This window comes from Amblyraja radiata, chromosome 46 (genome assembly GCF_010909765.2).
Source record: "Amblyraja radiata isolate CabotCenter1 chromosome 46, sAmbRad1.1.pri, whole genome shotgun sequence".
NCBI lineage: Eukaryota > Metazoa > Chordata > Chondrichthyes > Rajiformes > Rajidae > Amblyraja > Amblyraja radiata.
The window spans coordinates 8,099,177-8,673,537 of NC_046001.1; the positions used below are offsets into that span (position 1 = coordinate 8,099,177).

General features: G+C 43.5%; 16 protein-coding genes, 1 long non-coding RNA gene and 1 other non-coding gene across 38 annotated transcripts; 10 read left to right on the forward strand and 8 right to left on the reverse strand.

Moving 5' to 3' along the window:
• The first annotated feature begins 30,042 nt into the window (after nucleotides 1–30,042).
• pan2 (poly(A) specific ribonuclease subunit PAN2) lies at nucleotides 30,043–95,274 on the forward strand. Of its 2 annotated transcripts, none has more exons than XM_033015528.1 (27): nucleotides 30,043–30,239; nucleotides 32,830–32,878; nucleotides 37,543–37,853; nucleotides 41,082–41,251; nucleotides 41,754–41,874; nucleotides 42,485–42,562; nucleotides 43,973–44,240; nucleotides 45,267–45,609; nucleotides 46,936–47,032; nucleotides 49,469–49,588; nucleotides 50,245–50,364; nucleotides 52,042–52,170; nucleotides 52,708–52,907; nucleotides 53,386–53,534; nucleotides 54,895–55,001; nucleotides 55,788–55,886; nucleotides 56,759–56,832; nucleotides 58,332–58,473; nucleotides 60,899–61,036; nucleotides 61,900–61,959; nucleotides 62,523–62,613; nucleotides 63,225–63,382; nucleotides 63,496–63,639; nucleotides 64,068–64,247; nucleotides 67,288–67,381; nucleotides 68,979–69,179; nucleotides 73,078–74,367. In XM_033015528.1, exons 3-27 carry the CDS (start codon nucleotides 37,551–37,553, stop codon nucleotides 73,098–73,100), a joined length of 3,609 nt encoding a protein of 1,202 aa, XP_032871419.1. In that variant the 5' UTR covers nucleotides 30,043–30,239; nucleotides 32,830–32,878; nucleotides 37,543–37,550; the 3' UTR covers nucleotides 73,101–74,367. The 2 variants fall into 2 exon arrangements, with proteins under 2 accessions (XP_032871419.1, XP_032871420.1); XM_033015529.1 differs by lacking the exon at nucleotides 73,078–74,367 and adding an exon at nucleotides 95,154–95,274 and having other exon boundaries at nucleotides 30,109–30,239.
• Nucleotides 79,699–92,711, reverse strand: LOC116968732 (inositol polyphosphate 1-phosphatase-like). Of its 2 annotated transcripts, none has more exons than XM_033015531.1 (6): nucleotides 92,393–92,711; nucleotides 84,190–84,417; nucleotides 83,399–83,459; nucleotides 82,932–83,132; nucleotides 82,118–82,289; nucleotides 79,699–81,020 (listed from the first exon to the last, which is right to left on the reverse strand). In XM_033015531.1, the coding sequence occupies exons 2-6, from the start codon at nucleotides 84,391–84,393 to the stop codon at nucleotides 80,531–80,533; spliced, it is 1,128 nt and encodes a 375-aa protein (XP_032871422.1). In that variant the 5' UTR covers nucleotides 84,394–84,417; nucleotides 92,393–92,711; the 3' UTR covers nucleotides 79,699–80,530. The 2 variants fall into 2 exon arrangements, with proteins under 2 accessions (XP_032871422.1, XP_032871421.1); XM_033015530.1 differs by having other exon boundaries at nucleotides 84,190–84,420; nucleotides 92,393–92,710.
• LOC116968733 (SAP domain containing ribonucleoprotein) lies at nucleotides 95,226–120,215 on the forward strand. 4 transcript variants are annotated; one of them, XM_033015533.1, is made up of 11 exons: nucleotides 95,226–95,330; nucleotides 96,524–96,623; nucleotides 98,293–98,339; nucleotides 100,963–101,033; nucleotides 102,391–102,442; nucleotides 104,612–104,685; nucleotides 105,992–106,017; nucleotides 106,507–106,532; nucleotides 107,271–107,339; nucleotides 117,210–117,293; nucleotides 118,520–120,215. In XM_033015533.1, the coding sequence occupies exons 1-11, from the start codon at nucleotides 95,292–95,294 to the stop codon at nucleotides 118,559–118,561; spliced, it is 630 nt and encodes a 209-aa protein (XP_032871424.1). In that variant the 5' UTR covers nucleotides 95,226–95,291; the 3' UTR covers nucleotides 118,562–120,215. The 4 variants fall into 4 exon arrangements, with proteins under 4 accessions (XP_032871424.1, XP_032871423.1, XP_032871426.1 ...); XM_033015532.1 differs by having other exon boundaries at nucleotides 102,391–102,454; nucleotides 118,520–118,920; XM_033015535.1 differs by lacking the exon at nucleotides 107,271–107,339.
• Nucleotides 120,216–135,315: 15,100 nt separating this feature from the next.
• Nucleotides 135,316–155,410, reverse strand: gdf11 (growth differentiation factor 11). The gene is made up of 3 exons (XM_033015512.1): nucleotides 154,867–155,410; nucleotides 140,098–140,471; nucleotides 135,316–136,122 (listed from the first exon to the last, which is right to left on the reverse strand). Exons 1-3 carry the CDS (start codon nucleotides 155,261–155,263, stop codon nucleotides 135,742–135,744), a joined length of 1,152 nt encoding a protein of 383 aa, XP_032871403.1. The 5' UTR covers nucleotides 155,264–155,410; the 3' UTR covers nucleotides 135,316–135,741.
• Nucleotides 155,411–166,125: 10,715 nt separating this feature from the next.
• ormdl2 (ORMDL sphingolipid biosynthesis regulator 2) lies at nucleotides 166,126–173,453 on the forward strand. 3 transcript variants are annotated; one of them, XM_033015536.1, is made up of 4 exons: nucleotides 166,126–166,180; nucleotides 169,453–169,634; nucleotides 171,455–171,606; nucleotides 173,062–173,453. In XM_033015536.1, the coding sequence occupies exons 2-4, from the start codon at nucleotides 169,461–169,463 to the stop codon at nucleotides 173,195–173,197; spliced, it is 462 nt and encodes a 153-aa protein (XP_032871427.1). In that variant the 5' UTR covers nucleotides 166,126–166,180; nucleotides 169,453–169,460; the 3' UTR covers nucleotides 173,198–173,453. The 3 variants fall into 3 exon arrangements, with proteins under 3 accessions (XP_032871427.1, XP_032871429.1, XP_032871430.1); XM_033015538.1 differs by having other exon boundaries at nucleotides 166,132–166,180; nucleotides 169,450–169,634; XM_033015539.1 differs by having other exon boundaries at nucleotides 166,132–166,177.
• Nucleotides 173,454–176,981: 3,528 nt separating this feature from the next.
• dnajc14 (DnaJ heat shock protein family (Hsp40) member C14) lies at nucleotides 176,982–201,836 on the reverse strand. The gene is made up of 7 exons (XM_033015707.1): nucleotides 201,639–201,836; nucleotides 192,030–193,922; nucleotides 186,247–186,353; nucleotides 184,808–184,927; nucleotides 183,886–184,046; nucleotides 182,853–182,955; nucleotides 176,982–178,304 (listed from the first exon to the last, which is right to left on the reverse strand). The coding sequence occupies exons 2-7, from the start codon at nucleotides 193,872–193,874 to the stop codon at nucleotides 178,097–178,099; spliced, it is 2,544 nt and encodes an 847-aa protein (XP_032871598.1). The 5' UTR covers nucleotides 193,875–193,922; nucleotides 201,639–201,836; the 3' UTR covers nucleotides 176,982–178,096.
• A 1,530-nt stretch (nucleotides 201,837–203,366) lies between these two features.
• On the reverse strand, nucleotides 203,367–224,200 carry LOC116968813 (nuclear envelope integral membrane protein 1-like). 2 transcript variants are annotated; one of them, XM_033015709.1, is made up of 9 exons: nucleotides 224,053–224,200; nucleotides 219,386–219,513; nucleotides 217,040–217,259; nucleotides 213,781–213,853; nucleotides 212,084–212,177; nucleotides 211,386–211,500; nucleotides 210,460–210,685; nucleotides 209,402–209,575; nucleotides 203,367–205,720 (listed from the first exon to the last, which is right to left on the reverse strand). In XM_033015709.1, the coding sequence occupies exons 1-9, from the start codon at nucleotides 224,156–224,158 to the stop codon at nucleotides 205,573–205,575; spliced, it is 1,284 nt and encodes a 427-aa protein (XP_032871600.1). In that variant the 5' UTR covers nucleotides 224,159–224,200; the 3' UTR covers nucleotides 203,367–205,572. The 2 variants fall into 2 exon arrangements, with proteins under 2 accessions (XP_032871600.1, XP_032871601.1); XM_033015710.1 differs by lacking the exon at nucleotides 209,402–209,575.
• Nucleotides 224,201–224,299: 99 nt separating this feature from the next.
• Nucleotides 224,300–234,808, forward strand: LOC116968768 (NGFI-A-binding protein 2-like). 2 transcript variants are annotated; one of them, XM_033015589.1, is made up of 3 exons: nucleotides 224,302–224,385; nucleotides 231,641–231,971; nucleotides 232,963–234,808. In XM_033015589.1, exons 2-3 carry the CDS (start codon nucleotides 231,796–231,798, stop codon nucleotides 233,597–233,599), a joined length of 813 nt encoding a protein of 270 aa, XP_032871480.1. In that variant the 5' UTR covers nucleotides 224,302–224,385; nucleotides 231,641–231,795; the 3' UTR covers nucleotides 233,600–234,808. The 2 variants fall into 2 exon arrangements, with proteins under 2 accessions (XP_032871481.1, XP_032871480.1); XM_033015590.1 differs by lacking the exon at nucleotides 231,641–231,971 and having other exon boundaries at nucleotides 224,300–224,385.
• Nucleotides 234,809–237,536: 2,728 nt separating this feature from the next.
• LOC116968769 (signal transducer and activator of transcription 5B-like) lies at nucleotides 237,537–324,459 on the reverse strand. Of its 4 annotated transcripts, XM_033015592.1 has the most exons (22): nucleotides 323,993–324,275; nucleotides 283,406–283,513; nucleotides 283,168–283,309; nucleotides 280,764–280,905; nucleotides 279,254–279,349; nucleotides 272,647–272,854; nucleotides 271,597–271,694; nucleotides 264,416–264,564; nucleotides 262,181–262,318; nucleotides 261,099–261,278; nucleotides 259,215–259,302; nucleotides 258,401–258,523; nucleotides 256,895–256,987; nucleotides 255,645–255,851; nucleotides 254,493–254,587; nucleotides 253,661–253,797; nucleotides 252,124–252,270; nucleotides 250,539–250,596; nucleotides 249,368–249,490; nucleotides 247,575–247,667; nucleotides 240,490–240,573; nucleotides 237,537–239,521 (listed from the first exon to the last, which is right to left on the reverse strand). In XM_033015592.1, exons 3-22 carry the CDS (start codon nucleotides 283,290–283,292, stop codon nucleotides 239,440–239,442), a joined length of 2,466 nt encoding a protein of 821 aa, XP_032871483.1. In that variant the 5' UTR covers nucleotides 283,293–283,309; nucleotides 283,406–283,513; nucleotides 323,993–324,275; the 3' UTR covers nucleotides 237,537–239,439. The 4 variants fall into 4 exon arrangements, with proteins under 4 accessions (XP_032871483.1, XP_032871484.1, XP_032871482.1 ...); XM_033015593.1 differs by lacking the exon at nucleotides 283,406–283,513 and having other exon boundaries at nucleotides 240,490–240,570; nucleotides 323,993–324,458; XM_033015591.1 differs by lacking the exon at nucleotides 283,406–283,513 and having other exon boundaries at nucleotides 323,993–324,454.
• Nucleotides 324,284–337,305, forward strand: LOC116968773. Its single transcript, XR_004410525.1, has 3 exons — nucleotides 324,284–324,396; nucleotides 324,881–325,014; nucleotides 336,910–337,305. It is a non-coding gene; the product is annotated as an uncharacterized LOC116968773 (long non-coding RNA).
• A 6,557-nt stretch (nucleotides 337,306–343,862) lies between these two features.
• gls2 (glutaminase 2) lies at nucleotides 343,863–381,444 on the forward strand. Of its 2 annotated transcripts, XM_033015598.1 has the most exons (18): nucleotides 343,887–344,211; nucleotides 349,969–350,068; nucleotides 354,941–355,062; nucleotides 362,329–362,458; nucleotides 363,451–363,530; nucleotides 364,854–365,017; nucleotides 365,671–365,729; nucleotides 369,999–370,031; nucleotides 370,973–371,031; nucleotides 371,294–371,360; nucleotides 372,005–372,055; nucleotides 373,840–374,016; nucleotides 377,273–377,404; nucleotides 377,521–377,613; nucleotides 378,191–378,252; nucleotides 378,780–378,856; nucleotides 379,118–379,181; nucleotides 380,521–381,444. In XM_033015598.1, exons 1-18 carry the CDS (start codon nucleotides 344,003–344,005, stop codon nucleotides 380,711–380,713), a joined length of 1,872 nt encoding a protein of 623 aa, XP_032871489.1. In that variant the 5' UTR covers nucleotides 343,887–344,002; the 3' UTR covers nucleotides 380,714–381,444. The 2 variants fall into 2 exon arrangements, with proteins under 2 accessions (XP_032871490.1, XP_032871489.1); XM_033015599.1 differs by lacking the exon at nucleotides 349,969–350,068 and having other exon boundaries at nucleotides 343,863–344,211.
• Nucleotides 381,445–383,277: 1,833 nt separating this feature from the next.
• LOC116968770 (signal transducer and activator of transcription 1-like) lies at nucleotides 383,278–422,858 on the reverse strand. 3 transcript variants are annotated; one of them, XM_033015596.1, is made up of 24 exons: nucleotides 422,654–422,858; nucleotides 419,658–419,789; nucleotides 417,963–418,107; nucleotides 410,733–410,831; nucleotides 407,715–407,801; nucleotides 407,540–407,618; nucleotides 406,782–406,864; nucleotides 405,304–405,455; nucleotides 404,364–404,522; nucleotides 403,057–403,149; nucleotides 401,874–401,936; nucleotides 400,214–400,234; nucleotides 398,807–398,900; nucleotides 398,399–398,446; nucleotides 397,552–397,635; nucleotides 396,839–396,937; nucleotides 395,844–395,979; nucleotides 394,827–394,879; nucleotides 394,351–394,445; nucleotides 391,833–391,972; nucleotides 390,977–391,165; nucleotides 389,393–389,450; nucleotides 388,651–388,715; nucleotides 383,278–387,311 (listed from the first exon to the last, which is right to left on the reverse strand). In XM_033015596.1, exons 2-24 carry the CDS (start codon nucleotides 419,786–419,788, stop codon nucleotides 387,289–387,291), a joined length of 2,196 nt encoding a protein of 731 aa, XP_032871487.1. In that variant the 5' UTR covers nucleotide 419,789; nucleotides 422,654–422,858; the 3' UTR covers nucleotides 383,278–387,288. The 3 variants fall into 3 exon arrangements, with proteins under 3 accessions (XP_032871487.1, XP_032871486.1, XP_032871488.1); XM_033015595.1 differs by having other exon boundaries at nucleotides 387,184–387,452; XM_033015597.1 differs by lacking the exon at nucleotides 410,733–410,831 and having other exon boundaries at nucleotides 387,184–387,452.
• A 16,579-nt stretch (nucleotides 422,859–439,437) lies between these two features.
• On the forward strand, nucleotides 439,438–472,261 carry LOC116968736 (unconventional myosin-Ib-like). Of its 2 annotated transcripts, XM_033015540.1 has the most exons (28): nucleotides 439,438–439,563; nucleotides 440,176–440,291; nucleotides 441,502–441,596; nucleotides 445,029–445,133; nucleotides 446,518–446,564; nucleotides 447,075–447,138; nucleotides 452,360–452,458; nucleotides 453,229–453,332; nucleotides 454,510–454,657; nucleotides 454,978–455,096; nucleotides 455,930–456,016; nucleotides 457,313–457,378; nucleotides 458,419–458,523; nucleotides 458,806–458,868; nucleotides 459,786–459,983; nucleotides 461,504–461,730; nucleotides 462,592–462,792; nucleotides 463,373–463,466; nucleotides 463,837–463,986; nucleotides 465,190–465,258; nucleotides 466,117–466,203; nucleotides 466,823–466,897; nucleotides 467,140–467,274; nucleotides 467,855–467,961; nucleotides 468,680–468,812; nucleotides 469,234–469,386; nucleotides 470,055–470,182; nucleotides 471,616–472,261. In XM_033015540.1, exons 1-28 carry the CDS (start codon nucleotides 439,438–439,440, stop codon nucleotides 471,737–471,739), a joined length of 3,225 nt encoding a protein of 1,074 aa, XP_032871431.1. In that variant the 3' UTR covers nucleotides 471,740–472,261. The 2 variants fall into 2 exon arrangements, with proteins under 2 accessions (XP_032871431.1, XP_032871432.1); XM_033015541.1 differs by lacking the exon at nucleotides 466,117–466,203.
• Nucleotides 472,262–472,418: 157 nt separating this feature from the next.
• On the reverse strand, nucleotides 472,419–499,961 carry timeless (timeless circadian regulator). 2 transcript variants are annotated; one of them, XM_033015827.1, is made up of 30 exons: nucleotides 499,651–499,961; nucleotides 498,241–498,375; nucleotides 497,553–497,706; nucleotides 496,445–496,559; nucleotides 495,679–495,741; nucleotides 495,361–495,462; nucleotides 493,736–493,891; nucleotides 492,324–492,457; nucleotides 492,049–492,136; nucleotides 491,712–491,888; nucleotides 490,867–491,084; nucleotides 489,722–489,825; nucleotides 489,255–489,424; nucleotides 488,442–488,567; nucleotides 487,808–487,959; nucleotides 486,992–487,089; nucleotides 486,784–486,904; nucleotides 485,464–485,665; nucleotides 483,034–483,179; nucleotides 482,503–482,589; nucleotides 481,563–481,688; nucleotides 479,534–479,616; nucleotides 478,626–478,768; nucleotides 477,520–477,736; nucleotides 476,662–476,730; nucleotides 476,050–476,168; nucleotides 475,018–475,213; nucleotides 474,685–474,763; nucleotides 473,757–473,836; nucleotides 472,419–472,778 (listed from the first exon to the last, which is right to left on the reverse strand). In XM_033015827.1, the coding sequence occupies exons 2-30, from the start codon at nucleotides 498,329–498,331 to the stop codon at nucleotides 472,639–472,641; spliced, it is 3,756 nt and encodes a 1,251-aa protein (XP_032871718.1). In that variant the 5' UTR covers nucleotides 498,332–498,375; nucleotides 499,651–499,961; the 3' UTR covers nucleotides 472,419–472,638. The 2 variants fall into 2 exon arrangements, with proteins under 2 accessions (XP_032871718.1, XP_032871717.1); XM_033015826.1 differs by having other exon boundaries at nucleotides 498,241–498,721.
• A 956-nt stretch (nucleotides 499,962–500,917) lies between these two features.
• On the forward strand, nucleotides 500,918–500,999 carry trnas-cga. The gene has a single exon. It is a non-coding gene; the product is annotated as a tRNA-Ser (tRNA).
• Nucleotides 501,000–505,137: 4,138 nt separating this feature from the next.
• rnf41 (ring finger protein 41) lies at nucleotides 505,138–533,175 on the reverse strand. Of its 2 annotated transcripts, none has more exons than XM_033015725.1 (6): nucleotides 533,024–533,175; nucleotides 519,839–519,972; nucleotides 516,246–516,517; nucleotides 514,619–514,754; nucleotides 511,516–511,619; nucleotides 505,138–508,457 (listed from the first exon to the last, which is right to left on the reverse strand). In XM_033015725.1, the coding sequence occupies exons 2-6, from the start codon at nucleotides 519,926–519,928 to the stop codon at nucleotides 508,103–508,105; spliced, it is 957 nt and encodes a 318-aa protein (XP_032871616.1). In that variant the 5' UTR covers nucleotides 519,929–519,972; nucleotides 533,024–533,175; the 3' UTR covers nucleotides 505,138–508,102. The 2 variants fall into 2 exon arrangements, with proteins under 2 accessions (XP_032871616.1, XP_032871617.1); XM_033015726.1 differs by lacking the exon at nucleotides 533,024–533,175 and adding an exon at nucleotides 520,342–520,651.
• A 2,228-nt stretch (nucleotides 533,176–535,403) lies between these two features.
• nabp2 (nucleic acid binding protein 2) lies at nucleotides 535,404–555,676 on the forward strand. 3 transcript variants are annotated; one of them, XM_033015504.1, is made up of 7 exons: nucleotides 535,404–535,500; nucleotides 535,730–535,844; nucleotides 537,420–537,558; nucleotides 538,176–538,247; nucleotides 540,141–540,225; nucleotides 540,901–540,964; nucleotides 545,835–546,440. In XM_033015504.1, the coding sequence occupies exons 2-7, from the start codon at nucleotides 535,766–535,768 to the stop codon at nucleotides 546,038–546,040; spliced, it is 645 nt and encodes a 214-aa protein (XP_032871395.1). In that variant the 5' UTR covers nucleotides 535,404–535,500; nucleotides 535,730–535,765; the 3' UTR covers nucleotides 546,041–546,440. The 3 variants fall into 3 exon arrangements, with proteins under 3 accessions (XP_032871395.1, XP_032871396.1, XP_032871394.1); XM_033015505.1 differs by lacking the exons at nucleotides 535,404–535,500; nucleotides 545,835–546,440 and adding an exon at nucleotides 555,563–555,676 and having other exon boundaries at nucleotides 535,639–535,844; XM_033015503.1 differs by lacking the exon at nucleotides 535,404–535,500 and having other exon boundaries at nucleotides 535,640–535,844.
• A 3,337-nt stretch (nucleotides 555,677–559,013) lies between these two features.
• On the forward strand, nucleotides 559,014–572,420 carry LOC116968716 (zinc transporter ZIP10-like). Its single transcript, XM_033015502.1, has 10 exons — nucleotides 559,014–559,439; nucleotides 561,825–562,023; nucleotides 563,165–563,339; nucleotides 565,610–565,779; nucleotides 567,061–567,225; nucleotides 567,873–567,963; nucleotides 568,832–569,122; nucleotides 570,136–570,216; nucleotides 571,338–571,528; nucleotides 572,078–572,420. The coding sequence occupies exons 1-10, from the start codon at nucleotides 559,030–559,032 to the stop codon at nucleotides 572,228–572,230; spliced, it is 1,926 nt and encodes a 641-aa protein (XP_032871393.1). The 5' UTR covers nucleotides 559,014–559,029; the 3' UTR covers nucleotides 572,231–572,420.
• Nucleotides 572,421–574,361: the final 1,941 nt, after the last annotated feature.

Sequence of the window (574,361 nt, forward strand, 5' to 3'; positions counted from 1 at the left end):
TCCCCAACATCTGGAACAATCTTCCTGCATCTAGCCTGTCCAACCCCTTAAGAATTTTGTAAGTTTCTATAAGATACCCCCTCAATCTTCTAAAATCTAGCGAGTACAAGCCGAGTCTATCCAGTCTTTATTCATATGAAAGTCCTGACATCCCAGGAATCAGTCTGATGAACCTTCTCTGTACTCCCTCTATGGCAAGAATGTCTTTGAGCATTGGGCATTGTGACATCACACGATGGAACGTTCACCAGGTGCTGGGGCTCCTGCAAAGGCATATGTAAATGGATCCATTCCGATTGGACATCTGTGAGCATCGGGCATTGTGACATCACACGATGGAACGTTCACCAGGGGCTGGGGCTGGGGCTGCTTCTATAATAATAATAATAATAATAATAATAATAATACATTTTATTTGTTGGGCGCCTTTCAGACATCTCAAGGACACCTTACATAGATTAACAGGGATATAAACATATAATCAGAGTAAAATAAATAATAAAGACATCACAGAGACACAAACTAAAAACAGAATTCAGTTCAAAAACAGAAAATCAAAAACACAATGTGAAGAGAGAGCAGCGGCAGCCAAAGCGCGCCAGCGTCCACTCCCTTCACGGCAGCCATCTTGGACAAAGACTAACAGGATTACGTAGAGACAGAAAATCATCCCCCCACAATGGTTACCACTGTGGGGGAAGGCACAATGTCAAGTCCCCAACCCCAAGTTCACCCAAAGTCAGGCCTGCCACCGCAGTTGCCTCTACGGAGGCCCGATGTTCCTGGCCGTTCTCACCGGGTGGTCTTGCCCCGGCGTCGGGAGAGTGGGTGAGAAGCCAGTTTATTTTTGAAATATTGGGGGGGGGGGGGGGGGGGGGGGGGGGGGGGGGGGGGGGGGAGAAGGATTTGATTAAAAATGTGTACATAAACACGACGAAATGTAATCAGGAGTGGATACTTTGAAAGAAAAGTGAAATCTCTACCGAAATGGAAAAGATCTCGGCGATTCTGCGTCTGGTTTCGGAGTTGCAAGGAATCAAAGGAAGACAGGCGGCCGGCAGCTGGACGGATGGACGCCAGACGGCGGCAGGCACACAGTTTTAATATATAACTAGACCAAGTGTTTCCCCAACGGCGTTTGCGGGGGGGGGGGGTGAGAAGAGGGGAGGGAGGGGAGAGGAGGAGGGGGAAACGGGATAGATTTGGGAGGGAAAGGAGAGCGGGGGAGGGGGTGAGAGATGGGGAGAGAGATGTGGGGGAGGGGGGATGGGGAAAATGGGGAGGAGGGAGGGAGAGGGGTGGGAGAGAGAGGGGAAAGAGTGGAGGGGAAGGGGGAGAGAAGTGGAAGAGTGGGGAGGGAGGGAGGGGTAGGGGGAGTGATGTACCTGCCTTCTCTCCATACCCCCTGATCCCTTTAGCCAACGCAGCCGTTCCCTACCCGTAGCCCCCACTGGGGGGGGGCGGCAACACACACACTAACCACCCCCACACACAGAGTTGGAAAAGTGTATAAAGACCGTTCCCTACCTCTAGCCCCCAGGGGAGACTTGGTCGTCGAAGTCGGGTCCCGGCCGTCTTAAAATAGCGTATCTTGAAGTCGTCGAAGTCGGGTTTGTCTCGGCAACGCGGGGGGGGGGGGGGGGGGGTGGCGGGGCGGCATCACACACACGAAGCATCCCCACACACAGAGCCTTAAAAGTGTAATGCCCTAACGCAGCCGTTGCCTACCCGTAGCCCCCACGGGAGACGTGGTCCTCGCAGTAGAGCCGTTCCCGAAAGGCCGTTTTTAAATGGCGTCGCTTGAGGTTGTGCTGCGGGCGCCAGCAGCCGTTATGGTCGCTGGCCAGCAGGAGGCGACAAAATGAGTGAGTGGGGGGGGGGGGGGGGGGGGGGGGGGAGATGGTTTTAATGAAAAAAATGGACATAAACATAACGAAATGTAATGAGGAGTGGATTACTGGAAGGGAAAGTGAAATGTCTACCGAAATGGCTGCTTGTATGGGTGAGAAGCCAGTTTATTTTCGAAAAACTGGGGGGTGGGGGGGGGGGGGGAGAAGGATTTGAATAAAAACGTGCACTTAAACACGACGAAATGTAATGAGGAGCGGATACTTTGAAAGAAAAGTGAAATCTCTACCGAAATGGAAAAGATGTCGGCGATTCTGCTTTCCCCCTTATCCTTAAACTTTGACCCCTTGTTCTGGTCTTCCCCAACATGCGGAACAATCTTTCTGCATCTAGCCCGTCCAACCCCTTAAGAATGTTATACGTTTCTATAAGATACCCCCTTAATCTTCTAAAATCTAGCGAGTACAAGGCGAGTCTATCCAGTCTTTCTTCATATGAAAGTCCTGACATCCCAGGAATCAGTCTGGTGAACCTTCTCTGTACTCCCTCTATGGCAACGATGTATTTGAGCATTGGGCATTGTGACATCACACGATGGAACGTTCACCATTGGCTCGGGCTCCTGCAAAGGCATATGTAAATGGATCCATTCCGATTGGACATATGTGAGCATTGGGCATTGTGACATCACACGTTGGAACGTTCACCATGGGCTGGGGCTGGTGCTGCTTCTATGGGTGGGAAGCCAGTTTATTTTTGAAATATTGGGGGGGGGGGGGAAGGATTTGATTAAAAACGTGTACTTAAACACGACGAAATGTAATGAGGAGCGGATACTTAGAAAGAAAAGTGAAATCTCTACCGAAATGGAAAAGATGTCGGCGATTCTGCGTCTGGTTTCGGAGTTGCAGGGAATCAAAGGAAGAAATGCGGCCGGAAGCCGTACATGTAAATGGATCCATTCCGATTGGACATCTGCGAGCGTCGGGCATTGCGATTGGACATCTGCGAGCATCGGGCATTGTGACATTGCACGGCGGGAACGAATCGAAAGGCAGAAAGGGATCCGGACGGTAGCCGGACGGATGGGACGAGAGTTTTATATATTAACTAGACCAAGTGCAGACCCGTTGGGTCTGTTTCCCCAACAGCGTTTGCGGGGGGGGGGGGGGGGGGGGGGGGGGGGAGAAGAGGGGAGGGAGGGTACCTTCGATTTTCCAGCATCTGTAGTTCCTTCTTAAAGACAGAGACTGTGCACGGTAAGGGAATGAGGAGGGAGAGGGGGAAGAGTGTGGAGGGAGGGGGAGAGTGGAATTTTAGGGGGAGAGGGGTGGGGGAGAGAGAAGTGGAAGAGAGGGGAGGGAGGGAGGGGGAGAGGGGTAGCAGGAGTGGTGGAAGAGGGACAGGGTGAGTGGTGGAAGAGGGACAGGGGTAGGGGAAAGGGTGGGGGAGAGAGGGGAAGGGAGGGGGAGACAGGGGTGGTGGAGGGGTGGGGTAAGGGAAGAGAAGTGGGAGAGGGAGGGGTAGGGGGAGTGGTGGAAGAGGGACAGAGGGGAAGGGGGCGGGGGAGAGAGGGAAGGGGTGGGGTAGAGGGAGAAGGGGTGGGGGAGAGAGGGATGGAAGAGGGGTGAGGAGAGGAGAGGGGGAGGAGAGAAGGGGGAGAGAAGTGGAAGAGTGGGGAGGGAGGGAGGGGTAGCGGGAGTGGTGGAAGAGGGACGGGGAGTGGTGGAAGAGGGACAGAGGGGTAGGGGAAGGGGTGGGACAGGGAGGGGAAGAGAGAGGGGTGAGGGAGGGAGAGGGGTGGGGTAAGGGGTGAGAAGTGGATGAGTGGGGAGGGAGCGGTAGAGGGACTGTTGGAAGAGGGACAGAGGGGTAGGGGAAGGGGGCGGGGGGAGAGATGGAAGGGGGTGGGGTAGAGAGGGAAGGGGGGTGGGGGAGAGAGTGATGGGTGGGAGAGGGAGAGGGTTGAGGAGAGGGAAACATAGAAATTAAGTGCAGGAGTAGGCCATTCGGCGCTTCTAGCCTGCACCACCATTCAATATGATCATGGCTGATCATCCAACTCAGTATCCTGTACCTGCCTTCTCTCCATACACAAGGGCCACATCTAACTCCCTCTTAAATATAGTCAATGAACTGACCTCAACTACCTTCTGTGGCAGAGAATTCCAGAGATTCACCACTCTCTGTGTGAAAAATGTTTTTCTCATCTCTGTCCTAAAGGATTTCCCCCTTATCCTTAAAGTGTGACCCCTTGTTCTGGTCTTCCCCAACATCTGGAACAATCTTCCTGCATCTAGCCTGTCCAACCCCTTAAGAATGTTATACGTTTCTATAAGATACCCCCTCAATCTTCTAAAATCTAGCGAGTACAAGGCGAGTCTATCCAGTTTTTCTTCATTTGAAAATCCTGACATTCCAGGAATCAGTCCGGTGAACCTTCTCTGTACTCCCTCTATGGCAACAATGTATTTGAGCATTGGGCATTGTGACAGCACACGATGGAACGTTCACCGTGGGCTGGGGCTCCTGCAAAGGCATATGTAAATGAATGCATTCCGATTGGACATCTGTGAGCATCAGGCATTGTGACATCACACAATGGAACGTTCACCAGGGGCTGGGGCTGGTGCTGCTTCTATGGGTGCGAAGCCAGTTTATTTTTGAAATATTGGGGGGGGGGGGGGGGGGAGGATTTGATTAAAAATGTGTACTTAAACACGACGAAATGTAATGAGGAGCAGATACTTAGAAAGAAAAGTGAAATCTCTACCGAAATGGAAAAGATGTCGGCGATTCTGCGTCTGGTTTTGGAGTTGCAGGGAATCAAAGGAAGAAATGCAGCCGGAAGCCGTACATGTAAATGGATCCATTCCGATTGGACATCTGCGAGCATCGGGCATTGCGATTGGACATCTGTGAGCATTGGGCATTGTGACATCACACGATGGGAACGAATCGAAAGGCAGGCAGGCAGCCAGACGGACGGCAGGCGACAGGCACACAGTTTTAAAGATAGACTAGACCAATGGCAGACCCGTTGGGTCTGCTCCCCCAACGCAGCCGTTCCCTACCTGTAGCCCCCACGGGAGACGTGGTCCTCGAAGTTGGGTCCGTTTCCCCAACGTGCGATTGCGGGGGGGGGGGGGGGCGGGGCGGCATCACACACACCAAGCACCCCCACACACAGAGTTTTAAAAGAAGAATGCCCCAACGCAGCCGTTCCCTACCCGTAGCCCCCACGGGAGACGTGGTCCTCGAAATAAAGCCGTTCCCGAAAGGCCGTTTTTAAATGGCGTCTCTTGAGGTTGAGATGTGGGCGCCAGCAGCCGTTATGGTCGCTGGCCAGCAGGAGGCGACAAAATGAGTGAGTGGGGGGGGGAGAAGGTTTTAATGAAAAATATGGACATAAACATAACGAAATCTAATGAGGAGTGGATAGTTGGAATGGAAAGTGAAATGTCTACCGAAATGGCTGCTTCTATGGGTGAGAAGCCAGTTTATTTTTGAAATACTGGGGGTGGGTGGGGGGGGGGGGGGGAGAAGGATCTGATTAAAAACGTGTACTTAAACACGATGAAATGTAATGAGGTGCGGATACTTAGAAAGAAAAGCTAAATCTCTACCGAAATGGAAAAGATCTCGGCGATTGTGCGTCTGGATTCGGCGTGGCAATGAATCAAAGGAAGAAATGCAGCCGGCACCATTCCGATTGGACATCTGCGAGCATCGGCCATTCCGATTGGACATCTGCGAGCATGGGCCATTCCGATTGGACATCTGCGAGTATCGGGCACGAATCAAAAGGCAGAAAGGGAGCCGGACGGCAGCCGGACGGATAGCCCCAGAGTTTTATAGATATAATATAATATATATAATATATTATATATATATATATATATATATGTATATATATATATAGAAGATAGATAGATAGAGATAGAGATAGAGATAGAGATAGAGATAGAGATAGAGATAGAGATAGAGATAGAGAGATAAATAGATAGATAGATAGATAGATAGATAGATAGATAGATAGATAGATAGATAGATAGATAGATAGATAGATAGATAGATAGATAGATAGATAGATAGATAGATATTGAATGGTGGTGCTCGCTCAATGTGCCGAATGGCCTACTCCTGCACCTATTTTTCCATGTTTCTGTTATGAAAGTCGATTTGCATAGAGCAATCTGCCACAAACAACAAAGTGATAATGACCAGCTAATTGCCAGATAATTGTCAACAAATTAGGTGGTGTAATGCTGTGCTTTTGTACACCATTCACTCTACTTTTTATATGACGAATAAAACATCAAAGGAATCAGTGACTCACATTTTGATTAGCTAAATCTGCATTCTTATGAACTTTTTAAATTGTATAATCGATATAATGCACAGACAACCCAGACATGTACAGGGGTATTCAACAGCATGCAATGTCAGTTCCAGGATTTTCATTCACACTGGAATGGGTCACGCTATACACATGCCCCTCCTGCAGAAACAGGCTTCCAATTTGCCTGTGAAGCTGCCTTCCGTGTATCTTAAGAGGGTGCTTATGAATGCATCCTCGCCTATTCCTGAGAGTCTGATAGAACTGCTTCTTCACAGTGCCATAGTCCCCATTGCGACCCTGACCTTCGGTGCTGTCTGTATGGAGTTTTTACTATGAATTTACTGCCATTGACAAAACCGATTCCCCCCCCCCCAAGGATGCTAAAAACAAACTGCTCGAGGAACTAACTGGGTCAGACGGCATCTATGAAGAGAAATGGACAGTCAACGTTTTGGGCTGAGAGTCCAGAGGAAGGGTCTCCATCCTAAAAGTCGACTGCCCATATCCCTCCACAGACCACTCACCAACCATCCATTTCCTCATCATTGTTGATCGCTAAAAGGCCTGATCCACAAGTTGTCACGCACCTTCCACCAACATCATCAAATCTTAAGCACTACTGAATTTCCAAATTACAAATAATCATTGGCAGTTGCATAACAACCACTTAACACACCTCTGTAAGTATTGGGGAAGTTCCAGGGCAATCTGTTTCAAGAAATGTTGAGTGAAACTTACTGATTGATCAGGAAGCGTAGCACAGTTCCTCATCTCTTCTATGAAATAGTGCTATGGGATCTTTCATGTCCAACTGAGCAGACAGAGCTTTGTTTAATCATATTTGAAAGGTGGCACTTCCCTCAGCACGGTTCTTCCGACACTGAGGCACTGCTTCAGCACTCCCCTTCCAGCACCGCCCCTCGAGCAATTAAACAAACTGCTGGAGGAACTCAGCTGGTCAAGCAGGGTCTGTGGAGGGAAATGGGCAGTCGACATTTCAGATGAAGACCCTTCCTCTGGACTCTCAGCCCAAAACGTCAACTATCCATATCCCTTCATAGATGCTGCCTGACCCAGTGAGTTCCTCCAGCAGTTTGTTTTTAGCATCCTTTGATACTGGCTCTCCAGTATTCCTTCAGCCCTGGCCGTCAAGTCCTCCTTCAGCACTATTCCTCTGTTAGTGCAGCACTACCTCAGCACTATCCTCTCCAACAGTGTGGTGCTCCCACAGCACTGCCTTTCTTTCAGTGCAGCACTCCCTCGATCCTACCTTCCCCAACAAAATAGTTCTCCCTTGGTCCCATACTGGAGTGTCAGATTAGATTTTCATGCTCCAATTGGGGAGTTGGTCTTGAACACTCAACTTTCAGCCATAACTGCTGTCCTTAGAGGAACAGCTATTCTTTGAGATTGTTCTTGCTTCTATTTTCCTCTTTTAATTATATCTTTGTAGATATTATTTTCATTTTTCTTTAAATATGTTCTCAGGTTGTTTTAGTGGCCATGGGTATACAGATTAGTCGCAGTTAGGCAATGGGTTGGGAATCTACAGACATTGTAAGGTGATTAAGGGAATTGTATGAAACGCAAAGTGCTGGAAGAACTCAGCAGGTCAGGCAGCATCTGTGGAGGGAATGGGTATACGACGTTTCAGGTCGGTACGCAGGGACACTAGTTCAGCTGTTACATTAGAGTGAGCCAGGGGTCATGCTTTCACAATAATGGATCTGATTTGAATGTTAGGTCCTTTTTTCCACTTGTCATTCATCTCATTACTGCTTATGGCAGCACTAAAATTGACAGCCACATTTTCTACATTACAATGGTGACGACACTTCTAAAATATATCACTGGCTGTAACGCATTTTGGAATGCCCTAGATTGTGAGGGAAAACCTGAAATGGTAGTTTATCCATCTTTAATAATGAATGAATTTATTTTTTAGGTAGAGCCCTGACGTGATTATTGTGGAGAGATGCTGTACGTAGATCAACAGGCTGAAAAACCCAGTATTTGTAAATCCTCTTTCCAGGGACAACACAAGTAAATCTTGTGCTGCCCACAAGAGGAAGTGGAAGCTTGTTGGCTTACTCTGACTAATGAGAGAAATATTTTTCACTTCAGGGCACAATACATGAATGTGGGTTCATTCATCAATCAAAGAAAACAGAACTTGCATTTACAACATCTTGCACATCTCTGAATATTATCCAACCAATCAGGTATTTTTGAACTACAGTTATGGGTGCAATTTAGACAAACATATCAAGAAATCTGTGCTTTGTAAAATTCCACAAACTGTACATAAACTGAGGAACAGATTGGGATTTTGTGGACCCTTTGTGGAGGAATATTGTCCTAGGACTGTGGGAGTTCTGAGATAATGTAAAACCCCAGCCAACATTTTGTCAGAACGTTTTTCAAATGTCTGGAGTAGCTGTAATAAACTGACCTGCCAAAATCAAAATATTGCAGACGCTAGAAACCTGACATAAAAACTGAAATTGCTAGAAATCCTCAGTATCTATGGGGAGAGAAAGAGTTAACTTTTGGACCTGAACCATTAACTCTATTTCTCTGTCCATTGATAATCTCAGTCCTGCTGAGTATTTCTAGCGTTTTTGTTGTTTTTAAACTGAGTTTTGGGCATTTGCATGTGCTGATTATGATAAAAGATTCAGCACGGAAACAGGCCCTGTACCCCACGCTGCCCATCATTCACTTGTTCACACCCATCTGTGAAGAGGTGGTGAAGGGGCTGTTACAGAATGGTTGATCATGGGACATGCTCTGTCTGATGATTGTAGCTGAGTTATTCAGTGATCCGCCTAATGTGTCCTTAGCTGCTCCACATCTTGAGGGGTGGAGCACAGACAGATTTCAGTGCGAGTCCTGGATGGCAGGTCCAGGTTAGCATTATTTTTAGAGATACAGCACAGAAACTGGAATTTTGGCCCACCTAGTCCATGCCATCCATCATTCACCAGTTCACACTAATTCTGTGTTATCCCACTTTCACATCCATTCCCTACACACTCGGAACAATTTACAGAGGCCAATTGACCTACATTTTGCTTGTTTTTGGGGCATTGGTGGAAACTGGAGAACTGGAGGAAATCCACGCTGTCATAGGATGAATGTACAAACTCCAAACAGACAGCACCCGAGGTCAGGATCGATCACGCGTCTCTGGTGCTATGAGGCAGCAGCTTTACTAGCTGCACCACCGTGCATTGTCTGAGCTACTACAATAGCTTTCCATTCACATTTTATCATACTCTTACTCAGTGTGAACACCTTCCATTTTCTCTTTTGGTTTTTGTTCTTCTTTAGCTTTGATTGTTTTCTGCAGAACCCGTTTTTAGCAACTGACTGCTCCGCAATTAGTATCTTTTGAGCCCCATAGTATGTTTAAAGCCTCAAGGTTCATGAACACACACTTGTCAGCTGGTATTTACTGAGATCTTTATTATACTTTCATTACACATAGTCTTCTGCAGACTTTTATATAAATAAACCTAAAAACATTAAATGTTAGAAATAGTTATACTCATTAGTGGACTGTAACAAGCGCTAGCAAAATGAAAAGTTTGAAATCTATGGGTATTAAATAGTATAAATATCTTATTATATATATTGAATACTTTGTTGAAAACAATCAAGTAGTCAGATACTTCTGCAACTTCCCGCTCCACGATGGAAGGTTCGCTCCATGCCTGCCTCCAGAAGCTCCACAGACTGAGGCTTCAAGATGTTGTAGGCCGCAGGCCAATAGTCGGAGCGTTTCGGCAACCCCCGGCAAGGGGGTCTGCGATGTTAAAGTCCCTGCTGCACCGCCGCTGAAGCTCTGGGCCCGACTCCAGGGCAGGCCTCACCAAACCAGCTGTAAGGTCGCGAGGAGGGGGGCGAAAACCCGACAAGGAAGGAAGTCGCAAGCCTGAAAACGGTTTCCCCCTATTCCCCTCTACCACCCCCCACACAAGACATACAGAGAAACACTAAAACATACTTTTGGACACACTAAAAAAAACAAAAAAAGTCAAAACAATGAACCCACTGCAGGCGAGTGGAACCGGAACCTGAGAATTGACATAATACCATTTGAAAGGAATATTTTTTTCTCCACAAGCCCAGACTCAAAAGTGCCTGACTAAAACATTCAGCACTGAAAGTATAGCATCAAGGTAGATTTTAAAGACAATGTCTGTATATTTAGATTTCCATAGTCTTCTCCATCATATTAAAAGATCTCCTCTAATTCTTCCTTTTGCAAGATAGATGTGAGCGCAAATACACACATGCACTAACATTCAGAGGTTTAACATCTTAAAAAAAAAAGCTCATGGTTTCCACATGCATTTGTTTTATCTTTACTTCAGAGGACATTGGTATCAGTGGCAGGGCCAGAATTTATTTCTTATATTTGAATTGCCTCGAGAAGCAAATGTTGTTTGAATTGAATAACTTGCGAAACCAAATCAGGTAAAATTGGTATTAAAAGCCTATCTTTTTGCCTCAAATGACAATACTATGGTCTGTTTTGCTAAGATAAGTTGTTAATTTCCAGATTTTTATTAAATGAATGCAGATGCCAGGATGTGAACTCATGGTCTACTGGATTAATAAATCTAACAATTACCACTGCACTGCCACATCCATTTAATCTGATAAAGGGCCTGTCCCACTTTCACGACCCAATTCACAACCTTTTTTACTCGTGGACATTTTTCATCATGCTAGAAAAATGCCCCGACCTACTTGATGCCATGAGTACCTACGACTAGCATCACGGCCTGCTACGACTTACCTATGACCTCCTACGACCTCGTGACGACCATGCTGCGAGTATGAGTCAAGGGCAATCTCGGCAGAGGTCGCGAATTAGGTCGTGAAAGTGGGACAGGCCCTTAAATTATAAAGTTATTTGGAATTGGAAGATCTAGATATCTGCCATTTCAAATATTTATGTGTAAAATGGGCCATATTGTTCAACACAAACTGGACATTGTTTATTTTTCAATGGATAGTTCATTGACAACCAGTTGCCTTTACTACACTCAATAGTCTTCTGTAGGTCCCTTGCAGTCAGAAACAGGTGAATTGATCATGGGGAACAAGGACATGGCAGACCAATTGAATAATTACTTTGGTTCTGTCTTCACTACGGAAGACATAAATAATCTGCCGGAAATAGCAGGGGACCGGGGGTCAAATGAGACGGAGGAACTGAGTGAAATCCAGGTTAGCCGGGAAGTGGTGTTAGGTAAATTGAATGGATTAAAGGCCGATAAATCCCCAGGGCCAGATAGGCTGCATCCCAGAGTACTTAAGGAAGTAGCCCCAGAAATAGTGGATGCATTAGTGATAATTTTTCAAAACTCTTTAGATTCTGGAGTAGTTACTGAGGATTGGAGGGTAGCTAATGTAACCCCACTTTTTAAAAAGGGAGGGAGAGAGAAAACGGGGAATTACAGACCAGTTAGTCTAACGTCGGTAGTGGGGAAACTGCTAGAATCAGTTATTAAAGATGGGATAGCAGCACATTTGGAAAGTGGTGAAATCATTGGACAAAGTCAGCATGGATTTATGAAAGGTAAATCATGTCTGACGAATCTTATAGAATTTTTCGAGGATGTAACTAGTAGAGTGGATAAGGGAGAACCAGTGGATGTGTTATATCTGGACTTTCAGAAGGCTTTCGACAAGGTCCCACATAAGAGATTAGTATACAAACTTAAAGCACACGGTATTGGGGGTTCAGTATTGATGTGGATAGAGAACTGGCTGGCAGACAGGAAGCAAAGAGTAGGAGTTAACGGGCCCTTTTCACAATGGCAGGCAGTGACTAGTGGGGTACCGCAAGGCTCAGTGCTGGGACCCCAGCTATTTACGATATATATTAATGATTTGGACGAGGGAATTGAATGCAACATCTCCAAGTTTGCGGATGACACGAAGCTGGGGGGCAGTGTTAGCTCTGAGGAGGATGCAAGGAGGCTGCAAGGTGACTTGGATAGGCTGGGTGAGTGGGCAAATGCATGGCAGATGCAGTATAATGTGGATAAATGTGAGGTTATCCACTTTGGTGGCAAAAGCAGGAAAGTAGACTATTATCTGAATGGTGGCCGATTAGGAAAGGGGGAGATGCAACGAGACCTGGGTGTAATGGTACACCAGTCATTAAAAGTAGGCATGCAGGTGCAGCAGGCAGTGAAGAAGGCGAATGGTATGTTAGCATTCATAGCAAAAGGATTTGAGTATAGGAGTAGGGAGGTTCTACTGCAGTTGTACAGGGTCTTGGTGAGACCACACCTGGAGTATTGCGTACAGTTTTGGTCTCCTAATCTGAGGAAAGACATTCTTGCCATAGAGGGAGTACAGAGAAGGTTCACCAGACTGATTCCTGGGATGTCAGGACTTTCATATGAAGAAAGACTGGATAGACTCGGTTTGTACTCGCTAGAATTTAGAAGATTGAGGGGGGGATCTTATAGAAACTTACAAAATTCTTAAGGGGTTGGACAGGCTAGATGCAGGAAGATTGTTTCCGATGTTGGGGAAGTCCAGAACAAGGGGTCACAGTTTAAGGATAAGGGGGAAATCTTTTAGGACCGAGATGAGGAAAACATTTTTCACACAGAGAGTGGTGAATCTCTGGAATTCTCTGCCACAGAAGGTAGTTGAGGCCAGTTCGTTGGCTATATTTAAGAGGGAGTTAGATGTGGCCCTTGTGGCTAAAGGGATCAGGGGGTATGGAGAGAAGGCAGGTACAGGATACAGAGTTGAATGATCAGCCATGATCATATTGAATGGCGGTGCAGGCTCGAAGGGCCGAATGGCCTACTCCTGCACCTATTTTCTATGTTTCTATGTACTATGGTGATTTGAAGGGTTTCCTGATGGATGGCCGAAGACACGAGCAACCAAAGATGAGAATGATTGAAATCTCCGTAGAGTAACAAACATTGTGCAGTCCAAAATCCAATCATTGATCTGAAGCTCGTCTGTGGCACTGTTGTCTGTGACCTTGTAGTCTGTGGCATCGGTGCTGTCGTCCGAGATCTGAAACATAAAAGTATAAAAAATTAACAAAGCTGCAAAAATGATACTACAAGCAGCTTGATATCTCATATAGTTTAGTGATTTTTCAGAATGAAGGTGTTACTGATGTTTATTCCCCATCACTAATTGCTCTCGAGAATGTGATATTGAGCCACCTTCTTGAACAATTCTGGTGAAGATGCTCCCTCTATGGGGAGGGAGCAATATGAAGGAACAGTGATATATTTCCAAGTCAGTATGACGTGTGATGAAGGGTAACCTGAAGGCTGTGGTTGTTCTCTTGTGCTTACCCATGTGTTATTGATCGAAGCAGCCTCGAAGACTAATTTCAGTGCACTTTGTAGATTGCATAGTTGCAGCCATGGCGCATGAGTGGTGGAGGGAATTAATGTTCAGGGTGGTGGATGGGGTGCCAATCAATTGGACCGCTTTGTCATCGATGATGTAGAGCATGTTGAGGATTATTGGCACTGCACCTATCCAGGCAGGTGGAGAGTGTTCCATCACTTGTGGCATGCAGATGATGAGTGGCTTTAGGGTGTCAGTAGATAGGTCATTTGCCACATGAACCCTGCCTCTGCTAAGCATTTATGTGTCTGGTCCAGTTGAGTGTCTGGATAATGGTGACCTTCAGGATATTGATAATGGGGAACTCATCAATAGTAATGACTTAGATTGTCATGGCCAGGTGGTTAGGTTTTCTTTTGTAGAGATGGTCATTGCCCGACTCTTCTATGGTACAAATGTTACTTCTATTTTTCAGTCCATGCCTGAATTTTATCTAGGTATTACTGCATGCAGAAATAGACCGATTAATTTTATAATGTTCAATTTAATTCACCACCCAGCAATCAGTGAACATCTCTACTTCTGACCTTATGATGGAAGGAAGTATGTTGATGAACCAGCTAAAACAATATTTTATCATTTATGGTTCTTTGCTCCAAAGCTACATCCTTCAAATGAGACTTCTTGATCCAACTGTTCTCAAGCTATTGCACAAATAGGTTGTGTTATCTCTCTATAATTAATGCATACCATAATCTATGTTTATTTCCCTAGCCACTGAAATTGGACCTTGGCTTGAAAATTTTCAAAATAATACAATCATTTAAAGCAATACATAATCCAAGGTTTCTTCTCAAGACATTCTGATTAGCTTGGAAAATCTGTTGCTCTATGATACATAAAAAATAATTTAGTATGCTTGGGATGGAGTCAGGCACAACTTAAAAATCCACAATCAATCCTTCACACCTTGCAAATTACCATCCTATCTCCAAATGTCTTGTTTGTAGAATAACGTATTACCTTGATTGACTTTAGGAGATCCAAGGAAATTTTTGAAAGATTATTCGCAAATGTCCGAATGTCACTGTGTTTTGATGCTCGCACTTTACCCAGTTGGTTAAACTGATTGTGGTAATATAACAAGCCTTCCTTTATTTTCTTCAGGCAGGTCTGAAAGAGTAAAAGGGGAATGTTACTACAAGTAGAACCAATGTTTTAGGTATTTGCCTGCGTCCATGCTAACATCCAGTCCCATAACCCAAAAACAAAGCAATTTCCACGAGGACCTCTGAATATCAATGGCAGTGGGAACACAAGTTAAGTTTCTTTTTCGCATCCAAATAACTGGCGATGAGCTGTGTACTTGCATCTCTGATAGAGAACTTTTGAAACATAGTGGCCACTTTTAGTGAGTGGTTAAGCACTTGAATGGACCGAGCCAGAGAGTTTTTTCATTTGTAAGGATTCACACCATGGAACCATATGCAGAGTGGCAGTGGGGACATTTCTGTAAACACAAATTGTGTGCTAAATTCATCCTCCACATGACTCTTCCAGAAGCCAGACAAAGAAACAGTGGAAGTCAGCAATATCAGGGAATGTCTGTCAAAGCCTGCAAGTTTCATGTTGTGCTATATGGTGAGAAATGTATACATTGATCGAAAGGAAGAAAAGCATTTCAGAGCAATGGAGATGGGGAGGGAAGGTGGGATTGAAATCTCACTATATTAAATCATTCAAACAACAAAGATCCTAGCACTGATCCTGTGGAACACCACTGATCACAAACCTTCAGTCAGAAAAATGCCTTTCTACCGTTGTCTTTTATTCCATTCATTTTGTTCTGTTAACCAAGGACCACCATTAAACAACTCCACAATTTCTGTGGGCCAATCGGGAAGAGGAGGGGAATGGAAATAAAGGATTACCCAAAATATATATTTTTTAATATCATGGGGACAAACTACATTAAACCAGAAAATTAATAGATGAGATTAGTCTTCAAGCAAGCCAAAATATCCAGTACTAACCAGAGCACAATGGTTTAAATCAAATCATATGAATAGGAATGTTGGTAGCATTTATTCCCCTATTGGTTTGTCAAGGTGATTCATCAGAGAACAACCAGAGCATCCTACGTAATATGGGACAAGTCCCATCAAAGCCTTAACCAGCTAAGGTTTCTTCTCTTCAGGACATCAGTAAGCCAGATGGGCTATTCTAACAATTCACCAGCTTCATAATTACAGACACTAACTTTTCTCTAAAAATAACCACTCCTACAGCTGCAGTGGGATTTGATCGCACTTTCAGTCATTACTCCAGCAACATGACATATCTACTGCCAATCCTGCCAGTCGCAGCTTACCTCCGGCACAGTCCTGAGTGTGTTGGGGTCACAGTTGTCACTGATTTCTATGCGTGGGATATTGTCACTGCCATTCAGCTGAAGATTTTCCGAACAGCCCTCCTGCCGAGAAAATAAAATCAAAGTTCTGATTATTGTGTTTGTGAGTCAAACATGCTACTAGTTATGTGTGAGAAAGAACTGTAGATGCTGGATAAAATCGAAGGTAGACACAAAATGCTGGAGTAACTCAATGGGTGAGGCAGCATTTATGGAGAGAAGGAATGGGTGATGTTTTTCCGGTCGAGACCCTTCTTCAGACTGATGTCGGAAGCAGGGTGGGAAGAAGTGCAGTCAAGATAGCTATGGGAGCCCGTGTATTTGTAGTAGATGTCAGTCAGTAGTCTGTTACCTGTGATGGAGAGGGTGAGATCTGGAAACGGTAGGGAGATGTCTGAAATGGTCCAGGTGAATTTGAGTGCAGGATGGAAATTAGTGGCTAATAGTTAGTTGTTCATGATCATAGTATTGGCATCTGACACAGTGCTGATTGCCACTTAACACAGTCACAGCTGCAAGTCTGAACCTCCTAACATCCAAAGACCACGAAGAAATACTCTTGTGTTGTTTTGTTGAATTTACCACCTCCCTGTCATCCACCTAACCCCAATCTCTGTCCCGTTAGAACTCTGTACAACAACAACTTGTGTTTTTCGAGGATGTGTAAGCAACACAGATGTCAAATAAATGAACCAAATCAGGAGTTCTTTTGGTAAGTTACCAAAGGCTCGGTCAGAGAGAATCAAACCAAAACTCAAGAATGCACCGTGTCAACTCACCAAGACTCAGACAGCACCTTCCAAACCCATGACCTCAACCAGCTAGAAGGACCAGGACAGCAAAAACATGAACATCACCGCCTGGAGGTTGCCCTCCCATCCACGCACCGACCTGACTTGGAAATATATTGTGGTTCCTTCACTGTTACTGGATCAACATCCTGGATCAACATTTGCACCTCAAGGACTGCAGTAGATCAAGAAGGCACCATCACCTTCTCCAGTTCGATTAGGGACAGGTCATTAAATGATGGCTCAGCCTGCGAAGTCCTCATTCCTTGCACGAATAAAACACTCAGCAAGTCAAACAATATCTATGGGGATTAAAAGGGAGGCAGGATGCAGAAGTAGAGAGGTTTGCGTCGCTCATATGGAAGCAATGGCCCGCAATCTTGCAAATCTTTTGGTGCGGTGGGGTGAATGCACCATTCTTCTTTCAAATCAAAACCCTGCGTTAGTTAGGGTTAGGTGACAATATTATTCCTGGTGTGCCCGCATGATTCAGCAAACTTGGAAATGATTACTTAATCTTCTTGCGTATGGCTTGCACAGCCTAAAGTTGTCAGACAACTTGTTCAATTTGATCTTATTTGATTATGCACGCCGGGTTGATTGCATTAGTCGAAACAGGGCGGACCACGTGAAGGTTGCAACCTCCCACCCTGGAAAAGATTACCAGAACACAATATCGCGCAACCACTGCATTGTGCTGTGCCTCCCGTGAAGAGGAGGATAATGCCCGTCCCACTTAGGAAACCTGAACGGAAACCGCTGGAGACTTTGCGCCCCACCCAAGGTTTCCGTGCGGTTCCCGGAGGTTGCAGGTGGTTGCCGGAGGTTGCAGGTAGTGGAAGCAGGTAGGGAGACTGACAAAAACCTCCGGGAACCGCACGGAAACCTTGGGTGGGGCGCAAAGTCTCCAGAGGTTTCCGTTCAGGTTTCCTAAGTGGGACAGGGGCATAAGGAGTCTAAAATGTTGTTGCGTTCATGATAATTTGATTCCTCATTAAAAGAGCAGAGTTGGCGTTAGAGGGAGTGAGCGGGCACTGTCAAAATTAAAAGGCAGTTTTAATTCGGTCAATCATTTAATTGGGAGTGCACCTTCCTGCTGTTCTCAACACACCCCTGAGTGCCAACAGAGCGAGATGAATTGATTTAAGGTCACTTGGGCCAGTTAATCAAAAATGTCCAGTTGAGTTCTGATGAGAGTGTAGTGAATGCGTACAGCGATGATCCGAATCATCTGCCCTGCCCAGTTCAGGCTGCGAGAGACTCTCGGCACATTTATATGCGGAATTTATCATCTGCAGATTTGAGAATTAACAAAATGAAACAGGTTATCACAATATACGTTCTGAATAATCCAATCAGTCTGAAGAAGGGTCTCGACCTGAAACGTCGCCTGTCCATTTCCTCCAAGGTACTGCCCGACCTGCTGAGTTCCCCCAGCACGGTGTTTTATCCCGATATACGATGATTTTTATAATCCGTTGATCAGTACTTTTGTAGCATCTTTTAGTATCACAGGCTATACTTACTGGAGAATATTTCCTCCGATGTAATTTATTTTGGAGAGCACAGTTATCACCTCTAAGGGATTAAGGGATAGTTAATTCTTCTCCATCCCCCCCCCCCCCCCCTCCTATTTTCTTCGAACTGGATTCACAGCCCCGATCTCCTATTTTAACCACTACAGACGTGCTAAATGATTTAGCCTGCATCACTCTAAATTCCTTTAAAATTAAATGAATGAAAGGTTATAATAAGTGACATAGTCGTACAGCACGGATCAGCTCTCCCATGCGGACCAAGGTGCTCAATCTACACTAGTCCCACCTGGTCGCGTTTGGTCCATATTCCTCTAAACCTTTCCTATCCATATGCCTGTCCAAATGCCCTTTAAATGTTATTAATATCTCTACTGAAATTCATTTATTACGAATAGTTTGTGCATATTTAGTTCATATTCCAAATAAGTAAACGTTTTAAAATAATGGAAATTCGCTTTATAACACTTAACTGAAAATATATCGATTTCTTCAAATGCAAACGTTTGATTTGCAGTTACCCAACTTAAAAATATTTTAACATCACTAAAACTTATGTTCATTGCAGTTAGGCGTGGTCAGAATTATTTATTGATTAAGCCAGAAACAAATAAGGTAAATGGTATTCATTTTTCAGCCACTCACCGGTTTGTGTGTGTAATTAGAAACCTTTGAAGTGAGATTCCTGGAAAGAATTCGACAGGATATCCAACTGGGCTGCTGAGCGGTCTCTGACGCTACGATCCCAGCTACACTGAGAATCCAGACTAGAGCCACTATTCCGAAGCATCTCTGCATCATTCCTTCGGAAAAGTCACAGCCTAGCACTAAACCACAGCGAATTGTCGAGCACAATCCAATACAAGGCACTACAGTTCCCGCCTTATAAGCGACCTTCTTCGTACAACGGAATTTCCCAGTTCACGTCGCTCTCAAAAACTAAGAAGTAATGCGTGGAATAATGTTCCAACATACAATGTTCAGGTGAATATGAACACCATCGTTCCCTTCAAACTCTATGAGTATTTCATGTTTTTAATTATTTTTCTCTGGAGAAATTAGGCAATGGATGCTGGAAAGTGTAGAAATTAACTGCAGGCTGGTTTATACCAAAGACAGACACAAGAAGCTGAAGTAACTCAGTGGGTCAGGTTAGCATCTCTGATGAAAAGGAATGGGGTGACGTTTCGGATCGAGACCCTTCAGACTGAGAGTCAGGGGAGAGGGAAACTGGAAGTCAGACTGAGATTTCAGTGGCTGTTTGTTAGCTATGGGTGTCATGTCAATTTTTAAAATATATTCCGTTACAACATATTAGCAGCTGAATTTGGTATGGGGGATGAGTGATGGGCTTTTGAAACACGGAGAGCAGAAAGCTTCACAAAGAGCTCTGGTGACATTATAATGATGTTAATCAAATTCAAGGGCAGTTGTGGGTAGATAATAAATACTGACCTTGCCAGCAATGGCCACAACTCATCGACGAATAAAAAGGAACTGAAAGGAATGGGTAGCGTGATGGCGATTTTGTCAGATAAAAACTGTGCCAAAAAAGCGATATGGAACCCCTATCAACGGATAAGGTCCAGTGGCCATTTGCTTGCCTTTACAAATATACTTTGAAATCTCCCCCTACTATCCAGAAACACTGTTGTAAGATGGACAGATCACGTGTAAACATTTCCAATTCCAGACATTAGCAGTTTTAGCAGTGCCACCACTTTTAACATACGAGTCAAGGGGTCGTTTTTTTGCTCTTTTGGCCATTCGTTTTTTAGAGTTTTATTGTCTTGGGTCACATAACTGAACAATTAAATTCTTACTTGCAGCAGCACAACGGATATGTACCAAATTACCTTGACTTCATCCTAACCCCCCCTGGTCGAATCCCTCCCAACCTACGTCCAAGACTCCTCACACCCTCTTCATATCTTCAATGACTTCCGTTTTCCAGGCCCCCACTCCCTCATCTTTACTATGGATGTCCAGTCACACTACACCTCCATCCCCCACCAGGAGGGTCTTAAAGCCCCCCGTTTCTTCCTCGACCGCAGAACTAGTCAATTTCCGTCCACTAATACTCTCCTCCGCCTAGCAGAGCTGGTCCTTGCCCTCAACAACTTCTACTTCGACTCCTCCCACTTCTTCCAGATCCAAGGCATAGCTATGGGCACTCGCATGGGCCCTAGCTACTCCTGCCTCTTTGTAGGGTACGTCGAACAATCCCTGTTCCAGGCGTGCACTGGCCCAATGCCCGAACCCTACCTCTGCTACATTGACGACTGCATTGGTGCCACCTCCTGCACCCATGCAGCACTCATTGACTTCATCGACTTCACCACTATTTTCAATGCTGGACTCAAATTCACGTGGATCATCTCCGACATCTCCCTACCATTTCTAGATCTCACCGTCTCCATCACAGGAAACAGAGTATTGAACAAAATCTACTACAAACATACTGACTCCCATAGCTATCTGGACCACACTTCTTCCCACCCTGCTACTTGTAAAGACTCTATCCCCTACTTCCAATTCCTCAGTCTACGCCACATCTGCACCCAGGACGAGGTTTTTCATACCAGGGCATTGGAGATGTCCTCATTCTTTAGGGAACGGGGGTTCCCTATTCTTCCATTATAGATGAGGCTCTCACTAGGGTCTCCTCGATATCACGCAGCTCCGCTCTCACTCCCCCCTCTCGTAACAAGGACAGAGTCCCCTTGTCCTCACCTTCCACCCCATCACCCATCGTATACAACATATAAATCTTCCAACATTTTTGCCACCTCCAAAGGGATCCCACTACTGGCCATATCTTCCCTTCTCCACCCCTCTCTGCTTTCCACAGAGACCGTTCCCTCCATAACTCCCTGGTCAACTCGTCCCTTCCCACCCCCTCCCCAGGTACTTTCCCCTGCAACCGCGGGAGATGCAACACCTGTCCCTTTACCTCCCCCCTCGACTCCATCCAAGGACCCAAACAGTCTTTCCAGGTGAGGCAGAGGTTCACTTGCATCTCCTCCAGCCTCATCTACTGTATCCGCTATTCCAGGTGTTAACTTCTCTACATCAGCGAGACCAAGTGCAGGCTCGGCGTTCGTTTCGCTGAACACCTCCGCTCAGTTCTTCTTAACCAAGCTGATCTCCCGGTGGCCCAGTACTTCAACTCTCCCTCCCATTCCCAATCTGACCTTTCTGTCCTGGGCATCCTCCATTGTCAGAGTGAGGCCCAGCACAAATTGGAGGAACAACGCCTCATATTTCGCTTGGGTAGTTTACATCACAGCGGTATGAACATTGACTTCTCTAACTTCAGGTAGCCCTTGCTCTCTCTGTTCATCCCCCCCCTCCCCCCCAGTTCTCCCACTAGTCCCACTGTCTCCGCCTACATTCTTTCATCGTCCTACCCCCTCCGCTGACATCAGTCTGAAGAAGGGTCTCGACCCGAAACTTTGCCAATTCCTTCTCTCCATAGATGCTGCCTCACCCGCTGAGTTTCTCCAGCAATTTGTGTCCACCTATGTAAACATAGTACTATGGCAAGGAGAACAATCAGCTACCTGTTATATCTCCCTCTCCCCCCCATCATTAAACTTGATATCTGAGTACAGTTAACATCTCCTGCATTTGTGGTTGAGATGTAAACAGGACAGGTTACAGCTTCCCTGGTAGCTGCCATGGCTCTGAGTACCGCTCACATATGGTTATACTGCAAAATCACAGATTTCTTTGTGAGGGAATATATATATAATATTCTCTGTGTAAAACCTGTGTGTGTGTGTACATACAGACAATTTGGCAACTCTGCTACAGGACTTGGCCAGCTGAGTCTGTGTGAGTACCATCAAACCATTCTTGGTGGTGGACATTGAAGTTCCCATCCAGGGTACATTCTATGTCCTTGCTTCGGCACTTCATTAAGTGTTTTTCAACAGATTCATCAATTGAATGATGGTAGTCAGGAGGATAATTTTTCCAAATACTATAAGACCTCATGAGGTCTGGCATTAATATGGAGGACTCACTGGGCAACTCCATCCTGCATATATATACTCCACTATATCATCTCTCCAGTTAAGATATCCTACAAGTGTGTTAAAACAAAAGGCATCAGTACTCTTGTTAAATGAAACATACGTGCATGGAGACAGTTAGTTCCTAATGGATCGTGGTCAGAAGCATAAATCCTGCCGAACCTAATTCTCCCTAGCTTTGTGATACTGAGGCCAATTTTAGACCTACAACTGCTGCACTGGTGAGATTATCTAAGTGAGGTCAGACTGGAACTCAAACCTGGAAAATGCCTGCTCTGCATGACAGTGGATTCAGCCATTGAAATGGGGTTTGGGGTAGGGGTAGTGATAGTGGGGAGGGGGTTGTAAGAAACTTTCTTGTGATAAGGTGGAAATTCCTCCTTATTTTGCTCCTTAAATCACAGAGGTTTTTAGGTTTAAAGAGCACATGTTGGTTTTTAATTCCCACATATTTCAAGTGGCTGTACTTAACTGAAGGCTCCCAGTCAATTTTAGGGGAAGTGGTCACTGAGCATGATTGAGCTGGAATTAAATTTCAACAAACTGTAAAATAATACAATCTGGTGAGTGAGCTCATTGCTCTTTGGACTGACATCCCATCAGGGAATCTAAAATTCTATTCTCTGACGTAAAAGCTTAATGGACTATTTTTCAAGTAACATAACCAACTTCATCTTGAATGAGATTACATTCAATATAGTTCAACTCTACAGCTTTGGAACTTTCTCTGTTAGACAAGCCATATCAAAATCTACAGGAATTGTATCACACTGTTTATGCAATGCTGAAAGTTGGCAAATCTTGTTAACCACAGTTTAGTTATCTTAATCTGGGATACATTATGTTTGGAAGAGGCTAATATTTTATACCAGAAGGAGGCTTTACACATCCTAGGCTGCAGATCTGTTCAACAGATATTGTCCACTCTTATTAATAACTTATTGATTTGTAAAAAAAAAATGTTGTATAACTCATCACACTCAAGTTTCACCCTGAGGCAATTTTGATGTCTGAATAAATTGGCATAATTAGCAGCCCAAATAATAGAATTTATAGAGACCAAAATAACTTTCAAAAAGCAACTGCATATTTACTTGAAAATGAAAGATCAGAACTCTGGGGGAGGGGAGAAGGGGGAGAAAGCAGCAGAGTGGCAAGTGAAGCCAAATACCCTACACTTGTACTGTAAGACTCTCTGATTAAAAATCACAGAAATTATCATTGAAGGAATAAGCTCATAAAGGTTACTTTGCCCAGCAATGCAGGAAAGCTAATCTATTTCTAGTCTTAAATGAGGCAATTGCTAAAGTTTGCTGAGGCGAAATCCCAGTGACGCTTAGTCAATTTGCTCAAAACTCTCAGTCTCAGTAACTTCTCTAAAAGGTTTATGTGTGAACAGGTCCTGTACTGAGCATTACCACAAAACAAAATTAATGAATTCAAATCATTCAGGATGCCTCAACATTTCTCTTGAAAGTTGGACCTGAAGGAGAGGCATTCTTAATTCTGTATTGATAGAACTAGCTCAGTTACCAGAACAACTCAGCTTCCAGCTGCTTTGTGATCTCTCCCAGTGTGACAGCCCAGGACAAATTGTACAAACCTCTACAGTTGTTGCATGGAGTCCAAATTGCTACCCATGAGCCTAGGTTTTGCATTAAAATCCTGAAGTAATCGCTCAAGTAATAAATCATTTTCTCCTCAAGGATCAATAGAAAAGCTGGAACTGTTTGGATGCATCTGTGAATGGATCAACATACATCTTTAATTTTGCTGGAAAAAGATGACTGACAGGTAGAATCACAGTATTTACAGTGAAGGAGGAACTCAAGCTTATCACAGTGTTGGAACATCAACTCTTTCCTCCTTTCAACCATTTCCTCCTATCTCTGTATATTATAAAATACATATCCAATCCTCTTTTATATTTTATTATAATCTCTGCTTCAAGTAGGCAACTGCTAAAGTTTGCTGAGTACATGGACCAATATTCCAAATCAAATTGAGTTTAAACCACCACCACAGCAATTTGATAATTCAAAATAAATGTTTAAAAATCTGGAACTAAAGGATTATAAAGTTATCACAATGCTGTCAGATTGTAATCAAAATCCCAATTTGCTGACTGATATCCTGTAAGGAAGGGAAGACTCCATCCTCACCCAATCTGGACCTACACATGACTTGATACCATCCTCCACACAGCTGGCCCTCAAATGCCCTGAAGTGGATTTGGCAAACTTGAGATGTGTCACCATTCAGTTATTATCCCTTAAAAAAAATCTATTTCTACTTCCCTTTTAAAAGTTATAAGGGATCCTGTTTTCTTCACTGTTGTACTCGGGCAATCCATCCCCTTAAAAACAGCTTACAACAGAAAAACTCCCCAAACCTGTCCCTTTGTTCTTTTGGGGATGATCTTTAACTTAGGCCCTTTAATATTGACTCACCAACCAGTGGGAATAGTATTTAATTTCCCAATGTACCTTATTAAAGCCCCTTATTAATAAGGGGCTTTAATAAGGTACATTGGGAAATTAATTGTGCAACAATAATCAAAACACAGCCTGCAGTCACAGAAATGAAAAACTCATTGTGCTATTCTCCACATAGCACAATGAGATAAATTGTCAGCTAATCTGTTGTTGGGTTTGGTTGAGGGATAGATTTGGGAAGATCACCAGAAATATCTGCCCCACTAATTTTTAAATGGTGCCACAGGATCTTACATGTCCACCCAAAAGAACAAGTTAACCATCCAATCTGAAAGGCAGCACTTCTGCTGTACTCACTGGATTTATGATTTTAAATTCAAAACCTTCAAACTCAGTGGTGAAAATCAGACAGGTAAGCATCATCAAGTCTCAATCCCTAAATGGGCAGAATCTGATTTTTTTTAAGGTGTTTATTTCAGTTTTTATCCATATGACTTTTCAGGATTGTACAACATCAGTAGGGTAAGGGTAGACAATTTATTCATAAATGGATACCAATAAAAGATTTATATAATGAATTGTCAGCGTAAATTGCCTAAATTTACAAATTGTTTTTTTTTTTGTCGTGTTCATTACATTCATAATTAAAAAATGAAAAATAGAATAAGAATATCAGATCTTTTGTTACATTTACTGAAAGGCACACATTAATTTTGGTTGTTAAGGATGGAAGTTTTTTGTTAATCTGTGATTGTGAGGTGAAAACTTGAATCCTGTTAAAACAAACATGAGGGGTAGCCACAGAGGGAGGCAACGTGTAATTGTGAGGCCAAACTGCAGTCAATGGTCAGCTGCTTCACGAGAGATATAGGAAAAATTGGTTAGGGGAGAAAAGTACAACAGGAAAAATTAAAATGATATAAATCATTAAAGAAACATCACCTTGTGATACCCTTCTTCAGGGTAATTCCACAAATTGCGCAGCAACACAGAAACCTAAATCATTTATGTTATTTCCAAAATGTTACAGGTAAATGTCGAGGGAAGTATCGTCAACAGTAACGCAGCATCAGGTGTAAAACGCAGCGTCATATTTCGTAGGCGTTGCTTCTCTTTTCAACAGATTTCTGTGAACTGGAGCATGGCTTGTAAAGAGTCACAGGACATGAATGCTTGCTGGTTGTGTCGTCACATAGTTCAACTTAGTTCCCTTGCCAAAGGAAGCGAGATTTGATATTAAATAGCACTGTATTGTGGTTCTCAAATGCTCTATGCTGGATTCTTATGCAGTGCTGTAACCTTTCTCTGTTGCTCATATTGGGTTGGATTCAACTTTGATTAAACATTGATAAAGGTCAATTTCACCTCACAGTCATAGATCAACAACACCAAAAAAATCAATCCATATTAACTGGAATTCACTAATGTGTGCCCTCCAATAACCATAACAAAGGATCTTCCTGTTTATCGACATTCAATTTTTACCCGGTACTGAAAGTGCCATCTTTACAACTGAGGTGATTGTCCAGTAAATCTGCTTTTAGAGGGAGTATTATTTGAGGGAGGAAAATTGTGATATAATGGAATTGTTATGGTGCAAAAGGAGGCCATTCAGTGTATTCAATGCTATCATTGCTCCTCGTTAAGTGATCCCTTTGGTCCCATTCACCAGCTTTTTTCTCCATAGGCGAACACATTATTGTTTTTCGAGTTTTAAAATAGTTCTTAGAAAATGTGGGACAGGTCCACAAATTTTGATGGCATTAGACAAGTACTTGCAAAGGTTGATTGGGAGAGGCTGTTTGCAGGTAAAGGGACGTCTGGCATGCGAGAGACTTTTAAACGTGAGATAGGGAGAGTTCAAGGCCAGCCAGTTCCTGTTAGAGTGAAGTGCAAGGCTGGCAGGATTATAGAACCCTGGTTAATGAAGGATATTGAGGCACTGGTCAGGAAAATAGAGACCCTTCTTCAGACTCGACCTGAAACGTCACCCATTTCTTCTCTCCCGAGATGCTGCCTGTCCCGCTGAGTTACTCCAGCTTTTTGTGTCCATCTTCGGTTTAAACCAGTATCTGCAGTTCCTTCTTACACATTGAGCTTGAGTCTGTATCCTTCTGATACCAGATAGTTCAGCATTTAATGCAACCATCTCATACCTCGGGGGACCAAGGTTAGATCCTAGTTTGTGCAGAGATAATGTCTATCTAAGAAATAGAGTCCTAGCCTGCCCAACCTCTCCTTATAGCTAAGATCCTCAAATCCTCGTCACTTTTGCACTCTTTCTAGCTTAATCCTTCCTATAGCCTTCTCCACTGTAAAAACAATGGATAAACAATCATTGATTACCTGCCACCTCCTGTGGCCCCACACATAGATGTCTGCTTTGGTTTCTGAGGGACTCTTTTCTCTCTCTAATTTCCTTAATGTCATATCTCTTATAAAATCTCTTTGGATTCTCCTTAATTTTATCTCTCGGCTATATGCTGCCCATGTTTGCCCCCCTGTTGTCCTTCTTAGGTATGCTCCTCAGCCCCTAAACTCTTCCAGATCAGAGGAGGGGAAGATGTCTCTGATGGTGAAATCTTGTTGAAGGTGGTGGACATTACGAGGGATATTTCGTTGAATGCAAAGTGGAAAGTGAACCCTTGCTCTGTCCAGCTGTGGAAAATCGATGAGATTAGGTCAAGGGTTCTACCAGTTATGGTAGATTGGAAGCCATGATTCAGGAAGAATGAATTTAAGAGGCACCTGTGTTGACAGTCTTGTCGGAGCAGATGTGACGGAGACTGAGGGACTGAGAGAATGAAATGGAGTCCTTGTAGGAAGCAGAAAATACAGTTGAGATAGCCGTGGGGATCTGTGGTATTGTATTGGATGTTTGTCACTAATCTATTCACTGAGATGGAGACAGAGATCCAAGGTAAGATTGAAGAATACCTCCTCATCTTCCATCTGGGAACCTTGTAGCATTCTGGACTCAATGTTGGGTTTATCACTAGAGATAACTTGTGCTCTCTGTATGAATTAGAAGTGGGCAGTCTAATGTAGGTCATCAATCTGTAATATTGACCCTTTTTTGTTTTCTCTCCCTTAGCACCCGCCAAACCTGTTGGACATTTCCTACAGCTTAGCGTTTCATAGCTTTTATGTTCTTGGCGCTCGCTAACTGCCTTCATTTTATAGCTTTTATGATTCTTTCGTCATGCTAACTTTCCCTCATTTCCATTAACATATCAGACCATCTACAGCTTAACTGTATGACAACCCTGGCCTCACCCTATCAGAGCTATTCCCTTTCTCCTATCCATTCCCTCCCACTCTGTTTGTAATTTAAAGCTAACCGCTTTTTCCAGTTCTGATGAATGGCCATCTCCATTATTAAGGACCCCTATCATCCATCACACCACATCTTCTCCATTCTGCCATCTGGGAAGAGGTACAGGAGCATCAGCTGCAAAACCAGCAGGATGCTACACAGCTTCTTTCCACAGGCAATAAGACTGGTTAACGGACTGTGTCCCCTCCCCATATATCATACACCAACACATCTAACCTCGCCCATACTTTGACAGCTAGGCACCTGTCAAAGCAAAGCCACTGTTCGGTCTGAATGTCTGTTTTTACTTCAATTTTTAGGCCTATTTTAGATATGGTAATTAAAATGTTTAAAGCTATATGTATTTATTCTGTTTTTATTAACTGCACTGATGGGAACTGATTGAGAAACAATTTTTTTGTTTCATCTGTGTATGTAAGTACTCAGTTAAAATGACATGAAAGTAAATACTGAATACTGAACTGGTCTTCAAGTTGAAGTATGAATTGTTTCTCTTTCCATGGATGCAGCCTAACCTGTTGAGTGCTTACAGCATTTTCAAATTTTTTTTAGATGGCTTCTTTAATCTTTTTTGGAAGTTCATTTTCCCAATAAATAAGTTAAGGGCATGACCTCCAAGCTTCTGTCCTATCGCTGGATTCACTGTTTCCTGCTACTCTTTTGATCCTCTCCAGCTTTCATTGGCTTATCTTCATCTCAATCATCATCTGCCAAACCCGACTTTGTTTAGTTTAATATTTTGTCACGTGAACCGAGGTACAGCAAAAAGCTTTTTTGTTGCGTGCTATCTAGTCAGCGGAAAGACTACATGTGATTACAGTCAAGCCGTCCATGGTGTACAGATACAGGATAAAGGGAATAATGTTCAGTGCAAGATAAAGTCCAGCAAAGTCTAATTAAAGATAGTCTGAGGGTCACCAATGAGGTAGATGGCAGATCAAAACCACTCTTAAGTGGGTGAAAGGATGGTTCAGTTACCCAGTAGCAGCTTGGAAGAAACTGCTCTGGAATCTGGAGGTGTACATTTTAATTTCTGTACCTCTTGCCTGATGGGAGAGGGAACAAGAGAGTGTCTGGGGTGAAACTGGTCCTTGATTATGCTGGTGGCCTTGCTGATGCAGCATGAAGTGTAGATGGAATCAATGGAAGGGATGTTTGTTTGTGTGATGGTGAGAGTTGTTGGGGACATGCCAAACTTTCTAAGCCTTCCAAGGAAGTAGAGGCATTGGTGTGCTTTCTCAGCTGCTGCTTCGACATGGCCGGCTCAGGACAAGTTGCTGGTGATATTTACTCCTTACATAAAACTTGAAGCTTTCAACCATCTCTATTTCGGCACCATCAATGTATGTGTATGTTTACTGCTTTGCTTCCTAAATACAATCACAATCTCCTTTGCCATGCTGACATTGAGGGAAAGGTTGTGGTCTTGGAACCAGGTTATGAGGTTCTCAATCTCCTTCCTGTACTCCGTCTCGTCATTATTTAATATTCGACCCACTACGGTGATGTCTCCTGCAAATTTGTAAATTGAGTTGGATTTGTATTTGGCTGCATGGTCGTGGGTGTACAAGGAGTAAAGAAGGGGGCTGAGAATGCATCCAGTGTTGAGGATTATTGTAGAGGATGATTTGTCCCCTATCTTCACTGATTGTGGTCTGTTGGGTCAGGAAGTCTGGGGATCCAGTTGCAGAGGTGAGTGCTGACTCCAAGTTTGGAGATGATCCACGACTTTGGAGTTTTGGTACAGTGTCAGTTGCCTCATTTGCCTAAATGCCTCTTGACTATTGACCCAAATATGAATTCCCCAGCTACCATTGAGCGGTGCAGATGCCCTCCTTCCCCATCTCTTTGTGATCATCCCCTACAACTCAATTTAATTTTGGATGTGCGAGAGTCAATTCTCCGTGCGGCTTCCGTACACGTGCCAGTATAAGCCCCGCCTTCATCCACCGTTTCCATTGGTTGAAACATATAAACACTAATGGTTTGCAAACAGATGATTGGATCATGTGGCTGTCAATCCGGACAGAGGCAGCTGCGGTTGCGAGTTCTGGGGAGTTGGTTCGGTTTTGAAGCTTCGGCCTGTGCCGCCTGATTGTTTTATGTTTTATTTGTATTCAGTGTGATATGATAAATGTCAAAGAAGAAGCGCTGGTAGGTTTAATACTGAAACGCAATGAATGGGCTGCGAAAACAGAATTTAAAAAGAAGTAATGAGGAGGAACACCCCAGAGATGTAGCTGGGCCTGGTTGACATTTTAACTCGGGTCTGAACGTCTATGTCGTTGACCATCGCTGAAAGGAGAATATGGCCAGAGCTCTTTGAGATCTGGAAGTCAGAACAATGGGAAATGTCCGTTAGATGTTAACATATCAGTTACGTGTTTTTGTGCGGTACTGGACATACCGGCATCAGAGTTGATTCTACGTGATATGTCCGAAGTTTTGATTTTTAGAAATAAACATGGTTATCTCAGTCTGAAGAAGGGTTTCGACCCGAAATGTCACCCATTCCTTCTCTGCAGAGGTGCTGCCCGTCTCCCTGAGTTACTCCAGCACTTTGTGTCCATCTGTGGTTTTCTTGAAGTTTTTACTTGCTCGAAGGCCCATGAGAGTTAATGTCATTTTTTCCCTCTGTGTTGATCTTTCCAACTGTAACTCTGTTTGTGTCACTCTTGCAAGTAGATTCTTAGTTTGTCCCTATTCCAGAGCACACATATCCGGGCTGACATTGTGGTACTGAGGCAGCCATACATTGTCGGAGGGGTCATTCTAGAATGAAGTGTTATACTCTGTCTACATTCTCGGTGGATGTAAAGGGTCCCTTTGTGGTATTCCGAAGAACAGGGGTATTATTCCCTTATGCCTTTGGACCAATGTTTACCCCAAAATGAACGTATCTAGATTTCATCTGGCAATTATCACAAGGTTCTGGGAGCTTGCTGTGGTCTTCTGTGTTTTCTACATTGTATAAGTTATCTACATTTCTGAAATATATAATTGTTAAAGTACTTTGTAGTGTTCTGAAGTGCCATGAAAGGTGCTGTTAAAATTGCATTTCTTTCTTTCTTCTTTTTCCTTTTGAGCTAATTCTTAACAAGTGCACTTTATTTGCCCACTTTTGTTGGTCGCTCCTCTTGATGTCCTTTGGTGTCATTATACAGTGAGACCGTTCAGTTAGAAACATAGAAAATAGGTGCAGGAGTAGGCCATTCGGCCCTTCGAGCCAGCCATGGTTGATCATCCAAAATCAGTACTCCGTTCCGGCTTTTTCCCCATATCAGTTGATTCTCTTAGCCCATAGAGCTAAATCTAACTCTCTCTTGAAAACATCTAGTGAATTGGCCTCCACTGCCTTCTGTGGCAGAGAATTTCACAGATTCACAACTCACTGGGTGAAGAAGTTTTGCCTCATCTCAGTCCTAAATGGCTTACCCCTTATTCTTAAACTGTGACCCCTGGTTCTGCACTACCTCAACACCGGGAACATTTTTCCTGCATCTACCCTGTCCAGTCCTCTAAGAATTTTATATGTTTCTATAAGATCCCCTCTCACCCTTCTAAATTCCAGCGATGTTGTTTTGTTGTCTTGTTTTATTTTGGGTTTTTTCCTACCACCATATATTTTATGTAAGTGATATAACGATCTACGTGAAGAATACTGAAAAATGCATTGCTATATTATGCTTTGATATGTGATCACAGCATCTTGTAGTCAACTTCCACTTTCCTAACGCTACATTTAGAAATATCTGTTTTGTTCTACATTGGCATAACACTAAGCAATCGTGATTTCTCTGGATTCAAAGATCCAGTAATTTAAAGGGTCAAGTAGATATTAGACGCGATTCCTGACCTACCTTTTCTGCCCTTAGAATTTATTCTATTTTTGATCAGAATACCATTTAATTTCCTGTTATTAAGCTTTTGTGACTTTTTTTAAGTGGAGATTATTTTACTATTAGAGTTTCATGCAGCATGTTTTCTTTTTGACCATTGCAATGCATACAGTTTTAACAATTGAAAATGTCGGTGACTTCATTTAAAGCAGACTATTGATGGGAGCATTCCGCTGTCAGTGAGTTCTTGGTATTTGTCTTGGTTGTGAGAGTGATATTTGTAATAGGCATTTTATGAAAGAACAGGCAGCCTTTCCTTTGATTCCAATTTGGCAACATTTATGTTTATATGAGATTTGAATTAATAGCAAATTTCAGCTGTTTATCTCCACCTGCTTCTTTGAAACAATTTAGACATGCTTTATGTTGGACCCTGCCTCAGTTTAATTCCTGAAGCTCTTTATTTATCTGCTTGTTTCATTGGTATTGGTGAACTTACCTCGGACGGCGCAGTAAATTTCAATTATTTGAATTGATATCACTGGGTTCAAAGTGGAAACTTGGTCAGGGTTTTCACTCCTGTTCACGATCCAGTAACTGGCTCCTGGAGATATGCAACTGTGTATATGGAATGAAGTCAATAGGCTGATGTTCCCTGGTGTTGAATTGTTCAGCAATATTTACCTTAACAAATACATTGTGACTCAGCAAGGTATTAATATGTTTTGAAAGGGAAAAGCTTGGACTTCTGTTTTCATATGTTTTGGGGGAAATGTTCCCAGGATGTGAATGTGTTTCTTCAAAATAGTTATGTAATTACTTTGATTAGAAATGGGTTGTAATTTGGAGTGATTTTTTTCTTTTCTAAATTCCTTTCCCAATACCGTTGATCTCTTATTTTGCAGCTTTGACGTGTTTAGAAATACATGGAAGATTGGACTTTGGAAGTCAGTGGTAAGTGTAAATCAAATGCTTGTATCAATGCTTCATTTATAATCCTACAGTACAGAAACAGGCCCTTCAGCCCAGCATGCCTATGCCGGCCAAGGTGCCCCATCTACACTTGTCCCACTTGCTCGTGTTTGGCCCATATCCCTTTAAACCTTTCCTATCCATATACCTGTTCAAATGTATTTTAAATGTTGTTATAGTTTCTGCCTCAACTACCATACCAACTAATTGCTTCCATATACACACTTCTGGCAGCTCATTCCATATACACACCACTCTCTGTGGAAAAAGTTGCCCCTCAGATTATCGTGAGATCTTTCCCCTCTAATCTTAATGGCCCTTGTGGCTAAAGGGATCAGGGGGTATGGAGAGAAGGCAGGTACAGGATAGTGAGTTGGATGATCAGCCATGATCATATTGAATGGCAGTGCAGGCTCGAAGGGCCGAATAGCCTACTCCTGCACCTATTTTCTATGTCTGTTTCTAAACCTATGTCCCCTGGTTCTTGATCCCCCTATTCTGTGTATTTAAAAAAAAAAAAAGTCTGTGCATCTACCCTATCTATTTCCCTCATGATCCTGTACACCTGTATAAGATCACCTCTCATTCTCCTATGCTCCACGGAATACAGTCCTTGTCTGCCCAACCTTTCCCTACAGTTCAGACCCGCAAATCCTGGCAACATCCTTGTACGTTTTCTCTGCACTCTTTCCATTTTAACATCTTTCCGACATTCCAGGACAACCAAATCTGAACACAATACTCCAACTGTCGCCTCACCAGTGCCTTGTACAGCTGTAACATATCACCCAAGTTCTGTACTCAAAACTCTGACTAATGAAGGCCAATGTGCCAAAAGCCTTCTTGACTAACTTATTCACCTGTGCCGCCACTTTCAAGGAACTATGTACCTGCACTCTTAGATCCCACTTCTCTACAAATCTTCCCAGAGCCTTGCCATTCACCGTGAAGGTCCTGCCCTATAACCATATAACCATATAACAATTACAGCACGGAAACAGGCCATCTCGACCCTTCTAGTCCGTGCCGAACACGTATTCTCCCCTAGTCCCATATACCTGCGCTCAGACCATAACCCTCCATTCCTTTCCCGTCCATATAACTATCCAATTTATTTTTAAATGATAAAATCGAACCTGCCTCCACCACCTTCCCTGGAAGCTCATTCCACACAGCCACCACTCTCTGAGTAAAGAAGTTCCCCCTCATGTTACCCCTAAACTTCTGTCCCTTAATTCTCAAGTCATGTCCCCTTGTTTGAATCTTCCCTACTCTCAGTGGGAAAAGCTTATCCACGTCAACTCTGTCTATCCCTCTCATCATTTTAAAGACCTCTATCAAGTCCCCCCTTAACCTTCTGCGCTCCAAAGAATAAAGCCCTAACTTGTTCAACCTTTCTCTGTAACTTAGTTGCTGAAACCCAGGCAACATTCTAGTAAATCTCCTCTGTACTCTCTCTATTTTGTTGACATCCTTCCTATAATTAGGCGACCAAAATTGTACCCCATACTCCAGAATTGGCCTCACCAATGCCTTGTACAATTTTAACATTACATCCCAACTTCTATACTCAATGCTCTGATTTATAAAGGCCAGCACACCAAAAGCTTTCTTTACCACCCTATCTACATGAGATTCCACTTTCAGGGAACTGTGCACAGTTATTCCCAGATCCCTCTGTTCACCTGCATTCTTCAATTCCCTACCATTTACCATGTACGTCCTATTTTGATTTGTCCTGCCAAGATGTAGCACCTCACACTTATCAGCATTAAACTCCATCTGCCATCTTTCAGTCCACTCTTCCAACTGGCATAAATCTCTCTGTAGACTTTGAAAATCTACTTCATTATCCACAACCCGACCTATCTTAGTATCATCTGCATACTTACTAATCCAATTTACCACACCATCATCCAGATCATTGATGTACATGACAAACAACAGTGGACCCAACACAGATCCCTGTGGCACCCCACTAGTCACTGGCCTCCAACCTGACAAACAACCATCCACCATTACTCTCTGGCATCTCCCATTCAGCCACTGTTGAATCCATCTTGCTACTCCACCATTAATACCCAACCATTGAACCTTCTTAACCAACCTTCCATGAGGAACCTTGTCAAAGGCCTTACTGAAGTCCATATATACAACATCCACTGCTTTACCCTCATCAATTTCCCGAGTAACCTCTTCAAAAAATTCAAGAAGATTAGTCAAACATGACCTTCCAGGCACAAATCCATGTTGACTGTTCCTAATCAGACCCTGTTTATCCAGATGCTTATATATATTATCTCTAAGTATCCTTTCCATTAATTTGCCCACCACTGACGTCAAACTAACAGGTCTATAATTACTAGGTTTACTCTTAGACCCCTTTTTAAACAATGGAACAACATGCGCAGCACGCCAAACCTCCGGCACTATTCCCGTTTCTAATGACATTTGAAATATTTCTGTCATAGCCCCTGCTATTTCTACACTAACTTCCCTCAATGTCCAAGGGAATATCCTGTCCGGACCTGGAGACTTATCCACTTTTATATTTCTCAAAAGTGTCAGTACTTCCTCTTCTTTGAATCTCATAGTTTCCATAGCTACTCTGCTTGTTTCCCTTACCTCACATAATTCAATATCCTTCTCCTTGGTGAATACCGAAGAAAAGAAATTGTTCAATATCTCCCCCATCTCTTTTGGCTCTGCAGATAGCTGTCCACTCTGACTCTCTAATGGGCCAATTTTATCCCTCGTTATCCTTTTGCTATTAATATAGCTGTAGAAACCCTTTGGGTTTACTTTCACCTTACTTGCCAAAGCAACCTCATATCTTCTTTTAGCTTTTCTAATTTCTTTCTTAAGGTTCTTTTTACATTCTTTATACTCCTCAAGCACCTCATTTACTCCATGCTGCCTATAATTATTGTAGATCTCCCTCTTTTTCCGAACCAAGTGTCCAATTTCCCTTGAAAACCATGGCTCTTTCCGATTTTTACTATTTCCTTTCAACCGAACAGGGACATAAAGATTCTGTACTCTTAAAATTTCTGTACTCTTAAAATTTCACCTGACCTGGTTAGACTTCCCAAAATGCAACACCTCCCATTTATCTGCATTAAACTCCATTAGCCATTCCTCTGCTCACTTGCCCAACTGATCAAGATCCCATTGTAATTTTTGATGACCATCTTTGCTATCTAGAATACCACCCTCTTTAGTGTCATCTGCAAACTTACTAATCCTGTATGTTTGGTATTTGCTTTTGTGATTGTCCTGGCCAAATAATGCTAAACTTAATAAAAAATATTATTTCTTGTCAATTTATGACTGGAGAAAGTGTCTTGTGTGGATGATTGATGATTAATGTAAAATCAAAGTTATGGGGAGTTGTATCACGAGCACCATAGAATGATGAAGATGTACAAAAAAGCTAGCTACTTGTTTGGCTCATAAGCAGGTTTGGGAGTTAGCTGAATCCTTGCACGTGCTTTGTCTCTGTTATGTCTGTTGCCTTGCATATTGCACTGCTAGACCTTGGAAGAGTTGTGGTTTTACTTTCAGTTCAAATCTTCTATGGTAGATTATGGATTTACACATTGGACTTTATAGTTTGTGCATTTGTACAATGTTACCTTTGCTGTGCAGTAATACACAAGCACCAGCACTGATATACGTGTGGAAACTTTCTAAAGTTTAAAAAAAGTGTCCAGTATTTGACAGAGGTGCGAGTGAAATAGGGTGATTTCACGAAAGGTCACTGGGTCATAGATCCTCACCCACGTGACCGCAAAATCCAACTGGGGTACAAACGTCACTTCCAGTACATGTTATTAATGCTAGAAACGCGTACTTTCAAACCTGTTAAAAACCGCGAAAACGGTTAGTTTTTGCGCTATAAATAACTGTGCCAGTTGGGGTGACCGTGAGACACAGCTATCCTACTTTAGAGTTCCAAAGATTAAGAAAAATGAAGGTAAAGAGAAGAGAGAGCTGAAGGGAAAATCACATCGGATGTTGTTGGCCGTGCAGATATAAAGATAGAAAATATCGGGAATTATCGCATTTGCTCACTGCATTTCATCAAAACATCAATAATGCCTTAGTTTTGATGAAATGCAGTGAGCAAACGCGATAATTCCCGATATTTTCTATCTTTATATCTGCACGGCCAACAACTTCCGATGTGATTTTCCCTTCAGCTCTCTCTTCTCTTTACCTTCATTTTTCTTAATCTTTGGTACTCTAAAGTAGGATAGCTGTGTCTCACGGTCACCCCAACTGGCACAGTTATTTATAGCGCAAAAACAAACCGTTTTCGCGGTTTTTAACAGGTTTGAAAGTACGCGTTTCTAGCATTAATAACATGTACTGGAAGTGACGTTTGTACCCCAGTTGGATTTTGTGGCTCCGTGCGTGAAGACCTATGACCCAGTGACCTTTCGTGAAATCACCCTATAGTGTGTCCTTTGTCTGGCCTGCATAGTGCAGTAACAGAATCTCTCAGCTGTGCAGTTTGTAGGGAAGGGTATTGTCTGATGAGAAAACTTAGTATTTTTTGCTGCAAATCAACACGGGTTAATAACACTGAAAATATGTGTATATTGCCTGGAGTTGTTTTTCTTATGTGTCTTTTGCATCCCCAGAGTAAACCATGAATTTTAATGGTCTTGATTCTGGCCTTGGAGAATACACCTCGCCTCTTCATCCTGGCATCAGTGCTTCCTCAATTGAGCATTCGCTGGATCCCAGACTTGACCCGACCTTGCTGCAGAATATGGAATTGGAAGGAGAAGGTGTCCAGTTAGATGGCATGTCGGTCTCTGTGTCTGAATCTGTACATCTTGTGGAAGGCATGTATTCAGAACTACACACAGTTGTTGCAGAAGTTGGAGTCCCTGTAACTGCATCGCATTTTGACCTTCAAGATGAATTACTTTGGGTGGGAAATCATGGGGTAAGTACAGTACAGCTTCTGCAATCAAGAAAGATTGGCAATACCTGGTTTAGAAGGGACATTTTGGGCAGTGCTGGAGAAGAGCTTCTCTGTGCAGCTAGGATGATCAAGCACTGCAGAATGATAATTCACAATGCACCAATTTGCTACTCTGCTTTTATTTCTCTATCTAAAGTAACAAAATTAAGTGGTTTAGGAATCAAGCACAAGCAAAGAATGCCTGGATGACATGTGGTGTATGTGTATCATTAAGATTGAAACTGAGCTGTTAAGAGCTTCTGTTTAGAACGTGCAATCAGAATCAGAATGCTTTATTGTCATTGCATGTGTCACATACATCGAGATTACTGTGTCTCTCCATTTAAAAGAACTTCAAACATTCACATACTCATACTTTTTGCACTCCCTCCCCAAACCCACCCATGGATTCACATTTACATAAATTAACACAGTCTCCCACCCCCCCTCCTTCCCCATAACCCGCTCCCGAGACAGAGTTCAGTTCCAAGATAGCTGATGGGTAAAAGCTGTTCTTGAGTCTGGCAGTGCGTGACTTTAGCGACCTGTACCTTTTTCCTGAGGGCAGCAGTGTGAAAAGGTGGTGACAAGGATGTGTAACGTCTTTCACGATATTACAGGTCCTGCTGCAGCATCTGGAGTGGTAAATGTCCTCCAGAGGGGGCAGGGGGAGTCCAATGATACCCTGGGCAGTTTTTATCACCCTCTGGAGAGCTGCTCTGTCAGCTGCTGAACAGTTCCCAAACCAGGCAGTTATGCAGTAAGTCAGTATGCTTTCCACCGAACAGTGGTAGAAAGACTCCAGCAGTTTAGCAGACAGATGGGCCTTCCTCAGTGTTCTGAGGAAGTAAAGTCTCTGTTGCGCCTTTTTTACAACTACAGCAGAGTTCACAGACCATTTAAGATCCTCACTGATGTTGATCCCCAGAAATTTAAAACTAGGCACCCTCTCCAATGTGCTGTGCTCTAGGTTTGAAAGAATTATGTGTTACTTATCAGCTGTTTGGACCATGGAATTTCTCCTTTTATGTAATGATTAATCCAGTTGAAATTAATCTAACGGCTCTGATCACTTCCCAGAACTCAACCTCGTTGCATCCCTAAAAATGTTTGAATGTACATGAATTAATGAATGGAGGATGTGGAATGAAAAGTGCTTAATTCCACATTGCTCCACTGCTGATGCAAGAGAGGCTGTGGGAGATTAATAGAAAGCTTTATTCTAATAGTTTCTTTTTTATTTGAAAAATAATCCTCAAATCCCATTCAACTTCTCCTCACAAGCTGTTGTCTGCACTGACCAGATGTCTATTCCCAACATGTCTACACTGACCAGATGTCTATTCAAGCTAGTGTTTTGCTTGTGTTTTGCCCATATCTCTCTTAACCTTTCCTATCCATATACCTTGTAGAAGTTGTAACTGTACTTGCCTCTACAACTTTCTTTGGCGTCTCGTTCCATATATGCCCCACCCTCTGTGTGGAAAAAGTTGTTCATCAGTCCCTTTTAAGTCTTTCACCTCGCCTTTCCTGTGTCTAAATCTAGTCGTTTAGTTTTAGACTCCCTTAACCCGGGAAAAGACTGACTATCCAACTTATCTATTCTTGTCATGATCTTGTATACCCGTGTAAGGTCACTCATCTACAGTCCAGGGAACAAAGCCCCAGCCTATCCAGGCTCTCCTTATAACTCAAGATCTCGAGTCCCATAACATCGACGTGAAACTTCTTTTCAGCTCAGTGATATCCTTTGTACAGCTGGATGACCTGAACCGTGCACCATACTCCAAGTGTGGTCTCGCCAATTACCTTTACAGTTGCAGCATGACGTCCCAACTCCTGTATTCAATACCCCAATTGATGAAGGCAATCATGCCAAATGCCACCTTCACTGCCCTGTCTACCTGTGTTGCCACCTTTGGGGAACTAATTACTTGTACCCGAGGTCTCTCTGTTCTACAACATACTCCAGAGCCCTGGATTTACTGTGCAACTCCTGCCCTGATTGAACTTGCCATGTCATGGTTTAAATGTTGGTATTCAATTGGGGTATTGAATACAGGAGTTGGGACGTCATGTTCAGATTCAGATTCAACTTTATTGTCATTGTGCAGTGTACAGTACAGAGACAACAAAATCAAAGGTATCAAAGGTATTTTATTAGTCACATTCACATACACCTAGGAGTAGTGAAGTGAAATGCTTTTTGCCATTTTGCAGCACACAAAAAAGAATACAGACATAACACCAATGAGATGCAATTAGCATCTCCCAAGAAGAGCAACATAAATATGAGCAATAAATAAATCTATTTACGTGCATACAGTCATAGTATTTTTTTCCTGGTGGGAGGAGTGTCGTGGGGGGGGGGGGGGGAGGGGTGATTGGCAATCACCGAGGTACAGTGTTGAGTAGTGTAACAGCCGCAGGGAAGAAGCTGTTCCTGGACCTGCTGGTCCGGCAACGGAGAGATATGTAGCGCCTCCCGGATGGTAGGAGCGTAAACAGTCTGTGGTTGGGGTGAGAGCAGTCCTTGGCGAATCTGAGCGCCCTTCGCAGACAACGCTTGCTTTGGACAGACTCAATGAAGGGGAGTGAGGAACCGGTGATGCGTTGGGCAATTTTCACCACCCTCTGCAGTACTTTCCGGTCGGAGACAGAGCAGTTGCCATACCATACTGTGATACATTCTGTTGCAACTGTACAGGTAATTGACGAGACCACGCTTGGAGTACGGTGCACAATTCTGGTCATCCAGCTGTGGTTTAAATGTTAGTTCAAATTAACTTGTGGAATTCTTACTATAGATGTGTCATAATCCATCTGAATCTGAAAAGTTGTTCTCAATGCATTTTGTTTTTGTTTGTGTTTTATTGGTTGCTAAAATCACCAAAACATTCCTAAACATTTGAAGGCCTTCGAATACTTAAACTATTTTTTGTAAAGTTGAACTGAGATGTTAAGGTGGTCTTCTGAGATGTTCTGCAGCTTTGAGGAGTGACCAAGGCGTGTGCTGAAATGACCTTGCAGTATAGATAATTGATCTGGGCGTAACCCTAAACTAAATCTGAAATGAAATTCTAAGTCTTTTGAATTGTCATTGATGTAACTAAAAAGGACATGCTACTAATGAGCTGATTTTTGTTTTGCTGGTGCTTCAGCTTTACCTTCATAGATGCGTAACTATTTGTTTATGAACATTCTCTCTAGGGCCATGCAACCTCATTTTTTGGTCCGACTATGGAACGATACTCCTCCTTTCAAGTTAATGCCACAGATGACATTCGTCAGATACAGAGCATAGAAAGTGGAGTGCTCTTTTTGAATAAGAATAATCTCAAGTGCTTTACTCGAGGAGGTCTTATAATGTTTGATTATGTGTAAGTTTCTTTTAAATATTTGCACTTCTGCAGTTTTTAAAGTAAAACTTTAAATTTAAGTGAAGAGAGCTGAACACGTTTATTTTCACCCCTCCCCTCCATTGTGCAGGTGTTAACTAGAATATTTGTTCCTCATTTGAATGGCTGTTCCTGTGGGACTTGATTGTTGCTTTGTCTTGTGCCACCATTGGCCTAGTGATCTGTAGATACCTGTAAGGAAACATATTAAATGGCTGCAAGACATTGCCTTTAATCTGCCATTGCTTACTTTTTTGTGATTACTCAAACTTGCATGAGGAATGAATATTTGAGCTATCTGAGGACTGCTGACACTTCTGTCATTGTATTTCAGAATGAGTTGGCACCTCTAAGAAGGAAGAGAAAACTTCAAAGTAAACACTTGCTGAGTGTTTCCTGCATTTTCTGTTTGCCTGTTTGGTGTTTTTTTTCATATTCTTGTCTGTTCCAAATATTGAACTGCATGCTTTTTTTTCACATTTAGTATGGATGAAGCGGAGGACATGCACAGCCTCCTTCTCACTGACAATAACTCCGTTCTTCTGGGGGGCCTTCAGAATCATGTTAGAGAAATAGACTTAAATGCAGTACAAGAAAGTGAAAAGGTAAAGTACTGAGTGCGAACTTTCTAAAGTATTTGCAGCTGTAAAAATGTGTTGGAGGATGGAATTGCAAATATCGGGCACCCAACCATATTGGTGCTAATTCGTATACTTGTCGTGAACACTTTGTTGTATCTCCTGTTGAATCGGGGGTGTTTGAAATGGTTGATAGAATCTGGTTCATGACATCTCAAGTGGTTTTAATTTCCTTGTGATTGGTTGTCACAGACATCCCTTAATTTCCATAATTTGCAGGAATTGTTTTATTTGAAATACATTCGTTTTCTTTTGTAGATTTTAAACTCGAGTTAATGTATGATTTGAAATACCTCTTGCTCTTGTCTCCTTCAAATTTTATTGGGATCTCTATTTCCATACTTCCTCCTTATCACATTAATTTTCACTCCAATTCTTCATCCCCACCATTTTAAATGCCTTTTAAAACTGAATCCCAAAGCTTTGTGTGGTTAACTGGTGCTTTATCCAGTTTCCAGCTCTTGTGCCAACATATCAAGGCTTTATAAACATCTTGTGAAATTTTATTTTAACATGCTCTGAATGATGATGTTTTGTATTAATATATGAAGTTTCATTTTTGTATCTCTCTTTCCAGTACACAGTTGAGCTTCCCGGAGTCACAATTATGCGGCAGTCTAACCGCTTCTTCTTTTGTGGCCATACATCAGGAAAGGTATTTGTATAGAAGCTATTGAATTTAAAACAATTTGTAGCAACAGGAACAAACTGATCCCTTTTTCTGATTGTTGCTACAAACTTCTCAACATGCCCCTCATTTCATTCCCAATCCTAAAGTGTACATAGCCTGTCTGTGAAGTGCCTGGTAGTTAAATATGAAGTAATCTATTTTGGTGTTCGGTTTAACACTGATTTAAATTGAGAATTGTTGAAATGTAGAGAAACCTGGGTGTTCTTATACATCAGTTCACTGAAAGTAGAAATGGACTTAGAACGGATAGAAACATTTAGGACGTAGAACAGTCGCTATATCTGTGTCCAACTTTATGCCAAATTAATCTAACCCTTCTCCCTGCAGGCGATCCATATCCCTCTGTTCCTTACATATTACATAGTCTTGTGCCTAGTTAAAAGTCTGGTAGCACATTCCAGGTACCTACTGCACTGATTTTTTTAAAAAACAATTTATTTTGAACTTGTTCCGCACATTTAACCCCTCCCCCACCCCAGACCTAAAAGCTATGCCCTCTAGTCTTTAACATTGCCACCCTGAGGGAAAATTCTGACTGCCTATCTGTGCCTCTCATAATTTTATAAACTTCTATCGGGTCTCTACTCCAATTGTTTTAAATTCATGGAGGTAGTGCCAGCAAAACGATCAGCAAGTGGTTGCAGCTGTCCACTGCAGAAGTGAGACTTTTTACAAAATGTATCAGCAGAATAGGAACCATAAATAAACTTAAGCATAAAGGAAGAACAAATTGGAGGCATCAAGTTTTGGAATTGGTGACTAATCGCCCACGGAGGTCATAATGGGTGATCAGGTCTTAATCACACTCTTCCCTCGCATTTACCCTTTCTCCCTGTTCAAGGTGATTTGATGGTACTGGCTTTCCACCTAAAGCCACTATTCTCTTGACTGAGACTGTGAGCTTTGAAGAGTTGACGAGGAAAGACAATTACAAAGCAGCACAGTGGTGCAGCTGGTAGAGCCGCTGCCTCGCAGCGCCTGAGACCCAGGTTTGATCCTGACCTCAGGTGCTATCTGTCTGTGTAGAGTTTGCATGTACTCCCTGTGTATGCTCCGGGTGCTCCATTTCCTATCACATCCCAAAAAGGTATGGCTTTGTAGGTATTACAAAGCACATCCTGGACTGCATGTATGCATTTTGCCACTGAAAGATACTGGGTCATGGTAACGATTGGATAACCTAGCTGTACCCCACTGGTCACAACCCACAAATGGTGTGACCAACTTGTGGTATTCGTATTGCTGTGTGGCTAGGACTGAGGCTGGGGCTTTCCTGGATTGTATTACATTGTACCACACTGGTGGTGTGTTCACGACTATTGAATGAGAATGTGCAGATTGCTTTTATTGCATAATGATTATTTTGTGCTTTAGGTATCTCTTCGAGATTTAAGAAGCTTTAAATTGGAGCATGAGTTTGATGCTTACTCTGGAAGCCTCTCTGATTTTGATGTACATGGAAACCTGCTGGTGACATGTGGCTTTTCAAATCGAATGAATGGGCTGTCATGTGACAGGTTCCTGATGGTTTATGACCTCCGAATGATGCGGGCTATTAGCCCCTTGCAGGTTCATGTGGATCCACTCTTCCTGAGATTTATTCCTACATATACTTCAAGGCTAGCCATCATCTCTCAATCAGGTATCTTACAAAATACTAAAAGTTCTATAGATATTTTATAATTCATTAATGGCTGTTGTGCAAAGTATGCTATACTAAGATGTCAGGAACATTACACCATGGAACATGCACAGCATTATTCACTGCTTAGGTGGAAAATGTGTCACTTGATTACACATCCGTGTAACCGAGAGGTTAATTGATAGGAACATTTATTTTGGTTTGCAGCTATCATGAATCTCTAATTTCTCCATAAAATCAGTCCAAAACCAGGAAATGAATATTTCCATTTAAAAAAGAGTATGGCAACTTTGCATTTGATTCATCAGCATTCTTTTATTTATCAGTCTGAAGAAGGGTTCTGACCCGAAAAGTCACCTATCCCCCATCTCCAGAGGTGCTGAGTTACTCCAGCACTGTGTCAGTTTTTATAGTTTAGTTGGCTCTGATTACATGAAGTACTGTGAATAATTAAAGAATGAATAGTAATGAATGAAGTTTTAAGTATTCAATATTCAAGTATAAGAACAAAATTCTAAGCAGTTTGTAATGATTGTTGTATTTATTAATTTCAAGTCCAGTGCTGTTTAGTTGAAAGTTTTTCTACAAACTGAGCTCCATTGCCACTCTTCTAATTTTGCCGAGGATAAATTTATTTAAAATAATCTTGGTGAAATTGGGCCTATGATGGTTATAATATGGCAACATTTAAAAACAAACTGGCCAAATGTCATCAGTGCCAGCAGCAACAATCAGAAAGGAGATGAAATGTTAACACTTGGTTCTATTTGGAAAACATTTTGGAATATAATGTGGCATGACGTTGCATGAATATTATGCAATGCCCATCCAGCCGATTATGATAGCATTGCAGCTGACTCCATTCTCAAAGGAGCCACTTTTGGAGGCTGGCACTGAAATGGTATGTATTTATGGGATATACAGTTGATGAATATAACAGGCATGCATGTGATTTTATTGTTGGTGAAAGATCTCATTTGAACTACAATTTGTTGCAGCTATCTCTTTTTTTGGGTCTTTTTGCAGGACAATGTCAGTTTTGTGAACCAACGGGCCTTGCAAGTCCAGCGGATATTTTCCATGTAAACACTGTGGGACAGTTAGTTATGACATTTGATGTATCCTCAAGCAAGCGAGCATTGGTGTTTGGAGACTCTGGAGGGTGTGTGCATCTGTGGGCAGACTCGCCAGAAGCTACGTTTAACGCATACTCCCGTGAGACTGAGTTTCCAATGCCGTGTATGGTAGATACGCTGCCACATCTGGACTGGAATGATGATCTCTTGCCTTTATCCCTTATTCCAGTACCTCTTATCACAGAATCTTTGTTGTCTGATTGGCCAACAGCAAACTGCGTTGTTACACCTAGGTAATTAAAAGTTGAAAGTAGAATTCTTATAAATGGAGGCATGTAAAGCATTGGCATGCTGAGTTCTTCCAGTGCTGTCTTTTTGCTCATTGATTTAAGTTATTGAATTTGCTTTTATTTAATGTGCCAATCGTTTACAATAATTGACCTTTTGACTGCTTTTATTTCAATTAGTTCCATCTAAACCACTGTTCCTTAAATTGTTGATATTCTCATTATTTCTCTCAGTGGATAAAAAAAACCACAGCTACTTTATTCCCCTTTTTGTTTACTTCTCGATTATATTTCATTTTATGGTTACACCAAATGCAGAACCTTGTACTTGGCCTGTGAAATCAAAAGCCATCGCAATATAAAAGGGTGCTTTACTGAAGATTGGCATGCTTGCAAGACTTTGCTTGTCAGCAACATGAGCTGAATTGTCAATTCTTCGTATATATCTATTAATCTAAAATGCATTTAGATGCCTCTGTCCATTCATTCATTTTGCATCAAACACCACACAGCATCATTTCCATGCACAAGGTGTATGCGAGCATCTTTCTATGAATTTTCCACTTCAATTAAGAAGTAAAACAGAAGTATATATGCCCTCCCCACTCTTGATCATATCATAATAGAACACTGCCTCCATATCCAGTTGTGCTAAATTACTTGCCTGTTCTGAAATTTGAGACAAAGCTCTGAATTAACGTTGTATGTGACGTGCGGAGATGAAATCGTTTAGGACTTGTTTGTTTCAGACTATAATTTTAATGTGGTTTTTGCCAATGGTGAAATTGACACAAACACAAAAGGATTTTCAATTTGAAACACTCTGATTTTCCTCTGTGATTAACACAATATCAAATCTTTTTCCTTGTTATTTTCTTTTCAGCTTGTTCATGCAACTTGTTTGGGTGATCATAATTTTGGATGAAATCCCTTGCCTTTTTTCATATTCATTATGGAATTATATTGCTTGTATATTACAATTAATGTCTAATGTTAGACCAAAGAAAATTCTGAAATGAAAAGCAAAGCAAACCAACGTATATTTAAAGAATACCAAAATGCCCTAATATCTTCATCATTTTGAAGAAATTGAGTTGGATTGAATACTTTATTGCCACATGTGACAAGTCATAGTGAAATTCTTTGCTTGCATACCCAAGTCGCCCATAAAGGACGCTTACAAAGTACTCCCGCTTTGTAAGTGGGGTAATACATTTTGTAATACAGTTTGTATTGTACAGTTCACTTTGAAGGCTATGTAATCCCTCAGTATCTTACAATAGTCTACCAGGTCTTTTATTAATATTAACTCTTCTTTGGTTACTCTTGCAGACGAGCTCCACCTGTTGACCTTGAGATATTGCGTACCATGAAGAAAGTTGGATTTATCGGTTATGCTCCAAATCCCAAAACAAAGCTGAGAAATCAGGTTAAAAAAAAAGTATTCGTTTTTTTTTGTACAAGTAACAGTGATATTCTTATGGTATGGGACTCCTTCAGTTTGACAATGACTAGGAGATCCAGAAGTTAATTAACCTCAAGGGCAAGGTAAACTTTAATTGGAAGCCATCCTGTCTCAAGATGGGAGGACGGGTGGTGAGGGGGAAGATGGAGGTGGGGAAGGTAGCTCTATAGAACACTGATGGCCTTGACACCCAACAAAGACGGGTGGAAAGATCACAGGAGGTCTAATAGCTTGTTGGTAATTACCAGCTACTTGGATTCATTGTGCTTGATGGACCAAATTCGCACTGATGTAACAGGGTAGCATTTGTCGCTTGTCAGTTTAGTTTAGAGATACAGTGCGGAAACAGGCCCTTCGGCCCATCGGGTCCGCGCCGACCAGCGATCCCCGCACATTAACACTATCTACACCCACATTTACCAAGCCAATTAACCTACAAACCTGAACGTCTTTGGAGTGTGGGAGGAAACCGAAGATCTCGGAGAAAATCCACGCAGGTCACGGGGAGAACGTACAAACTCCGTAAAGACAGCACCCGTAGTCGGGATCGAACCTGTATCTCCAGCGCTGCATTCGCTGTAAGGCAGCAACTCTACGGCTGCGCCACCATGACCAGTTGAGGAGTTCCCTTGTTTAGTTTAGAGATACACCGTGGGAACAGGCCCTTCGGCCCACACACTCCGCACGGACCAACAATCATCCATACATTAGTTCTATCCTACACACTAGGGACAATTTACAGAAGCCTATAAACCTGCATGTCTTTGGAACATGGGAGGAAACCGGAGTAACCTGTACAAACTTGGTACCGACAGCACCTGTAGTCCAGATTGAACCCAGGTCTCTAATGCTCTAAGACAGTAGCTGTGCTGCCCCATTTGGATTGCTTTCTCTCTGGACAACAGCGAGAAGACCCCTTTGTCATTACGACAGCCAGCTCACCCTTCCTTCTCTAGATGGTGATCATGATTACGGCATCCAAAGCACCACAGAGTAGAAGTAAGTCGCCCAATTTGATCCAAGATCTTCAAACTTTCTATCCATGTGCATTTTCAAGATCTCAGACCAGGCTTGGTTAAGATTCCCTTTGATTAACAAGCCTGATGTAGCTCATTGTTCAGGTTTACAGATGAAGGTTATAGAGGGTATTTGGTTTGTGTGATGCTAATTCCTGATAATGTACAGACATGCAGAAGTGGGCACTTTACTATTAACTTGCTTCATTTTTTCTTGTGCTTAAGACAGTTCTATAAAATACCCTTCAAGGAAGTCCCTAACCTCTAGTTCCTTTTTGTGTATAGCCAGGCTAGGATGGGAACTGGTCTGCAATTGTGGGCATGAGTGTTAGTGCCATGGTATAGTTGTGCCACAACATCACAACATATTGTCCTATAACTTCTTGTAACCTTTTTGGGGAAACTGCATGTGGGGAAGGGAAAATCTTTTTTTTTTTTTTTTTGTATTTAAAATTCCAAGGCAATCAGTCAAGAGTATTGAGTATAGACATTGGAGGTCATGTTACAATTGTACAAGACATTGGTGAGGCCACATTTAGATTGTGTTCAGTTTTGGTCATCCTGCTCTCGGAAAAATTGTGTTAAGATGGAAAAGGCGCTGAAAAGATTTAGGAGGATGTTGTCATGGTTGAAGGGCCTGAGCTTTTCGGAGAGGTTGAGCAGGCTAGAACTTTATTGCTTGGAGCATGGGAGGATAAGGGGTGAGTTTATAGAGGTATATATGATCATGCGAGAAATAGATAGGGAAGATGCACAGTCTTTGACCCAGAGCAGGTGAATAGAGGACCAGAGGACATGGATTTAAAGAGAGGGGGGAAATATTTAATAGGAACCCGAGGGGCAGTTATTACACACAAAGGGTTGTTGGTATATGGAATATGCTGCACTATCACAACATTAAAATATATATATATTTGGATAAGTACATGGTTAATTTAGGTTTAGAGGGATATGGGCCAAACACAAGCAGATGGGGCTAGTGTAGTTGGGGCATGTTGGTCGGCAATTTACGAATATAGATTTTGCTTTTATTTACAAGGTTCAGAATCTTGTTTGTTCCTAAGCTAGAAGGCCCTGGAACAAATGCCAAATGGCCAACTAGCGGTTCTCTTGCAGGAGTAAAACTACCAAGCCTGCGTGTGTCTTTGTGTGTCACTGAATAATGAAACTTTTTTGCCTCCCTCCTTTAACTTTGATAACTGCATGATCGCTCCCACTGCTGTGCCAGGTGAAGTTGTCCAGAACAGCCCAAGAATTGATGCTAAAATCTTCTGCTATGTATGATTTAACAACACACCACCTTAACTGCTGCCTACTAAGCCATTAGCAGATCCCTGTGTGGATTACTTTTTTAGATGATCAGTAATTAGACTTCTGTTTCTAGGTTCCATATAAATTGAAGGAAATGGATGTAGAATTTGACAACTACAATCAAATCCCTGAGTCTCCTATTGGAAGGGAGGAAGATACTCACCTGTACATGGTCCCAAAGAAATATCGAAAGGTCTGAGGCCAAAAAAAAACTACTTTGAGTTAGATTATCATTCAATGTTTGGTTCCATTGAGTAGAATTATAAAGTATTTCTGAAAGCCAGCTTATTTTAATAGAAATGTACTTTATCAGGGTATGTTCCTGTTCCCGAATACTACATTTTTAAGAAATCTCTTATCTGAAAGTGATGTGGTTTGATCTAGGCTGCTTTCTTGTGTTTGCCAAACTTCTGGCCATTTCATTTTTCTAAGTCAGCTATCAGATCTCCTCCTCTACTTTCCACCATGGTGTTTGTCGACCTGCTGCCATGGGACAAGAAGATTGAAGATTTGGATCATTGAGGGATCTTGCCCTGTATTTTGCCAGTAGAATATGGGTAGTGTTGGCCAAGTCCCTGAATTAGCCAGCACTCTGCTTCTTGGTTAACCTGAAGGTTTTTTTTCCTGGTCTTCAGCCCACACTTTTTCCCCCACATTTCTCCCCCTCCACCCACCTCCATCAGTGTCACTTGCTTTGAAGTAATTATAATATTTTTCTCTTCCTTTATCAATTGAGAAATGCAATAGTTGTATGTATTTTACCTATTAGATTGATTACAAAGAACTCTTGAGCATATTTGCCCTGTGCCTAAATTATTCAGCAGTTTGATTGTAAATGTATTTGTTTAGGTTACTATCAAATATTCAAAACTTGGTTTGGAAGACTTTGATTTCAAGCACTACAACAAGACCTTGTTTGCCGGGCTGGAGCCACACATTCCCAATGCCTACTGCAACTGTATGATTCAGGTCAGCGACATTCTCCCAGCCTTTTGTTGCATTCCTATAGTCAGCACTTGAACATTTTAAATAACAGTGAAAAACACCCTGTTTGTGATTTTAGTGGGGAACAATGCCACTGTGTGTTGCTATTCCATTCTGCAGTTTATAATCATCTGGCAAAAGATCTTGCCTAATTATAATTTTTTGGCAATATTACTGATTCTATAATATTCGCAGAATTGTAAGATTTTTATAGCATAGAAAAGACAAATTGTTGTGCCAATTCCATACTGACTCAACATCTGAGCAACCCTGTTTGTTCCACTCCCCTGCCCTTTCCCAATAGTGCTGCAGTTTCTTTCCTTTCAGATGTTTATCCAGCTTTCTTTTGAAAGATACGTTCGAATTTGTTTCTCTTGCCTCCCGATCCAACCGCTTACTGTATTTTTTTTCCTTTTAGCTGTCATTTTATGCTTTTTAATACTTCCGCCAGTCAGAAATGTCTATTTATGATTTTAAATACCTCCTATCGAAAGTGGATCCCCTTGCAAAAACCTCTCTAGTAAGGAAGAACAACCCCAGCTTCTCGGTCACTACACTAAAGTCCCTCATCTCTGGAATCATTTTGATAAATTCCTCCTGCACCTTCTCGAAAGTCTTTGTCTTTCAATAAGTGTGCTGTCCAAAAATGGATGATATTGAGTTAAGGTAGAGCCAGTGTTTTTGTTAAGGAAGAGCGTGCAGAAGGACCTGTGAGGAGAAAAATGAAGGGTATGGTAGCTAGCCTTCGGTATTGAGGGCCTCCAGTTTTCACCTGAAAGATAAAAGGTAGGTGTTTCCCCACAAACAGGAAGCAACAATAGAAATAAGGAACAAAAGTGGGAGAAGTCCATGCAGCTTCTCAATTTGTCTTTACAATGTATTAAGATATTGCCTGTTCCCCTGATTTACTTCCCTGTCAAATCCCATGATAGATTTGCTATTCAAATATCTACCTTGTCTTGAATATCCTCATCCACAGCCCTCGGGGAAAGATAATTTCAAAGATTTCCAATACTTAATGACATTTCTTCTCATGGAAGTCCTAAGTGTATAATTAATTATCCTGAGACTGACACGAGTCCGAGAAAACAGCCTCTCAGCTTCAATGATTCTTTATCAACCTTGTCAGTTCTTTTCAAAATCTTGTGTTTCAATGAAATCATCTCTTATTATTTTTAACCCTGGCAACTCTGTTGTCCTCCTCAGATGACCCCTTTATACCAGGAGGAAAGTAATTATAATGTAATCTCCACCTGATGGCTGTAAGGTATCCCAACTAAAATGTTTCATTCCAGTTCATTTTGGATTTGGGTCTAGTCCTACAATATCAAAATGCTCCAAGATACTTATTGCAAATCAGTTGTCAGTCTCATTCCTGCAGTGGGGAGATGGAAGAATATTGTACTCGTACAGTAGTAAGTAGTCACCTGACTATCTAGAAGTACATTATTGGTCAGGGTAGAATGAGTTGAGCTCTATTTAACTTAGAAATACTGTTTTATAGGGGGTACCTGATGTTGGAAAGATCCACTTTTCAGAAATAGCATTTAGGTGAAAATTTAGAATGTAAGATGGATGTAATCCAAATTAATAATTAAGACAAGTGTTTGTCTTGAAATTTTTTAATGACTTTGTTTTCTTCACTTTCTTCTCCCATTGTAGGTGCTATATTTATTGGAGCCCATCCGTTGCCATGTTCAAAATCATCTGTGTCAGAAGGAGTTTTGCTTGGGCTGTGAACTTGGATTTCTGTTTCACATGCTTGATCTCTCCAGAGGTGACCCATGCCAGGTAGATGAATGTTGAGCTTGTAAAGTGCATGGTGTGATCATTGAGCATGGTGTTCATTATGTGGATTGTTCTAACTGCACCACCTTGACCAGAATAGTCATCCGTAATTTGCGTATTATAAAAAACAAAAAAATCAACGGTAGCAGTTGGGGGAAAAATGAAATTAGTCATTCCAACTAATCCCATCTGCCTGCACATATCCCTCTATTCACTGCCTGCTTCTGTGTCTAAATGCTGCTTGCCTGTTGCTATTGCATCTGCTTCCACCATCTCCCTTGATGGCATGTTCCAGCCATTTATCACTGCAATTCTGCGCTTCCTCAGTACCTTTTGTGTTGGTGGTTAGTGCCGTGGCTTATCCTTGAATTAGAAGAGACTGTATGGCGTAAACGATGGTCAACAATACTCTTCCCTACTGTTGACTATCTTGTACTTCGTCTCAAAACCAGATTACTATAGTCTCTGTTAACTTGTGGCTGTGTACAAAATTGGGTATAAAAAATATCATGTTTTGTTTCCTTTCATTGTGTCTTGTAGGCCAGCAATTTTCTTCGAGCTTTCCGAACTATTCCAGAGGCATCTGCTCTTGGGTTGATTCTAGCTGATTCAGATGAAGCGACTGGGAAGGTGAATCTGGGCCGACTTGTACAGAGCTGGAACCGATTTATATTGACGCAGCTACATCAGGAGACACAAGAGCAGGAAGGTCCACAGGCCTATCGGAGTGTCATGGGAAGGTGAGACAGCACTATTTTAAGATAGACTAACTAGATTTGTTTTTATCAAAAGCATGGGTGTTATGCATTGCTCTGCAATTGACATTTTGCAGACTTGAGGAGAATCCCTCATTTGCATCCCCACAATTGTTATATCACAGAACAGCCATTTATGGAAAACATATTTCCAGACAGTTTTTACTGGTGGACAGCTAACATTATCTGTGATAAATGAAGCCAGTATTAGGCTGCTGTATTGCGGGTGACACTCTGCCTCAGCACTATTTTCATGAGTTTTATTCTGTCTACACCCTTCACTCTACTGCATTCTAAATCTCAGCCCCGTTACTGCAGGGAATGGAGAAAAGACTCAATGGTTTGTGATACCCCTTGTTCTTATCATGGTGGATGCAGATGAAACACGGTCTGCTTGTATCATGCTGAACCCAATATACTATTTAAATGAGGCATTCTTACAAACTTTTGTTTTTGTCTTCAGTACATTTGGATCCTCTGGTGAATCTGTGATTGGGAAGCTGTTTGGTTGTGAAGTTGAGAACTGTAGCACTTGCCGTTGTGGGAAGGAAACTGTTCGAGTTTCTTCAAGCCTGCTTTTTACCTTGCAATACCCTGATATAAATACTGCTGGTGAGTAGTGCATGGAAAAAAGAATCATGAATTGCCTTGCCTTCACCATTACATCATTTTACCATTTGTTCATCAGGTTAATTTTAAACTTGACGCATGAATTCTGAGTGTGAAACTTCCACATTGCTTTAATCATCAGTTTCCTCGGGCTGTACATAGTTTTTGCACTTCATCTTTTTTCTTTTTTTTTAAATTGACATTTTAATTTGGTTAAATGACAGTGACCCCTGAAATGTATTGGTCTCAAATACTTTGTCAACAAAGAAATTAAAAAAAATTGTTCGGGTATTTTCTCAGGTTTTCCCATTCAGAAATTCCTGTGTTCGTATTTATCAGGAAACACAATGTAAATTTGCTACACAGTCATTTCATTGTCCCACTCATGACATCAGAGTTTTGCACCTTTCCTTCTGTACTGCAGAGAAAATCCCAGATTGGAACCAGTTCTAACTTCAAATAATTAGAAATCTATATTGCATGGAAATTACAAGGTTTGACTTGCATCTACGCACCCTGATCCAAATATACTAATTTCCTACCCTTGTTGTACCAGAGGGTCTCGCATTCTCTTCCCCAATGATGATCCACGTGATATATTACTCTTCTAATACAGTGGGCACCCCCTATTTGTCTATATATTGTCTAAACTATGCAACAAATAGCTGGAATAAACTTCCTGAAGATTTAAGACTTGCCTCAACTTTGACCACTTTTAAAACAAGACTGAAAACTTTTATGTTTACTTTAGCTTTCAGCTAAATCTTAACTACATTGCACTTTTAACTTTTGCACTTTTTTATAATGCATTTTTAATTTTGCTTTTCTTTTCTTTTAGTTCTATTTTATTTCATTTTATTATTTCATTTTATTGTATGACATGTTTTTATGTGAAGCACTTTGAGTCTGCCTCGTGTATGAAATGTGCTATATAAATAAAGTTGCCTTGCCTTGCCTATATCAATGCTTTTTCCACTATCCTTTCTTTAGATTTTAGCCGAAGCAACAGTAAATCAGAATTGAAGAGGTGCAAAATATCTGAATTAAACTGTCAGGGACACTATCTTATGACTCTAGCCAATTCTGAATGACCCATTAGAGAACCTACCAGCAGTAACTTTAAAAGCATAAAACCAATCATAATTTGAGGAATGGAAACCATTCTCTATTTTGCTAAAAATGTTTATTGTTCAAAATTAGGTTTTGACCAATCGAAGCAGAAAATTGTTTTGTTGGAATGTGACTGCATTTATAAATGTGCAGTGGCTGATATTGTGCACAGAAATGTGTCCTTGGTTCTGTGAACTTGGTTGTCCAAAAATGTTCTTTATGTACAATACTTAGTATCTCCTTTTTTCTTTAGACAAAGCTATTCGACAATATGAATTTGCTGAAGTGCTGAAGAGAAGTATTTGCCTTGAACAGAACACCCAGGCCTGGTGTGAAAATTGCGAGAAGTACCAGCCCACGGTTTGTATATTTGGCCTGGGGAGGGAGCAAGGAGTGTAAATATTTTGCCAATCAACTCTTGCAACCTCAGATCATGAGATGAATTTCCAAAAAATTAAGGATTTTGCTGATTAATCGTTTGAGAATATCTTAATTATACTGTTTCCTTTAGCTATCTCATGAAAGATCGAACCACTCTAAAATTACCTTTAGCTTACTAAATGTAGTGATCCAGTCTGGAGGATTATCTATCACTATTTATTTGTGAACAATTCAAGGCCAGTATTGATTGAGAGGTTGGGTCCTTTGGAAAAGCTGAGCTGATGCCTGGTTTGCGATTTCTACAGCTGGTGCAAATGTGGTTGCATTACTGAGTAAAGTAATACTGGAATTGTTGCCATTTTATTTTATCGAAGATTTTGGTGCCCTAAAATAGAAATCTTACTGCAAAAATAAAACAACATGTGCACTGTTTCAAAATTAAATGTATGGATCCTTTGCTCTTAAATTCCAACTGATTATGTTGGTGTGCATTTTGTCATGAGAATATATTTTGAATTTAAATGTAACAGGACCATATATCCATTCTACAGAAAATAATTAAATTTTTCCAAAACATTTCTAAATCAAGCCTGCTGTTTCATGATTAGTGACCTAAAATAGTCGATTAGAGTTTTTGAAGACTCTGTGTTTGGTCTTTTGAGCTTTGACTTTCATATCACTCATTGCCATCTTGTGTTACTGTATCAAAATGTGCCATACACTATTGAGCTTCCAGTGTTGATTGGAAATTGTGTTTTGTTCTAGATTCAAACGAGGAATATTCGATGCTTGCCTGATGTTCTTGTTATTAACTGTGAAGTCAACAGCACAAAGGAAGCTGAATTTTGGAAATGCCAAGCTGAGGTCTGTACAGAGGAATTAATTGTCATTATTTCAAATGCACCCTTTATATAAATCTGCTGGGACTATTTTCAGGGGTTCTATCCCATTTGGGGAAAGTAGGAAGTGGTGTTCAGTGTTCAAGAAGATTCTGAAATAAATGGATGGTGCTGAAAGGAGAGAATGTCAGCCATTCCCTGATTGAAGAGAGAGTTGTTTGCTGTAACTGTAGATAACATTAGAATATTGTGTTGGTGGCAAGGTGAAGCTGACGAGCAGTCAGCCTGATGAATGAAATGTAGTGCAATGAATTTAAACTATTTTCAAAAGCTGAGGATAGCTTTATATTCCGGAAATACAAGTTGTACTTCAAAAGCCTTTTGAGTCTGTGCGGTGTTCCATTTCAAAACCAATGTATTTTTCCTGAGGTTTGTTGCTACAGGGTATTGTCTATATATCAATGCTTTTGAATATTGAATTATATCGATGAGGAAAATGTTATAGGTAATACATTAGCTATTTTGACTGGGATAGCAGAAAGGGCTTTACTATTTCTAGTTACTATCTCTCCTAGTTTAAAGCTACTGTCAGCCAGGAGATCCAGAAAGTGAATGTGAAAGGGACTTGAACTTCATTCTAGTGCCTTTCTTGACAAGTGCTTATCTGTGACTATGCGTGAGAATAGGCTAGTTTCACTGTGATAGTTTCTATGTCGAAATATAATCCTTACTTGATTGCATGAATCATAGTCCATTAAATGAAATGTCAGGTACTGTGCATGAATTATTACCTTCATAAGAAGAAAACAATGAAGATGGGGACAGTTCGCATCTAACTGGTAGCTTAATTTGTTGCTTTTGAATATTTTAGCAGTACCATTTATTTTTTTTGTGCAGTACGAATTGCGCAACAAAATGAGGAAGGAAGATTTGGAAGCAATAAAAATGAAAGAAAACAATCCAACAGAATGGTAGGGATTTTTAAAGTGTGCTATTGTCCACATAAGTGTTGAGCTGAATTCAAGACATTTTATTTAATAACTATTGTCTTTGCTTTTTGTCTGCTCAAGAACAACATGTTGTACCAACACCTGGACATGCAACAAGATTTTCCAGGTCAAATTTAAAAAAGAACAATGCTTGCAAAATATTGGTGTATTATTGTCACATGTACTGAAATACAGTTTTTAAAAAAGCATGCTATCCAGTCAAATCATACCATACACAAGTGCATCAGGTTGTGTAAAAGAGAAAATAGAGTGCAGAATATAATGTTACAGCCACAGAAATTGCAGCTCAATTTAAAAAAAAGTTCATGAGCCGCACAAAGTCGATTGGGAATTCTTACCACGTGAGAGGTCTGTTTAAGAATCTTTGACAGCAGGGAAGAAGCTGTTCTTGAATCTGGTGGTATGTACTATCAAGCTTTTGTATCGTCTTACTGTCAGGAGAGGGGAGAAGATGGAATGGCTGCAGTGTGAGTGCTCCTTGATTATGTCGGCCTGCTCCGTGATGGACTGGGCTGCATAACTGCAATTCCTTGTGGTCTTGGGCAGAGCAGTTGCCATACCAAACTGAGGTGCATCCAGATAGGATGTTTTCCACGATGCATCTGTAGAAACTGAGAAGATTGGAGATATGATGAATTTCTTTAGCCTTCTAAGGAAATGGAGGTGATGGTGTGCATTCTTAGCCATAGTGTCCATGTGGTTGGACCAGGACAAATTGGAGATATTTACATCTAGTAAATTGAAGTCTCGACCATCTCCACCTCAATACTGTTGTTGCAGATTGGGGCACTTAACATCACCTCATTTCCTGAAGTTGATGACTAGCTCCTTGATCTTGCTGATGTGGAGAGAGAGAGAGAGGTTATCTTGACATAATGCTACTAAGCTATCTCCATCCTATTCTCTGTCTCGTCATTATTTGAGATCAGGCCTATTATGGTGGTGTTATCTGCTGCCTTGTAAATGCATTTGAGCTGAATTTTGGCCACCCAATTTTGGGTGTATAGGGACTGTAGTAAGGCTTTGAGAATGCAGTCTTGCAGGGCACCTGTGTTGAGAATTATTGTGGAGTATTTTTTGTTGCCCATCCTTACTGATTACAGTCAATGGGTCAAGAAGTTGAGGATCCAGTTGCAGAGGAGTTGCTGTGTCCTAGGTCCAGGAGTTTGGAAATGAGTTTGGTTGGAATGATTGTGTTGAACACAGAGCTATTGTTAATACATGTGAGTCTGCCGCAGATGTCTTTGACATGGACGTTTGTGCATGTGAATCAAAGATGACAACTGGGTAATGTACCTTCCACTTCTTGAAGAATTTTTAACTAGTTTGTACTGCTGTCTGACATCAGTCCCTCTATTCCCATGCAATAATTCAAATAGATCGACCAATTTCATCTTGATGTATTGAGTGATAATGTAAAGTTCCATTTACCAGTAGATGCTTTTACTTTTTATCATCAGGGAAGCACTTTGTAATGCAGAAGGCCTGAGTTTCTATACATCAATTGAGGAATTGAAAAATATTTGGATGCCTAATTCTATCAAGATGAAGCTGCCTAAAAACAAGGAGCTAGAAGTCACAAACTGGACTGAAAATGAAGGCGTATGTAATTAAGTTTAATCCTTGATGTATCTTTTCAAACCTCCCCTTAAGAGATTGATTCTAATGTTTGAAAAATTTAAACTAAGATCAGACGGGTGATCAAAAATGAAATGTGAGCAGTGGTAAGTGAAGCTGTAATCAGGAAACTCAAATAGGCAGGTTACCTTTGGTGTTAGATGATAGGGGCTAAGCAGTTTCCTCTTTGTGGGGGGGGGGGGGGGGGGGGGGGGGGGGGGGGGGGGGGGGGGGGGGGGGGGGGGGGGGGGGAGGGAACGATGGGACCCAAGGATGAGCTGCTCAGAGCAGGTATCTGGAAGCAGATAACGTGCATCTCTCTGAATTGGTTTCCCTTGCAAATCATTGTGTTTGTAAAAAAAACCCCAGTGCTTTAGAGGACTGTAAATCAGAGGAAAGACGGTAAGAAATAGGGTAGATAAGCCAGTATCTGTTTTTCGTGGTAGGGGTGTCTAAACAAAAGGGCATAGATTTAAGGTGAGGGGGAGGAGATTTAAAGGGGACTAGAAGTCACAAACTGGACTGAAAATGAAGGCGTATGTAATTAAGTTTAATCCTTGATGTATCTTTTCAAACCTCCCCTTAAGAGATTGATTCTAATGTTTGAAAAAACATACTAGAATGTTGCCTGGGTTTCAGCAACTAAGTTACAGAGAAAGGTTGAACAAGTTAGGGCTTTATTCTTTGGAGCGCAGAAGGTTAAGGGGGGACTTGATAGAGGTTTTTAAAATGATGAGAGGGATAGACAGAGTTGACGTGGAAAAGCTTTTCCCACTGAGAGTAGGGAAGATTCAAACAAGGGGACATGACTTGAGAATTAAGGGACTGAAGTTTAGGGGTAACATGAGGGGGAACTTCTTTACTCAGAGAGTGGTAGCTGTGTGGAATGAGCTTCCAGTGAAGGTGGTGGAGGCAGGTTCGTTTTTATCATTTAAAAATAAATTGGATAGTTATATGGATGGGAAAGGAATGGAGGGTTATGGTCTGAGCGCAGGTATATGGGACTAGGGGAGATTATGTGTTCGGCACGGACTAGAAGGGTCGAGATGGCCTGTTTCCGTGCTGTAATTGTTATATGGTTATATGGACCTGAGGGTTAAATTATTCAGTAGTTGGTATCTGGAATAAGCTGCCAGGAGTTGGAAGGAGTAACATTTTAAAAGTCATCTGGGCAGGATAATTGAATGACAAAGTGTGGAGAGATATAGTAATTATGAAGATGTGGGATTAACATAGATAGGCATGATGATCAACATTGACACATTAGGCTGAAGAGCCTGTTTCTATGCTATACAACTCCAACTCTATGACGTTGTCTTGATTATTAAGTTTCTAATTGATGTCCCTGTTAATATTTTTATTGGGAAAGAAATGTTTGTAGAATCACTATCCCTGTAAATTAGAATACTGTGATATCAAATTTGAGAAAAACCTTTAGCATTTAACTGTAATTTGCACAGTTGTGTAAGTACACTGGAACTGTTGATGGAACTAAAGTGTTGTAGTAACTTTTAGAGATGCTAGAGGGAGCATTCTTACTTTCACAGCTTTCTGCAAACTTAAATAGTAAAACGCTGTTGCGCCTGCCTGTTGCAAGGTGGATAGCTGAAATGTGCTGGGGAAATGAACTGTTCTATTCTGGTCCCTCTGTTCCTTTCTTCTTTGTGGTTGGTCAAAAAGATATTCCTAACAAGAACCATTAAATATATATTAATGATTTTTTGGAAATGTGTTATCCTGCATGCCCTTCCAGGCATTGTTAACTGGTTTCAATGTACCTTCTGTTTGGTCTCTGGATGATGTAGTTTTTGTATGTAGTCTTTTCTTTTCTCTTGGAGTTGGCAGCAATACCATATGGAACTTAATTTGTGCATGTTCCTGACACTAAAAAGGAAGATTTTGAAGTTCCCTGTTTTATCATATCTTAAGACCAATTTGAAGGAAGTTAAAGTGTAATTTAAACTTCAGCCAGACCAGATTATGGTATTAAATTGATTAATATGTTATAGTAAAGATGATGATATGTACAAATTGGAAGAGAAGTCTTCCCTCTGAGTTGGAGACTTGGGATTTTGGGACAATGCCCAATAATTCAACGGTTTGGGGATGGGGGGGGAGAGGAGGGAGATCGGGTAAATGTTAATTTTAAAGATGTCTTGGAAGTTGCACGCATGTGGTTTCCAAAATTCCATTCTTATTTTTAACTGAAATTTGTGTTAGCAACATTAATCTATTTCAAAGAGCTATTTATTTCCGATGCCTAGTAATAGCATCAAAACTTTTTTCTGTTTGTTTGAAGCAACAAATTGGTGTTTGTTCAATATATTAATTTCCAGTTATTTGAGCCAATTGCTTGCTATGGTGGTTACTGAGCAGAATGTTTACTGATTACTTTGGCCCTATTCTGCAGCTGTCCACTTCAGAAGATGAGGAGAACACCTATCTGTACGACCTGGTGGTGACCGTGGCTCATATTTTAGATCCTCGGACTGGTGGCAGTCTTGTGGCTCACATTAAAGTTGGGGAAACCTATCACCAGCGGAAGGAGGTGCAGTATAATTTGTATCTAAATGTCTTGTTATTGAAGAATTTTGGTACAGCAATAGAATGGTAATATAAAGAGTAGAAGCATTGATGCACTTTAAAACCTTCAGTTTTCTCAATGGATGAGTTTAACTTTTTTAATTTCTACATTTGATAAATGTTTGATTTTAGTTTGCACTTCAATTTCTGTTAGACATGTCTTTAAAGAAACTTTTTTTTTTTTTTTTTCAAACGTCCAAATGTTTAATTTCCCTTCCACCATCAGTGATCTAGAATACATCGTCTTCAAAAACAATAGTGACCAAAAATATCATGTTTTTTATTTTTACTGACTAGCATCTCAATTGATAAGATCACCACAGAGTTTAATCAAAAAAAGTAACCTTCCTTTCCTGCAATAATTTTTTATATAACCCGATATTTTCCACACATCTAATGAGCATGGAATGTTTTGTTGGTTTTGGCACACAAGACTCTTGACAGTTTAAGTTTCCAAAATGCAAAGCAAGTAAAGAGCATTACTTTAGCTTTTCACTGTACCCCAAATGGTTCCTGCCATCTTTAAGTGAATCTTTTACAGGTCATAAATTGGTACATGAAAAAGGCTTTACCACTAAATAAGAAGCACTTTGGACCATAAATTTCAAACTGGTTTCCTCAATTCAGGTCTGCAGCATAACATCACTGAAGGAATCTGGTTAATGCTAATTTATTTTGTTTTGTTAGTGTTACACATAGCTTGTGCAATAATGGAAGGAAAACCAACATGTAATATTTGTGATATTTTGCGAGTGCATTAGTGTTGGAAATCTCCTGTATTAGGTTTGGTGTAAGATCTGCAGCTCATGCAATGTTTTAATGTTTCAGGGTGTCACTCACAAACAATGGTATCTGTTTAATGACTTTCTCATAGAACCAATTGACAAGGTAATTGACTTTTTTTTTGTCTTGAAGCTACTGTTCTATATTTTCAAAAATACAATGAGTTTTTCATGTGTACACTTGGCTGAAGTATTAATTAGAAATATTCCTTTATAGTTTGCATAAATAATTTCCCCCTTTGCTAAAACTTGCAGAAATGTATTTGTATGCCATCCACCATATCACAGGCATCTTTTTGGCACGCACCTTTGCCCGACCTGCTGAGAATGTCCAGCATTTGCCTTTTATTTCAATATGTAGGTATCCTAGCAAAGTGGATCAAATTAAGGGAAGATGGTTTTGTGCCCTGGTTCCACATACAGTTTGTTGGTTGTTTGGGGTGAGGAGGGGAGTGGTGCTGTCCAGAATAAGGAGGACCATTAGGGCATTGCTCAACAGTACGTTATTAAGTAGCACTGCCACAAATCTTGTGGAGTAGCTTACATGATGTTCCTCTTGGGAAAGGAAAGGAAGGGAAAGTGAACAATTCTTTTAAGTAGGGGACAAATAAAACATTTTTTAAGTTGTTGAGATTGTGGTATATTTAAACATTTGTTTTGTTTTTTCAGTGTGAAGCTGTGCAGTTTGATTTAAGTTGGAAGATCCCCTGCATTTTGTACTATGCTAGACGGAATCTGAATTCCAAGTATGATTTAACTAGTAGGTAACGTTTTGTGACGTATGAATTACTAATTGGAGGTGGGTAGGGTGATTTTTATCTTCACTCCTGGTACAGCAGAGCTGAGGGTGCTAATAGTACACATGTAAATATGGCGAGAAGGACTTTCTCTAATCTGGTATTCATTTTAAAATAAAAGGGAAACTCTACAATGGCTCAATAAGCCATCATCGGGGCAATACTGACCTTTTACACCAGGTGTAATATCCACAGATTTGCTAAATTGCTAAAGATAAGGGTTTGGTTTTCTCTGAAACAATGAAATGTCTGCAGTCTCAGTTTTTGTCTGTTTGTGTTTTTGCCAATTCTACTTAAAATGATACAGCTATGAATAATTATAATGTCTTACTATTTTTTGTGTTAACTGTGTATCAACCACTTAAACCAGCAATGGTATTGTAAACAGTTTGCACAATCTGCTGCTTTATTCTTAGTATGAAAGACCAAGATAATCAGTTAGTAAGATTCAAACTAGCTCATTTCGTAGTGGTGCCTTCTTCTAATTCCTGTGAACTACTTGGTGATATTTCTCGCACGTACACTGGTCTGCTTGCAATGACTGTTTTGTCAATATTTTTTTTCTCTCCTTTAGTAAAGAATCCAATTGAGGCGAGTGTTTTGCTGGCAGAAGCATCTCTAGCTAGAAAGCAGCGAAAATGTCATGCAACATTTATCCCACTCATGTTGAATGAAATGCCCCAACCCAATGATTTAGTGGGTTTGGATGCAGAGTTTGTCACTCTGAATCAGGTACGTTTGTTATTCTTGGGATAGAGGATGACTTGGTTCCGTTTTGGATACTCTTTTGTCTCAGTTCCTAGTGACAAGGTTGATTTGCTTGGTTTGGTGTTGCTTGTTCTCAGGAAGAAGCAGAGCTTCGCAGTGATGGGACAAAATCCACCATCAAACCCAGTCAGATGTCAGTGGCAAGGATCACATGTGTGCGTGGTCAGGGACCAAATGAGGGGGTTCCCTTCATTGATGATTACATCTCCACACAGGAACAGGTAATGTCATGAGTAATGATTCCTCTGATCTTGCTGCCTAATTTGGCAACTTCCGCTTTGTGATTGATCGAGTATATTGTTTATATCACTAATGTAAATCATTGCAGTGTTAATCAGCTGTGAGATACTCTGTTTCAGTTAATTCCTGGTTTTTAAGTCCACTATGTGGGTATTAATTTCTCTTTGCTAAGCAGAAAGGCACTACATAGAGATCAAACAACTTGTTTTGGCAGGAGGTGAAATCCTGGCAGCTCAGCGTGGTATCATTGTAAGCCTAGCAGCAGGTTGGGCACATTTCAGCTGCAGGATCTGCAGTATGTGGGAAGAAGGAAGTATCTCTTCAGTTGGATAAATGTTATTTAGATTCTGTCTGAAAATGATCTTGTGTGCTTATTCCACAAATTTGTCCGTTGGAAAAAAAACAATAGGTTGTGGATTATCTAACCCAGTATTCTGGAATCAAACCTGGGGACCTTGATGCCAAAATCTCATCCAAACACCTAACCACCTTGAAGTCAACGTACCTGAAACTAAGGTTCCTCATTGATGTTGGAGTGAAGTTTGTGGGACATGGGCTGCAGAAGGACTTCAGAGTCATAAATCTTATGGTAGGTTTAGAAAGTTCACAAACATAATAATTGGGATAAGCTACTTAATGTGGCATCCTGTATTTGTGGACACTTTCATTATCTCCCTCCCTCTTTCGTCTCCATGTCAAGTCTTGCAACGTTGGTAGCTGACCTTTTTGTCGCAACTAACTTAATGATGCTGAAAAGTGGGAATGGTGTTAATAGATGTTAAGTGAGGAAATATTTTGTTCGTAATGTAGAGTACAAACTCTTAAATAGGAAAAGACTGGATTTATTCTTCCGGTAATAGAAAAACAGGATACTTATTCAAACAAAACACAACATTTAGAGCAACAGGCCACTCAGCCCAGCAGTTCTGTACTGACACTTTTCTCTACAAACGACCACAAGGTAACGTTAGTATAAATTAGTGGGTGAGGTCTGAACCATTGATCCAGTAACGAGGGGTCCAGTGGTCCAACCCCACCACAACAATGTTGGATTTAAAGTTTTAATAAATAATCTGATTTGAAAAGCTAATATGATATAATGATTAAGAAGCTGCCATTTAAAAAAAAAAGCTTACTCGCTAATGTCTTGGAGAAGGAAATCTGCTGATCTTATTTTACCCAGTCTGGAGTATAAGTGAATCCAGAAACAGGAATATAATTGACTCCCTACTAACCTCTGAAATGGATTGAGGGCACATGGGGATGAGTAATAAATCCTTGTCTTGCCAGTGGCAAATAAATCAAAAAATACCTTGAACCGTTTTTGCTTTCTTTTTATTTCTCTCTGTCGAGTAACTATCTCATTTCCTTTTTAATTTAAACACAATGGCCCAGCTGCATTTGGGACAAATGTTTTAACTCTGATCCTAAATTAATGTTGCTTTTGTACAGAAAGAGACACAAAATTCTGGAGTAACTCAGCGGGTCAGGCAGCATCCATGGAGAATATTGGTGGGGATGTTTTGGGTCAGATCCGTTGTTCTCCAGTGATGCTGCCTGACCCGCTGAGTTACTCTCGCATTTTGTGTCTGTCTTTGGTATAAACCAGCATCTGCATTTCCTTGTTATTATTTTCTTACAATCTGACTGTGCTCTTTGACTACTCAGTGAAATTTCACACAGTAGTGTTGTTCAAAAAGTGCAATTTAATCATTGCCAGTCCTTCCCAAATGGCAGCAAATCTACAAGGGCATCCACTGATCTGCGAGAGATGTCTGACTTGATGCAATACATCCACAGGATTTTCTTTTAAATAACTGCATATGTTGAAGCAGGCCTACCAGCATTGAAAAGATTGAAATATAAAAAGCCCCTAAAACTGCTGACATAAGAAATGTTCAATTTGAGGATGTTTATTGAGTCATATTTCATATGCCTTCAGGAGCCCCACCTACCCCACACACTCCCCAACTGTGTCCCTTTCATCTCTCTCATAAAGGCTGGTTAAAAACTGGTGGGGGGAAAAGGCTGGGAAAACAAACTGGCCATTTTTTTAGGGGGAGCCCAGCTTGCTTCAGGTCCAAATGTGGAAGTTAGATGGGTTTCAGTATGACCGGCATTATTTTTGATTTTGTTATGTCATTAAGTGACATAACTTTATTTTGATTAAACAAGCAAATATTATGTTTCATTATTACTCTGTGGAGCTTTAAGTGTCAATCACATGAAGATCAGACCAGGGTAATGGGTGGCAGGTCTCCTTGCTGGAGGCATTAGAGAACCAGTTCTACTTTCCCACTTTGCTTCTCTCTAAAATGGTGATTCACATTGGAGTAATTTCTATCGGAGCCAAGTTATTGTTTTCAGATGAATAACAGCAGTACATTTCTGGAGAGCATATTAGAAAGCAAATCTGGTCTTGCTTTGAATTGCCACCACAAGTTAAAAGGAACTCTGACTTCTAATTGATCCTTGTTTAGACAAGCTGAAGATGATTCTTTGCTCTTATTGTATCACATCCAAATTTCGTTCCAGCACATTGCAGTACACTTTTGATAACTGAGCAGACTTGGGGGTTTTGGAAGCAGAAATCATTTTTCTAAAAATGAAAAATGGCTGGTAAAACTGCAGTGAGGTTATTTGATCCACTGCTCATGGTTGCACCCCTATGCTAATCATGTGGCTGCATGAATGTTTTGTAGCTGTCTGGCTGCTAACAACCTTTGTTGGCTCCCTGACAATCTTGTGAGCAGATAGAGCGGCAGCCAGGCCTCTCTCTATATGTTTCAGCCTGCAGGCTTGCTGGTCTTTAACAGCTTGTGCTGTCGAAAGCCTGTTTCACTGTTGCTAAGTGTCTCAAAGTTTTTGTTTAATGTTTTTTTAACCAAAATATTAATTAAATAAAAACATGCTCATAGAATTAAAGATAACCAAAATAGCAGGATGTTATTTAATGAATGTTGCCAATCCCAGTCTGATGAAAGGAACTACATGAAATGTGCCAGCTGCATCCTTGTGTAAAACAGAGGTACAATATAATTGCATTCAGCACCTTGGTTCAGACAGTTATTGAATGCCCTGAGGTAAATCCATGAATGGAGCAAGACATTTGTTATGCCTATATCTGCCCTCCAGTGCTTTTGTACTTTCGTGCTGCAGTGTGCAAGCGTTACAGTTGGAATGCACTGATATGCGTGTTGCAGTTTCTTTAGCACAATCTGGCTCAATGTTGCGAGTGAGTGAAGCTCCTAATTGGCAAAATCCACTTAGAATATATGACCCATGGGGGTTAATGTAACAGGAAGCAGCTGCTCTCTGTGAATGGTTCGTTGTGAGATAATTGGGGTGTGGTGTATTTTGCAGAGAATAGCATCCACAATTTGTATTGCTATTGCAATAACATACCCTTCAACAAAAAAACAGTGTAAGCAAAGATTAAAGAAACATTAGTGTCAATGCCTTGCAAACGCAAAGACTTTAATAGATTGACATTATCAGGCTATTAAAAATTCTCCTCTATCTGTTCAAAATACTAAATCCAATTCCAAGTTCTAGCTTCAGGAAATTTTGAGTTACATATAAATTTTAGGCTTGGAGTAATATATTTTTCTGCCTATTTCCATTTTCAGATTCCAAAGGAGCAAGTGATAGACACTGTGTATTTGTTTCACATGCCTCGGAAGAGGATGATCTCGCTGCGTTTCCTTGCATGGTATTTTCTAGGTCTGTATGTGTTACAACCCATTTGACAAGTTTTTGACATGCATTTCTGTAGATCAACATGCATCAATCCAAATCTTTTTTGCATTCATTGTGACTTATCAGTAGGTTTAAGAAGTTAAAATTGCTGATTGCATTGAGTTACAAAAATAGATGGGAGTTAATGTTGTGATGAAGAGATTTGTACTTTGCAACTGGTTATGGATGGGTTGAGTGAGTGGTGAAATATTAGCAAATGGAGTGTTATATGGTAAGAGAAACCAAATGGCAAATTATTATTTAAATGGGTAGAGTGCATATGAATAGAGCACAGAGATTTGGATGTTCCTGTACATGAATCTCAAAAGGTTAGCAGGCAGGTGCAGCAAATGGTCAAGAAGGCAAATTACATATTGGCCTTTATTGCAAGATGGTTGGAGTTTAGAAATTAGAAAATATTATTACAAATGTACAGGGTTGAGGCCACAGCTGGGGTACTGGGCACAGTTTTGGTCCCATTACTTAAGAAATGATACTAGAATTGGAGGCAGTCCAAAAGACATTCAAGCGTAGACCCAATGTGCTGGAGTAACTCAGCGGGTGAGGCAGCATCTCTGGAGAGAAGGAATGGGCAACGTTTTGGGTTGAGACCCTTCTTCAGACATTCAAGCGTTCAATTCCTAGGATGAGAGGATTGTTCTATCATGAGTGGCTAAAGTAATTAAATCTACATTCTTTGGAGTTTAGAAGAATGAGAGGTGATGTTGCTGAAACATATTAGATCCTTAAGGGGCATGATAGTGCAGATGTTGAGACGCTCAAGTGGACATAGTTTTAAATGACCACCCCCTAATCCTGTAACTGCCGTGTGTCGGGACATCTCATAGGAGATGGTGAATCTCTGGAATTCTCTATCTTGGAGGCTGGGTCATTGGTTTTTAAAGAGGTAGATAAATATTTGAAAGACTGGAATTGAGGGTTATAGGGAACTGGCACAGAAGAGATGAGGTCTGGGACAGATCAGCCATTGTCATATTGAATGATGGGGCAGGGCTGAGTGGCTTACTCCTGCTCCTATGTTCTTATGTTTTACTGAATGGCATGACATTGAGTACTGCAGTTAAACCTGCAGGAGAAAGGTGACTGCCTAGCATTTCAGTAGTTTTGGCTTTTGTCCATGAGATTGCTGCCTGATATGGGAAAGCTGAATCTTGTGGATCTTGAAGATCCTATACCTGGTTAATGTTAATTAATATTATCTGGGGCAACAGCAGAGGCACAGCAGTTGGTCTTCATACTGTTTAGCATCCTTCCTGGGGAAATCCAAAAGGAGAGGCGCCAAGCTTCAAATGTGACTTTCTCCCAATTGAAATCATCTGCTAATGCTTAGTGTGTAGGTTCAAGTGTAAAATGACTGCTTTGTTAATAAGAACTGGTGCATAACACAATTGGGTGTTAGTACTTGCAGGAAAGGTTGGGAAGAATTGGACTAGAAATAGACGAGCTGATAGAGAGTAGAGATGAGGTCTAGTTAGGTCTCTGCTGGAGGATGTTGTCCAGCCTTGCAAAATGTGCTCAAATATGGAGAGATTGATTGGTGCTTTGTTGATTTCTTGGATAGAACTCAAAATTCAGGGTGAAACGCATGACAGCATAGAGGATGCGCGTACAGCACTACAACTCTATCGAAAGTACCTGGAATTGACCAAGCACGGCATGGACGTAGATGAATTCCGAAAAATACTGAAAGGTCTATATGAGAAGGGCAGAAAGATGGACTGGAAAGTACCAGAGTCTGAAGAAGTCCAGAGCAGTCCAAAAAGTAAGTGCCTCTTTTATTTCTTATTTTTGTGTAAAGAGATTTTATTGCATAAACTTAAAATCTAAGAGATTATGCTTATCAAAAGATAGTGCTAAAGCCTTGGAAAATCAGACTTTTGGGGAACTGCATGGAAATTGACCTTTACCTGCAGCACACTGCCGAGGTAAAACTGTGCTGACTAAAGTGTATTGAATTTGGTGATTCAATTTTCTGGAACATGGGCTCAGCACAAAACTCTCATTTAATTCAGTACTAATTAGTTATTATTTAGTCCGCAAGGCAGAGTGAGAAATGTCATGCAGGGAATGTTTTTCTCTATCTGATTATGCTTACTTTTACCTCTCTGACTTGGTGTCAGCCCCTCCTTATCTTCTATCTTGCTGACAAGTTCCTTTTCTGCTGTCACCCTTGCCCTTGGAAGTCTCTTGTAAATTGCTCTCTTAATATTTCACTTTTATGGTGACCTTGCAAAATTCCTCTTCAGTATCATTAGGTCTGATCAATGATTAATTCCCTGCTTGCCTGCTGCTGCTCTGCCCACCCCACGCCTTCTCCTCTACCCACTGTTCAAAATCTGCTTTACTCACTGTTTGCAAAACCTTCAAGATTATTTTTTTTAAGCCATGCAGTTAATGCTGGCACTAAATGCCCAAAGCATATGTACCCTTTTCTCAGCACTGATGTTCTCTGTCTGAAACTTTCTTAAACTTTTATTTTTAGTGTTTGTTTCATTCTATTTTAAGTCTATTTTGTTTGAATAGTAAGTGCAGAATGGGATGAGTGCAAAGATGTCAACAGGCTCAAATCCAGCAGTTGAACTAAACTGCAGAATATTTTAATAGTTTCTGAAAGTTTGGCTGGGTTTGTATTATATGATAGGATTGATCCAGCCATCTGGGTATACCTTGATATACTCTGAACTAGTGCCTCACATGACTAAGAGTAGAAGGTTGCCACTTGAATAACAGTGATTCTGAGAATATTGGGTTTAGGCTGTGGGCCGAGGAGCTTTATTCTGCAGTTTCGTGACCCAAGTCACCAAACTACATGAAATTTTCACATATTATGTAAAATGTTTTATATAAATCACCCCTGAAACGCGATATGAAGAAGACTTGCACATTTTTATTAAATTAGAGAAAAAACGGAAAAATGTCGGGAATTTTTTAGTCCAATCAAAGCACATTTAACATTGAGTTGTCTGCCAGTTGGCCAATCACGCGCTTTGTTTCAGGCTCGCACACAAAATGGCTGAGGGGGCTTCACAGATGCCTGTTTTACTGGAGATTCCGATTTGTTGTTCTGTGGAATAAATGTCGTGGAAACTTGCAGCAGGTAATTGTATTTAGTGGGAAAAGCATTAAAAAGGCTGAAGAAAGTGCTGCGAAGTGGATTAAAGTGCAAGAAAGCCTTCAAAGTCCCTGCTGGTGTGCTGGAACACAAAGAAGGCCCCCATGAATCAACTCTAACTGAAAGGTAAGATTAAAGTCTGAATATATGAAAATCTATCTGTATGGACTTTAATTAATTTCACCCTTCATTCATTCATTCATTCACTCACTCACTTACTCATTCATTCATGAAATTGAGGGCCTAAACTATAACACAGTCAATTAAACATTTTCACTAATGCCAGTAGTAGAGTAATAAGTCTTTAACAGCTAATCTCGGAGCTGCCTGCGAAAACTTACCGGGAAAAAGTGCTCCGACTGCGGGGCCTAGGTACTCGCGGTAAAGAGCGATCGATATCCCTCCGTTTTTCTCCCGTTATCGGGGTCTGAAAACGACCGCTACAGACGGCACTATGTACAGCTTCCCCCCCCCCCCCCGCCCGCGGAGATGATCCGTGGCTCCGCGATCGCGAATCGGCCGCTTATTAATTGAGACCGCGGCTTCACTTTACCGCGAGTACCTAGGCCCCGCGGTCGGAGCACTTTTTCCCGGTAAGTTTTCGCAGGCAGCTCCGAGATTAGCTGTTAAAGACTTATTACTCTACTACAAGCTGGCATTAGTGACAATGTTTAATTGACTGTGTTATAGTTTAGGCCCTCAATTTCATGAATGAATGAATGAGTAAGTGAGTGAGTGAATGAATGAATAATGAATGAATGAAGGGTGAAATTAATTAAAGTCCATACAGATAGATTTTCATAAATTCAGACTTTAATCTTACCTTTCAGTTAGAGTTGATTCATGGGGGCCTTCTTTGTGTTCCAGCACATCAGCAGGGACTTTGAAGGCTTTCTTGCACTTTAATCCACTTCGCAGCACTTTCTTCAGCCTTTTTAATGCTTTTCCCACTAAATACAATTACCTGCTGCAACTTTCCACGACATTTATTCCACAGAACAACACATCGGAATCTCCAGTAAAACAGGCATCTGTGAAGCCCCCTCAGCCATTTTGTGTGCTAGCCTGAATCAAAGCGCGTGATTGGCCAACTGGCAGACAACTCAATGTTAAATGTGCTTTGATTGGACTAAAAAATTCCCGACATTTTTCCGGTTTTTCTCTAATTTAATAAAAATGTGCAAGTCTTCTTCATATCGAGTTTCAGGGGTGATTTATATAAAAAAATTTACACAATATGTGAACATTTCATGTAGTTTGGTGACTTGGGTCACAAAATCCTATTTCTAGACACATTTTTGATGCTCGGCCCACAGCCTAGTTGTATAATTTTGAGACAACGTGATTCATTTTTCAAATGTTTTGTTTATAAGTAGCTTTTTGGCATGCTAATCCCTTTAGCCGACTTCATCTGCAACCCCACCCTACCCAAAACTGAAACAAAATGCTTGGTAGAATAATGTAGTATGCAGGCATTTATTTTCTTGGTAGTTGTTCATACTTGTCATAATTTGTCTGGAGCGACCTTTCACATTGTCTATTCTCTGTAGTTAGCAAAAGTTGGTTACTTTGTTGAATGTTGCAATATATATATATATCAACTATACTGTTTAGGTGGGTTACAACAGACTGATGCAAAGAATTAGGTGATTTAACAGCCAGATTTAAAGTTCATAATGTGCTTAATTGTTGGTTCTCCTTCAGTTTGCTCAGTAGAGTGGAGGCTTAAGCTTGCGCCAGGACACCTGCTCTTATGGGACCTTGCAATGCGCAAATCAGTTGCTGTGTTTGCCTGCTCTTTCTATTATTGCAGTACTATCTCCAAAAACTTATGCTTTCAAATAAATCTATTGGGACTTCCTGAAAATGTTAAAAGGTGCAACTCAAATGGACTCAATTGTTCTTTAAGCATCTTTTGATTCAAAACTCCAAATCAATCCTGTTTTGCTTGCTAAATATCCCCATACCATGACTGTAAGGAGCTGCAAGAACTGGCTTCAACAACCCTGCTGGGTAACTGCAGCACACGTATGCATTAGAATGCTTGGTTATGCTCTCCATTTCTGCAAAAAAAGCAAACAGTCTGTTCTCACATTACAAAAGTTGTAACATGATATAAAATCTGGAATATTTATGTACAATGAATCACTGATTAATTCACAACTGGATCTGGCATTGAACCTACTGCTGAGTGATGAAATGGAAGTTTCCTTTGATAGTTCCAGTGAAGTGGACAGAGCTAGCCTTGGTTGGTACTGAATTTCCAATGCCACCCAGAGAGAGGAGAGATGGGTGGCTGGAATTGGAAATGCCACATTATTGCATTTTTGGCGCAAAGTAAAGAAATAGAGGGAGCTCAACTCAGCAATGGGTGTAAAACCTGGAAGAATGTTCCATTCCCTAGTACCTCTTTCGGCCTGATGATCACACAGTATTGGAATCCACTTTACGTACTTTTCATTCCCCATGATGAGTTAATGGGATTAATCTTGATAGTTTTATAAAATGCAGATTCTACATCTTCAAGCTTTTTTTTCTCTTAAATCAGGCTCTCAATTTTCTCACCTCTGATGGGTTTAAATGTGAAGACACCGAATGAACTTATCTAATCTAATGAGGAGTGAATCTGCAGCATTTGAGGGGAAAGAAGTTTGTATTTTTAACAAATTCCGGAAGAAATCTATTTCTAAGTGGAGATGGCTTGAAATGGTGCTTGACTGTCACAGTATTATATCGTGGAGCACTGATCTGACTGGATGAAGAATGAGAAAGAAGGTTGGATTCTTAGGAAAAAGAAACCATAAGGAATCGCTTTGGCAAAATGGAAACTGACGCATTACGATATAAAACTAGGGAAAACTAGAAATGCTCAAACCCAGGCACCCTTTGAGGAAAAAGTTAAATGTTTTAACATTGTTGAACTTTGCTATAATTGCACGTATCACTGCTGAGGACTGGCATTTTGTCAAGACTTCAATCTCCAGAGGTTTATTGACAAACATTCCATGCTTTTAAAAAAAATAATGTTCTTCCTATTTTCTTAAGCTTCACTTTTTATTTTAAGAATGAGTGCCCACCTGCGGCCGTGCTCATAGGACAGAATAACATTCCTGTGAAGGAAGAATGCTCAATTCAAATAGCACAGACATGGTTGGCAGATTTGGGCAGCTCTGAGATAGAATTTAAAATCTTTGTATTCGCCTATTCCAGGAAGAAAGCTGATAGGGGTGATATCATGCATTGCCCGCAGATTGCACATGCATCTGTATTCAGTAAAATCATTGCTTTCCAAGAAATAGTTGTCTTCCCTGTTGTAGATATTGTGTTTTATATCCTGTCATACTGAATATGGTATTCCACAATAATTTTAATAACTCAACAAACTATTTTAGATTGTTTAATTGGACAATTAGATATGGGATTGATGTCATGATCGCAGTTTTACCAAATTTAACAGTCCACGCTCTTGAGCTTTGTATTTATGTCACTCCTCAGTCTTTCCAGATAGCCAGCAGGATGATGCAGAATCTTCAGTTACACTGCCGAGGTTCCTGAACTCTCAGGACTTTTAAAACTTAAAATGTGGCCTTGAGTTTACAAATCTCCAAATGGCTACCAATCTTTATTACAGTATTTCACACAGATATTCATATGGTGCGAGGCACTATCAATATTCGGCATTAAGTTGCATACGTACCTGCATTGGAAGGAAAAATATTTGCACTTCCTATATTAAAAAAAGAAAAAGAAAATGGAAGCTCTTTTAAAGATTTTCAGTTGAAAAAGTTCTCATCTACCTTGCTTTTCTGAAGATAATAAACTTTATTTTTTAATGAAATTCATGGTCTCTTTTTTTTACCCCAAATTCCTTGTCAGTGCTACACTAAGAGGAAAGTAACTATTGCGGTTTGAGCCAAGCCCACTTGCATACAATACACTAAGTTTCCACCTCGTTGATTTGGTTATGCCAGTTCATTGTTTGAAAAAGATTTAGCTCAGCCTGAAACTAAGGATGGTTATTTGGGGCGGGGGGGTGAGCAGACCACCTCTAGAAAATAAAAAAGACCACTGAAAGAATATATACATGATTTACAAAACATGTATACATGATTTGCAGCGTGGAAGCAGGCACTTCGGCCCACTGAGTCCATGCCAACCAGCGATCACCCCGTACACTAGCTTTATCCTACACACTAGGAACAATTTACAGTGTTTTGTTACCAAAGCCAATGAACCTACAAACCTGTACATCTTTGGAGTGTTGGAGGAAACTGGAGCACCCAGAGAAAACCCACGCTGTCACGGAGAACGTTCAGACAGCACGTGGAGTCAGGATCGAACCCAGGTGTCTGGCCCTGTAAGGCAGCAACTCTACCACTGCGCCACTGTTAATGGATCTAAATATGGAATTCCCTCCCTAACAGCACCTTCAGAACAACTGTAGTGGTTGAATTCAGCTCACCACTACCACCTTAAGGGCAATAAATGCTGGCCTAGCTAGGGATGCCCAGATCCTATAAATACATTTTTAAAAGGATAATAATCTGTTTGTTGTGAACGCAAGCTTGGCATGTGAGTTTCTAAATGAATTATTGAATTTGTTTTGAATGTTGTACATGGGACCCATCATGAACCAAATGCTGCTGTGGGAGATGTTACTCCCACGACAACTCTAGTATGTGGACCCAGTTTTGACTTTCAGCAAAGTGCTTTTCTTTCAGCGCAAACTCATTGAGAGTCAAACTTGCCTAACTAATCTGGTTGCGCAGATTTAAATCCAGAACTCTTCTGAAGTTTACCTGATGTTTCCCAGAATCCTGATCCTCGGGTTAGCATGTATCTTGCAGAAGTACAATCCAAATACTATTGAAATTGAAAGGGATGTACTCCAATTCTATTATGCTCTATTTCCTTTACCGATATTTTATAAATGATTAATGTTCGACAAAGGGTTGCAATGTGAAACATAGCCAATTAACCCACATTAGACAATATGCTTTCCTGACTTAATTACACTTTGTGCTTGCTATCACTGCTACAATTTCTGATCTCTGAGTTCTCAGTTCTTTCTTTGAGAAGTACTTTTTATGCTCTCAGCTCTCATATCGTGGTCCCAGCAACCACGTTAAACTTTCATTATTGAAGAATAATGTACAATTTTGGGGCTTCAAAGAGTTCGGCAGCTGAGGATTGAGAAGAATGTTTAGCACCAAAGCATACATTGACCTCCTTTGATGTAGCATTGGCTATATAACTTGGAAGTGCTGCTTGAATTCCATTATACATGTCTTAATGTTTGTTCATACACATGGAAAATACCAAGGCTGCCACAGTTCATAACATAGCGTGGCAGAGAGTTTGGGTAATAAAATGCATGATTCACTCAATTTATTGTACAAAACATGCCATGCTGTTTTTTCACATTCTGCAAACATTGTTCTGTTTATTCAGTTTGGACTGTGAGGCATTCCACTTCCCAGTCACCATTTTAGGCATCATACTAGGTGGACTCAAAGTGCTGGAGTAACTCAGCGGGATAGGCAGCATCTCTGGAGAGAAGGAATGGGTAACGTTTCAGGTCAAGACCCTTCTTCAGACTGAGCCGTCACCCATTCCTTCTATCCAGAGATGCTGCCTGTCCCGCTGAGTTACTCCAGCATTTTGTGTCTATCTTCAATTTAACAGCGTCTGCAGATCCTTCCTACACATACTAGGTAGACTATTGCTTTGTCCTTTCCTTGCATTTATTGTTCTCTTGCTCTCAGCTCATTCAACTGTGTAGCCACGTGTTGGATGTATTATTTGTGTTGTCAAGCATGGCTAATATCTTTTGCCCCTCACTGCTTTATCACTCCCCATTCTGGGATGTGAATTGGCTATCTTGCAAGAGACAGGTTTTCTTTTTTCTTTGTCCTTATCCAGTCCCTGAAGCATAAAGCAACACTGAATAGCAAATTTCTATTTTCTATTGGCCCCAATCTTCTTCTTCTGTCGTATGTCTTTTAGACCTGCAGCTCCGTTGAAGCAAGCCAGGTTAACGTGTCATCGTCCAGGCCAATCTGATCTCATTCACCATCCGGTGGCCAACCGGTGTTTGGGGCAACTGGTGACTATGTGCTCCACTGTCTGTGTTGGGTCCCCACACTCGCAGGAGGCGCTCACTGTCCACGAGGCCCCACCTCTTCATCGCTACTCCATAGCGTCCGACGCCTGTCCTCAAGCGGTTGAGGGTTGTCCACTGCTTTCGTGGTAGGTCCTGGCCAGGGACGTCCATGGGGTCATCGATGTAATGGTGTAGCCTAGATGGTTCAGCTGACTTCCACTGGTCTCTCCATCTCGTCTTGACCCAGGCAGCCCTGGAAGCGTTAGCCGGTGTTGTGCAGAGCAGCTCTTGGGCTTGCATGGCAAAGGGGCGCCGTGACTTGAGGCGCACACGTTGTGGTGTCTCTGTGACCATCTGATGGAGGAGGTGGGATTCACTGGTCTGTGCCTTTCGAGAGAGGGCCAGTGTGGCTGCTTCTCGTCTGATGTTGGCCGGGGCGATGCCAGCGATGACGGGCAGTTGGTTTACTGGGGTGGCTCGTAGGCATCCAGAGACAGTCTGCAGGGTGCTGTTGAGGGCAGCATCCAGCTTCTTGGCGCGAGGGCTACGGCACCAGACCGGGGCACAGTACTCGACGGCTGAGAACACCAGGGCCACTGTGGACATGCGCAGTGTCTTCGTCGTGGCTCCCCATGTGGTGCCGGCTAGGCGGCGTATCAGTGCGGCACGGGCGTTTGTCTTTGCCTTGGCACCTTCCAGGTGTTGTTTGAATGACAACATTCTGTCGAGCTTCACCCCGAGGTACGTGGGGACGGGCTGGGACCGTAACCTGGCGTTATCCACCATGACGTTCATCTCGCGGGTCGCTTCCCTGTTGTTGAGGTGGAACATTGAAGATGTTGTCTTACCCATGCTGACTTTAAGGCGCCAGTTCCTCAGGTATGAGGACAGGATGTTCATGTCTTCAGAGAGGCCCTCTTCTGCTGCTTCCCACGATGGCTTACTGAGTACGCCCCAATGAAGTGTCTGAAGCAGATAGGGCTTTACCTGGTGAGATTATGATGTTGACTGTCTGAATTTCTTTTGCACCATTTCTTCTCAGTTCCATTGTCATTTATTTCTTTATCATGTCATAGAGTCATAGTGATACAGTGTGGAAACAGGCCCTTTGGCCCAACTCGCCCACACCGGCCAACAATGTCCCAGCTACACTAGTCCCACTTGCCTGCGCTTGGTACATATCCCTCCAAACCTGTCTGTTTCTTATACAATGGGATAGTCCCAGCCTCAACTACCTCCTCTAGCGGCTTGTTCCATACACCCATCACCCTTTGTGTGAAAGAGTTACCCCTCGGATTCCTATTAAATCTTTTCCCCTTTGCCTTGAACCTATGTCCTCTGGTCCTCTATTCCGCTACTCTGGGCATAAGACTCTGTGCATCTACCCGATCAATTCCTTAGGTCTTCCTTTCCATTTTGTCATTTGTCCATGTGATTAAATTGATACGGTCAGTAAGTCTGTGACTTCTGTATATGTCACTCGGAATGTATTTTGAACAGGACAAGTTTAGGAGGCCATTCTTATAATAAATCTTTCTCCCCAAACTAATTTCACTGCTGAATTTTCATGTTAGTGTTGTGTTCACTATGCTCTGAATTGATGGCCTCCTCCAGTTCCTTCATACTTCCTTTTGTTTTGTCAGGGGGTTTATACTGTGGCACATACAGCCCAAATTTTAGTTCACTTTTGACAAAGACATTCCCATGTTTAGATTGTGCTCGCAAATAGCAAGGGAAGCAGGGTCACTATTATTCCATGAGAGTGAGAAAGGCCCCACTTTTCCCAATTCTCCCAGTTTCCACCAAGCTAATGATCGAAGCCTTGAATATGCTCAATGACTGAGTCTCAAACTCTGGAGTGGGGAATTCCAAAGATTCACAATCCTCCGAGTGGAGAAATGTCTCCTTATTCTGTCCCATATGGACAACCCCCTTATCCTGAGCCTGTTAGTTTTATAATCAACTGCCAAGAGACACTTAGCAATACCTCTCAGAATCTTGAGTCCCAATTAGATTACTTCTCACTCTTCATAGGGCAATCTCCATAATTTACACTGCCCATCTTACTTCAGGTAATGCAAGAGGTCATGGTACAGGGAGTTCTGGTTTCAACATTAGAGCAGATTTCAACATTAGACTCAGAATAAGGAAGATCAAAATAAAAAATATATATTTTTTGATGTTATCTGTCTCATTAAAAGAATAAAATGCAGGACTTGAAATCAAAGTTTTTGCCCTTTTGGGATCAAATTACAACGAAAGCCTCAAACTATTTTTTCCTTTTTTTACATTCCACGTGCAAAACATTACCTAATTTGCTTCCACACAATTTTATTCTATACTAACATGATGAACAATGTCTAAAAGTGACCCAATATATAACATGCGCTGAATGTCAACTTGCACTGAGGTAACACTATCTGAACTAATTACAATTTTTGATTCTGGAAGTAGAGCCCAAGAGTGTTAAGTTTCAGCTTGGAATACTGGACAATGAAGGGGGAGCAGGGTGTGGCAAAATTATCTTTACATTGTCCCCTTACTTACTCTCTTGTTCCTCCAAGGAGATGAGTGAAGACACTGTTCCCATATCCTCAGAATTGAAATACAAACTTTTGTTCCTAGCTTTTCATTCCAGAGCCTTTAACACAATGGAACTTAATCTAGTTTCCCTCAATCCTATGATCTTGAACTTTGCAAAACCCAAAGCCTGGTGTTTTGCCCAGTTTGCTTTGTGCCCTGACCTTTGGGCTTTGAGCCTTTGTCTAGGTTTCTTAATTTAGACCAGACATTAAAAAGCATTCTGTAAATAAAATAAGGCACCAACAATTAAAGCAGCAATTATTGGCTTTTCTCTTAATCTTTAAATTTTGTGAAAAATGTTGAGTTCAATGTTATGTTTAAGAAGGAACTGCAGATGCTGGAAAATCGAAGGTAGACAAAAATGCTGGAGAAGCTCAGCGGGTTAGGCAGCATCTATGGAGCAAAGGAAATAATCAACGTTTCGGGTCGAGACCCTTCAGATAATGTTATGTTACTTTATGTAAAACAGATTACAAAAGGCAGTTTAATTTCAAACAATTACAATTTATTTTTGTTATTACCTGGGCAAATGCAGCAATTTGCCTTGGTTACTGTGTGTTTTAAGTTCAACCACCACTAGGCACTGACTTGAAGGAATGGATTGCCTTGTAGAGAATTAATCTTGTCAAATAAAGCAGAGACATGCCAATAGGATGCACTGCCCATAGTTGAGACAACTCTAGCACAAATTTGTGCTCTGTTTAGTGTTTGTCAGATACTGTTTCTGGGTAGATATTAGGCTCTACTGTACCATCATCATCGAACAAATGGACACTCACATCCTAGTCTTATTCACATGAAGCATGGAGACTTGGGCAAAGCACCAGTGGGCTCATGGATCTTTTTCAAACATCAATGGCATCCACAGAAGAAAGAAATTATCTCACTTTTAAATGAATGGAGCTTTCCCACAACTGTTGCATTTTCAGTACATGGACAAACCATTAAGATTCTGCCTAAGACTAATATGCAAGAGACCAATAGGAGTATTTTTGAGTTGGTAGACAGGGTAAAACCTGTAGCGGAGAACTTCAACCTGCTTCAGAACGTTTCTTTGGTTTGCAGCTGCTTTGGAAAACAAAAGATAGATTTAAGATAACAAGACACCTGTGATATAGTCACTGCCTCTTTCCCTTCTCCAATTTGTTTATTTTATAGAACAAGGTAGATCTTTATTCTGGTATATTGTTTGAGTGTTCTAAAACAATGTCTATTAAGCCCATTTAATATTTATAAAAAATAATTGGCTAGGAATAGGACAATTAGATTATTTTTGGTGACCCATTGCCTCTTAATTGTAGTGTGAAATAAAACTCTACTCTACTGAAAGTGCATTAATAATGGTCTCCAGGTGTTGTTGAGACCTGTAAGCCACAAGGCCTCCTGTGTTGGCCCATTTCTCGGTTTCTTTTGACTCTTCATCGGGCATCTTGTATTGAAGTTCTGGATTGACCCCAGGGCTTCTGCTCTTCACCTCAGCCAGGGTTTTGGCAAGATTTACAATGCCCCCTCCTACAGATTTCAAGATGGCATGTGGGGCACAGGTATCCCATTTAAAGGTAGTATCTGCTGTGACAACATAAGCATCTGCCAAGCCAAGGATTGTACACAAGATTTTGTATCCTGCCCCTGAAGCATAGTACAGTTTGTCACCACAGAGATGAGCTAGTGCTTTTGTGATGTCTTTCTTCTCACTTGAGCTCATGACTATCGAAAGAAGGTTGTGATGTGCAGGAAGCTGCTTTGGTATGGAATGGATATTGGTTCCATTGTAGGAAATACCCCAGTAATATTTCCCCTTCCATCTGCAAAAAGAAAAAAAATACATGAGGGGAATAATTTTACACCGACAAACCTAATAAGAACTACTTGTTATAATGCAGACATTAGTTCCATCAAAAAGCTGTGAAGTGGTGTTGGTTATCTGCAAATTGTGATCTACAGACTGACCTAAACACACCACTGATTTTCTACAATATGGAAAATTATGCAGAATGCAGCATTCATCATCCATCTCAAAAGGCCTATGTGAAGGTGGTAGTGAGCCACCTCTTTGAACTGTGCTATGTCACCCCAATAATGCTATTTGGTAGGGAGTTCTAGGATTTAGACCCAGCAATGACGAAGGAATAGTGATATATTTCCAAGTTGACACAGTGTTGCAATAACTCAGCAGGTCAGGCAGCATCTGGAGAAAATGGATAGGTGACATTTCAGTCTGAAAAAGGATTCCAACCCTAAACATCACCTATGTTCTCCAGGGATTCTGCATAACCCGCTGAATTACCTCAGCACTTTGTTGTCTTTTGTAAACCAGCATCTGCAGTTTCTGGTCTCTATTTGTCTCGATAGTGCCCAACCCAGGCCACATAAGAAGATTTACAAACTCACATTACAATTGCTCCACAATCTTAAATCTCTATTCCATCACTGCAAATGACCCTATTTTAATCTTGTATTGTCTTTCTGCTGACCGGATTGCACGCAACAAAAGCTTTTCACTGTACCTCTACACGTGACAATAAACTAAATTATAACTATTTCCAAGTCGTGGTTGTCTGCAATTTGAAGGGCAACCTGCAGGTGGTGGTGTTCCTATGTTCTGTTACTATTATATTTCTAGGTGGCAGAGGTCACAGGTTTGGGAGGTGCTGTTGCAGAACCTTTGGCCAACTATTCTTTTGTATCTTATAGAATTTTAGAAAATGGGTAGAGTTTTCTGCATGGCCTCAAAGAAAAGAACAATTGTCTTCAAATGGTGCTGGTTTTGATCATCTTCCTTCTAACATTTATTTGCTCAGGATGCAGTATTTAGATTGGACTCTGACTACTCAAAATACCATTCGATTGACTAGGCAGATAACCGACACCCTTTCATTACAAATACTGAAAATCGCTCCACCTTAAGATGGGGTCCACATCATTAAAAGGTACATTAATGACTCCCATTATTGGCTGTCCTGAGTTTCTATCAAAAACTCCAATGAGTACAGTAGCAGATTTCAGACCACTTGAGTGAATGCCAGATTTGTACTTCTCTTCAAGTTGTCCTTTTATGTATTGATTGGTTGAATCTGTAAAACAGAAACATAGAAGATTTAAAAAATATACACAAAGATTTTTTCAAGGACAAAAAGATTCAGTTCAACTTAATTCAGTTCATTGAAATGTGCAGACCCGGTAAATCCACGGCATTTGTACTTCTTGCTTTTTCTTTCATTTCTCTCTGAGAATCCAGGTGTCGCTGACAGGACCAGCATTTATCACCCATTCCTAACTGCATCTTGGGGATGTGCTGGGTGAGTTGCCTTCTCAAACAACCCCACAGCTGTTAAGTGGTATTTGGTCGAACTGAAGAGTTTGCTGGGCCATTTCAGAGGGCTGCTGTGGGTTAGACTGCCCCGAGTCTGGAGTTACATATTCATGTTGGGAATTCTCACAACACCCACAAGGAATTTTACTTTTATCACTTCCCAAAGCAATTATTTTTCCAATCATCATTAGTCAACTGCTGGAGGTAGAAGCAAAAGGGTTTGGGGTGACGGGGGAAGGGAACATCTCTATCTGCTTGTGTGGATGCCTCCAAGACAACCAACTTCTTGATTTAGCTTTGCCTTTATCAGCAAAGTCAAAAGAATCCCACCTTCAGAAAACTTTAATCCACACATATGTTGGGGAGAATTTATTTTTGTAAGATGGTTAAAGGTTTTACTTACCAATAGGATCAACCCATATTCCTATGGTGTCCATAGGAATGTCTATATTTAGTTCTTCTGAGGCTGGACCATCAATGCGGATATCTTCGTGGATGCACTTGGCCAGAAGGCCAGCAGCTTTCAGATTCCCATCTAGCACTTTACTTATTAATTCTGCAGTTGCTTGCTCTGTTTTGCAGACTTTCACAATGATTGTTTCACCTGTAATGAAAATAAAGAGCACAGGATTGTAATTCATCAGGGTCGTCAAAAAGAGTACCATGTGCAACTTTGGTCTCCTTATTTCAGGAGATAAACGAGATACTGAGCCCATCCGTGGGAAGGAGACCAGTTAATGGCAGCCAATGAAGTAATTCACCCAAAGCTGGTTCAGCATTAACTGTTTGTTACTTCAACTCCCTCGCATCTGAAAACCTGACTGCACTGTACATGCCATGAGATAACTTAAGAAGTGTCTTGTCACATACCCAAACCATTTTCAAAATGATTGGATTCCTCTCCAGCGATGTGAGATGCAAGCTCCGGAAACTAATGGGAGAGAAAGATAACAACTAAAGTATCTAAAGAAATTACAGAGTTAATTTAAACAGTAGCCGACAGATTTTAAAAGAAACCTCTTCATGAGTCTGTCCAAGACACCAACCCAAATTCTCTCCAAGCCAGGATCCCAGTGAAGTAGAGCAACAATTGAGGGCAGATGTTCTCTCGTTCTTTCCCTTCCTTCCGATTAAAATTCATGTCTCACTTGAACTCATCAACATTTCAGAGTATAGAAACAAGGAACAGCAGATGCTGGTTTACCGAGGAAAGACACAAAATGCTGGAGTAACAGCAGGTCAGGCAGCATCCCAGCAGAACATGGATAGGTGACGTTTTGGGTCAGGACCCTACTTCAGACGAAACATCTCATATATTTTCTGGCCCTTAAAAGTGGGAAAGAACCATTCATTAACTATCGGCCTAGGATTCTAATGAATCAGCCACAAGGCAGATATAATGTGCTTCTATCGCACACTCAGGATGCACCTCAGTCCCTGACCCTCCATTGTGGAGAACAATAACGTTTCCATTTCTAACTCTACACCAAATCAAACTTATCAAATAAGCACAGAATTTAAGTGTGCCTTGCACCGTGTGCTTATGTGACTTATGAATGATAAGATTATCACTGATTACAGAAAAGGGATTTCTTGCTTGAACCCAGGTATGGTTCAAGTGTGGTGTTTCACTCAGCCTACCTTTCGAGCATACTCAGTACCTTTTTCTCAAGGTCATGCTTAATCACTTCTTGAATGATGACATCTGCCAGGGTCTTGAAGTCTTGCACAAACTTCTTATTTTTCTCCGGCCCTTTCTTCTCTTCGATCAGAAGCTGGAAGAGCTCTTCTTCTCGTTTGCAAGCCCTCGCTATATTTGCAGATTTCTCAGAAGCACAGAGCAACGCAGTTAGGAGACCAGCCATTGCTGAGATGTAATATTTTAAGCACTGCTATAGAGGAAAACAAAACAATTATTGAAGCATGTGATGCTGGCTGCTCATTTATGGAAGGTCTCCATTGTATTAAAGGAGCAACATGCTCTAATCTTGCCTACCAAGGCTTTCTATACTATAGGAAATTAATTACTCTCAGTGGACACCCAGTTCTAAGTATGAAAGCCTTAGCCAAATGGGATTCTAAGTAAGCACATTTTATCTGATTCTGGTTTCCCATGAGAAACCCAATAGTCAATAAAAATGGATTTTTGACTCGCTGTGCAAGCTCCTCTGATGGATTGTGTGCAGCTTTATAATTTAGAAAAAATGAGTACATCATTTAATTAAGATCGACATGGCGGGACACCTGATGTGTCGCAAATGCAGTACATGGGAGCCAATGGAAACAATGGTGATCCACAATAAACACCTCTGCAGCATTGCAATTAAAGGAGGAATTCTTTGAATTAATTAGTCTTGTCACCTAGATTTAATCTGCAATGCATTGCAACATTAAACATTAATCATCCCTGTCCATTTTCTAGGTGGAATTTTGTTCTCTGTACTTTTCCTAATCAGCTATGTGTTTCTCAGTAGTACCAAAATTAGCTCATTAGACATTTCAGGTAAAAATTACATTTAGGAAACACGGTTAGCTCTAGAAGTCCCATTTACTTTGCCACATTTCAGAGAACCAAAGCAAAGGAGGCCATTCCATCCACCATGGAAATTTAAATTGATACTAAAAATATAAATAAGTGGCAATTCATGAGACCCAAACTTTTAGTGTCTGCCAGTATCCCACCCAGGCAACTTCCTGAATACAAAACCGTCTCTCTTCTGATTTGATCAGACCCAAACTAAAAGTTCAACAAATGTACTTTGGAGTGGAGAATTTATTAAATCTGGTTCACCAAAATACTACAAAAGGGCATTGCAGCCAACACAAACAGCTGCTTGTAAAGGACCTTTGTGGGCCGGCTTGGAAATAAAAATATCAGACATGTTATGTTGGAATGCAACAGGAAAAGTTTCACAATAACATTTACTCCAACTGCATAGTGTGGTTCTCTGAAACAACATTACAACAGTACACAGGAAAATCTCAACATAAAAATATTACAACCAAAACACTATCCCAGTACATGATTCCCAAACAGGCTGAAGTATTAAGTGCAAAGATTCAGTAATTCCTCTCAATCAAGCTTGGTGACCCCAGATGTACTTGACTCTCGTTATTTTACACACATAATTGACATGCAACTGTGCTCCACTCACTGCATCTTTCTGGCGTAATTGCAGCAGTTTGCTTCCTCTGCTCTTTTAAACAAGTTACTCTGAGTAAATTGACTTTATTTGCTGTACAAAAGGCAATTTGGTGCGAGGAAAATCTTGCTAATGCCATGTTTTCACCAAATAATCTGCAATATAAATGTTGATTTAAAAGGAAGCCATTGCAAATGATTTGTTGGATGTAATGGCATACTCATTTACTAAATTTTAACCTTAGACAACCTCAAAATAATTTTTGTCTCAATGGGCAAATTGTTTTATGTTTAAAGCTCATGATTGTAGATTTGGTACACTGATAATAATTGTTCCAATAAACAGTACATAGTGGTAATGTTACTGGATTCATAGCTCAGAAGGGTGGACTGTATGTGAATCTGTTGTGCACTAATGTAATTAATTCCGAAGAGTACTCTGAAGTGGTTTAACAAGCCATTCGGTCGAGGCAATTTGAGGTGGGCGATAAATGCCAGAATATCAGCAACACCCACATTCAAAAGGTAAACGGGATTTACTGAATCTCTACACTGTGGCCAGCTAGTGTTCGTACATGCAACCTTATAATTAGAATGGAATGCACCTATCCTTTAATCAGTATGTGCCTTACATTGCTTGATGCATTCAGGTTTATGCCTTTAGGCTTGGCCATCCCAAATCTGTGTTTCCTGTCTATAAAACAGATTTTTTTAAAGTGCTTGAGGCTTTTGACTATTCTAATTGTGCTACCATTCTGAAACAGCAGTCCATTTCATCCCACTACCCTGATCTTTTCCTCTAACTTTTGAACATTTCCATTTTAAAACTTTCATGCACATCCCTTTTTAAAACGAATATGCATTCTGATTTTTCACACTTTCTGGCAGTGCATTTCAAATCTGAATACCTTCCCAACACATACTTTTAAGTGAGAAGGGTCAGGCTTCAGGTTCCACTCCAGAGACACAATGAACTGCAGATGCTGGTTTACAAAAAAAAAGACAAACTGCTGCAGTAACTCAGCAGGTCAGGCAGCACCTCTGGAGAACACGGATAGGTGTCATTTCAGATTGGAAGTCTTCTTCGGACTGAAGAAGGGTGCCGACCCGAAATGTCACCTATCCATGTTCCCCAGAGATGCTGCCTGTCCCACTGAGTTACTCCGGCATTTTGTTGTCAATGCTGGAGTTGAGTTCTAGTGCAGTGCTGAAGCTGATATGTAAAGACAAGTCCTCTCACATATGGATGTTGAAGATCTCATGGCAATATTTAAGAGTAAGCGAGTTAGCCCTACATCCAGACCAACTTATAGCTCTTAGCCAACATCATCAAAATGATTTATCAAGTCATTAACACACTTATGTTCATGGGAGCAAGCTATGTGCAAACTGGTTTTCCTTTAGCATTTCAAATTACCCTTTCCTTAAAGCTCTCAATAAAATTCCTTCATTCTATGCCAATCTTTCTTCAGTTCATCTGAGACTTTTTGCCTCCCCTCTTTATTTTCAATGTTTGTTTTGGTGTTTATTTCAGTATTAACATGCGAACTGTCAGTTGCCTCATATTAATTCTCATCCAAGGAGCTACACTGTTAGCTGCATTTTACCTGTGGGAATATGTAGGAACTGCACCCTCATCTCAGGTTTAAGTCTTTTTCATAGTTGGGCCATTGTCGCCATTTTCTCTTTCCAAAATAACCACAATTCCCTTTATAACCGTGAAATTGCCCCTATTAAAGTACATTTATCATTAACTGTTAATTCCCTTTTCATTAGCTACGTATCTAGAGGTTCAGGTGAGGAATATACCTGTCCTGATCAATGAACTTACAACATTTTATTAATCGCTGGCATCATCCCCATCCATCTCTGATTCATAACCATTAGAGGAGATGCTAGGATCTAGGCGAAGACATGGGACATATAGCTTATTGAGACAACTTCAGTTTAGAGATGTGTACCAGCCTTTTGTAGCAAAGGTTTACAAGCCTGGCTCCAGTTGCACAAGGCTTGGTGAGGAATAATAGTTTTGAGTGTTGTATCCAAGGAAGGATATGCTTAACAAATACAGAAAATGCTAGAAGCAATCCGCAGGTCAAGCAACATCCATGGAGGGGGAAACAGTCAATATTTCAGGTCTAGAACTCTTCAAAAGAACTGGAACGGTGAGAAAAATGTGTTTTAAATTGCAGAGAGATAGAAAGATGGTGAACAGAAGAAATGGGTGTGATAAGAGTGCAGAACAAAGCTGTGAAGGGAACAATTACTTAATTACTTAAAAACTGATAGATTAGCATTAAAAAAGGAACAAATTGAAAGAGAAATTGCCACATCTGTTGAATAAGAAAAGGTAGACTACCTGTAATTAGTTTTAACTCGGTATTAAGACGCAAGGGGTGCAGCGTGCTCAGATTAAATGCAAGGTGATGTTGCTCAAGTGGACATCGTTGGAGCAATGTTGATGCCGGAGGACACTGCTCAGAATGGGAGTGTGATGAACAATTAAAGTGGCAGGTGACTGGGAACATTGGGTTGCCGTTGTTTGGAGGCAACCACCATAAACATAGACAATAGGTGCAGGAGTAGGCCATTCGGCCCTTCGAGCCTGCACCGCCATTCAATATGATCATGGCTGATCATCCAAAATCAGTACCCCGTTCCTGCTTTCTCCCATACCCCTTGATTCCGTTAGACCCAAGAACTAGAGTTTTGAAAGAATAATCTTTCAAAACTCTTTAGATTCTGGAGTAGTTCCTGAGGATTGGCGGGTAGCAAACGTAACCCCACTTTTTAAGAAGGGAGGGAGAGAGAAAACGGGGAATTACAGACCAGTTAGTCTAACATCGGTAGTGGGGAAACTGCTAGAGTCAGTTATTAAAGATGGGATAGCAGCACATTTGGAAAGTGGTGAAATCATTGGACAAAGTCAGCATGGATTTACAAAAGGTAAATCATGTCTGACGAATCTTATAGAATTCTTCGAGGATGTAACTAGTAGCGTGGATAGGGGAGAACCAGTGGATGTGGTGTATCTGGACTTCCAGAAGGCTTTCGACAAGGTCCCACATAAGAGATTAGTATACAAACTTAAAGCACATGGTATTGGGGGTTCAGTATTGATGTGGATAGAGAACTGGCTGGCAAACAGGAAGCAAAGAGTAGGAGTAAACGGGTCCTTTTCACAATGGCAGGCAGTGACTAGTGGGGTACCGCAAGGCTCAGTGCTGGGACCCCAGCTATTTACAATATATATTAATGATCTGGATGAGGGAATTGAAGGCAATATCTCCAAGTTTGCGGATGACACTAAGCTGGGGGGCAGGGTTAGCTGTGAGGAGGATGCTAGGAGACTGCAAGGTGACTTGGATAGGCTGGGTGAGTGGGCAAATGTTTGGCTGATGCAGTATAATGTGGATAAATGTGAGGTTATCCATTTTGGTGGCAAAAACAGGAAAGCAGACTATTATCTAAATGGTGGCCGATTAGGAAAAGGGGAGATGCAGCGAGACCTGGGTGTCATGGTACACCAGTCATTGAAAGTAGGCATGCAGGTGCAGCAGGCAGTGAAGAAAGCGAATGGTATGTTAGCTTTCATAGCAAAAGGATTTGAGTATAGGAGCAGGGAGGTTCTACTGCAGTTGTACAGGGTCTTGGTGAGACCACACCTGGAGTATTGCGTACAGTTTTGGTCTCCAAATCTGAGGAAGGACATTATTGCCATAGAGGGAGTGCAGAGAAGGTTCACCAGGACTGTCTTATGAAGAAAGACTGGATAGACTTGGTTTATACTCTCTAGAATTTAGGAGATTGAGAGGGGATCTTATAGAAACTTACAAAATTCTTAAGGGGTTGGACAGGCTAGATGCAGGAAGATTGCTCCCGATGTTGGGGAAGTCCAGGACAAGGGGTCACAGCTTAAGGATAAGGGGGAAATCCTTTAAAACCGAGATGAGAAGAAATTTTTTCACACAGAGAGTGGTGAATCTCTGGAACTCTCTGCCACATAGGGTAGTCGAGGCCAGTTCATTGGCTATATTTAAGAGGGAGTTAGATGTGGCCCTTGTGGCTAAGGGGATCAGAGGGTATGGAGAGAAGGCAGGTACGGGATACTGAGTTGGATGATCAGCCATGATCATATTGAATGGCGGTGCAGGCTCGAAGGGCCGAATGGCCTACTGCACCTAATTTCTATGTTTCTATGTTAACTATATCTAACTCTCTCTTGAAAACATCTGAAGTAGCCATCCATTTTGTGTTTCACTCAAGATCCCAGCAGTGTCACGTGCCTCTGCCAAGACAATCTTCCTTGGATCTAAGGCAGGATATAGAAACAGGTCGAGAGAGATTGGGGCACCACAAGGCTAGAAGATGTTTTTTGGGGGGGAATGAGGTCAGTGATTGGCTGGAAGACAATGAGTTGCTGTTCAGTGGTGGGCTAGTTGCCCAGAGAGAGGCATGACCATGAAGAGGTATCCAACAGTTGCCGTTCAGCTTATGCAAGCTAGAAGGCAGTTTTACAAACCACAACAGCCCCATCCTTGCCGATTTTGTGATGATATTAGTGTTGATCTTCAGTGAGCAAATGCTGCAAGTTCATGGGTTAGAGTACAGAAAAGCTGAATTGACGATCAACTACGAATAAATCAAGACCAGTTAATAGGGCCCAAGGAGAGATCCAATTTGATCAGGAATTCTGAGCCAGAATAAAGGGCTCATGATCGTGGATGAGGATATACTTACATGTAACGTAGATTTACTAGATTAATTACCGAGGGGAGAATTACATGTGGGAGCAAGAAAATAATCTGATGGCCAATATTCTTGGTGATGTATTTGAACATATAACCATATAACAATTACAGCACGGAAACAGGCCATCTCGGCCCCACAAGTCCGTGCCGAACAACATTTTTCCCTTAGTCCCACCTGCCTGCACTCATACCATAACCCTCCATTCCCTTCTCATCCATATGCCAATCCAATTTATTTTTAAATGATACCAACGAACCTGCCGCCACCACTTCCACTGGAAGCTCATTCCACACCGCTACCACTCTCTGAGTAAAGAAGTTCCCCCTCATGTTACCCCTAAACTTCTGTCCCTTAATTCTGAAGTCATGTCCTCTTGTTTGAATCTTCCCTATTCTCAAAGGGAAAAGCTTGATCACATCAACTCTGTCTATCCCTCTCATCATTTTAAAGACCTCTATCAAGTCCCCCCTTAACCTTCTGCGCTCCAGTGAATAAAGACCTAACTTATTCAACCTATCTCTGTAACTTAGTTGTTGAAACCCAGGCAACATTCTAGTAAATCTCCTCTGTACTCTCTCTATTTTGTTGACATCCTTCCTATAATTGGGCGACCAAAATTGTATACCATACTCCAGATGTGGTCTCACCAATGCCTTGTACAATTTTAACATTACATCCCAGCTTCTATACTCAATGCTCTGATTTATAAAGGCTAGCATACCAAAAGCTTTCTTTACCACCCTATCTATATGAGATTCCACCTTCAAGGAACTATGCACGGTTATTCCCAGATCCCTCTGTTCAACTGTATTCTTCAATTCCCTACCATTTATCATGTACGTCCTATTTTGATTTGTCCTGCCAAGGTGTAACACCTCACATTTATCAGCATTAAACTCCATCTGCCATCTTTCAGCCCATTTTTCCAAATGGCCTAAATCACTCTGTAGACTTTGGAAATCCTCTTCATTATCCACAACCCCCCCTATCTTGGTATCATCTGCATACTTACTAATCCAATTTACCAGATCATTGATGTACATGACAAACAACAAAGGACCCAACACAGATCCCTGAGGCACCCCACTAGTCACCTGCCTCCAACCCGACAAACAGCCATCCACCATTACCCTCTGGCTTTAAAGAAAAGTAATGCATTTAGTGACCGACCACTTTACAAATCCTTTCATAACATCAAGTGCGGTCACCGCTATGCGAAAGTGTTTCCACAAACAGTAATGTGAATGCGGCCAGTTTATCTGTTTTAATTGTGTAGAGTGTGTTTTTTTTAGTAACATCAGGCTATTTCGCGGTTGTGGAAGCAGATAAATATTGTTCAGGAGACAGGAACTTACATCCCGCTCTTCTCAAAACAAAACAAAAACCATGGAGACACAAGGAACTCCTACGGATGCTGGTTTACAAAAAAACACGAAGTGCTGGAGTAACTCAGCGGGTCGGACACGATTTTATTACTTTTACCAAAGAGAACAGACTTCCTATCATAAAGATGACACCGCCAAAACTGCGACGCTCTCTGAGCCTGGAGGGTTATTCAGTTTTTTGTGTATGCTTGTCTATGGAAGCAGCGTGTAGTCTTCAGATAACGTTATTTGTCATTTAACATAGTGATGATGAGTGTTAAGAATCTCTGGGTTTCTCACACCGAGAGGGCCGTTGAGACACAGTAAGTCGCTAAGCATATTCAAGGCTGAGATAGGTGGTTTTGTGCATTTAGGTATCAGTCGATGTGGGCAATTGAGCGATTTTAAGTAGAGGTGTCGGTAACTGCCTATTATTTTTGTTGCATCCGGAGGAATAATCGACAGCGGCCTGCGCTTCTAGCCGACAGAGCGTCCCTCTTTAACCGAGCCGCTCCCCACCTTTCTCGCCAACAGCAGATTTGCGCAAGGCTTTTGCGACTATCTCAAGGTGGGCGAGCCACTCGATCCCGATTTGTTATCACTTACCTGCACTTCGCCGTCGACCTTCCACCAGCTCTGGTCCCCGCCGCTTCTAACAAGGATCAGTGGGGCGGAGGGAGGCAAAGTCGATAGCGCCCACCCATATAGAAGGGTTCTTAACCTCCCACACAGCAGCTCCGGAAAGGCGACCACAGTGCTTTAAAGGGACACCGCCACTTAGTATTCCAGAAAAAGGTCAAAATATTTCCAGCTAGGGAGCGATTTATTTAATGGAGGGGGGCGGAAAACTGCTCACTGAACATAAATGGAGAGGGAGCGCCGCACTGTGGGAGGGGCGGCAAGGAGGGAGCGTCGCACGACTGGATGGGGCGGTGCCTGGGCGGAGAAAGCGGTTCGCTGAGTGAGACTAATGGAATGTTGTGACGGGCGGCGCTGTGGCCCTAGCGCCACACTTGCCAGTGGAAAGGAGATGTTAAAGTTTACCTTGTTACCTTTCTCACTTTACATGCCATGGCGTGATATTGAAGAGGAATATGAGTGCTCTCCCCACTTTTCTGGGTCATCATTTATTGTGTTCAATAACTGACATCAATTTAATATCATTCGTTATTTGTGGGTCCGCTGTGTGAAAATTGGCTGCCCATTTTTCTACATTTTAAAAATATACATTTGCAGGAGCCTTTGGAGATTATGCTTCCTTGGAGTGGGACTTTTACCTGAAGCCTGCATGCACTGCTTTCTTTATCTGTTGATGAGCATAAATGCCTAAAACATCAATCAACTAGAATAAGATTAACAAAATATGCCCCAATTTTTGAAGATGTCTGATCAATAAATACCAGCTCATGAGTAAACTGGGACATCTGAGGCATTATGACAATCTTTCAAAGCAGACGGACATTGGAAAGACTGCAATACTGCAAATGCTTGCCTTCATTGATCGGGGCAATGAATATAAGAGCAGAAGGTACACAAAAAAGCTGGAGAAATTCAGCGGGTGCAGCAGCATCTATGGAGCGAAGGAAATAGGCAACGTTTCGGGCCGAAACATCAGTCTGAAGAAGGGTTTCGGCCCAAAACGTTGGCTATTTCCTTCGCTCCATAGATGCTGCTGCACCCGCTGAGTTTCTCCAACTTTTTTGTGTACCTTTGATTTTCCAGCATCTGCAGTTCCTTCTTAAACAATATAAGAGCAGAGTTTTGGATGACCTCACCTTTATGGTGGGTTGAACAAGGGTAATCCCAGAACATTAGGTCACTTACATTAAAGATTGATGTCACTGTCAAATATCCTTTCTGCAGCCAGTGGTCAGCTTTGGCGATAGCACTGTGTTCATCTGTACAGCCATGTTGTGATCTAGGTTTCCCCTCTTTGGTTTTTGAATTTGATACGTTGTTGTATTTTAAGATTCTTTCAGTTTAGCCAGACAGTTTATTAAATTATTGCCTTGTGAATAGATAAGACCTTGTCTTTCATCAATATATTATGCCCTATTATTGTTCTCACCTTTGTAAGTATTTTTGTGGAAAGAGTCTCTGCCTCCATTATCCTGTCACGTAGTGAATTCCAAATTCTCACCACTCACTGAACAAAACTATTTCTTCTCATTTTAAATCTATGCTCCCCAGTATCTGAACTGTTTGATAAGGGATTTTTTTCCTCTGTTTACCCCGTCCAGGGCACTTATAAATTTATACACTTCAAGTAAATCTCTCATCGATCCAAAAAAATAATCAATCCCTAGTACCTTTTCCCTGGTGACATAACTTCAGTGCTTTTTGCCTTGGTAATATTGTTATACCTCTTCTCTGCACTCTAGTGCTATCAGATCCTCCCTTTATCCTTTATCTGTGCATTGTTGTGGTCTTGATCGTAATCATGTATAGTCATTTCTTTGACTGGATAGTAAGCAAACAAGCTTATCACTGTAACTTGGTACACGTGACAATAATAAACTAAACAGTAACGTGATAACCAAAACTGGACTCTAACTGTGGTCTCACTTGTTATAGTTGTAACAAAAAACTCCCTGCTCCAGTGCTCTATGCCTGAGGTTTTTTTTAATGCAAGTATTCCATACACCTTCTTAACCACTATTTCCTTGTCCTGCTAGGTTCAGGCCAAGGTTCACCTTTGTGTTTGACTGCTTGCCATTTACCACTCATTAAAACAAAGCAGTATGAGGTGAACAGTGCACAGTGAATGAGCTACAGACTTCTGGACCAGTGATCCAGAGACAAGAATATGAATCGCACAATGGCAAATTTAAATGCAAATAAGTGACTGTGAAACTACCAGATTGTCATCAAATGTGTAGGAAGGAACCGCAGATGCTGGTTTACACTGAAGGTTTACACTGGGTTTACACCTGGTTTACACCGAAGAAACCGTCAGGCTGAAGAAGGGTCTCGACCCGAAACGTCACCCATTCCTTCTTTCCAGAGATGCTGCCTGTCCCACTGAGTTACTCCAACATTATGTGTCATCAAAGTCTGGTTCATTTATATCCTTCGGGTCAGGAAATCTGTCATCCTTACCCAGCTGGCCTGCATGTGACAACTGGTTGACTCTTGGTTTAGGACAATTAAATGCTGTTAGTTAGAAACAATAAAAGTTAGAAAAAGAAAATCAGGGTGAAAGGACAATTTGTAGTGAAAGGACAATTTGTAAGGATTGTTGTTTTTTTGTTACTAAAAGATTGTTGGCACCTCGCTAGGACTGTGTGGATTTTTACATTTTATTTTCAATATTGATAAAAGCGTTTTAAATTTACCTCCATTAGTTTCTATATTAATTTTACTTCAGGGCGCCATAGCAACGGATGACCAAGTTGTCGTCGCTATCTTACGGGGACCAATGGCGCGGCGTCTTGTTGATCGTGACTAACGCGGTCCAGGATTGGACAGGTGGCGAGCGGCGGTGGGAGGAGAAGAGTTTGGCAAGATGGCGGACAGGACGGGGGTAGACATTAGCAAATTGAAGGTACAGGGAGCTGAAACCCAGGCGAGGTTCAGGGGAATCTTTGGGGACAGGATAAGCCGAGGTTCGCGAGTCAGGGAATGCATTCAGAAGACGAAGCAGCCGCTAGGCTTCATCTTTTACTTGCTTGTCCTCCCGGAGACGCTACCCGGGCGGGGGGGGGGGGAGGCTGTTTGCCGCGGTCGATTCCCACCCCTTCCCCCTCTCCCCGCAACTGTCGCTCTGAGGATGGGGGTATTTTTCTGTTTCAAAGCCACCCACCATTACTGCCTCCCGCCCCAACGCTTTAAGCGGCATAAACGTCGTGATGAGGAGCAACACATGGCTCCCACACGGCCTAGTGGATTAATGAACCGTCGGAACCAGGGTCGAGTACACGCCTGTATCCTCATGGGTTACAAGTCGTATCACATGGGATGTAATTCCTGAAGGCGTGGATGGATAAGTTTTTTTTGTTTTTTTTTCAGAAACAAAATCTGAATCACGTCGAGATATAGTGTTTAAGTTACTGGAGCTGCATCCAGACACCTGGAACATTGATCCCGTGACATGAATTCATCCCACCGTAGCGGCTGGGAGATTTAAATTCAAGTAATTCAATAAATCTGGAATAACCATTCAGTATCAATAATCAGAAAGCTATCTAATTGCCTTGTGGGAGGAGGAGGAGGAGGAGGGGGGGGGACATAATAATGGCCTGTAGTAAGAAAAATCGTATTTCTTACCCATTCTAGGTTATTATGTGATGGCAGACCCAGTAATCTGACTTGTAACAGCCACCTAAATTTGGAAGCAATTCGGGCTGTATAATAAACGTCACAATTTTTTTAAATTGTGGGGGGTGGCAGGAGCAGGGGAAATGTGCATGGTACAAATAACTGATTGATCCTCAGATTGTGAGGAGCAACGCTGATACAGTTTTGAATAGAGGAAAGTATTTTAAATTATTAAAGGCTGTAACGAGGTGAGTAACAAATGCTGTCTCCTTCAATTGAGGAGTTGAAGGTTCATCAATTTTAAACTTCTGGTAGAAAAATTAACCTCTTCAGAGTTTGAAAATAAAGTAGTTGAGACAAACTATTGTATAATGAGGGCATAGGATTATTTTTTTTGATACAAGGGTATGTGGAAACAGTAGGATGACTGGATGAATCTAAGCCTCCACAATTCCAACCTTTGTTTTCACTTTATTTTAGTTGACTGAACTGAGACAAGAATGTGTTTCGAGAGGACTAGATTCTAAAGGAAACAAACAGGATCTCGTCCAGAGACTGCAGGCTTACCTGGAAGAACATGGTAACATTTAAATTACTATTTATACTACATATACCCCACGTTATAAAGCTTGTTCAACATTCCTAATTTAATCTAGTATGTACTTATGTCAGATTGTGAATTATTTCTCGTTAACCAGACATTGAACTTGCAAACAACGTCCATTGAGTTGTTAAGTGTAATCTAAATTAATTCTAAATTATACACTTTTTGATCGCTATAAAAGGTGACAGCATTAGCAGTAGTTGATCAAACTGCTCAATCTGTACCCTTCCAAGTTATACTATCATATGATTTCTTCCTGTCACTAATTTATGTTTGAAAACTCATGATTTCATGGTTTTGCCTTCAGTGTAATTTTGTTCCAGTTTCTTTAAGCATATGCTTACTGATGTATTAAAAAAAATCTCTTTAAATGTAGCCCATGTATCTAATTATCCTTTCCACAATGTTCTCAAGTCAGATTCTCTGATGAACATTTGGTGCTATATATTGTGTAAGTTGTTTTTTTAAGGATTGCTTGGGTAATGAGTACACAGTGGGAAACAAGCAAATTCATGATTTTTAAGTCAAGAATGATTAGAAATGGACTTTAAGGTTTTTAAGTTAATGAAATCAAAGTTTATGGCATCCCTTGTCTTAATCAGATGCTTTGACAGGATGGGATGTTTTGCATGTATTTGTTAAAGTGAGCCAAATGGTTACCTTATTTTTATTTGCGTCATGCATTGTATGTTGTCACGGACTTTGGATGCAATTGCAGTTCTTGCAGCTCATCCCTGTTCAAAGTCACTATTTTAGTTGTGCGGTGGAAGAGTGTGTATTTTCTCTTCAATCTGTTCAAAAGACCTAGTTGAAACCATAGTCTTCTCCATGTGGAGTTCTACTGCATTTTTTCATTATGGCCTAGACAATTATATGTGAGTTTTATATGTTGAAATAAAAAGAATGTTAAAATGATGGTCACTATCCTTTAACATGCATTTAATTGCAATGTGGTTTAAAACAATAATTAAATTGATATTTATATCGTTTGTGGCTTCTGTACTGAGTCAGCTGATGTTGGCCATATAAATAGTTGGATATTCGAACAAAACTTAAAAATAACGGAAAAGCTCACCACTTCAGACAGACTGCACATGGAGAGCAGGGAAAAGTTACATTATGAGCGCACATGTCTGTTTTGTGCTTCTGGGTTAAAGTAGTAAATTAGCATTAATTTTGCATGCACCAGGCTGTGATGCCCCTTTTTGGCTGAATAATTCAATAAAACACCAATACAATAGATTATTATCAAGAAAAGTAGGTAAGCAAGCAGATCTGGTTAACGATTACAAATCTTGAATCCATCTAGAAAATATTTCTGTCGTATGCTTTAACAGTGATGTGCAATATATGTCGTATTGGTTACAGTGTATGAGCTTAATGTCATCACACAGCAAATGCAGCATATAAGGGGAGGGGGCTGAAGATATTTTGTTGTGAAGTATGTGTGCTCTTTAACCCTAATTCTAGGGAAAGCTCTTTATTTTATGCTGTGCTTCCTTTTAAACTACAATATTCTAATACTTTCTAGAGCTTGACCTTCAATAGAGTGACTGAATATGTAGGTAATTAACTGTTAAATCTAGTTCTTCTGTGAGATCCAACTAGTAATGGTCCTGTTTAAATATGCTACTTTCTGTTGCAGCTGAGGAAGAAGTGAATGAAGAAGATGTTCTAGCTGAAGATACAGAGGTAGATATCATCTCAGTGTATCGTTGCTCACCGGAATGTTGTGGCATCAACGTTAAAACACTTAGTTAAAGCTATCTTTGTCTAGTTCTACATATGGCAATTCACATCTGGGGTTCTGTGTGACTCTTTTTACTGATGGTACTGGGTTTGTGGAGATGAGCAAGTCAACTTGTCTGCAGTCATGACCTATTGGGTCTGTTTTATGTTTCTTAAATAGAATATCATTGAAACAATATTCTTGGGCCTTAAGGGAGATGCCAAGAAAGCCTTGGGCTGGGGTGCAATGAGAGCAATCTCGGGCTAAGGGATTGAACTCGGCTGCAGAGTAATTTCTTCACCCAGCGTTGGGAATCTTTAAGTTCTTCACCCATGAGATTTGAATGCTCAATCGTTAAGTGTGTTTGAGGAATAAAAACGCTACTTTGAGTTGACCTCTCTCCTGCCACTATTCATGGAGAACAGTCAAAATGTTGGAAATTCTGGAGATGTGATGGAGCATGTGACTGTTTACATTTTTGCATTATGAGATTTGGCATTGGAGGCAACATCGTGTTGGGTGATAGGCTGAGATTTATGGGTTTGTATACGTTATTCAAAAAGGTTCATCAAACTTATTGACTATTAAATCTCTGGGGAAAATTAGATAACAGTATCTAAATCCTTGGCTGAGTGTTGAGAATGTGTGTTGCCTTGAAATTACCAAGTTTAACATATCGCTTTGCACTGTATTCTTGATTAGAGTCACACATCGTAGAAACAGACCCTTTGGACAACTTGCCCCAGCTGACCAACATGCACCATCTACACTAGTCCCACCTATCCGTATTTGGCCCATATCCCTCTAAGCCATTCCTATTCATGTATCTGTCCAAATGTATTTTAAATCGTGTTATACTATGTGCCTCAACTACTTCACTCTTTGTGTGGAAAAAGTTGCCCCTCAGTTTCCTAATAAATCTTTCCCTCTCACTGTAAACTGATGTCACCTGGTACTTGATTCCCCTACTCTTGGTAAAAGACTCTGTGCATTCACCCTATTTATTCCTCTCATGATCTTGTACACCTTTTTAAGGCAGAGCGAGAGAGAGAGGTAGATAGTATGGGTGTCAGGGGTTATAGGGAGAAGGCAGGAGCATGGGGTTAGGAGGGAGAGAGAGGTCAGCCATGATTGAATGGTGGAGTTGGCTTGATGGGCCGAATGGCCCAATTCTGCTATCACTTGTAACACCTCTATAAGATCACCTCTCATCCTCCTGCCCTCTTAAGTAGTACAGTCCTAGTGTGTTCAACCTCTCCCTATAGTTCAGGCCCTCGAGTCCTGGCAACATCCTTGTAAACCTACTAGCCACTATTTCCTGCTTAACAATGTCCGTCATATAGCAGGGTGACCAAAACTGAACACTTATTCCAAATGTGGCCTAACGTCTTGTACAACTTTAACATAACATCCCAACTTCTATACTCAGTCAGATTAGTTAGAAGAATTTATGCTTTAAAATAGGGCATTTTCATAGCTGATCAAAATCTCAGTCTTGTATAACAGGAAAAATGCCTTTAAGAAAATAAAAGCAAGCTCCAGTTATTTGGTTATTTAGCAAAGTTATGGAATATGGGATATTGGTGTGAGTGCTGAGCAGTTTTAGTGCATCATATTCTGGGAAGGATGTGGCAATTGAAGGAGTGCAGCAAATATTCATGAACACTGCAGAATACGGGGATATTTGGAAGAAGAACAGTTTAAATTTGATATGTTTTAATGAGCTGAATGAGTTTTATAGTTAACTAGACCAAGTGCAGACCCGTTGGGTCTGTTCCCGCAACGCGCGGTTGCAAGGGAGGGGGGGGCGGCCTGACGTCATGGCGCAACGGGCGTATGCGTCGAGAAGCTGCGTACGCCCTCAATGCGCCGACAGGCCGTTGACGCACGGGATTTTCAGAGAGTGCAAGACAGCGAGGAATTCTAAAAGCAGCGGGGGGAGCAGGTGATCTTTGGCTTCGGCTAGCGTGACAGAGCCGGGCCGGGGGGGGGGGGGGAGGAAGTATAATCGCTAGCGAAATGGGAAAAATGTCGGCGTTTTTGGAGGAGAGCTGGGCGGCAGCAGCCGTTATGGTCGCTGGCCAGCGGGAGGCGAATAAATTAGTTAGTTAGTGAGTGGGGGGGGGGGTTTATTAAAAATGTGTACAGAAAAATGACTAAATTTATTGAGTGGATGAGCGAATGTAAAAGTGAAATAGCTAGCGAAATGGTAAAAAATCTCTGCATGTTAGCGTCTGGTTTTGGTGGAGTAACGAATCAATGGCCAAAAAATATATACGCACACACGTATATAGATATTTAGAGATATTTGTCTATCAAAGATGATTATGTGGAATAAATACACTACTTTGAGTTGACCTCTCTCTTGCCACTATTCATGGAGAACAGTCAAAATATTGGAAATTCTGGAGATGTGATGGAGCATGATGTCTCTGCATCTCTCATGTTAGCCACTGGAAAACAGTATGCATTGACATTTTTACCCTGAACTCCTATGTTTCAGCAAAGACTAAAGTGTTTGTTGTTTTAATTGTAGAGTATAAATACTTATTTCTTGAAAACATTGATGTTCTTCACTTCACACAGGAAGAGGAACAGCAGCAGAAAGCTGAGCCAGAAGTTGAAGGTCAAACTGTTGCTGCCAAGGAACCAGAAGAGTAAATATTACTAATTTCAGTTTTGCATTATTTTGCTGTGTAACTTGCCATCTATATACAGAGAGTTGGAATTGTGCTGATAAACTACACATTCTGCTCACATTTTTGATACAATTTCTTAGGAAAAATTATGTTTTCTGATTTGACCTGCCCAGTGTTGATTTGCAGTTCTGGCTATTGAGTACCTCTTTGCAAAAGCAGCTAGCTAGTCTTGTTGGAAATCAAACGTGCACTTGTGCTAGCACTGAATGTAATGGGAAGATATTGTTCATAACTTAAATATTTTCAATGCAAGGTGGAAATAATCTTATTGGCTATGGTTGGGTGTTGAATATTTGATGTTTCAAGTTTTACTGCTAAATTAGGCTTATCAAAATTGTTTTGTCGTTCAGCCTACAATCAATCTTAATTCTGCTCTAAGATGCTACTTTAAGATTAATGAGGAGTGTGCTACATATATTGTCCTCAACATTGCTCTTTATAGGTTGATTAACCTGTACATTAGATGCACAATCTTTTCCCCAAAGTAGGGTTAATCAAGAGCCAGATGATATGGGTTAAAGGTGAGAGGGAAAAGAATAGGCGCTTGAGGGGCAATTTTATTCTCGCAGATGGTGGTGGGTATATGGAATGAGCTACCAGAGGAGATGTTTGAGGCAGGTGCTAGAGACAACATTTAAAATACATTTGGACAGGTACTTGGGTAAGAAAGGAGGGATATGGACCAAACGCATGCATTTGAGACTAGTGTAGATGGTGCAACTTGGTCGGCATGGACATGTTTGGTGAAAGGGCCTGTTTCCATGCTGTATGATCCTAAAGATCACTAGTGATGTCTCAGAGGGAGAACAAGGAGGGAAGAGACGGAGACTAAGACTTTGCCTCCATCACAGTGAGGATGTGCTTGGTGAACTCACTGTGGTGGATGTTTAATTTGTGTTTATTGTATGTTTTGTTTTTATTGGTTCTGTGTATGACTGTAGGTAACATAATTTTGTTCAGACGGAAAGGTCTGAATGACAATAAAGGAATCTAATTCTAATTTTCTGGTTGTCCACCTCATACTCTATGACCTACTGTGTAGCAATAATTTTGGAATGGTGATCCAGCGTGGATTTCAAACTGGGTCATTTGAATGTGAATCATTGTCCAATTCCTAGAACTCTTGCCTTGATGAATGAGTGACATTTTTGGGTCTGGTGCAAGATTTTTTGCAAATTATAATCTACCACTTTTTCTTAATTTAAAAACGGTCTCTTTTTGGGTGGGGAAGGGGGAGAAGGAGGAGGGTTATTGCTATTTAAAATGAATATCAGATGTTTTTGATTTCCCTATTCTAAAAGTGTTTATTTTTCAGATCTGCAGCAAAGAAGTTGGTTAAAATAGTGGGACCAATGACAGAGAGCGAGGTGAGTATCAAGGTACTTTTGCAAATTTCCCTGACTTTGTGTTTTACTTGCACTAATAATCATTTTTACGACTGCATGTCTTGTAGATATTTGGTAACCACAATTAAATGTTTAATCTAACAATATAACTAATCCTAGTATCCATTTATTATTTGAACATACTTTTCACTCTTTTGTACCTCTAATAACTGGGGTTGCTGGCACAGTCTCCACCACTTGCAGCTGGTGTGTTCATGTGAGTGTGATTTGCCTATTACATGATGACTTGTATAACCCGTATGTGGGTTGTGTTTGTGATGCAATAGGTTGAGGTACATTGCTGATGAGTCGCAACAGAAGGTTTTCAGCATAACTTTCGCACAGCTGCAGCATGCCCATGGCCTTACCAGTGCTCTTTGTGGTATGTGCAGGACCCATCCACCCGCATTCCTTTTGTTCACTGATATTTCTGAATTTGAATACAAAAAAACACTGAAAAGTACATACTAAGAGTGTATTGGGGGGGCATAACTCTGGTTGCCAACAGTTTAATAACATTGTTGAGCTCTGGACAAAGGCAGAAAAGTATAGCAGTGCTGACTCCAGTGGACTCCTGCAGCATCTAAAAGGAGCACTAAACGCAGGCGAGTGGCTGTGGTAGCAGATACAACAGTGTTAATATCTGGACAGTGTAACCAGTTAGTTAAGAGTGAAAGTGTGGACAAGGGCTGCAGGTAAGTGTGACAAATCTAGACACTGGCAGAAGATTATAAGTGCTAAATTCTGCACAATGGCAACACTAAATTCTAGTCAATTTAGTGGCAGATTATGGCATCATTAAATTCTATAACCATAGTAGCATTAAAGTCTCTGCACTTGTTGCAATTAACCTCGGCACAGGTAAGAGACTACTACAGCTGAACATTAGACAACTGCAGTACATTATAGCAGTATTAATCTCTGTACATTGGCTGCTTATAATGACGCTAAACTGGGCAGTGGTGGCGGCAGAACGAAACAATGCTAAACGTGGCAGTGGCAGAATGAAATGCTAAACTAGACACTGGCGGCTCTGACAAAAATGGCACTAAACTGAGCAGCAAGCAGCAATTTATAATGGCACAAAACTGGGTAGTAGCGGCTCAGCAAAATGGTCAACAGTAGCTCGGAACAAAATGGCGCTAAACATTGCATTGGCAGTGCTTTATAACGGCACTAAACTGGACATTGGCGGAGGTTTATAATGGCACTAGCAGCTCCGAATTAAATAGCGCTAAATTGGGCAGTGGCGGCTCAGAGCAAAATGATGCTAAACTGGCTAGTGGCGGCTCAGAATGAAATGGCGCTACATTGGGCAGTGGTGGCACCGGTCTATAATTACACTAAAATGTGGCAGTAAATTGGACAATGCGCTAAATTTGTTGGTTGTATTGTGGCAGATTATAGCAATGCTAAAGTCTTATGAGCAAGTGACCACTATCATAACTGTACTAAACTCTGAATGGACGCAGCAGGTAAATATGCTAATTCCTGGTCATTGGCATTAAATTATAATGGCGCTAAACATCATTCTCCCTGTGGCATTGGCTGATTTTGAACTTTTGAGGTTTTAGTTGCATTATTTGAAACCAAATGCAAAGAATTCGTAAGTTTGTCAATTTCCTGTGAACTAGGTTGCAGGTAGGCGAGTACAATTGTTTCTACCCAAAGTAAAATGGAGCATTTAAGGTGCTATAACCATCAGTGTTGAATGAGGTTTGGTCAATATAAATTACTGTCTGATAAGTGGCGATTGTTCCAGGTGAGTATCTGTATACCATCATCAGAGGCCTTCCCTCAAGCATATTTAAATATAATAATGGGTGATATTGGAGTTTGATATTGGATACTCTCTTGGGTACAGTAGTTCGGTAAGTAGTTGGGAAGTCTTGGATTGAAGCTTGTGTCTGGTTTTTAAGTGCCATTGTGTAACTCGATTGTGACCCTTGGGTGATCTCAACTTGGAGGGAAAATGACAGCAACAATGGCAATTGTTTTGGCCTAATCTTGACTACTTATTTTGTTTAAAATTACATTTGTACTCCATACACTTGGAGTTACTGTATTGTATAATTATATTACCCCCATAATTTCTTTTTTTTGCTCTCAAAGAACTTGATGTTATTTAATCTTTTTCTTCTCTACATACAGAGGCTAAAGAAAAGAGCAGAGCGCTTCAATGTGCCAGGGACAGCTGAGAGTAAGAAAGCTGCTCGCGCTGCACGGTAATAACTATTGCATAAAATTAAGATTTGCAAATACATTCCAACCTTAAGACTGAAGTGTTGATCTTGTGTTGGGGAATAAAAAAAATAAACTTTCAATCATATTGGCAGTGGAACTGTTGTCATATGTTGTGCATATGTAACCAATACAGAGAGCACCATGCAAGGGTGATGTGAGCAATTATATAGATATTGTCTCGTTCATTGGTGAGCAGCAATGGTAAACATACCTGCTTACTTGAATATCTATTTTCACATTTACTTGTATCCACTATCGTCCTTAACTCCAGTTCTTCATTCTCCAGTTTTCATAGATAATTAGTCTGTAACATAAATAGAAGTGTAAATGAATATGATATTTAGGCAATATGCCATTTAAAATTTATTAGAAGAGGCTAAGAATTAATATAGTTAACACAGAGAATATCACTTGGACAGCATTTGGGGCTGAAGCTTAAGAAAATGAGAATGTATACCAGGAAAGAGGTATTTCAGCTACAAGGTTAGATTGGAGAAGCTGTTGTTCTAGAAGCAGTGACGGTCAAGGGATTTAAGCAGTGTACAAAACTGTTTAGATGGTGTAAGTAGAGGGAGAGTGTACTCATTAGTAGTTGCTCCAAGGATCAGGACACACGATTTTAAACTTTGGGCAAAAGGGTCAATGAGTGGGGTGGAAACATTTTAATGCAGAATGGTTATGCTGTAGAACTCGCCACATGTTCGGGTCCTGATTTGTGTAGCAAGATACAGTGAAAAACTCTTGTATACCATCCCAGCAGGTCATTTTGTACATGAGCGCAACAGGCAGTGCAAAAGAGATAATCAACAACGTGCAGAATCTGGTGTGACAGCCACAGAGAAAATACAGATAAAGGGGGGAAAAGCGCAAGGGCCACATCGCAATAGATTTGAAGATCATGAGTTTGTCCCTAGTACGAGAGATATGTTCAATAGTGTAACGACGGCGAAGCTGTTCCCTGCTGTCATCGACATAGAATAGTCAATCTGGGCTATAAAAATGGAACTGGATAGGAAAAGGCAGAAATATTTTCAGAGCTTTGGGGAAGGAACTGGGGAATAAGATCAATGACCTTGCTCTGCATGAATTGCTGCCTCCTGTACTGTTTTAATTCTAATTTGTCCAAACCATTCCAACTATTTGAATTAAAATACTGTCCAGCAGATGGCAGCATTGATGCAGCAATCTGCTGTGTTTTTCCCCCAAATGGCCTTTTGGAGCAAGCTGATTCTAACAGTACCTTTTTCTATTCTGCGAATCTAACCATTTTCTTTATTTCTACAACAGATTTGGGCTACCTATTGCAACAAAAGGTAAGTACAAAATCACTGTGTTCCCAAAATTGTAGATGCTATTAAACTTAGAATTTACCTGAGAAAGAAAACCAAGAGCAGCAACATCATCCAACCTGCCCCAAACTTAGTAAACTTGGTGTCAGTGTATTTAAAATAGCAATGTCAGTGACTGGTGGAGGAGAAATAACTAATATGTATAATACACATTTTTCCCGTCTCAATATATCCAACAAAAGAGATTATTTGTATCAAGATTTAAAAAAAAATCTTTCTGTTGGACGTGCATTAAATTGTTTTTCTTGCTGTTGCAATTTAAATTATAATATCCCACGTTATTCCAGCATACTTAATCTATGCAATGCAGTACTTAGTGTCAGTGCTACACAAGGCCATGAAAGACATGACCATACAGTAATCTAGTCAATGTTTGAGCATGTCTTTACTGTTCTCGTGCCTTAAAATGTTGTCCAAGCTGATGTGTAAAAATGGGTAATTTTTCTTTTTCAGGTACTGCTGGAAGTACTAAACCTGTGGTGAGTTTATGAATATGCTTCCCATCAGTCCTGTATCTCATTTGTTCTGCATCAGCATTTTTGAGTAATTGATCTATTCCCTCCAAACTTTGTGCTCCTATGGAATCAAATATGGTAACAAATAAATTGTTTTTGGTTTTAAAGTCTTTTGATTTGCTGGAACTAAAGTTGGAAAGAAGATTGTCCAGTGTTTAAAATGGCTTCCATTTGGAATAGCTTGCAACCTGTGGTCTAAAGGTGGAGTCCATCATATGCAACAATGCTCTAACCTGAATTGACCTTTATGAGTATATGAATTTACATGTATTTGTAAAAGCACATTATTTACAGTCATATGAATTCCAATATCTATTTCAAATTGATCTTAAAGGCCTCTCTGGTTTTTCATCCTTGTTTCATCTCCTGCATTTAATATTTTCCAATCAATATCTCTTGATCTCAAATGTTGTGTGTGTTCCTTTGCAATCCATTGTAAGATCATCCACATTCAAGGCACAGATTAACCATTGTTTTTCATCTCCATGCTTCAATGTCTGACTTATGAATATCAATTTTTTTAATTGTCCCACGATTTGTGACCATACACTTTATTAACCCTCCTTTTAAAGGTGCATGTTAGTGTATTATAGGTGGTGAAAGCAGGCGTTATTCTGACCATATTGGGAGGGAGAAGTACAATTTAGCTAGACTGCAATACATCAAACTTAAGTATTCTGAGAGATGACTCTTAATTTTCAGATCAGTGCAGAAAAATTGAGAGAGAGGGCTGAAAGATTTGGTATGAATGTTTCGTCACTCTCAATAAAGGTAGGTGCCACCTCTCAATTTAAGATGCAAATTGGGTTTTTTTAGTTGGAACTTATTTTCATGCGAGGGCTGGGAAATGGTTGAGTTGCAATTGTTTTAAACAGATAGGCTTAATTTCCAAATTTTGTTCGCTTTTCCTCCTTTTCATATTGCTTTGTTATGAAACTAAGGAGGGGATGGGCCCCTTCAGTCACTGAGAAGAAGGCAACTTTAAAACATTACTTGCAAAGAAATGGCACACCTCAGCAGGATGTAAATTCCATTTATTATTTTAATGGAATTTGCGCACATTGATTATGAAGAATTGCAGTGGAGGTTCTGGCTAATAGACTTTTGATTACATGAGACCTTTGATTACATGTGTTTGTCTTGATGAGCTTTGAAATAATTTTGAATGTGTTCGCTACAGATAAGTGTTCTTGGGTCATGGGACACACTTATGAAATCATTCTTGGATATTGATGTTATTTGTGTTACTGAAACCATTCATTATATAATGTATTGTTAAAGCTTTATAAACCTAATGAGAGAATAAATGAGTAGTGGACCTTTGTTTTATAATGCTGTTGCAGTGCAAAACAGGAACTGAATTTGTCAATCCCCTCTGTTCCATTTAATAATTGGAGGCGTGTTGACTCCTACGTCCAATTACTCGTTGCTAACCTGAGTCTTGTTCTATTGGAATCTAATTAACGTTTACAACTGTTGCTGATGCACCTTACAGTTACAATATTTGTTTGAAGCTTTCCAGTGACCAAAATATATAAATAATACCTCAGAAAATATATATTGCACCTAATGTGCATTTTGCAAAGTGCTGGTTGTGGTATTGCTAGTTGAGTGCAATGAGTAATGTTGATTTGATGCATGGCAGAAAGGAGGGGATGGACAAATCTGGCTTGTAGGTTGGAAGTCACCTGTCTTTGCCAGACTGACTAATTGTTTAACACCTACTGTCTTTTTTCCAACCAAGTTTAAAAGTTTAATTACCATAAGGTGTTTGAAATTTTGTCCCCATTTAGACTCCTTGCAGCATGTTGTGAGATAATGACCCACTTGCTTTATACTGAAACCACACTTCTCTGCATTAAATATCCACGTTGCCATTACTTTTGAAACTACACATATTTCAGCCATCATTCCATTTCGTGCATGCAGTGAATGTAAACTTTTATTATGCAGCACACTTCAATGGGCTCCATCTGTCACCTGCGGTTTTTGCTGCCTTGAGTCCGCAAACAATTTGGCTTTGTGTTAAGAGTACTGCTTGTGCGAGCCACTTAAGGCAACAATATGTTCTTTCTACCCCCTCCTGAGCTCTTGTGGCGCCCTCCGTCAAACCACGCTAGTTGGTGTAATGAGTGTTGACAGCAGGATGAACACCACTGGCAGCTACAAAAATTGTAGCCCAGTGAAGTTGTCATTGTCATTGGCCGTTTGCTGTGCGAAGGGACTGATTGTGATTGACGTGTGCACCGTCTCTTTGTCTGTCCACAGCACTGTATCGATCTGCTTCATCCCACTCCATAACACAGTGGTAACAGCTTACAATGCAAACTTGAGGGGCCAGGGATTGAAATATCTAAGCCAATGAACAAAACCTGCCCATCAAAGCTAGGTGTGTGTGTACAGTCCTGCTTTCCCTCCGGCCTTTTAAATTCCTCCTCAAGACTAATTTTGAAATGAAAAAGATCCTTTCCTCATGGAACTGTCACATTTTTCTTAATGTCTTCCTGTGATACCCTGAGGTGTCAGCCTCCATGAGATGCTGAACACGTTAAAAATACATTTGTGTAGTTTCGAAAGTGATCGGTAAACTCTGGCAATCCAGTAATATTAAAATGTTCTCTTTATTTGTCTGCATCCAAGGTGCATTCTCCAAAAAAACAATTCTAGTATTTGAATGTGGAGAAAATGGACTTCAACGGCAAGAGAGGCTGACTGTGATTTTGTTTTCTCTCCTTCCTCTTATGACTTTTTAAGTTTTATTTTTCACTCAATTGCTTTGTTCTGTTTTTATTTACACTGCAAATTGAATCCAAGTGCTTCTCTCAAGATGTACTAAAATATACTTTGGAGTTATTTTGAGACTTGTAATTTCCGAATGTTCCTTATGTTAGTCAGATGTTCAAATTATTTGTTTTAAATGTCATTTTCTTGGTGTTTAAAGACTAATTTGCAATGTTGAGTTGACTACTTGCGTCAGGGCAATTTGAATGTAGAAAGAAGGAACTGCAGATACTGGTTTACAATAAAAGAAAGTCCTGGAGTAACTCAGCGGGACAGGCACCATCTCTGGAGAACATGGAATAGGTACAAAGTGCTGGAGTAACTCAGTGGGTCAGGCAGGATCTCCGGAGAACATGGATGGGTGATATTTTGGGTCAGGACCCCTCTTCAGACTTTTTTTTATTTTTATAGTAGGGTTGGAGAGAATTTCTTCTAATTTGTCCTGCTGCCGTGATCCATATTCCCACCTTCAGAGCATTGTTGTCGTTGCGTGCAACTTGATAAGGATTTGCTTTAAGCAAGTTATTTTTGATGGGGGATGCTAGTGAATTAAATTGAGGTTACTTTATAATTTAAAAAATCTATATTACTAAATCTCTGTTCTTGACCGGTTTTGGCCCCCTCCTCTCTTCCCCCCCCCCCCCCCCCCCCCCCCTCCTCTTCCCCTCCCCCCCCCCCCCCCCCCCCCCCCCCCCTCTCCCCCCCCCCCCCCCCCCCTCACTCCCCCCCCCCCCCCCTCCCTCCCCCCTCCTCTCTTCCCCCTCCTCTCTTCCCCCTCCTCTCTTCCCCCTCCTCTCTTCCCCCTCCTCTCCCCCCCTCCTCTCCCCCCCCCCCCCTCTCCCCCCCTCTCTCCCCCCCTCCTCTCCCCCCCTCCTCTCTTCCCCCTCCTCTCTTCCCCCTCCTCTCTTCCCCCCCTCCTCTCTTCCCCCCCTCCTCTCTTCCCCCCTCCTCTCTCCCCCCCCTCCTCTCTCCCCCCCTCCTCTCTTCCCCCCTCCTCTCCCCCCCCTCCTCTCCCCCCCCTCCTCTCTCCCCCCCCCTCCTCTCTCTCTCCTCTCCTCTCTCCCCTCCTCTCTCCCCTCCTCCCCCTCTATCTCTCTCCCCTCCTCTCTCCCCTCCTCTCCCCCTCCTCTCATCCCCCCCCTCCTCTCTCCCCCTCCTCTCTCCCCCCCTCCTCTCTCCCCCCCTCCTCTCTTCCCCCCCCCTCCTCTCTTCCCCCCCCCTCCTCTCTTCCCCCCCCTCCTCTCTCCCCCCCCCTCCTCTCTCCCCCCCCCCTCCTCTCTCCCCCCCCTCCTCTCTTCCCACCCCCCCCCTCCTCTCTTCCCCCCCCCCTCCTCTCTTCCCGCCCCCTCCTCTCTCCCCCCCCTCCTCTTTCCCCCCCCCCCTCCTCTTCCCCCCCCCCTCCTCTTTCCCCCCCCCTCCTCTTTCCCCCCCCCTCCTCTTTCCCCCCCCCCTCCTCTTTCCCCCCCCCCCTCCTCTTCCCCCCCCCCTCCTCTTCCCCCCCCCCTTCCTCTTCCCCCCCCCCTCCTCTTCCCCCCCTCCTCTTCCCCCCCCCCCTCCTCTTCCCCCCCCCTCCTCTTCCCCCCCCCCCACCCTCCTCTTCCCCCCCCTTCCTCTTCCCCCCCCTTCCTCTTCCCCCCCCTTCCTCTTCCCCCCCCTTCCTCGTCCCCCCCCCTCCTCTCTCCCCCCTCCTCTCTTCCCCCCTCCTCTCTTCCCCCCCTCCTCTCTTCCCCCCCTCCTCTCTTCCCCCCCTCCTCTCTTCCCCCCCTCCTCTCTTCCCCCCTCCTCTCTTCCCCCCTCCTCTCTTCCCCCCTCTCCTCTCTCTCTGCCCCCCCCCTCCTCTCTCTCTGCCCCCCCCTCCTCTCTCTCTGCCCCCCCCTCCTCTCTCTCTGCCCCCCCCCCCTCCTCTCTCTCTGCCCCCCCCCCTCCTCTCTCTCTGCCCCCCCCTCCTCTCTCTCTGCCCCCCCCCCTCCTCTCTCTCTGCCCCCCCCCCCTCCTCTCTCTCTGCCCCCCCCCCTCCTCTCTCTCTGCCCCCCCCCCTCCTCTCTCTCTGCCCCCCCCCCCTCCTCTCTCTCTGCCCCCCCCCCCCTCCTCTCTCTCTGCCCCTCCCCCCTCCTCTCTCTCTGCCCCTCCCCTCCTCTCTCTCTGCCCCCCCTCCTCTCTCTCTGCCCCCCCCTCCTCTCTCTCTGCCCCCCCCCCCTCCTCTCTCTCTGCCCCCCCCTCCTCTCTCTCTGCCCCCCCCCCCCTCCTCTCTCTCTGCCCCCCCCCCCCCCTCCTCTCTCTCTGCCCCCCCCCTCCTCTCTAGATGTGACTGCAAGTTGGGGGCTATGCGTCAGTAGATAGGGTGGTTATGGGGTAAAAGGAGCAAATTACTAATATTAATATAATATCAAGGGGGGGGGGATAGTTAGTGTGTGTGATGCTGCATGCCGCCCCCCCAACCGCACGTTGGGGGAACAGACCCAACGTGTCTGCACTTGGTCTAGTATATATAGATATAGATATAGATATAGATATATATGTGGCAATGTAAACTTATTTTCTTGCACTTGCTTCCATCAATGCAACTTACACTGAGAAACTAATGGCTAATGGCCCATGTAACACAGAGGGCCATTGGAGATATATATATATATATATCTCCAATGGCCCTCTGTGTTACATGGGCCATTAGCCATTAGTTTCTCAGTGTAAGTTGCATTGATGGAAGCAAGTGCAAGAAAATAAGTTTACATTGCCACAAAGTAAATTATTTATCACCAGTGCGGTTCAACCAACATCATGCATACAGTGCGAAAGAATTTATTTGGTGTAAAAACTTTGCTCCTGTTTGAGAAGCTGCTTTTCAAATTCAGTTGTTTGGACTTTTTTGTAAATAACAACTTTACACCACTTTGTGCAATGGCAACTCCAGCTTTAATGTAGCTAAAGCTGATCTGTTCTCCTGTCAAACTTCTTGTCATCTGATGTTGTATAAACATTTGAAGTTTCAAAAGGGAAAGAGATTACGTTGAATCCTCCTGTACTAGTTGTCTTGTCTGGGGAAACGAGAGTTTCCTGGACAAGACCTACAGTGAGATTGTCACACCAAGGATACAGGAAGAGTGAAGGTGGGTGCCTGTAAGAAAGAGCAGTAAACGTGGATTGTAGAAGTTGGCTGTACCTACTGAAAACAGGTATGCCCTCTTGGGAGTGGATGACACTAGATTGATTCCAATCCTGGTGCCAAGGCTCATCGGGGAAGAGTGACGTCGGGCAGAGCCATAGTGGTGGGAGACTCCATCGTCAGAGGTGCTGACAGGAGATTCTGCGGCAACAAGCGAGACTCCAGGATGTTGTGTTGCCTCCCTGGTGCCAGGGTCCAGGACGTCTCGGAGCGGCTGCACGGCATCCTCAAGAGTGAGGGGGAGCAGCCGGAGGTTGTTGTGCATGTTGGCACAAATTATATAAGTCGGAAGAGGAAGGAGGTTCTGCAACAAGAATTTACGGAATTGGTAGAAGACTGAAATGCAGGACCTGCAGGGTAGTGATCTCAGGATTGCTTCCAGTACCTCGTGCTAGTGAAGGTAAGATTAGGAAGATAGGGGAAATCAATATGTGGCTGAGGAGTTGGGGCAGGGATTCAGATTTATGGATCATTGGGATCTCTTCTGGGACAGGGGTGACCTGTATAAAAGGGACGGGTTGCACCTAAACTGGAGGGGGACCAACATCCTGGAGGGGAGGTTTGCGAATGCTACACGGGAGGGTTTAAACTAGATTGGCAGGGGGGTGGGATGTCATGCAGGACAGAGGCACGTGAGAGGCTAGAAGTTTGTATGGAGGGTGGTGTGGGAAAGGTTAGTGGACAGAATAGGCACGTGAAACGCGGAGAGCGAGGAAGGAGGGTTGGTTTACACTGCACGGATTTTAATGCAAGGGGCCTGACGGGCAAGGCAGATGAGCTTAGGGCATGGACAGGTACGAGTGACTGGGACATTGTAGCCATGACTGAAACCTGGTTAAGGGAGGGGCAGGACTGGCAGCTGAATGTTCTGGGGTACAGGAGCTTCAGGAGAGACAGGGCGAGGGGAAAACAGGAGGGGGGGGTGGGGTTGCATTGTTGGTTAAGGAGGATGTCACGGTTGTGTTCAGAGGTGACATTACGGACGGTTCGTCTAGTGAGGCTCATTATATGGGAGGAGCTGAGGAACAAAAAAGGGATGATCACTTTGTTGGGGGTGTATTACAGACCCCTGAATAGTCAACTGGAATTAGAAGAACAAATGTGCCGGGAGATTGCAGACAGCTGCAGGTCAAATAAGGTTGTTGTAGTGGGGGATTTTAACTTTCCCAATATAGACTGTGAAAATCATAGTGTGAAGGGTTCAGATGGGGTGCAATTCTTCAAAGGTGTTCAGGAGAGTTTTCTTAAGCAGTATGTGGAGGCCCCCACACGTGAGAGGGCAACACTGGATCTAGTATTGGGAAATTGGGAAGGGCAAGTTAATGAAGTGTGTGTGTGGAGGAGTCTTTCGGAACCAGTGACCACAGTTCAATTAGGTTTAAAATAGTTATGGATAGAGACGGAGAGGGTCCACGTGTTCAGTAAGGCGTTCGACAAGGTTCCGCATGGTCGGCTGCTCTGGAAGGTTAGATCGCATGGGATCCAAAGAGAGATGGCTGAATGGATAGCAAATTGGCTCCATGGAAGGAAGCAGAGAGTAATGGTGGAAGGTTGCTTCTCAGACTGGATGGCTGTGACTAGTGGTGTGTCTCGGGGTTCGGTGCTGGGCCAGTTACTGTTTGTCATCTACATCAACGATTTGGATGAGAACATACAGGGCCAGATTAACAAGTTGTGAACGATTGCAGCAGGATCTGGATCGATTGGCCAGGTGGGCGGAGGAATGGTTGATGGAATTTAATACAGAGAAGTGTGAGGTGTTGCATTTTGGGAAGTCGAACAAGGGCAGGACCGACACAGTAAATGGCAGGCCTCTGGGTAGTGTTGTAGAGCAGAGGGATCTAGGAGTACAGGTGCATGGTTCCTTGAAGGTCGAGTCACAGGTAGATAAGGTGGTCAAAAAGGCTTTTGGCACTTTGGCCTTCATCAGTCAGAGTATTGAGTATAGAAGTTGGGAGGTCATGTGGCAGTTGTATAAGACGTTGGTGAGACCGCATTTCGAATATTGTGTTCAGTTCTGGGCACCATGTTACAGGAAAGATATTGTCAAACTTGAAAGGGGTCAGAAAAGATTTACAAGGATGTTGCCAGGACTAGAGGGTGTGAGCTATTGGGAGAGGTTGAGTAGGCTGGGTCTCTATTCCATGGAGCACAGGAGGATAAGGGGTGACCTTTTGGAGGTGTATAAGATCATGAGAGGAATAGATTGGGTAAATGCACAGAGTCTTTTGCCTGGAGTAGGGGAATCGAGGACCAGAGGTCATAGGTTCAAGGTGAAAGGTTCTTGGTTTCTTGGTCCTCCAAAATATTCCAAATGGAATTTAAACTGGAGGTGGTACCTCATGGTGGTACCCCATCTCCCCCCTCCCCCACACCTCACACAAGGGAAAAAATTTAATAGGAATCTGAGCGGTATCTTTTTCACACATGGGACAAGGGTGTATGGAACAAGCTGCCAGAGGAGGTAGTTGAGGCTGGGACTATAGAAACATAGAAATTAGGTGCAGGAGTAGGCCATTCGGCCCTTCGAGCCTGCACCGCCATTCAATATGATCATGGCTGATCATCCAACTCAGTATCCCGTACCTGCCTTCTCTCCATACCCTCTGATCCCCTGGAGAGAAGGCAGGTACGGGATACTGAGTTGGATGATCAGCCAATCCCATTGTTTAAGAAACAGTTAGACAGGTACATGGATAGGACAGGTTTGGAGGGATATGGACCAAGCGCAGGCAGGTGGGAAGTGTAGCTGGGACATTGTTGGCCGGTATGGGCGAGTTGGGCCAAAGGGCCTGTTTCCATACTGTATCACTCTATGACTCTATTATGGGGTTTTCAATTTTTCAAATTTGTCCAGCACCGTTGGGAAAAAAATGTTTAGATTTTAATTTAGTTTAGAGATACAGCATGGAAACAGGCCCTTCGGCTCACCGGGTCCGCGCCGACCAGCGATCCCCGCAAATTAACACTATCCTACACACACTGGGGACAATTTTTACATTCACCAAGCCAATTAACTTACAAACCTGTACGTATTTGGAGTGTGGGAGGAACCCGAAGATCTCGGAGAAAACCCACGCAGGTGACGGGGAGAACGTACAAACTCCGTACAGACAGCTCGTAGTCTCGTAGTCAGGATCGAACCTGGGTCTCCGGCGCTGCATTTGCTGTATGGCAACAATTCTGCCGCTGCGCCACCTTACGAAATAGTACACAGCAATACCTCGCATTTATGTAGTGCCTTTAGCATCAAGGACTTGAGTGGCATAATGTGCTACCAGGACAAATGACCAAAGCTTGGTCAGAGGTGAGTTTAAGGAGCTAAAGGAGAGATTGAGGGAACAGTATTCTGAGTTGTATGGAAAGAATAGATAAGGATAATTCATTAGATGTCAGTTATCTACATTTCCAGAAGGTATTTAGTAAGGTGCTGCACACACTCGGAGAAAATATAGAGTTAGGAGGTGAGTGGTAGAATAGCTAGTTATTGGGCATCGACATTAAACAGTGGGGTAAGGTGGAAAGGTACAACAAGGATCAGTGCTGGAACTTTGTTTGCGGTTTGTAACTATTTGGACTTGGAATCAAAAACATACATCTTGGATGCAATCGCAGGGTGGACACAAATCTGGGGGAAATTGGGGAACAATTATGCCAGGAACCAAAGACACAAACTCTGTCCTTCCCACTTACTGAATTGGAGAAAATTGCTGTTTCTGCAGAGCCAAATGTCAGGTAAGCATTATGACATCCGAGAGAAGCTCGAGAGCAACACTGCCAATAAGCGCTTGAAATGCAGCCTGTAGACCTGAGGAGAAAAGGGTACTGAGAACAGTCTGTTTTGTTCCCCCTGGTTCCAACTTAATGTGTTGCTTTTGAATTGAAAATCTACTTTTCAGGGGTCTGATTCTAATCCAAGAAGTCGGCCTATCACATTGTACTGTTGTTTGTTGGTATCGTCAACACTAAATCATTTGTCATCAGTAAGAGCCTCTTGTTTGTCTTTCAAATTGCTACATACCCAAGACATGGCTATTCTGTACTTGAGTCCCTTTAATAGGGCAGAATCTCACTTGATACCAACAGATTGTCCTGCTTAATTCAGCATAGCATACTTCACCATTTTGAAGCTGCTTTGTGTTGCACTGATGAGTGATGTTTGCAAAACAGTGAAAGCTGGGAGGCTGAATTTCAGGGTCTTTTTTACTTGCGTGCATCAAAAGAGGTGTATTACCAATAAACTAGAGCATTTAGAGTCTTGTAGCCATTTAATAAGGGATATTCTGAAAGTTTGATATCCAATTATATGTTTTCTATTTCTAGCTGATTGAGACATGACTACATGAATTCTTAATGCAGTGGTGTATTATCTGCCCCACCAATGTCATTATGCTTTACTTGGGTTTAACTGAAGAATTACTTTACATTAACCCTTTGCTGTCCTGGAGGCACAGGAAACATTGAAACTTGTGCAATACATTAGCTGTTATGAATCTTTTTTGACCTATTCATTTCAAATTTTTAATGATTTTTGGCCGCAGTACAATCCCAGTCCTCTGGTTTTACTCCAGTGTCAATTCTTCAGTACTAATGTCTGCCTTGTATTATGTTGCATTGTGCAGGCCTGTTGAGCTGAATATTTCTGCCCTCGAACAATTTTGATCACAATCTTTAATGTGTATTTGTTTTTCTTGTAGACTGAAGATGACGAGAAGATGAAGAAGAGGAAGGAGCGATTTGGAATTGTGACCAGTTCAGGAGGAGGTGGAGATGATGTGGAGGTAATCAAACTAGTACAATTATCTAACACTTTGGAAACCCACCAGCTCTGCCCTTTAAATTTGTTCATAATCAGTTGCATAAATTAACCTTTGGCTGTTAGTTTTAGTACTTTGAAATCTATGAAGTGATTAAATAATGTAATATGATTATAACTGACAAAGTCTTGATTTAATTATTTTAAATCAAAGATGAATAGACTTTTGTCAGTGCAGGGTTCAATAGGCGATGGGACCATGGGTGGGTGGAATTCAGATATAGATCAGCTGTGGCACCATGGAATGCAAGAACTGTCTCAATGGGCTCCTCTCATTTGTATATTCTGCTCAGTTTATTGTCATGTACACCAAGGTGCAATTCAATTCCTTCTTCACATGAAGCTCGCAGTGTGGACTAATTGGATTTAATTGCATTCCAGTTAAGCGGCTGTTGGTATAGCATTAAATATGCTATAGAAACCTTCCACAGGCTGTGCATAATTTATTCCATCTGGAAGAGAATGATGGTGGATATGAGGGTCCTGATCACCCATTGATCCATGAGTTGTCATAGTGGTATAACCATCATAGTAGTTAGATCATTAGAGTTGATCTAATGAACAGGCTGTTCCCAGGTAATGAATGGGTCCCCTTTGTACAGGCATCTGTAAGTCGAGTTTTATCTGTAAATACATAGAACTCGCTTGATATGATAACTGTATTACCACAGCATTGTAATGAATGGTATCAAAACATAAGATTGGTAAGAAAGAACAATTACTATCAGTTGAGAGAAAGATGAGTGTAGTTTTGCCATCTGTAGGGAGGAATGTCAGACTTTTGAATTTATATTACGGGAGCTTGATCGTATGTAGGCATGCCACTTAGCTGGGCATTAGTAACCAGGAAACTGCCGGTAATAAGAAAATTATCGTAATTGTAAATCACCCCTTCTGTTATCAAGCTTCTGAACGATCCTTCCATAAGCTAGGGTACTGTCCAATTCGCCTCTACCCCATTGTTGACATTGGACTTTGTCTCTGGAACTGAGATGTGCTACAATGCTGAGAACTATATTCTACACTCTGTATCTTCCACTTTGCTCCACCTAATGCTCTTGAGTTTGACTTGTTTGCACGTATGTATAGTATTATCTTATCTGATTGGATAGCATGCAAACAAAGCTTTTCACTCTACTTTGTACACGTGACAATAATAAACCTAAACCTTTCCATTCCTTTTTTCCCCAGGCAAAGAAGAGGAAAAGAGCAGAACGTTTTGGGATTGTCTGATAACACCTTGCTTTTTTTTTTACCAAGAATATTTTAAATGTGTATCAAGTAGATTTTTTTTAGGATACTTTTTAAACTGAAAATGTGCTTTATTTCCCTATTGTGTATCAGTTTGCAGTAATGGTGTTTGCAAGATGTCCGGAATTAGATGACTTATTTAATTACAACTGCTAGATTGTACAATTGCCTCGAGGAATAAGATGCTGCAATGGCATGGACTGCGCATCACTGTTGCAGCCAAGAGATAATCTTAGTGGAGCTTTGTGCAGGTACTGTACAACTGAGTGAAATTTGTTAATTAAAGAGGTTGCTTTTGTTTAAAAACAGTGCAAGCTGGAAAAAAAATTCTGATTTGTAAATGAAAGTGCACGTGATTTATTTGTCATGATACTATTGCCGCACCATGTTTTTAAACATTTAAGCGAATTAAAACCCTGATAGGGGAGGGGGGGGGGGTGAATAAGATTGTGGGAACTTCTTCAATATGTACTCTGCCAGACACATGATGGAAGCAGTTCTAGAAATAAGGCTACTTGGAGAAGATGCACCATACAACCTATTCCTCAGCCCGGTGTGGAATATTTCAATTCTATTGAACGCAAAGGGGTAGTAGATATGTGATTTTGTTTTATATATATATAGAGAGAGAGAGAGAGACAGATGGCGGTTAATATTTTCTGATATTTGAGTGTTGGCATCAGATGAAATGGGTTTAGAGATGTTGGTTACCATTGTATACATCAACTGCCATCCATCTGATTTGTTTCCTAATTTATACTGCATACCACATGACTCGGTCATTATTCATTCTCTTTCCAACCCAAAGGTGGTGAAAACCTGATGACCAGGGTAACTTAGTTTAAGACACAAGTTGTACCAAGATTGTGCACAGGTATTTGTCTGATCATTGTACACTCCCTGCTAGCTATGTTTTTTTAAATAGAAATAACTGAAGTAATTGAGACTACAAGCTTGTGTGTGCAATCAAGAAATGAAGTTAATTTGTGTCTCATTTGCTTCATTGTTGGCTTTACTTTGATCATGGCAACCAGCAGCAAGTACTTTTTTTTCCAATTTTTAATGGTGGGATTTTTGTTTAATGTTCCACTGAGTTTTGTTTATTTTGCTAAATAGCAAAAGGGACTAATGACAGGTTAGCTGGTCCATGGGGAATTGGATAGTAAAATAGCATTGGGTGATATCCAGTGTGTCGTGTACAGACATGAAATAACCTGCTAAATCCTGTTGTGCAGCATTTTCTTTTTGAAATTCAGGTGGCCCAAAGCATTTTAGTCTGCAACCACCTAACTATCCATTAAGAAAAACGTGACATTCCATTCCCTCATTTCTTTCCAACTCTGTCTTCTAACAGGCCTTGATTTACTAGAACAATAAAATATTTGATCAGAATGGGTGGTATGTGATATAAACCTGGTGACTTGTTTCCTACAGACTGGCAGGTAGTGTGATGTGATGTAAAACTCCTTGTCTAAGCACCATTTCACTACTTGATAAATTTGCAATTTTCATGTTAGATGTATCCACACACGTGAATAGTTTGAATTGTAATTGGTTTAAAGCTTGTTTCCTCATTTGAAGAAAAAACACCCTCCAGTCCCCCAATAAAGTCAACATTTCAAGTTGCTGGACTACATTTTCTACAAATTCATGTGCCAATATTCTTTGTCGTCTTAAAATTTTCTTTGTATATGATCTCTAATACAAATTCTACAGTCGGGCATTTCATTCTGTCCAGCTTCTTCCATATCTGGCAGTATAATATTTGTTTCCTTGTTTACATGATATCATGTCATACCACGCCTGGTTTTTGTTTTTGCAGCAGGATATTGGACTGTAGAGGCATTGTTGCAAGTCTTCTCTTGCCTGCCTGACTCCAACATTTCATGGCCTCTATCCAGCATGCTGTCATTGACTCGCCTGTAACATTTTCTGTCCGTTGTCCATCCGATCACTCGTGCAAACACGATGGTAAATGTGAGTGTAGCTTGCCATGGTTAGCTAAAAAGCAGCTGATCAGGATCCTGTGTTTACACTGTGTACACTTGTAGCAGAGGTGACGGAACAGAAGGCCTATGGATGCTGAGGCCATATGGTGCTGCTGCAAATTCAATACAACGCAGCAAACAAAATTTGGATCTTCATCGTTGATGCCTCGACCCCACAGAAAGAAAATTGTCACAACATGTTTCCCTATGTCTCGAAGTCTCGAGTGTATTAATGGATATGGTGGAAAGTGGTTATAAAACAAACTGATTTCTCGCATCTTTACTGACTCCAGACAGAGTTTGAAATTCTACTTTGGACTGTAAGCATCTTGAAAAATGAATTTGGACATTCTCAAGTGAGTTGTTTGTGGGGTATTGGCATACAGCACATAATTGCCTATGGTTTAGCACTAATTAGGTAACCTTTATCTGAAGATCAGAAGGTGGGTTATAAGGGAAATTCGGAAAATATGCTGGTGCAGGAGGGGTGCTCTTGAGATTGGATGCTTTTTTATTTTACTTCTATTTTGTCCGACTTGGAGCTTTAGAAATTTATATTATGGAAGGAACCCATTCAGCCCATATTCTCCCTCGCATTTCCAGAACGGCCTCAGTGTTGAGCTATATCCACTTTCCCATCTGAAGTATGCCTCAGATATTCTTTACATTTTAAAAGGGTTTTTTAATTCTGCTTCTGCCTTTGAATAGTGGGCAGCTTAACTACCTGTAATTTTATTTTGGGTCAGAGCAACTTTCAAATTAAATTGAAGAACTGTCCTACACTGAATCATTCAAGAAGTGGACTTGATTGCACTGGTGACAGTATATCGAAGTTAACATTTTGGCTGCATCTTTCCTTCTTGCTCGGGGAAACTTGCAAACTAGTTTTCTCCATAATGCAGAGATTCTGGACAGTTTAAGCCTCCAGCAAAGACATTTCAGATCTTTGAGATTGAAGGGATGCTGAAGAATATTATCATTTGATTAGGATAAATTAGGATAATCAATTCAGTGTTTCCACTACAGAGGTGTGTTTTAGTTTGATTTCATTTGCTATGTAAGCAATCAGTTAAAAATGAACCCAATGATTCAACAGGCCTTGTTGCAGTGTATTTTTGGATATAATGTTTGGGTAAAATAGGAAAAAATATATAACTGGTATGTAATTTAGCCCTCAAGCTAGGTTCTGTGACACATTTGACCTTGTGTAAAATACTCAAGGTACTGTTGTAGCAAATTGTGGCATGTGTAGGAATCAATTTGTCATGCATTGTCAAATTACTTGCCCTACCCACCACGTTCCTCCTGTTAAAGTGTACTCCTTCATTAAGGAAGTGGATAAATAGTAAACAATGCTAATGTCACCCCTGTCCTATGTAAATGTGTATTGTTCTCTTGTTCCACTGTATCTGCAGCAGTTTTGTGCCTTTTTTGATCGAGTGTTATACACACAGACTTGTTTTTATAAATGTGCTGAGATATTTGATTGTAAATATTCAAACATGAAAGTGGTTTCAGCTGAAGAAATCTCGCAGTACAAAGGATCTTGCTGCTATCCTTTAAAATCAGAGTATAGATTTTAGTGTTATCTTGGGAGAATTGAAGGAAACTGGGATGTGCAGGGTGACTGTTGTCTCTTCACACGTCCCCACTAGTTCCGCTTGCTCTGTTAAATAGCTCCTTGCAGGTAGATGAGAGAATGAAACAGAGTTTCCTTTCTCACAATTCCCTTTACAACCAAGTGTTTAACTCTTTTGAGGACAACACCAGCTCTTCCAACTGATGTCTTCAAGCTCAACAGCTCTTTTCATGGCACTAATGGTACTACTTTTGCTTTGTTCCTTGTCCCCCCCCCCCCCTCAATTGCCAGTAAACTTTATTCTATAATTCATTTTGTGTCAAGAGTTATCTTCAATGCATCTTGCAGAAGTTTCCTAATCACATTGTTCAGAGTGACATTTCTGATGTTTGGTATTTTGCAATAGCAAGCGGGTACATGTGAGTCTAAAAGCTTTATAAATGTAAATGCTTGAATCAGAGCAAAAAGTACCAGTTATGTGAATCCAGCGGTATCTACTTAGCAAGGTGTCGTCAGTCCCTCTCCCAGCTCTCTGCTTCTGATGCACAGAATGGTTTTTTAAAAATCCACCCAGCCTTGCTCTTTTTTTGCAATATTTTGCCAGTGCTATTCCCTCTGGAGCTTTTCTATTTGCTCTTTTCTCCCAACCCCCACCCAGCTCTCAGGCTATCAGAGGCCAACCTTTCAACCGCCGCTTTAGTAACGACTTGCAAATTAGAAAGGAGGATCACCGAACAAGCAGCTGATCTATTATCAATCATTTTGCACCTGGCCAAACTGAATTTTCCCCTTTTCTCTCATAATAGGGTGTAGAGTTTGATGGTTTGTGCCCACTTGAGTTGTACAGCACAGAAATAATCCGTTTGGCTCTACACTTCTGCTGTAACTGTCGGTTATTTCAAGCAGCAGGCTAACTCACGAAGGTGATATTGTCTCTAAGCCTTGCTCTAACTGATATGTGACTTCAAACTGTCTTCTGAACGGCTGCAAAAAGCTGAGATTTTCCACTATTTAATCATGGGTCAGAACAACATTGACTAATATTTGGCAGCTCTAAGTTGGCAGCAGGTGATGGTCAGTTTTGCAGTGACGTGGTTCAATGTTTCTCCAACAACTCATTGCTGAAGTAAAGGTATAGTGAAGAAAGAAAGGGCTTATGAAAAGTTGGAAAGTTTTTAAAATTCAATGTATCTGTCCTTGGAGCCTGGGTTGGGAAGGGTTAAACAGTTTAGCCCTATTTTGCCACCAGAGCAGAATAAACAGTAATTAGAGTGGAATTCCTAAAGGTGTTGTTGTTGGTTTATGGAGAACAGGTAGGGGTCTTCCTCCTCACATCTGTTCCATGTGGGGGAAAAACTGGTCTTAAAACAAGGAATCTTAAATAATTTGCATCTAAAGGGTGTGGGATCAAATCTTATACTGTTCCCATCCCTGGGTTCTTTGTGAAGATCTGAGAGGTAACAATTAATTTACTTAATTGAATGTGTTCCAAAATACATTCTTTCATCAACTTATAGGTGGTGATAGCGAATGCTAGTATATCTGAGGAGTTTGCGTTTCACGTTTGGTTATTCATTTTACCGCTCGAACCATCACTCCTGAGGTACCAGTCCATGGGCCTTCTCTAGTACCTCACTCAGATGACCCCTCTGTTGTTGATGGAGTATTTGATCATGAGGGTAATCTCACTGCAGGCAGAATAATAGATGTAGTAATAAAAAGGAACTGCAAATACTGGTTTATACCAAAGAGACAAAATGCTTGAGTAACTCAGCTGATCGGGCAGCTAGGTGACGTTTTGGGCCTGGACCCATCTTCAGACTGATTGTAGTTGGGGGAGTGCATGGGAAAGGAAACAAACCAAGGTGGGGGGAAAACAGGACAAGTTGGGGCCAGCAACAGATTCCAAGGAGGTTCCATGATCGGCTGAATTGTTGGCTGGAGACGGGTGTGAGGCCAAGAGGAATACATTGTTGCAAACTGGAGCTGGTTAATGGACCTTTAGTAGAGGAAGGACAGGGGAGGGAGGTATTTGTAAAAGTTACGCAAAATTAGAAAATTCACCGTTCATACCGCTGGGTTGCAAGCTGCCTAAGTGAGATATGAGGTGCTGCTCTTCCAATTTGCATGTGGCCTCACTGACAATGGAGGAGACCTACGACAGAAAGGTCAGTGTGGGAATGGTAAGGAGAATTTAAATGGTTAGCAACTGGGAGATCCACTTGGCTTTGGCAGACCGAGCATCAGCTTTCAGCGAAGTGGGCGCTGAGTCTATGTTTCGTCTCGCCAATGTACAGGACACATCAGGAACACCGAATGCAGTAGAACAGGCGCATGAGAACCTCGGTCCCACCAGGAAGGACTGTCTGGGTCCCTGAATGGAGTTGAGGGTGGAAGTGTAAGGACAGGTGTTGCATCTTCAGCAATTGCTGGGGAAGGTACCTGGGGAGGGGGTGGAAGGGGATGTGAACCAAGGAGTTGCAGAGGGAGCGGAAAGGTGTGGAGATGGGAAGATGTGATTTGTGGTGGGATCACATTGGAGGTTACGGAAATGTTGGAGGATGATGTGTTAGATGTGGAAACTGGTGAGTTGAAAGATGAAGACCAGGAGAATTGTTCTTGTGTGGGGAGTTGGTAGGTTTGTAGTAGACATCAGGTAATAGTCTGTCTCCTGTGATGGAGACAGAGAGATGAAGAAAGGGGAGAGAGGTGTCAGAGATAGTCCAGGTGAATTTGAGGGCAGGGTGGAAGTTAGTGATGAGGTTCATGAATTCTACGCTGATGCAGGAAGCAGTCCCGATGCAGTCGTCAATGTAACGGAGAAAGTTGAGGGATGGGACCAGTGTATGCCTGGAACAAGGATTGTTCAACAAAAAGGCAGGCATAGCTGGGGCCCATGTGAGTGCCCATGGCTACACCTGTTAACTTGGAGAAAGTGGGAGGAGTCAAAAGAGAAGTTGTTGAGGGCGAGGACAAGTTTATAAGAGGATAGATATAGTAGTCGGCAGCCACAGCGAGGTTTGGTATATTCAGAGATGCTGTTATAATTATGGTACCACTGTTGTAATCAGTCTTACTGCGGAATATGAGCTGTTCAACACGAGTCAGCAAACTTGCTGGCAAACCTCAGTTTGAAATTTTCCTTGCCATACAGATCAAGTTGCTACGTTAGTCTCTATTAAGCTGCTTGCTTTTATTCAGAACCAGAGTTGCACAGAGCAACGGTGAGGAAAGAGAATCAACTAGGTTCCTGCTCCTAACCACTGTTTGGCCATCCCTCTTGAAAGTTGTGCAAGCTTGTCCAGTAGGCTTACTCATGGAAAATTGGTAGTTGTTAAGGAGCTCCATTGCCACTTTCTGAGCTGTCATACATAGTGCCTCCTGGGGAGATGAGCGATTTTATATTGGAAAAGAAAATGAGTCACAAAGTGAAAGGCTGCACCAGGAACAACCTCACTGTTGAACCTTGCAGGTGGTGTCCATTGATTTATAGCCTTCCCTCTTCAACTCTATGAAGCTCGAGTGCTGTTGCGTGACTTTGAGTGCCAATAAAAGTTTGCTTCCTCCTACTTCAATGTCTTTAGATTTCCAGAAGTATTTGAGGAAGGGATAGAAGGGTAGCAAAAGTTCCAAAATGAGCTCATAAAAACTCCATGCCTGAGGCAGTGAAAGGCCAGGTATGCAACGCTGGTGTATTGTTTCAGTTGAGATTTATAGCACAGTGAAGGTGGCTTGTCCTGAGGACACTGAGTCGGAAGGATGCGAGAGCTAAACTTTGGCATTTTTGTTAATGTAATTTGGGGGATGGGTATTGAATGGAAAAACTGCTCCTCTTGTGTCTCCAAATAAAACCAACCTAATTTTCTACTCCTTGTAATGGTTTCTGGAGTGTTGAGATTGTACTAATACAGAAATAATAGGAAACAACTCAGCCATTGGCTCGCAGGAGATCAATCCCATTCCCTTACTGCCCTGATGTATTATCTCCCCCTCTCCCTCCCTCTGCCCCCCCCCCCCCCCCCCCTCTCTCTTTCCCTCTCCCCTCTCCCCCCCCCCCCTCCCACTCTTTCCCCCCCTCCCTCTCTTCCCCACATCCCCTTCTCCCTTTTGGTTCCTTTTGCCATGAATCTCGGTTCTGGGTAACTGGCCCTCGTACATCTTTGGGGATGTGGGAAGAAACTGGAGGATCCAGAAGACACACACACACACACACACACACACACGGAGAGAATGTACAGACAGCACCTGAGGTTGGATCAGACCCACGTTCCTGAAACAGTGAGGCAACAGCACTAACTGCTGTGTCACCATGCCGCCCTCCATTTTATTATAAGCTGTTTTTCTCTGAGATTTTGCTTGTTTTCACATTCCTCACAAACTTCAGATTGCTACGGAGCATGTGTTGCAGCGCATTGGCTTCAAGTTGCCTTGTCAATCATTTAATAGTTTAATTTGCACCACACCACAAAATTAGATCAGAATTTCCTGATGTGTTAAACAGTTGAATCAAAAAGATTAATCTGCCTGTCACCATGCTGGAACCAGTACAGGAATGTGCTTCAGTTGACTAAGTTACTTGTGGAGAGACGTGAGGTGGAGACTGAAAAATCATAATGAGAGAAGACAGTCAAAGGGCAAATAACAGCATAGGCTGGTCCACTGAAAAGCTTCATTAATGGAAATTTGGTGGAAAGTTTGATGGGTTATAGCTGGTTCTGTGTTGTACACTTGCACCCACTAAGGAACAGATTGAGATTGCCTCAAGTTATTTCACTTGTAGGAAGTAGATTTTGAATACATAAACTGATCCCAGATACAAGTCTGAAGAAGGGTCTCGACCCGAAAAGTTGCCCATCCCTTCTCTTCAAAGATGCTGCCTGTCCCGCTGAGTTACTCCAGCATGTTGTGTCTATCTCCAGATATTCTAATGTTCTGTGATCTCCAGTGACATTTTACTTGGCCGTAGGTCTTCTGTGCACTTTGACCTTTCATATCACATTGTCTCTAAAAGATCTATATTTTTGGTTCACTTTTAGAATGCAAAATCAACACTCTTCAGTATAAATGTTTTTATTGCTCTTCAAAGATGTACTCCAAACAACCACAAACTAAAGGAAAAATCAAAACAACATTTCAACAGTTGACAGAAAAAACATTTTCTTTCTGCAACACATTTAGGTTTCAAAGATACTTCAACATAAAATAAGCCCTAATTTGACCTGTGTAAATATATCATTGTACTGAGAACAAAATTGGACAGATTTAAAGGTAATATTGTACACAATATGAACAGAACTAATTCAAGCAACTATATTAAAATTTCAGGTTATACAATATTGTATCTGTAATGCTTACACAACAGATTTAGCGCTCATTTAATTTTATCCTCTGAGCAGATTTGTGAAGATTATTGGTGTGCCATTTTATAATGGTTACAATGAGTTACCTCCCCTTCAAAAACTAGGTAGCTGTTTGAAATCTGAATAGTGCCTCTCGGCTGCTTTCTGGATATGCAATGCCAATGTTGCTCAATACTCTGCTGAACCGTTTTGTTTTGTTCTTTTCTTTATGGTAGTCCTTGGCCGAACAGCCTGCAGGCTAGCTCTGTGGTCCCACCCCCCCCCTCCCCGTCCTCAATTCCATTCTATCAACCAAAACATTTATCATCTACAATAACACATTAACTTAATGTGTGCAGTCAAATGGCAATTGAGCATTTGTAAGATTTAACATCCGTACAATGAACTGTTTTAGCTTGGCTTTGGAGGTTGGCCAACATTGATCTTTAATGGTGATTGTGCTCATGTTGGAAATTTGCCAGAACGCTTCAATGTTCAATATTTTGTTTCCATTAACCTGACCCTACATTGCTAAAAGCACTCACCTGGGTTCAACAACATCCCTACTTGCAAAAGTTGGTTTCATAAACCACTGCACATTGTAATTTCACAAAACCTCAGTGTGATTATGTATTGTATTATTAAAGTTTCTATTTTAATATACTTACAAAGTTATACTTGTGATCAATGTATAATAAACAAGGCCTTATAAACCCCTTATATTTCAGTTTAGCATGGTAAAATAAATTTTCCTGAAAAGCTGTGTAATATTAAGATTGTTTTGGTACTTTAAACCATATTGCACTGGAGAGCTGAATGGGCATATGATTTAATTGATATCGAACTCTAGGACTCTCTAACAATGGTAGTGAATGTGGTTCACTTCTGGAAGTGACGTTCTTGTAGGCTGCCACTTTCCCCACTGGTACAACAATACAAAATAGGTAAAAGCTGGTATTAACTTGAATTTGATTTACACAACGGCATCCACAGTCGCACTTTGAACTTGTACCATGAGTTGTGCCCAATAGGGATGTGATGCAGTGTGTAATAAACATCCTCTCATTTCTTTGACTTTCCACAGTGCAACAGTTACCATTTCCGAAATCGAATCTGAACAAGCTTTCGTGCATTCAGAAATCTTTTCCTGAACCATGTTGAATGGCATGGTACTTCTGTTGCAGCACTGCTCTCTCAGGTACTTTCAGGTTACATTTAGACTGAATTAATTAATGATGATCTGTGTGCAGGTGGGGAAGGAAGCAACCAAATGTGCAATAGGGTTGCATTAGGAGCAAACATGGGAAATACGGTGATGCCAGCCACTGTTCTATCTTGAGGTTGTAGTAACCTAATGAAATAAAGGAGGACATTGTTTCCTTTATGTCAACGAGGAACCCTTAAACTTGAGAAACATTAAGATGAAGGTGATTCTAAAATATTTAACTATAATAATCTTTTGAGCTACTCCCTCTCAGACAACATTCTACATTTGCAATAACTGTGACTAAAAAAGATTTGATACATAACCATCAAATCCTATGCAAATGACTTGAAAAATAACTTATTTAAAGCAAATGTTAATTTACGAGTTCTTTATATGCAGTCTAGATTTTCCACCCTATTGAGATTTATCCTGGGCAGAATCAATTTGTTGTGAATGTTTTAGGCAGATGAGGGGACAGTTGGTCTTGCTTATGCCTGAGAGTTTTATTTTAAACACCACTCCATATCTCACCCCCATCCCCCACCACAGCCAAAGGGAATGATGCACAGAATGGGTTAAAATCAGCCAAGATCTGGAAATGGTACTGGTTAGTTTTTTTTTGGGTGGGGGGAAGGGGGAACACTAAGGGGACATACGTTTTCCTACCCTCCACCCACATTTAAAATTGGGTCCACTGTCTCAGTAGATTGTGCGTGAAAATGTCCATGGTTGCAACAAATGTCCTCACTTTATAATCATTAGAAATGGCTTCTGTTCATAACCGATGTAAGCATTGTTTTCCTTTAATCTATTTTCAAAGATTAATAAATACACAGTCCTTTTGTGAGGGGAGCAGTCACTGTACAGGGCCGAATCATTTGATCGTCATCCAGTGTGAGGTGACCTGTAAGTAATTCCTCTGTCTCATTGTATACCTGAGTTTGAATCCACTCAATAGGGCCAGTAATGTCTATGATAATAAGTAACTGGTCTTAGTGATATATTTTAATTAGAATCCCACCAGTCTTCAATGTTTCTCAGTGAAATTAATGCTGATTTATATATTTTTAAATGCAGGAAATACCAGGCCAGGCAGCATCTGCAGAGGGAGAAACGGTGTTACATTTCACATTGTTGATGACCTTTCATCAGAGCTAGGAAGATTTTAAAATTCAAACCTACTTTACACGGCAGATGGAGAGACCAAGAGACACAGGAAGACACGAGTGGTAGGGGTGTCAACTGAGAGAGGGTTGTGAAGGCTTGTCCATCGATCCGTAGGGAGGAGGTGGAAATGGGACGGTGAGTGAGGTAGGAGGAGAGAAATACCCAATTCTGGAACAGTGAGATACAGAACATTGCAGGTGCTGGAAATCTGAAATAAAGGAGAGTGTCGGAGATACTCAGCAAGTTGGTTAGCTTCTGTAACGAGAGACATAGTGTTGATGTTACAGGTTGATTAGGTTTCATTGGAACTTCCCAGCCTTTCCTGCTGTCCAAAATTGTTGTACTCAGTGGAGTTGTGATGGCTGTAATGCACCCAGATGGGGAATTAAATGCTGGTCCTTGAGCTTATACTGAGCTTTGTTGGAATAGTGTAAATGCGAAAGACAGAGATCAGAGTGAGAGGGGATGCAGAATTAAAATGACAGGCAATTGGAAAACCCAGGGCAACCCCTTTGAACTCAGAGCTGTAGTGCAAAGTGGTCACTCAACCTGGACCTGGATCCTTAAGTGGAGACAACATTCTCATAGTCAAACAGCACAGAAACAGGCCATTCAGCCCAACTCATTCATGCCAACCAGGATGCCCCATCTATGGTAGTCTCATTTGCCTGCGTTTGGCCCACATCCATCTAAACCAATCCTATCCATGTACCTGTCAAGTGTATTTTAAACATTGTTATAGTAGCTGCTTCAACTCATTCCATTTACTCACCACCCTCTGTGAAAATGTTGTCCCTCAGGCTCTTATTCAATCTTTCCCCTCTCACCTTAAAGTGGGCACTGAATGCAGCACACTAAATGTTTTCTCATCAACTGTAGTGTTTTGTATTTCACAGCTCCAGAATGTTTTTTGTATTCATCTCCTGTTTACCTTCTGCAGACAGGTCAGCTCTGATATGCCTTCCCCATCCTTGCTCAGGTAACACCACCACCACCTCTTGATTCCCTCAGTCTCTTGGTCCCCACCTTGTCACAGACATATCCGTTGCAACATTTGCCCCTTCCCTGCAACATAAAACATGTTTGATTACTTTTTTAACTTTTCCTATTTCTGATGCAAGGTCATTGACCTGAAATGCTAGCCGTTTCTTTCCACAAATGGTGCCTGACCGACTGGTTTTTATTTTAGATTTGCAGGATCTGCAGTGGTTTTGGAATAATGCAGCACTGGAAGAAGTGATTCAGCCTGCCATGGCCCGTTAGAAAGAGCCTCTTCGCACTACGTTTGTTTTTTATCCCTTTCGAAATAGGGACCTATTTCCCTTTTGAGACTTCCTATTTAATCTGCTTCCACTGCCGTTTCAGACAGTGTGTTCCCGATTATAATTCTCCACCTTCTTTCAGCTCTCTTCTGATTACTGACCCTCTTGTCTATGTAGTTTCGCCAGATCAAATCTACCAAACCCTCTTAATGTTTCCCAGTTGTCTCAATGGGCATTTAAAATAACTGAGGTCACTTAAGGCTTTTTGTAAAAAAAATAAATAAAAGTGGACCTATTATTTTCTCTGCCAACTTTTTTTCCTGTCCCTCTGTTTGGGTTCCCTCTGCTCCAGCATACAAAGCAGAAAGTGAGCTGGCAAACTGCTCAAATCCCTCTGCCAGTTCTGTTTTTTTGATTGCTAGGACATAAATGGGTGACAACAATCCAAGTTGGTTCCTCCAGTGTTGTTTGTGTTGTGATAAATGGTTGCTTTTTGCTGTATTGTCCCTTTTACTGACAGTTTCCATTTGTACAGTGCCTTTTAATCTAGCCAAACACTCCAAAACTGGAGCAGGTGACCAAATGTTTAGTCAGAGTTGAGTTTTGAGGAGTGATTTCAGGATAGAGAGAGAGGGAGAGAGAGAGGCAGGGAGTTTAAGTGAGGAATTTCATAGCTTGGGAACTCCAAGCAGCTGAAGGCACGTCGGCTAATTGTAGATCGATTAAAATCAGGGTAGGGCAGAATCGATTCTTAGAGGAACTAAGAAAAATCACAGTAACTATTGATTGAAAAGCAAGCTGATGCTTACAGGCACAATATGCTGATTTAATTTGTGCAGACTGTTGTGTTTTGCCAAGCTTCTCATTAATATTCCACCATTTGTATCACAGCCCAAAAATGATGGTCATGAAATGTGCCACAATTTACTGCAATCTAACTTGCTTAAAGATTCTTTTGATCTTTGCAGTTTGGTGATATTGCTTGTGTCTTGACGCAGCTGTTTATTAAGTTGCAATATCTGTCAGCACTTTCTCCATCCATTCATGCCAGTAATCACTGATCAGCAGATTCATGAAGTGGCTTTTGCAGCATAGTGTGCATATTAAAAAGAGATGCTCATGAATATTGATCACCCAAGGAAGCATTCTGCTACTCAACAAGGAATTCCTGCCTCCACCACCCGGAATGTTTTAAAGTGCCAGTCTTGGCACTAGTTGCAAGAGCCCGATGGACCTTCTGCCCACCAGGATGTGGGATGGTGTGGATGACAACCAAAGGCTTGATCTTTTGACTTCATTGATAATTAGAGTACAGTGATGTGATGGAACTAAAGGGTGAGGCAACCAATCTTGGTCAGTGCTCTGAATCGTCCCCAATCTCCCACTTGGTACCCCTACATGTTATCTCCCCATTCCACCACCCCCTTCCCCCATTCAGTCTTCCCTCCAACAAAGTGCAGGTTGTAAATGATTCGCGCTTGGTGTTTGCAAGGAGTCCCTTCAGCCCCTCTCCAGTCTGTTACATGGGGACAATAGGAGGCCACTTTCAAGGCTATTTCAACAATCTGCTCTCTACGTTTCTGCAGCCTTTGAAACATTTACTTATCAACCTGTTTTTAAAATATTTTTGTTTGACATCTAACCACAACAGCAAAAGTTCCAGATTTCCTCTATCTTTAAATTATCTGGATATTATTTTAATATTGTGGTTCCCACTGGGGGAATAGTTTTCTATCTACCCAGTCAACTCCCTTCATCTCAGTTGGATCACTCTTAATCTACACTCATGGTAACATGTGCCTTTAATTTGTTTAAGAAGCAACTGCAGATGCTGGAAAATTGAAGGTAGACAAAAATGCTGGAGAAACTCAGCGGGTGAAGCAGCATCTATGGAGCGAAGGAAATAGGCAACGTTTCGGGTCGAAACCCTTCTTCAGAGATTGGGTTTCGACCCGAAACGTTGCCTATTTCCTTCGCTCCATAGATGCTGCCTCACCCGCTGAGTTTCTCCAGCATTTTTGTCTACCTGTGCTTTTTATTTAACCAGTTAACTTCTGCACGTTTACTTTTTTTTTTGGACAGATGCACTTAAGGAGCACAGTGCATACTTAGTGCAGACTTTGGCAGAATCAAATTTGTCTCTCAAATTTAAATGAAGGTTTCAGAGTGGGCCAGAGTATTTCCATGGCAATTACAGCCATCGATTATAGCAGCAAGCATGAATCAGCAAATGCACCAGCGCTTCCCTCTGTGACATTGTGATCTTTCACTGATCATGGTGCAAACTTATTGATGTTTTTATCATTTGGCTATGTGGAAAGGGATGAACTGTGGCAGCGACGAGGTCTATGGAATTTTAGGCTTTATAAATAGAAGCAGGGTGTACCGGAAAATACGAGACACAAAGTGCTGGAGGAACTCAGTGGGTCAGACGGCATCTGTGGAGGGAAATGGGCAGATGGTGTTTTGGATCTGGGCCCTTCTTCAGACTGATGTAGTGGGAGAAAGCTGGAATAGAGAGTTGGGACAAAGCCTGGCAAGTGATCGGTGGGAACAGGTGAGAGGGGAATGTGATTGGCAGGTGGATGGAGTAAGTGACAAAGGCTAGGTGTGAAATGGATGCAAAAGGTTGTCGTATTTGGAGAGAAGAGAAGGACCCTTGTGTCTCCTTATCACCTTTAGCTTTTGTTACTTACTCCATCCAGCTGAAACCACCTCCCATCCTCTGTATCCATCTATCACTTGCATGGCAATGTCTCACCCACCTCTCTTTCCAGTTTTCTCCCCCTACTGCAATCGGTCTGATAAAGGATACCAACCTAAAATCCCATCTGTCCATTTCACTCCACAGATGTTGCTGGACCCGTTGAGATCTTACAACACTTTGTTTTTTGCTCAAGATTTCAGCATCTACAGCCTCGCTAAAATACTAAACCTAGCCCAGTCCAGACTTACGTAGGCTGCAGTATGGCATCGGCTGAGTTCTGATTTAGACGTGGAAGTCTCTAATTTTACTTGCTTTCGTTTTAATAACCCATAAAATTAGGAAGTAGCGCATGGCACAGGAGAGGGAGCAGAAGTGCTTTTGGTAGATGTCGAGTGCCCAGTGAGAGAGAGAGTTCTGCCCCAACATCAAGGTGCAGGTTCACCATTACTCATTGCTTATCAATCTTTAGCTTGAGTATTGCTCTCCCCCCTCCAACCCCAATCCCAAACTGCCTCCAGCTCCACAGCTTTTTGTGGGAGACTACTCCAGATTTCCATTGCCATTCGGATAAGGAATCATCATCATGACTGCCTGGCTCCAGCTTTAAGGCTCCACTTCCTTGTTCTGGGCTCCCCACAAGAGGAAATAATATCTCACTGCCTAACCTACACAAACTGGTATCATTTACACCAACTCAGTTCATGCCTTCCATCTTATCCCCCTAAAGTAATACAAGGCCAGCCATTGCAACCCTTTATCACCCTCCCCCCCCAGTGTAATCTTGGTAAATCTTTGCTGGAGCCCCAATCGTGAAGTGTGGGGCACAGAACTGAATGCAGAACTCCAGCTGTGGTGCTTTAAGCATCCTCCCCCATTGTCACTCCTCTGCCCTTGTAATCCATCCCCTTTTGAGTAATACCAGAATGGATTGGCTCGGGCCAGGTCAGATCATAAATCGTACACACACTGTGTGCCAGTTTCCTAAATCAAAGAAGCTAAAGAAGGCTTTTGGCTTGTCCAGCGCTGACTAGTGAAGCTCTGGGATTCTGCAAGTGATGGCGGGAGGAAACTAAATGCTGATTGTTTGAAATAAAGCAGCAAAAATGTCGGAATTGCAAAGCAGTGTCAGTGTAGAAGTGAAACCTTCATGGGAACCAAGCTATGTCTTACCCCAACCCTTCACTGGCTGATACCCTGTGCATTCCCACCATTTTATCTGTCAGATGAAAAGGAATTCAGCTGTGAAAAGAGCCACCGAACTTCCTTTTCCAGGTCTCTCTTCATTCATCTACAGCTTTTGAAAGTTTTCAGTTAAACACTGTTGAGGACTTTGCAAAAGTTAAGAGCATATATCCGGAGTGTGCAGTTTGACTGTGTTTTCCTCTTGAAGAGACAGTCTCACTGCTAGTGCTCATTCTTCCCCTTCCTGCCTTTCCAAACCAAATTCATGACTAATATGATCTTTCTCTTTTTTTGTGGGGGTTTTTTTTGTTTAAACAGCAACGTTAAACAGGGCAATTGCCAAGCCTGTGGAATCAAATCTGACAAGTTGATACCAGTTACCAAGGGTCTGCTGTCTTTGCTTATTGAGAATGTTAATTTATTTTGCAGGTGCTGGTGGCCTCAGTAACTCCTCCCAGACTATTTGCTCTTCTATTGTGATCAGCAGTGACTGTTTCAGTTGTGGGGTTGGGGGGAGGGGAAGAACCCAGAGACTTGGGATCAATTAGTCCTAGTTCTTATTAACTGGCTGCTTTTTGTTTGTAAAATATGTTTCTGATGAATGAGGCCCAATTTGTTTTCTCTCTCTCCCTCTCTGCTTATTGCACAGTGCATGGCATAGTTTGGACATCACATTCTAGAATAATGATGCTTCAAATGACAGGGGGAAAGACATTTGGCTGATCTTCATTTTAGGAGCAGCCACATCGATCGACCACCATGCCTGGGATTTGCCCGTTGATGATCTCTTGCTTGTCGTTGAAGTAAAGCATGTTGATAGGCGACATTTTGGTTGGCGTGCAGCACGGGCCAGCTGAGCCTCTGGCATTGGCATGATGTACCAGGTGGGTATGTGGGTATTTCTGCATGAACATGTACTCGCATTGACCAGAGCAGTAGTTGGCTTTGTATCGTTTGGGGGCAATAATCCAGTCCCAGCCGAAGGCCTCAAAATCAACGGTTAGCGGAAAGCGACAGCAACGTGACTCTGTGGAGTGCTCATCACAATCCAGCCCCAGGTTTCGGCGAGTACGTTTGTTTGTTTCTGCCACTTTAACTTCCAGAAATGGTTGCTGTCAAAAAGAGAGAGAGGTTTTTTTTCCATTGAGGTGTACCTGTACACTTTCTTTATGTTATTATAACTCTAAATCCTCTCTACTATAGTGAAACCAAGGCCATAAATGCATTCATTTCTTGTTCTGGACTAATTTGCACCACAGTGCAAGAAAAACATCTTTACAGCTCCAAGGCCTTTTAAAACCATTGCCAGTATTGATATTCAACTAGCAGGTACACAAAAATGCTGGAGAAACTCAGCGGGTGCAGCAGCATCTATGGAGCGAAGCCAGTTTAAATGTGGATGAAAATTCACCTCCCACTAGCTGCCATTTTAAGCACATTATCGGGATGCAGTTAAATTGCCAGAACTTGGTTGAAATTCGCTGAGGCTATTAATGGCATCCTAGCAGTAGTTTTAATGTAAATTAATCAGATGCTGGAAATTTACAATAAAGCAGAAAATGGCAGAACTGCATAGCAATCCAGATGGGATTGCCTTATTTAGATTTCAATCCTTTTGAATCTGCGGGCAGATCTCAAAGATGTTTAAAGTGCACAATTTAATTTCGGAGTATTATTACAATTTGTATAACTCTATTACCCATTATAAATGCATCGCTAAAGTTTACCCTCAGTCCATTGTTAAAATGATGATTGTGAAACAGACATTTTTGATTTTTCAAATTCAAAGTTGCATATTTTAAAATGCTTATATTCACATCCAACTAATCGCCTGTTAGAACACAATGTTAACATTTATGTACTAACAGCAACTTCCATTGCATCTTTTAACCCATTTTTCAGGGTGTGCATAATACTGAAAGGGTTGGCAATTTGTTGCACATTCCCAAATGCCCTTGCCACCCCTTCCTTGAACTGCTGGTATGTCATTAAGCACAGGGTTTGTGGGTGAATGGGTCCCATGTGGGGCATTTCTGGATTTTGGATTGAGAGAGACCGAACAGAGTCCATTGGAGTAGGTAGAGTCCAAAGTTAGTTACGGCATGGAGAAAGATAGGGGGTGGAGGCAGAGGTTACTGAGATAGGATTGAATGTATGTTTGGGTTTAAATGGTGGAAAAGATTAAAGGGAGATAGGAATGAACCGCGGTTGGATTGACAGAGCATGATGAAGTAAGATGGGAGATGAAATTACTGAAGATGAGCAGTTATTCAACATAGAACCTGAGGAAGGAAAGCAGTGGGAGAATTACTCTGGTATTTGGATGGGTTGGGAGGGGGAGGGACAGGTGGTGGAGATAATAAATGAGAGGCAAGAGGTTTGGAACATGGTTTAGCTTCTCAGAGGAGTAGAGTATGAAAATAATACAGTACAAACAGGCCAGGTATTGGATTGCATAGTCAGGTGGAAAGACTTGACATTGGGAAAATATGTAATTGACCTGAATAACGCTGTTATTGCAACAGTCTACAGTCAGTTTGTAGATGGTGAGGGCCATTTTTACAAATGAACAGATGTTTTGTAGGGCTGGCAGAGATAGTCAGGACACTGACAGAGGTGAGTTGGATAGGAGGAGTGTAGCGAGATTAGCTCCTAGTGGGCCTGTTGGGCAGAGATGTCGATGAAACTAGGTCAGGGCAATGAAGGTGGAAGCAGGACATCGAGAGGGTAGCGCACCTGAAAGAGGGGTAAGAAGAAAGATAAAAATGTGGACATTGAAGCAGTGGGCTGCCAGTCCAGCCTAATCCCGGTTAAATTAGTTGCAACATGTACTGTTTGGGCTGACTTCTGCAAAATAGCTGCATGGGTAAGATAACAGTTGTTGGAGATGTGGGGCAAACCCTGGTCCCTGGCCAGAGTCCTACAGGAGCCAAGAATTGTATGCAGGTTAGGTCAAGGCAGGTATTGTTCTGGTCATACATTCAGGTTCTGGTTGGGTCAGGACAGGCAGTCTCAGTGCATTGGGAGTAGCGACAGCAAGCTCTTCCTTCCATTTCGTAGCAAGTGCTTCCCAAAAATGACTTCCAACTTCATGTGGCCAATAGCATGTTGGGAGCTTGGTTCAGGCCGAGTATGGTTTAAACAAAAAAATAAGTAACTCCCCAAGCCGGGCCAGGTTTGGACAAGTCGTGATCAGGTCAGGTTTTAAGTTTTTCTCATGCTAGTCGTTATTATGGAGCTATAGCTCATTGTCAATGAAATGCCTTCAGGACCACAAGACATCAAGCATGCTCCAATGGTGCATGTGGACGTCAGGCACCATTATAAAAAGAAAGTAAAGCAAACAGATGAATACTATAATGTAAGCAAGGCATTTTTAGCCATTATTAACAATAAAAACGATTCTTTATAGCGCCTTTCGCGACCTCGGAGAGCACTTAAAAAATGCAGCAGACAATTTGCGCACAGCGAGCTTCCACATATAGCGTTGAGGTAAGTGACTGGCAAATGTTGTTTTTGCGCTGCTGCGCTGACTTGGGATCCTGAGGTTAACACCCCTGCTGCATTGCCACAACCTTCCATCAGTGTGCTGCCCAACAAACTGTATCACCTCCATTTCCCACTCAACACAACATGCAGAAACTAATGTTGTCTTTTCCCTTTGCGCTCCTCAATTTTCTTTCCAAAAATCAGGACTAAGGCTGTGAAGCAACTTAATATTCTGAAGAGTCTGTTTTTGGAAGAACCATTTATAGTTCCTTACTATCCATTGAGAGAGAGATTGGTGAGGAGAGTGGGAGTGCAGGAAATTGGCCAACCCACTGAACTGGGGGTAATCTGACTGGAGCGACTGAATCGTCTTTATCTGTGGCAGTTGTCACATTAACTGGGTTGGAGTGCTGATGCTTCTAAGCTTGAACTGTTGTGCACTAGCCAGCACTTTGAGTGCCAATTTTCCGTCAGAACAAATGAACAGACATTGACTGCTGTAAACTATTAAAAAGCTCAGCTTTGATAAGAACAGAAGAAATAGAAGCAGAAGTTGGCCATTCAAACCCACTTGCCTGCTCTGTCATATAATCACATTATGGATGACCTTTTTGGCCTACAATGCCTTTAATGTCCAAAATGCTATCATTCCCTATCAACTATACTCAGACACTGAGCCTCCACAGCCCTCCTGAGTAGAGAATTCCAAAGACTCTGGGTGAAGACGTTTCTCCTCATCTCTGGCCTTGGTTTCAGATAACTGAGGCACAGTAACATCTAACCTGTCAAGTTGTGAAAATCCCTACGTGTTTCAATGAGATCATCCATCTAAACTGGAGAGTATCAACCAGTCTATTTAATCTCTGCTCATGTTATAATCCCATCAGGCAGCATCTTTCAGACCATAAGAACATTAGAAATAAAAGCAGGAGTTGGACTTTGGGTTCCTTGAGCCTACTTTGACATTCAGTAAGATCAAGAAAATGCGGTTTTATCAAAGGTCTTTCCAATCACCTTACTCTTACACTCCAACCCCTTAGCAATAGAGACCATTTGCCTCCTTAATTGCTTGCTCCTTTCAACTGTTAACTTGTTGCATTTTATGAGCAGTCACACCCTTTGTGGAGTGGCATTCATTTGCCACCTATCATGTAAAAAATATTCAAACAGTTCACTGCACCAAGGTTTTTCATAGAAACATAGACAATAAGTGCAGGAGTAGGCAATTCGGCCCTTCGAGCCTGCACCGCCATTCAATATGATCATGGCTGATTATCCAACTCAGTATCCCGTACCTGCCTTCTCTCCATACCCCCTGATCCCTTTAGCCACAAGGGCCACATCTAACTCCCTCTTAAATATAGACAATGAACTGGCCTCAACTACCTTCTGTGGCAGAGAATTCCACAGATTCACCACTCTCTGTGTGAAAAATGTTTTTCTCATCTCGGTCCTAAAAGACTTCCCCCTTATCCTTAAACTGTGACCCCTTGTTAATGACACTATTGCATCTTCAGCCAATTGCGGGCGCTATTATCTTGAAACCAGAGATATCTGAGCCTCCTTAACACAGAGGGCTTAATGTGAACCATACTCACCAATCCCTTCTCTCCACTTCCCGGAGATGTGATAGCCAAGTCATTCCCATCCATATCAAAGACGTTGATCTCAATGCCCCAGTTGGTATGCGGTTGCTTGAACCAGTTCTGCAGAACGTGCTTAAAGTCGATGCTTTGCCAGCGCCCATTGCGGCTGTCCATGTCTATTTTTAAGGATCGGATCCTCGAGTGCCTGCTGCCTTTTTCCGTCACAGGTTTCAGCCTGAGGATTTGCAGGTACACTGTGGAGGTGTGCAGTACTGGTCGCAGGTATACCCACAGGTGAGCTCGCACCACGTTTGTAAATGTGACTTTGGGGCTAAATTTAAAAAAGCAACATTTTGGACTCCCATCCACTTGGACACAGGGGTCAGCTACAAAAAGAACAAATCAAAAAAACAGAATCAAAGCCAACTAATACATATCTGATTGGATAGAAGTGTAGCCATTTAGTACATTTGACTGGATAGAATTATTGCCAACTAACTGGTATCTGAATTGTAGCAGCTAATACGTGGATGTGGATCATGTGCAGGCAGATACGATTAGTTTATTTTGGCATCATGTTTGGCACAGCCATTATGGGCTATAAGGCCTGTTCCTGTACTGTACATAGCATGTTCTATGATTGGAAAGAATCATAGCCAAAAATACATATATGATTGGATAAAATTGAATCTACTAATACATGTGATTGGATTGGATTGAATCGTACCAACTGGTATGCTTGATTAGATATAACCATCTCTGACTAATATGTATCAGATTGGATAAGATCTTAGGCAATTGGTAGATGTGACTGTTTGAAATAGAGGCAACTGGCACTTTAGGTGATATAGAATCATGGTCAGTTAATACATATTTGAATGGATGAGATTAAAACCAACTAAAATACAGTCAGAACCTTCCCCTTCCCCCCCCCCCCCCCCCCCCCCAGGATGGAAATATCAAATACTAGAGGGCATAGCTTTAAGATGAGAGGCGTACATTTTAACGCAAATGTGCAGGTCAAGTTTTGTTTACACAGAGGGTGGTGAGTACTCGCAGTGCGTTGCTGGGGATGGTGGTGGAGGCTGAGCCATAGTGGCATTTGGGTGACTTTTTGATGGGCATATGGATATGGATTATGTTCAAGCATCATTTTCAGCGTGGACATTGTGAGCCGAAGGGCCTGTTCCTGTGCGGTACCTGAATGGTAGTATAAACCTGAATGGATAGAACTAAAGGCAACTAATACATTTGATTGCACCGAATCATTACGAGCTATACATATCTGGATAGGATCCAATACACCAGCACATATATAATTGGATGGTATCGCAGCCAACTAATGCACAAATGATTGGATGGATACACTTGGATAGATTTATCACCAACAAGCACAAATCTGATTGAATCAAACCATAGCCATCTAATGCATTTGACTGGGTAGAATCATCACCAGCGGCATGGTGGCACAGCGGTAGAGTTGCTGCCTTGCAACGCCTGAGTCCCGGGTTCGATCCTGACTACGGATGCTGTTTGTACAGTTTGTACATTCTCCCCATGTACATTCTCCCCAATAGTTTCTCCGAGATATTCGGCTTCCTCCCACACTCCAAAGATGTACAGGTTTGTAGGTTAATTGGCTTGGTATAGTGTAAAAAATGTCCCTATTGTGTGTAGGGTAGTGTTAATGTGCGGGGATCGCTGGTTGGCGCGGACCCGGTGGGCCGAAGGGCCTGTTTCCACGCTGTATCACAAAACTAAACTAAATGCCTATCTTATTGGGTAGAATCAAACCAGTTATACATAGAGCCAGAAGGACACAAAGTGCTGGAGTAACTCAGTGGGTTAAGTTGCAACCCTGGAGAACATGGATAGGCAACGTTTCAGTTCGGGACCCTTCTTCAGGCTCAAACACGACCCAAAACATCGCCCATCCATATTCTCCAGAGATGCTGCCTGATCCACTGAGGTACTCCGCACTTTATGTTCTTCTTTGTAAACCAGTATCTGCAGTTCCTTGTTGAACTATCATTAACTTATACGTGTCTGAATAGATTTATGGCAAAATAATACATTTGATTGGTTGGAACTTTGATCTCATCATTTAATTAATTATTGTTAGAAAAGAGAATGGATTATATTTGGAATAATAGTAGAAGATATCAATTTAAATATGGGTTAATAATTGGAAAGAAATTGATACTTAAATTTTGGAAAAATACAACCATACCAACTGTTAAAATGTGGATTGGGAATATGATGGACATAGCACGCCTTGAAGAAATTAGACTCCGACTAATAGATAAATATGAACAATTCTTAAGGAGTTGGTCTCCTTTCATCGACTTTTTGGAATCATGTGATGCAGCGGTACTGTAAGGATTGCTGATTTCAGTTCATGCCGTGGATAGATCTACATCTCCGAATAAAGATTTGAAAAATTCTCTTTTAAGGGGCCTTCTCTCCTATTTCTACTTCCCACTTTTTCTTTTTTTTTTATATACACACTTCACGTTTTTCTATTCTCTACCATCTATTTTTCCTCTTTTTCCCCTTTCTATTATTTTCTTTTTCTTGTCTTGCTTACTTCCTTCTCAAAACATAAAACTAGAGGTTGTACATAGAATGGATTACGGTATGACATAGTTGGCACCTAAAATTAGGTTCCACTGTACTGTTTTGTACTGTATTAACTTCTAATAAAATAAACAAAACAAAACAAAAAAGAAGAAAAAAAAGAAAAGAGAATAGCAACAACTTGAGAAAAATAACGTCATCTTTAGACGAACAATTAGAATAAACCTTCACAGCCATTTATTAAGAGGATAAATTTGTTTTGTAAAAAGGGACAGGCAGTTCAATGCTTTGGGTTAATTTACACTGTTCAGCCTCATGGTGAATTACAGAATACATCCTGAAAACAGGAACATTCAATATTAATTAATGGTTCTAAAATTCAAATTCGGTATAAAACGATTATAATACCCACTGTTTTCATCTTATAAAGAGCTGATCGTGTCAAACTCGCAGCTGTGGAGAATTGCACTGGGATTTGTATTCCCCATTATGTGCTGCTCTATTTAATAGTGTCCTGTGGCCACAGGGCAGTTAGTCAGCTGCAATCCAAACCCATTTGCAGTTAAATGGCCCTATCCTAACAGGCAGGGGTCGCGACCCCATATCTCTCTCCCTACATAACATCATCTGCTTCCCAAAGGATTTGGCCAGAATTGCAAACAAACACTTCACAACGTGGAATGGGCAAGAACCCCTTGATGCAATTCCCGCAGGATATTTGATCCACTGTTTTAAAAATGCAAATCTTGCTGTTTAAATTCACAATAAATGAGCCTCTATTGATGCTAAAGTACATTTACTCTCACAGAGTATGGCTTAAACTGCCCATTGACATTCCAGTTGCCCAGCCCTTATGGAATGGTCATATGCCAAACCAGATAGGAACAGCAGCTTGACTTTCTGAAAGAATATCACTGAACTATTTTCGTTATTGCAACAATCCAGCAGTTTCAGGGTTACTGAGATTTCAGTAAAAGTAACTTTTCAGATTTGGTTGGGTAGCTTACAGCCCAATGATATGGACATTGAATTCACCAATGTTAGGTAACTACCCAACAAACACCCAATGTGTGGGTGAGAGGAGAAATCTGGGGAGAATTGATGGGAACATGGGGAGAATAAATAGGTTACGGTAGGATTAGTGAAAATGGGTGCTTGATGGTTGACTCGGGGCCAACAGCCTGTTTCTGACTTCTATCTCCCTATGGCATGTAAAGAGATCAAGGATGAATGGACCAAAGAACAGTCCCTTCAGAATGTTGAAAGGGGAGGGGAAGATATGGTGGTGGGAACTTGCTGTAGGCAGCAGAAATAGCAAAGGATGATGTGTCGAAGGTGGAAGCTGGCAGGGTGAAAGGTGACGGCCAGCTTGTTCTGTCCACGAAGAGAGGGCGTGAAAGCAGAGGTGGAACGTAGATAAGATGTGGTCAAGAACTCTGCCAAGTATGGTGCAGGAGAAACCACAGTTCAGGAAGAAGGCACCTGTGTGGAATGTGTTATCGTCAAAACAAATACAATGGAGAAGGAGGAAGTGGGAGAATGGAATAGCATGGGGCAGGGTGGGTTGCAGTATGATCGAGATCACGGCAAGAGTCTGGGCTTCTCTTGGAAATTGCAAGCATCCACATTCTTCATTCTTTCCAATTTCAATCACCTTCAATGAGATTCCACCACCAGGCACATCGTCCCTTCTCCTTTCTTCTCAACATTTCAAAAGGATTCTTTCCACCACAGCTCCCGGGGTCTGCTCTTCTACTTCTACCCACTACTCCCTTTCTCATGGTGTTTTCCCACGCAACCATAACGGATGCAACACCTATCCATTTACATCTTCCTTTCCACCATCCAGGCAACCCATCAGACCTTTCAGGGAAGCAGTGATTTACTTGCACTGCTTCCAATCTAGTGCATTGCATTCAGTGCTCACATGTGGTCTCTGCATTGAAGGCACCACATGCATGCTGGTGATCATTTTGCAGAGCACCTGCGTTCAGGCCACTCAGCTTCCCATTGCCTGCCACTTTAATTCCTCATCCTACTCCCATTGTCATTCTGTCACCTCCTGCACTGTTACAACAAAGCCCAATATAAGCTTCATCTTCTGGCTTGAAATGTTGCAACCTTCTGGACTCGCATTGAATTCAACAACTTCAGGTAACTTGCTTTCTCTGCTTGTATCAGACATGGCCAGACTCCTGTAGGCCATCAATGTGTAATGTTGGCTCAGTGTTTTTCTCTCCCTCAGCACCACTGATATTTCCTACTCTCTACATTTCCTTTCTTTGTGTTCTTGCCCTCTAACTGCCCTCGTTAGCTTTTATGTTCCTGTGTTTATGCTTTCTCTCTGTAAGGGTCCTCATCAACAGGATGACTGGATCTACAGCCCCCAAACCTGCAGGAAAGGGGAAGGCAAGCCATTCATTGATTCAGTTTAAAGTTTTTAGATATTTATAAGTAATTTTAGGTGTTTCTCGTTTATCTTATTTTTTTTACTTTTTCAAAGAAAGATCTAATTTCTTACCAGCAAAGTAATCCTTTTGCTTACTTTTGTTTTAGGAACAGCTTATTTTAAAATCATTTGCCCGTCAGGTCAAGCAAGAAATGGCAGTTTGTTGTAGGTTCATGAACTAAACTCCAATGATTTATTCAATGATCAGTAAATGTAATATAGGAATTGCTGATGATAGACTAGCATGCAAGTCTACAGTCTAAAAATTGCTAATGGGCACAACATTGCATGAAAAATGACTGAATTGAAACCAAGTCTTGGAAGTGATTGGTGCAAAAATATTTGCAATTTACACATGACCTGTATCTTAAAATGATAGATTGCAATCACACACTCATACATACAATCTTTGTATGTTGGTGTAATTGCAGATTACACATACAAACAGTAACTTAACTATTTGCGACTTGCGTGCAAACTTTAGCTTGAAGCAATGAATTGCGATTTGCACTTTATTTAAAAGGTGAAAATGATTTTGCGACTTCAAGTGCAGACTACAGCTTAAAATGATGGATTGCAACAGACATGCTGAGTATATTCTAGAAATTGCTGATGACCATTTTACAAAATAAAAGCTGACGTGGAAATGAAATCCATCGCTTAGAAATGTCTGGAGCTGAATATGACACTTTGCAACGTACATATTTGGCCAGTAGCTTAAAATTACTTAGATAGAACTTAGATTAGACTTAGATTAGAACTGCTGGAATTCAAGCTGGATCGAACCAAGTTGGGGGGAAAGAAAATTCCTTTGGTTGTTGCTTATGAACTGTGAGGGACTATATTTTGATGGCACCAGTTGTATCTTGGTATTTTTTTCCTGCTCAGCATGTCAGAATACTTCTGAGGGAATACCCTCTTCACCATGGCTTAAAATGACCATTTGTAGTTTATAGCATTTATAGTGATGGATTGGGGCTTGTATGTATGACCCATAAGTGTAAATTGACAATTTGTGATTTGCACATACAAGGAAGATCACTAGAGTTTAAATTGACTGTTTTCACTTTGCATATTTAAAGTGATCATTTAGGATTTGCACTTGATCTATAAAGAAAAACTCTTGTTTTGCAAATGACAGGTTAAGATGACAATTTGCAATTTACGCAATGCGCAGGAAAATTAAAACTACTATTTGCAATTTAAATGCATGAAAAGCACAATCAGTTAGCTTAGGATGGCTGTTTGCGACTTACACTTATGAACTTAAGCTAAAAATAACTATTTGCAGCTTGCATGTACAATCCATAGTTTAAAATAACTTGTAATCTACAGATGCAAATCTAATTATTCCCCCAAGATTACTTTGCTCCTTCTGCAGCAAACATTTAACACATTCTTATTTCCTCCTTTACTTTTCTCTTTCTGTACAAGCTATTTAATATTTATGGAACTGCTGGAATTCAAGCTGGATCGAACCAAGTTGGGGGAAAGAAAATTCCTTTGGTTGTTGCTTATGAACTGTGAGGGACTATATTTTGATGGCACCAGTTGTATCTTGGTATTTTTTTCCTGCTCAGCATGTCAGAATACTTCTGAGGGAATACCCTCTTCACCATGGCCTCTTGTACACCAATATCTGCCTTGACCCACTGATCTCAGGTTACTGGTTACATAAACCCTCCTCCCGTGATCTTCCTGCGCTTGCAACTCAGGAAGGCAGTTTCTTAACTATTTCTCTTGACCGCGAAGAACCAGGAAACAACAGGATTAACTCCCTAGTGACCAACAGCAGATGTTCATAAAACAACTGACTGTACAGGTTGGTAGATGATGATAATCAGTCAAGTATTTTTTGTTTTGTTTATCCTCTTGCTCGCTTGAATAGTTTTATACGAAACTGCTCTAACTTGCAAGACTGAGATATGATTTCCAAAAAATAATCTCACCAAACGAGATATAGATAAAGCTCCATTAGCCATCGCCTCTCCAGTAAAGGCGCATCCCTTGTGCACCAAAGTTGGTGGCCAATGTCCTTTCACTACAGACGAGGAAGATGCGTACAAGGTGGTGATGAGGGTTCCCAATGGGCTCCATCAAGCCTGGTACAACCATTAGTTGGGAACTACCTCAGCCTCTGAAGTATCAGTTAAAGCATGGGGTGGGAGATTGCAACCTTCACGTGGTCCACCCTGTTTCGATGAATGCAATCAGCCTGGCGTGCACAAACAGAATATCAAACAGAACAAGTTGTCTTACAACTTTAGGCTGTGCACGCCACACGCAAGAAGAAGAAGAAGAAGTTAAAGCATGAATGATAATCCTGTAACTTTGATGAAAGTGCATGGCACATTCTGCCTAAAAGGTGGTGATTAAATCCAGAAACACTATGAGGATGCAACTGTTGAGGGCTTTCTCGTTGGCCTCCACAACCATGGTTGTGGAGAGTTGACGTTCTTCTACAAACCATCCACCTAATATCTCCTTTTCAGGCACCAGGAGAGGTTGCACAAGGTGTCAGGCCACATGTGGGGGTGACAATACTGAGCTGAGATGCTCCCGAGCTGTAATTATTGGTAAACCTACCTATAGAGAAGTAAGGTAGACTTGATGCCTACCAAGGTGTAATGTGTCCCTGTGTGCTACGTTTACTGCCAGACAACAAAAACTTTGAACAGGAAAATTGATCGCCCCCAATGCAAGCAGTCTGTCCAATTTGGCGACATTAGCTTTGTATTATTGCATCAAAATATCGAGCCGCAGTGTTGGTGAGAGAATGCTGCTTGGCACTTCTCTCAGTTTTGCCAATATGCTGCTAATCTCAACTGAAGGCACCGCTCGCTCCATGCAACTATGCAATGAATCTGCTCCTATGTGAATGGAGTGATGCTGCTTGTTTGCTGCTTGTTGCACCAAATGTCCTTTCAGTCCCAACTGAAGGCAGGCTCAGTAGAAATTGCAGATGCTGGAATCTTGCATAGAACACTAAGTGCTGGAGTAACTCGGTTGCTCAAGCAGCATCTTCGGAGGACATGTATAGGCAACCTTTTGGAGTGGGACCTTCAGCCTCCAGAGATGCTGCCTGACCTGCTGAGTTACTCCAGCACTTTGTGTTCTCAGTAGAAGGTTAGCTGGGAAATGCCTCATCATGATGCACAGGCAGGCAACCTCTTACTCCTTCCTTTCCTGCCTCGTGTATCCTGAAATTACTGCTTCTAGATTTCCCTCTCCACCGAGGCTGCCTAACTTGCTGAATATTTCCAGCAATATTTTTGTCTTTGCTTCACATTTTCAGGAAATTACTGCTTCTGATAATTTATGGGGTACAGACAAGAAATGGGTAATGATATCTCCTGGGAATATAAACTGCAAATGACTGCTTATATTTTATGTTCTTAAAGCTGGAAATTAGTGTTCATATATTATGGAATGTAGACTGAAAATTACTTCCATTTTTTTTTTCTGGATGTGCATGGGAAATCAGTGCTTCTGATGGTTAATGGACTATAATGTGGAAATTAATCTTCTTGATATTTTATAGATGATTACCATGAAATTATTGCTTCAGATTCTTTATGAAGTAGACCTGATATTTTATGAAGTAGTAACTAGGAATAATTGCTTCTGATACTTTATGGGCTTTTAAAGGAAAGTAAATGCTTCTGAATTTTGTTTGGAATTGACTGTTTCTGATATTTTCTGGACTGGAAAATACTGCTGTTCTTTTGTAGAGCTGAAAGAGGAAATTGCTCATTCCTACATTGCATATACTGCAGTCTGGAAATGACTACTTCAAATGATGTTGTACTATTGGCTGGTAGCTTATATACAGTGCATTCAGAAAGTAGTCAGACCCCTTCACTTTTTCCACATTTTGTTACGTTACAGCCTTATTCTAAAATGGATTAAATTCATTTTTTTATCAGCAACCTACACACAATAGCCCACAATAAAATAAGTGAAAACAGGTGTTTAGAAATTTTTGCAAAATAATTAAAAATAAATAACTGAAATATTACATTTACATAAGTATTCAGACCCTTTACTCAGTACTTTATTGAGGCACCTTTGGCAGTGATTACAACCTCAAGTCTTCTTGGGTATCACACTACAAGCTTGGCACACCTGTATTTGCGTAATTTATCCCATTCTTCTCTGCAGATCCTCTCAAGCTCTGTCAGGTTGGATGGGGAGTGTTGATGCACAGCTATTTTCAGGTCCCTCCAGAGATGTTCGATCGGGTTCAAGTCCGGTCTCTGGCTGGGCCACTCAAGGACATTCGCAGACTTGTAATGATGCCACTCCTGCGTTGTCTTGGCTGTGAGCTTAGGGTCGTTGTCCTGTTGGAAGGTGAACGTCTGCCCCAGTCCGAGGTCCTGAAAGCTCTGGAGCAGGTTTTCATCAAGGATCTCTCTATACTTTGCTCCGTTCATCTTTACCTCGATCCTGACTGGTCTCCCAGTTCCTACCGCTGAAAAACATCCCACAGCATGATGCTGCCACCACCATGCTTCACCATAGATATGGTATTGGCCAGGTGATGAGCGGTGCATGTTTTCCTCCAGACGTGACACTTGGCATTCAGGCCAAAGAGTTCAATCTTGTTTTCATCAGGCCAGGGAATTCTGTTTAGGTGCCTTTTGGCAAACTCTAAGCGGGCTGTCATGTGCCTTTAACTGAGGAGTGGCTTCTGTCTGGCCACTCTACAATAAAGGCCTGATTGGTGGAGTGCTGCAGATATAGTTGTCCTTCTGGAAGTTTCTCCCATCTCCACAGAGGAACTCTGGAGCTCTGTCAGAGTGACCATCGGGTTCTTGGTCACCTCCCTGAATATGTTAGTAAGTCTCTATCCTAAGGCCCTTCTCCCCCGATTGCTCAGTTTGGCCAGGCTCTATGAAGAGTCCTGGTGGTTTCAAAGTTCTATTTAAGAATGACGGAGGCCACTGTGCTCTTCGGGACCTGCAATGCTCCAAAAAATGTTTTATACCCTTCCCCAGATCTGTGTCTCAACACAATCCTGTCTCGGATGTTTAAAGACAATTCCTTTGTCTTCGTGGCTTGTTTTTTGCTCTGACATGCACTGTCAATGGTAGGACCTTATATAGACAGGTGTGTGCCTTTCCAAATCATGTACAATCAATTTAATTTACCACTTGTAGACTCCTATCAAGTTGTAGAAACATCTCAAGGATAATCAATGGAAACACGATGCACCAAAGCTCAATTTTGAGAGTCACAGCAAAGGGCCTGAATACTTACGTAAATGTGATATTTCAGTTATTTATTTTTAATTATTTTGCAATAATTACTAAACACCTGTTTTCGCTTTTATATTATGAGGTATTGTGTGTAGATTGATGATTAAAAAAATGACTAACCATTTTTAGAATAAGGCTGTAATGTAACAAAATGTGGAAAAAGTGAAGGGGTCTGAATACTTTCTCAATGCACTGTAGCTTGTATTTTTATGGTGAATAGAGTGTAGAGTAATACTTCCAATAAATGATTTACTTTAGAATGGAAATATTTCATGGACTAACAACAAGAATTTACCGCTTCTGATCGAGGAAAGTTGTCCTTTGATTATTTTAGGGACCAGATATGGGAATTTACCGATGACACATTCTTTGTACAAAATAAAATGCTGATATTTTATAGACCATACTCCAGAAACTACTCATTCTGATATTTTATGGCAGACACTGTTGATTCCGTTATGTTCTAGATTTTAAAGAGGAAATTTACGATGCGAATAGGAGCACAAAATTAATGCCATTTACAGTTTAAAGACTAAAAACAGGACATTAATGCTTCTGATATTTTATGGACTAAAGCCTTAAAATGATTGCTTTTGGTATTTCCTGGCCTGCTGCCTGGAAATAGCTGCTTCTGAGGTGTGCAGACTGTATCCAGCACATTACTGATTCGCCATCCATACACTATAGACTGGAAATTCCTGCTGCTGATAATTTATGGAGTAACGATTAGAAACTGCTGCTTCTGATATTTTATGGACTCAAAACTGGAAACGATGGCTTCTGACAATGGATGTCAAATGGGAAATAACTGCTTCTGAATTTTTTTTGGACTCTAAAGAAATATTACTTCTGATATTTTATAGACTACATTTTTAACTTGGAAAAAATACATATCTGATCATTTACAAAGAGTAGAAATTGAAGCTGCTGATTTTTTTTAAGTTAATGGATGAATTGGAAATTGCTGCTTTTGATATTTTATGGATTACTTGCATTAAATGACAAGAAATCAGAATTTGCTGTGTCTGACATTTTAAGGAGTAAACATTGGAAATCTTCCCTCCTGATACTTTATGGACTGGAGATAAGAAATTAATGCACCTATGGAGTAGAGATTGGAAATTGGCTCTTGTAATAAACAGAGTAAAAAAATGTTGAAATACTTTGTGAAATGTTTATGACCAACAATTGGAATATTCTGTTCTCTCATTGACTAAAGATTGAAAATTGGCACTGACATTTTTAAAACTAGGCATTGGAACTGACTGCTGCTGATATTATATGGACTGCTGTGTGGAATTTGCTGCTTCTGATGCCAAATGGATAATAAGAAGGAATTTGCCCCTTCAGATACTGCAGAGGTTACTGCTTCAGATCTAAGCTTTAACCAGAAATTTCTGTTTCTAGTATGTTATTGACTATAGACTAGTGGAGACTGCTGATGTTTTATGGGCTGAATCGCAAGTTCCTGCTGCTCATATTTTATGGATCCCTGACTGTAAATAACTGCATCTGACATTTTGTGGATGATAGACCGGAATTAACTGCTCCCGCTACGTCCTGGATAATTGACTGCAGTTTACTGTCTCTGATATTTTATGCTTTACAGAGTGAACATTACTTCAACTTGTGTTTTACCGACCACAGGACAGAAATTGATGCTTGTAGCATTTCCTGGACAATGCATGGAATGTACTGCATCCAGCAATTCTCAGACAATGGATGGGAAATAGTTTCTGATGCTATACAGACTATAGATTACCCATTATGTGGTACAGATTGAATGAACCATTGAAATATTTTACCAACTCTCTACTGAAAATAAATGCTTCTGATCATTTATTGATCACAGACTAGAAATTACTGCTGTTGATACTGGATGGATGTTGAATTAGTACACAGGTGCTTCTGATATTGTGTGTGGACTTACTTGGAATTCCAAACTTCAATCCAAGGAATACCCTAAATGTGGAAATGTTTGTATTTTGTGAACTGTAATTTGGAAAATGATACTTCTGACATTTCATGGACTATTATTGGACATTACTGTTTCAGGTCTTTTATGAACTTTGGGTTGGGCACTACTGCTTTTCATACTTAATGGAAAATTGCTGTTTCTGATATTACACAGAATGCACTGTCAATATGTTTTTTATATGTTATGTACTGCATTCTGGACATTGTTCGTTCTGATATTTTACTAACTATGGAGTAGAAATTGCAGCTTCTGGTGTTATATCTTCTATCTAGGGACCATACTTTATCACAGACAAGAAATCACAGCTTCAATTCTATCACGTTCTACAGAATGAATGTGAAAGACAATTAATTAGTAGATTGTAGATTGGAAATACTACCTCTGATAGCAGAAAGGTTTCCAAAATATACTCTGGAAATTACTACTGATATTTAATGGATGAGAAGCAGGAAATGTCTCCTCCTGAAATGTTATGGGCTATAAACTGAAATTATTGCTTCTGATATTTTATAGATGAAGGACTCCAAGAAATTACTGGTGTGATATTTTATCAGCTATCGACAAGAAGTTACTGCTTTTGATATTATGTGCTACAGCCTGAACATGCTGGTTTTGTAAGGTACTTTTAAGGAAAATACTATATTGGATTTTTTATGTGCAGAGTAGAAACAGCTTGGGATGTTTTATGGACTTTAAATTACAAATAACTGCCTGAGATTTTATGGATTGCAGACTGTCAATTACTGCTTCAATTGTTTTCTGAACTTGACAAAATATTCTGTTTCTGTTATTTCAGAAAATGTTAGGCTCCTGAAATTTACTGAACTGATATTTAATGGGCTAATGGCTTGAAGATAATTTATTTTTAATGTGCAATAATGAGATACGTCAGAGATATCATGGGGTCTACACTGGAAACTCCTGCTTGTAATATTTTATGGGCAATCAGCAGAAAACAATTGCTTATTTTAATTTAGGTAAACAATGTGGACATTGTTACTTCTGATATTTTATTTGCAGTCATCTGCAAATTACAAATTCTAATAGGCTCTCAATATTTTCCATATTATAGGCTAGAGGTTACTGCATATAAGGTACCACAAACAGAAACGTACCACACGGTATTTGATGTAACCCAGATTAGCAATTACTTCTGCTATTTTATGGATTATAAGCAAGAAATTACCACTTCTTAAGCAAAAAGACCTGTAATTGCCGGAAATGTTCGGATTCTTGCTGCTGCTGACTAAACATTATCCTGCTGATATTTAAAATGGAAATGGTTGCTTCTGATTTTTGCATGTTGTAATCTAGTGTGAACTACTTTGTGGACAAATGGCAGGAAATCACAGGCTCTGACAATGGACGGACTATAAGCAGCATCTGGCTGTTACTGATATTTTAGTGACTATGAAAATGAATCCTAAGATAAGACACAAAAAGCTGGAGTAACTCAGCGGGTCAGGCAGCATCTCTGGAGAGAAGGAATGGGTGACGTTTCAGGTCGAGACCCTTCTCAGCTTCAAATGAATCCTTCATGGTCCAATAAGGGAAATTACTCCTGATGTATTTGCAGGAATCTGCAAGTTACTGCTTTTTATTTTATTTTATTTTACAGGATGGGAACTGGAAATTAATACTTTTGATAATTTATAACTAAATAGCAAAACACTCCTGATAGTTTGTGAATTATAATCTGGAAATAATTGTCACTGTTATGATCTAGAAATGAGTGGCTCCATTTTTGTGAAATAACTTCAGGAGCAATTAGATTACTGTTGCATCTTTCAACCACAAGTTGTATTTTAAAGTACTAGGTATAAATTATAATTTAAATTACATAGGTTAGAAATTGTGATATCAATAGATTAAATGAAGATTGCCAACGAATTAATGTGGGGCTGAGGCATTAAAATGATTAAATTTAGTCTCTAGGTTTTTTTTAAAGATAGTAATATTCATAGGTGGCTTTTAGCACAGGCATCAATGATGGCGACATCAGTTCATTTTTTTAAAATCTTCTTATTTGCTTTTCAATTTTGAACTCCAGCCGACACCTTATTTGATAAGTTGCTTCTTGAAGTTACCGTTTCTGATTTGACTCCATGCACTGTAGCCCAGAGATTCTCGCTAGTTTTACTGTACTTTTGGAAAACTTGAAATATTACAGCGTGACCTACTGCCTAGAGACTATGCTGCGTGGTTGTTAACATGAGATGGCCATCAGGTTAAAGTGGTGTTTTGAGGAAGATTCCCGTGGAAACAGGTAAGGGGTTGGTCCAAACATCGCTCCATCAGTGTTACAAAGTGTAGCGCAGTTTGAACCAACCAGGAGGTTGATGTCACCTGGGAAGAGACATCTCAGACTTTCGGCATAACGGCAGACGCAGTTAAAGATTACAATTTATTGCATGGGGCTTAAACGACCCCACCCCCTCCGCCAGTGTGACATTGCCCCATTTGAGTCGTCGACATATATATTTTCGCCCAGAGTTTGAAGATGGGACAGGGGTACTCACGTTCGGCGGCCATGGTAATGACAGTTTCAGTCGTGGCGTGATACTCGTCATCTTCCAGAGCAGGCTCTTTGGCTGAGCAGTCATCTCCCTGGATGTCATAGCGGTCGAGCAGTTGTTGCAACGGGGGAGCTTTAGGCAGGAGCTGATTGACAATGTCTCGGCTGATGTTAGGAGCTTGCTTGAGACGCAGCTTGCTCAGGATCTGGGACTTAATGGATTCCAACCTCAGTGCTTTGCTGTGCTCCCTCCATAAACAAGCGGAGCATTCTTGGCTCCCAGGTTCCGCATGGTCTGAGGCGCTCTCTTCTGCCCCCAAATCCTTCTCCAAGGCTGGCTCGTCGCTGCCTGTCAATCCTAGAGAGATCAGGAGGCAAAGCAAAACGTGTGGTCTGTGCATGGTCTGCTGGCGTGTGTGTGTGTGTGTTTATGTGTGTGTGTGTGTGCGTGCGCGCCCGCTTGAGAATGGAGAGACGCGCTGGATCCCAGATTGCAGCCGGGAGTGAGGAGAGGGCACAGGGTGAGGCACACGCTGGTGTATGATAACTGATCAACTGGATCGCCCCTTTTTATATTATAACTTTGACCAGAACTATTGCGTCGTAAAAATCTGGGATTGGCTGAACAGCCAAAGGGGTTTTTGGCTGTCAGGAGAAGAGATAAAAAAAATTAAGATATTGCCTTGTGTCAATTCTAGTTATTATTTGCACGTTTCCCCTCCCTCGACCTAGAGCTGCTCTCGGGATACCATTCCCTCTATTTCATTCTTTCCCTTTTCCATTTACTGCACACAATTTGGACTATTCTATTCATTTAGACACAGACTACTGTTTAAATTGACAAACTATTTAATTCCTCAGTTTAACATCATTATATAGAAATCAGCGGCTGTGCTTTCGCGTTTAATTTTCATAATATATTCCAGATCTTTTCCGTGTGTGTGTGTGTTTTGTTTTTTTAATTCTGGTTTTGCGTCGCTTTTAACCCAACCAGGATTGACGGCCATCGTGCGCCTGTGAAACTGACCCGCAATTAACATGATTGAAGTTTATTGCTACTTGCACCAAGCGCTCGGCACTATCTGCAGTTCCCTTTTGAACACTCTTGGACTGTTGTCTGAATGTGTTTTATTTACATGTTTTAGCGGGGCGTTCTTGTGAAATCATCTATTGGCGTTGTTTTAGTGGGGTGGTGGAAAGAAGGATGAAACAAAGTGCGGTTTAGTTCGTTTCCTGGAAGCCGGGAAGGAAGTCTTTAAATAATATCAGTGTTTTTGTTTCTTGTTTAGATTCCGTTTATTGTCATTTCAAAACCTTTGTTTTTAAACCGTATCCAAGCATGAATCTACTATTTCATTAATTTATGCATGCATTATAATAAATTATAAACAGGGCGGGAAGGAAATTCAAGTAATAATTAACTAAATCCGGTATAAAAAGATATTATTGGTAATGATGACCATGAAACCACCGGATTGTTGTCAAACAGAACATGTTTCACTGATGTCCTATATGTGACTCCCGGCCTACCGCTGTGCTTAACTCTTAACCGCCTCCTCAGCTCAAAGCCAATTAGGATTGATCCACAAATATTGGCACTGCCAGCGAACGGATAAATAAATATTTTTTAATGGTCGTTAGGTTGCACTCGATGCATTTGTTAGCCGTTTTTCACCGAACCTATTTGAAACGATTTCTGCGTCAGTTGCTGGTCAATTTCGCCGAGTGATGAGCAGAAATGGTGATGGTTCTTAGCCTCATTTTAACGAAAAGAATCAATAGTGAGAGGGCAAAAATGTGACGGTATCCATAAACTAGAATAAAATAAAAGGCACCAGACCCCAGGGCCATTGCAATCTGCGGCTTAATCGGGCGAAATGATAGATGGACTCTCTGGTTCCGAATGTTACAATGCAAGGTGTGAAACCCGTACCACATTGTGGAGATGGGACTTAAATGTGAAAATTGTCAACTTTTCCTAAATTGATAGAAAGTAACATCAATTATTGGCAATCGAAAAGTCAAAGGAAAGAGATTTTTTCCCCCGTGTTAAGTACAGTCTTAAACAAGGCCAGACTATTGATCATTCGATTTAATTAGAGCGAGGTTTAAAAATACCAGCTATCTGCATTCTCCCTTTCCATTTAACCTGCGTTGCAAATGTAACCAGAACTTAAAAGAAAAGGGCTTTGGCTGATTTGCAGGTGCGGTTATAAAATCACTTAATCGGATTTATTAAGTGCCTTCGTTTTTGTGCACAGGCCGACGGACGCAATTTATTGTACGTGAGATGGGGAGAGGGAGTGGAATTTAGAGACATTTCTGCTCTGATTAGATCAGATCCGCTCTGATATAAAAAGTTGTTCATATACGACGACATTGTAGTGGAATGTCTTAGACTGAGGGTTTCAAGCATCGCTCGCATTTTAGGCAGTTCGATTGTTTCTTTATTGCCACGTCTACCAGGTAATACGTGCTTTCAGTGAAGTACATTGTTTTAGCAGCTCAGCAAGACTGTCTCGGTACATAATCACTATCGAAATGTTAAAAATCGGAAAATGCTGGAAACACGTAGCAAGTCGGACAGCACCCGATGATGGAGAAACGATAAGGAGTTTATGACCTAAAGCGGTGACTATTTCTCTTCCCACAGACGCCGCCGACCTCCTGAGTGTTTGCAGCATTCTCTGTTTTCATTTCAGATTTCCAACAGCTGCAGTTTCTTTGAGTTTCATTTTCTGCGCGCTTCAGTTTAAATCCGTACAGCCCCGTGCACTGGATAACATAAACCTCATTAAAATGTAACGTCGAATTCCTCAGAGCATCAGTGAAAAAATATCTCAGTGGGGCATTCTGGTTTTAAACACAATTTGGGGCTGGAGTGACCATTGCCGCCTCCAGGAGAGGGGCTCCGTCATTGAATCACATTATGGTAGTAGATCCAGTGACTGCTCCAAGTTCCTCCGTCCTACTGTCTTTCTCCTCGGTAAATACAGAGAAGAAATACTCATTTAGGACCTTGCCCATCTCCTGTGGCTCCACACAGAGGTCACCACTTTGATTCCTGAGAGGTCCCACTCTCTCTCGTTACCCTTTTCCCTCTTATGTATTTATAAAATCTTTTGGGATTGTCCTTAATGCTACCCTCCAGAGCTATTTCCTGGCCCCTTTTTGCCTTTCTGATTTCCTTTTTTAGTTTACACCTTCGTTCCCGAATCCCCTCCAGTGATGCACTTGATCCCTCCTGCCTATACCTGCCTATACAGCCTTCTTGTTTTTGACTAATGTCTCAATTTCCCTCGTCAGCCAAGCTTCCTCACGTTTGCCTGCTTTGCCCTTCACTCTACTGGAGGAGGTAGATGAGGCAGGTACCATAACAGCATTTAAAAGACATTTGATCAGCTACATGGATATGCAAGATTTAGAAGGATATGGGCTACATGCAGGCAGGTGGGACTAAAGTAGATGGGCAATATTGGTCAGCATGAGCAAGTTGGGCTGAAGGGCTTGTTTCTGTGCTGTTTGAATCTGTGACTCTTCTAAATAAAAGTTCAAGGGCGGCAACAAGGGAGATTGGGAATCCACCCATAGGATACGAGAGGACTGTTCAAGATTCTGATCACAGTAGGAAGAAGCTGTCCTTGAATATGGTTGTATTTGCTTTCTTTCAATCTTTGTATCTTCTGCCCAACGGGAGAGAGGAGAAGATGGAATGATGTGAGTGGTCTTTGATAATGTTGAGTGCTTTCCCAAGGCAGCATGAAGTGTGGATGGAATCGTGGAGAAGTTGATTTGCGTAATAGACTGGGCTGCGTTCACAACTCTGTAATTTCTTGCAGTCTATGGCAATGCAGTATTGCCATACCAAGCTTTGATGCATATCCCAATAGGATACTTCCTACAGTACATCTGTACAAATTGGTCACTGGAGACATGAGAAACTTCCTAAACCTTCTGAGGAAGTCCAGGCATTGGTTTACTTTCTTGGCCATCTGCCTGAGCCTATTACAGCTGTGGATCAAGGCTGTCTGGGCAGCCGGAGTTGATGTGCACCATGTGCACGGTGCCAAAAAAGTGCACGGTCAGCAACGATGTAGGTTGGAAGATTGGGACTATATCCTTAGTGTATGAGAGGTCCATTCAGTGGACTGGCATCAGTTCCTGAATCTGGTGGTACGTGCTTTCAAACCTATGTATCTTTTGCCGGGAGGGGGAGGGGATAAGAGGGAATGATCGGGGTGTGAATGATCCTTGATTATGTTTTTGTTGTTGGAGGAAAGGGTGAAAGAGAAGGGCAGAAAGGTTAAGGAATATGGTTATAGAGACATGAATGATGTGAAAACAATCCCACCCTGAACTTTCCAAGGTTTTGTTGAGGGGGAAGTAATGACAGCTGATTTGGAGGGGGCAAAATCTGAGAAATCTGCAAATACTGTGAGTGAAGAAGGGAAGTTGAGTCGTTATCAGGAAAGTAATTCTCTCTTGTATATGATCTCTTCCGATCAGCTTCAACTCCTCAGAATCCCCCACACCAATCCCATTAATCTTCCATACAGGAGGGAACACATTCCAATATGGATGACCAGCCAACAGTAAGTAATTCTCCCCCCACCCCCCCCCCCCCTCATAGTCAGAGACCTGAGACCCTCTCCATAAATACTTTTTCAACATTCCCCTCACCTCTTGTATTTTTTGTTCAATGGCTCTTTGATTGCTGGGACACAGACAGCAGTAAGTGAGTGGATTCAGACTGTGCAGAACCTGCCATCTACTGGCCATTGCTAGTATTTCAGACCAACTATTTTAGATTCTGCAGCAGTAACTCAGCAAGTCAAGTAGCATCTCTGGAGAAAGTTGATAGGTACCGTTTTGTGTCGGGAAGTCTAAAAAAGGGTCCCAAGCCGAAATGTCATCCAATCCACGTTCTCCGGAGATACTGCCTGACCGACTGAGTGACTCCAGCACTTTGTCATTTTTTTTGTAAACCAGCATCTGCAGTTCCTTGTTTTTAACCTTGGGTCTGGAGGATTTGTTACTGCTGGATGTACATAGAACAGTACAGCACAGAAACAGGCCCTTTGGCCCATGATGTCTGTGCTGGCTACGATGCTAATTTAAACTGCACATGATCCATAGCCTTACAATCCTTGTCTGTTCATGTGAATGCCTAAATACCTCTTAAAAATTGCTATCGTATCTGCAATTCTGTCCACCTCACCAGTCAGTGTATTCCACCTACTAACTTCTTCAATGGCCTTTAATTTTTTTGCTTCTCACCTTAAAACTTAGCCCTTTTAATATTTGACTTTTCCTCTCTGGGGAAAAAAGACTCTGACTATCTACCCTGTCTGCATCTCTCATAAGTTTATATACCTCTATTGTGTCTTCCCTCAGCCTCCGTAGCTCTGATGTTTAGGAGGCAGCAGTGATTTCCAGGAGTCATTTCCACTTGGCCTTTCCTCTGGAACATGGTAGTAATATTTTAAGATTTAATATTTTAAGTAATACTTTTCACCGAGTCCTTTTTTCCAAGCATTGAATCATTTTAATGCCGGAACAGGCTTACCATCTGGAGTTATTCAGCTTTGATTCTATTGTCAAGAATGCAGAAGTAGTTCTGGATTACACAGTGACAGGATGAACATTTTATTATGCAATTACTTATTCCAAGTGAGTTTTTAAAAGGCCTTTTGCTGCCTTTCTTCTGTACATAACTCTACATAGCTGCAGTGTGCTGGCACTCCAAGCACAGACTGCTTGATCTCCTGCCTCTTGATCCTTGATTCATTCCTGAGTTGCTTTTGGGTGCCTTCTGCAAAATTACCCTTGCACAGACCTGAGGTCAGGTGCTGCAGTCCATCGAAGCCAAGACGTCTCCAACAGCTCCTTCCAAACCCAAGACCACTGCTGCGCAGGTGGACCAGGAGCAGGGGATTGCGGGACCGTGTGAGGATGGATGCACTGGAATAGAGTTAACAGGGAGACCAAGGGGTCAAAGTCATTTATGCATCAGGACATAGGTGACAGCACCACTGTGCTCACTTTTCATGCTCTGGTGACAACATTAAACTATTTGGGCAACAGTAAACCAAGCTTGACAGATTTCTCCTCCCCCGCCACCCTCTGCCCTCATCACAGTCCTGTCCTGTTTTTCTCCCCCCCCCCCCCCCCCTTGCTTCCAGTCCCCACCCCACTACAATCAGTTTGAGGAAGGGTCCCAACCTGAAACGTCACCTATCCACCTTCTCCAGAGATGCTGCCAGACCCGCTAAGTTACTCCAGCACTTTGTCTCCTCTTGTGCGAACCAGCATCTGCAATTACTTAGGACGATATAGATTTCCATTTATGTATTCAGGAAATCAGGAGCTATGGGGACAGTGCAGGGAATTGGAGCTGAAATGAGATCAGCCATGATCTGGACGAATGGTTGAGCAGGCTCGAAGTGTCGCATGGTTCCTTCCTGTTGCTTCATTTTATTTTTAATCTAAATGTGCACAGTAAAATCCCAGAAATGACATTGACATAAATGAGCAGATAATGTGCTTTAATGATTGAGGGAGTAGCAACTCTTGGGCAATTCCACTTGCTCTTCAGGAGCCATGGGATTTTGTACATCCATGACAGGCTGACAAGGACTCCTTTCAACATCTCATCTGGAAGACTGAATCCCCGCCTGGGTGTGTCCCCCTCAGTATGGCACAGGGAGCATCAGCCTGGATTGGGGGACGTTTCCAGCGTGGTACTCAGTGGCGAGAGGAATCCCTGCGGAACCACAGCTGGGTCGGTATTCCATTCCCTGGTCCCGACATCCGTCACCTTGACAGGCAGGAAATCTTAAAGAAAATGTTATTTATGTACAGAGCGGACTGGGGTGAGTGCTGCTGCATTCCTATCACATGTAGTTAGGGGATTTGGCAAATTGTTGCCAATGCCTGGAATACCTGGCAAAGGGACGCAGTTTCCACCCGTCTCGTTTATCCCATCTTCACACCTGCTAGTGTTGAATTATTGCATTATTTTTCATATCGTTTGCAACTTCAGACAATGTTTTCCACCGACAACCGAGTGTCTGTCTGGAGCTGCCTGCCTTATGTGGAGCTACACAGGAACAGGTGGAGGCCATTCAGCCACGGGCTTGTCTATCGTTTGGGTTGATCTGTAACTCATCCTTGTTCATGTGCCTTTGCTCTGTAGCCCCTGGTGTCTTCAACCAGTTCTGGCATTACCATGCTACCCCAGTAATTACAGCTCTTTGTAGGGGAGTGCTGTCGAATTGTGACACTGCAACAATGTTTCTTGGTTTTAATCCTCGGATTTTGTGATGAATTTTCAGTTTTCTCTGGATTCCCACACCAGAGAAATTGTTCCGCTGGTGTTTATTGCTTCAAACACCCTGGTTAAAACTGTGCAGGGAAGGAACTGCAGATGCTGGTTTAAATCGAAGCCAGACACAAAATACTGGTGTAACTCAGTGGGTCAGGCAGCATCTCTGGAGAAAAGGAATAGGTGACGTTTCAGCCAGAAGAAGGGTCTTGATCTGAAATATCACCTATTCCTTTTCTCCAGAGATGCTGCCTGACCCGATGAGTTACTCCAGTATTTTGTGTCTGACCCTGGTTCGAACTGCCTTCCATCACAGAATCATAGATGTTTCTAACATTAAAGAGGGCACACCACCCAGCCTGCCCACAACGATCTTCTGCAGTGGATGAGAAGAGCAAAATGCCCTGCCTTGAGTGGAGTGGTAAACACTCTGTCGCTGTTAATCTATCTGTGAACTTTCTCTACCAACTATGTCGCCCACAAAGTTTGTAATGAAATTCTGGCCTATTCAGCTACCAATATTAGCTTTAAATCCACATTTATTTAAATACTTGCATGTAAACTCCCAGTTGCTATAATGAGATTCAAACTCGAGTAGCTAGATCTCTAGTGAATTCTGACTGCTGGTCTGGTCATTTAAGCACAGCTACTGTAACCACACTTTCTAGTGGGTGCACAGATGCTGCAGAGAGACCATTTGGGTGGCCTTTGCAGTCATCTTTCTCCTATGAGATGACTAGCTTGTTCACAAGGCAATCCCTTGTGCTGTTGCCAACATCAGTGCAACTGTACCAAGGGGTGCCTTAACAGTGGGGAAGTGGGGTACTGTTGGTACGTATCAATGTACTGTGCCATTCAGGGTAGCTTGATTCATTTAGTTCAAGCACGGAGGGGGAATAAACTGGAGGAAAATTGCAACAGGCCTTTCTCATGCTCGGGTGAAGAGTGGAGGCCCAGGAGCAGAACACCACCCTGCCCTTCTTGGCTGTGAAGTGCCCTGCACACGTGAAGAAGAGGCGAGAGGAGGGAAGCGGGGTGCCTATGGAGGGGTACCTGTAATGGTTGCATGTTCTGAATTCCAAACAGGAAAACCTTTTGCTTGTGTGACTGAGTAGAGCCGGTACCTGAGCCCCTGGATGGTACTTCATACCAGGGACGTGCGGTCAGGGGAGGCAGAGCCTCATCTGTCATACTCCCAATTAAAATAGCTGTTAAGAAAAGTAAAGAAAAAGAATAATATAAAATAATTATGAAGATTTTCCACTGATCTGTGTTATAAATGTCATTTCTATATGAATCTAATCATTTTTTATAGTCAAAATCGCCAAATTTGCAAATACAGGGAGAAATGAGAGGTGAGGCAGCGACGAGCTGAGCCTCCCCTCTGATTGCGCAACCCCTCAGAAACTGGATGGAGCAGGGGCAATAAGCGTGTGCCTGTTACTATCTCTCTGTATGTCACCAAAGTAACGTGTGTAAACCCCTTCATTACATGTCCTCACCTTCCATAGTCCAGGTAGCATATTTCACGTATAAATATATTACATTTTAGGCTCGCTGGTCTAGTCATAAAACTGCAATGAAAAAGCTCCAGGGGAGGCAGCGATCACATCTGCCTCACTGAGGGGGCGTGTCTTGAGCCCAGTGGAGGGAGAGCGAGCGTCAATTACGTAGGCTCAGCTACCTCACTCTCGCTCCACGTTAGCTAGCTTCAGCAGCGGCGGCGCTGACTGGTAGGTTGATTCGTTGATTTGTAGCGGCCAATTCGGAGGCTCTGGGTCGCTGAGAGCTCCCAATTGGGCCCCGCGCCTAAGGGGGCCCTGCGCTGGAGTAATGTACTTTCAGTTCGGGTAGATCTACCCCGGGTGGAGGGGGGAGAGAGGGGTGGAGAGAGAGTAGAGGGGTGGAGGGGGAAGCAAGGGGTAGACGGGGAGGTGGGTGTGAGGGGGAATGGAGATGTGGGAGAGGGGGAGGTGGGTCGTGGTCATGGTCCCGGGGCAACGCTCCCGCCCATCCAGTCGCCGTGCTTCACGCACACAGCCCCGGCTCCACCCCGCTCTCTCCCTGGGGAGATGCGGTGATCAATACAGGGAGGGCCGGGCCACTGATACTGGCCAGTGTCTCCCCAGCCATATACCTCACCGCACGTCACTGCTTCATACCTGGCCATTGTAATAGGTCTGGGTCTATTTGCCCTTTGATTCTCCTCCTGTGTGCAGTGGCTGGGGTGGGGCCAGGGGGGGGGGGGGGCAAGAGAGGCTCAGCACCTCCTCTTGATGCCAAATCGTAAATGGAATTGCATCTCGCTACCATCTGAGGCTTGGGATCTGAGCACTGTAATATTAAGGGGCTCTCCTTTTCTGGGAGCCCATCTGTTTACATGAAAGAAATGGAAGGAAATTCCTCATGCAGACTGCTTCTGCTGGGGTTTTTCCAAAAGGACATCTCTGGAAAGATCAAGGTTGAGAGGAGGAATCCCTTGTTTAAAAGGAGAACTACATTCTCTTAATGCCAGACCAAATATAATGGAACACCCAGGGAGTCCAAGAGTTGCATCTGCACTGTCGATACTATTATTTAAGTACATCGAAAAAATGTAGAACATTTCAGCATCAAAGCAGATGCTAAAATAGTTTTACCATGTTTCCTTAAACAATGCCAAAATATGTTTTCAGACACTGCGTGATATCGGCTAAAGCCGGGCATTTGAAGAATTGTTTCCTACTGACCATAAGCGATTGTTGGCTACCTGCATCCCAGCTCATACCAAGGGCTTGACCTGAATGGAGTGGTTGCACCAGCAGGAAGGACTCTTTATCCCAGTAAGGAAGTTTCCCCAGTAGATGTCTTTAAAGCCATGGTAGGGTTTGTGCGGGCTCACTGTAAACAAGATGCTTTTACCTGTGGGGAAGACCAGAACCCAAGGTTGTAAAGATATGGTCAATGATGATTGTAACATGGCATTCTGGACAGCAGAGAGAATGTGAGGGTGGCTCCCATGTGGAAGAGTTTAGGTAAACAGCAGAGAAAGGTGTAAGAGGAAGCTAGATAAAGACACAAATGGTAGAAGGATGTGGCGGTGAGGTAGATGGAGAGAGATGGGTGGAGCCTTTGTGGAGTATGAATACCAGGATAGATAAATTGGGCCAAATGGCCTCTTCTGTGCCATTGACGTCGGTAGTCGCCAATGGAAATCACCAAAGTCAGCACTGGCGTCAACCTATGTCATCCTGGCGACAGCACCTACGTCAGGCTACGATCGTTGGTGTCAAGCCCACGTGCGCCGACTGTCACCGAAAAGATTTGAACATTTCAAAATCCAGCGGCGACCAGAAAAAAGGTATGACTCTTTGGGCGACTGAGGAGACCATACAGACGACACCCTAGTCGCCTAAAAAATCGCCTAAGTGGGACAGGGGCATTCACCTGATCCTCTAACTTGTCGCAAAGACACCTTAGTAAGATGGGACTGTAGATGCTGGTTTAAACTGAAGATAGACACAAAATGCTGGAGTAACTCAGCGGGACAGGCAACATCTCTGGAGAGATGGAATGGGTGATGTTTCAGGTCGAGACCCTTCTTCAGACTCTTCATAGGCATCCATTCCTTCTCTCCAGAGATACTGCCTGTCCCGCTGAGTTACTCCAGCTTTGTGTCGATCTTACATGGAAGTTCATTTTGAGGGCTTAACTTAAAAATAGAAAGCATTGTTGGTCAGGGTAAACGTATCCCGGTTCTCCATTGTTTTCCCAGGAACGATCGTCCCCTCTTGTCGTCAACGGAATCGTTGACGCTCGCCGCCTCCGCGCAACCTACCCTGATAGTCCACGGTCGACTGCTGATTGACGTACGAGTAAACCAATTGCAGGGTGTCTGAGGGCGAGCGCGAACCGTTCCACCAAACAGCAGCGAGTGGGGGCGGTGCTTCCCCTCCTCCCCCCCGTGACAGGTTAGGTTGAGCGGTGGAGGACTTGCTGGTCGCAGTTAAAGGCGGTGAGTGGACGGGCTGTTATCTCGGATGGTTTAAATGCTTTGAATGTATAATACCCGTTTCTTGTGAATTAAGCAGATTAATTAAAATGTCCGTGCTCGTTAAAGGAAGGCATTGTGAGCCTTGCCTTTTGACATCTGCTCAAGTTTCAATATTGGCGTTTTCACCTCGCCCTGTCGCATCATTCCGGTTTTAAAAACCAAAAATCACTTTGTATTGAGGAAATAAGTAGTCCTAAGATGGGTTTTTATCAGTTCTGGTGGGAATTGTACTGGGAGATGATACACCGTGTCTTAAAGTTCGTACTTTTAAAAGGATTATTTTCCTTTATAAAAAAAAAAAAAAAAAAAAAAAAAAAAAAAAAAAAAAAACAATTGTTCTTGTTGCTTTGTTATCATTATATGCCACTTTGTTTTGGGTGGTTTTGAGTACCTGGGCCATTATAACAGTGAACTAAACCAATAGTTTCTCATTGCCTGATTTAGAATGTGCACACAACTCTACTTGAGGGCCCAGAAAACCTAGGTAAGAGAAAATGATTTGGAACCTAGGGAGAACTTAACCAGCCAAAAGACCAAAGTCTAATAAATTAGAGTATGTCTGTCTGTCCAATTCGGTATTTTTTTATCGATTGGGACATTGGCTTGCAGGGTTATCTGTAGCTGAGCTCCTACCTAGTTATAGTAGCTCCATGTCCAGGATGGCAAGTCCATTTTCAACCGCCCCCTGGATTACTGTCAACATGACTGGTACAGGCACCATTTGTGTGAAATTGCTGTCAAGGTCCCAGATTCTAGTGCGGTGGTGTTTTCCTGGAGCTGTTCCTAACTTCAATGAACCCTGACTGCCCCTCCCCCAAAGAGGATACATTTTACCTTATATGCATTATAAAGAAATGAAAAAATATTGTCGGCCAGTTTCTCAAAAAGATTCCCTGTAAAGTATGTTTGTTTGTTCTTAGTTTGTGCACACCAAAAAAAAAAAAAATGGATCATTCTGCAGTTGATAGGCCTTTTCTCAGTGTGTATAAGATTAGGTGCCTAAACTAGTTGATAAAATTATATTATCTTGGTCTATTTGTGGATTCTGGTATGTGATCTTTGGATTTTATTGTGAACAATGATGTTGTAATGCTTTTAATGTAGTTACACATCTTCATAGAAGCATCATATGAGAAGAATTGACTGAGGGAGAACTGGTTGATCAGAAGCATGGTCACTAAGAGGCTTCAATAAGATGGAGAGGCAGAGCATGTCCCTACTCTCTAAAAGCCTTTCCACCATCACCAGGACATAAGCGAAGGGTGCGATGGATTAAGTCCAGCATGAGCTGATAACACAGGCCCCAGTGGTGGGGCAATAGAAGTTGATGATGGTCAAAAGGCTAGAAATGGAGGAACAAATAGATCTAGGGATGTGGAGGGGTTAGAGGTTACAGGGATATGGAAGGGTAAAGACTGAAAGGATTTGAACATGACAGTGAGAATGATTAAGATGGCATTGTTAAACCAGGAGCCATACACTTCATCAAACAGGGAGGGTTAATGGGACTTGGTGCAGGTTAGGACCAAGGGGCAAGAGATTTCTGGATGGACTAAAGGCTTGGAAGATTGGAAGAAAGTTCTGCTGAAGTTATATTGGACAAGTTATGTAGTTCCTACATTGCCTGATGCAGTCTCTTCTGCTCTGATTCCTGCACCGATTGGAAACACAGCTGCCACCTTATGTAACTGAATCAACTTATTTCTAGTGCGTTGCACGCAAACTGTAACAGAAGCACGCAGCCTGTATTTAAATGGGGCAACAGCAACTGTGGAGCAGCGCAAATGGGCTGGGCAAAATGCGCAAGCAGCGCCAGTGCATCTAGAGCGCAATTTCACCCCCTGGCCTGCCGGTTTGGCACTGTCTCACTATCTCCACTGAGCAGGAGCTCAAACCCATTGCCGACACGTTTCTTTCTGGCATCTCCATGCCTCAGCACGAGCTGTGTTCATGAGGCCGGTGCCTGCTCCACTACTTTTCTTCCTCACTTAGCCCTGGAGGGGTGGTTGGTGTGAGGCAAGAGAGGCTCTGCTTTCACAATGGGAACTTTGACTTTTCAATTTTACATTCTGGCAAATGCACCAAGATCTTTGACCAAATGGTCTCAAGTGAATGCAGTGCAAGCTAATACAGTGCAAGCCTCCCATACCTATTCATCTTGTGTTGATAACTGATGGCCATTTTAACCAGCAAAAGGAGTGTCCTTGTCATTGGCACCTGTTCTGAAATTTTTTTGAATTACAAGCAGGATTGTCTCTGATGAATCTCATGGTGAAAAATCTCATTGTGAAATGTGAGCAGTCATTCCATAGGTTACGGATTTCAAAATCAGATCACAAACTCCAAGGTAAGTCATGGGCTGCAGACAACAGAATGACATAAAACACAGTAAAATCCTAATGAATTTACTGCTAATGCCTTTAATTCCAATGTACAGACAAATCACTGCTCCTACCTCTGGGTTATAATCCTGTATCAGTGACACATCGTGTGAATTTTCGCAGGGACTCTGCGAGGCAAGTGCTGAACTGGTCGCGTTCTTGCGTGAGTTCAAAGTTATGGGTTCAAACTCCGCTCCAGGGATTTGAGCACAAAATTCAGGCCAGCGCAGAACTGGGGATGTGCTGAACTGTCAAGAGGCAGACGTGACATTAAACCAGGGCCGCTCTCTTGGGTGGCTGTGCAAGATCTCACATGTACTATTTGGAGAAACAGCAGAGGCGATTCCCTTAGTGTTCTGGTCAAAGATTATCCCTCAACCATCATCACTAAACTGTGTTAAGTGATCATTTGTTTTGGTTCTGGTAGTGGGATCATGCTCTGTACATATTGGCAAGCCAGTTAAGAACCAGGAGTTACAAAGAACTGCAGATGTTTGTTTAAACAAGACACAAGGTGCTGGAGTAATTTAGCGACCAGGCAGCATCTCTGGAGAACATGGATGGGGTATTTCGGGTCACCTCGCCTATCCATGTTCTTCAGAAATGCTGCCTGACCCGCTGAATTTCTCCAGCACTTTGTGTCCTTTTCTTAAAAAAGCTGTAAGTGCTGCTTTGTTGCTCGTGTGTGTCAACATTGCGTCTGAGAAAACACTGCCTTTGGTAGGATCTTATTAATGAAATCACTTCCTTTCTGCATGACAGCTGCGGAAGCCATTGGCAGACTGTAAGTGGAGTGCACACAAAGAGGAGCATGTTCTTTTTTTGTTTGAGCTTTGCCCTTCTTTAAAGTAGGAGACAGGATGAACGTTGGTGTCGCTCACAGTGAGGTTAATCCCAACACTCGGATAATGAACAGCCGGGGGATCTGGCTAGCTTACCTCATTTTAGTTGGAATTCTCCACGTCGTCCTGCTGAGTATTCCATTCTTCAGCATTCCGGTGGTGTGGACCCTCACTCATGTCATCCACAACTCGGTGAGTGTAGGAGACTGGGCAGGGGTGGGGCTGGGAGGGTTAGGTATTGGAATAGATGCTCTATAAGGCCGCTGCCATTCTGGCCATCTTTTAGGAATAACATCAAAACAGTTGACTGTAAGTTTGTGATACAAGTGTGTCCAGTGTCTGGAGCTGTTCTGAACCTATGTAACTGCTGCTATAATCAATCATTGGAACTCCCTCCTATCTTTGGTTACAGGTGAACAAAGGACTAGCCAAAGGTACACAAAATTGCTGGGGAAACTCAGCGGGTGCAGCAGCATCTATGGAGCGAAGGAAATAGGCGACGTTTCGGGCCGAAACCCTTCTTCAGACTGATGGGGGGTGGGGGGGGGGGAAAGAAAGAAGGAAAAGGGGAGGAGGAGGAGGAGCCCGAGGGTGGGAGGGTGGGAGGAGACAGCTAGAGGGTTAAGGAAGGGGAGGAGACAGCAAGGGCTAGCCAAATTGGGAGAATTCAATGTTAATGCCATAAGGACGCAAGGTCCCCAGACGGAATATGAGGTGCTGTTCCTCCAATTTCCGCTGTTGCTCACTCTGGCAATGGAGGAGACCCAGGACAGAGAGGTCGGATTGGGAATGGGAGGGGGAGTTGAAGTGCTGAGCCACCGGGAGGTCAGGTAGGTTATTGCGGACTGAGCGGAGGTGTTCGGCGAAACGATCGCCCAACCTACGCTTGGTCTCACCGATGTAAATCAGCTGACATCTAGAGCAGCGGATGCAGTAGATGAGGTTGGAGGAGATACAGGTGAACCTTTGTCGCACCTGGAACGACTGCTTGGGACCTTGAATGGAGTCGAGGGGGGAGGTGAAGGGACAGGTGTTGCATTTCTTGCGGTTGCAACGGAAAGTGCCCGGGGAGGGGGTGGTGCGGGAGGGAAGGGAAGAATTGACGAGGGAGTTGTGGAGGCAGCGGTCTTTGCGGAAGGCAGACATGGGGGGAGATGGGAAGATGTGGCGAGTGGTGGGGTCACGTTGGAGGTGGCGGAAATGGCGGAGGATTATGTGTTGTATTTGCCGGCTGGTGGGGTGAAAGATGAGGACCAGAGGGACTCTGCCCTTGTTGCGTGTGCGGGGATGGGGAGAGAGAGCAGTGTTACGGGGTATGGATGAGACCCTGGTGTGAGCCTCATCTATGGTGGTGGAGGGGAATCCCCGTTCCCTGAAGAACGAGGACATTTCCGATGCCCTGGTATGAAATGTCTCATCCTGGGAACAGATGCGGCGTAGGCGGAGGAATTGGGAGTAGGGGATGGAGTCTTTACAGGGGGCAGGGTGGGAAGACGTGTAGTCCAGATAGCCATGTGAGTCAGTGGGTTTGTAATGTATGTCGGTCAGGAGTCTGTCCCCTGCGATGGAGATGGTGAGGTCAAGGAATGGTAGGGAAGTGTCGGAAATCGCAAAGGACTAGCCAAGTCATCTTCTGATAGTGTGTGACATAGAATCAGTCCACTGTTCCTGCTTCCTCCCCATATCCCTTGATTCTGTTAGCCCCAAGAGCTATATCTAACTCTTGAATACATCCAGTGAATTGGCCTCCACTGCCTTCTGTGGCAGAGAATTCCACAGATTATAGAAGATTGTGTGTGTTTTGTTGCATATTGGATTAAGCTTCTCTGTAATGTCCACCACCTCCCCTTCCCTCACATGTCAGAGATGGTGAAGGTTTCTTAGCCATGTTTTATTGCTCAAGGGTGTTGAGATTGTGCCCACTCCATAAATATATACCTAGGTTGTTTCAAGATGTCTGTTCTACCCACCACAAAACGGTCACCAGTGTTGTAACAAGTGTCTGTTTGTAGGCAATGTATTGGTTTCTGCACACTGTCAAAGGAACACCCTTTGAGACTCCAGACCAAGGCAAGGCACGGTTACTGACGCACTGGGAGCAAATGGATTATGGGATCCAATTTACGTCATCGCGCAAGTTTCTCACCATCACACCAATAATTCTGTAAGTCCTTGTTTTGTCTTTGTGGTAGCTGCTTCAATTGTTTTAAATTGGTAGAAAATCTGGGACATTATTGTGAGAGGGAAGAGGGAGCCAGAAACCTACCAGTGAAATTCAGATTAAGTCAGTTTTAACCAGATTTCAAAGCTGTCTTGCCCATGGATCAGAAGTTCCACTCCTGAGCCTTGAATGTCTTTCTTTGAGACAATGCTAGACTTTGTTTGTTCTGATGTAAATGATCCCCCAGCACCATTGCAAGAACAAGAGCATTCTCTCCATTGTACAAGGGCAATGTTTATCCATAAACCAGCATTACTTTAAAAACAGATAATCTGTTCCTTATCAAATTGCTTTGGGGGCAAATCTTTTACATTGTTATACTGTCCATGTGCCAAAAAATGTCTGCTTGATTGTAAAGTGCATTTTAGAAGAGCAGAGGTTGTGAAAATCTCTGTAGAAATGCAAGTGTGCCCTTTTCACATATCATGCAGTGAGGATCTGCAACTCATACGGTGGCCCTGCGAATGAGAATCCACCTATTGGTCATCAGTCAGGCCTTGGATGTTTCACAGAAAAATGCTCTTTCAACATACTCGCACCTTAAGTGTTCTCACGATGAAGGGACAGCAATACATTTCCAAAGCAGGGTGGTGTAACTTGGGAAGGAACCTGCAGAGTGCCCATCACTCTCAACTCCTAGGGGGTGGAGGCCAGAGTCACTGTCAGAATAGCCTAGGTGACATTTCATGCAGGTGATGATACAGTGCAGCCACTGTTGCCTGGTGGAGGGAGAGAATCGAGCATGCACTTCACTCTGGGTGATGTTGAGCTTCTTGAGAGATATTACACTTCATCCATCATACCCTTTTCTTATATCTTGGAGATGATGGAAAGGCTTTTAGCAAGGAGGGAGAGTTCAGCTGCCGGTTGCTTCATGGAAACAAACGTTTAATAAAGTCAATTATCAAAGTAATCAAAGTAAAGATGATTTTGTGGAGAGTGGCACCAGGTGGGTGGACATTGGAGAAACTGAGATTGTTTCCTGTACAGGGGAAAGGGAGAATTAATGGTGACCTTCAAAACCATGAAGGAATTTTGATATGAAAAATCAGGGAGGAGGGCAATGATGAAGTGGTGCAGGCAAGAGGGGCCTGGTGCCACATTTCTGCTCCTATTTTCCAATGTGGAGGCAGAGAAACTTTCCAGAGGCTGGAGGGGCAGCAAACAAAATTATTTTTTGTTTAAGATTAATTTAAGATGACTGACATAACATTACACAAAGTGGTTAAACATTTACAGGCCACTAGGGAATGAGCAGGGGAGTTGAACTACTAGGAGTGATTGTTTTTAAGGCTAGCACACATTGTGGGCTGAATGGTACTTTTCTACAATATGATATGATTAATTAACTTTTACAGATTGTGTGTCATTTAATAAATGGTTATGTTTTCTTTCCAGGTATATGCTAGCAAGTTTCTACACTAAATATAACGTTGTTCATTTCCTGGTGAACACTACATCTTTGCTTACTGCCCTCATTCCCAAACTCCCCCAGCTGCACGGGGTCCGCCTTTTTGGCATCAATAAGTATTGAGCGGGTGGTTGGCAGCTGAGCGAATGCTGCCAGTGGCTCCAGCCAGCCTCAGACGGGGGTCTGTATGAGTGATGGGCACAATGTACTGAGACAATGAACCGAGAAGAGCCTGCTGACACAACCATCCAAATTAGTGACGATTTACTTACAGCCAAGATCTTCCACTTGGCCACGTAGGAATTGTGCTCGTGTATAATTTTATATTTTTTCTCTCCTTTTGCATCAATTGTATACATAAAAAAAGGTTTGTCACTGAGGGCGTGGTAGTGTTTGTGCACGTAAGAACATGAATGCATACATCAGGCAGTATTCTGCTCCTGCCTCCTGTCTACACTTCCTCTCAGATTCTGACAATCTCCTATTGCCAGAGGAAAAAAATGGACAAGTCCAGAACAATGATATACATTTCTTCAATGTTCCTACTCCTGTCCAGAAAGCACTCGGTGTAATTCCTCTTGTATATTAGAACAATTACTTGATTTTGGCTGACTAAACTATAACACTTGTGAGGCACAGTCACTGCATGGGGTATGATAGATCTAAACCTTGAACTTGGGGGCTGGTTATAGCCCTTGCAGTAAATAGTAACTTGCCAGAAAAATTCAACTGAGAGGTAAACCACACCACCTTGCCCAGAGGTGACACAGCCAAACTTAATTAATTTTTAGTTTTTACAAAGCATCTACTTAAAAGTAAATGAATTTATCATTGCAATTGTTTATACTGTTTGGTGCAGCCATCATTTAACATTCATATACACAATCAACTTGGTTAAGAGAGCTGTGCTCTCTCAACTCTGAATCAGAGTGTTTGCTGCTGAAACTGGAGCACAAAAATCCACGTTAACATTCCCAGTGAATGCACTAGTGTTTGACTGTTCATTGTCAAATCAAGATTCTATTCTCTTGCCCAAGGCACTGTTTTGAAGAACAGTTAGTAAGTAAGTAAGTAAATTTTATTTATATAGCACGTTTAAATCCTTGCGTTGAAAACAGGTTAGTTTACCCCAAATTATCACCTAACCAACATCACATAATAACCAACATAATAAAAACTGCAGGTGCTGGGAATCTGAAATAACAGAAAATGCTGAAAAAACTTAGCAGCTCAGGCAGCATCTGTGGAAAGAGGAACCTGAAGAAGGTTCTGAATGTTTATTTTGCCTCAGAGATGCTGCCAGACCAGCTGAGTGTCCAACACATTTTCGTGGAATCCCATTGTACATGCGATTACATTAAAAAAAATACTTGATTGGATCAAAAGCCATCAAGGCTCTTAAGGGTGCTATAAAACATGGAAATCTCTCAAATCAATGACTGGTTCATGATATCTTTAACTAACTTTTCATTCCCCAAACCTTAGAACAAAAACTATGACACAAGTTGTGCTCAGTTCTCAAAGATCTACGCATCCAAGTGTATATTTTAAAGTGCTTTTTACCCCCCTTCAAATGGGAGCCACTCCAGGTATTGAGCCCAGCAATGTGGGCATCATTCCTTTACCTCCACTGTACTGGTCAATATATTATTCAGACTGTAGTTCTGGCCTCCTGCTCTGATGGATTAATGGGATAGGAGCATTTCTTCCAGTCACATTTTTTAAAACTCAACTAACACAACCAAACAGATTAACTTGACACTGCTGCTTATGAGATCCAGCTATGCACAATGTGGAAATCACATCATTAAAGCCATGAGCTGGATTGTGCACAGCCTGGGACACCTTGTTGCATCTCCAGGCTTTGAGTTTCAAAAATCAACAATGCCAAACGTTGTCTCTTGAGTGCAAGAATCCCAAGTGAAACAAGAACTGTAAGCCTGTAACAAAGTTCCAGCCCCTGCACAACACAACTTGACATTGTGACGGCAACATTTGAAATCCTAGCAAACTATAATAAATAGATAATGCAGATTCAATGGCAACAAATCTAATTTCAGCAGTGATCCTTCCACATTTTGCATTTATCCAAACAGGGCTAGTTATCAAATAGTGACATGCACAAATGTTAAATATTATTGCACCTTCCTGGTTTGGCTCCCTAAAATGCAACACCTTGCACTTATCTGAATTAAACTCAATTTGCCATTCTTCGACGAACTTGCCCAACTGATCAAGATCGCACTGAAATTCTTAATAACCATCTATAAAAAAACACCACTTTAACGTCACCTTACTGATCGTAAATATATGGTAGAAATCTTTTCTTAAAAGGGGACCTCCTGAGAGCAATATTTAATGATCTAACAACATCCAAACCAAATTTATTTCATTGTTACCTGTACGAGCTAGCTGTGCGCAAGTGGGTGCTGCTATTCTTACATTACACCTTAAAAGTACTTTATTGGCTAAAAGTACTTTGGGATATCCTGAAGTTATGAACGGTAAATGCAAGCAAAGCAATAGAAGTTCAGCTATGATTGAGATTTAACAATGCTACAGTGCCCTCCATAATGTTTGGGACAAAGACCCATCATTTATTTATTTGTCTCTATACTCCACAATTTGAGATTTGTAATAGAAAAAAATCACATGTGGTTAAAGTGCACATTGTCAGATTTTATTAAAGGGTATTTTTATACATTTTGGTTTCACCAGACTAAACATGACTACTTTCATTTACATAACATTGCTGTGTCCCAAACATTATGGTGCCCTGAAATGGAGGGACTATGTATAAACACTGCTGTAATTTCTACATGGTGAAACCAAAATGTATAAAAATACCCCTTAATAAAATTTGACCATTATGGAGGGCACTCTGTATGGTTGCTGAGTGTATCATATTTAAAAACCAAATCCCTTTCTTTATAAAGAAAAATACATTTTAGTAATGCAATATGCATTTATTTTTACTCTTCCAAAAGTTCTGGCTAACAAGAAATTGTGTTGGGATCTGCAAGCCTTTTTACAATCAAAAGACTGGAGGTGCACTGAGTGCACCCATCGAATAATGCAGTATTAAATTTGCCCATGGCCACCTCAAAATCAGCCCTAACTTCAACAGTAATATTCAACAGATCTTTGCTAACAGCTTACAGGCTTCTACATTTAATAATCTGCCCATTAAAGGCAAATTACTTGGATATCTCAAGACAACTAAAGTTGGGGGGGGGGGGGGGAGCTATTTTTACAAGATAGAACTATAACTTACGAGGTTATTTAATTTTAAACTTCATTAAATGGAAAATAAAATGAGAAAATGTTGAACAGATCAGCAAATCACAGAACCTCAGTGGATTCACCCACCAAGTTTACTGTTTAAGAAGGAACTGCAGATGCTGGAAAAATCAAAGGTAGACAAAAATGCTGGAGAAACTCAGCGGGTAAGGCAGCATCTATGGAGTGAAGGAATAGGTGACGTCGGAGGAAGGGTCTTGACCCGAAACGTCACCTATTCCTTTGCTCCACAGATGCTGCCTCACCCGCTGAGTTTCTCCACCAAGTTTACTGTTGGAGGCTAGCAAGGTTTCTGGTAGCTTGAATGCATGATAGGGGCACATGTTTGAGGCATCTTTTGAAATCCAGGATTTCAGGCATACATTCAACTAACTACATTGACCTAGTTTTCCTGAACAATCTCAAGGTAGTGCGTCAGCATCTCAGGTGATTTAGATCTTGTCAAGTTGAAAATAGCAATACAAATTGCAGAGAACAACACAGCGGATCATCCTGGAATGTACACTATCCTACTGTCTGAGAATTGATTTTATGCATGGGTCACAGATTTTGCAATTTTTTGGGTTGAGTCAGTAGTAGACTTATAGGGTAGCACTCTATACATGTATACACAATATAGTAAGCATTTATTAAGTGGACATGTTTTGGCCACGTTCCCAGAGAAAGTGGGTTAAGTTGCCAACAAAGTATACATACTGAATCTATCAATAAATGCACTTCCCATTCCCACCCTATGGAGCAGTGAACACATGATGCAAAGGTTGGACTGCGTAAATTCCAGTGTTAACCCCTGGGTACCTCATTTGGGTTGCAAGGCACTTCATAGTTGTGTTCAACTGTATGGTGAATTCTGCAGACATCAATGTAACATATTTACTTGCGCCATTACTATGAAAGAAATGTTCAACTTTGTTGAGGAATTTTGTTAAAGCCAATTAAGGAGCTGAAGGAGAGGGGGGACAGAGAGACAGGAGTAGACATTACAACAATAAGAGACAGCAGAATAAAACGAGCACAACTCCATTTTTCTATTTATGGTAGAGCTATCAAAGGTCCATATTTTTTATAAGATTTGTGTATGATTTCTGCAGCACAATAATTTTCCAATAAATATTTAATTTTTTTAAAGTTACAAAAAGAAATTGTATCCCATCTCTAAATCACAATAAGTGTGGCAATTTTACACAGTTAACTCAAATTATTTTCTGGTTCCTTTAAAAAAAAAAGTGCTTTCTTTTAAAAAGAAAATACCTACCATACAGTGGAAATCAGGCCAGCAGCCAAGCACAATGTTTAGTCTGTTCCTTTTGCATTGCAAACTTTTCCCCATTAAAAATGGTCAGGAGGATGTATGACCTTGGGGAAAGGAAGAGCCGAGAAACGGAACATTTCAGGAGGTAGCCGAGCATGGAAGAATAATAAAGCATTGAAAAAAGTCACCTACTGGGTAATTTTTCATCTACCTGTTGAAACCAGAAATTAATTTGTCTTTACCTAACAAATTATAAAGTAAAGCCCTCTTAAGATCACTTTAGTTGCTACTGTACATCCAAATTAAAATGTTAAAAACAAGGTACAGTTAAAGTCTATTCATTCAATTCAATAAAAGAGGACTTTTATTTGTCTTTGTTCTAATCTAGAATCAGGATTTGACCTTCTCAGTCAGGCTGCTATCTAGCTGACTGAGGTGATCGCTGAGGTTTGTTTTAGCGCTTTTAAGGCTCAGCGCGGGAATGTCCGTCGCACCTTCTTCCTTCTCTTTTGCTTTGTATCGGTTCTCTGCGTGGACTCTCCTTTTGCCTGACCATTGGGCCCCATTTGTGATGGGTTGAAGAAGCTCCCGTTGGCCTGCGGTGGCACTCCCTGGAAAATCTTGCTGAAAAACTCTTGGAGGTCAGCAGGAGAACTTGGGCCATTCTCCGAGCCAGCTCTACAAGAGAAAATGAAGATGTTATGGAACATTTTTAGAACCACTTCTTCAAATGACAATATCCTCATACAGTAGGCTGTCAAAACCCTTAACCAAGCAGACCGTTGAATTCAAGACTGCCACATTCCCAAAGCAGAGGTACAACAACACAACTGCAGCCAACATTGGCTGTGGAAAAAGTCGAACAATGCCCTTTTTAATGCCCTTTCCATTGGACAGCACTTGTCCTTTCATCAACTTCTCCAAAAGCAGAGACAAGACAGAATAGACAGTAACCAGATTGAGGTATATTTTCCTCCATTTAGTGAAAGACAATACGGCGTTTTACTAACAAAGTATATTCCGCTACATTTAAGGGCATGAGGCACCATCTGTTCAAACTGCTATCAGAGCAACATGATGTGCATTCTATTTTGAAAACCATAAACAAACACTCAAATTATAGATTTTCCAAACTATTTTAAATATTTCTCATTCTCCCATGGGCATAATTGTCCTCAGGAAAATGACGGCAATCTCCTTAAATCACTTCAGTCCATTGGTGAATGCACTCCCACAGTGCTGTGAGATAATAACCTCCCAAGAACTGCAATTCAGCTTGAAAAATAACATTAGAATTGCAAACTTACAGCTGTAGTTTACAGTTCACTTTTTATCAATCAACAAGAAACACCCACCAACACCAGGCACAATAACCATGTTTAGTTTAATTTAGTTTAGAGATACAGTGTGGAAATATGCCCTTCGGCCCACACAGACAGCAGCCACAGTCAGGATGGAACCCGGGTCTATGGTGCTGCAAGGCAGCAACTCTAGAAACATAGAAAATAGGTGCAGGAGTAGGCCATTCAGCCCTTCGAGCCTGCACCGCCATTCGATATGATCATGGCTGATCATCCAACTCAGTATCCCATCCCTGCCTTCTCTCCAAAGGATCCCTTTAGCCACAAGGGCCACATCTAACTCCCTCTTAAATATAGCCAATGAACTGGCCTCAACTACCTTCTGTGGCAGAGAATTCCACAGATTCACCACTCTGTGTGTAAAAAATGATTTTCTCATCTCGGTCCTAAAAGACTTCCCTCTTATCCTTAAACTGTGACCCCTAGTTCTGGACTTCCCCAACATCTGGAATAATCTTCCTGCATCTAGCCTGTCCAACCCCTTAAGAATTTTGTAAGTTTCTATAAGATCCCCCCTCAATCTTCTGAATTCCAGCGTGTACAAGCCGAGTCTATCCAGTCTTTCTTCATATGAAAGTCCTGCCATCCCAGGAATCAGTCTGGTGAACCTTCTCTGTACTCCCTCTATGGCAAGAATGTCTTTCCTCAGATTAGGAGACCAAAACTGTACGCAATACTCCAGGTGTGGTCTCACCAAGACCCTGTACAACTGCAGTAGAACCTCCCTGCTCTTATACTCAAATCCTTTTGCTATGAATGCTAACATACCATTTGCTTTCTTCACTGCCTGCTGCACCTGCATTCCTACTTTCAATGACTGGTGTACCATGACACCCAGGTCTCGTTGCATCTCCCCTTTTCCTAATCGGTCACCATTCAGATAATAGTCTACTTTCCTGTTTTTGCCACCAAAGTGGATAACCTCACATTTATCCACATTTGCCCACTCACCCAACCTATCCAAGTCACCTTGCAGCCTCCTAGCATCCTCCTCACAGCTAACACTGCCCCCCAGCTTCGTATCATCCGCAAACTTGGAGATGTTGCATTCAATTCCCTCATCCAGATCATTAATATATATTGTAAATAGCTGGGGTCCCAGCACTGAGCCTTGCGGTACCCCACTAGTCACTGCCTGCCATTCTGAAAAGGACCCGTTTACTCCCACTCTTTGCTTCCTGTCTGCCAGCCAGTTCTATATCCACATCAATACTGAACCACCAATACCATGTGCTTTAAGTTTGTATACTAATCTCTTATGTGGGACTTTGTCGAAAGCCTTCTGAAAGTCCAGATATAACTGGTTCTCCCTTATCCACTCTACTAGTTACATCCTCGAAAAATTCTATAAGATTCGTCAGACATGATTTACCTTTCATAAATCCATGCTGACTTTGTCCAATGAATTCACCACTTTCCAAATGTGCTGCTATCCCATCTTTAATAACTGACTCCAGAATTTTCCCCACCACCGATGTCAGACTAACTGGTCTGTAATTCCCCATTTTCTCTCTCCCTCCCTTTTTAAAAAGTGGGGTTACATTAGCTACCCTCCAGTCCTCAGGAACTACTCCAGAATCTAAAGAGTTTTGAAAAATTATCACTAATGCATCCACTATTTCTGCGGCTACTTCCTTAAGTACTCTGGGATGCAACTTATCTGGCCATGGGGATTTATCGGCCTTTAATCCATTCAATTTACCTAACACCACTTCCCGGCTAACCTGGATTTCACTCAGTTCCTCCATCTCACTTAACCTCCGGTCCCTTGCTATTTCCGGCAGATTGTTTATGTCTTCCTTAGTGAAGACAGAACCAAAGTAGTTATTCAATTGGTCTGCCATGTCCTTGTTCCCCATGATCAATTCGCCTGTTTCTGACTGCAAGGGACCTACATTTGTTTTAACTAATCTTTTCCTCTTCACATATCTATAAAAACTTTTGCAGTCAATTTTTATGTTCCCTGCCAGTTTTCTTTCATAATCTATTTTCCCTTTCCTAATTAAGCCTTTTGTCCTCCTCTGCTGGACCCTGAATTTCTCCCAGTCCTCTGGTAGGCTGCTTGTTCTGGCTAATTTGTACGCTTCATCTTTTGTTTTGATACTATCCCTGATTTCCCTTGTTATCCACGGATGCACTACCTTCCCTGATTTATTATTTTGCCAAACTGGGATGAACACTTGGTGTAGTTCATCCATGCAGTTTTTAAATGCCTTCCATTGCATATCCACCTTCAACCCTTTAAGAATCATTTGCCAGTCTATCTTGGCCAATTCACGTCTCATACCCTCAAAGTCACCTTTCTTTAAGTTCAGGACCCTTGTTTCTGAATTAACAATGTCACTCTCCATCCTAATGAAGAACTCAACCATATTATGGTCACTCTTGCCCAAGGGGCCACGCACAACAGGACTGCTGACTAACCCTTCCTGATTACTCAACACCCAGTCTAGAATAGCCTGTTCTCTCGTTGGTTCTTCTACATGTTGGTTTAGAAAACTATCCCGCATACATTCCAAGAAATCCTCTTCCTCAGCACCCCTGCCAATTTGATTCACCCAATCTATATGTAGATTGAAGTCACCCATTATAATTGTTTTACCTTTGTTGCACGCGTTTCTAATTTCCTGTTTGATGCCATCCCCAACTCCAATACTACTGTTAGGTGGCCGGTACACAACACCCACTAGCGTTTTCTGCCCCTTAGTGTTTCGCAGCTCTACCCATATCGATTCCACATCCTCCAAGCTAATGTCCTTCCTTTCCATTGCGTTTATCTCCTCTCTAACCAGCAACGCTACCCCGCCTCCTTTCCCTTTCTGTCTATCCCTCCTGAATATTGAACATCCCTGGATGTTCAGCTCCCAGCCTTGGTCACCCTGGAGCCATGTCTCCGTGATCCCAACTATATCATAATCATTAATGGCTATCTGCACATTCAACTCATCCATCTTATTACGAATGCTCCTTGCATTGAGACACAAAGCCTTCAGGCTTGTCTTTACATCACTCTTACCCCTTATACAATTATGTTGAAAAGTGGCCCTGTTTGATTTTTGCCTTGGTTTTGTCTGCCTGCCACTTTTACTTTTCACCTTGCTACCTATTGCTTCTACCCTCATTTTACACCCCCCTGCCTCTCTGCTCTTGCACCCATCCCCCAGCCACATTAGTTTAAATCGTCCCCGACAGCACTAACAAACACTCCCCCAAGGACATTGGTTCCATTCCAGCCCAGGTGCAGACCGTCCTGTTTGTACTGGTCCCACCTCCCCCAGAACTGGTTCCAATGTTCTAAAAATTTGAATCCCTCCCCCTTGCACCATTTTTCAAGCCACGTATTCATCTGTAATATCCTCCTATTTCTACTGTGACTAGCCCGTGGCACTGGTAGTAATCCAGAGATTATTACCTTTGAGGTCCTACTTTAAAGTTTATCTCCTAGCTCCCTAAATTCACCTTGTAGGACCTCATCCCTTTTTTTTTACCTATATCGTTGCACCACTGTGTCGCCATCTGAAAACATTTCTGGCAACCACTATTTTCTATGCAGCTGGTAAACGCTACATAGCGTCAATGTGGAAATTGTGCTCGCAGGCTTGCCAGTCATTAAAAATCTACACAAAGTGTGAGTTTGTCACTCCACTCCAATAGCTATTGTAATTTTCACAAGACCAACACTGGTCACTGCTTCTGATTTTAAAAAAATTACACAGGCATTTTATTTGGCTGCCTCGTATCAAATCTCAAATCTGCACTTGGACTGTTACGTAAAATGTACTGTTTGATGCCATAAAAATTACATTTAGTCAAAACAGTTGGAAAATGATGATGAATATGCCAAGTTCTCTGCATTTTTACCCACCTATGCCGACCACTGCTTCCAGAAGTTCTCGTAGCAAATGATATATGGTAAGGAACAAGATGTATGTCAGGAGATATTCCTACCTTCTGACACCCAGCCCATTCTGAAAAGAAAGAAATAACATAAGTTACCAAAGATTGTGACTGAGAAAGATGCAAGCTCTCCTAATCCTCCTTCTAACAGATTGATGGACAATATCACAATGGCTAAAGTAACGCAAAAGAAATGCAAGTACTTTGTATCCTTGCTCTCAAATGATCTTCTCCTGGTCCAACTTTCCTTCCCACTATCGCCAAGCCACCACTTTCTATCTGGTGGCCCGACGCCATTCAAGCAAGCAGCATATGCCAAACCCATGGCACTCCACACCACTTCAAACAAAACTAACGACTTTAAAACCTTTGAAGGTTTACTTTCATCTGCAAAAATTTAAACGCAGACCTGGCTTCCCCCTTATTTTTCCTTTGATTATTTCCACTGCCGTTGACAGGATTTTGGACCACTGCAAGAATCTTTTGCAATGCCCTGGAGTACAATTTTAGCCATATTCTCCGGAAGAACACTCCAGGGAGTACTTTGAGACATATTCAAGCATTTGCTGTCATTTGGGAGAGCTGTGGCAACAGCTGCTGCAATAAAATATATTTCTTCCATCAACATCCCCTATCATTCAGCAGGAAACAAGGGCTGTAGTCTTGTTCAGAGGGTAGCAACATTTCTGTTCTGTTCTGTTGCTTTGTAGGTTCGAATATTGACTACTTTTTGCAAAAACATAGGAAGCTTTTCTTCAGTATCAGTCAAGACTGGGATTTTCATGTTAAGTTATACAGACAACACATTCAGTCCCAGTGAGTTGGTGTCTCTGCTCCATAAAACCAGTGCTGGAGTAACCAGGCAACTAGTTTCATGCAGCACACTAATTCCAAATTCTCATCACATGCAAAAGGTCACCAAAAGCTAACAGTGTTTGCTTTTTCTTAATACAACACGCTGAGAATGTTTCAAGATAACTTCAAGTTTCTCATAGTCGTACCTGTGATATCATAGACTTTCCCATCCATCATAGCAAAGTAGGTGATTTTCAATCCCAGCATGCTTGATTCTGCCCAGAAGTCTCCAGCCTCCACAGGGTGCCTCTTGTTACATTCGGCACAGTACCGAGCGGCCTTAGGGTCACGATCCATCTCAAACCTCCTGCAAATAACCGTCACACTTCATTGTTACACACAAGTAGATAAGGAAACATAGTTCCAAAAAGACGATTTGAGATTAGACCCTGATGTGGACTTGTCTGGGAATTATTCCTTAAACGGTCATGCATGAATCTTCTGCAGCTTTCAGTGTTGCGGAGAGCAAGGAAATAGGAATTACATTGTGCAGACTCGATGGGAGCAAAGCTATTTTGGGAATGGAGAGGGGCAGGAGAACCGGCCTGAACAGAGTTACAAGCAGGTGCACTAGGGCAGCTAATAGTATCCAGAGGAGTGACAAGGAATTGCAGATGCTGGTTTACAAAGTGCTGGAGCAACTGAACAGGTCAGGCAGCAACTGTGGAGAACAGGGGTGTATCAGGTCTGAAGAAGGGCCCCGACACAAAACATTGTCCATCCATGTTCTTCAGAGATGGTGCCTGACCCACTGAGTTACTCCAGCATGCTGTGTCTTTTTTTCTCCCTCCTCTCTCTAAACTAAACTTGGATGGATACATTTGACTGAGCACAGTTAAATCATTCCTATGTTGGAAAGATGTTCCATTGTAATTGAATGAAGAACCCAAGGGTACCTGACAACTGTTAAATTCTATTCTAAGAGTTGGCTCCAGGGAGAAGAGGTGGGGGTGAGCGGGGAGGGGTGGAGGAGAGGGAAAACCCGATCAGGGAGACTAAAAACAAAACGAAAATCACCCAGCTATACACTTATTTTAACAGATTAGCAAAAGATAAATGAGCACAAACTTGTGTTTTCCTTCACATTTACTGCACATCATCGTGTTCATGGCCTCCTTCAGGTCATCCTGGAGTTTGGTAAGAAATTCATTCATGGATCGGTGTAACTCACTCTCTGCAGCCCGTTTGCTAAAAACAAAAGAAAAATAATTGGTATTATCTGGAAAGAAATCAAGAGCAGAAAGTGGTTGAGAAAAGTAAACTTGGATTCTGCAATTGTTCAGAAAAGTAAGACAATACAAACCTCTCACAACAAGATTCGAATATCCATCCACAGGGAAATTCAGCCACGATAAAATGAAAAACATATACAAAAGCCTTTGCTATTTACGCAGCACCTCTTTACATTTGGAGGTGTGCAGACACTGTCTCAGAGGCAAACGCGGCAGCAAGTTTGCGCATAGCAAGATCCTGCAAATAGCAAATGACTAGGATAGTCAGCTTGGCTGAAGGACAAGTGGTAGCCACAACACGGGAGAATTCCCCTGCTCTTCAAATTGTGCCATGAGATCTCTTCTGCCCATTTGAGCAGGAAATCAAAGTCTCCGTTTGGAGACCAAGTAAACAAAGCAACCAATCATCTCAAGGTTGTCCTTGCACAGCACCAACAGCAAAGTATAGAACACAAAATAACATCTCATGCTTTCTCCATGCCACACTCTCCCTATGTTAAATCTATTCACATCATTGTCTCTTTCAACTAGGATCAATCAAAAATACTTTTAAAGTCTGGAAAGGCGATCTGCCACAAAAGAAAAGATTAAAAGACAGTAGAGAAAGATAAACCTAGAGTTAATTAGTATTAGAGCTAATATTATTCTGAGTTGCAAAATAATACTTTACCTTTCAAGTCGTAAGAAAGTGGGAAATTATGAATGTGCATGTTTTGATGGATTTTTGTGCTGAGCAATAGTGTATTGTCAGTGCCAAGTAACAGGAAACTTTTTTTGCATCCAGTTTCAACATCAAGCAGTTCCAAAGCAATTTTATAGCTTCTCTCTGTGAGACTGACATGTCACTATTAATTGATGTGAATTTTACAGGCAGTTTTGCGATGTAGGATTAGGAACTCAATCAAACCTGCCAAGACTCAGTACACTTGGGAATTCTGTAGCCGACAGAGAGGAGAATTTCATTCCATTGGCCTGGACCGCACTCCAAACCAAGTTGAAATAGCAATATTCTTAAACGTTAGCTGCAGGGAGCTTTCTTAAACATTAAACTTGCTGACATGTTTAAGCAGAGTTTCGCTCCCTAACTCAAAACGGCAATCTTTGAAATGGACAATTATAAAGAGTAATCAAATTTAAGCAGCTCAAAACATGCTAAAATACTTTTGATATCACAAATAGAAGTTAAACTAACATATTCAAAACAATGGAGCCTGCAAAGATAAAGATCACAGGTCACATGGATGTATCTGGAATGCAGCACTGAATTTTGCTTACATTTCATATTCCTTCCTCCTCTCAGGATTGCTCACAATATCCCACGCTGCTCGCACCACCTTAAAAGCTTCCTCCGATCGAGGGTGTTGGTTTTTATCAGGGTGAACCTGCAATCACAATGGGGCGATTACTTTAAAAGAGAAAGGCTTTGAATTGATGCGTTTTGTTCAACTACTGCTGGTGATAGTTCACATGAAGATATATCAGTCTTCATTTAAAAAAAATGTTTAACTAAGAGCTCACCCTGCAACTTGGGCAATAAATGAGTAAAATCAAACTTTACCCCAAGCTGATGGGGCTTGGGTAACAGCACTTTGGTAGAAGCAGCTTTACTCACTGCTGTGTGTTATGGCTCATTTTATGCAGTGGGATACCACAACTCACTTCAGCACCCAACACCTTTGAGTGAGAAACCAGAAGCTGGGGGCGGAGCAGTGAAAGAAAAAAAATGAAAGTACTCAGCAGGGATTTACTGTCATGACTATTGCTTAGTCACCCAAGGCTAGATGTCTGCACCAAACGGGGGTGGGGGGGACATGATTAAGTTCTGATGTGACATCTAAACAGTCTGCTGACACCATCTTGGCTCAAAAATGAAGACTGTTACTATTCCTTCTCATGATTTTATGGTCAGCAGAAGTTGACCTGTTGAGGGAATTATTTAGAAGGAAGCAAAGATCCAAACAGTCAACTGCCTTATGTATTGAAGTGAAATAGTGAGATTCAACTAAATACTGTTTACAGAAGGGCAAATCTGCCGAGTTACACCTATGCATTTTATGTACAGAAACCTTGCTAACCCACAGAACAGAGGCGAGCACTTGAACAAATGAGGAAGAAATAAGGAGAACTCTGAAAATGGTGAAAGGAGTCTGCAAAGTGAAAGTTGCACAATTCATGCAGAAATCAGGCAACAGCTCAGGCGTTAATCTTCTTTCAAAACATTAAAGCCTGTATATTTGATACTTCCTGATGGGATGTTGCTAGCTGCATAACAAAGATTGCCTATGTGTATATCGGAAAAACACATAATGCTTCATGTGACAGGGATCTTTATCTAGGTTAGTTCTTAATGAGTATCTGTTGACGTCCACAAAGATTAAGAACAATTCTTAATGTTGTTTAGCAATCTGTGGGAGAGAACAAAAATTACAGATGAACTTACTCTGTGGAAAGCGGCGTTATTTTATATATGTCAATATTTCACACAGTGCCTTCAGGCAGACGTTTTGATAGTCTATCCCAGTTTGATGTTATGACTTTACTAATAATTGGGCAAGGTGCTGCAAAAGACTGGGTACAAATAGCATGGGTGACTTCAAAGATCCTTTCTTGGTTCATTAGCTGTACAACTCCTTAGTTTACATTCAAGCCCAGCTCCAGAGACTTGGACTACAACCCAAGCTAAAGCTTTCAACATCCTCATTACTGCACTAGAGATGCCGTCCTTAGGATGAGACATTGAACTATGATCCCATCTACCTTTGCAGGTCGACATCAAAGATCCCATGACACTACTGGAAGAGCAGGGGAGTTCTCTGGTCTCTTACCCAAGTTCCATCCCTCAACCAATATATAAAGTAAATCAGCATGCTGCTGTTCGTCAGATCACTTTGTGCGCAAATTAGCCGCTGCATTTCCATTCATGACAAAGTTAACTGCAGATCTTATTTCATTGGCGACATAGTCCTTTAAACTGCTCTGGGGCAGAGAGAGATTGCAACAATGTATAAAATCTTCCTCACCTTTCCTCATTTGTTGTGTATTTTGCTTGCCTCTACTGTTGTTTCCAAATAAACTTAACGCTGCAATTACAATAAATGTGCTGTCAGAGAGGAGTGACCGTTTCCAGTGATGGATTCCTCTTTACAGTCACAAGATTCCACAATTTCTGCTCACATTCAGAACTTAAATGATGTAGCGTTAACTTTCCAGAATTGCAAATGGAGCAAGTGACCCCTCCCTCCCCCCCGGACTGCTTGCCACAGATACCTACTCACAAGAGATAGAAGAGCACAACACTAACAATTTAGTGTCCAATCAGAGCAAAGGAACAAAACTAAACTGTTCCCATGTCTTATTCTAAATCCCCTCTCACTGTGTCACCTTGCCGGACTGCCTTGGACCTTAAATTAGCACCAGAGGTCAAAAACAGAATTGAGCATGATAACACCGGAGCAGCTGAGCAAGAGCAGACAACAATGCCACAGGCCTGCTCTGCTGTCGCAGCTGGAAAAGCTTTCCTGGTGGAAGTGCTGTGACCAACTGTGAGTGCACATATGCAGAAAACCAGCCACCTTACTTCGCTGAACACCTTTGCTCAGTCAGCCTGGACCGACCTGATCTCCTGGCAGCTAAACAATTTAATTCCCCTTCCCATTCCCACACTGATCTTTCTGTCCTCGGTCTCCTCCATTGTCAAAGTGAGGCTAAACGCAACTTGGAGGAACAGCATCTCATATTTTGCTTGGGCAGCTTACAGCCCAATAGTATTGATTTATTTAACTTTAAGTAAACCCAGCATTCCCTCTCTCTCCATCCCTCCCCCACCCAAGTCGCACCAGCTTCTCGTTTTCACCCAACAAACAGCTAACTAACAGCTAACAATGGCCTGTTTCCTTTATCATCGTTACTTTTTTTGCATATCTTTCATTCATTGTTCTTTATCTCTCTACATCATCATCTATATCTCACGTTTCCCTTTCCTCTGACTAGCTCAAGATCTTGACCCGAAATGTCACCAATTCCTTCTTTCCAGAGATGCTGTCTGTCCCGCTGAGATATTCCAGTGTCAATCTTTGGTTTAAACCAGCATCTGCAGTTCTTTCTTACACCTTACTTTTAACCTTGAGCTGCAGCAGAAAATTCTAATCTTCGAACGTTGTTATTGGATCCTCTATAAATACTCGCTGGGTACCTTGAACAATAGCAAATATGCTGCTGAGACACATTATAGTGAGCTGGTAGAAGCTGAATTAATTGATTACTCATGCCAGACATCATATAAGGGCAGTTGCCACGATTCTCACTATAAACGAATAAAATACATTTGTTTTCTTTGGAAGCCACACATCATTTCATAAGACAGGATCTAGCTGTTGTCAAGTTTGCATCAGTAACTTGCTACTGATCAGCACCTAGCCAATTAAACTCCCTTCTGCACGCATGCTATGAAAAAGATACAATCGCAATTTGCCACAAATATACTTTATATCCCATATGCTTAGTAAAATCTTTCCCTCTCTCACATATACATAAAGCATTTTCAGAAAAAAGGTATATTACTATTTATTGTATGCCACGCACAGAACTGACTTAGAAGACAACATCTACACTTCTCGGGTTTCTCTCTACGATGGTCGCCGACAAGAATGGAAAATATAATCACACGAGGAAAAGCACTAAAGGAGGGAGGGGAGAAATAGAGCACTGGGGAAAGAAACAAACTGCGTTAAAGGACAAGCTGATTATTATTACAGATGATTTAAAAAATAAATATAAATCAACTTCACAAAACATGCAGAACTAATTTTACAAAAGAACCTGGACATGAACAGGGAAAGCAGGGAGCTGCATTCACCACACTGCTGCATCCCAGACCAACATTGCTGCGGGCTGGAAAAGAGAAAATCTCAAGCTGCAACCTAATCCTAGCATCCAGTCAGCCTACTCAGAGCCTCGTGAGTAGATTGCAGAAGCATAATATGTACGAGAATACTGTATTGGAGTTGCATTTTGTTTCTTCAAATGTTAGTGCAAGTGTTCAGAAGAGTGTGTGCTTTACGATGGTCTAATATGCAGAGAATGCTGACAGGAAGGTTTTGATTTTAAAAGACAACTCTAGTTAAAACCTGACAAACCATTGCTGCAATAATGTAAAATTAGCTGAAACATCAAAATCACCAGAAAGATGTGATAGCGGGTGTGAAAAAAACTGCTCAGCTTATTTAATATTTTGAAACAGTAAAGAACCATTGACCCAGAATTGCTGAGAAGACAGAGCTCAATGCGCTTGGCGTTACTAGTGAGTAATTGCCTCAGTAACATGTGGTAATTGAGGGCTACCCAGTAAATTGCGAAATGCCACGTTGCTGAACTATTTGCTTTGCTCCACCTTGCAAAAACAGCCACTGATTGCCATCCTTCAAATATGTTTCAAGGTATTTGCTGCATTTGCGCCGGTAAAACAAACAGAATTTATTGCAAAATCTATGATGCAAGCACCTTGTGAGATTTATCTTCTTGCAAACACAAATTCTTTTCAACCCAGAGAGAAAAGAACTAAAATTGGATTATCATTCCTGCAGACAGTAAACTGTTCCCAGGTTTTGTTTTTAATTTAAATGCAGATCTTTTATTTTTCTCAGACAATCAAAACTGCAGATGCTAGAAATTTAAAATAAAATCAGTAAATGTTGGAAATAGTCAGCAGATTAGGCCACGTTTGTGGGAAGAGAAAGTTCAGGTCGAAGACTTCACCTGTTAAAGGGTCCTTGACGTGAAATGTCAGCTCTTTTACTTTCCCTGTCTCTTTTCAATTTCTCTTAATCCATACATTCCGCACTTCTCTTTTTGCACTTAATTTGAAACTAATTCCCCCATTTCCTTCACCATTATACCTATTAAATCTTATGCTAAGAAATCAGTCTGCTTGTTCTGTCATTCACTAAGGTCCCCGATGCCCCATTATCCTTGTCAAGCAGTTATCAGCAAACATTTCCAGCAATTTGCAACGTAAAATAGTAAGCTGCGAGGGTGAAAGAAAAAATCTAACAAATGAGGCACCACCAGATGCTCAGGCCCACTAAATTCTAGGCCATTACACTGCAATTCAAAGCAAAATGCATCATTAAGTGTTGTTTTGTGGATTAATGTCTTTTACCCACACATAAATAACGTGTTTCAATAGAACACATTAAATATTCACAGAACATTGGCTTGAATTGTCCTATTTATCACTTACTACTCTACAACAGCACAGTAAGTGGTTGGAGTTTTGAGATTTGACAGGAAATGCCCCATCAGTTTATCTGCTATCTTTCAGATCCCAGTCACGACTGCAGAGTCAGTTTAGAGCAACGACTAAAACACCACTGCCTGCCTCTCGCCAAGGAACCCAAGACTCTGTGACAGCACAGTGAACATCAAATTCAGTGTTCCTGTGTGAATAGGAAGTGAAAACAGACACTTTCCAGCTAGATGTCCAGTTAGCCATTTGCTTCTGATAGGCCTCGAGAGATGCTTCTGCTTTAAACAACACCAGATGCACTTAGAGTTGTTGCTACATAGGGGGTGCTAGCACACTGAAGGCTGGAGCAATTCCCATAGGTTTAGAAAATAAAGATTGTTAAATCACAGCATAAGGGAAACAATGTTTGTAATTATCTGTACAAAATATGTTATCAGGCAAAAAATGAGCAACAACAAAACAATTTGCTCGGATGCCAGGTCCCAATCATTACCAACCAAACTCCTTCTGGAAACACATAAATGTAACCACCAGATAGAGGTTGAAAAGCCCTTTGACTTCACTGCCACTGTCAATAAACTAGAGGTTCAATGGCACAGAAGGAATACATGTGTAGAGGCATTTATTTAAGGGGAGGGAGGGCGTGGGGGAGGGGGGGTGGAGGGAGGGGAGGGGTATTAAAAATAACAAAATTGAGACATTTTGTACTGTCATTCGCAATTAGAACATTAGTTAAGGTAACTAGCTCAATAGAAATAACTGAATGAGGCAGTTGTACTTTGTCTTTAATGAAATGTTTTTACACAGAACTTACCAGCACGGCCAACTGCCGATAAGCCTTTTTCAGCTCGGCATCAGTGGCCGTTACCTCCACGCCTAGAACTTTAAAAGGATCCAGCTCCTCCTCTGGTACATCAGCCATTGCCAACAGCCGGTCAACCTCGTGATCTGGCTGGTACCTATTAGCACTAGGAGACTGGGGCGAAGGAGGCGAAGAAGGAGACTGGCCCGCAGTCCGCCATTTAGCAGTTAGCCACAATCTCATTTTCAATTTTTCCCACAGTCTTTTCAAATAATTCCAAGTTCTAGATTCTTCTATGGTGGAGCACAAGTAGTGCAGAAAAGAAACAGTTACCGTGTGGGGAAAGTTTTCTTGGCCCCTGATGGGTAACCTCTGAAAAATCATGAAAACACCAGACTTTGCATATTTGTAGCCAAGTCGTAAGCATCCTATAAATAACATTAGTACTAGAAAAAGCAGAGCAAGCAGCATTTTTAAAAACTTTAGAGTCATCTTCATCAAGGAAAGGCAAAACCTTCTCAGCTTCTCTGACCCCAACTTTGCCTGCTTAAGAAGCCACATGCTTGAGGTCCTTGCACTGCCCTTTAAGGAATTAAAATCCTCTTTTTGTATCTGGCAACATGAATACACAAATTTGCCACCCATCTCCACGTACTCGCCACACTTGTGGGTCACAAAAAGAATGACGTCCATTACAATTTTGATGTAGGTTACACATCTCCAAAGCAGCTCCTCGGTTTGTTTCTGGATTCCAAACTTGAATCTATCCCGGTTTTCAGTATGCTGCCGCTTCCTCTCAGCCTTCGAGTGCCTTTGTTTATTAATGGAAGACTTGCTATTTTTCTTTGTGTGCTCCCTCACATCCTCTTTATCGTAGGCATTTGAAGAGTTCTCTTTTGTCACCGATTTGTTTCTTTGCCTTTTGCTGCTTTTTCTGTTGGCCAGCTTCACCGGCTGCGTGACATCTTCCGTCACCTTTATGTGGCTTTCGGCCGTACTGTCATGTTCATTGAATTCATCACATTTGTCCATTCCATCTTCTTGTGAAACATTGGCAGAATGAATGCAGTCCAAGTTGTCAAGAAATGACAGATTGTCGTCCGTGCTGAATGGGAAGTTGTGGTCTCCGTAGCTTCGGGATTCAAAACACCCGTCCAAAAACATCCGAGTACCTGCGGGACTTTCCAACAGAGGAATGGATGATCGGCACCCATCCTCCTGCGAGTCATTCTCAGTCACACCGTCGTGATTGGTTATTGCATCGGAAAGAGAGTACGGCTTATCACTACTGGACAACTCGGTCTCTCGGTTTTGAAGGTTACATCCCTCACATGACGTGCCGGAACAATAAAGAGGTGACAGTTTCCCTGTAAAACCCAGCTGTCCACAGGGGAAGCTCAGTCCTTCCATATCCAACGTCTTCAGCTCCTCGTCTAAACGTTGATCTGAATATGGTTCTTTGTGGTCAAAGCACTTCACGTCACCGAGAGACCAATCTGACAAGGGCGGACTCTTCCCTGTCTCAGTATTTCTCCCAGGTTGTTGGCTTGCTCTTGGCCAGGTCTGATGACGATGCGATGTGTCGACATGTTCAGAAATATACAGATCTGAGTCGATGTTGTCACGTTGTGCACGACAGGAATAACTTGGAAAAGCATCCGTTTTTTCATCATGAGGAGAAATGGCAACTGGCCGATTTATCTGGGCAAACTGACAATGGCTGTGATGGAGCAGTTGGGATGCAACTCGCGGCTCTTCCTCCTCCTCCTCCTCCTCCTCCTCCTCATTCCAGTGGGTTTTGTTTCTTTCTGACCACTGCAAATCACCTCGCCTACCATAGTGATCCTTTCCCTCCATTGTAGCTGAATCTCAAGTTACTGGTAATCATGTTTGGTCCATCTTCACCTGCAATCAACAAGATATAATCAATGTTTTTAATTCTTCAATTGAAGTAAATACATATAGATATTCAAATCTTGCAACAATGACATGGTAATAATTAATAAAAGCCATCTCACAAATCAATACATTGCATCTATGCAGTTATTTCCACAGTTATCTACACATACATAAATAGCCTACCTGCCTTAATGCAAGTCATGAATAACATTACAAACACACATCTCTATAAATAACTTCACACCTGCAGATACCGGAATCTTGAACAAAAAAAAGAGCGTGAGGAACTGAAGGATCCCAATCCAAAATGTCGCCTATCCATGTCCTCCAGAGATGCTGCCTGACCCAATAGACAATAGACAATAGGTGCAGGAGTAGGCCATTCAACCCTTCCAGCCAGCATCGCCATTCAATATGATCATGGCTGATCATCCCCAATCAGTACCCCATTCTCCCCATATCCCCTGACTCCGCTATTTTTAAGAGCCCTATCTAGTTCTCTCTTGAAAGCATCCAGAGAACCTGCCTCCACCGCCCTCTGAGGCAGAGAATTCCACACTCACCACTCTCTGTGAGAAAAAGTGTTTCCTCGTCTCCGTTCTAAATGACTTACTCCTTATTCTTACCCACCGAGTTACTCCAGCACTTGGTGTCTTTTTTTATTCACGCCTTAAGCTTGTTTACAATCATTATATTATAACGAAGACCGGAGGCTGCAATTACGTCTCCAGATTAATTATTCACTGTCAGAGAGAAACGTAACAGTATCCAGGCCAACCAATGCTTTCTTACCCATCTCACGACAATTCCCTCAATTTTCTTCTTATCTATAGTGAGAACATGAGTTAATAAGCCATAAAGACGTTAAGTTCCGGGATCAGTCTCTCAGCCTCTGAGTGAAAAATGAATGACGGGATGGTGGTATCACTGGAACTGTCTCTCACACAATACACAAGAGGTCAGAATTTAAAACACACACACAAATTAAGTTTGGATTGTGCAAGAAAATATCAAATTAGAACGTGCCTTTCCTCTAACTTTTCCAACTGTTTGTTTTTCTTATACCAGGCCAAGATGTACAACTGGGATTGGAAGCTGCAACACTGGGGAGATTTTTTTAAACTAGATCTCATTGCAGTTCGCATGTAGACAATGAATCCTGGAGAATGCCAGGAAAATATTTCGCCAGTGAACGTGAGGCCTGATAAATTAATTTGCTGCCATTAATTTAACAATTTAAAAAGGATGCAAAATGGTATATGATGGATAACAGCTCCATATCTTAGAAAAAACAACCAAATTGATAAAATGGTGAACTAGGTAAATTGTCAGTACGTTGTTAGATTTATTCCCATTTTAGTGTTGAGAATATCTTCCAAGACATGGATTCTGGAATTGATCCTGTGGACTAGGGGATAGAAAATGTGATCCCCCAGAGGGCAGAGAAGAGGCGCGGGCAGAGGACAGGAGGAGCAGGCAGAGGAGAGGGCGAGAGGGGCGGGCAGGGAGAGCGCATGAATTCTAAGAAGAGAAGAATTAGATTCAAATTGGCTTGGAGGAAGGAGTCTCGGATGGTGGTGAAGGGGTGTTTTCCGATAGAAGGGCCCACTCCCCCACTAAACACAATGTTTAAATAACATTTCTCCTCCACCCCTCCCACACACTCCTTACAACAATGTAACAAATGCCTCATTGTACTGGGTGGAACACTGTTGACGGGCAGTTTATGTAAATGAGACCCCATTGTGATGTCATATGCTGCTATCTGCCAATGGAACATGGCTGAGGGGCAGTTTACGTAAATTAGATCCTATTGTGACATCATAGCTGCTAACCGCCAGTGCAGATGAAATATTTTTTTCAAAGTGGCGTTTTGTAAAGTTAAAAATGTGAATAACTTGTAACGTATAACATCAATCTGAACGAAAGTTGATACAGGGCACCACAGGACAATTGTGAGTAAGGTGGTCCAAAAATGGTAGCGCTATCATGTACCGTTTTGGCGTAATTCAGGGCATGACTCACAGACACACATGCACGCACACTCACAAACAAACAAGATGAGAGTTTTAGTAATATATAGACGAACCAAATAGGACTAGCCCAATATGTCAACATGACCGGCATGGGAATATGGGGAGAATAAAAACATGGGATTAATGTAAGATTAGTATTGATGGTGGTTGATGGACAGCACAGACACTGTGGGCAGAAGGGCCTGTTTCAGTGCTGTATCTCTCTGTGACTCCATGTGATCAGCCGTAGTATGCACCCTGCCACTCCTATTGAACTTGGCTAATGAAGCAGGGGCGCTGAATCAGAGTTCTCAATGGTCTGTGGCTTTAATTTCTTCACACAAGTTGTGGTTCTTTGGCATTTTCCACCTTACAAGGTGCGAATGCACAGTGGTTAACCGTATTTAAGCTTGAGATTTATTTTGGCACAAAAGGAAATTGGGCATTGGGAGAGAAAACAAAAGTATAGGATGACATTGAATGGTAGTCAAGGGACTGCAAAGCTTACAATAGCTTTAGTTTATGTTCTTAACGTGCCACGGTGTATTTAATTGCCGACCACTGCATTAATTGTGTGCATTAGTACCTCAGTGCACAGGATGAATTTCCAGGAACAAGAATGTTAATGAAATCAGCACAAACGAGTCATTATGTATACAGAGGCATGTTACCGATAGTGCTCCGACACCTGGAAATTTCTTCAGCTTCTCTTGGTGCCACCACAGGTACATTTCTCAACCAAGTCAATTCACGGCCCATTTCAGCCTTGACGCCACAATATAGACCAACATTTCAGTGGTGCATGGCAGAAACAGTATCTTTCAGATAACATATTAAATCAAAGTGGAGGTACAAAATATCTCAAAACCACTGGTTAAAGAGCAGGAGAGATTTTCCAGTACCCTGATCAATATTTACCATTCAAACAAGAACACTGTAAAATGTTATTTTCTTGCGCACAACTTGGATGTTGTGATTCCTGAATAACTGTAGTGGCATCTCTATTCAAATCTGAATATGGGGTTTGACCAAAAACGTCACCTATCTATGTTCTCCAGAGATGTTCTCTGACCTGCTGAGTTACTTCAGCATTTTGTGATCTTTTGTGGCATTGCTAAAGTTTGCATGTACTCTACTATGGCCATCCTGCAGAGCACAGATTTCCTATAGTTTTCTTGGCCTTCCCATCCAAACACTCACAGTAAACACACTCTGTACTTTAAAAAAGGCATCCACTCAGGCTGCACATTGTTGTGCTGGGAACCTGGCATGAAATGCTGCCTGCCCTGTTGCTGTTCTTGGGCTGGGACTCTGATGCAAATCCCTGCGTTCCTGCTGGCACTCCTGCAGTAATGAACTGCTCCAGTGCCCAAGATGGAAGAGGCTGCCTCTCCATACTGAGCCTACTCTCAATTCCCTCGTCTCCACCGCATCTGCTCCCCAGATGACGTAGGAAGGAACTGAGGATGCTGGTTTATACCGAAGATAGGCACAACTGAGACAAAACATAGACTCAGCGACCGTTCGGTCTGCCGAGGTCTACAGGATCTCCCGGTTGCTAATCATTTCAACTCCCCTTCCCACACTGTCCATTCTGTCTTGGGCCTCCTCCATGGCCAGAGTGAAGCCACTCTGGCCATCATGCAAATTGGAGGAACAGCACCTCATATTTCGCCTGGGTAGCTTATAACCCAGTGGTTTGAACAATGAATTCTCTAATTTTAAGTAACTTCTACAAACACTCCGCTCTCCTTCCCCTTTCCTCCACCCTAGTTGTTTAACCAGTTCCATAGTTCACATTATATCCCTCTGGAGATCACACCTTCCCAAGCCAACAATGGACCTACCAGGGCACCACCTTTGCCTGAGGTAATTTAGTGGCAGCCCTGATTGGTCCTGGTCTTTTCTCGTCTCCAGCTCTTTCCCCCTCCCCCCCTCAGTCTGAAGAAGGGACCCGACCTGAAACACATCACCTATCCTTTTTCTCCAGAGGTGCTGCCTGATCCACTGAATTACTCCAGCACTGTCTGTCTATCTTTGGTATAATTACTCCAGCACTGTCTGTCTATCTTTGGTATCTTTTTCAAGAGTCAAGTCAAGAGAGTTGTGAGTCTGTTGAATTCTCTGCCTCAGAGGGCGGTGGAGGCCGGTTCTCTGGATGCTTTCAAGAGAGAGCTTGATAGGGCTCTTAAAGATAGCGGAGTCAGGGGATATGGGGAGAAGGCAGGAACGGGGTACTGATTGTGGATGATCAGCCATGATCACATTGAATGGCGGTGCTGGCTCGAAGCGCCGAATGGCCTACTCCTGCGTCTATTGTCTATAAACCAGCATCTGCAGTTCTTTGTTTCTAGAGGAAAGTGTGTGCTTGACAGGCTAGGGTGAGCAACATGGCTGAGGTGTGGGGGTGCAGGGGTGCCATTGGATTTAGACATGATGGATGTTGTTCCTGTCTCCCCATGTCTTTGGTTGACCACACAGCTCTCCCCACCCCAGACATTTCCTGCACAACTCCTTTAAACTTTGCTCACGTATAGATTTTCCACTGACTGGACAGCATGCAATAAAAAAGCTTCTCACTGTATCTCGGTACATGTGGCAATAAATTAAATTGAAAGTTATGCCCTCTAGACTTTGACATTTCCATCCTGGGAAAATGTTCCTTTTTTTTTGTATCATGTACTCAGTAAATTTGATTAACCTTGTGTACAAAGAGGCCTTGAGAATGACGTGATTAGCAGTCCATCCTCAAAAGTTACAATTACAGCACACGGACACCACTCTAGATGCCCGAGAGGTGGCAAGTTGCGCCACTTCTCCTCCACAATTAGATGCTTCAGAATTTTTTGACACAATTTTGGTTGACAGTGAACTTCATTCCTTCCTCAACAGTCTCTATTCATCTGGGAAAATTGCAAAACAATGCCATCATATCACTTGGGGAACTGCACAGCTACACGCAGGTGTGCACATCTCGTTTTAAGGAAAGTATCCTTCATAAATCGAGTTTTACTTTCAACTTGAGAATTTAAAATAATTAAATTGAAGCACTAACAAAAAATTTAATTGGACTCTGACTGAATAAATTGGACTCTGACTGACTGCCTGATAAAGATTTCATTACAACTCTCAAGAATGACGACATTTGTCTAAAATGTAGATGCTTTACAGGCTATTTGGAATTGTTTTCACCAAGCAGAGATACAAAAATATAAATCCCAATTGTTCTTTTCAATCTATGTTTTTTCCAAAAGGTTAAGAAAGCTTAGAACATTTATCTTTCATATTTTATAACTGGGAAAGTTTTAATTGTGTTATGCCGATTCAAATCCTTTAACTAATGTGGTCAGCTCACTAAATTAAGTTAACGATTCTTTACAACAATTAAGACATTTCAAAGGGGACTTTATTAGCTATAAAACATCCTGAAAAGGGATGCAAGATAATGTAAATCGTTTCTATTTGTCTGGATTTCCCTCTAAGATGCTCTTGTGTACTGATGTACTCAGTAAATGTGATTGTATACCTTAACAATGCTTTTGGCCATCTTCACTAATGGTGCGTTATGACCACCATTACTTAGCATTGAGTGTTGTTTGATAATATTATCATGAAATCCTTGAAGGTAGACAAAAATGCTGAGAAACTCAGCGGGTGAGGCAGCATCTATGAAGCGAAGGAATAGGTGACGTTTCGGGTCGAGACCCGAAACGTCACCTATTCCTTCGCTTCACAGATGCTGCCTCACCCACTGAGTTTCTCCAGCATTCTTGTCTACCTTCAATTTTCCAGCATCTGCAGTTCCCTCTTAAACATGAAATCCTTGAGGTGCTTTACTATGTTAAAAAACTAATAAGTGCAAGTTTCAATTATGTTATCCCATTGAAAGGTCAGATATGTTTGGGTAATTGAAACAGTTCTTGGATAATCCTTGTTTAATATTATTGCTTACAATAGGTATCCAGGGAATACTGCTTGAAGGGACATCCTAAACCAAAACAACAGAATTTAATTGATTGATAAACAGCCAGTAAAACAACAGTCTTCACACCACATCTATTTTTGTTACATCCACATTAAGGAGTATACAGGTTTATTTTAGATCCGTTTGATAATCAAGTAACACTCCTTTCAGATGATCCATGCTGACTGATTAACAGTGGTCAAGAATGGCACATACTTTGTGGTGGTTAGAATGGAGCAAGAAAAGTAACATTCACTTTGGTTATGTCAATGTGCCAACCTCCTCTTCTCACAACGGAGCTGTAATCACTAGTGCTCATCCTTGCATTCTATAACCTCTGCAGATACATATTGTATTCAAACAGATTCTTGTAATATTAGCACTTTCTGCAATTCAGGTATATACAGCTTGAGGATTTTACATATATCCCAGTGGGAACAAATAGTTAAATGTATCCACATTAAAAAAAATCCTTATGCAAGTCACAGTAAAACCACTATTACGTCTCTACACAAAATTCATATATTTTTTAAAACTGCTACCAAAGTGTAAAAAGGATGCGGCTGTTAGAATATACCTCACGCCTCATTTAATGCCCTCTACCATGTTTTCTCCAAAAGATACAAAAACATATTAAAATAATTGAGCTTTGCGTGTATCTGCAGGCTTGCCAGTAGTTAAATAATAATAGTAACCATGTACAAAAGGAAAGCTGATAACATGCCATTAACCATTTCAGCACAAATGTTTAAACACACAAAATGGTAAGGAGAAAACATCCAATGTTTGAAATGTATTTTCAGTTTCATTTCTGTCAATAGGCTAGTTACTTTTAAAATTATAATCGTGAATAGATCTATTACCATACTATAAATACAGAAATTATCTTCATCTTGCTTCATCCCCAAATGCTAACAGCTTGATGCACTTTAAAACCACAGGAAGCAAAGAAGAATATGTGAATATGAACATGGAGCAGAAATAAGTGATTCTGATGCAGTATTATGAGTGGCACGCTATCAGTTTTACTTTCTAATCTACTCTTAGAACAATCTCATGCTGACCTAGCAAATTTAACATTATCCCATGGCAAGCTGAGATGGGATAATGCCATTTTTACCACTGTCACATCTACAGTAGTTTAACAGCGGTAATATCACTAATGACTTATTATGCCTCTTAGCTCATGACATAATCAGTTTACTCATGTATTATTTTTTTTAATTTCCCAAACATTACATTTGGCTCCAAAATATAGCAATTTGAAATATAAAACCTGGGGTGGGGTGGGGAAAGAGTCAATAAAATCAACTTCAATAAATTGATTGGCAAGTTATAAAATTACAGCATATAAAAAAAATCTTGAACCAATCTGCTTGAAATTTTTATTTAGATACCTCAGACTAATCACTAAAGAAAACCATTGCCCCAACCAAAAGATGATTATGAATTGATCTTGGAAAGATTCGTGGTGGTTGTAACAAATTCAGCTCCTTTGGCAATGGGGCTATTTACAAGCTAATGGTGAGGAAACGTAACCGCCCCTTCAGCCGCCCGCCTCCTCTGCGCGCTCATTGGTTGCAGCGCTTGCCGGGGGAGACAGGCCCTGCAGCCATTGGCTGGCGCCGCTGTCAGTCAGCGTGTCCCACAGGGATGATTGACGCGCCCGCGCGCCCCTCCCCCTTTCTGTTTAGATTCAGTTTACCAGGTCCGAATGTCAGAATGTAACGGCGTGGAACTCACCTCGACTCCCGGGCGCCGCTGCTCTCACGCAACGCAAGTGACAGGCGCCGGCCGCCGAGCGGCCGCCAGCTCCGCTCGAGTGAGACTTTCGCCGTTTGTGTTTCCAGGCGAGCGCCGTTCAGCCACTTTCTCAGAGCGTCGGGGCGGGTGCCAGCTCCATTTCCGGTGTGAGCCGGAATGGACGTCATCCGCGAGAACAAAGCCTGCACGCGGCGGTGTGGCCCGGGCGGCAGTCCTGCAGCAGGGCGCTGGGGGGCGCCCGCCCCGGCGGCCAGCCATTTCAATAAGCTGCTCAAAGTAATAGCCCATGACTAATGGCAGTCCAGGAATGAATTCATTGCAAAATATTATTAGGCAACTCATGTAAATCTCCGAGCAGTCCATTTTATATAAGGTGCACTTGCTGCCACGTTTAAATATGCATTCCTGATGGATCTTACAATCAACAATAACATGCCACACACACTCCCCAAGGGTTCTCCTCCTAATTCCACACGGCCCTCTTTACTTTTGATTTACATGTCTTGGAAGTTTATAGTTTCTACTCCCAGTCAAGTGCTTTCCTGAGGTCATCATTGCAACCTTTAAGGACCAACTCAGGATGAGTAATGGAGACAAGGAACTGTTGGAGTAACTCTGGAGAACATGGATAGGTGATGTTTCAGATCAGGACCCTGCAGAGTGATCTGAAGAAGGATCCCAACCCAAAACATTGCCTATCCATGTTCTCCAGAGTCAAATCAAGAGAGTCTATTGTCATGTGTCCCAGATAGGACAATGAAATCCTTGCTTGCTGCAGCACAACAGAATATTGTAGGCATAATACAGAACAGATCAGTTGCTGTCTAATCATGAGAGTTACTCCAGCTTTTTTGCAGATGTGTAATGGATGCCAATATGGACAGTACTGCATCCTTACCAAAATAAAAGGCTTTTTGTTAGATGCTGCAGATGTGTGTTAGATGTGGGTGAACCAACTGTAGTCTCCTTTCCCAGGCCAACCTCTCCAAATGGACTCTTGGTCCGCTGCATTGGTAAGGACATGTTGTCTGCATCCCCAACCACAAATTCATAAAGCATTATCTTTAGAGTTTGATCATAAGGAGATTATCAAGTGCACAGAGAAAACAATTCAAGGAGATGCTCAAAGTGCAACATCCCCAACAATTGCGTCATTCTGTAGAGATCCAACTTTTTAAAACCACCACCCAAAGAATCTTTTGGTCACTAAACAAACAGCAATATTGGGTATTAGTGCAACAGAAATGGGTCCACAATCCATCATTTATCATAATTATCAATGCATGTTGTATCACCACAGGAAAATAAAGAATGAATTTAGATATGCAATGTTATAGCAGACAAAACAACTTATTTGCATTCCCGACATCAGAAGGTAGATGGGTCACCCAACCACAGACCCTATATTCAAACATTACAAAGATTGCACAAGGAAATTCCTCCTATCCCAACCAAACAGTTTCAAACACGAGTCTAAAGATGGGTCTCGACCCATAACGTCAAGTCTGAAGAACAGTCGGCCCGAGACGTCACCCGTGTTCACCCGAGTTGCTGCCGTTGGTGTTACTCCAGTACTCCGCGTCCTTATGTGTATTAACCAGCATCTACAGTTCCTCGTTTCTAGATACCAACCAAACACAAACGTCTTCCCAGCCACAACCCCACATTTTCCCTCCCACACATGGAAAGATACAAAAATCAACCAAAGACATTTTCCTGATATGTTTATTAGAATTCAATATCCTTTCAATAAAACAGATCATTTCTCATGTAATCAGTGTTTAACAGTAAAACACAGGGATATTCACAGATTTAAACATACATTTTATACATGCCATTGCCTCGGGTTTGGTTAGTTTAAACTGCCTGAGCATTTGGATACTGTGACTGCGTCTGGTTATTGCATAGCCATAGCTTTTACACCTGAATTTTAAACAATCTCACTAAAAGTCATTGCGCCAGAGAGCATCATCCACAGTAACTTGAGGTCCTAAGAATCAAAAACAGTTGCATCAGTAAATAAAACCCCCAACTTACAAACATGCCGAGGCTCCAAAGTGTTGGGTAATAGCATTGTTACCCTCAAGAATATTTCAGACTAGCACAGCAGCACCACCATTGCACAGATGGAAAAGTAGCACCAACTTTAATTTGTTGTGAATAGCAGAGGCAAGAATGAAGTTTGAGAGAACGGCAAGTGCAAGTGAAGATGGTAATCCATACTCCATTACACATTACCTTTAAAGTAGCAATACACCATCTCTACCACAATTCTATTCTCCAGATCATGGCCAAGATATTCAACAATATAAAAATCACTGCAATGCAAAGGTTCCCATATTGTTCAGCTAGCTCAAAATATATAGTGCAAATTGATGAGCTCAAATAGACTCCAAATACTGGACAAGGTATTCGAGATTTGTTTTTTGTAAAACATCAAGTCTCTTCCCCTCCACCTTCCCCAATTACGTGTAAATTTTCAGTGGAACTAGCAACATGATTTGACTTCTGTGTCAAGGGAAGTATAAAAATGAATCAAAATGAAGTGCACATTCCATAGCGAGGATCCTGTTTAAAAGTGTCTAGCTTGGATCAGTGTTTGCCCAGTGACCCATTAATGCAGGAGTCCCACTATAGAATGAGTGTCAAGAGAAATATCCTCTTGTAATACCGTTTAAAGAATAGAATATGGGTTGCGTTAGACTCCCACTCATTTTTACACCTCCGGGATGCTGAGGTCAAAACAGAGTGGGTTGAAGCAGAGGACAAGACAAGTAATCATGTTAACATTTCCACTGAAAATAAAGTTACTTAAAAGATATGCCAACTATTGAACTATTGAAATAATGTTATTTTTGGTTTCAGCTATTCGTACATTCTTCCAACTGCTCAGAGAGAACAGATATCACAGTTGGGTACAGATTGAGTTATTAAAGACCCCTTGCTTTGAAACTAGATTAAGAATGGGTGATACAGCCTGGAGAAAGATAAGTACGCCATTAGGTGCACAACTCCCTATAATAGGATTAAAACCAAGATAAAATTGCTCAAAACAGAACAAAATACAAAACTACATTATTCTATACCCACTTCATTGTTGGGAGAAAAAAAAGCAACTGAGATCATGACATTTTCTTTGCAGACACAAGTAACCAGACACAAATGTGCGTGGACTTTGGTGTGACTGCACTAAACACACAACTCTACAGTTAATATAGTTAATATTTATATTTTGATTCAGATACGCATTTAGTTGCAATGCCAAAGTACAGAGGGTGCATTAAAATAATAGAAAACACTGTAAATAGTTTCCTTAACGTCAAATATCTATAACAGCAAATCTAACCAACAAATTGATAAAAAACTTAAAAGGTAAACAATGATTGTGTTGGGAAGTTCACCAGGCCTTGGAAATATCTCCAGGGTTTTCCTCTCTTAGCTTGAAGGAGTAAGGATATCAAAATGTAACCTTTTCTTTTCAATCTACCCTCACGAAAGTTTTTTTTTCAAAGTGGAGCCATTAGTTTCTTGGCTTCTGAATTCCAAGTATTGTGTACCGGGTCAGATCAACTTTTAAGAAGACCCAGTAAAGCCACTAAAAATTCAAAACACCCAAAATGGGACTGAAGTCAGGGCGCAAACCCCTTGCTACAGCTGTTTGATGAATGGCCTTTGTACTAGGGGTGTGTGAGAACCAAGTTCATACAGTATCAGCCCCCAACACCACTGGTCCAATCTAGATAAAGATCACTCCTGTACTGAAGTAATTGCTGTAGTTAATGTCTTAATTATTTCAATTATCCAGGTCAGGAGTCCAACAAGCAGCATTGCAAAGTATTTCCTCCTCCACAGAAAGGGCGCTCCACTCCGATCGACAGTGCTCGCGCAGAACGTTTTCTGCCAAGGCCCAGTCTCAATTTTCATCGTCGTCGTCGTCGTCAAACTCAACGTCAGACATCTCATCGTCTAGAGCAAGCAGGCTGCCTAGACCGTATTCTTGTTCGTGAACAGAACTTTCGTTCGGGTTGAGGTGGCACTCCCCTTCAACAAAGTCCGCAAATCTGCAGGCAAGACAACCCGACAGTCACACCAATGTCCCAAACTCAGGAGTCATTGAAATCATGTCAGGAATATGCATTCTAGAAAAACTCTCCCAACATAGTACTTCATGTTACTAAACGTAAACACAGACATTTTGTGGAAGAAGCATCAATTATTCTTAAAAATGATAAATTCTTCCCTCTCCTTTCCCAGGCTATGAATGACAACATCGTTGATATCAAACCAGCCAGGCGTCAGAGTGCGACCCATGTCAGTGAGCTACTCAGTAGACAGGCTCAACCCCATATTTCTCCTCTTTGACAATAGACAATAGGTGCCATTCGGCCCTTCAAGCCAGCACTGCCATTCACTGTGATCATGGCTGATCATCCCCAATCAGTACCCCGTTCCTGCCTTCTCCCCATATCCCCTGACTCAACTATTTTTAAGAGCCCTAGCTAGCTCTCTCTTGAAAGCATTCAGAGAACCGGCCTCCACTGAGGCAGAGAATTCCACAGACTCACAAATCTCTGTGAGAAAAAGTGTTTCCTCGTCTCCATTCTAAATGGCTTACTCCTTATTCTTAAACTGTGGCCCCTGGTTCTGGACTCCCCCAACATCGGGAACTTGGTTGTCCAAGATTTCCAAGAAATGCTACAGATTTCCAAGAAATACTGGAGACTTGGAATAAACAGAAGTGGCGGCGCTGGGAACGGCTGCGGCTCGCCTGCAGTCCGTTTGTCTTTACTTTTTTGTGTTGTTTTTTTTCGTTTTGTGTAGTTGCGTTTTTGGTTTTTAGGTTGTGTTTATGTGGGGGGGGTTGAAACGGGGTTTGCTATCTCTCCCTTGGGGGGAATACGACTTTTTCGTCGTATCCCCCCTCTCTGCCTCCGTCTGCGCTGAGGCCTAATGGCGGAGCTGGCGACCTCGGGACTCCGGAGGCAGCCTGTCAGGACTTGCCCTGGGCTCGCTCCCGTGAGGGCGGCCCAGCTCGGGGCTGGAACTGCGCTCCCGTGAGGACGGCCTGGCGAGGGGCCGAGACTCTCCCGCGAGGGGCTGTGGCACTCCCGTCGGAGTGGCCCAGCCCGAGGGAGGAACGGCACTCCCGTCGGAGTGGCCCAGCCCAAGGGAGGAACGGCACTCCCGTCGGAGCGGCCCAGCCCGAGGGAGGAACGGCACTCCCGTCGGAGTGGCCCAGCCCAAGGGAGGAACGGCACTCCCGTCGGAGTGGCCCAGCCCAAGGGAGGAACGGCACTCCCGTCGGAGTGGCCCAGCTCGAGGGAGGAACGGCACTCACGTGAGGGCGATCCGGCTCGGGGCTGGAACGGTGCTCTGGTGGCTGGGACGGCGTTCTGGCGGCGGTGACCCGAGTCCTGGGTTCAGCCGCGGGCCAGCGGCTGCGTATGCTGGACTGGAGGGCGGCAGCTTCGACCACCCCGGGCCGCGGTGTTTTAGCCGGCCTGTTTGCGGGGTTCGGTGAGCCGCGGGACTGTTGTGCCATCGCCCGGTGGGGAATCGCCTCAGCGCAGAGGGAGAAGAGGAGGGAAGAGACAGTAACCCTAAGATTTTTTGCCTCCACCACAGTGAAGAGGTGCTTGGTGGATACACTGTGGTGGACGTTAATTTGTGTTTACTGTTGTTTATTATTGTATGATGTATGTATGTATGACTGCAGGCATGAAATTTCGTTCAGACCGTAAGGTCTGAATGACAATAAAGGGATTCAATTCAATTCAATTCAATTCAACAGATACCCTGGCTAACAGTGTCCTCTGCTTTGAATGGGAACAGAGGTACTGGGATTAGCTGATGCATGCGTGATGTTTTAGGTTGGGGCTCTTCTTCAGACGCACATTTTGTGTCGGCACCCTGCTTCAGATCTGAAGGATTTCGACCAGAAACGTCACCTATCCGTGTTCTCCAGAGATGCTGCCTGACCTGCGGAGTTACTCTCTTACTTGCCAAGAGAGCCGTTTTACTAGCTTTCAAGCTACAATAACTTGTGGGGGGCTGTAAAAGAATAATTTACAGGGGGGAAAAAAAAATGGTAACACGTCCTCTTGATAAAGCCAAATTACTTGGAAGCCAGAGCTTGATCACGTTTCAGTGACGAGTGTAGCATCTCTTTACAATCTACAAGCTAGTTTTTTATACAAACAGGTCATTTTTCATTGGGGAGATAAGAGATCCAGTGATCTTTTAGTTTGGGGCCAGGCTTCACTTAAAACATTTTTTTTTACACAGGAGTCTGAGGAACTCAACAAACCTTTTTGAGACCTATAGAATGGTCGCTTTACGGAGAACAAAGATTCACAAAGGGACAATTTGAGGGCAAATAGGTCTATGTTCAAGGAGAGAGGAGACTTTACTGCATTTAGATTCATTCTTCAAAGATGGGAATTCATGATGGTGGAACCGGGCAGTCAAAGTACAAAAAAAAATCAGTGTTTCACCATGCATGCAACACCACGACTGACAGAATGCAAGCTGGTGAATCCACCCCATACACCAAGCTCATGATTCAATGTGCAGAGGCAAGATCACCTCGTCTATTGATGTGAGGAGAAATTGGAGGGAATTGACACACCTCAGCCACCGCATTCTTGATTTTATTCCAATATATAAGCCATTTAAATCCGTTGCATGTGATAAATACCCTAAGTTGCCAGTATAGTCCTTCATCCTGGCAATCACTGCACCCAAGGAATATTGAAGTGTTTTTTTTCCCCCCTGGAATCTGGCTTGCCTGACATTCTGATTGGGGAACTTCAAACTTCGGTCCATGCAGTGAAATTCTGAGAGATGCAAAAAATATCGCACCTTCCCACAATGAAGCACGATGTTTACACCAGGGACGTACTGAAGATTTCAAGCAGTGGACTCGAACAATAAGTTGGATGCTTGTTCAGTGCTAAACTTTGGACATTCTCAGGTAATTCACTTCGACGAGGAAGATGAGCAAATTGTGGAAAGTTGATCAAATTCTCAGATGGTCTCAGAGTCGAATCACTCAGCACAGAAGCAAGCCGTTCTGCCCATCATGCCCATGCCGTCTATTGTACTTATCTATAGCAATGCAATTTCCCCACATTTGGCCTGTGGCCTTCCATGCCTCGGAAATTCAAATGCTTGCCTCAATGTTTCTGAAACACACGTTTCTGCCTCCACCTCCTTGGGTACTGTGCTCCAGATTATACCACCCTCAGACTTCCTCTAAACCTCCTACCCCTTACATCATACACCCTTGTTTTAGACATCCCCACCAAAGGAAAAATAATGTAACTATCTACTGCATGTCCTCATCCCCCAGAAACTGACAGGCTCAGTGGATCACATCACCTTTTACCATTGCTTCTTTTGGACTTTTCCGTGTTTCAATTAGGAGCTGGATGCATGGCTGTCACACAATATAATGAGGCCTTATAATGCTAAGCTACAGAACAAAGAGGTACATTTACTACCTGCCATTTCTCCATGCACCCAGTTATCTGCCTTGACTATACAGTCAGTGGCAGGTCAGAAACCAAGGTCTGCTGCTTCTTTATTCAAAGTTAAAACACAAATAAGTGTTCTTGCACATCTCCTAACTGCCGGCATGAAGGCAGTGTTGGCAAACACCTGGGAACAGGCTGTGTCCATTTTTTCAGGACAGAGGAAGATAGCACATGCGCAAGAGGATTTAAATGGCACAAGAGCATTACCTCTTTGGTGTTGAAAGTCTGGACACTACTTTCCACGGATGGAACTCAGGGCTGCTGCAGTGCTTTCGCAGTTCCACCAAAGATTTTTGGGTTTCTATTTCTCCTTGCTTTTGAAATTCTTCCTCAGTTAGAAGCCGTCGGGGCTCTGGCTTGTTTCTTAGTTTGAAAACCTTCCTAAAATTAGAGTATTTAGAAAATTATGAAAAGGTCACTGGGATATATTTGAGAGAAATCTTGGCTTTTTTTAAAATCCCTCTTTCTGCCTGTTCCCAAGGAATCAACTCATGGCAGCTGTCAAAACTTTCTGAATTCTTTCCTTTCCCATACCAAACCTTATTTCAGGAGTAAACATGAAACCAAAAAGAAAATCTGATCTGCAGTGATAAAAAGGGACTTAAATAACTTGGGTCCTTATGGACTTTATATTTTAGGTGCCACAACATGATCTCAAGAGCTGAGAGTTAAAAGGAGTTTCTTGGTCTCTACCAATCTACAACCTCCCACTAGATGGCGCCCATGAGGTAAGTGTGTTGAACATTAATTGTCCTTCACAATGCTGTATGATCAGCAAAGCAAGCAGGGTGTTGTCGTTGCAAGTTGATACACAGTACAACTTATGCCTTAGTTTCATACTAAAAGCAACTGTTCCAGTCAGTACCTATAATGCCAATGAATTAACAATGGAGTTGAAAAAATAAATGCACTCTTTTCTTCACATGCCACCAGATGCATTGGAAGTCGGTATTGAGGAGAGATTCTTGCCAGTGGTAGAGCTGCTGTCTCTGAGTTCCAGTCACCCAGCTTCAACCGTGACCTCCGGCATAAACTATGCGGAGTTTGCACGTTCCCCGTGTGACAGCACACGTTTCCTCCAGATGCTCTACTTTCCTCCCACATCCGGAAGACAAGCGGGTTGGTGGGTTAATTGGCCAAGACACTTTGCGGTGTGGGGAGTTTAAATGGGATGAGTGTAAATGGGTGATTGATGGTCGGCAAGAATTTTGTGGGATAAGCACCTGTTTCCATTCTAAATGACTTCATAACACTTTAACACTTACTTGTATGCAGTGTAAGACCATTGAAAGGGCAGTTCGATGTTCTTGATGCAGAAAGCCACAATGAGCAGGGTCAGGGCCACCTGTCGTACTTGAATCCCGGAGTACATTAGGAACAGCCCAAAGAGTTGCAGGCTCCAGTTCAGCAGATTGATACTTCTCTCCTCCTCAGGGGGGCCATACTTGTAGCACACAGCAAAGCTGATGAAGCCAGAAACTGTCACATAGCCTGAAACATTAACGGCAGATGAGAAAAATAATCTTGGAGACACAAGGAACTACAGATGCTGGCTTACAAAGTGTTAGAGTAACTCAGCGGATCTGGGAGGACATGGACAGACGACGTTGTGGGTTGGGACACTTCTTCAAACTTAAAATAACCGTACCAGACTTGATGCCTGCATCTCCTAGATAATCTGGAGAGCACAACCCTATGTCACTTGAGCTGCGGAGTACTGTATAACTAGGAGTGGCAGGAAGCAGAATAGAAAGACATGGCCACACTACTTGGAATAAAGTAGGGACAAGGCAGTAGAATAAAGACGTCACATAGATCAGGAAAGGGGAGGGAAATATGGAGCAATGATCACCCACACTCTCTCAAACAGACTTGACCAGATGATGGCACATAGGTAGACGGTAGCCAGCAAATTGAGGTATGACAAGTGTATGAAAATGTGCCTAGTGTGATGTATATGTAATGTAATATGTAATGTAAATGCCAGTGCCCCTTGAGGCCAAAAGCAGAAGCTGGCACTTTAATTACATCACATCTCCCCCTTCACTTTAATTACATCACATCTCGTACAAATTTAGTCACAAAACCCCAGAGTGTCAATATTTAACAATACATGCTTGGTATCATTCAGACGAACATTTTCAGAAAAATACTCAATGTACCTTAAATTAAACACTGCGAACATTCTCACCTAAAACATACTGCCAGTATTCTTTTAAGAGAAACTGCAAATTCCTTAGGGTCACTTGGATCAAATACAGAGACACAGACCAGCCACCTGCTACCAACAAGTAGAGAGAACTTCTCTAAAATGGAAAGAAAGGAAAATATTAGCATTTTGTTTTGATGTTTACTGAAAGCAAGTGGCATGCATTGGGGATCTTGGAACTGCTAAAGAACTGTTCTGATACAGAAAATCTCACACTTTTGCCCCAACTTTCGGACAGCGCAAATTTAGATTTTTACCCATGGCAGCTTCAACCTGGGTTCAACTCAGATAAGCTCTCCTTCTATTAGGATTGTCTAGTTTGGATCACATCTTCCAGTGAGCTGAGTAAAGAAGCCCTCCCAATTCAGCATCAACTTTCCAATCACAGTCCATTTTTGACGAGTAAAATGCACACTGGTGCAGTCATGACTCCATTTTGGAGAATGGAACACTTTAAAAGCCAACTTCCATCTTGTACCAAACTTGCATTGCATCTGTAAAAACAATGCTAATAGTGGTTACATCAAATGGGAAAAAAGCTTTCAATTGCCCACTCCGGATATTAATTACCCCAAGTGCGAGCAAATTCAACCAGGCTACGAGGACCTGCTTACAAAGCAGGACACAAACAGATGTCAGTTCATTTTTCTAACCCTGGACAAAGGAATTCTTCAACTTACCTTGGGCAGTAACCGAGCCAGGATGAAGATGACAATAACGGCTGAAGCCAAGATACCCAAGCTCATTCCTGACGTATAGAAGAAAAGCTGACTCCTAAAAATAGGGAAAAAATCTCAAATACTTGTGAAATATTTTTTAAAAAGCAATACCAGCACATGAACACAATCTCCCCCATCACTACAAAGATGAATGAGCTCCAGCTCAAATTTAAATATCACAACATTTAAAAATGGTCTGCCTTTTAAAAAAAAGTGACATTTTTACTAGTTTAGAAACGTTAAGAGATGAAATGCTTACCTTAGTACCCAATGTTGTGCTGCTCCTCCCTGGGGTTAGTTGCCAACGTCACCAACATTTTCCTGGGACCAGTTTTGATTGCATGTCCCTGGCACTGATTTTAAATGCAGTATGCTATCCAACGTGCACTGCTGCTGCTCGATTTCAACGCTACTTTTAAATGCATTACATTTTGCTGCACTGCTGCTGCGCCAGTCATGCACTGCTTTTAATTGACTTATTTTTCAATGTGCTTTGCCGTGCGATTCTTGCGCTGCTTTGGAATAACGCTTTCCTGCATTGCTGCTTGTCAATATTGCATTGCTTTGAAATGCATTACATTTTGCGACATGCTTTGCTGTATCGTTGCTGCCCAATTCTTGCCTTGCTTTTAAATGCTTTGCACTGCTTTCAAGTGCACTATGTTTGCCAACGTGCTTTGCTGCATTGCTGCTGCTTGATGCCTGCACTGGTTTTAAACACACTTCACTTTCTGACATTCTTTGCTGCCAGATTCCTGTGCTGTTTTTAAATGCAGTACATTTCCTACGTACTTTGCTGCGCTGGGTTTTAAATGAACCCGTTTCCAAAGTGCCTTGCTGCGTGATGCTGGGCGGCTTTTAAATGACCCCAACCCATTTTGCTGGTGTTTTTTTGAACAACTTTTAATTGTTCTGCTCCAGACTGGCCACACACACACACGTGCCTCGCCCCATGGCCTTTAAATTTAGAGATGGAAAAATAGGTATTATACAGAAGATTGACTTGGTGAAAACAAGGACTCAGTGAGCAAAAAGGTTGAAGACAGAGACAGGGGGACACTGTGCCAGTACAGCAGTTATGTCGAGGTAGGTGGAAGAGCGAGTGAGCTGGGCAAACATTTTCCAGCAGACCATGAGCGCAGGCATTTTGAGGCATTTTGAAGTAGGCAAGATAATACAGCTGTCTAAAGAAATGAGGTAGTGATTGAGTTGGCACAAGTAAAGTTGGAAACCCTCGAGATGCCAAAGTTTATTGAGATACCCAAGACATTTTTATAATCAATAAAAGAGGACTGTAAATGAGTATTCTTTTCCCTGAAGGTTTTGCTCAAAACATTAATAAGTCTGTATTCTGAATACATTGGCTGACGTAGGAACTGCAGATGCTAGGTTTAAACCGAAGACACAAAAAGCTGGAGTAACTCAGCGGGACAGCCAGCATCTCTGGAGAGAGGAATGGGTGATGTTTCGGGCCGAGACCCTTTTCGAGTCTGAAGAAGGGTCTCGACCCGAAACATCTCCCATTCCTTCTCTCCAAAAATGCTGCCTGACCCGCTGAGTTGCTCCAGCTTTCTGTGTCTAACATTGGCTGACATGCCTTTCATCCAGTGTGTCCCAGTTTAGCCGGGCATTATTCTGTTTCTTACTTCACTGCTTACCTGCTTAAGTTTTCAGCGTAGAAGAACAGCAGCAGCCCAAAAGTGAAGATAAGGATCAGCTGTGGATCAAAACCTACAAAAGAATAGATCAAGATGAGACAGATGCACAACTTAACCAAAGGTAGACGTGCTTTATTGTCACTTGTACCCAAGTACAGTGAATTTTGTTTTTGCATACCATTCAGTGACAATCCTACTATACATGATACACAATTAGTGCAGGATGATAGACCACACTGAGGCAATACACAAGAGTCAATAGTCTTAACTTGGCCATAAAAACCCAACATCTTGGTACTTCAATAGGTTCAACAGTTCAATGGGTTTAAGAGACTAACTCAGCCAGAAAGAGATACAGGTTGAAACCGTCTGGTCCAGCAACTCCTGTGGCACGTTTGAATCTGGTGCCACTGGTTTGTGGAGAAGCCACCAGGCAGGTGTAGCACCAAACTGCCAAGATTGTTTATATTTGTGGCTGATATTTTCTGTTTTAAGCTTTATTACACATATTTCAACAGCATGAAAGTGCAGTACAGAGTCTCAACTGTAAGCTTCATATTATATTTCAGAAAATAAAAGCCATTTCTGGCAGCATTAATCAGAGTTTTATTTTACATCGTAATGACGTAGCAAGAAATATTCCGGGTGAAATAGCAAGCCTAGTGGTTTTGGCTTGTGTCTATGTAGGGGGTTCTCAGGGTAATTTCTGTGATCCATAGAAACATAGAAAATAGGTGCAGGAGTAGGCCATTCGGCCCTTCGAGCCTGCACCGCCATTCAATATGATCATGGCTGATCATCCAACTCAGTATCCTGTACCTGCCTTCTCTCCATACCCCCTGATCCCTTTAGCCACAAGGGCCACATCTAACTCCCTCTTAAATATAGCCAATGAACTGGCCTCAACTACCTTCTGCGGGAGAGAATTCCAGAGATTCACCACTCTCTGTGTGAAAAAAGTTTTCCTCATCTCGGTCCTAAAAGATTTCCCCCTTATCCTTAAACTGTGACCCCTTGTTCTGGACTTCCCCAACATCGGGAACAATCTTCCTGCATCTAGCCTGTCCAATCCCTTAAGAATTTTGTAAGTTTCTATAAGATCCCCCCTCAATCTTCTAAATTCTAGCGAGTACAAACCGAGTCTATCCAGTCTTTCTTCATATGAAAGTCCTGACATCCCAGGAATCAGTCTGGTATTCTCTGTACTCCCTCTATGGCAAGAATGTCTTTCCTCAGATTAGGAGACCAAAACTGTACGCAATACTCCAGGTGTGGTCTCACCAAGACCCTGTACAACTGCAGTAGAACCTCCCTGCTCCTATACTCAAATCCTTTTGCTATGAATGCTAACATACCATTCGCCTTCTTCACTGCCTGCTGCACCTGCATGCCTACTTTTAATGACTGGTGTACCATGACACCCAGGTCTCGTTGCATCTCCCCCTTTCCTAATCGGCCACCATTCAGATAATAATCTACTTTCCTGTTTTTGCCACCAAAGTGGATAACCTCACATTTATCCACATTATACTGCATCTGCCATGCATTTGCCCACTCACCCAGCCTATCCAAGTCACCTTGCAGCCTCCTAGCATCCTCCTCACAGCTAACACTGCCCCCCAGCTTCGTGTCATCCGCAAACTTGCAGATGTTGCATTCAATTCCCTCATCCAGATCATTAATATATATTGTAAATAGCTGGGGTCCCAGCACTGAGCCTTGCGGTGCCCCACTAGTCACTGCCTGCCATTGTGAAAAGGACCCGTTTACTCCTACTCTTTGCTTCCTGTCTGCCAGCCAGTCCTCTATCCACATCAATACTGAACCCCCAATACCATGTGCTGTAAGTTTGTATACTAATCTCTTATGTGGGACTTTGTCGAAAGCCTTCTGAAAGTCCAGATATAACACATCCACTGGTTCTCCCTTATCCACTCTACTAGTTACATCCTCGAAAAATTCTATAAGATTCGTCAGACATGATTTACCCTTCATAAATCCATGCTGACTTTGTCCAATGATTTCACCACTTTCCAAATGTGCTGCTATCCCATCTTTAATAACTGACTCTAGCAGTTTCCCCACTACCGACGTTAGACTAACTGGTCTGTAATTCCCCGTTTTCTCTCTCCCTCCCTTTTTAGGCACCAGTCATGTCTCAAGGGTGCTGAACTAGAGTGTTTCAACCTCTAAAAAGTGTTTCAAAAGATTACAAATAAAAAGTACACCCCCAGGGATATTAAGATTAGCCTTCAGAGTAAAACACTTTACCTAGATATAATAATAATAATAATAATAAATTTTATTTAATGGGCGCCTTTCATACATCTCAAGGACACCTTACATAGTAATCGGAGTAAAAACATATAATCGGAGTAAAACAAGTAATTAAAGACATCACAATGACACAAATTAAAAACAGAATTCAATCCAAAAACAGAAAATCAAAAACACAGTGTGAAGAGAGAGCAGCGGCAACCAAATCGTGCCAGCGTCCACTCTCTCTTCACGGCAGCCATCTTGGACACAGACCTACAAGACTACAGTTAGACAAAAAAAATCATCCCCCCACAGTGGGTAGCACTGTGGAGGAAGGCACAATGTCCAGATATGTGAAAAAGACCACTTGGAAAAGGAACGAGTGTGTGTGGCATCTATGGTGATACATCTGTTCAATTCAGCAGGAAATGGGTGATACATCAGGGGCTGCACCCTGTAAGAATGTTTACTTTAAAAATATATATCTTTCAGACTCATTTCCATAAATACTCTGGAACCAAACTTAGAACATAGTACAGCGCAGGAACAGGCCCTTTGGCCCTCAATGTCTGTGCCAACCATGACACTAATTTAAACCAATTCCAGCTGTCCGCTCAAGATCCAGATCCCTCCATTACCTGTCCGTTCATAAAAGCAAGATTTTTGTCCGCCCCCCCCGCGCTTCAAAATGCCGCGTCAAACCTTCCCAGTAAACAGTTCATTCAAATCTTGGAAAACACTCGCGTCTTAGCCATGAAAACCTCAAAATAAATGAAAATATGAAGGTGCTGTTTATAGGAAGCTCTGCCAACTTATAAAACCAATTGGCAAAAGACTTACTGAGGAAATGGGCATTGGGGAAAATGTCTGAAAAGTGACAAACAGCAGACTTGAAACAAGGAGGCAGCAACCAAACAATATGAATTTACACCAGCGTCATGGCACTGCAAAACAAGATGCCATGAATTATAAGGAACAAAGTTGATTACTAAATACTCACGGCGTGTTAATAGGACGTCATAATCCACTTTACTGCTTGGTTCCACCTTAAAGCAAGTTTTGTTGCTGAACAAATCAACATTAAGGTACGTTTCATTCACTCTCTCCTTCAGCATCGATGTGGCTGAATCCACGATCCAACTCCACACTCCTGGATCTTCCATCTCCATTTCATCATCCACTTGTTTGATTTTAAATTTCTCAGAGCTGTTCACTCGGATCTGAGAAGCAAAAATCAAAAAAGAATTGGCTGTAATAATGGACGAAATTAATGTCAATCAGGATTGTAGGTTACTTCAGTGTGCCAATAAAGAACAATTCATCATTACAACGTGTTATTAATGACCCAGGCTTAGCATCGGCACACTAAAGACAAAGGTAACGGTTTATATGAAGCGTTCTGCTTTATTGCACTGCTTAGAGTTGTTAAGTGTTTGAGCCATTTTACTTGAGCAACCCTTCGGGAATTCTCAATTTATCATGCCTTATGAACCCAAAACAAAAAAAGTCACACCACTAGTGTCAAAGAACGCAGGACAGTGAATGTTGAAAAAGGGGTTTGAACAAAAAACAACAGGATGTGTTGATCAAGAAGCTCAAGATCAGGTTACTCGTTGATCAGCAAGTCCTCCGAGCACAATCGCAGCTGCTCTCAGCTGCCCTCGGCACAACTGCAATCTCAATGCTTCCATCAACCTATGCACAATCAACCTTACAGAACTGCACCAATCCCGGTCCGATTCAACCACTTCCTCTGCTCTGCTGCAGTGAAACAATTAATTTAGGCCCCTCCAAAACACAACTTCCCAGTGTCAGAGCTCAAAAATTGACAAATAAATTATTTTAATAGACCAAAATCATTGACTATTCTTTGCACCAAAGGTATTTTATAATTTGCACGGGAGAAATTCAATAGCTTTTTGGGGGGGGGAGGAATTCTGATAACTTTAATACAATTAACAGTCAGCCTCAAACATCTTTGGAGAGAAGATACTGCAGATGCTGGAATCTGGAGCAACAAGCAATCAGCTGGAGGATCTCAGCGGGTAAAGCAGCATCTACGGAGGGAAGGGAATGATCGACATTTTGGGTTGAAACCTTCATCTTTGCCTTGGGTCAATGCGCAAGCTAAAAAAGACATACTATGATCCATTTACATTTATAAAAGGGAGACAAGCTGTCCGCAAAGTAAAATAAAGATGAATGGATACATAAACCAGGATATCAATGCTTGGTTTTATGTGATATGAGTATTGGTGACTAATTGAAGGACAATTTGATCTGCAGACTCTGACCACCTTCTGCAAACCTTTCCTGTCACTATTTGCCCGTCTTATGCTATAATTTCCATTGCACTAAAACCTACCTCCTTCAGAGGGCAGCAGACGTGAAATCATGAAGGATGCAAGTTTTAAACTGACTTTCTCAGTCTGAAGAAGGGTCTCGACCCGAAACGTTGCCTATTTCCTTCGCTCCATAGATGCTGCCTCACCCTCTGAGATTCTCCAGCATTTTTGCCTACCTTCTCACGCTACCTCTCACCATCCTCAAGACTTCCCATGAACTTTAAACATATTCTCCTCTCAGGCAGGTCCCAATCAGCTGCCCCATTATTCTCCATCTCTATCTACTAGGTGGCAAAACATAAAATCACAATAGTCATGGACAAAGGAGGCCATTCAGCCCGTCGAGTCAGAACTGACTTTATACAAGAGCTATCCAACTATCCCCCTTCCACCACTCTCTCCCAGTTTTTAAGTACAGCATGGAAACAGGCCCTTTGGTCCACGCCAACCATCGTTCATCCGTTCACACTAGTTCTACATTGTCCCACTTTCCCATCCACTCTGAGCCATTTTACACAGACCAATTAACCTGCAGACCCACCCGTTTTTGGGATGTGGGAGGAAACCGGAGCACCCGGTGAAAAGCCACGTGACACAGGAAGAACGTGCAAACTCCACACAGACAGTACCCGAGGTCAGGATCGAACCCAGCTCGTTGGAGCTACGAGTTGGAACTCTACCAGCTGCATCACTATATCGCCCGAGTCCCAAATCCTTTCCAAGTACTTCGAAATCTTTTGAATTATACTATTGAACATGCTCTCACTACAATGCCAGGCAATGCACCCAGATCATAAATGCTTGTTGTGAAATTATTTTCATCATGTAAATAAAAGGCACATAACAAACACCAGCTTGACATGGATGAACTAGATTTGAATACAGGTTGCATGGAGAAGTAAAAACATAAATGAAAGACAAAGAGACAAGAGTAGATTGGCAGATATATCCAAATGAAAGGCATGTTGTCAGCAAGAGTGTTGGCGTGGAAGGGCTCCTACCTGAATCCGTGTCCAAATCTCTCTCCAACCGGGAGACATTTTATTCTTAAAGCAAAAGTGATTCAGTTCATTGGAGCACTGGACTTTGCCTTCTTTAATGTGGACAATTCTTCCATTTCCTTCCGTTACTGTTTCAACAAGACATATATTAGCAAATTACTCACTGACCGATCATCTTGATTGCTATTTCTGAAAACTATATCTGCCATTCTTGGTGGTCAGATGTCTACACAAGAGCATTGTGACAGCCCTGGTGGCCTACAAGCTGTCCTGATCAAGACCTTCTATGAGGAAGAGGCAAGTCAGGGTTAACGTCAGGAGCTGAACTAACCAGGGATAGTATCCATTCCACTTTACAATGCACCTCCTCGAATTTCAATACGCAGGGCACCATTGACAAGTAGCCATCTAGAAAACCAATGCCAGCCTTGATAGAGATACCAGCAAAGGGGCAAGCAGCAAATGCAAAAGGATGCAAATGTGAATTCTGTTCATGTTTACGTTAGGCAGGATTTTTTTTTTATTTAATTTTTTTTAATTTTTATTTATTAGAAGTAGACATATTATAAAATGTAGTTACATATTATAGTAAAAAAACTTTTCATATACATCAGTCATACATTATTAAAATTTTCCATTATCAATTACTTCTGCTTCTAGTGTTTTTATTTTTTATAGAAAGAGGGAAAAAGAAAGGGTAGAAAGTTACAAATAAAAAAGAAAGCAAAAAAAAACACAACAGAAAAACAAGGGAGGTGGAATGGGTTACCTCAATGGAGATAGGTTCGTAGGTTATAAAGTATAGTTTTTCATCTATTCCTGAGTTCAAGTTTCAGCTGCGTCCTCGTGCTGTGCCAATCTATCCCTTCAGATAGTTAATGAATGGAGCCCAAATTTTATGGAAAAGATCTTGTTTGTCCATTAAGACAAGTCTAATTCTTTCTAAGTATAGGGTCTCCGACATTTCCGTAATCCACATTTTAATTGTGGGGGTTGTAGGGCCTTTCCAAAATTTTAATATTAATTTTTTTCCGGTTATTATACTGTAATTGAGGAAATTTCTTTGGTTTGTTGTGAGTGTTAAGCTTTGTTCTGATATTCCAAGTATTATTAATTTTGTGTCTGGGTCCAGTTTTGTATTAATAACTTCTGAAGTTATTTCAAAAATATCAGTCCAGAAATGTTTAAGTTTTATACAGTTTGCAAACGTATGTGTTAAATTAGCCTCTAAATGTAGACATTTATCACAAATAGGAGAGATTTGTGGGAAGATTCTATTTAGTTTTATTTTAGAGAAGTGTAGTCTATGTAAGACCTTGAATTGTATTAAAGTGTGTCTGGCATTTAATGAACATTGATGTATTTGTTGTAAACTTTCGTCCCACATATCTTTCGTGATAGGATGACCTATTTCATTTTCCCATTTGTATCTATATGGTTCGGTCGGTGGTACCTCGTTATTTAGTAGGGTGTTATAAATATAAGCTATTAGTTTTTCAGTATTAGGATGCTTGTTCAGACATTCATCAAGAATTTCTGATTCCCTATTCCTGTAGACTTGTGTATTAGATTTAACATAATCTCTAATTTGTAGATATCTGAAGAAATTATTTGAGTGCAGTCCATAATTCTGTTGTAACTCTTGAAATGAAAGAAAAGTACCTTTCCCATAAAGATGTCCTATATTTTTGATTCCATAATTTTTCCATTGTGTGAAACCTTTGTCCATAAAGGATGATTTGAATAAAGGATTATTTACAATGGGAAGGCAGAGTGGTATATTATTCAATTTTAAATCTTTTTTTATTTGTTTCCAAATTCATATTCCACTATGTATTATGGGGTTTTCTTTATAGGTTTTTTGTGCAGTTTTGTGGGGGCAAATATGATCGGTCCAATTTCAAAAGGTAGACAGTCTTCCTTTTCCATCATTAGCCAATCTGGTTGTTGATCCATTTCTTCCAGCCAGAAATTCATGTTTTTAATATGGACTGCCCAAAAATAAAATAAGAAATTTGGCAAAGCCAGACCTCCATTTATCTTTGATTTACATAAATGTTTTTTACTTATTCTATGATTCTTATAATCCCAGGCAAAACTTGTAACAATGGAATCGACTTTTTTGAAAAAAGTTTTTGGGATATATATCGGAATTAATTGAAGTAGGTACAGCAGTTGCGGTAAAAAAATCATTTTTATAGCATTAATTCTCCCAAGCATAGAAATGGGGAGTGTTTTCCAGTATTGAATATTCTTATGTAGTTTATTCAGTAAGGGTGGGAAATTTAGTTTAAATAAAGAGGTATATGTCTTAGTTACATAGATTCCTAAGTATTTAAATTTATCTTTAACTATTTTAAAAGGGGATTGTTGTATTGTATGTAAATTGAATTTTGTTATTGGCATGATTTCGCTTTTATTCCAATTGATTCTATATCCCGAAAACTGACCAAATTGAGTTAGTAGATTTAATAGGTTTGGAATACTAGTTTCTAATTTTGTAATATATATTAGTATATCATCTGCATATAAGGAGATTTTATTCCTTGTGTCTCTAGTATTGTATCCAAATATTCCTGGATGGTTTCTAACGCTTTCTGCTAGGGGTTCGATTGCAAGAGCAAATAATAGTGGGGATAGTGAGCATCCTTGTCTACAGCCTCTAGAGAGATTACATTTAGTTGATAACATTTTGTTTGTTAATATTCTAGCTGTTGGATTAGAATATAACAATTTAACCCATGTACAGTACTTCTCTCCTAGTTGAAATTTTCCCATCACCGTTAGGCAGGATTTACGCAGAGAAAAAACATCTCAGGTCAACAACCTTCTATCCAAATGGCTCAAATAATACTGTAGGCGATGAGATGGCAAACTGCACTAAGAAGGAAGGAGGGGAAAAAAAAACAGAAATGGGGAAGGCAATGAGCAATAACAGAATCAGGACAAAAAGGGACAGTGACACAGTGATGGGGGTGCAAACAGTTGTTGACATTATTTCCTATTGATATCTAGAATGACTCAACAATTGGGCAGTTTGAATTCTCTACATTTGTGTGGGAAAGGTTTTTGACTACCCTATTCATACATTTAGGTATAATAAGTCTGGGGAAAATAAGCCCAGCCTGTTCAATCTGCAGTTCCTTGTAGCCACTCTTTCCTTAGTTACCCTCCAGGTCCTAATAATGGAACGGAAGGACACAAAGTGCTGGAGTCATTCAGCAGGTCAGACAGCATCTCAAGAGAACATGGATAGGTGATGTTTCAGGTCAAGACATGTTCTCCAGAGATGCTGCCTGGCCTGCTGAGTTACTCCAGCACTTTGTCCTTGTGTGTATTAAGCAGCATCTGCAGTTCATTGTTTCTACTTCTAGAATGATTTGGGGTTCTGCCTCATTTTACTTGCCAAACCCATAACCAACTGTCATGTCATCTGCAAACTTACTAACGACATCTCTTAGGTTACCTACATCCAGTAGGTTCAGTCTGAAGAAGGGTTTTGGCCCGAAACGTCACCTATTTCCTTCGCTCCATAGATGCTGCTGCACCCGCTGAGTTTCTCCAGCATTTTTGTGTACCTTCCAGTAGGTAACTGTTGGTTGTCCACCTATTATCGAGGTGGTGGGACCATTTGCCAAGCTCTCAACTGGAAAGTGTGGGTTCGAGTGCCAGGATACGCTGTAATGTGGGCAAAATGTGTTGGAAGCGACTGCAGATGCTGGTTTCGGTGGGCAAGGATGAATTAACCAGGGAGTTGCGAAGGGTACGATCTCTGCGGAAAGTGCAAAGGGGTGGAGATGGGATTGTCACCTGCAGATACTGGTTTAAACTCAAGATAGACACAAAAAGTTGAAGTAACTCAGCGGGGCAAACAGCATGAGCATCTCTCCAGAGATGCTGTCTGACCCAACAATGAACCATTCTACATTTCCTTGAAACATCTGCTTTGATCTGTCGATTTAACGCCTTGCATAGAAAATAGGTGCAGGAGGCGGCCCTTCGAGCCAGCACCGCCATTCATTGTGATCATGGCTGATCGTCCCCTATCAATAACCCGTGCCTGCCTTCTCCCCATATCCCTTGACTCCACTCGCCCCTAAAGCTCTATCTAACTCTCTTTTAAATCCATCCAGTGACTTGGCCTCCACTGCCCTCTGTGGCAGGGAATTCCACACATTCACAACTCTCTGGGTGAAAATATTTTTCTCACCTCAGTCTTAAATGATCTCCCCTTTATTCTAAGTCTGTGGCCCCTGGTTCTGGACTCGCCCAACATTGGGAACATTTTTCCTGCATCTAGCTTGTCCAGTCCTTTTATAATTGTATATGTTTCTATAAGAAACCCCCTCATCCTTCTAAACTCCAGTGAATACAAGTCCAGCCTAAACTCCAGCCTTATCCATCCTTATCTCGGCGTCTTCCTCTCCCCCGACTCTCAGTCTGAAGAAGGGTCTCAACCCATTCCTTCTCTCCAGAGATGTTGCCTGTCCCGCTGAGTTACTCCAGCACTTTGTGTCTACCTTCTAATGTGGGTAAAGTTTGCCAAGGACGCCTCTCTCCGCGCTACCGAGTGGCCACCATCAAGCCCCGCACCCGGGGGAAAAGGGGAGATAAAGAGGCCCAAGCGCCCGCCACATTGACACCACGCAACCTCGCCCTGACCGTACCTGCCGTACAAAAGTGCGTGAGTGAAAACCCAAAAGCCGCCCAAACTATGAAGGCGAATCGGCCATTCAGCGGCAAAACGCCGAGAAATTTCATCCGTCCCGCCATCAGCAGCCCGGGCCCAGCGTGTCGCCGCGGCCCAGCGCCCGCCTCTCCGCTGGCTGACTGACTGACAGCCCGCGCCGCCAATCAGCCCGCGCCCCTCAACGGCCCAATGTCAAACCAACCAATGGACGCGGGGCGGGGGCGGGTCTTCCGCTGCCAGCTGCGAGGCGGCCTGGAGGACAGGAGCGGCCCGAGGGGCCGAGCGGCCGAGGGACAGGAGCTTTAAAAAGGTAAAGAAAAGTAGAGAGTTATACATTTGTTAACAATATGTTAACAAGATGAACTGCTCTGGCTATAAGTATAAGAGAGACTTGAGAATGTAGATTTAAAAAAAAAGATGAAGTGGAGATAGTTTAATGATGACCTAATTTGAGTTCATCAAGTTTAGGAAGGTTGAAGAAGAGGTAAGGAATCATAGATTGGTTGTCAAGGCCGTAACAAGATTGCATATATTAACATAACCACATAATGTAGGTAGAAGTTACAAATACATTCTAGGATGTGGAATTCCCAATCATAAACCATTGTTGAAGCAGAGGTTTTGAACAAGGAATTAGGTGGTTAAAGAGTCATAGAGTGATACAGTTTGGAAACTGGCCCTTCAGCCCTATTAGCCTACACCGACCAACATGTCCCGTCTATACTTGTCCCACCTGGCTGCATTTCGTCCAATCCTCCCAAACCTGTCCTATCCATGTACCTGTCTGGCAGCTCGTTCCGTACACCCACCACCCTTTGCGTGAAAAAGTTATCCCTCAGATTCCTATTCAATCTTTTCCCCTTCACCTTAAACCTATGTCTTCTGGTCCTTGATTCACCTACACTGGGCAAGAGACTCTGTGCATCTACCCAATCTATTCCTATTGGAAAATAAGGAACATGGTGGGGATAGGCATGGTGGGCCAAAGGGCCTGTTTCGTGTTGTATAACTACTTACGATGGAGAATGCATAGTCATTAACATGGAGATACAAGTCTCCTGCTGTTATTTGATGGTTGTATGGTTATTGCGTGGAATCTTGTTTATTCCACGTGAAAAGTGTGGGAATCATATGGCCATTAGGCTAATTTCCATTGATGAAAGCTGAGTTCTGTTTGGCTCCTTTCCTGATCCGAGGCACACTGAATTGAGGAGGTGCTGAGTGAAGGAGGTGGAGGTTGGAGAGTGATCACAGAAAATTAAGAGTATTGCATCTGTGTGCCACAGAAGGTGTTGACTGAGCTCCTGTGGTACCTGTGCCCCATGAGGTAAAAATACCAAACAAAAAAAATAAGGTTACAAGAATGAAAATGGACAATGCACGGCTACATTCCAACCTCATCTAAAGCACCCTTCATTTATTTCCTGTTTCTTCTCACCATATTTGTGGTCTGGCTGGGAAAACAGAAGTCTTGGCTGCCAGATTCAGCCACATCATGCCTGCAGCTCCTTCCTGTAATAGGGGATTTTTGTTACATGCAGTCTTTTTTTCCCTGAAGTGGAACCAAATCGGACAGCCAGTTCTGTTTCACACTTGCAACATAATAAATCCCCTCCCCTACACTACGCCCACACTAGCCACAGTGCCCCGGTTCACTTGTGTATTTAACTATTCACTGAAATATTTCACTTTGTGAAACTGTGTCATACAAGATGGCCCCATGTTGCAAAGCTGGATATATGTGCTTAAAAGATGGCAAAGGAGCGGAGCCAGATCAAGTGGCTGGACAGGAGCTGACAAATACAAGAGGGAGTGATGGGATCGTGGTTATTTCCCCAAACTTGCACTCCAGAGATCTTGCGTGAATTTTTACCATAGCACCTAGAGATTCCACACTCAATAAATTAAACAAAACCTGTATTACTAAGATTATCAAACTATGGATTGTGGTAATGCCTTTTAGTGAAGGAAATGTACTGTCTTTGTCCATATGTGACTCCAGACCTATGATAATTGCTGACCTTGTCAACAGTATCCACATGCCATGAATGGAAAAAAATCATCACATTGTCAAAATGGCTTCCCGTCAGGCTAACAACTTTGTTGGATAGATCTTCACTTTGTGCCATCCAGGTGACAGCAGCCAGCAACCTGGTTTCACAGTCTCGAAACAAACAACTGCAGATGCTGGTTAATACACAAAAGGACACAAAGTGCTGGAATAACTCAGTAGGTCAGGCAACATCTCTGGAGTACATGGATAGGCAATGTTTTGGGTCAGTCTGAAGAAGGGTCTCAATCCGATCCATGTTCTCCAGAGATGTTGCCTGACCTGCTGAGTTATTCCAGCACTTTGTGTCCAACCTGGTTTTAAATTTTATTTCCCTATTGGGGGAATGTATGCACCACTGGCAAGGCCAGCATTTATTGCCCATCCCGAATTGCTCTGGAGATGGTGGTGGTGACTAATTTACACGAATCACGGCGGTGCTAGTGGTGAAAGTGCTCCCACGGTGCTGTTGGTGTGAGTTCCAGGATTTACTTTACTCCTTGCTGCATTTGTGCAGTTCATTAAACTCGTTCAGCCTGATCAGTAATGTCAACCATTACCATCACCAGCTCACGTCGGGTAAGATTTGTGGTGTTTAGTTGAGCCTTGCAGACGCCAGGGCCATGGGTTTGATCTGGATGTGCAGCGCAAAGAGAAAATGGGTCAACGTTTTCCCCACATCAGATCAATGAACACCTGCACGTTTCTATAGCAGGGCCACCCACACAATTGGCACAAACTGGAGGATTGAGGCTGTTCGGGAGACTGACTCGTGATTCTGAACTCTCCTCTGATTGACTAGAGGAGGCCTAGAAGGCCTCATGTTCACAGACCCCATCCCCCAATCGCAGAATATACAGGAAGCCAGGCTGTTGTCTCGACCTGTTAGTGAGGCAACATCTCGGAAGACTAAGCTTTTCTAAGTCAGTGGTGACAGAAGCCTGCAACCTTGTGTGGCCACACTGTAGCCTTGCGCTCATGTCTGGACATTTTGTGTGTGGTGTTCCTGCTCACTTCACCATCAACCGGCATTTCTTAGGCCCTGGATCGTTCCAGTCCACAATGGTTGATCCATGTGGCCCCTCGCAAGTTTTTGCTCACCACACCATTAGGGAGGTGGTCGATGCTCCCTCGCTCATACAACTGAGACTTTTATCCTTCAGCGTTGAATTTGTGAATTTGCAAGCTCTTTGGACAAGGACTAATCTAGTTGGTCACATATTCTCCTGGGTATCCCGCTGTAGGGGGATTCACACCTCTTTGGGAAGATTTGCCTGTGTGAAACTAAAGGTCTAATCCTTATGATTTGCTAATTGCCCATGGTAGAAGATCCATGTAGCAGAGTCAGTTTTCTCTTCAACACCAGTTGACCTCAGGTACAGACACCAGCAAAATCCTTTAACTTGGTCCGCGGACAAGCGTTCAGCAAGATGTCACGTCTGGACAAGACTGCAGTGAAAGTTACAACGAGAGACATTGACATCCCTGGGCTGCCAATGTAATGAGAGTGAAAAAAAAAGAAAATGCAGACACACACAGAATGTTCTTACCTTCCAATGTTTTCTTGGGAGGCCAGTCTGAGAAGGTCCATTATACTCAATGTGTACAGAATACTGCTGCGCCTCCACCCTGGGCCTCATCCATTGCCAGAGTGAGGCCCAGTGCAAGGAGTAACTGGAGAAATTTGAAACATATAAGATTGTTAAGGGCTTGGACACACTAGAGGCAGGAAACATGTTCCCGATGTTGGGGGAGTCCAGAACCAGGGGCCACACACAGTTTAAGAATAAGGAGTAAGCCATTTAGAACGGAGACGAGGAGACACTTTTTCTCTCAGAGAGTGGTGAGTCTGTGGAATTCTCTGCCTCAGAGGGGCGGTGGAGGCAGATTCTCTGGATGCTTTCAAGAGAGAGCTAGATAGGGCTCTTAAAAATAGCGGAGTCAGGGGATATGGGGAGAAGGCAGGAACGGGGTACTGATTGGGGATGATCAGCCATGATCCAAATGGCCTACTCTTGCACCTATTGTCTATTGTCAATTGTCTATAACAACACCTCATATTTCGCTTGGGTATGATACATACCCAATACTCTCTAATTTCAGGTAGTCCTTGCTTTCTCCCTCCTTCCACTTCCCAGCTCTCCCACAGCCTTCTGTCTCCGCCTCTTCCTTTCTTTTTCCGGCCCACCCCCGACATCAGTCTGAAGAAGGGTCTCGATCCAAAACGTTGCCTACTCCTTTTCTCCATAGATGCTGCCTCACCTGCTGTGTTTCTACAGTATTTTTTGTCTACTTTTGATTTTTCCAACATCTGCAGTTCCTTCTTAAACAGAACCACATTTAGCAGTTATGACAACCCCTCTGCAAACAAAGAAGACACATTCATTGCAAGTATTTGATTCCATTAAGGTTCCTAACAAATTTCAATCCAATCTATCACGGAGGATCCTTTCAAAAACCTATAGTGTTTGGTGCAATACCACTTAATGCATGCCATTAATGCAATAGGCAAGACCGATCGCGTGAGAATCGTTTTCTATGCTTGCTTGAATTACAGCCATTTCCTGCATATGTCTCGGCTGTTTACGTATGCAATCAGACAACAACTGGAAGTACTACAATTTTCTGACGGAGTGTTGAGCTGAGGAACTTTGAGCTGTCCAAGCACATATGGATGTCTTTCGTGGGTTCTGCATTTTTGGCAGTACATCTCAGATCGTGTCAGAGCTAGTAATAGGAATATCAGGCAAATGTAAACAATCAGTAATTGTGGTCCTCAGGATGCCCAGAAAAATGTATCCATCTCTGCAAGTGGTCTCACTGATAGAAGACAGGGACAAATTTGCCAGGCTCCCAGCAAAATCACTTGGTAAAGAATCGAGGAGGAGACACATTTGGAAGAAAAACTCGACCAGTTCATAAAGGATTTGAAGTATCCTGTCCATTCATCTCACTATTTGTGCAAAATGATCTCCAGGTGGACAAGTATTCTTAATTATAGAACATTTTAAGGGATTATTAATTACAAACTAAGCAAGAGTTTGGATTTCATCTATTGATACTCATACAGTGGTTATCCATATATTGCTCTAAGATGAGGTACTAGCAGTTCCCAACTTTCTCGATACATCTGCCACATGACTCCTGACAAACTAGAACACTTTCATCTCCTTGCTGAAGGGGAATGGAATGATGCCTTAGCTACGACTAACAACTGGGGGAGCAATGAAATTTTCCAAGAGGGAGAGCATAAAATGCATTAATCTATCTCCCAGGAGGCTGCGTGGTTTATCTGTTGGATTCCTAATGCATCAATGATTGGAAGAAAGGTTTTCAACTAACAACAAATATATCAATATGAATAATAACTGACTGGTGTGTTCCCTAATGCTTGTCTTCCAACTCAGCTTAATTGGCTCACTACTCTAAAGCAATGTTTCTATTCCTTCTGCTGAAAGGCTGCTCCCTTTTGGTGGGACGGTGACATCCGTGATGGGTGTCCGTGATAAACTCTTGCTTCAGAATTGCTGATTTCCAATAAGTGCCTCGACACCAGAGGATCAAGTCTTGGATAGCTGACTGTGGGACAGGGGCAAAGACATTGCCTGAGAACCAACAATCAGAGGGGAAGAAGGATCTCGACATGAATCGTCATCTATCCACGTTCTCCAGGGATGCTGCCTGACCCACTGAGTTACTCCAGCACTTTGTGTCTTTACATGGTAAACCAGCATCCTTGAGAAAGCAGTTCCTCGTTTCTGCAACGAGAGGAGAAATATTGTCACCCTCAGCGTTTCAATTGCTCACAAGGCCAGACGATGCTCCTGGGATTGGGCTGTGCAGGACACACTGGTCAACCTGAGGAGCACCTTCAGCAACAGACTGGTATCTTGTTGTGTTCTTATGACTGTTGGCAGACCAATTTCTATTGTCTGAAGTTCTATTGTATCGTATCTGCAGCAGCCCAGATCACTTAACTGCCTTTAAAACCTCCGGAGCCAATACCAATAATCAAAGCCCGTGGTACAGCTGTCTCTCCCTGAAGGCAGCAAGAGGAGCGTGTACATGGGCTGTACAAGTTGATCCAGTGGGTGGAAAAAGCCTGCGATAGGGCAGCTTGTGTGGCTGTGGGCGAGCATTCAGTGGGTGGTTAGAGTCTGTAACAGCGAGGGTGTTTCGAGCATCTTTGGTTTCGAGTGAGGGAGGAGATTCAGTGGGCGGGGAAAGTATTTAAAGGAGCAGAATGCCTGATTCAGTGGGTGGGTGGGCAGAATATGTGATAGGGGAGGGAGTGCCCATCAGCTGCAGAATAGGTTGTCTATTTCTTGCCTAAACTGATATTTCTTGATTAATTTATAATACCTAAATGTCTACCGATGTCTATTGAACACTGAGTGGGAGAGCGAGCTGTGAAAGCAATGCAGTTTACAGGGAAATACTAATAGGTTAGGTCAGGGATGGGGAACCTTTTCATGTCAGAAGGCCGCATTAAGTTAGATGTAATCTAAAAAGGCCGCATCCAAGAAACTTCAATTAGATATAGGATTATTTTGTTGAATCTTCTTTTAGTCTTTGGTATTTTAAATAGGTTCATTTTAAGATTAAAATAACAATAATAAAAGACGAACAAAAACATATTAATAAAAATAAAAGGATTTGTTTCTACAAAATTTGGATTCATTCACAAGGCCGCACTTAATGGCCTAGAAGGCCGCATGTGGCCTTAAGGCCGCAGGTTCCCCACCCCTGGGTTAGGTGAATGGGCAAAAAGTTGGCAAGTGGGTATAATGTGTTAAGCAGTTCACATTTGAAGGGAGAAAGAGGACAGAACATTAATGAAGTGGAGAGAAACAGCAGGAAGCTGCAATACAAAAGGATTTGGGAATCCTTGTGCACGAAACACAAAGCGGGGAATAGGAAAGACAGGTGAAGTGTTGGCTCTTATTTCAAGTCTTGTAATGTAAAGCCGGACCCTGGTAGGGTCACACCTGACACACTGTGTGCAGGTCTGCTCTCTCTACCTTGGCGAGGATAGCTTTTCACTTTTCACTGTACCTCGGTACACGTGACAATAAACAGAACTAAGTGAAACCGAGATAGAATCATAGAAATGCACAGCACACAAACAGGCCCTTCGGCCTGTATCACTCGTTATCACCTGGCCCACAGCCAACAATGGACCATTGTGGGCTCCACTTTTCCTTTATCATCGCTACTTTTTGCATATCTTTCATTCATTTGTTCTCTATCTCTCTACATCACTGTTTGTGTCTCTAGTCTCCCTCTCCCCTGACTCTGTCTGAACAAGGATCTCGACCCGCTGAGTTACTCCAGCTTTTAGTGTCCCTTCGGCCCATTTCGCCCATGCCTATCCACGCTGATCCGATTTGGCCGATCAAGGGCCCCAATGGCCAACTCCAGGGCTTGTGGTCTTAGAACGAGGATAAAGTGAATCATGAAATGTGAGGGCGGAGTGAATGTTTTCCGTCAGCAGTGTGCGGGTTGGGTTTTTCAGGGTCTGCTGTCTCCTGCCGCCCTCTGTTCGAGTCTCCCCGGGACACGGAGGTGACTATTCGGCTGGACGTGGGCTGCTCGCCGCCCCCGCTTCCACCCACGGACGGACACGCGTCATTCGGCGATCGACCCTCCACCTCCGCCGTGGAGGCGTGAATGGAGCCGGAAATATCCAGCTGCCTCTCAAATAACACACACGCAGATACATACAGCGCGCCACAGCAAAGAGAAGCAGCGGGGAAGAAGCGGCTCAGCCTGGGACACTCCAGCGACCTCGCAGCCAGCCAGCGTGTGACGGCAGCTTCTGCCAAGCATCTCGAGTATAAAAAAAGGTAATTGTAAACACCGGGGTTAGACAAAAAAATGCTGGAGAAACTCAGCGGGTGAGGCAGCATCTATGGAGATAAGGAATAGGCGACGTTTCGGGTCGAGACCCTTGGTAGACACAGGGAACTGCAGGTGCAAAAGCAAGACACAGAGTGCTGGAGTAACTCAGCGGGTCAGGCAGCATCTGTGGAGAACATGGATAGGTACAAAGTGCTGGAGTACAGCACATGTACAGTATGGTCTCTACTGCTTACGTGTACGGCAAGATATACTGTTTTTACACACACAATAAATGTGTACTATATACTATATGATATACTGTGTGTATTCACTGTACAAGATACACTGTATGCAAACTTCACAACACAGTGACTGTATAAACACCGTATAAAATACACCGTATGATACATCTAAATGTTATGCAGTATATATAACATACACTGATTCCTTCTCTCCAGAGATGCTACATGTCCCCACTGAGTTACTCCAGCTTCTTGTGCCTATCTTTTGTGTAAACCAGCATCTGCTGTTCCTTCCTACACAGAAAAGACGAGTAAAAGATGGTCTGTTTCCGTGCTGTGTGACTCTGATACTGTCATCGTGTCGCTGTGAGATGGCGGTGGCTGTTCTTTTGTGACATATAGTTCTTTTATGTCCTATAGTAATATGAATTCATGGTTCAACAGGGGAAATGAAGCAGTCGATAAGAGTCAAGTGTTTTATTGTCAAATGTCCCGGATAGAACAATGAGATTCTTACTTGCAGCAGCACAACAGTACACTGTAAACAATATAATAAACGAGGAAAAAAGTTCAGTGTGTGTCTAAAAACAACAATAATAGTGCAATAATAACATTAATAGTCTATACAATTCAGAGCTTGTTCAGGGAGGTTGTAGTGTTTAGCCTGGTGCCTGTATATTTAATGTGATTGATAAACGACAGTATTTTTAGTGAGAGCAGGCTCGGGTTTCACGTTGCTGTTACTTGTTCCTAGGTCCGACAGCGACATGTCTTTGCCGCGGACGCTCGGTGAACTGCAGCTGTTCTGCCTGCTGCAGAGGGCCAACCTCACGGCCTATTACCAGAACTTCATCCAACAGGGAGGGGACGACGTGAGGCAACTGTGCGAGGCGGGAGAAGAGGAGTTCCTGGAAATCATGGTTCTGGTTGGCATGGCCTCCAAGCCTCTGCACGTCCGCAGGCTGCAGAAAGCCTTGCGCGAGTGGATGGCCAACCCTGCCGCCTTCCACCGCCCACTGGCCAGCAGCCTGTCCCGCTTCAAGCTGTCCGCCGCCTCGACTCGCAAGCCAAAGAGGAAAGCGCTCGATGGCGGCAGCGCGGACGCCTTCCCTGAAGGCAAACGCCTGCGGAGTCTGGTCCCCGCGCCCACCGGCAGCGACAGCCCCAGTTCCTCCTCGGATGGCGAGGGCAGGAGTATCCCGGCGCTGGGGTCGGAGGAGGAGGAGGAGGAGGAGGGCCGGTCAGGGGAAGCCCCGGGGCACTTGAGGCTGACAAAGCCGGTGGGGACGGAGGGCAGCGATCCCGTGAAGAAAGAGGAGCGCCTGGAACACGGCTCCGAGCGAGCAGCCAACGCAGCAGATTGGAAGCTGATGTCTGCTCCGTCTACGTGAACAGAGGGAGCTAATTCAGGAACGGTTTAATAATGGGATCACCCAAACCAGGGCTTAAGCCAATTCTGCTTTGGAAGCCAGCTTTGCCAATACCCAATTCCCTCGGCCCAGTGTACCAGGGCTGCTGCAGTGAAATAAAGAGTAATTTCGTTTCGATGTTTAATAATATTAACAAAAACGGACATTGGGGTAAACCAAGGGTTATGGGCAGATGAAACAGTTTGGCGATTAAAACCTACAGATTGTTGGAGGAGGAAGGATTGAGATGCGACACTGTTGGGGTGATGCTGGGACGGGGTGGTAGGGGGTCAAGTCATCTCATATATTCAGCTTTTCCTTTTATCGCTAAGAACCAGTTGGGAGCAGCCTCCAAGCAGCCATAAATAGTGTTGGACAGTCAGGAAGAATTTGTCAAATAGCATGACATGGATTCAATAGGGTGCAGGTACAACACAAGGAGGATAATGGTTCGTAGACAAAAATGCTGGAGAAACTCAGCGGGTGAGGCAGCATCTATGGAGCGAAGGAAATAGGCAACGTTTCGGGCCGAAACACTTATTCAATGGTTCCCTGTCCAAAACTGTATGTACAACTCTTGTACTATTTCACAATGTCATTCTCATCTACCAGGAAAGGCATGTAGAGGGTGCACTGGGATTACCCCCCCACACACACACCAAGTTTTGCTTTAAAGTGTATATGAAAGGAGATTCACCAATCAAAATAATAAATACCTTTTACTCACGTGGCTTCCATTGACTGATCTCTTCTGTTAGCGCATTCATTCTGACAAGGAAGGTAGGCCTTCACTAATTGCCACTCTCATTACAGCACGTTGACACCCTCAGCTGCTCATTACCTGGGATCATCAGCCTTTCTAATTCCAAAAATATAGATCGAAAATGCTGGAAACCCTCAGCACGTGAGGTAGTGTCCGTGGAGACAGAAAGAGAGTTATTGTTTCAGGTCAAAACTGATCCAAACAGGTGTCCCGTTAGTCATTCTGCTATCAGCAGTCGCGTATTCACTAGTCTGCGCTCTGGGCTCTGGTATTCCCACGATGGACATTCGTTCCAGGACTAGACATTTTGGGCACCTTTTTCAATATCTCCCAAATGTGGCTGACCTCACATTGTTTGATGATGATGATATTACTGTGAAATGCCTTACAACATTTTACTATATTAAACTATTTTATATTTTACCATGTTGAATTGTTGTTATTTGGTACTTGAACCTAGAGTGGGAGATACCAGCTCAACTAATAATTTCAAATCTGCAATTGATTATTTTCCCCTCGCCAAGAATATTGAGCGATATTCATGTTTATAAGTGATAGGAGCAGTATCAGGTCATTCGGCCCATCGAGTCTACTCCACCATTCAACCATGGCTGATCTATCTCTCCCTCCTAACCCCATGCTCTGCCTTAAAAATATCCATTGACTTGGCCTCCACAGCCTTCTGTGGCAACGAATCCCACAGATTCACCACCCTCTGACTAAATAAATTCCTCCTCATCTCTTTCCTAAAGAAACATCCTTTAATTCTGAGGCAATGACCTCTGGCCCTAGACTCTTCCACTAGTGGAAACATCCTCTCCACATCCACTCTATCCAGGCCTTTCACTATTCTATAAGTTTCAATGAGGTCCCTCCTCATCCATCTAAACTCCAGTGAGTACAGCCCCAGTGCCGTCAAATGCTGATCATATGTTAACCCACTCATTCCTGGGATCATTCTCGTAAACCTCTGAACCCTCTCCAGAGCCAGCACATCAATCCTCGGATATTGGGTCACGAAAGTGAAATATAGATAAACCAGAATCTGATTTGAATAGTGTAACGGAGTTGAGAGGGGCTGAATGACCTGGCTTGCCCTGTCCCCGTGTAGCAGGCTGGAGAGAGAGGGGCAGAGGGATCTCCTGTTTCTGTACAACAGGCCGGGGAGAGAGGATCTGAACGGCCGCCTCCTGTCCCCGGGTAACAGGCTAATCAGCTGAATTTAAATTCTGTGGTCAGATGCGAACTCTGGATTACCAGTTTAATCAGTGTGCCACCACAGACTACACGTTAATTTTATTTCTCTCCCCATCGATCTTAACAAACTATGTCCTATCAGCTATTCAACGCACTGATAATTCAAATCATTGCGTTTCGTATTGAGGTGGGGCACAGGATTTACTCTTTGCTCAACAGAATTCCCCGTTCCTCCAAATAGGGGCCGTCAACCGGGACTGTCAACTCACCTGGATTCAAGGCCCGGTTCTGGACCAAGAGTCTGAAGAAGGGTCTCAACCAGAAACGTCACTTATCCATGTTCTCCAGAGATGCTGCCTAATCCGCTGAGTTACTCCAGCACTCTGTGCAGTTGCTTTGGCTCTAGTACTTATACAATGAAAATACCGTACTCAGTTATAGCAGACAATCGGTAATAGCCCCCACCCCTGGACTGTTATAATGAGGGTTTACTGTAATATTTATGAGACACAATACAGAAGATAACCCCTAGAGGGCAGCACAGATTCAGCTTAAGATTCCCCCAGCAAAGAGGCACTCAAGTGGTCAGGCAGCATCTGTGGAGAATGGACAGGCGACGTTTCAGGTCGGGACCCTTCCATCAGTCAGTTGTGAGTCTGTGGAATTCTCTGCCTCAGAGGGCGATGGAGGCAAGTTCTCTGAATGCTTTCAAGAGAGAGATAGATAGGGCTTTTAAAAATAGCAGTCAGGGGATATGGGGAGAAGGCAGGAACGGGGTACTGATTGTGGATGATCAGCCATGATCACATTGAATGGCGGTGCTGGCTCGGGCCTACTCCTGCACCTATTGTCTATTGAAATATCATCTGTCCATTCCCATCACAAATGCTTCCTGACTCATTGAGTTCCTCCAGCACTTTGTTTTTTTGCTCAAGACTGGCATCTGCAGTTTGCCGTGTCACCAGCATCTTCTATTTGGCCATTTTCTGAGCACAACAGGATGAAGCTGGCATGAAACATCACACATCTGTTACCAGGGATAGGCGGTTATCACAATGACCCTCCCCTACTGACAGCCAATTACAGAAAGTTCTTCGAGGGCTCAATGCTCAGAAAATACATTTCATGCTGGTACACAAAATTGCTGGGGAAACTCAGCGGGTGCAGCAGCATCTATGGAGCGAAGGAAATAGGCGACGTTTCGGGCCGAAACCCTTCTTCAGATACATTTCATGCTATTGAGTTTCAAATTAAATGACTTGTTTTATGTTAAACAATTTGGCTGGCTGCCCCAAGCCAGACAGACTGGTTCTGTGGATTAACGCCTCACAGTGCTTTCTTGGAATTCATTCATTGTCAACATGACAAGAGTGTTGGACCATCGTTTGAGGTTTGTTTTCACATTACAGTTGCAGACGGGAAAGTCCAAGGTCCACAATGAGGTCGTTTGGGAGAACAGGACCAAACCGACACCCTAGCCTGTGGGAGGACTACTCAGTGGTCTGATAAAAGCGGGGAGGAAGCTATTCTTGAATCTGGTGGTTATGAGCTTTCAAGAATGTAGGAATGATGGCAGTCAAATTCTAGCAAACACAAGTACAATCAAGCCACGCATGGGTACAACAGGTAGGGAGTGCAAAGAGAAAAATACCAGAGTGCAGAATATAATATGACACCATTGTCTGCTGGGATTGACTGGATAGCACGCACATAATCCTTGAAGGTAAGACGGTACACAACAATAATAAGCCAATACCATTATAATTCCTACATAGAAATCATTCACTCAAGGTGTTTAGGGATATCCTGAGGCTCTGTCCAACAGCTGTTTGGACAAGTTGACCTGCAGCCCAGAAAAGCAAATCAGTGATTTCAGAGAGAGATCATGGAGGAAATCAGAGTGGTGGGAATTGTTCTTCAAATGTAATCTGAACCAAGAATGAAATGAGACACATTGCATTATCGAGAATCGAGGAATTTTATTCTCATTTTCTTACAAGCTGGAGACGTTTTCAGCAATCATTTTGTAAGAATAGTTTTCTGCCGAAATAGTAAGTGCAAATGGAGAAAGAAGATAGAATGTTTTTTGACCAATACAGAACACGATCTAAATGCACCAATGATGGAAAAATACACTGTTATATAATGACGGGATAACCCCCTCTCGACGATTGCAATCTATTTGGGTGTATGAAAACATTGTATGTACAGTGGATTACAAAAACTAACACTACGTCATATCACTAAGAATTACATCTATGGACAACATTATTTCAGGCAACCATTCTGAAGCAATGGTCTATAAGCCATTAGAACACCACAAGCTGAAAAGTGATTTGCAGATTTCCGAGGACAAGTGCAGACTGAAATAATTTAGGGAAGAGGTAGAAGAGACTGTTTTCTTTGGAGGGTAGTAGGCTAAGGCTGAATAGTGGAGATATGAAATTCATGTATATTCTGTACTGAATTACCTGTGGGAATCAACAATTATCTATACAGAACAATCCCTCACAAGATTATAAGGCTAGTGAGATCTCATGCTAAGGCAGAATGCTTCCTGGGATGTGGAATTTGGTATTCTAGCGCCATTATGTTCTTAAATTGTGTACAAACCATATTAACTCAAAATAAATTCTTTAAGCTCCGTACAAGGTATATAATTTGCAATGGCAAAACAATTCTTGCAATAGGCTTCAAAGTAAGCGTTCCTGTCCCAGAGGGGCATGTTAAATGTCTCTATAGCATTGATTCCTATCATTTGTATTTTTATTTGTTGAATAATGTGCAAGCCAAAGTGGATTACATGGTAACCTCACGCAAGTCCACTGAACAATTGATTTGGTGCACTGTCATCTTAAATGTTCCCTCGTATCATAAACAGTTCTGAAAAACCATTGGTACTTGCATCCTGCAGGCACCAAAATCACAAACACTCATTGTTAAAGGACTATTGTCATTGCCACAGAGCAGTCGCACGTCATGTATAAAATCATTACTCTCCGCTCCATCCAGTGCATCAGTTGCTCCACATCAACTGTCCAAATATACTTTCAATTAATTGTAAGCACACTATGATATCTTTTTACATATTTACTTAGAAAATAAAGCTTCTTTGTGCCATATGTGGTTGCTAATAGATGATAACAGTTCCAGATGCAATATATTGACTTAGTATAAGCTAATACATCAATTAATTTGATTTTTGTGATCATTTGAACTCAATAAGTAAAAGTCCCACTTTACATTATTTTTATGATGTATTTTGTAGATATTGGATTAGGATGCTCTGGTGGGCAGGATAGATGCTATAAAACAGCACATCAACTTGACTATATTAGCTGAAGAGTTAATACACCTTGTTAAATTCATAGCAAGGAAACAACACTTTCATGAGCATTCATAATTACAAATCTTTGAAAATAAAGGTGCGCTTTAGTTTGGCCTAATCTCATATTATGTTTTATGAAAATATCGGATTGGAATGGACTGAATTTTCTATAGCAAGTTACTTTATGTTAAATTCCTTTCTGTTTTAAGGTGCCCAAACTTGCCAAGTGTTTGACTCCGAATATCACAAAAGTGCCTGCCCGCCACTTGGCACCTCCCCACAGTAACACTGTTAAAATTCAGAATATACTCAACGTCTGGTCAAAGGGGATCACCAATCCGAGGTTTATCTGCTGGTTAAAAGGCACTTGACCGTGCATCTCTTTCTAATTTGTACAGGAAAATGCACAATGGACTCAACAGACATCTTAATTTGAAGCTCAACCACTGACAGAATGAGCCTTCCTTTAAACATATGAATATGCCCCTGCATAACTGGCACCTGACGGCCATTGTTCCTCAACTCACAGACATCTCAAAACTCAGTTGAATCTTCTATATCCATGTTCAGAAAAGCATTCAGGTCCAATTCAGAGGGCACATGAAGATTTTCAGTGCTGAAGGGAGAACAAAAATAGGATGTAACATTAATGTTCTCAAAGAATAATACAACCCTCACGTAGGTATGTATTTTTGAGTGGCACTGCATAATCTACTACGGAATAGATCAGGTAGATGCACAGAGTCTCTTGCCCAGAGTAGGGGAATTGTCAACCAGAGGATATAGGTTGAAGGTGAAGTGGGAAAGGTTTAATAGGAATCTGAGGGGTGACTTTTCCACACAAAGGGTGGTGGGTGTATGGAACGAGCTGCCGGAGGAGGTAGCTGAGGCTGGTAACTTCTGAACCTTCTGAATTTTATAGTCAGCAGGGCACTATTCTGCATATCGCCGACTTGGACAATTTTTACATTTTTATCAAGCCAATTAATCAATCCAATTAACCTACAAACTGTACGTCTTTGGAGTGTGGGAAGAAACCGAAGATCTCGGAGAAAACCCACGCAGATCACTGGGAGAACGTACAAACTATACAGATAGCACCCGTAGTCGGGATCGAACCCAGATCTCTGGCGCTGCATTTTGCTGTAAGGCAGCAACTCTACCGCTGCGCCACCGTGACTGCCCCAACAATTACGAAACAATTAGACAGGTACATGGATAGGACAGGTTTGGAGGGTTATGGGCCAAACGTGGGACAAGTGTAGATGGGACATGTTGGTCGGTGTGGGCAAGTTAGGTCGAAGGGCCTGTTTCAACGCTGTATCACTCTATGACTACATAGCAACACGTATGTTTTTAGCTGAAGTCTCAGCTTGATGTTGAGTTAAAGTAAGTTGTTTGCTGCTGAGTGTTAACAACAGATGCCTGCATTGCGCAGGTGAGTGATGAGTTCATTCATTTCTTTGCACAGGAATGGCTCTTGTTAGACAGTCCTATTTGGGGCTCGGAAGGATGGAGAAAAGATAAAGTAAATCTTAACCCCCCCCCCCAGCAAAAGGATCTAAATATCTTTATCTTGCTTACCCACTCACAAACTGATGATCTCCTTCATAATAGTTGTTCACCTCCAAGTCATTTCCACTTTGAAACGGAGCAAGAAGATGACTTCTTGAAAGGAAGAAAATTATTAGTCAGGCAGTGTAACAATGCAAGTATATCACATGGAAGTGAGCACTAAGGCTGTAAGACGTCAACACAAAGCTTTAAAGGTAGAAAGTAAAAACCCCAGTTAATGTACAAAAATGGCAATATGTTATAGCCTTGAACAATCAGAACTGTATGCCAGAAATACAAGGGTGAGAAACATTGGGAGGCGATTTTCAGAATATCATGAGCACATTAATGAGAGGAACACCGCACTCAAATTGAATTTTTCGTGACATTTGAACTTTTCCCAGTGTGTATGATTGCCGGCCATTGGAAGAGCTTTACTGGGACGGGCCCTCTTGCCACTGCACACTAATTTTACTTCGGAGTCACGTGAGTGATTCCGTGAAGAACCCGCTCAGCACGCATGCGCGGCATTACGCCAGCAGTGCAACAAGCGGCTACAGCGGGAGTCAGGCGCTCCCGCTGCAATTTAAAAGATGGACCGTCAGGTAAGTGAACTGAGATCGGCTTTACTTACCAAAGAAGAGCCGGCTGATTTCTCTTTCAGAAATGACTACACCAAAGACAAGGCTCTCAAAGAAATCTGTCCCCCGTTCGACTCCACCAGAGGAGCGTTCCATCAGGGGGGGGCAGCAACAGGCGGTAGGAATGCTAACCGAGCGCTCCGCTATCCCCGATACCGTGCCGAGCCCAGCTCCGCTAGCGCCTGAGCAGCGGGCTGGAGGTAAAGCTACCAGAAAGAGCGTCCGGCCAGTGGTTTCCGACACGTCGGACGGGGACGTCTCTCCACCCAGGCGGGGGAGAGACAGCCTCCTGAGCCGCATGGAGCGGCTCTTGGAGCAGGTGCTCCAGCGAGGTGCGCCCCAGGAGGGGCGCTCTCGCAGAGGGAGGTCAGGCACTCCCTCCACAGTGCCTTGTGCACTGTCCATTGCTTCCTCCTTTCCAGAGGATAGCTTTGGTGACCAGGACTGGGCTGGTCAAGAAGAGGGGACGATGGCTGAAGATCTCGGGAGTATGCAAGGGGTGCAGGAACAGGAAGAGCTGCTTGGTGTAGTGGACCACTACGTGGCAACCCCACGTGCAGGAAGACCGTTAGAAGCCAAACTAGCGGCCAGCATCAACCACCTCTCCAACAGGGCTCTACAGGAGCAGGTGGGCAATGATGCTTTGGAAACCTATACAGCGCCGGAGAACTGTGAGTCCCACAAAGTGCCAACTGTAAACAGCCAAATCTGGGGGCACGTTGGGCCAAACATCTGACACCACGAGCTAAAACTGCAGCGGATCCTCAGGCTCCTGACGTCGGCCATCACTTCGTTTGCTCGTTCCGTGGACAACACCGAGATGACCACCACTCAACAGGATACTCTCACGCTGTTGTGTAATACGCAATTTGAGATTAACAACCTGCGTAAAGAAATAATAAAACCTGCCCTCAATCCTAAATCCCAGCCTCTGAGCCAGACATACTGCTCTTTGGTAATGACCTACCTAAGCGAATGAAGGATATGGCCGAGGCCTCAAAAACTCACGGTCTCATGAAGGCAGGGCACGGGACGAGCAAACCTAGAGCACTAAACACCAAGCGGCAGCACCCCGTCGCGTCCACCAGTCGACGTCCACCATATAGGACTGGTGAAAGCTCGGGGTCCGCATTCTATCACCGTAAGTCTTTTTTAGACCAGGGCCCAGAGCGGACCCCATGGAAAATGCGCCACCCCCCAACGTCAACGCCACATCAGACAACACGCAAGCCTCGTGGGACCGGCGGGAACCAGAGGAAATACTCATAACCATGGAGGTAGGTGGGTCTGGTTCCTACCAGCATATAGAAAGAAGGGGCTTAATACTAACAGGAGGGAGATTACACCAGTTTAAAGCAGCATGGGAGTCTATCATGAGTGATCAGTATATACTCAATGGCATTAGTGGATACAAAATACAATTCATAACAGGTAAATTGCCACCAGTTCAACATTTACCCCAAAGGGTATTTTCCCTCTTAGTGAAAGAAAAACAAGAGAGACAAGTTGAACTGATGAGACTAATTACAAAGGGTATCATTGAAAAAACAAAACATGAACCCTTGGAATTTGTATCAAATATATTCACTAAAACCAAAAAAGATGGTGGATGTCGCATCATCATTGACTTAACATCACTAAATATGTTTGTTAAGTATATACATTTCAAAATGGAAACGTTTGTTTACTGCCAAACAATTAATTTCCAAAGGATACTACATGGCAAGCATTGATCTTAAAGATGCTTACTATTCAGTACCTATTCACAAGGATCATCGCAGATACCTGAAGTTTACCTGGATGGGGCAATAATGGCAGTTTAAAGCGTTACCCAATGGGTTAACATCAGCCCCAAGATTATTCACCAAGATACTAAAACCAGCCTTGGCACTATTAAGAGGACAAAAACATATTGTCATGGCATATCTTGATGATATCTTAATAGTAGGCAAAACCATGGAATTGACTATGTCAGCTGTATCAGCTACCAAACAGTTGTTCGAAACCTTGGGATTTGTCTTACATCCAGATAAATCTAAGTTGAAGCCATCCACAACTATGGACTACTTGGGCTTCACAATTAATTCAGTCCATATGACTGTAACTTTGCCAAGAGACAAAACAGTTGCATTGGCACAATCATGCAACAATCTAATGGTCAACAAACGACCAACTATTCGACAAGTAGCAAGAGTAATTGGGAAAATGGTAGCAGCATTTCCGGCTACGCAATTCGGACCTTTGCACTACCAAAACTTACAAAGAGCAAAGGTACAGGCACTAAAACGACATGCAGGTCATCATGATCGTGTCATGAAGTTACCCACTGAAGCAATATCAGAACTACAGTGGTGGGCAGAAAACGTTTGGCATAGTTTGGCATAGTTTCAGCCCTATTATCATCACTAACGCTACGCTAGTTATCCAAACAGATGCCAGTGCTCAAGGCTGGGGAGCAACTAATGCCATAAGCACCTAATTTCTATGTTTCTATGTTTCTATATCCAGCACAGGTGGTAGATGGACTAACCCGGAGTCGTCTTTACTACTTACACTGGGCATAAATTATCTAGAGATGTTGGGTGCCTTCTATGGTTTAAAAGCATATGCATCAAATATGCATCACTTGCATGTTCGGTTACAAATAGATAATACTACGGTGGTGGCCTATATTAACCATATGGGAGGCATAAAATCGATATCATGCGACAAGTTGGTTAACACAATTTGGCAATGGTGTGTCGAAAGACATATTTGGCTATCAGCAACTTACCTACCAGGTAAGCTAAATACAGTGGCAGACACCAGGTCACGCAAATTTAATGACAACATCGAATGGATGTTAAACCCCAAAATATTTGCAAAAATTGTCAAGCAATATGGCACGCCAGATATCGATTTATTCGCATCAAGGCTAAATCACCAGGTACCTATGTATGTCGCCTGGGAACCAGAACCTGAGGCAGCAGCGGTAGATGCGTTCGCGCTGGATTGCGGAAATGTCTTCTTCTATGCATTTCCTCCCTTCTGCCTCATTAGTCGGGTACTACGCAAAATACAAATGGACTCTGCTTCAGGTATTTTGATAGTGCCCGACTGGCCTAGTTCCCGATACTCCATGACATGGTTGTTGGAACTCCGATGACATTTCCCAGTGACCCAGAATTATTACAACACCCAGTGTCTGGCATAAGCCACCCATGCCATGAAAAAATCAAACTCCTGGGTTGCAGATTCTGAACAGACCATTGCTGGGACTGGGATTATCAGAACAAACTGTCAACACCATGTCAGCATCCCTCCGAACATCCACCAAAAAACAGTACTTGACCAATATCAGAAAATGGGAAAAGTACTGCTTGGATACTGGGACCACCTACACAACTGCATCAGTCACCAACGTACTGGAATTCCTGGCCAAACTTCACTACGAAGAAGGACTCAGCTACAGTGCCATCAACACAGCGAGAAGTGCCCTGTCTGCCTACTTAACACTAGCACCAGGACAACAGGCCTTGAGATCTCACCCGCTGGTGGTAAAATTAATGAAAGGCATTTACAATACCAACCCCCCTAGACCAAGGTACACCCATATATGGGATGTCAGTGAGGTCCTGACTTACCTCAGGGGATGGCCACCAGCCAGATCCCTCAGCCTGGAACAATTGACACTCAAAACGCTCATGTTAATATCACTTGTATCCGCACAGAGGGTCCAGTCTCTACATCGGTTACGACTGGACCACATGATTACAGCTCCAGACCAGATCTCGTTTATGATCCAGGGACTGATCAAACAGAGCAGGCCAGGAACGCCTAGTCCAGTCGTGATATTCCGGGCTTACCCACCAGAACCACGGTTATGTGTCATGACCCACCTACTATCTTATATAGACACAACTAACAATATTCGAGGGAGTGAAAACGCCTTGTGGGTCAGTCATAAAAAACCTCATGGTCGGGTGACGAGCCAAACCATTTTGAGATGGCTCAAGCAGGTGCTAAAAGCTGCCGGGATTGACACTAACTTGTATAAATCTCACTCCACCAGGGCAGCATCCACGTCAACGGCGGAAAGAATGAACCACATCCTGGCTACAGCAGGATGGGCAAGGGAAACCACGTTCAGGACTTTTTATCACAAGCCGTTGGCAAAACCTGTGTTATATGCAGAAACAATTTTACAGTCTGCAAATATTTAATTTAAGCCGGGGGAGCAATTTTCTTTTTGTGGTTATTGTTAATAACTACCGTTTTTGTTTTTCATAAAACAGATTCATTGGTTGATTACGATAACACACTTCCTCCCTCAAAGACTTCGGCAGTGATGTAGTAATAACTGTTACACGGTTTGAAATCACAGAGCTTTGAAATCTTCACGGAATCACTCACGTGACTCCGAAGTAAAATAGTAAGATTAAACGAGAACTTACCAGTTTGTAGTTTGATCTGTATTTTATGAGGAGTTACGATGAGGGATTACGTGCCCTCCGCTCCCACCCTCAATAATATGGGTCAAATTCACAAACTGATGTCTCCTTGTCTTTACTATGTTTACTTCAATAACTGTGTCTATCTGTGATTCCACACCGCTGCTTTGAAGTATGCCGCGCATGCGTGCTGAGCGGGTTCTTCACGTAATCCCTCATCGTAACTTCTCATAAAATACAGATCAAACTTCAAACTGGTAAGTTCTCGTTTAATCTTACTATTAGTTTAGTTACAGCATGGAAACAGGCCTGAAAGCCCATGCCAACCATTGATCACCCATTCACCCACTTTCCCATCCTCTGGGTCGCCTGGGCGAGGGTGTCTGATGTTGTGAGACCCGAAACACCAGATGACCTCGGGTCACATCACTGAGGATGCGTTCCAGCGCATCTAGATGATGTATCTTTTACACACTGAAGTCTGGCTCAGCCAGTGACACCTAGGAATAGACTGGGTGACAACCAAGAATAGTTTGGTGACTATTGGAGAGACAGTTGATGGCACGGAAAGACGGCACCCGGGACAGGCTGGGTTAGCACCCCAGTCTGTGTCACCCAACAAAGCTACGGAAAGGCCTAATGAACCACCGTGGCCCAAAAATGCATTGGGCGAGAATGAAATGCTCGGAGAAGGAGAAAGAGGTGCAGCGCACGCACAGGCCTTGAACCTGGTGAGATGCAGGAGGAGCCCGGCCAGGACTCACCCCACAGAGCCCAGTCCACTAGAGTCTCCCAACCCCTGCAGAGTGGTTACTAAGATGGCTGATCCGTGGGCGGTTGCTGCTGGGACACAAGTCGGGGCCTGATCAACCCCGGCTGGGTCGCCTGGGCGAGGATGTCTGATGTTGTGAGACCCTGAACACCCGATGGCCCCAGGTCACATCACTGAGGATGCATCCCAGCGCATCTAGAAGATGTATATTTTTCACACTGAAATAAAAAGTGTTCTTAAATTTGCAAGTAGTCAATGGAAATGGATTTAAAAAATGTAATATAATGGTAAACTGGAAACAATGAGATGCAAAGAGCACCGAGGGAGGCAGAGATGCAAGGGTGGGAGTCAAGTTCCACATTTAAGGCCAATTTGTAAAACGAGGCAAACTACAATTAGAACACGGTTCACCGCAGAGAGTGTTCAGAAGCTGTTTCAACTTTAAGAAATTATGTTTTATTCAATTAATTTGATGGTTTGGCATGAGAATCTGCACAAGGCCGCTAGAACGCCTGATGCTTTTCACTTTGTTCACAGCCTACCAGCACAAATTGGCATGGCAATTCCTGAGGTGACAAACCCAAAGCCCAGTTAAACCAGAGCCTTTGCCACAACGTTCTCAGTCGTGCCCGATTCAAGCAGCTTGCCAGCAACGCACATCACAGTTTAGGCCACCAGAGGAGCAGTGAAGTGGGAATGGGATGAGGCTGTGGAGGTGCCAAGTGGGAGTTGGTCAGGAGTGTTGTGGAGTTGACCCACTCACAGATTCACACTGAAATAGGAATTTCACGCAAGATTGCGTGGGGCATGCAGTCCAATTTGTTACAGTACAATTACAAACAAACTTCATAGTCCACTATAGACTTCTTAATTGTTAAGGGTTTGGACACGCTAGAGGCAGGAAACATGTTCCCGATGTTAGGGGAGTCCAGAACCAGGGGCCACAGTTTAAGAATAAGGAGTAAACCATTTAGAATGGAGACGAGGAAACACTTTTTCTCACAGAGAGTGGTGAGTCTGTGGAATTCTCTGCCTCACAGGGCGGTGGAGGCCGGTTCTCTGGATGCTTTCAAATAGTGGAGTCAGGGGATATGCGGAGAAGGCAGGAGAGGGATACTGATTGTGGATGATCAGCCATGATCACATTGAATGGCGGTGCTGGCTCGAAGGGCTGAATGGCCTACTCCTGCACCTATTGTCTAATGACTGCTAAAAGAACCATGCTTAAATCAGGTAATTGATCAATGCTAACATTTTAGAAACCAAACTGACCCTTGAATTGCATTTGGAAATTCTTCATCCTGGTTCATGGGAATCATTATGCGTGGAGACAATGCGATGGATGGGGTGACTGAGGCGTCTGCCCTGCAGGAAAGTAAGACCATTTGATGTTAAATATCTTCATTCAGACACTAATTTGTAATCAAAGGCTACTGCTAAATATCGGAGTCACAAGAAACTGCAGATGGGTCAGACAGCATCTCTGGAGGGAAGGGACAAATTATGTTTTGGGTCAGGACCCTTCTTCATCCTGATGGAGGGGAGATGAAACATTGTCGCATTTCCCTTCACTCCATCACAGATGTTGCCTGACCCGCTGAGTTCCCCCAGCAGTTTGTTTTTTGCTGTTAAATCTTTTTTTTGCTGAACTGTCGTAAGGGATTATACATTGTACGAGGAGATATCTGCACACATACACCAGTCACTTTCTTACATTACACTTCAAAAGTATTGTATTGGCTTCAATATGCCTTGGGATGCCTTCAAAGATATACTAAAAGGCATTACATAAATGCAAGCCACTTTTCTATCACAGATGAATTAAACTGCTTCCACCAAAACTGATATAACTGCAATCTGTTGTGTTTGGAACCTGACACATTGCTGACAAAAACTGCTCAAGTGCAATATTTCTATGGACAAAAACAATTTTAAAACAGCTCGTCACATTATTGCCTAGAAATTCTATTTGGGTGTGTTAGAATGGAACAGAAGACAAAATACAGCAAGCTGCGGGAAAAACCACATTGGTTCGGATGTGGTGTGGGCGGGGGGTGGGGAATATGGTTGAGAGATCATAAGGAGGGGGTTGGGAAGAAATCGCAGCGGCAAGGATCCATCCGGATTGATGGAGGAGCTCTTTTAGTTTAGTTTAGAGATACAGCGTGGAAACAGGCCCTTCGCACTGACCAGCGATCCCCGCACATTAACACTATCCTACGCGCACTTGGGACAATTTTATACCAAGCCAATTAACCCACAAATCCACACAGAGTGTGGGAGGAAACAAAAGATCTCGAAGAAAACCCACGTGGTCACGGGGAGAACGTATAAACTCCGTACTGACGGCACCCGTAGTTGGGATCGAACCTGGATCTCTGGCGCTGTGAGGCAGCAACTGTACCGCTGTGTCACTGTGCAGCCCGTCTGATGTGAGAAATTGCCTGAGAATTTTTGTAAGCTTTCAACCTTCTGTACCTTCTGCCGGACGGGAGTGGGGAGAAGAAGGAATGACCGGGGTGGGACAGGGACAAGTCTCTGATTGTGTTTGCTGCTTTTCTGAGGCAGCGTGAAGTGAAGATGGAGTCAATGGTGGGGAGTGTGGCGTGTGTGGTGGACTGGGCTACATCTACAATGGTGGGGAGTGTGGTCTGTGTGATGGACTGGGCTACATCTACAATGGTGGGGAGTCTGGTCCGTGTAATGGACTGGGCTACATCTACAATGGTGGGGAGTGTGGTGTGTGTGATCTGTGTGCCAACTCTCTGTCTTGCAAAAGTTCTCAAACTACTTCACTACCTTTTATCACCACTCCGCCGTTCCTGCTCGAGTCTAACTCATAGCTGTGAACCCACAGTGGACAGTAAGACACGGCAGCTTTGCGGAAATGTGACCAGGAAGAAGACACTTCAGAGAGAGGGAGGGGATGACGATATTGTACGAGTAGGGTTTTAGAGAAGAAAAACGATCACTTAGTCCAAAAGGGGAAAATTACAATTGGGAAAGTTAACGTGTTCGTTCAAACAAAATGTTGCAAAATCAGTTGTTACAACGGCTGCACTTACTTCTCATAGTTGATGCCGCTTGGGATCTGTTGCCATCTTGGGACATCAGATGTAGTACACAGAATAGGAGGCTGGGCCACTGGTGACGGGAGCATGCTTGGCACCACCATTTGCGTTTGTTCACTGAAATAAAGCAGCTGAGTGAACGATATTTCTTCTATGAGCACGGACGTTCTTGGAGATAAGGACAGAGGGGCGAAGGTGAGGACCTTGAAGAGGGACTGATGCAGAGCAAAGAGGATAGTGTTATCTTTGCTCCCTGGGATGATTCGGCAGTGATGAACAACTGTGGCAAAGGAGCCCGAGTCTTCCATCAAAGTTGGAGTCAACACCAGATTGAATTACTGGAGATAGGTACAAAGTGCTGGAGTAGTAACTCAGCGGGTCAGGCAGGCAGCATCTCTGTGGAGAACGTGGACAGGTACAAAGTGCTGGAGTAACTCAGCGGGTCAGGCAGGCAGCATCTCTGTGGAGAATGTGGACAGGTACAAAGTGCTGGAGTAACTCAGTGGGTCAGACATGCAGCATCTCTGTGGAGAACGTGGACAGGTACAAAGTGCTGGAGTAACTCAGCGGGTCAGGCAGCATCTCTGTGGAGAACATGGGCAGGTACAAAGTGCTGGAGTAACTCAGTGGGTCAGGCAGCATCTCTGGATAGAAGGAATGGGTGACATTTCAGGCCGAGACCTTTCTGAATTGCTGGGCTGGCTTACATTTGGCAGGGTCATCAAAAGTGAAAGGGAAGGAATGGTTTAACAACTCAACAACAATATAATTAATGACAAATTGAGGCCCAAAGGTTGTGAATTGGTGGAAGAGTTTATTCTGGGCAGAAACAGGAGTGGAATTGTCAGCCAGTGGAGGAATGTGTGTGATGGAGACCAGGGACGTACGTTATTGGAAAAGATCTTGTCTGTGACTGAGACCACAGGCAGTCTAGAGGATGAACAAGCTGGGTGTACATATAGGGGAATTTAATGAGGGAGGTGGCAAGTTGAAAAGGTTCCCAGACCTCAGATGAATGTAACAATTAAATATTTTGGAAAGTGCAGTCACCATTTTACAACAAATCCTGCAGGAGTGTAGAATTACGGTCTGCTCGCGCTTTTACAGCTGGCAAACTCTGTTTACTAAATTTAGCCAAAACAAAAATGAGGACCAGTGCTCTTACCCATTCACCGTGGTCTTTACGCCAGCGTGGAGATAGCCATCTTTGCCCTTTGCTTCCTCTGCCGAGAAAAAGAGACAAACAAGGTTGCTTGCTTATCGGGGAGACAAGGAACTGCAGATTATTAGATTAGATAGCCTTTATTGTCATTCAGACCGAAGTCTGAACGAAATTGAAGCAGTCATACATACAATACAATACAATAAAAAACAACAATAAACACATATTAACATCCACCACAGTGAGTCCACCCAACATCTCCTCACTGTGATGGAGGCAAAAGTCTTAGGTCTCCAGTCTCTTCCCTCCTCTTCTCCCTCTGCGCTGAGGCAATACCCCCCGGGCGATGTTACAACTGTCCCGCGGCTCAAACACCGCGGCCCGGGGTGGTCGAAGCTGCCGCCCACCAGTCCTGCTGACGCAGCCGCTGGCCCGCGGCCGAACCCCGGACTCAGGCCACCGCCGCCAGAACACCGTCCCAGCCACCGGAGCACCGTTCTTGAGATGCCGGAATCTTGAGCAAAACACAAAGTGCTGGAGGAACTCAGCAGGTCAGACAGCATCTCTGGAGGGAATGGACAGACGATGCTTCTGGTTGGGGCCTGTCAGTCTGAGAAAGGATCCCGACCAACAACATTGTCTGGCCATCTCGCTCCACAGATGACCCGCTGAGTTCCTCCAACACTTTGTAGGCTGTTTGCTTATCGTTCTCACAATCATTTTTCAAAAATTAAAACAAAAAATACATGATGGGAGGGAGAACATTTACATAGACTACTTTGAATATATTTAGAAACATAGAAAATAGGTGCAGGAGTAGGCCATTCGGCCCTTCGAACATGCACCGCCATTCATTGTGATCATGGCTGATCATCCAACTCAGTATCCTGTACCTGCCTTCTCTCCATACCCCCTGATCCCTTTAGCCACAAGGGCCACATCTAACTCCCTCTTAAATATAGCCAATGAACTGGCCTCAACTACCTTCTGTGGCAGAGAATTCCACAAATTCACCACTCTCTGTGTGAAAAATGTTTTTCTCATCTAGGTCCTAAAAGACTTCTCCCTTATCCTTAAACAAACTGTGACCCCTTGTTCTGGACTTCCCCATAATCGGGAACAATCTTCCTGCATCTAGCCTGTCCAACCCTTTAAGAATTTTGTAAGTTTCTATAAGATGCCCCCTCAATCTTCTAAATTCTAGCGAGTACAAGCCGAGTCTACCCAGTCTTTCTTCATATGAAAGTCCTGCCATCCCAGGAATCAGTCTGGCGAACCTTCTCTGTACTCCCTCTATGGCAAGAATGTCTTTCCTCAGATTAGGAGACCAAAACTGTTCGCAATACTCCAGGTGTGGTCTCACCAAGACCCTGTACAACTGCAGTAGAACCTCCCTGCTCCTATACTCAAATCCTTTTGCTATTTAATTTGTACTAGGAAGAGAGCAAAAGCTCTTCAAATTAAATCTGAATCAAAAGAACAGGAGCAGCTGTATCAGTCACTTGAGTATTGTGCTGCAATTCAATCAGGCTATGACACTGTCAGAAATAATTTTGTGTCCATGACTGGTAAGTTTTTTGATACATACTTGTGTAGTACTTTTTGAAAGTTTCATCTTTGTGTCTCTCGGGAAACAGATAAAGCAGGCGTTCAATATCTCGGACACGATCTCCCAGCGACCGAATGGTTAAATCCTTTGTAGTGAAAGGCTGGACATTGAACACCTGTCTGCCACCTGCAGCATGAAAAAGAGAGTCAGAACAAGGCACTGGAGAGAATTGTTGGCATTTACAGCATGGAAGATGGCCATTTGGCCTGCTGGGGGGGGGGGGGGGGAGAGAGGGAAATAGCTAATATCTCAAGATTTCATCACAACTGGCCAGTCTGACATGGACGGGAAATGCAGTTGTCAAAAATAATGGCTCGAATGTCATTTCACACCTCATGAATTCTTGGTACATTATTTAGTTTAGTTTGGAGATAGAGATTAATTTAGAGATTTTAAATCAATTTGTTATTGAAATTCCTGCGGTTTTAATTTAATTAGAAATGTGTGCCTTAGAAGAACCAAATTAAATCAAATCACAGTGAGCTCAATGTAGTTAGTTTGGAAATATTGGAAATAACTCTCCATGAAGGACTCAATATTATGCTATTGGATATGTATATGTAAATTCTCCAATTCTAAAATATTTATTTAGTTCAGTTTAGTTTATTGTCCCGTGTACTGAGGTACAGTGAAAAGCTTTTGTTGCGTGCTATCCAGTCAGCGGAAAGACAATACACGATTACAATCTGAGAGGAATTTAAGATCATCATAGTTAAAGTAAGTATTGTTACTGTAGGAGTTGAGATTTAAGAGTGTGGAGCGATTGTAATATGAGTTTGTAGATCTGCTTCTGTGACTAGCACGCTAATAGTCACCTAGGTTGGACGCCATCTTGGAAGCAGGGCTTGTAGATACATCGTAAAGCTCTCAAAAAAGAAAGAGAAATAATGGGTAGATATTGTGCTAGATCTCGGTCAGGGGCAGCATAAACCACCCTGGAGAGGGTATCTGATGGCTGGTTGGGGGCGTTCCAGAACCAGTGGGCATAGCCACTGCCTCAAAAAGGCTGGCAGTATCATCAAGGACCCACACCAACCTGGCCACACACTCATCTCCCCGCTACCTTCAGGTAGAAGGTACAGGAGCCTGAAGACTGCAACGATCAGGTTCAGGAATAGCTACTTCCCCACAGCCATCAGGCTATTGAACTCAACTGAAAGAAATCTCTGAACACTAATAGACCATTATCTGTTTATTTGCACTTTATCAGTTTATTTATTCATGTGTGTATATATTTATATAATGGTATATGGACACACTGATCTGTTCTGTAGTCATGACTACTATGTTCTGTTGTGCTGAAGCAAAGCAAGAATTTCATTGTCCTATCTGGGACACATGACAATAAACTCTCTTGAATCTTGAATAGCAGGGGCTGGAATACACCGTATAAAGAAGGATAATATCTCAAGGGTTTGATATTCTAAAGTTAGATGTCTGCCTGGGTTGGGCGCACACACTAAAAGAAAAATAGTCAAAGAAAGCCTCGAAGCTTTGCAAGAGAGAACAGGGTTACCCTTCTCAGAATCGTCAATCCATGCTATCGTAATCCCACCAATCTCAGAGTCGCTGAAGCGAAGGAGAAAGGTCCCATTCATCCGTAGGTTCAGTAGTCTGTTGGCGTACTGCTTGCTGACAAAACCAATGATCAACCTGAAAACAGAGGGTCAACACTCTTCAGCGACATTCTTTCTTCTGGGGATTAGTGTAGTAGCAAAAACCTCCTTTCCATAACAGTTTGCAACTTTGCACGTAGGTGACAACAAGAAAACATGGCCCCATGATGTCACTACTAATTATGTTACTATCTAAATGGCGTCAAGTTGGGAAAGGAAGAAGTACAATGGGATCTGGGGGTCCTGGATAGAGTGGATGTGAAGAGGACTCACTAGTGCGAGAGTTCAGGACTAGAGATCACAGACTCAGAATTAAAGGACGTTCCTTTAGGAAGGAGATGAGGAGGAATTTCTTTAGTCTGAGGGTGGTGAATCTGTGGAATTCATTGCCACACAAGGCTTTGGAAGCCGTCAATTGATATTTTGAAGGAAGAGAGATAGATCGATTGTTGATTAGTACGGGTATCAGAGGGTTATGGGGAGAAGGCAGGAGAATGGGGTTAGGAGGGAGGCCTTGATTGAATGGCAAAGTAGACTGGATGGGCCGAATCTACTATCACTTATAAATTTCTTCATAATTAATTAATACATTATTTGGTGATATTCACCAATATATCTGAAGGATACTTGGACATTTTAGATAAAAGGTGACTTGAAATCAATGGAAATGACTATGCATAGGGCATCAATCAGTGAATGCGGATTAGTTTGGCGAGGAACTAAAATTCTTACCCATTATTCCAGTATTCCTTCAAGTGCTTTTTCGTGAGCTCCATCACGCCATCAAACCATTGCCAGAAAGTAAAGGTTCGTCCAGGTAGGTTTTCCTGAAAAAATGTGGAAATGATTCGGTAATGCCTTGCTTGCACTGAAGATTACCCGACAAATCTAAATCACCAGATACAAGATGATTATAGATTCACTTCATGGATGCCTGCCTGTCATTTATTGAGATCACTGCTTGTGTTTCTAGACTTCACAGTGCTGTAGGAAGGAACCACAGATGCTGGTTTAAACCAAGGATCAACTGTGCATTCACCCTATCTAGTCCCCTCATCAAGATCACATCGAAGATAGACACAAAATGCTGGAGTAACTCAGCGGGACAGGCAGCGTCTCTGGAGAGAAGGAATGGGTGACGTTTCAGGTTGAGACCCTTCTTCAGACTGGTCAGGAGAGAGGGAAACGACAAATATAGACAGTGATGTAGAGAGATATGGAATGAATTAATGAAAGATGTGCAAAAAAGTAACGATGATAAAGGAAACTGGCCATTGTTAGCCGTTTGCTAGGTGAGAACAAGAAGCTGGTGCAATGGGTGGAGAAGGGATGGAGAGAGGGGGAATGCAGGGGTTACTTGAAGTATGCTGCTGTTTGGGAACAGATCGCCTACCTGACCTCACGACAACAGAGTACTTTTCGCATCGAGAGCGCCAAAGGGGCCGATTTCACCGCGGAGTGGGAGTTTGGGCACTATTAAAGTCAATTCTCAAAGTCAGTTAGCCAAGCTAGAAAACTTTTCCCTCGGCAGATTTTCCAACGGACCAGAAATTGCGCGGACTGTTGCTGGGCTTGTAGCTTAAATGTTTAAATGGCACAGCCACGTGACCCTGAAATTTAAATGTAACCTCACTTCTGGGTTCAGTCAATCTTCCCATGGCTAAAGATAGGCAAGTAAAAACGACAGGGCAGGGGGCATGGGGGTCAGAGGTAAAAGTGAAACAGTGTGAGTGTGGCAGTACATTAACCAAGTCTAATCTTCACAAGAAAGAGAACGAACAATTCATTCATGCAGCAACCCATGTCATCTTCCCGGCAGCTGCTGTGCAATATCTCAAGTGCACAGGCAGGCAAGCTGTTGGAATGATTATATGTAAAGTTTACCTTGTTAAACTGAGACCAAGAAACCATCCTGTTTGTGAAGTCGTCCAAGATGTAACTCTGCTCATCAAATATCTTCTGGGCCAGGAAAACAAAGTGCTCTTTACACAAGCCCTGAGTTGATTGGACTTCTGCCATGAATTTCATGTTGAGGGTCTCACACATTTGAGACCATGACACTCTGTCTGGGACATGGAAGGGTAATCGTTCCTGCACAAAGAGGAAAAGCAACGTTGGATTTTACATCCTTATTGGTATTTGAAGCACAGCGGGACCATATCCAAGCTGGCACACGGACACCAAATATCGAAGCAATGGCCAGGAAAACACATCAACACCTCGACTTCCTTAGAAGGCACAGGAGGTTTGGCATGTCCCCAACAACTCTTAACAACTTCTGCAGATGTGTCGTAGAAAGCATTTTAGTGGGATGAATCACAGCTTGGTTCGGAAACAGCTCCACCCAAGACCGCAAGAAATTGCAGAGTTGTGGACGCAGCCCAGACCTTCATCCAATCCAACCTCCCTTCTATTGGCTCCATCTAAACTTCACGCCAGCAGCATAGTCAAGGACGAGTCTCACCCCCGGTCATTCTCTCTTCTCCCCTCTCCCATCGGGCAAGAGGTACAGAAGTGTGAAAAGGCACACCTCCAGATTCAGGGACAGTTTTTTCCCGGCTGTTATCAGGCAACTGAATCATCCTCTCACCAACTAAAGAGCAGTCCTGATCTCCCATCTACCTCATTGGAGACCGTCAGACTATCTTTAAATGGACTTTACTGTACTTGACTAGCATTAAACGTTATTCCCTTTATCCTATATCTGTACACAGTGAACGGCTTGATGGTAATTATGTACAGTCTATTCACTGACACACAGCAAAATAGCTTTTCACTGTACCTCAGTAAACGTAACAATAAGAAACCTCCAGACAGGATTATACCGGATTGCAATGTGCAATAGTGTAATGATGCATGACATTGAACCAGCAATACTATTAATGTCCCAGCTTTGAATGGGACAATGTTATCAGTGCGGTACTAAATGCTTCAGGTTCCTTGGCTGAGGTCATGTAATAAAGCTTAGATTTTCTTTGGAATAACTGAGTGGCATCTCTCATAATACTCCTAATAACTATTAAAAAGGAACTTAAAACTAAAACTAAAAACTAAAGTACTGCTGAAACCAAACTCCAATCATTCCCCTTGCGCAGAATCTCAAAATAAAAGCATTCCAAGTTAAAGTAACTTACAATCTCAGAGAATGCATTGTCCCACAAGATTGTTGCAGTAGCGTTGTTGTCCTGGCTGCCATGAACAATCACTACGATTGGCAGCGACAAGGCCTGCAACAAAAAGAATAAGAGTGTTTGCATCATCAATATTTGACTATTTAATGATAAACAGGTTGATGAAGAAGTGATAAAGTTCATTAAAACAAGACTGGGAGTGTGGGAGATTGTGTGGGGACTGGGACAAATTCATTGTGGGAGATCTTCCAGACAAAACGCAGCTTTGATATACCAGAGGGATGCGTCAGTTGTCTCAGAGTCATGCAGTGGGATCTTTTGCACCAATTGAACCGGGGGGGGGGGGGGGGGGGGGGGGGATCCTTAGTTTAATGCAGAGGTGGGGAACCTGCGGCCTTCTAGGCCATTAGGTGCGGCCTTTTGAATTAATCCAAATTTTGTAGAATAAATCCTTTTATTTTATTTTTATTAATATGTTTTTGTTCGTCTTTTATTATTTTAATTTTAATCTTAAAATGAACGTATTTAAAATATGTATTTAAAAGAGTAAAGGTAGATTCAACTAAATAATCCTCCCCAACTGACGGCCACAATTAAAACATTAGTAAGTCATGAGGGCTATTTTAACACCTGTTATGCTCATGATTTAGTTCTAATGCGACTCTAGAATGTACGTCAACCTCCCACAAAAAGCAGTCACAACAAGTCATTAAAAGGCTAGTTAACTTTAGAATTAACAATTTTTAAAAATGTTCTTGAAGTTAGTACATAGTAGTTAGATTTTTACAAAATAATGTACAGTTCGAAGTATATCTAATTGAAGTATCTTGGATGCGGCCTTATTAGTTTACAGCTAACTTAATGCGGCCTCCCAACATGAAAAGGTTCCCCACCCCTGGTTTAATGTATCTTTTGAAAGATGGAACCATCTGCAGTGCAGGACCCTCTCAGCACTCCACAGACATGGTCCGCGGGACTGGCTGTACCATCACTGTTCTATGACTCCTCCATGGGTAAAGGGAACTAGTTTAGATGGGATATCCTGGACAGCATGGGCGAGTTGGGCCAAAGAGCCTCTTTCCATGCGGTATGACTCAATCGCTGCATTTGCTGGGCACAACAGTGTGTGATGTTGAATTACTGTTCAGATTAAATGGCGTTGTCCGTTGGGACGGAGATCTTTATTGACACAAAACAGTGTTAACAGTCCACAGACAGTCTTCAAATTTCAGTTGGGTTTAGAGGAGGGAAACAAAAACTATCCAGTTTGACAACAAAGCAAACTGTGTCACAGTAACATACGTAAGTAACTATAAAGCAGTTAGGCCAGTATTTTCACAGTCTCAAGTTTGATCGGTTTATATGCCGGTTTATATAATCAGGGTGTGAAAGTGCCTACAAGGACATTAAAATACCAAGAAGCTATTTAAAGATTGCCTATGTTAAAAATGTCTTTGAAAAGCCTTTTGATCAATTGTAAAATGGTATTGATAACAAAGGTTTAGATACCTGAACATGGAATTTCATTTCACTGCCTGCGATGCAGAGCTCTGAAGAAAACAGGACGGCAAACTTTTCTTCAGTCACTGACTCAGTTCCTCTGCGGTCTGAGCGCTTTATTTTCTTTAAGGACTTGAATTTGTGGGAGAAACAAAAGAGTTAAGTCTATGCTTTCAATCAAGAAACTGTCAAATAGCAAAGCACATTCATGACTAGAAAGATAAACAAAGATAGCGCAACCATTTTAGAACTTCAAAGCTGAGGTGATTTACAACGTTTGACTTTTGCCTCAAGGATATCACATCCTCACAATCACAATCACACTTTATTAGCCAAGTAGACAAGGAATTTCATTTGCCAAGTCAGTCATACAAATAAAAAGCAACAGAACACACAAAACACGTTTTAACATAAACATCCACCACAGTGACTCCTCCACATTCCTCACTGTGATGGAAGGTGAAAAGATAAATATTCTCCATTTTAACTATTTTTTTAAATTCTGGCAGGTTTCCTTTCTTCAAGGAAGGACACTTGTAAACCATTTTGGTTTTTATACCAATCCAACACCCTCTGGTTACTTTTACCATTTAATTCCACTTAATGTAAATTCTCAAACGACAGTTTGAACTTGTATTCTCTGTATTACTATTCTAGGCTCCTAAATTACTATTCAAATAACATAAGTACCACACTACACACAATTATAGCCACAGTAGAGTCATTGAGGTGAGTTTAATTGAGCAGCAGGGACTTCCACACATACATAAGCATTCAGCTCTCTTCGGGATTACAATATTTGTCTTTTAACGTTAATACCTACCATATTTCTGAAGCTGGCACTGGTGGTTTTTGTAGCATTACTAAATTCCAACAAACTGCTACTGTTCGTGATCTCGCCTGTGTTTTCACTGGAGTAAAAGATACGATGATTTCAGGTTTATGACAAACTATTTCAATCCTATTATTAAAGCTATTAAATCCAGATTTTACCCAGAGGATACAACTTAAAATACCACAAAGCACAAAGAGTAGTAACCTACTCAATCTATTAAAAAACCCCACATGAATGGTTCTTGGACTGGTCTGTGCAAAACCTATTTGGGATTAGCTATGGGCTGATAGGTAGACAAAGTGTCGCACTGTAACATCAAATAACCTGCCAGCAATCTCTATTTTTTGGTTCACACCTGAATAATATTAATGCTCTCTTGGGTCAGATGGTGCAGCGATAGCTGGCATCTGCAGAACGGTTTTGAATCAACAATCTAATCCATTGTTTGAGGATAAGGGGGAAATCTTTTAGGACCGAGATGAGAAAAACATTTTTCACACAGAGAGTGGTGAATCTCTGGAATTCACTGGCACAGAAGGTAGTTGAGGCCAGTTCATTGGCTATATTTAAGAGGGAGTTAGATGTGGCCCTTGTGGCTAAAGTGATCAGGGGGTAAGGAGAGAAGGCAGGTACAGGATTCTGAGTTGGATGATCAGCCATGATCATATTGAATGGCGGTGCAAGCTCGAAGGGCCGAATGGCCTACTCCTGCACCTATTTTCTATGTTTCTATGTTTCTATTCTTATATTCCACTTTTATTCAGCCATTATTCTGATTACATTTGAGAAACGTGAAAACAGATGTGCCATTTCGGAAATGTTTGCGTCTGTCTCCGTTTTGCGCGGAGTACTTGACTTCAAGATGTGCTGCTCTATTATAATCTCCAATTATATCAAGCTTTTGTATATTCTCACCCCGTAAAATGCATCCATTTAGTCCATCACACACACACATAGTCTTTCCCCCCCCCCACAGATGGTTAAACGAGAAATAAGGGGCATAGGTTTAAAGAGAGGGGCAAGATGTACTAGGAACTGAAGGGTAATTTTCCCCCTCCGCTCTGTGAGGGTGGTACATATATGGAATGAGCTACTAGAGGAAGTATTTGAGGCAGGTACACACTTAGTCAAGTACATGGACAGGAAAGGTTCAGTGATATGGTCGAAACGTGGGCAAAACAGATTAGTTTAGATAGGGCATCTTGGTCAGCGTGATTGAGCTGGGCCGAACGGCCTGTTTCTGTGCTGCATGACGCGGCTACAAAGGATGATACGTCTGGTGACCAAAAAGGGAGGTTTTAATAAGCATCTTTTACGGAAATCTAAAACTTCAGGTGTTGTAACACCTCCAACAATAAGCCAATCTGCAAATGATCATGAGGCGAGGACGTAGACAAAAATGCTGGAGAAACTCAGCGGGTGAGGCAGCATCTATGGAGTGAAGGAATAGGTGACGTTTCGGGTTGAGACCCTTCCGGAAACTCAGCGGGTGAGGCAGCATCTATGGAGCGAAGGAATAGGTGACGTTTCGGGTCGAGACCCTTCCGGAAACTCAGCGGGTGAGGCAGCATCTATGGAGCGAAGGAATAGGTGACGTTTCAGGTCGAGACCCTTCCGGGTCTCGACCCGAAACGTCACCTATTCCTTCGCTCCATAGATGTTGCCTCACCCGCTGAGTTTCACCTGCATTTTTGTCTACCTTCGATTTTTTTCAGCATCTTTCTTAAACATGAGGTGAGAATAGGAGAGTTGAGATCCCATGGTGGTTCTGCCACTGCAGGAAGTTCGAGAGACAGTCATGGGGAATTGAAAACTCGAGGATGCGAATGTGCAAACGATTTTTCCAGCCCTGCACTGTTGCATTTTTCTTACCTCTGCATATTCTCATGCTGTCTCATAACTCTGGCCTGTTGCTCTGTAATAATGATGGCTTTCACAATGGGAGGTTTTGTTTGTGTATTCAGCTTCACGCCAAACAGAAATCGAACAGTTGAGGAGAACTTGCTTTGGGTCTTTAGCACCTGTGGGGGCTGTTTTTCCACAAGGAACGCACTGTAGAAACATGGAACAAAATGTCTGTTAACTGGTGGTTTTGACAGCTTTTTCCCCAAACCAACTTTAGAAATCATATTCATAATTTCTTTGCCTCAACTAATTTGCACACCCTGGCTTTAGGTAATGTCTGACCACAGCTAAGCTCAATTTTCTCCTCGGTCTCTATGGGGAGTTACATTTTCCCCAACTCGATGCCAAAATCAAGAGCAGAGAAGAGTGGAAGTGAGCCATCCCCCCCCCCCCCCCTCCCCCTCTCCCCCCCCCCCTCCCCTCCTTTCTGCCGTTGTTGCATGCAGGTGCCAAAGCATTCATCCTGGAAAATATAGCAACTTCTACTAACATTAGTATGATCAGAAATGGCAAGCTATATCTGTTTTTACTTTATTCTTTTTGCCTCATCAAATGTTACTAATGCACACAAGAGATACAAACATGCCGATACACGTGTAGACTAACCGGCAGAAGCAATCTAGCGGCCACAGTTTCAAACCTTGTCACTTTCTCATGACATTCAGACTTGGTGAATTTCAACGTTCAAACCCATGAGGCAAAATTCTGCTTCACTCCTCGATTCACACGTTCTCAGTGGAGGTAACTTGTATGGTTTAAATAAGTTGTGATTTGCGCAAAGAGAACTCGGTGGCTGCTGTGTGCACTTGCCGGATTGCAGCGGGAGTGGCGAAGAGGAATTAGTTGTGGCACAGCATAGTTTTGGGTGCATTATCTCGGAATTAAGTTGATCATAAATCCTATGCCACACGTCGGGCTTACTTTACACCAGAACACATTCAGAAAATCATGTCGTTTGCGCTTGCAGCTTGAGATTGATTTTGGATACGAGTGTATTTGGTTGGCAACCTCCGTTTGCTAGTATAATCAAGTGGTAATAAAGGAGTTACCTTCTAACCAAGTTACTGAGTAAGGAGGAGAGCTTCTCGGGCACTCCTGATATCTGGTCAACAGCAACATCTTCCTGTGTGCTAATCAGCGCAAGTTCTTTCTGAATCTGACAGTTCATTTCCGCAAGTTTATCACACCTGGAATAAGAGCAGACTTTAACATCGACACTTAACCCTAATTCAAAAGAACACACCAAGAATTTGGTCAACCAGAACTCTAGAAAGCTCAGACTATTCACTATAAGACCCAAACTGCAATTACAATGGATGGTGACATTCTAAAATGTTCTGCGCAAGTCTCCTTATTGTATACTGTAACTCAATGCGATTGTATTGTGGGTGTACCTACACTAGAAGGAATCCCATGGGTCAAGGTGTGGCTCTTATGGGAAATTAAGGAGAGGCAAGAAGGCTGGCCTTCCCAGCAATATCCACTGACTGAGAATCAACAATACCAAGAAATAAATGCCAACAGGTTAACTGTAACTAACTGGCATCTTGACACCGGAGTGAAGTGCCAGCAACGAGAGCAATTTAAAGAACAGGACCTAAAATGATTGGAGGTAGGAACAACACACTAAGGGCCCTAATACCCTCAAGTAGGCGTGTGGCCATTTATTCACAATGCTTCCAATCTCCGCTCATATATAGACCTGACAACTTAGTCCCCTTACACTGATTCTGAGCACTAGTCAATTCCTAGTGCTGGACTAACTCAGCAGGTCAGCCAGCATCTCTGGAGAACATGGAGAGGCAATGTTTTGAGTTGCCATCATTCTTTAGACTGACTGTCTGAAGAAGGGACCCGACCCAAAATGTCACCTCTCCACGTTCTCCAGAGATGCTGGCTGACCTGCTGAGTTACTCCAGCACTCTGTGTCCTTTTGTGTATAAACCAGCATCTGCAGGTTTTTTCCTACTAGTCGAAGGCAGATACTCAAGCCTGCCCCACCTTTCAGCTGATCTCAACTGGTCAGCCCAGTTCATCCACCTCCTCTTCTGTACTTAAATGTCAAACCTTTTGAAAATGTCTATGCCTCTAGCTCCTGGATTAATTTGTTGAAGTGGTATACCATTGACTGTAGCTCATTATAGCCAAGGCAATGGTTAGTGCATTAAAATTGATTTCCGTCTCCTTGGGCAGCGGGGGCTTCTCTCACTTTGGATTCCTAGGGGACCTAGTGCTTGTAAATTCACAAACCACAGTAACAAACAGAAAATACAATGGTCTAAATATACCAATGTGCCCAGCAAATCAGATCTGGAAGAAATGCTCCTGGCTCAGTCTCATTTGGAGCCTCCAGTACCAGTGTCCCACTTCACAGAGTTGCCTGCATGTAGCATCAGTAGGTCACCTGTAGCATTAGACTTGCCTGACAACAATATCACAACTCCAGCATTCATTTGCTATTTTCCTTTCTCTGGTTCTCATTGAGTGAGTGGTGTTTGAACAATCTACCCTATTACTGTGCCGTATTGCCTATATTCCATGCTGGGACACCCTCAAGTAGAGCAATTGTTCCTTGTTTCAAGCCGATTGCTCAAGCTCTGACTGGTAATGGTAAGAGGGAGGGCAGCAGAGCGGCAAATGTCACGATCAACAGGTCGGAGGAACAAATTGACTGAAGGAAGCTAATCGAAGGTGACAACAACACTGATGTTGACCAGCTCAAAGGTGGGGAGTCTGAAAGAAATCAGTGGAACAGAACCAAATGCTATATGCAAGACTGCCCCACATTCAATTTCTTATTTTAAAAGTGAATTGCAATGCGGTTAAATGCTTGCAATCTAAAAGATCAAAAACTCAATAATGCAAGATATTCCATGAGCATTGACATTTTATTTTGGGTGTTAACCTTTCTACCTGTTTTGCAATCAAAGTGACATCTTCAGCTAACTTTCCCCCCCCCCCACAAAATATAAAATGAATAACTAACCGATCATTCAACAGAAAAGTGATTAGTTTGTATATGCATCATATCATTGGATAGGTGGTTACAAGATTATAATAATTAATATATTAGGTTTTAATTTCAGATCTTTATTTAACAAACTAAGTATAAATTGCGCAGAAGTAATGGTGGAATTTTAAACTCGTGGCTCTGGGTAACTGGTTCAGGCTTCTGGATTACTAGGCCAGGAATATAAACACTCTCCCAATCTGAAGTTTAGCGCCTACGTGCCAATTTATTGGTAAATGACTGCACGGCAAATGGACTGAATCTCATTCCTCACCATTCCTGAAGTGACCCCAGGTTGTCCTCAAAGTAGGCACCATTTCCTGACAGCTGAAGTCGTCGCTTCCAGTTGAGAATCATATTCAGCACCAGGCCCTGGACCTGCTCCAGAGATCTCACCGCTTCCAAGATGCTGTAATTTCTCTTCTGTTAAAAAGCCATTCAAAAACCCAAAAGATGCATTGTTAGCCTTAAAGCAGGTTTACCCTGCTGACTGGATCCAAGGTAGCAACACAATTCAATATCCACTTGCCCCAATACACTTTGTACTTAATCCCATCAGAAGCACAGCACAAGAGAGACCAGTTTACCTATTTGGGCACAGATCAGAGCGTCATTGTGCATGTCACAAGTACAGTTTAGTAAATGCAATACGTCTTCAGGATGTTTGGGTGGTGCTTATACACCAGGCATTATGACTATTGGAGAATTGCAAAGCAAAGCTAAAATAAGAAAACAGACCAAGTCATGGGTATGATCATTGGGGAGCACAGTCGATGATGCTACAGGTTAGTTTGAGATTTCCTTCTATATACAAACTCTACTCAGTCTGTGTGGCTCCCCCTTTACAGTAAGCCTAGCTGACTAAATAATTTGTCCCTCGTTTAATCCCCGGTGTCTTCCACCTGTGAACATTTATATAGTAAACATTTCTATTAATTTTCTGTACAATTTTGTAAAAATGTCCGTATCATTGTAAGGAAGGAATATTGAATTATAACCTCAGACTTCAGAGTTTTGGCAATCCAAAATACTGCCCCGTCAACATTGCTCTAAACGTCTGATGCCCAAGCACACTCAGTTCAAAACAGAAATCTAATAATCCCTTCCTGCAGTCCTCACCTAAACAAAGAATGCAGCTGGTAAACCTCAACTTGCCATGCACTGCTCTCAGAGTAATATCGAATATTGAGCCTTGTTGATTGAGGTGTAACCAAGTGTTTAATACATATTAATGTGCAATCACTACTGAATATCCTCTTTGGCCCTGAAGGACTAATTTTGTGTGTACGGAATCCATTTCCCTCAAAATCATTATTTAAAAATCCCATGGATTTTGTAACTATAGGAATTAAAATGTATTTTTATTTTAGGTCATTCTGCTTGTACCTTAATCTATACAGTGCCCTCCATAATGTTTGGGACAAAGACCCATCATTTATTTATTTGCCTCTGTACTCCACAATTTGAGATTGTAATAGAAAAAAAAATCACATGTGGTTAAAGTGCACATTGTCAGATTTTAATAAAGGTCATTTTTACACATTTTGGTTTCACCGTGTAGAAATGACATCATCGGTGTTGTTGCATTGCTCAGATCCCCAGTAAAAGATGCCTTGCTGCAAATGATGTCAGGAAAAATGCCACTGACTGGGAAATCAAGGCCATTTATGTAGTTGTGTGTCTTGTTGCTTTTTTGGTATGACAAATCAAATTACTTGTGTGTTTTTCCATACTTGGCTACTAAATTATTTACAATGAATCACAATTAACTCCGAGTCTCCAGTGTAATAAAGTACATCACCCTTTTCCCTCTCGGTCAATCTACAATCATTAATTGCTTTTTAGTTGTAATATTAGACAATTACTTTATGATCTGATCTTTTGGTCTCCTTTCTAACCACTTCACTGATGTTTTGAAATGCCAGTTCCTCATTTGAAACGTAGCTAAACTGAAAAGCCCTTATTGGATTCTTCACTGAGCAATTTCTCGATCCAAATTTCATCCTCAAAACATTTATGAAAGTAAGTTGCATCCTCTTCCTCGACAGTATCCAAATTTATTCTCCCAAACATTCAGTCCAGGATAAGATACAGTGCTAAATCACACCCACATATTACCCTTGCTTCTGAGAGATCCTTACACATTTCAAAAATCTCATCCTTAAGGACACTTCCCACAGACTCATCTCTTCCTACCTTTGTAAACAGCCACTTGTCCACCTGGGTACACTGTGGAGACAATGTGTGCCATTGACAAAATGCCCTATAGTTATTCTCTTCAGTTATTCTACTATACAGAACCTTCCAGGTAGCAACCTCTACGAAAAAGGGCAAAGGCAGCAAATGCTTGGGAATGCCATTCCCAGCAGGTTCCTCCTTTACATGGTGGCACAGCGGTAGAGTTGCTGCCTCACAGCGCCAGAGACCTGGGTTTGATCCTGACTACGGGTGCTGTCTGTACGGAGTTTGTACGTTCTCCCCGTGACCTGCGTGGGTTTTCTCCAAGACCTTCGGTTTCCTCCCACACTCCAAAGACGTACAGATTTGTAGGTTAATTGGCTTGGTGTATGTATAAATTGTCCCTAGTGTGTGTAGAATAGTGTTAATGTGCGGGGATCGCTGGTCGGCATGGACTCGGTGGGCCGAAGGGTCTGTTTCCGCGCTGTATCTCTAAACTAAACTAAATCACACATTATCCTGACTTGGAAATGTCTCACTGTTCCCTCATTTTTGCCTTCCTCCAATACACAGTGGGAGCACCTTCTTCGACTTCTCTTGGGGCCGATGATGACTCGTTTCCCCACTGGTTCTGTGGATTCGAGTTGGTCCACAAGTCCTTCATGATACCCACAGGTGGGGCAGGTGATGATGGACAGGGCAGGGGAGGGAGAATTGTCACCAGAAGGAAATCTAAATTGGTAGCTTTTTCTATCTTCTCAAGGGAATTAGTGTTATATAATAAAACCTGGTAATGTCAACCTCCCTAAAATAAAATAAATAAAATAACTGCAATATTATGTCCCTCTGACACTTTTGGTCCTTTTACCTCTAGTCTTCCATATCCTTCCATGAGCAGACTCTTAAGACATTACATACTGCAGCCTGGAATTATCTCCCCGACCCCCTCCATTTCACTATAATCTCAATCTACAAAATCAAAACATCTCTTTTTCACTCTGACTTCCCCTATTCTATTCCTGAATCCAGCTTAGTGCTTGCTGATTCTTCCATTACCGCCTTGGCACATTTTGTTGCATTTGGTGCTGTATAAAAGCAAGTTAATGTCTGCTGTACATTATTACTGTGTTGTAAGTAAAGAGGTTGTTTAGTCAATTCAGTTTAAAACCAGTGTTTTAATATCCTCTTGCGAATTGAGCTGCAATTTAAAGAAAATGGTCATAAGATGGAGGGGGGGGGAGAGAGAGAGAGAGAGAGAGAAAGAGAGAGAAGGAGAAAGAGAGAGAAGGAGAAAGAGAGAGCGAGAGCGAGAGCGAGAGCGAGAGCGAGAGCGAGAGCGAGAGCGAGAGCGAGAGCGAGAGCGAGAGCGAGAGCGAGAGCGAGAGAGAGAAGAGAAGAAGAGAGATAGAGAGAGAGAGAAGAGAGATAGAGATGAGTAGAGAGAGGAGAGAGAAGAGAGATAGCATTCTTCTCTCCCCTCTATTGAAAAAATAATGCCTATAGTCTCTCTCTTGCTATTTCGCCTACTATATCTCTCTCTCGCTACTCTCTCTATCTCTCTCTATCTGGCTCTCTCCTCCTCTCTTCGCGAGAGCGAGAGAGAGAGAGATTTTTTTTACATTAGAAAGCTGGTTTATGACTGGTAGATTATAAGGAAGCCATTATATTTAAATAATAGAAAAACGATAAACATCTTTCAAGAATAACTGTTACATTATTAAAGATGAAAGATGCAGTTTAAAAAATCTAAATCAATATTAGATCAAAGATAGTGAGCAGAGGTGGCCAGTTACCTGTGCAATGCTAGACTGTACATGCATGTAAAGGCAGGTGCCCAACAAGGGTGGGCAGATCCAAAGTCATTTCATGGATCAACCAAGCACTAATGCTGCAGCGTTCATTTGCGCTTGTTGTGGATTTACAGCCACGGCGAACTAAAATGCAGCAGTCTGCCAAATAGTGACTGGCATGGGTGAAAAGGCAGCCAGCACTGAAAGCCTTTCCCTGAAGACACCTAACAAAACTTGTGTTGGTATAAACTTCACAAAGGAATACTCTTACTTTGTGATCACAAATTCACAGAACAGCTCTCAAAATCATTTCCTCCATTCAACACACGACTTCTCTTTCTCAAATGCTTTTGAGGGTGTAAATCGTTAATTCAAGCCCTGTAACTTCTCCATTTATTGGCAAAAGCATCACATAGATTTTAAAAAACGATAGCTTCATCACTCTTCTATTAGCACATGCTATTCCTCTTCAAAACAAAGTAACTAGCTGTAGGCCTGGCAAAATTGGCCTTATGACTTTCCAAAGACATAAAAAAGCTTTTGGCAGATCAGGTTCCGGAGAAGTTTTGACTATTTATTGAAGTTGACACCGAGGCAAAGGAAATACTTGCAAGCTTTATTGGTGCTTAATGTCTTTCAAAAATTCAAGATGCTTCACATTTAATATATTGCTTTGAAGTGCAGTTATTGTTATTAAAGCAAATGCAGCAGCCATTTTGCGCAGAGCGGGATTCATTTCTAGAATGACTCATTAATCTGATTGTGGAAAGAAGGTTGACCCAGGACACCAGAAGAACTCTCTGCTCATAACTACAAATAGAAAAGAGCCTTAAACTTTCATCTGAAGAATAACTAGCAGCTTCCCCCCCCCCCCCCCCCCCCCCCCCCCCCCCCCCCCCGTCCCGTTATCAGCCACGATTGTGAACTCGACTCCTTGTACAAAAACCTTCAGAGTCAGAAGAGTGAGCTGTCAATTGAGCCAAGTCGGACACATTGATTCGGGATGAAGTTACAGATTATAACTGGTATCTTGGTCATACAGTTTCGGGATGTTTCATCTTCAGTGGTAGTCCGTTGTAATCCATTTGCAAAGATGTGCACAGCTCCTTTCAAGCAGAGTAATGCAACAAATTTGGTCCACAGTTGTGCCAAATAATCCTGAACCTGAGGCATTGCATATCAGCTTCAGTCCAACAGCTGAAACCATCTGCCTCATTGGAGACCTTCAAACTATCTTCAATCGGACTTTACCTTGCAGTAAATCCTTTATCCTGTATACTGTGGACGGCTTGATTGTAATCTTTCCACTGTACCCCATACCATCATCAGTAATGAACTAAACTACACTAAAGCCAATGTTATAAGCTGAATGTTCTCGGTCATGTCTGACTATACATCCAGCATGCCGAGTTTCATTAAAAATTGAGGCTTATTGCGAGTAACACTGTGGATCTTGTAGCAGATAAAGTTATTTAATGTCATTTTTGTTCCCATTTATTAAGGCATTTCTATTCAGTTAAATCGTAGCATTTCCAGAAAACAAACATCTGATATGTGACAATTTTAGAAGGCTTCAGAGGAAATGTTTGCAAATTCTAGGACATTTTAATACAGTACCTCTGAACACAAGACGGTTACGCAGGTGGTCATGGATATACCCAACAGGTACCACTGCATTTAAGGCCTGTTGCACAATAAAGGCGGCCTTACTGGAGGTAAGCACATGATAGTAAAAAGATAAAGGGAGCACAGTTTCAATGGGTTAAATTGGATCAAACTCCAACATAACACATCAGATAATGAAAGAATGGAACAGGTGAACCATGTACAACCACAGACTTTGTACAACACCCAATCCCTGCAGATCCATAATAGTCCAGCTGGGTGTTGATCCATAGCCTTGACCATTGATCCAGTGACACAGGATACAAAGCAGGACAAATTCACCGTGGCTAATTACCACGTCAGTGGTCTAATCTAAATAAGTGGAAAGATGGAAAATGTCCTCAAACAGCAAAAAACAAAAACTTCTCATTCATGCTTATTTTGAGTTTTTACAAGTCCGTGCCTTTTCAGCCCTCAGTACAGCCTTGATCCAAACATGAAGAAGAGAGCTGAATTCCAAGAGGACAGTGAGAAGCAAGTGGCTACCCTTGACAGTGCAACACAAGACATTCACTTCCATTTTTATCAGGGCGCCTTAATAAGTACGCATATAGTGGGAATTCTCTTACTTGCTGGAGTCAAACCATGCACCAAGGGAGATGGTTGTGGTCATTGATGTTAATCTTCACAGCCCCCAAGAATTCCTCCAAGCAGCGTTTTTGGCCCAACCAAATTCAAATAGTTTCTTCAATGACCTTCCTTCCAAGGTCAGAAGTGGAGACATTTCCTGACGACTGTAGGATTTGCAACACCTTGGATAGGGAGGGAGAAAGCCCTTGCCCGTGTGAAGATAGACCCAAGCAACGTTCAGCCTTGGCAGTCAGTGGCAGTAACATCTGGGTCACTCATTCTTCAATAAATGAGACTATCTCACCAACTCGTCTTGACAGTCATCAGCAGAATAATGCAGTGACAAAGGCAAGCGGGAAGCTGGTCACACTGCAAAATACGACTCAAATCCTGAGTCCAGCAGCTACAAGACACAGCTGGAATGAGATGGAATACTCTCCATTCATATGGATGAGGTCAGTGCCAACGTCCAAGTCATCCAAGACAACATGACTGGCTTAAACCCCTGCCATAAACATTTACTCCCTCCACTACTGCTGCAGTCTTCTGCCTAGGACCACCTGCAAGATCCTCTTCTCTGACTTGCCAACGCTTCTTTGGCACCTCCGATTTGGGAAACCACGGCAACAGATGCAGGCGATCAGTATCCCGTGCACGTTGCCTCTGGATCGCATGCCTTTCTGACTACAAAATAGATTGCTGTTTCTTCATTGCTATCTGATCAAAATCCTGGAGTTATCTCCTCAACATCATTGTGGGAGTAACCTCACCTCAAAACCACAGCGGGCTCAAGGGGGCAACTCAACTTAACTCCACCTTGAGCTAATTAAGGACAGACAATAAATACGGTGATGCTCACATTGTATTAAATACATTTAAAAAATGCTGGCAACATTTAGTAATCTTGTCATCCAACATTCAAACTGTGCTTTGGGCAAGGAGCAAGTGGTGCACACCCTTAGGAAGATATCAAGACAAATGAAAATTCTACTCTTACAGATTTCTGGAGCATGGCGTTTAGCTACCTAAACACGTCAATGGATTGCATGCTTCCTCAGACACACCCAGCGAACCAAAACATTTCTGACATTGGGTGGAGCCACTTCAAAATGGGAACAACTACCTTGATGATTGACAAAGGAAGTTACTTCCAGGAGAGTCCTTAAATCCATTCACACTGTCATGAAGGTACTCTATAAACATTCCCTGTGCTTGGCCAACTGCTTTGAACTCCAAACAGAAGTAAGCTCACCCTTCTATGATCGTCCCGTGTGCTCTTCTGCTGGTTTAGGCTCTCCTCCTGCTTGAACTCTGGCAGTGGGCTATTTGCTTGCTGCAGGTGCTGCTGAGCTAAAATAAAAACAATTGCGCAATGAACCTCAGATCTAGGAAGACTTTGCTAAGCACACAAACAATTGTTTGTTCTCCCAACCCAGGGGAGAATGCTCCGTCTCTCTGTCGCCAGCCGGCAGTAAACCTTCAGCCAAAGCTCTGCCCCCAGCACTTTCATCTCTGCTAGGAAACAGCACAGGCTTGGTTTCACAGTTGCCCCTTTAATGTGGCTCTTATGAGGATTTAACAAGTGTGCATAGCCCACCTCCATGCCATGCAATGTGCCAATGCAATACAAGCAAATGATGGAAGCAAATCTCATGGAAAATCTTGGATGCGGGAATGCAAACTTTATGTGCGGAATAAAAATGATGCACTAAATATTTTGTCTCATCCTAAATAACCTTGTGATAGGAATGCTATCTCTGTTCAATGCCAGCTGATCTACTGTGTATTTCCAGCATTGTCTGTGTTTACCTGAAATTCTGATGGGAATACAAGATGTTTTAGTAAACTGATTATTTAATGGAGACATTATAAAGTTATATAATAATAAAGTATAAAGATTGAGAAATTGTCCAGATATGAAATACTGTAATGAGTTTCCAAATCGATGTTGTATTTGCCTCCTGGCTCCAGGGACACAGTTTGATCCTGATCCCAGGTACTGGTGTGTAGTCTGCAACTTTTGAGTTGTTTTGTGTCCTCCCACATCCCAAGACGTGCTGATTGATTAACTGGTTTCTGTAATTTGCCTCTTTGTATAAATTATTGGTGAAAAGAATCAAACGCAAATTGATGGCCACGTATGAAGGAGAATAAATTGCAGGGATACAGAGACATAATGAGGGAGAATTGCTCTCCTCTGAACCGCCATGGACACAACGGATCAAACGTCCTTCTGTGCAAGTGGAACATAAAATACTTCAGCATTTTGAGCGTTCAACTTTGACATTTGCTTCATACTCACACTGGTAACACTGCGCAAGTTGTTGCTGCTCACGTTCAAGAGCCTCATTGATTTGTTGAAAAGCACTGTGGTACATCTGAATGGTCTTGATCTTGTTGTTCAGTTGAGTTAGCTGCTGTAACACATTTGCATCTTCTTGCTTCAACCTCTCACTGTTGGTGGTTACAAACATTTGGGCTGGTACGGGGTTAGCGAGCCCAACAGTCACCTAGAGTAAAGCACGGGAGAATATATGCAATATACTTTCTTGGAAGTTTGTACAATATATGCCCTCCACAAAAAAATAACATTTACTTGGTAAATACACACCCATTTGTAAATTCGATCCATCAATATATATCTATTCTATTTTACAGAAGTCTCTTATTTGAAAAGCAAATAAAACTGCCTTCAGGAATTCTAAAAGAAAAGTAGACACTGCTAGATATACTTGAAACGTTGCCTATTTCCTTCGCTCCATAGATGCTGCTGCACCCGCTGAGTTTCTCCAGCACTTTTGTCTACCTTCGATTTTCCAGCATCTGCAGTTCCTTCTTAAACACTTTGTCTACTCCACTGCAAAATCTCCTCAAGGTATGCCTACTTTGAAGAAGTTCCCCTCCTCCCTCCGAAGAAACGTTGCCTATCTCCTTCGCTCCATAGATGCCGCTGCACCCGCTGAGTTTCTCCAGCACTTTTGTCTACACTGGATATACTCAGCAAGCCAGGCAGCATGGGGGAGAGAAGCAAAGCTGACTCCAGTGGTGTTAAAGGGAGTGCAGGAACCAACACCTCATGAGCCAAATGCTGAACGATTGGGACTTCAAAATCGTTGGAAATGGGATCTGGCCAATTATGGGAGTTTTGCTGCATCTTCAATGTGACACAGAAAGTTTGAAATAGTTTGACGGATGCTTTTGTGGTGTTCATTAAAAGTTAAAATCTAAATGTCTGAATTTAGTGTGAGTTTTGACAGGTGTATCTTGAGTGGAATCATAAAATTGACTACTTTTACAAGCAGGTAAAAATGGTACCGGTACGCAAACCTTGCTGTTAGTGTCTATGGTAGATGTAGGTATGTTGCAAAACTTACCTTCAGCGGTGCTGCAGTTCTGCCGCTGCCCGTGTGTGCGACTTTGGCGCTTTTGAGAGGGGGGCGGGTTTAAAACGCGATTTTCTCTAGGCTGTTGAAATCGATGTTGTTCAGCCTACTTAGTTGCTGACGAAAAATCGCTGCGAAATTCGTTCGCTGCAGGTATTTTTAAACTAAATTGGGTTATTTAATTGTAATAGTAGATTAAAAATCATCCTCTAAAACCGCGAATCCTGACAACGGGACGGATCTCATGTAGGGGACAAGGCAAGGTAGGCTGTTTATTTTTACATTAAAAAGGGCTTCTTAAGATCCCTTTATTCAAAATTTTAAGTTGCGAATACGTGACTTGGGGGCCCATTCAATCCCACAGTACCTTTCTGGGCATATGGGCTACAAATCCACCGCAATGGCAACGTTCCAAACCATCGTGTTCGAGAAAAACCCACTGGCAAGCTGATTTAAATGGCCATTAATTTACAGCAATTGAACACTAAATCCCTTCCATTTGGCCTATAAATTAATGTCAATGAGATTTAAAAATCATGTTTTATTGTGAATTCTTGTGTGAATGTTCTTTGGACACTTAGGCTATTTAAAAATGTTAATCTTTCCTTAAGAAATGGATAGATGTTTAGATCTAGTAATTGAATTTGGAATTAGCTACAATTAGGTAACTAACTAATATGCTTTAATTTCAGGTCATCCAAGTAAGATTGTTTAATATTTGTTAACATTTCTTTCAGTTCTCTTAATTTTTAAGAAGGTTATGGGCTTTAGACTGTTCTCGATCACAGCTTTTGTGTTAAGTCAATGGAAAATCAATAGGGAACAAGATGCTAATTTCCGAGTATGTAAATGGCCATAACTTTTTTAATACTGAAGATATGAAAGTGAATTAGGTGTCAAATTAAACTTCTTTTTATGCTTTATCTGATGGGATAAATTGCAGACTTGATTTTTTAAATCGCAAAATTTTGTAACATTGCTAGTAGATGGCCACCTGAAACGGTGTTGAAGCCGTTTAAGGGCCTGACTGCCTTATCTAATTCATAAATATTATTTTTTAAACTTTGGTAATATTTTAACAATATTAAAAATTATAAAAATGTGAAAATCTACCTTTAAAACGTTTAAAAGTGGTGCCGGTACGCCACAATAAAAAGCATCGACAATAAGACAATTAAGGGCAGCACAGAGGTGCAGTGGTGGAGCCGCTACCTCACAGCGCCAGAGACCCGGGTTCAATCCTGACCTCGGGTGTAGTCTGTGTGGTGTTTGCATGTTCTCCCTGTGGCCGTGTGGGTTTTCTCTGGGTGCTCCGGTTTCTTCCCACATTCCTTATATTTTTTTCCCCCTTCTTTTTATTTATTTATTTATTTATTTATTATGTTTTAGAAGTAAAGAAAGTAAAGAAAGTGCGCAAGTCGTGAAGGTGCAAGAGAGTGTTGATAAAAGAAAGCCCCTTAGAAAAGAAGTTAGAGAAGGAAGTAAAGAAAGAAAGAAAGTAGACCCTAGAAAAGAAGGAAAAAGAAAGGAGAAACAATCGCTCTATTATAACATTAAACTCCGCAGAAAGGGGACTACCAACCAAGTCTGTTTTTGTTATTTTATTGTTTTGTTGTTGTTTTTTTTACACCCCGTTACCAGATCCTGGCACCTTTTATTTATTTATTTATTTATTTATTTTTTGATTACTATTGCACCTTATGCTTATAATAGTTCCAAAAACGTAGATCACGTCTTTTGGAAGTCGTCTGCTTTGCCTGCTAAGAGGAATCTCATCTCTTCCAGATGTAGTGTTTCAAACATATTTGATATCCACATTTTTATTGTTGGTGTGGGCGCATTTTTCCAGAATTTAAGTATGAGCTTTTTTCCCATTATTAGCCCGTAATTGAGTAAATTCTTCTGAAACACGTTTAGTTCAGGGTTACCTTCCGATATTCCAAAAATAATCCATTCTGGTTTTGGTACCAGTTTTATTTTAATTAATTTTGTAAAGATGTCAAATAGTTCATTCCAGAATTTTTGTATTTTTGTACAAAAAACAAAAGAATGCGCTATGGTAGCTTCTTGACAGAGACATTTATCACAGATGGGTGAGACATTAGGGAAGAATTTATTTATTTTAGTTTTTGAATAATATAGTCTATGTAATGTTTTGAATTGGATGAGAGTATGTCGTACGTTGATCGAACATTTATGCACCTGTAGTAAGTGATTATCCCAACTCTCTTTTGAAATTTTTATAGCTAATTCTTGTTCCCAGTCTCTTCTAATTCCATCAGTTGTGGGTATTTCTATGTTTAAGATGATGTTATATAAGTACGATATTAGATTCGCTGATTCCGCCTTTGTCTTCATTGCTTCATCCAGTAAGTCTGTAGGCATATTATGATAGTCTTTTGTGTATTTTTTCAGATAATCACGAATTTGAAGATATTTAAAATATTGATTATTTTTCTAATTATATTTCAGTTGTAGTTGTTGAAATGATAGTAATTTTCCCAATTCATACAGATCTCCGAGCGTTTTGATTCCCATTCTTTCCCATTGTATAAATGATTTGTCTATAATTGATGGTTTAAACGATGAATTATTAACTATTGGTATTAAAAGAGATAGGTTTCTTAATTTTAGGTTCTGTTTTATTTGTTTCCATGTTCTAATTGTGCTATGTATAATTGGATTTTTATTATAATTTTTGTTACTCAGATGCATTGGTGAGAGGAGAGTCGCTCCTATATTACACGGAGAGCAGTCCTCTCTTTCCATTACAATCCAGTCCACCTGCTGGGCAGAATTGTCCAGCAGGTGAATCATATTTTTAATATTTACTGCCCAATTATAATACATAAAGTTGGGGAGCGCTAGACTCTTTTCGTTTATTAAGGTGTGCTCTTTGTATTCTATGGGATTTATAATCCCATATAAAATTTGTAATGTCTGAATCCAATTTTTTGAAAAACTTTTTTGGGAGATATATAGGTATTGATTGAAATAGGTATAGGATTTGTGGTAGAAAGATCATTTTTATAGCGTTTATTCTGCCTATTAGGGACATCGGAAGTGTTTTCCAGAATTTAATCAAATTATTTAGTTTCTTAAGTAAGGGATTATAATTGGCTTTAAACATATCATGGTAGTTTCTAGTAATTTCAATTCCCAAATATTTGAATTTTTCTGTGGCTATTTTAAAGGGGAATTTCCGGAGGTGTGTTGAGTCTTTTGGTTTTATCGACATAATTTCACTTTTGTTCCAGTTTATTCTATATCCTGAGAAGGATCCAAAGTCCTCAATTAAATTTAATATGTTTTGTATACTAATTTGTGGTTTTGTGATGTACAATAGTACATCATCGGCGTATAAAGATATTATGTTATTTGAGTGTTTTGTATTATAACCATAAATATCCGGGTGTGTTCTTATTTTTTCAGCAAGGGGTTCAATTACCAAAGCAAATAACAGCGGTGATAATGAACATCCTTGTCTATTACCCCTTGATAATTCAAATTTCGTGGATAGTATATTATTAGTTAGTATTCTAGCCGTGGGTTTGTTATATAATAATTTTATCCATGCGATGAAGTTCTCTCCCATTTGGAATTTTTGCAATACTTTAATCATATAATCCCATTCTACTTGGTCAAACGCTTTTTCTGCGTCCAGTGAAATGATAGATAACTCTTGGTCATGAGATTTATGTGAGTGCATTATGTTAAGCAAGCGTCTCAGGTTATTGAATGAATGTCTCTTAGGTATAAATCCTGTTTGATCCTCATTTATTAATCTACTAACATACCTGCTTAGTCTTCTGGCTAGTGTTTTCGCTATTATTTTTTGATCCGTATTTAACAGAGCAATAGCTCTATATGATCCTGGTTCTTCTATATTTTTATCTTTTTTAAGTATTAATGTGATCGTTGATTCTGCTAATGTTTCAGGTAATCTTTGCTCTTTAAAAGCATATGTATACATTTTCTGTAGGCGTGGAGTAACTATGTCGTAAAAGGATTTATAGAATTCATTACTGAATCCGTCTGGTCCTGGTGTTTTTCCGTTCTTAAGTGTGTTTATTGTGTCTTCTATCTCCTTAGAAGTAATTTGTGCTCCCAGTTCCTCTTGTTCCCTCAGTTCTAATTGAGGGATATTACAATTATCCAGAAATTCTGAGACTTTATTATTGTCTATTGACGTTTTAGATGTATATAGATTCTGGTAAAATTGAGCAAATCTTTTATTGATATCCTTGGGTAGTGTTAATAATTCCCCTCTATCTGATTTAATCTTTAGTATTGCATTCTCTTTTTCCCGTTTTTTCAATTAGCGTGCTAAAAGTTTGTGGGGTTTGTCCCCGAATTCAAAATGTTCTTGTTTTGTAATTTGAAATAGTATTATAACTTTCTCTGACAACAGTTTGTTTAGCTTGAATATCAATAGTAGAATTTTATTATGTTTATCCATAGTTGGATCTTTAGCATTATCTGTATCTAATTGTTTTATTTGTTCTTCTAAATGTCTTTGTTCGTTCTTATTCTTTTTATTTTGAAAAGCTTGAAATGAAATAATGACTCCTCTAATAAATGCTTTGAAGGATTCCCATAATAGCGTGGGGGATATATCTGGTGTATCATTTATCTCAAAAAATTGGTCCATCTGTTTTTTTAGATATATACTCCCTTGTGGGTCTTTTAAAATTTGCGAGTTAAACCTCCAGAACGATTTATTCATAAACATTCCTTCTAATTTTAAAACAAAAGTTAACGGAGAGTGGTCTGAGATCGCATTGATGTGGTAATTAATTAATTTTGTATCCATTCCCACATTCCAAAGAAGTCCAGGTTTGTAGGTTAATTGGCTTCTGTAAATTACCCCTAGTGTGTACGACGTGAGAATGGGGTAACATGCAACTAGTATGAAAGGGTGATCAATGGTCGGCATGGACTCGATGGGCCGAAGGGCCTGTTTCCATGCTGCATTTCTAAGCTAAGCTAAACAAAATTGTTTGTCCATAGTTTGGTGCAAATTAATTCACAGAAAACTCTTGGTGGACTGCTAGAAATGCCTCTGCAAATTAATCTAAACTGATGGGTTAAGATCAATAAAATAGACAGTTCTTTTGCTCTCCGATGTTTGTCTCCTGGACAAGAATCAACCTTTTGTTTAGGAAGGAACTGCAGGTGCTGGTTTAAACCGAAGATAGACACAAAAAGCTAGAGTAACTCCGCGGGTCTGATAGCATCAATGGAGAAAAGGAATTGGTGACGTCTGAAGAAGGGTCTTGACCCGAAACATCACCTGTTCCTTCTCTCCAGAGATGCTGTCTGACCCGCTGAATTACTCTAGCTTTTTGTGTCTATCTTCAACCTTTTGCTTGTTCTCTGGGGAGATTGGGCAGGAAGGAGATATTCTATACACACCATGCCTGGGCCATGTGTGCAGCAGGATCTCAAGACCCTTCAACAGATCAATCCAAGACTTGTTAAAAAGCTACATTTGGCCTGCAGACTCATAAAAGGTCCAATACTTACACTGGTCTGCTGAAGCTCCTGAAATAACTGGTTTTCTCGCATCAAGAGACAGTTCATAGTATTCACCAGTTCTAAAGGTTGCTGATCAAACATGGTCTGTAACACAAGTCAAGTATTCATTAAAATATGACTTTAGGGCCATTTCTAGCAAACAAATGCAGGTGATACAAGTAGTTGATAAACATCAGAACAAAATGAAAGCTATCAGGATTTTGGATTCCTCGGTATAAGGTGGCTGCAGTCATATGTTCTCAATGCACAGTGGCTTTCATGTGGACGCTAGAAAAGATTTTCGACAGACAACTTCACCTTGATCTTACACATTGGGAGCCAAGGTCAAGTGCAATATTCAGATTAAGTAGCATTCAAGAGTGGTGAAATCTGGGATCTAGGCGAGGTGGACTGTAGACAATTAAGACAGATGACCTTCAGGTGATCACCAAGGCATAATTGTTCTGCAGGTAAATGTTGTCAGCGCATGACATTAGAATATCCAATCTATCTTGAAGTAGAACCTTGTAGTTTAGTTTAGAGATACAGCGCGGAAACAGGCCCTTTGGCCCACCGAGTCCACGCCAACCAGCGATCCCCGCACACTAATACTATCTTACACACACTAGGGACAATTTACATTTACACCGAGCCAATCAACCTACAAACCTGTATCAGTCTAGTTTATTGTCACGTGTACCAAGGTACAATGAAAAGCTTTTGTTGCGTGCTAACCAGTCAGCAGAAAGACAATACATGATTACAATCGAGCCATTTACAGTGTATAGATACATGATAAGGGAATAATATTTAGTGCAAGGTAAAGCCAGCACAGTCCGTTCAAGGATAGTCCGAGGGTGACCAAAGAGGTGGATAATAGTTCAACACTGCTCTCTGGTTGTGGTAGGATGCATAGTTGTGTGGTTGGTTGGCACAACTCTAATGCATGGCTGGCACAGACTTGGTGGGGCAAAGGACCTGTTTCCGTGCAGTATGACTTCAGCAAGACGCTAAACACATTTAGAGTATTCAAATCTACCAGATGATAATTAGCAACGATTAGTTATTGTTCATATCTTGGCCAAAAGTAACCAGCAACCATTGGGCAGTGATATAAAGTGGAAAAGCAAAGATCCATATTGAGCTGCCAACCTAAGCACTGCACACATTCCGCAATGGAGAATAACGAACCGGATTCTCCGCCCATGCTTCCTCGTGGGAATGCAGAAACCCAAATATACGGTACCTATGCAACCTTAAAAAAAGGCTCCTCTAAGCAGCTTGGTAATTAAGTACCAAGTGTCAGAGGTTATGGGGAGAAGGAAGGAGAATGGGGCTAGGAAGGAGAGATAGATCAGCCATGATTGAATGGCGGAGTAGACTAGATGGGCCGAATTCTACTCCTATTCCTTATGATCTTATGACTTTATGAACCAGTATTGGCATCAATCCTTTACTTGTCAATGATGTTCACATACAGACCGAGCAAGCATCCTTATATTTGTAGCCTGCATCATACCTTTAGGAGAGCAGCATATTCATTCAGCTGGCAATTGACTGGATAGGACATACGAGTTGACACTTTCTGTAATTCAGTTATCATTGTGTCCAGTAGATTTCGAGCAAGGTTTTCATGGGTAGGGTTTATGTTAATGGAGCTCCTAAAATAAAAGAGACAAAATGAAACATTTGCCACGTACATGCATCCCCTTCCCCGCATCCCCTTCCCTGCACCTTTGGCTGCACAGGGAGTCTTACCTCCTGTTATACCCCGCTGCCAGTCTGTTCCCTGCATTTGAATCCTTTGTGAGGGACTATGATCTGTGTCTGTGATGGTGGTCATTTCAATCCTAGCCATGGACATATCCCATTGCCATCCTCTCTCAAAATGTCTTTTTGTCTTTTACACATTTTGAGAGGAACCCGCTCCTGGACTCATCACATTAACACCCATTCAGTGCTCGTGTGTGAGATTTTTCAAATTTATTTTACTTCAAATTTATTATTGAATTCCTATTTTAAGTCGCATTAAGTCTGGCGAGCACTTGGCCAAAGCCCATATTGAAACAAACTCTGCCTAGACCACAGAACAGTATAAAATATACCAGGTGCATTATTGTATTCATTTTAAAAAGTTCGACCACAGATCCACAGGGTATACTGAACATACAACAGACCAAGGCTTATTTCAAATCTGTAATTCACTAAGCTTTATCCCCCTCCCATTCCCAATCCGACCTCTCTGTCCTGGGCCTCCTCCATTGCCAGAGCGAGCACCACCGGAAACTGGAGGAGCAGCACCCCAGCGGCTTGAACATTGACATCTCCAATTTCCGGTAACCCTTGCTGTCTCCTCCCCTTCTCAGCTCTCCCTAGCCCTCTGGCTCCTCCTCTTCCTTTCTTCTTCCTTGCGATGCCTTGTCATGACAAAACAGTTTATAGATGCTGTCCATGTTTACACCCCTGTCTGCCACGTACGAGGGCGGTCAGTGCTTGTAGGCAGAGAACAAGAACTTGCTCAAGGAGGAAGCTCAAGGAGAAATTGGAAAATCTCATCTCTACTGTCACTTTCAAGATGAACAGATGACCTTCTGCTCTGGGACATTTGGGGGGGGGGGGGGTGGGGGTGGGGTCAAGGTGTGGTGGACACACCCCTCAAACAAGGGAAGGGATATCAACCCAGGGGGGCACATGAGTGGCAACGGTGCTTGTGGTAAGGATAGTTTGCGAACACTACTGAATATGAACAAATATGAGTGTTTAAACGCTGAGAATGTCGGAAGAGTTTTTGCGCTGTTCTTGTTCTTGTTTGTATTCTGAATAAAGTTTATTTTTGGAAGAAAAAAAAAATTTGTTGTGGGAACTTAAAGCGAATAGAGTTGCGGAATGAAAAAATTCCCTCCACAATGCCATTACCCCTATATAGACACAAACAGCTGGAGTAACTCATTGGGACTGGCAGCATTCCTGAAGAGAAGGAATGGGTGACATTTTGTGTCGAGACTCTTCTTCAGACCCTATCCCTCATCTTAATAATAAAGCAGACACAATGAGGTGCCCTGAAATTCTAAGTAATTCTGAGTAAGCTTGTGTTTGTACATATTCATCATCTTATCGTACACATTTTACCCAATCTGTTTATTCGTGTATGCAATCTCAGTTTCCTCAAATGACTGTTGAACAAATCATCTTATGCATTGGAAAATTCTTGAGGTTTGCCAAGCCCAATAGAAAAAGATCAAAACTACCATTTCATCAGCTTAGCTGAATCATCTAAGCGGCTGCTACTAATCATCAGGGGAGGAGAGTTTTATTTCAAAATGGGCGCATTAAGCAGATAGTCTCTTAGATTAGGAAATATGCATATCTATTTATCCATCTGCAACTATTCATACAGTATTCAATCACCCATTCAGAACAGCAATTAACCGCTTCAGAAATCCCAGAATACAAGCGGTTGTTCGAAGGCTGTGATTTAGTGTATTCGAGTAAACAATCTGACAAGAGATCTGGGCACAAACTACCAGTATATAGCCCTGTCCCACTGTACGAGTTCATTCAAGAGTTCTCCCGAGTTTCCCCCGATTCGAACTCGGAGAATTACGTTAATAGCCGCTTGTAGGTACTCGGGGCTCTCGTGGACATTTTTCCCGAGTCTTCCTGAGCTTACCACGTTTCCCGAGTACCTGCCGTTAGCGTTACGAGCCGCTAAGAGACGTCCCCGAGCTCCGACGTACCCGCTACGTTCATTCTACGTGCTTACCACGAGTTTTATTTTATTTTTTAACTCGGGAGAGCTCTTGAATGAACTCGTACAGTGGGACAGGGCTTTAAAAGGGAGAAGATATAAATGCTGGAAACTTGGGAGGAATTACTCCAGATAAAGTTAGAAATACAAAAATGGCAAGTGAGCCTAGACTGACCATGGTTGTTTCTCTATCCATTCAGCAAGATAGTGCCTGACTTCAATGGGGAAATGTTTTCCATATAACTCCTGCAACTGAGGAAGGAACTGCTGTTGTTTCATTATCTCTCCCCAGAAAGCCATTCTTTGTTTTCGAGTACCTGAAACAAATAATGCATGTTAAATATTTTATTTTACATTTATACTTGAGTAATGTGCTCATAACACATACGATTGTTATCAATAACTGAATTTACCAATCAATTCATGATGGTGTGTGAATGAGTCACAATCCAGGATTGATCCCCAAGCCTTGCAGAATGTGCTGATTGGAACTAGAATTGGCCTCAGTAACCTTTCTTACCCTTACATTAAAAAGAGAAAAACATTTGCAATGGTTAATATTAATTTTCCAATAAGCCTGCTGGTGTCATGCCGACATGGAGACTGAGAAAGAACAGGACTGGAATAACATGTGGACACAGAGTGCTAGAGTAACTCAGCGGGTCAGGCAGCATCTGTGGAGAACATGGATAGGTGACGTTTCACAGAGTGTTGGAGTAACTCAGCGGGTCAGGCAGCATCTGTGGAGAACATGGATAGGTGACGTTTCACACAGTGCTGGAGTAACTCAGCGGGTCAGGCAGCATCCGTGGAGAACATGGATAGGTGACGTTTCACAGAGTGTTGGAGTAACTCAGCGGGTCAGGCAGCATCTCTGGAGAACATGGATAGGTGACGTTTCACAGAGTGGTGGAGTAACTCAGCGGGTCAGGCAGCATCTCTGGAGAACATGGATAGGTGACGTTTCACAGAGTGCTGGAGTAACTCAGTGGGTCAGGCAGCATCCGTGGAGAACATGGATAGGTGACGTTTCACAGAGTGCTGGAGTAACTCAGTGGGTCAGGCAGCATCTGTGGAGAACATGGACAGATAGGTGACGTTTCACACAGTGTTGGAGTAACTCAGCGGGTCAGGCAGCATCTGTGGAGAACATGGATAGGTGACGTTTCACAGAGTGTTGGAGTAACTCAGCGGGTCAGGCAGCATCTGTGGAGAATATGGATAGGTGACGTTTCACAGAGTGTTGGAGTAACTCAGTGGGTCAGGCAGCATCTGTGGAGAATATGGATAGGTGACGTTTCACAGAGTGTTGGAGTAACTCAGCGGGTCAGGCAGCATCTGTGGAGAACATGGATAGGTGACGTTTCACAGAGTGTTGGAGTAACTCAGCGGGTCAGGCAGCATCTGTGGAGAATATGGATAGGTGACATTTCAGGCCGGGACCCTTCTTCTCCCATGTTCTCTAGTGACGGTGCCTGACCCGCTGAATTACTCCAGCACTTTGTGTCCCTTTGTGTAAACCAGCATCTGTAGTTCCTCGTTTCTACTCTACTGGAATCTATTTTGCTGTTTCTTATGTTGATCAGGCTGCTTATCAAATTCCACCAAAAAGTCACTTTACTCTACCAAGGGCCAAACACTTCAGGAGAGAGGAAAGAACTGCCTGCAAAATAGACTATTTTGGATCCCTCTGAACAAAGTGATTACCAAAAAAAAGTAAACCAAAACTGCTCTGATGGATCCTTGGATTCTTTCCAGTACTTTCACCAGGGTGTAGGTGGAACCCACAAAGTTCAAGTAGTTGACATCATAATCTATAATCACAATGCAAGAATCAATAGGATATATCTAATACTTACAATGAGGTTAATGGCGAATGTCTTATTCAATATTTTCTGACAAAGATTAAATGTACAAGAAAGTTGCACCTAAAAGTTAAGTGATACAGCGCGGAAACAGGCCCTTTAGTCCAACGAGTCCCCACCGACCAGCGACCCCCCCCCCCCCCCACCCCCGCACATTTACACCATTCTACACACACTAGGGACAATTTACACTTATGTCAATTCAAACCAATCAACCTACAAACCTGTGCGTCTTTGGAGTGTGGGAGGAAACCAAACCCACGGGGTCACGGGGAAAATGTACAAACTGTGTACAGACAGCACCCGCACGTAGTTGGGATTGAACCCGTGTCTCTGGCACTAAGCGCTGTACGGCAGCAACTCTACCGCTGCGCCACTGTGCCGCCCACAGTGAAGTGATAAAGTTTCATAATAAAAGTGTCAACTATTAGGTGACAAGAACAGAAACTGCTGGAAATACTCAGTGGGTCACGCAGCATCCGTAGCATCATTGGTTTTGATGAAGGTTCATGACCTGAAACATTAACTCGGTTCCTCGCTCCATTGAAGCTATCTAACCTGTTGGATAAGTCCTGTTTATATTTCAGATTTCGCAGTGGCAGCACATTTCAGTAAATGGTGTACAGTGGATTAGTATGTTTATGTACTAGAAGTGCAAGTGTGCTGCACCAGAACAAGCGAGATTGGTATGTATAAAATGCACATGGACTTCTATATGTGGAGGCATAAGGATGCAATATTAAAGCTCCCACAACTACTTTTCAATTTCCGCTCATAGTACATACACAAGTATGTTAACATCTGATGTACTTTCAAAACTGAATATTTGTTGAAACACTGTTTAAGAAGGAACTGCAGACCTTGGAAAATCGAAGATAGACAAAAACTGGAGAAACTCAGAGGGTGAGGCAACATCTATGGAGCGAAGGAAATAGACAATAGACAATAGGTGCAGGAGTCGGCCATTCGGCCCTTCGAGCCAGCACCGCCATTCAATGTGATCACGGCTGATCATCCACAATCAGCACCCCGTTCCTGCCTTCTCCCCAGATCCCCTGACTCTGCTATTTTTAAGAGCCCTATCTAGCTCTCTCTTGAAAGCATTCAGAGAACCTGCCTCCACCTGAGGCAGAGAATTCCACAGACTCACAACTCTCTGTGAGAAAAAGTGTTTCCTCGTCTCCGTTCTAAATGGCCGACCCCTTATTCTTAAACTGTGTGTGTGGCCCCTGGTTCTGGACTCCCCCAACATCGGGAACATGTTTCCTGCCTCTAGCGTGTCCAAGGCCTTCTTCAGACCCTTTTGTTGAGACACAATCAGATTTTAACCAAATTTATCAGGTAGGAAATCGAAGAGTTTCACGCCAGTCCACCCATCATTCATCGTCTAATTTTATTCTCCACTGACTTCAAACGCACGGGTGTGCAGGAGGCAAAGAAATCTTGGTTGATTTGATCATGGTGTTTCTTTACAAAAAGCCAGTGATCTCAAAAGGCAGTGTTTTTGTGACAATATTATCTACAATATTGGAGCCGATCAAGAGCAAATAATAACCCAGTAAGTAGTAGCTAACATTGGCTGAAATGGGGAAATTCAGCAAACTTCTGATTTTTTTTTTAACGAGGAAGTGAGATCCCAAGAGCGTGGTACATTTGCACACACACACATGGCAAAGATTCAAGATAAATAACACATACAAATTGCTAAATACTGACGAGAGAATGGCTCAATAGTATGTCACATGTATTTGTTTTGAGGATGTGTGATGTTGAGGACCTTACTATTACAAATTCACTGAGGCATTTCCCTCTCCCCCGTTCCCTTCCATCCACTATCTCTTCCTCCGGCTTGACAATTCTCTCCCCCCTTCCTTATCTAACTTACTCCAGCCATCTGCCAATCAACCCCCCTTCGCCTGCATCCACCACTTTCTCTCACCTCTCGATACCAGCTTTCTCCCCTCTACCCCATCAGTCTGAAGAAGGGTCCTGATCCAAAATGTCATCTGTCCATTTCATTCCACAGATGCTGAGTTCCCCCAGCACTGTCTTGCTTCCAGCATATGCAATCTCTTGTGTCTCCTAGAGTTGAATTTCAATCATAAGTTACATTTTAAAAACTCAAGAGAATTTGTTCTATAGCTCAGAGAGTCCAGTGGCATAACTACCGTGCTAACATTACTGTCTCCCCGATATTAAAAATATCCCATGCCACTGTAGAAGAGAGCAGAAAATTATTCTATCATTTAATTAACACTCTCAAAGCAGATTAACCCTGTCCTTAGGGCATTAGTGTGTGGAAATTAGATGCTGCACCGGTCTGTAAAACAAAAGTGACTTGACCCATTTGCCATGAAAAGCCTCACCATGCTCTGAGGCCAAGAATAATACATAAATGTTATTTATCGATATGAGTGTATTAAAGCATGAAATGCATATTGTGTATAACTCATGACATTCAAATTACAAGTCATTGAACAAAGGAAATAGTCATTGAATTACAAGTCATTGAATGTACAAAACTTTCAAGAACGTCACAATTGCGTCACACAGGCACCAAGTACAATCTAATATTTTCTGAATAAAACCCAACTGAATAAAGTTGTCTACAAAATCAATTTAATTCTTGAAAGTGCACAGCCTGATAACCATCATAGTTCCTGTTTACTTAAATCAAGTAAAGACTGATCTGCTGGTGACAACATATGAAACTGATACCTGGCCCATAATTGTGTGTAGGGGGTTAAATCAGATCAAATTAACTGTGCTTTGCTGAAATAAATGTCACTGTTTTCGGATAATTTGGAGCAGATTACTTTCTGAAAATAACAGAAAGAACTTTCTCCCAAAATTATTTCAAGTAATCGCTCTAGAAATTCTATTGTACAGCAATCAAGTACACGATACATTCTTGACAGTTAACGGAAAATAGCTTCAGGCTCTCCGTGCATGCAGCATGGAGACAGCCAGAGATGTTTGTCTGTCATCTCTCTGACGTTCAGTTGCTTGTCCATGACGTGGGCCATTCGTGCAGAATGAGTTTTTCACAGCAAATGCAACACCTGCTTCAATATGAGGTCAACGAGGCCTACCTAAGCAGGTCGAGGCTGCCAATCCAGTCTGTGCAATCGCTGACAGTTGGGCCTTGCCTCGGACTTCATACATTAAACCTGTATCAGTCGGTGTAAGAAGCAACCTCAGATACTGCTTTACACTGAAGATAGACACAAAATGCTGGAGTAACTCTGTGGGCCAGGCAGCATTTCTGGAGAGAAGAAATGGGTGACATTTCGGGTTGAGACCCTCCGACCTGAAACGTCACCCATTCCTTCTCTCCAGAGATGCTGCATGTCCCGCTGAGTTACTCCAGCATTTTATGTCCATCCTCTGTATCAGTCGGTGGTGAGCAAGGATCATCTTGCATGCCTTGTTGGAGAAGGCAACGATGGGATCCTATGCAGACTATCAGCAACATTTGGCAGAATGCCTCCTTGCCAGAACTCACCAATGAGTACCATTCCATTGAAGGTAGACAAAATTGCTGGAGAAACGTTGCCCATCTCCTTCGCTCCATAAATGCTGCCGCACCCGCTGAGTTTCTCCAGCAATTTTGTCTACCTCATCATAAATCTTCTCTGTATCCTTTCCAGCTTGACCCCCCCCCCCCCGTACTCATACAAAGGGGGATATGCTGGCACCAACATGCACAGAATGAAAGAGCTTTTCACACAAAAGCTTTTCACTGTACCTCAGTACACGTGACAACAAAACTCAACCATAGAGAGGTGCCACATACGGAATAGCCTGAATGCAGATTAGACAAGTACAGGAGTGTCATGCAAATGTGACATCATTATATTAAAGTATAATTGTGCCTATGAATAGTAAGATTTTTACCGACCTGTAAGCAAAATAGGAATTTTACTGTACCTAGGTACATGTGAATTTTATTCCCCATCTCAAATTTTTGGGTGGTGATTTGTGCAAGGGCAGATTTCTGTAACACAGGTTGTCATCTGTAGTTTCAAAATGTACTTCTTTGAATTTTACTGAAAATCTGCTAAACGAGTTCTTCACTGTGTACTGCATACCAGACAATCCTTTTTCGAGTTCAGACATGATATGTTGGGTTACCTTTTCCTCTGTGAATATAATTTCATTCTTAGCATCTAAACAGAGATCCTGAATTCTATCCCCTCAAACGTTAGTGCTTATAAAAGTCATTTCATGATTGCAGCAACCTTGTCAAAGCTAAATGTTATAAGTTAAAAGGCACAATGTGCACACTGAACTTTGGCGAGGTCTAAAACATAAAGCAGTGCAGCACAGGCACGGGCCCTTCACTCCACAATGGTCTCGTCAAACATGATGCCAAGTTAAACCGATCTCATCTGCCTGTACATAATCCCTGCACATCTGTGTGCCGTTCCAAAAGCTTCTTAAATGCCACTACTGTATCTGCTAGTGTGGCTTTATTCATTTGATCCGAGGGTCACTGACTGTGAAGAAAGCGCTTGAGCTATTTTCACTTCGATGTATTATTAAATTATTTTGTGTTATTTTAAAATTATTTAAATCTGTGTGAATAGTTTTTAAATGGAGCAGAGTCATTCAATAACGATTTAAATTCATTGACAGCCAGTGAGCTATCAAAGGCTTCCAGGACTTCTAGCCTTCGACCCAAAGGGGGGCAGGCACAGTGGCGCAGATGTACAGTTGCTGCCTTACAGCAGTAGAGCTCCGGGTTCGATCCCGACTACGGGTGCTGTCTGTATGGAGTTTGTACGTTCTCCCCATGAGCTTTCTCAGAGAACTTCGGTTTCCTCTCATACTCCAAAGACGTACAGGTTTGCAGGTTAACTGGTTTGGTGTAAATGTAAATTGTTCCTAGTGTGTGTGTGTAGGGTAGTGTTAATGTGCGGGGATCGCTGGTCGGTGCAGACTCAGTGGGTCGAAGGGCCTGTTCTCTAAACTGAAAAAACTATAAGCTTACATAGAAACATAGAAAATAGGTGTAGGAGTAGGCCATTCGGCCCTTCGAGCTAGAACCACCATTCACTGTGATCATGGCTGATCAGGGCACCATCTGCATTGCTGCATTTCTGCTGTGCCATCTCACTCATCCCCATGCATTCAGAAAAAAAAGCTAAATACAGGTAATTAGGCAGGAACTGCAGGGGTCAAGCACCGGGGTCAACATAAGGTTGTGCTGTTTATCCGATCTGACTGCATGATGGGGACAGTCTACTTCTCGGGAAGCATAAAGTGGCACTGGTAATGCTTGCAGCTCATCCAAGAGGAAACTATTTTTTGTTTTACAAACTACATTAAGAAACACTTTTTTGATGCAAAACAGGAAAGAGTTATCAATTCATTTTAACACATCCTTATCTTACTTTAAAAACAGTCTGCATAATTCAGAGGGCTGCAGGCTTGTTTCCACAAGTTTAACCAGTGTCACTTTGGAATCCACCTCCATTCCTCCATGCTGCTGCTTCAACACAAGAACCCAATAGCAGGAGGCCATTCAGCCTCTCCTGCCTGCTCCCTCATTCAACGTGATTTTCTACCTTGATGCCATTTGCCTGCACTACCCCTCAATTCCATTTATATTCAAAAACCTATCAAGTTCTGTCTCTCATATACATAGCAAGTGAGTCTCTGCAGCACCCGGGTAAAACATGTAAAAGTCCTACCACCCTTTGGATAAGAGATTTCATCTCATCTCAGTGATGAGTGACTAATCCCTTTGTACATTTCAATGCGAACCTCTCATTCTTCCAAACTCTAGACAGTACAGGGCCAGTCAGCTTAATCGTCACCTTGTGCAGCAAAGCTGCCATCTTATGAATCAACCTGGTGGTCCTTATTTGTCTCTGTCAAAATCTTTCTTAGATAGTGCGACCAGATCTGTACACAATGTTGAAGACATTCAGATCAGATCAGACGTCTCTACTCCTGTGGTCAAATCTTCTTGCAATAAGAGCAAAATATTTACATTCCTAAATATTTGCTGAACATTCACTGATCACTGTGGCCCACCCAGGCCCTTTTTCACCACCAAACACCTTTCAATCTTTCTCGGGGGGGGGGGGGATCTCATTGAAACATATAAGATTGTTAAGGGCTTGGACATACTAGAGGCAGGAACCATGTTCCCGATGTTGGGGGAGTCCAGAACCAGGGGCCACAGTTTAAGAATAAGGGGTCGGCCATTTAGAACGGAGACGAGGAAACACTTTTTCTCACAGAGTTGTGAGTCTGTGGAATTCTCTGCCTCAAGAGGGTGGTGGAGGCAGGTTCTCTGGATGCTTTCAAGAGAGAGCTAGATAGGGCTCTTAAAGATAGCGGAGTCAGGGGATATGGGGAGAAGGCAGGAACGGGGTACTGATTGTGGATGATCAGCCATGATCACATTGAATGGCGGTGCTGGCTCGAAGGGCCGGATGGCCTACTCCTGCACCTGTTGTCTATTGTCTTTCAACATTTATAAATTTGGAAAAAATAGTCCAGCTATTTTTTCTACCAAAGTGGAAGTGCATGGATTAGTTCCGACCCTCAGCAACTAGAACTAGCAGATGAGGAGTGCAAGGGGGGGGGGGGGTCAAGGAAAGAGCGTTCACGTCGCTGCCCTGTTCCCTCCAATCTTTCCACCATCACGCACAAGAATCGCAAGACAGACACCATTGTATGCAGATGCCGCGAAGTGTGTTCAGCTCTGGCTGAACAACTTCTAATCTTGTGTGTGGACTCGACAATAAGAAGAAGCAGTGCAAGGAATGAGAGCTTCCCAATCCCTATCCTAACCCAGCACAATCCATCCAGCAAACTCATCAAGCATAAACTTACCACGAAGATAGACAAAAAATGCTCTAGCATTTCGGGTCTGAAGGGTCTCGATCCTAAACGTCACCCATTCCTTCTCTCCAGAGATGCTGCCTGGCCCGCTGAGTTACTCCAGCTTTTTGTGTCTATCTTCGGTTTAAACCCGCATCTGCAGTTCCTTCGTACATAAAACTTACCACTTTAAGAGCTCTTGCGTTTTATACCTTCTTAACACAAAGAACTGATAAACAGTGTAGGAAGGAACTGCAGATGCTGGTTTAAACCGAAGATGGACACAAAATGCTGGAGTAACTCAGCGGGACAGGCAGCATCTCTGGAGAGAATGAATGGGCGACATTTCTGGTCGAGACCCTTCTTCAGACGCTTTTACAGTTTGCCCTCACTAGATTGGACACGGAATTATCTGACATTGTCATGCAACATTGTTTTTAACAGTGCTGTTGCCAAACCTTTGAAGCGCAGAAATGTATATCAGTTGGTTGCCTGGCATTGCAGTCCAGTCCAATAACTTGAATTTAAGTCTGCCACACTTTCTGTTGGGGATTGTGTATGCATTAACCTTTGAAGTTCCTCATCATATCTCTCAACAAATAGGTTATTGCAATAGCAAAATGCGTGATAGCAACAGGAAGTCCTCAAACTAAATTAGTTACAAAAACACACATCACTTGCTATAAGCATAATATGCCAGATGGTTTAAATTAGACGTTTTGGGCAATGTGAAGTGCAATATAGCAGAAAAATCTAATATTGATGAAATAGTCCAAGATAAATATTAATTAAATCCATAACAGAAAAATAAAATTAACGTACCTAGTTTAAAGCATGTTGATATTAATTAATCTTAGAGCATATATGATATTTGAAAACAAACATTACGAACCCTTGTATTTCATTATTGCTTCATTTTTGTCTTGGGAATCTGTTTGATCAGAAGAGAGGAGAAAGCTTCGCTCTTACAAAAAATATCCACAATACAGCGTGGAAACAGGCCCTTCGGCTCACCGAGTCCGCATAGACCAGCAATCCCTGTATATTAACACTATCCTACACATACTAGGGACTATTTACACTTATACCAAACCAATTCACCTACAAATCTGTCCGTCTTTGGAGTGTGGGAGGAAAAGCGAAGATCTCAGAGAAAACTCACGTGGTCATGGGTACAAACTCTGTGCCGGATCGCTGAAGATCAAGACCACCCCAAAACAGTTCATCAACAGCAATTCAGATGATGCTTGTGATGGTGAGTTCCAAACCATTGTTAATTCCAGCACTGAAGCAAAGGACCGACTCAAACTAAACACCCAGAATTCACAAGGTGAGCTTCTGGCAAGAAAATTAGACTTAGGGCCTGTCCCACTGTACGAGGTAATTCAAGAGCTCTCCCGAGTTTCCCCTGATTCAAACTCTGAGAATTACGGTAATGGCCGTTCGTAGGTACTCGGGGCTCTCGTGGACATTTTTCACACTGTTGAAAAATCTTCACGAGCTTACCGCAGTTCCCGAGTACCTGCCATTAAGGGCCTGTCCCACGAGCATGCGACTCCATGCGGCAAGCGCGACCTAAAGGGCCTGTCCCACGAGCATGCGACTGCATGCGGCGAGCGCGACCAAACCAGAAGCGGGGGCCGTGCGGAGGTCGAGTGCGTGACATGAAGTTCGAGCGAAGTTCGCGGGATGTTCGCGCGTGACGTACGGCGTCGAGGCGCTGCGTATGGCGTCGAGGCGGCTGCGGGCCAGCAGGCCGTTGCTGCGCGGAATTTTTGAACACGGTCAGTTTTTCGGAGCCCCGCGCGATGTCGGGACCAGCTCCGCACAACTCCATACGGCTCCGGCGATCGAAGTGGGACCTGCCCCGCGAGGCCGTACGGCTCAAGCGACCACGTTAGGTCGCGCTTACCGCATGGAGTCGCATGCTCGTGGGGCAGGCCCTTTAGCGTTACGAGCCGCTAAGGGACTTTCCGAGCTCCGACGTACATTCTACGTACTTACCGCGAATTTGATTTTTTTTTTTTTAAACTCGGGAGAGCTCTTGGGTAAACTCGTATAGTGGGACAGCCCCTTTAGCTTCAGCACCTTGTACTAAACGTCATTCCCTTATCATGTATCGATACACTGTGGACGGCTCGATTGTAATCATGTATTGTCTGGTTAGCATGCAACAAAGCTTTTCACTGTACATCGGTACAGGCGACAATAAACAAAACTGAACGTCATCTGGTCCAACTTTGTACTAACCATTTATTTTGGGCGACTGAATCCAGGTATACACATTATTGCAGTTTGCATGCAATTGATGCTGTTGTCTATACTGCTCCCTCTCACAAGTCGTGCAAAACCTCTGGCCCCCAGGAAGGCTGGGGCACTGGCATTTCAAAAAAAGGTTCTTAGAAACTTTCTGAAATGAGAGTAATTGAAACAGAAACTTGAGAGCTCCAGTTTAAAGCAACAACACCCTTGTCCCACTCTCTAATCAGGCAGTTTCAGCAGTGGCACTTCCAGTAAAACTCTACGCAAGAAACCTCAGAAAGTAAAGCACAACAGTACCTTAGACACAAAATGCTGGAGTAACTCAGCATCAGTGGAGAGAATGGGTGACGTTTCGGGACATTTCTTCAAACTGAAGGGTCTTGACCCGAAACGTCACCCATTCCTTCTCTCCAGAGATGCTGCCTGTCCCACCCGCTGAGTTACTCCAGCATCTTAGTTTTCAACCAGCATCTGAAGCTCCTTCCTACACAACAGCACTTTCTTCTTTTAGCAAATTCTCCAGCTAATTAAATAGAGTAAAACTTGAGAGGAAGCAGAACATGTTTAAACCTTCAGGTTCAGCACAGTTTGTAAAATTGCATTCACTTTTCAACCTCAGATACTCCTGCACAGGGCCAGCTTTGAACGTGGGTGGAGTGCATCCTGGACAGAAAGGTTTGCATTTCAATCTGAAATTATTATATGCACGAAAAGTAAATAAACGTATTTTCTTAAAACAGGAACTGCAGACGTTCTGTGGGGAAGGGTCGCATTTTAGGGCCTCCTTTCACGACACATAAATGATAAAATATGACCATGCATCTCCCCAAAAGGGACAAAGCAGGAGAAACATAAAAGAAACAAGTAATTCATACTCAAGGGAATAAAACATTGTATATCTGCCCCAAAAGCATGAAGTTACATAATACAGAGACAGTGGAAGAAGCAACAGATAGTGCAAGAATGCATACAAATTGCGGAACCCAAACAAAATTCCTAAAAAGCTCATCATACAAAACTCAAATGAGACTCAAAAGAAATACTTCCTTCATGACAACTTTTCCTCGAGGGCCTGTCCCACATACATGACCTTTTCGGCGACTGCCGGCATCAGTCATAGGTCGCCGAAAAATTTCCAACATGTTGAAAATTCAGCGGCGACCAGAAAGACGCTACGACTCTTTGGGTGACTGGGAGACCTCTCACGACATGTCACGGGGTGTCACTCACCAGGGAGCATGTCGCCAGGGGGTCACCTGTATGGTTGTGAGAGGTCACCAGGGGTCGCCTGTATGGTCGTGAGCACTTTAATCCAGTGTAGTAACACTGACAACCTTCTAAAATGTCAAAGAGTCCAAAAGGCCTTTTGTTGCAAATTATTTTTTAAAACTCTTATGCACATGGGGCGGCACAGTGGCAGAGTTGCTGCCTCACAGCGCCAGAGATCCGGGTTCCATCCTGACTACGGGTGCTGTCTGTACAGAGTTTGTACATTCTCCCCGTGACCTGCGTGGGCTTTCTCAGAGATCTTCGGTTTATTCCACACTCCAAAGACGTACAGGGTTGTAGGTTAATTGGCTTGGTATAAATGTAAATTGTCCCTAGTGTGTAATGGATAGTGTAAGTGTGCGGGGATCGCTAGTCTACGGGGACCCTGTGGGCCGAAGGGCCTGTTTCCGTGCTGTATCTCTAAACTAAACACACAAGAGTTTTTAAAATGGGCTTTTCCTGGAGATTTTGTCAAAATATTTTCTTTGAGCACCAGGCAAAAAGAGGTTCAAAAGAGGCTCTGGCAAGCATGTGAATATTATAACATTTGTTGCTTTCCTTGTGGGCCTGAAGAATGATGTAGTAGACTCTTCTGGGCTCCAGGTAGGCACCTTACTATCTTGCTGCATGCACCCACAACATGGTCCTTCCAACTCCATCCCTTCCAAACGTTCATCCAAGTATCAGCATTTGTTCCTTCATATCTCCATGTTCCAATCCTGTGGCTCAACAATCTGAACTGGCCAGTTGATGCTTCTCACCGGGTTCAGGCGAGAGGTAACATTCTCTGCCACAGAAGGCAGTGGAGGCCAATTCACTGGATGTTTTCAATTCAAGTTAGATTTAGCTCTTTGGGCTAAGGGAATCAAGGGATATGGGGAGAAGGCAGGAACGGGGTACTGATTTTGGATGGTCAGCTATGATCATATTGAATGGCGGTGCTGGCTCGAAGGGTTGAATGGCCTACTCTTGCACCTATTTTCTATGTTTCTATGTTTCTAAAATGCTGAAAATGTATCAATGCCACAAGGTCAAAAGGTACACAAATGTGGGAACGCACACCTCCAGATTCAGAGACAGTTTATTCCCAGCTGTTATCAGGCAACTGAACCATCCTACCACAACTAGAGAGCAGTCCTGAACTACTATCTACCTCATTGGAGATCCTCAGCCTATCTTTGATCAGACTTTACTGGCTTTATCTTGCACTAAACATTATTCACATTGTTCCCAGTATCCTGTATCCGTACACTGTGAACGGCTCGATTGTAATCGTGTATTGTCTTTCTGCTGACTGGTTAGCACGCAACAAAAGCTTTTCACTGTACCTCGGTACACGTGACAATAAACTGAACTCAAACACAAAACTAAGGAGCAGGATGAACGAGAAGAACTATAAAAGCCTGTAGAAAGAAAGAAAATAATGGGAACACCCAACCTGATGTAATTTAATGTACAAATGCAGTATGATTCAGCTGTACAAGGGTCAATAGTTTGGTTTGCAGAAAATACAGTCCAAGGAACAAATCCATTTTTGTTATAGAAGGAATATTTGAAGCCAAAAAAGTGCCATCGAGGATACTAAAGATGTCAAACTAGTTATGAGGATAGATTTGAGACAATGAGACTGTTCCCACTTGAGTAGAGAAGATTGAGAGGAAATTTAACAGAGGCTTTTAAAATCATTAAAAATTTCAATAGAGTGACTCAGGAAAAAAACTGCTTCCTGTGGTTAAGGACAGTGACAAAAGGAATTTTAACTTGACATTTTATATTAAGTAACAAGAAGAAATTAGTTTGTTCAGAATTGTAAGGCATCCGATAATTTGGCATGGGGGTGTTTGAAACAGAAACTATGGCTTTGTTTAAGGAAATATTATTTCAAACACAAAAGAGGGCTATTGTGCAGTGGGATTACTTTTAAATTGTTCTATCGAAGACCTAGCATGGACACACACAATAACCAAATCGCTGTCTCCGATGTTCTAGACCAATATTTCAGATATTTAAAAAGGGGTATACCACAAATACATTTTTAAAATCTTAATTTGGGGCCAGTATTATTTCTAAAAACATTAAAACTTGTGTACATAAACACTGTGTTCATTGCTTCCTGTATTTTGCACTGTGTTTGATCTCTGCAATGGCACTCATGGCTTCCTGTTGCAAAAGTACAGTTAACAAATCTGTTGCCATCCCCCGTGCACAGAACCAGGCATTTGACTGTTATGCAATGCCTTGAGATGATCCAGCAGCTTCACAATAACATTTACAGGATCTCTGGAAACGAGAGTATTGTGTTCAATTCTGGGCACTGTGTTATAGGAAAGATGTTGCCAAGCTAGAAAGGGTACAGAGAAGGTTTACAAGGATGTTGCCAGGACCAGAGGGTCTGAGCTATAGGGAGAGGTTGGGGCAGGGCTGGGACTCTATTCCTTGGAACACAGGAGGATGAGGGGAGATGTTATAGAGGTGTACAAAATCATGAGAGGAATAGATCGGGTAGATACACAGAGTCTCTTTCCCAGAGCAGGTGAATCGAGGACCAGAGGACATAGGTTCAAGGTGAAGGGGAAAAGATTTAATAGAAATCTGAGGGGTAACTTTTTCACACAAAGGGTGGCGGGTGTATGGAACAAGCCGCCAGAGGAGGTAGTTGCGGCTGAGACTATCCCAATGTTTAAGAAGCAGTTAGACGGGTACATGGATAGGACAGGTTTGGAGGGAAATGGGCAGGTGGGACTAGTGTAGCTGGGACAGGTTGGCCGGTGTGGGCAAGTTGGGCCGAAGGGCCTGTTTGCAAACCTGTTTGCTCTATGACCATGACTCTATGCGCCAATGAAAATAAAATGGAGTTTGCAGACATTTTCCTCCCACAGACCAACAGCTTGCCCTTTAAACAAGTTTCACCACGACTCACTTTAATATCAAATGGGTGTACATGGTCAAGGCTTTACTTAAAGAATAGCATTAAAATATGCAGTGACTTGTTCTTGAATCAGCTAATCCATGCGTTATTGTAGAAAATATAGTATTGGTTCTGACTGGAGTTATGTTGGCAAATTCACGTTTCAATTTCCCCCTTTTGAAGGGTCTCGACCTGAAACATCACCATTCCTTCTCTCCAGATATGCTGCCTGTCCTACTGAGTTACTCCAGCACTTTGTGTCCATCTTCGGTGTAAACCAGCATCTGCAGTTCCTTCCTACCCAAGGGTTTGGTTTTGTTTGATCTCTTTAGATGGATGTTTTTTTGGCAAAGTCGAGTACTGCACAGTGTACCAGTTACAGAGCCCCTCCAAGCCCATGTTTCTCATTTGCTTTGTTGTGAAGATGACAAAATATGAAGAGTAGGTAAACAAATTGCCCTTATACACACCACCCTGCTAAAAGCTACAATTCTATAATGGCAATTTGTCAAATAGTCCTTGTTGGTCCAGCAATGTTATATGGAATCAAACCACAAATATGGCTGGAATTCATATCTGGAAAGCCTTTGTGGAGTACGTGGAGAATTAGATCACACAAGCATGTACACAATGAAGCAAGACATGTGCATTTCTGTTTCCTCCATTTTGAAGATTTCTCAAAATCCAAGTCCTGATTTTTCAGAGGCGCTTCACATTAATTGGATGGATTCATCTTCAATCGATTCCAAATCTCCAGAATGCAAATCACCTTCAATCGATTCCAAATCATCTCCAGAATGCAAATCACCTTTAACCAAAGGGCTCAAAAGAAAGCGATGCACAAATTTGATAACTAGCTGCAGTTTTTCCAAAATTCCTTGTTTTACTCCACTTCGGCCAGTGATATGATATTTGTTTAAATACAGTCAGACAGGTTATTCAAAATGGATACATCAAGCCTACAAAAATAAATTACTTTCCAACAGGCACGGAAATCGCTATCAAAATATGGAGGGACCGGGGGACAGGAGGGACACAATTTCTTGGTGGCCGCGCGCGCATGCGCACATTCACACACACACGCACGAGAGGCTTCAGAGGCTCAATCCAGCACTAAATGCAGCTCAACTCTGCCTGTCTCACCGGGTTAACCTACAGCCCTGCTTGGACTGACGGGACACCAGCGCGGCTTCTCCGCGCTGGCTGTAAACCTGGGCCATATTTCCCACAAGCCCAGGCAGGGCTGTAGGTTAACCTGGCGGGACAGGCAGAGTTGAGCTGCATTTAGTGCTGGATTGAGCCTCTGAAGCCTCTTGCGCGTGTGTGTGTGAATGCGCATGCGCGCGCGGCCGCCAAGATATTGTGTCCCTCCTGTCCACCCCCTGTTTGTCCCCACCTCTAAAAACAGAGGGGGGACATGTCCCCCCTGCCCCCACCCCCCCCAGGATTTCCGCCACTACTTTCCAAGACAGGCAATTTGACAAATACCTCAAGATATAAATCAGGAAAATAATTCCTGAACACTATGTAACATATCCAAATCTATTATTATCTCCTTGTCAGTTAGTTTACGTAATCAGATAGAATTACAGCAAGTAATTACCATGTTCCTGGATTAGGGCTGAAGAAAATTACACTCCTATTTGCTATGAAATTTCTGCAAAGCAAAGGCAGGCAAATTTGGATGTGTTGATGAATCCTTTAAATTAAAATGGATGTGATGATCCTAAATAAATTTGGATGTGGTGATAATTCCTACAGATTAAAAATCACTGCCTAATCACACCTATGAAAAGTGTTTACTTGGCTGTTATTCTCGCTTGAAGGTGTCCGAGTATAATTAACAACATTAGCAATTATAACCCGGTTATACCGGGTGCTCCTGCAAGAGTCAGAAGTCACGCTGGATTCTCTTCGACATGTCACAACAGCAACTGGCAGAAACTGACAATGAATCATGCGATGCTATAGCTCCTTCATTGCTGCCTTGATACAAATGTGTGGTAGACAAAAGTGCTGGAGAAACTCAGCGGGTGCAGCAGCATCTATGGAGCGAGGGAAATAGGCAACGTTTCGGGCCGAAACGAGTATATGAGCAGGGAGGTTCTACTGCAGTTGTACAGGGTCTTGGTGAGACCACACCTGGAGTATTGCGTACAGTTTTGGTCTCCTAATCTGAGGAAAGACATTATTGCCATAGAGGGAGTACAGAGAAGGTTCACCAGACTGATTCCTGGGATGTCAGGACTTTCATATGAAGAAAGACTGGATAGACTCGGCTTGTACTCGCTAGAATTTAGAAGATTGAGGGGGGATCTTATAGAAACTTACAAAATTCTTAAGGGGTTGGACAGGCTAAATGCAGGAAGATTGTTCCCGATGTTGGGGAAGTCCAGAACAAGGGGTCACAGCTTAAGGATAAGGGGGAAATCCTTTAAGACCGAGAAGAGAAAAAAACATTTCAGACAGAGAGTGGTGAATCTCTGGAATTCTCTGCCACAGAGGGTAGTTGAGGCCAGTTCATTGGCTATATTTAAGAGGGAGTTAGATGTGGCCCTTGTGGCTAAAGGGATCAGGGGGTATGGAGAGAAGGCAGGGACGGGATACTGAGTTGGATGATCAGCCATGATCATATTGAATGGCGGTGCTGGCTCGAGGTGCCGAATGGCCTACTCCTGCACCTATTTTCTATGTATCTATGTTGCCTATTTCCTTCGCTCCATAGATGCTGCTGCACCCGCTGAGTTTCTCCAGCACTTTTTGTCTACCTTCGATTTTCCAGCATCTGCAGTTCCTTCTTAAACACTTTGATACAAATGTGTTAGTGAGGCCAGGGATCGTCTGATCTGGAAAGATCAGGAAGGCATTTTCATACCATCACCAGGGAAACCGAAGACTTAAGGAAATGTAGATGCTGGTTTACAAAAAAAAAGACACAGAGTGAAAGTGCTGCAGTAACTCAGTGGCTCAGGCAGCGTCTCTGGAGAGCATGGCGAGGAGATATTTCAGGTAGTAATGTTTCATCAGACTGATTGTGTGGGGTGGCGGATGAAAGCTGGAAGAGAGGAGGGGTGGGACAAACCCGGGCAGGTAATAGGCGAGGAGGGGCTTCATAGGCAGACGGTTGACAAAATGCCAGAGATGAACAGACTAAAGGTTTGAAGTAAGGATAGAGGCGGTGTGAATTGTGAAGCCAAAGGAAGGAGTATATGTGGAAGGGGTGGGAGGAACAACAAGCGCAAATCCGCTTCGAATCCAGGGAATCGGATAATCCTTGAGCACACAATTACAGCGAGCAATGTCAAGACGTAGCATTTTCAAGGAGTGCCTTTTTTACACGAGACCTTAAAAATACCATGTCGCTAAGGGAGTAGCAGGGGCGCAAGTCGCTAAAACAGGTTTCCTGTTAATTACTCCTATGGAAGTGGAAGCTTACACAAGTTGGAAATTGCTGATTCCACCTCTGTTGGCACTTTGGTCTCTGCAGAGTGCTGTAATATCCTGAGGTTGTGAAAAAGAGCACATCCATGCAAGTCTTTTTATTATTTTCAATTTGTTTGCACCACATGGGGAGCCACGACGAAGACACTGCGCATGTCCACAGTGGCCCTGGTGTTCTCAGCTGCCGAGTACTGTGCCCCGGTCTGGTGCCGTAGCCCTCGCGCCAAGAAGCTGGATGCTGCCCTCAACAGCGCCCTGCAGACTGTCTCTGGATGCCTACGAGCCACCCCAGTAAACCAACTGCCCGTCATCGCTGGCATCGCCCCGGCCAACATCAGACGAGAAGCAGCCACACTGGCCCTCTCTCGAAAGGCACAGACCAGTGAATCCCACCTCCTCCATCAGATGGTCACAGAGACACCACGACGTGTGCGCCTCAAGTCACGGCGCCCCTTTGCCACGCAAGCCTAAGAGCTGCTCTGCACAACACCGGCTGACGCTTCCAGGGCTGCCTGGGTCAAGACGAGATGGAGAGACCAGTGGAAGTCAGCTGAACCATCTAGGCTACACCATTACATCGATGACCCCATGGACGTCCCTGGCCAGGACCTACCCCGAAAGCAGTGGACAACCCTCAACCGCTTGAGGACAGGCGTCGGACGCTATGGAGTAGCGATGAAGAGGTGGGGCCTCGTGGACAGTGAGCGCCTCCTGCGAGTGTGGGGACCCAACACAGACAGTGGAGCACATCGTCACCAGCTGCCCCAAACACCGGTTGGCCACCGGATGGTGAATGAGATCAGATTGACCTGGACGATCACACGTTGGCCTGGCTTGCTTCAACGGAGCTGCAGGTCTAAAAGACATATACGACAGAAGCAGCAATTTGTTTGCAGTTTGGTTACGTAATTTTCCAACCAGGGGTTGGGTTTCAAATCTAATTTCCCGTAGTCCATATCGGCAACGTCCCTCAGCACTGCCCTATCTATCATGCTAGTCACTTCCAAGGACGTCCAAATGTATCATACAGAATGCAACCATGACACATCTATTCTGACTTACTTCAGCGGATGTGAACAATAAACATTAAATGAGAATGCAATCACTCAGTGGAAAGTCTCACGTGGCTTTCACTGGCCCTGTATGAATTTTCTTAAGATATTAAGACATTTTATTCATTGTTGCTCATTGATCATATAGTAAAGTTCAAAAGAAACCAATGGCACAATATTGGCTTTCAAGTTATTTGCTCCAGGTGCGTTATTATTTTCTATGTGCTCGTCTCCTTCAAAGCAGGCTCCCAGTATCTGTTGACAGACTGGAGTAACTCAGCGGGTCAGGCATGCAGCATCTCTGTGGAGAACGTGGGCAGGTACAAAGTGCTGGAGTAACTCAGCGGGTCAGACATGCAGCATCTCTGTGGAGAACGTGGACAGGTACAAAGTGCTGGAGTAACTCAGCGGGTCAGACATGCAGCATCTCTGTGGAGAACGTGGACAGGTACAAAGTGCTGGAGTAACTCAGTGGGTCACGCAGCAACTCTGTGGAGAACGTGGACAGGTACAAAATTGCTGGAGTAACTCAGCGGGTCAGGCAGCATCTCTGGAGAGAAGGGTATTCCCAGTATCCCAGCAACACACACAGCATGGAGCAGCAGAACAAATTCCCAGGGAGTACTGTTTCAACTGAACCGCAAGTGAAGACCAGATACACCCTCAAAAGGGTGGGAGGAAACAACCAGAGAGGCAGCGCCGACTTTCAGGTCACTTTTGTACAAATAACCAGGTTATAGACACGAGGAATTTGACTCCGAAGAAGGGTCCTGAGCTGAAACGTCACCCATCCAAGTTCTCCAGAGATAGACACAAAAAGCTGGAGTAACTCAGGGGGACGGGCAGCATCTCTGGAGAGAAGGAGCGGGTGATGTTTCGGGTTGAGACCCTTCTTCTGACTTCAGAGATGCAGCCTGAGCCATTGAGTTACTCCAGCACTTTGTGTCTTTTTGGATAAACCAAAATTATGGTATTGCCAAAGCCTCAGGGCAGCCAGGGAGGGACTGGACCAAACTGAGGAATGAAAATTGAGGAAAAGATTATATGTAAAAAAACTTCAGCATTCAAATTAATCTATTCCACTCAGTACTCGTCTGGTCATGCCATTGTGGTTTACAGTCAATTAAATAAAACATCTGTGTGCATTGGAAACAGCAAATGAACCAGTACTCCAATGTCAATCAAACAATCAAAGTCTGAAGAAGGGTTTCGCCCCAAAACGTTGCCTAATTTCCTTCGCTCCATAGATGCTGCTGCACCTGCTGAGTTTCTCCAGCATTTTTGTCTACCTTCAATCAAACTATGACTTGCTGCTGGTAACTATGACAGTATCTTCTCACTTCTGGGAGATCATGTGACTCATTCGTGCTTACCTTCACACCCAGACGCACTCACTACAAAAAAAATAAATAGGTTGTTGCCGACAGCTTTCTGCAGTCAAGTTGGATGCTGCACTTTTATCAATCCAGTATTCATTTCACCCGATACCTACTCCCAGCATCGAGCATGAACAAAATGGACCAGACAAAGAATAAAATCAGTCTATTATACAGCACTTCATCACAGGTCAGCTCATGTCTTGTACTTAAGACCATCTTTGCGCACTGGAGAAGACAATTTCAGCCCACTGTATTTGCACACTCAATCTAGAAATTATCCCTCTGCTGGGATCTCCTCACAGTCACAAACTAACCTTGTTTTCTCTCTCTCTCTCCCCTCATTGCTCAGGTATGGAGTGGTACAGTACAGCATGAGAACTGGCCCTTTGGCCCACAATGCCAAGACCAACTCTTATCTGCCCGTATATAATCTGGAACAGAGAGGGGTTTTTTCCCCAAACGCCTCTCAGGAGGTTGCGTGACGCCAGGAGAGAATTTCCACTCTGGAAATTGAGTTCCCGATGTTGGGGGAGTCCAGAACCAGGGTTCAGTTTAAGAATAAGGAGTACGCCATTTAGAACGGAGACGAGGAGACACTTTTTCTCACCGAGAGTGGTGAGTCTGTGGAATTCTCTGCCTCAGAGGGCGGTGGAGGCAGGTTCTCTGGATGCTTTCAAGAGAGAGCTAGATAGGGCTCTTAAAAATAGCGGAGTCAGGGGATATGGGGAGAAGGCAGGAACGGGGTACTGATTGAGGATGATCAGCCATGATCACATTGAATGGCGGTGCTGGCTTGAAGGGCCAAATGGTCTACTCCTGCACCTATTGTCTATTGAGAGTCAGTGGTTGATGGATCGACCCATCAGGTCAGTCCATGCCCGTCTTGGGAGTCTTGACTTGATGGGCTGCAAGGCCCTTTAAATACCTTATCTATTAGCTACCATTATCTATTATGCATGTACAGACTCCATTTAAACATCAATATTTCCCAGTTAAGAAGATATGAATTTTTACCAAATGTTATACCAAAATAGATAACCTCATATATTTCTCCATCTGCAATGATGTTACCCACTCACTTATTTTGTCTATATCCTCTTGAAACCTCTTTGTATCCTTGTCACACCTCAAACTCCCTCTTAGTTTTATGTCATGGGCAAACTTCAGCACTGATCCCTAAAATACTCCGATATTCACAGCCTGTCAACCTGAGAAGGACTCGTTTATTCCTATTCTTTGTTTTCTATCTGTTAACTAGCTCTCAGTCCATGCTAATGCGTTATATCCAAATCTACACCATACAACTTCCTTAACCTCCTTAGTGAGACCTTATCAGAAGTCCAAATATACCACATCCACTGGTTCTCCTTCATCTACTCCACCTGATCCACCATTAAAGGATGCCTATAGATTCATCAAATGTTCTTTCCCTTTAATAAATCCATATTGTCTCTGCTTAATCTTTACAGTATATGTTCATAAGTTCATGTGATAGGAGCAAAATTTGACCATTCGGCCCATCAAGTCTACTCCACCATTCAATCATGGTGAATCTCTATCTCTCTCTCCTAACCCCATTCTCATGCCTTCTCCCCATAACCTCTGACACCTGTACTAATCAATCAAGAACCTATCCATCTCTGCCATCAAAATATCCACTGACTTGTGGCCTCCATGGCCGTCTGTGGCAAAGAATCCCACAGATTCACCACCCTCTGGCTAAAGAAATTTCTCCTCATCTCCTTCCTAAAGGAATGTCCTTTAATTCTGAGGCTGTGGCCTCTGGTCCGAGACTCTCCCACTAGTGGAAACATCCTAATATGCTTGCATTTGCGATGGCAGGCTAACAGGTCATTTGTTGTCCCTTCCTTTCTTTATAAAGTTGCATTACAATCTCCTAATGACGTGGATATTGACATTATAAGTGTGGCTTATCTTTGATTCACTTTAGGAAAAATTGTCCCTTCCCAAAGACTGTTCTTGAAAGGTCAAAGTCTTTTTGTTACCAAGGAAAATGGTAATATTAAATGAGTTATCACAGATGCCATTAAATTTTACGACTGATAACTATGCCAACAAAAGATATTAAAAGTTAATAATAAATCTTTGTAACTGATATTTGAAAAGAGATAGATCAATCATTTTTCTCACTATTACTAGTAGCTGGGCTGCAGCAAGATAGAAAGAAGGTGCCCTGTTAAACTACAAGATAGGAAAAGCATTATGAAAGGTCAAAATGGAGTGTGTATGCGAGTAATGCCCCTGTCCCACTTAGGAAACCTGAACGGAAACCTCTGGAGACTTTGCGCCCCACCCAAGGTTTCCGTGCGGTTCCCGGAGGTTGCAGGTAGTGGAAGCGGGTAGGGAGACTGACAAAAACCTCCGGGAACCGCACGGAAACCTTGGGTGGGGCGCAAAGTCTCCAGAGGTTTCCGTTCAGGTTTCCTAAGTGGGACAGGGGCATAACAGACCCTTACAGCAACTAACCCTTGATTCCTATTTGTCAAAGGGGACAACGGTTGCAGATGAATCTAAGTAGGGCTGCCCTATTTGGCATTTAGCAGAATATCGTATCTGATGGAAGAAGTCAATGACCTGTCTATTGGTGAATCTTCAGCCCAGAACATTTGGTTCTGTGCCAAATATTTTTGTGACAGTCATACAGCACAGAAACAGGCCCTTCAGCCCAACTCGGCAATGCCAACCAAGATGTCCATCTACACTGCTCCCATTTGCCCCATGTTTGACCCATATCCCTCCAAACCTTTACTATCCATTTAACTGTCCAAATGTCTGTTAAATGTTATCATTGTACCTGCGTCAACCACTTCCTCTGGCAGCGCGGTCCATATATGTACCATCCGCCATGTGAAAAAGATGCTCCTCAGGTTCCTAATAAACCTTTGCCCTCTAGTTCTTGATTTTACTTCGGAGTCACGTGAGTGACTACGTGAAGAAGGGCCGTCCGTCTGCGTGTGCGTCATTACGTCTGAACGCAACACGCACGACGGACTGGCAGGCATTGAGCCTCCCAGGCCGTCGGGATGAGCAGGTAAGGAAAGTTGAAATCACTTACCTGCGTTCTTTCGGGCTTGAAGTTTTTTTCAGAGCCCAGATGTCGAGGAGACGGCCCGCGGGGATGTCGGCTGCCGAAGACCGCAGCCTTCCAAGTAGCGGGTGACGGTCTGGTTCCCGACATTAGCGCCGACAGCAGAATCGGCAGGAGACTTTGCGCGGGAGCAGGAGCTCCGTGGTTGACCTGCGGGACGTAATATCACCCGCAAGTCTAACAAACCCGTTGACTCAGATGAGTCCGGGGAAGAGGGATACCCTCCCTCAACGGAGAGCGTCTGAGGACGACTTCTCCCACATGGAGCAACTTATGGAGAAGTTGCTCCAACAATGATCTGCTCCAAGGGAGGGAGCAGTATCAGCACGGGCCTACAGCAGTGCCGGTGCCGAGAGCCTCGCACATGGGGCAGCCCAATGTCTTCCCCATTGGAGGGGGAAGTACATGTGGAAGAAACCACTCTGAATCAGAGTACAAAGAGAGGGGGGGAACCTTCCCAGGGACAAGCAGAAGAAAGGAAGTAAGTAAGTAAGTTTTACTTATATTGCACTGTTTAAGTCAACACCAAAATGCTTTACATAAAAGGAATAATAAGCTTCCATACAAACAAACAGAAAATAAGTGCTTCTGCAATCATCCAGGTTCCACTGGGTGCTTCCCTGGATGGAATCTAGCTCTTGACAGCCCGGGTATTATGGAGAACCCGCAGTCAGCAGCACCTGTTTTCAGGGCTGCACAAATGTCTCCTGCTCTAAGGAGAGGAGCATTCATGGTCCTTTTCAGTCTGACCAAAGCTAGAATCTCATTTAGGTCCACTGGAAGGGCCATGTCAGCACAGGTATCCTCAGGGGCCTGTGGCAGCACCTGTTTTCAGGGCTGCCTACGAACCTCACTCTCAGTGGAGCGGTTCACTGAATCCGGTGGTAGCTTGAAAGCTGGGCACGGAAATATGATCAAAGTCGTCTTTCAAGGCAGACTCAAAATAATGGCCAGAATTGTCCTACAAGGCAGGCTCAGTATGATGAGGTTTCAGACCAGACCCAAGCAGAGGTCGGGAGAAACATGGAATCCACATGGAATCCACACTCCTTATCAGTCCTACTCCCAATCAAGGAGAGGAAAGGAATCCGCATCAGAGGCCTTTGGTCTTACCACAAGACCACCGGTAGCCATGGAGGTAGGTGGGTCTGGGTTTACTGAAACAAGGGATTGTGGACCAGTTACATGTTGGTAATTTACCCTTGTGTTCTTGTTCAAAATGACAATAACATGAATTTCAGAACGGGGTTTTTAAAAACAGATAATAACGTGATAATTTTACTGCACAACATACACAGGTTCCAAGCAGACTTGGAACTCGGACTGGAATTGTCTTCGAGGCAGGCCCAGTATTTTTGGGCAGGATTGCCTTCCAGGACATGTGACAGATGGAGGATGTCACTTCATCCAGGTTAAACTCATTTGTGCAGTATAGACTTTTAGAAACAGTAATTTTGTTACGGTTTAACGACTGTTTTATAGGAGCTTCCTATAAAATGGTCACATGGCATGCATCGACCTCAAAGATGCATACTATTCAGTGTCTATTCACTAAGAACAGGAGATATTTGAAGTTTAACTGGATGGTATGGATCTTCCAAATGGGTATACATCAGCTCCTAGGCTATTGACTAAACTACGGAAACCAATTCTGGGACTACAAAGGTCTCAAAACCACATAGTAATGGCATATTTGGAGGACATTTTCATTTTGGAGTCACCAAGAATTGGCAGAAGCATCAGTCAAGCAAACCAAAACCCTGTTTGAAAGAATTGGTTACCTCATCCATCCAGTTAAATCAAAATTGACACCTACAAGGGTAATTGATTACCTAGAATTTACTATCAAAAACAGTAAATATGTTGGTGACTTTGCCTAGGGGCAAACGACAATATTAATTAAGCCTGCAATGACCTGATAGTCAAATTCTAGCCATCTATCAGGCAAACAGCGAGTGTAATTGGCAAATAGTAGCTGCATTCCCAGCAGTACGGGCCTTTGCATTACCAGAACTTACAGCAAGCAAAGGAACGAACACTCGGATTACATGCAGGCCGAATTGGCAAACTATGGATTGCCAGCAGAGGCCATTGTTGAATAACTATGGTGGATAACGAATGGGAGACAGCTCAGGGAAATTTTGCTCGAAAGCCATCAAGGGTTCTTCAGACCTATGCAAGCGGCTAACGATGGGGAGACACCAACACAGTCTAAAGCTGTGGGGGCAGATGGAATGAGCAGGAGTCTGTAATTCCCCAACACATGGAATCAATTACCCAGAATTGTTGGGGGCACAATATGGACTCAAGGTTCTCTGTAGCGATATGCAACTGGTGCTTGTTCAAATTCAGATTGATAACACCACTGCGGTGGCATATATCCATTAACAAGGGTGGTGTAAAATCTGTATCTTACGACAGATTGTCGAACCTCATTTGGCACTGGTGTATCGAGAGGAATATTTGAGAAATCTACGAGGTAGATATAACACGGTGACAGATGCTGGATCATGAATGTTTAATAACAACACAGAATGGATGTTGAATCAGACAGTATTTAACAAAATAACTACACGATTTGGCATACCAGATGTTGATCCGTTTGCATCTAGACTAACCATTAGTTACCCAGATATGTGTCCTGCGAGCTGGATCCAGGAGCAAGGCAGTGGATGCTTTCTCCCTCAATTGGGGAGGAATGTTTATGTATGCTTTCCGCCAATTTGTCTCACAAACCGATGCTTGACAAAAATCAAGCAAGACTAAGGCACAGGCATATTGGTAGTGCCAGATTGGCCTACTCAAGACTGGTCCCCAAATATTTTGGGAATTATAGTCCAGCCAGTTATGGCTGTACCCAAGAGCAGGGACCTCCTAGTGAACCCAGTTACAGGGAGCAATCATCCACTACATGAACGTATAACTTGTTGGTCTGCAGATTCTGAGGAGGCCATTTCAAGGCATAGGACTGCCCGAACAAATACAACACAGTTCGGATAACGGATGTCTTGGATTTCCTATCAACTCTGTACTATAACTATAAACTAAGTTATAGTGCATCTATAGTGCCAGAGGCGCACTCTCCTCCAATCTGATGCCGGAAGCAGGGCACAGTTCGATAGGAACGCACCCCTTTACAACAAAATTCATGAAGGGAATTTACAATTTAAGACCTCCAAGGCCAAGGTACACTGACACATTGGATGTGAGCATGGTACAAGCCCTACTTTGACAGTGGGGACCGCCTATAACTAACCCTGAAGGTGGTATGCTGACAAAGAGTCCAGACACTGCAAAAGCTACGGTTGGACTACATGACCACCAATATGAACAACATAACATTCCTAATCAGGAACCTGATAAACAGAGCAGGCCAGGAATGCCAGGGATGGAGATCCAGTTCTTGGCATATCCAGAGGACCAACGGTTGTGTGGGTGGTAACATACTAACACCACTATCTGAGAGTTAAGGAGAATTTCAGAGGCTCAGAACAATCGGTCCTCATCAGCCATAAAAAAAACACACCAAAAGGTGTCAACTCAAACCATCTCCAGATGGTCAAAAGAGGTAATGGCGGTAGCAGGAGTAAACATTTATATGGTTAAATCTCACTCCACCAGGGCTGCATCTACGTCGGCAGCAAGAGCTATGGACGTGCCCCTTGACGACATCCTAGTGGCTGCAGGATGGACGAATGAAATAACGGTCCACCGGTTTTATAACAAACCTATAATCGGACTGGGGGTGTTTGCACGTACCATTTTAAGTTCTGTCCCTTAGTTTCCCCCCCAAGGTTGGGAGGGGTAACTTTTTTTTTAAACTTTTCTTTCATTTAAAGCATCAGTTTCTTTACATAACTACGTAATGTCTGAATGCTTTAATGATTACACGCATCCATGGTCAATCCATTCAGTGTGTGATGCCTGGATTCGTAACCGCCGTAAAATCACAGAGCTTTGAAATCTTCACGTAGTCACTCACGTGACTCCGAAGTAAAATAGTAAGATTAAACAAGAACTTACCAGTTTGAAGTTTGATCTTGATTTTATGAGGAGTTACGATGAGCGATTACGTGCCCACCGCTCCCACCCTCATACTATCAAGGTCATATGGAAGTTCTAGTTTCTTCACAATCTTACTATTCTCAGGTCTTCTTTTTATCTGTGATTTAACACCGCTGCTTTGAAGATTGACGCGCACGCAGACGGACGGCCCTTCTTCACGTAATCGCTCATCGTAACTCCTCATAAAATCAAGATCAAACTTCAAACTGGTAAGTCTCGTTTAATCTTACTATTGCCCACCCCTGGGTAAAAGACTGTGAATGTTATACACCTCTGTAAGATCATCTCTCAGCCTCCTACACTGCATGGAATAAGGTCCCAGTCTGCCCAACCTCTCCGTATAACTCAATCGCCTGCGTCGTGGCAACATCTTTGTAAATCGTCTCTGCACACTTTCCAGCCGAATGGCATCTTTCCCACAGCAGGGTGACCAAAACTGAACACAATACTCCAAATGCAGCCTCACCAACATCTTGTACAACGGTAACATAAAGTCTCAACCTGTATATTCGCTGCCCTTACTGATGAAGGCCAGCATGGCAAACGAATCATCACACAAAGCATCTGTGACACCACTTTCAGGGAATTGTGTACTTGTACTCCTGGACCCCTCTGATTCACAACACTCCCCAGGGCCCTACTGTTCACTGTGGAAGTCCTACCCTGGCTTGACTTTCCAAAATGCAACACCATGCACTTGACCAAATTAAACTCCAGTTGCCATTCCTCGGCTCGCTTACCCAGTTGGTCAAGATTCCTCTGCAATACGTGATAAACCCCCCCCCACGTCCCCAAATCTTTTCACATCTCCAATCCTTTCTACTCGCCACTTTAATTTCACGTTTCATGTATCTTGTGAATTTATGACGGTTGGCAGATCATTTTCCCTCCTGGGATACATAAAGTTCTATCGTGCCGTACCTCTTCAAAAAACTCATGAGACACAATCTCCCACGCATCAGTTATATTGATCATCCCCAGTTAATCCCAGTCCTTCCAAACGCATGTATACCTTTTCCCTCAGAATCCCCCTCATAACTTACCTACCACAGGTGTCAGGCTCACTAGTCAATAATTCCTAGGTTTTGCTTGCCAGCCCTTCTTAGATACATTATTAAAACTTATACCTTCCTGTGACTACAAGCCTAGGAATCTTGTCTTCTCCCTTAGTCTTCTCATAACCTAATCAGTTTTTACAACCAAAAATGTGCAGCAAATAACACTGTTTTTCTTGTTTTCAAACGAATGCAAGAGTTCTTAGCCCTTTAACTCGATTTTTCAACAAAAGAACAATGACTGAAAGCACTGTAGTTGTTGAAAAATGCTTCCTCTTCCAGTGTAGACTCTATGTAAGGTCACCTGTTCAAAAATATTTGCCCCAAATGCCTGAATGTGGTTTATATACTAACGTTGTATAATCACACAAAGTGCAAGAGGAAGTCAGACTGCTTACAGTAATTATTTGCTCCCGAACACAACTTGTTTTGTGATGGCCCGTCGTTTTGTCAGTCTTTGTTTTATTAAAACAGGCAAAATATTGGTATTGGTGGAGTTGTAATTTAAAAATGAAACCCCAGTGTTGGCAACAACAGAATCATACTCTGTAATCCCCGACAGACACCCAAATAACTCAATTTTAATAAAGATATCAAAGTCAGATAATATCCCGTTTATATAGCTGTGTGTATTTTACAAGGAACTGATAAATCTTGGAAATGCAACAATAAAACAAGGATCAGATTTCTGTTTGCATTAATCATGGGCTTTTTCTAGTTTGCCGTGACACACCACATAACAAGTTGGGAAATTCCAGTTAGTTATTGATTTTTTTAGGGTGTCACCAAGCATTTTGAATATAAGACTAGTCAAAATGTCAGCAGGGTGAAGTCAATGTTTTTACCACTTTGGGCTGGAAGACACCCGTTATGTCTGAATGAGCAAGCACATTGACATTCTCTCCACCATTGGCATCGGGGTGCAGTCAGGAACCAGCTGGGTAATGCCATCCATCAGCTCTCACTTTCCTACATCCGGTGGTACGTACGTCCCTTTCATTCTATGAAAATGTTTCCTTTCACTGGCTTTACCAAATCCCCCTTATCTCCCAACTTTTCCTGTGTGGAAGGTGTCTGTTCCTTGTTAAAGGAACAAGCTCCAGTGGCACTAGTTGGTAAACCACACCACATCCGACTTTTCCCACAATGCAGCCGGCGTTAACCTTGCCCTCTTCCACTGTGCCAACTTTCCAGAAGGAATCAATGGATCAGGAGGAATAATGAAGCAAAGAGGGAATTTGAAACACCACTGACTGGTCTGGTGTTTGTTAACACACTATAGACAATCACATCCTAGTCCATTTTTAAGATTAAGAAGGTTAAAGGTTATTTATTGGTCACATACACCATAGTGAAATGCTTTTTGCCAATGCAGCACATTAAAAAAATACAGACATAACAATAATAAAGAGATTTAAACATAAAAAACATCCCCCACAATGGTTCCCATTATGAGGGAAGGAACAATGTCCAGTCCCCATCCCATGTCCACCCATAGTCGGGCCTATTGAGGCCTCCGCAGTTGCCGCTACGGAGGCCCGATATTCCAGGCCGTTCTTGCCGGGTGATGGTGCTCCGGCATCGGGAGAATCCTCTCAGTGGCATGGGACACCTGGAACGGCCGCCTCCTTACCGGAGACCGCGGCTCCCGAAGCCAACAGGCCGATAGATTATACTTCTATGAACCACACTTGCACTTTTATTTTAATCTACAATACATGGGCTATATAACGTGTAGGTTGTAATCCATATCCACATTAGACAAATGTGGCTTGACAATGGTGGAACTGTCTTACATACAGGCAAGCGGGTAGGCTCACATTTTTCCATAGCATGAAGCTGCATCATCTGCACATGTTGAAAAGAAATAATTTAGTGTCGGTTTATTTACTTTTCTTTTTCCAGACAAATTCTACAACAGCAAATTTTATTCCAGATCTTAAATCTTTGGGTAGGGATTTGTGAATTCCACAAGGGTGAATGTCTGAAACCCAAACGCCTGTAACACAGGGATTGCCTGCACTGCGTTGGATAATAGAAACATAGTCAACACTTCCAACCACAAACCAGACAAATGAAAAGTTACATCTTTTGCAAAGTTATGTGGTTTGCTGAATGCTACTTGTCATAACTTGCAGGTACCCATCCACCAGTAGTCAGAGTATGAAGCCATGTTTAAAACAGAATCCAGGTACCTAATTACAGAGCAAATTTCCCAAAGGGACTGAATAACAATGTCACATTCACAAACAAGCAGGTTAAAAACTCTGTCGTTTCCTGCAAACATCAGTTGAAGAGTTTCTCGAGCGCATTTGCTCACACACTTTCTAACAGGGGCATGCACTCAAACGCATGCTTTACCTTTGAAGGGGCACATGAAAGAGAAGTCTTAGAACTAAAATGACAACCATGTCATCTTAGATAGACACAAAATGCTGGAGTAACTCAGCGGGACAAGCAGCAGCTCTGGAGAGAACGGATGGTAGACCGAAGGGTCTCAACCCGAAACGTCACCCGTTCCTTCGCTCCAGAGATGCTGCCTGTCCTGCTGAGTTACTCCAGCATTTTGTGTCTATCTTCTATTTAAACCAGCATCTGCAGTTCCTTCCTACACAACCAAGTCGCCATGTTGGTTTCACTTTCCTCCACCCCGCTCTTCAAAACTCTCCACTCTCCTAATAGTTTTTTTGGTTTTGTCTGTTTATTTCATTACACTTTTGGGAAGCTCCTGGTGAGATCAGGGATGTTGAACAATTGCAAGTTGTTGACAATTTTGAGTTTTGCGGGTATTTTGAGCTAAGCTGTGAAACACAAAGAAATTAAATTCCTGCCACAGTCACTTCCTCATTGAGGTCAACATCATGCTTAATCAGGTGGAACTTTTCTCCCACCTTTGAAATTCCTTGAATGCTGGGGACACACTACATACTACTAAATAAAACTCTTCAAGGAAAACCCAACTAACTCTTGTTTCGGCTCATGATTTAAGAAGGAAAGGCATCACTCGATAAGCAACTCCCAGGTTATTGCGCTCAAAATGTCACTTACTAAATTCTTATTCAAGGCTGCAGAACCAGACTTTCCAGAACTAAAAATAGTATTGTGATCTACAAATCATAACACATTCTGACACTATTCATTTAAACAAAAATTAACAGAAACAACTGCGTACAGTTTTGTTCAGGCAAATCGGAGGCTTAATGGTACTCCCCAAGTTACTAAATAAACCAGGTGAAGTAATGTTCTTATAATGTTCTGCACAGCATTTCGATTTGGGAATTGTGCTTTGGATGGGAAAACTGAATGTGGATAGCATGCGAGAAGTTTAAGACTTCGAGTTCCGAGAGTAAAGGTGACTCCATATAATTTCCCAGACTTTTGTGAACTGATTGATAGCTATGATGAATCAATAGGGTGGCCTGGTGGCGCAGCGGTAGAGTTGCTGCCTTACAGCGCTTGCAGCTCCAGAAACCTGGGTTCGATCCTGACTACGGGTGCTGTCTGTATCATTCTCCCAGTAACCACGTGGGTTTTCTCCGAGATCTTCAGTTTCCTCCCACACTCCAAAGGCGTGCGGGTTTGTAGGTTAATTGGCTTGGTATAAATGTAAAATTGTCCCCAGTGTGTGTAGGATAGTGTTGATGTGCTGGGATCGCTGGTCGGCACAGACTCGGTGGGCCGAAGGGCCTGTTTCCGCACTGTAGCTCTGAACTAAACCAGTGTGTGAACGGGTGATCGCTGGTCGGCACGGACTCGGTGGGCCGAAGGGCCTGTTTCCGCACTGTAGCTCTGAACTAAACCAGTGTGTGAACGGGTGATCGCTGGTCGGCACGGACTCGGTGGGCCGAAGGGCCTGTTTCCGCGCTGTATCTCTAAACTAAACTACTCTTATTATACCTTCCAACTAACAGGATGATAAAGGGATCTTTTTACCCAGTATATCCTATTACACTACATTATTTAATGCGAAAAACACAAATAACTATAGATTTGTATAGTTGTAGTGAAGCAGCATTGAATTGAATACATTTTATTAGTCAAGTATGTATACATACAAGGAATTTGCCTTGGTGCTTTGCTCGCAAGTAGCAACATGATATACAGTAGACAATTAAGAATAAAACATTATAATTTAAACATGTGCAGAATGAAATAAAATACCAGAGCAAGAGGAAAAAAGCAGTTTTTATGTCTGGCTGTGGCAAAAGCATTTGAATTTTGAGCTAATCATACGTACTTTGTGGATTAGTGAATGATTGTTCACATCCAACAGAATTGTTTAGATTATTTCCTATGGTGGGATAATCTAGAATAGGCACCTCATTCTTCAAATCAAAACAGGAAGCACAACCTCGTGTCCCCAAAGTCAGTAGACACCAGGAGCAATAGAGTGTGGAGGAAAGAACTGCAGATGCTGGTTTAAGTCGAAGGTAGACACAAAGTGCTGGAGTAACTCAGCGGGACAGGCAGCAGCTCTGGAGTGAAGGAATGGGTGACGTTTTGGGCTGAGACCCAAGTCTGAAGAAGGGTCTCGACCCGAAACGTCACCTATTCCTTCTCTCCAGAGATGCTGCCTGTCCCACTGAGTTACTCCAGCACTTTGTACTTGTCCACGTTCTCCACAGAGATGCTGCCTGACCCGCTGAGTTACTCCAGCACTTTGTACCTGTCCACATTCTCCACAGAGATGCTGTCTGACCCACTGAGTTACTCCAGCACTTTGTACCTGTCCACATTCTCCACAGAGATGCTGCCTGACCCGCTGAGTTACTCCAGCACTTTGTACCTGTCCACGTTCTCCACAGAGATGCTGCATGTCTGATCCACTGAGTTACTCCAGCATTTTGTGTCTACCAGGAGCAATAGAAATTTGAGGACAACAAATATTTATTGGGTAAGGGTATCAAAAGAGCAGAAAATAAGGAGAGCTGCTGGAGGAACTCAGTGGGCCAAGCAGCATCTGTGAAGGGAATACACTGACAAGGGTGGCAGTGTCAACATTGGGAGAGCTGCTGCCCTACAGCACCAGACACCTGGTTTTGACCTTGACCGTGGGTGGTTTCGGTGTGGAGTTTGCACGTGTGAAATCTCCCTGTGGCCGTGTGGGTTTTCTCCAGTTTCCTCCCACATCCCAAAGACGTGCGGTTTTGTACGTTATTTGGCCTCTGTAAAATTGCCCCAAGTGTGTAGGGAGTGGATACGAAAGTGGGATATCATAGATTTTGTGTGAACGGGTGATCGATGGTCAGCGTGGACTCAGGGTGATCTATGAATAAGTAGGTTGGAGGTCATCGCTCCAAAATGGAGAAGACTGAGGGGGTGACACTGATACATCTCTCCCCCTCCCGTACCCCCCTCTCCCCCCTTCCCTCTCTCTCTCCCCTCTCCTCTCTCTCTCCCCTCCCCCACCCTCCCCCCTCTCCTCCTCCCCTCCACCCCCCTCTCCCTCTGTCTCTTGCCCTTCTGTCTCTGCCCCTTTCTCTCTGTCTCTCCCCATTCTCTCTCTCTGCTCTCACTCTCTACCCCCCCCCCCCCCCCCCCACCACCTCTCTAGACGCGCCTGCGAGTTGGGGGCTATGCGTCAGTGGATAGGGCGGTTATGGGGTAAAAGGAGCAAATTAATAATGTTAATATATCAAGGGGGGTAGTTAGCTTGTGTGCGGGGGGGTAGTTAGTGTGTGTGAGACGCCGCGTGCCGCCCCCCCCCCTCCCCTGCAACCACACGTTGGGGGAACAGACCCAACGTGTCTGCACTTGGTCTAGTATGCCTTTAAAATTATGAAAGGGCTTTGATCAGGAAGTGTTTCTCGAGTGGGGAGAAGTTGGAACCAGGGTCCACCAGAACAAGATATCACTAATAAATCCAGTCGGGAATTCAGGACAAAGTTCCTCATCCAGAGTGAGTAAGGAGAAGTAGAGCTGACTCTTGCAGGGAGTGGTTGAGTGAAGCAGCAGAGCTATGCTGAAGGGGAAGCTGGAAAAACACACTAGAGTTTTTTAAAAAAAGTGGGAGGAAGCTCATTGAAGTGAAAACCAGTTGGCTCGAATGTCCAGTTTCTGTTCTGTAACTTGATATAACTCTGCACAAAGAAAGCAAAATGCTATCATGTGACTACAGAACTAATTTCACCAACTGATAAGATTCAGATACAAAGCTGCATGTTTTGTGACACTGCAAAATGGTTTCCACATTGCTTTAGAAGTGAGTGGTGTAACTGCAGCTGAACCAGCAACAGTTTGCCATTTTGCATTGGGTTTTGTACCACCTCACAGAGGGAGATTGAACTGCTTCGATAGCCAACTTCTTTAAATTGAAATAAATTAGCTGCAAGGCAACATTTCACGATGTTAGAAAAGTTGGAGGAACTACTAGTCAGTTATGACTCTACCTCAACCAGAAATCTAGAACAATGTCAATATTCCTCAATTCCCTGATTATCATAAGGTGTCGTTGGTGAAACCGTGGTCCACTCCAAACTCTTGACAATGACCCTTGGCCCTTAATTGTTCACAATATCTGTATGTTAGCTCATATTTGTAGGGGCGTGAGCAGGAACAGATATATAATCATTTCGAATGGCTGCACATTATGGATATTATATGCTCAAATGATTTTTAGGGGGCAGTGGGGAACCGGAGGCAGGGCGGTATCCATCCTGAAACCCCTTATCACCCCCACATACATGCCCATGTTGAATGACACACAAACATCCATCTTATTTACAAACGTTTTTCTGCTTTAATAAACCATTATTTAAGATGTTTCTGCTTTTCCATTCTTCCTACCAACTTTCATATTTTGTCTCATTTTACTCCATTTACCTTTCACTTCACTCCAGTAGCCACATCTCAGTTTACTTTCCAATCCACTTTTGTCAGCAAACTTAGATTTCCCAAACACAACTTGGACTTGTATGGAATCTTTAACATAGCCAGGGGGCCTGGATGTTTCACATCCACCTGTATAGATTGCAAAGACTGATCCTCGTTGCACACCACTATTTGCACACTTACTCCTTCTCTGTGATTGCTGCTTATTTATCAATACCAACATCACACTAATATACAACAGTAGCAGTTGTGACTGTGCTATTGAACACTTGCAGACTGGAGGGAGAGGAGAGGTTGGGAATGGAGGACTAGAATTCGAGCCTTGTGTGTGAAGAAGGATCTCGACCCAAAACGCCACCTATTCCTTCTATCCAGAGACACTGCCCGTCCCGCTGAGTTACTCCAGCATTTTGTGTCTATCTTCAATGTAAACCAGCATCTGTAGTTCCTTCCTACACATATTTATTGCCTTTCCTCGATTTCTATTACATCGAGTAGCTTTTTAGGAGGGTTAAGCTAACCAAAATGTAATTGACTTAGAGTCACAAATAGTCAGACTAAATAAAAATGACAGATTCATGCCGGTTTTTGGTAACAGAATACCAGCTTTTTTATTCCAGAACTTTGTCTCGAAATAAACTCTGAACTACATAGACTATTATTATTGCACTATTATTGTTTGTTTGTGCACTATTATGGTTTGTTTTTGTTATGTTTAATATTAAACCATATGTATATGTGGGTATGTGTATATACACACAGACACAGAACTTATTTTTCTCGTTATTATATCATATATACAGTGTACTATGTTTACATCGAAGATAGACACAAAATGCTGGAGTAACTCAGCGCGACAGACAACATCTCTGGAGAGGAGGAATGGGTGACGTTTCGGGGCTCGACCCGAAACGTCACCCATTCCCTCTATCCAGAGATGCTGCCTGTTACGCCGAGTTACTCCAGCATTTTTTGCTTATCTTCGGTTTAAACCAGCATCTGCAGTTCCTTCCTACACGTACTATGTTTACATATTCTGTTGTGCTGCTGCAAGTAAGAATTTCATTGTTCTATCTGGGACATATGACAATAAAACACTCTTGACTCTTTAGTTAATGGAATTAAAGTGACCCACATATCACAGCACTGTATTCCCTGTGCTGATTCCCTATACAAGTCAAGTCAAGTCACTTTTATTTCTATAGCACATTTAAAAAACAACTCTCGTTGACCAAAGTGCTTTAAATTGGTGGAGGTACTAACGTTATACAACAGTGGTTCATAGATTAAATACATACATACATATAGCCCTCCCTCAGAGGATGTCAAGAAAGGCTTGAGAGTAAAGATGGGTTTTAAGTCTCGATTTAAAACTCATCAAGCATATACAAGCATCTCAGCCAGGTGCAAATATCTTTAATACATTAAAAAGCCTTAATTGGAAATGTTCTCCACAAAATTCACATCACATGTAACCTCACTGCTCCAGGCAAGAAAGGAATGTATCAACCACGATTCCTTCGTCCTGTGGTAAAAGGTACATGCACATAAACAACGGGTTGGCCAGAAAATTGTCCACCCACGATGTTTGCGTACTCAACGGACAAGCTCAATCTGGGTCAGTATTGTAACTGAATTATGGCAGCTAGCGGCTACATATAAAGTATACTTATTTGTATTGGGATAGCATATGCAAGCCATTTTATGCTTACATTAGCAAGTGGTGCCAAACTGCTGTTATCACACCCACACCCAATTCCAATAAACCATTTTAATGATGCAGCATTGCCCAAGATTAACACATTGAGAATAGTTACTCTTGGAAGGGAGTACGAGTGCTGAGATAACAAATGCATAAGAATATAACAACATAAAACATAGGCCATTCTGACCCACAAGGCTGTTTTGTCATTCTACAAGATTGTAGCTAATGACGGCATGCAAAGTTATGTCTCTCAACAACAGGTCTACAATAAGAGTTAATCTCAGTAAGACTGGTGTCACAGAGTTGCATGTTTTGGGGCAACTTTCTCCCCACGATGTCGCACCTCGCCTCTAACAAAACTTCCCACAGTTTGTCATTAGAAATAATGGTAAACGGTTCGACCTAGAGTGTCTACACTCCATTGCCAAGGTCAACTAAACCACAGTGGTCAAGCCTCAGTACACAGATAGCATTTGCACACACTTAGAGACCAAATTCCAAGGCATCACTGACTCACTGAAGTATATGAGTGAATGGGCCTTGCACTCAATATCCTCAAGACAAAGATTCTCTACCGATCTGCTCCCATCGCAGCTGGAACATGTGAACCACTTCCCATACCTCAGGAACTCCCCCTCACCAAAAGCAGACATCTATAATGAAATTCACCATCAACTTCAAGGTGTCAGTACAGCATTTAGTGAACTGAGTAAAAGGGTATTTGAAGATCAAGTCCTCAGACCTGGCACGGAACAGAGTCAATAACGCAGCAGTAGTCTCTGTCCATCCACATTTATCCGCAACCAGCACTACCCACTGCCGGCATCTCAAGGATTTTGAAAGATACCACATAGTCTGTCTCCAAAATCCTCGAAATTTACTGGTAGGATAAGCAAAATGATCAGTGTACTCGCACAAGCATCCTCTGTAGGCCCTAGTTACACTCAGTCTTTTCCAATGGACACACCATGTCTTTCGCTGTTTCGTCCCTCACATCCTCCTAGCCTGACACCAGGCTCCCAAAACAGACACACTCTTCTGAGTACTGTCACTGCAGCAGATCACCAAGTTGACAGAAGATTCAAGGACGTGCTCAATGTTTCCTTACAAAAAATAGTGCCCTCCCCAGCAATTCCTGCGAATCCCTCACCCACGACCAGTCAAAATAGAGAAAGAGCTTTCGGATGGTATTGAGCATTAGATTAGATTAGATTAGATTATTTAATGACCACACAGTCAAGCTGGTGGAATTCAGGTTCAGTACATAAATAGCAGACTACCTCACAAATTGCCCATGTCGCCCCTGTCATCTGTGAGGTTATCTATTCTAGAGTTCCAAAATTGGCCTCATCAGTCACCCCAGAACTGAAATAAGTCACCATCGATCCCCAAGAAGAAGCACATACCTCAAAAACCATTTTCCTGCACTAACTCCATATTCTCTGAGTCTTTACATATACCCAAACTATTGATTTCCATTCTGAATCCAATTAATGATCCAGCCTCTAAAGCCTTCCAAGGTAGAAAACTGCGAAGATTCACCACTCTCGGACTGAAGCAAGTTCTCCTCATTTCAGTTCAAAAGCACCTAACCTTGTTTTAGATTCCTTCAATACAGAAAACATCCTTCCCCACACCAGTCATATTATGTCCCCAAGGAATCATATATCTTCAATGAGATCAAGAGAACAGAGTGTTAGTCTACTCAATCTGTTATATAACAGACTTGCCATTGCATGAAGAAGCAAGGAACTGTAGAGTTCAAGAAGGAACTGCAGATGCTGGAAAATCGAAGGTAGACAAAAGTGCTGGAGAAACTCAGCGGGTGCGGCAGCATCTATGGAGCGAAAGTAATAGGTAACGTTTCGGGCCGAAACCCTTCTTCAGATGCTGGTTTACACAAAAGGACGACGTGCTGGAGTAACTCAGCGGGACAGACAACATCTCTGGAGAACATGGACTTGGTGACGTTTCAGGTTGGGACCTTTCTTCAGACTGTAGAAACAAGGAACTGCAGATGCTGGTTTACACAAAAGGTCCGAAGAAGGCTCCCAACTCGAAATGTCACTAACCGTGTTCTCCAGAGATGCTGTTGCACCCGCTGAGTTTCTCCAGCACTTTTGTCTACCTTCGATTTTCCAGCATCTGCAGTTCCTTCTTGGTTTCTTGGTCCTCCAAAATATTCCAAATGGAATTTAAACTGGAGGTGGTAGAGGGAGTTCCTTCTTAAACAAAATTATTTAAATCATTCCATCTGTAATTGAAATGTCTGGATCTGGCATTGCCTTGTAAACTTTGTGCATTGTTTACATGCATGTTAGTATGTCGCAATGATTGATTAAACGTAATCTAAGCCACACGATTTGACTGATCCGAATCGGTAACCAGTATAATTGGCATTTAACAAAACCAATCCAAATGGACGATTCGCCACATAGGTTGGTTTATAAATCAATGATGATTTTCGATTCGCCGGGCCAGGTATCCATCATTGCCGTCACGCCTATGATCGACATATTTTAACACCGAAATACGATAAAAACTAACTCAAACGCACAGAAAAACCATATCAGTTGAATCAAAAGAACATTGGACAAAACTAACACACAGTTCCCTCGGTTTAAGATAAACCCTCTAACTTTCTCGGAGTCAAATTTCACAATTGGGTCAGTGTCACATTTTAAAAGTTGTTAGCGACTGTTTCCGGCTGGTAACCTACTGCAATTTGTGATTTTCTTTCTGGGGGGGGGGGGAGAAGAAAATACAGATGGAGTCGGTGCCAAACGAGGGCAGTCTGTCCGAGTGAACAAGAACTACAAGACGTTCTCTCTGTAAACCCTTCCTCACCATCACCAACAGGCGAATTAACGACAAATGTTTCAACAAAACAACAAATCACCACCTCAGCCCGAGTGAACCCGGATCCATACGTGATAGAAGAATTAGGCCATTCGGCCCATCAAGTCCACCATTCAATCATGGCTGATCTATCTCTCTCCCCCCTTTTCTCCCCCCTTTCTCTCCACTTCGCCCCCCACCCTCTCCCCTCTCCTTCTCTCTCTCCCTCCCTCTATCTCTCCCCCATTCTCCTGCCTTCTCCCCATAACCCCTGACACCCGCACTAATCAACAATCTATCCATCTCTGCCTTAATAAATATACCCAAGAATCTATCTATGTCTGCCTCATACACCCATTGAGAAATCCAGTGTGTCCAACTTACCTCACACCGAAGGAACGGGTAAATTATTTTCCATTTAATGCTTGTGTTGACAAACTGTACTCTTGAGGACTTGGTTCCTTCTGAAGGGCGTCCGACTGACTCCTCGAAAACAATCTGTTTTTTTCCTTGCACACCTCGCGATATGTTTGCTATTTTTGAGACTAAAATGCTATCGGCGGGCGGGCAAGCAAGACTGCAGCCCGGAACTCAAGAGGTTTCCGCCTGTGTGGCGGGTTCCTCCCTGTCACTGGAGTTCCTTTTCACTTTTTTTAAATTGATGATTGGTTGAGGATCCAGCACCAAGCTGCCGTCTTCCAGCACCTCACTCACAGCCAGAGATCTTTGCTCACAGCGCCCACGTGTGCTGGACCCAGTTTGGGCATGATCCCTCGGTTGGCTTCGTTGTAAGTAACCCAGGGCTCGGTGTAATTGTGTCAATTGTCCCCTAGTGTCTGTTTCCGCGCACTGAGTAACTCTAAACTAAACACACACAGCCAAGAATCTCCGTAACTCTCCCAAGACAAAAAGCAAAAGCGGATATTGTGAAATCCAAAGAGAAAACACTGGAAATACGCAGCAGTATTCAGTTCAGTCTGTGGGGAGATGACATCTGCTCTGAGAACTATGCATCCAGTATTTTTCTATTGGGACAGAGGGTTATTTTTCATCTTCAAAAATAGAAAAAGGGGTTTGCGTCCCTGAGAATAAAAACTGCTGGATGTTGTGAGAAAGTCAACAGACGCTATAATGTTCCTCCAGGAAATACATAATTTCTTTATTTTCAGTCGTTCAATCTCAGGTTAACTATTAATGTCTTCCAAATGTCAAGTGGGGTCAGTTGTAAAAGTTGTTTCAATAGTAAAATCTGTGTTTTGATCCATGTTATAGACTGCAGAAGCAGGCCCTTTGGTCCTGTGATTATTTGCCTTGGCTCGTGCAATGTTATGACAGTATCTGCCTCCACCAAGGATTTCCAAATTGCAACCAAAATTGGTGGAAAAAAATCCTCAATATAAAAATGGGTTTGTATATTATTAATTTACTTTTATTATTGATATGGCTTTATATTTTAGACACACCTGAAGATATGACTCAACATTTTGGCCTTAAACATTGGTCTAGGTTAGAGTGGTTACATGGTTATTTGTGGATATGGGTTAGTCTGAGTTGAGGAGCATCACAAGGTCAACAATAGTCAAGATAGTGCCAAGAGCGGAGATGGAATCAATGGTGCACGTACAAACCTGCTTTGATTTTTCCATTACAAAGAACAGTGGGAATTGGGGTGGTAGCACAGGGCTGAGTGTGGGGTTTCTGAGGAGGATCTGATTGTAGGGGGGTTTGACATTTAGGGGTACAGTATCAACAGGGAAAGAATCATCTAGAAAATGAATACAAGTATTGAAAAATTATTTTCTTTTGCACTCCTCAACATATGGTCTTGCTGAAATTGCCACCTCAAAAGTAATTTTCTGAAATTAATGTAACCAATGATTACATCACCAGCCATCAAATCAGTGGGGAAATCACTTAACTTCTGATAAAGGGTCTGTACCTGAAAGATAACTTATTAATCACCATCTGTGGAGGGAAAGGACCTTTTGAGTTTACAAATACACAGGACTAGATGTTAAAAGTCCAAAGTGCCAAATATCAATTTACTCCCGATGGTGATGGGAGCCTTCTGCACTCACCCATGCTCCTCCAACGTTGAAATAAGGCTAGGCAGAGAGTGTTATTGTGTTCTGTATTTGTTCCAGCTTTTATGCATTTGCAGATTTTACCTATGCATTTCAGCATCAACGAAAAACCAAGTCTCATTATTAAATCACTTCAATCTGAGACCATTGATAAGCAAATACAATGTTTGAAGTTAGACATAAAAAGCTGGAGTAACTCAGCGGGTCAGGCAGCATCTCTGGAGAAAAAAAAAGGTGACGTTTCAGGTCAAGACCCTTCTTCAGACTGAAGAAGGGTCTCGACCTGAAACGTCACCTACTCCTTCTCTCCAGAGATGCTGCCTGTCCCACTGAGTTACTCCAGCATTTTGTGTCTATCTTCGATTTAAACCAGCACCTGCAGTTCCTTCCTACACAATGTTTGAATTGCTCATTTTCATAAAGGCAAGTTAACTGGCCATACAGCCGAGCAGCTCTCCTCTGCTGGCTATTTGTTTGGTGATGCGAGGCATTCATTTTCCAAAAAACAAAAATCAGTGTCTTTCCTCCACAAATGTTACTGACCAACTGAGTTTTACTTGCATTATTTGTTTTTATTTGTTTATATGTTTACTTTATAAAACTCATTATAGCTTATGCAAAAATGTCTGGAACTTTTCAAGTGTGTTTGTTCTGTGATGCCCTCTTGTGTTCACCAAAAAGTATATACTGAATGTAATCTTTGTTCTAAATATAGGAAGGAACTGCAGATGCTGGTTTAAACCCAAGATAGACACAAAAAGTTGGAGTAACAGTGGGTCAGACAGCATCTCTGAAGAAAAGGAGTAGGTGACGTTTCGCGTTGAAGCCCTTCTTCAGTCTGACCAGAAATATCACCTGTTCCTTTTCTCCAGAAATGCTGTCTGACCCGCTGAGTTACTCCAGCTTTTTGTGTTAATCTTTGTTCTAAATGGTTGACCGAATTGCCATAACCCTCCCCAAATGGCAAAATGAACATTATATCAGATTGTGTTGTGGAATGTACAATATAAATGTTTAGAAATAGTCAAGTGAAAAAAATCCATGTTAAAAGAACACTTTAACTTATATATACAAAATTCATGAAATCATTGATCATTTTTTTATTGATACTGAATCTGGGAACAGTATCCCCTAGATCACAGTAGACCTCAAGTCTCCAGCAATTACCTGGGATGTGGGACAAATGAAACAGATAATCATCTGATCTCCGACCAACCCAAATGAATTTGCATAAATTACAAAACCTTTCAAAGTTTTGCTTTGAAAACAAAGCAAGCCGACTGCATTAAGTTATTTTTTACTTGCTGTGCAATCAAACTACATTTGCATAGCAATGCTGAACATTCTGAATAAGTGTAAAGAACCTTGGCTATTTTCTATCTAGAAAGTAGCATTTATCTCCCATCTATGTGATATTTTGCTTAACAAATAAATGTGTTGCAACTTCAAAAAGAGAAAGCAAACCATCTTGTGTAGGAAGGAACTGCAGATGCTGGTTTAAACCGAAGATAGACACAAAATGCTGGAGTAACTCAGCAGGACACACAGCATCTCTGGATAGTGGGTCTGAAGAAGGGTCTCGACCCGAAACGTCACCTATTCCTTTTATCCAGAGATGCTGCCTATCATAGAAACATAGAAAATAGGTGCAGGAGTAGGCCATTCGGCCCTTAGCGACATGGTATTTTTAAGGTCTCGTGTAAAAAAGGCACTCCTTGAAAATGCTACGTCTTGACATTGCTCGCTGTAATTGTGTGCTCAAGGATTATCCGATTCCCTGGATTCGAAGCGGATTTGCGCTTGTTGTTCCTCCCACCCCTTCCACATATACTCCTTCCTTTGGCTTCACAATTCACACCGCCTCTATCCTTACTTCAAACCTTTAGTCTGTTCATCTCTGGCATTTTGTCAACCGTCTGCCTATGAAGCCCCTCCTCGCCTATTACCTGCCCGGGTTTGTCCCACCCCTCCTCTCTTCCAGCTTTCGTCCGCCACCCCACACAATCAGTCTGATGAAACATTACTACTTGAAATATCTCCTCGCCATGCTCTCCAGAGACGCTGCCTGAGCCACTGAGTTACTGCAGCACTTTCACTCTGTGTCTTTTTTTTTGTAAACCAGCATCTACATTTCCTTAAGTCTTCGGTTTCCCTGGTGATGGTATGAAAATGCCTTCCTGATCTTTCCAGATCAGACGATCCCTGGCCTCACTAACACATTTGTATCATATAACCATATAACCATATAACAATTACAGCACGGAAACAGGCCATCTCGACCCTTCTAGTCCGTGCCGAACACATAATCTCCCCTAGTCCCATATACCTGCGCTCAGACCATAACCCTCCATTCCTTTCCCATCCATATAACTATCCAATTTATTTTTAAAGTGTTCACTTTGTCCCACATCCCAGGTAAGTGACACTTAAAGTATCAAAGTGTTTAAGAAGGAACTGCAGATGCTGGAAAATCGAAGGTAGACAAAAAATACTGGAGAAACTCAGCGGGTGCAGCAGCATCTATGGAGCGAAGGAAATAGACAACATAGATACATACATACATAGAAAATAGGTGCAGGAGTAGGCCATTCGGCCCTTCGAGCCTGCACCGCCATTCAATATGATCATGGCTGATCATCCAACTCAGTATCCCGTCCCTGCCTTCTCTCCATACTTTATGGATCCCTTTAGCCACAAGGGCCACATCTAACTCCCTCTTAAATATAGCCAATGAACTGGCCTCAACTACCCTCTGTGGCAGAGAATTCTAGAGATTCACCACTCTCTGTCTGAAATGTTTTTTTCTCTTCTCGGTCTTAAAGGATTTCCCCCTTATCCTTAAGCTGTGACCCCTTGTCCTGGACTTCTCCAACATCGGGAACAATCTTCCTGCATCTAGCCTGTCCAACCCCTTAAGAATTTTGTAAGTTTCTATAAGATCCCCCCTCAATCTTCTAAATTCTAGCGAGTACAAGGCGAGTCTATCCAGTCTTTCTTCATATGAAAGTCCTGACATCCCAGGAATCAGTCTGGTGAACCTTCTCTGTACTCCCTCTATCCCGCTGAGTTACTCCAGCATTTTGTGTCTGAGCAAACCATCTTGTTGCTTTGAGATTCTCTCTCAGCAATAAGGATTTGAGTTTAAAGTGAACAACCATCTCACATAAATAAATAGATAGATATAAAAATATTAACTTAAAACTTGACTGGACTTCCTATACACCTTATCATCCTTCAGTCCCATTATCCTACCCAATACTATCTCTCGCCAAATGAAAATTTATTTCAGTTTCTCTATCCCCCTTAGATCCTCTGTCCTCCAGTACTTCTGGGAGATTGTTTGTGTCTTCCTTAATGAAGACAGATCCGAAGTACCTGTTCAACTCTTCTGCCATTTCCTTGTTCCCCATAATAATTTCACCCGTGTCTGCCTTCAAGGGACCCACATTTGACTTTGCTATTCTTTTTCTCTTAACATATCTAAAGAAGCTTTTACTGTCCTTCTTTATATTCCTGGCCAGCTTCACCTCGTACTTCATCTTTTCAGCCTATATTGCCCGTTTTGTTTCCTTCTGTAGTCCTATGAAAGTTTCCCAATCCTCTGGCTTCCGGCTACTCTTTGCTGTGTTATACATCTTTTCTTTTAGTTTTATTCTATCCCTAACTTCTCTTGTCAGCCACGGTTGCCTCCTACTCCCCTTAGAATCTTTCTTCCTTTTTGGAATGAAATAATTCTGTATCTTCCGGATTATGCCCAGAAATTCCTGCCATTGCTGTTCCACCGTCATTCCTGCTAGGATCCCTTTCCAGTCTACCTTGGCCAGCTCCTCTCTCATGCCTTCATAATCCCCTTTGTCCAACTGCATCACTGCCACTTCCGATTTAACCTTCTCCTTCTCAAATTGCAGATTAAAACTAATCATATTATGATCACTACCTCCAAGCAGTTCCTTTACCTCGAGTTCGCTTATCATATCTGGTTCATTGGACAACACTAAATCCAGAATTGCCTTTTCTTTGGTCGGCTCCATTACAAGTTGCTCTAAGAATCCATCTCGGAGGCATTCCACAAACTCACTTTCTTGGGGTCCTGAACCAACCTGATTTTCCCAGTCTACCTGCATATTGAAATCCCCCATCACCACAGTGGCATTACCTTTGTTACATGCCAGTTTTAACTCCTGCTGCAACTTACACCCTACATCCAGGCTACTATTTGGGGGGGTCTGTAAATAACACCAATTAGTGTCTTCTTGCCTTTACAATTCCTCAACTCAATCCACAGTGACTCTACCTCGTCAGTCCCTATGTCTTCCCTCGCAAGGGACTGAATTCCATCCCTCACCAGCAGAGCCACCCCCCTCCTCTGCCCACCTGCCTGTCCTTTCTATAGGATGTATAACCCTGAATATTAAGTTCCCAGGCCCGATCCTCCTGTAGCCACATGTATTGTCTTTCTGCTGACTGGATAGCACGCAACAAAAGCTTTTCACTGTACCTCTGTACCTGAACTGAAACTGAGATGGGGAGAAGGACAGGGGCAGGGATGCAGGGTATTAGGTCCACGAATTCTAAAAACATAGAAAGATACAAATCCATTTAATTATTGAATGCCAGCAAGTCATTTGCACTTTATATTTTATCTTTACAGAGGGTGGTATAAATGGTTAATTTAGCATCCATATTCCAAACTTGGTGTTTTATATGTAGAAGACGTGCTTTCAGAAGGTAAAGTGAGCTTTAGTTGTAACTAACATCATATCATTCATCAATCTATGCTTTGACTGTCTATGTCTGAAATACTTTCATATTGATGGTGGAAATATCACTGCAATAAGCAGGCCAAACACTACAAATACCTGCCTCTTTACAAGCCAAAATATAACCCATTTGACTAAATTGGTGGATCAACAACGTTTTGCCTGGAGAGCAGCAGGAATCACATCGGGGAGCTGTGAGAGATAGTCTCACAGAACTCCTGCTGGAGAGAGAAGAACTTCTTCAAAGTAGGCTTACTGAAGAGATTTCACAGCAGAGCGGTAAAATAGAGACGAAAGAGACTGCAGATGCCAGTGTATTGAGCAAAAAAAAAACAAAGTACTGTGGGAACTCAGCAGATCAGCCAGCATCTGTGGAGGGAAATGGACAGACATCGTTTAAGGTTGGGACCTTCTTCAGACTGACTTTAGAGAGTTGGAAATAGACAGAAGATAGATACAAAAAGCTGGAGTAACTCAGCAGGACAGGCAGCATCTCTGGAGAGAAGGAGTGGGTGACGTTTCGGGTCGGGACCCTTCTTCACTCTGGAGAATCTACAGAAGTGGAACTGGGCGGTTTTTAGTGATGGTTTGGGTCAGTGACCTAAAACTCAAGGTCGAATATGACCTCAAGATTCAGATAGTCTTGTTCACAAATCAAGACTATCAGTCAGGCAGTTAATTGGAAAATGGTTCAAATCTTGTCCAGCTTGAGGCGAGGCGCTTTAGAAAAAAAGAGCAGAGTTTCAGAGGAAAAAAAAACAGGTCGTTTCAACAGCCGACGGTGTACAATAGGTTTGTTGTGTGTAAGTGACAGACTATGAGCTAATGAACACAGACTGTGGGCGGGATCAACTACACCCTTGACGGGTCATTTCTCAGAAAGTTGAGACTTATTTACTGTAACGTTGCAAATATTTCCGGGACTTCCCAGAAAAGTAACCACGGACAAAAGGTGGAAGATGTGAATGTACACATTATTGCAGATGCGCAAAACAACACCAATTGTAGTAAGTGGCACATCGCAACTTTAAACAAATACAACTTTTGCTCATCATCCATGCAGAAAATAAATGCGGCTGATGACCTTTGACACCTTGATCCATGATTAGTATGGCTGTCAACTTAAATGTCACAGAATATTTAAGAATTGCGAACTTATGGAAATGTTTTACTCAGTTTTAAATCATAGGCAAAGAAAAGAAAACTATATTAGTGAAACTCTCTCTGAGAATTGACAATCGTGTGACTATCATAGTTCAATGGAACTGTCTACGTCCAATATCATCTGCTAATCTCTGTTCCTGCCTCGATCCCAACTCCAATCGCCTGCCTTGGTTCTGTAACTTAACAAAGGAATTTTATGAGATTAGTTTAGTTTATTGTCACGTGTACCGAGGTACAGTGAAAAGCTTTTGTTGTTTGCTACCCAGTCAGCAGAAATACTACACATGATTACAATCGAGCGATTTACAGTGTATAGATAAATGATAACGTTTAGTGCAAGGTAAAGCCAGCAAAGTCCGATCAAGGATAGTCCGAGGGCCACCAAAGAGGTATATAGTGGTTCAGCACTGCTCTCTGGTTGTGGTAGGATGATTTCCTGATAACAGCTTAAGGATCAATGTAGAATTAGTGTAAATGGGTACTTGATGGTCTGTTTGGACTCAGTGGGCATTCTAGCTCTTTTACTCCAAAGTTCAACTGACTTCTTGTCACATATGGATTCATACTGGAGCATCCATGATGCTGAGAAAGTCGTGGATAGCACGTACAGCGAGTTGGTCACACCGCAGGTAAAAGGTAAGAGGACAGAAAGGGAACGGGTGGCCAATAGCCAGCAAAGCAGTAGGCAGGTAGTGCAGGAGTCCCCTGCGGTCATCTCCCTCCTAAACAGGTATACCATTTTGGATACTGTTGAGGGAGATGGCTCATCAGGGGAATGCAGCAGCAGCCAAGTTCATGGCACCATGGGTGGCTCTGCGGCACATGAGGGGGGGAAAAAGAGTGGAAGGGCAATAGTAATAGGGAATTCAATTGCCAGGGGAATAGATAGGCGTTTCTGCGGCCGCAAACGAGACTCCAGGATGGTATGTTGCCTCCCTGGTGCAAGGGTCAGGGATGTCACTGAATGGCTGCAGAACATTCTGGAGGGGGAGGGTGAACAGCCAGTTGTCGTGGTGCATATTGGCACCAACGATATAGGTAAAAAAAGGGATGAGAGGTCCTACAAGATGAATTTAGGGAGCTAGGAGATAAACTTAAAAGTAGGACCTCAAAGGTAATAATCTCTGGATTACTACCAGTGCCACGGGCCAGTCAGAGTAGAAATAGGAGGATATTGCAGATGAATACGTGGCTTGAAAAATGGTGCAAGGGGGAGGGATTCAAATGTTTAGGGCATTGGAACCAGTTCTGGGGGAGGTGGGACCAGTACAAACAGGACGGTCTGCACCTGGGCTGGAATGGAACCAATGTCCTTGGGGGAGTGTTTGTTAGTGCTGTCGGGGAGGATTTAAACTAATGTGGCAGGGGGATGGGTACAAGAGCAGAGAGGCGGGGGGGTGTAAAATGAGGGTAGAAGCAATAGGTAGCAAGGTGAAAAGTAAAACTGGCAGGCAGACAAAACCAGGGCAAAAATCAAAAAGGGCCACTTTTCCACATAATTGTATAAGGGGTAAGAGCGTTGTAAAAACAAGCCTGAAGGCTTTGTGTCTCAATGCAAGGAGTATTTGTAATAAGGTGGATGAGTTGAACGTGCAGATAGCCATTAATGATTATGATATAGTTGGGATCACAGAGACATGGCTCCAGGGTGACCAAGGCCGGGAGCTGAACATCCAGGGATATTCAATATTCAGGAGGGATAGAGAGAAAGGAAAAGGAGGTGGGGTAGCGTTGCTGGTTAGAGAGGAGATTAACGCAATGGAAAGGAAGGACATTAGTTTGGAGGATGTGGAATCGGTATGGGTAGAGCTGCGAAACACTAAGGGGCAGAAAACGCTGGTGGGTGTTGTGTACAGGCCACCTAACAGTAGTAGTGAAGTTGGAGATGGTATCAAACAGGAAATTAGAAATGCGTGCGACAAAGGCAAAACAGTTATAATGGGTGACTTCAATCTACATATAGATTGGGTGAATCAAATTGGCAGGGGTGCTGAGGAAGAGGATTTCTTGGAATGTATGCGGCATAGTTATCTAAATCAACATGTAGAGGAACCAACGAGAGAGCAGGCTATTTTAGACTGGGTATTGAGTAATGAGGAAGGGTTAGTTAGCAGTCTTGTTGTACGTGCCCCCTTGGGTATGAGACGTGAATTGGCCAAGATTGACTGGCAATTAATTCTAAAAGGGTTGACGGTGGATATGCAATGGAAGACATTTAAAAACTGCATGGATGAACTACAAAAATTGTTCATCCCAGTTTGGCAAAAGAATACATCAGGGAAGGTAGTGCATCCGTGGATAACAAGGGAAATCAGGGATAGTATCAAAGCGAAGGATGATGCGTACAAATTAGCCAGAAAAAGCAGCATACCAGAGGACTGGGAGAAATTCAGAGACCAGCAGAGGAGGACAAAGGGCTTAATTAGGAAAGGAAAAATAGATTATGAAAGAAAACTGGCAGGGAACATAAAAACTGACTGCAAAAGTTTTTATAGATATGTGAAAAGAAAGAGATTAGTTAAAACAAATGTAGGTCCCTTGCAGTCAGAAACAGGTGAGTTGATAATGGGGAACAAGGATATGGCGGACCAATTGAATAACTACTTTGGTTCCGTCTTCACTAAGGAAGACATAAATAATCTGCCGGAAATAGCAGGGGACCGCGGGTCAAAGGAGTTGGAGGAATTGAGTGAAATCCAGGTTAGTCGGGAAGTGGTGTTGGGTAAATTGAATGGATTAAAGGCCGATAAATCCCCAGGGCCAGATAGGCTGCATCCCAGAGTACTTAAGGAAGTAGCTCCAGAAATAGTGGATGCATTAGTAATAATCTTTCAAAACTCTTTAGATTCTGGAGTAGTTCCTGAGGATTGGCGGGTAGCAAACGTAACCCCACTTTTTAAGAAGGGAGGGAGAGAGAAAATGGGGAATTACAGACCAGTTAGTCTAACAACGGTAGTGGGGAAACTGCTAGAGTCAGTTATTAAAGATGGGATAGCAGCACATTTGGAAAGTGGTGAAATCATTGGACAAAGTCAGCATGGATTTACGAAAGGTAAATCATGTCTGACAAATCTTATAGAATTTTTCGAGGATGTAACTAGTAGAGTGGATAGGGGAGAACCAGTGGATGTGGTGTATCTGGACTTCCAGAAGGCTTTCGACAAGGTCCCACATAAGAGATTAGTATACAAACTTAAAGCACACGGCATTGGGGGTTCAGTATTGATGTGGATAGAGAACTGGCTGGCAAACAGGAAGCAAAGAGTAGGAGTAAACGGGTCCTTTTCACAATGGCGGGCAGTGACTAGTGGGGTACCGCAAGGCTCAGTGCTGGGACCCCAGCTATTTACAATATATATTAATGATCTGGATGAAGGAATTGAAGGCAATATCTCCAAGTTTGCAGATGACACTAAGCTGGGGGGCAGTGTTAGCTGTGAGAAGGATGTTAGGAGACTGCAAGGTGACTTGGATAGGCTGGGTGAGTGGGCAAATGTTTGGCAGATGCAGTATAATGTGGATAAATGTGAGGTTATCCATTTTGGTGGCAAAAACAGGAAAGCAGACTATTATCTAAATGGTGGCCGATTAGGAAAAGGGGAGATGCAGCGAGACCTGGGTGTCATGGTACACCAGTCATTGAAAGTAGGCATGCACGTGCAGCAGGCAGTGAAGAAAGCGAATGGTATGTTAGCTTTCATAGCAAAAGGATTTGAGTATAGGAGCAGGGAGGTTCTACTGCAGTTGTACAGGGTCTTGGTGAGACCACACCTGGAGTATTGCGTACAGTTTTGGTCTCCAAATCTGAGGAAGGACATTATTGCCATAGAGGGAGTGCAGAGAAGGTTCACCAGACTGATTCCTGGGATGTCAGGACTGTCTTATGAAGAAAGACTGGATAGACTTGGTTTATACTCTCTAGAATTTAGGAGATTGAGAGGGGATCTTATAGAAACTTACAAAATTCTTAAGGGGTCGGACAGGCTAGATGCAGGAAGATTGTTCCCGATGTTGGGGAAGTCCAGGACAAGGGGTCACAGCTTAAGGATAAGGGGGAAATCCTTTAAAACCGAGATGAGAAAAACTGTTTTCACACAGAGAGTGGTGAATCTCTGGAACTCTCTGCCACAGAGGGTAGTTGAGGCCAGTTCATTGGCTATATTTAAGAGGGAGTTAGATGTGGCCCTTGTGGCTAAGGGGATCAGGGGGTATGGAGAGAAGGCAGGTACGGGATACTGAGTTGGATGATCAGCCATGATCATATTGAATGGCGGTGTAGGCTCGAAGGGCCGAATGGCCTACTCCTGCACCTATTTTCTATGTTTCTATATGAATCTAGACAGTTTCAGCTATGTCACAGAAGGAATTTTAAATGACAGCCTCCTCGGGTCTTCTGAGAATTCCAAAGCGTCATCATTCTCCGAAATAATAAATTCCTTATCTATTTTAAATGGCTAATCCCTCATTCTGAAACAAATTCCCCGAGTTTGAGATATCTCCCATGAAAGGAATAGTCCTCTCAGCACGCAGGTGTGAAGTGCATCACAGACGCAGAGGGCGACATTTTAAGTTTTGTATTAATGTTACAAAATAAAAATATAATGAAATATTTAAAAAAAACACTCAAAATAGGGGCCTGGGCATAAAAGGGAAATCAAAGGTAAAGGATAAAACAGTAGATAGGCAGCATCTCTGGACAGAAGGAATGGGTGACATTTCGGGTTGAGACCCTTCTTCAGTCAGGGTCAAGTCTACTCTGCCAATCAATCATGGCTCATCTATCTCTCCCTCCTAACCTCATTCTCCTGCCTTCCCCTCCATGACTTCTGACACCAGCACTAACCAAAGATCCTATGGCGGAGCAAGATAGACCTGCTAAATGCAATGGGCTGATGTGTAGTACACAACGGAGCGGAACGTGGGCCTTTTTTTAATCCATTTCCGTAACACGACACGACCCGACCCGCAGTGTAATCAACGTTGCGGGGGAACAGTTTGTGTTAATAAATTAAAATTCTGAAAATTAGAAGATTTTTAGCAAAGAACTTTTATTTTTACGAGGATGTTTCCGTAACTGGCTTCCGTCTCCGCACTAGCTCCGCTATGGGATCTTTGGTGCGGAGACGGAAGCCGGTTACGAAAATTGGGCCGAAAATGACCCATGAATCTACCCATGACCGTACTACGTCTTTTTAGTCGAGTGGCCCATCTTGCCAATGCTCGCTATAGGATCTTTGGTACTAACCAAGAATCTATCTATCTCTGCCTTAAAAATATCTATTGTTCTCCACAGATCCATTCCGTGAGGGTGTCGAATGTCATGTGGGGACCTTCTGAAGTTCAGCTGGAAGGGCACCAATTGCCTGGTCTCTCCACAGATATTGACACAGTTGACCAGCGCCTCCACAAATTTGAGACGCAAGTCCCTGGGTGATGCGCAGATTGACCATGGAATTCTTCAGGGTTTTTACAATGCCGTGCCGTGGACTGCTGATTGATACAGGGCAGAAACACACATTTGCCCCACTGTCCACGTTGACCACCCCGTACACATCTATACTATTCCCTATATCCTAGGGAGTAACCTCTTGCAAGTTCTCAGTGACGACCAAGTGACTGGGGAATTATCTATCTTGTGGTGTAGGGCAGACATCTAACTTTAGAATATCAAACACGTGAGATATTATAGGTAGACAAAATTGCTGGAGAAACTCAGCGGGTGCGGCAGCATCTATGGAGCGAAGGAAATAGGCAACGTTTCGGGACGAAACGTTGCCTATTTCCTTCGCTCCATAGATGCTGCCGCACCCGCTGAGTTTCTCCAGCAATTTTGTCTACCTTCGATTTTCCAGCATCTGCAGTTCCTTCTTAAACACTTGAGATATTATCCTTCTTTACAGGGTGTATTCCAGCCCCTGCTATGCCCACTGGTTCTGGAACGCCCCCAACCAGCCATCAGATACCCTCTCCAGGGTGGTTTATGCTGCCCCTGACCGAGATCTAGCACAATATCTACCCATTATTTCTCTTTCTTTTTTGAGAGCTTTACGATGTATCTAACCCATACTCTACAAGCCCTGCTTCCAAGATGGCGTCCAACCTAGGTGACTATTAGCGTGCTAGTCACAGAAGCAGATCTACAAACTCATATTACAATCGCTCCACACTCTTAAATCTCAACTCCTACAGTAACAATACTTACTTTAACTATGATGATCTTAAATTCCTCTCAGATTGTAATCGTGTATTGTCTTTCCCCTGACTGGATAGCACGCAACAAAAGCTTTTCACTGTACCTCAGTACACGTGACAATAAACTAAACTGAACTGTAGAAAGTTTCTTGGGAATGTTACTCCCTGTCACCAATGCAATCTATTGTCGTGAAACAAGTCGTTTGCTTTATTTTGAGATATACAGAAACACAGAAGAAGAACTAAATATCCAATTCAAAATGTAATTCCCTGAAACCATCTTGTTCAAAGTTGGTTTTACATGTGCTCTCCACCAGAGGGCAGTGATCTGTACAAGTCCTCGCATTTCAATAAGCACAGTGTAGGAAAGAACTGCAGATGCTGGTTTAAATCGAAGGGAGACAGAAACGCTGGAGTAACTCGGAGGGACAGGCAGCATCTCTGGAGAGAAGGAATTTCAATAAGTACATTGTGACCAAAAGTCAATAGGTTTAATACAAATATAATTTATTATTATTTGCTTCCAGAACCTGGTACAATTTTGGTTTCCACAAGAATGTGATAGTATCAGAGAGGACGCAACGATTTATATTGTTGTCGGGGTTGGAGAAATTTAGATACGAGCAGAAACCGACCAGGTGTTTTCTTTGGAACAAAAAAAAAGCCTTGTGAGAAATTTAATTAAGGTTCCCTTGGCAGACGGGCACACAACTAGATTTAAGTTAAGTTATAGAAGCATTAGAATGGAGCTGAAGAAAATCAGTTTCTCTCAACGAGAAGTGAGAGTTTGGAACTAAATGGCTGGAAGAGTGAGAGAGGCAAAAATCCTCACTGCATTTAAACAATACCCTTCCTCAGACTTCAAAAGTGTAGCCATTCCACTCAGAGAGCCTATTCTTCTATCACAGTGGGACTTTCACCTGTCCAGACTGACTCTGTTAGTTTTTAGATTAATCTAAAAGGGCAAAGCCCTGTAACACAAAACTTCCCACTGCCGAGACAGTAACCCCGTGTCAGAACTCTACAAGGTCAGCATTTATTGACTTGTGCCATTTGCGTGCTTGTCTGAGTGTGATTCCATACTGCTGGCTTACCAGAGTTTTCTTGTGGGTGATGTATTTGAGAGAGAGTTAGATTTAGCTCTTAGGGCTAACAGAAGCAAGGGATATGGGGAGAAAGTAGGAACACGGGACTAATTTTGGATGATCAGCCATGATCATATTGTTGATTGTATGAAGGCGTGAAATGGGGCGTCGACAGCAGTAACGCCCCGGCAGCGGTGAAGCCTCGTGGCGATGGGGCCTTGGCGTGGTGAAGCCTTGTGGCGATGGGGCCTCAGTGTGGTGAAGCCTTGTGGCGATGGGGCCTCAGTGTGGTGAAGCCTCGTGGCGATGGGGCCTTGGCGTGGTGAAGCCTCGTGGCGATGGGGCCTTGGCGTGGTGAAGCCTTGTGGCGATGGGGCCTTGGCGTGGTGAAGCCTCGTGGCGATGGGGCCTTGGCGTGGTGAAGCCTCGTGGCGATGGGGCCTTGGCGTGGTGAAGCCTTGTGGCGATGGGGCCTCAGTGTGGTGAAGCCTCGTGGCGATGGGGCCTTGGCGTGGTGAAGCCTCGTGGCGATGGGGCCTTGGCGTGGTGAAGCCTCGTGGCGATGGGGCCTTGGCGTGGTGAAGCCTCGTGGCGATGGGGCCTCAGCGTGGTGAAGCCTCGTGGCGATGGGGCCTTGGCGTGGTGAAGCCTCGTGGCGATTGGGCCTCGGCAGCGGTGAAGCCTCGTGGCGATGGGGCCTTGGCGTGGTGAAGCCTCGTGGCGATGGGGCCTTGGCGTGGTGAAGCCTCGTGGCGATGGGGCCTCAGTGTGGTGAAGCCTCGTGGCGATGGGGCCTCAGCGTGGTGAAGCCTCGTGGCGATGGGGCCTTGGCGTGGTGAAGCCTCGTGGCGATGGGGCCTTGGCGTGGTGAAGCCTTGTGGCGATGGGGCCTCAGCGTGGTGAAGCTTCGTGGCGATGGGGCCTCGGCGTGGTGAAGCCTCATGGCGATGGGGCCTCAGCGTGGTGAAGCCTCATGGCGATGGGGCCTTGGCGTGGTGAAGCCTCGTGGCGATGGGGCCGCAGCGTGGTGAAGCCTTGCCTCAGCGGCGGAGTTTCACGGGTTGACTCGTGATCGACGGTCGATAAGAGCGTGGAGGACCACCGTGATGGAGGAAAGGGAAGAACAATGGAGGACCCGGCGTGGAGGACCACCGTAATCGAGAAGGAAGAACGATGGAGGACTTGGCATGGGAGGACCGCCGTGAGGGAGAACAAAGGACAATGGGGATCCGGTGTGGGGGGGACAAAAGGGGGAGTCAGCGTACTTTGTAACTTTGTCAGTGCCGTAGGTGGCCGCTATTTGTATACATTGTGTATGCAAACAAATAATCTCACTGTGCCCAGTCACTTGTGACAATAAAGTATTCCTATTCCTAAAATAAAAATAATGATAGCATTTGTACAGATTTAAGATGTGAATAATGACAAAATGTAGGGTCGTCAATGTCTACCACTGAGCAGTCTGGTCTTCAGTGGCAACGGCACTGTAGATCTGCCACTGCCTGTGCGGGCAATTCTGGAGGCTTGGGGGGGGGGGGCTGGATTAAAATGCAGGTTTGTATTGATTGTCGGAGAGGGATTTCCTCGGGCTGCTAGCTGATGAAGAAAAATCGTTCGCGTTTCCGTTTGAGGGTTTAAAAAAAAAAAGTTGCTGGAAGTTTGCGTCGCTGGATTAAATTAAAACACACCTAAAAACGCCTTCAACGCTAATATCAGGACAAAACAAAAGGTATGTCGTTTATTTAACATATTATTTTGCTTTATGGTGTGGCTTTATTTTAATATTATGATGCAAAATATTTTATTCAGGCCCACTTACGAATCGGCCATGTCTTGCCTGCCGATATGGGCTTAAATTTACAGCAATAGCAACATTCCAATCGATCACATTCTAGAAACATCCACTCTCAAGATAATCAAATTCATTATTTTTTTGCACAATCATGTCATAAGAGCATCTAAATCATCTATATTTTGTGTTATAGTCTATCCATGATCAATATTTTCACACTAAATATCCAGAGTACAGTTTTAGTCAGATTTATTGTGCAAAAAAATAATGATTTTGATTATCTTGAGAGTGAATGTTTGGATTAATTTATTGGAATTAAATATTAAATTCCTTCCATTTGGCATATAAGTTCATGACAGTGAGATTTAAAAATCATGTTATATTTTGAATTCTTGTGTGAATGGGATCAGTTTGTTATTTGGATACTTAGGCTATTTAAAAATGTTAGTCTTTTCTTAAGAAATGGATAGATGTTTAGATCTAGTAATTGAATTTAGATGAATTTATTGATTAGATGAATTTATTGATTTGATGAAACTGATGAATATGAATTTTTTGATGGGTATTTATAATTTATTTTAGCGTTTAACTTTATCATTTCTACCTTTTTTCTAAAACTGCAAATAATAACTTGTTTCTGTTAATGCTGTTCCGTGTTTTTTTTTTCCTTTACATTTTAAACAGATGTCTCCGAAGAAGAAATGCAAAATTGTCAATTCAAATGCCCAGGAAAAGAGACTGATTTAGACAGCAATCGCAGAGATTATCCGAATTTGGATTACTCCAAATGTGATGATCTACAGGACATTCTTAATGGGAAAGTAGTGGGCAGAAAGGCATGTCATGCGTGGTTTGAAGAGCAACAACTTGTCGTTTATAATGCCAAAATTGAAAAGTTGAGGAAAAAGTACAGAGTTGCTTATTGGTTACAATCTGAGGAGTATGATGATGCTACTGATTATGATATGCCAATGTACCAGCTAGCAACTGATCTTCTCCATAAAGACTTATTGCTAGAAATTGTAATTTATTTACCTATCTGTTACGGACTTACAGCATATAATACAATAATATTAAAGTTCTGATCTTGAGAATATCACATTTTTGAATTTTCATGGCAGTCTGGGTGTTTATTACTATTTCCGTCACAACGGCCAATTTTGTAATTAGCTACAATTAGGTAACTAACTAATTATATGCTTTAATTTCAGGTCATCCAAGTAAGATGTTTTATATTTGTTTCAGAATGCTTCAATCTATAATAACTGAACATTTCATTCAGTTCTCTTAATTTTTAAGAAGGTTATGGGCTTTTGACTGTCCTCGATCACAGCTTTTGTGTGAAGTCAATGGAAAAGCAATAGGGAACAATATGCTAATAACCTTTTTAATACTGAAGATATGAAAGTGAATTAGGTGTCAAATTAAAGTTCTTTTTATGCTTTATCTGATGGGATAAATTGCAGACTTGATTTTTTAAATCTCAAAATGTTGTAACATTCTTAGTCAATGTCTAGCACTGAGCAGTTTGGTCTTCAGTGGAACAGGAAAATCACTGTTTGCTCATGGCTTAGAGGACGAGTACGGTCCCAGTGTTCAGCCTTTGTGCCTGTGCTTAGTTTTGAAACTCTTCCCACAGTTAGATAGCCTTTCTACAACACTGTCAAATCTCACAAAAGTCCACCTGGGTCAAGTAAATGAATGACTTAATAATGTGTTTTTTTTTATGTTGGCGGAGGGATTGATTTTATAACCCGAAGCCATCATTACCTGCATGGGAAGCATCGGTCACTCTCTCTGGAGCTCAAGGTTGTCATTGTACTCGCATCTTCTGGTACTAGTGCAGATGACAATAAACTAGACAGACACAAAGTGCTGGAGTAACTCAGCGGGACAGGCAGCATCTCTGGAGGGAAGGAATGGGTGACGTTTCGGGTCGAGTCCCTTCTTCAGACTTCGGAGATGCAAATGCATGAAAGACATGCAAAAAAGTAACGATGATAAAGGAAACAGGCCATTGTTAGATGTTTGCTAGGTGAGAACGAGAAGCTGGTGCGACTTGGGTGGGGGAAGGATGGAGAGAGAGGGAACGGAGGTAGAGTTCGGGGATAGGGCCAGTGTACGCCTGGAACAGGCATTGTTCAACGTACCCGACAAAGAGGCAGGCATAGCTGGGGTCCATGCGATTGCCTTTGATTTGGAGGAAGTGGGGGGAGTCGAAGAAGAAGTTGAATAGGAGAAGGGGAATAAACTAGATTTAACTTCAAGATTCAAGAGAGTTTATTGTCATGTGTCCCAGATAGGACAATGAAATTCTTGCTTTGCTTCAGCACAACAGAATATTGTAGGCATAAATAAATATAGAACAGATCAGTGTGTCCATATACCATTGTATAAATATATACACACATGAATAAATAAAACAGATATGGTGCAGGTAAACAGATAATGGGCTATTAATGTTCAGAGTTTTGTTTGAGTTGAGTTCAATAGCCTGATGGCTGTGGGGAAGTAGCTGTTTCTGAACCTGGACGTTGCAGTCTTCAGGCTCCTGTACCTTCTACCTGAAGGTAGCGGGGAGATGAGTGTGTGGCCAGGATGGTGTGGGTCCTTGATGATGCTGCCAGCCTTTTTGAGGCAGTGACTGCGATAGATCCCCTCGATGGAAGGAAGGTCAGAGCCGATGATGGACTGGGCAGTGTTTACTACTTTGAACTTCAAAAGGTTCAAAGGTTGATTTATTGTCACATACACCTAGATGTAGTGAAATTCCTTTCCTGTGCCTTCCTTCCCCCATAATGGGAACCATTGTGGGGGGATGTTTTTATGTTAAAGCTATTTATTATTGTTATGTTTGTATTCTTTTTTATGTGCTGCATTGGTAAAAGGAATTTCACTACATCTAGGTGTATGTGACAATAAATCAACCTTTGAACTTGAGTTCAAGTGTACGGCAATTTTTATTCCAGTGGAGCATCAGAAGGTCGTGCATGACACATATCTGCTCCAGTGCCTCTTACTCGATTACCAATGGCAGGTGCCCGCATTGCCTGTAACCCAGCTGCCCGGTCTAACGTGTGGCCTGTCAGCCAAACAAGCTGGTGCTCCGCCTTCTGTGCTACTGTGCACTTGGTTGGATGACGCCTTGTCAAAATAGGGTATCATCCCACCCACTTTAGTAAAGTTTGCCTGCGTGGGTTCATAGATGACAGAGACGCCAAAGTAACTCACTATCTAGCTTAGTAAAGGAACACGATATTTAGAAGTTAACCAGACTCGCCAGCAAGAAGCAGGGGGTAGAGGACATTTGATCAGGGATGCATCGTTTAAAGTCACTGCCCGCGGGGGTCTATCACCCGAGAGCTGTCAGTGCTTCTGGCAAAGCCAACAGCTTCATCCAGAGGCTGTGGAAGTGGCAATATCCCCCTGGGTGGCGGGCAGTGAGCGGCACCAATGGGTTTGACAGAAGCCCTCTCCTCAACCATCCCACACCCGGGATTAAAAGCGGCGATCCACAGAGTGAACCGTGAGTAAACAAACCCCGAGCTCCTACACGCTTCATATTCACACCGCGAGTGACAAGGACCAGATTAACATTGACTCCACACCGAGTACATTTCTACTTTCTTGGCAGGTCTCATAGTCATACTATTCCGTTAATTTTCATTCATTTCCTATTTGTAATCGGAACGCATTTGACTTGGTGAACGCTCTTCCAAAGGAGTGAAATACTACAGTTCACATTCATGTTTTAGACATTAATTTCGGTGAATTAATTTAAAAAGGATCATGAACGAAGCACACACCTGGCTACAGCTCAGGAGTGAACCAGCGGGGAACTTGTTTATTGTCATAGATAACGTTATTCGCGGGATATTATCAACAGAATTGTATTCAGACGGTGGGATGGAAATTATCCCGCTGGGAAAATAAAAATAATTAACCACTTGGGGGGTTGTTTTCCGCATCATTTAATCTGCAGTTCGCAGCGTTTGAATTTCCAATAGTAATATGTTTATGGCTGCAGGAGTCAGTACTTTAGAAGCTATCCTAAGAAATCATATGTATAAATTCATTTGCAGGATAAATGGCTAAAAATGTAATTATTGTGGTCAAACATAAGGTTTAGCACGACACGCTATCAATCCCAGTTGTGGAGACACTGGTATCGTTGTAGGACACTGATCATTCTTTTATTCTGGATTTTAATTCATATATTGTGTTTTTTTTCTTAATATATAATTTATGATGCTTTTATAAGTGATATACTAAGATTTGATATGTACTTTATGATATTTTTTAATATGCAATGCATTTTTATGTAATGTTGCCCCTTGTCTGGACCTTGAGTCCGAAATAAAATTTATTATTATTATTATTATTATTAATATGTGAGTCTCTCAATTATAAGTGGTGTTTGATTGAGCATCATTTTCAGCACCGTCTTCGTGCCACTATAGCTGAAGGGAAATACTACAGGCAACATTACTCGCTGGAGTTTAGAAGAATGAGGGGGGGGAGGGGGGGGGGGGCCTCATTGAAACTTACTTGGATAGAGTGGATGTGGAGAGGATGTTTCCACTAGTGGGAGAGTCCAGGACTAGAAGTCACAGCCTCAGAATTAAAGGACTTTAAGAAGGAACTGCAGATGCTGGAACAATCGAAGGTAGACAAAAGTGCTGGAGAAACTCAGCGGGTGAGGTAGCATCTATGGAGCGAAGGAAATAGGCAACGTTTCGGGCTGAATCCCGAAAGGGGTTCGGCCCGAAACGTTGCCTATTTCCTTCGCTCCATAGATGCTGCTGCACCCGCTGAGTTTCTCCAGCACTTTTGTCTACCTCAGAATTAAAGGACGTTCCTTTAGGAAGGAGATGAACAATCTCTTTAGTCAGAGGGTGGTGAATCTGTGGAATTCATTGCCACAGAAGAGTATGGGGTCAGTGAATATTTTGAAGGCAGAGATAGATAGATTGTTGATTAGTACGGGTGTCGGGGGTTATGGGGAGAAGGCAGGAGAATGAGGTTAGGAGGGAGGGATAGATTAGCAATGATTGATTGGTGGAGTAGACGATGGGCCGAATGGCCTAATTCTGCTAGATAGATAGATAGATATAATTTATTGCCACACAGCCAGGCTGGTGGAAATTTGGGTTGTCTGCAGCGATACAATAATAAAGAACACACAACCACAATAAAACTGTAACACAAACATCCACCACAGCATTCATCACTGTGGTGGAAGGCACAAAATTTGGCCAGTCCTCCTATCACTTATGACATTAAATACTCGACAATGAAATGCAGGAGGGAAAAAACCTCACTGGCCCATTAAGTTGTTCCACACAACTGGATTGTGGCAAGCATCACATACCACTTCACCCAGAGGGTTGTGAATTTGTGGAATTCTCTGCCTCAGAAGACAGTGGAGGCCAATTCACTGGATGCTTTCAAAAGAGAGCTAGATAGAGCTCTTAGGGCTAGCGGAGTCAGGGGATATGGGGAGAAGGCAGGAACGGGGTACTGATTGTGGATGATCAGCCATGATCACAGTGAATGGCAGTGCTGGCTCGAAGGGCCGATCAGTCTACACCTGCACCTATTGTCTATGTATCTATGTTTCTACTGTAGGTAACCACGAGACACAGGCCGATGAGAAAGCGGGTGATAGCTGAGAAATTCCCCTCATTGCTCAGGAGGCCACGCTCCCATCTGAAGTAATTCAGAGAGTGCGTGTTCCCAGCAGGAGAGGCCTGCTTAACCCGAGGATAATTATTGCCGAGGAAGGAACTGCAGATGCTGGTTTAAACCGAAGGTAGACACAAAAAGCTGGAGTAACTCAGCGGGACAGGCAGCATCTCTGGATAGAAGGAATATGTGATGCTTCAGGTCTGAAGAAGGTCCTCGACCTGAAACATCACTCCAGAGATGCTGCCTGTCCCGATGAGTTACTCCAGCTTTTTGTGTCTACCTTTGATAATTATTGCCTGCCATGTCAACCACCTTTTGGTTTCCAGCCAAACTCTGGCCTTGGATTGCTATCGTGCTATTGTATTGCTCATGCTATCTGTTTCTCCTAATCCAACTTGCCTCTACATTTTATAAAGTTTTAAGTCACTCCAAAGTCTACACTTTCCTAAAGTGCAGTTCTTGTTCTCATCCGGTTTTGATATCCAAGATGCCATGTGAGATGCTGACAACGGAGAAGTGCCATTGTTTGAAAACTTGTTTCGAAACTGCCGCGAATCGCAAACAAAGATTGGATTCGTTTAATAATCGAGTGCAACTGGATTTCACCTGAAGCGGCCGTTAGCGTGGCTGGTCTCTGCCCCTGGAAGCTAACTGATACCATGCTCTGACATCAGCTAGCTGGCAAATTGCAGTCTTTTACATGAATTATTAGATAATAATATCTAAATAGTTGCCTCACCAAGCAAGTGTACCATTTTTTCAGCGCGCGCGCTGAAAAAATGGTACACTTGTTTGGTGAGGCAACTATTTAGATATTAAGGCACTTAGTTTACACAGAAGCTCTCCGAATTGATGTAATGATATATCTAAAACATCTTTCATCCTTCCTCTGCTTTCTGTACACTTATTGACAGGGCCTTAGATACTTGGTCAAATGTCCGACCTTCAACCCGAGTGTGGCAGTGTGATTGGAAATCGCCAAGGCTAACCTGCTCGCAAGTCTATTTACATTGAGAACACTGGCTCATTTTCGCTTTCGTAACTCAGATGGCATGCTGAAGGCAGTAGACATAGCAATCTGGGGTTTTCCAGATTCGTTTGTCTTGCTCCCCACTCATTAAGCGCTGAGTGGTGGATGAGCGATGAGCGACCAGATGATGGGTGACCGGTGGCTGTTCTTGCACTCACTGTTCCCAGAGTGCAAATAGCCATTGTTCCCTAAGCGACAACTAGGGCCCTGCTACCTGCAACGCCCGGAAGATGCCACGTACTGGAGGACTCTCCCAAGGTAAGCCGAGCGAAGAGTTGTATGATCCTCCATCAACACTCATCTTGGGCAACACGTTGGTACCTAGGACACCTGGCGGGCTCAGAGTTCAACTTTCAACTACATTTTGAGGGGTCCAGGAATGGCAGCCTTCCTTCTGAAGGCTTTAAGAGTTGTTGATGCGTCTCCAAGCTATTGGACGGTAAAGCTTAGTTTTTACGTTTTTTCCCCTCATCGTCTCTCACGCTCACAGTTATAAATGCAATCAGCATTGCACAATGCAAGCTCTGTGGGGAAGTATTTCATGGAGACAGCAACGTTGCTTCCCCATCAGTTTTGGCAAATTGCCCATGGTCAACTATTCCAGTGAAACAAGACAAGACAGAACCTTATGGTGCTTTGCAACCTTCTAGCCAACATCTCTGCAAGCACCAGCACTCGTGTTTAAAAGACACCGTAAACTGGTGTGGTAAATCTGTCCTTACAGTCTCTACGTATTGCCTATTCACTGCAGATGTCCTTTAACATATGGCGAAGGTTTGCAACTGGCTCCTTGCTGAGCAAGAGCCTTCACTGCACTTGACATTCAATAGCAATGCAGCTCGGGTACATTCTGATTTTCCTGGCATCCAAACACTAACTAAAACCCTGCAAATGCTAGATATCAAAAATGAAGACCGAACATTGTAGAAATACACAGTAGGTCAGGAAGAAACCTGTTTAAATATTTACCGACATACAATGTTAATTTAAATTGTAACTCATATGGAATGCATTTACAAAATGTGATAAGGTGCGTTGAGTGGTGGCGCCATAGAGTGTGGCAGCCTTGCCTGCAGCTGTTAGTTTTTCACCCTTTTTTAATTTTTAGTTTGTTAAAAGTTTTGTTTTGGAGGCGTTTTAGTCTTTTTTATGTGGGGGATGGGGGGAGGGGGAAACCATTTTTTTCCAGGCCCTTCCTGGGCGAGGATGCGTTTTTCCCCCAAGCCTCGTCTTCGCCCCCTCCTCGCGGCCTAACACCTGAATTGGCGCAGTCTTTCCTGCCTGAGACCACCCAGAGCTTCAAGCTGCAGCTTCAGCGGCAGCGCAGCACTGAGGCACCATCGTGGTACCCTGGTCGCCGTGTGGAGATCCGGAGTGCTGGGACCGCCGACTTCAACATCGTGGAGCCTTGGGGTCTGCGGAGCGTCCAGCGGCGGGCAGCGGCGCTGACTTTAAACACCGCGGAGCCTGGGAGCTTTCGCCGAGATCGCCAGTGTTGGAACTCCGACCAGAGTGGCCTGTGGACTTCGGAAGCCGCGGTCTCCGGCAGCTAGCGGTCGTATCGGAACTCCAAGCCACTGAAGAATCTTCTTCAAACGCCGGAGTTCCACCATCCCGGCGAGAGGGCCTGAAACATCGGGCTGCCGTAGCGACTGCGGAGGCCTCAAATAAGCCCGACTATGGGTGAACGTAGAGGAAATGGACTGAACTTTGCTGCCTTCCCTCACAGTGGGAAACGTTGATCCCGCTGTGGAAGGATGTTTTTATGTTTAATGTTAAATTCTATAATGTTGTGTTGGTTTATTTTATTGGTGTGCTGCAAATGGCAACTCAAATTTCACTACACCTATTGGTGTATGTGACAATAAATGTCCTTTATCCTTTGGCACTATACAAATGAATAAATGAAAGATATTCCTTTGTTGAAACTCCAAAGACCAGTTAAGCCAGAGGGGTGGCCTCTTCAGGCAACTTTTCATTCATGGATCCATCTGGTAGAGTTGCAGAGACATCATCTTTTAGATACCCACTTCCTCTTCTAACATTAAAATGACAGTTTTCCACCGTATAGTTACTCTTCCATTAGATGCACCTCAGGACTGAAAATATATATTGTTTAACATTCTGTCTTGACTATTATTTGACAAATACTTAGCTCCTTCAGTTCCTTACTTTCGCTTCACTCGTGATTCTCTAATATAGCCGTGAAGACAGACGCAAAGTAATAATTTAATTGTTCTGCTTTTTTTCTTGCTCTCCGTTACAAACCCTCCTGTCTTCGTGAAGCATTTCCATACATGGCTGACGTTTTGGGTCGAGATCCTTCTTCAGACACTGATAGAGTCGCCCATTCCTTCTCTCCAGAGATGCCTGGCTGTCCCGCTGAGTTACTACTCCAGCATTTTGTGTCTATCTTCGGCTTAAACCAGCATCTGGAGTTCGTTCGTACACATTCTACGTGACGCTGTTAGACAGATTCAGTCGACTCGGGTCCGCTTCATTATGGGTCTTTGTTGAAAAGTGTGAGACATTTTGTCACAGTTACTCCGCTTGTTTATCCACCAGGAGGAAGCACAAACCGGGCTTGATGCCAGGACTGGAGGATATGCTATTCTACACAATCACCGAGGGAGAGGAGCAGATTACGACCCCCAAGTTTATCAGTGTAAGCAAACAGGGAGCTAAGCTGCTTCTCCTCCTCACACAAATCCATGCCACATTATACATCCTATTGTAGGTAGACAAAAATGCTGGAGAAACTCAGCGGGTGAGGCAACATCTATGGAGCGAAGGAAATAGGCAACGTTTCGAGCCGAAACCCTTCTTCAGACTGATGTGAGGGTGGGTGGTGGGAGGGGTGGAGAGAAGAAAGGAGAAAGGAAGAGGAGGAGCCGGAGGGCTGAGGGCGAGCTGAGAAGGGGAGGAGAGAGCAAGGGACTACCGGAAATTAGAGGAGTCAATGTTCATGCCGCTGGGGTACAAACTGCCCAAGCAAAATATGAGGTGTTGTTCCTCCAATTTACGGTGGTCCTCACTCTGGCCTTGGAGGTGGCCCAGGACAGAAAGGTCGGATTCGGAATGGGAGGGGCAGTTGAAGTGCTGAGCCACCGGGAGATCAGGTTGGTTAATGCGAACTGAGCAGAGGTGTTGGGCGAAGCGATCGCCAAGCCTGCGCTTGGTCTTGCCGATGTAGATCAGCTGACATCTAGAGCAGCAGATGCAATAGATGAGGTTGGAGGAGGTGCAGGTGAACCTTTGTCGCACCTGGAAAGACTGCTTGGGTCGTTGAATGGAGTCGAGGGGGGAGGTAAAGCCACAAGTAGCATTTCTTGCGGTTGCAAGGGAAAGTGCCCGGGGAGGGGGTGGTGCGGGAGGGAAGGGCATCGTATTGTCCCGTGTTACGTTGCTTACGCCTAACCTTTACCACGCAGCTTGTCCTGTAAGATATCAGGCCATGCTTACTCAGATCTCAGTTCCTCCCGTGGAAAGTCACATTTTCGTTCAAATTAAACGGGCATTTCACTGGGAGCCATAAACCCAGGCGCAATTTGCAACCTATGGTCCTCCATTCTCAAGCAACATTTCCATTTTCATCCTGCCAATTTTTAGATCACATTTATTGAAATCTTCTCCCATTTTGAAATGCCTTTCCTGTCTGCTCCCCATTCCCCACCAACTCCTCAAGGCTCCCTGCATTTCAACCTTCCCCGGATGAAGGAGGCTATCTTAAATTTTGATTGCGGCTGATTTGCAATACGCTGCACTGATGCTCCAATAAGCTGCGGCAAAAAAAGGGCAGATTCAGCACTGGCGGTGCTGGCTCAAAGGGCCAAATGGCCTACTCCTGCACCTATTGTCTATTTACAATGCGTTCTGTGCTGTGAAGTTTGTCAAGGAAGGGTGGGAGGGGATGAGGGTTTGGGGTTGCAGAATAAAGAGTGGGATCTGTGTAAAATGGGCGGTTGAGGGCTGGTGCAGGCTCGATGGGCTGAAGAGCCTGCCTCCATGTTGTATCTCTCTATGACTCTACCTGGCGCAGGGAACGTGCTGGTGCAGAAAGTGCTAAACTAACGGTGAAGTGTTCAAGGGGATATTTGAACAATGCTCTGTAATTTGAAAAGGTTTAGTGAGTACAGCAGCTCAGAGAAAACAGTTCTGTGCCGATTGCACCCTCCAATGGAAATCCCCTATTGTTATGCAACTGGTAGCTTTTTAACCCATCTACAACTGCTATTAACAAGCTGATTTACTCCTGAAAATATTTTATTACAACATTATATAATTTATTTCATGAAGCTACTTCATGCAAAGAAACTTTATTGTTTAAGAAGGAACTGCAGATGCTGGGAAAATCAAAGATAGACAAAAGTGCTGGAGAAACTCAGCGGGTGCAGCAGCATCTATGCAACGTTGCCTATTTCCTTCGCTCCATAGATGACAACAGACAATAGACAACAGGTGCAGGAGTAGGCCATTCGTCCCTTCGAGCCAGCACCGCCATTCAATGTGATCATGGCTGATCATCCCCAATCAGTTTCTCCAGCACTTTTGTCTACCTTTGAAACTTTCTTGTAGTGATACAAAGCCAAAGGTTAGAGCAACTTAGTTGCTGAAACCCAGGCAACATTCTAGTAAATCTCCTCTGTACTCTCTCTAGAGAACATGGACAGGCGACATTCCGGGTTCTTCAGACTAATTGTGGGGGGGGGAGGAGAAAGGTAGAAGAGAGGAGGGGCAGGACAATGCAGGTGAGAGGAGGTTTGAAAGGCAGACAGTTGGACAAAGATCAGAGATGCGAAAAAGGTGTGAGATAAAAGGAATGAAGAGTGGTGAATTGTGAAGCCAGTGTAGGTGGAGGGGGAGAGGAAATAGGTAGGAGTCCCAGTGAGGCACAGGGAGGGGGGGAGAGAAAGGGGAGGTTGTTAAGGGTTACCTACAATTGGAGAATTCAATGAGCCAAGCGGAAAATGAGGAGCTGCTCGTCCAGTTTGAGGTTAGATTTGGTTGAGAGGCTGAACTAAGTGGCAGATGGGCTTTTTATTTGAACGGATTTATTTAAACACAGATAAGCGGCAGGTGTGCAGCGGAAAGCCAATGTGAGCAACACTTACAGTACGCAAACAATCATTTTGTTATTCAATCAACTGGATGCATTAATCTGTTTTCTAAAGAGAAGTACAAGCACCTACACTGGGATTGAACCTGAGCTTATCGCTATAGAACTCTCTTCCTTAGTTTCCATGGCAGGGGAGGGGAAGGAGAGTCAATTGCCATATGTGTTGAAAAGGTGAATTTGCACAGCATCCTTCCTGTCTATGATTGAGGCTAATTGCGATCATTGAGTTCATAAGAGTCACAGAATGATACAGCGTGGAAACAGGCCCTTCGGCCCAACTTGCCCACGCCGCCCATCTACACAAGTCCCACCTGCCAGCATTTGGTCCATATCCCTCCACACCTGTCCTATCCATGTACCTGTCTAATTGTTTCTTAAATGTTGGCATACAGTAGCCCCTGTCTCAACTACCTCCTCTGGCAGCTCGTTCCATACACCCACCACCCACTGTGTTACCCCTCCTGTTAAATCTTTTTCCCTTCACCTAAAACCTATGTCCTCTGGTCCTCGATTCACCTACTCTGGGCAAGAGACTCTGTGCGTCTACCCGATCTATTCTTCTCATGATCTTATACACCTCTATAACATCTCCCCTCATCCTCCTGTGCCCCAAGGAATAAAGACCCAGCCCTGCCCCAACCTCTGCCTATAACTCAGACCTTCTAGTCCTGGCAACATCCTCATAAATCTTCTCTGTACCCTTTCCAGCTTGACAACATCTTTCCTATAATCCAAATTAAATTAGATTCTATGAGAGGGAGATTCAACAGTGGAACATACATTCTTATTCCGCAGTGTACCAGCTACCTGATCCAAGTGACCGCTTTCTTTTGCATGAGCCAAGTCAAAGAATATTGACTTTAGTTCCCCTTCCCATTCCCACACTGACCTTTCTGGCCTGGGCCTCCACCATTGTCAGAGTGAGGCCAAACGCAAATTGGAGGAACAGCACCTCATATTTCCCTTGGGCAGCTTACACCCCAGCGGTATGAAGGTAGACGAAAATGCTGGAGAAACTCAGCGGGTGCAGCAGCATCTATGGAGTGAAGGAAATAGGCAACGTTTTGGCCCGAAACCCTTCTTCAGACTGTATAACTATTGATTTCTCTAGCTTAAAGTAACTTCTGCATTCCCTCTCTCTCCATCCCTCCCCCACCCAAGTTACACCAGCTTCTTGTTGTCATCTAGCAAACAGCTTACAATGGCCTGTCTCCTTTAACATTGTTACTTTTTTGCATATCTTTCATTCATTTGTTCTATATCTTTCTTTCTGCACCATCGTCTATATCTCTCGTTTCCCTTTCCCCCGACTCAGTCTGAAGAAGGGTCTCGACCCAAGACGTCACCCATTCCTTCTCTCCAGAGATGATACCTGTCCCGCTGAGTTACTCCAGCTTCTTGTGTCTATCAAAGAATATAGATTGTGGAAACATCATGGTCAAACCCTCATCCTGCCCTGTCCCAATACTCATCAGTATACAGGAGTCATTAGATAGTGACCAGGATTGGGGATTCTGATTTCTTTCCCTTCCCTTTCAGCCTGAGCACTTGTACGACAAATGTAGCAAGCTTACCACTGACACAAACGTAGTAAATATCAATACTGAAGCAAACTGTGTAGTTCAAAACTGTGCCAGGGAATGGAGGTTATTAACTCATTCATTAGGAACTAAGCTAGCTGCCTCCATATCTGCTTTTCAATGAAGCACTGGACACGACTTTGAATAAAATGTGGTTGTTCCTTTCCATATCAATGCATATTTATCATTTAATTTTATTTCTTGTTAAATTAACTGACCACAGTTGGGGTGGAAGGAAAAAAAAGAATCATTTAAACTTCAGATTTTTCATCAGTGTGTTGCGACAACGGCTTTAAGTGCACATGAGTACCAGAGGAGAGGATGGGTTGTCATCGCAGTTCCATAGGCCATGGCCACTCAAATGTTGGCTGATGGTTGCCTAGGCTGGGTAGCTGATTTCTGGCAAAATCAAAGACCAGCACCAGGAGACAAAAGGCGGTGAAACCGGTGAGATGGAAAAATAGAAAAAGTTTCAAAAGCTGAAGTAAAACATTGATGCGGTTTTGTCTAATTTTTGTAGTCTTATGCCCCTGTCCCACTTAGGAAACCTGAACGGAAACCTCTGGAGACTTTGCGGCCCACCCAAGGTTTCCGTGCAGTTCCCGGAGGTTGCAGGTGGTTGCCGGAGGTTGCAGGTAGTGGAAGCGGGTAGGGAGAATGACAAAAACCTCCGGGAACCGCACGGAAACCTTGGGTGGGGCGCAAAGTCTCCAGAGGTTTCCGTTCAGGTTTCCTAAGTGGGACAGGGGCATAACTGTATTTTCTTGAAGTAGCACTGATTTCATGAAACCGAGTGGATGTTCATGTTATTTGATTCTCGTATGTTTTATTTTAAATGCAGGCATTAAAATCAACAGGGCTGCTGACCTCTGACCCCCGGCTGAAGTACTGCATGGACCTCCTGCGTCAGACTGTACAGAGTTCCTCAAATAGCGTCATGCTGGACAGGCACCTCTTCAAAAAGTACTCATTATCATTCTTAAATCACAAATTTAATTTGCAAGGAAAGCTTTCCCCTCTTCTTACCTGACAATCATTTGTCTCAGATAGACACAAACAGCTGGAGAAACTCAGCGGGACAGGCAGCATCTCTGGAGAGAAGGAATGGGTGACGTTTTGGGTCGAGACCTTTTCAGACCTTCAGACCTTCTGAAGAAGGGTTTCGGCCCGAAACGTTGCCTATTTCCTTCAGGGTTTCGGCCCGAAATGTTGCCTATTTCCTTTGCTCCATAGATGCTGCTGCACCCGTTGAGTTTCTCTAGCAATTTTGTGTACCTTCGATTTTCCAGCATCTGCAGTTCCTTCTTAAACAATTCAGTCCTTCCGAATCATTTGTCTTATGTTTATAGTTAGACTGTATAATTGTAGTCTCACAACACTTTCAGGAATTGACGGGAATTGACAGGAAATGTCCTAGACATTTGATGCAGCTCCTTTTAGATCACGTGGATTTCAAAGAAACAGCCACTAATATTAAAACAACTTGAATTGCTTAAATGTCATAATCCTGACCAAATATGGTCCGGGGCCTATACTGACTTTGGGATAGGTCTGCAGAGACCATTCATCAAATATTTGCTCCAGCAGCTTCTAGGACCAAGTTGAGTTAAATAAATTAAACCATTTATTTCCCAATTTATTCCCAACCTAATGTTATAACTTCATGAGAGGAAATCATGAAAGGAATAGATCGGGTAGATTCAACAGAATCTCTTGCCCAGAGTAGGGGAATCGAGGACCAGAGGACATAGGTTCAAGGTGAAGGGGAAAAGATTTAACAGGAATCTGAGGGGTAACATTTTCACACAAAGGGTGGTGGATGTATGGAACGAGCTGCCAGAGGAGGTAGTTGAGGCTGGGACTATCCCATCATTTAAGAAACAGTTAGACAGGTACATGGATAGGACATGTTTGGAGGGATATGGACCAAACGCGGGCAGGTGGGACTAGTGTAGCTGGGGCATGTTGGTCGGTGTGGGCAAGTTGGGCCGAAGGGCAAGTTGGGCCGAAGGGCCTGTTTCCACACTGTATCACTCTGTGACTTTCTTTTCACAGTCTACTCCATAGTTAACTTGCATAAGCTTTGCCGTTGCAAGCATAGAAATTAAGCAAATTGACATTTCTAAGCACTGATTTTATTCTGGAAACAAACTATTATGAGATATTTGGGGTGGAGAAGAGAGTAAAAGACTAAGAATAGACAATAGACAATAGACAACAGGTGCAGGAGGAGGTCATTTGGCCCTTCGAGCCAGCACCGCCATTCAAAGTGATCATGGCTGATCATCCCCAATCAGTACCCCGTTCCTGCCTTCTCCCCATATCCCCTGACTCCGCTATTTTTAAGAGCCCTATCTAGCTCTCTCTTGAAAGCATCCAGAGAACCTGCCTCCACCACCCCCTGAGGCAGAGAATTCCACGGACTCACCACTCTCTGTGAGAGAAAGTGTTTCCTCGTCTCCGTTCTAAACGGCTTACTCCTTATTCTTAAACTGTGTGGCCCCTGGTTCTGGACTCCCCCAACATCGGGAACATGTTTCCTGCCTCTAACGTGTCCAAACCCTTAACAATCTTATATGTTTCAATGAGATCTCCTCTCATCCTTCTAAACTCCAGAGTGTACAAGCCCAGCTGCTTCATTCTCTCAGCATATGACAGTCCTGCCATCCCGGGAATTAACCTGGTGAACCTACGCTGCACTCCCTCAATAGCAAGAATGTCCTTCCTCAATTTAGGGGACCAGAACTGCACATAATACTCCAGGTGTGGTCTCACTAGGGCTCTGTACAACTGCAGAAGGACCTCTTTGTTCCTATATATAGAAATTGAGTTTCAAAAGAAATATGGCATAAACCAAAATATTCAGCTAACGCCAAAGGCTGTGAGGAATTTTTCTTGTTCTGCAATTTTTGGCAATTTAATTTTTGAAATTTTCCGTTGGAGTAAAAAATTAGCTGGAAATATTAGGCAAAGCAAATAGCTGTTTCTGGGATTGCAGGCCTGTTGGTATGGCAATCATGTTAACCACTATAGTCTGCATCTCATTTAACGGGCAAAATCTAAAGATAGAATTGCACTATCAGATCATAAGATTCTTGCCATCACTGTGCTATTGGCTCGCTCAACATAAATGTGATCTGAGTCAGGGGAAAATGTAATGCCAGTTAAATGGGAATGTTATTCGGGCCGAGGAATACATTCAATATAAACTGCTCCCAGAAACACTTCAGTGCAGAACTAGATGTGGAGACGAGGTTCCCACTAGTGGGAGAGTCTAGGACTAGAGGTCATAACCTCAGAATTTAAAAAACGTTCTTTTAGGAAGGAGATGAGAAGAAATGTCTTTAATCAGAGGGTGGTAAATCTGTGGAATGCTTTGCCACAGAAGGCTGTGGAGGCCATGTCAATGGATATATTTAAGGGAGAGATAGATAGATGCTTGATTAGTGCGGGTGTCAGGGGTTATGGGGAGAAGGCAGAAGAATGGGGTTAGGAGGGAGAGATAGATCAGCCATGATTGAATGGCGGAGCAGACTTGATGGGCCGAATGGCCTAATTCTACTGCTATCCCATATCGTAATCAGAATTGTAATTAATTTATTAGCCAAGTATGTTTTGCAACGTACGAGGAATTTGATTTTGCCATACAGTCATACCAATAAAAAGCAACAGGACACACAACTACATAAACATTAACATAAACATCCACCACAACGGATTCCCCACATTCCCCACTGTGATGGAAGGGAATAAAGTCTTATCTTCTTTCCTCCTTTTCTCCCGCGGTCGGGGCGATCGAAGCTCCCGCGATCGGGGCGGTTGAAGCTCCTGCGGCTTGGAGCTTCCGAAGTCGGTCCCTAACCGAGGACCGCGAGCTCCATGATGTTAAGTCCGCAGGCTCCCACGGTTAGAGCTCCCGAGGTCGAACCCCAGAAAGAGGCTGCCAGGTGCACGATGTTAGGCCGCATTACGGACGGAGATACGATACGAAAAAACTCGCATCTCCCTCGAGGAAAATCAAGGCTACCTTCCTCACATCTGTGTTTGAACCTCTTCAAAAACACCTTGCCACAGTACTGCGATGTCATTTTCATAGCCACATAAAGCTGGAGTAACTCGGCGGGACAGGCAGCATCACTGGAGAGAAGGAATGGGTGACGTTTCGGGTCGAGACCCTTCTTCAGGAATCTCTCGTTTCCCTTTCCTCTGACTTTCAGTCTGAAGAAGGGTCTCGACCCGAAACGTCTCCAGAGATGCTGCCTGTCCCACTGAGTTACTCCAGCACTTTGTGTCTATGCTCTATATCAATGTCCTGTCACGTGGACCAGCTAGAATGGGCTTAGGTGAGCCGACCAAGGCCCATAAAATAATCTGGTGCCAGATCCCTGGGATGTTACAGAAGGCGACTGTGTTGCACGGCAGTGAAATAGAAGGCAGAGCATGGATTACCCTGACCAAGCATTTCCCTCGGCTTACTGCTGTCAGAAAGGTCATAAACCATTTTGCAGCAATGCATTGGTATTTTAAGACCGTGTTTATATTTACTCAGTGCAGTACATGTCATAATTGGAATCAAATCCAGCTTGAAGGAGAACCAGCTTTTTGTAAGAGCAAATAGAATTAACTGGCAAGTCAAAATTGCTCATAACAGCATTCACTTCCAAACATATTACCCTCTCTGTTTGTTTTGTGTTCAATTATACAGTATGCAGCAATCTCATTCTATTACATACAGTGGCTTGCAAAAGTTTTCATACCCCTTGAACTTTTCCACATTTTGTCACGTTACAACCACAAACGTAAATGTATTTTATTGGGATTTTATGTGATAGACCAACACAAAGTGGCGCATAATTGTGAAGTGGAAGGAAAATGATACCAGGTTTTCAAATTTTTTTACAAATAAAAAACTGAAAAGTGTGGCGTGCAAAAGTATTCAGCCCCCCTGAGTCAATACTTTGTAGAACCACCTTTCGCTGCAATTACAGCTGCAAGTCTTTTGGGGTATGTCTCTACCAGCTTTGCACATCTAGAGACTGAAATTTTTGCCCATTCTTCTTTGCAAAATAGCTCAAGCTCAGTCAGATTGGATGGAGAGCGTCTGTGAACAGCAATTTTCAAGTCTTGCCAGAGATTCTCAATTGGATTTAGGTCTGGACTTTGACTGTGCCATTCTAACACATGAATATGCTTTGATCTAAACCATTCCATTGTAGCTCTGGCTGTATGTTTAGGGTCGTTGTCCTGCTGGAAGGTGAACCTCCGCCCCAGTCTCAAGTCTTTTGCAGACTCTAACAGGTTTTCTTCCAAGATTGCCCTGTATTTGGCTCCATTCATCTTCCCATCAACTCTGACCAGCTTCTCTGTCCCTGCTGAAGAAAAGCATCCCCACAGCATGATGCTGCCACCACTATGTTTCACAGTGGGGATGGTGTGTTCAGGGTGATGTGCAGTGTTAGTTTTCCGCCACACATAGCGTTTTGCATTTAGGCCAAAAACTTCAATTTTGGTCTCATCTGACCAGAGCACCTTCCTCCACATGTTTGCTGTGTCCCCCACATGGCTTGTGGCAAACTGCAAACGGGACTTCTTATGGCTTTTTTTCAACAATTGCTTTCTTCTTGCCACTCTTCCATAAAGGCCCGATTTGTGGAGTGCACGACTAATAGTTGTCCTGTGGACAGATTCTCCCACCTGAGCTGTGGATCTCTGCAGCTCCTCCAGAGTTACCATGAGTTACATGGTAACTCCTCCAGAGTTACACATTACCATGCCATGTGGGGGACACAGCAAACATGTGGAGGAAGGTGCTCTGGTCAGATGAGACCAGAGCTGCTTCTCTGATCAATGCTCTCCTTGCCCGGCCTGTCAGTTTAGGTGGACGGCCATGTCTTGGTAGGTTTGCAGTTGTGCCATACTCTTTCCATTTTCGGATGATAGTTTGAACAGTGCTCCGTGAGATGTTCAAAGCTTGGGATATTTTTTTATAACCTAACCCTGCTTTAAACTTCTCCACAACGTTATCCCTGACCTGTCTGGTGTGTTCCTTGGGCTTCATGATGCTGCTTGTTCACTAATGTTCTCTAACAAACCTCTGAGGCCTTCACAGAACAGCTGTATTTATACTGAGATTAGATTACACACAAGTGGACTCTATTTACTAATTAGGTGACTTCTGAAGGCAATTGGTTGCACTGGATTTTATTTAGGGGTAAAGGGGGCTGAATACTTTTGCACGCCACACTTTTCAGTTTTTTATTTGTAAAAAAATTTGAAAACCATGTATCATTTTCCTTCCACTTCACAATTATGCGCCACTTTGTGTTGGTCTATCACATAAAATCCCAATAAAATACATTTACGTTTGTGGTTGTAACGTGACAAAATGTGGAAAAGTTCAAGGGGTACGAATACTTTTGCAAGCCACTGTATACCTGGTCCTTTTCATGAAGGGATTAAGATGGACCAATACTGGTTTTCTCCAGGCATGGCTGCCAAAAACACAAGATATAAATAAGTAATTGTCTGGAGCTAGTTGTGTGCTCCCAAAATGATTCTGGAGTTTCCAGGAATTTTCTGGGGTTTGCCTCATAGATCACAGGAGAAAAAACAATGTATTTTTTAATGTTCGAATGGTTTCATAGATTATTTACAAAAACATTGGGGATCAGGGCAAGGATTTCACAAGCCATTCTATTAACAATCAGGATGAATCAATTGACTGATTTTTCTCACAGAGAGATAAAGACTAAGAAGGGTCTCGACCCGAAACGTCAGTCTGAAGTAGGGTCTCAACCCATTCCTTCTCTCCAGAGATGCTGCCTGTCCCACTGAGTTACTCCAGCATTTTGTGTCTGTCTAAGACTAAGATGGAGACTTATTAAACAACTGAGGGTGAAAGGGCTGGTGCGAATGATGAAATGAGAAAACCAATTATAATAACGAACAAGGTATTATAATTTCAGTTGGAACGAGTGCAGAGAAGTAAACAAGGAGGGTCTGAAGAAGGGTCTCGACCCGAAACGTAACCCATTCCTTCTCTCCAGAGATGCTGCCTGTCCCGCTGAGTTACTCCAGCACTGTGTGTCAATAAACAAGATGGAGGGCCTGTCACCTATCCATGTTCTGCAGAGATCTATTGAATATAGTTCAGATTCACTATCATGTTTTATTCTACTTAAATAAGATGATGACTAGCATTTCAATAGCAGTATAAACCAGCATCTACAGTTCCTTGTTTCTACAACAGACAAATTAAGTCTGGTTCACAGGTGTTTAAAACAGGATAAGTGGTTAGAAAATAAGAGTGCACACCTCAGGATTTAACCATTGTCAAATTAATAGACTAAAGGACATACTGGGAGGTCCAGACTGTTTAGGACTGTACCTATTTTATTTGTTTTCCCAGCAACAATATTTAGTTCAGTCTAGTTTATTGTCACGTGTACCGATGTACAGTGAAAAGCCTCTGTTGCGTGCTATCCAGTCAACAGAAAGACAATACATGATTACAATCAATCTATCTACATTATACAGATACAGGATAAGGAATAACGTTTAGTGCAAGGTAAAGCCATCAAAATCCGATCAAAGATCGTCCGAGGGTCACCAGAGAGGTAGATAGTAGTTCAGCGCTGCTCTCTGGTTGTGGTAGGATGGTTCAGTTGCCTGATAACAGCCGGGAAGAATCTGTCCCTGAATCTGGAGGTGTGCAATTTCACACTTCTGTACCTCTTGCCCGATGGGAGAGGGGAGAAGAGGGAGTGGCCAGGGTGCGACTGGTCCTTGATTATGCTGCTGGCCTTGCCGAGGCAGCGTGAGGTGTAGATGGAGTCAATAGGAGGTTGGTTTGTGTGTAAGAAGGAACTGCAGATGCTGGTTTAAACTGAAGATAGACACAAAAAGATGGAGTAACTCAGCGGGACAGACAGCATATCTGGAGAGAAGGAATGGGTGACGTTTCGGGTCGAGACCCTTCTTCAGGTTTGTGTGTTGGTTCACTAATAGGGTGAGTTCAGGACATTTTATAGAAGGGCACCCACTGAAGATAGTTCTGATTCACACTTTATTCCACGAATAAGATGGGGATTGCATTTTTGACATTTTACTCAAATTCTTGTATTGGTTTGAAGTGATTTATGTTTCAGCCTCAAATATAAACCATAGATATTATCGTTGTTTCTCCGCCACATAGGCCAAGGCTTTTGTTTTGTTTTTTTTCTCTTTAAGATTTTTCGGGAGTAACATTGTTCTACTGACCCAGGCCTTCAGGAAGAAATTTGTCATCCCCGACTTTGAAGTATTTTCATCACATATCAACCGGCTCTATGAGAATGCAAAAATGAAGACCAGTGGCAAGGTGAGATGTTCAATGAAGATAAGATGGAGGCAGGGATGGAAGTGGGACACATGTAAGGGGTTGGTGTGGTGGTGATACAGAAAACGTGGAATTTGATCAAGGTGTCAAATCCCAGCTGGGATTCAACTTAGTCTTGTCATCAGGTTGTTCTCCTACATTGAGGTTGCAAACTTGAGTATGCTGGATAAAGGCCACATATTTCAACCAGACAAAATGCCTTCAGCTTACTACTTACACCTTTGAACTCCCCAGTTCCCTGATTCTGGCCTTTTGTGCCACTGCCTGCCATGCCTTCAACCAGCTATAACCCCAGCTTTGGAATTCCCTCCATGAAACTTTTGTCTTATCCTCATTTTAAAATCCTCCTTAAAATATATTGAAGAAGGGTTTCGACCCGAAACGTCACCCAATAGACAATGGACACAGACAACAGGTGCAGGAGTAGGCCATTCAACCCTTCGAGCCAGCACTGCCTTTCAATGTGATCACGGCTGATCATCCCCAATCAGTACCCCGTTCCTGCCTTCTCCCCATATCCCCTGACTCCGCTATTTTTAAGAGCCCTATCTAGCTCTCTCTTGAAAGTATCCAGAGAACCTGCCTCCACTGCCCTCTGAGGCAGAGAATTCCACAGACTCACCACTCTCTGTGAGAAAAAGTGTTTCCTCGTCTCCATTCTAAATGGCTTACTCCATTCTAAATGGCCCCTGGTTCTGGACTCCCCCAATATCGGGAACATGTTTCCTGCCTCTAGCGTGTCCAAACCCATTCCTTCTATCCAGAGATGCTGCCTGTCCCGCTGAGTTACTCCAGCATTTTGTGTCTATTTTCTTTAACCAAGCCTGATCAACCCTGCAAATATCATCCACGGCACTGTACGAGTTTTCTATTTATCGTGCCATGGGGCACATTTCAAAGTAAAAGGCAATATGTAATTGTTAATTGCTGTTGTTTCTCTCATAATTTGTTTAAAAGCGATGGTATTTTCATAGGTTGCAGACTACATCCCACAACTGGCCAAATTCAGCCCGGATCTCTGGGGAGTTTCTCTGTGCACAGTGGATGGACAGAGGTAAGCTTTAAAATCATCAAATACAAACATCGTAAATGTGACAGTCATGTGAACATTGGGAAACCCAACAAATTTGGAAAGCATATCTCAAGTTTTTCCTCTTGTATTCCTTCAGGAATAGAAATAAGAGGGAGATGATAGTCACAAAGTGCTGGAGTAACTCAGTGGGACAGGCAGCATCTCTGGAGAGAAGGAATGGTTGACGTTTTCGGTCGAGACGCTTCCTCAAACTGACACTCAGGGGAGAGGGAGACACAGAGATAAGGAAGTGTAAGGTGTGAAAACGAGACATCAAAAGAGATGGCGATAAAGGAAAATGTAGAATAGATCATTGTTAGCTGGAAAGGTGACAACAAAGTAAACCGAGATAAAATGTAGTCGGGGGACAGTCAGACTGGTCGGAGAACTGGGAATGGGAAGGGATTGAGAGAGAGGGAAAGCAAGTGTCACTTGAAGTTAGAGAAGTGAATGTTGCACTGCTGGGGTGTAAGCTGCCCAAGTGAAATATGAGATGCTGTTCCTCTAATTTGCACTGGGCCTCACTCTGACAGTGGAGGAGGCCCAGGACAGAAAGGTCAGTGTGGGAATGGGAGGGGGAGGGGGGCAGTTAAAGTGTTGAGCAACCAGGAGATACGGTAGGTTTAGGTGGACTGAGCGGAGCAAGTATTGGCTGAAGGATAGCTCCCTATTCAGACTTCTTTAACATTAACAGCACAATGGATTACATGGGACCAAATGATGAATACATTTCTGGATGCCATTTTCAGAAGCTGAATGCTTCATGGCTGGTTCACTAAATGTTCCTGTTCCACATATGGCCACTTTTTCCAAAGTTGCATTAACCATTCACATGTATTTTTTACAATACATCCCAACTTGTCCTTGTAATGGAAGCTTTCCTGCATTGCCGTTGGATCATTTGAGTAGTTAGGAAACCGTTTAAATGAGATTCTGTGCATCAATTAGGATAAACAAATTGGCTAATATCTGAACCAAAAGGTTCTACCATGTAGTGATTGTTACCAGCACCTGGGTAAGTATGGAATTAAAGGCAGACAGATTTTAATTGTGTTTATTTTAAGCAAAAGTATTAATTTAACGGATCTACATTTTGTGGCGAGAAGGAATGGGTGACGTTTCGGGCCAAGACTCTTCTTGCACTTTTAGTCCGAAGAAGGGTCTTGACCCGAAACATCACCCAATCCTTCTCTCCAGAGATGCTGCCTGTCCCCGCTGAGTTACTCCAACATTGTGTATCTGTCTTCGGTTTAAACCAGCATCTGCAGTTCCTTCCTACCCCTTTTTGTTTTTGATTCTCTTTAGATACTCCATTGGAGATACCAAAGTTCCCTTCTGCTTACAATCTTGCATCAAGCCGCTGGAATATGCGATTGCAGTGAATGAATTTAGCACTGACTTTGTTCACCAGTATGTAGGCAAAGAACCGAGCGGACTACGCTTCAATAAAGTCTTTTTGAACGAAGAAGGCAAGTATACGGTATAAGAGCTCCAATAGACAACCTGGGCTTAGCCAAATTGACAATCTCAGGGGAGCCAGAGTTCCAACTCCTCTTGGCAACAGAATACACAAAGGAGTTTCATCTCACCTGCACATCAACTGTTGCTATAGAGCTTTCATTTATTGAGGAATAATAGAACTAATTATACATCCGTTACCAACAAAAAAAAGAAAAGATTTGCACTAAGTACTTGGAATTTGAACATCGCACTGAAAAGGATAAAGGAAATTCAAGACATGGAAATCTCAAAAGGCCATATGGCATCTATGTTGTTGTATGCAGCAGAGAAAAAAACTGGAACAGTGCTCCACCTTGTTGCTTTTTTAAATATAGCAACTGTACTAAAAGTGTCACCATCTGTCGTGACGAGGGTTTGAAATGATGTTGTGAAGACTATGGTCATTTAAAACACATTTTATGCACATTAAATAATTAAGAGCCTTAATGGGTTGGTTTTAGTGTCAGCTGAAAGATGTCTGCACATTGGTTGCCAAAGTGAAAACATACACAATCAGTGTCATTTTTTAAATTAAGTGCCATTCAATTTCAATTCACTTAAATTTAGACAACTTCAAAGATTGCTTCATACTGTTAATGTAAATATTCTATTTTGTCTTTAGATAAACCTCATAATCCTATGGTCAACGCAGGTGCAATAGTTATCACCTCACTTATCAAGGTAAGATAATATGGTGAAGATAGACACAAAAAGCTGGAGTAACTCAGTGGGTCAGACAACATCTCTGGAGAAAAGGAATTGGTGACGTTTCGGGTCGACACTCTTCAGACTGAGAGTCAGGGGAAAGGGAAACGTAAGATATAGAACAAATGAATTATATAGAGAGATATAGAGAGAGGGAATGCAGGGGTTACTTGAAGTTAGAGAAATTAATATTCATACTGCAGGGGTGGAAGCTGCCCAAGCAAAATATGAGATGCTGTTCCTCCAATTTGTGGTTTGGCCTCACTCTGACAATGGAGAAGGCCTACGACAGAAAGGTCAGTGTGGGAATGAGAAGGGGAACTAAAGTGTTTGGCAACTGGGAGATCAGGTTGGTCCAAGCAGACTGAGCTAAGTGAAATAATAGTGACCTTTGACTGGAGGGTGGGTAGTACCATTCCCTCTGGCACTGCCAGCTGATTCAATGTTCAGTGTTCAGACTCTGTCACAGGCAGCAGCACACTGACACTCGAGAAGGTCAACTGACCTCACCCAGTCTGTCAGTCAAGGTTCCTGCTTCATGATTATTCTCCTTCTCCCATTCTTCCACTCTGTAAGTGCTGTAGTGATAGCAAACTAGCACAGACCATCTGTCGGCCACCTGATGTGAACAATAAATATTTCCCTTGAACAACGCAATGCAAAGGGCGGCACGGTGGCGCAGCGATAGAGTTGCTGCCTCACAGCACCAGGGACCCGGGTTCGATCCTGACTACGGGTGCTGTCTGTACGGAGTTTGTACGTTCTCCCCGTGACCTGCGTGGGTTTTCTCCGAGATCTTCTGTTTCCTCCCACACTCCAAAGATGTACAGGTTTGTAGGTTAATTGGCTTGGTGTAAATGTAAAAGTGTCCCTGGTGTGTGTAGGATAGTGTTAACGTGTGGGGACGTCTGGTCGGCACGGACTCAGTGGGCCGAAGGGCCTGTTTCCTCATTGTATCTCCAAACTAAACTAGTGTGTGAACGGGCGATCGCTGGTCGGCACGGACTCGGTGGGCCGAAGGACCTGTTTCCGCGCTGTATCTCTAAACTAAACTAAACTAATTACTAGTAGAAAGAATTGTGAGGAAAGTACTAATTCCTCGCCTCTTGCTGCAGCTGTTGTCAATCCCCATTCTTTTTTTTAAATATTTATTTTTATTAGAAGCAATTGTACAAGGAGAAAGTAATCGACATAACAATTAAACCATTTTCGTACAGCTTCAGTTTTAACATTTTATAAACTAATAAGTAAATCGGAAAAAAGAAAAAAGGAAAGAAAGGAAAGGAAGAAGAAAGGAAAAACAAAAGAAAGTATTTCGAAAAAGATACAAAAGATAAAAAAGAAAAACCTCTAAACTAACGAAGAAGTGAAAAAAGTGGAGATATATCCCACTACCCTTCCCTACGCCCACTCACCCGACCCTAGCGTCGGTTTTGAGTTTGTGTTCAACCATGATGTTGTTGAAGAAATTCAATGAAAGGAGACCATATTTTGGAAAATTCAATCCCCATTCTTAAAAACTCCTAATCTGCCCCTCAAGTTTGATTGATTGATTGATTGATTGATTATACCTTTAATAATCCTTTACAGGAAATTACAGTGCCACGACAGCTTCAAGACAGACATAACACCACACATTTCCTCAAATAGCTTCCATACTTAACAAGTTAAAATACAAGTTAAAATACAAGGAATGAAAAAAAGTGGAGTTATTTATGCGCATTATATAACCTTATAGCAGCTGGTATACAAGACTTCCTATGTCTCTCAGTTTTGCACATTGGTGCAATCAGTCTCTGACTGAAGATGCTCGTCTTGATCACCTTCAGGGCATGGAGTGGGTGAGTGGGGTTGGTCATTATTGAACCCAGTTTGTTCAGAGTTCTGGCCTCTGCCACCTGCTGGACCGTTCGTTGCTCAGCCCCGACCACTGAGCCGGCCTTCCTGATCAGCTTGTCCAGTCTGTTTTTGTCCGCTATGCGGGCGCCATCTCCCCAACAGGCCACAGCAAAAAAACAGAGCACTGGCCACCACTGAATGGTAGACACTGCACAGCAGGGGTTGGCAGATGTTAAATAACCTCAGCCTCCTTAAGAAATACAGTCGACTTTGTCCCTTCCTGTACACCGCCTCCATATGACCCTTCCAGTCCAGCTCACTGTCAAGCTGCACCCCAAGGTACCTGTGGTTAGCGACCACCTCCACCTCAGTGCCCTTAATGGTGATTGGTGTTGGTTGAGTCCTCCTCCTCCCCTTCCTGAAGTCCACAACTATCTCCTTGGTTTTTGTGGTGTTAAGATGGAGGTTATTGTGTGCACTCCACTCCACAAAGTTGCTTATTATGTCTCTATACTCCTCCTCATTGCCCCCTTTGATGAGGCCGACAACAGCTGTGTCATCCGAAAATTTCTGCAAAAAGCAGCTGTTGGTGTTGTATTGGAGATCGGTGTTGTATTGGAGATGGTAAACAGGAATGGAGCCTGAAAGTTTATTCAGGCTGCCAAGAAAGTGCAGAGTAAGACTGGTTTCCATTTTGGCAGGGTGACAAGCGGACATGTTCGAGGATGGTAAATACATTTAGTGGGGGTGCTAACACAACCTGCACTTCGTCAGGAAATAATACCTGGGTAATCAGAAATCAAACTGACTGACATTGCATAATCCTTTAGAAAACACAAAGCTTATCTCTTTGTTATGAACCCTTCAGTCACACATCACTATGGCAAACTTCAAGTTCTGAAGCTCATTTGTATTTGTGTTTCATTTCACACCGGCTGGTTGGTTTTAAAAACACACAGTGTGCTTGAGTGAAATCTAATTCCCTTTTTACACCAGGTTTCCGGTCTTATTTAATTATCAGGTCTGATGCCATGGTATATTGTGCAATCACTTTAAGAGCAGAATTAGTAATATTGCCTGATATCTGTTATCAGGCAATATTATTATAATAATATTATAGACAATAGACAATAGGTGCAGGAGTAGGCTATTTGGCCCTTCGAGCCAGCACCGCCATTCAATGTGATCATGGCTGATCATCCTCAATCAGTACCCCGTTCCTGCCTTCTCCCCATATCCCCTGACTCCGCTATTTTAAGTGCCCTATCTAGCTCTCTCTTGAAAGCATCCAGAGAATCGGCCTCCACCGCCCTCTGAGGCAGAGAATTCCACAGACTCACCACTCTCTCTGAGAAAAAGTGTTTCCTTGTCTCCGTTCTAAATGGCTTACTCCTTATTCTTAAACTGTGTGGCCCCTGGTTCTGGACTCCCCCAACATCGGGAACATGTTTCCTGCCTCTAGCGTGTCCAAACCCTTAACAATCTTATATGTTTCAATGAGATATCCCTTCATCCTTCTAAACTCCAGAGTGTACAAGCCCAGCTGCTCCATTCTCTTAGCATACGACAGTCCCGCCATCCCGGGAATTAACCTTGTGAGAGCATGGTGCATTTCCCTCGTTATAACAAAGACTCCACTTGGAATGTGCTTTACAACCAAAACAATACTTTGGGACAATCTGAATGTAGAGAAATGCGGTATATAAATCTAAGTCATTTCCTCGTCATTCATTTTGTAATTTCTCTCTCTTGCAAGGTTGTGAGTGTACCATTCTTGCTATGTTCCCCTCTCTCTGTCCATGGTGTTCCACAGTCACCACAGGAAAAGATGCATTATGAGTGGGTTAACATATGACGAGTGTTTGTCGGCGCTGGGCCTGTACTCACTGGAGTTTAGAAGAATGAGGGGGGAACCTCATTGAAACCTCACCGAATATTGAAAGGCCTGGATAGAGTGGATGGGGAGAGAATGTTTCCACTAGTGGGAGAGTCCAGGACCAGAGGTCGCAGCCTCAGAATTAAAGGACTTTCCTTTAGGAAGGAGATGAGGAGGAATTTCTTTAGTCAGAGATTTGTGAATCTGTGGGATTCGTTGCCACAGACGGCAGTGGAAGCAAAGTCAGTGGATATTTATTTTTAAGGCAGAGATTGATAGATTGTTGATTAGTGCGGGTGTCAGGAGTTATGGGGAGAAGGCAGGAGAATGGGGTTAGGAGGGAGAGATCGATGAGCCACAATCGAATGGCAGAGTAGACTTGATGGACCAAACGGCCAATTCTGCTCCTATCACTTATGACCTTATGTACTCTGTCACAAGATGGCTGCATGGATTTTCATGAGTTTTTGAACGAGGTGCCACAAGGAATATTTTTGGGCTCTAACAGTTTTTCCACTTGTTTTTTTCAGCCTGGAGCAAACAAAGCGGAAAAGTTTGACTGTGTAAGTATTACACGAACAATATAGCAAGAATGAGATGGCAATTTCTCCAGAGACTCTTTGATCTGTCCTTTCAATTGACTGCCGTGGAGAAAATCCAATGCACCAAACGGTTGGGGCTTATTTAGTTTAAAAGGAGGCCTTCTTCAGGTAGATTTAGTTTTGCAAGCAATGAATAAGGGAAATTCTAAAGAAACCTTCAAGATAGCCCAAAGGCTCTGCCGTATGAAACTCATTTCCATGTTATCTTGTGCAATCCATGATAACCAATTGATAATGCATATTCAACACTTGTGTCGTGTCTTTTAAAAATATTTGTTATCATCACGATTAAATCTCACAAGAGTAGGTCAAGTAAGTCAATGCAGATGCGTTCCATATAGTCTGGACTTCAATTATAATTACAGCCAACATCAGGACAGTGGAAAAGACTACAAAAAGTAGTAGACACTGCCCAGTCCATCATCGGCTCTGACCTCCCTACCATCGAGGGGATTTATCGCAGTCGCTGCCTCAAAAAGGCTGGCAGCATCATCAAAGACCCACACCATCCTGGCCACACACTCATCTCCCCGCTACCTTCAGGTAGAAGGTACATGAGCCTGAAATCTGCAACATCCAGGTTCAGGAATAGCTACTTCCCCACAGCCATCAGGCTATTAAACTCAACTGAAACAAAACTCTGAACATTAATAGACCATTATCTGTTTATTTGCACTTTATCTGTTTTATTTATTCATGTGTGTATATATTTATACAATGGTATATGGACACACTGATCTGTTCTGTCGTCATGCCTTCTATACTCTGTTGTGCTGAAGCAAAGCATGAATTTCATTGTCCTATCTGGGACACATGACAATAAACTCTCCTGAATCCTTGAATCCTTGACTCTTATTCTCTGAAATTGCACATTGGGTCTAACTTTATTTTCTTGTCTCCAGGTTATGCATTTCCTTAATAAGATGGCAGGACATGAATATGTGGGCTTCAGCAATGCTACGTAAGTGCCAGCCTCTATTCCTCCAAAGATCCACACAGAGCATGCAATAGTCTCTGATAGACAAAAATGCTGGAGAAACTCAGCGGGTGAGGCAACATCTCTGGAGCGAAGGAAATAGGCGGCGTTTCGGGTCGAGACCCTTCTTCAGACTGAGGAAAGGTTTCGACCCGGAACATCACCCATCCCTTCTCTCCAGAGATGCTGCCTGTCCCGCTGAGTTACTCCAGCGTTTTGTGACGAATATTCTCTTGTTTCTTTCCAGGTTTCAGTCAGAGAAGGAGACGGGAGACAGGAATTTTGCCATTGGATATTACTTGAAGGAAAAGAAGGTAAGCAAAATACAACGCGGTAGAGTTAAAGGGAAAACGAGTAAAACTGCATGTGCTGGATTCTGAAACAAAATAGAAATGTTGGAAGAACTCAGACAGTCAAACAACATTTGTTAAACGGAAAAAACGGACAATGTTTCGGTTTATTTACTGATTCTGAGGAAGAGTCACAGACCCAAACTATTGACTGGTTTCTCCTTCCGCAGATGCTGCTTGACTGGCTGTGTTCTTCCAGCATTTCTGTTGTTGCCATGGAGTTAAATGTTTGCCCTGGTCACTTCACTCTTTCCCTACAGTGACATTGGCAACTCAAAATCCACTGTCGCTCTGTGCTGCTCAATACAATGTAAAAGTCTCATTCTAACATTATACGGTGATCTCAGAGATCCCTTAAAAATGGCAGTCATTTATCAGTTAGCCATCTCCCACCATTTTACCCTTCTGCATCCAACTGTAATCAGTTGAGAGTATTTTAACGGCAGGCTTGTAGGAACCATTAGAAAAGAGAACCTGGCTCATTGATGGGAACACTGGTGCTGGAGCTACTTAGATTGTTGATGTGAATGGTTTTTGAAATTAGAAAGAGGATGGCCCCATTTTACGTTTCATGAAGTAATCTGAGTTTATCTTTTTTTAAATCCCAGTGCTTTCCAGACGGCGTTGACATGATTGCTACGCTAGATTTCTACTTCCAGGTGGGTAAAGCAGCTTGGTACTGTACACAAACAGCAAAACACAAAAATAACTCAGCGTGTCAGGCAGCATCTGTGGAGGGAATGGACAGATGACATTTCACTTCAGGACCCTGCTTCGGACTGAATGCTGTTCACACTTGTATATGGACTTGGATGCATGCTGGATCTGTGGCTACCCCTCACTGAAACAGTTATAATCCAAACTAATAACTACCATTCAATTGATGGTGGATGAGGGTCTGGGATTTAAGTGCTCACTCTGCCTCAGGTGTTATCACTTTTCTCCCTCTCTCCAATCATGAAATTCGCGGGAGAGCAATTTTCCACCTGGGTGCATCCTAATATATTTATCACTAAAACAAACATTTGACAGAGCTGGGTATATATGAGAGGCTGGACATATGTGTAAGCTCAAGTGATTCATGTTAAACCCCCACCTCTTACCTGTTACTTTTAGTCACCGGCATCTTCTCCACAAGCCCATTTTTGCCAAATTTCCAGTACTCACCAATTGCTTCTTCCACTTGGATCTCTTCTGACCTCTTCTTCTTCTTCACACTATTGAGAACTCTCTCTCAGATTCCCCCCTGGGGCAACGTCTTTGTCCGGCTGCAGGCAGCCACTTACTTGCCCGTTGCCGCCAGCATGTCGCTGACTCCTGAGACAGGAGGGGGGGCGGGGACGGTGTGTTTTGGTCAACCCGCGGGCAGCGTTTGATGCCAAGCGACACCTCGTAGTTTTGTCCTGGTGTTCTCTCTGTCTCAGTCTGAAGAAGGGTCTCGACTTGAAACGTCACCGATTCCTTCTCTCCAGAGATGCTGCCTGTCCCGCTGAGTTACTCCAGCATTGTGTGTCTATCTAGTCCAGGGGTGGGGAACCTTCGCCCTTAAGGCCACATGCGGCCTTCTGGGCCATTAAGTGCGGCCTTTTGAATGAATCCAAATTTTGTGGAACAAATCCTTTTATTTTTATTAATATGTTTTTGTTCGTTTTTTATTATTTTTATTTTAATCTTAAAATGAACGTATTTAAAATACCAAAGAGTAAAAGTAGATTCAATGAAATAATCCTCCCCGACTGACGGCTACAATTAAAACATTAGTAAGTCATGAGGGCTATTTTAACACCTGTTATGCTCATGATTTAGTTCTAATGCGACTCTAGAATGTACGTTAACCTTGACATGCAAGAAAAATGCTTTCTTGCTTTTCAACCACTTATTGCTGCAAATCTACATTCTCCTACCTAACCCAAATCAAGCCGCCCTTAAGGTCACAAATTACGGACACCCATCTAGAAGATCAGCTGAAACTGCGTACCTCCATGTTGCAACAAAATATTCAAATGCTTTCCCACAAAAAGCAGTCACAACAAAGTCATTAAAAGGTTGATTAACATTAAAATTAACATTTTTTTAAATGTTCTTGAAGTTAGTACATAGTAGTTAGATTTTTACAAAATAATGTACATTTTGAAGTATATCTAATTGAAGTTTCATGGATGCGGCCTTATTAGATTACAGCTAACTTAATGCGGCATTCCAACATGAAAAGGTCCCCCACCCCTGTTCAGAGTGTCCGCTCCCTTCTGGAGGGCCCGTCGAGCACGAGTTGCTCGAGCGCCCGTGGGGTGAGGGTGGGAACATGTCCCGCCAAAAGTGAGGCGATGAGGAGGGAGCGCCTGACATTATTTAAATGGAATCTCGCATTGAATTTTAGATTTGCTTTCCCTTGCCTCTGGGCCTTTCTGCAACACCAAGTTTGACTTTCTTCCTCCCGTTCCAGCTCTGCTCGATCGAGGTGACATGCGAATCGGGTGGCGTGATGGCAGCTACCTTGGCCAATGGTGGCATTTGCCCGATCACTGGAGAGCGGATCCTGAGTGCTGAGGCGGTGAGGAATACCCTCAGCCTGATGCACTCCTGCGGGATGTACGACTTCTCAGGCGAATTTGCTTTTCACGTAAGTTTTTCAGAGCAGCAATCAGGATGATGTCCTTCAAGATCCAGCTTGCTCTGTTGCTGCCAAGCCACTCTTGGCAATGGGCTTGGTGCCACCACCAGCTCGACTAGATTCTGTGCTTTTGTTACTTTCAGTGTTTTAAGTTGCCTTTTATTTTTGCATGGAGCCTCGCTGAATCAGTGAATCTACTGAGGGAGGATACGAGGTGGATATTTCATAAATTTTATATCAATTATCCATCTCTTCTGGTGGGATTTTAAATCACATTTGGATTATTAACCTAAACTTTTGGATTACATAAACACTGTGCTGATTTAACAGTCCACACCACCGTTGTCACCAACCATGCTTCAGAATTAATAATGCCCAATTTTGTGCCAACCAGTTCAGATTACAATAGTATGAATGGACTGAATAGTTCTTCAGGTCTGAAGAAGGGTCTCGACCCGAAACGTCACCCATTCCTTCTCTCCAGAGATGCTGCCTGTCCTGCTGAGTTACTCCAGCTTTTTGTGTCTATCTTCAGATTACAATATTTCTGAGACTCCCAAGCACCCATCTAGATCCACACAATCTCCTGGATGTATTAACCCTTCATTGACAATTGTCTACAAGAAAGTCAGATCACAAAATTAGCAATTGTTTTTTAATTTAATATTACGGCCTGTGGACATTCACACAGAGAGTGGTGAATCTGTGGAACTCTCTGCCACAGAAGGTAGTTGAGGCCAGTTCTTTGTCTATATTTAAGAGGGAGTTAGATGTGGCCGTTGTGGCTAAAGGGATCAGGGGGTATGGAGAGAAGGCAGGTACAGGATACTGAGTTGGATGATCAGCCATGATCATATTGAATGGCGGTGCAGGCTCGAAGGGCCGAATGGCCTACTCCTGCACCTATTGTCTATGTTTCTATATTTAATATTATAATTGTTCTGCACACCAATTCAACAAAGAATGCGGGGTTCGGTTTAATTAATAAAATTAATCAGTTTGCAAAGGCAGATCAGTTTTAACACAGTGATTCATTTTTGGTTCCTGGTCCTCCAAAATATTCCAAATGGAATTTAAACTGGAGGTGGCAGAGGGTGGACTTAAGCAAAAAAGGATTCTTGGAGAAGAAGAGCTACCTTAAATTTCGTTCCGTCTCGTTGAGTAAGTAAGTGAGTAAATGTTATTTATATAGCACGTTTAAATCAACTCGCGTTGAAACCAAAGTGCTTTACATAGAAGAAATAATTAGGTTTCCGTACATCCATAGAGGGAAAAAAATAAGAAAAATGACACAACACATTATAGAATTCAACGTGAACGTCCCCCCCACAGCAGAATCAACATTTTCCACTGTGGAGAAAGGCACTAGGAAGTTCAGTCCTCTTCCTCTGGTCGGGGTCGGGGCCTATTTGTGGCCTCCGCAGCCAGTCCGATGTTTTCAGGCCCTCTTGCCGGATGATGGAGCTCCGGCGTCGGGAGAAACACTCCTCAACGGCTTGGAGTGTCTGGAGCAGTCCCTCCCTCCCCGGAGACCGCGGCTCCCGATGTCCACAGGCCGTAACTACAGTAGGGTGAATTGTGCGGGGGAAGAACGAATTGCTGTACACATCTGTCTTGGTAGCTGGAATCTCAAATTGGATCGAATGCCCTCATCTGCTCCTAATTGGTTTGGGTTTGGTGTAGGTCTTGTAATCTATGTCGAGCTGACCATTTAACATTTTGTAAAATCATTATTGAATGTTGTGTGCTGATTTAAATTTGCAACTGAAATTAATAACCCCAGAGGTCTGATCAGATCAGACCTTTCATCAGAATTGTTCAGCATTTTCTGCCTTTATTTCAGATTTCCAGCATTGATAGTATTTTATTTCTATAATGAAACCTTGTGGAATTCTGCCATCTAGTGGTTTGATATGTTGTTGGTTTAGGCAAATTCTAGTCAAATGGTTATTACCGGCTTTTTTAACCTGCAGGTTTTATGATTAAAATTAACTGCAGAACAATCCCTTCACGTCCCTCCCTCTAGCTCCAATGTTCTGTCATGATGACTGCGTTCCACAACATGGGTTGGCATGGTGGTGTAACGGTAGAGTTGCTGCCTCACAACGCCGGAGATCCGGGTTCCGTCCTGACTACGGGTGCTGTCTATACGGAGTGTGTACCTTATCCTCGTGACCTGCGTGGGTTCCCTCCCACACTCCAAAGACATGCAGGATTGGGATACTGAGTTGGATGATCAGCCATGATCATATTGAATGGCAGTGCAGGCTCGAAGGGCCGAATGGCCTACTCCTGCACCTATTTTCTATGTTTCTATGTTTGCAGGTTGACAAAAATGCTGGAGAAACTCAGCGGGTGCAGCAGCATCTATGGAGCGAAGGAAATAGGCAACGTTTCGTCCCGCATTTCTCCAGCATTTTTGTCTACCTTCGATTTTCCAGCATCTGCAGTTCCTTCTTAAACAGGTTTGCAGGTTAATTGGCTTGGTGTATGTGTACTGTAAATTGTCCCCTAGTGTGTGTAGGATAGTGTTAATATGCGGGGATCGCAGGTCGGCGCGGACTCGGTGGGCCGAAGGGCCTGTTTCTAAACTAATCTAAACATGCCGCTGAATCAATTGTTTGGTGAGTAAAATATAAAAATGCTGCCATTTTGAATCAGTTCAAGGTTTTGGGAAAGTCTGTCATTTCCAGGGTTTTGGTAATGTTTATCCCAATGAGTTTTTTATTATTTAACTGGACATTTTGAACTGATTTGTTTTCTCCTTTTTCTAGTCTGGCATTGAACTCTGGTGTGGTTCCACAATAATGCCCAGGTATCTTTCAGAGGTTGCCAAACCTCATGTATGACCCTCAGATAAGCTATCTGGTGATGGGGTCATCACAGCCAAACTCAATCTAATTGTTACTACAAGGTCTGCATTTTCCACTGAAGGAATGGGGGAGAGGGGAGGGGAGGGGGGTGCCGATGGGGAGCACAAAGAAGCAGCGATGTCAGCTAAATGTGACCCCTTGCTACCCACCCCGTCTCATTCAGCTAACAGAAACGAGGAATTGAAGCAACTGGCCTCTCAAGGCTCAGCTTTTCTCAACTAAGGCATCAGAGGAAGTTGGGTTGCTTTTGAGTTAATTTTCATCTGCTGGACAAGTAAATCCATGACGTGAGACTGGAGAACAACTGCGGGCATTGCAATGTTGCTTTGACTGCCACCTTTGGCCTTCACTTATTAACATGTGTGTGTCTGTATGTGTGTGTGTGCCCATAGGTTGGCCTTCCAGCAAAATCTGGTGTTTCTGGTGGTGTTCTGCTTGTGGTGCCCAATGTGATGGGTGTGATGTGTTGGTCCCCCGCCTTAGACAAAGTTGGCAACAGTGTGAGAGGCATCGACTTCTGCCAGGTATGAATGTCAATCACCTGCACTACTTATTGCAGGGTAATGTGATGCTTTACGTCAGACTGCGGCCGAGGAAAATCACAAGGTCAATTCTTCTAAGGAGCTCTCTTCTCTTCCAGGAGCTGGTCTCCCTCTTCAACTTTCACAACTATGATAACCTGAGGCATTTTGCCAGGAAACTGGATCCACGGAGAAACGGAAGTGAAGCGAGGGTGAGTAATCGATTGGGAAAACAACGTGCTGGAGCGACTCGGTAGATGCGTGGAAAGCGAGCATGATCGCGGGCTTTCGGAGGGGATTCACTTGGCGGGGAGAGTCCACAATAGGGCAACATGCCCGCGGAACGTGGAAGGGGATTCAGTGGGTGAGTAGAGTCTGTGTTTGGGGAGAGTGGTCATCGGACGTGGAAGGAGATACAGTACGACTTTATTTATGTCAGAGGGAAATAGGTCTGCCACAAAAGATACATGCACTGAAAGTGTCATATGCAGGTATAATAATAATGAATAATGACATTTAAGTGACCAGTTATTGCACAGCACATATGTAATATTGCACACACATGAAATTAAATTATTGAGGAGAAAATTCCAGGATAAGGCAATGTGCAAAGATGGGGGAAGGGGGGTGGGGGGGAGGGGTTCAGTGGATGAGGACAGGCCAGGGGTGTAGAAGAGCAGACCTGATGCATTAATGCTCTTAATGGGCTCTGATCAATTGTTAATGTTAATTTAATTATAGATAGAAGAAACCTTTTTTTTAAAAATCTTATTTTTATTGATCCACCAGGAGGAGTCAGTAGTGAACTTGTTATTTGCTGCTTACAGCGGTGACATAGCAGCACTGAGGAGGTGAGTACTTATTTATAGTTATTATACACTATTTATTTACAGTGAGATTTCCTTGTGTCGGAAGGAACTGCAAATGCTGGTTTACACCGGAGATAGACACAGAATGCTGGAGGGACAGGCAGCATCTCTGGAGAGAAGGAATGGGTGACGTTCTTAGAATAAAGGGGAGGTCATTTAAGACTGAGGTGAGAAAAAAACTTTTCCACCCAGAGAGTTGTGAATTTGTGGAATTCCCTGCCACAGAGGGCAGTGGAGGCCAAGTCACTGGATGGATTTAAGAGATAGATTGAGCTCTAGGGGCTAGTGGAGTCAAGGGATATGGGGAGAAGGCAGGCACGGGTTATTGATAGGGGATGATCAGCCATGATCACAATGAATGGTGGTGCTGGCTCGAAGGGCCGAATGGCCTCCTCCTGCACCTATTTTCTATGTTTTGGATCGAGACCCTTCTTCAGACGGAGGCTTTCCGCTTGTGTTTATCTCGAATGTATGCACTGTCTGACTGCCGTGTGCTCTTGTTTTCCCAGATTTGCACTTTCTGCTATGGACATGGAACAGAAAGATTATGATTCACGTACACCCTTGCACATCGCTGCCGCTGAAGGTATGGCTAAAGTTAGCAGTACTAAGAGTACATCTTGCAGCTTTCCTAATCCTGGGGATGGAGGGAGTGTGGGTGGGAGGAACAAGGACAATATACTTTCATTCATTACTGTAAGTGACTGATCATTACCTCTTCCCCCCCACCACCACCACCACCAATCTTCATGAAATTGGGTCAGGATAGTAGGATCTGATCCATAGCATATCTTATCCCCAACTCCATTGCTTTGAAATCACTGAATGCTTATTCCATTTTATACAGGTCACGTGGAAGTAGTCTGTTTCCTTCTCGATGCATGTTGTGTGAATCCATTCTGCAAGGACAGGTGAGTGGCAGATCTCAGCAGCAGAGGATATTGCATTGAAAGATTGCTTTCCCTGCAGCCTGTGTTCCAACACACTCTCTCTGCTTCATCAAAAGTCCAATTGAACTTAAAGATGAATATTAGTGCACTTCTAGTTGTGGAGTTCAGTTCTGATATGTAATCCATAAACATTAGACACTCATGAATTGTAATTGAGAGTTGTATATAGTATTTCTCCCCAGAATGAACACTATAATCACTCATGGAAAACCAATTCTAGCAGCATTATAAATTCAGTTTAACTTATTCCGTTCACCATTCTTGGCATAGCATACTCGCGGTGGACCATCTTAAGTGGGCGGCACGGTGGTGCAGCGGTAGAGTTGCTGCCCTACAGCGTCAGAGACCCGTGTTCAATCCTGACTATGGGTGCACGGAGTTTGTACCTTCTCCCCGTGACCAAAGACGTATAGGTTTGTAGGTTCATTGACGGTATAGACTATAGGTAGAGAGTACAGTACTGCACAGTCGAGAGCATGCTGACCGGTTGCATCGTGGCTTGGTTCGGCAATTTGAGCTCCCTGGAGAGGAAAAGACTACAAAAAGTAGTAAACACTGCCCAGTCCATCATCGGCTCTGACCTTCCTTCCATCGAGGGGATCTATCGCAGTCGCTGCCTCAAAAAGGCTGGCAGTATCATCAAAGACCCACACCATCCTGGCCACACACTCATCTCCCTGCTACCTTCAGGTAGAAGGTACAGGAGCCTGAAGACTGCAACAACCAGGTTCAGGAATAGTTACTTCCCCACAGCCATCAGGCTATTAAACCTGGCTCGGACAAAACTCTGAACATTAATAACCCATTTTCTGTTATTTGCACTTTATCAGTTTATTTATTCATGTGTGTATATATTTATATCATGGTATATGGACACACTGATCTGTTTTGTAGTAAATGCCTACTATGTTCTGTGTGCTGAAGCAAAGCAAGAATGTCATTGTCCTATACAGGGACACATGACAATAAACTCACTTGAACACTTGAACTTGAATAGATGCAGGAGTCGGCCATTCGGCCCTTCGAGCCATTCAATGTGATCATGGCTGATCATCCCCAATCAGTATCCTGTTCCTGCCCGTATAAGTGTAAATTGTCCCTAGTGTGTGTGTGTGTGTGTAGGATAGTATTAATGTGCGGGGATCGCTGGTCGGCGTGGACTCGGTGGGCCAAAGGGCCTGTTTGCGCGCTGTATCTCAAAACTAAACTAAGTGAGAAAAACTATCCGTTTCCAAACTTGCTACTTTAAATATGTCTTCAGAGAACTTGAATTTTGAGTTGCCTTTGAAATTATTCACAGGTGGGGCAATACTCCTCTTGATGATGCGATTCACTTCAACCATCAGCAAGTTGCAAAGCTGTTAAGAAACTACCAAACATCGTACCCAGTGTTGGAGTCGACAGAGTGTGAAGAGGATACATCTGATGACAATGCAGGGGAGACTAGCAAAGGAGGTGAAACAGCACCCACTTCTTTGGTTAAAAAAGCCTGAAAGTAGGCCCCAGTTCCAGTGTCATGTCAATGATGTTGTTGCGTGGTAGCTGTCTGTAGTCCCAGCAGTCTCCAAATTAACTATCATAGGTCCAGTGGCCAACATGCCCCAGAGTAGTAAAGTCGCAGACTATTATTTGCAGATTTCTTGCAGTTTTGAATGGTTGACTCCAAAGCTGCCACCGTGTGCAAGTCCAGACCAAGTGATTATATCCAAGCTAAACAAATGAGATCCTCACACTTCAATGATCCAAAGGAAATTAATATATCTACGAGAAGTAATTGAGCAGCATAGAATCAGAAAAGGTTTAATAAAATAGAAGATATGCAAGAACCAAAGAAGGAAATTAAAATAAGGCAATAAAATCCCACCACCAGCACTTTTTACTCAATCACCCATGGAACTATCTGAAGAACAGCTATATTGGACATACCAAATACTTGGCTTTCTGCATCTTGAGATAATCTAACCTTAGAATCAGAATAGAGAAAAATAATTTCTCACATGTTTCCATATAGTTAAGGTGCAAAGTGCACAAGTACTCCTGGCTTTAGTAGATTTGTATTTGTCAATGTTGTACTTGTTTATTATGAATTATGAAATGACTGTCCTCTAGCAGCTTTTGAGTGTACAGGTGTCACTGTCTAAAGTAAAGCTATAGGCATCATTCAGTGTTAAATTGCTATTTATTTTGTGGTAATGCAATAAAAATATAATGACTAGACAAAGAATTGTATGTTGTTCCAGTTCATCGGGATTATAATCAGCATGGGAAGACTGATGCTGAAATCTATGTGCCCCTTAAATATGTGTAATGTGTAATCGGCCAAAGTTGAATAGTTCAGGCCATTCTTATAAGTTCCTTTGCCTTTGAGAATCAGCGGATGTTGAACATTCATGGGGCGTCACGGTGGCGCAGCGGTAGAGTTGCTGCCTTACCGCGCTTGAGACCCGGGTTCCATCCCGACTACAGGTGCTGTCTGTACGGAGTTTGTACGTTCTCCCCATGAGTTTTCTCAGAGATCTCAGAGCAGGGAGGTTCTACTGCAGTTGTACAGGGTCTTGGTGAGACCACACCTGGAGTATTGCGTACAGTTTTGGTCTCCTAATCTGAGGAAAGACATTTTTGCCATAGAGGGAGTACAGAGAAGGTTCACCAGACTGATTCCTGGGATGGCAGGACTTTCATATGAGGAAAGACTGGATAGACTCCGCTTGTACACGTTGGAATTCAGAAGATTGAGGGGGGATCTTATAGAAACGTACAAAATTCTTAAGGGGTTGGACAGGCTAGATGCAGGAAGATTATTCCCGATGTTGGGGAAGTCCAGAATTAGGGGTCACAGTTTAAGGATAAGAGGGAAGACTTTTAGGACCGAGATGAGGAAATTATTTTTTACACAGAGAGTGGTGAATCTGTGGAATTCTCTGCCACAGAAGGTAGTTGAGGCCAGTTCATTGGCTATATTTAAGAGGGAGTTAGATGTGGCCCTTGTGGCTAAAGGGATCAGGGGGTATGGAGAGAAGGCAGGGATGGGATACTGAGTTGGATGATCAGCCATGATATCAAATGGCGGTGCAGGCTCGAAGGGCCGAATGGCCTACTCCTGCACCTATTTTCTATGTTTCTATGTTTCTATGTTCAGTTTCCTCCCACACTCCAAAGCCATACAGGTTTGTAGGTTAATTGGCTTGGTAAAATTGTCCCTCGTGTGTGTAGCGGAATGGTACCATTCGGCACCTCCGTTTCGGGGTGTTAGAGTTAGGGTTAGGGTATGGGTTAGGGTGCCACAGCGGTGGGCCAGTGGAAACCAATTTCCAAACATGTCAACATAAAGCTGATCTCACTTGCAATATCCTTGGCATAGGAACTTCTTGCAGAGGGTGATGAATCTCTGGAATTCACTATCCCAGAGTATTATGAAGCATGGAACACTTTTATTTATCTGGAGGTATTTAAAGAGGTTAGGGTTAGGGTTCTGATGAGTACAGATATTATAAATGGAGGTGCCGAAACAGCAGCGCCGAAAAGTACCCGACCCTGTGTGTAGTGTTAATGTGCGGGGATCGCTGGTCGGTGCGGGGATCGCTGGTCGGTGCGGGGATCGCTGGTCGGTACGGACCCGGTGGGCCGAAGGGCCTGTTTCCACGCGGTATCTCCAAACTAAACTAATAAGAACACTTCCCCTCAGATGATTAAATGAGCAAGTTGAAATCATGTACCTGGAAGGGTGGCAGATTCAGGGCACCGACATGACGAAGCCTCCCAGAATTTGACTATAATCAACTTCCCAACTCAAGAACAGAGGATTCTATCTTGCTAGCCATTCAGACTATTCTTTAGACTTCTGCTGAATCTTCCATTTTTCAGCTTCAGGCTTATTTTTTGCAAAATGAATACAGGATGCTGAAGTGTGTTATAATTGTGGAACCAAGATAGACTATAGCCAAAGAATCCCATTCAAACAGTGAAATATTTCGATGAAAGACCTTGTTATCCAAAATGAAAGCCAAGATATCTGCTCTTTTATTTCTGAATCCAGTGACAAATGATTGAAACAGCATTTAAGTGCATGGAAGTTGGTTTATTCCGTTCAAATCGCAAAACTACAATGCAGACGCAGTGCATTATTCAATAAACTATTCAGAACAAACAAAGAATGGAATGGCACTACATGTCAGTACAGTCTGGCATTGGTGATGGTCTGGTAACTGATGATATAAAACCATGAAAGTTTCACCTTCAGCAGGCTATTCTTGCTCAGCGCTGCTGGAGCCACTATGATTATTATTACTGAGCATGCAGAATGTCTTAAAGCTTTAACGCATGTTCTACTGATTGGGAACTCGAGTACACGGAAGAAATTCTCCCTCAACCAGATAGCTCAAGATTGCAACTGAACTACTGGAGAAGCTTGACAGTGACTACAAGTGGAATTCATGTCTGCAAGGAGCCCTAAAATATTTACTCCTCCAGAAAGTGGTTAGCCATGCAATCTGGGTACAAGAACAACTTCCTGAACCAGATTGCCAAAACAAGTAAGAACGTGAGGGGAAATATGAAGTACTGCTGAAGCTGAAGGCATGTATAAATCGTAAATCAAGTCAAGTGTTCCTACCACAGTTTTTGATTACATTTTAAGACAACTTGCAATGAGCAGTCTCAGGTGAGTGTAGAAGGTACTTTTGACCCGTGCAAAAGCATTGTTTCTTGCTTGCAATATATTGAAAATATACCTTCAAATATCTTCAAAATATAAACACAGAGTGAACCACACTTCAAGTACATATACCAGCAAGCAACATGGAAACTGAAGTTCGTATGTCAGCTGCGCTACTTCAACTTCCTAATGTCTGAAGATCTGTATTCTTATAGTGCATACAGAGTGTAGAGTTTGTGGGTAGTGCCAAGGGTGTTTCAGTTAGATATTAAAGAGCAGCAACATCTTCAGAATGTAGACTCTCAAAACCCGACCCTACATGTGTTTTGAGAAATAAAAGTCAAAGATCTCCCCACAATGTTATAGGTTTCAAGTGACCCGTCAATGTTCCACCTCACATTTCTCAGTGTCAACCCCACTTTTAACACTAATTTGTCCTTTTTGCTAGTTTATAGAAATTGTGGTTTTTGATTCCAGAATTTAAAATCAGTAATATAAACCATGGTCAGTCACGGTCCCATGATTCGAGTGGAACACACCCCAAAGCACTTTGCTTCACTGCAATAAGCTACCCTTTATTTCTGACCTTCATCGTCTATTATGGGGTGCAAAGACCTTCTGCAAATCTAGATACAACTAAATCTTGATCCAGACAATGTTCTGGTGTATTCCATGATGATTTAAGCTCTTAAACAATATCCATCAGTTTTAAAACATGAATTCTGCATATAAGGTTATTTTCCAGAAACTCGGACATTTCTGCTCCAGAAACCTATTGCACAAGAGCACGTGTCAGTCCTATTACAAAGACAATCAAGTTGCATTTCTTCACTGCCTTTCTTGGCCTCAGGTAATCCCAAATGCTCTAGAAGCAGTGAGAAAGTATACGAGCAGTACCAAACGCAGTGGAAAAATACGGCAAATGGTGGTAGAATACAGAGCACCAAATATAGTGTCCGAATTGACACAAATTCAGCTTATTCAGGGCCGTATCTGAACTATCAGCAGGGAGTCATTTCTTTCTCAGCATATGACCTTCGGGAGTAGCCCGCTACCGTTGTTATAATTGCAATAACAAGATGCGGCTTGGAACTCCCTAACTGCAGCCAATTAGGGCAAAAAGAACTGTTAGCAGTTGATATTCTTGGATAATGATTTGACAACTGAAAGGGGGGGGTACCACCGAATTGTGAACGTTTGGATTTTTTATATTAAATATCACTTACTCTGGGGAACACCTTGGACTCCTTGGGGAGTTGGTGGCTGTGGACTAAAGTAATCCCCTGGGGTGAAAACAGAATAAACTTGTTGAACCAAGACCGGTGTATTTGTTTTAGTTATTTACAAAACCAGATCGAGGGTAAAAGAACCCAGTTTGTCACCAGTGAAGTACATTTGAAGCAGTCACTGTTGTGATGTAGGAGGTGTGACAGCCATTTTGTGCTGAACAAGCTCCAACAAAGCTGCATGATAATAATATTACATTATAAAAATGTAAACTGAGATACGTATTGCTCAGTACACCAAGGATAACTCCCCTGTTCTTCAAGATGGCATCATGAGATTTTTCACATTCAACATCTCATCTGAAGGAAGAGCCACTGTCAGTGCATTACTGCTGGAGCACTGCAGTTGGAATGTCAACTGAATCTTCTCATGCTCAAATCTCTGGAGCAAGATGAAGCAACCAACTCTGAGGCAAGAATACTACCCATTGAGCCAGTGAGACCTGGGTACGTCAAGCCTTAACTAGAACCAGTTTGGTATATTTACAAATATCCAACCTGACCTGACCTAATCTGAACCTTACTCAAGCCTGAAGAATTTAAATTGTTTTCAAACCTAAAACACATTGAGCAGCCAGGCTTGACTCTAACTCATCCAATATAGCAGCTACAAAAGAGCATAAAATGCTATTTTCAACGTCCAGCTATCAGCCATCTTCCTTTTTCTTGAAGCCCAACTTTCAAAACCAGACAGTACAGCATTTCTGTACAGAACCCTTTCCTGCATTTCTTACAATTGTAAGATGCTCAAAAGAGAAAGCAAATTGGGAGTTTTAAAAAGAAACACAAAATAGGGGCCTTTTGTTAGAAAATTTTAAACAATGCAACCTCATTGGGTTGGTTTTAGTCTTTGGATGTCCCTAAAACAAGCCTTAGAGTTGAATATACAAGAAAAAGAGAGTCTCTTCTCTGTGGTGTTATCAGCTAATATGGAATAGTTTCCCACATAGGTACTCTTGTGGCATATCATTAATTATCCTTAAAAATGGAAGGAAACCTCTTGCAACACACAGTGGCAAGAACATGGAGGATAAGCATCAACTGTTTATACAACAGCTGATAAACCTGCGCTTCTCTGCAGTGAGCATATTTAATCAGCGGTGAACAAAAATAAAGAATACTTTTAACAGGAAACCAAGTTCATTTGTGTCATTTAGGGGAATCGGCAGAAAGAATCTTGTAAATCTTCTGCTTTTTCAAACATCAAGGAGACAAGTGGGGCCTTTATCTTATCCAAAGACAGTCACATTTTCTCAGTCCAGGCTCCATGCACAAGTTCAGCAGTGGAGCTCGAAGCAGAAGCAGCAAAGCTAGTGGCATTTGTGTATCAACCACAATGGTGCGTTTGGACGCACTGCAGAAATGAAGCCAAAAGATGGCAACATTTCTAAACATGATGGACAAAAGCTAGCGACCTCACAAAGCAGCAAAATGGAGTCATAATCGAAACAGCGCCACATTTCCTCTCCGCAAGCATGATGATAAACTATCACAATAGTGGACAAATGACCCCCCCCCCCCCCACCACAGTTTTAAAGTGCAGTGCAAAAATGAGAAAATATGGGAATGGCACACTTAATCTGTACAATGACAACATTGTTTAAAATTCAGAATTATGCCCAAACAGTAAAATTCTTGCGTGTGCAAGTGATTTCGTGCAGCAGAGCAATGGCATTCAGGCAGGGAAAGACATCAATTTAGTGTTGATTTAGATTGAGGATAAGGGCTAAGAGGAACAGCCGCATTCTTCCTTTACTGCCAAAGTTTCTTCAATGTAATACTAGTCCAGATAAAATCTTCTTCCAACATGATTCCAACGTCTTAATCACGAGAATTAGATAGTTCCCTGCTGGAAACCCAAACCCTCCCTAAGTGCATCATCAGTCTTGGTTTGCTTTACTCACATACAAAATACGTTAAGAACTTTAAAAGGTCTGTTTTCAATAAGTGCGCATCATTCTAAGAATTAAGCACATTTTGGAAACAAATTCTGTACAGCATACAGAGTATTGAAATTGGAGGAGGTTCCATGTCCTAACCAGAAACCATAACATTGAAGACTTATTCTGCATCAGAAAGAGCTCTCTTGAATACACAAAGTCATCACTCATTCTGTAAGACGTTTCTCTCACAACCATTCCATCAAATCGCCTGCGGGACGGAGGGGAGAAAACAAAATGAGTAAGTGGGTGAAGGTTCATGCTTGCTAAAAAGACATCAGCACTCCAGTTGAGTTTCACAATCATGTAGTAGAGAGTTGAGAGAAACCCAGGAAATCAAAGCAAGTAGCACCTGGGGGAAGAAAAATGTACTTTGTATCATTGTAGAAATATTTAAGTGAGATATTCTGCAACTGTCCTTCCCCTCTTAAAATGTATTCATTAAAGACATTGTTATTTGTGTACAACACTATTTCAAGGATCTGGTACCAATCCAGATCAGGTACAGCATATTTAACGTGGAATAAAGCACTCGCTACCCCAATCTGCTCCCCATACACTTCAGCACTCGCTACCCCAATACACTTCAGCAGCATCCCTGCTTCCTGCGTCACCCATCAGCCCACTACAGCAATTTCCAGTTTGGCCTCCCATACGCTGCATCTGCACAGGTCACAGCCTCATAATTAAAGGACCTTCCTTTAGGAAGGAGATGAGGAGAAATTTCTTTAGCCAGAGGGTGGTGAATCTGTGGAATTCTTTGCCACAGAAGGCCAATGGATATTTTAGAGGCAGAGATAGATAGATGCTTGATTAGTACAGGTGTCAGGTGTTATGGGGAGAATGTGGTTAGGAGGGAGATAGATCAGCCATGATTGAATGGCAGAGTGGATGTGATGGGCCAAATGTGTAAGAAGGAACTGCAGATGCTGGCCTAATTCTGCTCGTATCACTTATCTGATATGTACAACTCTCAGTCATGTTGAAAGACATACACACAGGTAATTACATTTGGTTAATTTGATTGATTTTTCAAAACAGTAAAATATTTCCATTCTTTCACCCCCCCAAATAAAAACTACAACAGAAATCAACTTAGTCACTAATTGAGCGAGAAGATGACTGAGAGTATAAAGACTCTCCAATCCTTAAATACATTGGATAAAGGCAACAGATAAACAGACAACAGAGACAGAGTTTTTTTTTAAGGTAGGCACACAGCCAATTTGATATATGCAAGGAGAATACAGGTGCCATGCACACCTATTAAGTGCCACAAATGTTGCAATGTTGATTCTGGATCATTAACTTCTGGAGGCAAGGTCTGTATCACCCAAATACACAAAATATTGGTCCACAGATTATGTAGTGTGTGGAGTTGTAACCAAGATTGTTTTTCAAAATAACTCGAACAAAAGCAAAGAGGTATGGGAAGAATAGGGAAAGATAAAAGGAAGACAAATGTAACAGCAAAAATTACATGGTTTAAAAGAGCTCAATAAGAATGAGAGTGCTTAGCATGGAAGAAACATTTAGAAGTGACATCTTACTTAGCAATGGCAGATCCTCCACGAGGCCTTCATCTATCATTGCAGGGGGGATTTCCGTAGGTGGCCTGCAAAGTAGCACAGGGGAGAAAGGAGAGTAACTTTAAAAATGCTAACATTTTCTTCCCTATTTGAATAAAGCTGCTTTGATTCAATCATAATAGAAGGAATCCTGGAAGATCTCCTACCCTCAACAATCAGTCCTAAGCCAAGATCTAAACTGATATTTGTGCACAGCAATTCAATGAGAGGTTAAACACAAGCTCTGTCTACCCATTTTGGTGGATCTCAGTGCACTATTCCAAAGAGCACCTTGACGTCTGTTTGATGTCCTGGCTACCATTCTTCTCTATAAACCAGGAAAAACTGCTAAGTTAAATGGGCAACTCATAGTGGGACAACAACATGACTGCACTTCAAAGTAATTCACTACTTTGTGATATTTGATCAAGAGCTGCAAATAGAGTTGAATTCAAATGCTTTTTGCAAGACAATCTGATTATGGTTTACATTCACCGTCTGCAACAGGATTAAACTAAGGACTAAGCTCCAAAAGATGTGCACACAAGATTTTTAGCAATGCATGCAGGAATGTGTGTATAACAGCAGTCCAATCTGCAGAATAATAATCTCATTGACACATCGCCCCTTCCCCTCTCTATATCTCTCTTTAATGGTCGACCAAGCAATCCCAACCTCTTAGAAACAAATAAACACAGGTATGGTCAAAAAGTAATCTTCTCACCTTTCCGATACCACAATTAATCGGGTTCTCAAGTATTTATTGTGCTTCAACTGCACGTCTGCAAAACAAAAAACAAGACACACTTATAAAGAGAATTGAAACAATTTCTGATTCTGTAAAATTAAAATAATATTTCCCCAGTCCCAGATATTTCAAGGAATCTTGGGACAAGGTTTTTTTTTTTTATGTGTTCACCTTATGCCATGTGAAGTTAATGGGGCAATGATAGTGGTGCATGTTTGTTCAAATTTCTTCAAAACTAAACATACTGCATTGTATATTTGATCATAATGGTGCTGATGCTTTGATGCTCAAGATTCAAGAGAGTTTATTGTCATATGTCCCAGATAGGACAATGAAATTCTTGCTTTGCTTCAGCACAACAGAACATAGTAGGCATAAATAAACACAGAACAGAACTGATCAGTGTGACCATATGCTGCTGACCCTCTCTCACCCACTTGCAGTATTTCCAACTCACTATTGTAAGAAGTCCCGACCATTCATAGTCTATGTCCTAGTCTTATTAGTCCTTAACTTCAATCACTTTTAGAAACAAGGAACTGTAGATGCTTGTTTACCAAATAAAAGTGCTGGAGTAACTCAGTGGGTCGGGCAGCATCTCTGGAGACCATGGATCGGTGGAGTTTCAGGTCTGGACCTTTCTCAATCACTTGACCACCCACATACCTTAAGATTAGATCTAGTACCCCCCCCCCCCCTCATTAGATGATGCACTGGCTCAAAAAGCTGTCCTAGACACATTTTTTTCATTCCACCGCCTCCAAGTCTTTCATATTTAGGCAATCTCAGTTAACATTCGAGAAGTTGAAATCACCTCCTATCATAACCTTATTCTTCTTACACCTGTGATTTGTCTACACAGATGCTCCTCCATCTCCTGATGCTTGTTAGGTCTGTAGTACATCCTTGACAAAGTGATCACTCCCTCCCCAACTTTGTTTCTAAGCTCTACCCACATGACCTCATTTGAAGACCTTCTGGGATATCCTCCCTCATTATCGCAGTAATGGACTCCATCAAGAGACAATAAACAATAGGTGCAGGAGGAGGCCATTCGGCCCTTCGAGCCAGCACCGCCATTCAATGTGATCATGGCTGATCATCCCCAATCAGTACCCCGTTCCTGCCTTCTCCCCATATCCCCTGACTCCGCTATTTTTAAGAGCCCTATCTAGCTCTCTCTTGAAAGCATCCAGAGAACCTGCCTCCACCGCCCTCTGAGGCAGAGAATTCCACAGACTCACCACTCTCCGTGAGAAAAAGTGTTTCCTCGTCTCTGTTCTAAATGGTTTAGAGGAACATGGGCCAAATGGGATTAGCTTAGATGGGGTATCTTGGACGACATGGATGTATTAAGCTAAAGGACCTGTATCCATGCTCTTTGACTCCAAGACTCGAAATACCTACCAAAGATCGGTATTGAGAAAATATTCTCCAGACAGACTTAAAGAACAAACCAGGGAGGTTTTAAAAAAGTGTTAAGACAATCAAATGGTCTTTGTTATGGTTCCACTCGATTATGGTACCAAAACTATTGTTGCACCTCATATAACAAAATACCTGCATCTGAATCCAAGTAATATTTCCCAAATGCCTCATCCTTGGGAATGTTTGGGTACAGATAAAGCAGGGGGTGTTCAGGGACATTCTCCTCTGCCATTACTTTGTAGAATCGAACAATCTCTGAGAGAGGGATGTTGGTCAGGTGACCCTTGGTGTACGGTTCCACAGATCGAATTTTGCAATCCCCTGCAGAGGCAAGCAGCACAACAATGGTTTCAAAAGTGTACGCATCATTTAATACAAGAACACAACAAACAGGAGCATGAGCAAGCCATTTGGCTGATTTTAAAAAAAATAAAAAAATAAAAAAATCTCTCATCTCTGTTTCCTTATTCTGAGACCGGGACCCCAGGCTGTTTAGTCCCCAGCCAGGGGGAAACACCTCCCCTATCTTCCCAACATCAAGACCATGAAGAATTTTGTATACTTCCATAAAACCACTTCTCCATCCCCACACCGACCAGCGCTCCCTGCAAATCAACACTATCCTACACACACTAGGGACAATTTACATTAATACCAAGCCAATTAACCTACAAACATGTACGTCTTTGGAGTGTGGGAGGAAACCGAAGATCTTGGAGAAAACCCACGCGGTCACGGGGAGAACGTACAAACTCCGTACAGACAGCGCCCGTAGTCGGGATGGAACCAGGGTCTCTGGCGCTGTGAGGCAGCAACTCTACCGCTGAGCCACTGTGCCCCCGTTCTTGGGAATATTAATTCATTTAACGTGACTCTGTATAAATTCAAAATAAAACGACCACCTTAGAAGAACAAGCCCGCCCCCATTCACGTCAAGGGACAAGAACTCTCCTGGTTACACTCCCCAAGTGACCCTTTCATTACTTACCGTTGGGTAAGTGCTCTACCCATGTGAATGTAATACCACCATCTTTACTGCTCTCACTGAAGCGAAGCAGGAACGTGCCAGACTGCTTGTCGTTTAACAATTTGCGTTCTCTCTTCTTGCTCACAAACCCAATGATGTGCCTGGAAGACAGGAAAACCAACATCAGCCACTCTGTTTCTTTACTCTGGATTGATTGATTGATTGATTGAATACCTTTATTGTCATTCAGACCTTACGGTCTGAACGAAATTTCGTGCCTGCAGTCATACATACAATCATACAATAATAAACAACAATAAACACAAATTAACACCACCACAGTGTATCCTCCAAGCACCTCCTCACTGTGGTGGAGGCAAACATCTTAGGGTTACTGTCTCTTCCCTCCTCTTCTCCCTCTGCGCTGAGGGTGGTGAATCTGTGGAATTCTTTGCCACAGAAGGCCACGATGGCCATCAATGGTTATATTTAAGGCAGAGATAGATAGATCATTAATTACTATGACAATAGATAATAGGTGCAGGAGTAGGCCATTCGGCCCTTCGAGCCAGCACCACCATTCATATGGGTGTCAGGGGTTATGGGGAGAAGGCAGGAGAATGGGGTTAGGAGGGAGAGATAGATCAGCCATGATCGAATGGCGGAGTGGACTCGATGGGCCGAATGGCCTAATTCTGCTCCAATCACTTAAGAATTTATAAGGGATTGGGAAGAATGAATATGGCCAATTACAATCCCACACTTCCTGTTGCTTTGCAAATACAAATTACCCAATCCGAATTGCTCAGTTAATGTCATTAAATATATGGATTATTTTCTAGTTAAAAGAGCTTAAAAGTGTCTGATAGTTGAGGTTATTTAAGATGGTACCACAGTGGGAAGAACGACATTCTGAATCAATGTTACCATGGCACCCAGACCACCATCTTGCTTTCCTTCAGTTCTACTGGTGCAATTGCCCAGAAAGATGGAATCTGCAGAAGCAGCAAAGCTCAACAGAATGGATGACGAGTCCAGCTCATCTTCCTTCAAAACAGAGCAGTTCAAATGACAAGATAGCATAACAACATAAGCGAGCAGAGAGTGGCTATTGGGCCCCTTATGTCTGCTCAGCTATTCAAGATCAGGTCTGCCCTTTTTCCTCCACTCTACCTTCCTGCACAATCCCCATTTCCACAATTCCTTTCACATTTAAAAATACAGTGCTTTTTTTAGTGACAGTACATGCCGATATAGTGTACTGGGACCTTAAAAAAAATTAGATAGCATTTTTTTGAATTTTTAATATTACAGAAAGATTGCCAAGGTTTAAAAAATAAAATATATCAATTAAATTGGGCAGTCAGGCCCTTAAGCAGTAACATTATAGGACGACAATCCGTTATAGATACCAACAGGAAGCAATGAAATGCGACCAGCATTATTTTGTCTAAAACAAAAACACTGTAAAAGTCTGTAGCTGTTTTAAACTGAGACACAAAATGCTAGAGTAACTCAGTGGGACAGGCACCATCTCTGGAGCGAAGGTATGGGCGACATTTTGGGTCGACACACTTCCTCAGGGAAAAGGGAAATGAGAGATATATAGACGGTGAAGAAGAAATATAGAACAAATTTATGAAAGAAATACAAAAAAAGTAACAATGATAAAGGAAACAGGCCATTATTAACTGTTTGCTAGGTGAGAACGAGAAGCTGGTGTGACTTGGGTGGGGGGAGGGACGGAGAGAGAGGGAATGCAAGGGTTATATGAAGTGAGAGAAATCAATACTCACTGGGCTGTCAGCTGCCCAAGTGAAATATGAGATGCTGTTCCTCCAATTTGCATTTAGCCTCACTCTGACAATGGAGAAGGCTTAGTAAAGTGTCCAGTAACCGGGAGATCAGGTAGATCCAGGCGGACTGAGCGAAGGTTACAGTATTTGGCTGTAATAAACTAGACATCGTGATACTTTTTAACCTTCTCACATTCCATATTTTTTCCCAGTTTGCAGATTGTCAACACTGGCAAATCCACGATCTTCTCCCTGGGTCTCTTCACCAATGTGTTAACCTGCTCCTTTTCGGACAACAGCCGGCCTTGCTTGTCATCTCCCTACACCACCATGATCTCTGTGCACACTTTACCCTTCCTTATCTCCGTGTGTCCCCCCTCTCCCCTCACTCTCAGTCTGAAGAAGGGTCTCAACCAGAAACGTCACCCTCTGCCCGTCCCGCTGAGTTACTCCACCATTTTGTGTCTGTCCACCATGGGCAAGATCTTTTATGGAGATCTAACTCCATCAGCACCTGGACAATCAAGCCAAACCGATGTTTCAACTTTGTATACGTCTGATTATCTTAACACAGAGAAGGTGCAAATATCTATTTGCTAAATTGCCCAAAATCTATTAGGAGCCCAGCTTCTGTTAAGTCATAAGACCATTTCAACCATCAACCACACTGCTGCTGCTGTATAAATCTCTCCACATGCATTAAATATCAAAGCTATGAGCGCACAACACTGAGGCCACTTTACCCGTCATTCCAGATATTCTCAAAGTATTTCTTAATAAGGTCCAGGATCCCTTGCAACCAGAGCCAGAAGGAGAAGTTCTGTCTTGGTAAATTCTCCTGTGATAAGACATCAAAAACCGTTAAAAATGCTTAGAATAAAACTGTAGACTGATAGAGTAAAAATATACAACACATAATCTTGTATAATCTTACGAGATGCCAAGACCAACCTACAGGGGGGAAGCTGTGAGCCGTGGTGGGGAAGGTCTAGATCTAGAGGGAGAGGTCTCTGGGTAAGAGACCCACCAATTGGGACAGAAATGAAGAAACATTTCTCGTCTCTGGAGGTAGCTAATCTTTGGAATTCTCTAATCCAAAGAGCTGTGCTGATTCAGTCATTGAATATATTCAAATCTATATTTTGGAATATAGAGGAATTGGGGGGTTACCCGTTTCAGACAGGAAAATAGATTAAGGCCAACAATACGTTCATCTTACCTTTGAAAACTTTGCCCAACTAATGTAACAGTCTGCATAGTTTTCTTGAGGCCCTAAAGAATGCAAGAAAAACAAAACACCAAATTGGAAACAAAATGGAGCTTTCCTCGAGACTGCAGAATCAAAACACATTTTGTCAATTTAGCCACAAAGAGTCACATAATAGAATTGATTTTAGAAAGCTACCCATTGGTGTACTTTGCATGCATTCAGCTCGCCTATGCACCCTGTCCTGCTGTCTCCCCCCTCCCCATAGTTGCAGCTTTATAAACTGTGAGGAGGCTGCATTTTGGACTATTGTGTGCAGTCCTGATCACCCCAATACAGGAAGGATGTGGAGGCTTTGGAGAGCATGCAAAAGAGGTTTATGAAGACACTGACTGGATTGGAGTGTATTAGCAACAAGGAGAGGTTGGATTGCTTTCTCGGGATCATCAAAGGCTGAGGGGTGAGCCGATAGAAGTATTAGAATTATGAGATGCACCGATCGGATAGATAAAAGCAATCTCTCCCCCTCCCTCCCCCAAGTGGAAATGATAAATACTAGCGGCCATAGATTTAAAGTAAAAGGGGGAACGTTTAAAGGAGATTAAACACACGCACGCACGTGTGCAGAAGGGTCAAGACTATCAAAAGATTTTAACATTTTAATGTCAGAGTTTTGCTGAACCAAGAAACAAAGGCCAGTGAGCACAGGGGTGATGAGTAAACGGGGCACGGTGTAAGTTAGGACATTGGCAACATTTAGGGTGATCTCAAGGTTACAAGTGAGAAAACTAGGGAGATCAGTCAGGACTGTGTTGGAATCATCGATTAAAGATTGCGCAATTGTGCTTTCACAACTATCCAATGTTCATAATTATTTGATCACATTGTTTAAAATCTCAACTGATCATGGTAAGATCTGTAGACCTCTCGCTTACTGAGTTATTAATAATTCAGCCTTTTGGATTACTAATCCTATAGCATAACCACTACCTCCACCTCTTACCCCAAGAAAGGCAGTAATCAACTCACCAAATAATTTTTCTGACAACATGTCAAGCTGCTCAGTGTCCAAATGTCTCTTGGTGTTTGAAGAAAACTGCCAGCTCAGTGTCTCCGAGAGCTGACTCCATAGTGCCGTGGGAGGGTTAGAAAAGAATGTCATATTCTAGGAGAGAGAGGGACGAATTTTAACTCTGAGATCTTCCTATGGAGTTAATAGTTGTATTAAAAAATATGACAAGCATTGGTACAGTAAACCTTCGTTGCAACAGACAATGGGTGGTGGGAAATGGTGTCCGTTATTGCCATTTGTCGGGATAACGAAGAAATGCAGATGATGGTTCATACACAAAGGTGCTGGAGTAACTCAGCGGATCAGGCAGTACCTCTGGAAAACATGGATAGCAAAGATCCTATAGAGGAGCAAGATAGACCACTCCTGCTAAATGCAATGGGCTGACGTGTGGTACACAACGGAGCGGAACGTGGGCCTTTTTTTCATCCATTTCAGTAAGCCGACCCGACCCGCAGTGTAATCAACGTTGCGGGGGAACAGTTTGTGTTTAATAAATTTAAATTCTGAAAATGAGAAGATTTTTACCAAATGACTTTTATTTTTACGAGGATGTTTCCGTAACTGGCTTCCGTCTCCGCACTAGCTCCGCTATGGGATCTTTGGTGCGGAGACGGAAGCCGGTTACGGAAATGGGGCCAAAAATTACCCATGAATCTGCCCATGACCGTACGACGTCTTTTTCGTCGAGTGGACTATCTTGCTCGCTATAGGATCTGTGATGGATAGGTGATGTAGGGACCCTTCTTCAGACTGATTCAGTCTGCTGAGTTACTCCAACACTTTGTGTCGTCCACCCAGTGGTCACTTCAAGTTACTATCAGCACTCGTTCAATTGTCTAGCCAGTAGAGCACACACCAGATATCGGCACCCACTGCAGCTGAGATGCAGAAGGAGACAGAGAGTCATTCCAATCACTCCCCACCCCCCCCCCCCCCCACAGGCCCTTACCTGAAGATCACTGCAGAGCATGTTGTACCAAACCACTGAAGCCCAGCCGCTGAGGAGCTGGCTGGCATTTGAGATGACAACAACAGGCAAAGTACTTGTCTGTCAAAAACAAGGAAGATTTTAACGCAATTATAGGGAGAAAATAAAACCACTATTGAATCAATATAGCAATGCATGAAAGCTAAATGGGGTGCGTTAAGGCACATCCTTTCATGTCCCAAAATACTTCAGAATCACCAGGGTAGCATGGTGGCGCAGCAGTAGTTGCTGCCTTACAGCACTTGCAGCGCCGGAGACCCGGGTTTGATCCCAACTACAGGTGCTGTCTGTACGGAGTTTGTACGTTCTCCCTGTGGGTTTTCTCCAAGATCTTTAGTTTCCTCCCACTCCAAAGACGTACCGGTTTGTAGGTTAATTGGCTTGGTAAATGTAAAAATTGGCCCTAGTGTGTGTAGGATAGTGTTAGTGTGTGGCGATCGCTGGTCGGTGTGGACCCAGTGGGCCGAAGGGTTAGTCTCTAAACTAAACTACTTAGCCAACCTCATTTAACACAACGACACAAGCTTCCTTTCTCCAACAAGTATAAACTCAGCGCTTTACTGACTAGATCTAGTTTAACCTCCAGTTTAAATTCCATTTGGAATATTTTGGAGGACCAAGAAACCAAGAAGCAAGAATCTATGGCAACAGGTACTGCATAGTGGAAAACCTACCTCAAGTTTGAGGATGAGATCTTGGTAAACCAGCTCTGTCTCAAAGCTAATTAGATGGAGCTCTTCTGTTACAACAAGGGACGTCTGCAGAGGGAATGGATGTGGCGACGAGGGATGGAGGTTGGCGAATGAGGGAGAAAGACAACAACATTAGCAGGACGATAATTAAAACAGGCACAGAAATAGCAGCTCATGACCAATATAAAACTCTAGAAATTGGTTACAAAACTGGCATAGGAATCACACCCACTTTTTTTCCTCCCCCAAAGATATACATAAAATGTTTTAAACTGAATTAAAGATCGTAAGTGGAGTAAAGTGAAGACACAAATAACTGCAGATGCTGTTTTACAAAAAAAAAAATGAGAGTGTTGGAGTAACTCAGCGGATCAGGCAACATCTCTGGAGGACATGGACGGGCAACGTTTCAGGTCAAAACCCTTGTGCATCGGGGTGGCGCAGTGGTAGAGTTGCTGCCTTGCAGCGCCAAAGACCCAGGTTCAATCCCGACTACGGGTGCTGCATGTACGGAGTTTGTACGTTCCTCCCGTGACCGCGTGGGTTTTCTCCAAGATCTTTGGTTTCCTCCCACACTCCAAAGACGTACAGGCTTGTAGGTTAATTTGCTTGGTATAAATGTAAATTGTCCCTAGTGCGTGCAGGATAGTGTTCATGTGTGGGGAATCGATGGTTGGCGCAGAATCAATGGGCCGAAGGGCCTGTTTCCGCGTTGTAACTCTAAACTAAACTCTCTGCACAAGCCCATTCACGCCCCAGTAACCTAGCAACTTGAACGAGAGTCTAAGTGACAAGTAACAGGCAGAAATCTCCATAGTGCTTGCATTACCTCATTGCTTCCTTTGCCTCCAATAAGAGACTTCTGCTCCTTAAGTTGCTGCAATTGGGAAAAATACAATTATGATAAAATGTGCGATTTTCATTAACTAGAAACCCACCACACAAATTACTCAAAGGTCAATACAATACAATATCAATACGGTTTTATTTGTCACATTGCACAAAACGTGCAAGTGAAATGAATTTGCCAGCAGCGGTACAATGAGAAAGAACACACAAAAACACAATGAAAATTTAACACAAACATCCACCACAGCATTCATCACTGTGGTGAAAGGCACAAAAATTGGCCCGTCCTCCTCCATTTCCCCCGTGGTCGAGACCTCAACCCTCCGCAGCCGTCACCGCGGGAGTCCAGATGTGCAGACAAGGTGCATAAAAATAGCCACGCTCTTACCAAATGTCGGAAATCAACGCACAAGCCCCCAAACTTGGATTCCGTCATGTTCATTGCCTTCTCGTTTGTGCCGAGAATATTGAATTTGCGATACCTGGTGAGTAAAGTATTGACTTCAGTAACTTTGATGGTAAAGATCAATAAAAAGTAAATTTATAATTCAAAGTCACGCGCCATTTAAATGGTACATACACTCATAGGGCACAGTGGCTAGCGTGTAGAGCCACAGCCTTACAGTGTCAGACACCCCAGTTTAATCTTGACCTCTAGTGCTGTTTGTGCAGAGTTTGTGACTGTACAAGCTTCCCCCAGGTGCTCCAGTTTCCTCCCGCATCTCAAAAACATGCAGGTGGATAAGTGAAAGTTATCCTTAGTGTGTAAGTAAAGGGCCTGTCCCACTTACGTGTCCTTGGCACGCAAATTACGTGACCTTGTGGTCGCGTTGAGGCGTACGGGCATCGTATGGCCGCGCGGGGCCGGTCCCACTTAGAAGCGCGGAGAGGTATGTAGTTGTGCGCGACATCGTGCGGGGCTGCGAAGTTTTCGTAGTGAACAAAATCTTCGCGCGCCAACGACCTGTCGCGGAACTGACGGCCAAAGTGGGACAGTCCCAAGACCCTGGCGCGACGCGACGTCTCACCTCCAACAGCAGAAGCAGGCAAACGATCGCCGAACTCGGCCTGGGGCTCACGGCCGTTGCGGTCTGGATCCACACCCACTTCTACTCCCAGAGCTGGGCCAAGAAAATTGAAGATAGACACAAAATGCAGGAGTAACTCAGCGGGACCGGCAGCAACCCCGAGAGAAGTAATGGGTGATGTTTCGGGTCAAGACCCTTCTTTTCAGACTGAGGAAGAGTCTCGACACGAAACGTCACCCATTGCTTCTCTCCAGAGATGCTGCCGGTCCCGCTGAGTTACTCCAGCTTTGTGTCCATCTTCAAATGACGTCACGCGCTCCAGACGGCCGTGCGGACGCATGTAATGGCGCCCGACCTTCACGGCTCAACGTGATCACGAGGTTGTGTAATTTGCGTGCCAAGGACACGTAAGTGGGACAGGCCCTTAAGTGAGAGAATCTGACGGGAGTTGATGAGAATATGGGGGAGAATAAAATGAGATTAGTGCAAATGAGCGCTTCATAATTGGCACCCACTTGACTGATTTACGTGCGGCATCTCTGTGGCTAACCCAGAATCTATTACAAACAATCATTTTTGTGCCTTCTCTTTTCCACAGTCGGCTGACAGATTATTATTGAAAGACAACTGCCCAATCTCCTTGGCCAGATTTAGTTATCAAGGATGATAATAAAACAATTGGTTCAAAGTGGAGCCTATCATTTATTACATCCATCATCAAGACATTTTTTTTTTTTAAATAAAGTTTACTATTATAAAAGTCTTACCCTTTTCCGTTTGGTGAACTCCTGCAAGTTAAAAAAAAGTAGAATTGACAAATAGTTTAAGGTTTACTTAGTTCATCTCATCTGGACAAAAAAAACATTCAAAGGCCACAGATGACAGAGTAGTATTTAAAGCTGAAAGAAAAATCTTCCTGGCAAATATCTTTAAATCACATCATGTATTCGGTGTTGCAAACAAGAACAACAGGGCAATTACGATGACCTCAAAGATGAATACCAAAGCAAGAGATTTTCAGAGAAGATTGTTTTCAGATTGATAAGGGCTTGGACACGCTAGAGGCAGGAAACATGTTCCCGATGTTGGTGGGAGTCCAGAACCAGGGGCCCCAGTTTAAGAATAAGGAGTAAGCCATTTAGAACAGAGACGAGGAAACTTTTTCTCACAGAGAGTGGTGAGTCTGTGGAATTCTCTGCCTCAGAGGGCGGTGGAGGCAGGTTCTCTGGATGCTTTCAAGAGAGAGCTAGATAGGGCTCTTAAAAATAGCGGAGTCAGAGGATATGGGGAGAAGGCAGGAACGGGGTACTGATTGGGGATGATCAGCCATGATCACACAGAATGGCAGTGCTGGCTCGAAGGGCTGAATGGCCTACTCCTGCACTTATTGTCTAGGATTAATGAGGATGTTGCCAGGACTAGATGGTGTGAGCTATTGGGAGAGGTTGAGTAAGCTGGGTCTCTATTCCATGGAGCGCAGGAGGAAGAGGGGTGATCTTATAGAGATGTATAAAATCATGAGAGGAATAGATTGGGTAGATGCAGTCTACCTTGCCCAGAGTTGGGGAATTGAGAACCAGAGGACATAGATTTAAGGTGAAGGGGAAAAGATTTAATAGGAATCTGAGTAGCTATTTCTCACAAAGGGTGGTGGCTGTAGATCAGTGCATGTTCCTTTAACATAGTGACCTCACCACTACTAACCACTCCCCATTATCTTCAGTATAATTGTAACCTCCCCACCTCCAGCTCTCTCTCTAGCTCCAGTGACAGACCACGGACAGCTAGGGAACAAATGTGTATCAATATAAATGTTAGTAATAAAACCAGTTGTGAAGACATTGTGTGTTACAACACCTCTTTACAGTGGCTGTATGGAACAAGCTGCCAGAAGAGGTAGTTGTGGCTAGGACTATCACAACGTTTAAGAAACAGTTATAGACAAGTGCATGGATAGGACAGGTTTGGAGGGATATGGGCCAAACGTGGGCAGGTGGGACATGTTGGCCGGTGTGGGCAAGTTGGGCCAAAGGGCTTGTTTCCACAGTGCATCACTCTATGACTCCAAGTGTACAGACTTTTCAATTGTTTTTACAGTAATAAAACAGGAACCATTATTTTGATCACAGGGAGGAAGTGAAGCTGAGCTTCCTTGTTGTCTATCAGCAGATACAAACCCAAACCTATTAACTTTTCTTCAGATTCAAACGTTCTAGTGGTACCCTGCCAACTCCCGGGAGCGCTTTGTAGCACATCGATCCTAATCCCATGGGAAAGGAGGGGCAAGGATTTTTCTTTGCAGAAGCATAAAAAGCAGAGAATCATTTAAAAAAACAAAACAGAAAAACACAATCCTTTAATGACAAAGGGTAGAAGCAGGTTTAAGAATGGAATCTGTTTTTACAAGTTTTGTCGACAATCACTTACTTATCGATGCAAGCTTTCACTTTCATTAGATGATTTGCCACCTCCGGCAGTTTCACCAACAGACTGAGGGGAGAGAAAATAGAATTTTTTAAAGTGGGACCTGCAAGAATCAATATTTCAAGAGTAATTCATCAAGCTTGGTCTGCCAATGTTTTGTCAGTTTGTTAAAGGGCCAGAAACAGTCCCACTGATGGGGGCGGTAGGAAATGGGGAAGTGGTTGGCGAACACTTTCCCCACCTGTTCTCCGAATTACAAAGATACAAGGGGTCACAAATTGGCAGGCCCTGAAACAGGCAAGGCGTAGAATACGTTCTAATGCGGACAAATGGGATTAGTGTAGAGGGGCAAAAAAAACAAACAGGCATGGACATGATGGGCAGAAGGGCCCATTTCTGTGCTGTACAACTAGGATTCTTAAGTATAAGGGCCGCAGACGCAAGTGCTAGCGTGAGGCATTGGTACAGCTGGATACCCGATGGTCAACATAGATGTGGTGGGCTAAAGGCGACTCTAACCAGGGTGTGTGAAGATCAAGAGGTTGCACAAGCCTGAATATTCAGCCTTCTACCTTCCAGACAGCTAGATATTACCATACATTAGAGATGGCCATATAATCTAGATTGATGTTCCTCGTGAACTGAATTACAGCTCATTTCTGGTCCTCTGGGTGATCCAGAGCACCTTGCGGGCATGTGGGACGAGTGTAGCTGGGACACGTTGGCCTGTATGGGCAAGTTGAGCCGAAGGGCCTGTTTCCACGCTGAATGACTCTAATATATGGCAATTAAGTACTCTTGATGCTGGAACAGTATCTACATTGCAGGTTCAGCAGGATATGGGCCAAATACGGGCAAATGGGACCAACTTAGATGGGACATCTTGGTCAGCATGGACGAGTTGGGCCAAAGGGCCTGCTTCTGTGCTGTCTGATCCTATGACTGCTATAGCACTTGATTGGCTGCATCAATCTAGATGATATGGTCATCTCTATGGTGGATTAGAACCCACAAACTAGTGCCAGAGAAAGGAGTTGTACCACTGAAATACTCTTTTTAATTGCCTCATAATTTTCACCTCAGCCTTACAGACAAAGATTCAGCAAGAATCAGTACAAAGGAGTCAATTATTTTTAAACATGCTGCCGCTACTTTGTTGAAGAGCTTAGCCGAGATCTGTACTCACCGGGGCTTCACGGAGAACTGCGAGCTTGTTTTCAAAACCAAGGGCATCTTACTCTGAGGAGCCATACAAGGCTGATTCTCCACAACAAATGCACTAGTTTTAAAATGAAAAACAGCATCTTTCAATTTCATCAGTACAACATTTTGACAGGTATTCGCATTCATCAGCTTAGTTTCGAGATTCAACGCGGAAACAGGCCCTTCGGCCCAGAGTCCATGCCGTCCAGCAATCATCCCCGCACACTGGTTCAATCCAACACACTGGGAACAATTTGCAGAAGCCAATTAACCTACAAGCCTACAAGAGAGAGTACAGAGGAGATTTACTAGAATGTTGCCTGGGTTTCAACAACTAAGTTACAGAGATAGGTTGAATAAGTTAGGTCTTTATTCTCTGGAGCGCAGAAGGTTAAGGGGGGACTTGCTAGAGGTCTTTAAAATGATGAGAGGGATAGGCAGAGTTGATGTGATCAAGCTTTTCCCTTTGAGAATAGGGAAGATTCAAACAAGAGGACATGACTTCAGAATTAAGGGACAGAAGTTTAGGGGTAACATGAGGGGGAACATCTTTACTTAGAGAGTGGTAGCGGTGTGGAATGAGCTTCCAGTGGAAGTGGTGGCGGCAGGTTCGTTGGTATCATTTAAAAATAAATTGGATAGGCATATGGATGAGAAGGGAATGGAGGGTTATGGTATGAGTGCAGGCAGGTGGGACTAAGGGAAAAAGGTTGCTCAGCACGGACTTGTAGGGCCGAGATGGCCTGTTTCCGTGCTGTAATTGTTATATGGTTAAGCCTGCACGTCAGTGTAACGTCGGAGGAAACCGGAGCACCCGGAGAAAACCCACGTGGTCACAGGGTGAACGTACAGACAGCACCCTTAGTCAGGATCGATCCCGGGTCTCTGGAACTGTAAGGCTGCGCCACCTGTCAGTAGCTCAATAGAGTATGATTGCCTAGTTAATGAGTTTTCTTGAAATTAAACATTTACACATTCCTTCTTCTCACATATCTCTCTGATAATTTAACTTGGAAATTAGTCTGGAAAGTGTTATTCTCATATGATCACATTTCTGCCGCTCTGGCATGAAAAAAGATGAAACAGGGAAATAACAGTGACATTATTCCCAGCGTAGAGAAAGGCCTTCTGGCTTAACAATTAATATTGAATAAGGGTATTGCAACATCTTTGGTTGTTGCACAATCGTTGCCACAGGATAATCTTTCCAATGAAGAAAGCAGGGGCTAAGAACGTGCTCCAGTTGACAAATAAATCCACCTACGAAACAAATAAGACTCCGTCTCATACCTTTTAATGAGGTTGGTCAGCAGAGTTTTAACAAGCTTCTCCAAAGTAGGTCTTTGTATTTTAAAAGGGTCCTTATCGTAAGTCACTTTATCTCCCAGTTCCTCCAGCTTTATCAGCAGCCTTTTCACTTGAAACAAACACACTGCACATGCAGTAAACCTACAAAGATAAGAATATAACTTTAGTTAGAAGGAACAGAGGCAAATCAGTACCAGCGTCCAGCCCAGACACACTTTTCCAGCATCCAGCCAGACACAGAGTTTGTTTGAAAAGTATTAAACACAACTTCAATCAAACTCTGAACTATAACAGCCTATTGCACTTTATCTGTTTACTGATGTGTGTATATATATATTCTATGGCATATGGACACACTGATCTGATCTATATTTATGACTACAATATCCTCTGGTGCTGCAGCAAAGCAAGAATTTCATTGTCCTATCTGGGACACATGACAATAAACTCTCTTGACTTGACTTTTCTCATTTAACTTTGCACAAAACATTCTACTAGACAGCTAAACGGACATAAAGTGCTAGAATAACTCAGCAGGTCATGGATAGGTGACGTTTTGGGTCAGGACCCTTCTTCAGATTGTCAAGACAAGGCCCTTCTTCAGATATCACGACTGAAACGTCACCTCTCCATGTTTTCCAGAGATGCTACCTGACCCGAGTTACTCCAGCATTTTGTATCTTCTTTTGTAAACCAGCATCTGCGGTTCCATTGGCAACTATCGTTGCAGAGATTGAGAACAGCATTTATAAGCCGATGAAAAACCCCCAAAAGAAAGCATAAAGAAACAAATCTTAAAAGCAGCCCAACTGATTGGTATCTAGTCACCCATGTTGGAAGTTGTGCTTGCAGGGGGCAAGGTTTGGATAAGAGCGAACTTCAAGACCCTCCCTCAGTCAGCACAAGCCATCATTCTCATTACCAGTTCTCCAGCTGGTCCAAGCAAACTTTCACAGGGGCACCGATACAGGCACTCTGTTGCCGCCTCTTCCAGTCTGCCAGCTCCTCTTTCACCAGCGTGTTCAGGAGCACCTCAGCTTCGTTTATGAATTCTGCAAACTTCTGAAGGACTTTCTGCCAAAAAACAAAATAAAACTCTCAAAACATTTAAAATGAAGCATGAGACACATCTTTCATTTCTGGGACCAGATTCAAGAGACAAGACAAAAAAAAATCCTTGCTGGCTCTACGGACTCCATTTTAAAATGTGACCACGAATCCACGAATGTGACCACGATTTACTCCGGAGGGATAATAGGTTTAGAAAATGGAGAAATTGCATGACGGCTGTAGTTAGCAGCTGCTCTTCACATGCTGGAAACCCTTGTGGATTATTTGGGCCTAAAAATGTCCCCAGAGGGAAGGAATAGTAATTAAACTAATCTTATACAGTTTCTCCTCCAACAGTTCCCTTTGTACACCACTACATTTTGAAGTCTCACACTGTTTATATTATCATTTGCGTTTCATTTTTCCATCCAAAGTGGATAACCTAATTTTCTTCGTCTTTCCCATTCACTTAACCTTTCTAGATACCCCTTTACATGCTCTTTGCCTCTTCCGCACACGGGTTAACAACTTGTGAAGGAGGAGAAAATCTGGCTACAGTACACTTAGTCCTTTCAGCCAAGTGATCAACATAGACGCAAGTTGTTATGTATTCGTTCACCTGCACCGCCTCCAACCACATCTACTGTATCCGTTGCTTAAGATGTAGACTCTTATACATCGGCGAGACCAAACGCAGACTGAACACCTTCGCTCAGTCTGCCTGGATCTACCTGATCTCCCAGTCGCTAAACACTTTAATTCTCCTTCCCATTCCCACACTGACCTTTCTGTCCTGAGCTTCCTCCATTGTCAGAGTGAGGCCCAGCACAAATTGGAGGAACAGCACCTCATATTTCGCTTGAGCAGCTTACACCCCAGTGGTACAGATTTTGATTTCTCTCACTTCAAGTAACCCTCCCCCACCCAAGTCACACCAGCTTCTCGTTTTCACCCAACAAACAGCTAACAATGGCCTGATTCCTTTATCATTGTTACTTTTTTACATTTCTTTCATTTATTGTTTTATATCTCTCTACATCATCGTCTATATCTCTCGTTTCCCTCTCACCCTGACTTTCAGTCTGAAGAAGGGTCTTGACCAGAAACGTCACCCATTCCTTCTCCCCAGAGATGCTGCCTGTCCCGCTGAGTTACTCCAGCTTTTTGTGTCTACCTTTAGTTATGTATACGATGCAGAGTCAAGCACGTGGCACATTAATCGTCCTCAATAGGATCATGAAGGGAACAATGCAGTTATCGACAGTGCCCTGAGTTAAGTGTTGGCAAGTCTCAGTGGCACACACTTGCCACACCAGACTCCAGACTACTATCCAGAAGTGAATGACTTACTTTTCTATTGCAGTCCAGAATATTTAGCATCTTCTGTAGCACCTGCAATTCTTCTTCCTTCTGCTTCTCGGAATTGTTCGATTCTAAAATATAATGAAATTATCATGAAGTACATTATACAGGTTGATTTTGTATCCCTAAGTGAAAGAAAACTCTTTGCAGGTTGCAATAGGAATTCACAGCCAGTGCAGTCCACCAACATTGAATACAAATGGAAGAAAAAATAAAAATCCATCCAATTTGTCTTGGTCTTTTTTGGTCTATCACTGATCGAGGGATACACAACTCTGAGGGAGATAGACGGCCTCAACTACCTCGTCTGGCAGCTTGTTCCAATCACCCTCCACCCTTTGTGTGAAAAAGTTACTCCTCAGATTCATATTAAATCTTTTTCCCTCGGTGATGGTGTCTAAAACAAGAGAGGAGGCTTAGATGTTCCTGATAGTTGGAGGAAAGTAGCTGACTAACATCAAGACTAATGCAAGAGGCATCACTGTTCAGGAAAGTGCGAGCCTATATGCAGTTCCAGGAGTCAGAAGCAGGGAAGACAAGAAGCAAATGTGTTGAAAATATCGGATTCATGTAACAAAGCTGCCAGAAATACCAATGAAGGAACATTGGAAAATGATCCAAAGAGCACAATATATACTGCCTTGTCGCAGGAGCCACTTTAGCACCAGCTTTCAAAGTTAGAGAGCCGTACAACATCCTCTCACCCTCCAGACTCAAGGGCTCGTGGAAACAAGGAAAATACCCACCTTGAAACTTGTAAGTCTTGAATTTGAAATCAAATTCATCTTGCTGTTCTTCGAGGAACTTCAACTCCTGTTCACCAGCCTAAATATAACAGTTTCAAATATATTTAGCAGTTTCAGATATATTTAGCATCCTTTAAAAAAGGATATGTAGCACTAAACTACACTAGCCACTCACCTGTACGCCATTTTTCAGTGCATTAAGTTTCTGTACAACGTTCTGGTGCCTTTCAAAGTCCACAGGTTGAGGTTGGCCCATGACAGCCTAAAACAAAGACAGGAACCGTCTCAGTGAGAGTACTACATTGCCAACAGTTTTGTCAAGAAAACCAGTTTTTGAGAGTTGCTACAACTGCACTGCAGCACCAAAGCATGTCAATGGGCAGAGATAGGCTTCTCTTATAAATGTACTACGTGTTATCAGGCACCAATAAAATAATGTACCACGTGTTATCAGGCACCAAAATAAAAAATAGACTACCGCTCACGGGAAACTTCCTCAGAGTGCTTGGCAGGGAAAACCTCAGCAATGGACTCCTTGCCAGCAGTGAAACTCAAAGATCCTATAGAGTGGTCTATCGCAAGATAGACCACTCCTGCGAAATGCAATGGGCTGACGTGTAGTACACAACGGAACGGAACGTGGGCCTTTTTTTCATCCATTTTAGTAACCCGACCCAACCCAACCCGCAGTGTAATCAACGTTGCGGGGGAACAGTTTGTGTTAATAAATTAAAATTCTGAAAATGAGAAGATTTTTACCAAATAACTTTTATTTTTACGAGGATGTTTCCGTAACCGGCTTCCGTCTCCGCACTATTATCCTATGGGATCTTTGGTGCGGAGACGGAAGCCGGTTACGGAAATGGGGCCTTAAATTACCCATGAATCTGCCCATGACCGTACTACATCTTTTTCGTCGAGTGGACTATCTTGCTCGCTATAAGATCTTTGGTGAAACTCATTCGTGGGGGACTTTGACGACAACACATCCAAGGAAGAGCTGACGTTCCACATGCAGGGGATGCGCTGAAGCTCTAATCAACCTCCGTCCAAACAACAGAGAGACAAGGAACCGCAGATACTGGTTTACAAAAAAAGACACAAAGTGATGGAGTAACTCAGCGGGTCAGGCAGCATCTCTGGAGAACGTGGATCGATGACGTCTCGGGTTGCGAGCCTCTACGACCATTTTCTGACTTGGACCCACCTATCAAAAAAATGTCCCTCACCTGTATCCGCCTATCATTTGCCAGGCTTTGTCCTGCCCCTCCGCCTTTCCAGTTTCAGCCACAACTACTTCGTCCAGCAGCTCAATACACAATAGACAACAGGTGCAGGAGTAGGCCATTTGGCCCTTCGAGCCAGCACCGCCATTCAATGTGATCATGGATGATCATCCCCAATCAGTACCCCGTTCCTGCCTTCTCCCCATATCCCCTGACTCCGCTATTTTTAAGAGCCCTATCTAGCTCTCTCTTGAAAGCATCCAGAGAACCGGCCTCCACTGCCCTCTGAGGCAGAGAATTCCAGACTCACCACTCTCGGAGAGAAAAAGTGTTTCCTCATCTCCGTTCTAAATGGCTTACTCCTTACTCCTCATTCCATATACCCCATGTCCTCTGATTCTTGATTCCCCTACTCTGGGCAAAAGACTCTGTGCATTCACTCTATCTGTTCCCCTCATGTATTGCACCATAATGGTCTCTACCCATGCCACTGATTTGAGGACAGAAAAAAAACTTCATTCATGAAAGTTACATTAGAAATGGGGAAAGGAGTGGGGGGGAGAAAGTAGAAGAAATAAAAAACACGACTCTTATGTTACTGCTTAGTTTTAGGAGTGCAGGATAGAACCGTGTCAACTCGAGCAAAACCAACAGGAATTGGCAGCAAGTACGATGAGAGGAATCAACACCAAAACCAAGCTTTCCAAGCAAGCCTCATTTCAAATGGGCACAAAATGTCCAGCGTGCCATTCAGCATCATGGAGATGCGTTCTCAGCAGTTACTTCTTGGATTCAACAGGGCCGATTTTGCACGGAGTAAATCTCCAATCTCCCTCAGTTCCCTCTCATTGCATACAAGCTTCCATCACAAACAGAGAGAAGGGTTGGAAAGATGCATTCAATCTGCTTCAAGGTTCACCGGAGTCTGGATGCGCAGCAGACCAAGCGTGGGGCGTTAATTCTTGCAGAAGAAAACAGACAGCAATGCAAATGTGGTCATAAAAGAGAAGCGTGTATGTACATTTGGAATGTTATCAAACAGCTGCTGGGGTGTGGTTACTTATCCTTATGATATATCCAAACTAAAAGCAGTGCCATGGTGACAACAGAAACCGCAGATGCTGGAATCCTGAGCAAAACACAAAGTGCTGGAGAAACTCAGCGGGTCAGGCAGCATCTGTGGGGGGAATGGAAAGGCGACGTTTCGGGTTGGGGCCCTACTTCAGACTGGAGTTGCAGGAATCACAGAGGGGGGGGGGGGCAGCGAGAGCAGGTCTCACAGAGAGGAGAAGTCTGAAGAAGGGTCCCAACCCAAAACATTTGTCTTTTCCCTCCACAGATGCTGCCCGACCTGCTGAGTTCTTCCTGCACTTTGGGTCTATAAAAGCGATGTTCATAAAAGGTACCGTGGATGGCAGTGTTATAAAATGACGCAGCATGGAAAATTCACCGTCTGTCAGACGAGACAGAATTCATTCTTCCAGTTATCAGCATCATAACAGTTTTAGTGCTGGGGAAGGCCTTCAACTCCAAAATGGCCCAGCCTCCTCACACCACCATCTTGCTCCACTTCCAGCGCTGCCTCACAAAGCAAAGTTATTCTAGCATTTGCGCTTGCTGCAGTCAAATTCCTTCTCCTTTAGCTTCAGAGAAACCAGCCGCTCTCAACGAAACACTGGTAGTGGATATACCCCCCCCACCCCCACCTTGGCCACCTGATGAACCAGTATTGCAGCATTGCATGCACTGTTCAACAAAAGCAGAGGAAAATTTATTTTTGAGGAGTGTGTCAAGGTACAGGAAAAGAAAACACCCTAGATGTCAGATGGTCAGCTCCACATCACAACTGAGGGCGAATGGTCAGTGGACTGGAGAAATCCAGGCAGATCTGACAGCGTGAACATTTAAAAATTAGCACGTTAGTCAATAAATCCGTGACTTTTGGTCCCCATTTGCGTTCCTCCTACCTGGTGATCCTCTACAACATTGCTTAGGATCATCTTCTCCTGCATCAGGTAAGAAGCGACATTCTTTGCCAAGAGCACAGGGTCGTCTCCATAAGTAGCCTAATGAAAGAGAAGCCAGAGTATTACCATGCTACCTGCTACACAGAGTGCCTCTACTGTGATGACTGTAGGTTCATTCCTGATTATGCGTGTACATTATGGTGCCCTGAAATGGGGGTGGGGGGGGGGGGGCGGGGGGGACTATGTATAAACACTGCTGTAATTTCTACATGGTGAAACCAAAATGTATAAAAATACCCTTTATTAAAATCTGACAATGTGCACTTTAACCATATGTGATTTTTTTTTCTATTACAAATCTCAAATTGTGCAATCTTTAACCTCTCGACAGTACAGAGGCAAATAAATAAATGGTAGGTAGACAAAAGTGCTGGAGAAACTCAGCGGGTGCAACAGCCACTATGGAGCAAAGGAAATAGGCAACGTTTCGGGCCGAAAAGTTGCCTATTTCCTTCAGGGTTTCGGCCCGAAACGTTGCCTATTTCCTTCAGGGTTTCGGCCTGAAACGTTGCCTATTTCCTTCAGGGTTTGGCCCGAAACGTTGCCTATTTCCTTCAGGGTTTCGGCCCGAAACGTTGCCTATTTCCTTCAGGGTTTCGGCCCGAAACTTTGCCTATTTCCTTCAGGGTTTCGGCCCTAAACGTTGCCTATTTCCTTCAGGGTTTCGGCCCGAAACGTTGCCTATTTCCTTCAGGGTTTCGGCCCGAAACGTTGCCTCCTTCAGGGTTTCGGCCCGAAATGTTGCCTATTTCCTTCAGGGTTTCGGCCTGAAACATTGCCTATTTCTTTTGCTCCATAGATGCTGCTGCACCCGCTGAGTTTCTCCAACACTTTTGTCTACCTTCGATTTTCCAGCACCTGCAGTTCCTTCTTAGGCAAAATAAATGATGGGTCTTTGTCCCAAACATTATGGAGGGCACTGTACCTGGACAAGTCATTAACAGTTAATGTTTATGTTATTTACATTGTAGCCAATTTTCTTTATTTATCTTAACACAAACAGTAACCAGGGCATCAGGATTTAAGTTTCCTTTTGTTCCCTTCTGCCTTAGGCCCTGCAGGCAAAGTAGAAAGGCAATCGTTGTTCGTATAGGAGTCTACCAGCGTTGATGACTCAATGGATGACGTTTTGCAGGGAAGGGATTGGCAACAGGTTGATGAATGACCGACCAACTCAAAATAGCGAGGACAATTTTCCATTTCCCAACCATCAGACGACACAAAGAAATTGATGTTGATTGCAAGTCTGTTGAGAAAGTTTAGTCTTGCTTTGAATGCATTGCCTATTGCAACACATCAGTTCAATTAAAAGTAAATCAGACTGGAAAATTCATGCAGATTTGCGCTATTTTCTAGTTGATTGAGCCAGACCAGAGTTGCATCGTTGCAGGGATGTAGAATTCCACAAGTACTCATGCTCCTTCATCCTGGATCAAATGAAAAAGAACTAGGAATTTCAGAAATCTTGGTCTCAAAACAAAGCATGACAGGGCTCACATTAAAACATTGAAGTAAAGCAGCTACAATCAACAATGTCCACTTCATTCTTACAATAAACAATTTGACATTTAGCCTTAGATACCAATCTGTACCTAGACTGTACCAATCTGTACCTAGACTGTACCAAGCTACTGTTGTGTGGCGTCTTTTTTAAATTGCTCTTTTTTCTTCTTTTTTTCCCTCCCACAAATATGTAGTATGTGCATATGTGATTCTGTTCCATTCTGTTTTGTAGTTTTTTTGCACAATCCGCAAGCATTGCCACTTTTCATTTCACTGCACATCTCTGATGTGTATGTGACGAATAAACCTGTCTTGAGATGTAGAATCAGTCATTATACTTTATCAAAATCGTATGGAGAGTACAATGGGAATTCCAAACTGCAATCACATTGCCGTACAGAACCAGCTCCTTGTGTCGGCCCTACTTTCCACCCATGCCCTCCCCTACAAAGCCCAGACAACCCAAGCTTTGCGCGCATGCTGCTTATTCATTGTCGGCACCGCCTGTCGGCTTTCAAAACTGTTCTTAGTTGCCACAAAAAGAAAAATCCAAAGCGCAAAATCAGCAAGCATCGTTAGCATCAGCAATTTGATCATATTCAACTCAATGGCGACAAGGATTATAACAACTTTGTGTATGGCTCCCAACAGTGTTAAAACAACATGGAATGATAGCATTGAATTTAAAGTTTTTTTTAAATACATTTCACGTCTAATGTTAAGTGCCACAGATTGGGAGGGCTGCATTCTTGCATATTATTCTTCGCCATTTGTTTTTGGATGTTTGGAGATTGCGCAGGAAAGTTTGGTTGGGAAGGAAAAGGGATTAGACCAACCAGCCAAACTGAGTACGCTGCAGGGCTCCATGCCAGCAGATGACTGGACGTCATTTAAGACAGAAGCTGTGTGGAATGATTGAAAATGCAGCTTCACGTTCAGGATAGAAAGCTCAATGACTCTGAACTGCAGCAAATGACACAGGCAAATTCTGCAGCAATATAGCGCACGAGATTCAAGCAACAATGAGCAGTCAGCAAGTTTTAATGACCGGTGAAGTTAGTTGAAACATTTTGAAATATAATGTTGCGCAATCTTTAACCTCTCGACAGTACCTTGGAAAACTGGGAAGCTCCCCTGGAATGGCAGTCCAGATCACATGTTCAACCATTAATGTACAACCACAGGGGAAAAAAATGCTTCTCTTCTGCGCTGCTTTCACAAGCACACCACAACCCGGAAATGTGTTCTCCATAAAATCGTGGCTTTGGTTTCTTTCTTTTTTTAAATATTTTTATTAGAAGCATGTATACAAATAATAGTAAGCGACAATTTAATTACAGATTTCTTACATAGCTTCAGTTTTTTTTTTAAGAATAAAGATAAAGGGAGAAAAAGATGAGAGAAAGGAATAGAGAGAGAAGAAGAGAGAAAAAGGGAGACGCAGAAAGAAAGATTATGGAGATAGATAGAAATATTGAGTATAACTATTCATCCAGTCCCAGGTTTCAACCCCGATTCTGTGTTAAACCAATTTACCTTTTCAAATATTCAATAAATGGAGACCATACTCTAACAAAAAATTCTGGTTTGTCAATTAAGACAAGTCTTATTTTTTTCCAAGTGCAAGGTCTCAGTCATTTCCGTAATCCACATTTTAATTGTGGGGTCTGCTGGTTTTTTCCAAAATTTTAGTATACATTTTTTTGCAGTTATTAGACTGTAACCAAGAAATTGTCTTTGACTTGTGGTAAAGTTTGTAGTATGCGGCTTTGGTTTCTATAAGCACTGTGGACAGAGCTGAAAACACCAGCAACTTGCCAACTGAAGCAGAAAAAAACAAAATCTAAATAAGATCTTATTGACACCTCCTCTGTTGCCAACAATAGCAGGCAAGCAATATTTCAGGATTTGGTAACTGCAACTAATCAAATAAGACAGTGAATGAAACATAGACAAACAAAATTGCTCCTTTGAAAAGGGTTACAAGCAAAACACAAATTGTTGAATCTTCATTCCGCAATGAAAAGCCACCCGCAGTTTGTGATTATGCAGGTGTGACATTCCTGATATATTCTATGCTACATGAAACCTTATAGTTCAAATCGGATTATGCCATTAAAGGCAATTCCAGGAAAAGGTTTAGCATTGCCAAAATGAAAATGCAGTCTATCTCTCCCACTCAGGTTCGCCAGTATGCAGCAAACTTCACGGATTTAACATATCTGGAAGCAAACAGCAACAGGAGACAAGCCCATTATTAATTAAGTGTCACATTACTGCTTTATGGCAGTCATTTCTACGAGTCCAGGAACAAAATGGTCTCCTTCAATGTCATAAGGAAATACAAGGGGGAGTGCCATTGTTGGAGGCAGTCCTTTCACTCGCCCTCAAACTGGTGGTGGAATTAAGAGGTTAAGAAATAATTGTATGGCATTTTAAAATCCATAGTATTCGCTTCCCATTTCTGAGGGAGTTGACCTCTTGTGTTGTCAGCAATGAAACAGAACAAGAATATTCAATTTCCCCAAATGAAAGTTTTACCAAAAGAAATCTCATGCAATTATGCTTTGTTTAAAAAAAAAAAAACTTTATCTCTTCAATCATCAGTTTGAAAGCACAAGATATGGCAGAATGCTTCACCTTCATGTATGGGATTAGATTTTTCATTCCACATAAACAAACAGACTGAAAAGACATCTCTGTGGAGCAACAAGTAACCCAGATCCGTTTCCTAAAGTGCAGTGCAAAAGCATCCCTCGCTGCCAGAATTGCGGGTAAAACACATAAAATGGTTATTTTAACTTGGCATCTCCATTTTGTGTTGCTTAACAACCAGGAATGGGGGGGAAATTAAGTATTCTAAGTTTACAGACAGTACAATTTCCTCCACATTGCCAAAGTACCTTTAAAGGTCCTGCCCATACACCATAGGTTTAAGGTGAAGGGGAAAAGATTTAATAGGAATCTGAGGGGTAACTTTTTCCACACAGGTGGGTGTATGGAACGAGCTGCCAGAGGTAGTTGAGGCTGGGACTATCCCGACATTTAAGGAACAGCTTGACAGGTACATGAATGGGACAGCTTTGGAGGGATATGGACCAAACACAGGCAGGTGGGACCAGTGTAGATGGGGCATGTTGGCCAATGTGGGCAGTTTGGGCCGAAGGTCCTGTTTCCACACTGTATCACTCTATGACTCTATCTATGACTCAATGTGACATTAATCACTCACTATCCCATAGCTTCAGCATCTGACAACATTTGAAGAAGTTCATGTTGTCAACTGATTAACTTTAGCCTGAAGGGAATGGATTTTAACAGCACAAGTGTATAAATACAAAACCATTGCAGACAGTTGACAAAGCAATTAACTCATGTGTTCAAACCTGCTCAAACTCAGAAGGACACATATTTTTAAAACAATATATCACAATAGGTCCTGGGGTTTTCAGTAACCGGACCCACAGAGATGCTGACACAAGAAATTGCAGATGCTGGAATCTCGCATAGAACACAAAGTGCTGGAGTAACTCAGCGGGTCAGGCTGCATCTCTGGAGAACATGGACAGGTACAGAGTGCTGGAGTAACTCAGCGGGTCAGGCAGCATCTCTGTGGAGAACGTGGACAGGTACAAAGTGCAGGAGTAACTCAGCGGGTCAGACATGCAGCATCTCTGTGGAGAACGTGGACAGGTACAAAGTGCTGGAGTAACTCAGCGGGTCAGGCATGCAGCATCTCTCGAGAACGTGGACAGGTACAAAGCGCTGGAGTAACTCAGCGGGTCAGGCAGCATCTCTGTGGAAAACGTGGACAGGTACAAAGTGCTGGAGTAACTCAGCGGGTCAGGCAGCATCTCTGGAGAACGTGGGCAGGTGACATTTTGTGTGAAGAAGGGTCCCGACCCAAAATGTTGTCTATCCATGCCCTCCAGAGATGCTGCCTGACCCGCTGAGTTACTCCAGCACTTTACGTTCTATGCAAGATTCCAGCACCTGCAATTTCTTGTGTCAGCATCTCTGTGGGTCTGGCTTTCAGAATGCCAGCCCTTCCTATAAATAGAGCTGGAATACTAGAGGTTGGAAGTTCTGCTGCAACTGTATCCAGCCACAGGTCGCCCACACATGGAGCACTGAGAGAGTTCTGAACCACACAACGTTGAAAGGAAAGTCCTTCTTTGGAAGCAGTGCAGATTTAACAGAATGGGCCCGGGGTAAAAAAAGTTTTAAAAACTATTCAAACGTCCCACAATCGATCCCATCTTTTGCCCAGGGCGATGTACACACTAAAACACCCCTACCAACATTGTGACATCCCTAAGGCAACACAGTTGAGATCTGCCAACACAAGAGCAAAAAAAAAAAAAAAAGCCTGCCATTTTGATGATCGCCAGGGCACAGACGCTGAAGATCAAGTAAAACTGGTTGCATATCAATAAAAATAGTAAATGATTCACTTTTTTAAATTGCGAAATGTGATACTGTAGAATAGAGATTTGTCAGCAAACTCCCTCAAGGACAACCAAAATTTGTATAACCTCCAACACGTCCCTTTAGCATTGCATTCCATTTTCTTGGCTGGAGGAGTCAGTCAAATGAAATTTTAAAAAGTGCTATAATAAAATGTGGGATATTGGCAGGGTGGGAGGGAAGAGACTCAAACATATACACAGACCATTACACTTAGAGTTTGGAGATGCAGCATGAAACCAGCCCACATCTACATGTTCACACCAAAGATCCGATAGTGGAGCAAGATAGATCACTCCTGCTAAATGCAAAGGGCTGACGTGTAGTACGCAACGTGGGCCTTTTTTTCATCCATTTCCGTAACCCGACCCGACTCGCAGTGTAATCAATGTTGCGGAGGGACAGTTTGTTTTAATAAATTAAAATTCTGAAAATGAGAAGATTTTTACCAAATAACTTTTATTTTTACGAGGATGTTTCTGTAACCGGCTTCCGTCTCCGCACTAGTATCCTATGGGATCTTTGGTGCGGAGACGGAAGTCGGTTACGGAAATGGGGTCGATAATTACCCATGAATCTGCCCATGACCGTACTAAGTCTTTTTCGTCGAGTGATCTATCTTGCTCGCTATAGGATCTTGGGTTCACACTAGTTCTACGTTAGCCCACTTCCTCATCCACTCCCTACACACTAGGGGGGTAATTTCCAGAGCTGCGCCACTGTGCTGCCCTTCAAAGTGTCAATTGGAACAGCCAGACAAAGCAAGACAACAGGGTTCGATTCCTCTTGTGCGGTGTTAGCAGATCACGGCTCAGACTATTGCGATTAGCAAATTAGGGGAAAAAACTTCAGTATTCCTACTCTTGGCTGTCACAACTGCGATAAACTGCAGTGGTAAAACGCCATAGGCTCAATCTCAGCTGTGGTTTATCCAACTCCTCCCCTCGATAAGCATTTAATTGCAAAGCCTCAGATAAAGAATGCAAGGCTGTCAATTTGAACAAAGGTGAACCCTTGTGGACATCAACACCATCGGAAAAGGAAGGTGGAATGGAAAAATAATTGGATTCAGAAACTAAATCATCGTGGTTTATTTTCCATTGTTTCAGCTCAAAATGTATTCTTTGTATCACACAATTCCAGGCAATAGACAACTTCCCAGCAAACAGCAGCAATGATATAATTTAAACTGCACAGTACCTGCATATTTTGCCTGTATCTCTTGAATTTGTGCTGGCATATAAACAACTTCTCCTGCATAAAGCGGCTGTATTGATTGTTGATTAGATCCAACAGATTTTGGTAGTGGATGGTGGCCAATGAGTAATTTGTTATTGCCTTTTCCCTGCAAAGAGAACGAAAGAACACATTTAACTTCATCTTGAACTGCATGCACTCATCAATCAATCAATGGGCGGCATGGCGGCGCAGCAGTAGAGTTGCTGCCTTACAGCTCCAGAGCCCCAGGTTCAATCCTGATTACAGGTGCTTGTCGGTAGGGAGTTTGTACATTATCCCAGTGACCTGCGTGGGTTTTCTCAGAGATCTTCGGTTTCCTCCCACACTCCCAAGACGTACAGATGTGTCAGTTAATTGGTTTGGTATAAAAATGTAAAATTGTCCCTAGTGTATGTGGACAGGGTTAATGTGCGGGGATCACTGGTCGGTGCGGACTCGGTAGACCGAAGGGCCTGTTTCCGCACTGTACCTCTAAACTAAACTAATGGAGTATTTGCTCAGGCCTCAGTGAAGAACTCCAACTGGTTTCATCCTGAATTAAGAATACAGCACAGCAATTAATTCACTCAATCTTGGTCACCCTGCTAGAGGAAAGATGTTGTTAAGCTGGAAAGAGTGCAGAGAAGATTTATGAGGATGTTGCTTGAGGGCCTGAGCTACAGGGAGAGGTTAGGACTTTATTCCTTGAAGCACAGGAGGCTGAGTGGAGATCTTATTCAGGTGTATAAAATCATGAGGGGAATAGAAAGGAGGAAAGTTTTTTTACCCAGAGGGGGGGAATCAAGAATCAGAGGACACAGGTTTAAGATGAGGGGGGAAAGATTTAATCGGAACCTGAGGGGCAACTTTTTCCACACAGAGGGTGGGTGTATGGAACGAGCTACCAGAGGAGGTAGGCGAGGCGGGTACAACAACACCATTTTAAATATATTTGGACAGGTACATGGATAGATAAGGTTTAAATGGATATGTGCCAAGCTAGTGTAGATGGGGGCACCTTGGTGGGCATAAGCAAGTTGGGCTGAAAGGCGGGTTTCCGTGCTGAATGACTCTATAAAGGAAAAAAAGCAAGAAGAATTATCCCTCGAAGGAAAATTGAGCATCTTCATGTCACTCGTGGATAAGAACTCCCTGTGGCAAGTATGCTTAAACCAGAGCAATGGCGCAGCGGGTAGAGCCGCTGCCTCACAGCGCCAGAGACCCGGGTTCAATCCTGACCTCGGGTGTTGTCTATGTGGAGTTTACACATTCTCCCCATGGGTTTCCTCAAGGTACTCCATTTTCATCTCACATCCCATAGAGGTGTGGGTTTGTGGGTTAATTGGCCTCTGTAAATTGCCCCTAGTGTGCAGGGAGTGGATCAGAACGTGGGATAACATAGAACCAGTGTGAATGGGTGATCGATGGTCGGCATTAACCCAGTGGGCTGAAGGGACTGTTTCCATGCTGTATCTTTTAATCAATTCAATCAAGCCAGGCATATTTACAGAAGGGGCAAAAGAACATTAAAACTAAGTTGGAGTCAACCTCCACAGTCATCTTTTCCGTATCTCCGAGGTGTCAGAGGCACTTAAAACCGTGGCAGCTGAAGGATTCCCAACAGGGAACACAGTTTACTCAAATAGAAATGGTTTCCTCTTTTACAACTTAACATACCAATCCTGAGTTTCAATCCAATGAGCAAGATATTCTCGTACATCCATGGGAAAGTTTTCATCCTGATACAGATTATGCAACTGCTCCAAGGACTTTGTATCCAGTTGTTTTAGCTTCTCCCACTGACTCATACTGTGAGGGGAAAAAAGAACATTTGCATTAACAAGGATTAATGGATTATGTACACTGTGGTGGTTTGGTAGCACCATTACAATGTCTTATAGTCAGAAAGGGGTTTTGTTTGTGCTGCCCTGGAAGAATTCTAACTTGGTTGGCAAGGACAAAGTTGGCTGAAGGGCCTGTTTCCATACTGTACAGCTCTATGACTATCTGCAAGACTGAGATTTTTAGTTAATAAATTAATTGAGCGATATAAAAGATTGACCATAATCCTACTGAACAAACAGCAGGAACAATGGTATGAATGGTCTACTGCTATTTCCACCTTCTCAGAAAGGAACTTAAAAGTTTTGCAAATAAAATTTCACCCGAGGAATCCAATACAAATAAACCAAAATGGAGCATGTTTCGTAACTGATGTTATGCTAGCTGGCAGAAGAGGCAAGAGATCATAGGACAAGATCAGATCTGGACAGGCAACATTCAATCTCAGCAGCGATGAAGCCAAGCAAACAAATAGCAACACGACCAGATTACTAAAGTACAAAGGCAGCGCATCACTGCATTCTACTCTGTTTCATAAGGCACAAAGAAATAACTGACCCTCTGTGACATTTTCCTGCAGCTATTTCAGCACATACAGAAGGCCTGGTCCTGTGCTGTGTACTGTTCTATAGACAAAATGCTGGAGTAACTCAGCGGGACAGGCAGGATCTCTGGAGAGAAGGAATGGGTGACGTTTCGGGTCGAGACCCTTCTTCAGACTTGACCCAAAACGTCACCCATTCTTTCTCTCCAGAGTTGATGCCTGTCCTGCTGAGTTACTCCAGCACTTTGTGTCTATCTTCAGTTGAAACCAGCATCTGCAGTTCCTTTCTCCGCTGTACTGTTCTATGTATACTTCAGTGGTTTGTAATGTCAGTGTGACATTATTATCATGTTTAATCACAAACACTATCCCAGTCAGCAGGATAAGCCCAGTCATACAAGAATGAGGACATAATTGTGCTTGGCTATAATATTCTCTTTCCTTCCTTTTCGAGCCAGTCTCGTGACTAGGCTAACTGCCAACACTCAAGAGTTTAGGGCATGTGGTGAAGAAAGTTATCTTGAATGGCAGACAGAACAAAAATTCAGCTTAGGTCACAACAAAGGGAGAAAAATAGATAGAATATATAGATATTGCAACAAAAAAAACTTCTGTTGACCCAATTCACTGTATAGAGTTGTATGGTTTTCAGGAGATAGTTGTATTGTAGATAGCTGTGCATAAACTAGGAAATGTTTTTTTAAGAACCAAGATAAGTTTGAGATACTAGAGACTGCAGATGGTGGAATCCTGAGTAAAAACAAATAAAGTGCTGGAAGATTTCAGCAGGTCAGGCAGCATCTGTGGAAGGAAATGGACAGACAACATTTCGGGTTCGGAACAACTTGTAGTCAATAAACTCTCAACGCTGCACAAACTTTTGATTTTGAAATCTCATTCTCAGTCCACCTCAAACCTGAGGGGCTGGCCCTCGGCATGAACCAAGATTTCTATACAAAATAAAATGGTTTGAAAACCTCAAGTTGTTTTGCATTCTCATGGCATCCTTTCCCGATGACACAGGGTGATTAACAGTCCGACACATCTCAACTTGAACGTTACTTCCATACGTTACCAACCCATACCAACCTGATGAGTTGGTGTAAGCCCTGCATTATACCTACACATCAGGTTTGATCAGTGCACCTTCCAATTAAATTACAGGAAGTTCTAAATCCATTATTATTTCATCTCAAGAAACAAAACAACCTCTTAATTTGTTTAATCACCCACAAAGTGACCACCAATATTTAACACTTTAGTGGAAGGTGGGACATTTTAAAAGATTGCCACTCTGGGCATTGGGGAAACCACATAAGTTCAGTTTAGTTTGTTATCACGGTACAGTTTTTATCATGGTAAAAGCTTTTAAGTACTAACCAGTCAGCAGAAAGACAATACATGATTACAATCGACCCATTTACAGTGTACAGATACATACATGATAAGGGAATAACGTTTAGTGTAAGGCAAAGCCAGCAAAGTGTGATCAAGGATAGTCTGAGGGTCACCAATGAGGTAGATAGTAGTTCAGGACTTGTTTTTGGTTGTAGGATGGTTCAGTTGCCTGATAACAGCTGGGAAGAAACTGTCCCTGAATCTGGATGTGTGTGTTTTCACACTTCGTTACTTATTGCCAGAGGGGGTAGGGGAGAGGGGGTGAAGGGGGAGTGGCCGGGGTGAGACTGGTCCTTGATTATGCTGCTGGCCTTGCCCAGGCAGCGGGCCCAAGTTAGCTGAAATGCATCTGTCTGGCTGCGATAAGATAGTGCTCTTGCTTTTGAGTGGGAGGGTTGGAGACGCAGGGCAGCTGTGAGTGAGTCAGGACTCCCTGAAGTTGTCGTCGGCCAGGGGAGAAAAAGGGAGAATGCATCTGACACATGCCAGGTCCAGTGTCCCCAAACACAGTCACCGTAAACACACAGACACCAGACCCAGAGAACCCAGAGTCTAAGTGTTCAAGAAGGAACTGCAGATGCTGGAAAATCGAAGGTACACAAAAGTGCTGGAGAAACTCAGCGGGTGGAGCACCATCTATGGAGCGAAGGAAATAGGCAACGTTTCGGGCCGAAACACTTCTTCAGACTGATCCTAATGTGTAACCCAGAGTCTAATACGGTCGATTAACCCGAGAACAACATGTCTCTTCTTAACTTCCCTTCAGTTAATTTACCACACCATTAACATGCATATTAATTTAGGAGATCATACATTTCATTTACGTGTAATTTAAATAGGAAATGTAAAACATTATAATTTAGAATTATAGTGCCTGCTGTGAACTTACCCGAACTTCTGCGTTGAAGGCTAAAATCATGCAATGGTTATGTTATTGATGGAAATATTGTTGTGGCGACTTTTCTTGTGGTTATTCTAGTTAGGAAATTTGCATTACAGTTCTCCAATACTGTATTGTTTTAATAAATACACCCGGGCGGAGGAACATCCAGCTCTTCCAACAGTTCGACGGCCCGCCCCCCCCCCCCCACCCGGCGGGAACGAGCCAGCTGCCATTCTAACAGGTGCCATTGGCCCGGCCTCACGTCAATCAGCCCGCGCTGATCCCGCCTCCCCCGGTGTTTGGCCACTCAGCGAGCCAGCGTCACTGCGCCTGCGGGCGGCGGCGGCTCCAGCGCGAGCAGCTGATTTCGAAGAAACTGCGTCAGACGCAAGCTGTGCGTGTGACGTATGAGGCGGACTGGCCGTAGTTATCCGCTACGCGCGCGAGAGTCTTAGCCTATCCCCGCCCTCGCTTTTGACCTATAAGATCTTTGCTTTTGACGGCGGGCTCGCACAAAGATCTTATAGCGGGGCAAGATAGGCCACTCCTCCGAAATCCAATGGACTGACGTGTAGTACGTGACGGAACGTCACGGCCGCCATTTCTTAATGCGACACGCGACTTCCGGTATGTAATCCATCCGCTGTGATCCAAAGCAAAGATTATGGAGCTCCTCTATAATTGATCCAAAGCAAAGATCCTCGAGTATATTGTAGCGGGAACAGCCCCCTCCTTTGCGTAGTTTCCCTTGCATTGTATTGTGCAGTTTCCCTTGTATTGCTTTAACACACTGCACAAAATTAAATTTAACGTATATATATTTTATATATTTATATGAATGTGTGTCTGTGTGTGAGAGGCAAGTTAGAGATAATAAAGTTTATTCTCATGGATCAGAAGCAACTTTGATTGAAATAATCACTATTAATTCATTTGTCTTGTAAGATGATATACATAAACCATAAAGGCAATTATATATATAATTATATAGTAATAATAAATATATGCATATATATATATATATATATTTATACACATACATATATACACACATACATATACACATACATATGCACACATACATATGGATACATTTATATGCATACATATACACATACATGCATATATACACATACATATATATTTATACATATGATCATTTTCCAACGATCAATAGATTTACGATCAGTTCCTGTGGATTGGAGGGTAGCTAATGCTATCCCACTTTTCAAGAAAGGAGCGTGAGAGAAAACGGAATTACAGACCAGTTAGCCCGACTTTGGTGGTGTGAAAGATGCTGGAGTCAATTATTAAAGATGTAATAATGGGGCATTTGGATAGCAGTAAAAGAATTAGTCCAAGTCAACATGGATTTATGAAAGGGAAATCATGTTTGACTAATCTTCTGGATTTTTTTGCCGCAAGGCTTGGTGTTGGGGCCGCAACTGTTTACCATATATATTAATGATTTGGAAAAGGGAATTAGGAGCAAAACTAATGCATACATACCTACATATTTAAATTCATCTGATAAGTTGGTCAAATAACATGGGCACCTTCTTGCTTTTTTTGAGACATGGATTTTTTAAATGTGAATGTCTCATAGCAACACATTTGTGGGTCAGAAGTATTTTGTACCAACCCCCACAATTTCAAATAATTCTAAATTGAACTTCTTAAACAAGGAAAACAATTTTTATTTACATCATTTTGTGTGGCTGTCAAGGTGGCTGTGTTGACTGTAATTATGAGACTGTATCACTGTGAATGGCGGTGGCTGTGTGTTTTAATGCAAGTGTGAAAAGGAGAGTAAATTTAAAGAGACAATGTGAGACCCATCAGGGTTTCATCCAAGAACCAATTTAAAGGCAAGGTTCCATCAATTACAGTATTTTAATTGAAAATCTTACTCTTAATATTCTTCCTAATTAGGCTTTTTGTGTTCCCTCTTGATACAATAATCCAATCTTGAGGCAAATAACCATCTTTAAAACTGGCATTGCCTCTGCCTTTAATTCTACATTCTCCGAGGATGCTGGATGCCGCGACAATCTCTTGCAACAAGTACAGAAAGGCAGTGAACTGCAAAAAGATCAAAGAGAGGAAAGAGTATGGAAGGGAAAGGCTTTTCAGAATCATAATCAGATTTTATTTGCCAAGTATGTTTTGCAACATACGAGGAATTTCATTGGCCAGGTCAGTCATACAATTAAAAGCAACAGCACTCAAAAACACATTTTAATACGGACATTCACCACAGTGACTCCTACACATTCCTCACTGTGATGGAAGGCGAAATAAAGTTCAAGTCCCTTCCTTTTGTTCTTCCTCGGTCGGGGGCCTTAAGCCCCCCGTTCAAACTCCGTTCAATGGTGAACTCCTCTTGGTCTCCAGGCCTATAGTGCTGCACAAATCACTGCACCACATGCATCTATTTATTCCCTTTTCTCATGGTTCATGCAGCTGGATATTAACTTGCCGACATGGAAAGAGATGCAGTGAGCATTCAATAACTCAGACTTCTGGGTGAATTAAGGGGCTGCTTGATGGGCTGAGGGTAATCGAGATTGTATGATTGTCATTCTTTTGGAAGAACTGATGGAAGTTCTTATGGAAAAGCTGATGAATTGACTACGGGATGAGCTGGTGGGCTCGAGGATTGCTGGATGAGTGTTCTAGAAACATAGAAAATAGGTGCAGGAGGAGGCCATTTGGCCCTTCGAGCCAGCACCGCCATTCATTGTGATCATGGCTGATCAGCCGTAATCGATAACCCGTGCCTGCCTTCTCCTCATATCCCTTGATTCCACTAGCCCCTAGAGATCTATCTAACTCTCTCTTAAATCCACCCAGTGATTTGGCCTCCACTGCCCTCTGTGGCAGGGAATTCCACAAATTCACAACTCTCTGGGTGATAACGTTTTTTCTCACCTGTCTTAAATGGCCTCCCCTTTGTTCTAAGACTGTGGCCCCTGGTTCTGGACTCGCTCAAAATTGGGAACATTTTTCCTGTATCTAGCTTGTTCAGTCTTTTTATTCATTTATATGTTTCTATAAGATCCCCTTGCATCTAACAAGAGTGTTTTATTGTCATGTAGAACAATTTCCTGCATCTAGCTTGTCCCAGATAGAACAATTAAATTCTTACTTTCAGCAGCACAACAGAATCTGTAAACATAGTACACTGTAAACAATATGATAAGATCCCCCTCATCCTTCTAAACTTTAGTGAATACAAGCCTAGTCTTTTAAATCTTTCCTCATATGACAGTTCTTTTAGGTTATTTGATGGTTAGGACAGGTTTAGAGGGGTATGGGCCAAATGCAGGCATGTGGGACTAGTGTAGATGGGACATGTTGGCCAGCGTGGGCAAGTTGAGCTGAAGGGCCTGCTTCTACGCTGTAAGACTCTATGACTAGGTGATCTGTTGAGGCTGGTGGTATGCCATGAGGAACAATGGGCATGGACCTTTGTAAACCACCACCTGGTTGAGTCTCCTTGAGTCACCATCGGCATTGATAACATCAGTCAGGGGTTGATGATCTGAAAAAAACAAGTTGGTCTCATTCTTGTTCTCTCATGCAATACAGGCAGCAGCTCTGAACTGCCTGTGTTTGCCCTCTTGGCTGTCTTGTCAAATTACGCTGGAGATTAGAGTCACCCCTGAAACAAACAGTGCCTTGTGATCCACAGGGGAAAAAATAAAATCTAAATGCAGAACAATGGATGGTTTAAATCAAAGAAAATGATACAAAGAGGCCATTAGAGCAATACCGATCTAGGAAACTGAGAGCAGATTTTACAATGCATTTAAACCTCTCCCATTTTTATGAGATGCATTCCTGGAATATGTAGGAAGTTTATTGTAACCTAGTGCCCTAGTGGATTAAGGGCGGCATGGTGGTGCAGCGGTAAAGTTGCTGCCTTACAGTGGGTGCTGTCTGTATAGAGTTCGTACATTCTCCCCGTGACTGAATGGGTGTTCTCCGAGATCTTCGGTTTCCTCCCACACTCCAAAGACATACAGGTTTGTAGGCTTGGTATAAGTGTAAATTGTCCCTAGTGTGTGTAGGATGGTGTTAGTGTGCGGGGATCGCTGGTCAATGCGGACGCGGTGGGCCAAAGGGCCTGTTTCCGCACTGTATCTCTGTAAGAAATAAAAGCAAGGATAAGCCATCTAAGTTCAAACCACCATCAGTAAGATTATTGTTGATCCTGCAACTCAACACCTTATTCCCACATTCTCTCCATTATCCTTCATCCTTTTCGTATTTGAAAAAAAATATCTCTCCTTTCAAGGACTCGACTTCCACCATCTCACGCGATAAAGAATTCCAAGATTCCCAGCCCTTGAGTGAAGAAACTGCTCCTTGTCTCATTACTAAATATCATGACCCATATTCTGAGACTTTGGCCCTCGTTCTAGATCACCAGACCAACCGCAATCTCCACCCACGAGCCCAATCTAAACAGAGATAGACACAAAATGCTGGAGTAACTCAGTGGGTCAGGCAGCATCTCTGGAGAAAAGGAATAGGTGACGTTGCAGGTCGGAAGCCTTCTTCAGACTGCGTTCTGACACTTCTTCTTCTTCTTCTTGCGTATGGCGTGCACAGCCTAAAGCTGTAGGACAACTTGTTCTATTTGATCTTATTTGACTGTGCACACCAGGTTGATTGGATTTGTCGAAACAGGGCGGACCACGTGAAGGTTGCAATCTCCCACCCCGCGTTCTGACACCAAAGAGCAAAATGTCCAACGTAGATACAATAATAAATATATCGCCATTTGCATTAGTTTTGTGCAGTTAACAAATCACAATTTCACACAATGTACATAAGACAGCAGTTATTTGACAAATACTCTGCAGTTCGGTGCAGGAGATCTTGTCGACGAATATTCTGGACCCACTGTTGACATCTGAAATTACAGGGGATATCATTTAGGATTAACTAATAAGAAAAAAGATGATCATAACTACATGCCTGAACATTGGATGATATGTCACTTAAATGCAATTGTTTTCAGTTGTGTGGAGAGACCTGTATGTTGAAGATGCTTTTTGCCTCTAATATGTCAATTTACCTTAAATGTAGAAGAGCTTATTAAAATCTTCTTACAAAGACCATTAAGTATTTTCTTTCTATCCTCTTTTGGACCCAAGGCATAGCAGAGCTGCCAACTCTCACGAAGAGGTAAGGGAGGGAGAGAGGGAAGGGAGGGAGAGAGGGAGAAGAGAGGGAGAGAGAAGAGAGGGAGAGAGAGAGAGATCGAGAGAAGAGAGGGGAGAGAGAGATCGAGAGAAGAGAGGGAGTAGGGGGAGAGGGAGATGGGGGGAGAAGAAGAAGGGGGTGAGGGAGAAGGGGAAAAGGGGGGAGAGGGAGAAGGGGGACAGGGAGAAGGGGAGAGGGAGTGGAACGATAACACATTATAACGCGCAGCCGTCCCATTCCGACCAAAGATTATAGAGCAGATCTCCTCTCCTATCTTTGATTGCGGCCGCCGCCGAACCCCCCGGCCCACCATTGCACCCAATGTGTCCCGCGGGCCATATTTTGGAGACCAATCCCTTACAAGAACAAAACCAAAAACGTACAGAAGTGTTAAAATTGTCTTTATTATTATGGTAAGTAAAGATCTATTAAAAATAAGTCTAATAACTTTCTAATGTACCGACAAACCTAGTTTCCCAATGGCCGTTGATGGGAGAACAGAAAATAACATTTTCACGACAGAATATCGACTGAAAATAATAATAATATTTTCTCACCTTTCTTTTTTATTGGGGAACCTAAAGATTGACAGGTCGGGTCGTTTAGATTTACGATTAGAACAATTGATAGCAGAGCAGTGATGTGAAGATTTAGATAAGGACGCCATGACAGTGTGGGGGGAAGCCCAACAAAATGCCTCAAAAAATGGCGTCGACAATCACACGCGTCATACTACGCGTTTTTCGAGGAGTGGTCTATCTTGCTCCTCTATGATCTTTGGGCTCGCAGTCCGCGAGCCGGAGAGAGGGCGCGCGCTCCGGCCCGAGGGCGCCGTCGATGCTACAACCTTTGTCAAATTCCACCCAAGGGGTATAGTTTACTTTAGAGCTACAGCGCGGAAACAGGCCCTTCGGCCCACCGAGTCCGCACCGACCAGCGATCTCCCCGCACACTAACTAGCAATGTTACAACATTTTGAGATTTTAAAAATCAAGTCTGTAATTTATCCCATCAGATAAAGCATAAAAAGAAGTTTAATTTGACACCTAATTCACTTTCATATCTCAAGTATTTAAAAAGTTATGGCCATTTTCATACTCGGAAATTAGCATCTTGTTCCCTATAGGGTGATTTCACGAAAGGTCACTGGAGCGTAAATCCCCACTCACGTGACCGAAATTTTTAACTGGGGGACAAGCGTCACTTCCGGTACATGTTAGTGGATGGGAAAACACGCACTTTCACACCCGTTAAAAACATCGAAAACGGCCAGTTTTTGAGCTGCAATTAAGTGAGCCAGTCGGGGTGACCGTGCAAAATGAAAACGCTTCTGAAGCTCCATTTACCATTTAAATAATCGTAAGCTTGCATCTAAGTAAAATTGATTTCCAAACGCATTGATAGTTTACGATTATTTAAATGGTAAATGGAGCTTCAGAAGCGTGTTCATTTTGCATGTTAAAACCCACCTGAGAACCATGGGCGATTTTGCAATTTTACTGACGGATTTTCAACTTTTAATACTTTTAATACTTTTCATATAACAAATGAATAAAGATAAAAAGTCAATAATGCCACTTTTGATGAAATGCAGCGAGCAAACGCGATAATTCCCGATATTTTCGATCTTTAAATCTCCACGGCAAATGTCCGCTAACCACTTCCGCTGTTTTGACACCTTCAGCTCCCTCTTGAATTTACCTTAGTTTCTATCTTTTTTTTGGACTGTAAATTTAGGTAGCTGTGCCTCACGGTCACCCCAACTGGCACAGTAAATTGCAGCTCACAAACTGGCCGTTTTCGATGTTTTTAACGGGTGTGAAAGTGCGTGTTTTCCCATCCACTAACATGTACCGGAAGTGACGCTTGTCCCCCAGTTAAAATTTTCGGTCACGTGAGTGGGGATTTACGCTCCAGTGACCTTTCGTGAAATCACCCTATTGATTTTCTATGGACATAACAAAAAAGCTGTGATCGTGTGCAGTCAAAAGCCCATAACCTTCTTAAAAATTAAGAGAACTGAATGAAATTTTCAGTTATCGTAGATTGAACCATTCTGAAACAAATATAAAATAATCTTACTTGGATGACCTGAAATTAAAGCATATAATTAGTTAGTTACCCAAGTGTAGCTAATTTCAAACTTCAATTACTAGATCTAAACATCTATCCATTTCTTAATAAATGATTAACATTTTTAAATAGCCTAAGTGTCCAAATAATATTCATAAATAATTCACAATAAAACATGATTTTTAAATCTCATTTACATTAATTTATAGGCCAAATGGAAGGAATTTAGTGTTTAATTGCTGTAAATTAAAGTCCATTTTAAATCAGCTTTCTAGTGGGATCCTGTGAACGCGCTGGTTTAGAACGTTCACATTGCGCTAGATTTGTGCCCTCAAATGCCCAGAAAAATACTGCGGGATATAATGGGCCCAAAATGAGCTACTCGCAACATTAAACTTTGTATAAAGGGATCTTAAGAAGCCCTTTTTAATGTAAAAATATGCAGCATACCTTCTATTATTTGCTCTATGAGACCCTGACAGCTGCCGGTGGTCGCGGGTTTAGAGATTGATTTTTAAACTACTATAACTGTTATACGAGGCCTTTAAAACTAATAATAGCTTTTGCGACGGGGTATTCCAGCGATTTTTCGTTAATAATTAACAAGGCTGAACATCTTCGATTTGAACAGCCTAGAGAAAATCGCGTTTTAAACCCGCCCCCCTCTAAACGGCGCCAAAATCGCGCACGCGGGCTGGGACAGATTTTCAGCGACGCTTCAGGTAGGCTTTGCAACATACCTACACTAACACTATCCTACACACACTAGGGACAATTTACACTTATACAAAGCCAATTACAGAGTCAGGGGAGAGGGAGACAAAGAGATATGGAAGGGTAAGGTGTGAAAACGACAGATCAAAGCAGAAAGTAGACACAAAGTGCTGGAGTAACTCAGCGGGACAGGCAGCATCTCTGGGGAGGAATGGGTGACGTTTCGGGTTGGGTCGAAACCTATCAGACTGGTTAGGGATAAGGGAAATGAGAGATATAGACGGTGATGTGGAGAGATAATGAACAATGGATGAAAGATATGCAAAAACGATAATAAAGGAAACAGGCCATCTACTAGCAATGTTACAAAATTTTGAGATTTAAAAAATCAAGTCTGCAATTTATCCCATCAGATAAAGCATAAAAAGAAGTTTAATTTGACACCTAATTCACTTTCATATCTTCAGTATTAAAAAAGTTATGGCCATTTTCATACTCGGAAATTAGCATCTTGTTCCCTATTGATTTTCCATTGACTTAACACAAAAGCTGTGATCGAGAACAGTCTAAAGCCCATAACTTTATTAAAAATTAAGAGAACTGAAAGACATTTTCAGTTATTATAGATTGAAGCATTCTGAAACAAATAATAAACAATCTTACTTGGATGACCTGAAATTAAAGCATATAATTAGTTAGTTACCTAATTGTAGCTAATTCCAAAATTCAATTACTAGATCTAAACATCTATCCATTTCTTAAGGAAAGATGAACATTTTTAAATAGCCTAAGTGTCCAAATAACATTCACACAAGAATTCACAATAAAACATGATTTTTAAAACTCATTGACATTAATTTATAGGCCAAATGGAAGGGATTTAGTGTTTAATTGCTGTAAATTAATGGCCATTTAAATCAGCTTGCGTGTGGGATTCTGTGGAACGCGCTGGTTTAGAACGTTGCCATTGCAGTGGATTTGAAGCCCATATGGCATGAAAGATACTGCGGGATTGAATGGGCCCCCTAGTCAGCTACTCGCAACATAAAATTTTGTATAAAGGGATCTTAAGAAGTCCTTTTTAATGTAAAAATAAACAACCTACCTTGCCTTGTCCCCTACATGAGATCCATCCCGTTGTCGGGATTCGCGGTTTTAGAGGATGATTTTAAATCTACTATTACAATTAAATAACCCAATTTAGTTTTAAATAACCCAATTCAGCAACTAAGTAGGCTGAACAACATCGATTTCAACAGCCTAGAGAAAATCGCGTTTTAAACCCGCCCCCTCTCAAAGGCGCCAAAGTCGCGCACACGGGCAGCGGTAGAACTGCAGTGCCGCTGAAGGTAAGTTTTGCAACATACCTACATTGTAAGCTGTTTGTAGGGTGAAAATGAGAAGCTAGTGCGACTTGGGTGGGGGAGGGATAGAGAGAGAGAGAGAGGGAATGCCGGGGCTACCTGAAGTAAGAGCAATCAATTAACGATCACCCAGTCAGCGTTTGGTCTCGCCGATGTATAAGAGTCAACATCTTGAACAACGGATACAGTAGATAAGGTTGGAGGAGGTGCAAGTGACCCTCTGCCTCACCTGAAAGGACTTCGGGTCCCTGGACAGAGTCGAGGCAGGAGGTATAGCGACAGGTGTTGCATCTTCTGCGGTTGCAGGAGAAGGTAACTATCTATCTTCGGTTTAAACCAGCATCTGCAGTTCCTTCTTACAAAGATAAAAGCAGATGCTGATCAAGGAAATGTAGAATGGTACATTGTTGGATGAGGGGAAGGTGACAACGAGGCATACAATCAGTAACATTAATCAGGAGAACAGTGACACAAGAAGCTGGAGTAACTCAGCGGGACAGGCAGCATCTCTGGAGAGAAGGAAGAGACAAAGACTTTAAGACTTTTGCCTTCCATCACAGTGAGGAGGTGCCTGGTGAACTCACTGTGGTGGATGTTAAATTTGCGTTTATTGTGTGTTTTTGTTATTTTTATTATACGTACGACTGTAAGGCAACGAAATTCCATTCAGACCGAAAGGTCTGAATGACTAGAAAGGATACTTGTCGTTTTCGGTCGAGACCCTTCTTCAGACTCAGTCTGAGATGTCACCCATTTCTTCTATCCAGAGATGCTGCCTGTCCTGCTGAGTTACTCCAGCATTTTGTATCTATTTTCGGTGTAAACCAGCATCTACAGTTCCTTCCAACAAACAGGGCTGTGGAAGCCAAGCCACAGTGGATATTTTTAAGGCAGAGATAGACAAATTCTTGATGAGAACGGGTGTCAAAGGTTATGGGGAGAAGGCAGGAACATTGGATTGGGAGGCAGAGATCAGCCATGATTGAATGGCGGAGTGGACTCAATGGGCTGAATCGCCTAATTCTACTCCTATAACTTGTGAACTAGTCAGAGAACTAGGGTGGGGGGTGGGAAGGAGAGTGAGGGAAAGCAAGGGTTGCTTGAAGTTAGAAAAATCAAAATGTAATACTGCTGGGGTGTAAGATTCCCAAGCGAAATATGAGGTGCTGTTCCTCCAATTTGTGTTGGGCCTCACTTTAACAATGGAGGAGGCCCAGGACAGAAAGGCCAGAATGAGAGGGGGAGTTAAAGTGTTACGCAACCGGGAGATTTTTGGGCTTTTTTTGGTTAGTTTATTATGGTCACGTGTACCAAAGTACAGTGAAAAGCTTTTTTTGTTTGTGCGCATCTGAGCTGATGCCTGCCCCTCTAACCGGTGTGTCCCTGGTGTATGTGCTGGCTTGCTGGGGTCCTCCCAAGACTAGTGAGCTCAATTTAAGATTTTTTTGTTGATGCTGCAATAAAGTTTTTTGTTTGAAAGAGTTGTATCCAGAATTAAAGCTCCTTCAACCTCCCATCAAACACTCCCAGAGAGGGACGGCACAAAACAACAATGTCCTTCATGGTGGGTAAAGCTACTGTGGTTGAGTAACCTACTTGCCTGAAGAATGGCCCCAGCTACCAGAAGTCAGACCATTGAATGCAATGGACATATCTTTCATTGACAAAGCGTCATTCAAAAAGCCATAAGTGATAGGAGTAGAATTAGGCCATTCGGCCCATCAAATCTCTGTCGCCATTCAATCATGGCTGATCTATCTCTCCCTCCTAACCCCATTCTCCTGCCTTCTCCCCATAACCACTAACACCCGTATTAATCAATAATCTATCTCTGCCTTAAAAATATCCATCGACTTGGCCTCCACACTCTTCTGTGGCAAAGAATTCCATAGATTCACCACCCTGTGACTAAAGAAATTCCTTCTCATCTGCTTCCTAAAAGAACATCCTTTAATTCTGAGTGTGACCTCTAGTCCTAGACTCTCCCACTAGTGGAAACCTCCTCTCCACATCCACTCTATCCAAGCCTTTCACTATTCTGTATTCACCAAGTGGTTGAGTAATCGTACCAAAAAAAGACACATAGTGCTGGAGTAACTCGGCGGGTCCAGCAGCATCTCTGGAGAACAGGGATAGATGACATTTCTGTTTGCAACCCTCCTTCAGACTCACTGGGACATTGACTGCGCTGAATCTGATTCTAAATTCACCTGTGTGCATCAGTTCATTGCAAATACAGTTGCTTTCACTACCTGGTGTGACAGAGCCATAAATGCCCTTTGGACGGTATAATTTTAGTTGGAGTTTAAATACTGCCTCCTCGGCGAGTGGCAGCGGTGACAGTGAGTATGTGGTGAAGGCGTTGTTAACTGCGGGTTCAAGAGCAGCAATTGCAACACTACCAAAATTCGACAAGAGGCAGGAGATGGCGACGGGACCCTGAGACCAGACTAAGGAGAGGCAATCACAGGGAGAGAACATTTCTCAGGCTTTCGCAAGACATCTTCAGTAGCTGCCAGGCGGAAATAAACGTGTTTCATTCAAGGTGAGAAAGATGCAACATAATTAATTCAGTTTTAATTGTCGATACTGTAATCTGTCCCGTGAATGGGAAAGAATTCTTTCCCCACTGCTGGGTGTAAAGCTTCCCAGAGACTGGGTACTCTGTAGCAACTCCCTGCTTTGAAGTGCCGTCTGAGAAAAATGTATACCCAAAAAGGAATAGCATCTTTAAATATTTAAAACAAACACCGGAAACAGTATTTTTGTCACTTTTTGGGAAGATTTTGATGAACTCTGAATGTAACTAAATGTCACTTTCAACCAAAGATTGATTCCTAGATTTAATGCTTTTCCTTTTCTGTAACTGACCCCGTGAAAGAACTCTCCCATCAGATAGACACAAAAAGCTGGAGTAACTCAGCGGGTCAGACAGCATCTCTAGAGAAAAGGAATAGGTGACGTTTCAGGTCGAGACCCTCCTTCAGATCCTTTTCTTTTCCTCCAGAGATGCTGTCTGACTCGCTGAGTTACTCCAACATTTTGTGTCTATCTTCGGATAAACCAGGGCTGCCAACATTGGGTGAGAGTTGGGAGTGAGAAATTTGCGAGAGACCAAGCCCGAGGGAGCATCGCGACCGGGGGGGGGGGGGGAGGAGGGTGCCCCCTCCCATTGGTACGGAACATTTGCATTTTTCAGCTTGAAATTGTGCAATATGGTGCATACTGTAGCAAGTCTTATAACTTACACTTGAATGCAATATATATGCTTTAAATTGGATTGGAGCGTTTTTGAAGGGGGGGAGGCTGTGCGATCACTGATCACTGGCCTTGGGGGTTCCCGGTGAGGGAGTGGAGCAACTGAGTGGGAAGAGGGTGTGGAAGAAGGGTAGGAACTTTTTGAAATTTGATGTATTAAAATCATGTTTTAGTGCACTGTAGAAGTATGATTTCAATGTTTTTTGTATGAAGTATTTTTAAGAGGTAACTTTTTAAGGGGTAACTTTATCCACACAAAGGGTGATGGGTGTATGGAACAAGCTGCCAGAGGAGGTAGTTGAGGCAGGGACCATCCCAACATTTAAGAAAAAGTTAGACTGATACATGGATAGGACAGGTTTGGAGGTATGGACCAAAAGCAGGTAGCGTAGCTGGGACATGTTGGCGGGTATGGGCAAGTTGCACCGAAGGGCCTGTTTTCACACTGTATCACTCTATGACTACATTATACCTCCACCATGCATGAATGCTGCAAAATCAAGTGATCGAGTTTTATTGCCATATACTCAAGCATAGAAACATAGAAAATAGGTGCAGGAATAGGCCATTCGGCCCTTCGAGCCAGCACTGCCATTCAATATGATCATGGCTATTCATCTAAAATCAGTACCTCTTTCCTGTTTTTTCCCCATATCCCTTGATGTCGTTAACCCCAAGAACTAAATGTAACTCTCTCTTGAAAACATCCAGTGAATTGGCCTCCACTGCCTTCTGTGGCAGAGAATTCCACAGATTCACAACTCTCTACGCGAAGAAAGTTTGTTCTCATCTCAGTCCTAACTGCCCCCCCCCCCTTTATTCTTAAACTGTGACCCATGGTTCTGAACGCCCCCAACATCGGGAACATTTTTCCTGTAGTTACAGTAAGTGAAAATCTAGCAGGCAAGCAGGATGCTTTCACCAACCACCCCCATTTGAAGTCCACTATCTTCCACCGTATCTACCCAGTGCTTGGTACTTACTTCCAGCAGCCACTGGTTGTCCTCCAGGATGCACCGAGCTGCAGCCTGATCCATGCTGGTCACCTGGGCGAATTCGACACAGAGACTCTCTCTCTCTCCCCCCTCTCTTCCGCTCTCTCTTTCTCTCTCCCTCTCTGTCTCTCCTCTCACCCCCTCTGTCTCTCCCCTCACCCCCTCTCTCTCCCGTCTCCCCCTCTCACTCTCTCCCCTTCCCTCTCTTCTCTCCCCTTCCCTCTCTTTTCCCCCCTCTCGCTCCTCTCTCCCTCCCACCTTACTCTTCCCCCTCTCTCTTGTCCCCTCTCTCCTCTCTCTCTCCCCCCTCTCCCTCTCTCTCCCCTCTCTTTCCCCTAACTCTCTCTCCCCTCTCTTTCCCCTCTCTCTTTTACCACCCCTCTCTCTTCCCCTTCTCTCTCCCATTCTCTCCAACCCTCTCCTCCCTCTCCACCCCCTCTCTCTCTTCCCTCTTTCTTCCCTCTCACCCCTCTCCCACCTCACCCTCTCCGCTACCTCTCTGTCCCCCCTCTCCCTCTTCTCTCTCTCCATTCACCCCCCCTCTCTCCCCTCTCTCTCCTCTCACCCCCCCTCTCTCTCCCCCCACTGTCTCCCTGTCTCCTTCCTCTCTCTCTCTCTCCACCTCCCTTTGAGAGTCTGTCCCTTCGGCACAGAGACTCTCGTGGCAGCGGCGCAACGCTTCCGACGCCCGGGACATGCACTGTCCGGAGTGCTCCATGGCCGGAGCTGCAGCGAGCGACTCGCAGCGCTGCAAACACTCGTCCGTCCCGGCTCCCCGCATCTGTTCCCGCCGCTGGTTCTGCTCCCATCCCTCCCGCAGCCCCTGCTCTCCAACACCCGCGGACCATGCAGTTTATCCGAGTTTTGAAATTTTCGTTGATCACAAAATTTCTCACCATTGAGCGTGAGAAATTTCTGATGAGCGTGAGGGCGTGAGAGTTTGCTTGAGGGCGTGAGTCTCACGCTCAAAGTGTGAGAGTTGGCAGCCCTGGATAAACCAGCATCTGCCGTTCCTTCCTACACAACTCTACCATCAGTCTTGTTTCACCTGCTCCCCCTTCCTAGGCGTTTCATGGTTTTCCTGCCTGAAAGCAAATTACTCCTCTTCACTTTAATATTCATCAAGAGGTGAAGCGGCTAAGAATCACCAGCATAGTGGGCATACATGGTAGGTTGTAATCTTGCCTGCTGAGTACATGTTTGGTATACCAATGTCTGAGTAATTGTAAAATGGAAAATGACCATTTGCAGCAATTACCTAAACTCTTCAGAGAACGTTATATGGATTATGTCAAAGTGGGGCCTGATCATCCTCCTATATTCAGTATTGACACTGTTCTGTAACTCTGACTCCCAGAACAATGCCCAGACTAAATGCACAGATGTACCTCCCCCTCAACCAGGCACAGGGCGTCAGCACTGCCTGCTGCTATAAACCACTTAGGGTCCTTTCACTGGCTATTAGTGGAACAATCTAAGTTTCACAATTACTGTGTATGCAATATTTGCATCTCTATCATGGATGATAGCAGAGATAAGAGTGATACTCCAAAGATCAGACATCATAAAGATTGCATTATGAACTTCGCTTCAGATTGATATTTTGGCAAGGATAGAAAACGTTAATGTACATCTGACAAATCACTATTTTAGTTTGACTAAATTCAGGGACAATCTTACAATGATTAAAGATAGGAAACAAGCAGAACTGAACGTAGCTGAGACACAGGAGCAGCAAGAGGCCACTCAGCCTCTTTAGCCTTTTGTGCTGTTCAATTACGTTAGAGGTCATTTGTGTTTTTGCCACCTAATTGCCATAGTTTTGTAAAATAATGATAGGGAAGATGGAACTGTTATGGAGCATGAGTTATGCGTGGAAGAGACTGCAGTAACAGATGTGTCAGAAAAAAACCAGAGGGAATTAATCTGTGGAATTCTTTGCTACAGAAGGCTGTGGAGGCCAACTCAATGGATATTTTTAAGGCAGAAGTAGATAGATTCATGATTAGTACGGGTGCCAGGAGGTTATGGGGAGAAGGCAGCAGAATGGGGTTAGGAGGGAGAGATAGATCAGTCATGATTGAATGGGCCGAATGGTCTAATTCTGCTCCTATCACTTATGACCTTATCACAGTGTACAATAGAAGAGGATGTGCAGACAGCTGAGGGCATTGTTAACTAGGTTCAAAAAATGATTGATGATCTAAAAAATAACATTCTTCATCTGCACTTTCACCTGATACATTATCTTTTCTTTTAATTGGGTGTGTCAGCAGTTCATTTGAGCTTTATTTTATGGCGCATCATAATTCCTGGCTGGATAAGGCTGACTCATTGAAGGTGCACAGGATCAGGGTTTAATTCTGCCATTTGTGGGAATGACTGTGCCGAACTTAATGCCAAGAGAAACTAACCTCATCTGCCTACATGTGAACCAGCATATCAAGTGCCAATCTGAAAGCCTCTTAAACCCCACAGCCATACCTGCCTCCACCACCCCTGATAACGCATTCCAGGTGCCCACCACCCTCTGTGTAAAAAAAAACCTTGTCCTGCATATCTTTAAACGTTTCCCCATCTCACATTAAAACTTTGCCCTCTAGTCTTTGACATTTCCACTCTGGGGAAAAAGGTTCTGACTGTCGACCCTATCTGAACTGCTGAGTTCCTCCTGCATTTTGTGTTAAAACCAGTAAAGATTCCAATTCAGATGTAAATGTCACTCCCTATTAATGATATTGATGATCACTATTTTGTAGGCAATTGTCTCAACCCCATCATGCTTAGATCATAACATTCCAGCCAAATCTACCTCTCTGCTGGGTACGGTTCTTGGCCATTTACCTGACCCCAACACATCCGGTAAGGATAGGAACATATTACGGGGGAAACGAGTGCAATGCAACCAAAATGTATGCTTGCTCTAACGCAATTCTACCCGACAGCAATTCTCTGCAGAGAGAGTGAAAGGCAATGTAGGTGACCTGAAGAATTCTAGTGGCAACCAGAGAGAGGTGTACTTTAAAACAGAGGTGGGGACAACCACACAGGACAAAGACTACATTCATATCTGGAGCAGTTGCCTGTGATGCAAACAATTTTATTATTTTAAATACAATTGGATGGATTCATTAATTTTGATCATTTTAATGTTTTTTCTCAGCAAGCAACCATGAATAAGAAATCATCATACTTGGACAATGCGGTCGGGGTGGGTGACCTGGTGCTATTGGAGCCTCTCACCGATGAGTCTCTACTTTCAAATCTCAAGGAACGATTCAGCAAAAGTGAGATCTATGTAAGTACAGTGAGAGGGAAGACTCCTGTGTGATAGTTTTCACCTTCAATTGAGATTATCTGATATAACAGGGAACAGATACACTGTTCAGATGTGACACTTTTGGCTCCCCTGCAATTTCCTGATGAGACCGGCGCCTCTAAAGGTTGGCTGCTCAGTCAGTTCTCTGTGGGCCAATGAGTGTTTTGTTTGATAGTCCACTGTTGGGAAATTCAGTAGTTCATGAGGCATGCCTCGTGGACATGAGGCCCTGATGCTGCCTCGTGCATGTGCCTTTGGGAATTGGGTGGTATTTGTCCAAAATATGCACCAACCTTGCAGTGGATGAACAGGAAATAGTCTAATGTCATCCTCCTGGTACAACTATCCTCTGCATACTACACGGTTGATTGCAGAGCCTGATACACGTACTTGGTGGTTTCTTCCAGTAATGTTTGCTGTGTACATGCTGCGTAATGTACAGTGGATGACAGTGAGCAGGTGGGTTAGTTGCTGTGGTCTCTACACAGAGACCATTTTGTGCATGTGGCCTTCTCATCATGGGTGAAGAGGCAAGCAGAGAAACTTAGAATGGTATGTTCAAAATGCTGATGGATTCTTGTCATTTCACAGACCTACATTGGGAGTGTTGTTATTTCAATCAATCCCTACAAGATGCTTCCTATCTATGGCCAGGAGAAAATCAACGAGTACCGCAACTCTAACTTTTACGAGTTGAGTCCTCACATGTAAGTAAAGGCAGCAACAGCACGCCCTTTCCCCCCAAATTGAATTGGAGCAATTGCTTTAATCCTCTGTCAATCAAACCTGGTGAGTAATTGTTGTAAGTGATTGATTGATTTTATCCCCCTAATTTGTATGTGACTATCCTTTACTCGCTGCATTTTTCTCTAGAAGTTATGTGTAGGTAACAATTGCCGAATGGTTTGGGAAGCATTTGGCTGCTTCATTGCAATAGGATTTCTCTGGACAGATGAGCACAAATGGACTGAATGGCCGATGTCATCTGTACTAACCTTGTGAAATCATCACAGCACAGAATTCTAGGTTCACCTGATCGTTTGTAGTTAATGGCTATCAGGGCCGTTGCTGTATGCTCGAACTATGTTTTTATTGTGTCGATTCTGGGATCCTTCCCGGTGCTTTGGTGTTTCAAAACTATATCCATTTTTTGGGGGGAACGTATAAACTTTGAAAGTAGACAGCTGAAAAACAAGTGCATACGTAATGAAGAAATGTCAGCAGCAGGAAAGATTTTATGCAATATGTTGTTTAAGAAGGAACTGCAGATGCTGGAAAATCAAAGGTAGACAAAAGTGCTGGAGAAACTCAGCGGGTGCAGCAGCATCTATGGGGCGAAGGAAATAGGCAACGTTTCGGCCCGAAACGTTGCCTATTTCCTTCGCTCCATAGATGCTGCTGCACCCGCTGAGTTTCTCTAGCACTTTTGTCTACCTTATGCAATACGTTTACAGCAGAAATCGAAAGGGGAAGCTCTCCTTTCATCTTTTAGTTATTTGAACATATTGACTGATAAGATTAATAGATTGTACATCACACCATACAAGCGTAACATCTATGGCAGACATTTTGTAAAGTACAGCTAGTCAGGAGCCTCTGTACAACCTTTTCCCCTCCTTTTAGTTTAGTTTAAGGATACAGTGTGGAAACAGGCCCTTCGGCCCACTGAGTCCATGCCGACCAGCGATCACGTGTTCACTAATTCTATCTGACACTCTAGGGACAATTTACAGAAACCTATAAACCTGCACGTCTTTGGAATGTGAGAGGAAACCAGAGTACCTGGAGAAATTAGTTTCTGGAAATTAAACACTCTCTTTAACAAAATATTAAGATGCCACAGATGACGGCAAGGAAAATGTCACAGAAATATAGCAAACTCAAAGCTTCTAATCAACTCCTCGTTTCTCCATGCAGCTATGCCATTGCTGACGAGGCATACAGATCACTCCGAGACAGAAACATGGACCAATGTGTTCTCATCACCGGGGAGAGTGGCTCGGGAAAAACAGGTATCGTATCTTGGGTCACAGCCGATGAGGCCGGCTATTAACTAATTCTGGAGAGTATCTTCCATAAGGCTTTCTCCCAGGAGCCACCTAAAGTCAAATAGAATGTGCAACAATGTAATGTGTGGGTGTGATTCAAACCCTGAATGTGGAATTTCGACCGAGAGACGACTCTGGACCAGTTGCTGAGTGATTATCAGCAACTAAACTAAGATTGCACCAGATGGATTGTCCTGTAGGAGTAATTTAGTCTTGTTTAATGCACCGCTGTCAAGGTCGGCAGATGTTGCAATTGGAAACTGAGAAACCAATGCACCTTTTACATTCTTGGAGCATTTAAATCCTGCAATAAACAAATAAAACCATTAACTTTGTTTGTAATATAGATTTCCTACTGCTAGAAAGCAAAGGTCATTATGTGGTAAATGTGCCGTGAAATGGCTTAAAAGAGTAATAGAGTTGGTGTAACATTAAAAAGAGAAAGCTAGTGAATTCTGAAATAGCATCAAACACAACATGTCAGACAGCACCTGGGGGAAAAAATGACTAGTTAACCTGAAGTATCTACCTATCCTTATCCAAATCTCAAATAACCTACTTTTTAGTCAGAACATTTATTTCCACAGTTCCCAGCCCATGAGAAGTGTGTGCGTGCGTGCGTTTCTATGGCAGGAAGCGGGTGGAGTTAAAGTCTGTTCCCGTCTTTCGAATGAGACCTTAGACAACCCCTGGTTGTGGCTGCTTAAGTTACGGAAATTCTCCCCTACAGAATTTGCAAATCGCTGCCCAAAATAGATATATTCATTCTCATGGAATTTATGTGGGGATAAGAAGTAAATACAGAAACAATCTTTTTTTCAACTCGCATTTCCTGATGCATGGGTGGGCAGCGAGGCTTCACGTTATGGAAAATTGTGATATGGCCCGTCTGCCTGATACACAACCTCCTTAATAAGGTGGGGTTGTCTGTACTAGAGAAGGCCTGCACAGAGAAGGCCAATTGACCCATTGAAGTCATGTCGATTAAACAGGTTCCACTTATTTTTATTGATATCTCTAACATGATATGTGTTACTCAACCAACATCACTATAACCTTGTCCCTAATTCTGCTAGATTGTTATTGCATTTTTATCCTGGTTAGGGCAGCAATGGAGGCCCCATTTATCCTGTGGCAGCTTCACTGCATTGTTTCCCCAAAAGTGAATCTCTCAGAAAAGAAATCTTCCCAGTCGAAGCTGAATAAACCTTGCCTTCCATGCCATGGAATGTGCTGCTATTTATTTGATGATACCAGGAACCCCAGGTAAATCCACCTCTGGTTGAGAGGATTTAGGAGCAAAAGGAATTCCGAATTCCTCATTTCTCACCTGCCTTCATAGAAGACAGTGTGATGATAGAATGGAACTATAAACCTGGTGGAGAGGAATGCTAGGCAAGGCAAGGCAAGGCAAATTTATTTGTATAGCACCATTCGTGCAAACTGCAATTCAAGGTGCTTTACAGGAAAGAAAAAATAAAATAGTCAATAATTAAAAATTGCAAAATAAGCAATACGACAAATGTATGAATAATAAAACAACGTCAATGAAACAATAAAACGATTTTAAAAAGCACATAAAAGGGTTAAAATTAGACGGTTAAGATTACCTGCATGTCGGGTTATGGACAAGCTATAGTAAACAACAGTGTTTTTAGGCCTGATTTAAATGCGCTTACAGTTTGTGCGTACCTCAGGTGTTCAGGGAGCTTGTTCCACAGGTGTGGAGCATAAAAACTGAATGCTGCTTCAGCCTTTTTAGTTCTGACCCTGGGAACACAGAGTAAACCTGTCCCTGAAGACCTGAGGAGTCTAGGCGCCTCATATACAACAAGTAGGTCAGAGATGTATTTTGGACCAAGACCATTCAGTGCCTTGTAGGTCAGTAACAGAATTTTAAAATCTATCCTCTTACACACAGGGAGCCAGTGCAAAGATATAAGGACAGGTGTAATGTGGTCCATTTTCTTGGTGTTGGTCAAGACTCTGGCAGCGGCATTTTGGATAAGCTGCAGTTGTTTAATTGATTTTTTATTGAGACCTGTAAAGATGCCATTACAATAATCTAACCTACTAAAAATATATGCATGAACAAGTTTTTCAGTGTCGTCTTTGGACAGAAATCCCTTGATTCTTGCAATATTTGCTAAGGTAAAATAACCTACTTTTTAGTCAGAACATTTATTTCCACAGTTCCCAGCCTATGAGAAGTGTGTGCGTGCGTGCGTTTCTATGGCAGGAAGCGGGTGGAGTTTAGTTTAGTTTAGTTTAGTTTAGAAATACAGCGCTGAAACAGGCCCTTCGGCCCAACGAGTCCTCGCCGACCAGTGATCCCCACACAATGGCACTATCCTACACACACAAGGGACAATTTGCAATTTTACTAAAGCCAATTAACCTACAAAACTATACATCTTTGGAGTGTGGGAGGAAAGTGGCACACCCGGAGAAAGCCCACACGGTCACGGGGAGAACGTACAAACTCCATACTTGCTTAAGAGTTAAAGTCTGTTCCTACTTTCAGCGCCTCCTGAGGAGGCGCTGTCCTGTACGGCTGCCTGTCCTGCAGCTGTCCGTTTTTTTTCACTTCTTTTTAATTATTTTTAGTACGTTAAGTGTGTAGTCGGGGGGTCTAATCTTTTTATCTGTGGGGGGTGGTGGGGGGGAAGGGGGAAACTGCTTTTTCAAGTCCCTACCTGGTCGGAGAGGCTGCCTTCCTCCGAGCAGCACCTTCGACCTGTCCTCGCGGCCTACCAGCGGGTCCTGGAGCGACGTTTCCTGAGGGGACCTGGCCAGAACCTCGGCTTTGGCGGCGGCACAGCGCTGGAGCGCTATTGCGGAGCGGGCGATGCCTTTCCTAGGTTGCCGCGCTGGAACTCCAGTATGTTGGGACCGCCGATGAAAACATTGTGGAGCCGCGGTTCTGTGGAGCGTCCAGCTGTGGCGCTGAACTTTACATCCCGGAGCCTGGGATCTCTCGCCGAGATCGCCAGTGTGTGGAGCTCCGTCAAACGCGGTCTGTTGGCTTGGAAGCCGCGGTCTCCGGTGGGAAGGCGGCCGTTCCTGCCACCCCAAGCCGCTGAGGGTTCACCCGACGCCGGAGCACCATCATCCAGCGAGAACATCGGGCGCCGTGGCGGCGACTGTGGAGGCCTCAATAGGCCTGACTCTGGGTGGACAAGAGGATGGGGACTGGACTTTGTGCCTTCCCCCACAGTGGGAATCACTGTGGGGGGATGTTTTTGTGTTTTGGTGTTGAACTTCTTGAATGCTGTGTTGTATTTTTATTAGTGTGCTGCAAGGACATCTGAATTTCCCCTGAATAAGGGGATTAATAAAGTAAATCTAATCTAATCTAATCTAATCTAAATATATCTCTGTTTTTTCTACCCACAGAGGCCAGTAAACTTGTCATGTCATATATTGCTGCAGTTTGTGGCAAAGGAGAAGAGGTCAATCAGGTCAAGGAGCAGCTTCTGCAATCAAATCCCATACTGGAAGGTCAGGCACACCCACATGTATCAGCTCTTCACTAAAATGTGTTCTTTCCATGACCTGTCCTGACATTGCTAAATCTCACCAAGGTGTGGGTTCCATCGCAATCTATAAACTAGAAATCTGAAATCACCAGAAAATGCTGGAAATACTCCACAGGTTGGGCAGTGTCTGTGGAGAGAGAAACACTTTCAACTTTCAACTCTATTTTTGTCTCCTCTGATGCTGATTGACCTCCTGAGTATTCCCAGTTCTTTCTATTTTTATTATGGATTTTCTCCACTGCTTTCAGTTTGAACATAATAGGCTAAGTGGCCTCCTGTGCTGTAACTTGGGTGATTCTGTGATGCCTCACCCTCTCTTCATATGTAAGCCTTGATTTTGTGTCTTGACAGTGTAATCTATGATAGGGGCTCGATTACCAAGACTGATGCTGTCTTTGCCTGACATCCTCTCCGTTTATAGGAGTGTTTGGTTAGTCATCAGGAGCAAGGATCCTGGCTGCTTTTGTTTCCTTCTCCCTTTCCCTAACCCAGGGGGTGCTGTGGCTAGTTGCAGCATCCCAGCAACTGTCAGAGCTAAAGAAGGACAACGCAACACAGAGCCCAGATAGAAAGAACCTGGTATCCACCTTGTCTGAAATGAATCAAGGCACAAAGGGAAGATCAGACCTTTATTTAAATTGACTCCATAAGTTCTAAAGAGAACACTACAAATCTAAATCGGGTCCAACTTGGGGTGAAATTGTTTTGTGAAACACTGCATTGTTTCCCCAAAAGTGAATCTCTCAGAAAATAAATCTTCCCAGTCGAAGCTGGATAAACCTTGCCTTCTTCCGTGCTATGGAATTCGCCACTATTTATTTGATGATACCAGGAAGCCCAGATAAATCTACCTCAGGTTGAGAGGATTTAGAAGCAAGAGGAATCCTGGATTCCTCATTTCTCACCTGCCTTCACAGAAGATAGTGTGTAACTAGTTTTTGGTAGAGACTAAAACATTTGTCAATCATTATATCAATGTCTGGCATGATATATGCCTGGCACTTTACTTCCCTTGCCTATGCCCAGTTTGTTACTATTAGACCTTGGACGATAAAACGATCAATCTGCACAAATCCATGTGGCTGATTTTCAATAGTCCAATTTGAAATTCCATATGGGAAAGCAAATGGAACATGCAGCCCGCTGATCATTGACGCATTTCCACACCCATGCCAGTGTAACTCTTTAATCTAGAGCTGCCAGCCTCCAATCAGTAACATCAACAATGTCTGGGATGCAGTGGGAGAGTGAAGACTATTAGCTGTGTCACCTCTTGCCTTGTATTATTGTTGATCTCTTCCCATGGAGCCAGTCCTGATTGTGCTTTTTTTTCTTTCTTTTCACAGCTTTTGGGAACGCCAAGACCATACGGAATGATAACTCCTCCAGATTTGTACGTATTATTGTGGACCTGTTAGCTAATGTGTAAACATGAGGGAAGGGAAATGAGGTCAGGTAGGGATGCATTTTGGGTATGGAGAGAATTAGTTGGGTTAATAAAACATTTAAAGTCTCGTACTTTGCAGTTCCACCCAAGGGCCACATATTTGGTTCTCTGTATAAAGGACAATTTGTGGCCAGTTTGCGCCTGTCTCCCGGCATCATTGAGCAGCTGGACGGCATCTCCCAGCAAGGCATCTGTGAGAAGGTGACTGGATGGGGACTATAGCTGCTCATCACAAAGAGGTCATGGCTGGGGGAGTGGGATGGGGTGAACAGCAGGCATCTCGCTAGACTGCATGCAACACCCTCCCAGGCATATTGGTGGGGGACAGGTTTAGGGTAGAGGAACCTATTATTTATATTGAGTTGTGGCTTTCTTTACATTTTTATGGGTATCAATAACAAACTAAGTGTTTTCTTGCATTTGTATTTTTCATTAATTGAATTTCTGTGTGTTCAGGGAAAATACATGGACATTGAATTTGACTTCAAGGGCGATCCATTGGGTGGAGTCATCAGTAACTGTAAGTGCTGGTCTTGATAATGGAGTCATCCCGTTTCTCAATAATCCTGGATTTGGTCTCCTGAACACCTCCGCTCAGTCCGTCTTAACTTACCTGATCTCCCAGTTGCTCAGCAATTCAACTCCCCCTCCCATTCCCAATCTGACCTTTCTGTCCTGGGCCTCCTCCATTGTCAGAGTGAGACCCAGCACAAATTGGAGGAACAGCGCCTCATATTTCGCTTGGGCAACTTACACCCCAGTGGTATAAACATTGACTTCTCTAACTTCAAATAGCCCTTGCTTTCCCTCTCTCTCTCCATTCCTTCCCCCTTCCCAATTCCCCACCAGTCTTACTGTCTCCAACTACATTCAATCTTTGTCCCGCCCGCTCCTCTGATGCCAGTCTGAAGAAGGGTCTCAACCCGAAACATCACCCATTCCTTCTCTCCAGAGATGCTGCCTGTTCTGCTGAGTTACTCCAACATTTTGTGTCTACCTTCGATTTAAACCAGCATCTGCTGTTCTTTCTTACACAAGCTGCCTCAGCTCCCTGTTTACCTCTGGAACAGAGACCTGGGACAGCAACTAGCAGAGAAGAGAAGATGCTGACTAGTCATCTGGGAACAATCAGCCAGTAACAGGAACCAAACAGTGACAATGGACAAACATCTGGCAACAAGCAGTGAAAAAGCAGACAACTAGCAGCTGGGGAACAAACTGCAAAGAGCAAATAGCCAACAGTCGGCTGCAAACAATCAGCAGATATCAAACAACTAACTGGCAGTAATATTCAACAAACAGTTGACAGTATGTGGTCATAATAGGAAACATCTGGCAACAAACTCAGCAGCAAATATTGAACAACTGGCAGCATCAGTCAGCTCAGAGCTGGCAGAAAATAGTCAACAAATACCAAAGCTGGCAGCATGCAGCCAGCAAGCAACTGGGAAAATACAGTCCGCATTCGGCTGGCAGCATCGTTAAACATGCAAGCAGCAGTCAGCAATGGCAAGCAGCTGGCAACAAAGTCCGCAAACAGCTGGCAATGCAGCAAATTGCCTGCAGCATATATATGCAGCATGTGCAGCAAGGAAACCATCAGCTGACAAGACAATCAGCAAACTGTTGGTAAAGCAACAAACAGCTGGCAAATAGAAAATAGCTGGCAGTGTATTGTGCAAATTGTTGGCAAAATAGCAAACATCTGGCAGCAAAGCCAAAAAAAGGCCAATAGCTGGTAGCAATTCAACAAATGGATGGCAGGGCAGCAAACAGCTGGATAGGAACTTGTCAAATAGCAGAGCAATAACAAAGTCTGCAAACAGCTGGCAGCAGACTTGGTAAACAGCAACCGGTGAGAATAGTCAGCAAACAGTTGGCTGTAAAATGTCTGCCATAAAAACAACATAACATTTAACAACAACAAGGTGTACTATAACCACATTTAAAAGATATTTGGACAGGGACAGCGATAGGAAAGGTTTAGAGGGAGATGGACCCTAATTGGCAACAACAACGTTTCTTTCTGGTCAGTGCGTTGCAGAACAGGGCCTTTGTTATGTGGCACAATCATTATAGTCTGACTGGAGCAAAAAAATAAGACACTTCATAGAAACATAGAAACATAGACAATAGGTGCAGGAGTAGGCCATTCGGCCCTTCGAGCCTGCACCGCCATTCAATATGATCATGGCTGATCATCCAACTCAGTATCCTGTACCTGCCTTCTCTCCATACCCCCTGATCCCTTTTGCCACAAGGGCCACATCTAACTCCCTCTTAAATATAGCCAATGAACTGGCCTCAACTACCTTCTGTGGCAGAGAATTCCACAGATTCACCACTCTCTGTGTAAAAAATGATTTTCTCATCTCGGTCCTAAAAGACTTCCCTCTTATCCTTAAACTGTGACCCCTTGTCCTGGACTTCCCCAACATCGGGAATAATCTTCCTGCGTCTAGCCTGTCCAACCCCTTAAGAATTTTGTAAGTTTCTATAAGATCCCCCCTCAATCTTCTAAATTCTAGCGTGTTCAAGCCGAGTCTATCCAGTCTTTCTTCATATGAAAATCCTGACATCCCAGGAATCAGTCTGTCCTCAGATTAGGAGACCAAAACTGTACGCAATACTCCAGGTGTGGTCTCAACTGGAGTATTGCGTAGTCTATCCAAACTAGGTTGGATTGGCAGTAAAGGTCACCTGTATCGCTACTATACCAGGTCTGTGGCCGTGCAGCCCAAAATCTGAAGCGGCAGTGGACGGTGGGGGTGCTTGCAATACAATTAGTGTTTACAGATTCACAAATAGAAGCATTACAACATTGATTCCATACCAGCTTTCTGTTGATCAATCCCGTCGCTCACATCCCTGCAAGGTATTCTTTCTCCACTGCCTATCCCTTTTCAAGGAGATGCAAAGGAACTGGGTTACAGAAAGAAACCAAACAAAAGGCTTCAGCACTTTGTGTTTTCTTCCTTTTTAACGGCCAGATTAACTGTTTCCACCACCCCTTCAGACAGTGAGTTCCAGATCATCACCACCCTGCACAAAACAAAAGGCCTTGCAAACTTCCTGTACCCTTTGCCCTTCACTTTTTTCCTTCGACATTAATCCTTAGTTTTGGCAGAAAACCCTCAGCTGCTGTTTCCGTAGGAGGTCTGTGATCCGATCCCAGATTTCAAACTCTGGGAGACCACTTGTATTGCATGATTTCATCCATTTTCCCATGAAAGAAAAAGAGTGGCCTTAAAATTCCAACAAAAAGCTGCCAAGCAGCTTCAAGTGGGAGAAAGGCCTACCTAACCAATTATCTTTTGCATGACCTCGTGCCCCAAGTGCAAAATCTTATAACATGATGGTTTTCACGCTGCCTCGGAAAAGTACCCAACATAATGAAAGACTTGTCCCACCCAGGTCATTCCTCCTACTCCCTGCTCTCATCTGGCAGAAGATACAGAAGCTTGAAAGCACATACCACCAAACTTGGGGACAGCTTCTTCCCCTCTGTTATCAGGCTTCTGAACAGTCCTTCCAAGTGCTAGGGTAGGTCCCATTCACCTTTACCCCATTGAGGACATTGGTCTTTGTCTATGGAACTGGTGGACTACAATGCTGAGAACTATATTCTGCACTCTGTATCTTCCCATTTGCTCTTTCCATTGTACTTGAGTTTGACTTCATTGCATTCATGTCTAGTAGATCTGATCTGTTTGGATAGCATGCAAAGCAAAGCTATTCACTGTACCTCAGTACACATGACAATAACAAACCTAAACGTAAATCCAAGGTATTCTATGTCAAAGATTGAACTGCCTGAAGAGTAGGGAGCACAGAGGCTTATTTTGAGTGGCAAACGCTGAATGCTGTGGCACTATTAGTTTCAATTTGCATCCTCAATGATGGTATTAAACTTGTAGAGGAAAGACGTGCACGGCAATACAAAATTAGTTAGATTGGATACCCAGAACTGCTATATTAATCTCAATATAGATATGTGTAATCTATATTGTGGAAAAAGCTGGATGGCATGTTGGTTAATGTACATGGAGTACCTCTCAAAGTCCACCAATGATCATCAACAGGAATTAGTTTGGGATTTGCAGATAAACAAGGATTGTTTCCACCCGATTTGATTCTTGGACCTCAAACTTGAGTATTAGTCTCTCTTCCCAATCTTTCCTTGACGTGGCTCTATTGTGGAAAAATGGGTTATTTCCCAGTAGGGTAAGAAGAACTATTTAGTTTCCATAACAGGAAAGATCTGTGTTTATATAATACCTTTCACAACTTTCAGATGTTGCAAAGCACTTTGCAGCCACTAAAGTACTTTGCTGAGGTATAGCTACTGTTGTAATGTGTTTACAAGTTATATATGACAATATTTCTGATGTATTCTTTCTAATTATATTCATGATTTTGCAAAATGAAAATACAATTTTCATGAACTGATTTAAAATACAGCTTTACATCGGGACCATATCACTCCTTAATGCGGTCTCCTCTCAATAGAGTGCCCATGACTCTAAGATCTTGAGCCTTGAATTAATTACCGATTGTTGTTGCTACCAGAGCTATTAAATAGTGGAATTTAAAAAAATTGAATTAATCTCATCTATGTAACCTTGATTTCATGGTTCTTGGTCATGGACCCTCACTGTTATTGAAGCAAGATTCATACAGGACTGCGATGTGAAAATTGAAATGGGTCCTTGTATACAAGCTTCTGTTTAAGAAGGAACTGCAGATGCTGGAAAATCAAAGGTAGACAAAAGTGCTGGAGAAACTCAGCGGGTGCAGCAGCATCTATGGAGCGAAGGAAATAGGCAACGTTTCGACCCGAAACGTTGCCTATTTCCTTCGCTCCATAGATGCTGCAGCACCCGCTGAGTTTCTCCAGCACTTTTGTCTACCTCCAAGCTTCTGTGTTCTTTATACAGCTAATAGCGGCTTATATTAGCAGAGGAATTTAAAAAAAGACACAAGACCACATTAGAAGGCTTCATTTTGTTCCCCCAATATTATGGGACAGTGTGCAACGAGACGGTGTGGAAAAATGTATTTCCACTCACAAAGTGGGGATTCGCATTTCCCAGTCAGGATTAAGGCTGTTGGTTGGGCAGAACAACGGGAAATTTTAGCTCACTAACCTTGGGTCAGTCAGTTCTCCCCTGATACAGTACCAGATAAAATGGCATCACTATTTTTACACTCATGATCCACTCATTAGTTTCATTCATTCATTCTATGCTCCCAGCAAACTAATTATTCCAATAATATAACAAGTGAGGGGGACAAATATATTTAAAAGATGTTCATGAAGACAGTCTAGGATCACCAGACGACAGGGAAGGACTCAAGTGGGGTAGCTGTTGTAGAGCAATTCATGAACACTACCCAAGTGGTGGGGGGTTGTTTTGTGTTGGAATATTGTAGGAACAGATCTCCATATCCTCTGAGATCAGTCCTTTAGAACTATAAACACTGAGTCTTTCTGGAGAGATGAGCTAAGACTGTCAAAATGTTTCCTGGTTTCTTTCGTCAATGCCTACTATGTTCTGTTGTGCTGAAGCAAGGCAAGAATTTCATTGTCATATCAGGGACACATGACAATAAACTCACTTGAACTTGAACTAGTGGGATTCATTTAATTTTGAATATTGTGAATTTAAACAGTGCAAATGCACAAGGTGAGTAAAAACAATCATGATTTGTTTTGAGTTTTGATGGCTTGGGTGTTTCAGATCTCCTGGAGAAGTCTCGTGTTGTCAAGCGTCTGAAAGGGGAGAGAAATTTCCACATCTTCTACCAGCTGTTGGCAGGGGGCTCACCTGAGCTGCTGGGTGAGTGTTACTAACCTGTCTCCTGTTCTCACAACGCACATCCTGTTTCAGTGATGGGCCGTCTCCTCCTCAACCTCGCCTAGATGATTTGGGGAATGGTCCTTCCATCCTGAAAGCACTAAGTCAAGATACAAGCTACATTTATTTGTCACATGTATCACTTGGTACAGTGAAATGTGTGGTGGCCAGACCTGTAGCCTGGGGCAACGCAAATTCCACAGGTGCCCACATCCCTCCAGTACCTCATTTACACAGCGTGTGGCCAATACATGAGATGCCTACATCCTAAGAATTAGTACAAATAAATGTTGCCTCTTGCCTCTTGCCTCGTTGATCTTTCTCCTCATATTCCTGCAATCATTGGTTTTGCTGGATGACTCCCTTGCCTCTATAGTTAAGATTGAAACTATGTGTGGATTTTTGAATATTACCATATTATGTTTTTAGAAACATAGAAAATAGGTGCAGGAGTAGGCCATTCGGCCCTTCGAGCCTGCACCGCCATTCAATATGATCATGGCTGATCATCCAACTCAGTATCCTGTACCTGCCTTCTCTCCATACCCCCTGATCCCTTTAGCCACAAGGGCCACATCTAACTCCCTCTTAAATATAGCCAATACTTTCTGTGGCAGAGAATTCCACAGATTCACCACTCTGCATTACATACATGAAACACTTTTGTTCCAATAAACATTTTCCTTTTTTTCACACTCATAAATATACTAATAGTTGCAGAGGGAGTCATTCACTACACCTTCCCTCCACAGAGCATCTTAATGTGCTGAGGGACTACAATAAATACGTTTACCTGACCTCGGACAAAACTCCCCTGAATGGAGTCGACGATGCTGCCAACTTCGACACGGTGAAAGTAAGTGTTTAGAAGGGGAACAATGGATTTAATATACCTGGGATCTTTGGATTGTATGCAAGGTCTGCACCCCATATACAGAGACTATACACAGGTTTGCCAGATTGTTTGAGGAGTATGCAGGCCACTCACAGGATGTGTGGACCAGGAGCAGATTTCTAGCTATGAAATTGGACTTCAGACTCCTGTTCTTAGTTAAAATGCAAAGATGACCTTTCCTATTTGTACCTATAATTCTGTCAATTATTGTTGCTTGTTTGTTGCAATGACATTGAGTGAGCAGGGTGGCTAATATTCTTACTGGCCTTGGACGTTGACAACTGATTTTCCTTTGGATTTTTCCATGTTCCATCTGTCTTTACCAGGGAAGAAGATGTAGTCAAAATCATAGTAAGATGGGAGCTAATTGAGACAGACTAAATATTTGATAAAGGAGAATAAGTAGAAAGCTAGCCTGAACGTAACAAATCATCTGGTCTAGATGCACAGACATACACAAAAAGCTGGAGTAACTCAGCGGGACAGGCAGCATTTCTGAAGAGAAGGAATGGGTGACGTTTCGGGTCGAGACCTTTCTGTGCTCTGAGGGAAATAATGATCAATATTGCAGAAGTTTTGGCCATAAACGTCCAGTCTTTAAATACTGAGGTGTGTGTGGAAACTTGCTCTGCGCAAATTAGCTGCGGCTTTTTGCATAAATGCAGCAAATGCAGATTAAAATGACAAAACTGGCTCTGAGGCACTTTCAGCTGCTCCCTGGACGCAAAAGGTGCATTTTGATTGCAGATTCATTGTATATTCTTTGTGAATGTAAATACCATTTGTACAATAGCTTCATGATATATGTGAATGTATATTGTTTGGATAATAAAAAACACAATAAAAAAAGAGTGGTCTGATGCAGTCTTAAATCTGAATTTATCATTCATCTGAACCAGGTTTGGATGACCTGGGGTTGGGATGATGGACCTCCAATAGCCACAACCTACCTTGATTGCAACCATTGGAGTATTTTCCCTTTGATGACAATTGACCAGTTTTACTAAGACTCGTTTTGCTATGGTATCATTATGGACGTGTACATCTTCCGCAATAGACTTATCCTTCATGTTGCTTCAACCATCCTAACATTAGAGAAAAGAGTTCATCCATATTTACTGCATTGGTTGTATTACAGACTGCAATGAACATCATTGGATTCGACAAGTCTGAAATGGACTCTATATGGGAGACTGTGGCTGTCGTACTTAAACTCTGTAACATCACGCTGAAGTCGGAACCTCAGTCAAGTGGGACAGATCAGTGCTACATTGATGATAGCAAAGGTAAGTATTCTCCAAGTGAACTAAAAAAGTAGCAGAGTGATTCAAATATCATTTGGAAACTTTGGTTTCAAACCCAGATGACAACTACAAAATGTAATAAAGAGGATATACTTTATCTCAAACAGCCTGGAATATAAGTGAGAGGCAATTATACTGTGGGTGTGTAGAGCTCTGTTAAAATGGCATCTCGAGCATTATGTTCAGTTCTCTGCACTTGGTTGAGGAAAGATGACTCAGTGCTTTTTAGGGAATCATTCACCAGAATAATACTGGGTTCAAACACTGGGGTATAAACTGTGTGTTTCTCCTCTCGTCTCCAGGACTGAGAGAAGTCTGCAGTTTGATTGGCCTTGATGAGTCTATTCTAGAACAAGCACTGTGCACTCGCACTGTACAAGTCAAGAAGGAGAAAGTGAAGACGACATTGACAGCTGCTCAGGTAAAGTATAAAAGCTTTTAATATAGATGTAGAGTTGTGACTGACGAATGGAGATATACAGTGAGCAACGGATACCTGGGGGTAAGTTGTTCGTTGAGTTTATTGTCCCGTGTACCGAGGTACAGTGAAGAGCTTTTGTTGCGTGCTATCCAGTCAGCAGAAAGACAATACACGATTACAATCAAGCCGTCCACAGTGTACAGATACATGATACGGGAATAATGTTTAGATAAAGCCAGTAAAGTCTGATCAAGGATAGTCCGAGGGTCTCATGTTGTGGTAGGATGATTCAGTTAAGAGTTATGTTTTACTCAGGAGTGATTTTGTACAGTATTAGATCGTCAGTAATAACTGAATAATTGTAGAGGTAATAAATACGAGAGTGAATCGTACATAGAGTATTTGATACCTGGATGTAGGTGGTGGAGAGTGTTTGACAGTATGTTCTGCAACAAAAGCTTTTCACTGTACCTCGGTACACGTGACAATCATCTAAAGCAATAAATGGTTGTGACTGGGTTGTACAGAGTCATGGATTTTGCTGTAATGGTTTGAACTGACCTGAAACAACTTTAAGCTCATTTCTTTTAGACTATTTCCAGAGGTTCACCCCTTTCCTCTGCATAATGATGAAAGCCAAAGTTTGAAGGTGAAACACCTGTCTCTAATGTATTTTATGCTTTCCCCCACCCTGCCTCACCCAACCATGTACATTTCAAAGCTATCCATAGGAATTTCTTTTGACGTATCCACAGTTACTGAGCTACTACTCATGGTGATAGAATAAATAGCACACAACAATGTAACAATGCAGGTGTCATTTCTTCGCACAGGGTTTCTATGCACGTGATGCTTTGGCAAAAAACCTCTATGCCCGCCTGTTCAACTGGTTGGTGAACCGAATCAACGAAAGCATTCAGGTAATTCAGCACAGAGGGCATTCTTCAGGAATCATATTGGGAATCAAATATTTCAAATGTCTTTGTTACTATACCACTAGATTCAATGGTCCCTTAAGCTGCTGGCATATTATAGAGAAAATAGATGTAACAAAGTTGGGAAAATAGAGCAAAATTATTCCAGATATTGGGATCTGTAAGAATGAATGAAGGAAATAAATTGGCTATGACAGGCTCTTGAATTGGTTGAGAGAATTCATGCATTGCCCAATCCGTTACTGGGCAATATAAACTGGAGGAACCATCAAGTAGTGATTATTGACCTCAGCAAGTGGGGTTCGGGAAGAATTGATCACGCCTGGTGGATTTTCAATGAAAACAACCTCCTCCCACCACAACACCAAACTGGAAAGCCCATTTGTACACAGACATTAATTGAGATGTAGAAAACAGGAACTGCAGATGCTGGTTTACAAAAGAAGATACAAAGTATTGGGGTAACTTAGCATGAGCTGCATTGCAGGAGAACATGGATAGGCATTGCAGGGAATTATAAAAACTGCGCAGAACATTACAAACGCCCAACTGCCCTCCTTGGATGACATATAGGGCCCGATGCTTGCGCCGGGCCACAAATATCAAGCAGGACACATCCCACCCTGCCAACCACCTTTTTACTCTGCTACCCTCTGGGAGGCGATTCAGGACTCTGAAGGCTAGACTAAAGAATAGTTTCTACCCATGTGCGATAAAATAGCTAAATTCCAACAGAGAATGCTGGGGAAGCAAAATGTAATTCCAAGAAATGCCGCCAAATTCTTTTAAATTCTTTTAAATTCTTTTAAAATACCTATTTATTTTTTACTAATAAGTGTACATATGTGTTAATGGTTGTCGTGTTTGTATTTTTTTTAACCGGAGGAGATGTAATGGAATTTCGTTGCACAGTATTGTGCAATGACAATAAACGTATTCATTCATTCAACATTTGGGGTCAGGACCTATCTCCAGAGTCTGAAGATGGGTCCTGACCCAAAATGTCGCCTATCCATGTTCTTCTTTAATTGAGGTTGTTATCTGGCTGTGATGCCTCTCACAGTTAATAGACTGTCACTTCATTGTCTAGCATCACACCTTTTTTTGCTGGGTATGGGAATGGTGTTGGTGCCTGTGGAACCTTGCTTCAGTGCAAGGTGTTGTCTTTGGGAGAGGAGGGGACAAGCCTAGGTGCTGGACATCTGAACATTACAGAAGAGCCTAATAAGATGCCTCTTAAACAAGTTTATAGCAAACTAACACAACTTGCACTTGTTCAAGGTTAAAGGCAAAGTACAGAAGAAGGTGATGGGAGTGTTGGATATTTACGGATTTGAGATTTTTGAGGTAAGTTTGCATTACAATTCTTCCTATAAAAACGGTCCCACCATGAGGACAGGGAAGCTGTGCATGATTACAATGCATCTCATGGGAATTAAGATAGGAGGCCAACACTGCAAGGAGTAACATAGTTTTATGTCTGAAGAAGGGTTTCGACCCGAAACGTTGCCTGTTTCCTTCACTCCATAGATGCAGCCTCACCCGCTGAGTTTCTCCAGCATTTTTGTCTACCATTGTTTTACGGCACATGGGCAATTTGGCCAAACAGGTCCCAGTTGGTATCCATGCTCTGTATAGTCACGTTGAACACGTGTGTTGTGTTATACTGTGATATCCTGCACAGATGGAGCGATTTTCTTGAGGAAGAACAAAGCTAAGGGGTGGCAAGATAACGGTAATTAAAATTCTGCAGGCTTATGGGTCGGATATGCAGAAGATGTTTCCAATTGTAGGGAATGTAGAATAAAGATCATAAATATAGACAGCCCCCAAGAAATCTGATGGGAAATGGGGAGAAATTCATTTCCCTAGAGAGTGGCAGCATTGTAGAACTTGCTCCCTCAGTGAATGATGAAGACAAACATCGTCATGTTATGATGAGTCATTGCTTTTTAAAATTTCACTCACACCCCTGGGGTTCCAGGAAACGGCTCAGGCTCTCTTTAGCGTTCCCCTTGCTAGTGAGCCAGATACATCTCTCACCTCAGAGTCTGACAGCACTCCAGGGAACCGTTCCCAGATTCTAGGCTAAGTCTCCCGGTGTTGAAAGTACCATCTTCTGAATGAAACATTAAACTCAGGCCCCGACTGAAACAAGCCCACAATTCCTACGGAAAGAGGTTGGAGATATCCTAGGACCAATACATTACAAAACCCAGGACCTGGTTTTTGTCACATTGCTGTTTGTGGGAGCTAGCTGTGCAAAACAAGGCTGGTGTTATAATGGTGACTAATTCAGTGTGAAAGGTACAATACAAATTGAAGTATTTTCATATATTTGAAAGTATACGAGACGCATGTTAAATCATTTGAGTTTATTTCTTCAGGACAATAGTTTTGAGCAGTTTGTTATAAACTACTGCAATGAGAAGCTGCAGCAGCTCTTCATTGAACTGACACTGAAGGAGGAACAGGAAGAATACATACAAGAGGTAAGCAACCCCTCAATCTTTTCATCCGACTTATCACAATTCACAAACTCTCCCGATGATGAACTATGCAGTGCAAACCGTATCATATATTCAGCTTCAATGGGATAGGAACTACAACTGATCTCAGTGTCCCTGGGTTAGGCAGAAAGACTTGGTTCTTCTGGTCAATTTAATCTCTGCATCATTAAATCATAGCTGTGCCCCTGAGTCTGGCCTTTAGTATGTCACGAGCTTCAACTGATCATGTCCTGTGTTGAATATTATTCTTGTTCTGTTTTCCAGGGCATCGAGTGGATACAGATCAAATATGTTGACAACGCCATTATCTGTGGCCTGATTGAAAACGTACTTTTGTTTCTTTACATTTTTGGCTTTTGCAATTGTTACTTTTGTGTATGCGCGGGAAACGAGAGACGATGTGTGAAAATGTGTGTAGTTTAGGGTGTGAGAAGGTCTTGGTGACAACATGAATGAGTGTGTGTGTGTGTATCTGAGAGAGAGTGTGTGTGAAAGCATTTATGCAAGTGTGTGATGGTATCATGTACAGGTGCATCTATTAGTCTTAAAACATTTAAATGAATGAATAGCATTGCCAATTGGTGAATAAATGTTGATAATGTGTAGCACCGAGCTGTGTAAATGAGCAAGCTCCCAGGGCCACACATGTATCCTGACTGAATGAGCTTGTGTTGCTGTGAGGGGAGAGGGAAATCAGCCGTGATCCAGTCAGTAGCAGCCGGCCAGCATGAACATTTACACGTGGACACAGGATGGGAGCCTGGTGTTTACACAACTCTGCTGCCAAGCAAAGTCTGCATTTACACATGAGGGATAGCCACTGTGCTAAAGTATCAAGAGCACCTGGTAACTGCACCAGACCTCCGTGCAAAGAGGAGAGTAGTGATGAAATATCTGTGGCAGGCTGGGGGGGAGAAGATGGCCATTCATTTGACCTGCTTCTGTCCCTTAATTAATTAAGGGACAGAAGTTTAGGGGTAACATGAGGGGGAACTTCTTTACTCAGAGAGTGGTAGCGGTGTGGAATGAGCTTCCAGTGGAAGTGGTGGCGGCAGGTTCGTTGGTATCATTTAAGAATAAATTGGATAGGCATATGGATGAGAAGGGAATGGAGGGTTATGGTATGAGTGCAGGCAGGTGGGACTAAGGGAAAAAAAATTGTTCGGCGCGGACTTGTAGGGCCGAGATGGCCTGTTTCCGTGCTGTAATTGTTATATGGTTATATGCTGTTTGCCCTTGTGCAGAATAAAGGCATCCTGGCAATGTTGGACGAAGAATGTCTCCGCCCTGGTAATGTCACTGAAAAGACCTTCCTCCAAAAGTTAAATCAGACTTTCTCCAGCCATCAGCATTACGAGAGCAAAGAGACACAGAGCGCCAAGTTCATCACCGATGTAACACTGCCAGCCAACTGTTTCCGCGTGCAGCACTATGCAGGAAAGGTGAGCACTTGGTTCCTTGTGATATCCTCCTCTGTGGGTGCTCTTCCTGATACCAAATGCTTCCATGGTAAGTTGCTCATTTAGATAGTTGTTAGTGCTGCTGCCTCATAGCTCCAGAACGTGTGACAAAAATGGAGTTATATCATCGGTGACTGACCAAAATACCATCAACCTTCACAGCATCAGCCGCCCCGTGCTTTAATGGATGAATGTAATAGTAAAGTGTACAGGGCAGTGCATTCCCAAGTTCCACTTCATGTGTTTGATGGACAAACTGATTACAGTTGGAATGCTGACATGTGGCTTCAATGCCTCTGGAACTGGAACAAAGTCTGCTTAAATCCTAACTGTTGCACCTTTCCCACATTGCTGCAGGACCATCCCAACATTGGGTGAGAGTTGGGAGTGAGAAATTGCGAGAGACCAAGCCCGAGGGAGCATCGCGACCGGGGGGCTGGGTGGGAGGAGGGTGTCCCCCTCCCATTGGAATTGTGCAATATGGTGCATACTGCAGCGAGTCTTTTAACTTACACTTGAATGCAATATATATGCTTTAAATTGGATTGGAGCGTTTTTGAAAGGGGGGAGGCTGTGCGATCATTGATCACTGGCCTTGGGGGTACCCGGTGAGGGAGTGGAGCAACTGAGTGGGGAGAGGGTGTGGAAGAAGGGTAGGAACTTTTTGAAATTTGATGTATTAAAATCATGTTTTAGTGCACTGTAGAAGTATGATATCAATGTTTTTTGTATGAAGTATTTTTAAGAGGTAACTTTTTAAGGGGTAACTTTATCCACACAAAGGGTGATGGGTGTATGGAACAAGCTGCCAGAGGAGGTAGTTGAGGCAGGGACCATCCCAACATTTAATAAAAAGTTAGACTGATACATGGATAGGACAGGTTTGGAGGTATGGACCAAAAGCAGGTAGCGTAGCTGGGACATGTTGGCGGGTATGGGCAAGTTGCACCGAAGGGCCTGTTTTCACACTGTATCACTCTATGACTACATTAAACCTCCACCATGCATGAATGCTTCAAAATCAAGTGATCGAGTTTTATTGCCATATACTCAAGCATAGAAAATAGGTGCAGGAATAGGCCATTCGGCCCTTTGAGCCAGCACTGCCATTCAATATGATCATGGCTATTCATCTAAAATCAGTACCTCTTTCCTATTTTTTCCCCATATCCCTTGATGTCGTTAGCCCCAAGAACTAAATGTAACTCTCTCTTGAAATCATCCAGTGAATTGGCCTCCACTGCCTTCTGTGGCAGAGAATTCCACAGATTTTTGTTGATCACAGAATTTCTCACCACAGAGCGTGAGAAATTTCTGATCAGCGTGAGGGCGTGAGAGTTTGCTTGAGGGCGTGAGTCTCACGCTCAAAGCGTGAGAGTTGGCAGCCCTGTTGCTGACACTCACTTGGCAACTGGGAAGCATGAGCCAGCATGAGCGGGCGACTTCAAGGGAGTGGGCGACCTGGGAGAAAAGTGGCACCTTCTCTTTCCTTGCTATTGCAGGTGACATACAACGTTGCCGACTTCATCGACAAGAACAATGACCTGCTGTACGGGGATCTATCCAAGGCCATGTGGCAGGCCAAGCACAAGCTCATCAAGTCACTCTTTTCTGAAGGGGACCCAAGAAAGACATTGTTGAAGAGGCCACCAACAGCTGGCTCACAGTTCAAAGCTTCAGTGAATGTCCTAATGAAGAACGTCCTGGCTAAAAACCCCAACTATATCAGGTACGATTTCACCAAGTTGCATAATTCCAGGGATAACTGTTCAGGCCCCAGTATACATAATCAGGCAAATGGCGGGTTGTTTTGGAGGAGAATGTTTTTGTGTTGCAGATGTGGGCCTGTGGTCAATGTCTCCCCTACTTGGCAAATTTGGAACTGTAATGTGGCTTTCAAATACTGCCCTTCAGTCTGTCCCCACCCCACATGTTCAAGCAGTTGCCCGCTCTCACCCTGAGACAGTGGCAACGCCAACGCCAACTTCTCAGCACCACTGGTAGCCTCAGTGTCCATTTCATCGTCATTCATTCTCAGGAAGTGGGCATTGGTGGCAAGAGGAGTACGCCCTGCCCGTCCCCTCAATGGCTTGTGGTTGTTTTGTGAAACTGCTATAGTGTTTTGGTACAATTATCAATTGCACCAGAGGAGCTTTCATAGGTATGAGACCAGAGAGGCATACATCGTGAATGGATAATGATGGCAGTTTTGTACACCCAGTGTTGCTCCTGTTAGGTGAACTATCAACCCTCCTGGACATCCCCTTGATTCCTGGGTAGACATAAATGCTGGAGAAACTCAGCGGGTGCAGCAGCATCTATGGAGCGAAGGAAATAGGTAACGTTTCGGGCCGAAACCCGGAAGGGTTTCGGCCCGAAACGTTGCCTATTTCCTTCCGGGTTTCGGCCCGAAACGTTGCCTATTTCCTTCGCTCCATAGATGCTGCTGCAACCGCTGAGTTTCTCCAGCATTTTTGTCCACCTACGATTTTCCAGCATCTGCAGTTCCTTCTTAATCCCCTTGATTCCTGCTGCGCCTCGCTGTATAATCGTACCATCTCTCTCTTGACCTGTGCTGACTCCTCCACAGATGCATCAAGCCAAATGACACAAAATCGCCAGCACAATTTGAAGACCGCCTGGTGCAAACACAGATCAAGTACCTGGGGCTGATGGAGAATATACGGGTGCGGCGGGCGGGATATGCCTACCGCCACCACTACAAGCCTTGCCTGGAACGCTACAAGATGCTCTGTAAACAGACCTGGCCAAACTGGAAGGGGAACGACCGGTAAGCAACTTTTTCCTGGTGACAGTCAGCAGGGGAATAAGCCACAAGTTAACTTCATTCAGTTTAGTTTAGATACAGTGTGGAAACAGGCCCTTCGGCCCATTGAGTCCGTGCCGACCAGCGATCACCTATACACCGATTCTATCCTACACACTGGGGATATTTACAGAATCCAATTAACCTGCTCATCTTTGGAATGTGGGAGGAAACCAGAGCACCCGGAGAAAACCCAGTCACAGGGAGAGCGTGCAAACTCCGTACAGACAGCGCCCGTGATCTGGATCGAACCCGGGTCTCTGGCTCTATAAGGCAGCAACTCTACTGCTGCGCCACCATGCCTCACCTAACTCAGATATTTTGGATCAGAAAGCACTATATGTCCTATTGCTGGTTGCAAATCATATGTGTCCATTATTTACTGGCTGGGAAACAATATAAAAAATATTTGATCTAATGATTATATTGTGTCTTGCTGACAAAATATGTGACCCTTCAAATCCTGTTATGAAATATGTTACCACATGTAGCACAAACAGAATCAGAAGCAATATTTATTCCTTCATTTCTGTTCTTCTTTAAGAAATGGCGTACAGACCCTTTTGATTGAATTAAATATAGCTCCAGAGGAATACGCATTTGGACGGACAAAAATCTTTATCAGAAATCCACAGACAGTGAGTATTGACTTGGCATGAAATACATTTACTCCCTCAGACAAAGTGTTTGGTGAGAGATACTGGTGTGTTGACCAGGGAGGTGTGGCAGAATTCCTCCTTGAAGAGACTATGGCGCACTGAATATAGTCCCTCAAGCATTTTATTGGGGAAATACGTGAACATTTACTGGAATACCCTTACATAATGCACAGCAAAAATTCACGCATTATTGGGAAAGGAGAGAAAAATGAAGCAAAGGCAAAAGTTATTTCTGATGACTGACTTCAGACCTTTTGTCTGATGGATCTGTATTGAAAGTATGAAACAATTGCTTGCCTGTAATTCCCTCTCCCAAGGCCCCTTCACTTATTTCTTGCTTTCCACACAGCTCTTTGACATGGAAGAACGACGGCGGGTTCGGTTGGGATTCGTGGCCACCTTGATTCAGAAGACTTATCGCAGCTGGAAATGCCGAACCCATTTCCTCCTATTGAAGAAAAGTCAGATCATCATCGCTGCCTGGTTCAAGCAATATAACGTAAGGATGCCCGGGCTTCAGAAATACGCCAGGGTTCACATTGAAGGCTTGCAGACCAGTTCTGTGCCAAACGTGAATTGCCAACTCTGTTCCCTCTTCCTTTTTATTTAGGCTCCTGGTTTGAATTTTGGATTTGCTAATGAAGTGAGGTTGTTACTAGACATTAGTGCAAGCAACTGGAATTGTTGTTTCTATTTCTGCATCAAGCTCACCCAGTTCCTTGAAGAGTAAAGTTCCCACTCTTGCCCAGGAAGGCACGCCACTCTGGCTAAGTAACAATCCGTGTGCTGCAAGCAATGGCAGCGTTCTCTTTTGATCATTTAAATTCATTTTTATAAACCAGGATAAGAAAAGAGGCATTATTTAAAGATGTTGGATGTTGCTAACTGATGTCCCTTTTCCAGGCTAAAGCCATGACAAAGTGTTGCATTGCCAGTGGAAGGGGTGTTAAACTGAGCCATCCCCTCGGCCGAATGGGAGAAGTCAGTTGCCACTATTAAAGATATACTTGTGTTGGAATAATATTTACTCCATAATCAGTATCACTGAATACAGATGTTCAAGAAGGAATTACAGATGCTGGTAAAATCAAAGTAGACAAAAATGCCGGAGAAACTCAGCGGGTGAGGCAGCATCTATGGAGCGAAGGAACAGGTGATGTTCCGGGAAGAAGGTTCTCGACCTGAAACGTCGCCTCTTCCTTCGCTCCATATATGCTGCCTCACCCGCTGACTTTCTCCAGCATTTTTGTCTACCTTCACTGAATACAGATCATCTGATTACTATTGCATTGCAGTTTCTGGGAGCTTGTCATGTACAGAATGACTGTGAAGGTCTCTGACTGCCCTCGCCTGGTCTGGGTGTGTATGTGTCTCCACACCCAGGAGCATGGTGAACTCATGGCAACCCTTGGAGCAGCCTGCCAGTTGTACTACTGTGAAGGAAGAGGCTTCTCAGGACAAAAGATGCTGATTACTAATGACACCCAAATCCCAGCAGAAAAAATACGATAGCCATTGATTGAGACTCAAACATAAAGAACAGCCATCAGGATGGGTTTGTACACAGTACAGGGTCTGCACTGCAATGAGGGAGAGCAGGGAAGAGAAAGAAAGGGAAAATAACCAAAACAAACATAGCAGGAAGGTATCCTAATGAATGTGTGTTTGTTTTTGATGCTGCATCTTTCTCATTATCATACAGCAACAAAAGAAATATTCAAATATGAAGAAAGCTGCCATTGTGCTTCAAGCCTATGTCAGGGGCTGGAAGGTGAGTTTGTTCTGAAGGATCCTATATGATAAAACCTAAGGCAAGATGTGGGTCTGACCACTCGCAGATATGTATCCTTCTGACCCTTCAAAGTTTCTGAGGTGCTTGGATTGACTAAGAATCGACCCATGTCCTGCATTCATCACAGTAGTGGGTTCACTGGTTGCAAGCTGACTGGAAACTGATTTAGATTCAAGAGGAGTGTCTTCTCAGAAATTAACATTCACCTAAGTGAATGGAAAACAAATCCAGTTAAAGGGGGCTCTGTAACAGCATGACGTAAACACTGTTTGCCAGTTGCCAGTTGCCAGTTGCCAGTTGTAAATGATCATTTTGCCCTCATTTTATTTTTCTGTTATAAGTTCCATTTTTTCTAAAGTGCTTCAATGACTAAATGGAACGAGGTTATTAAAAATGGCGATACATGACCATCTCATGGAAGACCTGGAGAATTCCCATCCTTGTGTTCAAGTCTTTCCTCGGCTTTGCCTCACTCCCCATTCCTTCTCCAACCTCTCTACACTCATCCAATTTGGGCCTCTCATTGACACCTCTCCCATCCCAAGCTCTCCGCACTCCAACGCTGGTGGCCATGCCTTTGGCTGTTATGGCCCCAAGCTCTGGAATTCCATCCCCGAACCTTTCTGCCTTTAAGATGCACCGTAAGCCTGCCACGACAGCCAAGCTATCAGTCGCCTGCCTGGCCAAAAATGTCCATTTGTATCTTGGTGTGAACATTTGCCCTGGCTTACACTCCTGTGGTGTGAAGCACCATGGGCCATTCTACTGTGTTAATGCTGTCATATTAGAAAAAATGTTCCTGATCTTGAAAGTGGAAAGTTGATTCTTTATGTCCAGATTCGCAAACTCCAGAGAGAGTTGAAGGAGCAGAAACGTTATGCTGCATCAGTCACCATCATTGCAGCTGGCTGGCGAGGTTTCCAGGTAACAAAGCAAAGAGCGAGTCTGCATTACAATCATTCTGCTTTCACTAATTACAACTGTATTCTCCGATGTTATCTATTGCACTTTCCACAGCATCCTGAACTGTTAGTACAGATTCACAGGTACTCACTTTCAGCTGCAACATTGAACCAAGGCCTACATCTGTTCTCTCCATCAATGCTTCAGGTCACAGACCCCTCAACTTGAAACATGAACTCTGTTCTTCTCAGATGCTGTCTGACCTGTTGAATGTTTCCAGCATTTCTGTTTTTATCTCAGAATTCCAGCATCTGCAGTTTTGTTTGGATTTTCACTCATTCGCACTGCCTCTTTGCAACTTCCTGGTTTCCCCCACATTACCAATTCTTAGTTCAATTTTAATATCCTACATAGGGAGAGGGTGTAGGATAGTTGAGAAGGATCACTTATAACAGACATCTTCTCAGGAGTATGAAAGAGCTGTTATGTGTGATCACTTGTGATTGTCAGTAACATTGATGACACTAATTATTGTTAACTAAAATGAACTAATGCAAACTCTTTTTTCTAACTTGGAATTGACGTCAACATTGACCATACACTGCAACCCAACACAAATAACCTTTGCTTGTGACCTCAGGTGCGGAAAAGGCACAGGAGATACTTCAAATGTAATGCTTCAAGGATTGTCCGGAAATTCATGATCTCTTCAATTGTAAGTTCAGTCTGTGAGCTGCCTGCATTATATTTAACGGTCGGTGACTTTGGGTATTTGTCAATGCCAGGAAACAAAACATTGATGTTTTTGTATTGAACCTCATGCTGCATTGAACATTCCCAGTGATAGAAAACTACATTTCAGACGTTATTCTGTCCAAAAACCAACCTTAGAGGCTGGTGATCTGCTGGAGCACTGAATACAAAACTATCTGATAACTTTATTTTTCATTCAAAAAGGTACAAATATACTTCCGTGATCTGAAAAAGAACCTACCATCAATGTCTCCGCTGGATAAAAACTGGCCAGTGTTGCGATTTCACTTCTTGAGTAAAATGGACGAGGAATTGAAGAGGATCTTTTACCTCTGGAAGGTCGGAATACAAGTTACTGTTGGTGTGTCAGTGTGCTTGTATGTACCTTGATTCATTTTCTACACCCATTCGACAGCATTAGCTACACCTGACTTTCCACTATGACACTGGTTTCCAACCTTTAATTGTATCTCTGCAACCCCCAATGGCCCCCTTCATCCATGCTTATCACTGCAACTACCAGTGTCACTTACATTCCTCTCCTACCTATCTCCAATACTTCCTCTCACCTCTGATCCCACCCGGGTTGAATCCTCAGCCCAGTAATGGGAGTGGTGCTACTTTGACTCATTTCCCTTCTCTGAAGTGGAAGAGGGGATTTTGCCAGAGTTCCTGCTCCAAACTATCCATTGCTGGTGTGTATCTTGGTCATTTATTCCCCATCTATGACTGCTCTTCAGAAGGCTATTTAAACAATCTTGTTTGAACTCTTTTGAATTTGATTTAATGCATATAATTTATTTTATACAAACTCCATTTACTGCATTTTTGTGAAGAAATAATCCAGTTTGAGTCAGGATTTATGCTTAACCCACAAGGACCCAGAAAAGATAAAACTGTTTGCCACTTCACACTGCAGTGCAAGAAATACAGAGAGGGAATCTCAAGCCAGAGGAAAGCAGAATTGGAAGAGAAGCAATATGCCAGTGAGCTCTTCAAGGATAAGAAAGCCTCCTATGCCTCCAGGTAACGCAACTTTTCCAGCCCCTCAGGTCTCCATTGTTACTAATGAGTGTCACTCAACTTGAATTACTTTAATACTGCTCCTTCCAGAGGCTGAGACTTATCTGATATTTGCCAATGCTTCAGAAGATACTCGTGATGTAATGGCAACTGAGACAGACTGGCAAATTTAACTCTTCTAGGGTGCTGTGTATAATTTGCTCACAGAGGCCTGATAGGCAGATGAACTCAGGGAATGGGATTGGGACAGTATAGCCATTACAGAAACAAGGAGGGACAGGACTGGCAGGTTAACGTTCCAGATGACAGGTATCATCAAAGTGGAGGAAAGAGAGGATTGCAGAGCATCACAACAGGATGAAATTAGTGAGCGATCATCCAGTGAGACTTTATGGGTGGAGCTGGGAAATAAAAAGGGGAAGCCCACCTTGTTGGGATTGTACTATAGGGTCCCAATAATAATAGGATTGTCATAGTGAGAGATTTTAATCTAGCCCGGGATGTTGATGGCTTACCTAGATGGGGCGGAATATTGTTGAGCGTGTTCAGAAAGGTTTCCCCAGGCAATGTATAAAAGACCTACTAGGGAGAGGGGAAAGCGTGATCTACACTTGAGAAATAGGGCAAGGCAAGTGACTGAGGTGTCAGTGCGAAGCAATTTGGGCCGAAGAGCCTGTTTGTGTGCTGTATGACATTGACCCTGTTGCTGTGACCCTTTCAGTGTGCCTCAGCCTTTCAAAGGCCAATATTTGGACAATCAGAAGAAGAGCAAGTATCAGAAACTAATCAGTGGCATGGAGGGCAAGTTACTAATGATGGACACAGTCATGAAAATTAACAGGACAGATGGAAAGGTAAGGACACGTCTATGTGTCGTTTCTGGTGAACACCACTAACATTACAAACTGATTCCATGGTGTCGATCAATCGATCAGTCAATGGCTCAGTATCACTTTTATTCACTTTCCTTGTTTCCCAACCCAATGATGTTACCTGGGCTTGATTTTTATTTCTCTCCTGATCACAAATAACTTTCCTGGAAAATGTGCAGATCCACTGCAGGGGAATAGATGTTTGAACTTGTGTGATATTGACACTTGTGCGTGAAGATGGTCCATTTGGTGAGATATTATGGGGGGGGGGGACGGGCAAATGATTCAGCACCTGCCTTCAACAGAGAAGAGAATACAAAAGTCTGCACTGTTTTTAAAGAAAATCCCCCTCCTGGCTCTTTGACTCTTGGAATGTGATGCATGTTCTTTGACCTCATTCCAGAATTCCCCAAGGATTTTGCTGCTGACGAACAGCTCCTTTGCCCTGGCAGATGCAAAGTCCCCACAAGTGAAAACCACAATCAAAGTGAATGAGATCAAAGGCATCTCTATGAGTGGATGTAGAGATGGACTATTTGTGCTACATCTAACGGAGGTGAGCAGGGATGTGATCTGTACTTAACAGAAGTACTTTTGCATGAATGATACTGAGATCAGGCACCATTAACATCAGTGATAACACATTGCAGTTTGAAAGTACAGCTGTACTGGGAATTGCAGCAGTGTTTTCTCCCTTCTCCACTGCATGGAGTGGAGGTGGGAAATTTAAATAAAATCAGACAATTCCCATTTCACCTACTTGTTAAATTAAAAAGAGAAAATGATTTGCAGCATTTTATGTTGTTTTACTGTGCCAGTATCTGCGTTTAAATGTTCATCACCTAAGCAGCCAAGAACCACAATAACCATTCAACCACTTGGTACCCAATGCGTTTAGATAAAGCAGATAAAAAGATGCTGGGGAATTTATGACAAAAAGATGTTTGAAGACACAAACTAACTTATTCTAGATCAACATTAAGTTGACTGCATGCCCTGGTCTGATAGAGACAACATGCTGATGTTACAGTGGGTACCAATGCTGAGCATGGGCTGTGGCTGGAAGCATTGAGATGTTTGAATGCAGTAACTGTGTTATCTTTATTATGCCATGAAGGCAGGTTCGGTGCAGGAAAACAAAGCATCCGTTTTTGGAATAAGATCCAAGACTACTGAGGGACTTTACCGTTTTGAACAGACTAAAAAGGCAAATTAATTTTACAGAACTCTCATGTCGGAGCGAAGGGAGACTTCCTGTTAAGCAGTAATCATCTTGTGGAACTCGCCACTAAATTGCATCGTGCCGTACATGAGGACAACCAGAGGGAGATAAATGTGAAGATACAGGATGAGTGAGTCGTTGCACACTATTTAATTTCCGCTGTTTGCATTTTTTTTCCGAGCTCTTAGTATTGAGGAATGAAACAACTTGTGGTATTGGGTAAGATACAAGGTAAAGCTTCCTCCATGCTGTGTTTAAGAAGGAACTGCAGATGTTGGAAAATCGACGGTAGACAAAAGTGCTGGAGAAACTCAGCGGGTGCAGCAGCATCTATGGAGCGAAGGAAAAAGGCAACGTTTCGGCTCGAAACGTTGCCTATTTCCTTTTGGGTTTCGGCCCAAAACGTTGCCTATTTCCTTCGCTCCATAGATGCTGCTGCACCCACTGAGTTTCTCCAGCACTTTTGTCTTCCTCCATGCTGTGCTGTCACAGACATCCAGGGCAGGCTAGCAAGGGTTAAATAGCAACCTGCTTCGCTGCTTCTGCACTGTCTCATACAAGACAGGTCAAACAGAGTGATGTTCCCTCCACACAAGCCAGGGTCAGACGGAGAGTGAAGCTCACTCCATGTTGCAGGGGGAACCCATTGGATGCAGGAAAAAGCTTCTCCTACATGCCCAAGGCAGGGACTGGCAATTACTAGACGTACAGATGCTATGAAATACAGATATAGAAACAGAATTAAAGACTAGCTCAACCTTGCTGGTGTGACAGTATAACGTGCAATACAGTAAACTCTTGCTTGAATGGATCCCTTTATAATGGATGTTAGTTATAGTAGACGGACCCCCGACTGGCACCACCTCCCCGACCGCTGGGCCCCGGCTTCCGAGGGCCCCTACCCAACTCACAAGGTGCAGCAGGAAGCCCTTCTTCACCCCCCGCATGGTCCAGTTGAAGCAGCCACTGTTGCGACTCACGTAGCTCCGGGGGACAGTGCTTTCTTCAGGCTAATGCCACCACCGACAAAGTGTCACTGTGATGCTCCCTCCCCTCTCACCTGCTGCTGCTTCTTCCTTCACTTTATCCACTCGGCCTCTCCCCTCCTCCTCTCTCCCAGACTCGCCAACATACTCCACCTTGGAAGCGGCAGCAGGTGAGAGGGAAGGGAGCCCCACGGCAACCAAGCACATCCTGTTGTTGAGGGTTTTCGGCAGGGTTACCAGGCGTGCCACAGCAACAGCCGTGTTGACCGGTGTAGAAGGGCTCGCTGGTGCTCACCAACAGCATCGGTGCCTAGTTTTAAGGTGAAATGACACAAAGTGCTGGAGTAACTCAGCCAACTGAATCAGTCTGAAGAAGGATTCCAATGTCATCTATCCATGTTCTCCAGTGATTCTGCCTGACCTGCTGAGTTACTCCAGCACTTTGTGTATTAACCAGCATCTGCAGTTCTTTGTGTCAACCACAAACAATGATAATACCTGAATCAGCTATAATGGACAATCGGCAATATATGGTCCGTTATAAAAAGGGTTTACTGTGCTATTTTCTTCCCTGCAGACTTTCTGTTAGGTTCAGTAAAGACACTGTCTCTGTGAAGTTTGTGAAGGTAACTAACGGGAACGGAAATGGTCCAGTGTGCAAGAAGATAAACAGCCGCCTATTGGAGGTCCATGTTCCTTAACCAGTCTAGTGCCTCGATGACCTACCTCCAGCCAGGGTTGTGGAAACGTTAACGCACGAGGTCTTGAAGTGACAGCAATTTTAAAACAAGTTTGAAATAATCGTTGTGATCACTGATCACAAACATGTGCATTAATTCATATGGAAACTCAAAAGAAAAAAATCCACGGTACACAGTTCTACAATGTATAATTCCCTTGTGACCAGGGACTGGGGGTTGCAATACTCCTACCCTGAGAAATTTGACAGCTCCTTGCTGTAAATTCTGATTAACCATTTCAAACCCAGGTTAGGCAAGGACTGGTACCTTTACCATGAAAGAGCTGCACTTTCTGGGCCCTTATTCCAGTTCATACTGCCTCACAGAATCAGACTCAACCCAGTTTAGTTTGCTGTTGGGATGTGGAAACCAAATCAAACAAAAATGTTTCTCCCTCAAACAACAGGCTAGGAATGAAGACGAATGAAATGATTTTTTTAACAAACATCTGGGAGGGTGGAACTGAAAATATTCTTAATTTTGCTGAACTATGTAAACTCCTTTGCTGAATTGCAGATTAAAGATTTGAACTAGCTTTGTGTTTTGTTTCAGACTAATGTACGCATCCAGCACATGACAAGTTATAATGTTTAAAACTACAGTACTCTTTATCAGGTTCACAGGACACCAAAACAATCAGTTATGAAAAACTTTGCATATGTTTCTTTTATTCGCATTAAACAACATAACTATTAAAGATAGTGACTGCAAACAAGAATGGTTTCAGATAAAATGTGTAATTGTAACACTTCATTACATGAAGAACGTTAGTATCTGCTGATGACAGCGACTCCTTGGTTACAAGTTGCCTTGTGTTGGACCCAGTGTTCAAAATCATTTCAAGAGACTGACGTTCAAAGTTAATCAATGTCATCATCATCATCGTCATCTTCAATTGCCCGCCGACACCTTTTGATCACCCTGTGGGCAGTGTCCGAGTCAGACGTCTCAGAGTTAGGTTCAGAGCCTTCCGTTGCTTCCACGTTTGGTGTGTCTTCAACTGAAAGTTCACATTCAAAATTCACTACAACTGTGGGCTTAGTAACAATTCCCCTCCACGTTTTAAATGCATCCTCGCCAATGCCAAAAGGCAAAAATAACATGGATGCCTGAAATCTGAATTACAACAAGAAAACGCTGGAAATACTCAGCAGGTCATTGACCTGTAGTGTTCACTGTTTCTCCCTCCACAGTTGCTGCCTGACCTACCGAGTGTTTCCAGCATTTTCAGTTATGGAGAATACTAATATGCAAGCACAGCTTGAGATTAAGGAGGAGGAAGTGTTGGGGCTTTTGAAAAGCAATAAGGTGGATAAATCATCAGGATGATTGAATTTATCCTAGGTTATTGAGAGACAAGAGAGGAGATCGGTGGAGCCTTAACGAAGATCTCTGCGTCTTCTCTAGCCGCAGGTGAGGTCCTGGAGGACTGGAGAGCAGCTAATGTTGTCCCTTTATTTAAAGGAAGTAGAGAGAATTGAGGGAAATATAACTTGGTGAGCTTCACATCAGTGGTAGGGAAGCTATTGGAGAGGATTCTTCGGGATAGGATATATTCCCATTTGGAAGAGAATGGATTAATTATGGACAATCAGCATGGCTTTGTACTTGACAGCACGTCTCACTAACTTGATGGAGTTTTTTGAGGAGGTGACAAAGGTGATGGATGAGGGTAGGGCGGTGGATGGTGTCTACATGGATTTTAGTAAAGCATTTGATAGAGTCCCCCATGGTAGGCTGATCCAGAAGATTAAGATGCATGGGATTACCAGTTATCAGAACTGGCTTACTGATAGAAGACAGAGGGTTAAGGTGGAAGGAGTGTGGGGGGTTTGCCAATGTAAGGGCTGGTCAAATGCAAGGGGAACATATACAATTAATGACATGATTGTTAACAGCACTGATGTACAGAGGGATCGGGGGGTCCAAGTCCATAACTCCCTGACGCTGTGAACACAAGTACAAAACTAAATCTTACCTCTGTCATCCATGTCATCGTCACTGTCAAACACACGACTTCGCTTGAGCATTTGTTTGTGTTTGGTCTTCTCATTGTTACTGAAATAGAAAAACATGATCTGGTTTTAATGCACACAGTAGAAGCACAGATCATCAGTTGTCAGGAATGAGGGCCTGAGCTCTAGGGAGAGGTTGGGCAGGCTTGGAGCACAGGAGGATGAGGGGTGATCTTATAGAGGTGTATAAGGTATCGAAGGGAACAGATAGGGTTTATGCGCAGCCTTTTACCTAGAGGAGGGGAATCGAGAACCAGAGGACATTGGTTTAAGGTGAGAGGGGAAAGTTTTAATAGGAAACTGAGGGGCAACTTTTTTTATACAGTGGCCGGTGGGTGTATGGAACGAGCTGCCAGAGGAGATAGTTGAGTCAGATACTATCACAACATTTAAAATAAATTTGGACAGGTACATGAATAGGAAAGGTTCTTTTGGACAGGTACATGAATAGGAGGGTTATGGGCCAAACATGAGCAGATGGGACTAGTGTAGATGGGACATGTTGGTCAGTGTGGGCATGTTGGACCGAAGAGCCCATTACTGTGCTGTTTGACTGCAGATGCCGAAATCTGGAACAAAAAACTGAACGCTGGGAGAACTCAGTGGGACATTCCCCATGTCAAAATTGTTTTGTGGGCTTGGTGCCACTGCAATGCGGCCTGAAATCAACTGATTGAAAATGTTCCCCAAAGTCCTTTGAATTCTTGAAGCGAGCAGAATGAAGAAGCTTTTCATCAGCCAGAGATGAAGGAGCTTGGAGCATGATTTATTTGCTCGTTTACTGCCTGACTTCCCCTCTTTCCTCAGTGGTGTCCAGCGTGAATTCTTCCCACAACACCGGACACTGCCCATCGGGTTCAGAGCACTGGAGTTTACCCACTCATCACTTGCCTTTTGGTGTCGTCGTCTGATCCAGAGGGAGACTCTGGAGCATCTCTGCCTCTCGCTTCAGGCTTAGCATCACCACCTGCTAAATATAAATAAAATATCAACATCACTTGGTGTTTGTATCCGTAAATGACTCCCCTCCTTTAGCTTCAACCTGCACTCTATAATCACAACCTAACGGTGTTGGAAGCAGTTCCCCAGCAGTGTAAGTGGTGAATGGACACCTACAAAACACAGCAAGCTGCAGCATGATGACAATGAACAAGATACTAAAGAGCCAGCAATGAAAGCACAGGACCACAAGCTTTGACTGTTCAGACAGATTTTGACTCATACCTTTGGTGGCTGCAGCATGCCTCTCCCTGGCCATGACAAGAGCCCGCAAGGCCTCAGACTTGTGACCTGCACTAACGCTGATGTTGCCGTCCTGGGCCGTCCCTCCTTCCCCATCACCATCCTGCAGGGCGATAACTGAAGCAATCTTACGCAACTGCACGCCACTCAGATTGGCAGAAATTCGCCAAAAAGATTCCTGTAAGAAATGTTAAAAACTGCAATTGTAGAAATGATTGTAGAGGAGCGAGGAACAAAAGGGAAGTCGTAAAGGAAACTAGATTGCCACCGGATCCAGGAACAGCTTCTTCCTCGCTGTTATCAGAGTACTGAATGTACTCTCGTCAGCTAGAGGTTCGTCCTCATCTCCCAACCTACCTCATTGTAGACCTTGTACTATATTCTGTACTCTGGTGTTTATCTCTGTTGTATTTGTGTGTGGTGTGATTGTACTCACATAGTTTGCTTCATTGATTTGCTAGCACACAAACAGGAGCTTTTCACTGTACCTCGGTACATTTGACAAGAATAAACCAAATACCAACTATTATATGTTTACCCCAACCCTACCTTTTCAATGTATTCCTTTATTCATTTCACATACATCTGTCCAGTCACATCTCTTTTCAATCCATGCCTTTGAATCCCCAGTCTGAAGCATGAGCCCACATCTTCATCATTCTGGGCCACTGTGTCGCCCATACCTGCCAGTGCTTATTATGGGTTAGACACATCACCCAAATGAGTAGTTACAGAGCCGTACAGCACGGAAACAGATCCGCCCGCCCATCCACGCCATCTTGGCATATTGGGACACTCCCATTTTCTTGCCATTTGGTTCATAGCCCTCTAAACCCTTCCTATCCATATATGTCTATTGAAATATCTTTTTAAAGTCATAATTGCATCTGCTTCAATAACTTCCTCAGGTGTAAGATGTCCACACTACAGACGTGCACAAATGTCTATCCAGACACAGCGAGCCTTGTTTGGTTCATTCACCATCTTCATTTAGCTCTAGATTTCCTCATTTACCTGTTCATCAGCAGGTGGTCGGATTCCGACTTTCTTCAGAAGCTTCTGGAACACCTCGTTGTCCATGGCATCTTCGTTTTCCTCAGAGAAGGGTACGAGCGGCACAGCGATCAAGGTCCCTGCAAGCGGTGAAACACAGGGAGACAATACTGGCACAACATGTTACTGGGAAAGAGAGCAAGTGCTTGCAGGCAGGCAGGCAGGCACGAGCTAGCTAAAGTAAGAGGGTCTATGAGAGATGTGAGATCTTGTGGATGTTTGGATGCTGTGGGTCACTCAAAGCTCATCGCTGCCTCTACTTCCTTGGAAGTTTAAGGAGATTTGGTGTGCCGATGAATTTCTACAAGTGCATGGTAGAGAGCATATGGACTGGTTGATTCACGGGAATTTTAAAACTGTGCTACTGTAGAAATGCAAGTTGTTCTTTGTCTCTGTGCATGTTGGTCTGAAATCTGCCACCATAAACACTGACAGTGCACTTGGCTGGGTTACGATGGGTGCAATAGGTAACTGCCAGTTTAACACCGCTTGCTTCAGCTTAGGCAGTGACCTACAATTCCCTGGGAATTAAGCTACAGGCTATAAAGAATTGTAAATAAGAGAGGCACTGACCATCATCTTCTCGTTTGTCCGCCGTTCTGTTGAGGCAATTCTGCAGCCACAAAAGAGGACCTGTCAGACCTGCATTGCAAAAGTGAAAGAGATCATTTAAAAATAATTCAGCTCGCATTATCCACGTCACTGAAATCTATGCAGATTGAAAGTTTCTGCTCCACATTAAACCAGTTTCATAAACAAAATGCTCCCCAACATGTGATATTGGGGAGGGAGGGAAGCAACAGGATTGGCAGGCAACAATGTGCCGGGACTTTTCAGCAATAGTGGTATCCCAATAAGCACGTCGAATTTCTTCAATAAAAATATTGCAGATTCAGTGCCATATCATTCTATTAAACTGCAGTCAAAGAGCTACGACAAGCTTGAGTGCCTATTAGCTGAGGTGTACCAATGCCCACTTGGATGAAGAATGTCCTCGCATTGAAATCAAACCCAGATCCCACTATACATGTGTTTAAGAAGGAACTGCAAATGCTGGAAAATCGAAGGTAGACAAAAGTGCTGGAGAAACTCAGTGGGTGCAGCAGCATCTATGGAGAAAAAGAAATAGGCAACGTTTCGGGCCGAAACCCTTTTGGGTTTCAGCTCGAAACGTTGCCTATTTCCTTTTGAGTTTCGGCCCGAAACGTTGCCTATTTCCTTTGCTCCATAGATGCTGCTGCACCCGCTGAGTTTCTCCAGCATTTTTGTGTAACACTTCCCTTACTTTCTCCATCCTTTCCACAATCCCACTCTGAGATTAGTTTTGCACGTCAAATAAAACCACATTGCCACCCTGTTCCATTTTACAAGATGACGTGAATATTTTTTCCCCAAACATTTGCACGAAAACAATGGACGTTTGAACTCAACCTTGCTGTTGAAGCTGGCAGCACAGGAGTGGAATTGCTGGGTCAGGCTCCCTCATGCCAATCTGGCCTTTTGTGGCATATCTTGGTGTGGATTTGGCGCTGTCCTCTGCCCTCTCATCTACACTGCCGTCATCTTCGTCCAGCTCATCCTCATCCTCATCCTCTGACGGCCCCTGGCTTGGACCAGACCCCATGTCATCAGCAGAATCCTCTTCCTCCTGAAAGAACAATTTACAGACAGAAACTTTTAGAACTCAGGGGGGGGGGGGGGGGAGTCAGCTGCCTTTCAGATACTTTTCTGCCTCCCCCCCCACCAAACACCAAGGCGTACACAGAAGCAGAAGGGTTTCGGCCCGAAACGTTGCCTATTTTCTTTGCTCCATATTGCTGCACCCGCTGAGTTTCTCCAGCACTTTTGTCTACCACAGAAGCAGCAAAATTCCACCAGACAGAATAACCACAAACTCAATGATCTATTTAAAAAAACATTTAAAGTGTTGAACTTGGAAACAAACACAGAGAAAACAATCCAAGTCTGTTCAACCTCTCCCTGGAAATGAGGAGCAGAGTGGGCCACGACGTTATTTGAACCAACTCCAGCATTGATTGTGATCATGGTTAATCAACTGGATTCAGTCCCCTCTTCTAGCATGGACCCCATGATCACTTTAGCCTTTAGACCAATAGTTAACTCCTTTGTGGATACAATAGATAATAGGTGCAGGAGGAGGCCATTCGGCCCTTCGAGCCAGCACCGCCATTCAATGTGATCATGGCTGATCATCCCCAATCAGTACCCCGTTCCTGCCTTCTCCCCATATCCCGACTCAGCTATTTTTAAGAGCCCTATCTAGCTCTCTCTTGAAAGCATCCAGAGAACCTGCCTCCACCGCCCTCTGAGGCAGAGAATTCCACAGACTCACAACTCTCTGTGAGAAAAAGTGTTTCCTCGTCTCCGTTCTAAATGGCCGGCCCCTTATTCTTAATGATAAACATTTAATGATTTGGCTTCAGCTGCCTTCTATGATGGACAATTCCACGTTGAACAGCCTCCGGGAGAAGAGATTTCTCCCTGACCTCTGTAGCACCACAGAAACACGAGAGTACCTGGCGTTCTCCTTTTGCAAGCTTCCTCCTCTTCTTGTAGAGTTCCTTTCTGTCGGAAACGAGGCCCATGCTGATCAACTTATCAATGATTCTTGCTCGGGTCCGCTTGTAGGTTATTTTTCTCATGATATCACCAAGGACATCTTAGGATCAAAACAAATAACTTTCATCAATTGCATTGGTCCCAGGTTGCAATAGACAAACAATTGGCTGGATAATGAAGGGATCACTTTAAAAAGTAACTAAGTCATTCGGGCTTGGTCTCTGTTTTGCATTAATTAACACCTTTCAACATTAGAATCTTATTAATTAGCCATCCGGAGAAAGATTGGTAGTGGGGAGGGGAAATGGTTCCTGCTCCTCACAAGTCAACACTTTCCAGGGAATCACAAGCAAACAAATGGAGACACAGAAACTGCAGATGCTGGGATCTTGAGCAAAATACAGAGGAGGAGAAGGAGCAACTCAGCGGGTCAGGCAGTATCTGCGGAGGGAATGGACCCTTCTTCAGGCTGAATGGAGTAGGGGGGAGAAAGTTGGAATAGGGAGCTGGGGCAGGACAAAGTCTGGCAAGTGATAGGTGGTTATAGGTGGATAAAGGTGAGGGTGGTTTGAAAGGCAGATGGGCAGAATAAGGGTAGAGGTGAAACAGAGACAAAAAGGAGTCAGATAAGGAGAGGAGTGAAATGTAAAGCTGGAGGGAGGGGTGCAGGCGGAAGTGGACAGGGAGGATAAAACTCAGGGATGGGAGATGAGTGTACTGAGGAGGGGGAAGAGCAGGGTGATTGGGAGGGCTAGGTGAGATTGAGAGGCAGTGGGAGAGATGGGAGGGCATGGGAAAGAGAGAGGGGGAAGGGGAGCGAGCAAATTAATTCCAGCTAACCATACTCAAAGCAAAAACAAGGTACCATCAGATGCTCTGAACTCCACAAACAATGTCTCCAGTTCCATTTCCTGCTCCTCTCTCCAGAGCACGATCTTAGTTCCCTTCCTGAAAAACAACAAAAACAAAGGAATCTCACTAGTGACACAGTAACTAGACATCACCCACACCTTGGCTATAAATGCTTTGTCCGTTATAAGCCCCAAATAGACAGACTGAAGAAAGTGTTCATGGTCACAGGGGTGATAAAGTAAAACCTTCCATCAGAGCCACAGCATCCCTGGCTATTCACATTGCACACTCACAGACCCGGAGTAAATGTACTGTAACATTGCCCATGTGATGTACTGTAACATTGCCCATACCCCACTTTTTAAGAAGGGAGGGAGAGAGAAAACGGGGAATTACAGACCAGTTAGTCTAACATCGGTAGTAGGGAAACTGCTAGAGTCAGTTATTAAAGATGGGATAGCAGCACATTTGGAAAGTGGTGAAATCATTGGACAAAGTCAGCATGGATTTACAAAAGGTAAATCATGTCTGACGAATCTTATAGAATTTTTCGAGGATGTAACTAGTAGCGTGGATAGGGGAGAACCAGTGGATGTGGTGTATCTGGACTTCCAGAAGGCTTTCGACAAGGTCCCACATAAGAGATTAGTTTACAAACTTAAAGCACACGGCATTGGGGGTTCAGTATTGATGTGGATAGAGAACTGGCTGGCAAACAGGAAGCAAAGAGTAGGAGTAAACGGGTCCTTTTCACAATGGCAGGCAGTGACTAGTGGGGTACCGCAAGGCTCAGTGCTGGGACCCCAGCTATTTACAATATATATTAATGATCTGGATGAGGGAATTGAAGGCAATATCTCCAAGTTTGCGGATGACACTAAGCTGGGGGGCAGTGTTAGCTGTGAGGAGGATGCTAGGAGACTGCAAGGTGACTTGGATAGGCTGGGTGAGTGGGCAAATGTTTGGCAGATGCAGTATAATGTGGATAAATGTGAGGTTATCCATTTTGGTGGCAAAAACAGGAAAGCAGACTATTATCTAAATGGTGGCCGACTAGGAAAAGGGGAGATGCAGCGAGACCTGGGTGTCATGGTACACCAGTCATTGAAAGTGGGCATGCAGGTGCAGCAGGCAGTGAAGAAAGCGAATGGTATGTTAGCTTTCATAGCAAAAGGATTTGAGTATAGGAGCAGGGAGGTTCTACTGCAGTTGTACAGGGTCTTGGTGAGACCACACCTGGAGTATTGCGTACAGTTATGGTCTCCAAATCTGAGGAAGGACATTATTGCCATAGAGGGAGTGCAGAGAAGGTTCACCAGACTGATTCCTGGGATGTCAGGACTGTCTTATGAAGAAAGACTGGATAGACTTGGTTTATACTCTCTAGAATTTAGGAGATTGAGAGGGGATCTTATAGAAACTTACAAAATTCTTAAGGGGTTGGACAGGCTAGATGCAGGAAGATTGCTCCCGATGTTGGGGAAGTCCAGGACAAGGGGTCACAGCTTAAGGATAAGAGGGAAATCCTTTAAAACCGAGATGAGAAGAACTTTTTTCACACAGAGAGTGGTGAATCTCTGGAACTCTCTGCCACAGAGGGTAGTCGAGGCCAGTTCATTGGCTATATTTAAGAGGGAGTTAGATGTGGCCCTTGTGGCTAAGGGGATCAGAGGGTATGGAGAGAAGGCAGGTACGGGATACTGAGTTGGATGATCAGCCATGATCGTATTGAATGGCGGTGCAGGCTCGAAGGGCCGAATGGCCTACTCCTGCACCTAATTTCTATGTTTCTATGTTTCTATGTGATCAAGAGGTTGACACTGCAACTTGCTGCCATTTGACAAATCATCCAGTCTGGTCCTACATATTCCATGGCAGGAAAGGATGCAGCACCAGCAATGACTTGACTTCTTCATGATGCTCCAATTAACAAATAAACAACAAAGCGTCATACTGAGGGAAAGGGAAGCTACCAAAAGCCAAACTCATCCCTTGACCAAATTACACCAGGTTTACAGCTTCCATATCACACAAGTACTTACTTGACACGTTTGAGGTCTTTTATACTGTCCACCAGGTTCAGCTGAACAAGTTTCACAGCAATCTGCTTTCTGGTCCTTGTCTCATTTTTAATGTGTTCCATGATGTTGTCAATGACATCTTTACCTGGAAACGGGAAGACTGCAATGCAATACGGCACCAGACCTGCTTTCCCCACTTTCACCAGCATCGACAACTTGGCATTGTAAATCCCACATATGAGAACATACAACAGTACAGCACAGAAGCAGGCCCTTCGGCCCACAATGTCTGTGCCCAACATGATGCCAAGACCAACACTTATCTGCCTGCACGTGATCCATATCCCACCATTCCCCGCATATCCACGTGCCTATCCTAAAGTCCCTTAAACGCGACGATCGTGTCTGCCCCCACCACCACCCCCGGCAATACATCCCAGGCACCCACCACCCTCTGTGTAAAAAAACCTGCCCCGCACATCTCCTTTTATCTTTGCCCTTCTCACCGTAAAAGATTACTTGGAGGGGAAACATTTACAGGGAAATGGTGAAAGAGCAGGGATTGGAAATAGTTGGATTGCTATCAAAGAACTACACAAATATTTCCCTTCACACACCGACATTTCATGGCTGCAGTTTGAAAGGGAGCATCAAGCTCCTTTTAGGAAGGAGATGAGAGTGGGGGGAGGGGGAAGGGGGCAGAGAGAGGGAAGGGGGCAGAGAGAGGGAATGGGTGGAGAGGGGAAGGGGGCGGAGAGGGGGAGGGGGGCAGAGAGAGGGAAGAGGGCGGAGAGGGGGAAGGGGGTAGAGAGGGGGAAGGGGGCAGAGAGGGAGGGGGAGGAGGAGGAGAGGAGGAGAGGAGGAAGGGGTGGAGAGGGGGAAGGGGCGGAGAGGGGGAAGAGGAGTTAACAGTACATTTGATTTAGGACATATTCAGAAATAACCCCAAACAGAACACATACCATCTTCCTCTTTGAACTGTAGGTACAATGTTTCAAGCTCCTGCTCTTCCTCTGGTGACCAACTTGGAATCCTATGATTTGGCCCACTGTAAAAACCCATGAAACATTCATGACCACATACGCTATTGTTACACCATCTTCCACTCTATTAGCAGAAGCATTGCACCATTGGGTTGGTCAGCATGCACAAAACTGAAGCAGTGATAGTAAACATTCCTTGAATGACAGATCTGGGAAGTGAGTGCGGTGGGGATGGGGCAGAGAAGGAGATGAGATAGATCAGCCGCATTCATATTGAATATTGGGGCAGGCTTGAGTGAACTACTGCTGCTCCTATATTCTTGTGTTCAAACAAGTCACATTTCAGGTCCACACAGGCTATGATAGGGTTCAGACATCCATCATTACTATCAAAGCAGCAGCAACACGCAGGATCAATGTCTTCAGAATGATTGTTTTAATCAGCTGCAGTTTCGCACATACAATAAAAAGTCCCACAATCTCCCAAACTTCTTGTTCAAAGCACTTGCCTTTCCACGTCTGTCCTGTAACCCTCTGTCATTTCTCGAATGTTTGCAATATTTTTCCAGAACAGCAACTCCACAAAGGCCTTGCTGTTGCTGGCAGCTAAAGTGAAGAATCGGCTTAAGACATATTTGGAGAACTTCACCAGCTCCTGTTGTGAAAACAGAACAGAGATTAAAATACGAAACAAGCATCGAGCTGCTGCAATCGATGAAAGAACCAAATGGGCTGCAAGGCCATGACTGGGCGGCACAGCTGTTACAGCGCCAGAGACCCGGGTTCCATCCTGACCTCAGGTGCTGTCTGTGTGGAGTTTGCACATTCTCCCTGTGACCGTGTGAGTTTCCACCTGGTGCTCCAGTTTCCTCCCACGTCCCACAGACGTGCGGGTTTGTAGGTTAATTGCTCCCGAGTGCGTAGGGAGTGGATGAGAAAGTGGGATAACATAGAACTAGTGAACGAGTGATTGATGGTTGGTGTGGACTCGGTGGGCCGAAGGGTCTGTTTCTGCGCTGTATCTCTAAACTATAATTCTGGATGAAGCTGGCAGTACTGAGAGCGGGGGCCAAGAGTCAGGTCTAAAGATAACTGGGAATTGCAGGTCTGTGAATGCCAGGTAAGTGGAGGAGCAGGCTTTGGTGGGGCGCGTGAGTCAAGTGAAGAAAGCCGATGGTGGAGGCAATTACACCCCACAGAATGTGAAAGTGGCACCGTTGTTCCACGTCGCTTCTCTGTGCAAGAGCCACTAAATTACAAAGCATGCTAGACTGATGCAAGAGAAATATCATTAGCTTGGGATGATTAACAACCCAGACAAATTGTTACATTGATTTCATTTCAATAAACCAGTACAGTACAGAGAGCACGCAGAACCACAAGTGAATGCCCGGAAAACAATTTCACTGTGTTGTGAAAGACTGATACCGACATCTAATACAAAGTTTATTTGTTTGGCAACAGACTCTCATACAAACTTACAACACTTGGTCCGTCCCTCGCTTTCCATGCCTTAGTCATTCGAGAACTTGCCTCAATCATTCTGAAATATTGAGTCTCTGCCTCCACCTCAGGCGGTGCGTCTCAGATTCCAACCACCCTCTGGAGGGGGTCACCAAACCCTCAATTCTTCTCTAATGGGGTTGTCCCACTGTACGAGCTAATTACACTGGAGCGGGGCCTACATCACAGCCCCGCGCGGCTTGGAATGGCCGCGGGACTTTGTGAGCGCCCGCCGGGGCTCCAACACCAAGAGCCCGCCTGGGCTCCAACACCAAGAGCCCGCCTGGGCTCCAACACCAAGACCCGGTCGCGGCCTTGCATCACCCGGCGTGGCTTTAATGGCTGCGGGACATTTAACATCGCCCGCCGGGGGCTTTGACTCTGTTTTTGACTCTGACATGGGGGGGAGAGGGGAGTGCAGGGGAGAGATATGTTTAAGTTTTGCCTTCCATCACAGTGAGGAGGATTCACTGTGATGGATGTTTATGTGAATTGAATTGTGTTGGTGTGTGTCTTGGTTCTTTTTTTGTATGGCTGCAGAAACCAAATTTCGTTTGAACCTCATGTGAGGTTCAAATGACAAATAAAAGGTATTGTATTGTGTTGTATTGTATTGTATTCAAGAGCTCTCCCGAGTTAAAAAAAAATTTAAACTAGTGGAAGCACGTAGAATGTACGTTGTGGGTACGTCGGAGCTGCGGGACGTCTAACAGCGGCTCGTAACGCTAACGGCAGGTACTCGGGAAACGCGGTAAGCTCGGGAAGACTCGTGCAGATTTTTCAACATGTTGAAAAATATCCACGAGAGCCCAGAGTCCCTACGAGCGGCTATTACCGTAAATCTCCGAGTTCGAATCAGAGGAAACTCGGGAGAACTCTTGAATTAGCTCGTACAGTGGGACAGCCCCGTAACTCTCCTACCTCTCACCTTAAACCTATGCCTTCTGATTATGGCCACATTGCTGAGGGGAAAGGTGTCCTACCATCCACACTATCTATGCCCCTCATATTTCTGTACACCTGTATCAGGATGCCACCAGCCTTCTCTGCACCCGCCCTAGTGAATCACATCCCTCCCAAGGTGTTGTGGCCAGACCTGTACACAGTACTCCAGCTGTGGCCCAGCCAACGTTTTATACACCACCACCCTGCTCCATGTTCTATGTAGCAGCTAGCTAAGCCACTTGATCTACCTCTGCTGCTGCCTTCAGCGATCCATGGACACCTACTCCAAGCTCCTGAATATTTCCTCAGCTGTGTGTGTGTCCTAGCTTTGTTACACCCATCAAAGATGAATCTTCACAATTTTCAGGATTAAATTCCATCTGCCATTTTTCTGCCCATCTTACCAATATCCATCTCCTCTTTCTCAACAACAGTAGCAAATATCGTGTCATCTGCAAAGTGACCTGTTCCATGACCATGTTGCAACCTACCTGGTATGCACCAGCAGCCGGGTCCTCCAGAATGTGACTGAATACGTGGAATACTGAAAGTTGATAAAGAAGGGTGTCCATTTTCAAGTCGTATGCTACACGATAGAGCATCTTTACAATGCAATGGTTGGTGTGAGCATCGTTCTGCCGGTAGTCCTTCAGCAGGAGAACATAGGGCTTCACAACACCCGCATTAGCAAACCTAAACCAAACAGATGGAAGGATGGCCAGGAAAAGAAAAGTGAGTGAATTGTATGCAGGCTTTACTATTCTTCTCAAAAATAAGCTAGTCTTAGTAAATACTCGCACTTTGGGCAGCATCTTTGGTGAGAGAAACAGAGTTAATATTTCACGTTGATAACCTGTCATTAGAACTAGCCATCGACCTAAAACGTCAACTCTGCTTCCCCCTCCACAGATACTGCCATTCCCTGCTCCGTATTTTTCTCATCTTCTTTTATTTCCAGTATTTATGGTGCTTTGTTTTTGAAGACTGTCCTTAAAGTCCGCCTGTGATTCCGAGCCAACTTGTCGATAGGTTTTGAGCTGTGGGTCTTTCGCCAGTCAGAAAAGTGCATTGGGACTGACAAAGCTTTAACTTTAGTTTAGTTTAGAGATACAGCGTGGAAACAGTGTTTAAGAAGGAACTGCAGATGCTGGAAAATCGAAGGTAGACAAAAGTGCTGGAGAAACTCAGCGGGTGCAGCAGCATCTATGGAGCGAAGGAAATAGGCGACGTCGCCTATTTCCTTCAGGGTTTCGGCCCGAAACGTTGCCTATTTCCTTCGCTCCATAGATGCTGCTGCACCCACTGAGTTTCTCCAGCATTTTTGTGTACCAGCGTGGAAACAGGCCCTTTGGCCCATCGAGTCCATGCTGATCGCACTAATTCTATGTTATTCCACTTTCTCATCCCTACACGCTAGGGGGCAATTTACAGAGGGCCAATTAACCTGCAAAAACCTGCACGTTTTTGGGATGTGAGAGGAAACCAGAGCACCCGCAGAAAACCCACACGGTCGCAGGGAGAACGTGCAAACTCCACACTGACAGCACCGAAGGTCAGGTCTTTGGCGCTGTGAGGCAGCGACTCTACCAGCTGTGCCACTGTGCCGCCCTTGGCACACAAACAGCTAATGGGCAGAGGCCTTTACTTCAAACAGTCCAACCCAATTCACATCAGTGCCCCAAAAGTGAAGGTGTACACTGCTGTAATTTGCTGTACACTGTGGCAGTCCATTGCAAATGCTTCAGGTAAATGTGCAAAAGAGAGGTAAATAATCTTTAATTTGGAAAACAATCATTCTTAAAACCTTTTACCTTTTCAGATAATCAAAAAGATTAAATTCGCTTTCTGTCACTCTCACAGATTCTGTTTCTTCCTCTTCTATTTCTTCATCTCGAAATTCTTCTGTCTCTTCGACTTCAACAGCCGGTTGCCCTGCGGAATGAACACAAAGCGCTGGATTCAAATACAGCTCCAAGACAATGTTGAAAAGAGTGAAACGATGGCAGCTCAAACACTTACTTGGTAAATTGGCAAACAGTATTTGTTTGAGCAATTCTGACTCTTCTGTAAGCAATATGTTGGAAGACCCAAAAACATCGTCTTCAGGCCACACCTCCCTGTGGAAATAAGCACTAGATGAACAATCAATGTACAGTGCCCTTAAGGATCTCACCAGACATCTGAGGTCCGAATCAGACGGGCAAATTAGTGAAAAATATGGGCAATTTGAATTGGGAATCAGATTGCTCAAACTCATTTTACACACATGCCACATACAGCCATCTGACTAGAGTCCAAACAAAATCTCGTACAAGAAATAAATAAATAAGCCCTGCTGTAGTAACATCATCCAAGCACCAACGCCTTTCTCTTAATGTTCTTCATATTAATATAACTCTCACAGCAATTCGTGCCATAATGTGGTATTAATCATATTAGACAACTACCTAACTCTCCAACCTCTGCAATTCTCTTCCACATCTCCAGTTTAAACTCACTCCACCACTGATGGCTGTGCCTTCAGCATCTTGGACACTAGGCTGAGCAATTCTTTCTCCAAACCTCCTTTAAGACTTTCTTTAAAACTATCTGCTCACTTGCCCCTAAAATCTCATGAATTGCCAGCAACAGATGATTTAACTGCACCAAGGGTGTTATTATACTAGGAGCAGATCCTGCACCTATTTCCTTGGCTGGGGCATCGGGTCAGGTGATAAAAATACCTAAATACCTCACGAGTATTCGTAAGACAAAAGAAACCACACTTGGGAGGTCAATATAACATCAAGCATCATTTCATAACAAGCCAGAGCTTCAAAGGCCACAAATAGTTACCGTGCGGCTCGGAGAAGCACGAGGGCCTCTGCAGTTTTACTGGCTAGCATCGCATCCTGTATACGAATCATCGCTTCAGCCCTCTGCTCCTCCACAGGGATTTCTGAAGCAGCATCAAATGGAACCAGATCCTCCGGTAGAAGCTCTTGACCCTGGAAAGCAAACGTCAGCTCAGGAAGTCAATGACTCAGACACAGTTGTCGATGTGGGGGGGGAGGAGGAGGATAAGTACAGCTTCAGTTGTGGAGACATTTACTCCAATCATACAGGATCCTAACTCCATGGTCAATAACCTTTAATGTCCTTTCCCCCCCCCACATGATTCAGTGCCAGTCCAAAGGCAAATCTGTGCCGGTGCTTCTGTGCAGAATTAAGGGAGTGTGAGAATGTCCCCTTTCAGATGGGACACGAGTATAAGGAAGAAAACCAATGCCTGCAACATCATTTCTCAGTACAGATTGAACCTTTCAGGGCAGAAAGCCAATTTTAAGAAGCATTAATTTTGGAATTATGAGTGGAGAAAGATTGCAACTCTGGACAAATGGAAAGAACTATTCTTCAGCAACACTGATCATTACGAATACCGGAAACTATTTCAAAGTGACCCGAGCTTCCCCTTCTATCAGGCACATACCTCTGCACATCTGCCAAGTTGCTCCAATGCCGCTTTCCAGATTTCCTCCAGTTCTTCCTGGGATTTATCTGATGAGGCAGATGCAGACTGCTTTGATTTACGTTTCTTCTTTTTCAGTTTCTTTCTCTATTTGAATAAGTGGGGAAATATTGAAACGCCGGCGGCACGAGACACCAGTCATTTATTTACAATGCCTTCCCGGCATTGCCCCGATCTATCAAGTTCAAGTTGAAGTTGACATTTATTGTCACATGCACCAATTGGTACAGTGATATTTGCATTACCATACAGCCATATGAATATAATAAGAACACCATACACAATAGAATTTTACATAAACATCCACCTCCTCCAGTCCCCAGGTCTCTGCACTCCTCCAATTCTGACCTCTCAGTCCTTCTATCACTTTGTTATTGGTTGCTACGCCTTCAGGGCGTTCCCTCCCTACCCCTCTCCTTCTCTCTCTCCTCATTCAGCTGCAAGACCCTGTGATCCAGAAAACCCTCCCTCCCTACACCTCCCCCCCCCCTCTCTCTCCTCCTTCAGTTGCCCGGACTCTGTGATCCAGAAATCCCTCCCTGCACCTACACACACCTCTCTCTCCTCTTTTAAGATGCTTGTCAACATCTTCCTCTTTGACCAGCCCTAATAGCTGGCAAGCTGGCTGCCATATGCTTGTACCCCACCAGCACCTGAATCTTTGTAAAAAGAACAAAAACCTAGCTTGCTCGGAAAGTAGAGCCTCGATTTTTGTTGTTGAAATTGATGGCTGTAATATAGAAGCACAAGGTGTAACTTGGACACAAACATTACCTGCACAAAAAGATTTGTTTTGCCTTTACAGAATTTCTCAATCATCCGGATGAAAAGGTGAGTGGTTTCAACGAGATCTTTCAAAAATGACTTGGGCTGCTTGCTTGCATCAAACTTCCGGAATAGCATCAAGAACAACTCCCGGAACTCCATAACATAGAAGATATTACCTGAAAAGGCAAAAGTAGCAATGTCTAATCACAAGAAGCATGTGATGGCAGACATGTACAGATCCCAACAGCGGCGTCATTAACACTCTTCAAAGGAAACTCTCACTACAAAGTGGAAGATGATGATAGATCAAGACTGGGACTGAAGACAGGCAGAGGAGCAGGTCTGCCAACAAATGCCCATTTCAAAAGCATACAAGGTCGGGGAACAAAAAGATGATTGCTTTTTTGCAGGTTTTCATGTCACTTGCATTTACATTTAGTCTGCTTTCTTCCTTATTTCATTAAAAATCTTACATTTGATAACTCTGGCACTCTCTCGCAGATTTCCATCTTTGGAGTGGTCTATTTCATTCAGGGTGCTGAGCAGCTCTTGGTAAGCTTTCAGGGCTAGATGCATTCTGAAAGAGAAGTCTTGTTTTAGCTGCTGTACAACATGTCATTGTTTTCTTATTGGTTATTAGACAACATGCAATTACTAGAAGGCGATGATACAGTCAGGAAAAACATGTACTGTTGAGCTAAAATAATAAGCCAATGCTATCCCAGTCAGTACATGGACTGTCCAGTTGAAAACTGAGCTAGAGAACCAAGTAGACAATACATTCAATCACAGTGGTGCAGCGGGTAGAGCTGCTGCCTCACAGCACCACATGACCTGGGTTCAATCCTGACCTCAGGTGCTGTCTGTACTGAGTTTTTTACATTCTCCCTGAGATCGCGTGGTTTCCTCCCACATCCCAAAGACGTGCGTTGTAAGTTAATTGGCCTCTGTAAATTGCCACCAGTGTATAGGGAATGGATGCAAAAATAGGGTAAGATAGAACTAGTGTGAATGGGTGATCAATGATTGGCGTGGAATCAGTGGGCTGAAGGGCCTGTTTCCATGCTATATCTTTCAATCAGTCCAGTCGATGCTGAATTAAACAACTTTAAGACAATGCAGACAGAAGGCACTGCAGATGCTGGTTTACAAAAAAAAACACTAGGTGCTGAAGTAACTCAGTGGGTCAGGCAGCATCTCTGAAGAACATGGATAGGTGGCGTTTCAGTCTGCAGAAGGATCCTGATCCTTCGCCTGTTCATGCTCCCTCAAGATGCTGCCTGACCCGCTGAGTTACTCCAGCACTTCATGTCACCATCCAGATAATACTCAGAGGTCAGCAAGTCCACAGAACAATCCTAGTTTAAGAGAGAAAATCAGTGAGTGCCCACTTGGTACTGCACGAGAGATCAGAACGCATCTGTTGGACTGCAACTCAGGAACATTTAATGAAATGGGAATAAAATCAGGGAAGTAAATGAAACACATGTGATAAATACATGTCAAGTGGAATCCAAAGAGAGCATAATATATCCGACAACGCATCAATCCTCAACCAAGAGCAATAGAAATAATTGGTTAACCCATGACTTCACCCTGTGTAATTAGCTTGCCGTACCGTCTTGACCAAGAACTGGCTGCTGCCTTGTCTGTCAGCATCATCTCGTAGTAGTTGGTGACATTACGCTCCACAAAGTGAAACACTCGAATGCTGACCGTCTCTGATACCAGCTCAGGGCGGAACCTGTACACCCTGTTGAACTTCATGAAGAAGGGCATGGCCCACAGGTAGTACGTCTCGTCGTGCTGCTGTGCTTTCTCGCGTATCAGGTTGTCCTAGAAATGAAACAAGCACACATTTATACATAGAGCATGGAAACTTGCCCATGCCAACCATCATGCCCCATCTACATTAGTCCCACCTGCCTGTGTCACAGAAGTGCCAAGATCTCACTCATAATAATGGGCAGCACGGTGGCGCAGCGTTAGAGTTGCTGCCTTACAGTGCCTGCAGCACAGCAGACCCGGGTTCGATCCCAACTACGGGTGCTGTCTGTATGGAGTTTGTACGTTCTCCCTGTGACCTGTGTCTCTGATATCTTCGGTTTCCTTCCAAACTCCAAAGATGTATAGGTTTGTAGATTAATTGGCTTGGTAAATGTTAAAAAGTCATCCCTAGTGCGTGTAGGATAGTGTTAATGTGCAGGGATCGCTGGTCGGCGCGGACTCGGTGGGCCAAAGGGCCTGTTTCCACGCTGTATCTCCAAACTAAACTAAATAAGGAGGACCCCCATCTCACACATTTTAAATGGATCCAAAAGTCAGTTGCTGCTAGGAAAAAAGGTTTTCACGGCATTTTGTTTCATTATTTAAAACTGGAATTAAAGCTTATTTGGTTTTCAAACAAATTGAGATACCAGCTGGTCAGGTTTGTTTAATTTTTCACCCACCTCACAAACGTACCTTTACCACATACATCAATCTGTTATAGCAGTTCTCCAAGAAATCCACACAAAATTCCTTCAGGAACAACCTCACATTGAGAGCAGAACGTCGCTTGCTCTCCATCTCTACTGCTGCTTGATTCCTCTTTCTAACTTTGCCCGCCTGCTTGCCACAATCGTGGGTGTAATTTTTAAACTGAAAAAAATAATAGAAATAAAAACTAAATTGCTTTAATCGCTGGAATCTTCTGTAAAGACGCCATTTAAGTTGCTGTTGTTAGATCCATCTGAACTAATGGGTTCAGCTGCTAAATGCAATGATAGCAAAGAGCACAAATATACCGGTTTGTACTCACTTTGTGGACTCCCATATGACTAACAACATCCCTATCTGCAATTGACTTCAAGCCTTGTATGAGATATGTCCCTCCAAAACGCGAGTGCCTAAAATAAATAAAGCAGGCATTCATCAAAAGAAATGACATTGAAATAAAACCTGCCACTTTAAAAATAATGCAGAATGAAGATGATAGCAAGAAACGAGAAAACAACTCAAATGCCCTCCAGTCAAGTGTAGCCGCTACTCTGGGCAAGGACCTTCCCCACCGCGCTGTAACCTTTCATTTCTCACCTGCTCCCCCTTTCAAAGGTTCTTTTCTTCTTTGCAGCCAGCTCTCTCTGCATTAAGATCTCAAGCTCTCTGGACTCGGTCTCTTTCTCCTGTTTAGTTTTTATTTGCCCTGTACTGGCAAGTTGTTCGGGGTTCTGTTGGACAAGTTTCAAAATAATAAATCAATTCACATTTCTCCCACTCGGTTTGTTAAAACAGAGCTGTTTTTGTTCAGCGTGTGCATCGTGACTGTTGTGTCAGTAGCCAAGGCAAGATCTGCCCAACTAATAATGGGTACTGCCTAACTCAAGGTAGATCGTCACGGTGGCACAGCGGTAGAGTTGCTGCCTCACTGCGCCAGAGACCCGGGTTTCATCCCGACCACAGGTACTGTCTGTATGGAGTTTCTACGTTCTCCCTGGGACTGCGTGGGCTTTCTGCGGGTGCTCCCACACTCTAAAGATTTTTTTTTTTTTTTTGCATTTCTAATAATAGAATATTAGAAGCAATTGTACAAGAATAAAGCAATCGGCATAATAATTATACAATTTTCATACAGCTTCAGTTTTAACATTTTATAAACTGATAAATGAATCGGGGGAAAAAAACAGTAAAAAGGAAAGAATTAAGAAAAAGAAAGATACCAAAAAGAGAGAGGAAAAGACCCCTGAACTGCCAAAAAAGTGAGAGAAAAAAAAAGAAAAGAAAAAAAAAAAACAGAGATATGTCCCACTATCCTTCTCTTCCCCCCTCCCCCCCGCTCACCCAACCCAAGCCTCGGTTTTAAATTTGTGTTCGACCATTCTATTGTTGAAGAAATTCAGTGAAAGGAGACCATGTTTTGGAAAATTGGTCTGATTTATTAGCCAAAACAAGCCTTATTTTTTCTAAATGTAATGTCTCGGTCATTTCTGTGATCCACATCTTCACTGTGGGAACTGTTGTTTTTTTCCAGAATTTGAGTATGAGTTTTTTCGCAGTTATTAAGCCGTAGTCAAGGAAACATCTTTGGAATGTCGTTAACTTAGAGCAGTCCTCTGACATTCCTAAAATTATTAGTTTTGCATCTGACTCCAGTTGAATTTTGAGTGTTTTAGAGATGATATCGAATATTCCCATCCAGATATTTTGTATCTCCCACACTCTAAAGATGTACAGGTTTGTAGGTTAATTGGCTTTGGTGTAAATGTAAATTGTCCTCAGTGTGCTAGATAATGCCAGTATACAGGGTGAACCTTACGGATAGAGGCAATGAAACCACAGCTCACCCGCAGCCTCCAATTCCCATCACAACACTACACAGTGAATGGGAGGATTAAGGGTTCAAAAGCATGGGCCGCCATTTCATTGCAGATTAGTATGATGGAGCTTAACTGTAGTAAACTCCTCGCCAATCCTCCCACACCCTGGCCCAGACGTGATCCGGCACAAACCTGATTTCTGAACATGAGGGATATGATCTCCAGGATGTGCATGGCCCATTGTTGCTCTTCCTGGGAAGCAGCGAGGAACTTAATCAGATCACCCATCCCACTCATGTGCATGGCCCACAACACCTTATCGTGCACGCTGGCATCATCATCAATGTTCTGCATGAAAATAACATTGAACATGCTTAAAATTACGGAAAAAATTTCAACACACAAAAGAAAACCAAATCAAGGTGGTGTGGTTTCAACAAACTTGTTTGCCAAGTTGCATGAATGGCTATTTTAGTTCAAACAATAGGTCAGCTCCGCCAACTTTGAGCGAGTTGCTCCCAATATTCTTGATGATCTGTGCATTGACCATCCTGGGCATCACGGTGCAGTATGTGTGATATCCAGGTTAAGGTAGTTTGAACCTAGGACTAGGAACGTGCTGCCAGAGGAGGTGGTTGGGGCAGCTCAACGTTTAACGTATCCCAATGTTTAAGAAACAATTAAGACAGGTACATGGATAGGACAGGTTTAGAGAAGACAAACGCGAGCAGATGGGACTAGGGCAGACGGGACATGTTGGTTGGTGTGGGCAAGTTGGGTCGAAGGGCCTTTTCCACCCTGTGACTCTATGACGTGTTACACAAGGAAAATATCATAATTCCCATTTGTGTTCCTCAGGCCTTTTGTTTCTGCATAATCAGATCACTGGATTACAAGTATTCACTGCAGATGGCAGCATAAATCAATTGACAATACCAAAATGTATTTGTTATCAGCAACCTTCCAACTGGCGTAGTAGTAGAGTTGCTGCCAAACAGCGCTAGAGACCCAGGTCGATCCTGACTACGGGTGCTTGTTTGTACGGAGTTTTAAGTTCTCCCCGTGACCACGTGTGTTTTCTCTGAGATCTTCTGTTTCCTCCTACACTGCAAAGATGTGCAGGCTTGTAGGTTAATTGACCTGGCATAAATGTTAAATTGTCGATAGTGTGTGTAGGATAGTGTTAATGTGCGGGGATTTCTAGTCGGCGTGGACTCGGTGGGCCAAAAGGGCCTGTTTCCACGCTGTATCTCTAAACTAAACTGAAACTATTTGACGTGTAGGAAAGAACTGCAGATGCTGGTTTAAATCGAAGGTAGACACAAAATGCTGGAGTAACTGAGCAGGACAGGCAGCATCGGGTCGAGACCCTTCTTCAGACTGATGTCAGGGAGTGGACAGGACAGAGATAGAATGTAGTCGGAGACATTAAGACTGGTGGGAGAATTGGGAAGTTCCCTTCCGAGTTCTCCCACCAGTCTTAGTGTCTCCGACTACATTCTATCTCTGTCCCGCCCACTCCCCTGACATCAGTCTGAAGAAGGGTCTCGACCCGAAATGTAACCCATTCCTTCTCTCCAGAGATGCTGCTTGTCCCACTGAGTTAAACTATTTTACAGTCATTTTAATACCACTGCACCCAGCAGCCTTCAAAAGATGAGCACTAGTTAAATATCCTAGTTCCGCTATGAAAGTTAAACTGAGTACCTTTTCCATTAATTACAATATACACAATACTAATGGGAGTGAACATGACATTAAAAAATAATGCAAAGAATCTTGAAGCTATACAGTAGAACTATTTTTTCATAACAAACCTTCTCTTCCTCAGGGTCAGAGGGCACATGTAGAATATTCCGGAGCAGTAACAAGATCCTTTCAATCAGTAGGTCATCCTCCTCCTGCCTCTGCTCCCAGTCCTGTGACAGAAACGTCATTAAGTGAACCGTAAAAAAAAACCTTGCAAGCAAACATAATCCTTGTCCCAGTAACACATGAGCAATGCTCGATCACAGGGCACCAGGTTCAAACCGTTAAACTAAACCGTTTAAAATTATTTCTTGTTTAAGGCAATTGTTTAAGTTAATGAACTATCATATCATTTCTCTTTTGAATAAATCTAAATTTTCACTTACTAGTTGCAGGAGATCATAGAGTTTTTCACTGAGAATTCCAAACACCTTTTCATTTGCAAAAGCCTAAAATGTAAAGACAGTTGTTTAGTGACTAAAGAGCCTGTCCCACTTTCCCGGGCTGCTCACAAATTCTCCCGAGTTTTCCCCTTGATTCAAACTCGGGGAATGTTCGTAACGGGTCCGTAGATATTTTGTAGCGGCTCGTTATGTCAGCCCTAGGTACACGGGGCATCAGGTAAGTCGGGACGTTTTTTCCAGCATGACAAAAAATGTCCACAAGTAAAAAGATAGTCGGGAGGAGAAAAATTTCAACATTTAATGCCCCAAGTACCTATGGCTGACATAACGAACCACTACGATATATCTATGGACTCCTACGGACCCGTTACGAACATTCTCCGAGTTTGAATCAAGGGGAAAACTCGGGAGAATATGTGAGCAGCTCGGGAAAGTGGGACAGGCCCTTATGGATATTAGCTCTGCTTAAAAATACACTTTTTAAAAGTACAATCTACAAATCATTCCAGTGGATGACATTAATTATTTTTAAACCATAAAAAAAAATTACATTTAATTAAATTTCTAATGTTATACACTTGCCCATACTAACTCACCATCCTCTTCCAACCCAGCGCCCACACTGGCTCCCAGTCCCTCTGTACTCGCCTCCCCTCCACCCTTTTAGACTGGGTGATCTAGCCCTCTGCCTCATCACTTGTTGTGAAGCCAACTGCGGACTGAAGATCAGCTTCCTTTATTCACTCGCCTCTTTGTATCCCTGCAGATATGAATCCACTTGCAGAAAGTGATGCCTGGTGGTAGGGTTGGCAGGAACTTTCCCAAAACACAGAAGTGCCGGCTGTGTTAGATTTACCAACAACCTAGATGAACAGGAGCAACATATCATGCATCAGACTACATTGCAAATGAAAAACAATGACTACAATTGTAACATATCATGAGAACCTGCATGCAGCAGCTACAAACAAGTTAAAGGCCGTATTGTCGCCTTGAAGTTGCATGAACCTCAAATCTTGATGATCTTTAGCTCACTCCATCAATCACTGCAAGGCCACTCTGACTGATGGAGGAGGATGAAGAGACACGGAATATTTGCAACCTTATCTCCCTCCGTCTATTCCTAGTTCTCAGCCTTGATATTAACACCCACCTGGCGAGAGTTTATATTACTAGCTTGCCCAGAAAATCTTACACGCCACAGCTTCAACCCTCTTCCACCTCTGCCCACCCTCTTCCTTCCTCTACATTTTCTTTCATTTTTAAGGAACAATGCAGCCTATTGATTTATCAAATTCTAATTTAGAAATATACAACGAGAATTTAAGAAAATAGAAAATGTGTTTGGCCACAACAGGTTACTTGCTTATCTACCTAAAGCAAAAATGGCTCTTTCAGTGAAATTCAAAAACTGCAATGAAATGCTGAAACTATATGAACATAGACCATGTTGTTCTTTGTGCCGGCTCCACTCTCAACATGATCTTGGCTCATTATCCACTTCAGTCCCCTGTCCCTGCCTTTTCCCCATGTCCCTTGATCCCTTCACACTAAGAAACACATCTACATCCTTGTTGAAAATATTTTGTGACTTGGTCTGAAGAAGAGTCCCGACCCAAAATGTCACCTATTCATGTTCTCCAGAGATGCTGCCTGACCCGCTGAGTTACTCCAGCACTTTGTACCTGTCCACGTTCTCCACCTTCCCAATTCATCACCATTCCGATAATTATATGTCTTTCTAAATAATTTCTGTAATACAAATTAATTGTATCCCCACACCTACCGCCCCACCTTTACATGCACTTTACAGAAAATGCCCTATTGACCAAAACTGTTTCTAATTTGGTACAAACCTAATAACTGCTTCATAAAGCATTTTCTCCTGAGGGTACTGTGCGATAATAGGCAACAAATCTTTCTGCAGAATCTGTGTAGCTCCCAGCTGCTGCCGAATGTCTCTCATCTCATCCTCGTGTCTTAGGTACCTGATAAGGTCCTTGATGCTTTCTGCAAAACAAAAATGAATCATTGTCACATTTATTCTCCCAGAGAATAATCAAACCCGGGTCTCCGGCCCTGTATTCGCTGTAAGGCAGCAACTCTACCGCTGCGCCACCGTGCTGCCCAGTGTTTATAGACATTGTGCTGCTGCTGTAAGTAAAGGGCCTGTCCCACTTACGCGACCATTACAGGCGACTGCCGGCACCCGTCATAGGTCGCCGAAATGTTCAACATGTTGAAAATTCAGCGGCGACCGGAAAGACGCTACGACTCTTTGGAGACCTATCACGACCATAGGACCTCTCACGACCATACAGGCTGAGAGGTCTCCTATGGTCGTGAGAGGTCTCCAAAGAGTCGTAGCGTCTTTCTGGTCGTCGCTGAATTTTCAACAAGTTGAACATTTCAGCTACCTATGACAGGTGCAGGCAGTCAGCTGTAAAGGTCGCGTAAGTGGGACAGGCCATTAAGAATTTCATTGTTCTGTTTTGGTACATATGACAATAAAACACTTTTGACTCTCTCTTGACTCTTACTCACCTAAACAATCAGGCTCTTTGTGATAGTTGTCTCCTTCCAAGTAGCCCATGGCACTGCACGTTGCTAACAGTTCACAGTTCATCGTGCTCATATTGACACTGTGCACTCTTCAGAGCAGCAGAGGGCAGGTGCAACCTGGAATAACTTAAAATCAGGGTGGGGGGAGAAGCGGGTGAAATTTCTTGGGGAAATTGGGGGAAGGAATGCAGAGAGAACAAAAACACGTTGTACAAAAGAGCACTGTGCAACACAGCCAGGGGAAGAGAAGGAAATGCAAGGGCAAAATTTGAATGTTTTCACACTCCTGCAAATTCAACTTTTAAGTTAGCCAAAAGGTGGTTGGGTAGGGACACACACAATATAATGTACTCTTGGTGAAATGAATTCTTAGCATCGACAACACACAGTTGCTCCCCAGATATCTTTGTTCAGTCCTGACAGCATTCAGAAATGTCTTGAGGCGTTCTTAGCTGTAATCAGCCTGTGGAGTAAACAGAGATTTAATATCCCAAAACAATAGCAATCACGACCACAGAAGAGGGGACAATATGCTGCCGCCATCAATCTCTGTCCACACACGACTTCAGCCCCAGGCCAGGTTCAATTCCTTCCTTCCCCCCATACATCTGGCAGTTGCACTGTGTGGACAGTGACAGGACAAGTAGTTTTATACAAATTATCAAAAGACCCCACTTCCTCTGACATTGGGCCGGCTGTAGGACCCCGGTTGTTCACAAGTTATACGGATGAGTTGGATGAAGTGGCGCAACTGGTAGAGTGGCTGCCTCATGGTGCCAGAGACCCAGGTACAATCTTGACCTCGTGCGCTGTCTGTGTGGAGTTTGTGGGTTAATTCTGTAATTTGTCCCAAGTGTGTAGGGAGTGGATGAGAAAGTGGGATAGCAACATAGAACTAGTGTGAACGGGTGACCATGGGCTCGGTGGGCCGAAGGGCCTCTTTCCATGCTGTATCTTAAACTAAAAACAAGGAATCACCATCAGCAGTTCCTTATTTCTAAATCACCTTTGATGCTTCCAATTTTAATTACTTTTAAGAATCTTAACACCAAGATGCTGTTGGGAGCCCCATTAACCATAATATTTCAACAAAAATGTGTTGATGTAACAAAATAAAACTAATTACATATAAGAACAGAGAGATGAAACACTTTCAAGAACTTTTAATTAAAATATAATTCATCTAAAGTGTCTGCATCTTTGAAAACATTCAATTTCAAGCCGGCCTCAGCAGGAAAACTAAGCCACCGGTTTAAGGAAAGGAAGCTAAACATATAGAATAAGGTTACTATAGAATAAGAATGTATTTTAAATAATAATCATTATTTTCCTCAGACTATTTGTGTGTGTGGTAAATAAAACAAGATGTCATGTCGCGATTTATAAACTCACCTGGTCTGTTGGTCTCAAACGCCTTTAAATGTTTAAGCGATAATGATCTTTTCCGTGAATCTTTGAGAAGGTTTTAATTGAAACTTTATATTTGAGCAGCGAGTCGGGCGCCGGCGAGAGACGGCATTTTTCCCGCCATGAGCCGGGCCGCGGGACGCGCGCGGGGAGGGAAGGACCGGCTTAGACAATGAAAACACACACTCACAAATATCACCCGAGCAAAGACAACCCGATCATCCAACCCACCCAACAATATGTTCCTCCCACCGGTTTACCGAATAACGTCCCATATTAGTTTAAAAAGGACATCAATTCATCGGGTCTCCCCCCCCCCCCCCCGGAGTATTAAAGCAGTCCAGCCGCGCGCTGACAAGATAGACCACTCCTGCTAAATGCAATGGGCTGACGTGTAGTACACAACGGAGCGGAACGTGGGCCTTTTTATCATCCATTTTAGTAACCCGACTCGCAGTGTAATCAACGTTGCAGGGGAACAGTTTGTGTGTGTGTGATATAGGGTTAGATTCATAATTCTGTTAATTCTTGTTAAAGAATAAAATGTTTATAAATTTTGACTGGTAATTTTATTTTTTAATGTTTTATAAATCATTTCTTTTTAAATGGCTCATGTGCTGTGTTTGAGTTGATTTTGTATTACACTTGCACTCTGTAATTAATTCATCTAATCACACTGTTCACAACTGCAGTATTTGGGGAAATAATAGCAATATGAAGATTCCATTTGCTCCAGCCTTAATGTTTTTTGTGTCTATGGAGTCGGTTACGGAAATGGGTCCTATAATTACCCATGACCGCACTACGTGTTTTTCGGTGGCGTTTGACATTGACAAGGTTTCCCATCCGAAGCAAACTCCTGCATTGTCGCTTGGTTTTTAATATTTTTAAACAAATTGCCACCATTAAAGCGTTTGCAGGACTGCTTCCGGGTTCTCCTCCCTGCTTTTGTGAATGGAGTTGACGGCACTGCCTCGCCGCACTGGTGCCGATGACAATAAACTCCATTTAATGTTTAAGAAGGAACTGCAGATGCTGGAAAATCGAAGGTAGACAAAAGTGCTGGAGAAACTCAGCGGGTGCAGCAGCATCTATGGAGCGAAGGAAATAGGTGACGTTGAAACGTTTCCTTCGCTCCATAGATGCTGCCTCACCCGCTGAGTTTCTCCAGCATTTTTGTCCATTTAATGTTTATTTGCGCTTCCTGCTCGCTTTGTATTATTACTCTATACCGGCAATTCGTTTAATACCAGTCACGGTGGCCGAGTGGTTAAGGCGTTGGACTCGAAATCCAATGGGGATTCCCCGCACAGGTTCGAATCCTGTTCGTGACGACGTGCTTCTTTTCGTTATTCGCAATTTTTCTTCAAACCTAACCAGTCAAAGATAACAAATATAACTTCTCGCACTCGTTCACATACTGTCCTATACCGGTTTGATGTTCAGTGTAAAATGTGTACAGCATCATCAATAAGACAGATGAATATTAATTATTACAAATGTTTATTCATGATAGTTTACAATATACCACAACTCTACTCATGTTTATTCCATGGACAAAAAAAAACTTCAGTTATAAATGCCTCAGTAATGCTTGAATGCTGGGTTTTCACATCTACCTGTTATCTCCTCTACTTTATCCACAAATGCTGACAACCCAGCTGTGAATCGAGCATTCCTCACTGGACGATACAATAGAACTTTATCCCACAGTCATAAAACACGAGAAACATGAAATTAAATTGAGGAGGGGAAAGGAGAAGGGAGTCAGTCTACCCTCACAACAGCAGGGGATATATTATTACATTAATGCTTTCTCTTTTTATAAAAATAAGAACAGAAAATGTTGACAACGTTCAAGTGTGGAGGGGAAAAACAGATTCAACATTTTCTCCAGACCTGGAAAGAATGACAAAATAACCTGTTTTAAGTGAGGGTGGAGAGGGGAATTGACTCAAGTGACACAATTGCTTCTGGTGGCTGGTGAAATGAACACGACAAAGCTAAAGATAGTCACAAAATACTAGAGTAACACAGGACAGGCAGCATCACTGGAGAGAAGGATGATGCTTTGCGTCAAGATCCTTCTTCAGACTAATTTCAGGGGAGAGGGAGATACATAGATAAGGAAGTGTAAGGTGTGAAAATAGGACAAAGAGAATAGGGATCAAGGCACGTCTGGGTTTAAACGTGGTCGTAGAGTGGAAGACCAGGAGGAATCAGAGGGGGAGCAGCAAGGGAGGCAGGTGCTGAACTCTCGGCGGAGAGGAGAACTTCTTCAAAGTAGACATACCTTGAGATTTCTCAGTGGAGCAGATGATTTTTGTGGAGTGTAAAGAAGAACATGAATAAAAGCAGAAAAGGAAAAACTAGCCACTGGAACAGTTGAGATGCAGAATTCAACAACCGCTATAAATTAGGAATAAATGAGGATGTTGGAAATACTCAGTGAAATGGATGTCAACTGCGGCAAGAGAAAAATTGAGTTAATGGAAGGACTTGCATGACAACTGGCCAGTCTAACACAAATAGGAAAGGCTGACTATTTGAAATAGTTTAATTCAGTATCAAATCCAGAGGGCTACGATATGTCGAGATGGAAGAAGAGGTGCTGTTGCTTGAGCTTACTTTGGAACAGTGTGGGAGGTTGAAGATAGAAGTCAGAGTGGACAGTCAACTGGAAACTCACGGCCACTCTTAGTCTCAATGGGGATGATCCACAAAATTATCAACTAAGTGGCATTTGATTTCTCCAACGTAAAAGGCAATCACATTATACACGGCAAACAATATACACCAAAATGGAAGAACTGCAAGTGAATCTCCGCGTCATCTGGGAGAACTATTTTGGATCCTAGCTGTTGCAAAGGGGCGAGATAAAAGCCCCCAGAACTAGGGGCCACAGTTTAAGAATAAGGAATAAGCCATTTAGAACGGAGACGAGGAAACACTTTTTCTCAGAGAGTGGCGAGTCTGTGGAATTCTCTGCCACAGAGGCAGTGGAGGCAGGTTCTCTGGATGCTTTCAAGAAAGAGCTAGATAGGGCTCTTAAAAATAGTGGAGTCAGGGGATATGGGGAGAAGGCAGGACGGGGTATTGATTAGGGATGATCAGCCATGGTCACATTGAATTGCGGTGCTGGCTCAAAGGGCCTACTCCTGCACCTATTGTGTGCATGTTCCAGGAATTGTATAGGGAAAAAGCGCAGTGAAATGGGGAATGGTTGTGGAGATGGAAAAAATTGAACCAGGAAGTTACATCCTTCAAAGTCTGAAAGGCAAGGAAAGATGGTTCTGGTGGTGGAACCTTGTTAAATTACTGAGGGAAATTTATTAAACAGAGGCCGGTGAGATTGAAGGCAAAAGTAACCTCATCACTTCTCTGGTTGAGATGATGTAGTATAATAAGAACCATATAACCATGCAGTTAAGAGTTCTCTCCAAGCCATGGTTAAGGGAAAGGAAATCTCAAAAGCACTGGTATGGAAAGTCTCGTCAAAGCAGATTCAGAGACACCAAGTAAATGGAATGAGATTCTTGTAGAGAGAAAGATGGAAGAAGGTGGTTAAAATAGCTGTCGGACTTTATGTTTAAGAAAGAACTGCAGATGCTGGAAAAATCGAAGGTAGACAAAAATGCTGGAGAAACTCTCCTGCAAGGGTCTCGACCCGAAACGTCGCCTAATCCTTCGCTCCATAGATGCCGCCTCACCCGCTGAGTTCCTCCTGTAGGACTTTATGGTCATTTACCTACTCCGAGATGAAGATGGGGAAGATTCAGATGTGGACCATGTTAAAGTGAGAGCATTAAACGTGATGAACTTTTCAATCTGCGCCGTTGTAATAAACGGTGCCAATACAGTTATCAACTGTAGTGTCAAAAGGCTGAAGTAGAACGGAAGCAGGGACTGTGTAGGAAGGAGTTGCAGATGTTGGTTTAAACCAGATAGACACAAAAAGCAGGGACAGTTCCACATAACTTGCATAGATACAGCTGTAGCATGGGAGAGTTCCCAGATACACCTTGGATATGGACCAAACCAGTTAAAAACATTATTCAATGCCAGTACAAGCTTGGCATTTTCTGTTCTTATTTCAGATTTCATTTTTTTTTCCATTTCAGTTGTTGCATAAACTATTTTACAGCAGCTAAAAAACCCAATGATTCTTAAGTTTGGTAGCCCTTTATTTCAAGTACATTTCATAAATTATCAGGAGAGTTTGGACTACATTGATTTCCATCTTTTGAATAATATTTTAAAATTGCAAAATGTGATTTGAACTCAATTGCGTTCTTTTGCTTTAGTTCCAGCATAAAAGCAGATTCTTTGCTTGTTGCACGACAAGTTGTGTTTGCAACCACACTTGCAGATAGAACGTGATATCATCTCTACAAAACACGAAAAGCATCCAAAGAACAAACCATCTCAACAGGAAGAGGAAAGAATTGCACAGGCATGTTTTTTTGGAAACATTCTTTTGGTGGGAAAAGAATTGTGTATTCCTACCTCCATTTGTGAATTGTTTTGTGCAGATTCACTTTACGGTAGACTTTACTGCCCGTCCCACCTTCAAATCACTCACTGATTGCATTGTCAATAGGATTGGAGCACAACTTCAAATAAAAGCACATGGCACCTAAAGGTTCCAGCTTCCTTCAATGTTGACCATTAAGTCAGCAGAAACCAGTGGTGGTGAAGCTACCCTGAAGGCACAATCCATATGGAAGCAAGGCCTGTTTCTCTCCATTTCCCCCCCCCCAAAACAGAGATTGCAAATACTATTTGCAGCAAAAGTAGCTTGTGCACAGAGTTCTGTAGTTTTGCGCAGCATGCACCGATATCGGCTATATTGCATCAAAATTGCACAACAGCATTGAAGCAGATACATGGATAGGAAAGGTGCAGAAAGGTATGGACCAAATGGGACGAGCTTCGATGGGGGCATCTTTGCCGGCATGGACAAGTTGGGCCGAAGGGCCAGTTTCCGCGCTGTATGACTCGAAGACACCAAACCAAAGCATGTAGGTGAGTAGAAGATCTGAAGCAGTGGTCGTGAAATTCAAGCCTTTTCATCTCCAACTTATTAATACAACCACCACTCGTCAACTGTTCTTCCCATTCGTATGCGCAGAAATTAAATGACCCCATCACATCCATGGTGCAATTTAATTTGCAAATCCCAAATAAAGCTCAGCATCAAGTTTTAATTAAATAAAAATTTTGCATAAATTGGTATTTTGTACAAAAAGAATGAAAGCTGGCTTCTTTCTATGTGGTTAATGCCACTGTGGCAAGAAGAAATGTAGGAACCTAGAACTACACGTCAATGCTTGATGCCGTTTCTGCGCAGGTCAGCTGAAGAGGCCACACTAACGCAAGTCACCCAAATCCAAGCTCAGAATGGGAGATGAATATAATTGCAGGCACATGAAAGATGAAAGAAAAAGACAAGACACAAAATAAAAACCCAAATGCAGACGATGGAGTTTTATTTCAAGATAATTTATATTTTTTTAAAAAGTGTTTCGTTCATTAATACCAAGTGCCACAGCTTTTCAAAATACAACACAACTAATCAGCTACAGGTGACAATTCTGGACTTCAAACACTTCTCCAAGTCACAAAATAACTGGTGTACCCAAGAGGTCCACTTTAAAAAGGTGCGCACACACACAGACAGACAATACATATATATTTTATAAAATTAAAACAAAGCATTGAATTGTTTTCCAGAGCAACAAAAAGAAAGTAACACTTCATACAAGATTGCTCATTTTATCTTTTTTAACTGCACGGAAACAGTTTCTAATACCATTCATCTTCCCATGTACAGTATCCAATAGATAACCATTTATATCAACTACTGCATAACCAGCGCCATAGTCTTTAAGACTAATGGAATGGCCAAAGTTTCAAGTGTGGTTTGAGAGATTTACTCCCGTGTGACCAAATAATTAAATCTACTATTGTTTTGAAATGATGATTTGAACTCATGAATAAAAGACTATTAGATAGCTCCAAGAGAATGGCTAGAAGGAGGGCCCTCCCTACCCAGAACCTCACACTGTGAAGAAAAAGACATCAGGCCTTTTGCTCCCAACCACTTTCCAGCATTAAAGCACGCTGACAAGTCTAAACCCACGTGCCAACATTTACAGAAATGCCTTCAAATCTAAACAGCCCCACTGAAATCAAGCACAGAAAAGCAGGTTGGCGCTCCACCATCGAGAAGACAGACAGAGATACTCTGGCATATTCCCCAAGTGATGAAGTTACAGGAATGCAAAGTGCCACACATTCATCACAACAGAATTCCCCGTGGTCAAAATGAATGCAAGCTTGTTATGAACAGCAATTCACACTGCCATAGTTTCCTTAAGGACGGATTTAATTCAAAAGGCTCTTGGCTGCAAAGCAAAAAACACTGGAGCAAGGACTGCAATTCTAGGCAAAGGATGTACAGTTGAGATTAAAGTAATACTTCTAGGTGCCAATTTTCTGCACATGACCAACTAAGGCAGACCGAGCGGTTTCTTTCCTCCACTACAAGTGCCCAGCCCTCCCCAACACCCTCCCCCCCAAAAGAAAAATTAACTTTACAGGGTTTTCCCCCAGTCACAGTAGGCCAGAGTACTGGGCCAAAAGTGGTCATGTGCCATCTGACAGGATGCAAAGCTTCCAAATATAAAAGTCATCAACACTACTTTTGCATGGCTTAAATTACCACAAAGAGGGAAGAGAGAGAAAAGAAAAACTTGTAGAAATAGGACCAAAGGATGGGAAGACTGGTCAAGAATATGCAATGCTTAGAAGCTGAAACATTCTAGTTACTGCAAACTTGTGTACAAACCTACATTTAATTTAAACCATCCAATATTTCTTTTTTTTTTTGCCCCCCCAAAAAAAAGTGTAGGATAAAATATTTCTCTGCCGACTGAAAGCCCAAAAATCAGACAAAAGCCAAGGTTCAACGTTTTTTTTAAAAAAAGTTGAAAGATTTCTGGAAAGGTTATTTCACATCTCAGTGGAGTCCATAACACAGTGGTAGATCCTTCAATAGAAGTCACAAACTTCCTCAGGTGCAACCACTAAGAATAGAAAAAGGGGGTTTCCTTTCACCTTGTCTGAGCACTGAAATTATTTAAATCCCTCAAGAAGCTTAAGCCACCTAATTTTCACCCTCTTGGAACAAATGTTACATCTTATATGCACGATGCTCAAAAAGGATATACATTCAAGACTTGCACAATAGATTTGTCTGGAAGTGCCACCGCACGAGGGACTTAGATGGAGAGTAGTTCAGATCCATCAAGTGTAAAATCTACCCAGGAGTGAATCAATACCACACAGACTTATCGCCAAGTCCTAACAGAAGCTAAAGAGTGTTCCACATTTGTATGGTTCAGCTGGAAAACTAGGAGAGAGTTCGTGCATCAACTCTCTCAATCCTAATCTGTGGACAAAACAAATGGCAAGACTTAACTAAAAAGAAAAAACATACACATATTCTACCTAGAGTTTATTGGTTCACAGCACTTTTTCTTCTGCAATCAGGACTCCATTTTAGATATCATTTGACTTCAGTTTTACAATTGGTTCAGTTAAGGCAAACTCAAAGGCAGGAATTAGGTTGAAGTAAATAAATTTGGCAGAGGTTAACATAAAAAAAAGGGACTGCAATTGGCTTGCCCTGTTAAAAAGTGTCAATTTTTACTTCTCTGCCTTGAAAATGAAAGAAGTCACACTTCACGTTATCAAGTTGTTTTCACGGACTAAACATCACTCTACACGCTGTCACTTGGATTTTTGCATAAGTTTTTTTATATCATGCCCGAGTATAGACACATTGCAGCAAATCAGCCTTTTAGATTGCTTTAGTGGATATTAAGCCATCATGTAGTGCATACAATATTAGCATCTATAGTTTGCCCAGCAGGTCTGCTCTTACAGAAACCTCAGGAATTTATCCCTCAAAACCTCTCGGAAAGTTTTGCATTGTTCACTGAAACAGTGTTAACAACATCTACTACAATAAAAATATTGTCCATTAACATTTTCTACTTAAAACAAAAAAAGGGGGAAAAGACCAAAGATATTAAATAGAGCACAACGAGCCACTGCAGGCACCACAAGTGTTAGGTTTCTTGTATGGCATCTGGAATGGATTCAGAATTGTACTTTCTGCTTTTAAATCTTTGATGAATAAATACAAAAGGTTGGGACTAAGGTTCTGTGAGCTGTAAACTCATTCTTTAAGCGAGTTCTGGAGCTTCAAAGGTGGTGGTCAAACAATCCATAATGCAATTTGGCATTAAGCCTTTGTTCATGTCGAAGTCTGCTCCCCAAAGATATTCTGGAGGGCAAGGGCAAGTCTTGCATTCTTCTCGTGTTACAAACTTCAATTCAGAAGGAGGAGGAAAAAAAAAAAAAATTTGCGTTAAAAGATTTCCTCCACTCCATGAGCGAAAATCATCACCAGACCAGGCTCCATGATCATGTCCTCTCCCATGTGCTGGTTCTCACAGGCCATCACCACCACAGCTTGCTTCCCTGGGATCCGTTTAGCTACATAGTTCTCGTAGAACCTGCGGTTCATTTGGCGAGTCTCTAGTGTGGCCAGGCCCTGAGGCCAGTTCCTCTCGTGTGCGTTCTCGATGAGGTCATTGACTATAGACATTGGGCATCCGCTGTCAATGAGAGACCGCTTAATGACTGCTTGCAGGACTGCATCAGGGGTGGAGATCATGCCACCCCATCGGGTTACTCTAGCAGGTTGCAATGAATTGACCCACCTACAACACAGAAGATACCATTCACGTTTTATTAACAAAACAAGCAAACAAAAAGGCATAAATCTACTAAAGCCTTGCGTCAGATAAATAGCAGACAGGTTTCCTTTCTTCCTTGCACCTTATCCTCACACACGTAGGAGGGTTGCATTATTTAAATATCGGGGATATAAACAAGTAGGAATGAGCGACAAATCAAACTGGAAAGCCCACAGTCTTCAAATTACTGGCATTGAGCATTTATTAGGCATGCAAAGAAGGGTTTAAGTGTCACAGAACTGTCTGGGCAAAAAGGTACAGATTTTCCTGCAGTCACTAGATTTTATTACAAATATTTCTAGCAACCTTTTTCTAAAATAAAAACTGAGCATTTTATAAAAGAGGGAGAATGTGAAAGGAAAAGAATGAACAAATTAGCGCCATTCACAACTTCTACAGCCAATGAAGCACATTTTCAAAGCACGGTCGCGCTTGCAGGGGAAGAAATGCAGCCGCCATTTTGCGCGCAGAGGTACAGTTATTCAATGCCATTTCTTTTTGAAGATTGATAGAACTGTTACAACACTGGCTGCCATCATCTGGCCCACTCAGCAGGTGAACACCAGTGACCCCTCTCTCCCAGAGCACTGCAAATGTTCCCTTCCCATGTACTCACCCAATTCCCCTCTCAGACGAGTTGAATGTGCTTCCACCACCCAACCAAGTAGCCAATTCTAGATCACCATTACTCGGGTATGAAAGCATTCTTCCACATCGCCTTTGGCCCATCACCAAATCTGTACCCTGCCACACTCAACCCTTCCACTAAAGGAAAGTCATTTGCAATGTCTTAACCCTCGATTATTTGGAGCACCCATTAAATCCCTTTTCAATCAGTCGGAATGTCTTCAGTCTGAAGAAGGGTCCCAGCCCTAAACGTCACTTGTCCGTGTTCTCCAGAGATGCTGCCTGACCCGCTGAGTTACTCCAGCACTTGGTGTACTCGAGTGTTTATTTTAACCTTTGCTGCTCTAAAGGGGAACAAGTTCAGTCTATCTAGGCCTTTGTTTAACTCCCCAATTGAAAGGGTGCATCAGAAATTTTTAATAATCTAAATTTTGTTATTCTCATTTGTTCCATTTTACTTTTCAATTGAACCTTTATGGATTAGCCCTCTTAGTTGAAATCACCACATAAAATATGCACTTAGGCTAAACTACTAATTGTCCCTCCATTTTGCCGAGGTAAAGTGAAATCAGGGGGCTACCAATTCGAGGCTTTACAAATATTCTGGATTCCGAAATGATTTTATTATTAAAATAAGAACTTTTGGACTTTACGTTAGACTTGAGATAGTGTGGAAACAGGCCCTTCAGCCCACCCCGACCAGCAATCCTACACACTAGGGACAATTTACAATTTTTACCGAAGCCAATTAACCTACAAACCGGTACGTCTTTGGAATGTGGGAGGAGACCAGAGGAAACCCACGTGGTCATGGAGAACGTACAAATTTTGTACAGACAGCACCCGTAGTCAGGATCAAACCCAGTGACTGGCAACTCTACTGCTGCACACCCCCAACAACTTGCCACTCCATTTACTCAAACAACCTTCTGGAGTAATTAAGAAACTAGTTCAGTTTAGTTTATCGTCACGTGTACAGAGGTACTAGCCAGCTAACAGTGAGAATTGCGGTTGTGAAGCCCTTCACAAATACTAAAGGGGCGGTTTAACCTTTAAATACAAGAGCAAAAGCATCCAGGTCATTCATGCACATTCACCTTCAGAGCCACAGGCACAAGATACATTGGAAAAAACCTTTATACATTTATATAGCACCTTTATGATCCCTGGTCATACTAAGGCACTGTACAGTCAATAGTAATTTAAGGAGTGCAGTCACTGATGTAATGGAGGAAACACAGATGCCAATTAGACACAGCAAATTCCCACAAAGAGTGAACAGATAATGTTGGTCACAGGGTAAATATAGGCCCTGGAGCACCAGGATACACACACCCCACCCCGCCACCACCAAATACAGCTACGCTACCTTCCGTGCAGGAAGGTACGGCACATGCCGGTTTACACCAGAGATAGACACAAAATGTTGGAGTAATTCAGCGGGACAGGCAGCATTTCTGGAGAGGAGGAATGGGTGACATTTCAGGTCGAGACCCTTCACCTATTCCTTCCATCCAGAGGTGCTGCCTGTCCTGCTGAATCACTCCAGCATTCTGTGTCTACCTCTGGCACCTTCTCCTTTTTATTGGGAGGGGCAGGTGGGTACCCTGCTAAATACCTCTTCCAAAAGATGATGGCTCCGACAGCCCTGCCCTCCCTCGGTACAGTATTGATCGCTTGCCCAGACTTGATGATCCCGTCTTGGCAAATTGCATTTCTGTAGCACTTTCCAGAACCTGGGGATGACCCAAAGTAGCTTACAGCCAATGAAGTAGTGTTGAATGCACTCACCGACATGGGGATGGGTTTGCGCGCAGCAAGATCTCACAAACGCAATGCAATGCTGGTCACAATCTGTTGCGCTGATATTCAGAGGGATCAATATTGGCAAGTGGAGCAAGACCAGGTCCCATTCTTCTTAAAACCGTTTCAAGGGATCTCTTGCATCCACCCATCTCCACCAGACAGATTCTGTCTCACCTGAAAAATTGCAACTCCATTTGTGCAGCGCTGGAGTGTTAGTCTAGATTGAGCTGGTTTCTGCACCTTCAACTCAAATTAGAGATAAGGATGAGCCACCCAGGTTATTAGGCCAACTAGTCATTGCTTTATACATTATTGTAGTTATATTAAAGAGTCCATTATCATTGTACCAACATCTCCATTTTAATTCTCATGCGAGAGTCTAATTGGAGACCCTGTTTCAGTACCTTAAATCCAGATAAAGTTTCAGTGTAAAATACCGACCTAGTGATGGAACAAAACACTTTTGAAATTGATTCAAGGCTTATATTTCTCACACATCTCAGGAGCAGCTGTGCTGGTCTGGAAATATTCGGCTATAGAATGGTGCAAGGCACAAGGAAAAAGGACAAGAAACTGAACTGAAACGTACTCTAGGATCTCATTGTACTCAATGGTTTCCTCCAAGTTCTGTAGGTTTGGGTTTGCACTGCGGATAGCCCTCATGTACGCTTTCAAAAGTTGAATGTCTCGTTTCTGTAAAGCAAGGAAACACATACAGACATAGTTCGTCAATGAATGTCAATAGCCTATTTGCAGATGCGGACGGAGTCGCTGGGAACACTCCCAGCTTATTCTTTAATTTTCTTTATTGGATATGTTTTTCAAAAAGGACTGGCAGAAAGCCTTTTAAAAATGAGCGTTGACAAGCACGTGCATGGAATATTTAGCATGGAAATAGGTCTGATCTTTGCTGAATATTTACATTTCACACAAGCCTCCCACTCTTATCTTATTTCCACCACCCCACCCCCCTAACTTTCTCCCGCATTTATTTGATGTCCCGTTAAATGTGTATTTTCTCTCTCTGCCGCTGTGTTAGCGACGGCTATATCCTCAATGCTTTCCACATCAACGCTCAAGACTGATTGACTTTTTTTTTTTTTCCCAAGGCTGCTTCAATGTGAACTGCTCCTAATCTCAGCAGACAGTAAACCCTTGTTATAACGGAACATAGAGGTGGGAATGGTGTCCATAATTGCCAATTGTCCAATATAACAGAGTATGATTTTATCATTGTACGTAGCAGAAACAAACAACTGCAGTTGCTGGTTTACACAAAAGGACACAGAGTGCTGGAGTAACTCAGCGGGCCAGGCAGCATCTGTGGAGAACATGGATAGGTGACGTTTCACAAAGTGCTGGAGTAACTCAGCGGGTCAGGCAGAATCTCTGGAGAACATGGATAGGTGATGTTTCAGGTCAAGACCCTTCATCAGACTCTCGGTCTGGAATCCAGGTGAGTTGGCGGCCGGGGAGAGGCGATGATTGGCGGAGTCAATGGTCGCGGGAGCGGAGGTAGGGGTCGGCAGTGGCAGGCACAGCTTGGAGGGGGTCGAGGAAGCTGTGTGGTCCAGGTGGCAGTAGTAGGTCCGACTTGGAAACGGCATGAGCCGGCGATGGCACGGGGCAGCCATGGTGGCAGGGCAAGGGCCACCAGCTGGGGGCAGCCGTCAGCAGCTCAGTCCATTATAACCAATATCCGTTATAAAGAGGTCTGTTAAAACCAGGGTTTATAGTATGTATAATTTCAGCCCGAGTGGAGATTATAAATTCCTTTGTCAATCGAGCCTAATGATTGCACTGAAGTCAGCGAAAATACCATTTGCATCCAACTGTGCCACTGAGCATTTTTTGAAGTAATGACCCTGCCTTTATTGGGATTAGTTACTGTCGTTTCTGACAGATGTTCCTTCCCCTCTTCAAGTAGACTTTCTGCTCTCCGTGTTAGTTCAGTTTATTGTCACGTGTACAGAGGTACAGCGAAAAGCTGCGAGCTGTGATCCCACTCATCTGCTCCACCCAACCTCCACTCACACTCCCAACATCTCCCCACCCCTTGAATAGACGGCAGCTTGTTCCAAAATCAATCTGCACCAATATCAGGACTTTCTCCCAATTTCCATGCAATCGTTGTGTCAAGGTTGGGTGACAGCAATCGAGAATGGTTACCCTTCCCTCCAACACGAGTTCCAATGCTAAATACAGGTCCCTTAACACCAGCCCAGCTGGAGTCTGAACACGTGTTGTTCCGGGGCTGAATAATGGAGGCAATGCGATTCAACCCTGCAATCTCTTCGAGTGGAGTTGGACAAGGGACCTGCTCTTTCTACATGGGTCTTCAAGAGGCAGCTTGGAATGTACAGTCAAGGTCAGTTATAGCAGGTGCATTGATGGAAATTAAACCTTGCCCTGTATAAGTGATGGCTGGCATACCTGTGGTGCTGCATGAAGTCTGGATTCAATGCAAACTTGGAGTAAAATCATTATAAGAGCACAAGAAGGAATCCAGGGGTTCTAATTCTAATCGCAATTATTTCTAACTGCGATGGAGGAGTCATTGGAACTTGACTTGAACTGGTTTATCGAGAGGTTTAGTGCGCTGTGCATGGTCTACAGCTCCCTCACTAATGAGAAGCCTCATAAAGCTCCTTCATAAGAGGCCGCCATGCTGCAAAGCATCTGTTGTTAATCATACTCCACCCTGCACGTCACAGGTCATTTATAACTCCCTCAGTAGGAGAGCAACCACAGAAAACACATTGGCCATAACATTTAAGAAGGAACTGCAGATGCTGGAAAAATCAAAGGTAGACAAAAATGCTGGAGAAACTCAGCGGGTGAGGCAGCATCTATGGAGTGAAGGAATAGGTGACGTTTCATCCTTCGCTCCAGATGCTGCCTCACCCGCTGAGTTTCTTCAGCGTTTTAGTCTACCTTTGGCCATAACATTACTCATTTGATCAGGTTTCTTGCTGAATTCCCAGTGACACCTCCCGAGGGAACTGGGTCCGATTGGTCCAGTTAGACTGTGCACAGCCTGCGTTGGTCCTACACCACTGACGCAAAGTGCAATGGCGTCTGACGGCAGCCAACACTGGACAGCAAACACAACCTTGAACTGGAGTCTGCTCCGATCCAGAGTTCATCCGTCCACCCACATGCTACTGGGGATCACCACGAACGGCACAGACCTGCAGCCCCACATGTGGGCAGCTTTACCCGTTGATGAACCTTAATCTCACCAAGTCGCCAAATCACAATTTAATCTTCAAACAAACAAATTTTGGGCTATTGGGAAGAGAAAAATAAAAGCAGGCACGAGTTTGTTCCACGTGCGGGAACACAGATGAGCAAGCATAGCCCAAAACAAAGCATTGAGACACAAATGTGAAGCTGGAACTATTTGCCTTTAGTGTCTGTGCGTTTTGGTTGATAGAAGCAACTGCCCATTTTAAACATGGGTCGTTCACATAGTGTGACTGTAGTGCCTCAATAGAGGAGGGATGTGGTGCTATTTATATCGATCAAACTTCCTGGGAGCAGAAGAATAAAAAGGGAAAAGGAGGATGTCATTTACAGTCATCGAGGTCAGTCCTTGAGGTGCAAGATAGACGTCCACAATTTGGAAATTACAAGCCCTCGGGATAGTTCAGCCACCATCTCTCGTTGGCCACGTGGCATCAAGCACCCACCTGCTCTGCCAGCTGATGTTTGTGCTCAGCTGAAGACTTCTCCAGCTCCGCTATTTTCCCCTGTTGCTGAAACACCACAGTGCGAAGATGTTTGATGCAGTTGTGGTTCGGCAGCTCATCTTTGGGCATTTCTAAGCTGAAAGGCGGTGAGAATAAAAACTGGTAAAACAGCAAAAACAAGCTTATTTCTAAAGTGAACTATCTAGGTTCAAACCTGTAAGTTACTGAAGTCACATTTCTAATTGTGCTCATTTGAAAGGGCAGAGGATAATAGTGGTCAATGTACACAATCACAAGCAGCAACTAACACCATGACAACTAATCTGTTGAAACAAGGAACTGTAAATGCTGGTTTACACCATAGACATAAAGTGCTGGAGTAATTCAACATCTCTTGAGGGTGATGTTTCGGGGCGGGAACCTTCTTCAGACTGAACGCGAGGGTGAAGAACAGGTGGCGAGAAAAGACCAGGCCCCATCGAGGCTGGTCACAAATCACCTCGTAGGAAGTTACTTGGCTACAATAATGACCGCCACACAAAATTGAGACACGATTGCCCTGACATTTAAAGATCTTTCTCTACCTGTCCACCCTCTTTTATTGGAGATAGCAGCACTTGAATAATTGTCTGATGCACAGCGTACTAATTGAATATTTTACTCCATAAATCGCATATTTTTTAACGGGAATTAGGTTTAACTGTGATGCCTGTGTTTGTTCCCCCATGGACTGCTAGCACAGACTCATTGCAGAAGCACAGCATTGAGACAAGCCCCCGGCACTTCAGAGCCTCAGCTTCACGCACAAGAGCAGCTTGGCATTTGCTTTAGTCCATTCCAAATTGAAGTGCATCTTATTGAATATTTACATCCCATCCCTGTAGACACAAAGAACAGAATTTTGCAATGTTAGTTTTGAAAATTAAAGCACCTATAACAGCTTCAAGACGCAATGTGATCAAAAACATCTTTCTTCGGAAGAGTTCTGCTCTGGAATTTAACTTGGTCCCCTCTTCTATTTAAGATGCACTTATTCGGCAGCTCCCAAGTATGTCATCAAGAAGCCAATAGGTACTCCAGCCCATGGGTCCTTTTTGTTGTTAAAGCAGCATCTGCAGTTCCTACCTGATCTCCCGGTTGCTAAACACTTTAATTCTCCTTCCCATTCCCACACTGACCTTCCTGTCCCAGACCTCCTCGTTGTCAGAGTGAGGCTAAACGCTAATTGGAAGTACAGCATCTCATATGTCGTTGGGCAGCTTACAGCCCAGTGGTATGAATGTTGATTTCTCCGACTTCAAGTAGCCCTGGCATCTCCTCTCTTTATTCCTCCCCCACCCAAGTCGCACCAGCTTCTCGTTTTCACCCAACAGCTAACAATGGCCTGTTTCCTTTATGATCGTTACTTTTTTTGCATATCTTTCATTCATTGTTCTTTATCTCTCTACATCATCGTCTATATCTCTCGTTTACCTTATCCCTAACCAGTCTGAAGGGCTTCGACCCGAAACGTCACCCATTCCCTCTCTCCAGAGATGCTGCCTGTCCGGTTGAGTTACTCCAGCTTTGCGTCTATCTGCAGTTCCTTGCTCCTACACCATCACTGTCTGCACACCAAATAACTCACCCACATCCTTGTTCGCACGTCACGGGTCGCTTTGGATTGTGCTCGCAGTCGTTGAGGTGGGAGGTGAGCTGGTCGAGCCGCACCACAGCCGTGCAGCCGAAGCTGGCGTTGTCGCATGTGATCTGCAGTTTGGACAGCATGTTCCGCATGATGCGGGGAACGGGCCGCAGGTGGGCTAGAGTGACGACACTGCGGTCCACCGGGCACGTCTGCTGTTGGGAGAACCATTGGGTGATACAGGCATTGCAAAATGCATGCTCACAGTGTGGAGCCTGGGAGGAAGCAGAGGAGACAGCAAGTGAACCAACACTCCCTTATCATGTATCTATACACTATAAACCAAAGATCCTATAGCGAGCAAGATAGATCACTCGACGAAAAAGACGTAGTACGGTCATGGGCAGATTCATGGGTAATTTTAGGCCCCATTTCCGTAAACCAGCTTCTGTCTCCGCACCAAAGATCCCATAGCGGAGCTAGTGCGGAGACGGAAGCCGGTTATGGAAACATCCTCGTAAAAATAAAAGTTATTTGGTAAAATTCTTCTCCTCATTTTCAGAATTATAATTTATTAAAACAAACTGTCCCCCCGCAACATTGATTACACTGCGAGTCAGGTCGGGTTACTGAAATGGATGAAAAAAAGGCCCACGTTCCGCTCCGTTGCATACTACACGTCAGCCCATTGCATTTAGCAGGAGTGATCTATCTTGCTCCGCTATAGGATCTTTGCTATAAACAGCTCAATTGTAATCCTGTATTGTCTTTCCGCTGACTGGTTAGCACGCAACAAAAGCTTTTCACTGTACCTCGGTACACGTGACAATAAACTAAACCGAAACACATACGCAGCAGCACAAGTCACTTGGAAATCTCATCCGCAGCGACCCAGTTTAAAAGCACTCGGGCTCTATTCAATAAAACTGACCCACTATCATAAATACATATGCCTGTAAATCTGTGATGTGATCACATGTATATGTTGCCTACACAGGAAGAAATGGAAGATATTTCACTTGTGCTGCCTCCCCAAACCAACTTTCTTCACAAGGTTCAAAAATAACATCAGCCGGATGCGAGAGCTGCTTTGATTCAAGGTTAAAGGGGAGAGAGCCTGCAGTGTTGTCAAGAAGCCAACTTTGAATGATGCAGTCAGCTTCAAAGTGCCACAGCTCCACAGATGCTATGAGAATCTTTTGAAAGGCAGGACATTGTTTTTGTTATTAGGATTAAATCAACACACCACAGGAAAGTACATACCAATTTATGAAAGAGGGGGGAGAAACGGAGAGGGAAAATACTCCGCACTCCTCACCTTCATGAAACCAATTTCAGAATAGCTCACTTGGCATTGAGCCGGGAGAAATTCTCACATCATCATCCCTCAACTAGTAAAATCTGGAGCAGCAATTCAACAGCTGGGATAAAACTGGAGAGCTCAAAAGCAAGTATTGATTTTTCCATTCCTATTTCCTTCACTATTTCCTTCGCTCCATAGATGCTGCTGCACCCACTGAGTTTCTCCAGCAATTTTGTCTACCTTCGATTTTCCAGCATCTGCAGTTCCATCTTGAACAGGGGGGACCACACTGGAGGTATGGGCAGGTACAGAACAACGCAGGGCCTGGATCCATGACTCGGGACAGGTGGAGCCCACAATGGTGCATTGTTGGCTGGAGAGAAGGTGATAACGAAGGAATACCAACGGTGAAATGAGCATGATGATTTTATTATTGCTGCATCAATTAGCCATGGGGGGGGGGAAGAAAGAAAGAGACAGGGACATCAACTTCCTACCTGGAAAGATTCTAAAGCTTCCTCCCTCTGATGGCTGGTCGTTCTCACAGTTCTTCGGGCAGGAAATCACTATCTAGCTCTATTTCTTTTACAATAACCGCATTCTCATAAAGCTGTCCTTGTACCTAGAGTCATTTATTTTCATGGCAGATCACTAGAACTACCTGCTATCAATCCAAATAACCCTGAATCAGAGCAACAGTGTTATTGTATTAAATTCCTGTTGTTAATAAAAAGCCAATTCACTGAAGAGCGGGGATGATTAGGTTGACATACGATGAGCGTTTTTTTATGGTGCTGGACCTGTCCTCATTGGAGTTTAAGAAAAAACTGCAGATGCCGGTAAAATCGAAGGTAGACACAAAATGTTGGAGAAACTCAGCAGGCGAGGCAGCATCTATGGAGAGAAGGAATTGGCGACGTTTCGGGTCGAGAAATATTTGACAAATTGTAAGCTCAATTCAAAAGGACAAAGCCTTGCGACCACACAGCCAACACTGGCCTTTCTCAACGAGGAGCAGGTTAGTTTAGAGAGGCAGCGGGGAAACAGGCCCTTCGGCCCACACCGACCAGTGATCCCCATACTATCCTACACACGAGGGACAATTTACAATTATACCAAGCCAATTAGCCTACAAACCAAAGCACCCATAGAAAACCCACACAGGGTCACAAGAAGAACATACAAACTCCATATACATAGCACCCGCGGTCAGGATGGAACCTGGGTCTCTGGAGCTGCGAGGCAGCAACTCTACTGCTGCACCGCCCTTTTATTGGTAGATTTATTGACATCAGGAGAGCTAACAGCACAGGCTATCCGATGCAACAAATATGTTCTGCTTATAGATTTAAAGGGCCAGAGAGATTCCTAGTGTACCGGACTCACTGCTCCACCATAGCCCCTCCAGGGGGCCCCCTCATTTCTAATGACATCGCGGATGCCACTATATTCAACTGCAACATTCAACAACGTTGCATTGTCGTGGTTGACATGGATAAACCATAAATAATGATTCATTGGTCTAGTTTTAACAGAGGACCCGTGCTTTCAAAGTTAACTTGCCTTCTCTGTTCCAAAGTGGACAAAAGTGCTGGAGAAACTCAGCGGGTGCAGCAGCATCTATGGAACGAAGGAAATAGGCAACGTTGCCTATTTCCTTCGCCCCATAGATGCTGCTGCACTCGCTGAGTTTCCCCAGCACTTTTGTCTACCTTCGATTTTCCCGCATCTGCAGTTCCTTCTTAAACAAATTCTCTGTTCCAAACCCAGGAGAGGGGTGGAAAAACCTATTGATTTTTTTGGCTGCTTTGTTGTAATGTTGCACAGAGCACTCGGTTTCTATTTAAAACTTCCTCTGCTCAGCCAAGAGATCGTATGTGACTATGCAACATTGAGAGCATCCCCCATCTCCTGACGATGCAGATTTCTGACGCAGCACAGCTGCAGTCGTTCGGACTCTGCATCAATAGATAACACGGAGCCAGAAGGCTTGGACAGCCAGCCCCTCCCCGTTTACACTCACTCAAACAACCTCTCTCTTTCCCCCCCCCCCCCCACACACACAGAAATTAAATCAGAAGCAAGCACAAGCAGCCCAATTTGTTGTGTCGGTGTGCTCCAAACTTTAACATGCAAGATTCACAGGAGCGTTAGTTAGTGCCTCAAGCATCGGGCTCCGTTACAAGGTGTTTCACAGCTGAGCAGTTTGCCAGGGCTAGATCTTTAGACCATTTGAGAGGCCACTTCACTACCAACTCCACCACCCCAACCAAACAGTTGCGTGTTTACTCACCTGCACAGGTTCTTCCAAAACTCCGCTACAAATTGGGCAAATCAAATCTTCATCTACCTCCCCCTGAAAGCGGTTGACATCGTACCCCATGGCTCATACTGCAACAGGCTCAGGACGTTCTGGTGGAAGAAAAACTGCAAGACGGTGCTTACTTACAATAAGTTTCACCACTTAGCATTAAAAATAAATAAATAATAACTTTCAAAAAGTGAGGTACATGAAACACATTAAAATCCTCACTCCTGGTATGTTAATACATTGTCAGACTGAGAAGTTTTTTTCTAAAATAGGAGGACTTGGAGGAAATTTTTACGGCATTCAATAATAACGGAACTCAGTCTCATTTCACCTCAAATCTTAAGCCATGAACCCCAAATCCAACTTTGCTTGTTCCCGTACCGTCCTGTTCCACATCACCCCAACTAAAGATTTGTGCTCCTGCTTCTCGTCAAGCTCAGCTCTGCTCCCAGTATCCAATAACCCGCACTTACACTGCATCTTACCATTTCCAAAGACTCTTTTAGTCAATGTTGTTTGCGTACAGGGCCCCTTTCAAAAGCAAAAACCTCGCAGTCACGTTGAAAGCTCAGCGACTCAGCGCTCATCAGCCCAAGCAAAACGGGGTGAAAGAGAGACAGCCAGCAGGACGCGGCTTTTATGCAGCATTCTGCACGACGGCAGCTACGTCGTCATTAAAAATAATGGATATGTCCTGGGCTGGAAGCTAGCCAAAGGCTGGAGAGGAATTCAAGCAAAGTAAACATCCCCTGCTCCTCACATCGCTGCAAGAGCCTCACTGCTCCTCAAATACCCTGCCTTCTGATGTGCACATGTAGACTGAAGCAGGGGGAGCAACAAACAGGCAAATTCCACTGGCATCATCTCTCCATAGGTCACAAAGATAACATAACCCCCATGCGTCATCGCCTCTATGGCTGAACTCGGGAAAGTCATTACAAGAGCATTAGTGGAACAGACAGATCACTTGCCTTATCCACGCTCAGTACTCAAGTTGATTTGCGTAACACAATGCTTTTTCTTTAAAAATTGTGTCATCAAGTCTTAAACAACAGCCACCGTACAATTTGAAACGTCGGAACTATAGACAGGGAGAGTTTCTCCTCCTTCAGAAACAAACTTTATAAGGGTATGGACGGGAGGATCAAACTTAACTGTGATGCGTAACAAATGCCACGCAGTCTCCGTGCCCTTTATATAGCAGCAAGAAGTTTTGTACTGTTGATGGGGTCAGTTTTCAAACGACACAAGGCAGCCTGGTCACCATCACCAATATATTGTTATCAGGCAGCTGAATCATCCCACCACAACCAGAGAGCAGTGCTAAACTACTATCTACCTCTTCGGTGGCCCTCGGACTATCCTTGATCGGACTTTGCTGGCTTTACCTTGCACTACACGTTATTCCCTTATCATGGTAGACAAAAGTGCTGGAGAATCTCAGCGGGTGCAGCAGCATCTATGGAGCGAAGGAAATAGGCAACGTTTCGGGACGAAACCCTTCTTCAGACTGATGGGGGGAGAAGGAAGGAAAAAGGGAGGAGGAGGAGCCCGAGGGCGGGGGGGATGGGAGGAGACAGCTCGAGGGTTAAGGAAGGGGAGGAGACAGCAAGGGCTAGCAAAACTGGGAGAATTCAACGTTCATACCATCCAGACACAAGCAACCCAGGCGGAATATGAGGTGCTGTTCCTCCAATTTCCGGTGTTGCTCACTCTGGCAATTAGGAGAGAGACCCAGGACAGAGAGGTCGGATTGGGAATGGGAGGGGGAGTTGAAGTGCTGAGCCACCTGGAGTTCAGGTAGGTTATTGCGGACTGAGCGGAGGTGTTCGACGAAACGATCGCCCAACCTCCGCTTAGTCTCCCCGATGTAAATCAGCTGACATCTAGAGCAGCGGATGCAGTAGATGAGGTTGGAGGAGATACAGGTGAACCTTTGTCGCACCTGGAACGACTGCTTGGGTCCTTGAATGGAGTCGAGGGGGGAGGTGAAGGGACAGGTGTTGCATTTCTTGCGGTTGCAACGGAAAGTGCCCGGGGAGGGGGTGGTACGGGAGGGAAGGGAAGAATTGACAAGGGAGTTGCGGAGGGAGCGGTCTTTGCGGAAGGCAGACATAGGGGGAGATGGGAAGATGTGGCGAGTGGTGGGGTCACGTTGGAGGTGGCGGAAATGGCGGAGGATTATTTGTTGTATTTGCCGGCTGGTGGGGTGAAAGGTGAGGACTAGGGGGACTCTGCCCTTGTTGCGAGTGCGGGGATGGGGAGAGAGAGCAGTGTTGCGGGGTATGGATGAGACCCTGGTGCGAGCCTCATCTATGGTGGCGGAGGGGAATCCCCGTTCCCTGAAGAACGAGGACATTTCCGATGCCCTGGTTTGGAACGTCACATCCTGGGAGCAGATGCGGCGTAGGCGGAGGATTTGGGAGTAGGGGATGGAGTCTTTACAGGGGGCAGGGTGGGAAGACGTGTAGTCCAGATAGCCATGTGAGTCAGTTGGTTTGTAGTGTATGTCGGTCAGAAGTCTGTCCCCTGCGATGGAGATGGTGAGGTCAAGGAATGGTAGGGAAGTGTCGGAAATGGTCCAGGTGTATTGGAGTGCCGGATGGAAGTTGGTGGTGAAGTGGATGAAGTCAGTCAGTTGTGTGTGGGTGCAGGAGGTGGCCCCAAAGCAGTCGTCAACGTAACGGAGGTAGAGGTCGGAGATGGGGCCCTGGTACGTATTGAACAAGAATTGTTCAACGTACCCGACAAAGAGGCAGGCGTAGCTGGGGCCCATGCGTGTGCCCATAGCTACGCCTTGTGTTTGGAGGAAATGGGAGGAGTCAAACGTAAAGTTGTTGAGGGTGAGGAGGGCGTCAGTGGCTGGGTATAGGTTGCTCCTCTGGTCGAGGAAGAACCGGAGGGCTTTGAGGCCATCCTGGTGGGGGATGGAGGTGTAGAGTGACTGGACATCCATGGTGAAGATGAGGGGGTGAGGGCATAGAGAGTGGAATGCGCGGAGGCGGCGGAGAGTGTCTGAGGTGTCTAGAACATAGGTGGGAAGGGATTTGACCAAGGGGGATAGTATGGAGTCAAGGTATGTGGAGATGAGTTCGGTGGGGCACGAACAAGCAGAGACAATGGGTCTGCCGGGAGAGCCGGGTTTGTGGATTTTGAGGAGAAGGTAAAAACGGGCCGTGCGGGGCTGGGGAACGATGAGGTTGAAAGCTTGGTCGGGCAGGGCGTGGGAATTGATGAAGTCGGTGATGGTGCTAGATATGGTGGCCTGGTGCTCGTCAGTGGGGTCATGGTCCAAGGGTAAGTAGGAGGAGGTGTCCGAGAGTTGGCGCATTGCCTCAGCTTTGTAGAATCGACGCGCCAGACTACCACGGCACCTCCCTTGTCAGCTTCCAAAGGTAAGTAGGAGGTGTCCGAGAGTTGGCGCGTGGCCTCAGCTTTGTAGAGATCGACGCGCCAGATTTAATTAATTTGGGGTGATTCTCAGAATCCTGTAGCACAGATGGTTATCATTCCATGAATTGCATCAACGTTGCAGCTTAGAAGACCCTTCCAACTAGTTCATCCCCATAATCACATATACAGTGCCCTCCATAATGTTTGGGACAAAGTCCCATCATTTATTTATTGCCTCTGTACTCCACAATTTGAGATTTGTAATAGGAAACAAAATAAAAAAATCACGTGGTTAAAGTGCATATTGTGAACTCCCACCCCGACCTTCTACATCCGACATAAAACCTTGCTGTTGGGTTGTGCCTTTTGTAACGTCCCAAAGTACTTTATTGCCATGAGCAGCTTGCATTGGCTGCAATACAAGATAGCAGCCAGTCTGCATAAAAATAAAATGTGAGCAATTGGTGAATATTTTTGCCTGGTGTCTAGGCAACAGTCAGAGAGAGTCATCCTTGGTCTCCGTCCCAGAAGGCAGGAATATTAAAGACGCAAACAGCTGACATGATCTGCGCGAGTGAAATATCAATAACCATGTGAATTAGCACTGCTGCAAGCATGCAGCATTCTCAGGAGATTTGCCCATTCCTAGATTCTCTACAACCAAAATATTTGTTTCCCGGCTCTAAAGCAAAAGGAGATGAACCCCCACTTTTCACAAGCAAGAACTGTGGATAACATACTCGGGGGTGGAAAGCAGGGGCGGAAATCCCAGGGGGGGGGGGGGGGGGAGGCCGGGAACACCTCTGTTTCGAAGGTGGGGGATGATGATCCCCCTCATGTTTTGTAATCCGGATTTTAAAACTCCGTGAAATCTCCGCTTTCCGCGAGACAGTGGAGGTGGGACTGATGATCGAGGGCACCGATTGGACGAGAGACGTCGGTCAGCAGGCAATGGGGGAGGGACCATGATAATGGAGGGTGGGACTGAGGAGAGAGCACGGTGATTGGTGGAGGGAGACGTCCGTGGGGCAAAGGTCAGAGCGGAACTTGATATGCGTGCTCCGGTCAAGCGAAAAGCGCTCGGCAGCCCTGGACACAGACCTGCGCCTCATCCACGGCCAGGATCGATCCAGGGTCTCCAATCGCTGCCGCACTGCCACTGGACCATCCCCGTCCCCACCCGAGTGTGCGAGTGTGAGCATGCGCACGCGGCCACCAAGAAATTGTGTCCCCCCTGTCCCCTCCATGTTTTGATAGAGATTTCCGTGCCTGGTGGAAAGTACCAACACAAATAGACGGGGAAAGAGTCCAAGGGTCAGATTATTTATAATCTGTTTAAACTTTTATATTTCTGCACTTTAGCATATTTTTCTCCCCAGTTTTTAAAGATATTGCACAACGTTTCCAGAACTCTCGGCTCCAAGTGACAAATTACCAACGTTCTTGTCAGAGACAAGACGCAAAGCTACAAGAATAGCCTGAGTGAATCATTCTGCTCATCCCACACACCACTCCCAACGTAAAAATGGGGTCAGGCCACAGGCAAATTGAACCTACAGACTATGTCTCACCAGCCAAGGTGCAAACTGACGCAGAACGAGTGCGAGAGTGAAAGTGAACATTTGTACACTAGTCCAAACAGCAGTGTTGACTGCTCCACCATCGGTAAATAACCAGCTTAGCGCACACTCCACTCACATCTGCCACATGGATTTATAAAAATATCTTTTACACTTGCATCTGCTTTCTCTACATTAACCTCAGGAAGTCCCGAATATTGATGCTCGTCAGTTACAGGCAGACGAGCTCTTTGCCTTCTCCTTATTTTGTGACATTTATTCTCTCCTTTTACCTGCCTCCTGCTTGTGTTTCCTGCAATGTGGCACTACCCCCGATTGACAGTCTGAAGAAGGGTCTCGACCAGAACCATCATCCATGCCTTCTCCCCACAGATGCTGCTGCCTGTCCCTCCGAGTTACTCGAGGATTTTGTCTCTATCTTTGGTTTAAACCAGCACCCGCAATTCCTTTCTACACACCTCTCTCCAGCCTTGATCAGAGAGTCTTACAGCACAGAAACAGGCCCTATGGCCCGACTTTCCCATGCCGATCAAGAAAGCCCATCTTAGCTAGTCCTATTTGCGCCTATCCCTTCAAACTTTTCCTATCCATGTACCTGTCCAAAGAGTCTTTTCAATGCTGATATAGTACATGCCTCAACTATCACCTCTGGCAGCTCGTTCCATATGCCCACTGGTATATGATCAGTGAAAAGGTTGCCCCCTCAGGTACGTATTAAATCGTGCCCCTCCCACATAGACCATAGAACCATCATCATGCTTGTGAGATTTTGCCCAAATGTTTAAAAGTAATTTCTCCCCATAAAAATGAAGAATCATTTTGGAAACACTCAGCTGGACAAACAGAACACTTTCCCTTTCCACAGTTGCAGCCTAATCTGCCAAGCGTTTGCTTTCCATTTTATGCCGTAAAAGGCAATTTTAAGTCCTTATGAAAAAAAAAGCAACCAAAAGGTGATACCTTCAAACCAGCACTGTAAACCTACACATCCAAATCCCAATGTTTGTCCATTTTCAAAAGCTTGTTTTAAATCAGTAGGTACAGTTACACGTAGGCAATGCAAACAAGCTGGAACACGCACTTCCATTATTCCGTTAACTTTCTAAAGAAATAATATCTCCTTATCTACAAACCATCAACAAATTTGAACACTATTCCTTCAAGTGCTATCTCCAAATCTTTGATAATGTCCCAGAAGTAAGCAAGGCTAGCAAAAACATTTCCAGTCTCTGTGAAAACTTGGGATGTTTATTCACTCCCCTTTGTCCCTCCCCCCAAACAAAATCAAGTTGAGTTTATTGTCACGTGTACCGAGGTACAGTGAAAAGCTTTTGTTGCGTGCTAACCATTTCCCGATTCTAACAGTTTTAACTCCAAGAATTTCCGAACTGTTATCGCCCTCACCCCACCGCCCCCACCCCAAACATCCCCTCAAAAAACAATTCAATGTTTCAAGCTTCAACAGCCCACTGTAATCCGCAAGAACCTTGAACAAAATGCCCTTGCCGACCGAGAGATTCATCTTTAAAACAATCTGAAACCACACATACCTGATCACACTCGGGTTTCAAATTACCACCACCTCATGGCCCCTCCACCGTTTACGAGGCACATAATATCTGGAAGATCACAGCCATCATTTTCAATCCCCTGCACAAACTCTGTTACATATTCCGCAACTCCACTGTAGTCCAAATGCGTCCATTGCCTTCTCTCACCTTGGCCATCTTCTCAGATTAAACTTAAAGAAGCCTCGGGTCAATTGTGTTCAGTCCAGTCATTCTGCCACCATGCCCACCAACAAAAGTCTACCCAAAGGAATCTTACTTCCCAGTTCTTGAAGCTCAAGGCATGAGCGATGAGATATAACACACTGACTACAGGTGCTGTCTATACGGAGTTTCCCTGTGATCGTGTGGGTTTTCTCCAGGTGCTCCAGTTTCCCCCCACACCCCAAAGACGTGCATGTTTGGCTTCTGTAAAATTGCTCCTCGTGTGTAGGATAGAACTAGTGTACGGGTCAGCGCAGACTCGGTGGGCCGTAGGGCCTGTTTTCATGCTGTGTCTTTAAACTGCATTGGGATGGAATATTAAAATCTGGCAGCAACAAAAAGCACAGAGAATTCCAGCAGCAACTGAGCCATGGTAGGGCTGGAGTTAGTGATATAAAAATCAGGCAGCCCTGGGGATAGTGCAGTGAAACTCATCGTAAATCAGATTAGAGGCTGCAGCACAGTTTAGTTTAGTCACTGGTAGATTATACCCATCAAGCTGCTTCTTTCTATTAACAACAAGCACCATTTTATGCATTATCCACTCCTTTTATTGTTCCAGTTCCACACAACAAGCTTTTTTCATTTAATATCAGTGCCAAATTATCAAAGCAGCTACAATTGTGACTATTAAAACGTTTGGACAGATATATGGATAGGAAGGGTTATAGGGAAATGGGCCGAATCCAGGCAAATGGGACTGGGACGACCCCAGTATGCCAACTCGTCCAGCATGGACGAGGTGGGCCGAAGGGCTTGTTTCCATGCTGTAAGGCCCCCATGACTGTACAACCCACAAGATAGTGTCAGAGGATTTTACAGAAGGAACAGAACGCAAGATTGAAGCAGCTGATGGCACAGTTGTTAATACCAGAGTTGCACGGGGGGGGGGGGGGGGGGGGGGGGGGGGATACGAACAGAGAACTTTTCCAGTTTCGAAATGTATAATCTGAATCCCCTCGTTGACAAAAAGCACAACTACAAACCAAACCACAGAATTACCTTTTGCCAAAATGAGATAGCAATTCAGTCAAATTAATCAACCAAAAAAACCCCAAATAGAAAGCCAACTTGTATTGACCCAATTACTAATGACAAAACAGTGTGAAATACACCAGTTCAGGCAAGTCAATACAATACTAGGTACACAAAAATGCTGGAGAAACTCAGCGGGTGCAGCAGCATCTATGGAGCGAAGGAGATAGGCAACGTTTCGTCCAGAAACGTTGCCCATCTCCTTTGCTCCATAGATGCTGCTGCACCCGCTGAGTTTCTCCAGCATTTTTGTGTACCTTCGATTTTCCAGCATCCGCAGTTCCTTCTTAAACACTCAATACAATATTACTTCTTCTCTTAATGGATACAGTCATTTGCCTGGAGCTAGAATTTCAAAAATATGCAATGTCAAATTTCTAAACATATTCAATGAGATTATTATATTTAAATTCTAATCTCAGGCTTCCTGATACCAATGGCTAACACACGGGAGTTTTAAGCCTTTAAAAATTACACAGAAACTGAGAAATTATAACACAAAAAAAAGATTGTACACCATGGCACTTGCTTTCCCAAAACACAAGACAGGATAGCTAACACTGCGCTTGAAGATTACGAAATAGCTTTATCAGGTGGAGACAGAAGATGGAAAAGCTGCACTGGGGGGCAGGAAAAATCAGATAAGGCATTCCTTACAAACTCTCCCCCCTCTCGCAGGCCAGCAGGAATGTGGAACTTGCTCCAACGGGTACTGTCTGGGGAAAGCAAAGCCGCATTTAAGGGGAAGCTGGATAAAAATTTGGAAGAAATGAATAAGGAGACAAGGATGGCGTGGAGTATGAAGACTAGAACAGACCAGCTGAGCCAAACAGCCTGCTACATATTCTATATATAATAGCCCTACATGTGGCACTTCCTCCAGCCGGACATGCAGCTTGGAACAAACTGCTTTTAGCAACAGCTGACCCAAAATTAAACACCTTTAGGTTAGAGGGCAGAGCTTGCAGAAGACGAATCCACCATTTACAGCGAGCTGAGAGATACAGCATGGAAACAGGCCCTTCGGCCCATTGAGGCCACGCCGACCATCGATCAACCGTTCACACTAGTTCTACGGTTATCCCACTTTCTCATCCACTCCCTACAAATTAGGGCAAATTTTGTTTTACAAGGCACAAAACCCGCATGTCTTTGAGACGCAGGAGGAAACCGGAGCACCCGGAGGAAACCCACACGGTCACAGGGAGAATGGGCAACCTCCACACAGGGACAGCAGCCGAGGTCAGGATCGAAGTCGGGTCTCTGGCACTGAGGCAGCAGCTCGACCAGCGGCGCCACCCAGTGGTTGCTATTTAGCAGTGTGCAATAATAACATTGGACTCCCAACTTCAAACCAACCCTGGAGAAACTCAGCGGGTGCAGCAGCATCTATGGAGCGAAGGAAATAGTCAATGTTTCAGGCCGAAACGTTGCCTATTTCCTTCGCTCCATAGATGCTGCTGCACCCGCTGAGCTTCTCCAGCATTTTTGTCTACCTTCGATTTTCCAGCATCTGCAGTTCCTCCTTAAACATTCAAACCAACCCTTGCAAGATTAACAGGGAGCTGCCACGCCTTTCTCTAACAAATCACAGATAGCGGCAAAAATTGCCTCTAATGACCACTGCTTTATCTTCATATAATTTTCTGCTGTCTTCGGCAGAAAGGGGCAAGCACACACAAAGAGGAGTTTTAGTTATACAATTGGAGTATCCTGCCACTTCAATCGTGGTCGAGTCTTGAACTTGCCCAAAGTCTAACCTTCCAGATTAGACACAGAACATTTAAAGCTCTTTCTTAAAGTCCAGAGACCACATCTGGCCCTCGATCTCTTCAAGAAACTCAATCAAATTCATCACAATCTCAGCCCCCTTTTTTCACTCCTTATATACCCACCAATGTGCAGCCAAATACCCATCCAACTCAAATGACAAATTTGCAGACGACACCACCATAGTGGGCCAAACATCAAATTCCTCACCTTCATGGTCTGGTTTGGCTCAGCCACCAAGCACGACATCCGGAGGCTGCAGTGAATCTTCCGATCAGCTAAGAAGGTTGATGGCTGCAACCCCCCCCCCCCCCCCCCCCCCCCCCCATTGGCGAGCGGGTAAGATCATCTCTGACCCCTCTCACCCTGGCCACAAACTCTTTGAATCACTTCTCTCTGGAAGACGACTCCGGACTGTCAAAGCCGCCACAGCCAGACATAAAAACAGATTTTTTTTCCACGAGCAGTAGCGCTACTCAATAACCAAAAGTCTGTAACCTCCTTGTGCTCTGGTATTTTAATTCATTCTTCACATGTGTAAATTATAATGTTTTAATTTTAATTGTCTACTGTATATCGTGTTGTTACTTGCGAGCAAAGCACCAAGGCAAATTCCTTGTATGCATTCATATTTGGCCAATAAAATGTATTCAATTCGTTGACAAGATGGAGTGTAGGAAGATTGAGAACCTCGTAACCCGATGTCAAGACAACAACCTTTCCCTCAATGTCAGCAAGACAAAGTAGATTGTGATAGTCTTCAGGAAGTGAAACAGTACATATACCCTGGTTTACATTGACGTAGAGATGGTTGAAAGCTTCAAATTCCTAGGAGTAAATATCACCAGCAACTTGTCCTGGACCAGTCATGCCATAGCAATGGCCAGGAAAGCACACCAACATCTCTACTACCTTAGAAGGCTTAGGAAGTTTGGCATGTCCCCTACAACTCTCACCCACTTCTGCAGATGCACCATAAAAAGCATTTTATCAGTATGCATCTTGGCCTGGGAACAGAAGACCGCAAGAAATTGCAGGGAATTGTGGACGCAGGCCAGACCATCACACAAACCAACCTCCCTTCCTTCTCGACCCGAAACGTCACCCATTCCTTCTCTCCAGAGATGCTCCAGAGGTACTCCAGCTTTTTGTGTCCATCTCCCTTCCTTTGACTCCATCTTTACTTCACGCTGCCTCGACAAGGCCACCAGCATAATCAAGGATGAGTCTCACCCCAGCCACTTCCTCTTCTCCCCTCTAAAATCAGGCAAGAGGTATAGGAGAGCAAAGACACACACCTCCAGATTCAGCGACCGTTTCTTCCCAGCTATTATCAGGAAACTGAACCATGTTATCACCAACTAGAGAGCAGCACTGACCTACCATCTACCTCATTAGAAGCCCTCGGACTATCTTTAATTGGACTTTATCTTGCACTAGACGTTATTCCCGTTCTCCTGTATCTGTACACGGTGGACGGCTCGATTGTAATTATGTATAATCTTTCTGCTGACTGGACAGCACGCAATAAAAAAAGCTTTTCACTGTACCTCGGTACACGTGGCAATAAAACTAAACTCCCTACGCAAGGGCAGATTAGATATGCTGACTATCCCTAATCTGCCCTTAACTACCCAAAAGCAGGTAGATCATGTCTCTCAGAATCCCCTCTTGAAACATTCCCAACACTAATGTTAGGCTTACCAGCCTGCAGTTCCCAGATCCTTTGCAGCGTTTCTTACATAAAAAGGTGGAAGCTTGCAACTTGCTGGAAGAGTTTAAACAGGAAAGCAGTATTAGGAGGTGGGGTGTGTAGGAAGGAACTGCAGATGCCAGTTTAAACTGAAGGTAGACACAAAATGCTGGAGCAACTCAGCAGGACAGGCAGCATCTATGGAGAGAAGGAATGGGTGACGTTTCAGATCTGAAGAGTCTCGACCCTAAACCTTGTCTCCAGAGATGCTGCCTGTCCTGCCAAGTTACACCAGCCTTTTGTCTATCTTAGGAGGTAGGGTGACATGTGGGGGGTTTACACACATATTAGGGTTAAGGTTAGGGATAATTGGGGCCGTAGTTAAGCTGCATTTGAAGGGAAAGGATTCAAGTGAAGCAATCCACTGACAAAATCAGCCACCACACAGGAAGGATAATCGAGTGGGAAGTGGAATAAAAATAAATCAAGGATTATGAAAACTTCCTGCAGCTTTGCAGAGACATTAACAGACCAAATATGGAACCAAACTCCTAAACGCAAGCAAATTTAATAAATGTTTAAAGAACCACCATATTTATAGCAACCTTCGCCTCACAAACTTCAACGTAGGGATAAACTGCACAACACACTTCTTGATCACATCCGCACGTACATCAACACATTGATAATTATTCAGTTGATAAGCAAACAGGCATCTGCTCACAATCACATTATGACTCACGTTCCTGCATAATCAGGAACGCATCGACAAGGGCAAGTATAAGACGCTAGTGCAGTCAGATCAGCCAAATTACAAAAGCTGGTGGCAAAAATGACCAAATACAAGGGAAGTGACGAAGGAATTACGTGACTTAATTAAGGAGTCAAACAAATCACTTGAAATAGGCTATTTGATTCTGGCAGAAATCAATAATCACTATTAAACCAATTTAAATTACTGAAAACAAAATTAGCTGCTGTTGGGATATAGCCCCTCCACATTCAGGCAAACAAATAATGGTCTTATAGTTAGTTATAATTTAAAAACACATAGTTAACTACAATAGTGCTGGAGAAAGTCAGCGGGTGCAGCAGCATCTATGGAGCAAAGGAAATAGGCAACGTTTCGGGACGAAACCCTTTCGGGTTTCGGCCCGAAACTTTGCCTATTTCCTTTCGGGTTTCGGGCCGAAACGTTACCTATTTCCTTCGCTCCATAGATGCTGTTGCACCCGCTGAGTTTCTCCAGCACTTTTGTCTACCTTCGATTTTCCAGCATCTGCAGTTCCTTCTTAAACTCTTAACTACAATAGTGATTCCCTCTTGCTGGATTTTAATGAAGGATTAATCTCCAAGTGATCAAGAGACAACTATGATATCAATCAGCCCCCCACAGCATTGCACAAATGGGGAAAGTAATTTAAATGGCATCAAAGGATGGAGACAATGATATTCATACATAATTATTAAGTTGGGCATCATCAAAATCTTGAGACATTACGGTCTGCTTGGAGGAGGGAAAAAGTCAGTCCATCTATTTAACAATCTAACCAACAGATTGTAGTTGTACAGAGAAGCCAGGTAGGAAAAAAACGAATAGCCTCCTAAAATGTGATGATGCGAAATAAGAGAGACACACAAGGGGGACTCAAGTCAGTCAACCTGCCCTCCATTTGAATTAATACAATGAAATATCCAGTAAACAGCAACTTCATTCCAAACCAAAACGGAATGAGCTTTATGTTCGGACTTCTCACCGTCCTGTGGCATTGCATTATCGCGCCCCACTCCGTTTAGAAAGAAGGCCCGTGTCAGCCCGCGGCTTTTCCTGCTGCCCGCCGCGGACGCCCCGCGCCCTCACTGCCGTCGACCAGCGCATCGCCAGCGGGCAGGGGAAAATGACTTCCCCTTGGGGCAGACTTACCAGAGATCCATCGGCAGTCGGGCAGCCGCAAGTCCTGATGGAGGTGAGTGCTGATTATTTGATTGCAAGCTTTTCCGAAAGCGCGCACCGCAGCCTCTCAACGTCATCCGCGGCTCCCATCTTTAAACGCGCAGCCCTCGGAACCAGCGCCTCGGCTGAGTGACAGCCCCATCGACCAATCACTGACCTCAGCTCTGAGCGACGGACCACTGGACCAATAAGTGCTTAAAATAACGTTTCTAATCCCGCCCACTGGCAGGTCCAATTAAACCAATCGACGTTTACAATGTCGTTCTTGATCCCGCTCACTGGCAGACCCGTTGGCAAATCACGGAACCGGCCTTATGGCTGGCAGCCGCGGCAGCCAATTGGCGCTGAATGGATGGGGCGGGTCTTGGCTAGACGGATGTCCAACTGCACCAACGGTAACAAAAATTGTAACGGGGCACCCAATCAGAGGCAAGGTAACATTGCGGGGGGGGGGGTGAATGGGCTGGGTTTCCATGGCAACCATCCAGGCGGGATGTGGTGACGCAATGTGAATGACGTCTCCGCCCGTAAATACACAGAGCCGGTGGTGGGTATCGAACCCCAATTACGAGGCGGCAGCAGCACTCTTCAAATGAATTAGCAACAAAATCGATTGCTTTACTGGGGTATACTATAAATCCCCTGAAAGTCAGGAGGAGACAGTAAGGAGGCATTTAGAGAAATCGGCCGGCGGTGGTTGTTTTTTTTATCTTCAATTGAAGATTCATCTTTTTCTTTTTACAAACCATGTTCTCGGGGTATCTATATCTAAATTTTATTAGTTATTTAAGTTATGACATCGGATGGAAGCTGCATACCAAATCTCGTTGCGCTTATGTGCAATGACAATAAAATATATTATTATTAATATAGAGATATTAATCCTCAAGTATCCGCACTTACATGCACTGTCTATTGGACACGCTAGAGGCAGGAAACATGTTCCCGATGTTGGGGGAGTCCAGAACCAGGGGCATCAGTTTAAGAATAAGGAGTAAGCCAGTTAGAACGGAGACGAGGAAACACTTTTTCTCACAGAGAGTGGTGAGTCTGTGGAATTCTCTGCCTCTGAAGGCGGTGGAGGCCGGTTCTCTGGATACTTTCAAGAGAGAGCTGGATAGAGCTCTTAAAGATAGCGGAGTGAGGGGATATGGGGAGGAGGCAGGAACGGGGTACTGATTGGGGATGATCAGCCATGATCACAGTGAATGGCGGCGCTGGCTCGGAGGGCCAAATGGCCTCCTCCTGCACCTATTGTCTATTGTCTATTACATGTCAGCGGAGGGCTTGCTGCGTAACCAGACCTAGCCAGGATTCTCGATTCTCCAGACCATGATGAAGTGCCGTTTCTTGGTTTTGGTTTGGGGGTAATGTGGGGAGCTGAAGAGTCAAGAGTGAGAGTGTGGCAGAGAATAACTGAAGTGCACATCCTTCCTCAGATATGGGGCCCAATAATGTTCACAATATGGACTCACTAACCGCAGCTAAAGCCTAAAGGGCCTGTCCCACTTTCACAAGGTAATTCACGATTCTCCCGCGTTTTCCCCTTGATTCAAACTCGCAGAATGTTCGTAACGAGTGCGTAGGAGGTCGTAGGAGTTTGTAGATATATCGTAGCGGCTCGCTATGCTAGCCGTAGGTACCCGTGGCATCAGATAAGTCGGGACGTTTTTTCCAGCCCGATAAAAAATGTCCATGAGTAAAAAAATGGTCGGGATGAAAGAAATTGCAACTTTTTACTCCTAAGGAGGCATCGAAATAGTCGTGGGAATTCGTAGACATATTCGTAGGAGTTCGTGAACATAGTCGTGGAAGGTCGTAGGAGTTCGTAGATTGCCACGATCTTGATTTTCTTTAGGTCCTTTAAACTCGGCAGAGGTTTTGAATTAAGTCGTGAAAGTGGGACAGGCCCTTCAGCATTACACACTTTCATGGACATTCCTTCTGTTTTCTCCACCCCACCCCTCTGCAACTCCCAACACTCATTTATTTTCATGGTTCCAGTTCTGATGACATGCCCCTCCCTGACCCTAAAGGCTATTTCTCTCTGCATGGATGTTCTTTGACCAGCTAAGCACTTCTAGAAGTTTGCTTTCACTGAGGTTATTGGCAATTTGACATCGCTTTTGTTTGAGTGCGCCGCGTGCATTGGTGACACCTTCCTCGAGTGGCTCTGCTGCTGCAGCCTTCTTCATCAGAGCACATGGCCACTTCAACATGGACGTGGACATGGACATGGTCCCGAGTCCCGGAGCTCGGCTCTGTCCGGAGCCGCCCGTCCACCGGATGTCCCGCCCACGCCGGCGAGGGCCCGACCAACCAGGCGGCGCCGAGGGAGGAGGGCGGCCTCCGACCGGTCGGTGGAGCTGCCTGTCAGCGGGCCCTAGGGGAGCCGGAGTTTGCCGAACGACTGCGGGCCGGTTGCCATTGTGGATGAGCGAGAGGCGGTGCGGGCGGGTGGCGGCCATCCTGCCCTCTCATGTGGTGTTTACGGGAGCGTTGGGGTAGGGGATTTGAAGATCCGTGTTGTGTGGGGGGGAGAGGGGGAGAGAGAGAGGGAGAGGGGGAGAGGGGAGGGGGGGTCCCGCTCCCGGAGGGCCGCGCTCCCGGAGGGCCGCCCAGGGCCGCGCATGCGTGTTATGAACCTCCTCTCTACAACTTGCCTCAACTTTGCAGCTCGGGGATCGCCGATGGTCTCCGTGTGAAGACAGGATGTCGAGCGACACTTATGTGAAGGATATCAAAGCTGGCTTAAAAAATCTCAACCTTCTCTTCATTGTCCTGGAGATCGGTGAGTAGAGGAAAAATCTTGCACTTCACCCCTTTGACAGAACACAATCCAACCCAGTCCTCCACACATGCTGCCCGACCTGCTGGGTTTCTCCAGCACTCTTTATCCTCCACAGATGCTGCCCGACCTGCTGGATTTCTCCAGCACTCTTTAGTCAAGTCAAGTCACTTTTATTTCTATAGCACATTTAAAAAAACAATTCTCGTTGGCCAAAGTGCTTTACATTGGTGGAGGTACTAACGTTATACAACATTGGTTCATAGATTAAGTACATACATAAATACATACATATAGCCCTCCCTCAGAGGACATCAAGAAAGGCTTGAAAGTAAAGATGAGTTTTAAGTCTCGACTTAAAGGAGTCGATGGAGAGGGCAGTTCTGATGGGAAGGGGGATGCTGTTCCACAGTCTAGGAGCTGCAACCGCAAAGGCGCAGGGATGTTCAGTAACCCTAAGTTGGCCGATCTGAGGGGCCTGGAGGTGGTGTGGTGGGTAAGCAAACTTTTGATATAGGTGGGGGCAAGCCCGTTAAGGGCTTTGTAAACATAAAGGAGGATCTTGAAATTTATTCGGATACCCTCCACAGATGCTGCCCGACTTGCTGGGTTTCTCCGGCACTCTTTATCCTCCACAGATGCTGCCCGAACTGTTGAGTTCCTTCAGAGGGCATGTCGGGCAGCATCTGTGGAGGACACAGAGTGCTGGAGGAACTCTGCAGGTCAGGCAGCATACAATACGATAGAACTTTATTTATCCCAGGAGGGAAATTGGTCTGCCAACAGTCATAAAACACAACAAGATACACGAAGCATGAAATTAAAGTGACAAGTGGAAAGTCCAGGATTGGGGATGTGCAAAGATTGGGGGAGTCAGTCTACCTTTCAACAGAAGGGGGAGGAGTTGTACAGTTTGATGGCCACAGGGAAGAAGGATCTCCTGTGGCGTTCTGTGCTGCATCGTGGTGGAACCAGTCTGTTGCTGAAGGTGTTCCTCAGGTTGACCAGTGTGTCATGGAGGGGGTGAGCTGTGTTGTCCAGGATGCTCCGCAGTTTGAGGAGCATCCTCCCCTCCAAGACCAACCTCCAATGAATCCAACTCCATCCCCAAGACGGAGCCAGCCTTCCCGATGAGCTTCTTAATTCTGTTGCCGTCTGCGGCCCTCGCCCTGCTGCCCCAGCACACGACAGTGAAGAAGATGGCACTGGCCACCACCGATTGGTAGAACATCTGCAGCATCTTACTGCAGATGTTGAAGGAGTGGGGCCTCCTCAGAAAGTACAGCCGGCTCTGTCCCTTCTTATACAGGACCTCAGTGTTCCTGGACCAGTTCACTGTCCAGGTAAACTCCAAGGTACTTGTACTCTCTGGTAAATTGCACATCCACACCCTTGATGGAGGGACAGGGGTGTTCCTCTCCTCCTAAAGTCCACCACTAGTTCCTAGTCTTGTCGATGTTGAGCGGCAGGTGATTCAGCCCACACCACTCATCAAAGTTGTTTTTGTACGGAGTGTTTTGTGAATATCTCTGGTGTGCGTTTTAAGCTCGGCGGTGAACTTTGTTTCTTGTTGTGCAGGGCGAGTGACCAAAACCAAGGATGGGCACCAAGTCAGGACGTGCAAAGTCGCTGATAAAACAGGCAGCATCAACATATCCGTGTGGGATGATGTGGGAGAACTGATTCAGGCTGGAGACATCATCCGGCTGACCAGAGGGTAACTCACTTAGTTTAACACATCTGTGAAAACTGGAGCAAATGTTGTGACACTTTTTTAACTTTTAGCAATACAGCGTGGAAACAGGCCCTTCGGCCCACCGGGTCCGTGCCGACCAGCGATCACCCCGTACACCGTACACCCCCGTATACTACACATGAGAGACAATTTTCAATTTTTATCAAAGCCAGTTTAGTTTAGTATCGGGATACAGCATGGAAACAGGCCCTTTGGCCCACCGGGTCTGCATCAACCCTGCACATTTTCACTATCCTGCACACTAGGGACAAGTTAAACACATACCAAGCCAATTAACGTACAAACGTTCACGCCTTTGGAGTGTGGGAGGAAACCGAAGATCTGGGAGAAAACCCAAGCAGGTCACGGGGAGAGCGTACAAACTCCGTACAGACAGCACCCGTAGTCGGGATTGATCCCGGTTCTCTGGCGCTGTGAGGCAGCAACTCTACCGCTGCGCCACTGTGCTGCCCCAAACTACAAATGCACCAGCACAATTCAACAGCAGATAATGGCACAATCTTATTTTTTACAAATGGCGTGTGCTTTAAGTTTTGTGACTAACGCTATATTTATAAAGAGTACGTTATGTTTTGTAGCTATGCCTCGATCTGGAAAGGATGTCTGACGCTCTACACGGGGAGAGGAGGGGATCTCCAGAAAGTGGGAGAGTAAGTTCTGTGCTTTCAGACTGGAAAGAGGGCGGGGGCTGCTTGAAGCTTGAGCTCAGGCCGGGCTCCGGCTGCTCGGAGAGTTTGGGTGCAGCTGGAAAGGTTCTAGTGCAGGGGTGGGGAACCGTTTCATGTTGGAAATCCGCATTAAGTTAGCTGTAATCTCATAAGGCCGCATCCAAGAAACTTCAAATAGACATACTTCAAAATGTACATTATTTTGTTAACATAGCCCTCATGACTTACTAATGTTTTAATTGTGGCCATCAGTCGGGGAGGATTATTTTGTTGAATCTTCTTTTACTCTTTGGTATATTAAATACGTTCATTTTAAGATTAAAATAAAAATAATAAAAGACGAACAAAAACATATTAATAAAAATAAAAGAACTTGTTCTACAAAATTTGGATTCATTCAAAAGGCCACACTTAATGGCCTAGAAGGCCGCAGGTTCCCCACCCCTGGTCTAGTCGGTTTGCCCCATTGGAGCTCCGGGGTGGAGTTCATCGAGGGGACAGGAGATGCTTTGCTGTATCTGCTCTCGAAAGTGAGGGGCTGCTGTCCCCCCACGGGAAAGGGAGGGATTTTAGTGGAGGGTCTCGTGAGAAGGAGAGACAGATTCAGCAGAAACTTTCAAAGGGGAATTGATGGGGCCAAGAGATAAATATTTTAATGCTGTTCTATAAAATAATGGCCTGGAGTAGTGGAAAGACTCCCTATTGCATCTCCAAAGGTCCCGTGCACTGTTCTGCACCCAGAGAGAGATCCTCGTTTCTTTTATGTTTACCTGAAACTTGTCGTGTCGGACTATTTACTGTTCAGTTCAGTTTTGTTTATTGTCACGTGTACCGAGGTACAGTGAAAAGCTTTTGTTGTGTGCTATCTGGTCAGCAGAAAGACAATACATGATTACAATCGATCCGTCCACAGTGTATAGATACATAATAAGGGAATAACGTGTTGTGCAAGGTAAAGTCTGCAAAGTCCAAGGGCCAACAGAGAGGTAGATAGTAGTTCAGCACTGCTCTCTGGCTGTGGTAGGATGGTTCAGTTGCCTGATAACAGCCGGGAAGAAACTGTCCCTGAATCTGGAGGTGTGCGTTCGTTTTCACACCTGTACCTCTTGCCCGATGAGAGAGGGGAGAAGAGGGAGTGGCCAGGGTGCGACTCATCGTTGATGATGCTGCTGGCCTTGCCGAGGCAGCGTGAGGTGTAGATGGAGTCCATGGATGAGAGGTTTGTTTGTGTGATGGCCTGGGCTGCGTCAGCAATTCACTGCAATTTCATATACAATAGAACTTTATTTATCCCAGGGGGGAAATTGGTCTGCCATCAGTCATAAAACACAACAAGACACATGTAGCGTGAAATTAAAGTGACGAGAAGAAAGTTCGGGATTGGTGATGTGTAAAGATTGGGGGGGGGGGGGGTAGTCGGTCTACCCCACGACAGAAGGGGGAGGAGTTGTACCGTTTGATAGCCACAGAGAAAAAGTATCTCCTGTGGCGATCTGTGCTGCATCTTGGTGGAACCATTCTGTTGCTGAAGGAGCTCCTCAGGTTGACCAGTGCGTCACGGAGGGGGTGAGCTGTATTGTCCAGGATGCTCCACTGTTTGAGGGAGCATCCTCCCCTCCAAGACCACCTCCCGTGAATCCAACTCCGCCCCCAGGACAGAGCCAGCCTTCCCGATGAACTTGTTGAGGCCTTGGATAGAGCTGTTCCCAAACCAAGCTGTGACGCATCACGATAAAATGCTTTCTCTGGTGTTTCTAGGGTAAGCTTTCTATTCTTTCCCCGGTAACGCGGTGAACTGCGATTAGCCTCTCGGGGTGTCGGTGGTTGTGAACTGTAGACGTGCAAGATTACAACTGCTTGTGTTCCCTCTGTTAGGTTTTGCATGCAGTATTCCGAAGTGCCAAATTTCAGTGACCCTAATCCTGACTACATGTCCCAGCTGCTGCCCCAGAACAAGCCAGTAAGTCTGCTGCCGAACCACTCAGGATACGATAGAACTTTATTTATCCCAGGAGCAGGAGGGGAATTGGTCTGCTGACAGTCAACTCACGGGATACATGAAACATGAGATGAAAGTGATGAGTGGAAAGTCCAGGACAGATTGGGGGGCGGGGTCAAGGTTACTTGAAGCTAGAGAAGTCAATGTTCATACCGCTGGGGTGTAAGCTGCCCAAGCGAAATATGAGGTGCTGTTCCTCCAATTAGCGCTGGGCCTCACTCTGACAAACTCCGTACAGACAGCGCCCATAGTCGGGATCGAACCCGGGACTCCAGCGCTGTAAGGCAGCAACTCTACCGCTGCGCCACTGTGCCGCCCGTAAACCAATTAACCTACAAACCTGTAGGCGTTTGGAGTAGAAAACCCACGCAGGTCACGGGGAGAACGTGCAAACTCCGTACAGACAGCACCCATTGTCAGTATGGAACGTTATGGGTGCCTGGCGCTGTGAGGCGGCAACTCTAACGCTGCGCCACCGTGCCGCCCAGAGACCGGGGGCCTTTCTTTTGAGAGTTGGGATGTGGTGCAGGTCAGTAGAGGCGGACAAGAGCCCTGTGTCTCGGAAGTGGGATGGAGTGAATGTCTGTAAGTTGAGCCGGCTAGACCTAAAGAATTTTTCTTTCTTTCCTCATCAAGACCCCGACTGAACAAAGTCCTTCCGCCACTGGTCCGGCGGCTTCATCCCCCTCTGTAAGCACTGGTGAGTACCATGCGACTGTCGCCGTTAACTCTGGACCTTCAGGCTGCAGGAGGGCATTTTGTACTTTACCCATACCCTATATCTGACTGCACTTAGATAGGCCCAGGCACAAAATAAAACAGCTCGTAGATCAGTGGTGAGTCCATCAAACAAGTCGGTTTATTAAAGGCCTTATCAATCTACATCGGGAAACCATCTGAGCAAACCCAAACTGCTTCCACAAGCCAAAGTAACTATTCCATTTTTATACCCTCATGACACAATGGTTACTTGTGGAGTTGAAATAAACCAACATTAATCAATGTCTCTGTAACCTTTTATCTTTGTCTTTCCCCAGAGTTAAATATAATCTTGCATTTCTGAAGTTTTAGAAATCTCTCCCCGTGTTTCTATCACATAGATACCATAAATGTCAATGCCCTGTGGGGAGACTTTGATTCAACTCCCTCAATGGGGTCCTCTCATTAAAGTGGTTGTTCGTGAACCTTTGGCAGACTTGCCTGCTAAACACAGTGACAAAGAGCAGCTGTAATCTCAAGATTGCAACAGATAAGAACCTAGACAGAACTGTGAAGGACCATCCTCCCCCCTATAGATAAGGAAGCCTGCTTCTCAGCAGAATGTTTCAGCTTTAGCTATTTTGACTACATTCTACCTTGGCCATTTTTCCATCTTTCTTCTCCAGTATGTAAGCTCTAGGGTTAACCAAACTATAACCTACTCATCCTCCTTATAATACTCAAAATTCCCAACAACAGCGTGATGAACAAACGGAGCACCAGTAGAAATCTGAGGGGTAACTTTTTCACACAAAGAGTGGTGGGTGTATGGAACAAGTTGCCAGAGGAGATAGTTGAGGCTGGGACTATCCCAACGTTTAAGAAACAGACAGGTACATGGATAGGACATGATTGGAGGGATATGGACCAAACGTCGGCAGGTGGGACTAGTGTAGCTGGGACATGTTGGGCAGTGTGGGCGAGTTGGGCCGAAGGGCCTGTTTCCACACTGTATCACTCTATGCCTAATATCCATCCTGGATAGACCCTCGTTAAGCAAGTAACGTCGCTGTTATCGTGCTGCCGCTGAGAGATTGCGAAGCCCAACTTGTCTCTTGTTTCCCAGAATTACAATAAGTGACTGCATTTCAAACGTCATTCATCGTGGAACCTTTTAGGATATCGTGAGCTTGTAAAAGTCGATCTGGAAATGCAAATTCTTTCTTTCCAGCTAATGCCATGTTCGTTGTCGCAGGTTCTTTAGATACAGTGCAGAAACAATCCCTTCGGCCCACCGAATCCGCACCGACCAGCGATCCCCGCACACTAACACTATCCCACACACTGGGGACAATTTACACATACACCAAGCCAATTAATTTACAAACCTGTGCGTCTTTGGAGTGTGGGAGGAAACTGGAGATCCTGGAGAAAACCCACCCAGTTCTCGGGGAGAACGTACAAACTCCATACAGACAGCACCCGTAGTCAGATTGAACCCGGGTCTCTGGCGCTGAGAGGCAGCGACTCTACCCACGCGCCATTGTGCCGCCCCGTCCAATGATAACTCTGAGATGTATTTGCGCATTGCCCTATGATGCTGGATGCTGCTTCATCTGCTAAAAATAAATGTCAACGCTGACCGTTTACTCGCAAAAACCGCAAGTCACAGGCAATGTGGCGTGGCCTTTATTACATTGGTGACTGCGGGTGTGGCTCTGCGCTAATCTGGCTGCTGCTTCCTAATTCCAAGTGACCGCAAAAGTATGCTATTGGTTGCAAAACCTTCTGGGTTGCAAGGACATGGCGAAAGGCAATGGATGAGTGTGTCCTGGGTTGGATTCCAGCCCTCGCTAATGGGGGCTAGCTGCAGGTCTGCCTTTCAGTGTGAAGTGTTTTGGACAGTCGGCTTGGTTCCTAGCAGGCGCTGGCGCTGGCTGTCTCGCCGGGCTCGGCCACAGTGGCTGCTCCGTACACACAGCACACGTAGTCAGGATCAAACCCGGGCCTGTCAGGCAGCCACTTGTTCCTGTCAAGTGGAGCAGATGGAATTGGACGAAGACTGGCTTCTTTTAGTTTAGTTTAGAGACACAGCGTGGAAACAGGCCCTTCGGCCCACCGAGTCCGTGCCGACCAGCGATCCCCGCACATTAACGCCATCCTGCACACGCCAGGGACAATTTACGTTTAAACCAAAGCCAATTAACCTACCAACCTGCCCGTCTTTGGAATGTGGGAGGAAACCGAAGCACCCGGAGAAAACCCACATGGTCACAGGGAGAACGAGCAAACTCCCGCATCCGATGACAGCACCCGTGGTCAGGATGGAACCCGGGTCTCTGGTGCTGTGAGGCAGCAACTCTACCGCTGCGCCACCGTGACGTATTTGTTCTTCGGGAGGAGACTGCGATGGATCTCCCGCTCAACACTTTGCTGCCAATGCTTCAGCCTTGTCGTTAGCAGTCCTGGGCTGCACGGGACTGTGGTTGAAGATGAGCATGTGCTTGCAACCACCTCCTCCTGTTCCCTAGTTCATTGCCCACTGCTGCTCAGTAGCATCTGATCCATTGGCTGGCTAGCTGTATGTTGGGCAGCAGCTTGCCGGCAGTGGGAATGGTCTCTGGGCTCTGCTCTATTTGGATTCACCCTTCACCAGGGGAGAAGAATCTTGCTGCTCAAACAGAGTCATTTGCCAAGAGTGGTGACTTAAGCTGGAACGGGTACAGAGAGGATTTACAAGGATGTTGCCAGGGCTCGAGGGTGTGAGCTACAGGGAGAGGTTGAGCAGGCTGGGTCTCTATTCCTTGGAACGCAGGAGGATGAGGGGTGATCTTATAGAGATGTCCAAAATCATGAGAGGAATAGATCGGATAGAGTCTTTATGAAGGAACTGCAGATGCTGGAAAATCGAAGGTAGACAAAAGTGCTGGGGAAACTCAGCGGGTGTAGCAGCATCTATGGAGCGAAGGAAATAGGCAACGTTGCGGGCCGAAACCCTTCTTCAGACCGATGTAGGGTGGGGGGGGGGCGGGCAGAAAAAAGGAGAAAGGAAGAGGAGGAGCCCGAGGGCTAGGGAGAGCTGAGAAGGGGAGGAGACAGCAAGGGCTACCGGAAATTGGAGAAGTCAATGTTTATGCCGCTAGGGTACAAACTGCCCAAGATACACAGAGTCTCTTGCCCAGAGTAGGGGAATTGAGGACCAGAGGACATGGGTTTAAGGTGAAGGGGAAATTATTTAATAGGAATCTGAGGGGTAACTTTTTCACACAGAGGGTGGTGAGTTTATGAACGAGCTGCCAGAGGAGGTAGTTGAGGCTGGGACTATCCTAACATTTAAGAAACAGTTAGGTACATGGATAGGACAGGTTTGGAGGGATATGGACTAAACGTGGGAGGTGAGACTAGTGTAGTTGGGACATGTCGGCCGGTGTGGGCAAGTTGGGCCGAAGGGCCTGTTTCCATGCTGTATCACTGTGACTCTACCCAGGGGGGTAGCCGTGAGATCAGAGCGGGTGTCTGGTGGGTAGTTTAGGAAGAATGTGGTGGTGGTGGTGGTGATGATGTGATGAGAAAGATTCCCATAGGACAAAACCTTATTGTGAGCAATTTTGAGCACCATATCTGAGGATGGATGTGCTGGCCCTGGAGAGGGTCAAGAGGAGATTTACGAGAATGATCCCAGGAATGAGTGGGTTAACATACGATGAGCATTTGACTGCACTGGGCCTGTACTCGCTGGAGTTTAGAAGACTGAGGAGGGACCTCATTGACACTTACAGAATAGTGAAAGGCCTGGATAGAGTGGATGTGGAGAGGATGTTTCCACTAGTGGGAGAGTCTAGGACTAGAAGTCACAGCCTCAGAATTAAAGGACGTTCCTTTGGGAAGGAGATGAGGAGAAATTTTAGTCATGGGGTGGTGAATCTGTGGAATTCTCTGCCACAGACAGATGTGGAGGCCAGGTCAGTGGATATTTTTAGGGCAGAGATAGATAGATTCTTGTTTAAGAAGGAACTGCAGATGCTGGAAAATTGAAGGTAGACAAAAATGCTGGAGAAACTCAGCGGGTGCAGCAGCATTTATGGAGCGAAGGAAATAGGCAACGTTTCAGGCCGAAACCTTTCTTCAGACTGATGTTAGGTCGGGGGGGGGCAGGGAGGAGAAAGGAAGAGGAGGAGCCCGAGGGCTGAGGAAGAGCTGAGAAGGGGAGGAGGCAGCAAGGGCTACTGGAAATTGGAGAAGATTGTTGATTAGTACGGGTGTCAGAGGTTATGGGGAGAAGGCAGGAGAATGGGGTTAGGAGGGAGAGATAGATCAGCCATGATCTATCTCTCTATCTAGAAGATTGAGGGGGGATCTTATAGAAACTTACAAAATTCTTAAGGGGTTGGACAGGCTAGATGCAGGAAGATTGTTCCCGATGTTGGGGAAGTCCAGAACAAGGGGTCACAGTTTAAGGATAAGGGGGTAGTCTTTTAGGACCGAGATGAGAAAAAAAAATTCACACAGAGAGTGGTGAATTTGTGGAATTCTCTGCCACAGAAAGTAGTTGAGGCCAGTTCATCGGCTATATTTAAGAGGGAGTTAGATGTGGTCCTTGTGGCTAAAGGGATCAGGGGGTATGGAGAGAAGGCAGGTACAGGATACTGAGTTGGATGATCAGCCATGGTCATATTGAATGGCGGTGCAGGCTCGAAGAGCCGAATGGCCTACTGCACCTATTTTCTATGTTTCTATGATTGAATGGCGGAGTAGACTTGATGGGCCGAATGGCCTAATTCTGCTCCTATCACTTCTGACCTTCGGAAGCTCTCTGTGGCGTGAGATGGTGTTGTCACCCGGTTATTTGTTCCTTGTTCCCGCCGCTCCAGGTAACGAGACTCCGAACGCTGTCGGCACAGGTGGAGCGGCGCTGGGCAACTCGAATCACCAGCCGGCAACTGCAAGTGGAAGAGGCAATGGACGAAGCCCAGGCAACAACCAAACTGCTGCCACATCTACCTCCACCTCCACCTCCTCTCCGCCAACCACCACACTTAGCAACGGGCGCGATCCACGACGGGTTCCGAAGCGCTGATTGTTCCTTTGCTCGCAACTTTGAACATTTTCCTGGTCTGTGAACCGTATCAACGTGGTATTCTTTCAGCAAACTTCATCCAACCCTTCTCCTTAAATCCAACGCCGCAAAGCATTGGCAGACACAAAGTGCCGCAGTAATTCAGCGGGACAGGCAGCATCTCCAGAGAGAAGGAATGGGTGACGTTTCAGGTCGAGGCCCTTCTGCGTTGGACAGCCACAGTTCGTCACACCTCTCCCTTTCCAAATCACCTTCTATAGAGTTGTAGAGGTCAAGTGATAGGAGCAGAATTAGGCCATTCGGCCCATCAAGTCTACTCCACCATTCAATCAATGCTGATCTATCTCTCCCTCCTAACCCCATTCTCCCGCCTTCTCCCCATAACCTTTGACACCCGTATTAATCAACAATTTATCTATCTCTGCCTTAAATATACCCTTGACTTGGCCTCCACAGCATTCTGTGGCAAAGAATCCCACAGATTCACCATCCTCTGGCTAAAGAAATTCCTCCTGATCTCCTTCCTAAAAGAACGTCCTTGAATTCTGAGGCTGTGACCTCTAGTCCTAGACTCTCCCACTAGTGGAACCACCCTCTCCACATCCACTCTATCCAGGCCTTTTACTATACAGTATGTTTTAATGAGGTCCCTCCTCATTCTTCTAAACTCCAGCGAGTACAGGCCCAGTGCCGTCAAACGCTCATCGTACGTTAACCCACTCATTCCTGGGATCATTCTTGTAAACCTCCTCTGGACTCTCTCCAGAGCCAGCACATCCTTCCTCTGATACGGGCGCAAAATTGCTCACAATATTCCAAATGCGGCCTGACCAGCACCTTATAGAGCCCAGCGTTACATCTCTGTTTTTGTATACAAGCCCTCTCAAAATAAATACTCTCAAAATAGTCAGATACAGCGTGGAAGCAGGCCCATCGGCCCATCACATACATCCCAACTATCGGCCCCCTTTTGCGGGTCAGACAGCACCCTTGGAGAATATGGATAGGCAACGTTTCAGGTCGGGTCTGAAGAAGGGCAGTAGCGGTAGAGTTGCTGCCTCACAGCACCAGAGACCCGGGTTCGGTCCTGACTACGGGTGCTGTATGTGCGGAGTTTGTACGTTTTCCCCGTGACCTGCGTGGGTTTTCTCCAAGATCTTCGGTTTCCTCCCACACTCCAAAGACCTACAGGTGTGTCTGAAGAAGGGTCTCGACCCGAAGGTCACCCATTCCTTCTCTCCGGAGATGCTGCCTGACCCACTGAGTTACTCCAGCACTTTGTACCTGTCCACGTTCTCCACAGAGATGCTGCCTGCCTGACCCACTGAGTTACTCCAGAACTTTGTACCTGTCCACGTTCTCCACAGAGATGCTGCCTGCCTGACCCGCTGAGTTACTCCAACACTCTGTACCTGTCCACGTTCTCCACAGAGATGCTGCCTGACCTGCTGAGTTACTCCAGCATTTTGTATCTTTAGTTGTCTTTTTTCCTCTGTAGCTCTCTCCTGATTACTTGTCTTTGCCAAATGATTTCACCCAACAACCAACTGAGACCCAAACAGTGCGCAAAGCTCCAGGTGTGGTCTCACCTGGGCCCTGTGTTATTGCAGCAGGGTTTGTGTTTATGTCGCAGATATAAAGCCCAGAAAAAAAAACTTGGCCCTCCTGAATTGCTTATTACACCTCCATGTTAGTTTTCATAAGATCATAAGTGTGAGGAGTAGAATTAGGCCATTCGGCCCATCAAGTCTTCTCCGCCATTCAATCATGTCTGATCTATCTCTCCCTCCTAACCCCATTCTCCTGCCTTCTCCCCATAACCCCTGACACCCGTACTAATCAACAACCTTAAAAATATCCACTGACTTGTGGCCTCCACCGCCGTCTGTGGCAAGGAATTCCACAGATTCACCACCCTCTGACTAAATAAGTTCCTCCTCATCTTCGCCCTTTAATTCTGAGGCTATGACCGCTGGTCCTAGACTCTCCCACCAGTGGAAACATCCTCTCCACATTCACTCGATGCCTTTCATTATTCTGTAAGTTTCAACAAAGTCCCCCCCTCAACCTTCTAAACTCCAGCGAGTACAGGCCCAGTGCCGTCAATCACTCATCATATGCTAACCCACTTATTCCTGGAATAATTCTTGTAAACCTCCTCTGGACCCTCTCCAGAGGCAGCACATCCTTCCTCAGATATGGGACCCACATTTGCTCACAATACTCCAAATGCGGCCTGACCAGCGCCTAATAGAGCCTCAGCATTACATGTTCCTGCCTTTTCTCCATATCCCTTGACTCCGCTATCTTTAAGAGCTCTATCCAACTCTCTCTTGAAAGCATCCAGAGAATTGGCCTCCACTGCACTCTGTGACAGAGAATTCCACAGACTCACAACTCTCTGGGTGAAAAAGGTTTTCCTCATCTCCGTTCTAAATGGCCGACCCCTTATTCTTACACTGTGACCCCTGATTCTGGACTCCCCCAACAAGGGGAACATTTCTCCTGCATTAAGCCTGTCCAATCCCTTATGAATTTTATATGTTTCTATAAGATCCCCTCATCCTTCTAAACTCCAGAGTGTACAAGCCCAGCCACTCCATTCCCTCAGCATATGACAGTCCCGCCATCCCGGGAATTAACCTGGTGAACCTACGCTGGGCTCCCTCAATAGCAAGAATGTCCTTCCTCAAATAAGGAGACCACAACTGCACACAATACTCCAGGTATGGTCTCACCAGGGCCCTGTACAACTGCAGAAGGACCTCTTTGCTCCTAGACTCAAATCCTCTCGCTATGAAGGCCAACATGCCATTAGCTTTCTTCACTGCCGGCTGTACCAGCACCAAGCCACTGAGTTCAATAGCAAATATGCCAAGTAATGAATACTGGGCTTCGTAGAGAAGCCCTTAAGACAAAGGTTTATTGTACTTTATTTGGGAAGTTTTAGAGACATATCCTGCATAAGGCAGTCAGACGAGTGTTATCATCGCCACCCAGTGGTGATAATCTGCTGCTGCAAAACCTCACTAAATCTGCCAGTTTTTGGGAATCAAAATCACAATAATACTTTATTAGCCAAGTATGTTTTGCAACATACGAGGAATTCTATGTGTCATACAGTCATACCAATAAAAAGCAACAGGACACACAAATACATTTTAACATAAATATATTAAAATATACATGTCTGAAGAAGGGCCTTGACCCGAAACGTCACCTATTCCTTCATACCACAGATGCTGCCTCACCCGCTGAGTTTCTCCAGTATTTTTGTCTCCCTTCGATTTATCCAGCATCTGCAGTTCTTTCTTAAACTAAACATCCACCACAGCGACTCCTCCACTTTCCTCACTGTGATGGAAGGTGAACATAAAGTTCAATGTCTCCTTTCTTTGTCCTCCAGCAATCGGGGGCCTCTAACCTTCCGTTGACTGGACGATCTTACAAGATACATTTATTTGTCACATGTACCAATTGGTACAAGGTTAATTCCCGGGATGGCGGGACTGTCATATGCTGAGAGAATGGAGCAGCTGGGCTTGTACACTCTGGAGTTTAGAAGGATGAGAGGTGATCTCATTGAAACATATAAGATTATCAAGGGCTTGGACATGCTAGAGGCAGGAAACATGTTCCCGATGTTGGGGGAGTCCAGAACCAGGGGCCACACACAGTTTAAGTATAAGGAGCCATTTAGAACGGAGATGAGAATCTTTTTCTCACGGAGAGTTGTGAGTCTTGAATTCTCTGCCTCAGGGCGGTGGAGACTGGTTCTCTGAATACTTTCAAGAGAGAGCTAGATAGGGTTCTTAAAGATAGCGGAGTCAGGGGATATGGGGAGAAGGCAGGAACGGGGTACTGATTGGGGATGATCACATTGAATGGCGGTGCTGGCTCGAAGGGCCAAATGGCCTACTCCTGCACCTATTGTCTATTGTACAGTGAAATGTGTGGTCGCCATGTGTGATGGGGGGGGGGGATCTCAGCTCCCCCGCGCCAGGCGATCGGACCCCGGGTCAGGGGCTGATCGAATGTTGTGCGGTTTTTTAAGCTTCCCGACGTCGGTCTCCACCCGAGACTGCGAGCTCCTTGATGGTAAAGTCCGCAGGCCGCGGTTGGAGCGTCGATCCCAGGCAAGGGATCGCAGGCTCCGATGGTAAGTCCACGGCCCCGCGGTGGGGCTCAAAGTCAGTCCCGAGCGAGGCCTCCAGCTCCACGATTATTAGGCCGCAGAACGACCGGAGATACGACCTGGAAAACAATCGCATCTCCGGCAAGGTTAGAGATTGAAAAAAAGTTTCCCCCCCCACATAAAACAAACCGGAGAACATTCACACAAACTTTTTAAACACACTAAAAATAACAAAAGGGACAGACAGACTGCAGGCGAGGCAGCAACTCTACCGCTGCGCCACCATGACTCTTGATTGGTACGGGTGTCAGAGGATACGGGGGAGAAGGCGGGAGAATGGGGTTCGGAGGGAGAGATAGATCGGTAGAGGAGACTTGATGGGCCGAATGGCCTAGTGATCTTATGATTTCATCGCGTTTGTCTAGTCCACTGAGCGACAGATTGTGAAACTTTATGGACCTGATTAAAACTGATTTGAAACAGAGGCAGTCTGTGTGTGTTCAAAGCTTCCTTTTGTATTCAGAACCTCCGAGCCACAATTAGCTAATCTTTCCGGTCGGTATATGAGGTTAAAAAATAACTTCAACTTTTTTTTTCTCTTCCCCCGTTATGTATTATGTTTACATATTCACACATTGTGTCGCGCTGCAACAAGTAAGGATTTCATTGTCCCGTCTGGGATATATGACAATCATCAGCGGTCACTCTAAATGAGTATGACTGTCCTCTCTATGGAGGTCGCCTGCCTGTGCGTGACTTTGTTTAACGTGGGGAGAATGGTGCACAGACAGCCACCCACACGGTCCTTGACAGATCTGGGTCAGGATCCATAGAAACATAGACAATAGGTGCAGGAGTAGGCCATTCAGCCCTTTGAGCCTGCACCGCCATTCAATATGATCATGGTTGATCATCCAACTCAGTATCCTGTACCTGCCTTCTCTCCATACCCCCTGATCCCTTTAGCCACAAGGGCCACATCTTAAATATAGCCAATGAACTGGCCTCAACTACTTTCTGTGGCAGAGAATTCCACAGATTCACCACTCTCTGTGTGAAAAAACAAATTCTTATCTCGGTCCTAAAAGACTTCCCCCTTATCCTTAAACTGTGTGACCCCTTGTCCTGGACTTCCCCAACATCGGGAACAATCTTCCTGCATCTAGCCTGTCCAACCCCTTAAGAATTTTGTAAGTTTCTATAAGATCCCCCCTCAATCTTCTAAATTCTAGCGAGTACAAACCGAGTCTATCCAGTCTTTCTTCATATGAAAGTCCTGCCATCCCAGGAATCAGTCTGGTGAACCTTCTCTATGGCAAGAATGTCTTTCCTCAGATTAGGAGACCAAAACTGTACGCAATACTCCAGGTGTGGTCTCACCAAGGCCCAGTACAACTGCAGTAGAACCTCCCTGCTCCTATACTCAAATCCTTTTGCTATGAATGCTAACATACCATTCGCCTTCTTCACTGCCTGCTGCACCTGCATGCCTACTTTCAATGACTGGTGTACCATGACACCCAGGTCTCGTTGCATCTCCCCCTTTCCTAATCGGTCACCATTCAGATAATAGTCTACTTTCCTGTGGCATGGAGTCCAAGACGACCGGAGACCCTTTTCTGCTGCAGCCTTCATCCGCCTTCCCAGCCGTTGTGACGCTCCACTAAGGTCAGCCATAGTCCTCCGCCTGTTCCACCGTTGAGGTCTTGGATGGATTGCTCTTTGTCAGAGACCTCCCCCTCGACTTTGCCGCCATGGGTGGCCCTACCAAGAGCATAGATCCAGACGGCATCGCTCTCAGGATCCCAGGTCCACACGAGTTTCTCCACCACGACAAGGTGACAATCAAAAACTCTTGACTCTAACCGGGCAATAAACTAGTTGGCAAAGGCGCTTTTGTGAACCCCATGAGAAGAAATGAATGAACTGCACTTCGTTAGTTAGTCTAGTTTAGTTTAGAGATACAGCACGGAAACAGGCCCTTCGTTCGGCCCAACTTGCCCACCCCGACCAACATGCCCCATCTACACTAGTCCCACCCCGACCAACATGCCCCATCTACACTAGTCCCACCCCGACCAACATGCCCTATCTACACTAGTCCCACCCCGACCAACATGCCCTATCTACACTAGTCCCACCCCGACCAACATGCCTCATCTACACGAGTCCCACCCCGACCAACATGCCCCATCTACACTAGTCCCACCCCGACCAACATGCCCCATCTACACTAGTCCCACCCCGCCCAACATGCCCCATCTACACTAGTCCCACCCCGACCAACATGCCCTATCTACACTAGTCCCACCCCGACCAACATGCCCCATCTACACTTGTCCCACCCCGACCAACATGCCCCATCTACACTAGTCCCACCCCGCCCAACATGCCCCATCTACACTAGTCCCACCCCGACCAACATGCCCTATCTACACTAGTCCCACCCCGACCAACATGCCCCATCTACACTTGTCCCACCCCGACCAACATGCCCCATCTACACTAGTCCCACCCCGACCAACATGACCCATCTACACTAGTCCCACCCCGACCAACATGCCCCATCTACACTAGTCCCACCCCGACCAACATGCCCCATCTACACTAGTCCCACCCCGACCAACATGCCCCATCTACACTAGTCCCACTTGCCTGCGCTTGGTCCATATCCCTCCAAACCTGTCCTATCCATGTACCTGTCTAACTGCTTCTTAAACATTGGGATAGTCCCAGCCTCAACTCTCTGCCTCAGAGACCGGTTCTCTGGATGCTTTCAAGAGAGAGCTAGATAGAGCTCTTAAAGATAGCGGGTTCAGGGGATATGGGGAGAAGGCAGGAACGGGGTACTGATTGTGGATGATCAGCCATGATCACATTGAATGGCGGTGCTGGCTCAAAGGGCTGAATGGCCTACTCCTGCACCTATTATCTGTTGTCTATTGTCTATAGTACCTCCTCCGGCAGCTTGTTCCATACACCCACCAACCTCTGTGTGGAAAAGTTACCCCTCAGATTCCTATTAAATCTTTTCCCCTTCACCTGAAACCTATGTCCTCTAGTCCTCGATTCCCCTACTCTGGGCAAGAGACTCTGTGCGTCTACCCGATCTATTCCTCTCATGATTTTATACACCTCTATAAGATCGCCCCTCATCCTCCTGCGCTCTAGAGAATACTTCAAAGATTGGTGACTGGGAGGGAAATGAGAGTAATAGATCGTGGACAGGTACAAAGTGCTGGAGTAACTCAGCGGGTCAGACATGCAGCATCTCTGTGGAGAACGTGGACAGGTACAAAGTGCTGGAGTAACTCAGCGGGTCAGACATGCAGCATCTGACCTTAGACAATCTGATAGGGATCCCATGTTATGTTTAGGCTGCACTAGAGTGTAAGAGAAGGATCTTTGGTGTAATACGGTGGTGAGTTGGTTAATGGGCTTCCCATCCCATCAGCTGACATCAAGCCTCCTGTTTTAATACGAAGCACATGTGTGGAATCATTGCTGGATCCACATTTCCTGCACAGATATTTCTCCTCGATATTTTTCAACAGTGCGTGCGTGCACAGTAAGTGGTTTATTTTACTTTACTTTAGAGATACAGCGCAGAAACAGGCCCTTCGGCCCACCGAGTCCGTGCCGACCAGCGATCGCCCGTTCACACACTAGTTTAGTTTAGAGATACAGCGTGGAAACAGGCCCTTCGGCCCACCGAGTCCGTGCCGACCAGCGATCGCCCCGTACACTAGCACTATCCTACACACACAAGGGATAATTTGCCATTTATACCGGTTAATTAACCTACGAACCTAAGAAGGTGGGCAGTCACGGTGGCACAGCGGTAGAGTTGCTGCCTTGCAGCGAATGCAGCGCCAGAGTCCCGGGTTCGATCTCGACTACGAGTGCTGTCTGTACGGAGTTTGTACGTTCTCCCCGTGACCTGCATGGGTTTTCTCAGAGATCTTCGGTTTCCTCCCACACTCCAAAGGTGTACAGGTTTGTAGGTTAATTGGCTTGGTGTAAATGTAAAAATTGTCCCTAGTGGGTGTAGGATAGTGTTAGTGTGCGGGGATCGCTGGTCGACGTGGACTCGGTGGGCTGAAGGGCCTGTTTCTGCGCTGTATCTCTAAACTAAACTAACCTTAGGATGAGAGGGAATCTTATTGAAACATAAAAGATTATTAAGGGTTTGGACACGCTGGAGGCAGGAAACATGTTCCCGATGTTGGGGGAGTCCAGAAACGGGGGCCACAGTTTAAGAATAAGGGGTCGGCCATTTAGAATGGAGACGAGGAAATACTTTTCCACCCAGAGAGTGGTGAGTCTGTGGAATTCTCTGCCTCAGAGGGCGGTGGAGGCAGGTTTTCTGGATGCTTTCAAGAGAGAGCTAGATAGGGCTCTTAAAGATAGCGGAGTCAGGGGATATGGGGAGAAGGCAGGAACGGGGTACTGATTGTGGATGATCAGCCATGATCACATTGAATGGTGGTGCTGGCTCAAAGGGCCGAATGGCCTACTCTTGCACTTGTTGTCTATTGTAAATTGCCCCTAGTGAGAGAGGGAGAGAGAGAGGGGAGAAAGAGAGAGGGGAGAGAGACGGAGGGAAAGAGAGAGAGAGTGAGGGGGAGAGAGAGGGGTAGAGAGAGGGGTAGAGAGAGGGGCAGAGAGAGGGGGGTAGAGAGAGAGGGGGTAGAGAGAGGGGGGAGAGAGAGAGGGAGAGAGAGGGGAGAGAGAGGGAGAGAGAGAGAGGGGAAGAGAGAGAGGGGGGAGAGAGATAGAGGGGCGAGAGAGACAGCATCTCTGGAGAGAAGGAACGGGTGACGTTTCGGGTCGAGACCCTTCTTCAGACTGATGTCAGGGGAGGGGGGGGGGACAGAGATAGAATGTACTCGGAGACAGTAAGACTGGTGGGAGAACTGGGAATGGGGAGGGGATGGAGAGAGAGGGATAGCAGGGACTACCTGAAATTAGAGAAGTCAATGTCCATACCGCTGGGGTGTAAACTACCCAAGCAAAATATGAGGTGCTGCTCTACCAATTTGTGCTGGGCCTCACTCTGGCCATGGAGGAGGCCCAGGACAGAAAGGTCGGATTGGGATTGGGAATGGGAATGGGAGGGGGAGTTGAAGTGCCGAGCCACCGGGAGATCAGGCTGGCTCTGATGGAGCCCGGGTCTCTGGCGCCGTGAGGCAGCAACTCTACCACTGCGCCACCGTGTTTATAACCTGGCGTGAGTGTGTAACATCCTTGTCGATGTTGCAGGGTGCAAAGGGCAAGATCCTCGCTGCCCTGCCTTTGCAGATGTAACATAGGTCTGCGCCACTGATCAGATCTCTCTTGATCTCTCCTGTAGAATTACTCACCCATTAACACCTTTTTAAACCCAGATATCTCCTTGGAGAGAGAGGGGAGGGAGCAGTGTGTGTTTTGATGGCCTCTCTCTAAAGACTTTAACAACTGCCACCTTGCAAGCAGTCCCAGCCAGCCAGCAGCAGTCGAAGGTAAGACCACTTTTACAAATCATTTCTACACCCTCGTTGCAACTGGTCACAGTGGCACAGTGATCGAGTTACAATAGACAATAGGTGCAGGAGGAGGCCATTCGGCCCTTCGAGCCAGCACTGCCATTCAATCTGATCACGGCTGATCATCCCACAATCAGTACCCCGTTCCTGCCTTCTCCCCATATCCCCTGACTCCGCTATCTTTAAGAGCCCTATCTAGCTCTCTCTTGAAAGCATCCAGAGAACCGGCCTCCACCGCCCTCTTAGGCAGAGAATTCCACAGACTCACCACTCTCTGTGAGAGAAAGTGTTTCCTCGTCTCCGTTCTAAATGGCCGACCCCTTATTCTTAAATTATGTGTGTGGCCCCTGGTTCTGGAGTCCCCCAACATCGGGAACATGTTTCCTGCCTCTTATATGTTTTGCTAAGATATCCTCTCATCCTTCTAAATTCCAGAGAATACAAGCCCAGCCGCTCCATTCTCTCAGCATATGACAGTCCCGCCATCCAGGGAATTAACCTGGTGAGCCTACGCTGGGCTCATTGTGATCATGGCTGATTGTCCCCTATCAATAACCCGTGCCTGCCTTCTCCCCATATCCCTTGACTCCACTAGCCCCTAGAGCTCTATCTAACTCTCTTTTAAATCCATCCAGTGACTTGGCCTCCACTGCCCTCTGTGGCAGGGAATTCCATAAATTCACAACTCTCTGGGTGAAAAGGTTTTTTCTCACCTCAGTCTTAAATGGCCTCCCCTTTATTCTAAGACTGTGTGGCCCCTGGTTCTGGACTCGCCCATCATTGGGAACATTTTTCCTGCATCTAGCTTGTCCAGTCCTTTTATAATTTTATATGTTTCGATAAGATATCCCCTCATCCTTCTAAACTCCAGTGAATACAAGCCTAGTCTTTTCAATCTTCCCTCATACGACAGTCCCGCCATCCCAGGGATCAATCTCGTGAACCTACGCTGCACTGCCTCAATCACAAGGATGTCCTTCCTCAAATTAGGAGACCAAAACTGTACACAATACTCCAGATGTGGTCTCACCAGAGCCCTGTACAACTGCAGAAGAACCTCTTTACTCCTATACTGAAATCCTCTTGTTATGAAGGACAACATTCCATTAGCTTTCTTCACTGCCTGCTGTACCTGCACGCCAACTTTCAGTGACCGGTGTACAAGGACGCCCAGGTCTCGCTGCACCTCCCCCTTACCTAACCTAATCCCATTGAGATAAATGGTTTTTCTATGTGGGGGAGGGGAGTAGGGTAAGGGGGGAACCGTTTCATAGTCACTTCCTGGCGAGGATGCGACTATTTCTCCGACGCGCGTCCTCTTTGTGGCCTACCAGCTGGATCAGAGCGGCCTTTCCTACCTGAGACCGGGGACCGAACCAGAGTTTCGGTAGCGGCTATCGGCGCGGCGCTGGATTCACCGCGGAGTGGGCGATACCTACCTGGATCGCCGTTTGGAGCTCCGGAGCGTTGGGCCTGCTCGCGGAGCTGTGGTTCACGGAGCTCCCAGCGCTGACCGACATCGCGGAGTCCCTGGGGCCCTTTGCCGAGGGCCGCCTGCGTGAATCTCCACCCAGAGCGGCCTGGGGACTTCGGGAGCCGCGGACTGCAGTAGGAAGCGGCCGATTTGGAGGTCCAAGTCTCTGAGGTTGGCCGACGTTGGAGTTCCAACATCCCGGCGAGCGGGCCTGAGCGGCGAGCTGCCCGTAGCGGCGACTGCGCAGAGCTCCGGAGGCCCCGACCACGGGTGGACATCAGGAACATCGGAGGAAGATGACTGAACTTTGGTGCCTTCCCTCACAGTGGGAAACGTTTGATTCTGCTGTGTGGGGATGTTTTATGTTGGACTCTATTGTGTGTTGTGTTCTTTATTTTATTGTATGGCTGTATGGTGATCACATTTCACTGTGCCACATGTGACAAATAAATATATCTGGTATCTTGTAACCTGTTCCGTTGTTTGTCAAGGAGGACTCTCTAACTTCTACAGGTGCACAGTAGAGAGCATGCTGACCAGTTGCATCGTGGCTTGGTTCGGCAATTTGAGCGCCCAGGAGCGGAAAAGACTACAAAAAGTAGTAAACACTGCCCAGTCCATCATCGGCTCTGACCTTCCTTCCATCTAGGGGATTTATCGCAGTCGCTGCCTCAAAAAGGCTGGCAGCATCATCAAAGACCCACACCATCCTGGCCACACACTCATCTCCCTGCTACCTTCAGGTAGAAGGTACAGGAGCCTGAAGACTGCAACAACCAGGTTCAGGAATAGCTACTTCCCCACAGCCATCAGGCTATTAAACCTGGCTCGGACAAAACTCTGATTATTAATAACCCACTTTCTGTTATTTGCACTTTATCAGTTTATTTATTCATGTGTGTATATATTTATATTATGGTATATGGACACACTGATCTGTTCTGTAGTCATGCCGTCTATGTTCTGTTGTGCTGAAGCAAAGCAAGAATTTCATTGTCCGAAGGTACACAAAAGTGCTGGAGAAACTCAGCGGGTGAGGCAGCATCTATGGAGCGAAGGAAATAGGCAACGTTTCGGGCCCGAAACCCTTCTTCAGACTGGATCAGGGACACATGACAATAAACTCTCTTGTAGTTTTTGCACAATCTGCAGGCATTGCCGCTTTCATTTCACTCGCGTCTTGTATGTGTATGTGACAAATAAAGTTGATGTCTCGATTCAGATGGGGGAGGGGGGGGGGGGGGCTGTGTCAATATGCTCTTTGCTTTTTTCACCAGGGTTTATAACACTGTTAATAACAAAATGCTTTGTTCGACTTTAACTGGGGAACCGCTGACAAACAATAGTCTTTGTACAACACTAAATCCCTGTTATAATCACTGATTGCAAACTTCAAAGGTCACTGATTGCAAGCTGTATCAGCTCAGCACTTAATACAGGGATGGTTTTGGCAGCTTGGTACTTCCTGGTCTCCTTGAGAGGAGTTGAGTATAGGAGCAAAGAGGTCCTTCTGCAGTTGTACAGGGCCCTGGTGAGACCACACCTGGAGTATTGTGTGCAGTTTTGGCCTGTGGGCCTTCATAACAAGAGGAGTTGAGTATAGGAGCAAAGAGGTCCTTCTGCAGTTGTACAGGGCCCTGGTGAGACCACACCTGGAGTATTGTGTGCAGTTTTGGCCTGTTGGCCTTCATAACAAGAGGAGTTGAGTATAGGAGCAAAGGGGTCCTTCTGCAGTTGTACAGGGCCCTGGTGAGACCACACCTGGAGTATTGTGTGCAGTTTTGGCCTCCATAACAAGAGGTGCAGCATTTTGTGTCTTTTTGTTTTGTCTTTGAAGGGGTGACGGTGTGGAAGTATGTGGAGTGGAATCTTGCCTCTATTCCTCGCCGGGCTGCAGCTCCTCTGTACAGAGCGTGTCCGCTACTGTCAAGCCCAGAGGCTGTCTGTGGATAAGAACGACACTCTGGTCCAGAGCGCGATGAGGGAACAGCGGTACTACCTGCTCCGTCTGTTCGGGCACTATGGGGACAACGGCAAGCTGACCTTCGAGGGGCTACACAGGCTGCTGGTCAATCTGGGTCTGGGCGCGGTGCAGGTGGTGGAAATCGAACACGAAGATCTCGGGCACGCACACGTCTCGCACTTGGACGTTCTCGACCTGCAGGAGAAAGGACATGTACATAGCCACGTTCTAGACGACCACCATGCCGACCAACCCACCAGCAAGGTGGAGGCTAACTCTGCGACCAACCCCTCCACACTGAGGTGAGGACAAATACACCAAGCACAGCTTCTCAAGGCAGATGTTGCCGGGACTAGAGGGCAAAAACAGGAAGGCAGATTATTATCTAAATGGTATCAAGTTGGGAAAAGGGGAAATACAACAGGATCTGGGGGTCCTTGTACATCAGTCTATGAAAGTAAGCATGCAGGTACAGCAGGCATTGAAGAAAGCGAATGGCATGTTGGCCTTTATAACAAGAGGAGTTGAGTATAGGAGCAAAGAGGTCCTTCTGCAGTTGTACAGGGCCCTGGTGAGACCACACCTGGAGTATTGTGTGCAGTTTTGGTCCCCTAATTTGAGGAAGGACATTCTTGCTATTGAGGGAGCCCAGCGTAGGTTCACCAGGTTAATTCCCAGGATGGCGGGACTGTCATATGCTAATAGAATGGAGCGGCTGGGCTTGTACACTCTGGAGTTTAGAAGGATGAGAGGGAATCTTATTGAAACATATAAGATTATTAGGGGTTTGGACGCGCTAGAGGCAGGAAACATGTTCCCGATGTTGGGGGAGTCCAGAACCAGGAGCCACACACAGTTTAAGAATAAGGGGTAAGCCATTTAGAATGGAGATGAGGAAAAACTTTTCCATCCAGAGAGTTGTGAATCTGTGGAATTCTCTGCCTCAGGGGGCGGTGGTGGCTGGTTCTCTGGATGCTTTCAAGAGAGAGTTAGATAGAGCTCTTAAGGATAGCGGAGTCAGGGGATATGGGGAGAAGGCAGGAACGGGGTACTGATTGTGGATGATCAGCCGTGATCACAGTGAATGGCGGTGCTGGCTGGAAGGGCCGAATGGCCTACTCCTGCACCTATTGTCTATTGTGTGAGCTACAGGGAGAGGTTGAGTAGGCTGGGTCTCTATTCCTTGGAGCGCAGGAGGATGAGGGGAGATCTTAGATAGAGGTATATAAAATCATGAGAGGAATCGATCGGGAAGACGCACAGAGTCACGGTGGCGCAGCGGTAGAGTTGCTGCCTGGGTTCCATCTTGATATTCGTCATAGTCATAGAGTGATACAGTGTGCAAACAGGCCCTTCAGCCCAACTTGCCCACACCGGCCAACATGTCCCAGCTACACTAGTCACACCTGCCTGCAGAGGGCAGTGGAGGCAGGTTCTCTGGATGCTTTCAAGAGAGAGCTAGATAGGGCTCTTAAAGATAGCGGAGTCAGGGGATATGGGAAGAAGGCAGGAACGGGGTACTGATTGGGGATGATCAGCCATGATCACATTGAATGGCGGTGCTGACTCGAAGGGCCGAATGGCCTCCTCCTGCACCTGTTGTCTATTGTTTATTGTTAGGCCCATACCCCTCCAAACCTGTCCTATCCATGTACCTGTCTAACTGCTTCTTAAACGATGGGATAGTCCCAGCCTCAACTACCTCCTCCGGCAGCTCATTCCATACACCCACCACCTTCTACATTTACGCCAAGCCAATTAACCTACAAATCTCCATCCCGACTGCGGGTGCTGTCTGTACGGAGTTTGCATGTTCTCCCCGTGACCTGCGTGGGTTTTCTCCGAGATCTTTGGTTTCCTCCCGCACTCCAAAGACGCACGGGTCTGCAGGCCGAATGGCTTTGGTATAATTGCAAATTGTCCCTAGTGTGTGTAGGATAGTGTTAGTGTGCGGGGATCGCTGGAGAATCCATGTAGAAGTTGGCTGTTAAATAATCTCCAATTTCTCATTGTTTAAGCTCCCTCCGTGACTCCCTAGTCAATTCGTCCCTTCCCACCCCAACCGTTTCCCTTGCAACCACAAGAAATGCTATACTTGTCGCTTTACCTCCCCCCTTGACTCCATCCAACGACCCAAGCAGTCTTTCCAGGTGCAACAGAGGTTCACCTGCACCTCCTCCAACCTCATCTACTGCATCCGCTGCTCTAGATGTCAGCTGCTCTACATCGGTGAGACCAAGCGTAGGCTTGGCGATCGTTTTTCCCAACACCTCCGCTCCGATCGCAATAACCAACCTGATCTCCCGGTGGCTCAGCACTTCAACTCCCCCTCCCATTCCCAATCCGACCTTTCTGTCCTGGGCCTCCTCCATGGCCAGAGTGAGGACCACCGCAAATTGGAGGAACAACACCTCATATTTCGCTTGGGCAGTTTGCACCCCAGCGGTATGAACATTGACTTCTCTAATTTCAGGTAGTCCCTGCTTTCCCCTCCCCTTCCCAGCTCTCCCTCAGCCCACTGTCTCCGCCTCTTCCTTTCCTCTTCCCGCCCCCCCACCCCCCACATCAGTCTGAAGAAGGGTTTCGGCCCGAAACGTCACCTATTTCCTTCACTCCGTAGATGCTGCCTGTCCCGCTGAGTTTCTCCAGCATTTCTGTCCACCTTCGATTTCTCTTCCATTGTTCAGCCACAGATTGGAGCAGAGAGCCAAGACCAAGAGAGGACTTCCTGCTTTGGGAAGAGACGATGACTTGTGGAACCGTAGGCCCAGCGGCTCCAAAGTCGGGAGGTTGGCACGTCAGAGTGTCGATGAAACAAAGTCCACCCTCACATTGGCCAAGGACATCACCTTCAACCACTCCAAATTCAACCACTGGCACGGAAATGTGAGCCTCAACATGCTCAATTGGATTAGAAGGTTTCTAATTAATGACTAGACTAAGTGGGACTCACTGGAGTGCTAGTATGGGTGTTGTGGGCCGAAGGGACTTGTTTCCAGACCACATAAAACCACCAGGTACAGCAGGCAGTGAAGAAAGCCAATGTTGGCCTTTATAACAAGAGGAGTTGAGTATAGGAGCAAAGAGGTCCTTCTGTAGTTGTACAGGGCCCTAGTGAGACCACACCTGGAGTATTGTGTGCCGTGTTGGCCTGTTGGCCTTCATAACAAGAGGAGTCGAGTATAGGAGCAAAGAGATCCTTCTGCAGTTGTACAGAGCCCTAGTGAGACCACACCTGGAGTATTGTGTGCAGATTTGGTCCCCTAATTTGAGGAAGGACATTCTTGCTATTGAGGGAGCTCAGCGTAGGTTCACCAGGTTAATTCCCGGGATGGCGGGACTGTCATATGCTGAGAGAATGGAGCGGCTGGGCTTGTGTACTCTGGAGTTTAGAAGGATGAGAGGGGATCCCATTGAAACATATAAGATTGTTAAGGGCTAGGACACGCTGGAGGCAGGAAACGTGTTCCCGATGTTGGGGGAGTCCAGAACCAGGGGCCACACACAGTTTAAGAATAAGGAGTAAGTCATTTAGAACGGAGATGAGGAAACACTTTTTCTCACAGAGAGTGGTGAGTCTGTGGAATTCTCTGCCTCAGAGGGCGGTGGAGGCAGGTTCTCTCGATGCTTTCAAGAGAGAGCTAGATAGGGCTCTTAAAGATAGTGGAGTCAGGGGATATAGGGAGAAGACAGGAACGTGGTACTGATTGGGGATGATCAGCCATGATCACATTGAATGGCGTTGCTGGCTCGAAGGGCCAAATGGCCTACTCCTGCACCTATTGTCTATTGCGAACCGAGCGGAGGTGTTCGGCGAAGCGATCGCCAAGCCTGCGCTTGGTCTCACCAATGTAGAGCAGCTGACACCTAGAGCAGCGGATGCAACAGACGAGCTGGAGGAGGTGCTGGTGAACCTCTGCCGCACCTGGAAAGACTGCTCGGGTCCTTGGATGGAGTCGAGGGGGGGAGGTAGTGTAATGTTATTATGAGTTTAATTCTGAGGAGATATTTTTTGTTTGTGCAACAGTGTTTGAATGTAAGCCAGCTTCTGGTGAACTTTGGATTGAGTTCTGTGGACGAGATTACTATGCAACAGTTTGCGTACATCTGTCCAGCATTGTTGCATCAGATCGACAGCCGTGTCTGTATCTACCATCACGACTGGCTCAAGAAACAGCAGACGAATGATCACTCCACATCAGGTACGATCTCCCGGTGGCTCAGCACTTCAACTCCCCCGCCCAATCCCAATCCCAACGGAGATGAGCAAAAACTCTTCCAGCCAGAGAGTTGAGAGTCTGTGGAATTCTCTGCCGCAGAGGGCGATGGAGGCCAATTCACTGGATGCTTTCAAGAGAGAGCTAGATAGGGCTCTTAAAAATAGCGGAGTCTGGGGATATGGGGAGAAGGGAGGAATTGGGGATGATCAGCCATGATCACATTGAATGGCGGTGCTGGCTCGAAGGGCCGAATGGCCTACTCCTGCACCTATTGTCGCTTTACCTCCCCCCTTGACTCCATTCAAGGACCCAAGCAGTCTTTCCAGGTGCGGCAGAGGTTCACCTGCACCTCCTCCAACCTCATCTATTTCATCCGCTGCTCTAGATGTCAGCTGCTCTACATCGGTGAGACCAAGCGTAGGCTTGGCGATCACTTCGCCCAACAACTCCGCTCGGTTTGCAAATAACCAACCTGATCTCCTGGTGGCTCAGCACTTCAACTCCCCCTCCCATTCCCAATCCGACCTTTCTGTGCTGGGCCTCCTTCATGGCCAGAGTGAGGACCACCGCAAATTGGAGGAACAACACCTCATATTTCGGTTGGGCAGTTTACACCCCAGCGGCATGAACATTGACTTCTCTAATTTCAGGTAGTCCTTACTTTCCCCCTCGTTCCCCCTCCCCCTCCCATGGTCTTGGGCGGAGCTGTTACAATAGACAATAGGTGCAGGAGTAGGTCATTCGGCCCTTCGAGCCAGCACCGCCATTCAATGTGATTAGATTAGATTAGACTTTATTAATCCCCTTATTCAGGGGAAATTCAGATGTCCTTGCAGCACACTAATAAAAATACAACATAGCATTCAAGAAGTTCAACACCAAAACACAAAAACATCCCCCCACAGTGATTCCCATTGTTGGGGAAGGCACAAAGTCCAGTCCCCATCCTCTTGTCCACCCAGAGTCGGGCCTATTGAGGCCTCCACAGTCGCCGCCACGGCGCCCGATGTTCTCGCCGGATGATGGTGCTCCGGCGTCGGGAGAACCCCCAGCGGCTTGGGGTGGCAGGAACGGCCGCCTTCCCACCGGAGACCGCGGCTTCCAAGCCAACAGACCGCGTTTGACGGAGCTCCACACACTGGCGATCTCGGCGAGAGATCCCAGGCTCCGGGATGTAAAGTTCAGCGTCGCAGCTGGACGCTCCACAGAACCGCGGCTCCACAATGTTTTCATCGGCGGTCCCAACATACTGGAGTTCCAGCGCGGCGACCCAGGAAAGGCATCGCCCGCTCCGCAATAGCGCTCTGGCCAGGTCCCCTCAGGAAAACGCCGCTCCAGGACCCGCTGGTAGGCCGCGAGGACAGGTCGAAGACGCTGCTCGGAGGAAGGCAGCCTCTCCGACCAGGTAGGGACTTGAAAAGCAGTTTCCCCCTTCCCCCCCACCACACCCCCCCCCCCACACATAAAAGATTAGACCCCCTGACTGCACACTTTAACGTACTAAAAATAATAAAAAAGAAGGGGAAAAAAACGGACAGCTGCAGGACAGGCAGCCGTACAGGACAGCGCCTCCTCCGGTATTGCTGATCATGGCTGATCATCCACAATCAGTACCCCGTTCCTGCCTTCTCCCCATATCCCCTGACTCCGCTATCTTTAAGAGCCCTATCTAGCTCTCTCTTGAAAGCATCCAGAGAACCGGCCTCCACCGCCCTCTGAGGCAGAGAATTCCACAGATTCGCAACTTTCTGTGTGGAAAAGTGTTTCCTCGTCTCGGTTCTAAACAGCTTAATTGTAGGTTAATTGGCTTGGTAAATGTAAAAATTTGTCCCTAGTGGGTGTAGGATAGTGTTAGTGTGCGGGGATTGCTGGTCGGCACGGACCTGGTGGGCTGAAGGGCCTGTTTCTGCACTGTATCTCTAAACTAAACTAAACACTCTTTAGACTTTAGAGATACAGCATGGAAACAGGCCCTACGGCCCACTGAGTCCATGCTGACCAGCGATCACCCCATACACTAGCACTGGAACATGGACAGGTAGAAAGTGCTGGAGTAACTCAGTGGGTCAGGCATGCAGCATCTCTGTGGAGAACGTGGACAGGTACAAAGTGCTGGAGTAACTCATGGGGTCAGGCATGCAGCATCTGTGGAGAGGAGGAATGGGTGACGTTTCGGGTCGAGACCCTCCTCCACCCTGGGAAATGGGTTGCCTGGGGTTGTGTTAAACTTGGCGTGCATCTTGCCTTTGCAGTGTGGCTCTGTGGCTTTGCAGCCATTACTGCGATCAGCCTGACATCACTGATGGCCGTTGCTGTAATACCGTTCCTGGGGCCATCTGTGTCCGAATCGCTTCTCAACTTCCTTGTGGCACTAGCTGTGGGCACGCTCGCAGCTGATGCCCTGCTACATCTCATGCCTCATGTAAGTATGACCGACTGACAATAGACTATAGGTGCATTTGGCCCTTCGAGCCAGCACCGCCATTCATAGTGATCACGGCTGATCGTCCCCTATCAATAACCCGTGCCTGCCTTCTCCCCATATCCCTTGACTCCACTAGCCCCTAGAGCTCGATCTAACTCTCTCTTAAATCCATCCAGTGACTTGGCCTCCACTGCCCTCTGTGGCAGGGAATTCTATAAATTCACAACTCTCTGGGTGAAAAAGTTTTTTCTCACCTCAGTCTTAAATGACCTCCCCTTTATTCTAAGACTGTGGCCCCTGGTTCTGGACTCGCCCATCATTGGGAACATTTTTCCTGCATCTAGCTTGTCCAGTCCTTTTATAATTTTATATGTTTCTATAAGAACACCCCTCATCCTTCTAAACTCCAGTGAATACAAGCCTAGTATTTTCAATCTTTCCTCATATGACAGTCCCGCCATCCCATGGTTCAATCTCGTGAACCTACGCTCTCTCTTGAAAGCATCCAGTGAATTAGCCTCCGGGGGGGAAAGATGAGGTACGAAGGTAAGCTAGCCAAGAATATAAAGGAGGATAGCAAAAGCTTCTTTGGGTATGTGAAGAGGAAAAAAATTAGTTAAGACCAATTAGTGAACCTGCCTCCACTGCCCTCTGAGGCAGAGAATTCCACAGACTCACCACTCTCTGTGAGAAAAAGTATTTCCTCGTCTCCGTTCTAAATGGCTTACTCCTTATTCTTAAACTGTGTGTGGCCCCTGGTTCTGGACTCCCCCAACATCGGGAGCATGTTTCCTGCCTCTAGCGTGTCCAAGCCCTTAACAATCTTATATGTTTCAATGAGATCCCCTGTAATCCTTCTAAACTCCAGTATACAAGCCCAGCTGCTCCATTCTCTCAGCATATGACAGTCCCGCCATCCCGGGAATTAACCTGGTGAACCTACGCTGGGCTCCCTCAATAGCAAGAATGTCCTTCCTCAAATTAGGAGACCAAAACTGCACACAATACTCCAGGTGTGGTCTCACTAGGGCCCTGTACAAATGCAGAAGGACCTCTTTGCTCCTATACTCGATTCCTATTAGCCAAGTCAATAGCAAGACTACATTCTAAGTGTCCCGCCCACTCCCCTCACATCAGTCTGTGGAAGAGATTTGACCCGAAACGTCGCCCATTCCTCCTCTCCAGAGATGCTGCCTGCACCTCTTGTCTATTCCCTATGGTCCATGTATCAGATGGGCAACTTGAGAAGATTGTGAAGATCTTTGTGTTTCTGTGTAGGCCCAGGATCACACACACAAGACTCCAGAGAGCAGTACAGGGCACTCATTACTGGAGGGGAAGGATGCGATTTGGAAAGGCCTGACTGTACTGGGTGGAATCTACCTCCTCTTTCTCATCGAGAACCTCATAGGTTTGTCCAGGAACCACGGTAGAAAGATCAAGGTGAGTTGAGGAATGATGAGTTAATGAGATACAGCGCGGAAACAGGCCCTTCGGCCCACCGAGCCCGTGCCGACCAGCGATCACCCCGTACACTAGCACTATCCTACAGACAACAGACAATAGGTGCAGGAGTAGGCCATTCGGCCCTTCGAGCCAGCACCGCCATTCAATGTGATCATGGCTGATCATCCCCAATCAGTGTCGTTCCTGCCTCCCCCCCCCCCCCCCATATCCCCTGACTCCGCTATCTTTAAGAGCCTTATCTAACTCTCTTGAAAGACCTTAGAGATACAGCGCGGAAACAGGCCCTTCGGCCCACCGAGTCCGCACCGACCAGCGATCCCCGCACACTAGCACTATCCTACACACACTAGGGACATTTTTTTACATTTACACCAAGCCAATTAACCTACAAACCTGTACGCCGTTGGTGTGTGGGAGGAAAATGAAGATCTCGGAGAAAACCCTCGCGGGTCACGGGGAGATGGTACAAACTCCATACAGACCGCGCCCGTAGTCGGGATTGAACCCGTGTCTCCGGCGCCGTGAGGCAGCAACTCTACCGCTACTGCGCCACCGTGAATGCCCTAGTCTGGGCAAGAGACGCTTGGCCAACTTCAGAGCAACTAACTCTTTCTAATTTCCAGTCGACAGATAAAAGGCAGCAGGCGGCCATGACAGGCCTCAAAATGGAAGATTGTGTCAACGTCGAAGCAGGCCGCTTGGATCCTGACCACGGTAATTAGATTTACAGACACTAGCTTCAGTTACAGATAGTTGGAGACAAGGTGAATGGGATTGGGGAAGGGGTGGTGGTCGGGGAGTGGGGAGGGTGCAGTCACAATAGACAATAGGTGCAGGAGTAGGCCATTCGGCTCGAAGAGCCTACTCCTGCACCTATTGTCCATTTTCTATTGTCTATTGGCCCTTCGAGCCAGCACCGCCATTCAATGTGATCATGGCTAATCATCCCCAATCAGTACCCCGTTCCTGCCTACTCCCCTTATCCCCTGACTCCGCTATCTTTAAGAGCCCTATCTAGCTCTCTCTTGAAAGCATCCACCGCCCTCTGAGGCAGAGAATTCCACAGACTCGCGTCTCTCTGTGTGGAAAAGTGTTTCCTCGTCTCCATTCTAAATGGCCGACCCCTTATTCTTAAACTGTGGCCCCTGGTTCTGGACTCCCCCAACATCGGGAACATGAGGGGGAGAGAGAGAGAGTGAAGGGAAGAGAGAAGGGGAGAGGAGGGAGAGAGAGAGGGGAGAAGTGGGAGAGGGGGGAGAGAGGAGGGTGAGAGGGGGAGAGAGAGCGGAGGAAAGTGGGGGAGATAGAGGGGGAGAGAGAGAGAGGGGGAGAGAGAGTCAGAGAAGGGGGGAGAGAGAGAGAGGGGGTAGAGAGGGGAGAGGCCTACGCCTGAGGGGGGGGGGAGAGAGGGGAAGAGAGAGAGGGGGGAAGGGAGAGGGAGTGGGGGAGAGATCGAGGGAGTTAGAGAGGAAGAGAGTGGGGGAGAGGGGGGGGGAGAGAGATAGAAGGGGAGAGAGAGAGGGGGTAGAAAGGGGAGAGGCCTACTCCTGCACCTATTGTCTATTGCCCCTTTGACCCACAGAGAAGATGCTGAAGGTGTCACTGAGTGACTGCCAACGTTCAGAGGCTTGTGACGGGGAAGATCTGGATGAGACGGTGACAGAGGTGACGTCTCTTGGACATTCCAGCCACCCACGGGCCGGTGAAAGTGAGCAAGGCCCCCGACGAGATGACTCCAGCCTCAAGCCACAAGGCCGATCCTGTACGCACTCCCATGCACTGGTTGGCGCGCAGGGCTCTGGGATGGCGAATATTGCCTGGATGGTGATCGTAGGAGATGCCGTGCACAACTTCACCGATGGCCTCGCCATTGGTAAGAGTTTTTACTCTAGACTTTGGAGATACAGCGCGGAAACAGGCCCTTCGGCCCACCGAGTCCGTGCCGACCAGCGATCTCCCCGCACATTAACACTATCGAACCATCCTACCCCAACTATAGAGCTGTCCTGAACTACTATCTACCTCACTGGAGACCCTGGGACTATCTTTGATCGGACTTTATTGGACTTTATCTTGCACTAAACACTATTCACGTTATTCCGCTTTTATCCCTTTTACTCCAGCTTTTTGTGTCTATCTCCGGTCTAAAACAGCATCTGGAGTTCCTTCACTAACTAACAAACTAGCTAACACTAACTAGCTAACACTAACTAACTAACAAACTAACTAACTAACAATAACTAACTATAACTAACTAACTGACCAACTAAATAACGAACTAGCTAATTAACTATAACTAACTATAACTGACTAACTATAACTAACTAACCAACTAAATAACTAACTAGCTAATTAACTATAAGTAACTACAACTAAGTAACTAAAATAAACTAACTATAACTAGCCAAATATAACTAACCAACTAAATGACTAACTAACTAAATAACTAACTAGCTAATTAACTATAGCTAACTACAACTAAGTAATTAAAATAAGCTAACTATAACTAGCCAAATATAACTAACTAACCAACTAAATGACTAACTAACTAGCCAACTAACTAAGTAGCTAATTCACTATAACTGACTACAACTAACTAAAATAAACTAACTATAACTAGCCGACTATAACTAACTAACCAACTAAATGACTAACTAACTAGCCAACTAATTAACTATCTAGCTAATTAACTATAACTACAACAAAGTAACTAAAACAAACTAAATATAACTAGCCAACTATAACTAACTAACCAACTAAATGACTAACTAACTAACTTACCAACTAAATGACTAACTGAGCAACCATCTAACCAACCAACCACCTAACCAACTAAGTGACTAGCTGAGCTTGATGATGTGACCGTTGCTTCCATCTCGTTGACAGGGACTGCGTTCTCCACTGGCATCTCCGGAGGGTTGAGCACCACCATTGCTGTCTTTTGCCACGAACTTCCTCATGAACTCGGTGAGCCTTTGCTCGGCGCAGAGCCGCGGTTTACAAAGATGACCGTATCTTCCCTGGAGACCTGTGGGGGGAGGGGGTGGTAGGGGGGGGGGGTGACAGGGAGGGGTCCAGAGGTGACCAGGGCAATGGGCAAGAGATCTTGGTATGATGAGCGGTAGACAAAAAGTGCTGGAGTAACTCAGCGGGTCAGGCAGCATCTCTGGAGAGAAAGAATGGGCGGCGTTTCGGGCCGAGGTCCTTCTTCCCTTAGTATGACGAGCGTTTGTCAGCACTGGGCCTGAAGTTTAGAAGAATGAGGGGGGGACCTCATTGAAACGTCACCGAATAATGATATAGAGTGGATGTGGAGAGGATGTTTCCACTAGTGGGAGATCCCGGGGATTAACCTGATGAACCTACTTGGCTAATAACATGGACTCGGAATCGTGCACTTGGCTGATAGGAATCGAATATAAGAGCAAAGAGGTCCTTCTGCAGTTGTACAGGGCCCTAGTGAAACCACACCTGGAGTATTGTGTGCAGTTTTGGTCTCCAAATTTGAGGAAGGACATCCTTGCTATTGAGGGAGCCCAGCGTAGGTTCACCAGGTTAATTCCCGGGATGGCGGGACTGTCATATGCTGAGAGAATGGAGCGGCTGGGCTTGTACACTCTGGAGTTTAGAAGGATGAGAGGAGATCTCATTGAAACATATAAGATTATTATGGGTTTGGACACGCTAGAGGCAGGAAACATGTTCCCGATGTTGGGGGAGTCCAGAACCAGGGGCACACACGCAGTTTAAGAATAAGGAGGAAGCCATTTAGAACGGAGACGAGGAAACACTTTTTCTCGCAGAGAGTGGTGAGTCTGTGGAAGTCTCTGCCTCAGAGGGCAGTGGAGGCAGGTTCTCTGGATGCTTTCAAGAGAGAGTTAGATAGGGCTCTTAAAGGTAGCGGAGTCAGGGGATATGGGGAGAAGGCAGGAGCGGGGTACTGATTGTGGATGATCAGCCATGATCACATTGAATGATGGTGCTGGCTGGAAGGGCCAAATGGCCTACTCCTGCACCTGTTGTCTATTGTCTATTGTCCATTGTCTATAACGTATGATTATGATCTTCTGGGTGTTCCTGTATTACAGGTGACTTTGCTGTGTTGATACAGGCAGGGATGGAGGTGAGGAGAGCTGTGATATTTAACCTGGTGTCGGCTGTCTTCAGTTACCTGGGCATGGTACTGGGGATTATAGTCGGACAAAACACAGTCAACGTAACTTCTTGGATATTCACCATTACTGCAGGCATTTTCCTGTATGTGGCGTTGGTCGACATGGTAAGTCATCTCTAACATAAAACATAGAAAAATAAAACCAGCACTTTGTACCTGTCCACGTTCTCCACAGAGATGCTGCATGCCTGACCCGCTGAGTTACTCCAGCACTTTGTACCTGTCCACGTTCTCCAGAGATGCTGCCTCACTCGCTAAATTACTCCAGCATTTTTGTCTACCATAGACAATAGGTGCAGGAGTAGGCCATTCGGCCCTTCAAGCCAGCACCGCCATTCAATGTGATCATGGCTGATCATCCCCAATCAGTACCCCGTTCCTGCCTTCTCCCCATATCCGCTAGCCCCTAGAGCTCCTGCCTTCTCCCTGACTCCGCTAGCCCCTAGAGCTCTATATAACTCTCTTTTAAATTCATCCAGTGAATTGGCCTCCACTGCCATCTCTAAAGTCTAAAGTGTGTGTAGGATAGTGTTAGTGTGCGGGGATCGCTGGTCGGCACGGACTCGGTGGGCCGAAGGGCCTGTTTCCTTGCTGTAACTCAAAACCAAATCTCTAAAGCAAACTGAGATGACAATCATTCCCTCTTTCTTGCAGCTCCCCGAAATGCTACGAAGCCAATCCAACGGCAGACGCAAGCGACATCTCGGACAGTTTTTGGGGGAGAACCTGGGCTTCCTGCTGGGAGCTGGAGTCATGTTGTGCATCGCACTGTTTGAGGATCGACTTCTCTTCGACTACAGCTATTAATATTGTGAAGCCACGTGGAGAGGAGCAGCGCAGTTCCTCATACGATGAATGAATGAATAAGTTTATTGGCCAAGTATTCACATACAAGGAATTTGCCTTGGTGCTCCGCCCGCAAGTGACAACATGACATGCAGTGAGGAATGACACATAAAACATTATTAATAAAATGATAAATATGATACGATAGAACTTTATTTATCCCAGGAGGGAAATTAATCTGCCAACAGTTAATACACACAAAATGCAGTCAAGGGGGGAGGTAAAGCGACAAGTGTAGCATTTCTTGCGGTTGCAAGGGAAAGTGCCAGGGGAGGGACTGGTTTGGGTGGGAAGAGACAAATTGACCAGGGAGTTACGGAGGGAGCGGTCTCTGCGGAAAATCAGGGAGTTACGGAGAAAACTGGTTTAACTGAATGATCTGCCGAGATTTTGTTTAAGATCTCAAGACTTGTCTCTGAGGCCAAATCCTCATTTCACTATCCTTTCACCATGATTATTGCCAAACAGATATATATATATAGTATGTGAAAGATCAACTTGGACTTTAAATACATATTCTTAAAATCTGTTCAAGTTTCTGGCGCACCAGTATCACTCAATTTAAGGTAGACAAAAATGCTGGAGAAACTCAGCGGGTGCAGCAGCATCTATGGAGCGAAGGAAATAGGCAATGTTTCAGGCCGAAACCCTTCTTCAGACTGATGGGGGGGGGGGGGGGGGGGAGAAGAAAGGAAAAAGGAGGAGGAGGAGCCCGAGGGCTGAGGGAGGTGAGGAGACAGCAAGGGCTAACAAAATTGGGAGAACTCAATTTAATTTAGTTTAAGTTTTAGTTTTGTGTACGTTTTTTAGTTTAGACAATCGACAATAGACAATAGGTGCAGGAGTAGGCCGTTCGGCCCTTCGAGCCTGCACCGCCATTCATTGTGATCATGGCTGATCATCCCACAATCAGTACCCCGTTCCTACCTTCTTCCCATAACCCCTGACTCCGCTATCTTTAAGAGCCCTATCTAGCTCTCTCTTGAAAGCATCCAGAGAACCGGCCTCCACCGCCCTCTGAGGAAGAGAATTCCACAGACTCACAACTCTCTGGGTGAAAAAGTGTTTCCTCATCTCCGTTCTAAATGGCCGACCCCTTATTCTTGAACTGTGTGTGTGGCCCCTGGTTCTGGACTCCCCCAACATCAGGAACGTGTTTAGTCTAGTTTAATTGAGGTTTAGACTCCTCTTCTTCTTGCGTATGGAATTGCGCAGCCTAAAGTTGAAGGACAACGTTTTCTATTTGATCTTATTTTGATTGCATTCGTCGAAACAGGGCGGACCACGTGAAGGTTGAAATCTCCCACCCCAAGGTTTAGGCTAGTTTAGTATAACTGAAGTTTAATTTAATTGTGGTTTAGTTTAGAAAATAAACATAGAAAATAGGTGCAAGAGGAGGCCATTCGGTCTTAATTGAAGCGTAGTTTTTAATTGAAGTTTAATTTAATTGAGGTTAGTTTACTTGTTCAGTTTAGTTTAAGTTTAGTTTACTATAATTGATGTTTAATTTAATAGTTTAGTTTAATTGAAGTTTAGTGTTATGTATGAAATTTGATTGGACGTATTGGATGTCTTGCACATTGGTACAGTAGCACAGGAGGAGAATGATGGTGGCGTTCAGAATAAAGAAGCTTGTTCGTTATCTCCCGTGTCCGAGTGTTATTTAAAGTCCCTTCCAAGCACCAAATACACAACTATTAGTTTAATTGTGGTTTAGTTTGTTTAAGAAGGAACTGCAGATGCTGGAAAATCGAAGGTAGACAAAAATGCTGGAGAAACTCAGCGGGTGCAGCAGCATCTATGGAGCGAAGGCCCACTGAGTTTCTCCAGCATTTTTGTCTACCTTGTGGTTTAGTTTAATTGTTCAGTTTAGTTTATTATAATTGATGTTTAGTTTAATTTAATAGTCAAGTCAAGTCACTTTTATTTCTATAGCACATTTAAAAAACAACTCTCGTTGGCCAAAGTGCTTTAAGAATAGTATAAGAATAATAGTTTAATTTAATAGTTTAATAGAGGTTGAGTTGAGTTGGCTCCACCCACTGCCCGCCCTCTCTCCTCATTGGCTCCATCACCCGTCCATCATCACCAG

Coding starts and splice junctions, on each gene's coding strand:
- pan2 (XM_033015528.1), top strand. CDS start 37,551: ATGAATTTTAATGGTCTTGATTCTGGCCTTGGAGAATACACCTCGCCT. Junction 44,241..45,266: donor AGCCATCATCTCTCAATCAG/GTATCTTACAAA, acceptor GTCTTTTTGCAG/GACAATGTCAGTTTTGTGAA. Junction 55,887..56,758: donor TTTGGAAATGCCAAGCTGAG/GTCTGTACAGAG, acceptor TTTTTTGTGCAG/TACGAATTGCGCAACAAAAT.
- LOC116968732 (XM_033015531.1), bottom strand. CDS start 84,393: ATGGCTGGTCTCCTAACTGCGTTGCTCTGTGCTTCTGAGAAATCTGCA. Junction 83,460..84,189: donor AGCATGACCTTGAGAAAAAG/GTACTGAGTATG, acceptor CTCTCCCATTAG/TTTCCGGAGCTTGCATCTCA. Junction 82,290..82,931: donor AATATGGGTTGATCCTATTG/GTAAGTAAAACC, acceptor TCTGTTTTACAG/ATTCAACCAATCAATACATA.
- LOC116968733 (XM_033015532.1), top strand. CDS start 95,292: ATGGCGGACAGGACGGGGGTAGACATTAGCAAATTGAAG. Junction 98,340..100,962: donor TTCTAGCTGAAGATACAGAG/GTAGATATCATC, acceptor CACTTCACACAG/GAAGAGGAACAGCAGCAGAA. Junction 106,533..107,270: donor CTGGAAGTACTAAACCTGTG/GTGAGTTTATGA, acceptor CTTAATTTTCAG/ATCAGTGCAGAAAAATTGAG.
- gdf11 (XM_033015512.1), bottom strand. CDS start 155,263: ATGCACAGACCACACGTTTTGCTTTGCCTCCTGATCTCTCTAGGATTG. Junction 140,472..154,866: donor CATTACCATGGCCGCCGAAC/GTGAGTACCCCT, acceptor TTCTTTTTGTAG/CTGACCCCTGTGTCCAAGTG. Junction 136,123..140,097: donor GAAGTGGAGAGAAGGGATTG/GTGAGTATGGTT, acceptor TCTTTTTGACAG/CAACCATTTCTGGAAGTTAA.
- ormdl2 (XM_033015536.1), top strand. CDS start 169,461: ATGAACGTTGGTGTCGCTCACAGTGAGGTTAATCCCAACACTCGGATA. Junction 169,635..171,454: donor CTCATGTCATCCACAACTCG/GTGAGTGTAGGA, acceptor GTCTGTTTGTAG/GCAATGTATTGGTTTCTGCA. Junction 171,607..173,061: donor ACCATCACACCAATAATTCT/GTAAGTCCTTGT, acceptor TTTTCTTTCCAG/GTATATGCTAGCAAGTTTCT.
- dnajc14 (XM_033015707.1), bottom strand. CDS start 193,874: ATGGAGGGAAAGGATCACTATGGTAGGCGAGGTGATTTGCAGTGGTCA. Junction 182,956..183,885: donor GAAAGTCTATGATATCACAG/GTACGACTATGA, acceptor CTTTCTTTTCAG/AATGGGCTGGGTGTCAGAAG. Junction 178,305..182,852: donor GGAAGCAGTGGTCGGCATAG/GTGGGTAAAAAT, acceptor TTTCTCTTGTAG/AGCTGGCTCGGAGAATGGCC.
- LOC116968813 (XM_033015709.1), bottom strand. CDS start 224,158: ATGGCGGGACGGATGAAATTTCTCGGCGTTTTGCCGCTGAATGGCCGA. Junction 210,686..211,385: donor ATACTGGCAGTATGTTTTAG/GTGAGAATGTTC, acceptor TTAATGTTTCAG/GCTATGTGACAGTTTCTGGC. Junction 205,721..209,401: donor AGACTTTCAACACCAAAGAG/GTAATGCTCTTG, acceptor TCTTGCCTGCAG/ATTTGCGGACTTTGTTGAAG.
- LOC116968768 (XM_033015589.1), top strand. CDS start 231,796: ATGGAGCCGGAAATATCCAGCTGCCTCTCAAATAACACACACGCAGAT. Junction 231,972..232,962: donor CATCTCGAGTATAAAAAAAG/GTAATTGTAAAC, acceptor ACTTGTTCCTAG/GTCCGACAGCGACATGTCTT.
- LOC116968769 (XM_033015591.1), bottom strand. CDS start 283,292: ATGGCTTTCTGGGGAGAGATAATGAAACAACAGCAGTTCCTTCCTCAG. Junction 261,279..262,180: donor CTCAGTAACTTGGTTAGAAG/GTAACTCCTTTA, acceptor ATGTTTCTACAG/TGCGTTCCTTGTGGAAAAAC. Junction 253,798..254,492: donor AAGGAATACTGGAATAATGG/GTAAGAATTTTA, acceptor CTCTGTTTTCAG/GTTGATCATTGGTTTTGTCA.
- gls2 (XM_033015598.1), top strand. CDS start 344,003: ATGCATCGTTTAAAGTCACTGCCCGCGGGGGTCTATCACCCGAGAGCT. Junction 363,531..364,853: donor TGCACAGTGGATGGACAGAG/GTAAGCTTTAAA, acceptor GATTCTCTTTAG/ATACTCCATTGGAGATACCA. Junction 378,857..379,117: donor GCACATCGCTGCCGCTGAAG/GTATGGCTAAAG, acceptor CATTTTATACAG/GTCACGTGGAAGTAGTCTGT.
- LOC116968770 (XM_033015595.1), bottom strand. CDS start 419,788: ATGAGTCAGTGGGAGAAGCTAAAACAACTGGATACAAAGTCCTTGGAG. Junction 401,937..403,056: donor CAGTTCTCCGTGAAGCCCCG/GTGAGTACAGAT, acceptor CTCTCCCCTCAG/TCTGTTGGTGAAACTGCCGG. Junction 394,446..394,826: donor GTTGGGCAAAGTTTTCAAAG/GTAAGATGAACG, acceptor GTCTTATCACAG/GAGAATTTACCAAGACAGAA.
- LOC116968736 (XM_033015540.1), top strand. CDS start 439,438: ATGAATAAGAAATCATCATACTTGGACAATGCGGTCGGGGTGGGTGAC. Junction 458,869..459,785: donor TCTGTGGCCTGATTGAAAAC/GTACTTTTGTTT, acceptor GCCCTTGTGCAG/AATAAAGGCATCCTGGCAAT. Junction 466,898..467,139: donor AATTCATGATCTCTTCAATT/GTAAGTTCAGTC, acceptor TCATTCAAAAAG/GTACAAATATACTTCCGTGA.
- timeless (XM_033015827.1), bottom strand. CDS start 498,331: ATGAGCACGATGAACTGTGAACTGTTAGCAACGTGCAGTGCCATGGGC. Junction 489,826..490,866: donor GCCAGTTCTTGGTCAAGACG/GTACGGCAAGCT, acceptor CTTCTCTTTCAG/AATGCATCTAGCCCTGAAAG. Junction 488,568..489,254: donor AAACAAATCTTTTTGTGCAG/GTAATGTTTGTG, acceptor TTATTCAAATAG/AGAAAGAAACTGAAAAAGAA.
- rnf41 (XM_033015725.1), bottom strand. CDS start 519,928: ATGGGGTACGATGTCAACCGCTTTCAGGGGGAGGTAGATGAAGATTTG. Junction 514,755..516,245: donor ACGTGCGAACAAGGATGTGG/GTGAGTTATTTG, acceptor ACCGCCTTTCAG/CTTAGAAATGCCCAAAGATG. Junction 508,458..511,515: donor GAGTACAATGAGATCCTAGA/GTACGTTTCAGT, acceptor TCTGTGTTGTAG/GTGGGTCAATTCATTGCAAC.
- nabp2 (XM_033015504.1), top strand. CDS start 535,766: ATGTCGAGCGACACTTATGTGAAGGATATCAAAGCTGGCTTAAAAAAT. Junction 537,559..538,175: donor ATCATCCGGCTGACCAGAGG/GTAACTCACTTA, acceptor TATGTTTTGTAG/CTATGCCTCGATCTGGAAAG. Junction 538,248..540,140: donor GATCTCCAGAAAGTGGGAGA/GTAAGTTCTGTG, acceptor TCCCTCTGTTAG/GTTTTGCATGCAGTATTCCG.
- LOC116968716 (XM_033015502.1), top strand. CDS start 559,030: ATGTGGAGTGGAATCTTGCCTCTATTCCTCGCCGGGCTGCAGCTCCTC. Junction 563,340..565,609: donor GAATGATCACTCCACATCAG/GTACGATCTCCC, acceptor TTGCCTTTGCAG/TGTGGCTCTGTGGCTTTGCA. Junction 567,226..567,872: donor ACCACGGTAGAAAGATCAAG/GTGAGTTGAGGA, acceptor TCTAATTTCCAG/TCGACAGATAAAAGGCAGCA.